The sequence below is a fragment of the Lissotriton helveticus genome, chromosome 8, assembly GCF_964261635.1.
Source record: "Lissotriton helveticus chromosome 8, aLisHel1.1, whole genome shotgun sequence".
Classification (NCBI taxonomy): domain Eukaryota; kingdom Metazoa; phylum Chordata; class Amphibia; order Caudata; family Salamandridae; genus Lissotriton; species Lissotriton helveticus.
In genome coordinates this window covers 23,671,542-24,248,257 of record NC_136069.1, presented here as the reverse complement: position 1 = coordinate 24,248,257, position 576,716 = coordinate 23,671,542, and the positions used below count along the sequence as shown (strand labels likewise).

General features: G+C 47.0%; 3 protein-coding genes across 6 annotated transcripts; 1 reads left to right on the top strand and 2 right to left on the bottom strand.

Annotated features, from left to right (window-relative positions):
• Positions 1-60,083: 60,083 nt before the first annotated feature.
• Positions 60,084-87,153, bottom strand: LOC144772256 (uncharacterized). The gene is made up of 2 exons (XM_078656479.1): positions 87,011-87,153; positions 60,084-64,783 (listed from the first exon to the last, which is right to left on the bottom strand). Exon 2 carries the CDS (start codon positions 63,714-63,716, stop codon positions 62,775-62,777), a length of 942 nt encoding a protein of 313 aa, XP_078512605.1. The 5' UTR covers positions 63,717-64,783; positions 87,011-87,153; the 3' UTR covers positions 60,084-62,774.
• Positions 87,154-133,803: 46,650 nt separating this feature from the next.
• Positions 133,804-348,021, bottom strand: LOC144772249 (uncharacterized). Of its 2 annotated transcripts, XM_078656465.1 has the most exons (10): positions 347,407-348,021; positions 297,022-297,148; positions 296,489-296,599; positions 267,717-267,827; positions 254,125-254,205; positions 239,890-240,000; positions 189,120-189,209; positions 186,852-186,962; positions 178,657-178,752; positions 133,804-138,344 (listed from the first exon to the last, which is right to left on the bottom strand). In XM_078656465.1, the coding sequence occupies exons 1-10, from the start codon at positions 347,428-347,430 to the stop codon at positions 137,671-137,673; spliced, it is 1,536 nt and encodes a 511-aa protein (XP_078512591.1). In that variant the 5' UTR covers positions 347,431-348,021; the 3' UTR covers positions 133,804-137,670. The 2 variants fall into 2 exon arrangements, with proteins under 2 accessions (XP_078512591.1, XP_078512592.1); XM_078656466.1 differs by lacking the exon at positions 254,125-254,205.
• A 294-nt stretch (positions 348,022-348,315) lies between these two features.
• On the top strand, positions 348,316-576,322 carry LOC144772247 (uncharacterized). Of its 3 annotated transcripts, none has more exons than XR_013599698.1 (9): positions 348,316-348,621; positions 402,636-402,762; positions 412,587-412,694; positions 484,296-484,538; positions 489,707-489,817; positions 517,803-517,892; positions 536,235-536,345; positions 550,265-550,742; positions 575,484-575,611. XR_013599698.1 is itself a non-coding variant. In XM_078656463.1 (8 exons), the coding sequence occupies exons 1-8, from the start codon at positions 348,598-348,600 to the stop codon at positions 576,137-576,139; spliced, it is 1,470 nt and encodes a 489-aa protein (XP_078512589.1). In that variant the 5' UTR covers positions 348,316-348,597; the 3' UTR covers positions 576,140-576,322. The 3 variants fall into 3 exon arrangements, 1 of the variants encoding a protein (XP_078512589.1); XR_013599699.1 differs by lacking the exon at positions 575,484-575,611 and adding an exon at positions 553,547-553,583; XM_078656463.1 differs by lacking the exon at positions 550,265-550,742 and having other exon boundaries at positions 575,484-576,322.
• Positions 576,323-576,716: the final 394 nt, after the last annotated feature.

Genomic DNA, 576,716 nt, shown 5'->3' with positions numbered 1-576,716 from the left:
ATGGGGAATACATATGCATATTTAATCATGCACACATAACATATGATGGATGACACGTAGGGACACAGAACATGGCAAAATTTACTTTTCCACAACCCTCACACCCCCTCACCCCCTCACCCCCACACCCCCACACCCCCTCACCCTCCTCACACTCACACACCTCACACACCCTCACTCACCCTCACTCACCCTCATACCCCCTCACCCTCTCACCTCCTCACCCCCTCACCCTCTCACCTCCTCACCCCCTCACCCTCACACCCCCTCATCCTCTCACCCTCATACCCCCTCACCCTCACACCCCCTTACCCTCACACCCCCTTACCCTCACACTTCCTCACCCTCACACACCCTCACCTCCCCTAACCCTCACACACCCTCACTCACCCTCACACCCTCACCCTCACACACCCTCACACCCTCACACCCCCTCACCCTCACACACCCTCACTCTCACACCCTGACACCCCCTCACCCTCACTCACCCTCACACACACTCACCCTCACACACACTCACACACCCTCACCAGCATAGCATATCAAAACATAGCATAACAAAACAAAGCATAGGATAGCAAAACAAAACATAGCATAACAAAACAAAAGATAGCATAACAAAACACAACAAAACATAGCATAGCATAACAAAACACGGCATAACAAAACAAAGCATAGCATAACATAACAAAGCATAGCAAAACAAAACCTAGCCTAGTAGAATAAAACATAGCATAGCATAACAAAACACAACAAAACATAGCAGAACAAAACATAGCATAACATAAAACAAAGCATAGCATAACAAAACATAGCATAACAAAACCTAGCAAAAGACAACAAAACATAGCATAGCATAACAAAACACAACAAAACATAGCATACATAACAAAACATAGAATTGCAAATCATAGCAAAACATAGCATAACCAAACACCACATAGCATAACAAAACACAACACAACATAGCATAACAAAACAAAGCTTAGCATAGCATAACAAAACATAGCATAACAAAGCATAGCATAGCATAACAAAACATAGCATAGCAAAACAAAGCATAGCATAATAAAACACAACACAAAATAGCATAGCATAACAAAACACAGTATAGCATAACAAAGCATAGCATAGCGAAACACAACAAAACATAGCATAGCATAACAAAACACAACAAAACATAGCATAGCATAACGAAACAAAGCATAGGATAGCAAAGCTAAACATAGCATAGCATAACAAAACATAGCATAACATAACAAAAGATAGCATAACAAAACACAACACATATCATAACAAAACATAGCAAAACACAACACATAGCAAAACAATACATATAATAGCATAGCAAAACCTAGCATACCAAACACAACAAAACATAGCATAGCATATCATAACAAAACATAGCATAGCAAAACAAAGCATAGCATAGCAAAGCATAGCATAACAAAACATAGCATAACATAACAAAACACAGCATAGCATAACATAACATAACAAATCAAAGCATAGGATAGCAAAACATAGCATAACAAAACAAAACATAGGATAGCAAAACAAAACATAGCATAGCATACAGCATCACTCTGCACCACCACAGCATCACTCAGGGGCACAACAACATCACTATGTGCTACCACAGCATCACTGAATGCCACAGCATCACTCGTTCGCCATCACAACATCACTCAGCGCCACCACAGCATCAATCCGTGCAACCATTCAACAACACATGGTTCAAATATGTTCTCTCAATGTTTCAAGCTTCATTACAAATGTAACAACAAAATGTTAATATTTCACTTCTGTTCTTGGGTTTTCGTCACAATAAAATACACTGAACATAATCTTCGCAAAAGTTATTCACAAAACTTTAAGCTATTGACATAAATTACAATAGCTTTTATTTAAGTATTAATTATAAAAAACATTAAAGGCATTGTTATTTGTAATATCAATACATATAAGTCACGTAAATACAACACATATTGCATTACAAATGCTATCGGTGTCACATTTGCGAAAGTTAAAGCTCTTGGCATTGTAAATGACAAAGCTATTCATTTCGCTATTTTCAAAACCAACACAAATACAAAATGTGTTATTTACAATACCAATAGCTCAAACTTTCCTAATGCGAGACCTATTGCATTGCAAATGCTTGTTGGATATTGTCAGCAAGGAGTCTCATAGCAGCTCTAGACAATTAATAAATAAGGTTCTACTTCAACACACATATATATTAGCAAAGAATAAGTAGTACAGAAAATGTGTACAATAAATAAAATTACAAAAAGAGTGTCTGAACAATAGAATACTTCTCAAGACAAAATGCAAAATTTAGAAACTAAATGAGTATTAGGTGGTATCATTTCACGGTTTAAGATATCGGTACATTCATCATTTAAGAAATTGACCAGATATTGCCCTTTTTGTCCCAAGGCACTGTTAGAAAGACCAACACATTTTAACAGATGCTAGTATGAGCATGCAAATACAAAATGGATGCACAGAGTTTGAACATATATTTGATAAGGGTGAGTTTATTAGCTTCAAGGTAGCTCCCAAATGGTTTGGAATTCAGGGTGGGCAGTGATTGGCAAGCTAGAAACCGGTGCCAGGATGGTTATTTCCGGTACAGGGAGGACCTGGCTTGGCAGCTCGGGCTGGACTGTTCCCTGAGGCACAGGGTCAAGACATATTTGCATATAGCCATGTCTGAACTGGGAAGGCAAAAGGAGCTAAAGACGAAGATGGATTCAGCCCAGATCTGTGACTAGTGGTGAGTGTCTGAAAAGTTTCAGCGCTCTGTCCATCATCTCCTTGTGTTTGCTATGTTCGCCCAAAGTTGGCAGGGTATGCCCAGAAGTGGGTCCCTTGCTCACTTTGCCACTGGATTCAAGGTAGCCTGGCTGATGAGGGGTATTACCCTGAAACCGGTCCCATGATGCTTGATTCCGGTCCAAGGAGGACCTGGCTTAGCAGTTCGGACTGGACTATTCCTCTGAGGCACAGGGTGAAGACAGATTTCCATATGGCAGGGTCTGAACTGGGTGGCGCAGTGAGCTAAAGAATGATGATGGATTCAATCTGTGACTCGAGGTAAGTGTCTGAAAAGTTTCAGTGCTCCATCCATCATCTCCTTGTGTTTGCTTTGGGCAGTGCTTGGTGCCACAATTGCCATCGCGCTACTGGGAGAAACAGTAAACTGAATCAAGGGTTAGATGGATGGTTGGATGTTTTAATAGGCACTATGTGCAGGGCTTGACTAAAATACCCAGCAAGGGAAAGATAGAACTCAAACTTGGTGAACAGAATGTAAATGTCAAGAAAAGCTGGGCATTCACTGATAATAACTGACTGAGTCATTGTGCTTGGTTATGTTAGACGTAATTGTTATGTTTTAATTGAAATGTACACACACCAATATATCTGAATATTTGATGTTTAAAATCAATAAAAAATAATCTTTTTTTAAACTTGGTGAACAGAGCCAAGAACAGCCATACCCTGGTGAGAACTCTCTTGTCCACAAGATGCAACTCAGAGAGTCCCTGAAAAGATTCACATGTAGCACACAAAATGGGTGCTAAACTAAATGAGGACCATGGAAGAGGACGCAAAAGGTGGCATAATGAGCTGTATTTCTCAGATATGTTGCCTTCAAAAACATGACAGAATTGGATTAGGTTACTGTCAGTCTTGCTGCAGAGTACCCTAGTAGATGTTTTGTGTAAATGATTGGGAAATATTACACTTTTCGAATATGTATTTACGCGCAATTGATGCCTTGCAGAACCAGGCAGGGGATTGCCTGAATATAAAAACAAAGATATATTTATATTTAAAACAAAATCTGTACATTCACTGACAGAGCACCAGAAAGTAGGAGCATAGAGATCCCCACACAACTTTGAATACCTAAACCCACCACTGAATACGGTTACCGCCGCATGTGATGAATCAAACCTCTTAACTTTGTAATTCTTAGTTTTGTCTATTACTTTTCTAAATATTACCTACAGTTTAACTGAAACCTGAACAAAATTAGCAGTGCTTTAAGAGAACCATTTGCGGAGTACAAAGCGCCTGCTTTCTGGTTCCATCAGTGTGTTTAAAACCGCAACATAAAAAAAACATATTAAATTATGGCATTAATTGGACATAATATTTTACACAATTGTTTAACTAAAAATTGTGTTTAACATGGTACATCTTATTTACTTTAGAAGTGTGATTACTACCAGTGAGTGAGTAAAGCATGAATGGCTATAGGGCATTCCCAGCTGCAGACTCTAACACAGTCCTCATCAGAAATTCTGGTCTTTCAGTATCCCCCATACCCAAATTCAGTAATCATGAAATCTGACCTGGAAATTGAGAATAAACACATGGATCAGGATATATTTGGTATTTTCCTCTGGTTCCCTGTGGGGGAAGATGACAAATTCACAAAAAATGTTCAGCTACTTAGGGAAGACAGAAAATGTCTTTTGGAGGGTTGGTGGGGCACCATGCTCAGTGAAGGCCAACGCTATGTAGGGCTAGACCCAATCAAGCATAGCATGCTACCCATGGTGCTTCAGGGGTGAGGTGGAAGACGGATTGTGTTCCTGTTTCCAACCCCCACCCCTGTCCTGCAGCGGTTTTCCGTGGGGCGAATCTGTGGTTTATATTTCTGTCCGTTTGTATCCAGGCCAGAAATGATTAGGTCCAGAGACGACATGCTATGTGTAATGACCCACAGTGACGTCTCTTCACAGTTAATGCTCCCTGGAATGCTTAAATTAACCTTTGCCATTGTTATGTAGAACACCATGCCGCCTCAGTTTGGACCCATCTATATGAAAATCAGTCTTGACCCTGCTTCAATAGGAACAGTTCCGCCCGAACTGCCAAGCCAGGTCATCTCTGAACCGGAACACAAGCAACCCAGGACCTGTTCCCATGAGGAGCAGGGTCAAGACTTATATGCATATGGCCTGTCCAAACTGCGGTGTTATGGTGGCCAAAAAAACAATGATTTGGGATGCGGCCGAGCGATTGACAGTGGCTGAGATTAATTCAAGCTTTCCATCCATCACTGTGTTGTTTTTGCATTTGCCGTCCGAAGGTGTGCCGGGCATGCCCACACGTCGGTCCCGGGCTCACTGTGCCACTAGAAACAAAGCTGTACCTGACTGAAAAGCCCAAACGAGGGCGCATCCGGTCCTAGGTTGCTTGTGTTCCGGTTCAGGGAGGACCTGGCCATTTGGGCTGGACTGTTCCCATGAGAAGCAGAATCAAGATAGATTTGCATAAGGCTGGGTACAAACTGAGCTGGCATGGAGGGCAAAAAAACAATCGATCGGGGTGCGGGCCGAGCAATTGCCCCTGGCTGAGATGAATTAAAAATATTATCCATCAACTTGATGTTTTTGTATTTACTGCCTGGAAAATAAATGATATCACTCATAATGTGTGCCTAATACTCTCCTGGTTTAACCCAAATGTCTTAGCAGGGTGGCAGATTATAGGAGAGAAAATAGCTTACTAACTAATATCAAGAGGGGAAACTAACTGCAATCACTAGGATTACTAGTCAGAGAATCCACCATACCTGGGCTTCAAATACCTTAAAAGCCCAGGTGCAACCGGGCACAGTTGAGGAAGGCAAGTTCGAAACGCGCCGCCACCACTGTGACCTGACGCTCCCTGTTAGAGTACTAATAATTTGAATGCACTGTTACACAAGTCACTTTTGTTTTTAAAATCGCCATAAGTACTTGTGCTCTCATTGCTTCTTTGCCTGTGTGTCCCCTTGAGCCACAGTCCACCGCGGCAAGTGCCGATTGAGTGGAGGGCGGAGGAGGAGGAATCAGGATTAGCTGCTTGCACCCAGGAGAGGGAGGCGGAGACTCGTCAAATACCTTAAAAGCCCATGTGCAACCAGGTGCGCAGCGAGTGCGCCAAAGGCAAGCCCGTCTGCGCCCGTTCGCGCCAAGACCATGACAGGCGCAGGAATCATTGCCCCAATCATTGCCGCGGATCATCTACAATGCTAATAGCTTAAAAAAGTTAAACATAGAGAAGGCTTGAAGCAGCAAACTCTCCTTGGCCAATGTAACAGGACAAATCCCCTGTAAGACCTGTAGATGGACTCGGCTGCCGCTAACTTCCACACATGAGGAAACCACCTCTACCTCTACCACTTTTAAGGGAGGGCTACTCAATGCCTGGTCGCTCCCCAGGCACTCCCAAGACATAGGAGACCTGATCCTCTATCATCAACTCGATATACTCTTCATAACCGAGACCTGGCTAAAAGATTGGTGTAACCCAGACCTCTCAATAGCGGTCCCACCTAACTTTTCGCTCCATAGAAGAGATAGACAGAGTGGGAGAGGAGGGGGTGTTGCTATAATCATTCGAGAAACATTTAGCTGTACCACCTTTAATATGGACACACTAAAAGATGCTGAAAGCATGGGTTTCTGCATCAAACTAACAGGCACCCTTTCATTCTCAGGAGCTCTAATATATATACCCCCAGCGACATGCACACATTTTCTTGACTCATTAGGAGACACCTTAGGGAATTTCACACTCAGGTACTCTAACTTCACGCTCCTAGGAGACTACAAACTCCACTTAGATGACCCCACAGACCCAAGCGTGGAGAATTTCCTACAAACCTTAAAAATCTCTAACCTAAACCAGCAAACGGCCAGTCCGACCCACATAGCCGGACCCAATCTGGATGGGGTCTGCTCGAATCTCACAGAACTAAGATCCATGCCCCCTATACCCCAAACATGGGCAGACCACTATTTAATTCCCTTTTCCCTTAAGATCCCCAAACCAACTCAGGTAAAATTCCAATTGAAGAAAAATGCAGACCCAAATAGTAAAATATCCTAATTTAATATCGCGGGCACAAGCAGCAATACCAATCCTTTCAGGCAATGTAACCAACGACTCTCGGACATTTCATACCTGGATGGAAGAAGTAATTAATGACTTCACAAACCAAGGATCTCCAGCGAAAAATTCAAAGTCACAAAACACAGAGCCTCCTGGTTTACCCCAGAGTTAGCTCAGGCTCATCTCTGCTGCAAACAGAGCGAGAGGAAATGGAGAAGAAACTACGATGTATTAGAAAAAAAAGTCAATTTAAAAAATGACAGAAAGATAGATCATTCCCAGATAAAGCTAGCTAAAAAAGAATATTACACCAATAAAATAAATAAATCCAAGCAAAATCAAAAAATAATCTTCAACATCATAAACTAGTTTTCCAACCCTAAAGGTCTCCAGAAGGAAACTCGCCCCACACAGGATCTCTGTGACCAAATAGCAGATTATTTTGAAAATAAAATACTTAAGATTCAAGAAAATGTTGGCCAAGACATCCAGATGAACACACCTGTAATACGGGAAACTATTGTACCCACCTCGGTCCTAAAGTCTTTTGTACCGGCTTCCCTAGTAACTACCCACCAAGTCATAACATCTAGTAAATCAGGCTCCCCCCTAGACACCTGCCCTCCGACGATTTTACATAAAATCATCGATATTGTCAACCCAATCATAAATGAAATTGTTAACGCATCCTTAACATCAGGAATAGTCCCAAGGGAATGGAAGCTGGCGCAGGTTAAGCCCCTGAGAAAGAAACAACACATTGAAGACCAAGTAATGTCTAACCTACGCCCCATTTCACTGCTTCCCATTTTAGGCAAAATAACTGAAAAAATTGTCCACATCGAACTTACAAAATACATTGAAACCAACCATATCCTGCACCCCCATTAATCAGGATTTCGCCCCAGACACTCCACGGAGTCAGCTCTGGTCGAACTGACAGACACCTTGAAAAACATGGCTGACTCAGGAAGGAAGGCGGTCCTGATAATATTAGACCTCTCGGCGGCGTTTGACACCATATCGCACAGGGTCTTGATTAACAGACTAGAGAACTGTGGCATCAGAGACACTGCCCTGGCCTGGTTAAAATCCTTTCGTGATGATCGGGCCCAAACAGTCATCTGGGGTCCCTTCTCCTCAAAGGAATGTAAAATCACAACCGGAGTTCCCCAGGGATCGTCCCTGAGTCCATTGCACTTTAATGTCTACATGACCCCACTCATTGAACTGATTTAATCATTCGGAATTCAGGTAACGTCTTACGCCGACGATATCCAATTGATTGTCTCAATGGGAAATGGCTCAATGGAGGCTAAACCTAATTTTAAAGAATGCCTCTCTGAAGTGTTCAAATGGATGAGGACAAACCATTTATAATGTAATTCAGAGAAACTGGAAATCGTGCCTATCGGGAAAGACACGATATTTAATCCCATCGATTGGTGGCCGGAAGGGGCTGCACCTCCACCGGAAACAATTAACACAGCAAGGAACCTGGGAGTGCATTTTGACTCTGCACTCTCATTTGATCACCATGCACAGATTACGGCAGGCACCTGCTTCAGCATTATTAAATCATTAATAAACTTTTTCGATTTCCTTCCGGTGGCCAAAAGAAAGACAGTAACAGTGGCACTTATCCTTCCCCGATTAGATTACTGTAATAGCATCTTCACAGGCATAAAAAAGTAAACACTGAAAGAATTCCAGGCAGTACAGCATGCAGCAGCACGCCTTGTTGTATGTATGTATGTATGTATGTATGTATTTGAGCTTGTAAAGCACACTGCTACCCGTCCATAGGTTTCTGGTGCTGTATAACTCTGGGGAACCCGTCCTGGCTTTCCCTGTGAGATGGTCCCTGCTGGGAGTCCCCAAGGTGGAACCAGGCATCCCCGGCATTGATGGGGCCGTTGTGGAGATTAGGCAAGCTAATGCCCAGAGTTGCCGAGTGGAACCCCTGATTAGAGTAAACACCGAAGCGAGAATTATCGAGTCCGCTGACCCTGGTCCACGACCCTGCCGCGTCAGGAATTGAACCCTGGTCCCGGGCCGACTTCTGCTCCCGGGTCTGCCGCCTCTAACCAGTGAGCCACACTACTCCACCTAACCAGTGAGCCACACTACTACACAAGCCGAATTTGAGAAAATTACTCTATCCGCATATCACTTTGAATCTTCCTGGTTCTAAGACTGCCTCAAAGAACTTCTGCGTCAGCTGCCCTGAAAAGCCTACACTGGCTCCCGCTTCACAAAAGGATCCTTTTTAAAATGTTCTTAATTACTTTCAGAGGCATGAACAACATTGGCCCCAAATATTTGGCAAAAAGATTCATCCATTACGCCCCGAATAGAATATATATATATTTTAACTCTTTTTATTAACCTTGCTCACAGGTACATAAAAAACATAGCAGTGTACATTTAGCAGGAGATAGTCAGCAGTCTCTGATTCATACAGTGGGCAGGTCAAAACATTCCCAGGGACCACCCCACGCTTCATACCCCACCCGCCTTCCCCCGGATCCTCGGTATTTTCGCCAGAGGCCCCAGACCTTACTCCACTTCTTCACACACCCCCTTGCCTTGTAAATCGTCTCCTCCGCCCTTTGGCACCAATCCAAGTCTCGCCTCCATTGGTCCCATCGTGGAGCCTCCCGCGCCCCCCACCCACCCAGAACAGAATATTGAGGTCCTCGGGTTCTAACCACCTTAGGCAGCTAAAATACAAATATAAAACAAGAAGAGGCAAAACCATCAGTGTCCTAGGTGCCAAGGCCTGGAATCGACTGCCATCCGACTTAAAGCAACTTATGTCCGAAATTCTTTTAACCCCTCCTGCGCTGATGACGAGCTCAGCTCGTCATGAGGTTTACCTGCCGTGCGCTCCTGACGAGCTGAGCTCGTCATGAACCGCGGGTTTTTAAAAACTTCAGCGCGCAGCGGGAGAACCCGCCGCGCGCATGTGGTTAAGAAAGTCCCTCAAAACATGGATATTCAGAGCCACCGACAGCCTATGCCTATCTTTAATTTAAGGCCCCAGTGAGCAAGACTTTCCGCTTCTCCACATAGTGCCAGGATGCTCCTTCCTGAGCGACAGTTCGCATTTTATCAATGCCCACTTACATTACATTACAAGGGGCAGAAAATGAGCTCTGTCTCCCCCCCCCTTTAAAATGACCAAGACCATAAAGATGCTATCCACTGGAGGAATCCCTGTCCCGGACCCCAAGAACACCTAGCTGCTCTAATATACATGGGTCCGATGAGACAAAAGGAGACCCCTCCATGCACGGCGATAGGAAGGCAGAGAAACGTCAGCAATTGGTGGAAAAAACTACACCAGCCGAATTTGAGAAAACTACTCTATCCGCATATCACATTGAATCTTCCTGGGGGCATGATGTGTTTTAAACCAGCCAGATAAACTCTTAGAAAATAAGATACATTATATTTTTTCATATTTTGGGGATGATTCCTAATCTAAGGTGATTTTGAGAATGGTGACTGAGAGGTAATAGGCTACAGTTTTGTTTGATGATAGATTTATACAGACAATATTGCCCATCTGTTTCATGCCGAGTGAAGAGCATTTTTTTTTAAACACAATTTTTATTGCTTTATGCATAGAGAAGACGGCAATATGACAAAAGAGCATCATTAAATCCATCCCCTTAAAACCACTATCATACAACAATTACAGGTACAGTGGAGTCTGCATTGGCCCCAATTGGCGCGAAGATCGGCTGCAAATGTCCAGATGACTGGGTCATAAGTCCAGAAAGGCAGCAGCCCACGACTCTTTCAATCATCCCCCACTCACCCCCAATTCCGAATCCACAACTCTTGCCCACCCTCCCACCTCCCCGCAAACATCCCCCACCCGTGCAAACCAGGAGCCAATCCCCCGAAGCCCATGTCCCGCAGCCCTACCCCTCCTATCTCCCCACCGTCCCCAGGCGTGTCGGAGTACAACCCGTGCAAGCTGGAACCCATCAATGGTAGTTCTAGCCAGAAGCAGGCAATCAGACGTAGGCAGAAAGTATCAACGGTCGTCACGTGAGAGGGGTAACAAACCAGGGTGTAGATTCTCAACCAATGGCAGCCCACATTATGCTACCAGGGGAACAGGGCTATGTGCGGGGGATTCTTCGTTGTCAGCTTCCGTGAGTGTGAGTTCCAAGATCAATCTTTCCCAGGCCCGTGCCCTCTCCAAATGTGGCTCATTGCCTGATCTAAGTGCCAATTGCAACCGGACCTCCCCTTCGCAGCGGGCCCATTTACTGAGTTCTGCCTTCCACCGCTCAACTGCGGGACCCCTAGTCGCCTTCCACTGGGAAGTTATGGTACGCTTCGCTAGGAGCAGCCCCAGGTCCAGAAATTTGCTAGTAATTTTGTTCTTTGAGGTGTGTGGAAACCAATGTAGTACACAGTGTGCATTGAGGGCTGTAAATCCCGTTCAGTAACCTCCAGTAAGAGTTCCACCACCCCCTGCCAAAAGGAGCCTAGCGCCGGACAGGACCAGAACATGTGTTGGAAATTAGCCAACTCCGCCGGACAGCGCGGGCAGGCCGCTGAGTGGGTCGGGAAATATTTATGTAATTTATCAGGGGTCAAGTACGCCCTGTGAAGGATATGAAAATGCACCAGCTGAAACCTCGCGTAGAGCGTCCCTTTCCAAGCCCTTTCCACAATACCAGCCCACGCTGCATCAGGGATCTCTGTCGCTAAGTTCGCCTCCCACTTCGCCTTCAGAGCTAGGAGGGGGGTCAAGGCCTCCTCAGTCATACGTTTATAAAGGCACGTGATAGCCTTGATGGTCCCCGTAGCCACTACCACATACTGACATCCCATGGCCACAGGCGGCTCGGTTATACCCAACCCCCAATGCTTACGGATTGCCGCTGATAACGCTGCATGGACTAGGAAGTCTCCCCCAGGCAGTTAAAATCGGTCTCTCAGAAGGTCAAAGGGCAACAACGCGCCATTCTCATACAAGTCACCAATGGTCGCCAACTCCTGCTGTTCCCACGTTCCCAAGCGTCTCCATGTGCCCCCATGTGGGAGCGCCCTACACATTTTGAGTGGGATCTCGGGCGCATACGGGACCTTTATACCCCCCTCTACGCAGGTATCTATGCCAACATTTCCGGGCCGTGGAGAATGCCGAGTGAAGAGCATTATGTTAACAATATAAGGTCACTGCTGTGATAACAGTTGTTTATTTGGGCTACTTAATTGGCCAAAAACATTGGGACACATGTAACCTGTGAATGAATCAGGAGCTTCGCCAATGAAGGTTTAGACACACAATTAAAATTTTAACAATAAGGACCATGAACCAGTCCTCAGGAATAGCTCCCAACTCAATCTAGGCTCTAAGCATATCTCCTAACGTGCAAAAGAACATAACAATTACCGACCAATCAATAAAAAGAGAAAAATAAACATTTTGTGATGCTGAAAATGTCTAGTTCCCAATAAATGTGGCTGCTTTTTGGGTAAAATTGGGCACATCATATTCTTGAGTTTTTGTAAAACATAAACACATATTCAAGTAAGGGCAGGTACTCAAGGTTAAGAGAAGGGTGATATTGCAGATTTATGCCTATGTCTAAAAAGGTTAATACGTCTTATTACAAACACCTTCCCTTTAAGCAGAAAGAAACTGAAAACTTGGATTATTATCCTAACCAAAAATGCAAGTTGATTACAGAAAGCTCATCAACATTGAAAAAAAAGAGGTAGGTTTATATAATGCCTTATGAACAACTGTCCTCTCAATTTCTGGACGGGGATTAACAATAAAATGAATTTACTTCCTCAAATTCTCTACATATTCAGTGCACTGTCATTATGGCTACAATCTTTGGAAACAATTACTTCGACAATTTGCTAAAAAAAATACAAATTCAAAATAGCTAGAAGACTGTGTGGTTTTGGTTTAATTATTCATAACCGAGACGCATACTGTTGTGCGAGTGCTCAAACCTTGGAAACTCCACGTTGGGTCTCTGCAGTATCTGATTTCCGCAAAAACTACTTTTACCCGAAAGCTTCTTGGTATATCACCTGCTAGGTACTTAACAAGGGTCCTTGTCTTGTTTTCAAATTTAGTGTAAATCCTAGCGACTCTACATATCATCTTCAGGAGTAACTCTGAAATTAACTTCGAAAGTAAATGTGTTATGTTGCTGTCTTGGATGCCCTGTAGAATTTAACTGACCAATTTTCTCATAGCAATTACTTTGCGCCCTTCGGTTCTCTACAACCAAACTATTCACTACCTAAAAAGGAACTATCTCAGACAACGCTCAGTTATTCAGGCTTTTGAAGGGCACTTCCTTGGACTGCTTTATTCCTTTGTACCTATTAGAAAACCGATTTCCATTTTTGTCAGCATCTTCCCTTGGACTCCTGGACATTGCTGTATCCTTTACCCTCTGGTTTGGAATCTATTGAGAGTTCCTCTCTGCCTTCATTAGTTACTTAGACCCATGCTACTTCAGCCTAAAAGGGGTAGAGCACTCTCCCATAAGTTGCTGTGTCACCATCAACTGGTTATGGGAATGAGAATCTTCGGCAACCATCTCGCTCATTCACACATTCCAATCAAGCAGCACATATCAACGTTTCAAACACAACACCGCCCACTCTCTTTGAATCTCTGAGGTACCGAGCTGGCTTCTGATCAAAATGTCTGATTAGCAGTTTCATCTGCTCGTAATTAATTTGATTAGACTTACGCATTAACCCAATTAGTGGTACAAAAGGGGGTGTTGATGGACGGAGCATCTGAATCAATCAAACACTCACACCCAGTCAAAAGATCTGGGTTTAATCGATCACCGTTCTTTAGCCCACTCTGCCACCCCGGTTCAGACATGGCTATATGCAAATCAGTCTGACCTTGTGCCTCATGGGAACAGTCCAGCCCGAACTGCCAAGCCATGTCTTCCCTGGACCGGAAACAAGCTTCCAAGGACCGGTTTCTGGCATTCCAGCTGTCTTCAGCCCGGCTTGCTTGAATCCAGTGGCAAAGTGAGCAAGGGACTCACGTCTGAGCATACCCTGCCACACTGCCCAATCAGAGGCACTTCTTTTATGGGCAAGTGACTTGTTCAAGTATCTGCCCTAGACACATCAATCAAAGACTGAACTCTACAAGTGTCTCTTAAAGACTTGGTTTTCCGACAGGGCTTCTGAAACCATTCTCTAGAGCTTGGATTTTAACCGATTAGCGCCATGAAACCTCCTGGTGTATGTGCGCTTTATAAATTCAGTTTTAACATAACAAGTGATCCCAAAACTCACAAACCATTCCAAAAAATCCTTGCCTTCTACATACATGTCCACACGCTCCTTTGGAACCTTGGAAGGTACTCCTACAGAGGTGGACTCAGAATTACCGTTCCCACATGTAGAGGTCCCTGTTGCCATCCAGAGCTTTTTATTCTCTAAGGCTATCCTGTCTCTCTCCAATTCATTGTTTCCTCCTCTTCTGCTTTCTCATCTGGCCCGTTCGCCCCGTCTCTCCAATCTCCTTTCCTCTTATTCTTATTGGGCTAATCTCAATGTCTCCTTCACAAACTTCCTGTCCTCCTCCTCTCCCTCAGTCTTAGCTTTCTGAAGCACCAGCAGCAAGTTTAGAGTCTCAGTCAGAATTCACCCACACAGGGCAACAGCTCCTTCAGTTGGAGACAGTGACATCTTTAAAGTTGAGGGTGGAAAGGGTTTCCATCTCAAGGAGTTCAATAACAATAAACGCAAGATCCTGATCTGAAGGACACCAGACTCCTGCACAAATTAAGGCAATATTTTGGTCCTCACAGATATGTTAGATGACCTGTACTGAATGGGATAGAATGACTCATGTTTTTTAGCCTGCAGGTTTTTCAAAATCTTCTGCAGGGAAGTTTTATTCCAAGTCAAATGAATACCATAGACCGTGTTTAAGACAGAACCCTTCACTCTGTTATTCACCAACAGTGGGAGGAATCAGATTATCCTCTGACCACATTATGAGGTCAAGTTTTTCACTTATGTTAGTACCGTTTCGATTCATAATCTTTATTTCGGCAACTTATGCCATAAAAGATACAAATAACATTGCATATGAAACAACACATAGTAAAATTTAAAATATTTAAGACATGTAAAACCAGTGTGCAAAATATAGGAACCAGCCATTAAACATACTGCTATTATCGATGTCATAAAGTTAGGAGTGACATTTAGCATACATCTCTAGCTAAAAAGTATCTTCTCTTGTGCCAAACTGTCCCCAGATACTTAGCTAGTGCAAAAACTATATAGCCAGAAAGGTCAGTCTTAAAGACCCTGTATGCGTGTGAACAGTGGGAAAACACCAAGTTTTTACATACTGGGATAATCCATTTCCTCCTGGCCTGTGCATAGGCATTGCAGAAAAACAATAAGTGTACCTAAAAGACTCACAACCACACACACCTGGAAACTACCTAGAGCTCCACCAATGTTGTTGTGGCAGTTTAAACTACTGTCAACAGAATCACAAAAACCTTTCCTGTGGTAATCCACGATAGGAGGAGCAAATTTAAAAAAAAATCTCAGCTTCATTCTAAACCATTGGCAAGAATGTGCACAGAGGCAGGGATTATGCTGCCAGTCATATACAGAATGGTAATAACTGGTTTTTGCAGATTGGTAATTTGAAGACCTAGCACCTCCTGAATCCTCAAGAACTGATCGATATTCGGTATTTTAATGTCAATACGTGTCTATACAATTTGCCTCTCCGACGTGATTTACCTTAGCAATATGACACATACTACCCTGATACTGAATTGTTTTACCAGCGTACCATCAAAATGTGAAGAAAGTTGTTTTTTTTTAAAGGATAGTGCTAGGAAAGAAAGAACAGCCTTTCTAAATAGTACAACCATGTGAAACTTTCTATTTTTCTTTTTTGCATGTAGTATTTTGCTATTGAAGGTGCAGGTCATCTTATGAGAATGAAATGCCATAAACTGAATTATTTTTGCCTTTACACCGCAAAAGTACTGTTCAAGACACAGTCATAGAGACATCACTTAAAGGATAAATGGCTCATTTTTATTGCAGACGTTCCACTTTTTAAAGTCAAAATATAAGATGTATTAATTTACTTATAGATATCAAGCAAATAATCTAGAAAGTGTGTCCTGGTGCTAGAGAAGATACTGCTAAAAGGGAGAGACTCGGAAACATAAGTTTCCGTCTCCGCTGCAGGCGATGTTTTCTTGGTATTCACCTTCCAGATCTCTACGCTCTTCGTCAGCCTGTCTGGTGGTAATTCCTAAAATTGTGAGGACTCGGATGGGCAGACGCTCTTTTAGATTCACTGCAGCTAAACTGTGGAACTCTTTACCCCTGCCTTTGAGAAATAAGGGGGACCATACCTCCTTTAAAAAAGGATTAAAAACGTACCTCTTCCCTAGGACGGTGTAAAGACTGTGGCAATGTAACAACGCGTATGGTTGGTCAAAGTTAAAGCACCAGGATACCCTTTGGGTGACAGTTTCTGCGCTATACAAATATGCCATACAATACAATACAATACAATAAGTAATGAATGCTGTTGGGGACCAGCTGGAAGATCGTTTACAGTGGCACACCATTTAGTTTCAAGTAATTGTCTTCTGTTCATGGCACAATCCAAGACATACAAGATTGAAAGCTGGCTTGGTTGACAGAACACTCGTCAGTAGAGAGCATAATAATTAGTGTCATCTGTGTAGGAGATTATTTAAAAACCAAGGCTTCTAACTGAATCAGGAAGGAGACAAGTAAATCTTGAAAAATGGAGGGACACCCACATGATATAGGCATTTCTGAAGAACGAAAAGTTGGGAATGAGTTAGCTTGGTATTTGGAAGACTAGAAGGAAGTCAGGTAGTTTAAAGCTGCTAGGTAAATGCAGAGGAAATCATTTGTCAGAGGAGGTTGAAATGAGATTCTCTAAGGACGTGGAAAGGTCAAGCAGAATGACGGCGGTGGGGGCACCCTGGTCAAAAATGACGCAAAGGTCAGTTCTGCCTGCCAGAGACTGTGGTGTGTTTTGCCTGGAAACCAAACGGGAAAGAGTCACTGACATAACAGTATTCAAGATAATTCATGAACAGTTTGTTAAATGCTGTCTACAAATGTAGAGGTCAGAGGAAGGAACAATATAAGCCAATAAATAGAAAGATCAGAAATATCGGCAAGAGGTGTTTTCCAGGTGAAGGACTAGAGCTGGCCTCCAAGGTTTAATTAGTTCTGTCAATGGAGAATCATTAGAAAACACTGTGTGATTAAAGTAAATATTAAAGAACAGTGAAATTGGTTGCAAACGTATGCACCCAATCAATATCATGGGATGTTTCAAAGAGGATCATTTTGACTACTTCTATAAACAAGTGTACGTTTTAACTCTCCCACTTCTTGCAAAAGTATCCAATGTTTGGAGCTTCTGCAGCCAATCTGAGATTTCCTCTGCAACCCTCAGAGCCCAGTCTGCTGCTGTGTTAAAGCAGTTTCAGGCTGTCAGACATCATTAAAGTGGGCCACACTCAAAAGCAGTATGAGCCGCACATCTGCCTCAATACTACAGCATGTTGTTGCTGGAGGTTGTGCTGTAAGTGTAGCCCGCTGTTTTCCATGATGTGATTGCAGTTGTACTGTTTTGTTTTCCCGCAATGCTTTGGCAATCTTAGCAGGTAATAGCTTCATGGCTAGTCCCCTCTGTCCTCTAAACCCTTGTTTCTGAGGCACAAACGAAATACTTTGGCCAATGTGTTCTATGCTCTCCCCCCCTCCTTACTACCCTTACTTACCTCAATCCCCTCCTCCCTTTTCTACACAGCTTCTTCTCCCAGGGCACCCAGGTAAAGGGTGGAGAGAATAAGGGGTTCTTTCTGATTTACCCTGTTAGAGGCTGGAAAGGGTCAGGGACAGAACCCCGATCATTTTGACCCCATACGTTCCTCTTTCCATGAACCCTGGCAGATCTCATTGGTCTGTAAATTAAATGCATCACACAGAATCACTGATCTACGCAGTTTCTTAACCTCACAGGTTGACAGATTGTACGTGCAACACTACTGGGTGGCACACTCACTCACTCATACAGGAGCGGTGGTTATCAATTTCTTGGGGTGAGGTGGTGGCCTTTGGCTCTCTCTGCTATCTTTGGCACCTCCTTAGCAAGATGTAATATAAAGCACAGTGTAATAACATTCCTTCTGACAACCCAGAAAAAGTTCCACTACTACCAGTTCTACTGCAACGTAATGTGGTTCAAGGAGCACCGTGGAAACAAGAGGAACTAGAGAAATATCACGTCGTACACACTACGCTCGAGATGAGAATGTAAGGGAGAGAAGGGGCGAGGTGGGAAGAGAAGAGAGTACAGTGGGGAGGAAAGGTTAGCCATAAGTGAAGAGAGGCTGCACAGAAGAGGTGGGAGAGGATGTACAGGAGAGGAGGGAGGGGAGAGGATGTACAGGAGAGGGGGGAGATGAGAGGATGTACAGGAGAGGTGGGAAGGGGAGAGGCTGCACAGGAGAGGTGGGAGGGGAGAGGCTGCACAGGAGAGGTGGGAGGGGAGAGGCTGCACAGGAGAGGTGGGAGGGGGAGGGGCTGCACATGAGAGGAGGGGGGAGAGGCTGCACAGGAGAGGAGGGAGAGGAGAGGCTGCACAGGAGAGGTAGGAGGGGAGAGGCTGCACAGGAGAGGTAGGAGGGGAGAGGCTGCACAGGAGAGGTGGGAGGGGGAGAGACTGCACAGGAGAGGTGGGAGGGGGAGAGACTGCACAGGAGAGGTGGGAGGGGGAGGGGCTGCACAGGAGAGGTGGGAGGGGGAGGGGCTGCACATGAGAGGAGGGGGGGAGAGGCTGCACAGGAGAGGAGGGAGAGGCTGAGCAGGAGGGGAGAGGCTGCACAGGAGAGGTGGGAGGGGAGAGGCTGCACAGGAGAGGAGGGAGGGGGAGAGGCTGCACAGGAGAGGAGGGAGGGGAGAGGCTGCACAGGAGAGGAGGGAGGGGGAGAGGCTGCACTGGAGAGGGGGAGGGGAGAGGCTGTACAGGAGAGGAGGGAGGGGGAGAGGCTGCACAGGAGAGGTGGGAGGGGAGAGGCTGCACAGGAGAGGAGGGAGGGGGAGAGGCTGCACAGGAGAGGAGGGAGGGGAGAGGCTGCACAGGAGAGGAGGGAGGGGGGAGAGGCTGCACTGGAGAGGGGGAGGGGAGAGGCTGTACAGGAGAGGAGGGAGGGGGAGAGGCTGCACAGGAGAGGTGGGAGGGGGAGAGACTGCACAGGAGAGGTGGGAGGGGGAGAGACTGCACAGGAGAGGTGGGAGGGGGAGGGGCTGCACAGGAGAGGAGGGAGAGGCTGAGCAGGAGGGGAGGGAGGAGCCGCAGCCCGGGGGGGGGGGGGGGGTCATGCCTTGAAGGGGGGGTGCAGAGTTCTGGTTGTCCTTAGCGGGGGGGCGGGGGGGGTCTGTAGACTCTACCTGCTCAGACCCCCGCTCAGAGCCCTCTCTCTCCCCCTCGGCCTGGGGCGGTGAAGATGACAATCCGCGGCCGGGGGTGACGTCCGGGGTCAGAGGGTGAAGGTCACCGCACAGACCGAGGATCCTTCCGCCCCTGCAGCTGCTGGAGCCGAGGAAGAGGCCGGAAGTGACGGCATTCACTGCTGGTGCTGTCTCTGCCCTCGCTGACCGGAAAAGGAAATCACGGGCATCAGGGTTGAGAGTAACTGAAAGAGAGAACGGACTAAACTGAGAGCGACAGCGGCCTAAGAAGTGACAAATAAACTGTAGCCATCCAAAAATAATAAAAAGAATAAAACCAACACACAAACACCAAATTGAAAGATATTTTTACGTCTCGCGTTTTTCCTCGTCTCTCACACTCTCCTCCGTGTTTGTCAGGGGTAAAGATCTCACTAGAACGAGGCAGTTGCACAGCATTATAATAATACCCTTCAGCATCAAACGGTGCTGTTAATTTCAGCCGGAGCCTGCAGTGTATTGTAATCAGCAATGATATACAGGAGCTGCCAGGTCTTTACTTTGACTGTCTGGTATTTCCATATCTTCATTGTGTGTCTGTGCAGAGCTGCCAAGGTTTCTTATGGCTCATGTGTGACATTTTAATGGTTTAAATGCAGTCACAAGTGACATTTAACTGCCATGATATGTCACTTCTCGTGAGTAAAACTAAGAAATTAAGTGCATTGAAAGTTATTAAAATACCCTCTTTTTAAGATGACCATACTGCAAAACAAATTGTGTTCATCACAATTACGAAACACCATTGACTGTGATGCCAAGGGCCACGCATCACGGGTTAGATCAACGCGAATCGTTAATCATGAAAACATTCCTGCACTGGCATCAAATGTCACACAATTCTAAGAGCTCCTTTGAGCTCTGCACAGTCTACAAAATTAATTACCTTCTGAAATCTTGATAGACAGCATTTAGCTGCTTCCTTCACCTGCAGCCAGACTGGATAATCAGGGGTTAAGGAGAGGTTAGTGTGGTCATGTGCACTTGGCAAACTTCGTGCACTTGCTAACAGATTGTCTCTCCATGCCCTGTGCTGATGGCGGAAAGTTTAAATTCAGGAACACCACTAGCAAGCAGCACTGCCCCGGGGTACGGTCCTCACAGCCAGCTGCTGGAACCCACCTTAAAGCGATCACGGACATGGGCATGCCCATGCGGAGAGATACTCGTGGTATCCTGTAGGGTATCCCAACACTAGGCTTCATGCACTGGAAAAGTTGTGATTAACAGGGAGGGTCGCGCCAAAGGTATGGCTTGGTTCTAAGAACCTATGCACTGTAACGATTCGGAGCCTCGGTTGTAGTTATAAATGATTTATTTAGGCAAACACAGAGCAGTCTGCTTTCCTCTAACTGTGTCTAACCATCTCCAAGCCCACAATGCCAATGCTGGTGGAATATCAACACATTCTATATGGCCAGGACTACATAGCCACGATTCTATATGACATCACTACATCTTACCCTTTCTCAACAACAAGGAACATGGTTGTTGATCTGTATGCAGTAAATAACAAAATAAAATAAAATAAAGAAAATAAAAAATAAGAAATAAATCATTAAAAATGTTCAATCAGTCTTTGATGTCTTCTTTGTATCCTTCCTGTTCTTCTGAGAATAACACAATCATTCACATCATCACCCTCTCCAAACACTACATTTCGAGGTGGATTTATAAACTTCTTGAAATTTGCCTTTTTTTTTATTATTGTCTAATCTTCATTCTGAGCAGTAATAGCTGAACCCTTTCTTTTGTGACTTCCAATGGAGATGGGGGGAATCTGTTCATAGACTTTCATGTCTGATTTTGTCTTACTAGTACCAGATCTCCTACTTTGTAATTTTCTGTGTGAACATATTTTCTTTGCTCTGCATACTGTTTAATCTTTTCTTTCATTATTTCATCCCTTTTTGCAATTTGTGTATGTTCCTTAGGAGGTTTCAACAGCATTTGTGGTAGACGTGTTTATCTAGACTGGCCAAACATCAGCTCTGAAAGACTTTTCCCAGTCAATCAACGAGGTGTATTTCTGTAATCACGCAAAACCTTACATACAGCTTGATTTACAGAAATGTCTGTCAATTTCGCCCTTTGCACACTGTTTAGGTCGAGCCGGGCGTAAGCAGCGCGAAAGCGCTGTGCCAGCGAGCTCTATTGTTAGGGACTTGCTTTGGAAGTGAGACAGGAGATGGGCACGCGCAGAGCTTTTTGCGATTCGAGCAGGTGTACTCGCACGTACAGCCACGCGCAGGTGGTGCGCACATCTCCTGTCCCGCTTCCCACGCAAGTCCGCATACAGTTTTACTTTCCATTACCCCCGTCGGCTTCATTTACTTTCCATTCCCCCCGTCGGCTCCATTTACTTTCCATTCCCCCCGTCGGCTCCCAGTACACATCTTTGTACATTCTGGTTTCAGCCAGCCAGTATTCCCCTTACCTTTAACCCAATTGAATCCCTTCTCTTACCTCATATACCTTCCTCGTGAGAACAAGGCAAACACGGTAACGGGGTCTCGGTTAAGGCCTCCAATACATACATCAGCCGCCCGCGCTCCCAGACCAGTGTCCCCAGGACGGAAGTTTAAAACAAGCACAATGTATCTTGAAATACACAAAATAAGCGCAAGTCAAACATGACCGAAACAAGTTTCTTCCCACACAGCAATATCAGTCGGCTACATTACCAAAACACAAAGACGTAGTTTAGACTTAGCGAAATAAGAGTCAGGCAAATGTTATGTTATCATTTATCTAGCGCGTCACGCAGAAACACTGAGGCATGTTTTGGAAACGTTTACAAAAGAAAAAAAACATTAAACTGCGTCCCTCGTTCTCATTATTACATTTGAGGTGACTATGTGGGTTCCTGAATAGTCAATATTTCACGAAACCCCAGGTCATAAGTGGTGTGGTGTGACCTTCGCGAGCACTTTGCGTCTCCACAAGCACTGCCACTCTCTCTTCCTGTTTACTTTTGTATCCTTCTATGGAGTAGTTACAAACGACAATGCGTTGTTGCTCGTGCCTATTTCGTATTTGGCACTGTGAGCGAAACGAGTTTCACTCAGGGAAGGTGAAGGGGGGTTGGCGGTATATGTTTAAATGTGGGAGGGAATATATATATATTGGGGAAAGGAACGGTTGCGACATTTTTTTGTTACCTCTTCATGTAGCTGCACGCTGTCGATCAAATAAACTGTATGGAAAATTGCCTTCAAGAATAAATATTCTTGTTTTCTTACCACACGCCCCAGTACACCGTTCCCAGAAGAGCTCCAAATTCAAGAATGAGCGAAACCACCCGCATGCTAAGAATGGGTGGAACGGCTGTCTGGAGTTTTATTTTTATCATGCTAAAGAACCATCAGGCAGTAGGGCTGGTTTGTGTAGAAGTTCATGGGCGTGACATCTGGCGCTGTTTTAAAGGGGTGCATTTGACACAAAAGATAACCCTTTCCTTGGAACCCCGCGTTGTACACCATAGTGGACTAATCCATTAATTTCAGAAGCAGCTGCTGGCTGCCAGCTGTTCACAACAGGACTGACCCTGTCAAAAGAGATGCCAGTATACTAGTGCAGTCGCCGTGATATGGGTTCTGTCGTAGGTAGTGGTGTGTACCCTGCCAATTGCACCTTTTGAATACAAGCGAGAACCACCCTCTCCCTCGTAACATGTTTCTGTTGCAATCACTCATTTGCCTCTTACTCATTTTCTATACCATCTTTGAAAAGCGAAGCGGTTTTTGTTTAAGAGACTCCTCTTTCGGGACCTCAAGAGGGATATTTTGGATAACCACAGGTATGACACCTTTAGTTTCCTTTAAGAATCACAGCGGAGCTCTTCTTTAAGGGTCAGCTCATGGTTTCTTTTTACGGATCACGAAGTACCAGTGTTGTTTAATATTTAGTATCACATCCAGTTTGTTTATCACCTGTTCTTTCGCCTTTTTCGGAAACTACATTTCGCCCTTGCATGATTATAGAGAAGGAAGATACATCAGAAGTGTGTTGAGCTAGCGAGCTTTCGTACAAATATTGTACTGCACTGCCGTGTAAGGACCCTGTGAGTATCCTATGCCACCTCTCACAGTCTAGACTAGAGACCCTGGTGCGCACCGCTATTCCCTGTATAGCTATAGCAAATTTTACATTTGCTGGTGTGTCTATGTCATCATTTATCTTTTTGAATGCACTCTTACACTCCTTACTCCATATGAAGGTCCTCTCTTTCTTTGTTAATTCTCTACGGGGTGCACTGACCACAGCATAATCTTTGATATTACGGGAACAATAGTTAGACATTCCCAAGAAAGAACGTAACTCCGTTATATCCTTTGGGCAAGACATTACTATTAAGGAAGATACTTTCTTTGGATCCGGCGTCATCCCTTTACTTGAAAACAAATGACCATAAAATGTTAGTGCAATGTCAATAGCTCAAACTTGCGTAATGCGAGACGTATTGCATTGCAAATGCTTGTTTTAAGGTAGCCATCAATCTTTCCACAACTGCATTGTGGTGGCATCGCCATAATTGCTCGTGATACCTTCTCTGTGAGGACTAGAATTATCACCCGATCTTCCTGTGAGGCCCTAGAATATAAAATCAAGTTGTCCCCAGCCTATACTTTCAATGGGATCCTTCTTTATCGTCCTCCAGGGCCCAGGAACGATTTTATCTTTGACTTCAGGTCAACATTGGAAGAATCAGCCCTTGATAACTCTCTCACAATATTAGGAGATTTTAATTTTCATTTTGACCTATCAGACAACCCTGACACTGCTACCCTTTTAGCAGATATGTCCACCTTTGGTCTTCATTCCCTGGTTCATTCCCCCACGCATGAAGGTGGCCACACCTTGGATGGCATCTTCACAAACGTAGGAGGCCTACAAGTTACTCAAATACTTCCCCTCACCTGGACCGATCACCATCTCATCATGGCAACCCTATCAGCGCATGATCTTTCTACTAGTAAACGGTGCCCTAATCCCCGTCAACCTTACTTGGCCTGGGAAGATATAGATACCTCAAGGCTGGAAACCCTTCTGGCTGACACTATCCCAGCGCTCTCATCCGACCCTAATATTTCTACTTCCCAATTATACGACTGGCTGAGCTCCGCAGCCACAGAATTGGTCCAAGTCAAACAACGGTCTCGTAGTAGACCTGCTCCCTCGGCCCCATGGTACTCAGAGGCACTACGCACCCAAAAGCAACAGTGTAGGAATAGAGAGAGGCACTGGCGAAAGGATTATGAAGAGGAAGCCAAATCCAAGTACAAAGATTCAGTGACCAAATATAAAATCTTAATTTCCGAAGCCAAGAGAAAATATTACTGTGAAAGAATAGAACTAGCAAAAAACTCTAATAAATTACTTTATGAGACCACTAAACAGTTAGCTGGGTTAACTACAGATTTGACACCTCCCCCCTCTCAAGCCCTCTGTGATGACCTGTCTAACTTTTTCTTCAGCAAAGTTGATGATATTTATCGGGTGTTTGCCAATAACATCAATGTCCTCCCAAACACCCCGATCCCTCATCATGGCCCTACCTTTCTCCAGTTCAAAGAGGTAACCTGTGAGCAGATACATAATATTTCATCTTCTATAAAATCAGGCTCAGCCCTAGACCCATGTCCGTTGAAGGTCCTGCGCCCAATCATGGAAGTGGTTCTTCCGGCCATGACCACAATCTGTAACTCTATGTTTGACACAGGTATCTACCCAGAGATTTAAAAAAAGACCCTTATAAAACCTCTCCTTAAAAAATCCAACTTGGACAGGGAAGAACCTAAAAGCTATCGCCCAATTGCCAATCTTCCACTCTTGGCGAAAATAGTTGAGAAAATTATGAATGCTCAATTATCCTCCTTTCTCGAGGAACACAAACTTCTGGACGAATCACAGTTCGGCTTCCGCCAATTCCATGGAACTGAGACCGCCCTGGTTAAAGCGGCGGATGATATCAGAGCTATCCGGGACGGGGGAGGAAAGGCAGTTTTGATTCTGTTGGACCTGTCAGCGGCCTTCGACACGGTCGACCATGTCACTTTGGTTGACCGTGTCGAGGGCTTGGGCGTTCGATGTAATGCCAAGAGACTGCTCGCCTCCTTTCTTGCAAACAGGTCCCAGGTCGTGACTGTTGGATCCTTCAAATCATCCCCCTTGTCACTACCATGCGGTGTCCCTCAAGGCTCATCCCTGAGTCCGACACTATTCAACATTTATGTGTCGGACCTTGCCCAAGTCATCCGGGCACATGGGATGAGCCTTACATCCTACGCTGATGACACCCAGTTGGTACTCGCCGTCAAGAATGATGGGCCTAAAATCGCTAGTAACTTCAATCAAGGCATGTCGGCAATTGGGAGTTGGATGGCTTCATATTGCTTGAAATTGAATTCCGACAAATCGGAAGTTGTCATTTTCGGCAACCTATCCCCGGTGTGGTCATCCAGCTGGTGGCCGTCATCCATGGGCCAGCCCCCGGCTCCAATTTGCAAGGTGAGGAACCTGGGAGTCATGTTTGATGATCGCCTAACCTTTCTACCACACGCAAATCAGATCTCCTCCTCAGCCTTTCATAAATTACGGCTTATTAAAAAAATTCTATCTTTTTTACCTGAGACTGCTGGCAAAACATTGGTGAGCTCCCTGGTTTTGTCTACTCTAGACTATTGTAATGCTCTGTTCTTATGTGCCCAAGAGAGAGTGTTACAGAAAATGCAGGCTATCCAAAATGCCGCTGCCAGGCTTTTAGGACGCATTCCCAAGTACCAATCGGTGTCACCCATTATAAAACAGCTCCACTGGTTACCAGTAAGAACGAGAATAAAATTCAAGTCTCTATGCCTAGTATACAAGGCTTTACATAATGTTGGACCTGCATTCTTCACTAAAAATCTCATCCCCTACCATCCTTCCAGAACACTACGATCTGCTAGCTCTCATGATCTGGTGGTACCACGTACCAAATTGGTCTCATGGGGAGATAGAAGATTCCTTGTAGCTGCACCAAAACTTTGGAATACCCTACCACATTCAATTAAAACAAGCACCTCCCTTTTGTCTTTCCGTAAGCAGCTTAAGACCTGGCTTTTTAATCAATTTTTAATCAATGAACCTCCAGCTCCCCCCCCCCCATTGGTTGAACACTGCAGTAACTCAGCGCCGAGATGCCCAAGGGCCTTCGTTCGCGCTTTATAAGTGTTAAAATAAATAAATAAATAAATTGCTTGTTGCCAGAGTGGCGTAATCTTTCTGTGGTTCACGCCCATGTAATCAAGAAATTTGGCAAACTCTTTTCCATTAAAAGACGGCCCATTAACTGTCTTTAATAGCTTGGGTATACCCCAAGCTGAAAAAATGTCATCAAGAACAGGTAGTATCACGGATGCAGAAGTGGATGACACTGATTTTACAACTGGAAATCTTGAATATTCATCAATGAGGACAAACAAATACTGCCAGAGTCTAACGGTCCATAGAAATCACACTCTAGTTCAGACCGTACAGCATCTGGTAACTTTGACATGTGTAATTCTACAACAGTTATTTCTCTTGTTGTACACTGACAGAAATGACAGGATTGTATGACTTCTTCCACTGGACTGTCAAGTCTCGGAAACCACACTTTTTCTCTTAGCAGAGTTTTTGTTGCTGATTGTAAGAACTGGGGTCACCAGTCCTCCGGGGGGTAGCCTGGCACGAGCAGGAAGGCAGCCAGGGGCTTGCGTGTAAAGTACCCACACAACACACTCATCCACTGAGACAAGACGTGGGCGCAATAATGGAGACCACACCAGTACTTTTGATTAAAATCATTAGATTTTATATAGACTTGAGATCAGGGCAATTAACTCATCAGCATTACTTAAAGCATTTCAATAGGGCACTTCAATAAAGCATCTCAATAAAGCATTTCAATAGGGCACTTCAATAAAGCATCACAATAAAGCATTTCAATAGGGCACTTCAATAAAGTATTTCAATAGGGCACTTCAATAAAGCATCTCAATAAAGCATTTCAATAGGGCCTTTCAATAAAGCATTTTAGTACAGACCTTCAATAAAGCATTTCACTAAATAGAAGTGAACATTACATCCATTAATCCATTGCATTAAGGCACTTCTTGTCATGAGGGCCAACGATTCCCTTGTGCAGGGCTCATTCAAAACCAGGCAATAACCAGCAAGCCAGTCCTCAAGCATAAACTGTTAACTAGGGCCTCGCAACTCTCGAGGCACATAGGGGCCAACTGGGCCCAGTCTCGCTTTCCCCGGGGGAGGGGCGGTCACGGGGCCTTCTCCGGCCTTCCGCCCTCCTCCCCTGGGGGTTACCTTATGTTTTCGGCCCTCCGCAGGCTTGAGGTGGCGGGAGGAGCTTCCGCTCGACCGGGGGCTTCCCACTGCCCGGCGCGGTGCAGGGAGTTGTCACAGAGCACCGGCGCCGGGGGCGAGGCAACACAAGGCGTTCTAATGCTCACGGCCCCCTCCGCGATGAGTCACGGCTTCCTCCGGGTGCCGGGCCTTCTCAGGACGGCTCGGCGGTGGCAGCCAATGGCTGCGCGGATTGGGCGGGGGCGAGGCCGATGACGCGGCGGCGCTCCCGCTCACGTGATGCGAGCCGGGGACAGCTTCAGGCCTACCGCGGCCTACTGTACTAAGAGCGGCGACCCTCTCCTGGCATCCGAGGGACGCCGAGGGGGGCACAACACTGGCGCGAACTTGACTGGAGCGCCGGGGATGGCAGGTCACGTGAGGCCCAGCGAGGCCTGTGAGGAGTGCCGGCGGCCCTCTCTTGGCACACGGGGGCTGACGAAGGGGGCACAACGCTGGCGCTGGAGGCGCGCTCACCGGGGGGAGTCTCCTCAGGCGCCTCAGGAGGCATGAACAGCTCCGGGCTGTGGCGGTGAGTGGGGGGACCAATAGCGCATCGTGAAGGTGGCGCTCAGGCAATGCAGCGCTATTCAGGGGGCCCGACAGCAGAGCGTTTTGGGGCCAGTTCAGGCAGCTCAGGTGAGCGCTTTCCTCACGAGGTGGGGCACTCCCAGCAGATCGGCAGGGCCCAGGGAAGGAGCGCTGGGTATTTTAGGCAGTTTATGATCCAGCGCTTGACAGAGAGGGGGTCAGGCTACAGCGCTGGTGAGGAATTCCAGTCAGGAATGCAATTAGTTCAGTCAGGACAGCGCTGGGGGCACAGAGGGGCGACAGCACCAGTACCTGGCTGATCCCCCAGCAGTCTCTGGTTGCAGGACAAGTAGTCTTCTTGGCGCTTGGATGGCTCTGTGCCCTTATGAGGTGATTTCTGTGAGTGGGGGGGTCTTGAGTTGAAGGCTGGTCAAGTTCTCTCAGGTCACTGAAGATGGTCCCTGGGTTTCCCTACCGCTGGGCCAGATCAGGGGGCTAGTCTAGGGTACCTCACTCAGCTTAAGAGGCAGTACCTAAATCCTGTCACTCCCAGTGGCATAAGTCCCTGACTAGGCCCTCCCGCCTAAATCTCCTGCATGGGTCCCACAGGCCAGTGATGCCCCAACTGACTAGAAGTTTCCCTCCCTTTCCTTATATAGCGACAGTTGGAAGTAGGCAGTGGCAGTTGGTGTCACCTCCCCTATTCTAGAAGGTTCCAGGAGCTTCCCTCATTCTAGCTATGGGCAGGCTGGCAGGCTGGCATTGCTACATTGTTTAAGGGTTCCAGCCAGCTCCTGGCTACTAGAGTGCGCCTAAAAAGACCACGCTGCAGTAGCAGGGGTCAGTGGCAGCCATGTTTGGGGTAGAGAGCTCTTGCACCTTAACATGGATTGGCCATGGAAAGGTGCCCAGAGATCTAAGGAGAAGGTGGGAAAAATGAGGCAAGGGCGAAAAAAACAGGGAAAGACCACCCGAGGGCTGACAGGTCTAACATGCGTCCCCCCCAGCCGAAAGAGGGGAGAGCTACCCAACCTCTAGGGAATTCTCGTCACTAAGGCGGAAAAACCGGGAGAGACAGTCAGCATTGGCATGGTCAACTCCGGGCCGATATTCCACCCGAAAGTCCATCCCCTGTAGGGAAATGGACCACCTTAGCAACTTGGGATTTTCGCCTCTCATCTGCATGAGCCAGCGAAGGGGTCGGTGGTCGGTTTGAATTAGGAAGTGAGAGCCAAAAAGGTATGGCCTCAGCTTCTTCAAGGCCCAGACTACAGCGAAGGCTTCTCGCTCGATGGTTCCCGAGGGAGGAGTCTTCTGGAGATGAAGGCCACAGGTTGGTCTTGGCCATCATCGTTGAGTTGCGATAGCACGGCACCTACGCCATGCTCTGAGGCATCTGTCTGCACGATGAATTCTTTTTGGAAGTCCGGAGGGGCCAACACCGGAGCGGTGCACATCGCGCGCTTCAGTGTTTCAAATGCCTCCTGGCAAGCAGCCGTCCAGATCACCTTGCGTGGCTGCTTTTTGGACGTTAACTCGGTCAAGGGGGCCACGATGGTGCCATACACCTTGACGAACCTGCGGTAGTAGCCAGTGAGGCAGAGGAAAGCTCGGACCTCAGTCTGAGTTTTGGGGGGCTCCCAGGCCATGACTGTCTCAATTTTGGCCTGGAGGGGTTGCACCTTACCCCCGCCCACCAGGTGTCCAAGGTACACGACAGATCCCTGTCCAATCTGGCACTTGCTAGCCTTGATGGTGAGGCCAGCACGCTGTAAAGCCTGCAGCACCTTCTGGAGATGCTGCAGATGGTCCTCCCAGGTGCTACTGAAGACAGCTATGTCATCCAGGTACGCCGCCGAGAAGGACTCCAGGCCAGATAGCACCTGGTTTACCAACCGCTGGAAGGTGGCCGGAGCATTCTTGAGCCCGAAGGGCATCACTTGAAATTGGAAGTGGCCCTCGGGGGTGGAGAACGCTGTTTTCTCCTTCGCTCCATCGGCCATGGCAATCTGCCAGTACCCTGATGTCAAATCGATGGTGCTAAGGTACTTGGCTGCTCCCAGCCGGTCAATCAGCTCATCTGCCCGTGGGATCGGTGAGCATCTGTCTTGGTGACAGAGTTCAATCCCTGATAGTCCACACAGAACCGAAGTTCTGGTGTGGTGCCCGGTGGAGCCGCTTTTGGTACCAACACAACCGGACTGGCCCACAGGCTGCTGGAAGGTTCTATCACCCCCAGCTCCAGCATTTTGGTCACCTCACCCTGGATGCTGTTCTTCACTTTATCGTACAGCCGGTAAGACTTGGTTTTTACTGGCGGACTGTCCCCTGTGTCCACATCATGGGTACACAGAGGTGTAATTCCAGGCCTGAGGGAGAACAACGAGGCGTGCTGCGCCAATACCTGGCGGCAGTCCCTCTGTTGCTCTTCGGTCAAGGATGGGGAGAGGACAACTCCCTCCACTGAACCATCCTTTTCCCGAGCCGCTAAAAGGTCAGGAAGAGGCTCATCCTCCTCCTCCTCGCTCCCATCCATCACCATGAGGAGAGGAAGCTCCGATCGCTCATGGTGAGGCTTCAGGCGGTTGACGTGGAGCACCCGATGGAGCTGACGGGGGGTCTTCAAGTCAACGACGTAGGTTGTCTGGCCTCGACGCTCCACAATCTCGTACGGACCAGTCCACCGGTCCTGGAGGGCACTAAGCTCCCCAGGCTCCATGACCCACACCTTCTGTCCAGCGTCCAACTCCACCGTCCGAGCGTTGCGGTCATACCACTCCTTCATGACGGCTTGGCTAGCCTCTAAGTTGTCTGAGTCTTCTTATCACAGCTTGGCCATCCGGCTGCGGAACGCCAGCATATAGCTGACAACATCACGGGGAAGCTTCTTCGAAGTCCTCTCCCAACCCTCTTTGACAAGGCTGAGGGGTCCCCTAACGGGATGGCCATAGAGCAATTCGAAGGGGCTGAACCCGACTCCCTTCTGGGGTACCTCGCGGTACGAGAACAGCAAGCAAGGGAGGAGGATGTCCCATTTCCGCCTCAAGTCTTCTGGCAGGCTCCGGATCATCCCCTTCAAGGTCTTATTGAAGCGCTCTACGAGCCTGTTAGTCTGGGGGTGGTAAGGAGTAGAGAACCGATAGGTCACTCCGCACTCCTTCCACATGGCCTGCATGTAGGCCGACATGAAATTTGTGCCCCTGTCCGACACCACGACCTTGGGGAATCCCACTCGGGTAAATATCCCCATCAGGGCCCGCGCCACCACAGGTGCCGTAACGGTCCTCAGAGGGATAGCCTCCGGGTACCGAGTGGCACGGTCCACCAACACCAAGATGAACCGGTGTCCCGCAGAGGTCGGAGGGTCCAACGGCCCAACGATGTCAATGCCGACCCGCTCAAAAAGGGTCCCGACCACCGGGAGTGGTTCCAATGGGGCCTTCACTTTTGGTCCCCGTCTTGCCACTTGCCTGGCAAGTCTTGCAGGTCTTGCAGTAGGTGTCAGAGGCAACCCTCATCCTGGGCCAATAAAAAAGTGGGACTAGCCTCGCAAAGGTCTTGTCCTGGCCCAGGTGTCCAGCTATGGGAATCTAAGGCCCTCGAGGATCCATGCACCGGAACCTTTGGTTCACTGTACAGGAGGCCATCCTCCCAATACACGTGATAACTGCCGGTCTCTCGGTTGACTGCTTGGGCTTTGGCCTGTCACCGCATGCCTTCAAGCGTGGGGCACTCCTTCTGCGCCCGACAGAATTCCTCCCGGGTAGGCCCTCCTTCCACATGCCACTCGGCAAGGGTCGGCAAGTCCCCCCCGGGAACGACATCCACCTCCGCGGACTCCGGGGATACCTCCGCAGGCTCCCCATCCATCACACATGTCTTCCACTCCACTCTCCTCTGGACCGGCATTGGGTTGGGCCGTTGTCTCAGGCTCCAACCCGGGTTGAGCTTCCTGCCGGGCAGCCATGGACCGCGTGACTATGCAAGCCCACCCTGGTAACCCCAGCATCTCAGTGTGGGCCTTAAACTCCACTTCCTTCCAGGCGCTATGTTCCAGGTCATTACCGAGCAGACAGTCCACTGGCAAGGCAGGGCTGATCGCAAATCTCAACGGGCCTGACACTCCTCCCCACTCAAAGGGAACTTGAGCCACGGGATAGTATCTCATACTGCCGTCAGCCAACACGGCCGGGTGGAACACATCAGGTACTACCTGCTCAGGGGACACCAGCCGCCTCACTACGGTGGTCATGCTGGCTCCTGTGTCCCTCAGAGCGTCCACCTCCTCCCCATTGACCTTCACCCTCTGCTGGTACTTAGCAGTATTCGATGGTAAGGGTGTCACTGGGACCATCTCTCTATCCCAGAGTGAAACCAGGGTCAGGCCTGTCCACTCCCCTTCCCTATCTAGGGGCAGCTCCAACCCAAGCGCTACACTAGCCACCCCGGGACTCTTGCCACCAGTGGGGGCTGGGGGTCGTTTGCGACACAGGGCATCTCCCTTGTAGTGTCCGACCTCTTCACACTCATAGCACCGGACTACTTTTGGCTGCTGACTCTTGTCAGGGTAAGTGGGTTTTGGGGTACGGGACTGAGGTGGGATACCTACTCCTCTCCCAAACTGTCTAGTTTGTGGGCCTCGTGAGAACTCCGTTCTTTTATCTCCACCCTCTTTCTTCTGGGGGGGCGCCCTGTCCGCCTTTCGGGCCATCTCCCCCGGGGCCCTTGTGTGACACCCGGGTGCTAACCCAAGTATCCGCCTCCTCCGCAAGCTCACGGGGGTCAGTAAGCTTGCGGTCCACCAGATGTTGGCGCAGCTCCGGAAAACAATTATACAAGAGGTGCTCTCTCAAAAAAAGGTTGTACAGGCCCTCATAATCACGCACCTCACTGCCACGCACCCAACCATCCAGAGCCTTACAGCATACTCAAAAAAATCCACCCAATTCTGCGTGGACAGCTTATGGCTGCCACGGAACTTCTGGCGATACCTTTCGGGGTTGAGGCCAAAGTGTTTAATGAGCGCCTCCTTCATGGGGGAATACCTGAACTGGTCTGCCTTATCCAAATACAGGAGGGTGTCCCTGACGTCAGGGGGTATATACCGGTACAAACCACCTCCCCAGTGTTTCTCGGGCACCCCATGGGCAGTCAAGGCCACTTCATACGCCTCCAACCACCTCGCAATGTCATCCCCCTTGGTGTAGCTCGCTATCACCTCCTTAGGTAACCAGAATCTGGGCTCCTGCTGAGCCCCTGGTACGCTGCCACCATTAGGACTTCCTGGCGCACCCAACTGTAAGGCTCTCAGCTCCATTTCCTTGAGCTGAAGCTCGTGCGCCAACTTCCTTTCCTCCATAGCAAACTGCTTATCTTCCCTCTCTCTCTCCCTCTCGTGCTCTAGCTTGGCAAGCTCCCACCTCAATCGCCTCTCCTCCTTCCTGTCCTCATATTCCTGCGACGATGCACTCCCCCTAGATACACTACTCCCTGCCCCGGAACGTCTTCCTGGCAACACATTGTCAGCCATATCAATGCTGAGCAGGCCTGGGGATTCTGGAGTGCCCGCCTCCCTTGGTGTGACCTGTCCCTCTTGTTCCCCGTCCTCCTCCTCTGGGTGGGCCCTCACCCATGCCCTCAAGGCGGTGCGGAGTTCTTCTTTTACAGCTCTCCGCCCAACCGGCACCCCCATCCCCTGACAAAACTCCTTTAACTGCGTCACCGAATACTCATCTAGGTCAGCCAGCTGGAATTCCATTTTGTCAGGTGGGGACCCAGATAACCTGGAAGAAAGATACTAGGACGTAGGCAACAATGGTGGGTCAACACAGGTCCCTACACACTTTGCAGGCTAGACAGTGGGGGCAATTGAGTAAGCTTGTGGCACGATAGGTGTCCAATTAATTGCAGCGCACTCTGTCCCACTGGAGGTTGTTGGGTAGCTACAGGTCCTGAATCCCACCGCTCGCCACCAATGTAAGAACTGGGGTCACCAGTCCTCCGGGGGGTAGCCTGGCACGAGCAGGAAGGCAGCCAGGGGCTTGCGTGTAAAGTAGCCACACAACACACTCATCCACTGAGACGAGATGTGGGCGCAATAATGGAGACCACACCAGTACTTTTGATTAAAATCATTAGATTTTATATAGACTTGAGATCAGGGCAATTAACTCATCAGCATTACTTAAAGCATTTCAATAGGGCACTTCAATAAAGCATCTCAATAAAGCATTTCAATAGGGCACTTCAATAAAGCATTTCAATAGGGCACTTCAATAAAGCATCTCAATAACGTATTTCAATAGGGCACTTCAATAAAGCATCTCAATAAAGCATTTCAATAGGGCACTTCAATAAAGCATCTCAATAAAGCATTTCAATAGGGCCTTTCAATAAAGCATTTTAGTACAGACCTTCAATAAAGCATTTCACTAAATAGAAGTGAACATTACATCCATTAATCCATTTCATTAAGGCACTTCTTGTCATGAGGGCCAACGATTCCCTTGTGCAGGGCTCATTCAAAATGTTTACCGGCCTAACCAGGCAATAACCAGCAAGCCGGTCCTCAAGCACAAACTGTTAACTAGGGCCTCGCAACTCTCGAGGCACATAGGGGCCAACCGGGCCCAGTCTCGCTTTCCCCGGGGGAGGGGCGGTCACGGGGCCTTCTCCGGCCTTCCGCCCTCCTCCCCTGGGGGTTGCCTTATGTTTTCGGCCCTCCGGGGCCCTTGCGCAGGCTGGAGGTGGCGGGAGGGGCTTCCGCCCGACCGGGGGCTTCCCGCTGCCCGGCGCGGTGCAGGGAGTTGTCACAGAGCACCGACGCCGGGGGCGAGGCAACACAATGCGGGGCAAAGCGGAGGGGCGTTCTTCTGCTCACAGCCCCCTCCGCGACGAGTCACGGCTTCCTCCGGGTGCCGGGCCTTCTCAGGACGGCTCGGCGGTGGCAGCCAATGGCTGCACGGCTTGGGCGGGGGCACGGCCGATGACGCGGCGGTGCTCCCGCTTACCGAGAACAGCTTCAGGCCTACCGCGGCCTACTGTACTAAGAGCGGCAACCCTCTCCTGGCATCCGAGGGCCGCCGAGGGGGGCACTGGAGCGCCGGGGATGGCAGGTCACGTGAGGCCCAGCGAGGCCTGTGAAGAGTGCTGGCGGCCCTCTCTTGGCACACGGGGGCCGCCAAAGGGGGCACAACGCTGGCGCTGGAGGCGCGCTCACCGGGGCGAGTCTTCTCAGGCGCCTCAGGAGGCACGAACAGCTCCGGGCTGTGGCGGTGAGTGGGGGACCAATAGCGCCTCGTGAAGGTGGCTCTCAGGCAATGCAGCGCTATTCAGGGGGCCCGACAGCAGAGCGTTTTGGGGCCAGTTCAGACAGCTCAGGTGAGCGCTTTCCTCACGAGGTGGGGCACTCCCAGCAGATCGGCAGGGCCCAGGGAAGGAGCGCTGGGTATTTTCGGCAGTTTATGATCCAGCGCTTGACAGAGAGGGGTCAGGCTACAGCACTGGTGAGGAATTCCAGTCAGGAATGCAATTAGTTCAGTCAGGACAGCGCTGGGGGCACAGAGGGGCGACAGCACCAGTACCTGGCTGATCCCCCAGCAGCCTCTGGTTGCAGGACAAGTAGTCTTCTTGGCGATTGATTGGCTCTGTGCCCTTATGAGGTGATTTCTGTGAGTGGGGGGGGGGGGATCTTGAGTTGAAGGCTGGTCAAGTTCTCTCAGGTCACTGAAGATGGTCCCTGGGTTTCCCTACCGCTGGGCCAGATCAGGGGGCTAGTCTAGGGTACCTCACTCAGCTTAAGAGGCAGTACCTAAATCCTGTCACTCGCAGTGGCATAAGTCCCTGACTAGGCCCTCCCGCCTAAATCTCCTGCGTGGGTCCCCCAGGCCAATGATGCCCCAACTGACTAGAAGTTTCCTTCCCTTTCCTTATATAGCGACAGTTGGCAGTAGGCAGTGGCAGTTGGTGTCATCTCCCCTATTCTAGAAGGTTCCAGGAGCTTCCCTCATTCTAGCTATGGGCAGGCGGGCAGGCTGGCATTGCTACATTGTTTAAGGGTTCCAGGCAGCTCCTGGCTACTAGAGTGTGCCTAAAAAGACCACGCTGCAGTAGCAGGGGTCAGTGGCAGCCATGTTTGGGGTAGAGAGCACCTGCACCCTAACATGGATTGGCCATGGAAAGGTGCCCAGAGACCTAAGGGCCAACAAAAAGAAGGTGGGAAAAATTAGGCAAGGGCGAAAAAAACAGGGAAAGACCACCCTAGGGCTGACAGGCCTAACACTGATATTCCTCTGTGACTCATGTGCAAGATTAATGACACGCCTTTGTAGATTGCTTGGAATGACTATTCTGTTCCCTCTTATGAGAATGCCAGAGGTGGCTGTTGTTAGATCTGCTTGTATATATTTTTAATACAAGCACACCTCTTTTACAAATTCCAGGTTGAAATTTTGTCATGGTAATGACATGCTTCCATTTGTTTAAATGTATTATTCTTTTTACTTCTGCCATAGAACTATCTTCGTTAGATTCATGAATCAATTCTTGTTCAGATATTACTTCAGGAACTGTTGACAATTATAATAATAATAATAATATGAAACTTATAACGCGCTCAGCTTACCCTGGGGCATCCCGGCGCAGACGGACCAAGGAGAGACTCAAGTAATCATTATTGAGGAAACAAGAAGGTCTTAAGAAGTTTCCTAAATGGTAAGATCTTGGGCTCAGAACGAATCTCGAGGGGCAGAGAGTTCCATAAAGTCGCCACCTGTACAGAAAAGCGTCTGCCCCCAGTTCGAACTCTCCTTACTCTTGCTAACTGCAGTAGATGTTGTTGGTCTGAGCGTAAAGGACGTGGGGGCTTATAAGGACGGGCCATATTAAAAAGAATAGGGGGACCTTTGCCATGCAAAATTTTGTGGGCCGTGCATAGCGCCTTAAACGTCTTTATGAAATGTATATGATCTTCTGCGTCATCTATTTCCCTTTTGTCTACATCAGTAGAGTGTCTGGACAAATAGTCAGCTGGATTGTACTCTTTTCCATGCTTGTGAAGCTTGTGAATTATTTTAAAATCATAGTCCATTAATCTCATAACCCACCTTTCAATACGAAGAGGTCTTTTCACCCTTGGATTTCCAAAGATAGTCATGAGTGCCTGGTGGTCTGTTACTATCACAAATGGTTTTCCAAATAAGAAATCGTGATAATGCTCACATGCCCAGCCCACCGCCAAAACTTTCCTTTTTGGGTTTATAGTACTTCTTCTCTACATCTGTTAGGCTTCAGCTGGCATGTGACACCACAAACCTTGGGGTTTCTTTGCCAAATTTATGCTGTAGTAAAATAGCACCTAGTCCCACCGGACTCGCATCCACTACTATCTCTGTACATAAATTTGGGTTAAAATATTTTACATTTGCTGGTGTTGCTATGTCATCTTTTATCTTTTTGAATGCACTCTTACATTCCTTACTCCATATGAAGGTCCTCTCTTTCTTTGTTTTTTTTTTTTTTATTTTTTTTTTTTTGGTGTAAGACATTTATTGGTCACATACAATAGGTACACTGCGTCATGCCAACAACCCGGAGGCAGGCCGCGATACGAGCAAGTATCAATCAACAGCAAGTCCCCCGCGAGGGATTGTCAAGAATAACCTGGTGCCACGCAGCTGGCCGTACCTGTAAACCATGATAAGAGATAATAAACATACAGTGCAGCAGAAGCAAATCACATAATCTTACATTTTTTTTATTTTTTTTTCCCTTTTCCCTGTAGATGATGTCGCAAACAGTCAAAATCACACATGTATTAGACATCGCACCGCCATAAGGACGAGAGCGGTAGTCATGGCTCGCCAAAACAGCAGTCTAGCAGAGACAAATTCACGACATCCATTACTCCCAACCCCCCACAACAGTGTGAGGGCAACAAAGAACATGGTGGTGCTTAACAGAGCGTGATTTACATGGCTGAAATGGCAATCTCGGGGCGGAGCGCGCAGGGCACAGACAGCAAATGTAATATACAATCATGTGACTGGGTCAGCAACAGGGGGAACTCCAGAATCTCACTGAAGGTGGGGGGGGGGGGGGGGGGGGGGGTAAGCAGACCGACCATCGTGTCATGGGATCCGTGAACGGGGCAGAGCAATAAGTCTGGTGGGCGCTAGGTGGAGCAGAAGCAGTGCATGGGCAGGGTATTTCGCAGGCCATAGGAGCAGTCTCTTTGGCATCACTCCACTCGTCACACGGAGCGCGTATGCAATCGTGAGATCTCAACCCATGTCGAAAGAGACGCCCACATCAGGGGAACCTTCGGAGGCAGCAGAGGCCGTTCTCTCCCTAGCCCACTGGAGGAATGGCTCCCAAATGTCATTGGGTCTGCTGGCAGTGGGCATCGACTCCCAGTAGTGCGTGAGTTGTGTTTGGCCATAAGTCACGTCTTTAACCCACGCCGCGAATGTTGGCGGTGTCCTGCAGCCCCAGTGTATTGCCACCTGGCGTTTCGCATAAACGAGCAATATCGCGTGTAGCTTCCGGTCACAAGGCTCAGTGTCTTTCACATAACCTAACAGGCCCACAAGCGGGGTAGGCTCGTCTGACCTGCGCAGCATGTGGTTTATAGCATTGAAGATGGCCGACCAATATTCATGCAACTTCGGGCAGGCCCATGCCACATGCAAAAAGGAGGCATCTGCTCCATCACATTTCCAGCATGAAGCATCGTCTCTGATGCCCATGCGGTGCAGCAGTGCCGGAGTGCGGTAGTACCTGTGCAGGAATTTAAAGTGTACCAGTCTCAGCCTATAATTCGGTGATAGCGCCGATAGTTGTGCACAGCAGTAGGCCCATATGTCGTCAGTGAGGGGGTCATCTAGGTCGGCAAACCAAGCCTGTTTGGACGTTGGCTCTGTGATCGGAGCTTGTTCCTGCATACAATTATATAGTCTGGAGACCAGCTTCACGGAAGATGGTCGTGACAACAGATTATGGAGTGCATCTAGGCGCGGCGGCTCCTCAGGGAATTTAGGCCACAACTTTTTACAGGACTCCCGGAGGGAATGGTACAGCAGTGCGTCTGAGAATGAGTCTGGATGGTCATCCTCACGCGCTGGTAAGTCAGCAAATTTCCCGTCGGGATAGAGATCCGCAAATGTAAGTATGCGTTTCCCTCGGAGCAGAATGGTATCTCCCCTGGTGCAGAGGCACGGCAGCATCGGGTTGCCCCGTAGTGGGATCGATGGCGCATAGAGCAACGGGAGTTTCGCACGGATCCTCAGTTCACGCCAAGACCAGTGGATCATGTCCACCGTGTCAATGTCTTTCGATGGGCGCGTGACCCCGCCGTATAACGCCACCTGTAAAGGCGATGGGGTGGCAGCGGCTAGTTCCACCGCCACATGCGGCTGGTATGGGGTGGGGAAGACCCAGAAATGTAGGAACTGCGCCTGTGCGCATAGGGAATATAATTTGAAATCCGGCGCTCCAAGGCCTCCCTGCCGGAGCGGGAGGGTCAATAGGGCCCAAGAAGACCGAGCCTGGCCACCGGACCACACCAGTTTTAGAAGTAGCGACCTCACGCGTGCGTGGAAGTGCGCCGTCATTGGTACGGGAACATTCACAAACAGATACAGGAACTTGGGGAGTACCACCATTTTCACCAGTGCTATCCGTGCTACCAAGGAAAGGGGAAGTCTGTTCCAGATCTCCACTTTGCTCTCAAGCCAGTCTACCGCCCTCCCGAAGCTCAGGGACCAGATCTCCTGTACGTCCCGGCTCACCCATACTCCCAGGTACTTCACCGCCTCAGTTTCCCACCGCAGGGGGTATTCCGAGGGAGGCTGTGTGGTCGCGTCCGTTAGGGGGAATGCGACAGATTTGGCCCAATTTATCGATATTCCAGCTAGGCCCTCGAATCTCACGAATTCTCGGAGCAGTGGGTTCATATTATCAGAGGGATCTATAATGTAAAGAGTGACATCATCCGCATATAACGAGATTAGCAGACTCCGGGAGCTGAATCCGATACCCCTCGCCGTATGATGTTGACGAACCCTGGCCGCCAGCGGCTCCATGGCAATGAGTTTCGGGGCCAGCTCCTCCACATATGTTTTGTAGAAGGAAGTCGTGAGCCCATCCGGGCCAGGCGCCTTGTTCGATGGCATGCTTTTGATAACCTGAGCTATATCTTGTGCTGTAACGGGGAGGTCCATGTATTGCCTGTGATTGTCATTGAACCAGACCAGGGCAATAGAATCCAGGAAGCTATCTAGGGAATCAGGGACGTCCGTCTGTTTAGCGCTGTATAGGGATGAATAAAAAGCAGCGAAGGCTTTTAGGACTGCCTCTTGACCCACCACCAGAGTGCCTGCGCTGTCATGAATAGTGTGTATGTGGTGTGTGTCCGACCTGGGGGCAATCAACCTGGCCAGGGTCCTGCTCGGCCTGTCCCCCTCCCCGTATCTACGCGCTTCAGCCTGTTTGCCCAGGAATTTAACTTCACGCTGCGCCTCCTCATTAAATTCGAGCAGTTTGGCCTTGATGTCACTGGCTATCTCCAGTTTCGGGTCTCGGCAAAATGCCAGGTCTAACTCCCTCAGCTCCTGTTCTAACCTGGACAGAGAACGTCTAATATCACGTAACACTCCCGCTTGCCTGGCTATGCACTGCCCCCGTATTACCGCCTTAAAGGCGTCCCACACAATAGCCTCCGTGGAGGCCGACCCCTCATTATCCCTGAGGTAGTTATCAATATCTGTGCGTATCTCCTCAGTGAACACCTGATCCGTGAGGGCATGCGGGGGCAAGCGCCAAGCAAACATCTTGGCAGTGCAGCCAGGAATATTTAGCTCCAGTGCACAGGGGGCATGATCAGACAGCGACCTAGCTTGGACTTCCACTCTCTCCACCCACGTCGCAACTTCAGGTGTCACCAACCAAAAATCCAACCTAGACCAAGCAGCATGATGGCATGTGATGCAGGTACCCAGTCTCTCCCCAGGGTGCCTAACTCTCCACACATCAGATAGTGATCCCTCCTCCATCACATCAAGTATAGCTTGTCTCGCATTGACGTGTGTGGGCCTGGCCATGCCCTGTCTGTCCAGTCCGTCATTTAACACAACATTAAAATCCCCTCCAATCACAATCGAGTGACAGTTCAACAAAGCAATTCGTGCCCAGATCTCGCGAAAAAAGTCCGGGTCATCCACATTCGGACCATATATAGCAGCCAGAACTAGAGGGTTGCCCTGCAGCGAACCGTGCAGAATGACAAAGCGGCCTTCAGTATCAAGCACGCACTCATGCTCCTTCCAATCCAGCCCTCTTCGTATAAGAACAGCCACTCCCCTAGCATAATTAGAGTAAATAGCGGAATATATCTGCGACCACCTACTTTGTTTCAACCTGGGCGACGGAGTCGCATTAAGATGAGTTTCTTGCAGGAAACAAACGTCGACATTGTGTCTGGAGAGCACACCATGCATCAGCTTAGCTTTCTTGTAGTCCCCAAGCCCCCTAATGTTCCAGGTCCACAGTTTAACCCCCCCCCATTCCAGCAGTCGAATCGAAGTGACTGAATACCCTCCGCCACCAACCCAAACATTCTCCGAACGTCCACACACTCCGCACCCAGCAGCCTCTCTCGCACCAAGCAAGTAAATACGTAGGCAATTGTGCACCAGTTCAAAACCAATAACCAAACACCCAACCCCGTATCCCCTCCCCCACCCACGCCAACCCCCCAATCAGGTTGCGTTAAAACCCTTGGCGTGCTTAGACCAGCACTCCAGTAAATTAGTAACAGTAACAGCGGGAAATACCCCATGGGGGCGAGGTGCTCCCGGCATACACCCCCGATTACTCGGGGTGGCTGCACATCTCAGAAGATTAACTGCTCTCCAGAGATAACCAGATTCACAAAAGTGCCAATAATGTATCAATATGGGAAACAGCAGTGTCATAGACCCGGGACCGCACCCGGTTCCCAGCCAGTTCTCGGGCATGGAAAAAAATGTAGGCGTCTGTCGGCCAACCATGCCATTGACCAAAAGGTACGACGAAGCAAGGGCCCTCCATCTAGGTTACCATGCAGAGGGGCCCTCAGCTAACCAGGACCGATGTCTCAATCATTATCGCTCATTCGATCAGCGCTGTCCTCCAATCTGGGTGATTTTCGGCGAGCACCAGCTCCGCATATGTGTCTGGAGAATTTCAAAGCAGATTTCGCGTCCGTGAAGAAGTGCGCCTCTCTCTCGTGCATTATTTTCAATTTTGCCGGATATAGCAGGGAGTACGGTATACCGGCTTGCATCAACAGTTTCTTGGCCGGTAGAAACTCCTTCCTGGCCGCTTGAACCATAGGGGTAAAGTCAGGATAGAATGAGAGCTGGTTCCCTTTGTGAGTAATCTTGCCTTTCTCACGAGCTAGCCGGAGGACACGGTCACGGTCCTGATAATTTAGCAATTTCGCCAAGATAGGTCGAGGAGGGGCCCCCGTCTGAGGTTTTTTGCCAAGGGTTCTGTGCGCCCTCTCTACCGTGAAAACCTGGGAGAGTTCGGGGTCAAACAGTTCGTGCAGTAGGTCCGTTACAAATACCTCCATTTTCCCAGTATTATCCGTCTCCGGAATGCCCGTGATACGAATGTTGGATCTGCGGGACCGCGCCTCCAAATCATCCGCCTTGGCTCTCAGGAACTCCAGTTCGCGCTCTATGTTCGTTACGTGTTGCTTGGTCTGTTGCTGGAACTCGCAGCATTCCGTTTGTCTGTTCTCGAGCTTATCAAGGCGTGTCTCATGAGTGTCCACCTTGGCTTTGACCGCTTCCAGCTGCGAAGCCATTGCGTCTAACTTGGAGTCGATGCTCTTGAGGCTAGAGCGGACCTCCATGATTAAGGCGCCAAAGTCTATGTCCGGTGTCGGACTGGTGGAAGGGGGCGTCGCTGCCTCCTGATCTGACGACATCTGTTTGGCCTTTTGTTTCTGCTCAAAAGTGAGCTTGGGCTGCCTCGCGTCTCTATTACCCCCCATCTCGAATCCGGAGGTCTCCACGGAGGTCGCGTGTGTCCGCCCACTCTCAAGTGCGATCAAGTCCCCAAGAGGTCTACAGCCCAGAGCAAGGATCTCTCCGATATATGTAGGGAATACTGGCGCGTTTCCTCAGGCTATCACCACTCGATGTAGGCGTCGGGAGGGTGCCGCGGTATCAGGCGGGCCTCCGGAGGGGAAAATGGCGGGGCTCCCAGCAACAGGCTACACCCAGGTTCAGTGCGCCCCGCAGATTCGCCCCCCAAGTCCACCTTCCGAGTACATGCAGGGCGCACTCACCAGTGATGCAGCAGGTCTCCGTGTGTCAAGCGTGTCGTAGGATCACTGAATATCGCCGATCAGGAGCAGTCTTTAAACCACACAGCCGAGTGTCCATGCAGTGGCCCTCCGCACCGCAACACCACATCAAAATGGCAGCCGCTCTGCCGGGTCGGCGTCAGTCCGCCTCACGGGCGCTGGGTGACCGGCGAGCACCTCCTCCCGTCTCCGACACCTCAGCCGCAGCCTCGCAGCACTCAGCGGTCGTCAGCCAGCCTTCCCGGGGTTCCGACAGCCCCCTCGCTCCGCAGGTGAATAGGCCCACCAATCCCCGGGGCCCGGTGAATAGCCGCCGCCGCCTTAGGCTCCACCGCGGTCTGCAGCAGAGCCGGCCAGGTCGTCTGCGCCAGAACTCGGGCGCCCGGCGTCGGCGCGCCTCAGGATTTCAGCCGAGTGTGTCCTAGGCCATGTAGTGTCCGGCCACTCGCAAATCCGGGTCTCTCCGCAGCATAGAAAGGATCGTGAAAGGATTATTGGTGTGCAGCCGGCGGAGCTCACTCACAGAGCGGCCATTTCGCTGCTCGGTTAGCCACGCCCCCCTCTCTTTCTTTGTTAATTCTCTAATGGGTGCACTGACCACAGCATAATATTTGATATAACGGGAGCAATAGCTAGACATTCCCAAGAAAGAGCATAAGTCCGTTATATCCTTTGAGCAAGACATTGCTATTAAGGAAGATACTTTCTTTGTATCCAGTGTCATCCCTTTGCTCGAAAACATATGACCATAAAATGTTAGTTCTGGTTTAGCAATTTAATTTTTTTTTAGAGTTTAATGTCAGCCCAGCTTTCACAAGTTCTTGACTGTGTCCCCGGATTCCCCCCTCACACCAAAGGCAGTGTTCCAAGCTTGTCCCCCCTCATACTGAGGACAGTGTCCCAGGTCTTCCCCCACCTCTCACACCAAGGGCAGAGAGAAAAGTCTGCCCCCTCCTCTCACACCAAGGGCAGTGTCCCAGGATTTACCCCTCCTCTCACACCGATGGCAGCGTCCCAGGCCTACCCCTCCTCTTCCTGCCCTCATTTTAATGTCTCCTTTTAGCTGTTGTTTCGCTGTCCCTCTCTCCACGTCCCACTCTTTGCCTCTCTCTCACTGTCTCACTCTGTTTTTCTGCTCCCACCGCCTGTCTCTGCCTCTCGTCTCCTTTTTCTCTCTCTGCCCCATTCTTTCTCTGGCTCTCTCTCTCTCATAGTCTCACTCTCCCACTCTCGGATTCTGACTCCCATTCTGAGCTAAAGGGACACAACAAGCTCCATAGGCTTCCCTGCAACTGCCCAGTTGACCTGCTGCATTAGACCTGAAACTGGACCTGCCTGTGCCATTCTGGCCTCTGCTGGAGTGAGTTCCCGCTCCCCAAATGGTGCCTCCACAGGCCCTGATCCCTTGCTCAGAGAGCTCCTCCTGACCCAACTGAAGGTTTTATCACAGCTGATGCAAAGGACTGCAAAGCCTTGTTGGACAACTACAAGCATCATCGAAACAAACGCCAGTCAACGTGAAGCATGCAAAGTGCCAGCACACACCTGCGAACCTCATTGAAATGAACGCCAAGCAACATAAAAGCCCTGCCGACAAGCTCATCAGAACTGATGCAGAACGATGCAAAGCCTCACAGAGCCTAGGGCACAGTTTCTTCGGAACCATAAACAGATGAGGCAAAGTCTCGCAAAGCAACGCTGCACAGATTGCACATCAAGAATCAAGATTGTACCATAAGGTAAAATCCTCTGCAAGCCAATCATGGTCCTGAGTCTGGCCTGCCTTCCATTGCCGTTGGCCTGAACTTGTGGCTTTGAGCCGTCCCAGAGAGGCCAGATACCCTCAGTTGGAATGGAAATTTGCACCTTTTGGCACTACATTTATCTAAAACTCTAAAACTGCCTATCTCTATCTCTACTAATTAGATTTGTCATTTTAGTATCAAATAATTTATTAAATGTTACTCTATTTTCCTAAATTGATGTGGGATGATTTTTCTTGTGTTGTGGTTTTATTTTATTACTGTTCGTGTGCTGCATGGTTACTTTACACATTGCCTCTACTGCTTTAATGCCAAGCTACCAGAAGGTTAAGCTTAGGTTAATTTAGTGGGTTTTTGTGTTTCACCCAGACAAGGATTGAGGCTGTTGCTTGATTAGGGTTTCACCCACTCTTCCGTCCCCCCCAGCCTACCTCTTTCCCACACAGCCATTTACCATCTCCTTGAAGCTGGTTGTAAAACCTCTGGTCCTTTTTTGTGAGCAAAGGCTGGCTTGCTGGGGTATGGGAAATGTTGAGCGGGACAGCTACTTTCACTTGAGGTGAGGGACAGAAGTATGAGAGCAGAACCATGCTGCAGCCTCCACACCTCCTCTTAGGTCTGCAGGCACGGTGTCTCTGGGCCCAAAGTCATTGGGTCCAGAGTTTGAGGAGGCAATATCCCAGAACATGGAGGCACCAGAGTACTTGTAGTTGCCTGGAGTGGAATCCCATGTGGTGATACAACAAAAAAATCACAAGGACCTTAATGTGTGTATAATGTAATTTTGGGATAGTGGAAGTGTTGGCTGAAGGCCACTGTGTATAACTCATCTTATACCCAGTACAGATGTTCTTGGTTGTTAATCATTTAGATTTTGTTGAGAAGTCCGTCCTATCCTTCCATTTTCCTAGAGATCATTCAAAGTCTTGGAGGTACTACCTCAGACACTGCCACTGCAACCCTGCAGGAAAGAAATGCTCTTTACTGAACGTGCATGTTAAGTACATGGCTCATGAGCTACATCTCTAAACTCTCAGGTGGGCTGTAAGTTCTGTTTTTAGTTCTGGTGCGTGCAAATAGAACATCTTTCCAGAGGTCATAAGGGAACTTATACAGGTCTCCCATCTTTGGGTGTATAACCAGGGTAGCAACCAATAGGAATAAGCAAATATTTTACACATGTTTTTCTAACATGCATTTGTAAAGCGCATGTTCACTGCAAAGGGTATCTTGGGGCTCAATAACTGATGTTTATTGTTACCCACACTCAATGGTACTCACTTTATCAACCTCAGAAGGATGAAAGGCTGAGTAGACCCGCTGGGATCTCAACCTGTGACCATGAGGTCAAACACAAGCCCAAACAATGGACGCATTAGTCCACTAAGCCACCAGACCTGGCGTACTTAGTAGTTTTATTTCATATTTGCCAACTTCTTGTGGCATAGCCATGAATCATTTCATGATTTTTCACTCTCCCAACAAGCATTCATTGAGATCTGTGCAAAGTTGTCCTGTTTGCTTTCCCCTGTGTGTACTCTCTGATGCAGAATTAGATATGAAAACTAACAAAAGCTCTTTCCGCATCCACGGCAAAAGTATGTTTGTCTCCTTTGTGCGTTTGCTAATGGACCCAGGGGATGATAAGTCAGAGAAGTCCTCACTATATTACTATCTGTGAGGCTTTGCAGATCAGAGTGAGGAATGACTGATACTTATCCTACATGTTTAACTCCCCACCCCACCCTGTGTGTTTGCAAATGGCATTTTAGGTGTCATAAGGGATACAACTATTTAGACATTTACTGCAGGTTTATGCTTTTTCTCCTGCGGGCTTTCAATGGTGCCCCTTGAGCTGAACTGATACAATAAAGCGCTTTCCACATTTACTGCAGGGGCACAGTTTTATTCCTGTGGTCGCTGTTGGATCTATATTTTATTTTCTTAACAATTTTATTTTGCATTTTCAAGTTAAACAAGAAAACAGGACACTTCATACATAGTCATGAAAGAGAATGTATCAGAGTCTCATACAGTAGGAATGACACAAAAAAACACTGGCCTATATAAAAGAGAAAGGGATCATATGAAAAAACAACCACCAACTCACATGCCATTCGCCCCATGCTCACTCATCAGCAGGATCTTCCTCCGGCTCAGAGGAGGACATAATATGGATATCAGAGGTTCGCAATGTTGTCAACATTGACATGTGGGGGCTACCCACCCTCTGCAATAGTTTAATATAAGTGGTGAAAGGCCGCCAAGTTGTATCAAATTTGGCCACCTGATTACGAATAAGAGCTAGCAGCTTTTCCATAGCATAAATAGACCCAACCTTCCCCCTACACACATTTTTATAGAAGCACAGTTGTGCCACGTAAAGCTGTCCACCAGGAGTAGTTTGTAAATAAGACGGCCTGAGGGGAGGGTCTAACAGGGGGCAAATTCTATCTGTGCCCGGGTCTCCCAGTAGAACTGTCCAGGGTTCGAGTGGGTGGTGGACATTAGTAATGGTCTGCACTGTTTTGTATCACCACCCAAGAAGACTGAAGCACATGACATGACCAGCTTGTGTGCAGAAAGGTTCCCCTCTCACTGCATCCCTTCCAGCATAGATCAGGACCCCCAAACATCTTGACCAAGCGGACTGATGTTAAATACCAACAGGTTAATACTTTATGAGCATATTATCAGGGATTTCTGAGGCTAAATCTCTTTCCCAGTGTAACATGTAGACATGCTTCTGGATGGGAGTCAACTACAATAAATATCGATAGAGCCCCAAGATACGGGTATTATTCAAGTAGAGGGACTCTATAGGTGTAGTGTCGAGTTGACATGCCAAGCGTGCTTGGATCGTGGTTCCAATCCATGGAGGGGCGGAATTATGCCGCCAAAACATATGCGGAAACATTGGGAATTCATAGGCCACCCTCCAAAACTGGCCTGCTTAATGTTGTGCTTGCAACTCTTGGTGACTTACCTCCCATAAAAAGGCCAGCATTTTCGCCTGAATATATTTACGCGCTGAAGGGGAAAAGGCAAGCAGAAAAGTTGGGAGAACATATAATACTTTGGGCATGAAGTTCATTTTCAGACTGCTAAGTTTGCCAAACCATGAAAGTTTGAGCTTTCCCCAACGATAGAGATCCTTAAAGAGGGCCGTAAGGAGGGGATGTACATTGCAATTGTAGAGGTCTTTCATGGAAGGTTGCAAATAGATCACTAAATAGGGAATGGTTGACGTTTAACACAAAACTTGGCAGTTCGGGCTGGACTGTTCCCATGAAGCACAGGGTCAGACTGATTTGCATATGGCCATGTCTGAAATGGGGTGGCAGAGTGGGCTAAAGAACGGTGATGGATTAAACACAGATCTGTTGACTGGGTGTAAGTGTTTGATTGGTTCAGATGCTCCGCCCATCACCACCCCCTTTTGTACCACAATGGTTGACGTTTCCCACTGAAAATCCACATGTCAAATGGGACCCTGCAAGCTGTGCTGGGAGTCAGCAACGCCTGCACCCTGGGACTTAGTGAAATTAACTATAAAGCCTGACACCTGAGAGTTCCTACATCAGGGCCGGGACTGTGAAAGTGGGGTTCGTGATAGAACAAAGAAAGTTGTCGGCGAACAACGTCAGTTTATGTCCGACACCATCTACTGTCATCCCTGAGATCCGAGGGTTTAACAGTATCTTCACCACTAGTGGTTGCACCTTAAAAGCAAATATGGCGGGAGAAAGTGGGCATCATTGAAAAGGTGACGCACGTACACTGAATTAGTGGGGAAAGACATTAGTCTTGAGCTGTGCAGTAGGTTTCTGGAAATTAGCCAATATAAACTTAATCATTTTAGGGCCTATATGAATTGTATCCAGAACTTTGGTAAGATAGCACCAGTCTTTCCTATCAAATGTCTTCACAATGTCAAAAGAGAGAAGAGCCAAAGGGGGATGTCGTCTCTCCGCCAACTCCATAGGGGCCATTGCCAATCTTGTATCATCATTGGCGCGTGCCTATTAAGAATGAAGCCTGACTGCGCCAGGCAACTATCATTGGTCAAACCTGCAGGACTAGCAACCAGGATGGAGGCAAGCAGCTTCACATCAGTTGAGGAGAGTGATGGGCCGATAATGAGGTCATTGTGTGGCTGGCTTGCCAGGTTTCAAAAGAAGTGTTTTTTTAAATTGCTTTTCAGGAAACATAACATTAAAACATTTACATAGGTTTGTATCTCAGGTACATTACTATGCAGCCTTAGGAGGAAAAATCAGACAGAATTGCAAGAGCCAGTATGCTTTACATCAGAAATTCTATTGGGACACCAGTGGAAACCATAATTGACCACAGAATTTATGGCTCGCTCACTCATTTCTGGGTCAACAGCCCCCCAAATTGTGATCAACAAGACTAGTTCACAACCCTGTGTCCACCGCGCCTTCAGACTCGCCTGTCTCCTTTTACAACCAGGTAGTGTTGAAATATTCCCCATAAGCCTTTGGGTTGGTTCTGTGGGGGCAATACTTCGCTATATGTGTCTGTTCGGGTGCTGCAATATTTCATATCTTTATTCCATTCTTCTATAGTAGGGACTGGACCCCTAGCCCAAAGCATTGCCACCCTGCGCTTAGCCAGCAGTAATCTCATAGCCACCAGCCGTCGTACGCTCTTGTCAATTTGTTCCACGTAACCCAGCAGTGCGAGAAACTGGTCAGGGTGAGAGACAGACCTGTAATGTTAAGTGTATGGAAAACCTTCTCCCAGAAGTCAGAGATGTTAGGGCAGTGCCAGGCCACATGTAAGAACCCAGCTTCCCGCTCCAGACAGCGATAACAGACTGCTGAGTCGCGGAGGCCATATCTAAGTAGCCTGTCCGGCGTATAATACACTCAATTAATATATTTAAAATGGATGAGCTGGTGCCTACCGTTTGATAAAATATGTCTGGTCACCTTGCAGAAGTATCGCCAACTATTGTCGTCAATTGTAAGGACTAAGTCTCTCTGCCAGTCCAGACGAACCCTCACTGCGTGTGATCTCCTATTGTCTTGTTTGAAACTATAGACCCGTGTCACTAGCTTTGATGGAGTGGGAGTGCGGATAATATAAGAGAGTGCTGGCATCTCTGGCTGGTTCTTTCAGGCCTTCACCTAATAGGTCTTGAAAGGCCTGTCTAGCTCTAAAATATTGATAATGAGCCAGTGTCAAGGGTTCATCGCCCTCCACTTGTACGTCCTTCCATCTGCGCAGTGACCCGTCCTGATATAGATTGCCCTTCTTGGTGAGACCTATTATCCAGAGCGCTCGAGAGTCCTCCCTATCTCTACCAGTCGGGAACGAGGAGCAGCAGTCTAGGGGATCAGTGAAGAGTACATCAGGTGTGAATGATACAGTTTAGCGAGTCCAGGGTACTGTGTTTTCTGACTAGAGTCAAATAGTGACTGCGGTAGAGTAGCAGGTTCGGCAGCGGCCTATCTAGCAACATCCTCCTCCAGCTTGTTAAGAGCCTTCCCATAATTATCGTCAACATAACCGCAGGGTTGGTGTGTACGGTATTCCTAAATAACGGACAGTCAGTGGTCCATTGTAAGGGAAATTCTAGATTAGTTGGAAGTGTGGATGGCGTTAAGGGAATATTTACAGATTTGGCCCAATGGACCTTAAGGCAAGATAATTGCCCAAATCGGACCAACTCAGTGAGAACTGGTGTGAGCGGTCTCTCGGGATCCCTAATATAAAGGAGCATGTCATCAGCGTAGGCCGAGACGTTCAAATGGTAGCCTGGGAAGCGCACTCCTCTATGCCCATGGTACTCATGCAATGCGCAGATCAGGGGATCTGCAACCAAGGCATGTAGCAGGGGAGATAGATGGCATCTCTGGCGGGTACCCTTAGAGATGGGTATGGAAGATGTAACTCTTTCACCCAATCTGTTTCTAGCTACTGGGGAATTGCATAATACCGACACACACTGCAGAAAGACATCTACCACTCCAATGCGCCTTAGCACCGCTTTCATAAACGTCCCTGTCACAGAATCAAACGCTTTTTCAGTGTCTAAAAAGACTGCTGCAGTTGGGTTTCTGTTTTGGATGGTACCGAAGACAGCCCAGAGATTGTAAGTGAGGGTGCGTCCTGGGTCAAAGCCTGCCTGTTTTGGGCCCACTAACAACGAGACCAGCGGCCAATCGGTTTGCTAGGATTTTGGCAGAGTTTTGTGTCTACATTTAACAAGGATAAGGGCCTGTATGATGAGCAATCATTCGGGGACTTTCTTTAGGAATATAATAATCATGGCTTCCCTCATGGATGGGGCATCATTTGGGTTTCGAACATTTCTTCGAATAGAGAGACAAGGTGAGGTATAAGTAGCTCTTGGTAGGCTTTGTCGAAACCTACTGTGAGCCTATCTATGCCAGGAGCGCTCCCGGCTTGCATTGATTTAAGCACTGACCAGATTTCACTGGGGTATAGAGGGGCCATGATGTGCTCTCTGTGGGAGTCTGTGAGCCATGTCATTTGGATGTGTTCCAAGTATTCTTTCGCAGCGTCGTTGTCTGGTGTTATCCGTGATCTGTATAAATTGGCATAATATCTGCAGAATCTCTCAGCTATGCGTGACGTCTCGTGAATCAGAGTTTCAGCCTCCTTTTTAATTTCTATAATCGTGCTAGTCTCCCTTTTAAGGCACTGTAGGCTCGCTATTGCGGCCCCAGGGCGCTCGCCCTCCCCATAAATTCTGGCAGTAGCATATTTGCCGAGGTGTTTAACGTCACTATCCGCTGTGTCGTGGTATTCTTCAGGGTTTTTTTTTAATGTCCTTTAGTAGCCTAGTGTTCCCTGTCCTCAAATGTATTTGTTCCAAGTAGGCTATCTCTTTTTCTAATCAGGATAGTCTATCTTGTATGGAGCGTAGCACTCCTGCATGGTTTGAAATAGCCATCCCTCTTATGTACACATTAAATGCCTCCCAGACCGTCGAGAAAGATGAAACTGAGCATATATTATCTTCAAAGAATCCCTGTATGGATGTGGCTATCTGCGCTCAAAAGACTGGGTACCCCATGAGTATGGGGAGAAACTCCAAGTGAAGGGAGAAAAGTGTTCAGTGCAAAGTTCAATATCTAATATAGCCGGGGAGTAATCTAAATATGTTATTGGGAGAGGCTCACAAGAGATGGCCCAGGTAAGGAGACTCCTAGATAACAGCTTAAATGGTTGAGAGAGACCCCTTAACACACCAGGGAAATAGAGTACTTGTAAACAGTGAAAAAAGAGGGGAATCCCTTGGTGGACAACACTGGAAATCAGTCGTGCGCTAGATTGATCTTACTTACGTTAGCCCATATATTAGCAATGGTCTCTAGCACTATACACTACACAAACAATGAATTCTATAAATCATGTTTTTTATTTTTTCTGTTAAAACACGTCATCAATATTATAAATCTTAAAAACACCAGAGTGCAATTTCATTAAACAAAACATACACAATATCATCATCATCACCATCGTATTTACATGAATATATTGCAGGCAAATAAAATTGACAGACGACAAAATCGTTTTCACACTATATCCTAAAAACCAAACAAAGGTGGGAGAGACAGACATAGACACTTATATTTGTCATAAAGAATTAGCACATCAAGAGACCCAATATTCAAAAAGAACTCACCCTGGACCCGCTTGATTTGTCTTGTCTGCAGGATAGACTTTGTGCCTTGATTGTGCAAGTGTAGGTGTCAACGCGTTTCGATGGCTTTTAATAATACTCTGCCATCTTTTTCAAGACAGAATAATTAGTCTCTCCTACTTTTAGGGCACTGGTTGGTCGCCACTTCTTTTTGAATATTGGGTCTCTTGATGTGCTAATTTTTAATGAAATTACACTGTGGTGTTTTTAAGATTTGAAATATTGATGACGTGTTTTTAACAGAAAAAATAAAAAACGTGATTTATAGAATTCATTGTTTGTGTAGTGTATACTGCTAGAGACCATAGCTAATATATGAGCTAACGTAAGTGAGATCAATCTAGCGCACGACTGATTTCCAGTGTTGTCCACCAAGGGATTCCCCCCTTTTTTCATTGACTCCTAGATAACAGCCAGTAATCGATCCTGGTGTTTGTGTCGTGGCGGGGGTGGAGAAATGTGCAAATCCTGGGGTAGCATGGGAGCGCTGCCGTCACACATCCAGCATACCTAACTGGTCTATAATATCTGCTATAGTTTGTACAGCAGCCGAGGGCCGTCTAGTCGGTCCCTCAGAGCATTCTCAGAAAGGGTCCAATATACATTTTAAGTCGCCTCCCCAGATCTGCAGAAGATCAGTTGCCTTAAGTAAGTGGGAGCATAGTGTATGATAAAACTGAGGATCGTCTTGATTGGGGCTGTAAATCCTCACTAGTTTCACGTTTAGCTCTGCTTTATGGCATCTAGCGATGGCAAATCAGCCATTAGGGTCTACGTCCGAGTCTTGTAATGTGATGCCTGACTTAGAGTTAACCCATGTGAGGACACCTGTGGCGTGTGAAGTAAACCCAGCGGCGTAGTATTGTCCGAGCAGTCACCTTGGGGTGAGCATATAACTATTAGGGGCCAACTGCCTTTCTTATATCATTGCTACATCAACCTGATGTCTTTTTAAATATGCCACCACCATGTGCAACTTTCTATGGTCATTCAGACCAGGGATATTCCATGTCGAGAATCTTACTCTACTGTTTTTGTTTTGAGGTGTCCCTGCTATAACCATTCTAGCTGTTGTCTCATGATGCTGCTCCTATGCCTGTGGTGGATCACTAGTGTAAGCCAACAAACACGTACCCTTCGAGATCGAATGAGAAAATTTTGCCCGTGGAACCCCCGACCCACGCTATGCCTTCCCCAGATGGGTATCGTCAACATTCCACCCCACCCATAAAACAGACACGACCCTAGTGAAGTGAGACGAACAATTTCAATAACAAGGTTTCAATAGAAGTGTTATATGAGATTCTAACATAGTATCAGTGACCACCCCTGATGATAAAAACAAGTTAAAGATTTGTACAAGGGGCTCAATCAAGACAGGTGCAGGCTTTGTAGAATGTGGCAGTATAACCATCGGACAAGGGGCCTTGTATGAGGGGATGTTACTAATCGCCTCTTACCTCGTGCGGGGTGATATTGTCCTCTAGGAGCTGTAACTATTTCGACCTCCTTGTAGCTGAGAGTCAATCTGGTGGGCCTGGTACAAGGTACAGGAGTAGTTACAAAAAAACAAAAAAAAAAACAAGAGAATCTCCTCTGTCTCATGACAAAAGACATCTTTCTCATCTGCAATCTCTAGAATATAGTTACGGGTATAGTGGACGTGCAATTCATGTACTAAAAGTCTGTCTGCCTTATCCCCTTTTTCATAATAGGTTTGATTAACATAAAGCAATATTTTCCCTGCCGTTTTCATTAAGCGATGTTCGAGTTTGACGTGTGGCTGGTGTAAATCCCATAATGGTCTGTGACTACCCCCCCTCTCAATGACACGCCTCTGCCTACAGAATCTGAGTCTCCAATTCTTGTTGGCAGAGTTTGTTCGTTCACCCAAAGGCTGTAGTGTTAGAAATAAGTTCCCCTCTAAAAACCGCCTTTGCTGTGTCCCAGAGGCTAGCAGATGCTACATCCCTCATACCATTCTCAGGAAAAATAATGGTCAATGGTATCCTTAATGTGATCGCGAAGGGCCGGGTCCGAGAAAGCAACTTCATTTCGGATCCATGGCTGAGGTTACGAGCATTGTGGGACCAATAGGCTAAGGGTTAGCCAGACCTGGGCATGATTGGAGAGAACGCTAGCGTCAAATTCTTTTGTTGCCAATGCGATCTAGAAGAATCGTAGAAGCACCAGAAATTTGTAGATGGGCAAATAGGGCCTGAACATGGGATTCAAGATCTGCAGGTGGGATGGAAGCTGACAGACCCGAGACATGAATATTAATGCGCCTAGAGCGACTCTCTAGGAAGTCTATTTTGTCCTGCAAGGTAGGATGCCCTCTACCCAATTTTTCGATTCGGGTCGTCCTGTCCAGGTTGTCCAAATTTTGATCCGCAACTGTCGACTCCACAGTAGTTAGGCATGCGTATGTCTGGCACAATAATTGATCCAAATCTGAGACGGCCCTCATAAAAACTTGGTACAGGGAGGTGAGATCCTTACGACATTCAGTGAGCGGGAGCTGGATGTCTTCTTTAGTTGCAGGAGCGTGTGGATCCGGAATCACGCACAATGCTAACAGATGGCTTTGAGACGCAACTCTCGCTGCGGCAAGAGGAATGCTGCGGCATGGTTTTATGTGCTGCCATTGTGGAACCACCACCCCGACACACCATCTCCGAAGGTCGCTCGCACGGGAAGCAGAGGCTTCTGTTGTAGTCTATTCAATAGTAACTTTGCATTTGCGGACGAGAAACTTATAATGGTGCCAGACTGATTCCATGCACCCCTGCAGGATATGTTGTCCCCTGGACAGTGCCACCATTAGCTCTACCAAACCTAGACAGGAACCGAACAGTTCTGGCAAATACTGAACATGACATCCCTGTCCCCCTCAGGAATCGTGCTAACAGGCCTACAAACTTTCGCTCAGTCACTCGTGCTCTTTCGCTCAGAGAAATATACAAAGAATACATAAAGGGATGTTTTACAATATTTATTGAACCGTAATGATTCTTGTACAGAAAATATGTACTGCAATGATGAACAGACAGAAGCAGACAAAAGTTATAATAAGTCTCAAGACAGTGAATAAAACAAAGAGTTTCACCATCTTGCAGAGACAACTTATATATGCATGCATATGCAACAATATAACAATCTAGCATACTCATACAATGCAAACCCTAACCTACGGTTCAAGGGTGTGAATGTGTCCCCCGTCTTGGTCGTGAACTGGACACCCCTCACTGAGATGTCAGTTAGCTGCTGGGCGAACGATTCAGCATGTAGGGACCCCTCGAAGTCAGCATAAGTATCTCCTCTGATTATACAATGCCAAGGCAGCATGATAGTGTTCTCACAAAGTTCGTGTTAGCAAGGTCAGTGTTTCCAAGAAACTAACCCTAGTGTCATGAATGCAAATGTGTGTCAAAAGTCGATGTGACAAAGTGAAAACAACTTTAGGAAAGAACCGTGTACAGGTAAAATATCACTATTACCTACCAGGTCTAACTCAGGTACATGACACCCACCCCTCATACATAGGTCGTCTAAGAAGCTATCTAAAGGAAACTAATGCAATCGCTAAAAATGCATCAGCTCATATAATGGAAAATGCTAAAAATGTTATACGATAAAACAGAATAATATAGCTTTTAAAATAATAATAAATCAGGCACTCATGCTATTTGGAGGCCCACAGCACAAAGAAAGCCTATAACTGTTTAAAACATATAAAAGTAATAAAAATATAAGTCAATTTAAATGGAATTTAGCAGTTAAAAACAGGCCGAATAAAAAGTTCCCACCACACAAAACAGCCAAATGTTTACATGTTCTGCATGGCACACGAAATCCTGCTTTTTCCCAGCATCCGCAGACGATGATCCCAGATTCACATCTTCGAGCAGATTGATAGACAAAATATGTTTCCATCCATCCCCCACAGCAGACGCTGGGAGAGGGAATACAGTCACTTGATGTTCCGGTGAGACAAAGCCTAGATCCAAACCACTAGGTGCAGAGGCAACCCAGGGAAGATCATAGAACACGACCAGGAGCAATGGAATCTTCAGGGGACTGCTGCACAAATGGACATTTAATGGGTCCACTTGTTATGGTATGTTATGTTATAGGAACTTGTATAGCGCAACGGTTACCCAGAGGTGTCCTGGCGTTAGCTACTATCCCCTGGGTAAAAAGCGGTAGACAGCAATTACAGGTTAGAAAGCCAAGTCTTTAATCCCTTCCTAAAATGACAGGAGATCTGTGGTGTTTCTCAGGAAAAAAGGAAGGTCATAGCAGGCTTTTGCAGCCTGCACAATAAAGCTTCTTCCACCCCAGGAGGCTTTTTTTGTAGGTGGTACTATCACCAACTTGGCTTCCATGGAATGCAGGGTTCTTTTAGGCAAGTAGCACTGTAGATGCCGTTTCAGATAGTCTGGGCCTGTGCCTTGGAGAACCTTGAAAACGGTGCAAAGGGCTTTGAAGCGCACCCGTTTTCTGACAGGCAGCCTGTGGAGTTTTTTAATTTCCTTTGAGCTGGACGCAAATGTAGTTGTGCCCGAAAGCAATCTTGCTGCCGCATTTGGCATCAGTTTGAGTTTGTTCATAAAGCGTTCCTGCAGGCTCAGATAAAGGCCATTACAATAATCGAGCCTAGACAGGATAAGTGCCGTGACCACTGTCCGCTGACTGTCAACCGGCAGAAAGGGGAGACTTCTCTGGATCATTCTAAGCACATAGAAGATGGCAGATGACACTGCTTTAATCTGATCGCCAAAGTTAAGCTTGTCATCAACCAAAACACCTACGTTTCCTCAAAGGTGTAAGATTCAACCAATTGCAACGCCAAGCACAAGTCCAGGGCACACTTGTAAGTGCATAAGAAGCAGCCGAACACAGGCTGTACGCAATGAAGCCATGCAGGCTGAAAAGACAGGAACCAGTGTTCATCCAGTTCTCAAAGCAAAGGTGCACCAAAAAAATACACCATACGTTCACGGCACAACAAAATGTGAGACAGTGGCAGCTCGATTTGATCTTGGACTTGGACATACATTGCGGAGCAAAAATATTAAAAGCAATATACCTGCAACCAGAAGCAGTACCAGCGGAAAATCTTCAAAGATACTTCAGAGAACGGAGTGGATAAATGATGGAATAACTTCAAACACCGTCTGGAAGGTGCTGACCAACCCAGAGCCAAAGCACCTGAAAAAGCTTTTATTTCCAGTTGTAATAGACATGCCAAAAATACTATGGACTTACTCCCTAAAATATTGTCGTAAAATGATACATAGAAGAGCCTGTACCTACAAATTAAGCTAAGATTAATTGATGGTCACAGCGCATCCTTCCTAACTACATGGGCAGGCAAAAACAGGACTGGTGTACAACAATGGAAGACACGGTCACCACATAAGCAAGTCCTGGTTTCCTCCCACAGCAACCTTGAGCGTTAAACATCAGGTAACTCATATTCAAGAGTAATCTGACTGTCAGACGTATCATGGCCATTAGGGACCCTTTCAAGTAGCGAGACAGGTTCGCCACAGACGGATTGCATGCCCCGTGCAACGAAATGTCCTTGTATACTAGGAACACACTTAAAGTATTCTCCCAGTCTGAGCCGCTGAAAAAACTTTAGTATCCTTATTCCAGCACCTGAAACAGAGGAAAGGTATACATGTCAAGACTTATGTTCCCAGTAAGGGGCGCCCCGGCACATTCACAGCGCCCAGCTCCTCTGCAAGAGCGTACAGCGGATTACAGGCACGGAGAGAAAGACTTCCCCAACTGCTCATTTAAAAAAGAATGCAGCAGCATGGAAGGAAGTTTTCTCTTCATGCACGCGTTGCAAAAGGGGAATCCAGTTAAAACGAGATCCTGCTGGGGTCCCATCAGTATTCTGAAGGGACTTCTTAGGCTGGCAGTGTGATGAGGCTGCTCTCAAATAAATAAATTGAATATGCTAATGCATTTAACACCGAACAAGCCCTTTTGCTTTGTCCCTTTGTTTGAAAGGACATGACGAGGTGTTAAATGCATTAACATGTGAACAGGCTGCAGGGGAGGCACAGGTTCAATGGTATATAGGGTAAAAAGGCTGGTCTTACAGGCCTTTGTTTTTAGCTGTTTGTGGCCTGTTTTATGGGCTGGTGGGACTGTTTTTACTGTTGATTTCCCTGATATTATCACAAGCACTACCTGCAGTAAACACAAATACATGGCATGTTCCATACATTGAAAGCACAAACAGTTTTTCTGTACAAACCTGCCCTATTTTGCAAATGTGGGACACTTTTTTAGCTGTCTCAATCACTACTTGAGGCAACTTGCTGCCCTGGCCAAACCTGAAGGCACATGCATGGCTGCAGTAACAAGCATTGGCAAAGCCAATAGTTTTCCCTATGCAAGTTCTACTGGCTTTGTCAATGTTTTACTAGATATGCTGCACAGCGGCTCAGGCTTATAGTAAAGAAAATAAAGTGCTATTACGCAGCCAGCATGGACTTCGCCATAGCACTTTTTTTTCCTTTTTATGCCATGTTGCATAGCATATGCAGTATATCTAAAAAAGCATTGACAAATCCAAATAAATCTTGGGTATGCAAGTGGTATTTGGCTTTATTTAATGCTTTTTTAGCGGACAGGAGGTTGGAGGGGGGCATAACAGAGGGAAACCATGCATCATTTGCCATCCACACCATTACCACACAAATACTTTTACCACACAAGGTAAGTGTAGTTAAAGTAATTCTATACACACACACACACACATATATATATATATATATATATATATATATATATATATATATATATATATATATACACATATACATATACACCTATACACACACACACACACATATATATATATATATATAGTGATATGGGTATTTTTTGGGTGAAGGGGTGGTTTGGGCTTAGGATGGCAAGGGTATTTATAGGGTATGGGGTGGGTAGGAGCATAGGGCCCCTACTCACCCCTATAAGGGTGAGTCGGGGCATAGGATGGTAAAGGTATTTTAAGGATTATGGGGTGAAAAGGGGTATAGGGTGGCAAGGGTGTTTTAGGCTATAGGGGTGTAGTGTGGTAAGGGCATTTTTATGATTAGGGGTGGGTAAGCTTAAGAGTCTTAAGCTAATTTATAGGGGTTAGGGGTTGGTATGGGTGCTAAGGATATTTTTAGGGCTTAGGGCTTTTAGGAGAAAGTAAGGTTATGGGGTGGTGAAGGTAATTAAAAAAAGGGTGGATGTGGGGTTTCCCTTCCACGGAGATAAAAAAAATATAACTCAGCAAAAAAATAGGGGTATGGGGAAAGGGGGGGTTACAGGTCTCCCCTAAAAAAGAAAAAGAAATGAACTTAATTTAAAATATATTTATAATATATACACACACACATACAGCAGGAGAAGAGCAGTTGGGCAATCAACACAAGGGAGGTGCAGGCGCACAGGGGTGTGGTGAACAGAGGACCTTCATTGCCGTCCAAAGGAAAAACAATATTAGAGGGAACATTTGTCAAGACACTGAATAAAACAAGGAGTTCCACAATCTTACTGAGACAACTAATATATGCATGTATATGCAAAAATAGAACAATGTACAGTACTCTTACGATGCAAACCCTAACCTATGTGTCTAGGGTGTGAATATATGTTCTGCCAAGAAACCCCCTTCTAGACGATCTAACCCCTTTACCTGGTGGGTAAGGGTGTAAGACAGTCTTGGCCATGAGCTGGACACCCCTTATGGAGAGGTCAGTCAGCTGCTGGGCGAAAACCTCAGTACGTAGTGACCTCTTGAATTCAGCAGAAGTGTCTACGCTGATTCTACTCGGAAACGTAAGGTTACATATAGAAAAAGGCATCCTACCTTGGGCCTAGATTGTGATCAGATTGCCATTGTTTGTATTCCACAGATAGCTGTGTCGCCATTGGGACATAAAAACAAACATTTATATCATACACGTGAGGGCCTTGTACGCAATGCCAAGGCAGTGTGATAGCGTTCTCACAAAACTAACTCAAGTTTCACAAATGCAAATGCCTGTCAAAAGTCAATGTGACAAAGTGAAGGCAATTTTAGGAAAGAACCATGTGCATGTAAATGGCACTATTTCCTACTAGGCCTAACTCGGGCACATGGCACTGCTACACCTGTGGAGTGGACCAGAGGGGTCTCAAATAGACGTAGGGTACGTACCGATATGGCAAACCAATAGAGAGGTCAGTCATGGCCAGAAGAGTAAACAGGGGTCCAGAATGGTTGGAATAGAGGAAAAAGATGTATCCAACCGCACATGGAAATCAACGCTAAGTGAACCCCATAAGTGTCACAACTCTTCCATCAAGGGTGCCAGGGAGCACTAGTCTGTCTGGGATACTCTCCACAGCCAAGCACAACTTTCACACTGCCCTGCAGCGCTGCACCAAAGGGCCTGTTGTACATTGGGAACCACCTGTCCATGATGTTTTAAGAGGGGGGACTAACACCACAATAAGCCACACAGGGCTACACAGCAGGTCAACAAGCGTCTCCATGGTCCATTCACGCCACCCTGGCAGCCCCATCAAATCAATCCGCGCCCAGCAATGAAGGCAGCCTAGGCCAGACAAAACTTCCGAGCCGCCACTCATCCTGCACCTTCGTGGCAACAGCCAGATTCCAGGGGAAGACCAGAGGTGATCAGAAATGGGCAGCACGCCCACCTAGCAGGTCTCAGGAGCTGGAAGTCCATGGTCAGCGCAAGCAGCGTATGCCGGATGAGACCCCCGGGCCGCCGCTCCCCCGTTGCCACAGCATCTAATGAGGAAGGGCAACTCGTCCTGGGGGCTTGTCTCACCAGGCAGCGGCCCTCGGAATGCTACAGAACTTCAAACAGCGCATGCGGCTGGGCCCGTATTGGCCCCTGGGCTGCTGCGCAACCAGTCTCCTCGCAGGGCCACTGCATACACCCAGCCAGAAAGCCTCCAGGCGGCCGGGCCCTCGGCCACACATAGCATTGAAGCTCCCAAAACAACAAGGAAGGGAGATCAGTGGCTGACCCCCAGCTGCCTACATATGGTCACAGCGGCCCAGGCAGCACTCTGCTGGTGCCTCAAAATGACCACCACCAGCCATCGCTCAGGGTGAATAGCCGTCCCCTCCACTCCTTGAATGACCATATGCAATAAGTGCTCGGCAAACGTCTCTGCTCAGTCCTGTGTCAGGGAGCCCGGAAGGGGGGGCGAGGTATGGCCAACAGCTAGCCAATTAAGGTGGAATCGGAGGGCCCAAAGCATGGATCTCAGGAGGGAAGTATGCTGCTTGGTCTCTTCACTGGCCAAACACTTCCGGATCTTTAATTTTGAGAAGTCAATAAAGATTTTGTCACATTCAAACTGTAAGATATGGTTCTTTTCCAGTCTGCATTTGCTGAATGTTTTTTTTAGCTTCACTGATTCAATAAAGCTCTTTCCACTTTCACTGCTGTTGTATGGTTTTTCTCCTGTGTGTTCTCTGATCGATCTTTAGATGTGCAGATTCACTAAAGCACTTTCCACATTTACAACTTCTCTATGGTTTTTCTTCTTTGTGTGTGTGTTGATGGATCTTTAGAGTTCCTGACTGCATAAATGTCTTTCCACATTCACTACATGTGTATGGTTTTTCCCCTGTATGTGTTCGCTGATGGATCTTTAGATTTCCTGAGTGAAGAAAACTCTTTCCACAGTCACTGCATGCGTATGGTTTTTCCCCTGTATGTATTCGGCTATGTAATTTTAGATTGAATGACTTAGTAAAGCTCTTTCCACATTCACCGCAACTGTGCAGTTTTTCACCTGTGTGCATTCGTTGGTGCTTTTTTAAGGTTGTTGATTGATTAAAGCTCTTTCCACATTCAATGCAGCTGTATGGTTTTTCTCCTGAGTGGGTTAGTTCGTGGTATTTTACATTTGAGAAGGAAGCAAAACTCTTTCCACATTCACTGCATGCGTATGGTTTTTCTCCTGTATGTGTTCGCCGATGAGTCTTTAGGTTTGTTGCTCGAGTAAAGCACTTTCCACAATCACTGCATTGGTATGGTTTTTCACCTGTGTGTGTTCGCTGATGTAACTTGAGACTAAATGAATCAATAAAGCTCCTACCACAATCGGTACAACTATATGGTTTCTCACCTGAGTGTATTCTTTGGTGGTAGTGTAAGGTTTTTGACTGATTAAAGCATTTTCCACATTCAGGGCAAGAGTATGGTTTTTCTCCTGAGTGTATTAGTTTATGGGTCTTTAGATGTGAAGAGTGATTAAATCTCTTTCCACATTCAGTGCAGCTGAACGGCTTTTCTCCTGTATGTATTAGTTGATGGCTCTTTAGGTGTGAAGAATGACTAAAGCTCTTTCCACAATCACTACATACATGTTGTTTTTCCTTAGAATGTGTTTGCTGGTGCAACTTTAGCTTGTTTTGGCTACTAAAGCTCTTTCCACAGTCAATGCAAATATATAGTATCTCTTCCATGTGTGCTCGTTGGTGCTATTTTAATGTTAATTAGCGAGAAAAGCTCTTACCGCCTTCACTGCACGTATGTAGTTTTTCTATAGTGCGAGCTCGCTGGTGGCTCTTTCAGCCTGTAGCATGAGTAAATCTCTGTCCACATTCACAGCATTTAAATGGTGTTGACCTGTGTGTGTTCGCTGATGGCTTTAAGAGTTAGACTCAATAAAGCTCTTTCCACATTCACTGCATGAGTATGGATTTGTGTAACATGAATTCACTGATGGCACTTTACTTTTGCAATCTCAATAAACCTATTTCTGCATTCGCCACGTGCCTGCGGTTTCCCCAATAAGTGTGATTCTCGTAGATCTTTAGCTTTGATGAGTAAATAAAGCTCTTTCCACATTTACTGCATTTGTAGGATTTTTCCCATGTGCTCACTGGTGGCTATTTAGGTTTGATGACTAATTAAGCTTTTTCCATATTCATTACAGGTGCATGATATTTTTCCTATGTTGTCTGGTAATTTCTCTATAGGTGTGATGAGTGGGTAAAGATCATTCCACATTGACTGCATGTGTTTGCTTTATCTCCTGTAGGAGTCTTGTAATAACGCTGGAGAACAGATTACTCATTAGAATTCCTTTTACAATGCTTCCACTGCACAGGTGAGGTTTTTCGTTTCTCTTGGTTTCCGAGTGGACTCTTAAATCGTGATGGTTGATGAACACTCTGTCATATTCAAGTGGCCATTAAAGGTCTGCTCATTTTGGTGGTTTGTATGGTAGAGCCAAAAATAGCATTTACGATAAACTAACAACACAGAATGGTTGTTATCAGCCGAAGGGTGTTTAACTGGTATGTCTTAATGTGTCGCACCAGTGCTAATGTTGGAACTTTCTTTTATTCTGATCTTATAGATCTAGTAGCATGGGGGTCCTCAGCCTCGTGAAACCCTTGGATTGTTCTTTTCCTGCTTCTGTTAGCTGTTTGCCATCATTTCTGGCTCTTCTTGAATATAGGATTAATTTCCAGAACTAGGAGTTTTCTTCATGATTTTCCTTCTTATGTATTCATGAATCTGGTTTCTGTGGATGTAAAGAAAATAGTAATCACTAAATGTATGGGTTACGCCATAACTACAAATCTTTTAGTACATGTACACTTTGTCTCTGATGTCTCTGCCACTGCTAATTTCTCTGGCCCACAATTCAGTTCATTGTTTTGATCACTGTGCCACTTGAGAAAGGAACCATTCTTTTGTAAATCAGCATTGTTATTAACCAATAGGAACACTCTTATCTGAATTTACAGGCCAGGTTTTCTCTCAATAGGCACAGAATCCGCCCCAGAAAGGTTTTTACCTAGTTGGGCTGTGTCAGTGAAGATAGCTCAAGTCCTAAAGCAGAGTAAGTCAATTTAATAAATATGTTTCTACTTCAACATATGTATATGTTACGAAATAATAAGTAGTAAATAAAACACATCTTACAATAGTAAAGTGAACAGTAGAATCATTCTCAAAACAAAAGACCGAATCCAGAGACTAAATGAGAATTAATTGGGATCATTCACAATTTATATCAGTACATTTATCATCATTTAAGAGCGCAACCAGATATTGCCCCTTTAATCCCAAGGCACTGTAAGGAAGAACAATACATTTTAGAGTGTTACTAACAGATGCTACTATGATCGATAATGTGCTGTGTTCCTCAGATAGATTACCCTCTAAAACATGACAGAGTTTGATCATGTAACTGGTACTCTTGCTGCAGATTACCCTTGTAAATGTTTGTGTAAGTGATTAAGAAATATTGGACTTTTAAAATATCTATTAATGTGTTCAGTTCAAACTCTTAATTTCTTACACCAGGGCCATAAAAGAGCAATTCATCACACAACAGGATACAAGAAAAGACAAAATTTAAAAGACATGTTTTCATAAATGATATAAAATATATATCTATATTAAATTGTGAACGGATATATATATATATAAGACATATCATTAAAAAAATGGAGTATTACAAAAAAAAAACCAGATAGGGCACATAGACAAATTAAGAGTTGGATCGTTAGAAGAGTGTTCGACCTAGGGCGTTCTTATGTAGCACACCCATTTATTTATTTATTTTATTTTATTTTTAAAGTTTTATATAGCGCTGGCTAGACCCGGAGGTATCAGAGCGCCCTACATGAGCATCAGGTCATAGTTACAGGTTACATCATTACAAAGGTTACACAGTTCTTAGAGCATGGCAACATAGTTACATGTAAGGTCAAGATAAACAATAAGCACAAATACGAAAGGGGAAAAGCAGGCAAGGTGAGAGATTCAGGGGAGGGGGGTTGGAGTACGGGAAGTAGACAGATAATGAGGGCGGGAAAGGGGAGGGGAGGGTGAGAGACACAGCATGGGAAGAGGAGGGGAAGGATGATGGGGACACAAACCGGTAGACGAGTCAAGGCAACGTCCAAAGTCCAGTAAGCTGTGATCCCAGGGCAGACAAGGGGAGAGATTCAGGGGAGAGAGGATAGGAGCTAGGGAAGAGACAATAAGGAGAGACGAAAAGAAGTCTGCCTAAAGACCGACTGGGTAGGTGACGACCAAGGAGGGAATCCACAGCCCATCTCCCCTATAGCTAAACCAAGTAGCTCCATCGGGCGTCAGACAAAATAGTTCAGTCTCAATACATTGAGAGAGGAGGGAAGGAGAGACATAAATAGAGGGAGGATGCGGTAGGAGACGACAGGAGAGACGAAAGGAAGTGTAAAATGTGGTTCAACAATATACCAGAAAAGATCAACAAGTAAACATTATATCAAACAAACAGTAATACAATTAGGGGAGGAGAGAAAGGGGAGAGAAAGTAGTGGGGGGTAGAGGAGGAGGGAAAGTGAGGATAAGGGAAGAGACAACCGTAGAGACGAGAGGAAGTCTGTCTAAAGACCGACTGGGTAGGTGACGACCGAGGAGGGAATCCACGGCCCATCTCCCCTATAGCTAAACCAGGTAGCTCCTTCGAGCATCAGACAAAATAGTTCGGTCTCAATACATTGAGAGAGGAGGGAAGGAGAGACATAAATAGAGGGAGAATGCGGGAGGAGACGACAGGAGAGACGAAAGGAAGTGCAACAATGTGGTTCGACAATATACCAGAACAAGAACAACAAGTAAAAATTAAATAGAACAGTCAGCAATACATTAGGGGAGGAGAGAAAGGAGAGATAAAGTAGTGGGGGTACGGGAGGAGAGAGAGTGAGGATAAGGGAAGAGACAACCGTAGAGACGAAAGGAAGTCTGTCTAAAAACCGACTGGGTAGGTGACGACCAAGGAGGGAATCCACGGACCATCTCCCCTATAGCTAAAACCAGGTAGCTCCATTGGGCATCATACAAAATAGTTCAGTCTCAAGTGGCGAGGGAAGAGGCTCACAGTAAAATAGGGCGGGGACAAAGGGCAGGGGCATGCGAGGGCAGAGGACAGATGCTGGAAAGAGTAGGAGCAGAGGGGGGAGGGTTGGGGGAAGTGGGAGCGGGAAGGTAAGGTTAGGAGAGACGCGGGTGCGTTAGTCCGAAGTCCCGCTGGGTAGGTGATAGTCAAAGGAGGGAGCCCAAAGTCAATCTCCCCCATAGCTAACAAGGTAGCTCCATCGGGCATCATACAAAAGTATGCAGGTGGCCCCTCAATTCGTATGCCCCAAGTCCTGCAGTAGAGCTCCAGTCTGCACTCATACACCACTCGCGGTCAGTACAATACCAGGGCAACAATATTGCACTGGGGGAAGGGCGCAAATCACGCAGTACAGCGTGCCATTTCAGCCTGCACATCACCCCACCTCCGTGCTCTTACAATGATGCCAGTGTCCCATCAAGAACTCCTCTTCCAGTCGGCAGCTTGCAGGTGCAATCCCCACAGTCTCACAGCATCTCAGCCTCCCTGACCAAACAGTGGAGGTCCAGGCAAATACAAAAGGCCGGCATACAGGGGTACGTTAATTATTGTTGCGGCCACAAGGTGGAGCGCCAGGCGTAGACAGTCAAGCTCACATGTTTAGGTAGGTGAAGAAAGAGTAGTGTAGTTGCAGGGAACAAGGGAAAAAGTCTCGCTGCAACATGAAGAGTCAAGGCAACCACGTACCCTACACAAAACAATGGCCAGCAGCCTGCAACCCAGCAGCGGCATCAATCTCAGGGCAACGGCAACCGGGCAGAGGCATGGGGTCACGACCGTGTTCAGAGCCCCCAAATAGGTGGCTGTAGCACAAATGGCGGGTCTGACACCAACATAGTCCGCTAAACACCGACCAGGCTACTAGTTCCATGACCTGGGACCTCGATGTCTCATTGCAGCTGGCTCAGCCTACTCAGCTCTGTGGCCACAGGTCGGCGTACAACTGGGCAGCGACAAGGAGAGTCTCGTATGTGCCAAGAGCGGCATAGTCGGGAATAGCGGATCCGACACTAGCGCAGAAGGCTGGTTACACGCGCCGAGTCACAGAGCCTGTGCCCAGGTGACGCATCGGAAGTTTAGCGCCTCATCGGTCGCGGCTTCCGGGTGGGTCCGGCCACGAGCAGAAATCTTGGGGCAGCACCATCGTCGTGCAGCTGGCATCACCCCGGTAAGTTAAAACAAGTAGTTCAGTTTTCCTCCTGTATTTTGTGATGAGCGCCGGGGGTGGTTGGGCTAAGATAGGGATAGAGGACGCTGTTTTTATGCCCAGCCAGAAGCATCAGAGGTGAGCTCCTCGCTATCAGGCTCCTCGCTATCAAGCTCAGAGTGGCAAGGGACTAGAGGCCTCACTCAGGGAGCAAAATCAGTCATCCAGGTGTAAGCTGCATCCACTCTCAACATTCGTGGGTCCCAATGGAATCAATCAGCATCACTTAGAGGCTATCTGTAAGCACAGGGCCTGCACAGCCGGTGGTAGGAAGATCGTGGTGCGCCGGTAGACCTGCCCCAGGGTTAGAGGAGGGCAGCAAGGTATTATCCCCTCCAGAACAGCGCCTGGCAGAAAGTAGACATGGGTCCTCGAGTCAGATTGTGTAGACGGCAGTGCCGATATTACAGAATGGCCGCCATTTTAAAGACAGGCAGGCAGGCTGTGGGGCAAAGCGGCATAAATTGTTCTTCGGGAGGTGTCAGCATGGGCGCTCCAGTGGTCGCGATGGGTCTGGGCATTACCTCCAGGGGTGGTAGATAGATTGAGAGCCAGGGTCCCCATACAGCATCTCAACTGATCACCTGTAGAGCTCTCCGATTAGCCCCATGCGGTGTCCGCCATTTTGCGGGGTGCCTGCTTTCTCCTTCGAAGTCGCGCCGGGACTGATCCTGCGGGTTAAAAGGCAGGTGAGGTTTCTCCGTCGATGTGCTACATCTTCTTCTCAGTGCAGAAGCGGTTCTCAGCCTTCAGAGTTCCAGAAAAACGCTGTTATCTGCTCCTGAGCACCCAAGTATTTTGCAACAGAGATGACCAGTGGTAAGGAAGAATCTGATCTGATGATACGGAGGGAATCTTTGGATGTTCCGTGCACCTAGTGACCTGCATATCGGTGCAAACCATTTTTGCCGGGTGGATGAGTAGCCTGGACAGGCAAACATAACGTGTGAAATAATTTCCATCCGACGGTCACACGAAGGGCAAGTGTTACTTCCTTCAACCTTCCAACCTATGGCAAATTACCTAAGGGGCAGGGTGCCTATACAAAACTGGAAATAAAGTTTCCAATTCAGTGGGACCGTTATTGCATCCCAGAATAGTTCCTACCCCCACCGTAACTTGATGTCCATATAGTCGCTTGTCAACTTAGCAATAGCTGACTTCCGAACGACCTGGACATCTACAAGCGATCAGGACTTCATTTTGAGCTCATCTCTGGATGGAATAACAGATGTATTTGGTTGTTTCCACAGATCATGAAAACCTTATGAATACAAGGCTGACTTAATATTTGAAAGTCATGGGGTTGAGGTGAACTGGTCAGCCTTCGTGACATCCCTTATCAGTATATTTTACCAGCTTGGAAGTGGTCCACAAGGGCCTCTAATACATCAAGGGGCGTAAACAAATTTTGTGTGTAATTGATGCCTTGCAGAGCCGGGAGAGTGCCTTAATTAAAAAGATTAAACACATTTATATTTTAAAATAAAGTCTATACATTCACTGGTAGATCAACAGAAATTAGGAGCTTACTGGTCACCACACAAAATTTAGAATACCTAAACGCGCCACTGAATACAGTTAACGTCAAATGTTGTGTTGAATCAAACCTCTTAATTATCCAATTCTTACTGTTTTCTATTGCTTTTGTGAATATTACCTACAGTTGAATTAAACCTGAACATAACAAAATTACCAGTGCCTTTTGTGGAGTACAAAGCACCTGCTTCCTGGTCCAGTCAGCACATTTAAAACTGACATAGAAAAGCTATAGTAAATTATGGCAGTTACTGGACGTAATATTTTACACAAATGTTTAACTAAAAATAGTGATTAACATGGTACATCTCATTTCCTTTAGAAGCGTGATTACTACAGTGAATGAGTAAAGGGTGCATGACTATAGGGCATTCCCTGCTGCAGACTCTAAAAGGGCCCTTGTCAAAGATTCTGGCCTTTCAGTATCCCCACAATCAAATTCGGTAATTATGAAACCTGACCTGGGAATGGAGAATAAACACGGATCTGGTACTTTTCCTGTGGTTCCCCCTAGTTCTGATGAGAAATTCACAAATATTTTTCAGATGCTCAGAGAAGGCACTATGGGCCAGATGTAGGAGACCAAATACCAGTCGGTAACGGCCGATTTCGGCCGTTACCGACCGGTATTTGGGTTTTGTAATGTAGGGGGCCTTTGATTTACAGAATCGGTAAATTTACCAATTCGGTAAATTTACAGAATCGGTAAAATACCGAATCTGTAAATTTACCGATTCTGTAAATCAATATGTAGGTGGCACAGTAAACAGTGCCACAGGCCCCTAAGAATTCGTTATTTATCATGTAATACTATTGCATGGTAAATAACGAATTCCTGTATACATGCACATCTGTCTCCCTTGGCAATTCAGTATTTTTACCGATTTGGTAATTACCGAATCAGTATTTCCCATTGATTCCTATGGGCTTCAAGGCCGAATCGGTATAAATAATGAATTACCGAATCCTACTGATTCGGTATTTGTTACCGAATAATTACCTACATCAGATTTACCGATTCATGAATACCGAATCGGTAAAATTCGGTATTTATGAATCGGTAAATCTGATTTACCTACATCTAGCCCTAAATCTCTTTGGACAGGTTGGTAGGGCACTATGCTCAGTGAATGCCAAGGATAAGTAGGGTTAGACCCGATGGAACATTGCAAACTCCCCATGGTGCTTCAACCGTGAGGTGGGAACCGGATTGTGTTCCTGTTTGCAACCTCTACCTCAGTCCCTGCTGCGGGTTTCCCTGCGGCAACTCTGTGGTGAATACGGGGCGTTTGTCTCAAGGCCTGAAATTATTAGTTCCAGAGATGCCAAGCTTTTTGTAATGGCCCACAGTGGTGTCTTCCCACAGTTAATGCTCCTGGAAAACAGTGATGGATAGAATGCTTGAATGAATATCAGCCACTGGAAATCCCTCGGGCGGCACCCGAATATATCATTATTTTGCACTTCATGCCACCTCAATTTGTACCCAGCTATGTGCAAATCAGTCTTGCCCCTCTCCAATATGAGCAGTCCAGGCTGAACTGCCTAGCCAGGTCATCCATGAACCCAAACACAAGCAACCCAGGACGGTTCTAGGTTGCCTGTGTTCCGGGTAAGGGAGGATCTGACCAGGCAGTTCAGGCTGGAGTGTTCCCATAAGGAGCAGGGTTAAGACTGATTTGTACAAGGCTGGGTTCAAACTGAGGTGGCACAGTGACCAAAAAACATGATGGATTGGGAAGTGTCCCGAGCGATTGCCAGTGGCTGAGATTCATTCAAGCATCCCATCCATCAGCTTGTTGTTACTGGGAGGATCTGACAGTTCAGGCTGGACTGTACCCATAAGGAGCATGGTTAAGACTGATTTGCACAAGGCTGGGTTCAAACGGAGGTGGCATAGTGGCCAAAAAACATGATGGATTGGGAAGTGGCGCGAGCGATTGCCAGTGGCTGAGATTCATTCAAGCATCCCATCCATCACCTTGTTGTTACTGTATTTGGGCCCAGAAAATAAATGACATCACTCACAATGTGTGCCTAAGGCTTTAACGCAAATATCCGAGTAGGGTGTCAGATTATAGGAGGGAATACAGCTTACTAGCCAATGCCAATAGGGGACTCTACCTGCAAGTACTAGGATTACTGGTCAGAGAATCCACCATACAAGGGCAGAAAATGAACTCCAACCCCCCTCCCCCCCCCTTAAAATGACCTAGACCATAGAGATGCTATGAGGATACCATGTCACTGGAGGAATCCTTTTCCTGGGACCCAACACCACCTAGATGCTCTAATATACATGGGCTAGTGGGTCAGAGGAGACAAAAAAAGACTCCTCCATGCACGCCCATAGGGAGGAAGAGACCAGTCAGCAATTGGTGGCAAAGATTACAGTAGTCGGATTTAAGATTATGACTCTATCCCCTTATCACACTGGATCTTTCCAGGGGGGCGTGATGTGTTTTAAACCACAGTAATAAACACTTAGAAAATAGGAAACATTATATTTTTTCATATTTTGAGGACAACTCCTAATCTGAGGTGATTTTAAGAATGGCAACTGAGAGGTAACAGGCATAAGTTTTGTTTGAGGACTGACTTATACAGACAATATTGCGCTTCTCTGTTTCTTGCTCAGCGAAGGGCTTTACGTTAACAATATAATGTCACTGCTGGTATAACAGTTGTTTATTTGGGCCACTTAATTGACTTAAAACATTGGGACATATTGTTCCTTTGAATTAATGAGGAGCTGCGCCAATAAAGGTTTAGGTGCAACATTGAAGTTTTAATAATTAGCTCCATGAACCAGTCCTCCAGCATAGCACTCAACTCAATCCAGCCTCTAAGCATAGCTCCTAACTCATCCTAGCCTCTAAGCATAGCTCCTAACTCCACACAGCCTCTAAGCATAGATCCTAACTCAACCCTGCCTCTAAGCATAGCTGCTAACTCAACACAGCCTCTAAGCATAGCTCCTAACTCCACACAGCCTCTAAGCATAGATCCTAACTCAACCCTGCCTCTAAGCATAGCTCCTAACTCAACCCAGCTTCTAAGCAGAGCTCCTAACTCAGCCCAGCCTCTAAGCATAGCTGCTAACTCAACCCAGACTCGAAGCATAGCTCCTAACTCAACCCAGCCTCTAAGCATAGCTCCTAACTCAACCAAGCCTCTAAGCATAGCTCCTAACTCAACCCAGCCTCTAAGCATAGCTCCTAACTCAACCCAGCCTCTAAGCATAGCAGCTAACTCAGCCCAGCCTCTAAGCATAGCTCCTAACTCAACCCAGCCTCTAAGCTAATAATTTAGCCTTATAGCCTGCTGTAGCCGGCCACACCTGCTATTAAAGGCCCGCTTCAGTGTTAAAGGCCCGACGCGAGGGCCTTTAACAAAGGAGCTGGACTTTAATAGCAGGTATAGCCCAGCTACGAAGGGCTATAAGGTTATTAGAACATTCTGCCACTAGAGGGCAGAATGTTCTAACAAATAAAATAAAGGCCTCATTGAGCCCGAGGGGGCTTAAATCACCTCAGGCTCGGAGAGGACTTTATAAAACAACAATGGAATGTTGCTTTGCGGGCTTTTACAGGCCCATAGAAGCTCGGAGCACCCCTTGTATTCAATGGATTGCTCCACATTCCAATCTTCTAATATCCTTGAACAAATTCAAAATTGGTTGAATACCATCTAGTTTTGGTTTCCTTGGCATCATGATTTATACACAGAGACAAATACTGTTGTGCGAGTGCTCACAACTTGGAAACTCCACGGGTCTCTGCATAGTCAGATTTCCTCATAACTACTTTTAACTGAAAGCTTCGGTCTCGCTATCACCTGCTAGGTATTTATAAGGGGTCCATGTCTTGTTCTCGCAGACCCAGCGACTCTGAATATCAAACTTAGGAATAACTACGAAATTAACTTCAACAGTAAATGTGTCACTTTGCTACTGTGGATGCCCTGTAGAATTTAACAGACCAGTTTTCTCATACCAATTCCTCTGTGCCTTTCAGTACTCTACAACCAAACTATTCACTACTTGTGATAGGCACTTGGAAAACTCTCAGACAACACTCAGTTATTCAGGCTTTTAAAGGATACTAGTAAGACATAGAGTACCCCAATATTAAAATTGATTTCAATTCACTGATCCACCTACACCGCAGCTGGGCAGTCAATGGTGGTTCCTACATGCTGCATAATAATTCTCTATTACTGCTTGACATTCTTAAATTCACATAAAACAAAGCTGCTTAGAGGCTTGCCCAACACAGAGTACTGTACGAGTTCCAGACAACTAACTACCGATCACCAACTGAACAGGCAATAAATACCTGAATAGATCTAACACATGAAGAACTTAATCTAGTCCATCATTGCAGGTCCTAACTAGCCACATATTTTGACTGCTTCTTGACATCTAACAATGACAGTGTCAATTGGGATGATATTAACAAAGCCCATCCCGGCAGAGTTCTCCACCACTTCTCCACACCATCACAGTATCGCAGAGTGGGCAACCCAGAGCATTACCCACGTAAGTGGGCAATACACAGAACAAATACCATAAAGAGATGCTCAAAGCTACCAGCTTACTGAAAACCATAAACTGCGTGCCCATCTCTCACACTTGTTCATCTATCACACTTCTTAGCGCTGTTTCCCATTTCACAATAACCGCAGCTGAGTAGTCCTCTCGCACAACCCAGATAAATTCACATATAGGATCAAAACAAAAACCGTGAACTACCAACCACACAACTTACACGGTGTAGTGCGCTACCCATCTAGGCAAGCATTTCAGCAACCCACAAAGCAGCAGTAAGCGCTATATAAATATTACAATGCAATACTCATCAGAATCAAAAACTGAAAAAATGTATCTGCAAAAACAAATTATATACCCTTCAGAAACAAGCATTTGCAATGCAATAGGTCTCGCATTAATTAAGTTTGAGCTATTGGCATTGTTAAATATTGCAACACCAATTGCAACAAAAGTCTATAAATTGTAGGCCAAAAAAATGTGTATTTATTTTTTTAGCAATGGTGGCATGCTGCGCTTTAGATGAATATGTTTAAAAGTAAAGTGCGCCATACTGCGATTGCTACAATATGTAATTGTGGATGCGTTAACAATTGATGTGTGCACTGATGGCTAGTGGTGTGTGTGACTGTAGAAATTGTGCACTGATGGTTGTGTGTGAGGTTGTGTGTCTGTTTGTGGTGTGTCTGGTTGTGGTTGTGTGTGTGGTTGTGGTTGTGTGTGTTGTGTTCGTGGTTGTGTGTGTGGTGTTGTGTGTGTTTGTGTGTGTGTTTGTGTGTGTGGTTGTGGTTGTGTGTGTGTGTAGTTGTGTGTGGTTGTGTGTGTGGTTGTGTGTATGTGTGTGGTTGTGTGTATGTGTGTGGTTGTGTGTGTGTGGTTGTGTGTGTGTGGGTGTGTGTGTGTGGTTGTGTGTGGTTGTGTGTGTGTGTGGGGTTGTGTGTGTGTGGTTGTGTGTGTGGTTGTGTGTGTGTGTGTGTGTGTGGTTGTGTGTGTGACTGTGTGGGGTTGTGGTTGTGTGTGTGCGTGGTTGTGTGTGTTTGTGTGTGTGGTTGTGTGTGGTTGTGTGTGTGTGGTTGTGTGTGTGTGTGCGCTTGTATGTGTGCTTTGGTTGTGTGTGTGCTTGTGTGTGTGTGTGCTTGTGTGTGTGCTTGTGGTTGTGTGTGTGTGTGTGCTTGTGGTTGTGGTTGTGGTTTTGTGTGTGTGGTTGTGTGTGTGTGAGGCAGCCAGCCACCCTGCACCAGCTGCTGAAGGCAGCTAGTCACTCTGCTACACTGCACTGGCACGATGAGATGCCATTTGCTGAAGGCAGCCAGTCACCCTGCCTCGTTGCACTGGCATGAGATGCCAGCTGGTGAAGGCAGCCAGTCACCTTGCTTCTCTGCACTGGAATGATGTAGGTTCACAAATGTTATCACTTTATTCCTCCCTGGTGTTCCCTCAAGTCTTTCTTCCATCCCCATCCTCACCATGAGAGACTGAAAGACTGAGATGAAATGAGTGACTGGTTGAGAAAAGGACAGTCTCTGCTGAAAGGAGGGACAGAATGACGAGGGGAGAGATTGCCAGTGTAGTACAGGATGGCAGTACCACTAGAAGACAGTGGCAGGAGAAGTCCACTAAGAAGCTGAGAGCTTCTGGTGAAAGGAGGAACGGAGTGACTCGGAGATGGAGACACAGCCCATCGGGAGGGAAATTAGGAGAGACTGAAGGGGTGAAGTGAATGGAGGAGACCGGTAAGAAGCAGAGACTCTAGTGAAGGAAGGGGATGGGTGACTAGGAGAGCGCAGAGATAGCCTTGAGTGGTGGTGGTGAGTGCCACAAGGATAGACTGAAAGGCTGAGATGAAATAAGTGACCGGGTTAGAAAGAGAGAGCCTCTAGTGAAAGGAGGGGCAGGGTTACAAGGAGACGGGAGAGACAGCTGCGAATAACCGGTGGGCAGCATCCCCAAATGCCACGCCCCAGCTTCCGAGCCACAGATCATAGATCTATTGCATTGACATTGTGAACCCACTTTAGCAGCTAGAGCGGGGTGGGGCTCTATATGTACCTCTTCTGTCTGCAACTTGGCAGATAAACGGGTAACATTAACGCAATAAAGAAGAAAAAAGATGGGCTAGTAGTAGAAAAGGGGAAAAAGGATGGATGGATGAGCTGGTGAAAGAATGGGTTGATAAATGGGTATTTGGATGAGTGGGTGCATACAATCATGGATACATTTGTAAGAGGATGGGTGTATGAGTGGGTGAAAAGATGGATGGATGGATGGATGGAAGGATGAACACTGAGTGGGCGAAAGATGAATGGGTGGCTAGAAGGATGCATGTGTGGGTGGGTGAAAAATGAATGGTTGGGTGGATAGAATAATGAATGAGTGAGAGGATGGTTGAATAAGTGGGTGAAAGAATGGATAAATGGATGAGAGGATGGTGATATGAGTAGATAAGAGGGTGGTTAGATGAGTGGGTAAGAGGATGGGTAGATGTGTGGGTAGAGATGCTTTGCCCTGGACGGCCAGAGCGCGCTGTGGGCCATTAGCAGGAAAGTGGTATTCTGTAATCAGACATTCCAGCAATAAGGAAGCCCGATTCTCCTATGACAACTCGCTGAGAGATGCGTTTCACACATTTTCTTTAGAAACAGTAAAAACGCAGAGGAACAGGAATAATTTGCTTTTAGTTTGACTTTGACTTGGTATGAAGGCAGGAGGCAATGAATTCTCGGTTTCTGTATCAGTGCTAAAACTCTGGCCTGGCTTCTGGTGGGGAAGGCAGGAAAGTGGCACGTGCTGCGTGGGCATTGCTAGGGGGTGGGGGTTTGTGGGCAGATCAGAAAATTCTATTTTAAAGCCGCTGCTCCAGATAGTACAGCGCAGCGCCGGGTTGTGAGCTGTAAGTAAAACAAGCCTTTGTTGATCACAAACAGTAAATATGTTGGCTCAACACTTCTAACGTGGCAGCAGATGCAGCTTACGTCTGCAAAACGTTCCTAAGCAAACGGACGGAGGGGTCATAAAACACCCGCCCCGCCTCCACTTCAAAAGCAAACCCAAGGAATCTTCTGGTCGAGCAAGGGGAGCCCCATAACACTTATCTCACTTTACCCCAGCAGAGCAGGGGTAAAATCGAGAAACGCTCCCCCCTCTTCAAGACAGGGAAACAGAGAGTGAAGCTGTAAGCCCGCACACGTCTGAATGCAGGCAGCAAGTTGCCTGTAAGGTACTCACAGCTGTGAGGCTCCCAGGCTGCTAGTCCGATTCTGTAGTGAACAGAGTACTAGAGACGCTTTTTTGTTTTGAAATTGAAAGGACATGCTTTGAGACATGGGGGAGGGTGAGGGGAGGACTCTATGTGTGTTACTAAAATAACCAGCGCAGCATAGGCAGAGTGCTGTGCTGCTTACGAAAATATTGAAAAATTAGAGTTTGCAAGCGACGCCGAAGAAAACAAAGATGCAGCTCGGCAAACATCAGAGCAACCCCTTTAAGGCAAACACAGGGATTCACAGAGTGAGAGCCCGTCAGTGGCTGGGGGTCTGTGTTCGAGCCTCGGCGACGGCACATCCTGCTGATTATGGACAAATCACTTATTCTTTCCCCCTGGCCGCCATACATGCACTGTAACCTGGTGTATATTACTCAATCCACTCACTTGTGGAGTAGGGAATGCTGAGTCTGCCTTACTAGATTTGTACCCGTGGCCGAATGAATACTGTATTGTGCCAGCGGCGAGCATATGGCTGGCTGAACCATAGCACATGAGCCTATGTCAGGAATACTGTGTTCTAGTCCCGATTTTTTTTCTACAAAATATTATAACCTAGAGATTTTGTTGATTTCCATGCATTAAGGTGCGGCGGGAGTTCATGTCCCAGTTTGCCTTCTACTATTCAAGGACATTACATTACAAGTGGGCTGGCAGAGAGAAAGCAAACCAAAGAAACAAGCAGGCACTGCGAGTACATAATTAGGGGGGGGAGGAGAAATGCGAGACACGGCCTGGCGGCCGTGAAAAGTGTGAAGCAGGGGGTGGGAGAGCGTATCCCTTTGAAGTGAAGCTCTTGGAGGCAGGCGGCTCGGGGAGCAAATGGTAAGCGCGTGCATGAGCACATGCACTCGATGTAATCCGCTTGGTGGTTTCAGAGCTTGGTTTGCCCTCAATACTCTCGTCTATTTATCACTTATGTGATAGAATAGTCGAGACCTAAAAAGGCGATAGCGGGAAAAAAACTCAATATTAGAAAACCTGAACATGTAACTGAATTTTAAACAGTCTGAACACAACATAAGATAATTCTACAAAACACTGGCCACCTTTGCAGATCCCTAGGCTTGAAGTACAGAAAAATTCCACCAGCTGGAGTTGCAAACCAACTTAGGCAAGTCCTGCTCATATATTACCTATCTGTTGCATTGCTTTACTAGAAATAATGAATTAATCTCAAATTTATTCAATTATATCTTTTCTCCACCACCAAACACATTCATGGAGCAATGGCTACTGATGACTATTGATGGTATCAACGTGACTGAAAAACAGGGAGACAGCTTAAAAAAGCTCTATTAATAACTGGTTCTTGATTTCAAACACTGAACACAACAAATAGCAAACAAAGTGTTGGCATATTTTCCAAGCTTTAGCAGCATCCTTGGCTACTCATCACTTCACTCACGATCTCATAAATAACAACTAAAGCATAGGCAACACTGTAGACATTTTGTCCGAATGCTGTCAATATCCATCATGAATAAACTCTCTGCTACCAGGTACATGAATGAGAAAACCAAGAGGAATCTCAAAACCAGACAAGTCTTGCAAATGATAAAAACTCAAAGAAAAATGTATAAAACCTAGTTACCTTCACCCGTGGAAATTACTTAAAAATAAATCAATAAAACCACAACTCAATCAAGTACACTCAAGTAAACTGTTAAATATGGCACCCATCCAAAACAAAAGCAGAAAATTAAAGTACAGGTTTGACTGTCACTAGCATTAGCAACATCTTTTCTGAGAGGGCTCTATCAATGTACACCATGCTTGCAATAGTCTACTCTTCAAATAACCTACCCTTTTCATTATACTGAAAAATACGCCAAAATGTGCATCCTTCACACCTCTTGACACTCAATCCCTTCTACAGATTATCGCAGACGACGACTTTCTCCCTATGCTGATGACACTTGGAGGAAATGTGTGTTCAATACCACTCCCTTAATCTGAGGCACTAAACAGTCCTAAAGAAGTCAAGAAGTGTGGCTCACCGGTTAGAGGAGGCCGACCCAGACGCAGAGGTCAGACCCGGGACCAGGGTTCAATTCCCGACGCGGCAGGGTCTTGAGCTCAAAAATGTCCACGGACCCGATAATTCTCGCCTCGGCGCCTACTCGAATCATGGGTTCACACTCTGCAACTCTGGGCAATAGCTTGCTAAGTCTGCATAACGGCCCCACCGCGATGGGATGCCTGGCTTTCACCTTGGGGATGCCCAGTAGGGGTTATCTCGCAGGGAAAAGCCAGGACGGGTACCCAAAGGAAGCGCCTTGAGACCTTACGGTGAAAGGCGCTATATAAGAACGTATGATTTACGATTTACCTTAGTTGCAGTAGAAGTAGTAGTACTTTTCATCACAAGCAAATCACCAGGACTCAACCGAGCATCTATACGGGGTCTTATGTGAGGGCTCATTCCGCAGGATCTCTGAGCACTTTGCATGTTAGGTAAAGGTGTAGGGGTGCAGATCGAACACAAGGAGACTGATAAAACTTTTCAGACACTCACCCCCAGTCACACATCATATATGTTGTGCTGGGTGATGCTTCTTCAGACATAAATATGGGTACATGTACAGTTATAAGAGGCAATACATTTAGTATTGGATGATGTTCTATGTGACAGTTAAGAAATGTTTTATCATAAAAGAGGACAGACTGAGTCAGATAAAAGATGTGTTCATTTTGCATTCTTTTCAGGACCTATATATGCCACATGAATTATTGCTTTTGAGGGTGCTGTGCACTCTGTTGGAAGATTCAGAAGCAGTAGGCTTCCATAATATATGCAAATTAAGGACACTGGCTATATATCTTGCTTAAAATCAGCTTTGGGTTAAACTGTTGAGCTCACAAGAGTACATCTATTTGTTAGTGACAGAATTGGCCATTGTTTAGATCGAGGTTACGAAAAAGTTACTTTCTTTCGTAACTCTGGTTAATACTCCAACCGCATCCGTATTCTCACGGATACTTCTAATCACAGATTCTGCACCTTGTGAATAGATGCCAAAGCACTACCCCCACAAAGTAGTGGGTGTGTGGAATGGCTCAGACCAGGAAATCCTACAGATCAGATTGGGCAAAATGATCTTCCTGCAGGACATGGTTATCCAGGCATTAGTGCTTCATGAACATGTGGCCAGACACCCATGTAGCACTCTAGGAATATGACACGCATGCCTGTGCAGTGGTAGATGTCTGCACTCTGGTGGGCTTAACTGCTTCTTGGCCAGCACGCCTGACTGCTATTGTGAGAAAAAGAACGATAGTTTGGGGTGCTACACAAGAAATTGTTGGGTTTAGACAAATTGCAAGCATTCCTCCTATCACCTTTTTTGTGTTTTAAGTCCTGAGTTTACCCACTGAATATCAAAATAGTGATAGCAGTGCAGAATGCACAGTTAAACCTGCACACACCTTGCACCTTTGGTTCTTTTGCAGGGCTCGGGGCAACAGCCTCAAGTAGGTTGTGGGGTGGAATTGGAATGAAAGGCCTTGAGCTGCAGTCAAGTGCTCAGATTTGGCAGTTTCATGATCATGGACGTGCCACCCTTGGTGGTGTATCTTCAGCAGTTGCAGCCTCCAGAACAATCAGCACTTGCATCTTCAGCGATGAAGCAGGGTCACTTCCTGACATCATCAGCACTAGTCTCTCAAGCCCATGGCAGATTGCCCAGCGACAAAGTGGTACTTGGTCTTGAAAAGTGTTAATATAACTCACATGGTGAATGCTAAGACAGAACAAGAGGATCCCTTGACAGTATGGGTCACTATTGGCTACTCTCTGTGATAGGTGCAGTGTCCCTCCTTGTGACACCTATAGCAAGTAATCACTTTGGGCTTGGAGGAACTTCCTTGGCCTCCTTTATTCTTTTGTACTGACTGGAAACTTATTTCCATTTTTGCCTGAGTCTTCCCTTGAAAACTGCTGTGGACTTCACCCTCTGGTTTGGAATCTATTGAGAGTTTCTCTTTGAAGTTATTAGTTACTTAGACCCATGCTGCTTCAGCCTAAGAGGGGCACAGCAGTCTCCCATATGTTGCTTTATCTCCATCAACTGGTTAAGGGAATGAGAATCCACTCATTCCAATCTGCAGCAGATATCTTAGTTTCAAACACAAGACTTTTCGCTGCCTTTGAATCTCTGAGATACTGAACTTGCTTCTAACCAAACTGTCTGATTAGAACTGCTTACATCCGCTTGTAATTCATTTGATCAGACCCACGCATTAGCCCAATGAGTGGCACGTCCTATATGGGCAAGTGACTCGTTCAAGTATCTCCCCTAGACGCAATCAAAACCTGCACTCTACAAGTTATCTCAAAACTCAAAAACCATTCCAAAAATCCTGGCCTTCTACATACTGGTGCACATGCTCCTTTGGACCCTTGGAAACTACTCCTACAGAGTTCGACTTAGAATCCCTTTTCCTACATGCAGCTGTTACTGTTGGCATCCTGGGCTTTCTAGTCTTTAAGGCTATCCTGTGTCTTTCATCTTCCCTTATCCTGCTTCTTTCTCCTCTGGTCCATTCACCCTGTCTCTCCAACCTCCTTTTCTCTTGTTCCTAGTGGGTTAATATCAATGTGTCCCTCACAAATTCACTGCCCTTCCCCTCTCACTCGGTTTTTGCTTTCTGGAGCACCAACAGCAAGTTTAGAGTCTGTCAGAATTCACCCACCCAAGGAAACAACTCCTGTATTTGGAGGCACTGATGTATTTTGAAGGTGGCGGTGGAGAGGGTTCCATCTCCATAAGTTCCCAATACAAGGACAATTAATGCAAGATCCCTATCTGAAGATACCCGACTCCTACACAACTGAAGGCAATATTTGGGTCCTTGCAGAAATGTTAGAGGGCTTCTACTGAATGTGGTACAATGACTCATTTTATTAGCCTGCAATGTTTTCTAAATCTTCTGTAGGGAAGTTGTATTCCAAGTCAAAGGAATAAAATAGATCGTGTGTGAGCTAGTACCCTTAATTCTGTTATTCACTAACAGTAGGAAGAGTCAGAATATCTTTTGATCACATTAGGAGGTCGTTTTAACACATACGTTGGTAGTCAAAAGACTGACAACCACACACCCCATGAAATTACCTAGATCTCAACCAATGTCTTTGTGGCGGTTTAGAACTAATGTCAACAGAATCACAAAAACTCTTCCTGTAGTAATCCAGGACCGAGTGAGCAGGTTAAAAAACACCTGGGTTCCTTGACAAGAATGTGGGTCGATGTCACAAATGCATGGAGATTAGCTGAGAGACATATACAGAATGGTAATAACTGGTTCTTACAGATTACTAATTTAAGACCAAGCTCCTGTAATTGCCAAGAATTGACTGATACTTGTATTTTAATGTTAATACCTGTGTATGGATTTTGTACCTCTCAGCCGTGATTGTATGTACAGTAGGTATATGACACATACTACCCCTTGCTGTATCCCCATGCTGAACTAATTGTATAAAGGTACTGAATTGTGTCACCACTATTCCACCAAAATGTACATAAAGGTTCTTAAAAAATGACAAGAGCTAGGAAAGAAAGAATAGGACAACCATGTGAAGATGTCTATTTTCTTTTTGCATGTAGTGTGTTGCTATTCATGGTGCAGATGCAAGAGAATGTCATCTTAGGAGAATGAAATGCCATAAACTGACTTATTTTTGTGATTAAACACAAAAGCACTGTTCAGGACACAGTGATAGAGACATCATTTAAAGAATTATTGGATCATTTTGATTGCATGAATGTAAATAACAGTAGTTTGCAAACTTTCTGCCTTTCAAAGTCAAACTTTTATAGAGCGCAAACAAATATCCCAGAAAAGGTGCCCTGATGTGAGAGAAGATATTGCTAAAAAGGGAGGGATTCTGAAACAAAAGTAATAGACTCTGCTGAGAAAGTCAAGTTTTAATATGTTTTTTGATTAACAAACAATTGTCCAAGAGTCGAATAGATGTGGCCAGGAGATTCCAATTCTTTGCAGCAAGATACAAGAAAGAATGGCTGCCAAATATGCATCAACACTGACCTGCCACAAGCAAGAGATTGCATGAGCAGAGAGATCCCGTGGGTTAGTCAAGATTATATAATTTGCTAAGGCATTCAGAGTCAGCGCAATGGAAAGCCTTGTGTGGAAAGCGCAGAATGTTCAAAAGAGGACAACTATTTATAGTGAGCCAATGAAGGTCCTTCAAATGTTGACAAATATGACAGTAATTTCAGAATGAGTCTTGTTGCTGAGTTTTGAATCAATTGAAGTTTGTAAATGTGGTATTCTGGCATGCCACAGTAACAGATGCTGCGGTACTCTAGATGTCATGTTGATGGTCCATAGTGAATAGATTTCCAAACTAAAACAGGTACCCAGATAAACGTTTTCTGCAGCATTCTAAGGATAGAGAAGCAGCTTATTGTAACTTTATTGACCTGAGTGGTCAAGGAAGAATTTACATAGAATAAGAGTACAACTCGGCATTTTCTAGCCAAGAACATGGACGAGGGACAGGACCAAAAATCAGCAGGACACTAGGTTGGGGACCAGCTAGAAAATTGTTACCGCACAGCAGGACCTCAGTCTTGTCACTGTTTTGTTTCAAGTGATTGGTTTCTATTCATGGCACAATGCATGATACAAGACCGAAAGCCGGCTTGGAGGACAGAAGAGTTATCAGTAGAGGACAAAATTATTTGTGGGCTGTCCGTGGAGGAGAATATTTAAAAACAAAAAGGTCCTAACTAAATCGGAAAGTAGACACGTTAATATTTAAAAAATATGGGGCTCTAGCAGAAGCCCCAAGGAACAACACATGATAAAGGCATTTTTGAAAAAGGAAAGGGGGGGATAGAACATCTTGGTGTATGGAAGACAGAAATGAAGCCAGGTAGGTAAATGCCGGAGTTAATCATCCTTCACAGGAGGATGAAATTAGATAGTCTAAGGCCATGGAAAGATCAAGCAGGATGGCGGCGATGTGGGCACCCTGGTCAAAAATGATGCAAAGGCCAGCTCTACCAGCAATAAGTCCAGCGACTGTGGCATATTTTGCCTGGAAACCAAACTGGGAAGAGTCACTGAGATAACTGTATTCAACATGCAAAGGCCAGCTCTACCAGCAATAAGTCCAGCGACTGTGGCATATTTTGCCTGGAAACCAAACTGGGAAGAGTCACTGAGATAACTGTATTCAAGATAATTCATAAGCTATTTGTTAAATACTTTCTATAAAAATGTAGAGGTCAGAGGAAAAAGCAATACAGTCTATTAATTGGAAAGATCAAAATAATCGGTAAGAAGTATTTTCAAGGTGCAGGACTACAGCGTGCTTCCAAGGCTTTTTTTTTTAGTTCTGTCAATGGAGAATCATAAGAAAATACAGAGTAATTAAAGCAACAGCTAAAAATAGAGAAACTGGTCGCCAAGTATGCACTTATTCAATCAACATCACAGTACATGTCAAAAAAGATCATTTAAACGACTTTAACAAACACAGTATACGTTTTAACTCTCTCACTTCTTGTCAAAGTATCCAATGTTTGGAGAGTCTGTAGCAAATCTAAGATTTCCTTTGCAAACCTCAAATCCCAGTCCGTTGCTATGTTAAAGAAGTTTCGGGCTCCCAGGCATCAATCATTAAAGTGGGCTACATTCAAAATCAGTATGAGCCTGCAAACCTCCTTGAATACTGCAGCTTGTTGTTGAGGTACTCTCCTCTCAAAATAAAGTGCCGGTACTCAGTACCAGTTTAAAGCACTGCTTTGTCACCACCATAGTTAGAGGGAAAGTAATGAGCAGTGTCCAGAGGAATACTCCAAAGATTTATTCTTACAGCCCTGGTACAGCTAGATTCACCCAGACCCTTCACTCGGTAAAACGAACTCCCCCTCTAATAACAACATTCCTTCCGGCAACCCAGCAAAAGTTCCACTACTACCAGTTCTACTGCAACGTAAAGTGGTTCAAGGTGCAACGTGGAAACAAGAGGATGGCGAGGGGGAGAGGCTGCACAGGAGAGGAGGGAGGGGAGAGGCTGCACGGGCATACATGCCAACATTTCAGGAGAGCAAAGTGGGAGATTAAAAAAATAAAATCGGGAGAATGGAGCCTTGAATCGGGTTAACGGCACGTATGGGCTTTGGTAGTGGCTGCTGTAGGATTGGACATTTGAAACACAAATGCACGTTTATTTCTTACATTTTAGAAGCATGGAGCATAATGGCAGGCAAAGAGGGTGATGCAAGTGTTGGGCACTGGCCTGGCAGGTTGTTGGCAGTGCATGCACCCCCCACCCCCCTGTGGCAGCCCGGGCTGAAACAGCTCCCCCCCCCCCCCCCCCCAAGTACTTCGCAGGTCTTTAAAAGACGATTCCCTTGTTAATGACGCGTTGTTGGTTTTTCACCCCTTCGAGAGCCCCTGCATCGCCACTCATTGCTGGAAGAATAAGCACTTTACACAATATCAAGCCGTGTCAGCTGAAACCCCCGAGGAATCGGGTTTTTGCTAGTAGGAATCGGGAGGCGGGAGACTAGCGTTCAAATCGGTAGTCTCACGCCTGAATCGGGAGGGTTGGCATGTCTGTGCACGGGAGAGGTGGGAGGGGAGAGGCTGCACAGGAGAGGTGGGAGGGGTAGAGGCTGCACAGGAGAAGAGGGAGGGGGAGAGGCTGCACAGGAGAGGGGAGAGGCTGCACAGGAGAGGTGGGAGGGGTAGAGGCTGCACAGGAGAAGAGGGAGGGGGAGAGGCTGCACAGGAGAGGAGGGAGGGGAGAGGCTGCACAGGAGAGGAGGGAGGGGAGAGGCTGCACAGGAGAGGAGGGAGGGGAGAGGCTTCACAGGAGAGGTGGGAGGGGTAGAGGCTACACAGGAGAGGAGGGAGGGGAGAAGCTGCACAAGAGAGGTGGGAGGGAGAGGCTGCACAGGAGAGGAGGGAGGGGAGAGGATGCACAGGAGAGGTGGGAGGGGAGAGGATGCACAGGAGAGGAGGGAGGGGAGGGGCTGCACAGGAGAGGAGGGAGGGGAGGGGCTGCACAGGAGAGGAGGGAGGGGAGGGGCTGCACAGGAGAGGAGGGAGGGGAGGGGCTGCACAGGAGAGGAGGGAGGGGAGGGGCTGCACAGGAGAGGAGGGAGGGGAGGGGCTGCACAGGAAAGGTGGGAGGGGAGAGGCTGCACAGGAGAGGAGGGAGGGGAGAGGCTGCACAGGAGAGGGGGGAGGAGAAGTGAAGGGTCCTCAACCCGGGGTGGTGCAGAGTTCAGGAGGGGGAGTGGACAGGAAGACTCCTACCTGCTCAGACCCCTGCTCAGAGCCCTCTCCCCCTCGGCCTGGGACGGTGAAGATGACAATCCGAGGCCGGAGGTGACGTCCGGGGTCAGAGGGTGAAGGTCACCGCACAGACCGAGGATCCTTCCGCCCCTACAGCTGCTGGGGCCGAGGAAGAAACCGGAAGTGACGGCATTCACTGCTGGTGCTGTCTCTGCCCCCGCTGACCGGAAGAGGAAATCACGTGTCTGCAGGCCTGAGAGTAACTGAAAGAGAGAACGGACTTAACTGAGAGAGACACAAACCTGAGAAGTTTAAAATAAACTGAAATAAACAAACAAAAAAAGAGAAACAAACACTAAATTGAAAGTATATTTTTTGGGTCGAGTTTTTCATCGTCTCTCACACTCTCCTCTGTGTTTCTCGGGGAAAAGGTCTCACCAGAACGAGGCACTGCATGGAAAATACCCTTCAGCATCAAGAGCTGCTGTTTATTTCAGCCGGAGCCTGCAGGGTCTTGTACGCAGCTTTTATAGAGATGAGCTGACAGGTTTTTACTTTGACTGTCTGGCATACTTACTTTGCTCCCGTGTCATCTTTACAGGCATTTCCATGTTTTCGGTGTGTCTGTGCAGAGCTGCAGGTTCTCATGTGTGGGGTTTTGCAGCTGCAGGTCTTGGTGAAAGGAGCAAAAGAGCACAGGGAGGGGTTTGGTTGTGTGTGGACAGGACAGGGCTTGGCCCCACAGTGTGGGACCTTATCTGGAAATCCCAGAGGGGTCGCCCAGTTTACTTGACTCTGGGGTTGGAATAGAGGGTGTTAGCAGCTGCATTGCTGCCAAGGTTTCAGACTGCTTCAGCCCTGCAAAGTACCACGCATCAGGGGTTACAGGAGTTCTCCAGTAATTTCAAGAAAAGCGTGGAATACACCATGTACCATCTAGGTCCAAAGAGCGGTGTTTGAAAGTGACTCTAAATGAGAACTGTGATTAATGAACCACTGTTCTAATGAATGTAGTGAATTTTTAGAGCCTTTTAAAAAAATAACAAATACATGTTCCATGCAGCATTGCCACATTCTTAGTTTACCATTAAAAGGTACCACAACAGGAGTCTACAAACATTTGCTAAATTTGAAGCAAATCTACCTCCCTTAGCAATTACTTGAATTTTTAAAAATTATTATTGAAGAAAACTATTGTGTGTAAGGGCAATTCTGGCTCAATATTGTCATTACTAAGTCTGGTAAAGGTGTTTTCAGTTACTGCTAGGGCTTCTGTTTATGGGCTATTGGTGACGAGCAATGGATAATGAGACTAACTGAGTAATCACGAGGAACAGGTGGGACCCCCAAACCCATAATGTGACTAGGAGGTCACAGGCAGAGCCAAAAAGGATGCACCTCAACTTTCAATTTCTTGTCTGTACTATCCCTGATGAATGGTCTGTCCTAACTGACTGAGTGCTTTAGAAAGAAATCTATTTGGTTTTGTTTGCTTTTAAGGACTTTTGCTTGGTACTGGGAGTGGCTGCGTTATTCTCATACGTGTGGTCTTGCTTTACCATCCTGTAGTATTGAGTACATGCATTCTGCTGCATCAGAATGTTGATGTTGCTAGGTAGTTGCTGTTGCCTACCACTGGGAATGTAGAATCACTGTTGGCCTTAACTGCTGAGCCTGGTGGAGCTTTTCTCTTGTGCTCCACGACCGTGTAATTCATTAAACCTCTTGCTCTTGTGAATCAGCCTTGCCTTCGTCTCAATTACTACACATCTGTTTGCTATGGCTATTGTTGTGATTGGAAATATCTGTTGTTAGATACGTTGGTGACTTCTTGTAATGTTCTGGGTTAGATACGTGACTTTTGGCTTGCAACCTCTCTTTGAAGTCTTCAATTTAAAGACCACAAGGGAGGCCCCAAATCAGACTCTTCCAGCCACTGATGGATCCACCCTAATCCTGGGCAATGCCTGAAGTTGCAGACAACCCGAGCTGTGCACAAAGGGGTGTGGGGCTGAGGTTGCAGTACACATGAACTGTGAACATGAAAGCTGTGGTGCTGAGGATGTAGTGCACCTGAACTGTGCATATGAAGGGTGTGGTGCTGAGGTTGCAGTACACCTGAACTATGCACATGAAGAGTGTGGTTTTGAGGTGGCAGTGCACCTGAACTGTGCACATGAAGGGCGTGGTGCTGAGGTTGCAGTGCGTGTGAACTGTGTACATGAAGGCTGTGGTGCTGAGGTTGTAGTGCACCTGAACTGTGCATATGAAGGGTGTGGTGCTGAGGTTGCAGTGCGCGTGAACTATGCACATGAAGAGTGTGGTTTTGAGGTGGCAGTGCACCAGAACTCTGTACATGATGGGTGTGGTGCTGAGGTTGCAGTACACCTGAACTATGCACATGAAGAGTGTGGTTTTGAGGTGGCAGTGCACCAGAACTCTGTACATGATGGGTGTGGTGCTGAGGTTGCAGTACACCTGAACTATGCACATGAAGAGTGTGGTTTTGAGGTGGCAGTGCACCAGAACTCTGTACATGATGGGTGTGGTGCTGAGGTTGCAGTACACCTGAACTATGCACATGAAGAGTGTGGTTTTGAGGTGGCAGTGCACCAGAACTCTGTACATGATGGGTGTGGTGCTGAGGTTGCAGTACACCTGAACTATGCACATGAAGAGTGTGGTTTTGAGGTGGCAGTGCACCAGAACTCTGTACATGATGGGTGTGGTGCTGAGGTTGCAGTACACCTGAACTATGCACATGAAGAGTGTGGTTTTGAGGTGGCAGTGCACCAGAACTCTGTACATGATGGGTGTGGTGCTGAGGTTGTAGTGCACCTGAACTGTGCACATGAAGGGCGTGGTGTTGAGGTTGCAGTGCGTGTGAACTCCGCACATGAAGGGTGTGGTGCTGAGGTTGCAGTACACATAAACTGTTTATATGAATCGTGTTTTGCGGAGTTTGCAGTGCACCTGAACTGTGCACATGATGGGTGTGGTGCTCAGGTTGCAGGGCACCTCAAATGTGCACATGATGTGTGTGGTGCTGAGGTTGCATTGCACCTGAACTGTGCATATGATGGGCGTGGTGCTGAGGTTGCAGTACGCATGAACTGTGCACGAGGGGTGTGGCGCTGAGGTTGTAGTGCACCTGAAGTGCGTGGAGCTGAGGTTGTAGTGCACCTGCACTCGCACATGAAGGGCGTGGTGCTGAGGTTGCAGCGCACCTGAACTGTGCACATAAAGGGCGTGGTGCTGAGGTTGCAGTGCACCAGAACTGTGCACATGAAGGGCGTGGTGTTGAGGTTGCAGTGCACCAGAACTGTGCACATGAAGGGCGTGGTGTTGAGGTGGCAGTGCCCCTGAACTGTTCAGATGATGGTTGTGGTGCTGAGGTTGCTGTGCATCTGAACTGTGCCCATGAGGGGTATGGTACGGAGGTTGCAGTACATGTGAACTGTGCACATGAAGGGTGTGGTGCTGAGGTTGTCGTGCACCTGCACTGTGCACATGAAGGGCGTGGTGCTGAGGTTGTCATGCACCTGCACTGTGCACATGAAGGGCGTGGTGCTGAGGTTGTAGTGCACCTGCACTGTGCACATGAAGGGCGTGGTGCTGAGGTTGCAGTACATGTGAACTGTCCACATGATAGGTGCTGAGGTTGCAGTACATGTGAACTGTGCAGATGATGAGTGTGGTGCTGAGGTTGCAGTGCACCTGAACTGTGCTCATATAGTGTGTGGTGCTGAAGGTTTCTGGACCCTTCCTGATGGTAGCGATCTCAAACGTGGGGAGTGTCCAGGGTCAGCATCATCTCCAAAGAAAGGCAGCTAGCTGTTGAGAAGAGAGGCATGAGAGGCATAAAGGAGTGTTGTCAGCACATAGCTGATGAGAAAAGCCAAGAGTATATTACATCATCAGCGAGGTGGTGTAGAGGGAGTATACAAGTGTTCCCAGGGCTGATCCTTGGGGTACACCAACTAGTAGAGTTGTAGGTGTTCAGAGTAAAGACTGCAATGAGACATAAGAACAAACACAAGAGGAGAATCACTCTGGTGCCCTGCCCAAAAGGTCCTAAGAGATAAGAGATAGAAGCGAGACTTTATTGATTGTATCGAGCAACGCAGAGAGGGTAGGGGGATAAGGATGAAAGAAAGACGATGGTGACTACACATAGATGTAACGAGTAATAGGCGGGAGACAGCTGTTTCCATGAAGGAGAATTTTGGGAAACCAGATTCCAATAGATTTGAAATATTAAAGGAAGAGAGTGAAAAGGTAACATGGTTGAACCACAGATGCTCTTAGGTTTTATGACAAGAAAGGGAGTTTAGATACTTGCTGAAGGGTGAGATCAAATCCCTGATTGGTATCTTTAGCAGGGGAACGACTCCAGACTTGAAACACTCAGGAAAGATTTGGGCAAAAAGAGAGCCACTGAAGAGAAAGTGAATATTGAAACCTGAGGGTTGTGTTGGATTACAGTTTTGTTCACTGACAAACTCTTATTATGGCATTTTTTGCATTGGCAGTTATGTTACCAAAAATGTAAGAACCAGTGTCCCAGAATAGGTACCTAATGAACCACTGTTTTAAATATAATAATTAAGCGCAGCTCCTTCAAGGCGTATTCGGCGGCCCTTGTTTCTATGGCCACTGAAGAGAAACCTAGTGCTGCAGAGGACATCTGAGGAAATGACCTGGGGGTTGAACCACTGGGGAAAACTTCCGAGGAGCCAAAGAACAGTTGTGTTACTGCTAGGAGAGGGAGCTTGTTTATATTGCAGCATAACACCTAGGAACCAAACTTAGCAGACAAAGAATAGTTTCGTACCTGTAGGTGTAGTTTTGCGGCTTGAAGAATTTTCTTGATGAACATGCTGTGCACTATTCCGCTCTCTCGTGGCTGGGTCTGGAATTTTCCAACTTCTTACTTGTCTTTAATCCTTTTAATTCTAGGCGTTTGCTTTTGTTGGGAGTCAACGGCTCTGCACTAAGGGTCCCCTTATAGCTCTTAATATTCCCCGCTGTGCAGATCTCTCACCTTCTGAGAAAGTGTAGACACTTTGGGCCATATGTATCATCAACCTGATTTGCGATTCTCAAACAGCGATTTTTAAGAAATCGCTATTTGAGAATCACAAAAAGTTATGTATGTACAAAATCTAATTTTGCTTGCGATTTCTTAAAATTCCTTAATTGCGATGAGCAAATTGCAAATCGCAATTAAGGAATATTTTCCCATTCATTTCTATGGGCCAGGAGGCCCATAGGAATGAATGGGTAGTTATTCTCAATTTGCGATTCGCAATTTGCTAATCGCAAATTAAGAATAATTTCATGGGTGCAGGGGTATCCAAAGGACACCCTGTTGCATCCCTGAAATAAGCATGGGTGCACATGTGGCGCACATACATGCCCTAAGGGCATGTATGTGCGTCACATGGCACTTTGAAAAATGCAAAAATTTGCATTTTTCAAGGAATTCGCAACTTACCACCAACTAGAATTTAGTGGTTATTTGCAATTCCTTAAGGACATTGTGCACATTTTTTTTGCTTCATACATTACATTTGAGGAATCGCAAAATATGCGATTCCTTGTTTTGCACCAAATTTTGCTTTATACATACCATTTAGCAAATTCGCATTCGCAAAGGCAGAAATTCGCGCGAATGCGAATTTGCTTGATACATATGGCCCATGGGTCCTATGAGCATAGAGGACTGCAGTGATCGAAGGTTGTCTGTGAGGGGATGAAGGTATACTTGGGATAGTGGAATTTGAAACTGGTCAGCAGTGTGCTGCTGAAGTTACAAGGCTGTTATTAAGGCGTGGAGTGAAACTATTGTTTCTGTAGTTGGGAGTGACTCTAGAGGATGTTTAGTGTGAAGCAGTGGTTGAGGATGAAGCTATGTGTATCAGCATATGGATAATGGGATGGTCAGAGGGAGAAGGGATAACTATAGAAGGAGACTAGGAAAGCATGTTTATGACTAGAATAAGATGAAAGTGTGAAGGAAATGCATATGCTTGTTGGAGAAGGAGTGGTTATACAAGAGTTGATGTACTTTAATGTAAATAATCCATGAAGTTTCAGAAGACCATACAAGGATAGATGGTGGAGCGGTCACCAAGGAGGAGTAAAAGTCTCCTAAGACTAGGGGTGGTAGACGACCACAAAATGAAACTGAAAATTATGATTGATTGCTATAGGAATGTACTAGAAAGAGGATGGGTAAACTTTGAGTGGCGGACAGGGCATCGAAGAGGGAGATTAATTTACAAAGATCTAAATGGACAAATTACTTAATCTCTGCGTGCCTAACAAAAATGAATGTGTCCACCTGTAACGAAACTGGGGCTCCTGTAAAGCGCTCTGATACCAGATATCTTCAAGTCTAGTTCGCACTATATAAAACTCTAAAGAAAACACCTGCTGGCGGCTTTGGGAAAGATCTGCATACGAGAATGGAGGAATGTGGTTTGGTTGGTGTATAGGGCAGGTTGGAAGGCAGTCTATTTTCAATATATCTGTTTTAGAGACTGAAAGATATGGTGGGGGAGTGGGTGTCAAAATAATCAGTGATTAAGGAAGGTGTGAGAAGTTGGCCTGATGTATGATGTCTCCAGTTCTGGGGGCACCTTATATCAGTCCAAACAATCCCTTATGGTGGTGGTTGTAAGTCAACCTTATAGACAAGCTATCCTAGGGGTAGCATGGACTAAGCAGCCTTAAAGGCTTAACTTCAAAAGGGCGAGTAAAGCGAGCTGTTTTACCATATACAATCCTGTAATATCACATGAAAGGACACCACACAAGTTATATATTATCAAAATATATGTATTTATTCTTAGAATAAACCCCACTACTCTTTATGAGCAATGAAGCACAAGCGTTTAAATAAAAGCACAGTTAAACATAGACAAGTTGCATGTTTTGGATGAGGCCGGTGGCCACTCAAACCATATATCAATAAAGTGGTACAACAATCACTAATCGATCAGGGGTAAGGCCTAGGGCCTTGGGAATCGCTTGGACTACGATGCACTAACAGCAGTTAGGGCGGGAGTAGCCCGCGGAATTCGGGTGCAGTGCAGAAAGCACAGGCATGCACCAATGCAAAGTCAATGGTGCGTAAAAGTTATCGAGTTACAGTTTTAAGAGTCTTCCGACTGCCCTAGAAGAACAAAACTTTAGACTTAGACACTAGAGGTGTAAAACACTACAGGAGCACCGGCGTTCAAGAGTTACCTCACCCACAGGAAGCGGGTGCACAGGTGCAAAGATGTGTCGGGTTTCGTCACGAAGATCTAGGGTGCCTGGAGATGAAGGTGCTGCAGGCGTCCAGAAGAGAAGTGTCCGGTGCGATCCAAGGGTGGATCGAAGTTGTAGAGTACCTGAAAGCAGAGGGGACAGAGTCTGGGTCACTAGCCAGTGACGAGGAAGGAACCAGGAAGGAACCAGGCAATGTCGGGCGCAATCAGGTCGATGTCATGTTGCTTCTCTCCGCTGCCACGTGGTCTCTGGGGCACTTGGGATGTCCTGGAGTGAATCACGAGCTGTCCCACAAAGGCTCTCGCTGTCGGCGGTGTCGGCTTCAAAATCAGAGTCAACAGGCCTTGGCAAATGCAACCCACCCAGGATTCGAAGATGGCTTAACACTCGGACCAGCAAGGTCTGAGCGGGTGCTCCTTTTCAGGGGAGCTGGTGCCAGTCGGGAGCAACCAGACTAGCTGTGTAAATTCAAGGTTTCGTCGGTACTGGGGCCACTAGCCAAGGGGCAAGCGACCGGACCAACGCGTTGAGCAGGAAAATGCAAAAGGACCCCAGGCAGCACTCGTCGAGTGTGGAGGGGTGAGCTTCGGTGCACAAGCTGCTCGGGGCTGGAGCTTCTCAGACTCCAATGCACAGCTTCGAGGGGGCCTCTGATGCTGCACGGTCAGCGCTTTGTTGTTTCTCCAAAATGGCCGCTCCCACGCTTCAGGTCGCCTCCACGGGTCTCAGCTCTGCAGGGACTGTGGATCGGGCTGTTAGAAGGCAGGCACGCTGGCTCTTGTCGATCTCTGTCGCTCGAGTTCCGGCGGGAACTGCAACAAAGCAAACATCGAGGTGCTGGATGGTGCCTGTTTGCACAGGGTTCAAAAAGGGGGTGGTGATGGACAGAGCATCTGAATTAAACAGACCACTCATACCCAGTCAAAAGATCAGGGCTTGATCCATCACCATTTTTTAGCTCACTGCACCATCCCAGCTCAGAACCTGGCTACATGCAAATTAGTCTGTCCCTGGCCCAGTGCATCATGGGAACAGGGCAGACCAAACTACCAAGCCAACTCTTAACTGGAAAGGAAACAAGCTTCCGGGGACCGGTTTGTGGCATTGCAGCCGTCTTCGGCCCGGCTTGCTTGAATCCTGATGGTGCAGCGAGCAAGGGACTCACCTCTGAGTATACCCTGCCACACTTGTGGTGGCTAAAACAATTCAAAAAGGGGGTGGTGATGGACAGAGCATCTGAATTAAACAGACCACTCATACCCAGTCAAAAGATCAGGGCTTGATCCATCACCATTTTTTAGCTCACTGCACCATCCCAGCTCAGTACCTGGCTACATGCAAATTAGTCTGTCCCTGACCCAGTGCATCATGGGAACAGGGCAGACCAAACTACCAAGCCAATTCTTTACTGGAAAGGAAACAAGCTTCCGGGGACCGGTTTCTGGCATTGCAGCCGTCTTCGGCCCGGCTTGCTTGAATCCTGATGGTGCAGTGAGCAAGGGACTCACATCTGAGTATACCCTGCCACACTTGTGGTGGCTAAAACGATTCAAAAAGGGGGTGGTGATGGACAGAGCATCTGAATTAAACAGACCACTCATACCCAGTCAAAAGATCAGGGCTTGATCCATCACCGTTTTTTTAGCTCACTGCACCATCCCAGCTCAGAACCTGGCTACATGCAAATTAGTCTGTCCCTGGCCCAGTGCATCATGGGAACAGGGCAGACCAAACTACCAAGCCAATTCTTTACTGGAAAGGAAACAAGCTTCCGGGGACCGGTTTCTGGCATTGCAGCCGTCTTCGGCCCGGCTTGCTTGAATCCTGATGGTGCAGTGAGCAAGGGACTCACATCTGAGTATACCCTGCCACACTTGTGGTGGCTAAAACGATTCAAAAAGGGGGTGGTGATGGACAGAGCATCTGAATTAAACAGACCACTCATACCCAGTCAAAAGATCAGGGCTTGATCCATCACCGTTTTTTTGCTCACTGCACCATCCCAGCTCAGAACCTGGCTACATGCAAATTAGTCTGTCCCTGGCCCAGTGCATCATGGGAACAGGGCAGACCAAACTACCAAGCCAATTCTTTACTGGAAAGGAAACAAGCTTCCGGGGACCGGTTTCTGGCATTGCAGCCGTCTTCGGCCCGGCTTGCTTGAATCCTGATGGTGCAGTGAGCAAGGGACTCACATCTGAGTATACCCTGCCACACTTGTGGTGGCTAAAACGATTCAAAAAGGGGGTGGTGATGGACAGAGCATCTGAATTAAACAGACCACTCATACCCAGTCAAAAGATCAGGGCTTGATCCATCACCGTTTTTTAGCTCACTGCACCATCCCAGCTCAGAACCTGGCTACATGCAAATTAGTCTGTCCCAGGCCCAGTGCATCATGGGAACAGGGCAGACCAAACTACCAAGCCAATTCTTTACTGGAAAGGAAACAAGCTTCCGGGGACCGGTTTCTGGCATTGCAGCCGTCTTCGGTCCGGCTTGCTTGAATCCTGATGGTGCAGTGAGCAAGGGACTCACATCTGAGTATACCCTGCCAAACTTGTGGTGGCTAAAACGATTCAAAAAGGGGGTGGTGATGGACAGAGCATCTGAATTAAACAGACCACTCATACCCAGTCAAAAGATCAGGGCTTGATCCATCACCGTTTTTTAGCTCACTGCACCATCCCAGCTCAGAACCTGGCTACATGCAAATTAGTCTGTCCCTGGCCCAGTGCATCATGGGAACAGGGCAGACCAAACTACCAAGCCAATTCTTTACTGGAAAGGAAACAAGCTTCCGGGGACCGGTTTCTGGCATTGCAGCCGTCTTCGGCCCGGCTTGCTTGAATCCTGATGGTGCAGTGAGCAAGGGACTCACATCTGAGTATACCCTGCCACACTTGTGGTGGCTAAAACGATTCAAAAAGGGGGTGGTGATGGACAGAGCATCTGAATTAAACAGACTTGGCAGAATTGGCTTGGTAGTTTGGTCTGCCCTGTTCCCATGATGCACTGGGCCAGGGACAGACTAATTTGCATGTAGCCAGGTTCTGAACTGGGATGGTGCAGTGAGCTAAAAAACGGTGATGGATCAAGCCCTGATCTTTTGACTGGGTATGAGTGTTCTGTTTAATTCAGATGCTCTGTCCATCACCACCCCCTTTTCTGAATCGTTTTGGCCACTATAGGAGTGGCAGGGTATGCTCAGACATGAGTCCCTTGCTCACTGCACCATCAGGATTCAAGCAAGCCGGGCCGAAGACGGCTGTAAAGCCAGAAACCGGTCCCCGGAAGCTTGTTTCCTTTACAGTAAAGAATTGGCTTGGTAGTTTGGTCTGCCCTGTTCCCATGATGCACTGGGCCAGGGACAGACTAATTTGCATGTAGCCAGGTTCTGAACTGGGATGGTGCAGTGAGCTAAAAAACGGTGATGGATCAAGCCCTGATCTTTTGACTGGGTATGAGTGTTCTGTTTAATTCAGATGCTCTGTCCATCACCACCCCCTTTTCTGAATCGTTTTGGCCACTATAGGAGTGGCAGGGTATGCTCAGACATGAGTCCCTTGCTCACTGCACCATCAGGATTCAAGCAAGCCGGGCCGAAGACGGCTGTAATGCCAGAAACCGGTCCCCGGAAGCTTGTTTCCTTTCCAGTAAAGAATTGGCTTGGTAGTTTGGTCTGCCCTGTTCCCATGATGCACTGGGCCAGGGACAGACTAATTTGCATGTAGCCAGGTTCTGAACTGGGATGGTGCAGTGAGCTAAAAAACGGTGATGGATCAAGCCCTGATCTTTTGACTGGGTATGAGTGTTCTGTTTAATTCAGATGCTCTGTCCATCACCACCCCCTTTTCTGAATCGTTTTGGCCACTATCGGAGTGGCAGGGTATGCTCAGACATGAGTCCCTTGCTCACTGCACCATCAGGATTCAAGCAAGCCGGGCCTAAGACGGCTGTAATGCCAGAAACCGGTCCCCGGAAGCTTGTTTCCTTTCCAGTAAAGAATTGGCTTGGTAGTTTGGTCTGCCCTGTTCCCATGATGCACTGGGCCAGGGACAGACTAATTTGCATGTAGCCAGGTTCTGAACTGGGATGGTGCAGTGAGCTAAAAAACGGTGATGGATCAAGCCCTGATCTTTTGACTGGGTATGAGTGTTCTGTTTAATTCAGATGCTCTGTCCATCACCACCCCCTTTTCTGAATCGTTTTGGCCACTATAGGAGTGGCAGGGTATGCTCAGACATGAGTCCCTTGCTCACTGCACCATCAGGATTCAAGCAAGCCGGGCCGAAGACGGCTGTAAAGCCAGAAACCGGTCCCCGGAAGCTTGTTTCCTTTACAGTAAAGAATTGGCTTGGTAGTTTGGTCTGCCCTGTTCCCATGATGCACTGGGCCAGGGACAGACTAATTTGCATGTAGCCAGGTTCTGAACTGGGATGGTGCAGTGAGCTAAAAAACGGTGATGGATCAAGCCCTGATCTTTTGACTGGGTATGAGTGTTCTGTTTAATTCAGATGCTCTGTCCATCACCACCCCCTTTTCTGAATCGTTTTGGCCACTATAGGAGTGGCAGGGTATGCTCAGACATGAGTCCCTTGCTCACTGCACCATCAGGATTCAAGCAAGCCGGGCCGAAGACGGCTGTAATGCCAGAAACCGGTCCCCGGAAGCTTGTTTCCTTTCCAGTAAAGAATTGGCTTGGTAGTTTGGTCTGCCCTGTTCCCATGATGCACTGGGCCAGGGACAGACTAATTTGCATGTAGCCAGGTTCTGAACTGGGATGGTGCAGTGAGCTAAAAAACGGTGATGGATCAAGCCCTGATCTTTTGACTGGGTATGAGTGTTCTGTTTAATTCAGATGCTCTGTCCATCACCACCCACTTTTCTGAATCGTTTTGGCCACTATAGGAGTGGCAGGGTATGCTCAGACATGAGTCCCTTGCTCACTGCACCATCAGGATTCAAGCAAGCCGGGCCGAAGACGGCTGTAATGCCAGAAACCGGTCCCCGGAAGCTTGTTTCCTTTCCAGTAAAGAATTGGCTTGGTAGTTTGGTCTGCCCTGTTCCCATGATGCACTGGGCCAGGGACAGACTAATTTGCATGTAGCCAGGTTCTGAACTGGGATGGTGCAGTGAGCTAAAAAACGGTGATGGATCAAGCCCTGATCTTTTGACTGGGTATGAGTGTTCTGTTTAATTCAGATGCTCTGTCCATCACCACCCCCTTTTCTGAATCGTTTTGGCCACCATAGGAGTGGCAGGGTATGCTCAGACATGAGTCCCTTGCTCACTGCACCATCAGGATTCAAGCAAGCCGGGCCGAAGACGGCTGTAATGCCAGAAACCGGTCCCCGGAAGCTTGTTTCCTTTCCAGTACACAATTGGCTTGGTAGTTTGGTCTGCCCTGTTCCCATGATGCACTGGGCCAGGGACAGACTAATTTGCATGTAGCCAGGTTCTGAACTGGGATGGTGCAGTGAGCTAAAAAACGGTGATGGATCAAGCCCTGATCTTTTGACTGGGTATGAGTGTTCTGTTTAATTCAGATGCTCTGTCCATCACCACCCCCTTTTCTGAATCGTTTTGGCCACTATAGGAGTGGCAGGGTATGCTCAGACATGAGTCCCTTGCTCACTGCACCATCAGGATTCAAGCAAGCCGGGCCGAAGACGGCTGTAATGCCAGAAACCGGTCCCCGGAAGCTTGTTTCCTTTCCAGTAAAGAATTGGCTTGGTAGTTTGGTCTGCCCTGTTCCCATGATGCACTGGGCCAGGGACAGACTAATTTGCATGTAGCCAGGTTCTGAACTGGGATGGTGCAGTGAGCTAAAAAACGGTGATGGATCAAGCCCTGATCTTTTGACTGGGTATGAGTGTTCTGTTTAATTCAGATGCTCTGTCCATCACCACCCCCTTTTCTGAATCGTTTTGGCCACTATAGGAGTGGCAGGGTATGCTCAGACACGAGTCCCTTGCTCACTGCACCATCAGGATTCAAGCAAGCCGGGCCGAAGACGGCTGTAATGCCAGAAACCGGTCCCCAGAAGCTTGTTTCCTTTCCAGTAAAGAATTGGCTTGGTAGTTTGGTCTGCCCTGTTCCCATGATGCACTGGGCCAGGGACAGACTAATTTGCATGTAGCCAGGTTCTGAACTGGGATGGTGCAGTGAGCTAAAAAACGGTGATGGATCAAGCCCTGATCTTTTGACTGGGTATGAGTGTTCTGTTTAATTCAGATGCTCTGTCCATCACCACCCCCTTTTCTGAATCGTTTTGGCCACTATAGGAGTGGCAGGGTATGCTCAGACATGAGTCCCTTGCTCACTGCACCATCAGGATTCAAGCAAGCCGGGCCGAAGACGGCTGTAATGCCAGAAACCGGTCCCCGGAAGCTTGTTTCCTTTCCAGTAAAGAATTGGCTTGGTAGTTTGGTCTGCCCTGATCCCATGATGCACTGGGCCAGGGACAGACTAATTTGCATGTAGCCAGGTTCTGAACTGGGATGGTGCAGTGAGCTAAAAAACGGTGATGGATCAAGCCCTGATCTTTTGACTGGGTATGAGTGTTCTGTTTAATTCAGATGCTCTGTCCATCACCACCCCCTTTTCTGAATCGTTTTGGCCACTATAGGAGTGGCAGGGTATGCTCAGACATGAGTCCCTTGCTCACTGCACCATCAGGATTCAAGCAAGCCGGGCCGAAGACGGCTGTAATGCCAGAAACCGGTCCCCGGAAGCTTGTTTCCTTTCCAGTAAAGAATTGGCTTGGTAGTTTGGTCTGCCCTGTTCCCATGATGCACTGGGCCAGGGACAGACTAATTTGCATGTAGCCAGGTTCTGAACTGGGATGGTGCAGTGAGCTAAAAAAACGGTGATGGATCAAGCCCTGATCTTTTGACTGGGTAGGAGTGTTCTGTTTAATTCAGATGCTCTGCCCATCACCACCCCCTTTTCTGAATCGTTTTGGGGCCACTATAGGAGTGGCAGGGTATGCTCAGACATGAGTACCTTGCTCACTGCACCATCAGGATTCAAGCAAGCCGGGCCGAAGACGGCTGTAATGCCAGAAACCGGTCCCCGGAAGCTTGTTTCCTTTCCAGTAAAGAATTGGCTTGGTAGTTTGGTCTGCCCTGTTCCCATGATGCACTGGGCCAGGGACAGACTAATTTGCATGTAGCCAGGTTCTGAACTGGGATGGTGCAGTGAGCTAAAAAACGGTGATGGATCAAGCCCTGATCTTTTGACTGGGTATGAGTGTTCTGTTTAATTCAGATGCTCTGTCCATCACCACCCCCTTTTCTGAATCGTTTTGGCCACTATAGGAGTGGCAGGGTATGCTCATACATGAGTCCCTTGCTCACTGCACCATCAGGATTCAAGCAAGCCGGGCCGAAGACGGCTGTAATGCCAGAAACCGGTCCCCGGAAGCTTGTTTCCTTTCCAGTACAGAATTGGCTTGGTAGTTTGGTCTGCCCTGTTCCCATGATGCACTGGGCCAGGGACAGACTAATTTGCATGTAGCCAGATTCTGAACTGGGATGGTGCAGTGAGCTAAAAAACGGTGATGGATCAAGCCCTGATCTTTTGACTGGGTATGAGTGTTCTGTTTAATTCAGATGCTCTGTCCATCACCACCCCCTTTTCTGAATCGTTATGGCCACTATAGGAGTGGCAGGGTATGCTCAGACATGAGTCCCTTGCTCACTGCACCATCAGGATTCAAGCAAGCCGGGCCGAAGACGGCTGTAATGCCAGAAACCGGTCCCCGGAAGCTTGTTTCCTTTCCAGTAAAGAATTGGCTTGGTAGTTTGGTCTGCCCTGTTCCCATGATGCACTGGGCCAGGGACAGACTAATTTGCATGTAGCCAGGTTCTGAACTGGGATGGCGCAGTGAGCTAAAAAACGGTGATGGATCAAGCCCTGATCTTTTGACTGGGTATGAGTGTTCTGTTTAATTCAGATGCTCTGTCCATCACCACCCCCTTTTCTGAATCGTTTTGGCCACTATAGGAGTGGCAGGGTATGCTCAGACATGAGTCCCTTGCTCACTGCACCATCAGGATTCAAGCAAGCCGGGCCGAAGACGGCTGTAAAGCCAGAAACCGGTCCCCGGAAGCTTGTTTCCTTTACAGTAAAGAATTGGCTTGGTAGTTTGGTCTGCCCTGTTCCCATGATGCACTGGGCCAGGGACAGACTAATTTGCATGTAGCCAGGTTCTGAACTGGGATGGTGCAGTGAGCTAAAAAACGGTGATGGATCAAGCCCTGATCTTTTGACTGGGTATGAGTGTTCTGTTTAATACAGATGCTCTGTCCATCACCACCCCCTTTTCTGAATCGTTTTGGGGCCACTATAGGAGTGGCAGGGTATGCTCAGACATGAGTCCCTTGCTCACTGCACCATCAGGATTCAAGCAAGCCGGGCCGAAGACGGCTGTAATGCCAGAAACCGGTCCCCGGAAGCTTGTTTCCTTTCCAGTAAAGAATTGGCTTGGTAGTTTGGTCTGCCCTGTTCCCATGATGCACTGGGCCAGGGATAGACTAATTTGCATGTAGCCAGGTTCTGAACTGGGATGGTGCAGTGAGCTAAAAAACGGTGATGGATCAAGCCCTGATCTTTTGACTGGGTATGAGTGTTCTGTTTAATTCAGATGCTCTGTCCATCACCACCCCCTTTTCTGAATCGTTTTGGCCACTATAGGAGTGGCAGGGTATGCTCAGACACGAGTCCCTTGCTCACTGCACCATCAGGATTCAAGCAAGCCGGGCCGAAGACGGCTGTAATGCCAGAAACCGGTCCCCAGAAGCTTGTTTCCTTTCCAGTAAAGAATTGGCTTGGTAGTTTGGTCTGCCCTGTTCCCATGATGCACTGGGCCAGGGACAGACTAATTTGCATGTAGCCAGGTTCTGAACTGGGATGGTGCAGTGAGCTAAAAAACGGTGATGGATCAAGCCCTGATCTTTTGACTGGGTATGAGTGTTCTGTTTAATTCAGATGCTCTGTCCATCACCACCCCCTTTTCTGAATCGTTTTGGCCACTATAGGAGTGGCAGGGTATGCTCAGACATGAGTCCCTTGCTCACTGCACCATCAGGATTCAAGCAAGCCGGGCCGAAGACGGCTGTAATGCCAGAAACCGGTCCCCGGAAGCTTGTTTCCTTTCCAGTAAAGAATTGGCTTGGTAGTTTGGTCTTCCCTGTTCCCATGAGGCACTGGGCCAGGGACAGACTAATTTGCATGTAGCCAGGTTCTGAACTGGGATGGTGCAGTGAGCTAAAAAACGGTGATGGATCAAGCCCTGATCTTTTGACTGGGTATGAGTGTTCTGTTTAATTCAGATGCTCTGTCCATCACCACCCCCTTTTCTGAATCGTTTTGGCCACTATAGGAGTGGCAGGGTATGCTCAGACATGAGTCCCTTGCTCACTGCACCATCAGGATTCAAGCAAGCCGGGCCGAAGACGGCTGTAAAGCCAGAAACCGGTCCCCGGAAGCTTGTTTCCTTTCCAGTAAAGAATTGGCTTGGTAGTTTGGTCTGCCCTGTTCCCATGATGCACTGGGCCAGGGACAGACTAATTTGCATGTAGCCAGGTTCTGAACTGGGATGGTGCAGTGAGCTAAAAAACGGTGATGGATCAAGCCCTGATCTTTTGACTGGGTATGAGTGTTCTGTTTAATTCAGATGCTCTGTCCATCACCACCCCCTTTTCTGAATCGTTTTGGCCACTATGGGAGTGGCAGGGTATGCTCAGACATGAGTCCCTTGCTCACTGCACCATCAGGATTCAAGCAAGCCGGGCCGAAGACGGCTGTAATGCCAGAAACCGGTCCCCGGGAGCTTGTTTCCTTTCCAGTAAAGAATTGGCTTGGTAGTTTGGTCTGCCCTGTTCCCATGATGCACTGGGCCAGGGACAGACTAATTTGCATGTAGCCAGGTTCTGAACTGGGATGGTGCAGTGAGCTAAAAAACAGTGATGGATCAAGCCCTGATCTTTTGACTGGGTATGAGTGTTCTGTTTAATTCAGATGCTCTGCCCATCACCACCCCCTTTTCTGAATCGTTTTGGGGCCACTATAGGAGTGGCAGGGTATGCTCAGACATGAGTCCCTTGCTCACTGCACCATCAGGATTCAAGCAAGCCGGGCCGAAGACAGCTGTAATGCCAGAAACCGGTCCCCGGAAGCTTGTTTCCTTTCCAGTAAAGAATTGGCTTGGTAGTTTGGTCTGCCCTGTTCCCATGATGCACTGGGCCAGGGACAGACTAATTTGCATGTAGCCAGGTTCTGAACTGGGATGGTGCAGTGAGCTAAAAAACGGTGATGGATCAAGCCCTGATCTTTTGACTGGGTATGAGTGTTCTGTTTAATTCAGATGCTCTGTCCATCACCACCCCCTTTTCTGAATCGTTTTGGCCACTATAGGAGTGGCAGGGTATGCTCAGACATGAGTCCCTTGCTCACTGCACCATCAGGATTCAAGCAAGCCGGGCCGAAGACGGCTGTAATGCCAGAAACCGGTCCCCGGAAGCTTGTTTCCTTTCCAGTACAGAATTGGCTTGGTAGTTTGGTCTGCCCTGTTCCCATGATGCACTGGGCCAGGGACAGACTAATTTGCATGTAGCCAGATTCTGAACTGGGATGGTGCAGTGAGCTAAAAAACGGTGATGGATCAAGCCCTGATCTTTTGACTGGGTATGAGTGTTCTGTTTAATTCAGATGCTCTGTCCATCACCACCCCCTTTTCTGAATCGTTATGGCCACTATAGGAGTGGCAGGGTATGCTCAGACATGAGTCCCTTGCTCACTGTACCATCAGGATTCAAGCAAGCCGGGCCGAAGACGGCTGTAATGCCAGAAACCGGTCCCCGGAAGCTTGTTTCCTTTCCAGTAAAGAATTGGCTTGGTAGTTTGGTCTGCCCTGTTCCCATGATGCACTGGGCCAGGGACAGACTAATTTGCATGTAGCCAGGTTCTGAACTGGGATGGTGCAGTGAGCTAAAAAACGGTGATGGATCAAGCCCTGATCTTTTGACTGGGTATGAGTGTTCTGTTTAATTCAGATGCTCTGTCCATCACCACCCCCTTTTCTGAATCGTTTTGGCCACTATAGGAGTGGCAGGGTATGCTCAGACATGAGTCCCTTGCTCACTGCACCATCAGGATTCAAGCAAGCCGGGCCGAAGACGGCTGTAAAGCCAGAAACCGGTCCCTGGAAGCTTGTTTCCTTTACAGTATAGAATTGGCTTGGTAGTTTGGTCTGCCCTGTTCCCATGATGCACTGGGCCAGGGACAGACTAATTTGCATGTAGCCAGGTTCTGAACTGGGATGGTGCAGTGAGCTAAAAAACGGTGATGGATCAAGCCCTGATCTTTTGACTGGGTATGAGTGTTCTGTTTAATTCAGATGCTCTGTCCATCACCACCCCCTTTTCTGAATCGTTTTGGCCACTATAGGAGTGGCAGGGTATGCTCAGACATGAGTCCCTTGCTCACTGCACCATCAGGATTCAAGCAAGCCGGGCCGAAGACGGCTGTAATGCCAGAAACCGGTCCCCGGAAGCTTGTTTCCTTTCCAGTAAAGAATTGGCTTGGTAGTTTGGTCTGCCCTGTTCCCATGATGCACTGGGCCAGGGACAGACTAATTCGCATGTAGCCAGGTTCTGAACTGGGATGGTGCAGTGAGCTAAAAAACGGTGATGGATCAAGCCCTGATCTTTTGACTGGGTATGAGTGTTCTGTTTAATTCAGATGCTCTGCCCATCACCACCCCCTTTTCTGAATCGTTTTGGGGCCACTGTAGGAGTGGCAGGGTATGCTCAGACATGAGTCCCTTGCTCACTGCACCATCAGGATTCAAGCAAGCCGGGCCGAAGACGGCTGTAATGCCAGAAACCGGTCCCCGGAAGCTTGTTTCCTTTCCAGTAAAGAATTGGCTTGGTAGTTTGGTCTGCCCTGTTCCCATGATGCACTGGGCCAGGGATAGACTAATTTGCATGTAGCCAGGTTCTGAACTGGGATGGTGCAGTGAGCTAAAAAACGGTGATGGATCAAGCCCTGATCTTTTGACTGGGTATGAGTGTTCTGTTTAATTCAGATGCTCTGTCCATCACCACCCCCTTTTCTGAATCGTTTTGGCCACTATAGGAGTGGCAGGGTATGCTCAGACATGAGTCCCTTGCTCACTGCACCATCAGGATTCAAGCAAGCCGGGCCGAAGACGGCTGTAATGCCAGAAACCGGTCCCCGGAAGCTTGTTTCCTTTCCAGTAAAGAATTGGCTTGGTAGTTTGGTCTGCCCTGTTCCCATGATGCACTGGGCCAGGGACAGACTAATTCGCATGTAGCCAGGTTCTGAACTGGGATGGTGCAGTGAGCTAAAAAACGGTGATGGATCAAGCCCTGATCTTTTGACTGGGTAGGAGTGTTCTGTTTAATTCAGATGCTCTGCCCATCACCACCCCCTTTTCTGAATCGTTTTGGGGCCACTATAGGAGTGGCAGGGTATGCTCAGACATGAGTACCTTGCTCACTGCACCATCAGGATTCAAGCAAGCCGGGCCGAAGACGGCTGTAATGCCAGAAACCGGTCCCCGGAAGCTTGTTTCCTTTCCAGTAAAGAATTGGCTTGGTAGTTTGGTCTGCCCTGTTCCCATGATGCACTGGGCCAGGGACAGACTAATTTGCATGTAGCCAGGTTCTGAACTGGGATGGTGCAGTGAGCTAAAAAACGGTGATGGATCAAGCCCTGATCTTTTGACTGGGTATGAGTGTTCTGTTTAATTCAGATGCTCTGTCCATCACCACCCCCTTTTCTGAATCGTTTTGGCCACTATAGGAGTGGCAGGGTATGCTCATACATGAGTCCCTTGCTCACTGCACCATCAGGATTCAAGCAAGCCGGGCCGAAGACGGCTGTAATGCCAGAAACCGGTCCCCGGAAGCTTGTTTCCTTTCCAGTACAGAATTGGCTTGGTAGTTTGGTCTGCCCTGTTCCCATGATGCACTGGGCCAGGGACAGACTAATTTGCATGTAGCCAGATTCTGAACTGGGATGGTGCAGTGAGCTAAAAAACGGTGATGGATCAAGCCCTGATCTTTTGACTGGGTATGAGTGTTCTGTTTAATTCAGATGCTCTGTCCATCACCACCCCCTTTTCTGAATCGTTATGGCCACTATAGGAGTGGCAGGGTATGCTCAGACATGAGTCCCTTGCTCACTGCACCATCAGGATTCAAGCAAGCCGGGCCGAAGACGGCTGTAATGCCAGAAACCGGTCCCCGGAAGCTTGTTTCCTTTCCAGTAAAGAATTGGCTTGGTAGTTTGGTCTGCCCTGTTCCCATGATGCACTGGGCCAGGGACAGACTAATTTGCATGTAGCCAGGTTCTGAACTGGGATGGTGCAGTGAGCTAAAAAACGGTGATGGATCAAGCCCTGATCTTTTGACTGGGTATGAGTGTTCTGTTTAATTCAGATGCTCTGTCCATCACCACCCCCTTTTCTGAATCGTTTTGGCCACTATAGGAGTGGCAGGGTATGCTCAGACATGAGTCCCTTGCTCACTGCACCATCAGGATTCAAGCAAGCCGGGCCGAAGACGGCTGTAAAGCCAGAAACCGGTCCCCGGAAGCTTGTTTCCTTTACAGTAAAGAATTGGCTTGGTAGTTTGGTCTGCCCTGTTCCCATGATGCACTGGGCCAGGGACAGACTAATTTGCATGTAGCCAGGTTCTGAACTGGGATGGTGCAGTGAGCTAAAAAACGGTGATGGATCAAGCCCTGATCTTTTGACTGGGTATGAGTGTTCTGTTTAATACAGATGCTCTGTCCATCACCACCCCCTTTTCTGAATCGTTTTGGGGCCACTATAGGAGTGGCAGGGTATGCTCAGACATGAGTCCCTTGCTCACTGCACCATCAGGATTCAAGCAAGCCGGGCCGAAGATGGCTGTAATGCCAGAAACCGGTCCCCGGAAGCTTGTTTCCTTTCCAGTAAAGAATTGGCTTGGTAGTTTGGTCTGCCCTGTTCCCATGATGCACTGGGCCAGGGATAGACTAATTTGCATGTAGCCAGGTTCTGAACTGGGATGGTGCAGTGAGCTAAAAAACGGTGATGGATCAAGCCCTGATCTTTTGACTGGGTATGAGTGTTCTGTTTAATTCAGATGCTCTGTCCATCACCACCCCCTTTTCTGAATCGTTTTGGCCACTATAGGAGTGGCAGGGTATGCTCAGACACGAGTCCCTTGCTCACTGCACCATCAGGATTCAAGCAAGCCGGGCCGAAGACGGCTGTAATGCCAGAAACCGGTCCCCAGAAGCTTGTTTCCTTTCCAGTAAAGAATTGGCTTGGTAGTTTGGTCTGCCCTGTTCCCATGATGCACTGGGCCAGGGACAGACTAATTTGCATGTAGCCAGGTTCTGAACTGGGATGGTGCAGTGAGCTAAAAAACGGTGATGGATCAAGCCCTGATCTTTTGACTGGGTATGAGTGTTCTGTTTAATTCAGATGCTCTGTCCATCACCACCCCCTTTTCTGAATCGTTTTGGCCACTATAGGAGTGGCAGGGTATGCTCAGACATGAGTCCCTTGCTCACTGCACCATCAGGATTCAAGCAAGCCGGGCCGAAGACGGCTGTAATGCCAGAAACCGGTCCCCGGAAGCTTGTTTCCTTTCCAGTAAAGAATTGGCTTGGTAGTTTGGTCTTCCCTGTTCCCATGAGGCACTGGGCCAGGGACAGACTAATTTGCATGTAGCCAGGTTCTGAACTGGGATGGTGCAGTGAGCTAAAAAACGGTGATGGATCAAGCACTGATCTTTTGACTGGGTATGAGTGTTCTGTTTAATTCAGATGCTCTGTCCATCACCACCCCCTTTTCTGAATCGTTTTGGCCACTATAGGAGTGGCAGGGTATGCTCAGACATGAGTCCCTTGCTCACTGCACCATCAGGATTCAAGCAAGCCGGGCCGAAGACGGCTGTAAAGCCAGAAACCGGTCCCCGGAAGCTTGTTTCCTTTCCAGTAAAGAATTGGCTTGGTAGTTTGGTCTGCCCTGTTCCCATGATGCACTGGGCCAGGGACAGACTAATTTGCATGTAGCCAGGTTCTGAACTGGGATGGTGCAGTGAGCTAAAAAACGGTGATGGATCAAGCCCTGATCTTTTGACTGGGTATGAGTGTTCTGTTTAATTAAGATGCTCTGTCCATCACCACCCCCTTTTCTGAATCGTTTTGGCCACTATGGGAGTGGCAGGGTATGCTCAGACATGAGTCCCTTGCTCACTGCACCATCAGGATTCAAGCAAGCCGGGCCGAAGACGGCTGTAATGCCAGAAACCGGTCCCCGGGAGCTTGTTTCCTTTCCAGTAAAGAATTGGCTTGGTAGTTTGGTCTGCCCTGTTCCCATGATGCACTGGGCCAGGGACAGACTAATTTGCATGTAGCCAGGTTCTGAACTGGGATGGTGCAGTGAGCTAAAAAACAGTGATGGATCAAGCCCTGATCTTTTGACTGGGTATGAGTGTTCTGTTTAATTCAGATGCTCTGCCCATCACCACCCCCTTTTCTGAATCGTTTTGGGGCCACTATAGGAGTGGCAGGGTATGCTCAGACATGAGTCCCTTGCTCACTGCACCATCAGGATTCAAGCAAGCCGGGCCGAAGACAGCTGTAATGCCAGAAACCGGTCCCCGGAAGCTTGTTTCCTTTCCAGTAAAGAATTGGCTTGGTAGTTTGGTCTGCCCTGTTCCCATGATGCACTGGGCCAGGGACAGACTAATTTGCATGTAGCCAGGTTCTGAACTGGGATGGTGCAGTGAGCTAAAAAACGGTGATGGATCAAGCCCTGATCTTTTGACTGGGTATGAGTGTTCTGTTTAATTCAGATGCTCTGTCCATCACCACCCCCTTTTCTGAATCGTTTTGGCCACTATAGGAGTGGCAGGGTATGCTCAGACATGAGTCCCTTGCTCACTGCACCATCAGGATTCAAGCAAGCCGGGCCGAAGACGGCTGTAATGCCAGAAACCGGTCCCCGGAAGCTTGTTTCCTTTCCAGTACAGAATTGGCTTGGTAGTTTGGTCTGCCCTGTTCCCATGATGCACTGGGCCAGGGACAGACTAATTTGCATGTAGCCAGATTCTGAACTGGGATGGTGCAGTGAGCTAAAAAACGGTGATGGATCAAGCCCTGATCTTTTGACTGGGTATGAGTGTTCTGTTTAATTCAGATGCTCTGTCCATCACCACCCCCTTTTCTGAATCGTTATGGCCACTATAGGAGTGGCAGGGTATGCTCAGACATGAGTCCCTTGCTCACTGCACCATCAGGATTCAAGCAAGCCGGGCCGAAGACGGCTGTAATGCCAGAAACCGGTCCCCGGAAGCTTGTTTCCTTTCCAGTAAAGAATTGGCTTGGTAGTTTGGTCTGCCCTGTTCCCATGATGCACTGGGCCAGGGACAGACTAATTTGCATGTAGCCAGGTTCTGAACTGGGATGGTGCAGTGAGCTAAAAAACGGTGATGGATCAAGCCCTGATCTTTTGACTGGGTATGAGTGTTCTGTTTAATTCAGATGCTCTGTCCATCACCACCCCCTTTTCTGAATCGTTTTGGCCACTATAGGAGTGGCAGGGTATGCTCAGACATGAGTCCCTTGCTCACTGCACCATCAGGATTCAAGCAAGCCGGGCCGAAGACGGCTGTAAAGCCAGAAACCGGTCCCCGGAAGTTTGTTTCCTTTCCAGTAAAGAATTGGCTTGGTAGTTTGGTCTGCCCTGTTCCCATGATGCACTGGGCCAGGGACAGACTAATTCGCATGTAGCCAGGTTCTGAACTGGGATGGTGCAGTGAGCTAAAAAACGGTGATGGATCAAGCCCTGATCTTTTGACTGGGTATGAGTGTTCTGTTTAATTCAGATGCTCTGCCCATCACCACCCCCTTTTCTGAATCGTTTTGGGGCCACTGTAGGAGTGGCAGGGTATGCTCAGACATGAGTCCCTTGCTCACTGCACCATCAGGATTCAAGCAAGCCGGGCCGAAGACGGCTGTAATGCCAGAAACCGGTCCCCGGAAGCTTGTTTCCTTTCCAGTAAAGAATTGGCTTGGTAGTTTGGTCTGCCCTGTTCCCATGATGCACTGGGCCAGGGATAGACTAATTTGCATGTAGCCAGGTTCTGAACTGGGATGGTGCAGTGAGCTAAAAAACGGTGATGGATCAAGCCCTGATCTTTTGACTGGGTATGAGTGTTCTGTTTAATTCAGATGCTCTGTCCATCACCACCCCCTTTTCTGAATCGTTTTGGCCACTATAGGAGTGGCAGGGTATGCTCAGACATGAGTCCCTTGCTCACTGCACCATCAGGATTCAAGCAAGCCGGGCCGAAGACGGCTGTAATGCCAGAAACCGGTCCCCGGAAGCTTGTTTCCTTTCCAGTAAAGAATTGGCTTGGTAGTTTGGTCTGCCCTGTTCCCATGATGCACTGGGCCAGGGACAGACTAATTCGCATGTAGCCAGGTTCTGAACTGGGATGGTGCAGTGAGCTAAAAAACGGTGATGGATCAAGCCCTGATCTTTTGACTGGGTATGAGTGTTCTGTTTAATTCAGATGCTCTGCCCATCACCACCCCCTTTTCTGAATCGTTTTGGGGCCACTATAGGAGTGGCAGGGTATGCTCAGACATGAGTCCCTTGCTCACTGCACCATCAGGATTCAAGCAAGCCGGGCCGAAGACGGCTGTAATGCCAGAAACCGGTCCCCGAAAGCTTGTTTCCTTTCCAGTAAAGAATTGGCTTGGTAGTTTGGTCTGCCCTGTTCCCATGATGCACTGGGCCAGGGACAGACTAATTTGCATGTAGCCAGGTTCTGAACTGGGATGGTGCAGTGAGCTAAAAAACGGTGATGGATTAAGCCCTGATCTTTTGACTGGGTATGAGTGTTCTGTTTAATACAGATGCTCTGTCCATCCCCACCCCCTTTTCTGAATCGTTTTGGGGCCACTATAGGAGTGGCAGGGTATGCTCAGACATGAGTCCCTTGCTCACTGCACCATCAGGATTCAAGCAAGCCGGGCCGAAGACGGCTGTAATGCCAGAAACCGGTCCCCGGAAGCTTGTTTCCTTTCCAGTAAAGAATTGGCTTGGTAGTTTGGTCTGCCCTGTTCCCATGATGCACTGGGCCAGGGATAGACTAATTTGCATGTAGCCAGGTTCTGAACTGGGATGGTGCAGTGAGCTAAAAAAACGGTGATGGATCAAGCCCTGATCTTTTGACTGGGTATGAGTGTTCTGTTTAATTCAGATGCTCTGTCCATCACCACCCCCTTTTCTGAATCGTTTTGGCCACTATAGGAGTGGCAGGGTATGCTCAGACATGAGTCCCTTGCTCACTGCACCATCAGGATTCAAGCAAGCCGGGCCGAAGACGGCTGTAATGCCAGAAACCGGTCCCCGGAAGCTTGTTTCCTTTCCAGTAAAGAATTGGCTTGGTAGTTTGGTCTGCCCTGTTCCCATGATGCACTGGGCCAGGGACAGACTAATTTGCATGTAGCCAGGTTCTGAACTGGGATGGTGCAGTGAGCTAAAAAACGGTGATGGATCAAGCCCTGATCTTTTGACTGGGTATGAGTGTTCTGTTTAATTCAGATGCTCTGTCCATCACCACCCCCTTTTCTGAATCGTTTTGGCCACTATAGGAGTGGCAGGGTATGCTCAGACATGAGTCCCTTGCTCACTGCACCATCAGGATTCAAGCAAGCCGGGCCGAAGACGGCTGTAAAGCCAGAAACCGGTCCCTGGAAGCTTGTTTCCTTTACAGTATAGAATTGGCTTGGTAGTTTGGTCTGCCCTGTTCCCATGATGCACTGGGCCAGGGACAGACTAATTTGCATGTAGCCAGGTTCTGAACTGGGATGGTGCAGTGAGCTAAAAAACGGTGATGGATCAAGCCCTGATCTTTTGACTGGGTATGAGTGTTCTGTTTAATTCAGATGCTCTGTCCATCACCACCCCCTTTTCTGAATCGTTTTGGCCACTATAGGAGTGGCAGGGTATGCTCAGACATGAGTCCCTTGCTCACTGCACCATCAGGATTCAAGCAAGCCGGGCCGAAGACGGCTGTAATGCCAGAAACCGGTCCCCGGAAGCTTGTTTCCTTTCCAGTAAAGAATTGGCTTGGTAGTTTGGTCTGCCCTGTTCCCATGATGCACTGGGCCAGGGACAGACTAATTCGCATGTAGCCAGGTTCTGAACTGGGATGGTGCAGTGAGCTAAAAAACGGTGATGGATCAAGCCCTGATCTTTTGACTGGGTATGAGTGTTCTGTTTAATTCAGATGCTCTGCCCATCACCACCCCCTTTTCTGAATCGTTTTGGGGCCACTGTAGGAGTGGCAGGGTATGCTCAGACATGAGTCCCTTGCTCACTGCACCATCAGGATTCAAGCAAGCCGGGCCGAAGACGGCTGTAATGCCAGAAACCGGTCCCCGGAAGCTTGTTTCCTTTCCAGTAAAGAATTGGCTTGGTAGTTTGGTCTGCCCTGTTCCCATGATGCACTGGGCCAGGGATAGACTAATTTGCATGTAGCCAGGTTCTGAACTGGGATGGTGCAGTGAGCTAAAAAACGGTGATGGATCAAGCCCTGATCTTTTGACTGGGTATGAGTGTTCTGTTTAATTCAGATGCTCTGTCCATCACCACCCCCTTTTCTGAATCATTTTGGCCACTATAGGAGTGGCAGGGTATGCTCAGACATGAGTCCCTTGCTCACTGCACCATCAGGATTCAAGCAAGCCGGGCCGAAGACGGCTGTAATGCCAGAAACCGGTCCCCGGAAGCTTGTTTCCTTTCCAGTAAAGAATTGGCTTGGTAGTTTGGTCTGCCCTGTTCCCATGATGCACTGGGCCAGGGACAGACTAATTCGCATGTAGCCAGGTTCTGAACTGGGATGGTGCAGTGAGCTAAAAAACGGTGATGGATCAAGCCCTGATCTTTTGACTGGGTAGGAGTGTTCTGTTTAATTCAGATGCTCTGCCCATCACCACCCCCTTTTCTGAATCGTTTTGGGGCCACTATAGGAGTGGCAGGGTATGCTCAGACATGAGTACCTTGCTCACTGCACCATCAGGATTCAAGCAAGCCGGGCCGAAGACGGCTGTAATGCCAGAAACCGGTCCCCGGAAGCTTGTTTCCTTTCCAGTAAAGAATTGGCTTGGTAGTTTGGTCTGCCCTGTTCCCATGATGCACTGGGCCAGGGACAGACTAATTTGCATGTAGCCAGGTTCTGAACTGGGATGGTGCAGTGAGCTAAAAAACGGTGATGGATCAAGCCCTGATCTTTTGACTGGGTATGAGTGTTCTGTTTAATTCAGATGCTCTGTCCATCACCACCCCCTTTTCTGAATCGTTTTGGCCACTATAGGAGTGGCAGGGTATGCTCATACATGAGTCCCTTGCTCACTGCACCATCAGGATTCAAGCAAGCCGGGCCGAAGACGGCTGTAATGCCAGAAACCGGTCCCCGGAAGCTTGTTTCCTTTCCAGTACAGAATTGGCTTGGTAGTTTGGTCTGCCCTGTTCCCATGATGCACTGGGCCAGGGACAGACTAATTTGCATGTAGCCAGATTCTGAACTGGGATGGTGCAGTGAGCTAAAAAACGGTGATGGATCAAGCCCTGATCTTTTGACTGGGTATGAGTGTTCTGTTTAATTCAGATGCTCTGTCCATCACCACCCCCTTTTCTGAATCGTTATGGCCACTATAGGAGTGGCAGGGTATGCTCAGACATGAGTCCCTTGCTCACTGCACCATCAGGATTCAAGCAAGCCGGGCCGAAGACGGCTGTAATGCCAGAAACCGGTCCCCGGAAGCTTGTTTCCTTTCCAGTAAAGAATTGGCTTGGTAGTTTGGTCTGCCCTGTTCCCATGATGCACTGGGCCAGGGACAGACTAATTTGCATGTAGCCAGGTTCTGAACTGGGATGGTGCAGTGAGCTAAAAAACGGTGATGGATCAAGCCCTGATCTTTTGACTGGGTATGAGTGTTCTGTTTAATTCAGATGCTCTGTCCATCACCACCCCCTTTTCTGAATCGTTTTGGCCACTATAGGAGTGGCAGGGTATGCTCAGACATGAGTCCCTTGCTCACTGCACCATCAGGATTCAAGCAAGCCGGGCCGAAGATGGCTGTAAAGCCAGAAACCGGTCCCCGGAAGCTTGTTTCCTTTACAGTAAAGAATTGGCTTGGTAGTTTGGTCTGCCCTGTTCCCATGATGCACTGGGCCAGGGACAGACTAATTTGCATGTAGCCAGGTTCTGAACTGGGATGGTGCAGTGAGCTAAAAAACGGTGATGGATCAAGCCCTGATCTTTTGACTGGGTATGAGTGTTCTGTTTAATACAGATGCTCTGTCCATCACCACCCCCTTTTCTGAATCGTTTTGGGGCCACTATAGGAGTGGCAGGGTATGCTCAGACATGAGTCCCTTGCTCACTGCACCATCAGGATTCAAGCAAGCCGGGCCGAAGACGGCTGTAATGCCAGAAACCGGTCCCCGGAAGCTTGTTTCCTTTCCAGTAAAGAATTGGCTTGGTAGTTTGGTCTGCCCTGTTCCCATGATGCACTGGGCCAGGGATAGACTAATTTGCATGTAGCCAGGTTCTGAACTGGGATGGTGCAGTGAGCTAAAAAACGGTGATGGATCAAGCCCTGATCTTTTGACTGGGTATGAGTGTTCTGTTTAATTCAGATGCTCTGTCCATCACCACCCCCTTTTCTGAATCGTTTTGGCCACTATAGGAGTGGCAGGGTATGCTCAGACACGAGTCCCTTGCTCACTGCACCATCAGGATTCAAGCAAGCCGGGCCGAAGACGGCTGTAATGCCAGAAACCGGTCCCCAGAAGCTTGTTTCCTTTCCAGTAAAGAATTGGCTTGGTAGTTTGGTCTGCCCTGTTCCCATGATGCACTGGGCCAGGGACAGACTAATTTGCATGTAGCCAGGTTCTGAACTGGGATGGTGCAGTGAGCTAAAAAACGGTGATGGATCAAGCCCTGATCTTTTGACTGGGTATGAGTGTTCTGTTTAATTCAGATGCTCTGTCCATCACCACCCCCTTTTCTGAATCGTTTTGGCCACTATAGGAGTGGCAGGGTATGCTCAGACATGAGTCCCTTGCTCACTGCACCATCAGGATTCAAGCAAGCCGGGCCGAAGACGGCTGTAATGCCAGAAACCGGTCCCCGGAAGCTTGTTTCCTTTCCAGTAAAGAATTGGCTTGGTAGTTTGGTCTTCCCTGTTCCCATGAGGCACTGGGCCAGGGACAGACTAATTTGCATGTAGCCAGGTTCTGAACTGGGATGGTGCAGTGAGCTAAAAAACGGTGATGGATCAAGCCCTGATCTTTTGACTGGGTATGAGTGTTCTGTTTAATTCAGATGCTCTGTCCATCACCACCCCCTTTTCTGAATCGTTTTGGCCACTATAGGAGTGGCAGGGTATGCTCAGACATGAGTCCCTTGCTCACTGCACCATCAGGATTCAAGCAAGCCGGGCCGAAGACGGCTGTAATGCCAGAAACCGGTCCCCGGGAGCTTGTTATCTTTCCAGTAAAGAATTGGCTTGGTAGTTTGGTCTGCCCTGTTCCCATGATGCACTGGGCCAGGGACAGACTAATTTGCATGTAGCCAGGTTCTGAACTGGGATGGTGCAGTGAGCTAAAAAACAGTGATGGATCAAGCCCTGATCTTTTGACTGGGTATGAGTGTTCTGTTTAATTCAGATGCTCTGCCCATCACCACCCCCTTTTCTGAATCGTTTTGGGGCCACTATAGGAGTGGCAGGGTATGCTCAGACATGAGTCCCTTGCTCACTGCACCATCAGGATTCAAGCAAGCCGGGCCGAAGACAGCTGTAATGCCAGAAACCGGTCCCCGGAAGCTTGTTTCCTTTCCAGTAAAGAATTGGCTTGGTAGTTTGGTCTGCCCTGTTCCCATGATGCACTGGGCCAGGGACAGACTAATTTGCATGTAGCCAGGTTCTGAACTGGGATGGTGCAGTGAGCTAAAAAACGGTGATGGATCAAGCCCTGATCTTTTGACTGGGTATGAGTGTTCTGTTTAATTCAGATGCTCTGTCCATCACCACCCCCTTTTCTGAATCGTTTTGGCCACTATAGGAGTGGCAGGGTATGCTCAGACATGAGTCCCTTGCTCACTGCACCATCAGGATTCAAGCAAGCCGGGCCGAAGACGGCTGTAATGCCAGAAACCGGTCCCCGGAAGCTTGTTTCCTTTCCAGTACAGAATTGGCTTGGTAGTTTGGTCTGCCCTGTTCCCATGATGCACTGGGCCAGGGACAGACTAATTTGCATGTAGCCAGATTCTGAACTGGGATGGTGCAGTGAGCTAAAAAACGGTGATGGATCAAGCCCTGATCTTTTGACTGGGTATGAGTGTTCTGTTTAATTCAGATGCTCTGTCCATCACCACCCCCTTTTCTGAATCGTTATGGCCACTATAGGAGTGGCAGGGTATGCTCAGACATGAGTCCCTTGCTCACTGCACCATCAGGATTCAAGCAAGCCGGGCCGAAGACGGCTGTAATGCCAGAAACCGGTCCCCGGAAGCTTGTTTCCTTTCCAGTAAAGAATTGGCTTGGTAGTTTGGTCTGCCCTGTTCCCATGATGCACTGGGCCAGGGACAGACTAATTTGCATGTAGCCAGGTTCTGAACTGGGATGGTGCAGTGAGCTAAAAAACGGTGATGGATCAAGCCCTGATCTTTTGACTGGGTATGAGTGTTCTGTTTAATTCAGATGCTCTGTCCATCACCACCCCCTTTTCTGAATCGTTTTGGCCACTATAGGAGTGGCAGGGTATGCTCAGACATGAGTCCCTTGCTCACTGCACCATCAGGATTCAAGCAAGCCGGGCCGAAGACGGCTGTAAAGCCAGAAACCGGTCCCTGGAAGCTTGTTTCCTTTACAGTATAGAATTGGCTTGGTAGTTTGGTCTGCCCTGTTCCCATGATGCACTGGGCCAGGGACAGACTAATTTGCATGTAGCCAGGTTCTGAACTGGGATGGTGCAGTGAGCTAAAAAACGGTGATGGATCAAGCCCTGATCTTTTGACTGGGTATGAGTGTTCTGTTTAATTCAGATGCTCTGTCCATCACCACCCCCTTTTGTGAATCGTTTTGGCCACTATAGGAGTGGCAGGGTATGCTCAGACATGAGTCCCTTGCTCACTGCACCATCAGGATTCAAGCAAGCCGGGCCGAAGACGGCTGTAATGCCAGAAACCGGTCCCCGGAAGCTTGTTTCCTTTCCAGTAAAGAATTGGCTTGGTAGTTTGGTCTGCCCTGTTCCCATGATGCACTGGGCCAGGGACAGACTAATTCGCATGTAGCCAGGTTCTGAACTGGGATGGTGCAGTGAGCTAAAAAACGGTGATGGATCAAGCCCTGATCTTTTGACTGGGTATGAGTGTTCTGTTTAATTCAGATGCTCTGCCCATCACCACCCCCTTTTCTGAATCGTTTTGGGGCCACTGTAGGAGTGGCAGGGTATGCTCAGACATGAGTCCCTTGCTCACTGCACCATCAGGATTCAAGCAAGCCGGGCCGAAGACGGCTGTAATGCCAGAAACCGGTCCCCGGAAGCTTGTTTCCTTTCCAGTAAAGAATTGGCTTGGTAGTTTGGTCTGCCCTGTTCCCATGATGCACTGGGCCAGGGATAGACTAATTTGCATGTAGCCAGGTTCTGAACTGGGATGGTGCAGTGAGCTAAAAAACGGTGATGGATCAAGCCCTGATCTTTTGACTGGGTATGAGTGTTCTGTTTAATTCAGATGCTCTGTCCATCACCACCCCCTTTTCTGAATCGTTTTGGCCACTATAGGAGTGGCAGGGTATGCTCAGACATGAGTCCCTTGCTCACTGCACCATCAGGATTCAAGCAAGCCGGGCCGAAGACGGCTGTAATGCCAGAAACCGGTCCCCGGAAGCTTGTTTCCTTTCCAGTAAAGAATTGGCTTGGTAGTTTGGTCTGCCCTGTTCCCATGATGCACTGGGCCAGGGACAGACTAATTCGCATGTAGCCAGGTTCTGAACTGGGATGGTGCAGTGAGCTAAAAAACGGTGATGGATCAAGCCCTGATCTTTTGACTGGGTATGAGTGTTCTGTTTAATTCAGATGCTCTGCCCATCACCACCCCCTTTTCTGAATCGTTTTGGGGCCACTATAGGAGTGGCAGGGTATGCTCAGACATGAGTCCCTTGCTCACTGCACCATCAGGATTCAAGCAAGCCGGGCCGAAGACGGCTGTAATGCCAGAAACCGGTCCCCGAAAGCTTGTTTCCTTTCCAGTAAAGAATTGGCTTGGTAGTTTGGTCTGCCCTGTTCCCATGATGCACTGGGCCAGGGACAGACTAATTTGCATGTAGCCAGGTTCTGAACTGGGATGGTGCAGTGAGCTAAAAAACGGTGATGGATTAAGCCCTGATCTTTTGACTGGGTATGAGTGTTCTGTTTAATACAGATGCTCTGTCCATCCCCACCCCCTTTTCTGAATCGTTTTGGGGCCACTATAGGAGTGGCAGGGTATGCTCAGACATGAGTCCCTTGCTCACTGCACCATCAGGATTCAAGCAAGCCGGGCCGAAGACGGCTGTAATGCCAGAAACCGGTCCCCGGAAGCTTGTTTCCTTTCCAGTAAAGAATTGGCTTGGTAGTTTGGTCTGCCCTGTTCCCATGATGCACTGGGCCAGGGATAGACTAATTTGCATGTAGCCAGGTTCTGAACTGGGATGGTGCAGTGAGCTAAAAAAACGGTGATGGATCAAGCCCTGATCTTTTGACTGGGTATGAGTGTTCTGTTTAATTCAGATGCTCTGTCCATCACCACCCCCTTTTCTGAATCGTTTTGGCCACTATAGGAGTGGCAGGGTATGCTCAGACATGAGTCCCTTGCTCACTGCACCATCAGGATTCAAGCAAGCCGGGCCGAAGACGGCTGTAATGCCAGAAACCGGTCCCCGGAAGCTTGTTTCCTTTCCAGTAAAGAATTGGCTTGGTAGTTTGGTCTGCCCTGTTCCCATGATGCACTGGGCCAGGGACAGACTAATTTGCATGTAGCCAGGTTCTGAACTGGGATGGTGCAGTGAGCTAAAAAACGGTGATGGATCAAGCCCTGATCTTTTGACTGGGTATGAGTGTTCTGTTTAATTCAGATGCTCTGTCCATCACCACCCCCTTTTCTGAATCGTTTTGGCCACTATAGGAGTGGCAGGGTATGCTCAGACATGAGTCCCTTGCTCACTGCACCATCAGGATTCAAGCAAGCCGGGCCGAAGACGGCTGTAATGCCAGAAACCGGTCCCCGGAAGCTTGTTTCTTTTCCAGTAAAGAATTGGCTTGGTAGTTTGGTCTGCCCTGTTCCCATGATGCACTGGGCCAGGGACAGACTAATTTGCATGTAGCCAGGTTCTGAACTGGGATGGTGCAGTGAGCTAAAAAACGGTGATGGATCTAGCCCTGATCTTTTGACTGGGTATGAGTGTTCTGTTTAATTCAGATGCTCTGCCCATCACCACCCCCTTTTCTGAATCGTTTTGGGGCCACTATAGGAGTGGCGGGGTATGCTCAGACATGAGTCCCTTGCTCACTGCACCATCAGGATTCAAGCAAGCCGGGCCGAAGACGGCTTTAATGCCAGAAACCGGTCCCCGGAAGCTTGTTTCTTTTCCAGTAAAGAATTGGCTTGGTAGTTTGGTCTGCCCTGTTCCCATGATGCACTGGGCCAGGGACAGACTAATTTGCATGTAGCCAGGTTCTGAACTGGGATGGTGCAGTGAGCTAAAAAACGGTGATGGATCAAGCCCTGATCTTTTGACTGGGTATGAGTGTTCTGTTTAATTCAGATGCTCTGTCCATCACCACCCCCTTTTCTGAATTGTTTGCACAGGGTGGCCACTCCTTGACCACAAGGGAGATTCTTCAGTCTTCCACGAGGAGTGGGATGTCGAAGGGTCCAGAGTTTCGTTTCATAAGTTTCAGTCAGGATAATCTGATGTGCATTGGCACAGCTCCTACCTTTATTCCAAATCAAGGGGCTGGATTACCTGCTAGGTCCCTCCTATGGGTGGGACCTGAGAAGGGGGTGGTTACACCCCTTTCCCTTTGTCCAATTTCGCGCCAGGACTGGGCTGGATGGCCCCAGAACCGGTTTGACTGGAATCTGCCCAGGGACACCTTGTGCGCCCCAGGCAGTGTCTAATTTCATTCAACCCTCCCTGCTTCAATCCACTATCTCCTGTCTGGGGTGGTGTGACACCTCCCTGTGACAGGAAACCCTTTGTCCTGGCGTCCTCTGCCGAGTTTCGGTCAGCAGCAGGAGGCCAGACATGTGTCTGTGGCAGCAGCATCCATTTTGTGATGCTGGGGCTCTGGTTAGGATTAACCGCATTTTAGTAAAGTAACATGCCTTCTCCCTCTAGCAGGGGGAACGCTATCCTCATCACCAGGACTGGTGAGGGGATAGTATTCCAATGTGTATGACACCAAACACGACATGTTTTGATAAAGCCAAACTAAAGTTACAATAACCGCTAGGATTATAATGCACTTTAAGAGTATATGGTATGGCAGTATCACTGGAACAGCATTAAGGAATTGGTCCCAACACTGCAGTCAGGCTCAGCTCATGCTAGAGCACCATCTCACATCAAACCAAGCACTCTGCCTCCAGGGCTGTAAAGGCCTGCCATAGGAGTGACTGATAGGTATAGATGTGTCCAGATATAGGTTTAGACATAGGTATACTACATCTAAGCAAGGGGTGAGTACACCACTTGCCCCAGCTGTGGGAACAGCCAGTTGTGTCGATTTAAGTACCAGCCAGGGGTGGCAAAAGATATGCTGCAGCCCCTGGTAGGCCTTGGATGCACCTATGCCCTTGGCACCTATAGTGCACTGGATAGGGGCCGACAAGGTATCCAGTACCAAATTGGTTATGTACCTATAGTACATGTCTGTGAATTTAGAGAGAGAACAGCAGGCTGGGGGTCTGATTAGCAGGCCCACAGCCACATTAAGTCGAAAACCAGTGAAGCAAAAAGCAAAAATTGGGGTGACCATAGGATAGCAGACCCTACTCTCCTACACAACCCCCCCCCCCCCAAACGCAGGGACATTAAACTTAACCTTGACCAGATAAGTCTTCATGTTCTAAGTGGAAGTACCTGGAGAGACCATCTGCATTACCATGGACAGTCCCTGGGCGGTGCTCCACTGTAAAGTCCATCCCCTGTAGGGAAATGGACCACCTGAGTAGTTTGGGGTTTTCACCCTTCATCTGATTAAGCCACAAGAGGGGCTTATGGTCTGTCTGAATTAGGAAGTGAGTACCAAACAAGTATGGCCTCAGCTTCTTCAGGGCCCAAACCACAGCAAAGGCCTCCCTCTCAATGGCTGGCCAACGTTTCTCTCTAGGGGTCAGCCTTCTGCTAATGAAAGCAATGGGCTGGTCTTGACCATCTACATTAAGTTGTGAAAGCACAGCTCCCACCCCCAACTCAGAAGCATCTGTTTGAACAATGAACTGTTTGGAGTAGTCAGGACTCTTAAGGATTGGTGCAGAGCACATGTCCTTCTTCAGGTCATCAAATGCCTTTGACAGCTAACTGTCCACTGAACCTTTTTGGGCATCTTCTTGGATGTCAGATCATTCAATGGTGTCACAATGGACCCATAGTTCTTTACAAACTTTCTGTAATACCCAGTCAGGCCCAAGAAGGCTCTGACTTGTGTCTGGGTAGTTGGAGGAGCCCAGTCCTGTATGGCCTGGATCTTGCTCTCCAATGGTTGAACTTGACCCCCACCTACTAGGTGGCCCAAGTACACAACCTTGCTCTGCCCTATCTGGCACTTGGTAGCCTTGATAGTCAGGCCTGCCTTTTGCAGGGCCTCCAGAACCTTCTTCAGGTGGATCAGGTGAGCCTCCCAGGTAGAGCTAAAGACAGCAATATCATCTAGATATGCTGCACAAAAGTCACCCAACCCAGAAAGGACTTGATTCACCAACCTTTGGAAGGTGGCAGGTGCATTTTTCAAACCAAAGGGCATCACCACAAATTGGTAATGCCCACCTGGGGTAGAAAATGCAGTTTTGGCTTTAGACTCCTCAGCTAACCTGATTTGCCAATAGCCAGCTGTCAAATCAAATGTGCTCAGAAATTTGGCAGAAGTCAACTTATCAATGAGCTCATCTGCCCTTGGAATGGGATGAGCATCTGTCCTAGTGACAGCATTGAGACCTGTATAGTCCACACAAAATCTCATTTCTCTCTTTCCATCTTTGGTATGGGGTTTTGGCACAAGGACTACTGGGCTGGCCCAGGGGCTCTCTGATGGCTCAATCACTCCAAGGTCTAACATTTTCTGCACCTCAGCCTTTAGACAATCGCTGACATGGTCAGGTTGCCTGTAGATCTTATTCTTCACAGGCAGACTGTCACCAGTGTCCACCTCATGGGTGCACCAGTTAGTTTGACTGGGTGTCAGTGAAAACATCTGTTGCTGGTCAGTGAGGCTGCCTGCCAAGGCTACTCCATCAACTGAGCCATCATCAGGGTTTTGGGAAAGCAGGTCTGGGAGAGGGTCACTCTCTTCCTCCTGATCCCCATATGTAGCCATGAGCAAGCCCATGTCTTCCCTGTCAACAAATGCTTTCAATCTGTTTACACGGAGCACCCTGTGGGGGCTCCTAGGGGTGCCAAGGCCCACCAAGTAGGTGACCTCTCCCTTCTTTTCCAGAATTGTGTAGGGTCCAGACCATTTGTCCTGGAGAGCTGCTGGGGCCACTGGCTCCAACACCCACACCTTCTGCCCTGGCTGGTGCTCAGCCAGAACAGCCTTTTGGCCATGCCAAGCTTTCTGTAATTCTTGGCTAGCCTCCAGGTTTTTGGATGTTTTCTCCATGTACTCAGCCATCCTGGAGCGGAGACCAAGTACATAGTCCACAATATCAAGTTTAGGCTTTTTGAGAGGTAACTCCCATCCTTCCATCACAAGACACAATGGACCCCTCACAGGGTGGCCAAACAAAAGTTCAAAAGGGCTGTAGCCAACCCCCGACTGTGGGACCTCTCTGTAAGCAAAGATTAAGCAGGGTAAAAGGATGTCCCATCTACGCCTGAGCTTTTCAGGTAATCCTTTTATCATTCCCTGAGGGTCTTGTTGAATCTCTCCACAAGCCCATTGCACTGAGGATGATAGGGTGTGGTGAACTTATAGTTCACACCACACTCCTTCCACATTGCTTTTAAGTATCCAGACATGAAGTTAGTACCTCTATCTGAAAGTACCTCCTTTGGAAAGCCCACTCTGGAGAAAACTCCAAGTAGGGCCCTTGCCACAACAGGAGCTGTTGTGGTCCTCAGGGGAATTGCCTCTGGGTACCTGGTGGCATGATCCACTACCACCAGGATAAATCTGTGCCCAGATGCTGTTTGGGGATCCATTGGTCCAACAATGTCAATCCCAACTCTCTCAAAGGGCACCCCCACCACAGGAAGAGGTATAAGGGGGGCCTTTGTGGTGCCACCTGATTTGCCACTGGCTTGGCAGGTGACACAGGAGCGACAAAACTCCTTGGTATCTTCTGACATGTGAGGCCAGTGAAAGTGAGGGACAAGCCTGTCCCAAGTCTTGTTCTGGCCTAAGTGTCCTGCAAGGGGAATGTCATGGGCCAAGGTTAGAAGGAAGCCCCTAAATTGCAGAGGTATAACCAACCTCCTGGTTGCACCAGGCGTGGGGTCTCTAGCCTCTGAATAAAGGAGCCCATCATCCCAATACACTCTATGGGTACCTTGAGCATTCCCAGCAGCCTCAGCAGCAGCTTGCTGTCTGAGGGGTTCAAGCGTAGGGCAAGTCAACTGAGCCTGCCCCAGGTCTGCCCTTGAGGGTCCCCCTGTCACCAGAAATTCAACCTGATCAGGTTCAAGCTCTTCAGAGACAGTCTCCTCTTGGATCACAGAATCACCCTCCTGTGAGGTCTGATCCTCAACCTGGGGCAAGTGGGAAGGCACTGCCTTGACCCTCTTGCTCCTCCTCTTGGGTTGTGGTTGGTCTATAGTTTCAAGATCCACCACAGGTTCAGGTAGGCACTTCTTGGCCTGGGACCTGGTTACAGCAAGGACATGGGCTGAAATCCCTAGCATTTCTGCATGAGTCCTGTACTCCACTTCTGACCATAAGGATTCCTCAAGATCATTGCCCAACAAACAATCAACTGGGAGGTCTGCACTAACCACAACTTTCTTTAGGCCAGTTACCCCTCCCCAGGAGAAGTTAACAACAGCCACACAATGTGTAGTAGTGGCATTGCTTGCGTTGGTCACTAGGTAATTCTCACCTAGTGTCATCTGTTCAGGGTCCACAAAGTTAGGTGTCACCATAGTGACACTGGCACAAGTGTCCCTGTAAGCCTGAGCCAGCTTCTCATTAATTAAAGGCGTCTGCCTGTACTTGCCCAGGTTACTAGGACTTCTAGTAGAGGACATGGCTATGTCCCCCTCACAGATCAGAACTGCCTGAGTAGGGATTCTGACTAAGCCAGACTCCATCTTAGTACCCAGGGTTAACCCCACTATAGCCTTGGGTTGTGCACTACCACTGCTAACTGTACTAGGGGGTGCAGGTGTCTTAGGGACTGCAGTGGTAGGGGCTGGATTTCTCTTGGTGCATTCACTTCCCCAATGAGAAGTGGACTTGCAAAAGTTGCACCAAGGTTTCTTCGGGCCATCATTCTTCTTTTTCTTGTTACCATTCTGGGAACCACCCTCCTTATTACTATTTTGGGGGCCTGTAGAAGACTTCTGGTATTTTTCTTTCTTATCTCCACCCTTCTGGTCTGCTTTCTTCTGATCACCTCCTTGGTTCTGGGGTTTCTGCTTAACCCTTGTTCTGACCCATTTGTCTGCCTTCTTTCCCAGTTCTTGGGGAGAGGTCAGATCAGAGTCCACAAGGTGTTGATGCAACAGCTGGTTTGTACAGTTATTAAGGATCTGTTCTCTCATTATAAGATTGTACAATCCTGTATAGTCTGAAACTTTACTTCCATGCAAACCAACCCTCCAGAGCCTTAGTGGCACAATCAACAAAATCAGTCTAGTCTTGAGTCTGTGCTTTTTGGGTGTCTCTGAACAACAACCTGTATTGCTCAGTGGTTAGGCCAAACCCTTCAATAAGAGCACTCTTCAAGACAGAGTAGTTTTTAGCATCCTCAGGTCTAACTGTGAGGAGCTTATCTCTCCCTTTCTCAGAAAAGGAGAGCCACAAGATTGCTGCCCACTGATCTTGGGGGACCTGCTGTACCATGCAAGCCCTCTCAAGAGCAGTTATCCATTTGTGGATATCATCCCCATCTCTGTAGGGGGGCACAATCTTACTCAGGTTTCTATGATCATAGGACCTGTCTTTATCTCTTGGGATATTGCTGCCACCAGTGGGGAACTCCCAACTTAACTTCTGCTCTCTTGCAAAAGCTAGTCTACCTTGGGCCTGGGCGGATGTATGACGTTACCACGCATACTTTTAGCACGCATACCTTTACAACGCAACTTTTACAACGCAGGATCCATTACAACGAATACCATTACAACGCATTTTTTTACAACGCAAATACCTTTACAACGCATACCATTACAACGTAAGTATAGGTAAGTATATAATATTTTAAAAAATGTAAGTTATTAAATTTAATATGATTTAATTTAATTTAATTATTTTTAAAACCCAAACATAGCCCTGAACCCTAAAAATACCCCTTTACCCAAAAACCCAAACCTAGCCCTGAACCCTAAAAATACCCCTTTACCCAAAAACCCAAACCTAGCCCTGAACCCTAAAAATACCCCTTTACCCAAAAACCCAAACCTAGCCCTGAACTCTAAAAATACCCCTTTACCCCAAAACCCAAACCTAGCCCTGAACCCTAAAAATACCCCTTTACCCAAAAACCCAATCCTATAACATTTTTACTATAATTATATACTTACCTATACTTACGTTGTAATGGTATGCGTTGTAAAGGTATTTGCGTTGTAAAAAATGCGTTGTAATGGTATTCGTTGTAATGGATCCTGCGTTGTAAAAGTTGCGTTGTAAAAGTAGTCCGTTGTAAAAGTTGCGTTGTAACGGTTACATACCGCCAGGGCTAATTCCTCTCTTTCTATTTGGAGATCCACTGCTCTCATCCTGGCCTTATGCTCTCTTCTTTGAGGGGAAGTCATTCCTCTCTGTGATTCTCTTGAGGCACTAGAAATGTGAGAATCCCTGGAAGGGCTTCTCTCTCTCCTATTGCCTGGGAGATTCCTGTTATGTACTCTGGGGAGGTACTGGCCCTCTCCATTTCCATGTAGGTCCAAGTTGGCTTGGCTAAGCCTTACCACTGGTACCTGGTTAACCCCTTGATCATGATCTGACTCTTCACCATTGGATTCAGGGTCTGCCTCCTCATTTTCTACTTCTGGGGAGGTGTTCTCAGTATCTATGGGGTTCACTCCATCTCCTGATCCTGAGGGAGCTACTCTAGCTTTCTCAAGGTCATCCCTTTCTAGGATGGCTATCATGATAGGAATGGTAGGGTTGTGACCCTTTCTCAGCTTCCTTGCAGTGCACAAGGCACTCACGTCTCTGTGGCTGAATTTGTCATAGTTGGAGGTTGCCTGTGGAGGGTCAACCGTCACAGATAGAGAGCCTGTAGCTTCACCTGTGCCAGACATGACTCTAGTGTGGTGGAAGTGATGCACCTACCTACACTAAGTGTTTTCCTACTGGACCTTGCTAGTGAGTTGTAGTCAGGGTGTGCTAAGCCCTTCTACCTACAACTACTAAGTTCAGTAGAACTTAAATATGCTAAGCTTTTATTTATATGTACCTATGGTACTTAATGTGATCTTTCAATTTGATATAAGATTGTAAAGGTAAAACAACAGCAAAGCTCAAATCCGTACCGCTGCTCACCAATGTGAGAAGTTGGCCTGATGTATGATGTCTCCAGTTCTGGGGGCACCTTATATCAGTCCAAACAATCCCTTATGGTGGTGGTTGTAAGTCAACCTTATAGACAAGCTATCCTAGGGGTAGCATGGACTAAGCAGCCTTAAAGGCTTAACTTCAAAAGGGCGCGTAAAGCGAGCTGTTTTACCATATACAATCCTGTAATATCAAATGAAAGGACACCACACAAGTTATATATTATCAAAATATATGTATTTATTCTTCGAATAATCCCCACTACTCTTTATGAGCAATGAAGCACAAGCGTTTAAATAAAAGCACAGTTAAACTTAGACAAGTTGCACGTTTTGGATGAGGCCGGTGGCCACTCAAACCATATATCAATAAAGTGGTATAACAATCACTAATCGATCAGGGGTAAGGCCTAGGGCCTTGGGAATCGCTTGGACTACGATGCACTAACAACAGTTAGGGCGGGAGTAGCCAGCGGAATTCGGGTGCAGTGCAGAAAGCACAGGCATGCACCAATGCAAAGTCAATGGTGCGTAAAAGTTATCGAGTTACAGTTTTAAGAGTCTTCCGACTGGCCTAGAAGGACACAACTTTAGACTTAGACACTAGAGGTATAAAACACTACAGGAGCACCGGCGTTCAAGAGTTACCTCACCCACAGGAAGCGGGTGCACAGGTGCAAAGGTGTGTCGGGTTTCGTCACGAAGATCTAGGGTGCCTGGAGATGAAGGTGCTGCAGGCGTCCAGAAGAGAAGTGTCCGGTGCGATCCAAGGGTGGATCGAAGTTGTAGAGTACCTGAAAGCAGAGGGGACAGAGTCTGGGTCACTAGTCAGTGACCAGGAAGGAACCAGGCAATGTCGGGCGCAATCAGGTCGATGTCGTGTAGCTTCTCTCCGCTGCCACGTGGTCTCTGGGGCACTTGGGATGTCCTGGAGTGAAACACGAGCTGTCCCACGAAGGCTCTCGCTGTCGGCGGTGTCGGCTTCAAAATCAGAGTCAACAGGCCTTGGCAAATGCAACCCACGCAGGATTCAAAGATGGCTTAACACTCGGACCAATGTATAAATAAGGGGGTTTACCCAAACATAGTCACTGGGACCTGGGTTCTAAAGGTACTAGGAGGAAGGGGTCCCAGTGTGAACGTAAAATAATGTATACAAATCACAAAATTAACACTGAATGGATCCACACTGTTTAATTCACAACGGGATAAAGTATATTGAATATACAAAACAATTTATCAAACGATGTTGGCGGTTGTACAGTGCCCCAAGGAAGGCGAAGGGAGGGAAGTGGTGATAAAGTGAGGATGTGATGATGAAAGGTATTAGTGACAGTAAAATCAGTCAATTAGAAAAACTATATTGACAATTTAATACAAAACAAAATGACCAAAAATTCGGCGTTTAAATCAAGACGGCATACTTCACAAAATACAATCAATGTTATAATGTTGGCGTGAAGTTGACACAAGAAAGGTGGTTGTCGACGTTTCGACCCTCTAATCAACGCAGGGATTAGTCGTGCCCTTGCTGTGGGGTCTTCTTCAGGACCAGAGAGGAAGGGGAACTCCGTAATTTCATGCCGAATGAATCGGGACTGGAAACGCCACTCGAACTGCGAGTTAGAGTGGCGTTTCCAGTCCCGATTCATTCGGCACTAAATTACGGAGTTTCATTTCCCGCGATCCAGAGGCAGATACGTTCTGATACCGCATCACCGACGGCGCGATTGTTCGACCGGCCCCTTTACATCCTTGTCAACTAGCGTCTTTGAAAATTCACATAGCAGGTTGCCTGCCCCTTCCTCTCTGGTCCTGAAGAAGACCCCACAGCAAGGGCACGACTAATCCCTGCGTTGATTAGAGGGTAAAAACGTCGACAACCACCTTTCTTGTGTCAACTTCACGCCAACATTATGAAATTGATTGTATTTTGTGAAGTATGCCGTCTTGATTTAAACGCCAAATTTTTGGTCATTTTGTTTTGTATTAAATTGTCAATATAGTTTTTCTAATTGACTGATTTTACTGTCACTAATACCTTTCATCATCACATCCTCACTTTATCACCACTTCCCTCCCTTCGCCTTCCTTGGGGCACTGTACAACCACCAACATCGTTTGATAAATTGTTTTGTATATTCAACATACTTTATCCCATTGTGAATTAAACAGTGTGGATCCATTCAGTGTTTTGGAGAATAATTTTGTGATTTGTATACATTATTTTACGTTCACACTGGGACCCCTTCCTCCTAGTACCTTAACACTCGGACCAGCAAGGTCTGAGCGGGTGCTCCTTTTCAGGGGAGCTGGTGCCAGTCTGGAGCAACCAGACTAGCTGTGTAAATTCAAGGTTTCGTCGGTACTGGGGCCACTAGCCAAGGGGCAAGCGACTGGACCAACGCGTCGAGCAGGAAAATGCAAAAGGACCCCACGCAGCACTCGTCGAGTGTGGAGGGGTGAGCTTCGGTGCACAAGCTGCTCGGGGCTGGAGCTTCTCAGACTCCAATGCACAGCTTCGAGGGGGCCTCTGATGCTGCACGGTCAGCGCTTTGTTGTTTCTCCAAGATGGCTGCTCCCACGCTTCAGGTCGCCTCCACGGGTCTCAGCTCTGCTGGGACTGTGGATCGGGCTGTTAGAAGGCAGGCACGCTGGGTCTTGTCGATCTCTGTCGCTCGAGTTCCGGCGGGAACTGCAACAAAGCAAACGTCGAGGTGCTGGATGGTGCCTGTTTGCACAGGGTGGTCACTCCTTGACCACAAGGGAGATTCTTCAGTCTTCCACGAGGAGTGGGATGTCGAAGGATCCAGAGTTTCGTTTCATAAGTTTCAGTCAGGATAATCTGATGTGCATTGGCACAGCTCCTACCTTTATTCCAAATCAAGGGGCTGGATTACCTGCTAGGTCCCTCCTATGGGTGGGACCTGAGAAGGGGGTGGTTACACCCCTTTCCCTTTGTCCAGTTTTGCGCCAGGACTGGGGCTGGATGGCCCCAGAACCGGGTTGACTGGAATCTGCCCAGGGACACCTTGTGCGCCCCAGGCAGTGTTTAGTTTCATTCAACCCTCCCTGCAACAATCCACTATCTCCTGTCTGGGGTGGTGTGACACCTCCCTGTGACAGGAAACCCTTTGTCCAGGCGTCCTCTGCCGAGTTTCGGTCAGCAGCAGGAGGCCAGACATGTGTCTGTGGCAGCAGCATCCATTTTGTGATGCTGGGGCTCTGGTTAGGATTAACCGCATTTTAGTAAAGTAACATGCCTTCTCCCTCTAGCAGGGGGGAACGCTATCCTCATCACCAGGACTGGGGAGGGGATTGTATTCCAATGTGTATGACACCAAACACAACATGTTTTGATAAAGCCAAACCAAAGTTACAATAACCGCTAGGATTATAATGCAATTTAAGAGTATATGGTATGGCAGTATCACTGGAACAGCATTAAGGAATTGGTCCCAACACTGCAGTCAGGCTCAGCTCATGCTAGAGCACCATCTCACATCAAACCAAGCACTCTGCCTCCAGGACTGTAAAGGCCTGCCATAGGAGTGACTGATAGGTATAGATGTGTCCAGATATAGGTTTAGACATAGGTATACTACATCTAAGCAAGGGGTGAGTACATCACCTTGCCCCAGCTGTGGGAACAGCCAGTTGTGTCGATTTAAGTACCAGCCAGGGGTGGCAAAAGATATGCTGCAGCCCCTGGTAGGCCTTGGATGCACCTATGCCCTTGGCACCTATAGTGCACTGGATAGGGGCTGACAAGGTGTCCAGTACCAAATTGGTTATGTACCTATAGTACATGTCTGTGAATTTAGAGAGAGAGCAGCAGGCTGGGGGTCCGATTAGCAGGCCCACAGCCACATTAAGTCGAAAACCAGTGAACCAAAAAGCAAAAATTGGGGTGACCATAGGATAACAGACCCTACTCTCCTACAGAAGGATTAACTTTCTTCAGATAAAGCAACATTTACATTTTGTTGCTGGACTCTAACAGCTGCTGGGGCTGCGGAGTCAAGTTTCTCTACAAACTTAACTAACCGTGTAACAGGCGTTTTATGTATAATGCACAAGTAACAACAGGTAATATTTCTGCACTTTCAGAATACTTCAAATAAAAGCATTTTTCTCAGCCTGATGTGGCAAACATGAGGTTAAGGGCGAATAAGACCATTTCTACTCCACAGAAATACATGGAGTAAACTGTTATATAGACTTTACCCAATTAGGGAGGGGCAGAGAGAACAGACTGGGTCTGTGAAGCATTCGCTCGTCAGACATTTAACTGAGAACCCCATGCTCTGTAGGCAATAAAATAAACTATAATAATGCAAGACAAATTGAGAATTTGTAGACAAACTATTAGTGATGTGTGATGAAAAATATTTGGGGTGTACCTTTTATTCACCGTTTACATGTTCATCACTCTGAGATATTTATTATCGTGATAAACGTACTCACTTGATTCGACATACGGTTACTCATTTATAAAAACAATAACAAAATAACAAGGGTGATTTGTGTTCTTCTTCTAAGGATTCAGGATAGGGTCATTTATCCATACCCTGCAAGAAGACAATACAAGGTCTGTCAAAGTTAAAACAACTTCTCATGCCTGTAGGACCAGCTCTGCGGAGGAGATGGGAAATGCATGTCCATATTCTTTTTATGTCCAGAACCAGAAGACGCTTTTAGAACTAAGAAAATCTCAGGTGTGACTCCCAAACAGTTGATATTTCATGAGCGTTGACATCCTTGAAGTAGTATTCCGATCAAAATATTAATTGAGTACAAATCTTTGATTTGTGCAATGAGTTTCTGTAAATCTTATATTTAAGGTTTTATATGGTGTCTTAATAAACACTTATTTAATAGTCAATATACATTTAGTATTCAAATTTGTAAAGGGAGTAGAGCCCCGGTAGAGTATCCGGAGCTATAATATTTAAAAACAAAACCACAAAATAAAATACTATGCCGCTCTACCTATTATTGCTACTCCCAAATAAGTGAATACTTCACAAGAGCAAACCTATCGCATTGTAAATGCTTGCTTTATGGTATAGCATATGCATGTATGAATATGGACTGCACCTGTCATCACCTAGAACATTACATCTATATGTAAGCAAGAGCTTCTTTGTTAAGAATAAGTGAACTTCTTATTGTCGGTCGGTAGCTATGTTTATACAGAATGAGCATACAAGGGCATGTTTTTATTTCCCTATGTGGATTAGTCAGCCGAGTAGAAAATGTCTTGTAGCACAGCTTACAGGAGATATACACTTGTTTCCCAGTCAGCCGCAGTCCACCTGACCAGGACAGTAGCTTCATGACAACAAGTGTAATGTCAGGTGTCATCAACTTCTAAGTTATGTAATTCTAAAAACACTGCAACTACAGCACACTTCTGAATAAATCTATATTCATACTTGGCACAGCAAAAGCATAAAATATTCCTGTCTTATTAAGATCATGGATTCAAGAAGAAGTTTGTTTTTGAAAATACTTTATTTACATTTTCTCAATGGGTCTGTACAATTTAGGTAGAGCAATATCAGTAATTAATATAGGATACCAATTCACCACCCTAAACAACTGAACAATAGTACAAACCTCAAAATATCAATAACATACACAAAATAAGAAGGGGAAAAGAAACATTAAATAAAATAATAAATAGAAACACTTAACAAAGTTATATCAAATCATGCATATAACTTGTTCAAGATGAATCATATGTCATAGTGCTGAATCAAATCTCTCATGTTATCATACATAACTGTTTCTTACTGGAACCCACCCATCCACCATTTATGATGCCTTTCACCTACAAGCTAATTTTTCTGAGAGAAAGAGATCAACATCACTTTTAATAACTTGAACCTGCACTATTGATAGGAGATGTGTTAAGTTTTATTTCCAGTTTCAGTTCCAAGTGTTTAAATACCTCACTCCAGAATTTCACTCCCATCCACAATCAAATAACCTCTTTCCGAGGCTTCATCTTTTGTAACAAAGTCAGAAGTCTCCCTTCCCGGTCTCTCAGAGTCTTAGTTGAGAAGGTTCTGCAGCTCTTGCACTCAGTGGCTTTGTGGTCTGGATATAAGCAATAAATACAATATTTATGCTTATCTTCCACATAAAGTCTTTTCCTCGAACATGTGGGACAGGCTTTGAATAAGGCTTTCTTTTCAGACATCCTGAAGAGAAAAAAGGTTGTAGAAATCCAAATGAAGAGAAAAACTGAGCAGAGCTCAGTGGAGACTCCCTTAGTACAACGTGTGGTAGAAAATCTGAGGCTCTGAGACTCTCTCCTGAGGGTTCTACGGGGTGAGGCTAATCTGATTGGTTGTTGCAAAGTTTTGGTCTCTTTTACACAAAGAGGTAGTTAGGCTACAAAATGAGATGAGGCCTAGGCCTTTTTTTCTCTTTTGTACATACTGTTATGGTATTTTCTATTTACCGAGGCTCCCAGGCTGACGACGGGGGAATTATACAAAGCATAGGAATCTTTGAAAGTTCCAATACTGGGGCAACCTGCACTATGATAGGAGATGTGTTAAGTTTTATTTCCAGTTTCAGGTCCAAGTGTTTAAATACCTCACTCCAGAATTTCACTCCCATCCACAATCAAATAATTAATGACCATATGTTTCCTGGGTGAGAACACGAAGTCCAATAAAGTTCTGATTTAATTAAAGACAATCTATACTTTCTGACAGGTGTACAGTACAGCCTATAAATCACCTTCTCTTGAACCTTAAGTTATATTCTGTTCTCCATAGTGCCAAATCATGACTTAAAGAATGTGTGTCATTTAATTCCATGCCCACCTATTGCTCCATCTTATATCTGCACAAGTTGTCCAACACGTTTGAAACACTATGGTTTCATGACATCCTTACCAAGCCTGAGTGTTTTTAACTGTCTCTTAAGGACAATGATGACACTACTTTCACATGCCCTTTCGCAGAAGATACAAACAGCAACCAAGCACATCTTTTCTAGCCGTAAACCACATTACTTGTCTGATCCATGAATGTAAAATTGGACATTTTATTACTTTGACAAATACTTTTTTCTCTGATAAATTAATTTTACAAATGACATGCCACGCACCGTTTTCTAATCCTCCTCTTTTCTGGTGACACAAACTGCATTTTATTTCAATCAATACAAATCTGAGAAAGAGTCCTCGGAATTTGCAAAGGCTAATACATATATCTGTAACATTGACAAATGGTTTACAATGGTCCATTATATGCTGTGCCACTAGAATTATGCGATTGTGCGTCCGCAGCGATTTTAGCATAATTATAGAATTGCTGCATTTGCCATATAATCCATCATCTGCTGCATAATCTGCAGATTTCAACAACAAATGTTGTTTCTAGCTCAAACGGTTTAAAAGTTACTAAAGATGTAAATGTAAATTGATACTTGTATAGCGCACTACTCACCCGCAAGGGTCTCAAGGCGCTTGTACGAATACCGCTGTGGAACCCATCCTGGCTTTCCCTGTGAGGTGTCCACTCCTGGGCACCCCCAAGGTGGAGGCCAGGCATCCTTAGCATTGTGGGGGCCGTTGTGGAGATTAAGCAAGCTGTTGCCCAGAGTTGCAGAGTGGGACCCATGATTGGAATAGGCACCGAGGCGAGAATTAGCAGGTCCGTGGAATTTTGAGCCCAAGACCCGCCGAGGCGGGGAATTGAACCCTGGTCCCGGGCTAAACCTCTGCATCAGGGTCTGCCGCTCTAACCATTGAGCCACACTTCTCCACAAAGATGCAGTGACACGTGTTGCAGTGCAGTGCGAAGCCCTTTGCAAAGCTGGATTGGTCACATTTATGTAGATTATTGATATCTTTGGGTGTTAAACAGGAACTAATGAGGTGCAACCAATAACCAGACGGTATTGAACAGTTTAAAAATTACGAAATAATGAGGCAATACTATCACAAAATGTACTGCATTATGCTGCCTAATTTGTCTTTTCTTGCTGCATAATTTACTGAACCTTGCTGCATAATTTGGCCCTCTCATGTTGCACAATTTCAGTGACCTTGATCATATGGTATGATCACTTTCTCAGATGTTTCACTTTAATTTCAGGTACAAACACAGAATGTTCAACCTTTTTGTAACACTGTCTGTATACGTTGGTGATGTTGAAGAGGACATTTCAAAGAAAAGCTCCTTTTGGCAGTGCACAGAAAAGATCCAACTCAAGTACTAGATAAAGTATGTGTAACAAGATTCTTAAACCCCACAGCCAGTGTGTGGAAAGCTTGGATTTTCCTACCTGTTGCAACCAAAATCAGCAGCCTACTCCAGTGTCACACTGAGACGAGCAGAGGCCTGTAGGATACCCGGATGGAGTTTTGTGACTACCTGTTGAATATGCACACAGCCACAGGAGCAGGGTAAGTGTTTTGGGGTCTCCAGAGATTGGAGAATGCCAAGGCCAATGTTGGCTCCTGTGGCTAGGAAGATGTTAGCCTACCTGAGTCCCCAATGTGATAAAGACTCCAGGAGACTTTTGCCTGGTTTGTGGAAAGGGCCAGATGCAAAAGCAATCTGCAGGAGGTTAAAGGTGATATAGCCCCATGAAAAAAGGACCAGCCCCTCGCAAGAACAGATTTCCCAGACTACAAAGAAGCTTGTTTCTCTGGTCTTTACATCCCCTCAGAACCAGAGAACCAAACAGAAATAGGAAGATGGTAGACAGGACAGTCCAACCCCTTTCTCGGACGTATGCATGTCCAGTCATTGGAGAAGGCAACAGAAGAGGTTTGCAGCATTCAAGATTTGTCCTGCCTGCTGCCCACCCCCCCAAACCTACCTCTTTCAATTGATGAACACTTCACCGGAAAAGGGCACGTTTGGAAGACAGATGTAGAAGGAGAGAAGGGGGCGTGGGCAAAATAAGTTTGGGCCATCCCACAGGTTTTCTGACTGCTGCCCTCTCTCTCTTTTCCAGGGAAGAGCAGCACACAAACTGAAGAGGCTTACTGACCTGAAGAAATTGAATACTGTGCCCATCTCTAAACGGAGAAAGGACTCTTTTGCTAATATTGGACCCCCTTAAAGGAGAAAGTGCCCCTTTGTGTGAATGTATCTACCCCTTAAAGGAGAATAAAAACTCTTTTGTGTGAAGGACTGATTAATACTTATGAGATATGAACTGAAAATCAATGAGAAATACAAATGTGTTATAATAAAGATGAAATTAGTTCAACATACCACCGCGTCCAAAGAGAACATGTGTACAGTGTGACTTGCAAATGAATCTCTTCTGACAGTCAGAGAAAGGAATCTACTTCTGTGTACATCACTTTTGATAAGGGATGAGTACAGAGGACCTCACTCTGTATGCATTCTTTGGTGACTTAGAAGGTTTGTCTTTTGAGCGAAGCCTTTCCCACACTCCGAGCACTGGAAAGGCCTCACTCCAGTGTGGAGTCTTTGATGCGTTAGAAGGTTTTGCTTTTGAGTAAAGCTCTTCTCACACTCAGTACAGCGATAAGGCTTCACTCCAGTGTGCGTTCTTTGATGCTCTAGAAGGTGTGCTTTGCGAGTAAAGCTCTTTTCACATTCAAAGCAGTGAAAGGGCCTCACTCCTGTATGGAATCTCTGGTGTCTTGTGAGACTTGACTTTTCAGTAAAGCTCTTTCCACAAACAGCACAATGATAGAGCATCACATCTTTATGGAAACGTTCATGATTTACGAGACTTGACTTTTCAGTAAAGCTTTTTTCACATATAGAGCAATGAAAGGGCCTCACTCCTGTGTGGTATTTTAGATGATTTATAAGACATGACATCCTATTAAAGCTCTTATCACACTCCGAGCAGGGAAAAGGTCTCAGTCCAGCGTGCACTCTTTGATGTGCCAAAAGAAGCTCCTTCTTGTTAAATTTCTTCCCACACTCGCTGCAGGCGAAGCGTCGCTCACTCTTATTGGTTCTCTGGGTATATTTCAGTAACCATGTTTCAGGCTCTTTCTCACTCTTACTTCCGGCTCCCGACGGGTGTGCTGCGGAATGAAAAGAAACAGGAGAATATGATGTAGAGAATGTATTATAAAAAGGAACTAAGCACAGAGCTGTACTGCTAAATGAGAAGAGTGAGCAGTCCTATTTCAGGGTGCTTTTGGGAGCTCTAATAAAACACATAGTATTAGGGCATCCTTGAGAGAGAAATATTGGTTAGTTTACTTATAGGAAGGGCTACAAAAGGAGAAGACCAGGAAAATGAGTGATGGACAAGATTCATTCAGTCTAGCAATTAACTTCTAACTTGAAGATCAGCAAGGGCTGGGTCAGGGACCTATGGGAAGGGTAAGGTAGTCTAGAAGTATCTGCAAGGTCACTTATCCAAGATAGGTATGTCTTCTTTACCAGGAAATATCCTGCTGAGTTGCTCACCCAGGAATATCAGTCCTTCATAAGCCCTCTGTGATCACTTAATAACACATTTCCTCTTAAGATCAGCAATATCACGGATAACACTGCGTTGGTCACTAGTGCCACTATGACCCACTGCACCAATGTAATCCTTCTACGACTTTTCAATCTAGGCATCACATCACTGTGAACAGGATAAATATACTGCCCTCTCTTTAAAAAAAATTATCACCTCTGTTTTTATAAGAGTATACATCTCTCTTATTCATTAAAGACTGAGGTCCCTTGTGAATGGATAATTCCTAAAAATATTTAGTAGTGATTGTTTTAGATTTCTGCATACTTATTTACACCATGCTGCAATTAGCAATCCTTGTGTTTTTACTGGAAAAAAACTGTATAGTTGGCCATTGGAAATCTGCCCTGAGAAGCTACATCAAATCAAGGTCATGTCCCATATTCAATCTGTGGTGGAATCTAATGTGTCTTACACGGCCCTGTGGAAGCAGACTTCTGACTACGTAGGGCTTCTAGGACAGGAGTATTGACACTGAATCAGATTTATCATCACAGATTTTGTAAGCTGATAACAAGCTGCAGAAATATTTCTACTAAAGTAGACAGTTTGGAACCCTTTAGCAACAGAAATATGCCACACTGGGTGTCCATGTTGGGAAACAAACTGCGCTGGCTGCGAGTCCATGCTTTCTTGTGTCTTCACAAGGTACTATTTATGATGAATGTACACAAAAAATCGAATTAATATCTTGCATCATAGTCCTTAACGCCTGGATGATGGTGGAGATCATAATTGTTGGAGGTTCAATTTATATCCCTTACTTTTAATCAAAAATGACAGTGAAGTTTATAGATTGTAGTTTCATCAATTGGTACTATAGACTGTGGCATAAATATTGTTGTAAAAAACCTTTAGAATCCCTTCCTCTGATGATTTGAAAATCATCATAAACCACACTAGAATATACTATTCATTGTTCTATTACTTTTCTTTCATCAGCTTTTTCCAAAACTTCCAGCTCGTCATTATTGCACAAGTTACTACTTGTGTAACGATATATCTGTAAGAGACATTAGTTAGTGATAGATTCCTTACCTTAGAATATCCCCAGGCGTCAGACTGGATCCGGACATTTTTGCGTAGCAGTACCCTTGCGCATCGGTAGGCGTCGTTTGCGGCTCCGCGTCCGTCGTCGGCGTCGTGATGACGTCGTCAGAGTACTTAGACGCCGCCTCCGCGTGCTGATGTCAGTTCTTATACACAGCTTTTCCGTGCCAGATACGCAGAGCCATGATAGAACCAACACTGGTGCCATGAAACTAGGGCCCTGAAAGGGGATGACCTTAACCCTAGATATCGGTTCGCAGAATGGGGAGGATGGGTGGGTCGGTAAGGAATCTATCACTAACTAATGTCTCTTACAGATATATCGTTACACAAGTAGATCTGAAAGAGACACGTTAGTGATAGATTCCTTACCTTAGAATAGATACCCCAGCAATACCAACCCCGGTGGTGGGTCTGCGAACCAATAATCACACCAGAAAGTCCTGGACTTGGCTGTAGTTGCCGTGGCCCGAGTGGAATGGGCCCTCAGCCCAACAGGAGGTTCCTTTTTAGCCAAGGAGTAGCATGCCTGGATGCACAACACGATCCACCAAGAGATGGTCCGTTTGTGCACTGCCCGTCCCTTCTTAGCGCCCGCGTAACCAACAAAGAGTTGGTCATCCACCCGCAACTGGTGTGTGCGATTCAGATAGAATGAGAGCGCACGTTTTGGGTCCAGACGTGGAGCCTCTCTTCCTCTTTCGAGGGATGCGGAGGCGGAAAGAAGGTGGGCAAGGTGATGGACTTGTGGAAAAGTAAATTTTGTCATGTTCTGTGTCCCTACGTGTCATCCATCATATGTTATGTGTGCATGACCAATATGCATATGTTATTCCCCATGTCCGATTCAAGACGCAATTACAGTTGTGTCCTCCTCTAGTATGCCAGTTTCCAGTCCTCGTGAATACTACGAATATCAGGCCTATGTAAAGTTATGTTGCCACGCTTCTCAGTGTGCACGTTATTTCATTATAAAGTCCCCGTTTCCAGGCCTCAACAGGGCCCGGACATCAGATTCAGCTCCTGTCTCCTGAACCCTTGCTGAGGAGCGATTCAGCCCCCACCTGTATCCTCGACCTTTCACTTACTTCCTGCCTAGCAGTACCCGGTGCAGCTTGGCTCAGTCTCTGAGTCTGCCAAGACTATGTTATGATTCCCGTTATCAGTTTAGTCCTCCTTCTCTGCATTCCTAAGCTACTGAACTGCATCAATAGTTTCCGTCATTGTCTAGCCTATGCGGCTCCATATTAAGAGAAATACTGTATTTAATGGTCATTTAATATTCTTCATCACGCACTACATGTAGAATAAATGCATGCTCTAGTCTTAGAGTCAATTAGCTTTTCCCCTCATGACTTCTAGTTTATATCAACATGTTCCCTAAACATCAGATACTAGATAGGGTTTAGGTACATGTCGCTCCGACCCTCCAGACTTTAGTCTCTGCTCCTAGCACAGAGTTCATAGCCCCCAGCTTCTCCTCGTAACACGTCATTACCAGTTTGTGCGCACCACCAGGTTAGAGGTCCCGGCTCCTTAGGTAGCCCCCTCCTATGTTTCCGCCCATTCATGACATATTCTGTTACGTTTGCATCACATGTCTGAGTTACACCTTCTTTTTACTCTTATCTTTCGCGACTGCTACGCGTCACGCCTTCTGCTCCACCCACTGCTACGCCTACTGCAATGTAATGCTATGTGTTTGCGCTATGTATATATGCTCATGTATTGTTATTAAAAGTCAGCGCGCTCATCCCAGCCCCAGCAGCTGCTGGGCCCTGTCATCCTATTCCTATGCAGGTTGTCCTGTTCCTGTCCTTATGCTGTATTAAACCTGCAAAACTCCTACTACCTCGAATTTTGACTCTTATTTATTGAGCTATCTGTTATTCATTCATTCATTCAAAAATAGATCCGGTATTATTTATTTATATACCACATAATGGCGCCCGAATAGGGACTTGCCCTTTCCCCACGCGTCGGTGAAGCCACGCCGACCCCCTGACCCTCTGCAGTCGTGACGAAACTCTTCTGCGCAGTGGCAGATATTTCTGCTCAAGTATCCCTCAGGCCCACGGAGGAGACGGAGGAGGCGGTCCAGCATCCAGACGAGACGGTGGAGGAACGCGGCGAGTCCCGACCAGAGCCCAAGCCAAGAGTCCAAGGTCCGAGGTATCCGGAGGTCCACCCGTAACTGAAGTCCGAAGTCCGAAGTTCGTCGTCATCGTCGTAGCAGTCCAGTCCAGTCCGAGGCCTTCCGTTCTTGCTGCCCGGTGAGTACCGTTACTGGGGTGGTATCTAGACAGGGTCAATTTGATTGACTCTGGTCTGTGGGTTGGTGGTACACAGTCCCACAAACGAAGTGTCCACTTCGGTGGATGCGGGTCCTGACGTGTCTCTTTAAAGAGACCGGTAAGTTTCGTGCTGTTTCAGCAGTGCATCTAGTTTCTGTTCTAGTCAGTTCTGTTCTCGAGAAATTTCAAGTATTTCCAGGTAGTATTCTGTCCGAACTGTTATTTTAAATGTTTTTCATGTATTCTAATGTCGTGGTATGAATGGGAAATAAGTATCGTGTTTATTGTGTATTGTATTGTGTCTAGATTACAGTTCAGTCATGCCTATATTTTCCAAGTTACGTCAGTTAAAGACTAGAAAGGGTCTGCTGGAAGCAGCAGTTCCCGTCCCGCCCAGGGACAGTCCAGGTCACTTTATGTATCAGAAACATGGCATAAGTGCCATATTGTATCTAGATTTATGGGTAGAGTATACCAAACAGTTAGAAGAAAAGTATAGATGGCCCGTATCGGGTACATGGGATGCCGAATGCATCATGCGAGTAGAGGAGGCATTATGGAAAAAGAAAGCCAGACAATCACAGAAAGATGCCATCGAGTTATGGCGCAAAGAAGCTCATAAAAGAACCGAAAGAGAAATCAGAAAGTCAGAACTAAGTAGAGAATCCCAAGAACGAGCCCAAGAAAGAGAATTAATCGAGATAGGTGAACGAGTTAGAACTGAGCAATCAGACAGACAGAGGAATGCCCTCATTAAGGGTATGTATCCTCTTCTTGCTGAGGGCTTGCCAAAAGCGACCCCAGAGGCATCCAGTAATTTCCCGCCACCATTAGTTCCGACCAAGCTACGTCACAAACCGACCGCAGCTGATATTTTTATTTCGTCCTATCTGGACGACACAGTCCCCGAATATGCAAATCCTGTTCGCACTCCGCCAGTCCCTGTAAACCAGGTAATTCCTGCTCCTCCAGACACCGGGGTGCCCTTAACAGCCCCCCCGGGTCAGCCCGCCATACAAGTCCAGCCCACGTTACAATTACCCACCCTGCCAGGACGAAAAGCATCAGTTGATGATTCCAGTTTAGGGGCGGCAGGAGGAGGTCTTCCTCAAACTCCGCCGCCATACAAGCGTTTATCAGCACTCGAATTACATGCTCAAGCATCACAGCGTACTCCCAAGAGTAATAAGTCTGTTGCAGAGATCAGGCAAACCCTTGGCGAATGTGTCTATGACCCAGTTCCAGGCGAGTTTAATATGGTTTTATATTCCGTACGCGTAAGGAGAGTGACCGAGTATCTAGTCACCCTGCCGAATATGAAAGAAGATCTAGACAGGATATATCGTTTCATCCGTACAGGGGATGACCCACAAAGTATTAGTGATGCCATGTCTCAAAGGAAAGCCGAGATTCAGCGCATGATATTAAAGTTCTTAATTAACTGTCTAATAAGAGAACAGGATTACCCGTCTAAAGACCCGGAGGAAATGAAAACTCTAACAAAGTGGAGTGATAATATAGCCGAAGGAAAGCACAATACCATTGGTGCCATGGAAAGTATGTACAAGAAAATCCGTAGAGAGATAATAAAGATACACGAACAGCGTAAAGCCGCACAAGTAAGCGAGAAAGAAAGTACCTCTGATCCTGAAGAGGAAGACGACGAGAATACCGCCAGAATAGCGTATGTAGGAAAACCTAGATTTCCAGATCGCCATTTACGTCTAGAACCCAAGTCCATTTTCCATCATACAGCACCAGAACAAGGTTCCCTAGAACAAGTATTTCAAGCTACCGATCACATTCTGAAATCACGAATCGGTTATAGTGAGTTAAGTACTATGCATGAACAGGAACTAGTCCGATCAGCAGTCCGATGGACTACTGATTCTACCACTTTTCCAGACGAAATAGTGGCACAAATGTTTCTGAAAATGCCCCCAGCCGAGCAGCGACTGGTGGGTATGTATATGATTCAGCACCTCATTACTCTGTATGAGGGTCAACATTCTGATCCAGGCCCGTTACATGATATCTTGAACGAGTTACTCCAGTACAAATGGAGAGGTCTAGGTACCGATTTAATTAGTGTCATTCTAGAACAGCGCCACAAATATAGAACATTCTTGAACCCGCATTTTGTCCATGTCTCACCCCCAGAAAGTAAATCATTCTACATAGACAGACAGAATCCGTTACGAGAAGTCCACCCAGTCAGAGGAGCGGGTGGCGAAATGCAGCGAGTGTTTGTATACACTCCAATCACAAAGATGGAACTCCTCGAAATGAAGAAATTAATTCCCTGTCATGACAAAGATCCAGCAGGGTTCCATAGAGAATTAAAAGACATGCTCCGTATGGGAGAATACACATACCCAGATATCATTAAAATGTTAAAGGTTCTGCTACCCGCAGGGGTGTATGAAAAGCTAAAGGAAAAAGAATGGGAGGTGGGAGAGAAAAAGATAGATTGGGCAGTTCTAGAAGCTGAAGATAAGATACGTGTACCAGGTACTGGTCTTGGAGATAAATGTAAAGAATTACCAGAATTATTAATTCAAGTTTTACCCAGATTATTAACAACTAGAAAAGAAGACTGGGATGCAATCTCAGCCTGTAAACAGAAACAAGATGAAGATATTAGTGATTTTTATTCTAGGTTTGAAAAGTGCTTTAGTATCAACAGTGGCCTCAAGACAAGTAGTGAGTCATACCCTCACCTTTTCGTTACTAAATTAGTCGAGAATTCAAGCCCACAAGTTAAAAATCGAGTTCTGAAAGTCGAAAGCACCTGGCAAGCAAATACTCCGTCCCAGATGCTCCAGATGCTCCAGTACCACCAGAATAGAATCAGGGAAGAGCAAGAACACGAGAGAAAACGTATGAAAGACACGAAAATGAAAGTGCTAGTTGCACAATCTGTTCCTCAAGACAGTCAGAAGAGGGGTCAGAATCAAGCCAGTCATCCTGCAGCTCCCGTTAAAGGGAACTGCAATTATTGTAAACAGCCAGGTCATTTTATAAATGAGTGTGCAGTTCTGAAACACAACATAGCTACTGGTAAGACTAAAGAAAGACCACGTCCGCCTAGACAGGAACAAGTTTCACAGACTCTTCAGCCACAGAATGCACCACAGACAGTTACAGCACCGCAGCCTATTGCTGCAACACAGCATGTTACATCGCAGATGTACCAGTATGCACAGTCTGAGTATCCAGAGTACCAGCCATATTCATGAAACAGCCTAGAGAGGGAGGTAGGCTTGCCTCTCATCGAGATACCTGTAGATCAAGAAGGTCCCTATGTTCACAGTCAAGTATTAGGGAAAGACAGAAAGTTTTTGATTGATACAGGGGCAAGTAGGACCACAATTAGTCATGCCGAAGTTCCAGGGGCTCCGCTCTCAGGCTCAAGAAATGTTTCCCTTGGATTTTCAGGAAAGCCTATCGTTAATGAGATTTCAAAGCCAGTCACTCTAGAAGTAGGTCCATTGTCCCGCACTACTGATCTGTTACTTACTAAGTCATGTCCAGAAAATCTATTAGGCATTAAAACACTGAAAGAGTTAGGTGCAGTTATATGTTGTTCCCCAGAGGGAATACGATTGTTCCTACGTGACTTTAAGGGTCACTATGTATTACGAGATTTTGATTCCAGACTGTCTAAAGTTCCGCAGCTTTTATGGGCGCAAGGTCCAACTGATGTAGGTTATATGCAAATCACACCCCATCGTGTGACTCTCAAACCAGGTGTAGTGTTACCACGAATCAGGCAGTATAGATTGCCACCTGAGGCTGTAGCAGCCTTATCCAAAATTATAGACGAGCTCATGGCTCAAGGAGTAGTTGTAGAAACTGACTCCAATGTATGTAATTCTCCGATCATTCCAGTCATGAAACGTACTGATCCAAATGCACCCCCAGTATATCGATTAGTGATTGATTTACGGGAACTTAACAAATGTATTATTCCTCAGTACCCAGTTGTCCCAGATATCTCTTCCCTATTGACAGCCATTGATTCCGAAGCCACGTTCTTCACTGTCATAGACCTCAAAAACGCATTTTTTAGTGTTCCCATCCATCCAGACAGCCAGTTTCTTTTCGGATTTTGTTTAAATGGAAGGAGCTATATGTTTACACGAGCTCCTCAAGGTTTCACAGAAAGCCCTAGTATTTACAGTCAAGCACTTAAGAGACAACTAGATAATATTCACATGCCAACTGACACTGCGCTGCTCCAGTATGTCGATGATCTACTGATCACAGCCCGTTCTGAACGTGACTGCGAGCGAGCGTCACTGACGGTTCTGTATTTCCTAGCCGAGATGGGGCACAAGGTGTCCCCTTCGAAGCTTCAATTCTGTGTCCAGCAAGTGGTCTACTTAGGACACTTACTGTCCAAGAGGGGTAGGCAGTTGACACCAGACCGTATCCAGTTAATAGCGAGTCTTCCTCAGCCCAGGACCCAGAAGGAGGTACGTGCCTTTATCGGCCTTACTTCTTATTGCAGACAATGGATTCCTCAGTATGCATTTCTAGCCAAGCCACTGATACAGTTAACGACACAGGAGGCAGCCGCATCGACTGTTCTCCCTTGGACATCTGAACATACACTTAGTTTCAACGAGTTAAAGAAAGCTTTATGCCAAGCTCCAGTTCTAGCTACACCGAACTACAGTAAGCATTTTACACTTTTCGTTACTGAACGTGAAGGTACAGCATTATCTGTTCTTACACAAGATCAAGCAGGACAATACAAGCCGTGTGCTTATTTTTCGAGCACACTAGATCCAGTAGCCCAGGCTCTGCCTGCGTGCCTCAAGTCAGTTGCAGCCACAGCCCTAGCTATCAGACAAAGTGATTCCATAGTTTTAGGACACTCCCTGACAGTACAAGTCCCACACTCCGTGGAAGTTCTTTTAAACCGAACACAAACACAGCACTTGACAATTGCACGTTTAACAGGTTATGAATTGACACTGTTTCAGCCACACATAGAAATTAGACGCTGCAACGTCCTGAATCCTGCTACACTGTTACCATCAGCTAGTTCAAATTCTGCCACACATGATTGTGTGGAAGTAGTCAACATTACGACAAAGCCAAGACAAGACCTGACAGACATTCCGTTACCAGATCCTGACCTGACACTTTATGTGGATGGTTCATGTATGAGAACTAGTACAGGAGAACTAGTCGCCGCGTATGCAGTGACTACTGACACCGAAGTTATTGAAACACACCGTATTGATACCCTGTCCGCTCAAGCAGCAGAGCTAGTTGCTCTGACACAAGCCTGTATACACGCCAAGAACCTGAAAGTTAATGTTTACACAGATTCACGTTACGCATTTGGAGTTGTACATGACTTTGGAGTGCTCTGGCAGGAGAGAGGTTTCATGACTTCTCATGGAACCAAGATTCAGCATGGTATCCTTATCCAAGCTCTGTTAGATGCAATACATTTACCGACATCTATCGCTATCATGAAATGCAAAGCACATACGAAAGCTACTGACATTATTTCCCAAGGTAATGATCTAGCAGATCGCACAGCCAAGCTTACAGCACAGACTCTAGACAGTCCAGTTAACATGACACACACTCCAGATCTGACTACATGTATGACAGTTAAGGACCCTACTCAAGATGTCATAGATATCCAGTTACATGCTACTCCCGATGAAACCAAGAAGTGGTCTGAACAAGGAGGGGTCCAGACAGATCAAGGATGGGTGACGAAGGGTAGGACCGCATGGTTTCTCCCCGACTCTATGGTTCAAGTCATCATTAATACCGCACATAGTCCAGCACATTTAGGAGAAAAAGCAATGTTAGACAGTATCCAGAACATTTGGTTCAACAAGCATTTACGAGCTGCAGCCAAGCAGAAAGTCCGTACCTGTATGATATGTTGTCAGTTTAATCCAGGTAAAAGTGTCCCGGTGGAACAAGGGGGATTCCAGCCCCCTGACCACCCCTTTGAAGTCCTCCAGATGGATTATATTCAGATGGAGCGATGTCGAGGTTTCAAGTATGTCCTTGTAGTTGTATGCGCTTTGTCCAGATGGACAGAAGCATATCCAGTCCCAGATTACACAGCCGCGACCACTGCCAAGCAGTTGGTTCGTGAGTTTTTCCCTCGATATGGACTCCCTAGAGTCGTATATTCTGATAACGGTCAGCCATTCTCATCTGAGTTGATGAAGCACGTTTCCCTGTTGTTAGGGTACCAGTGGAAGTTCCATTGTGTACGCCATCCTGAAGCAGCCGGTCTAGTCGAGAGACATAATCAGACTCTGAAAATTCGAATTGCCAAAATATGTAAAGATAAGGGTGTGGACTGGCTAGTAGCTCTGCCAGTTGCTTTGTTTTATATGCGCATGGTCGCACATTCCAGATCAGGTCTGTCCCCGTATGAGGTCGTATTCGGCCGCCCCCCTAACATGTGGGGTACTCCTAGACCCCGAAGTATTACTGATGTTTCATGTAATATGCTGACAGATTACCTAGCTTCCTTGATGTCTGCCCTCAACTCATGTCGTTCACAGGTTGCCGCCACATTTCCAGACAATACCGAGGTGGCAACGCATGAAATCGTTCCAGGTTCGATGGTGCTCGTACGCAACTTTGACAGATCAAGTCCGCTGGAGCCACGTTGGAAGGAGCCCCGTCAGGTCCTCCTCACCACCCGTACAGCTGTGAAATTGGAAGGACGCCGCGGCTGGGTGCACCTTTCGCACGTCAAGAAATTCTACGGATTAAAACCGGTCTCCAAGAACATTTCCCAGGATATCAAGACTTGTCAAAACATTGTTCCTAAGGACTGTCCCGCAAATGACATTGACACAACCCCTCCCCTGTTAGAGAAAACTCCGCAACAGGAGTATAAACAGAAATTAAGGTCTAGTAAAATAAGTCAGCCAGTTTGATTGTCTAAGTCCTCCCCTAGGTGAAACGGTTAGACTGTTTCTGACATGTATAAAATAGACCCCCATAGTGAGAGAGTTAGTCAAAACTCAAACCGATGTATCGTTTTTCTAAGTTTCATATTATTTCTCAGCCTTTTGATATCCTGCACTAGTTACGCATTTTTCCTGTGTTTTCCAGTTCCTCATGTAAATAAGCCTTCTAATGTTACAGTAGAGCACACGTTTAGTGATCTGCCTCCTCACGAATATTCATACCGCCTCGCTATGCGTAACAATACATTTATCCGCATGTTGCATTATTCACATCAAACCAGCAATGCCACTAATTGCTGGGTGTGTGGTCGACTGCCCCCTTTCCAGACGTCAAAGGGAGTTCTGCCACTTTTTCCTTATCCTTTTTCACATAATGGTTCGTGTGGAGCATGGTCCACGTTAACGTCATCCTTAACAGATATGTCTTTTCTTAACAGCACATGTTTCCCAGACAAGCAAGGTTTCCCCCACAGAACAGGTTTAGATCTAGAAAATGAAGTGTATAATTTAGGTAACTATTCTTCGAATTTCATGGTTCTGAATGTTCAGTCTGATACTACTCCAGACTCACCTGCTATTTCAGTACTACCAGTCAAAGGCGAATTATGTGTCCGTAATTATGGTTCTGTACACGTAGGACATAGTGATTGTACTACTATTATCCAGTATAGTGACAGTGGGAAATCTATTTTTAAAGCTTCACGTCATTCTTATTTTGTTTGTGGTCAAACTGCATATGTTCGTCTGCCCCTCGATTGGGAGGGAACCTGTTACATTGCCTTCCTACTGCCACCTGTTTTCCTAGCCCCACCTGACTACCATAGGAATTCCTTCCTAGTACATACTAGACACAAGAGAAATCTCCCGATTGTCGATTATACTGAAACTGCTGCAGAACAATTCATTGATATTGATAAAGGTGTGTTCCCTTATTTAGGTACAGTTGTAAACAGTAAGCTAATCCGTAGGTTAACAAGAACCCTTGAAGCAGTAGTAGATGAGACTGCCTCCGCTCTAGGTAACTTAACCGAAGAGCAATCCTTTATGAGAATTGTTGTGCTCCAGAATCGTCTCGTCCTTGACGTCATACTGGCCGATAGGGGCGGGGCCTGTAGAGTCATCGGATCTAGTTGCTGCATTTTCATTCCAAATAACGCGCCGTCTGTTTATTCAGCTATAACCAGACTTCATAAAATTGCCCATCTGTTACACCAAGATCCAGGCACCTGGACATGGTCCGGTTGGTTCTGGAATATAATTTCCGCCTGGGGATGGAAAGTCCTGTCCTTTCTAGGTATCGCAGTAGCGATCATATTCAGCTGCTGCCTCTGTATACAATGTGGCCCTGCGATTTGCGGCATGTGTGCTACCTCTTGTATTCCTAGTCCCAAGCCCCGTTCTAAATCCCGTTCCAAGACAATTCGAGATGAACAAATGGTACTGTATGAAATGATAGATGGTATCATGAATATTGATGTTTCCTGATGGAAACGTAGTGACAAGGAGGGAATGTGGAAAAGTAAATTTTGTCATGTTCTGTGTCCCTACGTGTCATCCATCATATGTTATGTGTGCATGACCAATATGCATATGTTATTCCCCATGTCCGATTCAAGACGCAATTACAGTTGTGTCCTCCTCTAGTATGCCAGTTTCCAGTCCTCGTGAATACTACGAATATCAGGCCTATGTAAAGTTATGTTGCCACGCTTCTCAGTGTGCACGTTATTTCATTATAAAGTCCCCGTTTCCAGGCCTCAACAGGGCCCGGACATCAGATTCAGCTCCTGTCTCCTGAACCCTTGCTGAGGAGCGATTCAGCCCCCACCTGTATCCTCGACCTTTCACTTACTTCCTGCCTAGCAGTACCCGGTGCAGCTTGGCTCAGTCTCTGAGTCTGCCAAGACTATGTTATGATTCCCGCTATCAGTTTAGTCCTCCTTCTCTGCATTCCTAAGCTACTGAACTGCATCAATAGTTTCCGTCATTGTCTAGCCTATGCGGCTCCATATTAAGAGAAATACTGTATTTAATGGTCATTTAATATTCTTCATCACGCACTACATGTAGAATAAATGCATGCTCTAGTCTTAGAGTCAATTAGCTTTTCCCCTCATGACTTCTAGTTTATATCAACATGTTCCCTAAACATCAGATACTAGATAGGGTTTAGGTACATGTCGCTCCGACCCTCCAGACTTTAGTCTCTGCTCCTAGCACAGAGTTCATAGCCCCCAGCTTCTCCTCGTAACACGTCGTTACCAGTTTGTGCGCACCACCAGGTTAGAGGTCCCGGCTCCTTAGGTAGCCCCCTCCTATGTTTCCGCCCATTCATGACATATTCTGTTACGTTTGCATCACATGTCTGAGTTACACCTTCTTTTTACTCTTATCTTTCGCGACTGCTACGCGTCACGCCTTCTGCTCCACCCACTGCTACGCCTACTGCAATGTAATGCTATGTGTTTGCGCTATGTATATATGCTCATGTATTGTTATTAAAAGTCAGCGCGCTCATCCCAGCCCCAGCAGCTGCTGGGCCCTGTCATCCTATTCCTATGCAGGTTGTCCTGTTCCTGTCCTTATGCTGTATTAAACCTGCAAAACTCCTACTACCTCGAATTTTGACTCTTATTTATTGAGCTATCTGTTATTCATTCATTCATTCAAAAATAGATCCGGTATTATTTATTTATATACCACAGACTGCCCGATGTGGAAGGCTGTGACTACCTTGGGCAGGAAAGAGGGCCTTGTTCGCAACACAACCTTGTCCGGATGGACAGAAAGGAAAGGAGGTTTGGAAGAAAGAGCCTGGAGCTCACTCACTCTCCTGGCAGAGGTGATGGCAATCAGGAAAGCAGTCTTCAGAGTAAGAAGGCGTAGAGGACAGTTATGAAGTGGCTCAAAGGGAGCGCACATCAGGTAAGTAAGTACAAGGTTCAAGTCCCACTGGGGCATCACGAATGGAACAGGAGGGAACATGTGTGTGATGCCCTTCAGAACACGAGTTACAATAGGGGACTTGAACAAAGAGGGTTGATCAGGCAGCCCTAGAAAGGCTGAAAGGGCAGAAAGGTAGCCCTTGATAGTGCCCAGAGCAGAGCCCTGCTGGGCAAGAGAAAGAAGGGAGAGAAGAACCTCAGACAGAGGGGCAGAAAGTGGATCCACAGCCTTTGCTGTGCACCATGCCACAAACTTATTCCACCTGCAGGCGTATACCGATTTTGTGGAGGGACGCCTGGCTGCCAGAATGACATTACAGACTTCAGGAGGCAAGTCAAATGGCCTCAACTGTCGCCGCTCAATCTCCAAGCATGGAGGTATGTATGTATGTATGTATAAACTATTTTGTAGCGCGCTCCGTTACTTGAGAGTATCCTGGCGCGAGGGGAAAGGCGGGAAACAGAGCCGGAGAGAAATCAACTTATATTAAACTCTTGAATAGGTGTGTTTTTAAATTTTTCTTAAATAGCGCCTCAGTTTGGGAGGAACGCAGATAAAGAGGTAGAGCGTTCCACGCCCTGGCCACAATCACAGAGATTGACTGGCCACCAAGTCTGGCACGTTTGAAACGGGGAAGGTACAGTTTCAGCTGCGTGGATGATCTAAGAGAGCGAGTTGGTACATAACAGATAAATCTCTTTCTCAGATAAACGGGGCCTTGGTCGTGAATGGCTCTAAACGCCAGCACCAAAGATTTAAACAAAATGCGCTGCGCAACCGGGAGCCAATGAATGGTGCTCATCTCAGCACGTACGCTCCTCCATCTGGGGATGTTAAAAATCAGACGGACGGCCGCGTACTGGATGATTTGCAGGCGCTTCACCAGGTAGGCCGGAATACCGCTGAACAAAGCATTCGCGTAGTCCAGCCTTGCCAGTATAAGAGCTCGGGCAACCGTCTCCTTAGCTTCTTTAGGGAGCAGGGGGAAAAACTTGCGGAGCATTTTCAGTGTGGCAAAGCAGGTGCCTGTCAGTTTTTTTATATGCTCCTCAAATCTGAGGTCCTCTGCAAACCAGATGCCCAGGTTTTTAGCCGGTCTTCCCATCTCTTTCGGACTAGGGATGTTAGGGGGCCACAGTGTGTTCTTAAACAGAGGGGGGAAGGAACCGTAAAAAAGCACCTCCGACTTGTCCTCATTGCACTTCAGCTGGGCCTGAGTCAGCCAGCGAAATACAGAGGACAGACACCGATGAACTACTGATGAGTCCAATTGATCATCAGGCCAGGTGAACAGCAGTTGGGTATCGTCCGCATACCCAATTATCTTAGCCCCATACTGTTCCGCTAGATAGACCAGGGGGGTGATGTAAATATTGAACAGTAAGGGGCTAAGAGTGGAGCCCTGGGGGACCCCCGTGAGAAGTGGTTTAGAATTCGAAACATGGGGGGGCATCCAGACCTGCTGGGACCTGTCGGAGAGAAACGAAGACAGCCAGGACAGCACCGTTCCCCCAATGCCAATAAAGGACAGCCTAGCGAGAAGGAGTTCGTAGGGGACGGTATCGAACGCGGCAGAGAGGTCCAATAAAATTAGGACCGCTCTACCGCCTCCGTCCAAACAGTCCCGAATCGCCTCAGTCATCTCCACTAGCGCTGTCTCAGTGCTATAAGTAGCTCTGAAACCCGATTGGGCAGAATGGAGGGCATTGGAAGATTCAACAAAATTCTCCAATTGTTGAAGCACCACCTTCTCACAAACTTTCGTAAGTGCTGGCAAAAGAGATATTGGACGATAGTTCCCAGGAACCGTCGCGTCCAGTCCTGGCTTCTTCAAAAGCGGCAGAATTTTGGCTTGTTTCCACCCAAGCGGCACCTCCCCTGAAACCAAGGAGAGGTTCACTATCTGAGTGATCTCAGAACAGACCAAATCCGCCACCTCCGAAAGCACCCGGGCCGGGCACGGGTCAGCGGGAGAGCCCGATTTCAGAGATTGCAAGAGGGGCAAAAAGAGGTGGAGACTGGACAGGTTCGGGTGGAGGACCGTTCCCTGCTGCTGTGACAGAAGGTCCTCCTGAAGAGGCAGACGAACCGGGGGATCGACTGACATACTGAGTAGCTCGGGATACCAGTACCTTCGTGCCCAGTCCGGAGCCACAAGGATGACTTGGGCCCGGTCGCGTTTGATCTTCTTCAGCACTCTGGGCAGAAGTGGTCTAGGCGGAAAGGCGTACAATAGACCGCAACTCCACTCGCGACGAAAAGCGTCACCGAGCGAGTGCCGCCTTGGAAATTCCAACGCGCAGAACTGATGACATTGCGCGTTCTCTTCGGTGGCGAATAGATTTAACCAAGGCTCTCCCCACTGCTGAAAGAGGCCTTGCGCCACGTCCGAGTTCAGACGCCATTCGTGATCCATCATGCACCGACGGCTGGGTTCGTCCGCCCTGGTGTTCAGAGAACCTGCCAGGTGTTGAACCACCAGGGTCACGCCCTGATGTTCCAGCCACAGCCAGAGGCGCAGAGCCTCCTGGCAAAGAGTCCACGACACGACCCCACCCGGCCCTGTTTGTTGCAGTACCACATGGCGGTGGTGTTGTCCGTGAACACCTGCACTACACTCCCCCGGACAGAGGGGAGGAATGCCTTCAGTGCTAGACGAATCGCCCGCAGCTCCAAAAGGTTGGCGTTGGCCTCTGCTAAATCAGGCTCTCCGACAGATCTCTGTCCACCTAAAATTATGTCGCTTCTATCTCATAGTCTGGCCCCCACAGTCCAGGAGATGTTTAATCTTTCCATGAGGGAAGGAATTATCCCGGTATCCTGGAAGGAGGCTCATGTTCGTCCTATTCTAAAAAAAATCAATGGCTGACCTGAAAGAGTTGAGCAATTATCGTCCGATATCCCTGCTCCCTCTTCTGGGTAAAATATTAGAAAGCCTGATTAATAGGCAATTAAATAGCTATTTAGAGGCGAATAACATCCTGGACCCCTCGCAGTCCGGCTTCCGGCGGGGGTTCAGCACGGAAACGGCCCTCGTGGCGGTGACTGACTCCCTCCGAACAATAGTGGACGCAGGTGGTTCGGCTATTTTGATACTGTTGGACCTCTCCGCGGCCTTTGATACCATCTCTCATCATAGGCTTGCGGAGAGGGTAAGCTCCTGTGGTATCAAGGGCCTTGCCCTTAATTGGCTACGGAATTTTTTGGCAGACCGTTCTCAATCAGTCCGAATGGGTCCTTATCAATCTGAAAGAACATCATTGGATAAGGGGGTGCCCAAGGGCTCCTGCCTTAGCCCCACCCTTTTTAATATCTATATGGCCCCTTTGGCCAGGGTGGCAGAGGCCCTGGGGTTCGAAATAATATCGTACGCCGATGATACCCAGCTACTATTTAACATCGGACCACATGTTGAGGCGGATAGGCTCCGCTTTGCCACCGGGTTATCGGCAATCTCTAACTGGATGAATAACAACTGTCTCCAGTTGAACCCGAGCAAGACGGAGCTGATGCTCCTAGGAAAAGCCTCAGCAATGTGGAACAGTGACTGGTGGCCGGCAGAATTGGGCTTGCCCCCTACGCCTAAACCTTGTGTAAATAATTTGGGCATTAAATTAAATCAATCCTTAACTATGCAGGACCATGTGACTGCGGTAACTGGCGCCTGCTATTATAGGCTCAGATTACTTAGAAAAATCCTCCCTTTTATCCCCCTAGAACACCGTAGAACAGTCACGCAAGCCCTGGTCTTGAGTTGCATCGACTACGGGAACGCGCTGCTAGCTGAGTTGGGAACCACCTCTCTGAAAAAAGTACAGGTTATTCAAAATACGGCAGCTAGACTGGTCATGAATCTGCCATCTGGCACCCCTTCGCAACCTTTATTGAGAAGGCTTCATTGGCTTCCTATAAAACAAAGGTCTTTTTTTAAGATCTGCTGCCTTACTTATTGTGCGCTGCAGGGGCAGGTCCTGAGTATCTTCAGAAGAAACTGGGAAGAAACATCCCCTCACGCTCTTTGAGATCAAGTCTTAAACAGTTATTGGTGGCTTTTTCATGCCTTGCGCCTAAATACTGGAACAGTCTGCCGTTGTCCCTGCGGGAATCCCCCTCCTACCTGATGTTTAGGAAACATCTCAAGGCCCTACTGTTCTAACGCTCTCCTACCTTCCGTGCTTCCTGCTTTTCGGGTTGTTCTAGAGTTAAGCGCCGAGATGCCCCCAGGTGATTTGTGCGCTAAAAAAAAGAGACTAACATAACAAGGTTGATATGGAGCCGGGACTCCGCCGGAGACCAGAGGCCTCTGATCTCCGCCTCTCCCATGTGGCCTCCCCAGCACCGGAGGGACTCGTCCATCACAACTACGTGCTCCAGTTGGGGAAGGGAGAGGGATCTGCCGCTGACCCAATCGCGGTCCGTGAACCACCACTGCAGCTGTCTCGCAGTGCCCTCCGAGATCAGGACATGGTAGGAAAGGTTGCCCTGATGCTGGGCCCACTGAAACTTCAGGTCCCACTGCAGAGCCCGCATCCGCCACCGGGCGTGATGCACCAGAAGGATGCAGGAGGCCATCAGCCCCAGAAGCCGCAGCGTCAACCTGACCGAGACCCGGGATAAAGGCCGAAAGAGTGGAATCAGAGCCTGAATATCCCGGACCCGCTGTTCGGGAGGATAAACCCGAAACTGCGCCGAGTCGAGAACCGCTCCGATGAAGAGGAGCTTCTGAGAGGGGCACAGGTGTGACTTCGGCACATTGATGGAAAACCCCAGCTGGTGCAGGAGGTCTGCCTTGGTCTGGAGGTGGCTGACAACTGTCTGGGGCGAGCCCTCCTTCAACAACCAGTCATCGAGGTAGGGGAAGACTGAAACCCCCAACCTGCGCAGATGAGCTGCGACTACCGCCATCACCTTTGTGAACACCCGTGGGGTGCTGGTAAGGCCGAAGGGGAGCACGGTTAACTGAAAGTGCTCGTGGCCAACCGTGAACCGCAGGTAGCGCCGGTGGGCCAGCAGGACGGGGATGTGGAAATAAGCGTCCTGCAAGTCCAACGCTACCATCCAGTCTTCTGGGTCCAGGGCAGCTAAAACCTGAGCCAGTGTCAGCATTTTGAACTTCTCCTTCCGGAGGAAGCCGTTGACGTTCCGTAGGTCCAAGATAGGGCATAGGCCCCCTTTGCCCTTCTTGGGTACCAGAAAGTAGTGGGAGTAGAAACCACACCCTACTTCTGGCCCAGGAACGCGTTCGATGGCCCCCTTGGCCAAGAGGGCCGTAACATCCTCCTGCAGAAGTCGCAAATGATCCCCCGACATGCGGTGGTATTGCGGTGGCATGGCTGGAGGGGTCGCCTCGAAGGGGAGGAGTAGACGATTTGCAGCACCCACCTGTCCGATGTGACAGTGCGCCAGTGGAGGAGGTGATGGCGAACCCTGCCCCCCACTGGCGTCATATGGGACTGAAAGCACGGACTAGGAGGGTTTTGAGGCGGATGCTGCGGGGGAGTGTGTGGACTGGCCTCGCCGTTGTCCCTGACCGCCTCCACGGCGGTTCCCACGTCCGCCACCGCGTTGGATGTTAGTCTGCGGTGCGTGGCTGGCAGCACGTGTGGGGGCGCCCCTTACTTGGACACGAAATATGCAAAAGGCACCAGTTTGCTGGCCCGGGGCCGAGAGGCCCAAGGACCTGGCCGTAGCCCTGGATTCCTTAAAGCTCTCAAGCGCATGGTCTGCCAAAAAGGCGACGGCCATCAAACGGCATGTCCATGAGTATATTCTGGACATCGGCCGGGAAGTTGGCGGACCTCAACCAGGCGTGGCGACGAATCGCCACCGTCGTTGCCATCGCTCTGCCCAGTGAGTCGGTGGTATCCAGCCCACACCGGATAGAATACCGTGCCGCATCTTGGCCCTCCACAAGGGCCTGGCCGAGTTTAGCCCGTACCTCCAACGGGCATTCTGGCAGCACGTCCGCGACTGTATCCCACAGAGAGTGGGTGTAGCGGCCCAAGAGGCAGGCGGTGTTGGAAGAACGCAGTCCCAGACTTAGGGAGGAGAATACCTTTTTGCCGTACTGCTCATACCTCTTGGATTCCCTGTCAGTCGGAGCCGACGGGAATGCGGTCTGGGAATTTGAGGCCTGGATAACCAGGCTCTCAGGGGTGGGGTGGGTGGACAGGAAACAAGGGTCGCCCGGGGCAGGGCGGTGGCGTCTGGCCACGTTCCTATCTACAGGCGAACCTGTAGCGGGCCTAGACCAAGTGCCCAAAAGAACGTCGGTCAGGGCCTCATTAAACCGCAGCAGAGGCTCAGCCGAGCTTGACTGCGGTTTAAGGACCTCAGTGAGGAGGTTATTCCTCACGCCCGCACTGGGAGCTCAAGGCCCAAGGCCTTGGCCGCCCGCGTCAACACCACACTGTAGGTTGCCCCCTCCTCCGTAGCCACGGTAGGAGGTGAGACAAAACCAGTGTCTGGCGAGGTGTCCAGACCACTGGCATCCCCAAGTCCACCTGTCCAGTCCTCCTGGGACTGACACTCACGTGTCAGAGGGTCCTCACACCCCTCCCAATTCTCCTCATCACCCATCTCCTGATACTCAGGGGCGTCAAATGATGGGGCTGGTTCATTGAAGAAAAACTCTCCAAACGGCGTCAAAAGCGGCGCCCAGCGGCGCCGTTCCGACGCCGGAACCGGATCGAGGGAGGCATCGGGGACGGTGACGCCCAAAGACGGCGCCGGAGGGGACACCTGATGGACCGGCGCCGGTGAGGTCGTCAGGCCAACCGGCGACGATCCGGACCCAGAAGCGGATCCAGCAGGGCCCTGCGGCGCCGAGCCCGAAGGCACCGGCGGCGTCGAGGCCGAAGCACCCGCCGGCGTCGGGGCCGAAGCCCCCGACCCGCTAGGGCCCCCAGACGGGTCCGTTGGGCCCGAAGGTGCGGCGGAACCCTTCGGAGAAGTGAGGGACCTCATGGCCATGAGGAAACGCTCGATCTCCTCCGGCGTCACGTGTGGCCCAGGGACCGGAGGGTGTGGGGCCGGACGCGACGCTAGCGACTCCGGCGGAGCCACGTGGGCGGTGTCACCTAAACCCCCAGCCGCGTCGCGAGAGCGTCGGGGGGAGTCGGAAGAGCGATGACGTCTCTTCGACTTCTTGTGCTTACCTGACGACTTTGACCCTGAGGAGTGATGTCGACTCCCTGGGCTATGATGGCTCCTCTCCCGCGATCTGTCCCTCGACCTCCGTCCGGACCGGGACCGTTCGCGGCCGACTGCCGGAGCTCGAGTCGCTTGCGGGACCGCTCCCGCCTAGCTTTCGAAGTCAGGCCCCGGCAGTCGGAGCAGGTCTTGTCGTCATGGTCGACGCCGAGACAGTGAAGGCACCGGCGGTGGGGGTCAGTGTCGCAATCCTCACAGGGCATAAAACCTGGCATCCCTACTGGCACCGTTCGGAGTCGAAGACTCAAAAATGATCAAAAAAAGATCGTAAAAAGTTTAGTCAAAAAATGACTAAGGTACCACTTTTTCCGGATCTGCGCTTGCTGGCGCGGAAAAAAGAAGAACTGACATCAGCACGCGGATGCAGCGTCTAAGTACTCCGACGACGTCATCACGGCGCCCACGACGCCGACGACGGACGCGGAGCCGCAGACGACGCCTACCGGCGCGCAAGGGCACTGCTACGCAAACATTTCCAGATCCAGTCTGACGCCTGGGGATATTCTAAGGTAAGGAATCTATCACTAACGTGTCTCTTTCAGATCTGAGACTTCATCACTTCCATTTCTACATCATCCCATTTCCTTTTCTTTGCTGTCATCATTTTCTTTTCTCCATGTAATCTAAAAGATATCCTTAAAATAATGTAAAAAAAGCTTCAATAGAAGACACAAACCAATTAAGACAAGAATCATCAGGGAGGAGCCTAGCTCGCGAGCGTGATGGTCGCCCTTTAGCTCGGCTCCCGCAGCCCTCCGTCCTGATTGCCTATCCTGTCTTCTATCCTGCCCGGGACGACACATTTCTGGGGAATCGGAAACATAACGGCTTGTTTGTACTTCCCATCTGACCCAGGGGTCTCGATGTGCGGTGGCTCCGGAGTTGTGTCCTCTGAGAGATCGGGGCCTCCGCGAGACTTGGACCGGGACCTAGCCGGTGAGATCCGACGGCTCTCGGCCCCGGCCGAGAGCGAGAACCAGTGATGGGAGCCGATGTGCGAAGATCCCGGCGATCCTGACCCGGGCCTGCCCTGGTGGCCGCGCGGCCGAGGTGGGTGAGAAGCCCCGGGACCTGACTCAGTGAAGGGTCCCCCCCCGCCGCTGCTTTGTCCGGCGGCCCTGGTCCTCGGTGCCCGGACTCCGCTCGTTGGGGGCGCCGGTGCTGGTGCTGGCGGAGACCCGTCTTGGGCAGATATCCTTTAGGCATCGAGGCCGCCCCTGCTGGGACCCCCGGAGCTTGTAAAGTCCTACATTTGAGAACTGTTATTTCCGGGGGTCTTGGTGGGCGGCGACTGGGCTGATTCACGAAATGGCGGCCGGCCCTCTGGAACGAGAATCACCCTGTGGTGGCGGGCTCGTGTTGCCTAATTGTGTGGGGATCGGATCTGGTGCGCGTGAGCCTACGGTCAGAGACATCCTGGAAGCCCTGAGATCCCTGCACGCTTCTTTGGCCCCGGGCGTCTCGGTGGGTCCGCCACGATCTGCCGCCATTTTGGGCGGCCGTTTCTTCTTGTCGCCCTCTGGGTTTGATGACTCCATTGCCTCGCCCCCCTCGATTGCCTTGTGTGTCTCCAACACTGATCGAAGATCGTGTAGTGTGCCGGTGACTTTGGGGCGCCCTGCTTTTCGGGGTTCGGGCCCTGGGGACTTGGACGCTGTGCCGCGACCCTGTTCGACATTGCTGCCTGGAACTATTGATGGACTGCCTCCTGTGTCTGCTTCTATGACTTTGCCTGTGTCTATAATCGGGACCACCTCGCCTGCTCCAGTGGCGCAACTGAACTCCTGTTTTTCATTGCTCGTGCTGCGATTGTTGATTCATCTGCCCTTTCCGTTTGGACTTCTGCTCCCTTCTGGTTCTATCTGCCCCCAACGTGGCTATGCTAGTCGCCATTCCACTCGATTTTATGCTGATCTCGTATCTAGTATTTGGTTTTACATTGCCATGTGGTGGGTGGGGTTTGTCGCTCGAAAGGGTTGGGGGTGAAATGTACGACTTCTGGTTGATTCCTGGTTTACGATTTAGTAGTACAACTGTTTCTGTTCGTGTAAAGGTGGGAGGTCCCCTTCTTATAAAGTTCTGTGGCGCGTGATGGGGTGTCGTCCTGGTCTGTTTTTGGCTGTGTTTGTCTGGTTGGGCGGGGGGCTGCGGCCGACCAATCTGATTATAGCTATCCTGCTCCTCCCTCCTGTTTTCTTCTTTCCGCTTTTGTTGTCTTTTTGTCTCGTTCTTCTTTCTTGCTTCTTGCTATATTTCGGGTTCTGGTTTAAGGCGACAGGCACGCTGTTTGAAGGGTAGGCCATAGCCTTCTACAGGGGTGCAGGGTGGGACGGGTGGGTTGGGTTCTACTTTTTGTTTGTCTTCTGGTTCTATGGCCCTTTTGTATCTCTTTTCCGTGAGGCCGCGCCTGTCCTGACCTCCTGTGGTGTGTTTCGGGTGGGGGGTGTGGCGTCGTTAATCCTCCTGATATGTTTCGGCTGCCTTTCTCCTCGATTGCTATACCCTCACTTGTGCCGCTACTCCTTTTTTCTCCTGTCTTTCCGCCACGGGGGACCTGTGTCGGCGTGTCTTCTTCCTTTCGTTTTTCAGATTTCCTTAACCCCCTTTTATTGTTCATTTAGTCTTCCCTCCCTTTATCTTTCCCCTCCTCTTCCCCTTCCCTATTTCGTCCCCCCCCCCTTTTTCCTTCCTGTGTCCTAGAGGTTACTGTGACGGGCTGGTTTTGATGCATGGTTTTTCCGATCCCTCTGTTCTGGCTGGGTTATGTCTTGGGTGGTGGGCATGTTCCGAGGATAATGCTTAGGGGCAGATTGTGTCTCACATATCCTATATTTCTTGAGTGCAGCGTATTGTCCCCCCGATATTTTGGTCCCATGCCCCCCTTATTAATGTTGAAGCTGGTTACGGGATATCGGATGCCTCCATATTGAAAGTGAGCCTGTCATACGACTTCTCCCCATATTATAAAATTAAGCCTTAGTTACTCCTGTGTCTTAGCCCTTTGGTTTCTATATTTCTTCCCCCTTTTATGATTATATGGCCTCGGCTTTGTATTGACTGATTATGTACTAATTGCCTTGTGACTCCTGATTGCCTCCTACATTGCGGCCGGCCGGCTTGGTTGTAGGCCTCGACTTGTCTCTCCTTTTGATGTCAATAAAGGTTTTCAAAAAAAAAATAATAATAATTTAAGACAAGAATGTTTATAATAACGGCTACTGGTATACGCCTAAGCAATCCATTGCCCACATTATCAACTATTTCATCAAATTTTGCAAATTGCTTTCCAATCAAGCATGAACCAACAGCTTCCCACATACCAGTCTCTTCCAATGTTTCAGTTTGACATGTTAATAACATTTGGAATACATTCACTTATCGTCATGCTGTTAGAAGAAACAAACATACATCACTGCATGCCTTGAACTCACAACAAACGCCACACTCTTTTGCAAGCAAGATGTCTAAAGCCATCCTGTTCTGGATTACCATCACATGGATGGCAATCATCTCTTTATTAATCTTGGTTGATGCACCGGCAGTGTTAGTAGTAAGTCGATCTACCAATGTTGACAACTTTCACATTTTTACATAATTCAAAGAAACACCAATTGAAGGAATCAACATACCAAAACCATCTATTAACACTTGTCTAAGACCCCATATCACCCCTTTAAGCCATTGTCACTCATTTCTTTCAGATGATACACTCTAGGAAAAACTAAAGTTTAAAAAACTATCCACCTATTTACGCAGCAAAAATAAACAGACTTTCCACAAACAAAATACATCTCGCTATAAGATTTTCACCCTCCATATATTCATCACTAATCACCAAATGACACTACACTCTCTCCAACCGTTTCAAACATTTATGAATTTCAAGGTTTCTAAAGTCACACATACAGCTCATTTCTTCAACTATAAGTCTGGGATGTACTTATTAAATTTCTATACCTCTCTTCAGCTTCTTTCTGCAACATAGTCTCCCTCCTTTCAGTATTTTTGCTAATTTTCAGTCTACTCTCATTAAAAACTCTAATAAACTCTGGTTCCACATCATTCATTCTAAATACACTCTTCTCAGTATTATTATTATTAATAGTATTGGATTTAATTGGTTTACAATGACTATTAATAACAATAAAACATAATTCCCCATTATTAAGAAATTCAGCCAATGTAAGAGCAAAATTTACATCACTAATCTCCAGCAACTCTTGATCATGAAGAACAGAAATAATGACACTACAGCTCAAAGGGTAGGACAAAGGAAGTTGATTGTAGCTTGCTCTGTTTGCAACAGAAGATGGCAAACATGTACATACATGCATATTACAAAACATTAATAATTTCTAAATACTCATTTAACAAATTAGTACATGTATCTTCAGAAAAATCATCCCTAGATAAATCCCTATTTTGTAACCTTTTACTCCAAGACACAATTCTATTATGTGACTAGATTTCTGAATTAGGTAGAACATATCCAAATAAAGTTTGAAGACTAACCAAAATACCCATGAAAGTTATTATCTTTTTCCAGTCTCCCCTACAGAAATTGTTTTAAAGAACAAAACGCAAACATCTCAGCTTCTACCTATGCATGAAAAAATCTAATATATATATAATCCCATTCATTCAAAGCTTCAAACTGTGCAGGTCTAACATTGCATGCCCCAAATATTTTTTTTAAAATATTTTTTATATATATTTTTATTAATTATAACACAAGAGTAGAAATGTACATTTCGGGTATCATTGGTATAACATATTACAGTGGCGAACGGGCAGATGAAATGAAGAAATACAATCTAATTGTAGGCCTCTGGAAAGTATCAATACCAGCCGGAGCTGGGTCAAAACAATACAAGACAAATAACCATAAGCAAACATTATCAGAATCTGCCCACGAAGGATACAGGATATAAAATTAGACACTCGACACCCGAATATGCATAACAACAGGCTCAGGAGAATACGCCACATCTCTTGTGGAGAGGGGAAAAGGGAAAAGATAGGTCATAGAACAAAAGAAAGAAAAAAAAAAAAAAAAAAACACAACCCCCCACCCTGCACCCCTGCGGATGGCTACGACCTAACCCCACTAGCAGTGTGCCTGTCGCCCCCTAAACTACACCCCAAGGAAGGGAAAAGACGGAGGAGGAATATCTTACGACCCAATGCGGGCTCCCGGACTCCCCTCCCCCCCGCCGCGAACAGACGTTCCCTACCATGGTACTAAGAGAGGTAAAGCAAACTGATGGAGAAATCACCAGGAGAGAAAATACCATCCCGCCCAGCCCCAGACATAACAGAGGCAGCAAATCCCATTGTCGAACACAGTCAGTACACCAAAGCCAAAAAAAACCAGAATCCCATATGGCCCTCACTCCCACCGATACCACCCAGCAGTGTCAAAGGAAGTCTCTGCACAGAATTAAAACAGTCAAGTTCAACCCTGGCCTCTACGATCCATCACACAAACCCTCTCCGATAGGACCAGCACAATAGCAAAGGAGTCAGAATGTTGTAGAAAGGGGAGAGGATCAATATAGCATGAAAGGGTCAGAAGAGTCAAGTCTCGAAGTCTATCAGGGATACGAAAGTCAATCCAATGAATATCGATGGAGGTCCCCAGAAACGAAGAAAGAAATAAGTCCTGTGAGGGCGATGACTTTGCCGAGTTTGCTGGCTGGTCAGGGGCTCCAGTCGCGGGCCGCTGTAGTTGCGCAGATATAATAGGCGTCCGATTAGAACGATGCTCGGGGTTCTCCTCCCGGATAAAATCAAACTTTGCGGGGGTCACCATATAGTGCGGGTCTGACTCTGGGCTAGGGTCCGGTCTCGAACAAACAGTCTCAATGCGTACGGTTAGGTTGTGGAGAGCAGCCTCCATTTGCCAGTGAAGAGCCCCGATGGCGGCCATGACGGTCCCCAGTGTCGGTCCACACGCCGTCTGATCCATCTCCGCTTAATCGATGACAAAGCAGGTCATCAACCCCGGAGGCCGGCTACTCCGGGGAAACCAACTGGAGTGGGGTGGGCGAAGTCGACTGGCGACTGTCAGGCTGTGCGCTCTTTACACCGCTGCCGAGAGCGGGGGGCCCCCCTGCGGACCCCGAGGGCTGCAGCAGGGTCCCAGGAACCGGACCCCCACTCACCACGGCATCCACGTCTCGTCGCTGTCTAGCGAATATACGCAGGGACTCGAGACAACCACCAGGATCGAGAATTTGTGTCACTCCAATGAGACCGGACCCTGCCAGGTACCCGCGGCCGATGTTGTTCAACTGAAACCTGGCTGGGTCAGTACTCGAGGCCCCGGCTTACAGTCTGGAGAAGGCCCGAAAATGACAGACGGTGTAACTTCATCAAAAAAGGTGATAAAGACTCCGGGATTGCGTTCCTGGACTCAGTGACGATTCGGACACACGGGAGTCTGGCGGGAAGTCAGGATTAAGTTCAGGATATATCCACCAGCGACGGAGGTCGACGGAGCCGGGAGCTTATGCGGCCATCTTGGTTGCTAGCGTAGCTCCTCCCCCATGCCCCAAATATTTAATTGAATCTTCCTCACACTGAAAGTACCTCCTAAAAGAAACGGCAAACTTTTAGCATCAGAAGTGATCTTATACCATTCCTTTAAGTAAAGATATCATGAGTAGGGGAACCTTTTGTCAGAATGTTGTCTCCACCGCAAACAGGGAATTTAGACCCTTTCAAAGCAAACCCCATTTTCTCTCAAAGCTAGATTGGGCTACCAACACAAGCAACTAACCAATCACAAAAAAAATTCAAAACTAGACTGGAAACCTTTTGTTTTTTAACAAGGAAACGATAACCTTGTCTGCCTACCAGGAATAAATCTCACTACTAACAAAGGAAAACATTAAACTTCAGTCCCACCAAGACAGACTCTTGACCAGCAGTATCTATCTTTGAGTCTGGGCGTTCACTTCCAGTGCATGAAGAAATGAATAACACAACCCTGATTAATTCAATTGTCACCTGACCATTAAGGATTTGTAGAACGCCAACCTACAAACCTTTTGTGATGCGTCATACACCTTTATACCTTCAGCAGATAACTATCTCAAGATCTTCAAAAACCACAATGAACCAAAAACACACAATATTTTTTATCAGAACAATTTCAATTAGTCATATAATAATTTCCACAAAAAAGTACAATACAAAAGTAAATTCCGATTTCATAAAATGCTAAACAATGATACTCAAACGCCACATAAAACACAAAACACAATACAACACCACTCAGCAGGATAATTACTCCCTTAAAATCATCCAAATCATGGCGCATAAAAACCCACATTAAAACCCTCACACAACCTCGTACGCAAGACAACTCAGTTCACAAACCTTATTTATTACAATTAAGTCACTGGCAGCTTCAATACGTACGGGTTGTGCTCTGCGCAATTCTAGTCAGAAGTCGGGGAAATCTATTTCTATTAATTTGTGGAGTGAAAATTTCAATTAATAATCTGCATCATATTTACACCAGTTGGCACTAATCAGTTTGCTGTAAACAATCTCTTCTGCCAAATGCTGTGGGCGCTTTTGCTAAAATGCAAGCAAAAGGCCGATAAGACAGCCCGGGGCCATGTGAGTCTATGCCGGGCAGCAGCCCTACCAAATTCGTTTACAGCATAAGAAAATTTCACAAAGAAAATCATATGGTTAGTCAAGTCAAATCAAATCAGCATTAGTATAAACAATACTAATCATGAGATTTACGTAAGGTCAAACGGTATGTAAATAAAAAGCAATCAATCAAATAGCTGTGCCCAAGGATTCTAAGTTTAAATCAGTTAACAGTCTGACATGGAGTCAGCCTCTAAGAATAAGAGGGAAATGTATTAGCATGTATCACAAATGTGTCCTCTTTTAGAACAATTCAGCAGTGAAAGACAATCCCTCAGGAATGTGTGCAGTATCACCGTGGGCAGTCAAGGAAAGAAGCATTGCAGACATTTTAGAATTATTTGTTGGAAACCTAAGCCCATTTTAAAATCCCTCCCAATATGAATATTAAACTAAGGCTTTTAACCTACAGACAAGACATAGATTCTCATAGTCATCTGCAGAACAGGGAAAGTCCTTGAAACATGTTGCCTTTTAGGAACATCGAAGAAAACTAAGAAACAGTGAGAACACCCTGTCATTCACATCATTTATAAAAACACTTCATTGCAGGAGTACAGAGTGAATGAAGCACAACTTGCCCTCGTGTGCAGCCAGAGAAGGGAGTGCGGAAGACACGGAATGGACAATGACAGTGCAGGGGGCACTTTTGAAATGCTGAATACTAAACCAGGCCTACTCTAGGTGGCGTTTTGAGGCGTACTTATGCTAACGTAAGCACAGAAATATATTAGTGTACACATTTCTTTTGCATTAATGAATATTATATAGGACTGGTGCCAGCAATTTAAGATTCTACAGGTTGTGATATCAGCAATGATGATTCTATAGGATGTGCTACAAGGGACGAGAAGGATTATATAGGTGAAGTCAGCAATAAAGGATTCTCCCAGTTATGGTGACAGCAATAAGAAGCATTTTTTAGGTTGTGGTGTTAGTGACGAGAATGATTATGTGTGTTATGGTGTCATCGAGGAGAAGTATTCTCTAACAACCTAGATGCACTTTTCATTTTCTTTTTAAAGGGAAAAGAAAAAAAGAGCAATGATATTATTTATAATATTATAAGTATGACAGGAATTATCATCAAGATAGAACAAACCAAAAGCAATGTCTCACTTTACACTGATTTACTTTTATACTTCCCAAGTGAGAAGAGAAAGGGAAGGGAGCATGGGGAGGGGGGGGGGGGGGGGGGAGAAGGGAAGGAAAGGAAAACCTTTGACCATAGCTTTTCAAAGCACTTCAGCACAAACGCACCTTCCATAAAAGAATAATTGCTTCTTTGCTACAAATTATTAGGTGTTAGTGTCCAAGTCTTAAAAATTGTTTGGTTTTGATTATGATAAAGGGCCAGATCCATTAATGTTTTTTTTTGCTTAATAAAAAATAAAAATTACAGAAGATTTTCATGGGTTTTAGTGTCAGGAATGAGAGTTCCATATGCTGCGTTGTCATGGATTAATCGGATTCTATAGGCCGTGATATTAGCAGTGAGAAGGCTCTGCCACCAGCTCTCTCTTTAGGAGTCATTGGTCAACAGCAGGTTTTCTGAGGCTCGCAGATTTCTAGATCAGTTAAAATGAGTAACATGAGTAGGCAACTCCCCTCACCAATCCTGGTGCTGCTCTCGTGCTGTTAACTGGCATGAGAGAATGACCAGGATTGGAGGGAGAGGCCTCGCTCAGTGCTCCAAGGGCACTAGAGGCCTATGCCTGCTCACACCCCATCTGTCTGGGTTGGAGAGGTTTAAAGTGCACATGTCTGGCTGGCCATTGCAAGACAGCCAGGTAAAGTGACATGCGCACTTTAAACTTAAGTACCCAGCCCACCACTTCTCCCTGCTGCTGCCACTTAGCAGCAATTGCCCAGCTCCGTCCTGACACTCGGTTAATAATGCAGCTTAGTGAATAAATAAAATGGTAATAAATTAACTTAACTAACATTTTATTTTTCATATCCTTGACTTTTCTGGGGCCATTTTAGTTAGTGGGGTGACACTCTTCTGCCCGAATTGAGGAACCACTCCTGTTTTTTAGTCTGGGTTGACACTACTTCCAAAGTTAATGCGTAAAAGCACCAATATGGCTAGTGTATGTGTGGTTTTGGTGGGGTTTTTCGCTCTCTCTGCCTCTCACACACTCAGAAAAAGTAATCTTTATGACTACTGGTGAAAGTAGTCGCACTTCAACAGTGGAGACATGAGAAGCCACAGGAAGGTCTTTATGAAACTTTAGCCAAGGGTGCTAGTACCCAAGCTAGAATTATTGGGTGAACCAGGGTCTGTTGGTCAAACATCTGCTGCCGGACCAACACTAATAACTCTTTCAGCTTCCAGCAAATTAAGAGTAAGATGTTGTCTGCCTCCTGTTGAAAATTAGTACGGTTTGGTGAACATTATCTGCGCCATCTTGCCTCTTCCCCTGATGCCACACTTTTTGTCGTGCGCACCCGCCATTTTAAGATGCCCCGATCAGAACGAACCCTTTTTGCATGCCGCTGGCCCCTGACATAGCCCTTCGCCTTCGCTAAGCCCGCACGCTGACCAACCCCCCCTGCTTGCACCTGCCTTGAGTCATAAACCCCTCTTCGGCGCTGCTCTGCCCCAGGCCCTCATCCTGTTCCCAGCGCGACACCTCCCTGCTTCCCTTTCATGATCTCCGGCCCTTAGATGCAAACCCCCTTTTCCCCGTGTGCCCGTTTTGTCTTCCCCGTTCCCAGGCCGACACCCAGCTCTGCCGATACCATTCCTTGCCCCTCCCCGTACAATAGAAAGCTTCCCCCAGCAAAGGATCCCCGGATTGATCAAAGCCCCCACTCCATGAGATCCGATCAAACCCCCCACATTCCGTGAATCGGCGGAATATCCAGCTGCGCGATACTCATCACCTGTTGTGACTAGGGTGGGGACTTCTACTGTAAATGTGTGTGGGAACGGGCCCAAAGGGAAGTTCCGGGAATGTCTTTTCCATACATCAAAGCTTTAACATGAATGTGTAATCTACAATAAAGTCATAAATGTGTGTATAAGAGGCCAGGCCTCAGGGATGCAGTTAGAGCACCTCAGAACGATACCTTCTGTCCGTTTCGTTGTGTTCTCCTCCGGAGAGAATAAAATCCTTGTTTCCTGCTTTCCAGTCTCCAGCGCCTGCCTCTTCATTTGATTTAATAACTAGAGGGTCACAGAGGCGATACCGCCGGGCAAACATCGATTGTCCCCGACCCGACTCAGGTTTTTACAATTGGCGTCCCAAGCGTGGGGCCCATCAGCGACTCGTGGATCCAGTGGGAGAGGTCCCGACGACAGAGTGAACGACTGCAACGATCGGGAGAGCTCTTGCCCAATAGACCCTCGTCTGGCAGCCGATCATCCGAACTTCACTAGTTCCGAACAGACCTCTCTCGAGTGATCTACGGTCCTGACTGGGGACCATTAGGAGTGCCGTGAGAAATACGAGAAAAAGAGGACGATCGGGCGCTGGATTCGGAAGACAAGAAACTGTCCACATGGTCCGGGTAAGGTCGTGTAACCACGACAAGTTGCGAAATAATTGCTTGATTGTTTGAATGTTCAAAAAAAAAAAAAATATATATTAGTATTGCTCTTTATTTATTTGGAGACACTGTCTACAAACGGAGAAACAACGGGCTCTCTCTTTGCAAACAGTGGAGGATAGGTAGGGCAGCAGCCGTGCTTATTTTCTCTCCCCCACTCAATAATCACTTGAAACTGAACTGTTGTTCGCAAACTATTGTTTCCTGGAGATTCCCTGTCTGCAAACAGGGAAGAGACCACCCTTTTTGCAGATAGTGAAAAGGGTAGGTAACGCAAATTTTTGCGGACCTACTCATTCTCCCCATTGTTATTTATTGGTCTTTTGTTATCTTTGTTCCATGAGGTATTCACTGCCTGCAAACAACGCAGAATAGAAATATTCTGTCCAGTCTTTGCACCTAGTGATAAGATAGGCAGTGCTGACTTTTTAGTCCCTCGTTACGAGCCGTCATGTCTGTCTTCTCCCCACTGATTAATAGCCTGTTTAGCCCGGACCGGGTGTTAGAAGTGGATCATATAGCTCCGCTAGAAGGCACCCCTAATAAGGACATGTTCATAAGCTATGGATTAGTCACCATAGCCTATAATAAATTGTGGCACAGGTATACCGAAGAGAGTCAAGACAAACAGTGGCCACTGACAGGATCCTTTGACCTTGATAAAATAGAAACGCTAGAAATAGCCCTTCGAAATAATAAGACAACGCCAATTATGCTCGACAGTCTCGGTATGTGGCGCAGAGAGGCTATGCAACGACAGAGAAAAGACGAGGACAAACCTAGTAGAGAAATATACCGACAGCACAACCCCAGGACACCGCTACCCACAACTTATCCCCCGACACTATGCAAAGGACGACCAGACTTAGGGTCAAACCAATGCGCTTTTTGTAGGTATGTCGGACACTGGAAAGCCCAATGCCCGACTCTACTGAGCGTGAGTAAAGGCAAAGGGCCGACAGGAACGACTGACCGGCAGTACGAGAAAAAGCGCGAGACAAAGAAAAACCCGACTTACATAGACAGACCAGACAGAACCACCACGTTTGATTATGCCCGATGGCACAGATTTCGCCAGGACAATTTAAGCGGCATGCTTAAATTCTCCTAGGTCGGGCAACGACAAGACGGGAACCCAGCCTTGTTTCAAATTCACAGACAGAAAGAGATAATTATGACCAATAACTGTTTTTATATTCGTCTTGAGTCTTTGTATGTCGTACTTGTACTGTCCCCCGTCTGAGTTTGTGTGTATGTAATGTACAAATCTGCGTCATCCCTCTACACGTGTTTCCGTGTTACTCAACCTCTGTTAGCAGAAACTTAGCATAAAAGCAACCTGGAAAGAAAGAAATGGTAAAACAAAATCCGTAGACCATTAATGAACTTGAACTTTTAATTTAACACAACAAACTAGGAATAATAACGGTAAAACTGTAGAAAATGAAAGTCAAACAGAACATTCGCCCCCCCCCATTCTGGAACCTTCCAAAATAGGGCAGGGTTACGGCTACGCCCAACCAACGGCAACCCATATAAGGCGGCCCCGGCCGCCAACTCTTGGTCAGGAAATCTTAACGTATGGGGGAGCCGGAGGAGAGGCAGGAGCCCGCAGCCCGGGCAATTGTAGGTAGTCCCGCCACATGTCTCCTTGGCCAGCCGCAACGGGCCTGGATAGACTTAAGTGGTCCCGCCACATGTCCGGAGAAGAACGAGGCACCTCTTCCTTTTCTCCTCCGTTACAGCCGCAGCAGCTCTGGACGGCGGGATGTCCTACACGTACCTCCACAACGATTTGTCCAAGTTGGGCTGGGAGGGAGAGGCGACGCGGACGAGCCTCTCCCACCTCCACCGATAGGAGGTTTCCCAGCCCCCGGCCCGACGCCGAACACCCCCGGTCAGGCGATGGCGCCAATACTTCCACAGCACCGAACACACAATGGTGGCACCCCAGTACTTGCGCAGCACCGAACACACAATGGTGGCACCCCAGTACTTGCGCAGCACCGAACGTGCAATGGTGGCCATACTCCCACAGCACCGAGCACAGGACTTGGGGAACACCGGATGTGGAGAGGCCTTCATGCGGGGCGATGAAAAGGAGCGGCATGGAGTGCACCGGGAGAAGGAGACGATGCGAACCAGTCTCCCTCGCCCCCCCCCAGGTGGGGGCATCACAGCTGCACCCCAGCTGAACGTCCCGCTTTCACAAAACAGGGACCTCTTCCTTTCACTCCGAAGGATCTCTCCCACTCTTGCAAACTCGACGGGAGTGGCCCCGGCAGGGCCTCAAAATGGCGTCTGGGTCCGCTGGAAGGCGGGCCCCGGCCACTAGAGTAACTTTGACCAGCAATATAACTCGAACATTTGCCCCCTGGAGCACGAGCCCCCGTCTCCGACAGCATCTCCGCAGCCTTGAAGATCCTACAAAGGTCCCCGGCGGAACCTTCGGCCTTTGCAGGCTTCCGGTAAGGGACGGCTGCCTTGATCGCCAACGAAACAAACATGACATTGCCACTCCTTCTGTTAGCGTGAATTCTAGAACTGCCGAAAAGGACTCTGGTCCAAACTGCCAGTAATGGGAAACATTTTCCCCCCCTGACGCTGCTTCCGGACTGAGCCGGCCCCGCCCAAAATGGCGCTGGTATCAATCGGAACTTACGGACACCTCGTGGTGTTCCTTCGCACTAATATAAACTTGATGTTCTGAGATTTTATATGATCCTTTGTACACTTGGCTAGAAAAGACAAAGAGAACTCACTCGACGAACAGTATGAAAGGATCCCCGTTACAAATGTTGATTTCAAATGTACAATGTATTATATTTTTATAACTGATGTAAACCTCATTTACGACGCACGCGTACGGTATGCATATAGGAAATCTGATTACAACTATTATGCTTATGCTTCTAAATTATGAAATTAAATGCCCTCGAACCCCCGGCCAATTAATAGACGTTTTAGTTTCTTACAAATGAATGAGTAAAACTTTCCGATGTTTTTGCTGCAAACGACACCCCCCACTGTACGCACTTTAGCCATTGCCACGACCGGCCAAATACGACCGCACCCTCATAATCCACATGCTGAAATGATTTTGTAAAATAAAGTTTTTGAAACTATGGACGGGTATTGCATGTTTTATTTTAAAAATGTGGGATCGGTGGGAAAGTTCTTTTCTGTGCACCCTACTCTGCTCTCTCTTTAAGGTTAAAAGAAGATGGTTGCCCAGCCCTGGAGGACGGATCGGATCGACAACACGACACTCCGCCTTCAAAGTACGCGACTGACCCATGAACTCTCGCGTAGAGGAAGGCCTCGACTTCCAAGGATGGGTAAAACGAACGGTGTAAATGAGGGAATGTAAAAGGAGGGTGAAATGAAATAATGTAAATGTTATAAAGTACAACGTTCCAAAGTATCAGGGAACGGAACTGACCCAAGAACCGAAGAACCTTAGAACGCCACAGCGTTGAAAGAGATTTTAGGATCCCGACAGTGAGATACATCCTTTGACTAGATACCTCGCACTAGGCACCTCTGGTTTCCTTTTTACGTTTCCCCGCACACGACCTATATGAATACACTACCCCCCCGACTCCAGAAACCATATCCCCGGGGACCCTGCCCCGAGGAGGAAAGACGAGTAAGAGGTAAGTAAAGGACTTATGAATCCATGTATTTGAATGTGCGCGAATGCTATCTCCCCCACCCCCCCCCTTTTTTCCTCCCTCTGCAGGTTACATCAGAAATCACAGCCGAGGTGTGGCGAAGATCTGAAGCCTTGCCATGTCTAATACACGAAGCGAACTAGCGCCGCAAGGTGGTGTCTAAGCACGCCTGCAACCTACTCACGTATCGAACAAACCCGTAAAATTAGCACAACCTGATAAAAAGTGATCACCCTTAAACCTGACCGGACGAATGAACCCATGTCACGTATGATGCGAAACTATGATGGAATGTGTGTGTGTGTGTGACTGAGACGTTGACCCAACTGGTCGAAGGACCGAGAATGCGAGAAAGTGTGACGAAATGGTACCTCCTTTCTTCTTTCCTTTTTTCTCAAGGCACATCCCCTCTACCCTGTCTAATGCTCAAACTGCATGATTACAAAATTCTAACGCAGACCCGTGAATGCCCTTTGCTGTGTAATGCACTAAATAGCCTTTCTTGAACACACTGCCACCCTCTCTGTTGCACGTGTACTATTTAGCCTGCCGTTGCGCTCTCTCTCTCTCTCTCTCCCTCTCTCTCTCTCTCTCTCTCTCTCTCTCTCTCTCTCTCCCTCTCTCTCTCCCTCTATTTTTTTCACTCCCACTCTTCCGAGTGATTAGCCCCGAAATTGGCAGATTGCCGCCCCTAGCACACCACCTAATTGGCTTCAAATACCGTCAGTATTTGCACAAAAACTTGTCTCTAATACAATCACCCTGAGACCGCGTCATTACCTCTCCTTTTCCGCTAGAAGTCAATGAACCGAGGTTGGGCCGTAAAGGGAAAGGACAGGTAAGACGACAGAGGTTCCCTAATCTGGCCCGAAATAAGGGAACTACATGTCAACGGCTCATATGGTATAAAACAAGGACCTCAGAATACGCGACCCTCCCCGCCCCGAATCGTCGAAATACCCAAACCAGAAAAATGATCACCCCTGTTACCTCCCCTGTATCAGCCGCCCAAAAAACTGGAATTATGAAACTACCCCTCATTTCCAGTTGTGAGAAATGGGTCGATCTATGCCCTTGCCACAAGTTTCCTATGTCCCTGGTTGTTTCCCATAAAACCCCTGTCCTTCCTAATTAAGTACGTAGGACCCAGAATGATGTTTTACAAGGTTAACAGACTAGTCCAAGGTAAAGAAAGCATCGAAATGAACCCCGTAGTAGTTGAAAAGCAGGATGCACCGATGGAAAGGAAATGTTTAACCATGTTCGTCTCTCAGCAAAATAAATGTTTAGCCATGTTCGTCTCTCAGCAAAATACCTGCGTAGTACCATGTTGACGACTCACAGTACCCTTTGTAAATGTAAAACTCTAGAGATCGGCATATCTTTGCCAGGTTCGTCTCACGAAGGTGGGTCGCCATCAGATGAACTGTCGTGACTGTAATAAATAATTGTAAAGGAAAGTCATAGTAAATCCAACAGGCCCGTCACCGGTCATTCATAACATTAAATATAACGGACATTTTCATTCTTTGCCTGGAGCTGGGAGAGAAATAGACTTTTTATCTTCATCTGCAAATTCTCTAAAGACTGTCTTTTCAAACTTGTTTAAGGGTACGGCTGTTGGAGGAGAGAAGGACCGGATGTGGGAGCACGAGGCCTGACTGCAGACTAAGGAACACCTGCGACATCAGCCAAGGCGAGACCACGACAGAAAAGAGCTGCAGGACGAGGCACTGTTTTCGACAACATGAGAAGAAAGGGTCGACCTGATGCCCCTGCTCGATGTCCAGTGCTCGTCGACAAGTCCCCGCTCTCTGAATTCGGTCACACGCCCGCCTATTTGAAGTCTCTCGTTCCTCTAGTTTGTTCCTAATTTGGCCTTGCTCCATCCCCCTTTTTCCTCTGATCTACCCTATGGACTGTTTTGTACGCTCTTCTTCCATCTGAACTTTCTGACAATCACCTCAAAGGACACAGGGCGAAAAGGACCTTTCCGACCAGAAACGCGAGGAAAGGGTCGTGCCCTGCAACGCAGAACTTAGAACAGAGCCGGACTTGTAGCTCCACCGCCGGTGCTCAACAGCGCCAACGAAAGACAACAAAGAATACTGAGAACTCGTTAACTACGAACATTTTGACATCCTCAATCACCGTTTCTGCTGCGCCTCATTTCTCTCCTGGCCGCCATTGTATTGATCATGCTCCAATCCGAATCTGATATATGTAATAAACTACCAGTCCACGTTATGAAATGTACTTGCTGCTTTCGCTACAGAATCGTTTTTGTATTGCATTTCTATGACTTTCCTGCTGAACAAGTTTATCAAAGTTTATCAAATAGGTCCACCTCCTAAAAACTAGAAATCACAAAATGTATTGTTTACAACTCTTTTTCATCTAGGGTTCCTACCGTTTTCTTTCTCATGCCCACCACAGTAGAACCGAATAGAAAATGAACCAGCAAGATGTCTTGAATATGTTAAAAGGGAGGACTGTTGAAAATTAGTACGGTTTGGTGAACATTATCTGCGCCATCTTGCCTCTTCCCCTGATGCCACACTTTTTGTCGTGCGCACCCGCCATTTTAAGATGCCCCGATCAGAACGAACCCTTTTTGCATGCCGCTGGCCCCTGACATAGCCCTTCGCCTTCGCTAAGCCCGCACGCTGACCAACCCCCCCTGCTTGCACCTGCCTTGAGTCATAAACCCCTCTTCGGCGCTGCTCTGCCCCAGGCCCTCATCCTGTTCCCAGCGCGACACCTCCCTGCTTCCCTTTCATGATCTCCGGCCCTTAGATGCAAACCCCCTTTTCCCCGTGTGCCCGTTTTGTCTTCCCCGTTCCCAGGCCGACACCCAGCTCTGCCGATACCATTCCTTGCCCCTCCCCGTACAATAGAAAGCTTCCCCCAGCAAAGGATCCCCGGATTGATCAAAGCCCCCACTCCATGAGATCCGATCAAACCCCCCACATTCCGTGAATCGGCGGAATATCCAGCTGCGCGATACTCATCACCTGTTGTGACTAGGGTGGGGACTTCTACTGTAAATGTGTGTGGGAACGGGCCCAAAGGGAAGTTCCGGGAATGTCTTTTCCATACATCAAAGCTTTAACATGAATGTGTAATCTACAATAAAGTCATAAATGTGTGTATAAGAGGCCAGGCCTCAGGGATGCAGTTAGAGCACCTCAGAACGATACCTTCTGTCCGTTTCGTTGTGTTCTCCTCCGGAGAGAATAAAATCCTTGTTTCCTGCTTTCCAGTCTCCAGCGCCTGCCTCTTCATTTGATTTAATAACTAGAGGGTCACAGAGGCGATACCGCCGGGCAAACATCGATTGTCCCCGACCCGACTCAGGTTTTTACACCTCCATGCCTTTGACCATCATTAGGCTTTGAAGCTCTCAGTTGTGTCTTCAGGTCGGTTTAGTGCTATCAATGTCACTGGACACCACTAGGCCACGAAGATGCAAAAATGCCAAATGTTAATGGCAGAAAATGAACTGCTGAGGCCCAGTCACTCAGAAACAATTGAGCCCCTTGCGAGACTTTAGTTTTCAGGCTGGTCAGACATTTTAATAGGATTATTTGTGGATCTATGCCAACTATAGTTGAGCTGTCTAATAATATCTTAGAGATAGCATTGCCTCGATTCTACACTTACCAATGATCATCTATTATAGACATCATATTATTCAATACAAACTTCAGGTCCAAACCTTGCCTGGACGTGGCCCAACACATTGTTGACAGATCGGCTGAGGCATGAGTGTCTATCTAGTAATGTGACCTGCTATAAGACATTTGAGTCTGCTTTGAAGCTAGCCATATCCAATCGGGCCAATGTGGACTTCCTTAAGGCCGGCATTATGAGTATTTTATTGAGTCTGCTAGGTTCAACCCTAACCTCAATTGTGGTTAGTTGAGGAGCAGGCTGTGACAACAAACCCATCCCCGCTATCCCCGTGCCGGAGATGGTGCAGGTAATATAGCAGCCATCTTTTGACTCAAGCAATCGATCAATCAGTGGTTTATAAAGCGCGCTACTCACCCGTGAGGGACTCAAGCACTTGGACAGATCACACATTGGTTAAGAGGCGATGCTCTAGACTAGTATTCCTGTTATCTAGACCTCCAACAAGATTTTCCATATGTGGGGGGAAGTTGGGAAGGCAAGGTAGGGAAGAGGTGGACCCAGTGAGGGCTGGAAATCAAGTCAGTTTGATAGACACCTGAGGTAGGATAAGAGTGTGACCCTAAAAGGAGCATGGTGAACAAGGTGGCTACAATTGGTCTCTCTTTTAAAACTTACTGTTATTGTTGTGTCACAGTCTGATCTTAAATACATTGTGCTCAACAGTTCCTAATGCATATCTAATGTTATTTCAAAATTATGTTCGGTAATAATTAAAAACAAATGTCTTCAGCATTCAGGCAGACAAACTCATCTGTGTTTCCTGCACTCCGCCCCGTAGCCAATGACCGACACACCTTACTCACCCTCGCTTCCTACTTTAACCTCCATCTCCTGGTCGAACATTGTGCTGTTGTCATCTATAAGGCTCTGTGTCACCCCGGAAGAAGCAAGCTGACCACCTAGAGGGAAGACAGACAAATGGGCAAATGCTTTGAAATCTCTGCAGGGCCCCACCACATATGACTGTAACATGGAATGACAATTTGTATGCAATGTTTGCCTGCAAATTAGGCAAACTAGCATCATCTGGAAGGCAGACTTGCTTCATTGTGTAATTTCTCATTTTATCACCTACTGTACAGGAGACATTGCAACACAGATTGGGCCCCACTGCAAGGTGTGAGTTACTGGACACAAAGGAATTATGGAGTTCATTCATTTACTACTAACCTTGTTCATTTCACTTTACACATTAGCTGCAGACCCACACGCTACAGGGTACGATCTATGTGCCGCGTTGCTTTGCCTCAGACCTACTAGCGCTAGCATAGTAATTGCAGGGAGTACGATTTAGGTGCCTGCACTGTGTTTTGTTTTTAAACTTCACCTTCCCATTTTAATTACTTGCATCTGCCTCATATGATAAAGATCAATTCAAAATGGTCAGGCTATTTAGTTGATGTTTCCTAAGTTAAATTTGCCCGGCGTTAGACGCCTCTAATACCATACGAAGTTATCCAATAAAGAGGCAGGCGCTGGAGACAGGAAGACAGGAAACAAGTTTTATTCCGACGGAGTAGAACACATCAGATCGGACAACAAGGTATCGTCTCGAGGTGCTCTCCCAGCCTCTCTGAGACCTGGTCTTTTATACGCTGGTTTAAGACATGTGAACGTTCTTTATTACAACAAAGACATTGTGAAGTATGAGGATGACATCCCCGGCACCCCCCCAGTTCCGGCCCATTCCCACACATGACAACAGTAGAGGCCCTTTCCCCTCATACAATGGGAGGGGGCTATCACGCAGCTGAGTGTTCTGCCGATTCCTTTGGAATGTGTGCGCCTGATCGGATCTCAGGGGCGGGGAGGTCATGATCAATAGTGGCTCCTGTCAAGAGAGGCGAGTGCATACAGTAGTGGGCAATAAACTGTATCTTCAGGCTAAGGGATGACCAGCGGTTCGTACAGGCAATCGGGCTCAGAGGAAGGGGTCATCAAAGGAGGGGTATTCATGGACGGAAAGGAGGTGTTGGTCAGGCGCGGGGTGTGATTCCCAGAGACAGAGTCATACGGGAGGGGAGGGCTCATGACTTGTGCATGTGAGAGCGGGGACAGCCAGGGTGCGTGGGGGAGGCTCGCAAGGTTCAGGGATGTGTGCTGACGGGTGATCGTGAACAGGGAGACCATGGTACCTAAAATGGCCGTCGTGTATGTTCATACGTGAGTCTGCAAGATGGCGTAGATGATGTTCAGTACACGAACTAAAATTCCACACATACTCCCCGTTCCCCCCCGAGCTTCGCTCGTTTGATGTGGAGGGAGTTTCTTTCTGTCACTTGCTCTGCCTTTTTCACACTTCCGGCGGAAGGGGGCAGCGGTCTAGTTGTCATCCCGCTTCTACCCTTCATAACGCAGGGCTTTGATCGAGCAGCGGTCCACACGCTACAGGGTACGATCTATGTGCGCCGCTGCTTTGCCTCAGACCTACTAGCGCTAGCATAGTAATTGCAGGGGGTACGATTTAGGTGCCTGCATTGTGTTTTGTTTTTAAACTTCACCTTCCCATTTTAATTACTTGCATCTGCCTCATACTCCCCGTTCCACCCCGAGCTTCGCTCGTTTGATGTGGAGGGAGTTTTATTTCTGTCACTTGCTCTGCCTTTTTCACACTTCCGGCGGAAGGGGGGAGCGGTCTAGTTGTCATCCCGCTTCTACCCTTCATAACGCAGGGCTTTGTTCGAGCAGCGGTCCACACGCTACAGGGTACGATCTATGTGCCGCGCTGCTTTGCCTCAGACCTACTAGCGCTAGCATAGTAATTGCAGGGGGTACGATTTAGGTGCCTGCACTGTGTTTTGTTTTTAAACTTCACCTTCCCATTTAATTACTTGCATCTGCCTCATACTCCCCGTTCCACCCAGAGCTTCGCTCGTTTGATGTGGAGGGAGTTTCTTTCTGTCACTTGCTCTGCCTTTTTCACACTTCTGGCGGAAGGGGGGAGCGGTCTAGTTGTCATCCCGCTTCTACCCTTTATTACCGATGTGCTGGGCGACGCGCAGCGGACGCGCCTAAGGCAATGGCCCATTGCTCTTCGATAAGTACGCCTTTGTGTATTGTTTAAATCGTCTCTTGGTGTCTGGATTCACAATGTTTGTTTCAATGCATAAAATATTGGTGGGTGGGATATGTATGAGGACTTAGAGAGGAACATTACTTGCACTATGCTGTGTTGATAGATACTAATTGTGGCCGAGGCAGCAACATTGTTTAATGATGTATGATTTTAAAAGTCAATCAAAAAACAATAATAAAAAAACAAATCTAGATTCCTATATAAAGGATGTTATTTTAATGAAGTATAGACCCAATCCACCATCACACAGCAGCTGCATTTGTGGGTGAGTTTCAGTAGCAATAGACATGTAAAAGCGACTGCAGACACTTGGGCGACTAACTCCCCAGGCTAAGGTGACTAAGGCCTAGGCTCTGTTGATATTTAAGTGTGTGCGCCCTCTCTCCCCAGCCACCTATCGTGTTTTTAAATAAGGCCCAGATTTCACTAGCCAACAAAGATAAGCTTCTGGCTCCGCAGTTGGGGCCAGAAGCTAGAGTAGCCCAGGTCTGTACTCAAGCAACCAGATATTTCTTTTGTTTTCTCCTAATTATGTGAAATGCTTTTAGTTTGCTTCCTGACCCTCTTCAAGCAGTACAAAAGGGGGTGGTGATGGACGGAGCATCTGAACCAATCAAACACTCACACCCAGTCAAAAGATCTGGGTTTGATCCATCACCGTTCTTTACCCCACTCTGCCACCCAGTTCAGACATGACTATATGCAAATCAGTCTGACCCTGTGCCTCATGGGAACAGTCCAGCCCGAACTGCCAAGCCATGCCTTCCCTGGACCGGAAACAAGCTTCCGAGGACCGGTTTCTGGCATTCCAGCCGTCTTCAGCACGGCTTGCTTGAATCCAGTGGCAAAGTGAGCAAGGGACTCACGTCTGAGCATACCCTGCCACACTTATGGCGGCCAAAAGCGGTACAAAAGGGGGTGGTGATGGACGGAGCATCTGAACCAATCAAACACTCACACCCAGTCAAAAGATCTGGATTTGATCCATCACCGTTCTTTAGCCCACTCTGCCACCCCAGTTCAGACATGACTATATGCAAATCAGTCTGACCCTGTGCCTCATGGGAACAGTCCAGCCCGAACTGCCAAGCCATGCCTTCCCTGGACCGGAAACAAGCTTCCGAGGACCAGTTTCTGGCATTCCAGCCGTCTTCAGCCCGGCTTGCTTGAATCCAGTGGCAAAGTGAGCAAGGGACTCACGTCTGAGCATACCCTGCCACACTTATGGCGGCCAAAAGCGGTACAAAAGGGGGTGGTGATGGACGGAGCATCTGAACCAATCAAACACTCACACCCAGTCAAAAGATCTGGGTTTGATCCATCACCGTTCTTTAGCCCACTCTACCACCCCAGTTCAGACATGACTATATGCAAATCAGTCTGACCCTGTGCCTCATGGGAACAGTCCAGCCCAAACTGCCAAGCCATGCCTTCCCTGGACCGGAAACAAGCTTCCGAGGACCGGTTTCTGCATTCCAGCAGTCTTCAGCCCGGCTTGCTTGAATCCAGTGGCAAAGTGAGCAAGGGACTCACGTCTGAGCATACCCTGCCACACTTATGGCGGCCAAAAGCGGTACAAAAGGGGGTGGTGATGGACGGAGCATCTGAACCAATCAAACACTCACACCCAGTCAAAAGTCAACCGGTCCCAGGATGCTTGTTTCCGGTCCAGGGAAGACATGGCTTGGCAGTTCGGGCTGGGCTGTTCCCATAAGGCACAGGGTCAGACTGATTTGCATATAGCCATGTCTGAACTGGGGTGGCTGAGTGAACTAAAGAATGGTGATGGATTAAACCCAGATCAGTTGACTGGGGGTGAGTGTTTGAATTTTCCAAACGCTCCGTCCATCATCCCCTTTTGTATCGCCCTCTTCAAGCAGTGTCATGAGTGATGTAATATGTGGGGTAATTAGTAGTGCATGGCGAAGGCATGTTGTAATTAACTTAGGGCAAGAGTTATAGTTACTTGAGATACCTATAACTGGTGAATTTCAGTAGTTTTTAGTTTTTAAAACGTTTCGTTGTTACTGAACATTTCACCTAACTGTAACATTACTTTAACTGCTGTTTTTTTCAGGGAATATATATACATAGTATATTTGGTTCCCAGGCCCTGGTCCCAGCCCATGGCTTTTCAAAAAACATAAGAGCGGGAGCCCATTCTTGGTGGTGTTTTTTTTTTTTACATGAGCTCGCCGCAAATTTGCAGCAAAGTAAAAAAAACACGTTTCTGGCCACAGTCTGGGTCCTTCTGAGACCCCACCACCAGACCTAGGGGGTCAGGGTACCAATACCCTGCCCCCTTATGTTTAAAAAAAAATGTTTTTTAGGACACTTGACTGAGTTCCACGTCCTAAGATGGGTGCCACCACTTCCTGGTTGAGGAGGTGGCAGACAATTAGCTCTCAGCTTGAGATTTGTCGGGATCCGCAGAGGATCTACAGCCCCAGATATGCAAAGTTTTTAGAGCATTAATTGCTCAAAAACTACTGGATGGATTTACACCAAAACACAACAAACACTGGCAAAGCCAATAGGTTCCACCTATACAAAATCTATTGTCTTTGTAAATGTTTTTTTACATGGTGGCCAGCTTTGACCACGTCATGGTGTTTTTGATTTACTTTAAGCCATGTTCCACAGTAGCTCAACATGTAAAAAAAAATTGAAAAAGCCAATAGATATTTTAAAACGTAGAAAGTGTATTCAGTGACTGACAGCAGGTGTACAGTTACTGTGAGGGTTCTCTGCCCTCTACATTTTCTCACACACTAAAGTAAAACACATTTGTCTTTATTCTACAGCCCTTCCATATTCTTTTTTCGTGCCATTGTTGCAGAAGTAAGTAGTGATTTTAGTAGGGACCCATTCTTACACCATTTTTTATTTTTCCCCACTGACATATTGACCATGAGAAGCATCTGGTCAGCCTGCATCCTTCTAGGCTCTTGCAAGCATCTTGTGGAATCCAGTCTGGGACGGCGAGCCCCGTCCACCCATCATGTCTCGAGCTCAGACAGATATATGGAGCGGCCACTCAGGAAGTGAGAGGGTAGAGTTGGGGGAACTTCCTAGCTGGCTTTTTCTGCATTTATTTTTGAATGTGGGGGAACAGAGTGGGGGCTGGACAACCACTCAGGGGTTGCATGGTGGTGCAAGGTTTGGAGGGAAGGACAGCCTGGTATGGGTCTTTGTTTTGGAGCTGACTGGGTCAAAAGCAGCAAAGAAGCTGCAAAAAAATAACTGAGTGTTGTAAAATGAATTTGAAATTTCCCTTCACTGCTGCTTTCGATATTTCTGTAACACTTCTAAGGAGATCACCTTTCATATAATGTGACTGAGAATCAATGTGAAAGTTTACAATGGTAAAAAGAAAAAACGAGCTCCTACTCTCAAGCCTTAGGTTGAAATGGTGAAATGGTATCATTCAGGTTAGACACATTTTACAGGCATAGAACTCGGAACTCGAAAGCTGAGACCACGGACAGTTCAGTGATAAAGAGGACATGATAAAAAAAAAAAATATTACGAATCATCAAATGTTGTGGGTTCAGACCATGTTAAAAAAACAGATCAAATAAAAAAAAGAGATAAGAGAGGAATCAACCACCCTGTAATGTAAATGATTTACTGTTGTACAAAATGGAGCAACAAACTGCTGTATCCTGCTTCCATATCAAGCATGCAGTAAATTTGTGAAATGGATTCAATGGCAGGAAATAGCAGTCATATGAGCACCGCGGTTCATTGGTAAAAAAGTGTGACATTTTGGAGTGGGGGGAGGAGAAGGGGTAACAGCCAGAGAGACATGGGTTCCATCACAAATAACTTTCCTAACACTATTGAACCTTGAAATAAAGGTGCTGTCAAGATCCTAACAAAGGCTCTGAGAACAGGGAATGATGGGTTTATTTGAAGGATGGAAATCATACGCATTGAACGTTTTAAATATCTCTCTTTGACTGTTGTTAGCAGAATACATTGTAAGACTGGAATTTGAAGTGCGAGCAATGAAAGAACAGAAACATTCTGCAGCTTTTAATTCATTTTTTAAATTTACCAGCATATCAGAAAAACAAAGGGGTTGATTAAGGTCTATTGGCTTTGCTCCCGACTGATCGTCAATGTCCCCCGCCGCAGCCACACCACCCCCTACCTGAGAGACCTACACTGGCCCCCGTCAACAAGAGGATCACCTTCAAGCTCCTCACCCACGCACACAAAGCACTCCACAACGCCGGGCCAGCCTACCTTAACAGCAGACTCAGCTTCTACACCCGCCAGCTCCGCCTCGCCGCTGTCCCCTGTATCCAACGAACGGACTCCAGAGGCAGATCCTGCTCCTACCTGGCCGCCAAGACCTGGAACACCCTCCCTACTCACCTACGGCAGACCCAAGACCTACTCGCCTTCAGAAGACTCCTCAAGACCTGGCTCTTTGAGCAGTAGCGGCGCCCCCTCCCCTCAGCGCCTTGAGACCCTCACGGGTGAGTAGTGCGCTTTACAAGTACTCTGATTGATTGATTGATTGATTGATAAAGACATCCAACTGAAGAAAGAGGAATCACAGGGTGTGATTTGAGGGATTCGTCTTTTTGGAGGAGGCAGTTGATCTATCAGGAAGAGAAACAACTGTAATCTAAAGCAGAATCCAAAGATGAAGGTACACGTCAAACAGAATCACCAGGTGATCTGATCAACAATGGGAGATAGAGACCTATTATTGATTAAATCATATGTACATCAATTGCGGTGTCATTTGTATCTATTGGTTCATTTTGCAGAAAATAATTATTAATTAATCTTTAATTGTAGTTACCCTGAGGTCATAAGTAAGCAGATAAAAGTCACCATTGATACGAGATTTTAGCTGGAAAATCTCCACAAAGGAATACATGAAGGCCCAGTTTGGTCTAGTGTGGTGTTAAATCACCATAGTAGATAGAATAAAGCTGAGAGTAAGAGCTTACAAGTAAGCCATTCACCACCTAATAAGATAGGCATGAATAAAGACACCCGTTGTTTTCACTTGGAGCCTCCCTTTTCCTTCACCATGTGTGCAATAAAGGGTAACAGGTGCAGTTGTGCTGCTTTGGTTCAATGGTGGTTTTGTCTCCCAGTAATTGATCCATGTATTTCCTCTATATATATGCATCGGAATGAAGAGAGTGACCTGAAACAATTCTGGCCTTGGTCCCAGCAGGGCTTCGACAGGTTGGTGTTGCCACGCTACCACCATAGATACGCCCGTGCATGCACCCCTTAAATGGCCAGCAGTCCAACGTGGCTAAATGAGCGGGAAGAAGGGAACAGTCAACCACCCAGGAGGCTCCTGGTGGAGAGTGAAGTGGGAAACAGTGTACAAAGAAAGAGTATTGAGAAATGAAAATACTTTCAGATATATGCCTCATCCAGTTCTCACCAACAATCCACTAAAGGAGTAAAAAACAGAGGGGAAACGGGGAAATGAAACAAGCAAAATCACAGATTAAGCTGTGGTTTGTTAACCTCTGTTACCTGGCATAGTGATATTGTCATTATAAATTAGCAGAAAAGCCATAATATCCTTTTTTTAACATCTCTTTATTGAGTTAAGAACACAATAGCTATTATAACAGAAGCTTCCTCATCTAAAATCTTATGGCAAAAAGCAAACCTTTTAAAGTTCCTAATCTCACAGGGAAAGGGAAAGCAATCGTTCGAACAATGGGGAATTTAGGGATGGGACGGAAGAAGAAAGGGAAAAAAGGGAAGGATAGCATGAAAGAAACAAACACAGGAAGCAGGTCAAGCATCACTCTCGTAGCATGGTCATCGCCTCTAACATTCCACAAATCCTTTACATCTCTGGCCAATAAATACCATTGAAATGTAAGCTTGAAGGACGTACTTGGCTTTTTAAGGCAGGCGCGCTTTACTCACCACTAAGATTGTCAATGTTTCCTTTCACCTCAGAGCTCCAATGGGCTGCAAGACAAGCTTCTGCTTCCTCCTTCATGTTTGATGAAATAAGAGATGCGAAATCTGCCATTCCTGTAAAAAGCCATCAACAATTATTTCTGAATAAAATGACAAAGAGAAAAAATATGATCAGTCTAGTGCGGTGCTTCCCAAACATTTTAAAACTACGACCCACTTTTAAGAAGAATTAACTATTGCGATCCACCTAGCATAATGGCCATAATGTGGAAGATTTTTAAATGTAATTAAAGCATCGGGTGGCAAAGCACTCTTATTTACAGACAGAACATTTTCTATTGAAATGGCCACTAAATTTGCATAAACACACATTTATACTGATAAAACTATACTGAAAACAAATGGTGGTGTGAGGAAATTCGGTTTCAGTGAATAGTTATCATTTGTGCATCACCAAATAAAGTGTTTTGATTTGTTTTGATTGTAATAAAAACGTGCTTCCATCACACTTTAGAAGAACAAAGAATGTGCTTCATTTTTGCTTTCCCAACTGCTTAATGTGTACAGGTCATTTACAAGTGTTTACATTTTGTGGTGTGATACAAAAAAAAGAAAAACCTATACTTTCTGTTCACACTCGCAAGATTGTCACATAATTCATGTTACTTTTATTACTTTGACTGGAAAGTCAGAGGAGTTTGTAAACAACAATCACCGTATTCAGAAAATAAGCAGCAATATGTCAGAAGATATAGTCGGACATTTGGCCCCTTGCTTTGAAGCTCAGTAAGTGTGACAAGTTAAATACAGAGTTTAATGGCATCTTTAGTTATTGCTTGGACTTTCAGGACCCACTACAAATTGGCTCGCAACCGTCCCACAGTTAGGGAAACACTGGCCTAGTGTATTTATGTCCCTTTGTATGAGAGAGAGAGGGTAAAAAGAGAGAGTGAAAGAGGCTTGATATTGTGTAATTCTATCCAAGAGTCAATGGGAGATGGAATGAATGAAATTAGCTAAAGAGCTGTATAACACTGTCTGCCATCAAAAGGAAGAGTAATATAAAACACTATTAACATCAGTCTGACCATAACAGGATAAGGAACATTATAACGTGGCAGTATCTATTAAAGTCAAGGGTGACGTTACCAACACTCTCCACAGTTGTTTAGGAACTACCAAGTACAAGTGATTATGTAGTGACCCTCTCATTTGTCTCACAGAAGGTTATCAGACGCTGGTATGCAGTGAGCTCTTCACAAGGAACAGAGGGAGATAAAACACTCAAGAAGCTAGCATGTCAATGGCAGCTATTCATTCCCAAAGTAAGCGTAGTTAAAACTCAGAAGCATTTGTAATGGAATGAGGTTAGGAAAAAAGTGTTACAAAACAAGTTATTTAACTTTCCAAGATAATTGCTATCCCTGTTATTTGACTTTTCCCTTCCTAGATGAGGCGGTTGATTCAGAGTCTTCTGTTGCCAGGAACCTTTGTTTGCTGCACTACAGGAGACAGTGCTGCCCACCAACGGCCATATCCCAAACAATCAATATAGGTGTTAAAAGAACAAAACAGGAAGTTTATATTGTAAACGTGCAATATCCATGTTTTTGGGTTTCTTCGTAAAATGCTTTGTTCCCCTTTGGATTAAAGCAGCAGATTACAAAAAAGGAATGAATAGACACATTAAAAAAAGTCTTAAGAAGGCCATCATTATAATATATACTGACAGTCAATGTGCCAGAAGAAAATTGAAATTGGTAAGGGATTAAGAACTAATTTGTACCTTAAAAATACAGGTAATTAAAATGACAAATATATTGCTTTCACAGGAGCTAAATTAGCTTTAACCCTTTGCAGTTCTTTTTAAACTGCTTCATGAAAAATTGGTTTAATTGGTGCTTTTTCTATTTTCTTTCTATCCCTACTTTGTCGTGTACTGGCTTCCTTTGCATCTATGACAAATACACGGACAATATATTCGCTGATTACTATTTTCATGATGAGAATGGGAATTGGTGCCGGAGGAAAGAGAAATGTAACAGTAAGACTGAATTCACTGTGAGACACAGGAGAGACTGAAAAATAAATCAGATTCTTAATAAACCTGGTCACATGTATGAAAGACAAAAAAGGTGTTTCACTGTAAAAATGTATCATATAATGAATTCAAAGGGAGCAGAGGCCGACTATAGTAAGAAATGGGCATAATAAGTGAACAGTCACCCCCACCCGTAATTGCGTAAGGATGCTAAACAGATCTTCTATTACCTGTGCTGACATTGCTGCTGTCTTTTCTTCTGCCGCCATCAACAGGATCCAAAAATTTCACCTCAGGCTCAGATGAGAGAGAAGTAAATCCTGGAATACGTAAAACCGGCACATTTCAGACTCTAATACTGCTTTCACTGTATTCAAAATTAAGTCATTGCACCTTTTTACTGAGGATTGGAGGTGTCATTCGGTTTTCTTCGTGGTAGGGGACGGAATTTTTTTGTGTATAAAGTTTGTTTTAGTTTCTTTGTAGTGGGGGTCCATTCTAACAAAACCTGAATCTATATGAAACATATGTGAACAATTAGTCCTCAAACAGATGTTAAGCACACAGTCTAGGGGTGAAAAAGGATACTCCCTCAAGGTGAATCAAGAGTCAGATTACTCAACAACTGAGGAAAGTGAAATAGCGGAAGGGCAACATTTTACAAGAAAATATACTGCTATACTACTAAGCTTAAAATATGAGTCCTTGTTAATTACTTTGGACAGAAGAAATAGTAGCTAAGTATCTCATAATATGCAAACATTAACCTCAAATTGAAAACATTCTTGCATTCATAAAGCAACTCAGTATGAGTGAAACAAAACTACTGGTGGCGACATTCAGCACTTACATTATAAATGAGCGTTCCAAGACATAATGAAGGGCTGAACGAGCCTGAAGCCAGCGCTTCAATTCTTCAACAGTAGGATATTTGCCGTGGTTTAAGGCCATATAGAGATGTGAGGCCTTTTCCACCATGCAGCAATAGTTTCAATGCTCTTTGGTTAATATGGATGAAAGAGCTGTAATGATGGGGATGCTTTAGAGGAACGAGGAACCTCTTGCTGAAGATGGTCTTTGCTAATGACAGTGACTTCAATGGTCTTCTAAAGTTAGACCACCACTGGTGGACAAGGCTGTATTCAAAATGTAAATGTAAGAATGGGTGTTCCGGATCTCCAACAAGAGTAGGAGCCTAGAAGCTCTACTTGACCAATTTAACTGTTGCCCATAAGGCACTGAACAAAATGTAGAAGAAAGTTGGTGTGAGAGGTAACAGGCGTAGTGATCTTAACATGTTCTTCCCAAAAACACCTAATGTTGACAGATGATCAATCCCTACTGCTTCTGGCCAAACCATCTTGCTATTCACTGTTGGGTAGTGATGGGCCTTTTGAACACTATATCTTGAGGGCAGAGAAACAACTGAGTCTCGGGGGATAGGGCTCCAAAGACACTCTCACTGAGCTGGCCCGGAGTAAGGGGCCCAGAAGCGGCTTGGTGAGGGGGGCCTCATGCATCACTTCTTTCTTGTGTATCTATATAAAGTGGCTCGAACAGACGGGCTAACCAAAGAACAATAATAGATTTGCACTACAAAGTTTCGGCTTCTGCCTTTTTTTGGTTCCACAAAATTGTTTACTCAGTGGCTGCACAAAATAGGCTGCTGGATTTTCAAAAAGCATCATGAGTGAAGATTCCATTTGGAATGTGTAAGTAATGCAGTCCTGGGATCTCTTGAGATATACTGTAATCAGGTGGTATTGCCAGTCATGTTCAATCCATCTGGATGCAATAATTTTAAACAATACATCAAGAACTTTTCTCTGGAGTCCAGTAGTTCTTCCTTTAAGACATGTTCCACACATAGTTGCCACTGTGTAGTTCTAGTTAGAACTTAGTTACAATAGGAAAATCATTTTTATTGTTACTAGCTGTGGCACTGTTAGACCCGTCTGCTTCTGAGAGTCCCCTCACCACTATGATTTCTTTTGTTCCCCTGTACCTCCCAAAATCTGTCGTTTTTTATTTGTCTACCAGGACTTTTTATGTGTTGTCTCATGGGGTTAGATGTTCCTTGATGCCCAGTTGCTCACAAGGTTTGTGGCACCTATTTACAAGGCGCCTGGCCAAACCTGTGGCATTACAAACTGGGGTTGTCAACCTGTATAAATGAACCTAAAATGGTGGACACCCTTTTTCCTCATGTGAAGTGACTCCCATTGGAGCCTTCATGAACCCTGGCCTTTTGAGGTTTTGGCGCCCTTTGTTTGGCGCGCATTTCTGACAGGAATTCCTTTGTTTTCCTCAGGTACACAAAATGGCTGCTCTAGAACCCCAGTACGGTGGCTGTGAGTGTCCTAAATACCCCTCAAGAGTGCCTTGTCATTGTCACAGCCAGAGAAGGTTCTAGAACCTTCTGGCTCGTGCCAGTACCCCAGGGCACTGGCTATTTAAGGCCCAGTCCCTGGCGGCCATTTTAGAGAAGAAGGAGAAAGAGAAGAAGAAGATGATGAAGATTGTTCAGACTAGAGAAGGAGATTAAGAGATTCCAGACTGGACACCAGATTGACACCTGCCCTGTTGACCCCTGAGGTGGCTGGTAGCGCAGGCAGCAGAGCAGCAAAGGGTTGCTGGCATTGTGTCTGACTGGCGTTCCAGTCAGCTACGTGAGAAGTGATCTAGCGCCTACAGCGCCTGCCCAGCGAGTACCTCATTGCCCCCAAAAGACTGTGGCCAGATTCGTGTGCCTCCCCGCCCCCCCGGTGGTGAACTGTGATCGATTTATCGAGTCGCGAGGCGAGAGCAAGTTCACCGCGATCGTCAGCTGTGCCCCCTTCGTGACAGGTGCCTCTAGAGGGGAGCTCGGACGTCTCTGAGCCCCACCAGCGTAGAGCGCTTCCTGCGCAGATTGAAGGTGAGGTGGTGCGCCGGGGCGGGGAAAGGCCAGCCTTCGTTGGGCGGGACTAGCGTCTCTGCCACTCCCCAGTGACCCGGGAGCTGTAGCTGTGGGCGGGAACCACCCTGTATGCGGAAGTCGGAGGGAGGTCCGTGGAGCCCGAGAGCCCCGTCGCTAACGAGAGAAGTGCTGTGCCCGACTGAATCGTATTTTGATTGCAGCCCATGTGAGGTGGGCCGGTTTCTTCATAGTGAATGCAGCGTTGTGAAGGAACTGTGAACCGGCATTTACCTGCCTGTGCGCGAAGGTTGTGTGACCTCTCCGGCAGCCCGTTCGTCAGTCTAATGACTTTGAACTGGTGCCGCCTGTGCTCAAGTGGTGCTAAAGCCCGTAGGCGCGCATAGACTTCACCGGCAAAGCAGAGATCCTATCCCGGTGACCGCCGAGTGCAAATGATGTATTTACTGTGTTTCCTTGCCTTCTAGATATACGCGCATACGCCTTGAGTGATTATTAAAGAGTCCCAAACCTTATTTTGTGCTCAGAGAAGCCGTATACCTGGTCATTGAAAACAGCATAAACTGTAAGAGTTATCTTTCCCATTTGAAACGTATTGCAAATGTGATGAACCTAAAGTATTTAATTGGTGGCAGCGATACCAGAAGAAACATGTGGTTGCTTATTTAAATGAATCAGTATTTATTCTGATATTTATTCTGATATTTATTTGTGGTATTCATTCCTAAAGTTTATTCTATTGATTGATGCTATTTATTCCTGACTTATTTATTAATACTATTTATTACCGAATTGAAACCCAGAACTGTATGACAAAAAGAAATGTATATGTGCTTTCCCAGTCAACCCTATTTACAACAAAGAACTTTTATATAAAGGAATCGTATTTTTCTACAGCAGTGGTGTGGTGTCCTTCTTTTTGGTGTGATGTACAAGGAGTTATTATTGGGTCAGAGCCGGCTTAACATTACAGCCTTCACTTGCCTTGTCACTTGAGCCAAGCTACCCCCTTTGTGCTGGGCTTGCCCATCGCAGGTCCAACATAAAATTGGTGCTCAGCGGGTGGGATTGCGAGCCGTGCTTGTTTTGAACCCCATAATAATTCAGTGTGCACCACAGGTACACACCCGGAGTTTTCTCCTAGCGGCCCTCCAATTCAACGTTTTGTTTTTTTCCAAATTCTTTCCTGGAGGTGGGTGAAAGTGACCCTCAAAGTTCTTATCCTGGTCACCTACTTCGGGGTGGTGGTCCACACTTTTCACTGACAAGATGGAATTCGAAATGTCAGAGCTGGAGACCTATACTGTGGCACAGCTCAAGGATTTCTGTCAGGAGAGGGGAGTGTTTGTCAGGCGAGGGGCCAAAAGAGAGGAGCTCCGTACTAGTCTGCGAGCATGGGTGGAAGCACACACGGAGGGAACGGTGGAGGAGGAGGAATCGGACAGAGGTACTGTCATTGATAGGACTGCGGAATGTCCCCCGGGGGTGGGTGAGATGTCAATCAGCCCCAAGGCAACCTCACGGGAGGGCAGCAGTGTGTCATCGAGAGGGTTGTCAGAAACCGAGTTAGCTGACAGGAGAGAGGAAAGACTGTTAAGGTGGGAAATAGCAAAAATGGAGTTGGAAGAAAGGAGGGAGGGGAGGAGGTTGGAACATGAGTCCAAGCTGGAGATGGAAAGGAAAAGGATGGAACACGAGTTCAAGCTACGAGAACTCGAATTCCAGGCCCCTAACATCACTCCGAAGGGTGTCGAGTCAAAGGAATTTGCCAGGGAGCCCAGGCCCCATTTACCCAAGGACTTAGTCGCCAGTTATACCGCTGGAGACGACATAGCCAAGTGGCTGGCAGCCTATGAGGTCTCCTTAAGAGCCCATGGGATCCATGAGAAGCATTGGGGTGGTGGATTATACCGGTACATGCCTCCGACAGGTAGGGATGCCCTATTGGCCCTGGACCGGGAGGAACAGGTTAATTACCCCGCCATGAAGGTGGCGCTCATCAGGAAGTTTGGGTTGACCCCCGAGAAATACCGGCAAAGGTTTAGGGGCAGCCACAAGCTGAGCTCACAGAATTGGGTTGACTTCCTGGATTTTGCTAAGAAAGCCCTGGATGGGTGGGTACATGGTAATGAGGTGGAGGACTATCGAGGGTTGTACGACCTGATACTCAAGGAACTTCTACTCGAGAAATGTCTTCCCGAGCTGAGGCAACACCTGGTAGACAGCAAACTTACTTGCCCCCGTAAGCTTGCTGAGGAGGCGGACATTTGGGCAAGTACCCGAGTGTCCACGAAGGGGACGGGAGGAGATTTTCAGAAGTCCGGACAGGGCGCTCCCCAGAAGAAAGAGGGGGGAGATAACAAGAAGCAGGAGTTCTCCAAAGGCCCCCAAAATACCTTTAAGGGGAAAAGTTTCTTCTCCACTTGTAAGGCTAACCCGCAGAAGAACCCTAATCCTGGCCAGAGTCAGCAGGCAAGGGTTATCCATTGCTATGAGTGCGGTGGTATTGGACATTATAAGGGAGACGTGAAATGCCCAAAGAGACCACCCCCTCCCACTGGAGGAAAGGCCCCGGGAGTCGCTAGTGTAGCGCTCGGGGAGGAGATGCCCTTTGTTAAGGGGGGGGGAGTGGGCGGGTGTCACCTTAGTGTCCCTGGGTGATCGGGAGGTGGTTCCAAAGATCCAGGTGCCCTCAAATACTACCAAGTATGGGCAATGGGTCACCATCAATGGCCATAGAGGGGAAGCTCTGAGAGATACAGGAGCCAGTATGACTATGGTAAGGAGTCATCTGGTGTCCTCAGAGCAGGTGATTCCAGGCGTACTTCATCCAGCCGCGATGGCTGACGGCAGAATGGGCCACTATCCTGTGGCCGAGGTTCCCTTTGAGTGGGGAGGGGTTGCAGGTTCACTTCGAGTTGCCGTAAGCCCCGCCGTGCCAGTCGATTGTCTGCTAGGCAATGATATGGAGCACAATGCTTGGAAGGAGGTGGAATACCGGACTCATACTGAGATGCTGGGTACACCTGATTGGGCCTGTGTGAGTACCAGGTCTGCGGCTGCTCGGGAGGAGAAGTCGCGTGGGTTGGAGCCTGGAACAATGGCCCACCCAGCTGCTGATGAGGGAACATTTCGAGGACAGGAGGAGCCTGCCTCCATGTCCATGCCCCGTGAGACGGATAGGCCACCTGTGGAGGTGGACCCGGAGTCCGCGGAGGAGGACATAGTTCAATTGGAGGACTTGCCTATCCCCGCTGAGTGGCGAGTGGAAGGAGGACCATCCAGGGAGGAACTGAGCAAGGGACAAAGGGAATGTCCCACCCTCGAGGGTCTGAGGCAACAGGCTGAAGCCCAGGCAGCAGGTAACGAGTCTGGGAACTATCGTGTTTACTGGGAGGATGGTCTCCTCTACAGTGAACCCAGGGCGCCAGTGCACGGATTGTCACGGGCCCTGGTAGTCCCACAGTGTTACCGAGCCTTCCTATTAGAGTTGGCTCATGAGGTTCCCTTGGCAGGACACTTGGGTCAGGACAAGACCTTTGCCCGGCTTGTCCCCCACTTTTATTAGCCTCGAATGAGGGTGGCGTCCGACACATACTGTCGGTCGTGCGTGTCATGCCAAGCCAGTGGGAAAACAGGGACGAAGCTGAAGGCTCCCCTAGAACCACTTCCCGTCGTTGGCACCCCCTTTGAAAGGGTGGGCATCAACATTGCTGGGCCCCTAGATCCACTTACATCATCCGGTCACAGGTTTATCCTGGTCCTGGTGGATCACGCCACAAGGTATCCAGAGGCAATTCCTCTGAGAACCATTACTGCACCAGTCATGGCCAAGGCCCTGATGGGGATCTTTACCAGAGTGGGATTCCCCAAGGAAGTTGTGTCTGACAGGGGGACCAACTTCCTGTCAGCATATATGCGGGCCATGTGGAAGGAGTGTGGAGTGACTTATAGGTTCACCACTCCTTATCACCCACAGACCAATGGTCTTGTGGAAAGGTTCAACCAAACCTTGAAGGGTATGATCAGAAGTCTACCCGAAAGCCTGCGGAGGAAATGGGACGTCCTCCTACCCTGTTTGCTCTTTTCCTACAGGGAAGTGCCGCAAAAGGGAGTGGGCTTCAGCCCCTTCGAGCTTTTGTACGGGCACCCTGTACGTGGACCTCTCAGCCTGGTGAGGGACTCCTGGGGAAAATCTCCCCGGAAAGTTCCCCAGGATGTGGTGAGCTACATGCTGGCCTTCCGAAGCCAAATGGCTAAGTTGTGGAAGCAAGCTTCTGACAACTTGGAAGCCAGTCAGGCAGTCATGAAAGCGTGGTATGACCACAATGCTCACCCAGTGGAGTTGGAGCCTGGCCAGAAGGTGTGGGTGATGGAGCCTGGAGAGCTGAGTGCCCTCCAGGACCGTTGGACAGGCCCCTATGAGGTATTGGAGAAGAAGGGCAAGTCTACTTATCTGGTGGACGTAAAGACGCCTCGGCATCCGCATCGGGTGTTACATGCCAATCGCCTCAAGCCCCACTACGAGAGGCCCAAAGTCATGTTGGTTATGGTGACTGACGGATCGGAGGAAGAGGACACGGAGCCTCTCCCCGACCTTTTTGCGTCTCAAGAAAAGGATGGGTCAGTGGAGGGAGTGAAACTCTCGCCAACCCTGACTCCTGAGCAGCAGGAGGAATGTCGCCAGGTCTTGGGGTCAATCGCTCCTCTGTTCTCCCTTGTCCCGGGTAAGACCCACCTGTGTACCCATGACGTGGACACAGGGGACAGCCCACCTGTAAAGTCAAAGTCTTACCGGCTGTCTGACAAGGTGAAGGCCAGTATCCAAAGCGAAGTAGCTAAGATGCTGGAGCTAGGAGTCATCGAACCTTCAAGTAGCCCTTGGTCTAGCCCGGTGGTGTTAGTTCCTAAAGCTGCCCCACCTGGCACCACACCAGAATTGAGATTCTGTGTGGACTACCGAGGACTAAATTCGGTAACCAAAACGGATGCTCATCCGATCCCTCGGGCGTATGAATTGATTGACCGGTTGGGAGCTGCCCAATATCTCAGTACCATTGACCTCACTGCAGGGTACTGGCAGATTACCATGTCTAATGGAGCCAAGGAAAGGTCAGCCTTCTCCACACCTGATGGACACTACCAGTTTTGCGTGATGCCCTTTGGGCTCAAGAACGCTCCTGACACTTTTCAACGGCTGGTGAACACGATCCTCACTGGGATGGAGTCATTCTCTGCTGCTTACTTGGATGACATAGCTGTCTTCAGTAGCAGCTGGGAGGATCACTTGCAGCACTTGCAAGCCGTTCTCCAGGCCCTGGAACGGGCTGGCTTGACGATCAAGGCCAGCAAATGTCAGATTGGACAGGGGTCGGTAGTGTACTTAGGACACTTGGTGGGCCGGGGAACGGTGCAGCCCCTTCAGGCGAAGATTGAGGCAATCATGGCCTGGAAACCCCCCAAGACCCAGACTGAGGTCCGAGCCTTCCTGGGCCTCACAGGTTACTACAGATGATTCGTGAAGGGGTATGGCACTATCGTGGCACCCCTTACAGAACTCACGGCCAAAAAGCAACCCAGGAGAGTCATTTGGACGGAGGCTTGCCAGCGAGCCTTCGACACTCTGAAACAAGCATTGTGTAAAGCTCCAGTCCTGAAGGCTCCAGATTTTTCAAAAGAGTTCATTGTCCAGACAGATGCATCCGACATTGGCATTGGGGCGGTGCTATCGCAACTCAATGAAGAGGGTCTGGATCAACCCGTGGTCTTTCTGTCACGGAGACTGCTTCCCCGGGAACAGAGGTGGAGTACCATCGAGCGGGAAGCCTTTGCGGTGGTCTGGGCACTGAAGAAGCTGCAACCATATTTGTTTGGTTCACACTTCCTTGTTCAGACAGACCACCGACCCCTTCGTTGGCTCATGCAAATGAAGGGGGAAAATCCCAAACTGTTGAGGTGGTCTATCTCCCTACAGGGAATGGACTTTCGGGTGGAACACCGGCCCGGAGTTGACCATGCCAATGCAGACGGTCTCTCCAGGTATTTCCGCCTTAGTGTTGAGGACTCCCAAGGGGTTGGGTAGCTCTCCCCACTTTCAGCTGGGGGGGACGTGTGTTAGACCCGCCTGCTTCTGAGAGTCCCCTCACCACTATGATTTCTTTTGTTCCCCTGTACCTCCCAAAATTTGTCGCTTTTTATTTGTCTACCAGGACTTTTTATGTGTTGTCTCATGGGGTTAGATGTTCCTTGATGCCCAGTTGCTCACAAGGTTTGTGGCACCTATTTACAAGGCGCCTGGCCCAAACCTGTGGCATTACAAACTGGGGTTGTCAACCTGTATAAATGAACCTAAAATGGTGGACACCCTTTTTCCTCATGTGAAGTGACTCCCATTGGAGCCTTCATGAACCCTGGCCTTTTGAGGGTTTGGCGCCCTTTGTTTGGCGCGCATTTCTGACAGGAATTCCTTTGTTTTCCTCAGGTACACAAAATGGCTGCTCTAGAACCCCAGTACGGTGGCTGTGAGTGTCCTAAATACCCCTCAAGAGTGCCTTGTCATTGTCACAGCCAGAGAAGGTTCTAGAACCTTCTGGCTCGTGCCAGTACCCCAGGGCACTGGCTATATAAGGCCCAGTCCCTGGCAGCCATTTTAGAGAAGAAGGAGAAAGAGAAGAAGAAGATGATGAAGATTGTTCAGACTAGAGAAGGAGATTAAGAGATTCCAGACTTGACACCAGATTGACACCTGCCCTGTTGACCCCTGAGGTGGCTGGTAGCGCAGGCAGCAGAGCAGCAAAGGGTTGCTGGCGTTGTGTCTGACTGGCGTTCCAGTCAGCTACGTGAGAAGTGATCTAGCGCCTACAGCGCCTACCCAGCGAGTACCTCATTGCCCCCAAAAGACTGTGGCCAGATTCGTGTGCCTCCCCGCCCCCCCGGTGGTGAACTGTGATCGATTTATCGAGTCGCGAGGCGAGAGCAAGTTCGCCGCGACCACGATCGTCAGCTGTGCCCCCTTCGCGACAGGTGCCTCTAGAGGGGAGCTCGGACGTCTCCGAGCCCCACCAGCGTAGAGCGCTTCCTGCGCAGATTGAAGGTGAGGTGGTGCGCCGGGGCGGGGAAAGGCCGGCCTTCGTTGGGCGGGACTAGCGTCTCTGCCACTCCCCAGTGACCCGGGAGCTGTAGCTGTGGGCGGGAACCACCCTGTATGCGGAAGTCGGAGGGAGGTTGTGGTAAATAAATAAATAATACCTCTATTTTTGACTAGATATATAATAACAGATAGCTCAATAAATAAGAGTCAAGATTCGAGGTAGCTGGAGTTTTGCAGGTTTAATACAGCATAAAGGACAGGAACAGGACAACCTGCACGGGCAAGATCTGGGATGGCTAGCTCTACTTTTAATAACAGTACACAAGTATATATACTTAAACAAAATACATGATGTTCAATACAATAGGCGTAGCAGTGGGCAGGGCCTGTAGCAGTCGCGAAAGATAAGGCAGAAAGTAGGTGTAACAGGAGGCGTGAACAGGGCGTATACATAGACATGTGATGTAAACGTAACAGAAGATGTCATAAATGGGGCGGAAACATGGAGGGGGCTACCTAAGGAGCCGGGACCTCTGACCTAGAGGTGCGCGCAAGCTGGCAATGACGTGTTACTAGGAGAAGCTGGGGGCTATGACTTCTGCGCTAGGAGCAGAGACTGAAGTCTGGAGAGTCAGAGCGACACTATCTAGTATCTGATGTTTAGAGAACATGTTGATAGAAACCAAAAGTTATCAGGGTAAAGGCTAACAGACTCTAAGACTGGTGCATGCATAATTCTACATGTAGTGCATGTTGAGGAATATTAAATGACCATTAATACAGTATTTCTCTTATATGGAGACGTAAAGGCTAGACTGTGACGGAAACTATTGATGCGATTCAGTAGTTTAGGAATGCAGGGAAGGAGAGCTGGACTGATAACTAGAATCATAACATACTCTTGGCAGACTGGCAGGCAGAGCCAGGCCGAGCCGGGCACTGTGAGGCAGGAAGTAAGTGAAGGGTCAGGAATACAGGTGGGGGCTGTATCGCTCCTCAGCGAGGGTTCAGGAGACTGGAGCTGAATCTGAGTCCGAGCCCTTTTGAGGCCTAGAAACGGGGACTTTACAATGAAATAACGTGCACACTGAGAAACGTGGTAACGTAGCTTTACATAGGCCTGATATTCGTTGTATTCACGAAAACGGGAAACTGGCATACTAGAGATGGACACAACTGTAATTGCGTCTTTAATCGATCATGGGGAATACATATGCATATTAATCATGCACATATAACATAGCATGGGGAACACGTAGGGACACAGAACATGGCAAAATTTACTTTTCCACATTCCCTCCTTGTCACTACGTTTCCATCAGGAAACATCAATATTCATGATACCATCTATCATTTCATACAGTATCATTTGCTCGTCTCGAATTTTCTTGGAACGGGATCTAGGACGGGACTTAGGACTAGGAATACAAGAGGTAGCACAAATGCCGCAAATCGCAGGGCCACATTGTATACAGAGGCAGCAACTGAATATGATCGCTACTGCAATACCTAGAAATGACAATACTTTCCATCCCCAAGCAGAAATTATACTCCAGAGCCAACTGGACCATGTCCAGGTGCCTGGATTCTGGTGTAACTGATGGGCAATTTTATGAAGTCTGGTAATAGCTGAATAAACAGACGGCGCGTTATTAGGAATGAAAATGCAGCAACTAGATCCGATGACTCTACATGCTCCTCCTCTATCGGCCAGTATGACGTCAAGAACGAGACGATTTTGGAGCACGACAAATCTCATAGCAGATTGCTCTTCGGTTAAGTTACCTAGGGCAGAGGCAGTCTCATTCACTACTGCTTCAAGGGTTCTGGTTAACCTACGGATTAACTTACTATTCTGGATAGGTCCTATAAAGAAGAAGAATCCTTTATTGAAATCTGTATACTGTTCTAGAGCAGTTTCAGTTTGATCGACAATCGGGGACTCGATCTCCCTTCTATGTCTAATGTGTACTAGATGTGTGTTTTTGTGATAATCGGATGGGGCTAGGAAAACTGGTGGCAGTAGGAAGGCAATGTAACAGGTTCCATCCCAATCGAGGGGCAGACGAACATATGCGGTCTGACCACAAACAAAATAAGAATGACGTGAGGCTTTAAAAATAAATTTCCCACTGTCACTATACTTGACAATAGTAGTACAATCACTATGTCCTACATGTACGGAACCATTATTTCTAACACATAATTCGCCTTTGACTGGTAGTACTGAAATAGCAGGTAAGTCTGGAGTAGGGTCAGACTGAACATTCAGGACCATGAAATACGAAGAATAATTACCTAAATTATACACTTCATTTTCTAGATCTAACCCGGTTCTGTGGGGAAGACCTTGCTTGTCTGGAAAACATGTACTGTTTAGAAGGGACATATCATTTGAAGATGACGTTAACGTGGACCATGCTCCACACGAACCATTATGTGAAAACGGATAAGGAAAGAGTGGCAGAACTCCCTTCGGTGTCTGGAAAGGGGGGAGTCGACCACACACCCAACAATTAGTGGCATTGCTGGTCTGGTGTGAATAATGTAACATACGGATACATGAATTGTTGCGCATAGCAAGACGATAAGATAGTTCATGAGGAGGCAGATCACTAAATGTGTGCTCTACTGTAGCATTAGAAGACTTATTTACATGAGAAATTGAAAAACATAAATAAAATGCATAACTTGTGCAGGTAAACATCAAGCTTAAAAATAATATGAAACTCAGAAAAACGATACATCGGATTGAGTTTTGACTAACTCTCTCACTATGGGGGTCTATTTCATACATGTCAGATACCTGTCTAACCGTTTCACCTAGGGGAGGACTTAGACAATTAAACTGGCTGACTTATTTTACTAGACCGTAGCTTCTTTTTATACTCCTGTTGCGGAGTTTCCTCTAACAGGGAGGGCTTGGTATCAATGTCTTTAGCGGGACAGTCCTTAAGAATAGTGTCTTGGCAGTCTTTAGGTAAAATGCAGTCCTTGGCAAAAGTTTTAGGTTTTAGTCCGTGAAATATCTTGACGTGAGACAGATGGACCCACCCCTTCCTGCCTTCCAACTTGACGGCAGTACGGGTGGTCAGAAGGACTTGCTTCGGCTCCTTCCAGCGAGGCTCCAGCGGACTTGAACGATCGAAATTCCGGACAAGAACCAAGCTTTCTGGAACGATTTCATGCGGTTTCACCTCGGTATTGTCTGGAAATGCGGCGGCAACCTGTGAACGACAAGAGTGGAGGGCAGACATCAAGGAAGCTAGGTAATCTGTCAGCATATTACTGGAAACATCTGTAATACTTCGGGGTCTAGGTGTACCCCACATATTAGGGGGGCGGCCGAATACGACCTCGTACGGGGACAGACCTGATCTGGAATGTGCGACCATGCGCATATAGAATAGGGCGACTGGCAGAGCTACTAGCCAGTCCACACCTTTCTCTTTACATATTTTGGCGATGCGGATTTTTAGGGTCTGATTATGTCTCTCTACGAGACCTGCTGCTTCAGGATGGCGTACACAATGAAACTTCTACTGGTACCCTAACAAAAGGGAAACGTGCTTCATGAGTTCAGATGAGAATGGCTGGCCGTTATCAGAATACACGACCCTAGGGAGTCCATAGCGGGGGAAGAATTCACGAACCAGCTGCTTGGCAGTGGTCGCGGCTGTATAATCTGGGACTGGATATGCTTCTGTCCACCTGGACAAAGCGCATACAACTACAAGGACATATTTGAAACCTCGACATCGCTCCATCTGAATATAATCCATCTGGAGGACTTCAAAAGGGTGGTCAGGGGGCTGGAATCCACCTTGTTCCACCGGGACACTTTTACCTGGATTGAACTGACAACATATCATACAAGTACGGACTTTCTGCTTGGCTGCAGCTCGTAAATGCTTGTTGAACCAAATGTTCTGGACACTGTCTAACATGGCTTTTTCTCCTAAGTGTGCAGGACTATGTGCGGTATTAATAATGACTTGAACCATTGAGTCGGGGAGCAACCATGTGGCTTTTCCCTTCGTCAACCATCCTTGATCTGTCTGGACCCCTCCTTGTTCGGACCATTTCTCGATTTCTTCGGGAGTAGCATGTGACTGGATATCTATGACATCTTGCGTGGGGTCCTTAACTGTCATACAAGTAGTCTGTTCTAGAGTGGATGTCGGTGTCTTGTTAACTGGTATGTCTGGAGTCTGAGCTGTAAGCTTGGCTGTTCGATCTGCTAGATCATTACCTTGAGAAATAATGTCAGTAACCTTAGTATGTGCTTTGCATTTCATGATAGCGATAGCTGTCGGTAAATGTATTGCATCTAACAGAGCCTGAATGAGGAGACCATGCTGAATCTTGGTTCCATGAGAAGTCATGAAACCTCTCTCCTGCCAGAGCACTCCGAAGTCGTGTACAACTCCGAATGCGTAGCGTGAATCTGTGTAAATATTAACTTTCAGGTTCTTGGCGTGTATGCAGGCTTGAGTCAGAGCAACTAGCTCTGCTGCTTGGGCATACAGGGTGTCAATACGGTGTGTTTCAATAACTTTAGTGTCAGTAGTCACTGCATACGCGGCTACTAATTCTCCTGTACTTGTTCTCATACATGAACCATCCACATAAAGTGTCAGGTCGGGATCTGATAATGGAACATCTGTCAGGTCTTGTCTTGGTTTAGTCATGGTGTTAACTACTTCCACACAGTCATGTGTGGCAGGATTTGAAGTAACTGACGGTAACAGTGTAGCAGGATTTAGAACGTTGCAGCGTCTGATTTCTATGTGTGGCTGGAACAGTGTCAATTCATAACCTGTTAAACGTGCAATTGTCAAGTGCTGAGTCTGTGTTCGGTTTAAAAGAACTTCCACGGAGTGTGGAACTTGTACTGTCAGGGAATGTCCTAATACTATGGAATCACTTTGTCTGATAGCTAGTGCTGTGGCTGCAACTGACTTGAGACACGCAGGCAGAGCCTGGGCTACAGGATCTAGTGTGCTTGAAAAATAAGCACAGGGCTTGTATTGTCCTGCTTGATCTTGTGTGAGAACAGATAATGCTGTACCATCACGTTCTGTGACAAAAAGTGTAAAAGGCTTACTGTAGTTTGGTGTAGCTAGAACAGGTGCTTGGCATAAAGCTTTCTTTAATTCATTAAAACTAAGTGTATGTTCAGATGTCCAAGGGAGAACAGTCGATACGGCTGCCTCCTGTGTCGTTAACTGTATCAGTGGCTTGGCTAGAAATGCATACTGAGGAATCCATTGTCTGCAATAAGAAGTGAGGCCAATAAAAGCACGCACCTCCTTCTGGGTCTTGGGCTGAGGAAGACTCGCTATTAACTGGATACGGTCTGGTGTCAACTGCCTACCCCACTTGGACAGTAAGTGGCCTAAGTAGATCACTTGCTGGACACAGAATTGAAGCTTCGAAGGGGACACCTTGTGCCCCATCTCGGCTAGGAAATACAGAACTGTAAGTGATGCTCGCTCGCAAGCATGTTCAGAACGGGCTGTGATCAGTAGATCATCGACATACTGGAGCAGGGCAGTGTCAGTTGGCATGTGAATATTGTCTAGTTGTCTCTTAAGTGCTTGACTGTAGATACTAGGACTTTCTGTAAAACCTTGAGGAGCTCGTGTAAATTTATAGCTCCTTCCATTTAAACAGAATCCGAAAAGGAACTGGCTGTCTGGGTGAATGGGGACACTGAAAAATGCATTTTTAAGGTCTATGACAGTGAAAAATGTGGCTTCAGAATCAATGGCTGTCAACCGGGATGAAATATCTGGAACAACTGGGTACTGGGGAATAATAAATTTATTGAGTTCTCGAAGGTCAATCACTAATCGATATACTGGAGGTGCATTTGGATCAGTACGTTTCATGACTGGAATGATAGGAGAATTACATACATTGGAGTCAGTTTCTACAACTACTCCTTGAGCCATGAGCTCGTCAATAATTTTGGATAAGGCTGCTACAGCCTCAGGTGGCAATCTGTACTGTCTGATTCGTGGTAACACTACACCTGGCTTGAGAGTCACACGATGGGGTGTGATTTGCATAAAACCGACATCAGTTGGACCTTGCGCCCATAGATGCTGCGGAACATTGCACAATCATGGATCAAAATCTCGTAAAACATAGTGACCCTTAAAGTCACGTAAAAACAAACGTATTCCCTCTGGGGAACAACAAATAACTGCACCTAATTCTTTCAGTGTCTTAATGCCTAACAAATTTTCTGGACATGATTTTGTAAGTAACAGATCAGTAGTTCGGGACAATGGACCTACTTCTAGAGTAACTGGCTTAGAAATCTCGTTTACAATAGGCTTTCCTGAAAATCCAAGGGAAACATTTCTTGAGCCTGAGAGCGGAGCCCCTGGAACCTCGTCGTGACTTATGGTAGTCCTACTTGCCCCTGTGTCAATCAGAAACTTTCTGTCTTTCCCTAATACTTGACTGTGAACATAGGGACCCTCTTGATCTACAGGTATCTCGATGAGAGGCAAGCCTACCTCCCTCTCTAGGCTGTTTCATGAATACTGCTGGTACTCTGGATACTCGGACTGTGCATACTGGTACATCTGCTGTGTAACATGCTGTGTTGCAGCAATAGGCTGCGGTGCTGGAACTGTCTGTTGTGCATTCTGTGGCTGAGAAGTCTGTGAAACTTGTTCTTGTCTAGGCGGACGTGGTCTTTCTTTAGTCTTACCAGTGGCTATGTTGTGTTTCAGAACTGCACACTCGTTTATAAAATGACCTGGCTGTTTACAATAATTGCAGGTCCCTTTAACGGGAGCTGCAGGATGACTGGCTTGATTCGTACCCCTCTTCTGACTGTCTTGAGGAACAGATTGTGCAACTAGTACTTTCATTTTCGTGTCTTTCATACGTTTCCTTTCATGATCTTGCTCTTCCCTGATTCTATTCTGGTGGTACTGGAGCATCTGTAACATCTGGGACGGAGTACTAGCTTGCCATGTACTTTCGACTTTCAAAACTCGATTCTTAACTTGTGGACTTGAATTCTCGACTAATTTAGTAACAAAAAGATGAGGGTATGACTCACTACTCGTCTTGAGACCACTGTTTATTATAAAACATTTCTCAAATCTAGAATAAAAATCACTAGTGTCTTCGTCTTGTTTCTGTTTACAGGCTGAGATTGCATCCCAGTCTTCCTTTTTAGTGGCTAATAATCTTGGCAAAACTTGAATTAATAGCTCGGGTAATTCTTTACATTTGTCTCCTAAACCGGTACCTGGTACTCGTATCTTATCTTCAGCTTCTAGAGCTGTCCAATCGATCTTTTTCTCTCCCACCTCCCAATCTTTTTCCTTGAGTTTTTCATATATGCCCGCAGGCAACAGGACTTTTAACATTTTAATTATATCTGGATACGTGTATTCTCCCATACGGAGCATGTCTTTTAATTCTCGGTGGAACCCTGCTGGATCTTTGTCGTGACAGGGAATTAACTTCTTCATCTCTAAGAGTTCCATCTTGGTGACTGGGGTGTAAACAAATACTCGTTGCATTTCACCACCCGCTGTCCTAACTGGGCATACTTCTCGTAAAGGATTCTGTCTGTCTATGTAACACGGTTTATTTTCTGGGGGTGAGACGTGCACAAAATGCGGGTTCAGAAACGTTCTATATTTATGGCGCTGTTCTAGAATGACACTAATTAAATCGGTACCTAAACCTTTCCATCTATACTGGAGTAACTCGTTCAGGATATCATGTAACGGACCTGGATCAGAATGTTGACCCTCATACAGTGTAATGAGGTGCTGGATCATATACATACCCACCAGTCGCTGCTCGGCTGGGGGCAGTTTCAGAAACATTTGTGCCACTATTTCGTCTGGAAAAGTGGTAGAATCAGTAATCCATCGGACTGCTGATCGGGCTAGTTCTTGTTCATGCATAGTACTTAATTCACTATAACCAATTCGTGATTTCAGAATGTGATCGGTAGCTTGAAATACTTGTTCTAGAGAACCTTGCTCTGGTGCTGGATGATGAAAGACTTCCTTGTGTTCTAGGCGTAAATGTCGGTCTGGAAAGCTAGGTTTACCTACATACGCTATTCTGGCGGTATTCTCGTCCTCTACCTCTTCAGTAGGAGAGTCATTTTCTTTTTCGCGTACTTGTGCTTCTCTGCGTTGTTCGTGTAACCTTATTATCTCTTTACGTATTTTCTTGTACATACTCTCTATACTATTGAGTGTCTTGTGCTTACCCTCGGCTATATTATCACTCCACTTTGTCAGAACTTTCATTTCGACCGGATCTTTAGTCGGGGAATCTTGTTCCCGTATTAAACAATTGATCAGAAACTTTAATAGCATGAACTGGATCTCAGATTTTCTGTGAGACATGACTTCACCAATACTTTCTGGATCTTGTCCAGTACGAATGAAACGATACATTCTGTCTAGATCTTCTTTCATATTTGGTAGGGTGACCAAATACTCGGACACCTGCCTTATACGTACGGAATATATAACCATACTATCTTCGCCTGGGACTGGATCATAACAGCATTCAGTAAGAACTCGCCTGATTTCGGCAATGGACTGATATTTGGGCGTACGCTGTAACGCACGTTCATGTAACTCGACTGCTCCTAGACGTCTATTTGGCGGCGGGGTATGAGGAGGACCTCCTCCTGCGGCCCCTATACTGGAATCTTCAACTGATACTCTTCGTGCTGGCAAGGTGACTGACGTGGCGGGAATTTGTACTACGGGCTGGACCGGGGGTACCGTAGCAGGTACTGCAACAGGTGCCCCGGTAACTGGAGGACCATGATTTACAGGAGCTGGTGGAACAGGATTTGCATATTCCGGGACTGTGTCGTCCAAATAGGACGAGAGAAAAATATCAGCTGCGGTCGGTTTGTGACGTAGCTTGGTCGGAACTAAAGGTGGCGGAAAATTACTGGATGCTTCCGGGGTCGCTTTTGGCAAGCCCTCGGCAAGAAGAGGATACATACCCTTAATGAGGGCATTTCTCTGTCTGTCTGACTGTTCGGTTTTAACTCGTTCACCTATCTCGATTAGTTCCCTTTCTTGGGCTCTTTCTGAGGATTCTCTACTTAATTCTGACTTTCTGATTTCTTTTTCGGTTCTTTTATGAGATTCTTTGCGCCATAACTCGATGGCATCTTTCTGTGACTGTCTGGCTTTCTTTTTCCATAATGCTTCTTCTACTCGCATGATGCACTCGGCATCCCACGTACCTGATACGGGCCATCTATACTTCTCCTCTAATTCCTTGGTGTACTCCACCCATAAATCTAGATATAATATGGCACTTATGCCATGCTTTTGATACATAAAATGACCTGGACTGTCCCTAGGCGGGACAGGAACTGCTTCTTCTAACAGACCTTTTCTAGTTCTTAACTGACGTAGTTTGGAAAACAATGGCATGACTGGGCTGGAGTCTAGACACAATACAATACACAATGAACACAATAATGACTGATGATACACCACTTTCATACCACGACATTGAAATACGTGAATGACATTTAAAATAACAGTTCGGACAGAATACTACCTGGAATACTGAAAAACAGAATACATGAATTTCTCGAGAACAGAACGGACTAGAACAGAAACTAGATGCACTGCTAAAACAGTACGAAACTTACCGGTCTCATAAAGAGACACGTCAGGACCCGCATCCACCTAGGTGGACACTTCGTGTTGGATCTGTGTACCCCAAACCCACGGACCAGAGACAATGCAATTGACCCTGTCTAGATACTACCCCAGCAACGGTACTCACCGGGCAGCAAGAACGGAAGGCCTCGGACTGGACTGGACTGCTACGACGCCGGACGGACGAACTTCGGACTTCAGTTACGGGTGGGCCTCCGGATACCTCGGACCTTGGACTCTCGGCTTGGGCTCTGGTCGGGACTCGCCGCGTTCCTCCACCGCCTCGTCTGGATGCTGGACCGCAACCTCCGTCTCCTCCGTGGGCTGAGGGATACTTGAAGCAGAAATATCTGCACGTGCACGGTATGGTTCCGTCACGGCTGCAGAGGATCAGGGGGCTGGCGTGGCTTCTCCGGCGCGTGGGGAAAGGGCAAGTCCCTATTCGGGCGCCATTATGTGGTAAATAAATAAATAATACCTCTATTTTTGACTAGATATATAATAACAGATAGCTCAATAAATAAGAGTCAAGATTCGAGGTAGCTGGAGTTTTGCAGGTTTAATACAGCATAAAGGACAGGAACAGGACAACCTGCACGGGCAAGATCTGGGATGGCTAGCTCTACTTTTAATAACAGTACACAAGTATATATACTTAAACAAAATACATGATGTTCAATACAATAGGCGTAGCAGTGGGCAGGGCCTGTAGCAGTCGCGAAAGATAAGGCAGAAAGTAGGTGTAACAGGAGGCGTGAACAGGGCGTATACATAGACATGTGATGTAAACGTAACAGAAGATGTCATAAATGGGGCGGAAACATGGAGGGGGCTACCTAAGGAGCCGGGACCTCTGACCTAGAGGTGCGCGCAAGCTGGCAATGACGTGTTACTAGGAGAAGCTGGGGGCTATGACTTCTGCGCTAGGAGCAGAGACTGAAGTCTGGAGAGTCAGAGCGACACTATCTAGTATCTGATGTTTAGAGAACATGTTGATAGAAACCAAAAGTTATCAGGGTAAAGGCTAACAGACTCTAAGACTGGTGCATGCATAATTCTACATGTAGTGCATGTTGAGGAATATTAAATGACCATTAATACAGTATTTCTCTTACATGGAGACGTAAAGGCTAGACTGTGACGGAAACTATTGATGCGATTCAGTAGTTTAGGAATGCAGGGAAGGAGAGCTGGACTGATAACTAGAATCATAACATACTCTTGGCAGACTGGCAGGCAGAGCCAGGCCGAGCCGGGCACTGTGAGGCAGGAAGTAAGTGAAGGGTTAGGAATACAGGTGGGGGCTGTATCGCTCCTCAGCGAGGGTTCAGGAGACTGGAGCTGAATCTGAGTCCGAGCCCTTTTGAGGCCTAGAAACGGGGACTTTACAATGAAATAACGTGCACACTGAGAAACGTGGTAACGTAGCTTTACATAGGCCTGATATTCGTTGTATTCACGAAAACGGGAAACTGGCATATTAGAGATGGACACAACTGTAATTGCGTCTTTAATCGATCATGGGGAATACATATGCATATTAATCATGCACATATAACATAGCATGGGGAACACGTAGGGACACAGAACATGGCAAAATTTACTTTTCCACATTCCCTCCTTGTCACTACGTTTCCATCAGGAAACATCAATATTCATGATACCATCTATCATTTCATACAGTATCATTTGCTCGTCTCGAATTTTCTTGGAACGGGATCTAGGACGGGACTTAGGACTAGGAATACAAGAGGTAGCACAAATGCCGCAAATCGCAGGGCCACATTGTATACAGAGGCAGCAACTGAATATGATCGCTACTGCAATACCTAGAAATGACAATACTTTCCATCCCCAAGCAGAAATTATACTCCAGAGCCAACTGGACCATGTCCAGGTGCCTGGATTCTGGTGTAACTGATGGGCAATTTTATGAAGTCTGGTTATAGCTGAATAAACAGACGGCGCGTTATTAGGAATGAAAATGCAGCAACTAGATCCGATGACTCTACATGCTCCTCCTCTATCGGCCAGTATGACGTCAAGAACGAGACGATTTTGGAGCACGACAAATCTCATAGCAGATTGCTCTTCGGTTAAGTTACCTAGGGCAGAGGCAGTCTCATTCACTACTGCTTCAAGGGTTCTGGTTAACCTACGGATTAACTTACTATTCTGGATAGGTCCTATAAAGAAGAAGAATCCTTTATTGAAATCTGTATACTGTTCTAGAGCAGTTTCAGTTTGATCGACAATCGGGGACTCGATCTCCCTTCTATGTCTAATGTGTACTAGATGTGTGTTTTTGTGATAATCGGATGGGGCTAGGAAAACTGGTGGCAGTAGGAAGGTAATGTAACAGGTTCCATCCCAATCGAGGGGCAGACGAACATATGCGGTCTGACCACAAACAAAATAAGAATGACGTGAGGCTTTAAAAATAAATTTCCCACTGTCACTATACTTGACAATAGTAGTACAATCACTATGTCCTACATGTACGGAACCATTATTTCTAACACATAATTCGCCTTTGACTGGTAGTACTGAAATAGCAGGTAAGTCTGGAGTAGGGTCAGACTGAACATTCAGGACCATGAAATACGAAGAATAATTACCTAAATTATACACTTCATTTTCTAGATCTAACCCGGTTCTGTGGGGAAGACCTTGCTTGTCTGGAAAACATGTACTGTTTAGAAGGGACATATCATTTGAAGATGACGTTAACGTGGACCATGCTCCACACGAACCATTATGTGAAAACGGATAAGGAAAGAGTGGCAGAACTCCCTTCGGTGTCTGGAAAGGGGGGAGTCGACCACACACCCAACAATTAGTGGCATTGCTGGTCTGGTGTGAATAATGTAACATACGGATACATGAATTGTTGCGCATAGCAAGACGATAAGATAGTTCATGAGGAGGCAGATCACTAAATGTGTGCTCTACTGTAGCATTAGAAGACTTATTTACATGAGAAATTGAAAAACATAAATAAAATGCATAACTTGTGCAGGTAAACATCAAGCTTAAAAATAATATGAAACTCAGAAAAACGATACATCGGATTGAGTTTTGACTAACTCTCTCACTATGGGGGTCTATTTCATACATGTCAGATACCTGTCTAACCGTTTCACCTAGGGGAGGACTTAGACAATTAAACTGGCTGACTTATTTTACTAGACCGTAGCTTCTTTTTATACTCCTGTTGCGGAGTTTCCTCTAACAGGGAGGGCTTGGTATCAATGTCTTTAGCGGGACAGTCCTTAAGAATAGTGTCTTGGCAGTCTTTAGGTAAAATGCAGTCCTTGGCAAAAGTTTTAGGTTTTAGTCCGTGAAATATCTTGACGTGAGACAGATGGACCCACCCCTTCCTGCCTTCCAACTTGACGGCAGTACGGGTGGTCAGAAGGACTTGCTTCGGCTCCTTCCAGCGAGGCTCCAGCGGACTTGAACGATCGAAATTCCGGACAAGAACCAAGCTTTCTGGAACGATTTCATGCGGTTTCACCTCGGTATTGTCTGGAAATGCGGCGGCAACCTGTGAACGACAAGAGTGGAGGGCAGACATCAAGGAAGCTAGGTAATCTGTCAGCATATTACTGGAAACATCTGTAATACTTCGGGGTCTAGGTGTACCCCACATATTAGGGGGGCGGCCGAATACGACCTCGTACGGGGACAGACCTGATCTGGAATGTGCGACCATGCGCATATAGAATAGGGCGACTGGCAGAGCTACTAGCCAGTCCACACCTTTCTCTTTACATATTTTGGCGATGCGGATTTTTAGGGTCTGATTATGTCTCTCTACGAGACCTGCTGCTTCAGGATGGCGTACACAATGAAACTTCCACTGGTACCCTAACAAAAGGGAAACGTGCTTCATGAGTTCAGATGAGAATGGCTGGCCGTTATCAGAATACACGACCCTAGGGAGTCCATAGCGGGGGAAGAATTCACGAACCAGCTGCTTGGCAGTGGTCGCGGCTGTATAATCTGGGACTGGATATGCTTCTGTCCACCTGGACAAAGCGCATACAACTACAAGGACATATTTGAAACCTCGACATCGCTCCATCTGAATATAATCCATCTGGAGGACTTCAAAAGGGTGGTCAGGGGGCTGGAATCCACCTTGTTCCACCGGGACACTTTTACCTGGATTGAACTGACAACATATCATACAAGTACGGACTTTCTGCTTGGCTGCAGCTCGTAAATGCTTGTTGAACCAAATGTTCTGGACACTGTCTAACATGGCTTTTTCTCCTAAGTGTGCAGGACTATGTGCGGTATTAATAATGACTTGAACCATTGAGTCGGGGAGCAACCATGTGGCTTTTCCCTTCGTCAACCATCCTTGATCTGTCTGGACCCCTCCTTGTTCGGACCATTTCTCGATTTCTTCGGGAGTAGCATGTGACTGGATATCTATGACATCTTGCGTGGGGTCCTTAACTGTCATACAAGTAGTCTGTTCTAGAGTGGATGTCGGTGTCTTGTTAACTGGTATGTCTGGAGTCTGAGCTGTAAGCTTGGCTGTTCGATCTGCTAGATCATTACCTTGAGAAATAATGTCAGTAACCTTAGTATGTGCTTTGCATTTCATGATAGCGATAGCTGTCGGTAAATGTATTGCATCTAACAGAGCCTGAATGAGGAGACCATGCTGAATCTTGGTTCCATGAGAAGTCATGAAACCTCTCTCCTGCCAGAGCACTCCGAAGTCGTGTACAACTCCGAATGCGTAGCGTGAATCTGTGTAAATATTAACTTTCAGGTTCTTGGCGTGTATGCAGGCTTGAGTCAGAGCAACTAGCTCTGCTGCTTGGGCAGACAGGGTGTCAATACGGTGTGTTTCAATAACTTTAGTGTCAGTAGTCACTGCATACGCGGCTACTAATTCTCCTGTACTTGTTCTCATACATGAACCATCCACATAAAGTGTCAGGTCGGGATCTGATAATGGAACATCTGTCAGGTCTTGTCTTGGTTTAGTCATGGTGTTAACTACTTCCACACAGTCATGTGTGGCAGGATTTGAAGTAACTGACGGTAACAGTGTAGCAGGATTTAGAACGTTGCAGCGTCTGATTTCTATGTGTGGCTGGAACAGTGTCAATTCATAACCTGTTAAACGTGCAATTGTCAAGTGCTGAGTCTGTGTTCGGTTTAAAAGAACTTCCACGGAGTGTGGAACTTGTACTGTCAGGGAATGTCCTAATACTATGGAATCACTTTGTCTGATAGCTAGTGCTGTGGCTGCAACTGACTTGAGACACGCAGGCAGAGCCTGGGCTACAGGATCTAGTGTGCTTGAAAAATAAGCACAGGGCTTGTATTGTCCTGCTTGATCTTGTGTGAGAACAGATAATGCTGTACCATCACGTTCTGTGACAAAAAGTGTAAAAGGCTTACTGTAGTTTGGTGTAGCTAGAACAGGTGCTTGGCATAAAGCTTTCTTTAATTCATTAAAACTAAGTGTATGTTCAGATGTCCAAGGGAGAACAGTCGATACGGCTGCCTCCTGTGTCGTTAACTGTATCAGTGGCTTGGCTAGAAATGCATACTGAGGAATCCATTGTCTGCAATAAGAAGTGAGGCCAATAAAAGCACGCACCTCCTTCTGGGTGTTGGGCTGAGGAAGACTCGCTATTAACTGGATACGGTCTGGTGTCAACTGCCTACCCCACTTGGACAGTAAGTGGCCTAAGTAGATCACTTGCTGGACACAGAATTGAAGCTTCGAAGGGGACACCTTGTGCCCCATCTCGGCTAGGAAATACAGAACTGTAAGTGATGCTCGCTCGCAAGCACGTTCAGAACGGGCTGTGATCAGTAGATCATCGACATACTGGAGCAGGGCAGTGTCAGTTGGCATGTGAATATTGTCTAGTTGTCTCTTAAGTGCTTGACTGTAGATACTAGGACTTTCTGTAAAACCTTGAGGAGCTCGTGTAAATTTATAGCTCCTTCCATTTAAACAGAATCCGAAAAGGAACTGGCTGTCTGGGTGAATGGGGACACTGAAAAATGCATTTTTAAGGTCTATGACAGTGAAAAATGTGGCTTCAGAATCAATGGCTGTCAACCGGGATGAAATATCTGGAACAACTGGGTACTGGGGAATAATACATTTATTGAGTTCTCGAAGGTCAATCACTAATCGATATACTGGAGGTGCATTTGGATCAGTACGTTTCATGACTGGAATGATAGGAGAATTACATACATTGGAGTCAGTTTCTACAACTACTCCTTGAGCCATGAGCTCGTCAATAATTTTGGATAAGGCTGCTACAGCCTCAGGTGGCAATCTGTACTGTCTGATTCGTGGTAACACTACACCTGGCTTGAGAGTCACACGATGGGGTGTGATTTGCATAAAACCGACATCAGTTGGACCTTGCGCCCATAGATGCTGCGGAACATTGGACAATCATGGATCAAAATCTCGTAAAACATAGTGACCCTTAAAGTCACGTAAAAACAAACGTATTCCCTCTGGGGAACAACAAATAACTGCACCTAATTCTTTCAGTGTCTTAATGCCTAACACATTTTCTGGACATGATTTAGTAAGTAACAGATCAGTAGTTCGGGACAATGGACCTACTTCTAGAGTAACTGGCTTAGAAATCTCGTTTACAATAGGCTTTCCTGAAATTCCAAGGGAAACATTTCTTGAGCCTGAGAGCGGAGCCCCTGGAACCTCGTCGTGACTTATGGTAGTCCTACTTGCCCCTGTGTCAATCAGAAACTTTCTGTCTTTCCCTAATACTTGACTGTGAACATAGGGACCCTCTTGATCTACAGGTATCTCGATGAGAGGCAAGCCTACCTCCCTCTCTAGGCTGTTTCATGAATACTGCTGGTACTCTGGATACTCGGACTGTGCATACTAGTACATCTGCTGTGTAACATGCTGTGTTGCAGCAATAGGCTGCGGTGCTGGAACTGTCTGTTGTGCATTCTGTGGCTGAGAAGTCTGTGAAACTTGTTCTTGTCTAGGCGGACGTGGTCTTTCTTTAGTCTTACCAGTGGCTATGTTGTGTTTCAGAACTGCACACTCGTTTATAAAATGACCTGGCTGTTTACAATAATTGCAGGTCCCTTTAACGGGAGCTGCAGGATGACTGGCTTGATTCGTACCCCTCTTCTGACTGTCTTGAGGAACAGATTGTGCAACTAGTACTTTCATTTTCGTGTCTTTCATACGTTTCCTTTCATGATCTTGCTCTTCCCTGATTCTATTCTGGTGGTACTGGAGCATCTGTAACATCTGGGACGGAGTACTAGCTTGCCATGTACTTTCGACTTTCAAAACTCGATTCTTAACTTGTGGACTTGAATTCTCGACTAATTTAGTAACAAAAAGATGAGGGTATGACTCACTACTCGTCTTGAGACCACTGTTTATTATAAAACATTTCTCAAATCTAGAATAAAAATCACTAGTGTCTTCGTCTTGTTTCTGTTTACAGGCTGAGATTGCATCCCAGTCTTCCTTTTTAGTGGCTAATAATCTTGGCAAAACTTGAATTAATAGCTCGGGTAATTCTTTACATTTGTCTCCTAAACCGGTACCTGGTACTCGTATCTTATCTTCAGCTTCTAGAGCTGTCCAATCGATCTTTTTCTCTCCCACCTCCCAATCTTTTTCCTTGAGTTTTTCATATATGCCCGCAGGCAACAGGACTTTTAACATTTTAATTATATCTGGATACGTGTATTCTCCCATACGGAGCATGTCTTTTAATTCTCGGTGGAACCCTGCTGGATCTTTGTCGTGACCGGGAATTAACTTCTTCATCTCTAAGAGTTCCATCTTGGTGACTGGGGTGTAAACAAATACTCGTTGCATTTCACCACCCGCTGTCCTAACTGGGCATACTTCTCGTAAAGGATTCTGTCTGTCTATGTAACACGGTTTATTTTCTGGGGGTGAGACGTGCACAAAATGCGGGTTCAGAAACGTTCTATATTTATGGCGCTGTTCTAGAATGACACTAATTAAATCGGTACCTAAACCTTTCCATCTATACTGGAGTAACTCGTTCAGGATATCATGTAACGGACCTGGATCAGAATGTTGACCCTCATACAGTGTAATGAGGTGCTGGATCATATACATACCCACCAGTCGCTGCTCGGCTGGGGGCAGTTTCAGAAACATTTGTGCCACTATTTCGTCTGGAAAAGTGGTAGAATCAGTAATCCATCGGACTGCTGATCGGGCTAGTTCTTGTTCATGCATAGTACTTAATTCACTATAACCAATTCGTGATTTCAGAATGTGATCGGTAGCTTGAAATACTTGTTCTAGAGAACCTTGCTCTGGTGCTGGATGATGAAAGACTTCCTTGTGTTCTAGGCGTAAATGTCGGTCTGGAAAGCTAGGTTTACCTACATACGCTATTCTGGCGGTATTCTCGTCCTCTACCTCTTCAGTAGGAGAGTCATTTTCTTTTTCGCGTACTTGTGCTTCTCTGCGTTGTTCGTGTAACCTTATTATCTCTTTACGTATTTTCTTGTACATACTCTCTATACTATTGAGTGTCTTGTGCTTACCCTCGGCTATATTATCACTCCACTTTGTCAGAACTTTCATTTCGACCGGATCTTTAGTCGGGGAATCTTGTTCCCGTATTAAACAATTGATCAGAAACTTTAATAGCATGAACTGGATCTCAGATTTTCTGTGAGACATGACTTCACCAATACTTTCTGGATCTTGTCCAGTACGAATGAAACGATACATTCTGTCTAGATCTTCTTTCATATTTGGTAGGGTGACCAAATACTCGGACACCTGCCTTATACGTACGGAATATATAACCATACTATCTTCGCCTGGGACTGGATCATAACAGCATTCAGTAAGAACTCGCCTGATTTCGGCAATGGACTGATATTTGGGCGTACGCTGTAACGCACGTTCATGTAACTCGACTGCTCCTAGACGTCTATTTGGCGGCGGGGTATGAGGAGGACCTCCTCCTGCGGCCCCTATACTGGAATCTTCAACTGATACTCTTCGTGCTGGCAAGGTGACTGACGTGGCGGGAATTTGTACTACGGGCTGGACCGGGGGTACCGTAGCAGGTACTGCAACAGGTGCCCCGGTAACTGGAGGACCATGATTTACAGGAGCTGGTGGAACAGGATTTGCATATTCCGGGACTGTGTCGTCCAAATAGGACGAGAGAAAAATATCAGCTGCGGTCGGTTTGTGACGTAGCTTGGTCGGAACTAAAGGTGGCGGAAAATTACTGGATGCTTCCGGGGTCGCTTTTGGCAAGCCCTCGGCAAGAAGAGGATACATACCCTTAATGAGGGCATTTCTCTGTCTGTCTGACTGTTCGGTTTTAACTCGTTCACCTATCTCGATTAGTTCCCTTTCTTGGGCTCTTTCTGAGGATTCTCTACTTAATTCTGACTTTCTGATTTCTTTTTCGGTTCTTTTATGAGATTCTTTGCGCCATAACTCGATGGCATCTTTCTGTGACTGTCTGGCTTTCTTTTTCCATAATGCTTCTTCTACTCGCATGATGCACTCGGCATCCCACGTACCTGATACGGGCCATCTATACTTCTCCTCTAATTCCTTGGTGTACTCCACCCATAAATCTAGATATAATATGGCACTTATGCCATGCTTTTGATACATAAAATGACCTGGACTGTCCCTAGGCGGGACAGGAACTGCTTCTTCTAACAGACCTTTTCTAGTTCTTAACTGACGTAGTTTGGAAAACAATGGCATGACTGGGCTGGAGTCTAGACACAATACAATACACAATGAACACAATAATGACTGATGATACACCACTTTCATACCACGACATTGAAATACGTGAATGACATTTAAAATAACAGTTCGGACAGAATACTACCTGGAATACTGAAAAACAGAATACATGAATTTCTCGAGAACAGAACGGACTAGAACAGAAACTAGATGCACTGCTAAAACAGTACGAAACTTACCGGTCTCATAAAGAGACACGTCAGGACCCGCATCCACCTAGGTGGACACTTCGTGTTGGATCTGTGTACCCCAAACCCACGGACCAGAGACAATGCAATTGACCCTGTCTAGATACTACCCCAGCAACGGTACTCACCGGGCAGCAAGAACGGAAGGCCTCGGACTGGACTGGACTGCTACGACGCCGGACGGACGAACTTCGGACTTCAGTTACGGGTGGGCCTCCGGATACCTCGGACCTTGGACTCTCGGCTTGGGCTCTGGTCGGGACTCGCCACGTTCCTCCACCGCCTCGTCTGGATGCTGGACCGCAACCTCCGTCTCCTCCGTGGGCCTGAGGGATACTTGAAGCAGAAATATCTGCACGTGCACGGTATGGTTCCGTCACGGCTGCAGAGGATCAGGGGGCTGGCGTGGCTTCTCCGGCGCGTGGGGAAAGGGCAAGTCCCTATTCGGGCGCCATTATGTGGTAAATAAATAAATAATACCTCTATTTTTGACTAGATATATAATAACAGATAGCTCAATAAATAAGAGTCAAGATTCGAGGTAGCTGGAGTTTTGCAGGTTTAATACAGCATAAAGGACAGGAACAGGACAACCTGCACGGGCAAGATCTGGGATGGCTAGCTCTACTTTTAATAACAGTACACAAGTATATATACTTAAACAAAATACATGATGTTCAATACAATAGGCGTAGCAGTGGGCAGGGCCTGTAGCAGTCGCGAAAGATAAGGCAGAAAGTAGGTGTAACAGGAGGCGTGAACAGGGCGTATACATAGACATGTGATGTAAACGTAACAGAAGATGTCATAAATGGGGCGGAAACATGGAGGGGGCTACCTAAGGAGCCGGGACCTCTGACCTAGAGGTGCGCGCAAGCTGGCAATGACGTGTTACTAGGAGAAGCTGGGGGCTATGACTTCTGCGCTAGGAGCAGAGACTGAAGTCTGGAGAGTCAGAGCGACATGTACCTAAACACTATCTAGTATCTGATGTTTAGAGAACATGTTGATAGAAACCAAAAGTTATCAGGGTAAAGGCTAACAGACTCTAAGACTGGTGCATGCATAATTCTACATGTAGTGCGTGTTGAGGAATATTAAATGACCATTAATACAGTATTTCTCTTACATGGAGACGTAAAGGCTAGACTGTGACGGAAACTATTGATGCGATTCAGTAGTTTAGGAATGCAGGGAAGGAGAGCTGGACTGATAACTAGAATCATAACATACTCTTGGCAGACTGGCAGGCAGAGCCAGGCCGAGCCGGGCACTGTGAGGCAGGAAGTAAGTGAAGGGTCAGGAATACAGGTGGGGGCTGTATCGCTCCTCAGCGAGGGTTCAGGAGACTGGAGCTGAATCTGAGTCCGAGCCCTTTTGAGGCCTAGAAACGGGGACTTTACAATGAAATAACGTGCACACTGAGAAACGTGGTAACGTAGCTTTACATAGGCCTGATATTCGTTGTATTCACGAAAACGGGAAACTGGCATACTAGAGATGGACACAACTGTAATTGCGTCTTTAATCGATCATGGGGAATACATATGCATATTAATCATGCACATATAACATAGCATGGGGAACACGTAGGGACACAGAACATGGCAAAATTTACTTTTCCACATTGTACGTGGAGCCCCTGAGAGCCCCGTCGCTAACGAGAGAAGTGCTGTGCCCGACTGAATCCTATTTTTATTGCAGCCGATGTGAGGTGGGCCCGTTTCTTCATAGTGAATGCAGCGTTGTGAAGGAACTGTGAACCGGCATTTACCTGACTGTGCGCGAAGGTTGTGTGACCTCTCCGGCAGCCCGTTCGTCAGTCTAATGACTTTGAACTGGTGCCGCCTGTGCTCAAGTGGTGCTAAAGCCCGTAGGCGCGCATAGACTTCACCGGCAAAGCAGAGATCCTATCCCGGTGACCGCCAAGTGCAAATGATGTATTTACTGTGTTTCCTTGCCTTCTAGATATACGCGCATACGCCTTGAGTGATTATTAAAGAGTCCCAAACCTTATTTTGTGCTCAGAGAAGCCGTATACCTGGTCATTGAAAACAGCATAAACTGTAAGAGTTATCTTTCCCATTTGAAACGTATTGCAAATGTGATGAACCTAAAGTATTTAATTGGTGGCAGCGATACCAGAAGAAACATGTGGTTGCTTATTTAAATGAACCAGTATTTATTCTGATATTTATTCTGATATTTATTTGTGGTATTCATTCCTAAAGTTTATTCTATTGATTGATGCTATTTATTCCTGACTTATTTATTAATACTATTTATTACCGAATTGAAACAGAGAACTGTATGACCAAAAGAAATGTATATGTGCTTTCCCAGTCAACCCTATTTACAACAAAGAACTTTTATATAAAGGAATCGTATTTTTCTACAGCAGTGGTGTGGTGTCCTTCTTTTTGGTGTGGATGTACAAGGAGTTATTATTGGGTCAGAGCCGGCTTAACATTACAGCCTTCACTTGCCTTGTCACTTGAGCCAAGCTACCCCCTTTGTGCTGGGCTTGCCCATCGCAGGTCGAACAGGCACTGTTTGAGGAATCTTAACAAAACTTTCCAAAAACAGAAGTTCATCCACCTCAGCTCCTTCCTGGAAAGTTTTGGGGTGATCCATCAAGTAAACAGAGAAAAAAGGTAGGTCCCAAAATGAAATGTCCCCATGCAATTTTCCATGCGAAGATTGAATAGCAATACCACGAAAACAGCTGAACAGGATTACACCAAATTTGACAGAAAGCTGGATCTTAGAGCCTGATTACGAGTTTTGAGGTCCAACCGGCTGAAGACCGAGGACTCAAGGACACAGCAGTGCCGGTGGTCTTTAGACAGCCATATTACAACTTGACTGCAGTATTTGAGGTGTTACAGCGGCAGTCTTGCGGAGGTGGTGATTAGTTTTACATACATGTGTGAGTATTTCAACTGTATATGTGTCGTATGCACACATATGCATGATATATGTGGAAAAATACCACCTACCCATTGTCGGAGTCTGACCCATATGCATGCAGTCCTGGCAATGGGTATATGGTACAAAAAGGACTTAACTGTAGATCCCCGCAGACAGGGTCCTCTTCCTTGGGGGTGAAGATGCTGCTGTGTGGAGGGGGACCTGGAGAAAGGGATCAACTTTGACTGCTGCTGGAAAGAACAGGAAAGGGGTGAGTATGCACCTCAAATGCTTAGTTTCTGCCGACCTTTAAACGGTGGTCCTACAGCCATGGTCAGCTTGTGGAAAAGCCAACTCATAAAAGAAACAGCAGTATAGCTTCTCTGTACCGCTCTAGGGCAGCTGTTTTCCCCCGACTGCGAGCCGGGGGAAAGGTAAACAGACCAACTCGTAATACAGCAGTTGAACAGCTGAGCGCGCAGTGATGGGACTGCTACCGCGGGTGCGGCGGTCCATGAACCGCCGAACTCCTAAAAAGGCCCTTAGTCCAGAAAGCATTCTTTTTGTGATTTATTGTAAATCTGTTCAGTGGTTTTTGAGAAAATAAGGTTAAAAAAACTTTGATTAGCTGGACAGTAGGGCTCCCGAGACTCTTGCGAAAGCCCCCTGAACCCACAAATTAAAAAAATAGAGTGATATGATTGTCCAAGTTGGCTTCATTCCTCTTCGACTACTTCACTTCAGCGGGAGTGAGGGCTCTCTCAGGAGCTTGCACTCTGATTGGCTGGCCACAACATGGCATCACTCCTGCTGAAACCCCACGGTTCGCCTGAGAGAGTACAAATAAAAAAAACTCAAAAAGGCACGCGTAATTTCTTTCTCTAAGTAACAAACGCTTGGGTTGGGCCAGGGCCAAGGGTCTGCGCTATGTGTTTTTTAAATATTTTTTAGGAGAGGGGCATTCAACTTGTCTCCCACATGCCCCCTTTGGCCCAGGGGACACTATTCCCTGGGCAGCTTTATTTTATATATGAAGGGGGGGCGCCCACCATCCGGCATCCTGAGCCTTATTCGGGCGCAGGAATCCCATCGCCCGGGGATACTTTTTAATTTTATCAAATGGGTGGGTATGTGTGGTCCCCCTCCCAGAGTCTTAGGAGGCCATCCCCTGAGCCCAATTTTTTTTTAGGGGAGGGGCATGTTGCCCTGGAGGCCAATACATTAATTCAAGGGGGGTGGGGGCGCATGTGGTCCTTCTCCCCAGAGCCTGCATGAGGTACCGGGGACCCAATTCCATGGCACCAGTAATTTGATATTGGAAAGGGGGTGTGCGCCCTCCCACTCTTCCTGAGCCTGCATGAGGCCCTAGGGACCCAATCCCCCAGGGTCAGTGTATTTTTTTGGGGTGAGCCATGCATGGGGCCCCTCCTCTTAGAAGATCAGCTTCCGGCACCACATCCCAGGGAGCTCGATCGCAGTGTGCCAGGGACTGTGGTTCCCTGTCCAGGAAAATGCAGACAAGGACTAGAAAACTGTGTGAAATTAGTGAAAAATGCTGCTCCCACCCAGGCAGGAGCCAAGTAATCGAGCCTGCTCCCACCGGTACAAAGAATGCTGGTGGGCAGGCAACTGGCAGGGGCCTTGGGGCACGCCCTGCGGCCCCTCAAGAGGGAGACATTGTAGGTGCCCCTAGTGGATTAGCATTTACCAACAATCTAAGGGGCTAGCTCCCACAATGGAAGCTGAATGGACCATGGGTACCCCCCGCCCTCAGCATCCCCCAATGAAAATGGAATAGTTGCCCAAAGGTGGGCACCAGAGCACCCTCTTACCAAACAATTATGGGTGGTGGCTGGCAAGCCGTTGGGGGCCTTGGGACTCCATCCATGGCCCCCCACAAAAATGGAGTTGTGGGTGCCCTGGGTGGGCACTGGGACACTCACAACACAAGCATTTACAATGCAATAGGTCTCGCAGCATTAAAGTTTGAGTTACTGGCATTGTAAATGACAATGCTTTCCATTAATTTTTTTTTAATAATTTGCAATTATGCAAGATTAAATATTAGGGCCATGCTCAAAGCACCATTCTCAATGTTAAATGACGAGCCAACTTCCCAGATTGTATACTGTGTGTGAATTTAGGTTTGTAGTCAAGAACTGGATCACAATTAAAGTATGAATGAGGACCAACCAGAAGTTCTAACCAGGACAGCAACTCAGATCTCTTTGACCAAACACCACCAACAGTGCCATGGAAAAGTATGGGGTTTCTAGATGTCACAGGTGGAGATGGCAGGAAATAAAATAGTACATTCATAACAGGATGCCTCAACATCGTTGTACATTATTAGCAGATGGCACCAATAGACGGTTCAAATTGTTGACTTGAATTAATAAACTGTGTTCTTGAAATAGGTGTCATCGGTTGCTCAAGTGTCTAATCAAACAGCCTCAGCTCAGCGTTGACTCTGCAGTCTATGCAATACCAAAATATTTATGTGCCTCAAGAACACACAACTGATGTTACAAACGTTAACAGCAAATGTTTATCTTGTACAGATACAGTTAGGGAAGGACGGTTCTAAAAAAGCATAAAGAAAAGCCATGTTAGAAAATTGTCACTAAGATTCAGAAACACCATTAACATACCCACAAAAGGGAACTCAAACTAGGTATTGTAGATTCCACAAAAACTGCTTCCCAGCTTAATCCTCAGAGGGGATGTACTCACTCTTGTGCCCCAAAATAAGATACATCAAGGTTTAAAAAAAGAAAATGCTCACCCTTTCCCCCAATTTCAACACAATGTTCTGGAGCACCGTCTGCTTTTAATGTGTTACATGGGAACGCAGGTAAAAAAAAGTCCAATTAAATTAATACATACATGGCTTAGAAATGGTACTTGGGATTGCATCAGTTAAAGTTACAGACCCTATGTTACTGTAACATCTGCCCGCCTAAATATCTCAATAATAACTCTAACACCGCTGAACAGCTCATCTTAAACACGGGCCTCAGGTGCTATACTTGACGCAATGTCTGCTACCGGAAGGCACAAGCGTTTAAGAAATTAAGCCCGCTGACCAATGTTGTCTTAAGTAAATAACATTACGCTTTTGGAGACTGCCTATAAAAACTCTGTCCTTTGGGTGTCCAAAACACCCAACTGTGACCATCAGGAGGCCAATGAATAAGGTGCAAATAAAATATAAGTATGGATGTGCTACTCTCTCATCAGTGCATCGATGTATGAAAGTGAAGCTAAACTTCACCTCTTTACCCTGCGGACCACACTCTACATCCACACTTGCAGCCACGCATACTCCAGTCTACAACAGAGCGGAAAGAGCTGAGCCCAACGCAGCCACAACCGGCACATGGGCATATACAACTGTCGTTATTTGATAATAACCAATAATTTCCTTTGTGAACTGATCCCCGAAACTACATCCATGCTGCATTCGCCACTGAACAACGAGTGCATTAACACTCAAGAATGACCCAGCTGAGCAAGGCAGCAAACACAAAAGGTCCATGGACAGAAAGAAATACGATATGTATGAAACATGCACTGCAAAGAGGGCATGGAGCAACGCGCCAAATCAAGCCGATCATATGACTGCCAATGAGTACGTTATCGATAATAAAAAAAGCTGGACCGTGTCACATTAGGCGCGCTTTAGCAGGACCAATCTGAAGAATGAAAATGAGCAGGTACTTACTTATTTGCAATTTGTACAAACTGCTACCATGATAAAAAACGCTGCCCGCGGCGACCCGGAAGCTCTTGGAAGCTCTTGGCCGGCCGGCCAATCCGCTCGCGGCCGACCGGAAGTCCCGCCTCCCCAGGTCCGCGAGCTGCCGGCGCATGGAGCGCCCTGCCGTCCGGTGTAGCCCGGGTCCCCAGGAGGGGGCCGGGGAGAAGGAGGAGTGTGGCGCCTGTTGCGGGGCTCCTCTGACCTGAGGGAGCCCCGATTTAGATGGAGACGCGCCGTGAGGAGCCCCGCCGGAAGAGCGCAGTTGGTGAGTGGGGCCCAGGGCTGATGTAAAGTGCGTGCGTGCCTGTTTGTATGCGTGGGGGGGGGAGTGTGTGCGTGTGTGCGCGAGGGAACGTGTGTGCACATGCGTGACTGTGTGTGATTGAGAGAGAATGCGAGGTAGCGGATAGTGTGCCTGTATGTGTGCCTGTATGGGTGCTGTATGCCTGCGTGTGCATGCGCGCGCCTGTGTGTGTGTGTGCGTGCGTGCATGCAGAGAGGTGGGGGCTGCCTGTGTGTGAGCAAGGGCTTTGCGCATGCGCAGCGGCTTTGCGCATGCGCAGATACCAGACGCTCGCTCCCGAGGTCAAATCCGACCCTGAAAACGCTCGTAACACTTTGGTGTCCACTCTCCTGAAAACGGATCACATTAGTTGTCGAGCTGACAGCATTCATGCTTCGCATGAATGCTAACGTCAGCTCGACCTAAAAAACGAAAACATTAAAAATAAGTAGCTCATTTATTACTCACTGCTCCGGCAAGGGGCAGTTTATAATACCCTAGGGCATTTATAAATTATATTTTTTTGCTGGTGGTATCAGAAGGGGAAAGAGCACCACCAAACATTTATTTTAATGATTTTTTTTCCACAGTAAGTCTTCTAGGTAATTGAATCCATGACCCCAGGAGACCGTACCATATTTTTTAAAGCACTATGCGCTGCAGCTCTATGCTCTTCATCTGGAGTGCAGAGCCCCATCTGGTAGGTTCTATGACTGCATTTTGGGGCCTGAAAATGTTATAAGAAAGACTCAAAGACATGTTGATGCTTTTTAATAAACATTTAAAAAAAATTAATTATATCCTACTTTAATATCTCAAGTAACTAGAGCTTGTACCTGAAAATAACTATAACTTGCGAATTCGCCATGCACTGCCTATGACATCACATATTACGACACTGAGGACATGCTCTGAGGCATTATTGACAACATCGCTGATGACAACTGAACTGACATCATTAATGACAACCCTGTGTATGGTGAAGCCGCACATTATAGCTACTGTAGGAAGCCAGTTATAGTTATTTGAGATCAATATAACAGGTTAATTTCAGTGATTTTGGTAGATTATATATATTATCGGAGGCTATATAGATTCATCATTCCCTTATATTTGCCTGAACCAGATATTTCATGAAACAATTCTGCTTGTAGACACCTGCAACCCCACTCTTCCCAAATAAAGAAAAAAAAATAGAGAAGTTGATTAGAAGACTTTGGCTTGAGGTATGTCACATATTTCCTATATTTTGATAAATGTTGTTTTTTATTGATAATGAGGGCCAAGCTGCGATTTATAAATACATAAAAAGCATAAAATGACTATTATACATAATTCATTTGCCAGATACAAATTTTCCATCGACATTCCACAATCAATTTAACCAAAGAAGAAGAGAAAAAATATATAAGAAAACAAGCATTTACAATGCAATAGGTCTCGCATTTACACGAGTTTGAGCTATTGACATTGTAAATGACAATACCTTTTATTTTTGTTTTTGTTTTTAAAACATAAATAAAAGGCATTGTAATTTACAATGCTAATAGTGTAAACTCACGTAAATGCGAGACCTATTGCATTGCAAATGCTTGTTTTCAAAGTTGATGCCGGAGCAATTGCATAATCACAATGAAAACATGAACAATCATCCACCAAAGCACATACTCAAGTCAGCTGTCAGATACTTCAGTCAGAGGGGTACAAAAAAAATGTTGGCAGGGTTTGCTAGTAGCAAGAGAGTAGAAATGATTCGCTCACGTATCACTAAATGGCTCACTCACTAAACATTTCTTGATTTGTGAACAATCTTCTCAGCAGACCTCGTTAAAACCTCAATCAACCAATCAGGGGTGAGTTCCCACACTTATTGTTTTTACCCTCGTGCTTCACACAAAGGTCAGGCGATGCCAGGGCTCTCTATTACAAGTTGGAATCTGGCACAGGGGAGAAACGCACACAGTACTCAGGTGCCTGGCCTGTCGTCGTCTCTACTGAGGGGCAAAACCAGCTTCTAGCTTTCCTTTTCAAAAACAAACATGAACCGAATGAGCAACGGGCCAGTCTTTTATATAGCGCGGACTTTACCTGGGCTCCGACGTGCTGGTATCCGGGACACTGTCTCCCCACTGCACTTAGCAATGCCTCTGCGGCCGCCGACGCTTGGCTCCTCTCCACCGGCCACACGTAAAACGAAACTGAAACATACGAGGCCCGTGACGTGAGCGGTCTACGGTAGCTCACGCGCGCGACTCAATCCCAAGGCGCATGGCAGAGTCGGATTCCGACGCGCGGTTTGGGATTGGGTCACGCGCGTCGGAATCCAACTCTGCCATGCGCCTTGGGATTGAGTCGTGCGCGTGAGCTTTTACCGTCTTAATGCGCGTGGCCATCTCCTGTCTCCAGTCCTTGTCGGCCGACAGCTATAGGCTCTCAGCGAGAGCACGCTTTTATATAGCGCGGACTTTACCTGAAGGCGTCAGAGCGCTTCACAATAGGAACAGAAATGAAACATAATGAGAAACATTACAAAAGAACAGATTGCAAAAACATACGTTACTTACCTAAGGTAATAGTGACATTGTGAGCAAACAAAATACATGAGGTAGTCAAAATTGTGAGCAACCAAAAATACATGTAGTTAAAAGTGCACAAGAGGAAAAGTGACAAGTGTACAGTTATAAGAGAAAACAGAGTATAATTAGATGTATAGTCCTGCAATAAGTGCTAGACACTCAGGCTCAGGAACAAGCGTTACGTGGGCAAGGTGGCACTTGTGCAAGTATCATAGGTAAAGACAAGTGAGAGGTAGCAGCCGTGTGTTGCAAGGGCAGAGTGGTGTGTGCATGTTACAAAAGGGCACCGAACACCAGTACATGGAAAATACTCCAAAGAGGCAGACACTCCAACCACAGGGGAGAGACATGGGTAAAGAAGCGGGGGTGGTAAGAGAGGACAGGGGTAAAGATACGCGAGTGTGCCAGTGAGGAGGAGGGCAGGAGGTGATGATGAACTGATATAGAGAGGAGATGACAAGGGTGTGGGGGGGCAGGAAGGAGATGGCCCAGGCTCAAACATCTGACAGTCGAGGGTCACTTGCTCCTGCCTCTCAACAATCATGTCTGTCCCTCCCACTCCACTCACTCTTTGGGGGAGGGGGGGGTCTGAGAGACTGCCGCTGAAGAGGCGCTGTGCCTCTTTCTGAAACAATGTGTGTGCGGAATAGAGGTGGGCAAGCCAACAAATGAACAGGGCGAGCCGAGCCGAGGGTCGGGCTCGGATCTTAGAGCCGTGCACGAGCCGAGCCCTGAACATATGTACACCCCACCATAAACCACGAGTACAAATACAACAAACCACGTCAAATATGATGACGAGTCTTCAGAGTTCACAAAATGTATTTCTGTAACGCGTGGACGATCTGACATCAACAGGGCCCGTTATAGGGCTGCTCTGAGAAGCACTTATTAAAAGTAATAGTTTTCTACAAATGCTAGTCTGAACTCACGTATTCGCAGGGGCTTTCATGCGTGAGAACGAACAAAAAAGGGATTTGGTAAAAAACAAAAAAAAATGCCTAGAATTACACAACTTAAGCAAGGAAGCAGGTGTCTGTCCAGGAGGTTTTCTGGTTTCACTCTGTACAGACAGCCAGTAAGTAGGGTTCTGTTTTTTTTAACCTCAGTGCATTCTTCTGCATTTAAAAAATACAGCAAAACCTGGACCCCAGATATTGAGCGCTTTACGTGGGTATCAGTTCATTACACAACTAGTATCCATGCATTGCTTACAGCCATGGGGAGATGAATGCCTAGAATCACACGATGTTGAGCGGACGCTAAGATTCGAACCTGGCAGCTCAGGCCACAACGCCACAACACCAAACCGCGGGTTGAGGAAGGCAGACGCCACATGAAAGCTCGGCTCGGTATGATTTCGCTGTTACAACAGCACTTCGAGGCGAGCCAGGCTTCATGTGCGAGCCTGGCGAGTGGTCTTCAGCCAGCCCATGCTCTGTGAAGCACGCACGGTGCATTCTGGTACCTGTAGTTCCGGTGAACTTACTGGCTTAAAAAACAGCTTTGTCGGCTAAAGTTACGACTGGCTCAAGGTGCCACACATGAGGGAGCACGAGGCACCGGGAACCAGAGCGCAGCCCACCCTGACATGTAATGGGGGAGGCCGGGGCTGCCCGGATTCTGAACACCGCCCCCCCCCCCCCCGCTTCCTCTGTTTAACTCCTGAATGTTGGGGGCTGTGGCCCGCCCTTTCTCTCCCAGGCCCAGGTGGCATTGCTCTTAAAGATAGGGGGTCGGGTTACCCAGATGAAAAGAGGCCCAGGGCTCGACGCAGTCTGTTTTCTTTCTTTTAAGAGGCCTGTGTCTTTCTTTCCTTCTGCCACCACCGAGAAGATAAACAAATAAACAGATTTTAATTTCAAGCTTGCACCAAGGACAGACCCTCGAGGGCGCCTCGAGCCCAAGAGAACTGATGGCAGCGCTGCAGGAGGCGCTAAAGACCGGAGCAGGGACCGGCTCAAACATCCCGTGGTCCTGGTAAAATAAATCACTTCTCTCCCCGAATGTGTCCGTCTGTAGCCCCGCTGGTGCTCCATATGTAAAGCGCTCCGATACCTTCGGTCGAGTTCGCGCTATAAACAAGTTACGGTGAACACTGAGGTCTGGGCTAATCACTGAACAACCCTTTTGTTTTACCTGAATGTGTAAAAATGGATGAATTAATAAACAAGTAAACAAATAAATAAGTGCAGGTGTTCAACGTTTTTCCCTGGGGTCCGCCTTCGGGGCTGCCGAATGTCATGACGCCTTGTCTGGATTTCACGTCACGCCTCTTCCTTTCACCGCACTACACACCTCTGCACACCTTACCGCCACTGCATTGTGTCGGGTGACTTCACAGTGGCGTTATTTAGGTGCCCGCACTCACTTGCATCACTGGGGAAAATGTATACTTAATATTTTAATTGATTTCTGTTTAAAAAAGAAAAAAATGGTAGCGGACCAGAGAGGGAGCATCTCTAAAAGGAGTTCTGCCTCCTGATTGGCTGTAGAGGAGCCGACGCGGGAATCGAAACTAGTGGTGCGCGCGCACCAGAGGAGCGGGGGCAAGGGAGCGCGAAGACGCCGAGACGAGGTAGGGGATGTGTGTGTAAGCGCCGGGGGTTCTCTGTGTATGTGTGTGCGTGCGTGCGTGTGTGTATGCGGGGGGGTTCTGTATGTATGTATGTATGTGTGTGTGTATGCGTGGGGGGGCTGTATGTGTGTTGTGCATGTGTTGTGAAGAGCCTGTTGATGCGCGCGACCTGATCCCGGCAGGCTGCTGCTGCTGCTGCTGCGTGCGCGTGACAGTCTGTTGTCCTCTCCGGCTCCCTTTGAGTCCTTGAAAGCCGGAATGATAACAATAGTCTCGCTCTGCGACAGCAGGCCTTTGGCCTGCAATCGCAGGGCGAGACCTAAAAAGGACAAAAAGAGAAAGACAAGAAATGATACTCGTATACATTTCCGCCTTTCTCTGTTGTCCCACCATTAAAAGGGACAAATATTCGCTCAGCCTTCTTAAGGGCACCTACCCTTAGGACATATAATTCTTCGTATTTCCTAACCCGATTTATTTTTAATATCCAACTTTCACATAATGTTGGGACCAAAGACTTGGCTGCTAATGACCCAATACAAAGAGCTGTTGTTGTAATGTTAAAAAGCAATTTGAGAGCAAGATCCCAAATAATACCACTCGAAGGTCGGTTTCAATTTGAACTTGTAATTTTTCGCGTAAAAAAAGCCATAATGTACCTGTTGGACCTGCGATGGGCAAGCCCAGCACAAAGGGGGTAGCTTGGCTCAAGTGTCAAGGCAGTGAAGGCTGTAGTGCTAAGCCGGCTCTGACCCAATAATAACCCCCTGCACAGTCACACCAAAAAGAAGGACACCACACCACTGCTGTAGAAAAATACGATTCCTTTATATAAAAGTTCTCTGCTGTAAATAGGGATCAATTGGGGAAGCACATTCACATTTCATTTGTTACAGCACTCTGGGATTCAGGTTGAGAGCAAATACAGTAAATAGGACTTCAGGAACACTGGTGTTGCATAAATATTAGGAATAGCTCTATCAATAAATAAAATGAATATCAGGTTTATATATCACCAATACATGGAATAACAAAGCCTGGTTCATTTAAATGCATAACCACATTTTTATTCTGGTATCGCTGCCACCAATTAAATAAATCAGGAAGTTTACATTTGCAAGACAAACCCACTTTGAAAAGGATAACAGTACTTGTGGAACCATGGGGAATGCATGCGGGATTCTCTGGATTCACGGTACACTGGGGACTCTTTTATGTTCACGCGGGGCCCATGCGTGTGTACCTAAAGACAAGGAAACACGGTAAATATGACATTTGGCCCTCCGCTGCCACCGGGGAAGGATGTCCGCTTGCCGGTGTGGTTTACTTGAGCCTACGGCAATATCGCAGGCACCAGGGTAGCACAGTTCGAAGTCAGTAGACGAACGAACGGCTGCCAGCGGGGTCACTCAGTCTCTGCGCTCGCTCAAATCAACGCCGGTGCACAGTTCCTTGATAACGCGGCACCCCTCCAGGGGTAACGACCCACCTCACTACGGCTGCAATCGAATAGCGATTCAGTCGGGGCACAGCACTTCCTACGCCAGCATCAGGGTTCTTAGGGGCTTCATGGACCTCCCTCTGACTTCCTCATACGGGGGCTGGTCCCGCCCACGGCAACAGTTTCCCGGGTCTCTGGGAAAGGGCAGGGACGCTAATCCCGCCCAATGAAGGCCGGCCTCGCCCCGGCGCACCACCTCACCTTCGATCACTGCACAACCAGGAAGCGCGCAACGCCGGTGGGGCTCGGAGACGTCCGAGTCCCCCGCGATAGGCGCTATTCACGAAGGGGGCACTGTGGAAGGTCACGACTCGCCTTTTCTTCACGACTTCGCCACCGGGGGGGGGGGCGAGGAGGCACATAAACTTGGCCACAGTCTTTTGGGGCAATGAGGCACTAGCTGGGCAGGCGCTGTAGGCGCAAGGTTACTGGAACACGCCTGACTGGAACGCCAGTCAGGAATCAGGCTATTAACTAACCCTGGGCGTAGTGGGGCGTAGTGGGGCTCCGCGGAGCTACGCGGAGAGGGCGAGAAGCTACGCCCACTCCCGCACTCCGCGTAGCCCCACTACGCACCTCCCTCCCGCTCTCCCCTACATACATTATTTAAGGAATTACAGTGATTAAAACAATATTAAAGCACTTACCTTGTCCGGGGCTCGTCCGGGGCTCCCTCTTTGAATAGCGTCCTTTCCTGGATACCAATGCGCATGCGCGGGCGGCCACGCATACGCATTTCTCCCGAGAAATGGGCATGCGCGGGCTGCCGCGCATGCGCATTTGTTTCCAGGAAAAGGACGCTATTCAAAGAGGGAGCCCCGGACGAGCCCCGGACAAGGTAAGTGCTTTAATATTGTTTTAATCACTGTAATAGCTTAAATAATGTATCTAGGGGAGGGCGGGAGGGAGGCGGGTGGCGGCCGACTCGGCTACGCCCACGGAGTGGGCGTAGTGTTGCCGGCAACGCTGTCTACGCAAAATGCGTAGAAGGCAACACTACGCCTACTCCGTGGGCGTAGCCGAATCGGGCGCCCACCCTTACTATTAACCCTTGCCACTCTACTGCCTGTGCTCTCAGCCACCTCAGGGGTCAGCATAACAGGTGTCACTCTGGTGTCAAGTCTGGAACCTGAATTACATCTAAAATGGCCGCCAGGGAGTGGGCTTTATATAGCCAGTGCCCTGAGGTACTGGCACGAGCCAGAAGGTTCTAGAACCTTCCCTGGCTGTGTCAATGGCATGGCAGTTTTGAGGTGTCTTTTGGTCACTCAGAGCGACCGTACTGGGGCTCTGGAGCAGCCATTTTGTGTACCTGAGGAAAGTTATGAAATTCCTGTCAGGAAAGCGCGCCAACCAGAAAGGGCGCCAAAACCTCAAAAGGTCAGGGTTTAAGGAGGCTCCAATGGGAGTCACTCACATAAGGGAAATATGTGTCTACCATTTTAAGGTTAAACACACACAGGTTGCCAACCTCAGTTTTCATGTCCACAGGTTTCGCCAGGCGCCTTGTACATAGGTGCCAGAAACCTTGTGATTAACTGGGTGTCAAGGAACACCTAGCCCCATGAAACAACACACAAAAAGGTCCTGGTAGACAAATAAAAAGCGGCAAATTTTGGGAGGTTCAGGGGAACAAAAGAAATCATATTGGTGAGGGGACTCTCAGAAGCAGACGGGTCCAACAGTACCCCACACTCACTGGTTGAGGAGACATATTTAGTACCACCTGGCGCCTGTTTCGATCACTACTTTCCCAAGAATTCAGAGAAATGACATGTCAACGTTATTTACGAATATTGAGACTCACAGATTCATCCCATACTGAAAGAGATGAAGTCACACAATGAAGGACCACGCAGACATACAGGCTTTGCTAGATGCATAACTATTGGTACTGGGGTGGGTAGTTTTAGGGGGGAGTTAATTGTTTATCTTAATGTCATTGAAAGTTGTCATGCCTCAGCCAATGCTCTCATACCTGTTACAAAACTATAGATATGTAATGTGGCATGTTTTGAAATGCGATAATGACAGCAATAAAGCAAAGTTAAACCAAAAGTTAAATAATTTTAAAAAGAGAAATATTACATACGGCCTGTCCCCACGAGAGTACCCACATCTAAAACAGATACCTGACAAGGATGGATACATCTGGTGCATGCGGTGAGGGGTATCATATAGAGCCCATTTTGAGTAAAAAGCCATATGCTTAAAATTGGCTCCACGCACAGTCTTATAGGCAATTAGATTGTATCTCCCCCATCCTCCCTTTATTTATTTTAAAGGTTTTATATAGCGCTGGCTAGACCCGGAGGTATCAGAGCGCTTTACATGAAAATCAGACCATAGTTGCAGGTTACATTGTTACAAAGGTTACACAGTTATTAGAGCTTGGCAAATATAGTTACATGTAAGGTCGAGACACACAAAAAGGACATATATGTAAGGGAAAAAGCAGGCAAGGGGAGTGATTCAGGGGAGGAGGGGATTCATTTGCGAGACACAGCAAGGAAAGAGGAGGCCGAGGGTGACGGGACACAAACCGGTAGACGAGTCACAGCTGCGTCCAAAGTCCAGTAAGCTGTGATCCACGGGAAGTGGTATAATTTCCCCATCTCTGTTGCGAGAGGCTCCTTATACAAGTGGACTCTCTCAGAGGGGTCTCTGAGACTCCAAGGCCTACCTACTGAATCCTTCCCCAAAAAGGGGGGAGGGAGTGCTTTGGCAAGGGGTGCCATACTATACCTCAGCTGTGAGTGGCTCCATTGGCGCTGTGGACTCTCGCAGCGGGTTCGCTGAGACTCCAGAGTATAAATATTGGATCTTTCCCCAACAAGGGGAGAAGGAGTGCTTAGTCAAAGGGCACAAAAGAACAGGAGGCTAGGCGGTGTAGCAGGCAAGGGGAGAGATTGAGGTGAGAAGAGATAGGAGCAAAGGAAGTAGACAAAGAAAAGAGTACTAAATGGGAACAGACAGCATCAGTTAGGGGGACAGACTGTTTTCTCTCTGTGGCCATGAGTTTGCCCCATCTTTAATGTAAACACCTAGCACAGGCCATCCAGAAGCTTTGCCATCCAGGACATGAAGCACACAGTTTGTAATTCGAATTATTTTTCACAATTCACAGAAGTTTATAGTATGCTGCACATCAGCAATCCAGATGTTTTCATATTAAGTTCTTGGGTGTAGAGGATGATGCTCAGAACTAAGTGTTTAACCCATTCATCATCCAGGGGAGATAGTTCAGAATCAGGAAGCTGAGGGAGAAGATCATGAACCCAATGAAGGCCAACTCGTGGACCGCAGGGTTCTCTGTAGAGGACACGTATGTCAGAGAGAGCAGGCATAGATTCTCCAGGACGTTCAGAATGAAGATAAAGTGAAACAAGACATTGTAAGTGATGGTGTGCGCTGTGCCTCCCGTTTCTGAGGCCAGCGCGTCTGAGATTAAACACACGGGTTCTTCAGAAACTGTGTACTGCTTACACTGCCAAAGCAGTAGACTCAAGAAGATATAGAATTTGGTATCAACTGCCCATCCGTATTAATTTGTCCGCAAAATGGGCTTTACTGATGTGTTCCTTGATTGCACTAGACGCCTGGACATAAGTGTGCTCATGGAGTTGGAGATAGGAAAATACAAGGTCGGACGTAATATTTCCCCTGTCAACCGCGTCCCAGTCCCAGCTTTTAAGTTGTCCTAACAATAGAAATGTACATTGAGTAGGCCTTTTGCCATATCTTGATAGTGCTCTTCTAAAGGGATAAGCCTATTAATCCACATTTGTTCAAATATATTGAAGGGTAGGTCAGAGGGAAGTGGTATTCTTCTGGTAGCTGCCTAAATCTCCTAGTAATAATATGCGAAAGCTTGTATACTGAGTAAGTTTGGGCAGCTTTGCAAATTTGAGAAAAACAGGTTGCTGAACTCCATATTCCCACAGCATCTGCTGGAGATAAAAACTACATGAAGAGAGCTCCCCCACTGCTGCCCAATTGAGCCAATCAAGAAAGGCAGCTTGCTCACCATCCGCTACCGACAGATGAAGCGCCAAATATTTAGTGCAGGATTTGTTTCCCTTGGCATAAAAATTGATGAAGCAATTGGTCGAGCTCAACAAAAAGGCATATCTAAGCAAGATTACTATATTGGAGAAGACAAAGACAAATAGAGGAGGAATTGACATTTTGAAAATGGCTACTCGTCCAACGATTGACAGATGTAGATTCTGTCAACTATTTAGCAGCAGCAGTCCACGAACTTTGCTAAGAATAGTAGCATTGTTTAATTTAAACAAATATGACAATTCGTGTGAAATAAAGATCCCTAAATATCTTATAGGACGAGATATCAAAATATTTTGTTGCATTTCGATGGGAAGAATCTTAGGGAGCAACTTGATTTTCGTTCTGTGTGCGTTGTTCTCATAGAATTGATTTTCGTTCTGTGTGCGTTGTTCTCACAGAATTAACTATCATTTAACAGAAAAAGTTAGAAGGGACACCACACTGACATCCAACCCAACTCAGACATGCCATTTGCTTGGCTGTCAGTTGTTGCTCCCAACAGAAACTGGAGCAAGATAAGCTAAACACATAAAACAGGCAACCAACATGCACCTACCCAAAATAGCCAGCTGTGTATATCTTACAGACCATTGCCTTCAACGCTAGTCACAAACTAATGCAGAGAAACATGGTAAAGAAGGTAGAGGTGGATCTCATGTTTCAACCCGGCTTCCACAGACAGCAATACTGCACAATGTCAGCATCTGACCACTGGACACCGAGCATGTTCCTGACCTACAGGAAGTGGTCGATGAGACTCTGTGGTCCCTCACATATCTAACATTAGCATCATGGACCAACAGCGTAAAAATAACAACAAGGCTACTCAGCCATTTAATAAGACTACAGATGATTCCTGATTGCACAGTAAACTAGAGAGAACAAAATAAACAAGACCTCGAACTAGAACAAAAGTGGGTAACCAGAGGCAGGAAGAGAACCACGGCTAGGGAACGAAGCATAAATAAAGGGATGGATCCAGAATCGTTCACAAAAAGCAGAAGCAAGAGAGAGAATCAGGGACAACAGGCAGAACTGGGTGAAAGATCCAGAACAAGAGAAAACAGAAATCAAGGAATGGAATAGGAACAAATAGGAGGAACAGAATATGAGGCAGAAAACATAGCCAAAGAGAGGAACCAGAGAAACCAGGCAGACTAAAAAGAGGGATACAAAATCAAAGGCAATATCAAAAGAGGGAACAATAGGGGACCAGAGACAATCAAAGCGAATTACAAACAGGGATGACACGTACAACAAGAAACGGGAACGTAGCGCTACTGGAGCAAGCAGAGAATGGAAACAGGACAAGGAAATAATACAGAAGCAGAGGAGGGTACTAGGCCCTTTTACCAAGCATACAATAGGACATTAGAGGAAGAAAACAAAGGGGTTGAAACCCAGGAGTAGGAAACAGAATAATAAGAAGGAGCAGAAACAAGATACGAGAACCAGAAGCAGAGAAGAACCCCTTGGCACACACTAGCCAAGAAGAAGGAAACAGACATTGGGGAACTAGTAAAGAGAAGCAGAATGCAGGGAATAAACCAAACTGGACACACACTGTCCAAAACATCTGTGAGTACTTCTGCTCTTGTGTAGATGTAAGAATGCCTTACATCTGGATAGCAATAACTAGACCATAATAAAAATATTTTTCCAAAACGTCTGGAGTGCTTTTGTTCCTGTGCTGACGTGAGAATGCCTTCAGATACTAACATCTAGATAGCAATAACTAGATCGGAATAAAATATTTGTACACACATAAGTAACAACCAGTTAAGGAAAAGAGACACGATGGATATACACCTCTTTGTGTTCACATGCTCATTATTTAGTTTTAAAGAGCCCTGATGCATAAGAGCCTTTTCGCATAATTTTATTAACTTGAGAAGAAGAGTACTTCTTTTTCTCTCTTGAAATCTCATTTCTGCTCAATTTTTAAAAATCCAGACAAAAATACTCCCACATCAAAAACCTATCAGAAGCTCTGTAAAGATACCTTCATGCACCAAAAATGCCCGATGATACACATTATACAGCACGTTTCACAAACACCTAACACACCTTACATATGATGCTATTAAGGGGTTCTTAGTAGTACTAACCATCTAAACAGGTCACACGACAGAACGCATTAAACTTGTTCATCTCAGATGTACCACACCGTTATCTCCCACGAATGACCCTATGACGAGTCATGTAAAAAGCATTAATAAACAAGTACTAACATTGAAAGTTAATCTAACGTACTAAGGGTCACACAAGTAATTAGTAAAACCCCTCTGGGTCCCCCTTTTGCTGCCTCATACCAACATCGTGTACAATCGACCAAGTTAGTTCAAATCACCTTAAAGCTCTGCAATAAAACCACCACTAAGCCTTATATGTAAATCCAGTGATTAAAAACACACACACACACACACACACACACACACACACACACACACACACACACACACACACACACACACACACACACACACACACACACACACACACACACACACACACACACACACACACACACACACACACACACACACACACACACACACACACACACACACACACACACACACACACACACACACACACACACACCCCCCCCCCCCCCCCCCCCCCCCCCCCCACACACACACACACACACACACCCCCCCCCCCCCCCCACACACACACACACACACACACACACACCCACACCCACCTCTCCCTCCTCACTGGAGAGGAGTGGAGGAGTTCTATGGGGGGAATAGATGAGCATGAGATGTTGAAGTGAGGAGCTGAGTGCTATCTTGTTGTTAGTGAAAATAGTGAGGGAGTAATTGGAATAAAACGGTCTTCTGGTAGGCAGAACTGAATTTATTCAGGTGCCTTCAGTAGACAGGATTATAAAGCATAATAAACAAGAGTTTGGAAAGAATACTCCCTATAGCATCAAGGCCAACATGTTTCTGCCCTTCAGAGACCTTCAGGGGCATTCGTCAGGACACAAAAAAAACTATAATGTCACTCTGCAAATAGCTCTGTTTGAAAACCTTTATACTGGCCTCATCATAGTAGGCCAGAGGATACAGACAAATGAACCACAGTGTCTCAATCACAGGATCTACTGTCGTAATCAATATTACATTACTCACTCTCAAGCCTAAAAGACTGCATATCACATAAATAAATAAGAAAATAGGGCTTCAAGTTTGCTACGTATAGCCGGCACCACAGCGAGCCCAGAGAGAGTCACACTAGCAATTAGTAAACCCCTCTGGCTCCCTCTTTTTTAGTCTATACCGACATCATGACCAAGTCACATCAAAACACCTCACGCTCTGCAATAAAAGCACCAGTAACCCCTACAGGTAAAAGCATTGATTAAAAATAAACACACATAGGTCTCAATCCACACAACCTTAAAGATGAAGAACTACAACCGTAGCATATTTTCAAATAATCTTTCAGACTGTGGCCTCGGATAGAAAAGATGGCATGGAATGGGCAGTACCTTTGGACAACTGACAGCGCTACCATGCCATACTCATGACCAACTGTGCATTACACACATGGCAATTTCTTAATATAACATGCAATAGTCCTGTGAGTTGAAGGAGAAATAGATGACTTACCAGCAGGGCAGGGAATGCTTTCAACTACCTCTGGGATCTGACCAGCCAAAGGATAGGACTCTTCCTCCTCTTTGATGGTGTCTGGGATCATCACAACACTGACCTCTTCCCCTGTATTAAGGAAAAGAGAGATTTCAGTAAGATACAGGAGTGTGTTTTGGTCCTTTGTCACCTCTCTTGTTTATAGCAATTAATCAGGGCCCCACTTAGTGTCAGATGCCTTCGGGCATATGAGCACTTTACAAAATTTCAAATCAAATCAAATCCCAACTCAATAAATTCACGAATTTCATGGTCAGTCACAGGAGCTGGAGCCCTGATCCCCTATCTTACTCCCTCGCTCGCTCATCTCATTACTTCCAACCCTGGATATTTTGTTTGATATTTGGATAAGTTAGGCATTCACAGACACATGGATTACAACAGGTAAAGTGGTGAAAGGCGACAATAATGATCCCATGAAACGTGGCTTTCACACATTTTGATAAGTCAAAGAAACATTCCTCTGCGGGGCATTTTCAGGAGATGCAAAGAGTGAGAATGGGGTACAGCTTTGTCTCATAACTTCCATTGTCCTTATACGAGTTCCACAATCAACATTTAATATATCCTTTCACTTCAGTGTTCCACTCCTAAATGATCTATGGTGTGAGGGAGAGTCCCGTGGTGCAGAGGGAGTCACGGAGGAGTGCTGCATGGGCTGGCGGGGCTCCCGTGTGGAGAAGAGAGCCCCGCGTGCAGCTGTCAAAGACCCCCGAGAGCGAGTGGACCCCTACCGGAGGGGCAGCCAAGACAGTCCGGTGAGTGGGGGTTCATTACTGTTAGGGGGGCGGCGGGGCACATTGCAGGTGCCCGCCCCCCCCCCCCTCCTGCTGGTGCTAACTTCGTTTTGGGCCACATTTTGGGGGGCATATTTCATTCTAGAGCGCCCGTGGCTCCAACGTTGGGGCACATTTTGTTTAAGGGCCCCAATGGGGGCTCCAAAAGCCAGTGGTGCCTACGCTAATTTGTACTAGGGGGGCATATCTGATTCCAGAGCCTGGGTGGCTCCACCGTTTTGGCATATTGTGTTCAGAGCCCCGTGTGGCTCCAACAGGGGCAATGCTTCAGCAAAAAGACAACTGCATGGCTCATGAGAGCGTGCACCCCTGTGTCAAGTTAACCCTAGCAAGCTGTAGTATTTTTGACCCCTACCTCAGCACAGACGACAATCATGAATGTGCACGGCAGCCTTTTGTAACATTGAGTGAGACACAGAGTTAAGCCCAGAGGTCAGAAGGGCACACTTATTTTGAATACGCTACAAGGAATAGACAGTGGTGGCAGAGATACTGATTTTAGTCAGCATAGCAAGAATGTTTTTTTTGGACCTCTTATCTGCTCAGAAGCAGGCCTAATAGGCTACTCTCCTGTTTTAAATTGTCATCCAGTCTCCTGCAACTGTGGCCTTTGCTCATCTCTGCAGGCATGGATGCAGAGTGTCGGTTGTCTGTAGTTCCTGTGATCAGGCCCACACTGGCTTCAATTTTGTGTGATAAAAATCGTACCTAAGATGGAGGGTTGGGGAGCCCAGGCAGCAGATATCACTTACAGGTGTGTATGTGTGTGGTGCTGTGTGTGTGTGGCGCTGTGTGTGGGTCTGTGTGTGTGTGTGTTGGATTTTTGATTTTTTGTAAAGCGCATGGTTACCCTGGAGCGTCCTAGCGCTGTACCACTGGGGAACCCGTCTGGCTTTCCCTGTGAGATGGTCCCATTACTGGGCATCCCCAAGGTGAAGCCAGGCATCCCCGGCGGTGATGGGGCCGGAGTGGAGATTAAGCAAGCTATTGCCCAGAGTTGCAGCGTGGGACCCCATGGTTAGAGTGGCACCGAGGCTAGATTTATCGGGCCCGCTGACATTGGTCCTGCACCCGGCCGCGTCGGGAATTGAACCCCGGTCCCGGGCCTACCTCAGCCTCCGGTTCTGCCGCCTCTAACCGTTGAACCACACTTCTCCACTGGCTCTGTGTGTGTGTGTGTGGGGGGGGGGCTCTGTGTGTGTGTGGCTCTATGTGTGTGTGTGTGGGTGTGTGCGTGTGTGGGTCTGTGTGTGTGGGGGGGTCTGTGTGTGTGTGGGGGGGTCTGTGTGTGTGTGTGTGTGTATGTGTGTGTGTGGCTCTGTGTGTGTGGGGACTGTGTGTGTGTGGGGCTCTGTGTGTGTGGGGGGCTATGTGTGTGTGTGTGGCTCTGTGTGTGGCTCTGTGTGTGAGTGGCTGTGTGTGTGTGTGGCTCTGTGAGTGTGTGTGTGTGGCTCTGTGTGTGTGTGTGTGGCTCTGTGTGTGTGGCTGTGTGTGTGGCTCTGTGTGTGTGTGTGTGGCTCTGTGTGTGTGTGTGGCTCTGTGTGTGTGTGGCTCTGTGTGTGTGTGTGGCGCTGTGTGTGTGTGTGGCGCTGTGTGTGTGTGTGTGTGTGTGTGTGTGGCTGTGTGTGGCGCTGTATGTGTGTGTATGGTTCTGTGTGTGTGTGTGTGGCTCTGTGTGTGTGTGGCTCTGTGTGTGTGTGTGCGGGGGGCGCTGTGTGTGTGTGGCGCTGTGTGTGTGGGTCTGCGTGTGTGTGTGTGTGTGGGTCTGCGTGTGTGTGTGTGTGGCTCTGGGTGTGTGTGGCTCTGTGTGTGTGGGGGGTCTCTGTGTGTGCGTGGGTCTGTGTGTGTGTGTGGGTCTGTGTGTGTGTGTCTGTGTGTGTGTGTGGGTCTGTGTGTGTGTGGGTCTGTGTGTGTGTGGGGGTCTGTGTGTGTGTGGCTCTGTGTGTGGGGCTCTGTGTGTGTGTCGGGCTCTGTGTGGCTCTGTGTGTGTGGGGCTCTGTGTGTGTGGCTCTGTGTGTGTGTGTGTGGGGGGGCTCTGTGTGTGTGTGTGGGGGGGGGGCTCTGTGTGTGTGGGGGGCTCTGTGTGTGTGGGGGGCTCTGTGTATGTGTGTGGGGCTCTGTGTGGTGCTCTGTGTGTGTGGGGGGGGCTTTGTGTGTGTGGCTGTGTGTGAGTGTGTGGCTCTGTGTGTGTGTGTGTGTGGCTCTGTGTGTGTGTATGGGGGGGGTCAGTGTGTGTGGCTGTGTGTGTGTGTGGGGGGGCTGTGTGTGTGTGTGTGTGTGTCTGTGTGTGGGGATCTGTGTGTGTGTCTGTGTGTGGGGCTCTGTGTGTGTGTGGGCCTCTGTGTGTGTGTGTGGGTGTGGGTCTGTGTGTGGCATTTGCGAGAGATTAAGCTATTGGCATTGTAAACGACAATGCCATTTGTTTATCTGTTTTCAAATGCAACACATAAATAAAAATTTTGTCATTTACAATGCCAATAGCTCTAACTTTTGCAAAGGCGAGTCCATTGCATTGTAAATGCTTGTTGCAATGATGTAGCAGAATTGAAAACCATTGGACTGGAGAGCTGCTTGCTGCTCTTTACTTGTCGGTTTGAAATTACCTAAAGCTTACATACACGAAAATAATGATTACTCCTAACTTTTATTAATTGAAAACATGTCTTGATGACTTTAAATCTCACACCTAGAGTGTGCCATATGATTTTTTTACAACTTATGTAGAAAGTTGTGTGATAGACTTTCAATAAACAATCAAACAAATAACTTTGCGGGTTATTGATAGTCACACATTTAACAATAGTGCGCTTGTAGGCAGTCTGTGACCATTGTTGTTCTAATCATGCTTCTGGTAATATTTTAGCAAAACGGGGATGCTTTTGGGTTGTTTACTTTATCAGGTAGTGAATTTCGACTTTATTGGTCTCTCAGACACACAGTCCCTAAACATGGTTTATCGTTTTACTTTTTTCAGAATTTGTGAAGTCTAAATACAGCATGATCACTGTTACTAAAATTCGAAATATATCTGCTTAAATTGTAAGTATCGCACTTTGGGGCTAATACTATCACTGAGTGTTTATCCACTTTTGTAGTGTTCATCAGTTACAATCCGAACTACTATTGAAGTCGGCTTTCTTTTCAAAGATTCAGGATTATTACCAGGGATATTGTATCTTATTTTGTTACTGTTCTAGATTCTCAGATTGGGTACGATCTTGCCATCAATTAATGTTGTGCTCTATTTGACTTTATCGTACTTTCTTTACATGTTGCAGCGTTCCTAAAGTATCTTTTGGCCTATCCCCATTCAACTGCTTGTTGTACTTGGGACTATTTTCACTTTTTGTCACATTTATTTGGTTTTCGTGGCAAAACACGCAGTGCTGCTGTATCCTACGCGTGTCCCTTAGACACCACATTTATTAAACATCTGGATAAATAATGTCTCCATTTTGTATACTTTCTGTTCTTTTCACTAAGTTTTCTGTTTGCCACTTATTTTGGCGCAGTTCTTCGAGTATTCATGATACCTACTCTGTTTAGTTTTGCTTTTAGCATTTTCATGTAAATCATATCTTATTAATTGCTATAACATTTACAGGTTTTTCTCAATTTTTCTTCTTCTTTTTTTCTGTTACTTTTCCTTGTAATTCTTTTCTCTATCATCTAATTCTCCTTATGGTTATATAATCCTTTCCCATCGATGCTCTGCATTTTAACAGCTTTTGCTAATTATATGTCTTTTGACCCTAAAGAAGCAAAATGTAAGTCGTCAAGCATGTGTTGGCCTTGGAAGAACTTTTGAATCAACAACAATAAAAAAATCTTGATTTATTCATCAAATTATTACTCATTAAGCTTCAGACCTAGAAATACAGTCAGGGTTTACTAGGGCGTTGTCCTGTTATCCCCTTTTGAGGTCAGTGCCAAACCCTTTCGAGAGCCTCTGATCCCCTCCCATTCTATGTGTAGCAAAAAGTTCCATGATCTAACCGTACACAGCTGGAAGAAATCTGGGTGCCCTCCCCTGCTGCGTCAGGCTGTGCAGCCCAACGCGTGAGTCTGTGATCCCCCTATGACTCAATCATCAGCAACCAATGGGGCACCACCTCTAAAATAAACTTCTGCAGTTCAATGAATTAAAGCATGAGACAGAACTATGAATTTCCAGGCACTGAATGCAAAATAGGAATTATGGAAAATGTTAAAGACACGTCTAGTAACATCTTAACAAGTGCTCATCTGAACAACACAAATACAAACACACACAATGGTGGCAGCCAGACAGGTGTTCAAAATTACATTGACACCCGAATGGGTCCCACAAACACACTGGCACCTGAATTAGGGCTTGAGCTACAAAGAAGAATGCACCATCACCACAGCAGTGGTAGGTCTTTGATCAATCCAAAACTGACAATTGACCATGACAAAATGATCTTAACAACTCTCTTCTTTTGAATAAGGTATACTCTTAATTCAAAGATATCTTTTGTTTGCTATTTAAATTTAATATAGAAAACCAGAGCAAAAAATGGTGAACATGTCAGTAAAAATCCAAAGTCGACAGATATTTGAAGAAAGAAAAAAAAGATTCTCCACATATCATCGGGAACGCACACAGTGCTGAGGAATGTGCCCAGGCATAAACATGGAGGTTTGATCTACATATGGGCTTACAAAGCAAGAACGTATACCGTTTCTTATTTAAAATAATACCTCTTCAGAAACAGGAGCTTGAGTAGCAACCTGGTATATATACCATATATTGCCAGGCTCATAAAAAAGGCAGTCATCCTAGAAACATGAATCTTTCGCATACACACAGGGTGCCAACTGGTCACTGTAGTCATGTGCGTCGCAGTGCCCACTTTCACATTCACTGAAACTTCCTTGATATCAGAATAAACAAGTAAAACAAGTAATACAAATTCCCATAAGCAATGCAAATGCACCATCCTGCCCCAGAACACTCTGATGTCTTGAAGAACATGAAACGCGTGGTTCCACAGACAGTAGCATGGCGCAAGTGAGGGCAGGTACCTGGACAGACATCTTGACTGAGCCTGCATGATTCCTCCAGGATAAACTACGGGGACTGTGGATGGACGCCTCTTCTTCCCAAGAGAGGCGGCCAGATGGTTACAAGACCCTGGCAGACTGCGTAGTAGCTTGATAATTGTAAGCCTCCCCTAATCCTGTCTTACAGTAGCACAAAGGGAGTCCACATAGGCAGATAATAATAAAGAGACTTCTATATTTTTAAGGTATGTTATAAAACGAGGATAAGACTTACACAGCCTAAAAGGAGCGGGTAACGTCTAGCCTAAACTGTCTGCATCAATGTGATAAGGAACACAGGAAAATGACTCACAGCAGGGGCCCCCATCCTGACTCTTGTTTTTAGATCATGTCAGAGTGTAGGGCTTTCCCCCTCATGGTCTGAGTCCCATATTGTTCCTATATTTAGAAAAGGTGATTGTAACTGCCCTGCAAATTATAGACCAATTTCCTTACTAGATTCTCTGGTTAAGGTTGTGGGCAGTGTAAATCTAAATAGACTGCTAAGTTAGGCAGACGATAATAATAAAATCTCGTACCTACAATATGGCTTCCAAAAAGGATCAGGGACTATCGACCAAGCTATCAATTTAAACCTGATTATGAGCAAGTATGCTCGAAATAAAGAAGATCATTTGTTCTTGGTCTTTGTCGATCTTTCGACTGCTCTTGATTCAGTAATCCATGATAAACTTTGGCCCGTTATGACCTCAATGGGAATTGACCATATAATCATTAGTTTCCTGAGATAATTATATTCTACAAGTTGTGCCAGGGTACGTTTTGGTATTAAGGGTGAATGTACCCGTTCGTTTAATATTGAAAAAGGAGTTGGCCAAGGGTGCGTGCTCGCACCATTTTTATTTAATCTGTATATTAATAACCTAGGTGACACCTTGCCAACTTACGTCTGGGTCTGCCACAAATTAAACAACACCCAATACCCGTCCTGCTCTACGCGGAAGACGCAGTTCTTATGGCGCGTACTCCTATGGCCCTGCAATCAATCAATCAATCAATCAATCACTACATTGATAAAGCGCGCTACCCACCCGTGAGGGTCTCAAGGCGCTGGGGGCGGGGGGGGGGGGGGGAAGGTGCCGCTACTGGTCGAAGAGCCAGGTCTCGAGGAGTCTTCTGAAGCCCAGCAGGTCCTGAGTCTGTCGTAGGTTGGTGGGGAGAGCGTTCCAGGTCTTGGCTGCGAGATGGGAGAAAGATCTGCTGCCGGCGGTGGCTTTCTGGAAGTGAGGAACTGTGGCGAGGGACCTGAGGTCAAAGGAATTAAGGTCATGTCCCTGTGATAACATGTCGAATCAATCAACGATTCACATCTGTTTTTTCTGTGAACTATATACTGATTTGAGATCTTTTATCGTTCCTTTACTGAAATCTCTAAACTTCAAGCAATGTAGACCAGCGTTTTTATATTGTTTCCTAATCTGTTTATATGTGTGGCACTAGCAAGGTTCCTGAGGGCTGTATTAACTAGAAGAAAGGGCGAGGTTGGCTGAGCGGAGGTTTCGGGTGGGGGTGTGGAAGCGGAGACGGTTGTTGAGGTATGTGGGTCCGGTGTTGTGTAGGGCTTTGTGTGCGTGGATGAGGAGTTTGAAGGTGATCCTCTTGTTGACGGGGAGCCAGTGCAGGTCTCTCAGGTGGGGTGTGAAGTGGCTGAGTCGGGGGATGTCGAGGATCAGTCGTGCCGAGGCGTTCTGGATTCGTTGAAGTCGTCTTAGGAGCTTGGTTGTTGTTCCTGCGTAGAGGGCGTTCCGATAGTCGAGTCTGCTGGTGATGAGGGCCTGGGTGACTGCTTTTCTCGTGTCGGAGGGATCCATTTGAAGATCTTGAGTAGCATGCGGAGGGTGTTGAAGCAGGACGCGGAGACGGCGTTGACTTGCCTGGTCATGGAAAGGGTGGAGTCGAGGATGACTCCCAGGTTGCGTGCGTGGTCTGTGGGTTCCGGGGCTGTGCAGCAACTTCTTGATAACTTTGTGCCCTTTATGGAAGATCTGTGGCGGAGACTTAATAGAAGTACAACTTCTGTAATGAAGGTAGGCAGAAGCTCCATCAAAATGCGCAAGATTAGGGTAGGGAAAGATGTTATTCCTCGTACTCCCACTTTTACATATTTGGGTATCTTCTTTGATTGCAAGGGAAATTGGAAAAGTGCCATTAAATTTAAAAAAACTGCAATTTATTAGATCTATTGCGGCCTTGTGCAACTTTGCTTGGAAAATAGGCTGTAAACAACCAAAAGAAATGCTAAAGATTTATAATGCAAAATGTAGATCTATTGCTATATAGGGCTCAGAGTTGCGGGGTTACGCAAACCTAGAATTACTAGAGGTGATTGAAAATGCTTTTTTAAAAAACCTTTTCGCACTTCCTTTTAGTGCTCAAATTATGTGTGCCATTCTGAACTGCGTGCCATTTATTTAACAGATTTGATAAGAATACAGCTAGCCCTCCTTTAGCACAAAATCTGGACTTCAGATCACCTGGAGTTCAATCGTGCCCTAGTAAAGGACTGCTGTGATTCAGATTGTTCCTTAAATATTCCATGGCTAAAGTACATTAGGAACTTCATGGTAGACAACAGCCACCTGGAATTTTTTGAACAACCGGTCTCTTTGAATAATATAACAAGCACTTAAATCAGAATGTTTAAATCACCTTGAAGAACTGAGATTAGCAGTGGAATTAGTTAAACCTTCAGTTCAGTATAACCAAATGGTTTTAACTACTTGCTCAATGTAACCATATCTTTTTAACGTTTTAAATGCGCAAGATAGATTTGTTTTAACGCGTTTTAGATTAGATATATTTTATCGCCTGACGACATTTCCAAGAACTAATAACTGGTCAAAGGAATTAAGGTCATGTCCCTGTGATAACATGTCCAATCAATCAACGATTCACATCTGTTTTTTCTGTGAACTATATACTGATTTGAGATCTTTTATCGTTCCTTTACTGAAATCTCTAAACTTTAAGCAATGTAGACCAGCGTTTTTATATTGTTTCCTAATCTGTTTACATGTGTGGCACTAGCAAGGTTCCGGAGGGCTGTATGTGTAACGCTCCTGGCTGCCCACTTTGCACATATTGAATTGTGACCGAATTGCTCGTAGCGCTTACTGCAAAGCTAGCATTGTTTACTTTTCCAAAGCCCTGCTTGTGTTGTTTTCGTCTTCGCTTTTTGCTGCCACCATTTTGTTGTCTTGCCTCCCAGCCCCTCTCTCCACCCCGCTCCCGCCTCCCAGCTGACCCCCCCTCGCCCCTCCCCCATCCGCCACCATCCATATATGACAGATGCCTTCACGCGCAGCGTCCACACGCAGCGGACGCGCCCCATGCGCGCCGAAGGTGCGCCAAAGGTAAGCCCGTCTACGCCCGCAAAACGCACTCCACCCGCATAACGTATGCCGCCGCTACCCTCGTTGCCCTTAACCCCGGACGCACACCCCAATGCTGCGAAGCTGCTCCAGGACTCACCCATGGTCCATACGCCTGCCTCTCCTGCAAGTTCGCCTGCACCTGGACCCACACCGAATTCACTACCTCCAAACTCAGCCCCAACTCCAACCACCTGAAGTGCATCCTGCTGAACAACCGATCGGTCCACAGACACGCCACCGAACTCTGGGACCTACTCGACACTACATCGCCGGACGTCGCCTTCCTTACAGAAACCTGGATGAACGCTTCATCAGCGCCCGACATCGCGATAGCCATCCCGGATGCTTACAAGATCATCCGGAAAGACCGCACCAACCAAACAGGAGGAGGCATCGCCATCGTCCATAGGAACACCATCCGAATCACGACCAGCTCCGACGATAAACTCGCGACCGCCGAACACCTTCATTTCCAGATCCACACCGACCCCAGGACCACACTTAGAGGCACCCTCATCTACAGACCACCAGGAACTCGCACACAATTCAACGAAGACATCACCGACTTCATCAGCCCACATGCCCTCACCTCCGAGAACTACATCTTACTAGGAGACCTCAACTTCCACCTGGAAAAGAAAAACGACAGCAACACCACCACCCTTCTGGACAACCTGGCCAACCTCGGACTCAAACAACTTGTTGACACCCCCACCCACCTTGCCGGACACACGCTCGACCCTATCTTCACCTCCAGCAAACACATCTCCTTCGATCACACCACAGCTCTTCACTGGACAGACCACAACTGCGTTCACTTCAGCTACAAAAAGACCACGACCCACAACCCCCCTCAACCTATTCCTCGAAGAAACTGGAACAAAATCACCACCGACCAACTCTTCACATCACTAAACCAAAACCCTCCTGCCACATCATCGGACCCGAACGAAGCTGCCACCGAACTCACACAATGGATCACCCACAGCGCTAACGTATTAGCACCCTTGAAAAACCATCAAATCAAGCAAAACAGCAAAAAAGCCCCCTGGTTCAACAATGACCTTAAGAAATCCAAGAAGCTCTGCTGTACCCTTAAGAAAGCCTGGAGAAAAGACCCAAACACTGTCACCTGGGTCACCTTCAAGGATGCCACCCGCAAACACCACCAATTGATCAGATCCACCAAGAAATCAGCATTCAAAGATCGACTCGACAACAACGCCTACAACAGCAAGGAACTATTCAACATCGTCAAAGAATTTACCAACCCCACCGCCGGCTTCAACGACATCACTCCCTCCCAAGACCTCTGCGACTCTTTAACCTCCTTCTTCCACAACAAAATCGCCGACATACATAACAGCTTTGAGAACATTTCCAATGAACAGTCCACTCCACCCTCCTCCGAACCTAAACCGCCCTCTAACAACCTTAGCGCCTGGAACCCAATCACCACTGAAGACACCATCCGCCTGATGAACTCCATTCACTCAGGATCGCCAACCGACCCATGTCCCCACCACATCTTCAACAAAGCAGACTCCATCATCGCACCCCATCTCCGCGATGTCATCAACTGTTCCTTCAACTCCGCTACCTTCCCGGAAAGCTGGAAACATGCCGAACTCAGCGCCCTTCTAAAGAAACCCACAGCTGACCCCTCTGAACTTAACAACTACCGCCCCATCTCACTCCTCCCATTCCCTGCCAAAGTCATTGAGAAAGCCGTTAATGTTCAGCTCGCCGCCTTCCTGGAATCCAACAATTCCCTCGACCCTTCACAGTCCGGCTTCCGAGCCAAACACAGCACCGAAACCGCCCTCATCGCAGCTACAGACGACATCCGAACACTACTGGACAACGGAGAAACAGTTGCCCTCATCCTACTTGACCTCTCCGCCGCCTTCGACACAGTATGTCACAGCACTCTCATACAACGCCTCAACAACGTCGGAATACAAGGAAAAGCTCTGGATTGGATCATCTCGTTCCTCACCGGAAGAACCCAGAGAGTCCGCCTCCCCCCATTCAAATCAGAGGCCACCGAAGTCATCTGTGGTGTACCACAAGGATCTTCACTCAGCCGCACCCTCTTCAACGTATATATGAGTCCCCTCGCATCCATCGCGCGACAACACAACCTCAACATCATCTCCTATGCAGACGACACCCAGCTGATCCTCTCCCTCACCAAAGACCCAAACACCGCCAAAACCAACCTACACGAAGGAATGAAAGAAGTTGCCGAATGGATGAAGAACAGCCGTTTAAAACTAAATTCGGACAAAACGGAAGTCCTCATATTAGGATCATCCCCCTCTGCCTGGGACGACTCATGGTGGCCACCGGCCCTGGGTACAGCACCTATACCTACAGATCACGCACGTAACCTGGGCTTCATCCTAGACTCCTCCCTCTCGATGACCAGACAAGTCAACGCAGTCTCATCTTCATGCTTCAACATCCTACGCATGCTCAAAAAAATCTTCCGCTGGATCCCCACCGAAACAAGAAAGACAGTCACCCACGCACTGGTCACAAGCCGACTGGATTATGGAAATACCCTTTACGCCGGGACCAACTACAGAAAAAACTCCAACGCATCCAAAACGCCTCAGCCAGACTCATACTGGACATTCCCCGTCACGCTCACATTTCCGGTCACCTAAAGGATCTCCACTGGCTCCCCGTCAACAGGAGAATAACGTTCCGTCTCCTCACCCACGCACACAAGGCCCTCTACGACCTTGGACCCGAACGCCTCAACACACGACTGTCCTTCTACACACCCACCCGCCAACTACGATCATCCAATCAAGCCCTCGCCGCAATTCCGAGCATCCAAAGATCCACCATGGGAGGAAGGCCAAAACCTGGAATTCTCTCCCCACTCACCTCCGTCTTACACAGAACCACCTCTCCTTCAGAAAGCAACTAAAAACCTGGCTATTCGATAAATAATGCACCCACCCTCCCTCTAGCACCTTGAGACCCTCTGGGTGAGTAGTGCGCTATATAAATTCTTGAACTTGACCTTGAACTTGTATCAACTAGAAGAAAAAGAGATATTGCACTATTTTAAACTCTGACTGTTTTTAAATGATTTATTTTTTTGGTTATTTTTTAAATATATTATTGTTATATGTGTTCTTTTATGATGCACTACTGTGAATCGAATAAAGATGAATTGATTTATTGACTCGCACCAAACCAGCCAACTCGAGGCACCACATAATCATTCACCCAGACAGGACCAGTAACACTAATCCATTGTATGAACACAATGCCCTCTGCTTTACTGATGAGGCAAATACTATGTATCTAGCATATGCCTGTCACTCATTTCTAAGCGAGGACAAGCAGCAGCCCAAGAATGTCTCTCTGGGTGAATATACGATTGTATAAGATTTCATAGAAAAACAATTTCATTGAAAACAATTACTGAGAAACAATTTCACCTAAACGATTTCTTGGAAATTTACAAGGTGAATGGCCTTTACCATTTCATAGAAAACAATTCATAGTATGTGTTTTTTCTAAATCCACTTTAGCACAATTATTGTTTACTGTGTAAATAAAACAGTAGAAGGTCTAAACCTTGGGAACATTTTTATTGACAGTATTTATTTCAGTGCTTTACTTCATGGGACATTATTTTGGATTTATATCTTTTTCAACAATTACTTCAGATATTTTTAATTTGCAGCCCCCTCATCCTCATCACCCCCAAACACAATTCCACCCCTATTCTCCTCACAACTCTTAAACAATCATCCATATCTACACCTTAAATTCCCCTCATGTCACCTAAACTCCACCCATCTCTGAACAGCAAACTCCACCCATCCCTGACCCCTAAAAGCCCTATCTAATCTTACCTCGACCCATCCTTGAACCCTAAAACCCCTCACTACCTCTAAATTTCACCCTTTCCACCCACCCTCACCACTCCTAAACTGCACCGATCCCGACCAACTCCCCTAATTTCTGAACGCTAAAAAACCCTCACTGCCACTAAACACCACTTTTCACTAACCCCTAAAAAACACACACCACCCTAAACTCCAACCATGCCTGCGCCATAAACCATGTCTACATCTCAACTCCCCCCTTCCCTGAACCCTGAAGGCCATTCACCATCCTACACTCCCTCTATTCCTAAACCCTAAACCTCATTCTGCCCATAAAATCCATCCCTGTTGGACTCCTAAAGCACCTCACCACCTCTAAACTCCACTCATTCCTGAACCCTGAAAACCCTTCACCGCCCCTAAACACTACCCATCCTTGTTCCTTCAAAACCCTCACCAGCCTATAACTCCATCCATCTTTGAACACTAAAACCTCTTTCTGCACCTCAACTACCCGCCCCTGACCCCTAAAAAACTTCCTACCTTAAACAGCACCCATCCTTGAACCCAAAAACACTCACTACCCAAAAACTCGATGTTTAATGTAATTTTTGATTTTTCCTTAACATTATCTTTCATTTACAAAATGTTCCTTTAATTTTCAATTTTTTTGTATTTCCTTAAAATCGTATTTTCTTGAAATTGGGGTTCTAGGATTTGGTTTCCTCCAATGTGGTTTCTCAGTTTTAGTTTTTCTATTAATTCCCATACATCAGAATATACAGCATAATCCTGCAAACTGTACTCCTGCTGCTTCTGTTCAATGCTCCTTTATTCATGCGTATTCTGCTGCAATGAGGAGAGCAGGTGCCCATCTCTAGTTGCCAACACCGCCCTTTCTACTCTGTTGCTGAGCGAGGCAGAGTGGTAGGTCCTATCCTGCTCATATGTAAGTTCTCACTTCTCAAAAGGTCGCTCAATGTCTAACACCATTGGCTAGAAACTGGTGCATTGTTTATTTGAGGTGAGAGGAAGAACTGTCCCACCACAGTAATGTAAACACCCAGAGTGTGTGCACTTCACCTGAGCTGGGGCAGGTTGGGCTTTCTCTTCCTTGCAAGAAATACTCATCCAACAAACACGGATCTGGCTCGTGTTCTGTTCCTAAAGGATTGACAAAATTAGGAAGAATTATTTCTACTGAGGAAAATAATGTTATTACATTTTAAATCTTGATGCATTGTTATTAATACAATAGCCAGAGAATTACTCAAATTCCTCTGCTAGCCTCTCCCCACTAGGGATGGTCTTAGCAGGGTTCGCCGTATAAATTAAATGATCATCGGCTTACACATTTATCTTATTCCTGAATTATTCCTGAAACCCTGCGAGCCAAATGGAATGTGAAGCCTGCCAAACTTAAGATGAGTTACCTTTACACCCTCAATAAGATATTTTGGACTCCCCAAAAAATTGCGAGGTTTGCAAAAAAACAGGTTCTTGGTTGCAGAAGCTGTGGTTGCCCCGAAGCGAACGATGAGCATGTTTTTCACCTGTATTTCACTATCCAGCTTCTGGGAGACCGTGAGTAAAATCATGGCTGGTATTTTGAGAGTTACAATCAAGGTAAGCTCCACACGTGTCAACACTGCATAATAATAATAATAATTTCTATTTGTAGTGCGAACATATCACCCCCTTAAGGGTTTCAAGGCGCTGGGGGCCGTCAAGGAGATTAAGTAAGCTATTTGCCCAGAGTCACATGATGCCGAGCTGCTACCAGCGCTGGGGAATGAACCATGAGGCCCGTGCTCGGGAGTCAGCCGCTCTGGCCGCTGCGCCACACTTCTCCTCTCACACAATCTTCTCAATAGATCTCAGAGGTATCTGCTATTATAACTGTTGCTTCTTGCTGGAAAGGAGATCTGCAAAAAAGGCTAAATCCTACATCTCCTTCCCATGAGGCACGGTTGACTGCCATTCAGCAGACTTGTAAATTAGATCTCGAAGGACCCCATATGGGGCAGATTTTTTAGATTGGAAGGCATGTTGGCTCCGCAAAACCGACCAGTCCTATGATTAAACCAATATGGCAATGTGATCCGGGTGTCACAGCACGCTTCTTTGGTTGTGACAAGTATATGCACTAGGCTTGTGGCTGGTTTCATCGTTCTTTTGCCGGACATAAGAGGCCAAAGAAAAAGTGATGGGCACACACTGTCTAGTGATGGTACAACAAAGGACACGGGAATCTTTAGTCTGCTATTGCAGACAAAGGGTCTGATTTAGATCTTGGTAGATAGTTTACTTCATCACATCCACCGCACTACACATCCCATTGGATATAATGGGATTTATATTTCCGCAAACAAGATATCCATCACCGTAGTGATGGAGTAACCCAACCGCCGAGATCTAAATCAGGCCCAAAGTCTAAAAAGATACAGAAGTAGTCGAACATATTCAATCCATGGAAAGGCTGCCCCATGTTATGGATGATGTTGTACACACTAAAGACAATAAAGAAATCTGGATGGTGGACTATAGGGAACGCGCTTGGATGTGGCACATGGATGGGTTGTACAATCTAAAGACAATAATGAAATCTGGATAGTCGACTATAGGGAACGCGTTTGGATGTGGCACATGGATGGGTTGTACACACTAAAGACAATAAAGAAAGCTGGGTGCACGACTGTAGGGAACGCACATGGATGTGGCACATGGATGGGTCGTATACACTAAAGACAATAGAGAAAGCTGAGTGCTCGACTGTAGGGAACGCGCTTGGATGTGGCAATGGATGGGTTGTACACACTAAAGACAATAAAGAAAGCTGGGTGCTCAACTTTAGGGAACGCGTTTGGATGTGGCAATGGATGGGTTGTACAATCTAAAGACAATAATGAAATCTGGATGGTGGACTATAGGGAACGCGTTTGGATGTGGCACATGGATGGGTTGTACACACTAAAAACAATAAAGAAAGCTGGGTGCTCGACTGTAGGGAACGCACATGGATGTGGCACATGGATGGGTCGTATACACTAAAGAAAATAGAGAAAGCTGAGTGCTCAACTGTAGGGAACGCGTTTCGATGTGGCACATGGATGGGTCGTATACACTAGAGAAAGCGCAGTGCTCGACTGTAGGGAACGCGCTTGGATGTGGCAATGGATGGGTTGTACACACTAAAGACAATAAAGAAAGCTGGGTGCTCAACTTTAGGGAACGCGTTTGGATGTGGCAATGGATGGGTTGTACACACTAAAGACAATAAAGAAAGCTGGGTGTCCGACTGTTAGACCCGTCTGCTTCTGAGAGTCCCCTCACCACTATGATTTCTTTTGTTCCCCTGTACCTCCCAAAATTTGTCGCTTTTTATTTATCTACCAGGACCTTTTATGTGTTGTTTCATGGGGTTAGATGTTCCTTGACGCCCAGTTGCTCACAAGGTTTGTGGCACCTATTTACAAGGCGCCTGGCCCAAACCTGTGGCATTACAAGCTGGGGTTGTCAACCTGTGTAAATGAACTTAAAATGGTGGACACCCTTTTTCCTCATGTGAAGTGACTCCCATTGGAGCCTTCATGAACCCTGGCCTTTTGAGGTTTTGGCGCCTTTTGGTTGGCGCACATTTCTGACAGGAATTCCTTTATTTTCCTCAGGTACACAAAATGGCTTCTCTAGAACCCCAGTACGGTGGCTGTGAGTGTCCTAAATACCCCTCAAGAGTGCCGTGTCATTGTCACAGCCAGAGATGGTTCTAGAACCTTCTGGCTCGTGCCAGTACCCCAGGGCACTGGCTATATAAGGCCCAGTCCCTGGCGGCCATTTTAGAAGAAGATGATGATGATGAAGTTCAGATTAGAGAAGAGATTCCAGACTTGACACCAGATTGACACCTGTCCTGTTGACCCCTGAGAAGGCTGGTAGCGCAGGCAGTAGAGCAGCAAAGGGTTGCTGGCGTTGTGTCTGACTGGCGTTCCAGTCAGCTACGTGAGAAGTAATCTAGCGCCTACAGCGCCTGCCCAGCGAGTACCTCATTGCCCCCAAAGACTGTGGCCAGATTCGTGTGCCTCTCCGCCGCCCCCCGGTGGTGAACTGTGATCGACTTATCGAGTCGCGAGGCGAGAGCAAGTTCGCCGCGACCGCGATCGTCAGCTGTGCCCCCCTTCGTGTCAGGTGCCTCTAGAGGGGAGCTCGGACGTCTCCGAGCCCCACCAGCGTAGAGCGCTTCCTGCGCAGATAGAAGGTGAGGTGGTGCGCCGGGGCGGGGAAAGGCCGGCCTTCGTTGGGCGGGACTAGCGTCTCTGCCACTCCCCAGTGACCCGGGAGCTGTAGCTGTGGGCGGGAACCCCCCTGTATGCGGAAGTCGGAGGGAGGTCCGTGGAGCCCCTGAGAGCCCCGTCGCTAACGAGAGGAGTGCTGTGCCCGACTGAATCGTATCTTGACTGCAGCCGATGTGAGGTGGGCCCGTTTCCTCATAGTGAATGCAGCGTTGTGAAGGAACTGTGAACCGGCATTTATTTGACTGTGCGCGAAGGTTGTGTGACCTCTCCGGCAGCCCGTTCGTCAGTCTAATGACTTTGAACTGGTGCCGCCTGTGCTCAAGTGGTGCTAAAGCCCGTAGGCGCGCATAGACTTCACCGGCAAAGCAGAGATCCTATCCCGGTGACCGCCGAGTGCAAATGATGTATTTACTATGTTTCCTTGCCTTCTAGATATACACGCATACGCCTTGAGTGATTATTAAAGAGTCCCAAACCTTATTTTGTGCTCAGAGAAGCCGTATACCTGGTCATTGAAAACAGCATAAACTGTAAGAGTTATCTTTCCCATTTGAAACGTATTGCAGATGTAATGATTCGAAAGTATTTAATTGGTGGCAGCGATACCAGAAGAAACATGTGGTTGCTTATTTAAATGAACAATATTTATTCTGATATTTATTCTGATATTTATTCTGATATTTATTCTGATATTTATTCTGATATTTATTGTGATCCTCATTCCTGAGGTTATTCTATTTATTAATACTATTTATTACCAGAACTGTATGACCAAAAGAAATGTATATGTGCTTTCCCAGACAACCCTATTTACAACAAAGAGCTTTTATATAAAGGAATCGTATTTTTCTACAGCAGTGGTGTGGTGTCCTTCTTTTTGGTGTGGATGTACAAGGAGTTATTATTGGGTCAGAGCCGGATTAACACTACAGCCTTCACTTGCCTTGTCACTTGAGCCAAGCTACCCCCTTTGTGCTGGGCTTGCCCATCGCAGGTCCAGCATAAAATTGGTGCTCAGCGGGTGGGATTGCGAGCCGTGCTTGTTTTGAACCCCATAATAATTCAGTGTGCACCACAGGTACACACCCGGAGTTTTCTCCTAGCGGCCCTCAAATTCAACGTTTTGCTTTTTCCAAATTCTTTCCTGGAGGTGGGTGGAAGTGACCCTCAAAGTTCTTATCCTGGTCACCTACTTCGGGGTGGTTGTCCACACTTTTCACTGACAAGATGGAATTCGAAATGTCAGAGCTGGAGACCTATACTGTGGCACAGCTCAAGGATTTCTGTCAGGAGAGGGGAGTGTTTGTCAGGCGAGGGGCCAAAAGAGAGGAGATCCGTACTAGTCTGCGAGCATGGGTGGAAGCACACACGGAGGGAACGGTGGAGGAGGAGGAATCGGACAGAGGTACTGTCATTGATAGGACTGCGGAATGTCCCCGGGGGTGGGTGAGATGTCAATCAGCCCCAAGGCAACCTCACGGGAGGGCAGCAGTGTGTCATTGAGAGGGTTGTCAGAAACCGAGTTAGCTGACAGGAGAGAGGAAAGACTGTTAAGGTGGGAAATAGCAAAAATGGAGTTGGAAGAAAGGAGGGAGGGGAGGAGGCTGGAACACGAGTTCAAGCTACGAGAGCCTGAATTCCAGGCCCCTAACATCACTCCGAAGGGTGTCGAGTCAAAGGAATTTGCCAGGGAGCCCAGGCCCCATTTACCCAAGGACGTAGTCGCCAGTTATACCGCTGGAGATGACATAGCCAAGTGGCTGGCAGCCTATGAGGTCTCCTTAAGAGCCCATGGGATCCATGAGAAGCATTGGGGTGGTGGATTATACCGGTACATGCCTCCGACAGGTAGGGATGCCCTATTGGCCCTAGACCGGGAGGAACAGGTTAATTACCCCGCCATGAAGGTGGCGCTCATCAGGAAGTTTGGGTTGACCCCCGAGAAATACCGGCAAAGGTTTAGGGGCAGCCACAAGCTGAGCTCACAGAATTGGGTTGACTTCCTGGATTTTGCCAAGAAAGCCCAGGATGGGTGGGTCCAAGGTAATGAGGTGGAGGACTATCGAGGGTTGTACGACCTGATACTCAAGGAACATCTACTCGAGAAATGTCTTCCCGAGCTGAGGCAACACCTGGTAGACAGCAAACTTACTTGCCCCCGTAAGCTTGCTGAGGAGGCGGACATTTGGGCAAGTACCCGAGTGTCCACGAAGGGGACGGGAGGAGATTCGCAGAAGTCCAAACAGGGCGCTCCCCAGAAGAAAGAGGGGGGAGATAACAAGAAGCAGGAGTTCTCCAAAGGCCCCCAAAATACCTTTAAGGGGAAAAGTTTCTTCTCCACTTCTAAGGCTAACCCGCAGAAGAACCCTAATCCTGGCCAGAGTCAGCAGCCAAGGGTTATCCATTGCTATGAGTGCGGTGGTATTGGACATTATAAGGGAGACGTGAAATGCCCAAAGAGACCACCCCCTCCCACTGGAGGAAAGGCCCCGGGAGTCGCTAGTGTAGCGCTCGGGGAGGAGATGCCCTTAGTTAAGGGGGGGGAGTGGGCGGGTGTCACCTTAGTGTCCCTGGGTGATCGGGAGGTGGTTCCAAAGATCCAGGTGCCCTCAAATACTACCAAGTATGGGCAATGGGTCACCATCAATGGCCATAGAGGGGAAGCTCTGAGAGATACAGGAGCCAGTATGACTATGGTAAGGAGTCATCTGGTGTCCTCGGAGCAGGTGATTCTAGGCGTACTTCATCCAGCCGCGATGGCTGACGGCAGAATGGGCCACTATCCTGTGGCCGAGGTTCCCTTTGAGTGGGGAGGGGTTGCAGGTTCACTTCGAGTAGCCGTAAGCCCCGCCGTGCCAGTCGATTATTTGCTGGGCAATGATATGGAGCACAATGCTTGGAAGGAGGTGGAATACCGGACTCATACTGAGATGCTGGGTACACCTGATTGGGCCTGTGTGAGTACCAGGTCTGCGGCTGCTCGGGAGGAGAAGTCGCGTGGGTTGGAGCCTGGAACAATGGCCCACCCAGCTGCTGATGAGGGAACAATTCGAGGACAGGAGGAGCCTGCCTCGATGTCCATGCCCCGTGAGACGGATAGGCCACCTGTAGAGGTGGACCCGGAGTCCGCGGAAGAGGACATGGTTCCGTTGGAGGACTTGCCTATCCCCGCTGAGTGGCGAATGGAAGGAGGACCATCCAGGGAGGAACTGAGCAAGGGACAAAGGGAATGTCCCACCCTCGAGGGTCTGAGGCAACAGGCTGAAGCCCAGGCAGCAGGTAACGAGTCTGGGAACTATCGTGTTTACTGGGAGGATGGTCTCCTCTACAGTGAACCCAGGGCGCCAGTGCACGGATTGTCACGGGCCCTGGTAGTCCCACAGTGTTACCGAGCCTTCCTATTAGAGTTGGCTCATGAGATTACCTTGGCAGGACACTTGGGTCAGGACAAGACCTTTGCCCGGCTTGTCCCCCACTTTTATTGGCCTCGAATGAGGATGGCGTCCGACACATACAGTCGGTCGTGCGTGTCATGCCAAGCCAGTGGGAAAACAGGGACGAAGCTGAAGGCTCCCCTGGAACCACTTCCCGTCGTTGGCACCCCCTTTGAAAGGATGGGCATCGACATTGCTGGGCCCCTAGATCCACCTACATCATCCGGTCACAGGTTTATCCTGGTCCTGGTGGATCACGCCACAAGGTATCCAGAGGCAATTCCTCTGAGAACCATTACTGCACCAGTAGTGGCCAAGGCCCTGATGGGGATCTTTACCCGAGTGGGATTCCCCAAGGAAGTTGTGTCCGACAGGGGGACCAACTTCCTGTCAGCATATATGCGGGCCATGTGGAAGGAGTGTGGAGTGACTTACAGGTTCACCACTCCTTATCACCCACAGACCAATGGTCTTGTGGAAAGGTTCAACCAAACCGTGAAGGGTATGCTCAGAAGTCTACCCGAAAGCCTGCGGAGGAAATGGGACGTCCTCCTACCCTGTTTGCTCTTTTCCTACAGGGAAGTGCCGCAAAAGGGAGTGGGCTTCAGCCCCTTCGAGCTTTTGTACGGGCACCCTGTACGTGGACCTCTCAGCCTGGTGAGGGACTCCTAGGAAAGGTCTCCCCGGAAAGTTCCCCAGGATGTGGTGAGCTACATGCTGGCCATCCGAAGCCAAATGGCTAAGTTGTGGAAGCAAGCTTCTGACAACTTGGAAGCCAGTCAGGCAGTTATGAAAGCGTGGTATGACCACAACGTTCACCCAGTGGAGTTGGAGCCTGGCCAGAAGGTGTGGGTGATGGAGCCTGGAGAGCTGAGTGCCCTCCAGGATCGTTGGACAGGCACCTACGAGGTATTGGAGAAGAAGGGCAAGTCTACCTATCTGGTGGACGTAAAGACCCCTCGGCATCCGCATCGGGTGTTACATGCCAATCGCCTCAAGCCCCACTACGAGAGGCCCGAAGTCATGTTGGTTATGGTGACTGACGGATCGGAGGAAGAGGACACGGAGCCTCTCCCCGACCTTTTTGCGTCTCAAGAAAAGGATGGGTCAGTGGACGGAGTGAAACTCTCGCCAACCCTGACTCGTGAGCAGCAGGAGGAATGTCGCCAGGTCTTGGGGTCATTGGCTCCTCTGTTCTCCCTTGTCCCGGATAAGACCCACTTGTGTACCCATGACGTGGACACAGGGGACAGCCCACCTGTGAAGTCAAAGTCTTACCGGCTGTCTGACAAGGTGAAGGCCAGTATCCAAAGCGAAGTAGCTAAGATGCTGGAGCTAGGAGTCATCGAACCTTCAAGTAGCCCTTGGTCTAGCCCGGTGGTGTTAGTTCCTAAAGCTGCCCCACCTGGCACCACCCCAGAATTGAGATTCTGTGTGGACTACCGAGGACTAAATTCGGTAACCAAAACGGATGCTCATCCGATCCCTCGGGCGGATGAATTGATTGACCGGTTGGGAGCTGCCCAATATCTCAGTACCATTGACCTCACTGCAGGGTACTGGCAGATTCCCATGTCTAATGGAGCCAAGGAAAGGTCAGCCTTCTCCACACCTGATGGACACTACCAGTTTTGCGTCATGCCCTTTGGGCTCAAGAACGCTCCTGCCACTTTTCAGCGGCTGGTGAACACGATCCTCACCGGGATGGAGTCATTCTCTGCTGCTTACTTGGATGACATAGCTGCCTTCAGTAGCAGCTGGGAGGATCACTTGCAGCACTTGCAAGCCGTTCTCCAAACCCTGGAACGGGCTGGCTTGACGATCAAGGCCAGCAAATGTCAGATTGGACAGTGGTCGGTAGTGTACTTAGGACACTTGGTGGGCCGGGGAACGGTACAGCCCCTTCAGGCGAAGATTGAGGCAATCATGCCCTGGAAACCCCCCCAAGACCCAGACTGAGGTCCGAGCCTTCCTGGGCCTCACAGGTTACTACGGACGATTCGTGAAGGGGTATGGCACTATCGTGGCACCCCTTACAGAACTCACGGCCAAAAAGCAACCCAGGAGAGTCATTTGGACGGAGGCTTGCCAGCGAGCCTTCGACACTCTGAAACAAGCATTGTGTAAAGCTCCAGTCCTGAAGGCTCCAGATTTTTCAAAAGAGTTCATTGTCCAGACAGATGCATCCGAAATTGGCATTGGGGCGGTGCTATCGCAACTCAATGAAGAGGGTCTGGATCAGCCCGTGGTCTTTCTGTCACGAAGACTGCTTCCCCGGGAACAGAGGTGGAGTACCATCGAGCTGGAAGCCTTTGCGGTGGTCTGGGCACTGAAGAAGCTGCGACCATATTTGTTTGGTTCACACTTCCTTGTTCAGACAGACCACCAACCCTTTTGTTGGCTCATGCAAATGAAGGGGGAAAATCCCAAACTGTTGAGGTTCTCTATCTCCCTACAGGGAATGGACTTTCGGGTGGAACACAGGCCCGGAGTTGACCACGCCAATGCAGACGGTCTCTCCAGGTATTTCCGCCTTAGTGTTGAGGACTCCCAAGGGGTTGGGTAGCTCTGCCCACTTTCAGCTGGGGGGGACGCGTGTTAGACCCGTCTGCTTCTGAGAGTCCCCTCACCACTATGATTTCTTTTGTTCCCCTGTACCTCCCAAAATTTGTCGCTTTTTATTTGTCTACCAGGACCTTTTATGTGTTGTTTCATGGGGTTAGATGTTCCTTGACGCCCAGTTGCTCACAAGGTTTGTGGCACCTATTTACAAGGCGCCTGGCCCAAACCTGTGGCATTACAAGCTGGGGTTGTCAACCTGTGTAAATGAACTTAAAATGGTGGACACCCTTTTTCCTCATGTGAAGTGACTCCCATTGGAGCCTTCATGAACCCTGGCCTTTTGAGGTTTTGGCACCCTTTGGTTGGCGCACATTTCTGACAGGAATTCCTTTATTTTCCTCAGGTACACAAAATGGCTGCTCTAGAACCCCAGTACGGTGGCTGTGAGTGTCCTAAATACCCCTCAAGAGTGCCATGTCATTGTCAAAGCCAGAGAAGGGTCTAGAACCTTCTGGCTCGTGCCAGTACCCCAGGGACCTGGCTATATAAGGCCCAGTCTCTGGCGGCCATTTTAGAAGAAGATGATGATGATGAAGTTCAGATTAGAGAAGAGATTCCAGACTTGACACCAGATTGACACCTGCCCTGTTGACCCCTGAGGTGGCTGGTAGCGCAGGCAGTAGAGCAGCAAAGGGTTGCTGGCGTTGTGTCTGACTGGCGTTCCAGTCAGCTACGTGAGAAGAGATCTAGCGCCTACAGCGCCTGCCCAGCGAGTCCCTCATTGCCCCCAAAGACTGTGGCCAGATTCGTGTGCCTCTCCGCCCCCTCCCCCCGGTTGTGAACTGTGATCGACTTATCGAGTCGCGAGGCGAGAGCAAGTTCGCCGCGACCGCGATCGTCAGCTGTGCCCCCCCTTCGCGTCAGGTGCCTCTAGAGGGGAGCTCGGACGTCTCCGAGCCCCACCAGCGTAGAGCGCTTCCTGCGCAGATAGAAGGTGAGGTGGTGCGCCGGGGCGGGGAAAGGCCGGCCTTCGTTGGGCGGGACTAGCGTCTCTGCCACTCCCCAGTGACCCGTGAGCTGTGGCTGTGGGCGGGAACCCCCCTGTATGCGGAAGTCGGAGGGAGGTCCGTGGAGCCCCTGAGAGCCCCGTCGCTAACGAGAGGAGTGCTGCCGACTGAATCGTATCTTGACTGCAGCCGATGTGAGGTGGGCCCGTTTCCTCATAGTGAATGCAGCGTTGTGAAGGAACTGTGAACCGGCATTTATTTGACTGTGCGCGAAGGTTGTGTGACCTCTCCGGCAGCCCGTTCGTCAGTCTAATGACTTTGAACTGGTGCCGCCTGTGCTCAAGTGGTGCTAAAGCCCGTAGGCGCGCATAGACTTCACCGGCAAAGCAGAGATCCTATCCCGTGACCGCCGAGTGCAAATGATGTATTTACTGTGTTTCCTTGCCTTCTAGATATACGCGCATACGCCATGAGTGATTATTAAAGAGTCCCAAACCTTATTTTGTGCTCAGAGAAGCCGTATACCTGGTCATTGAAAACAGCATAAACTGTAAGAGTTATCTTTCCCATTTGAAACGTATTGCAGATGTAATGATTCGAAAGTATTTAATTGGTGGCAGCGATACCAGAAGAAACATGTGGTTGTTTATTTAAATAATCCAATATTTATTCTGATATTTATTCTGATATTTATTCTGATATTTATTGTGATCCTCATTCCTGAAGTTATTCTATTTTTTTTTTTTTTAAAACCTTTATTGTGCAGAAATAGCTGACAAATACGGGCCTACAACCCTTCGGGCCGGCCACCACACTGTATTAGCACATAGGCCAGGAGAGAAGCTCCAGCAGGTCTCCGATATAACAGATGCAACAAGGCGAGGCAGAAAGCCACAAGGAAACCACCATGAGTAGGAAAAGTGAAGGTTAATTTTATAATATAATAGGGCGAGTAGCAGGAACATTGCAGTTATTAGGGTCCAAAAGTCCGTGGCGGGTCGTCAACAGGCAGTGAAACTATTCTATTTATTAATACTATTTATTACCAGAACTGTATGACCAAAAGAAATGTATATGTGCTTTCCCAGACAACCCTATTTACAACAAAGAACTTTTATATAAAGGAATCGTATTTTTCTACAGCAGTGGTGTGGTGTCCTTCTTTTTGGTGTGGATGTACAAGGAGTTATTATTGGGTCAGAGCCAGCTTAACACTACAGCCTTCACTTGCCTTGTCACTTGAGCCAAGCTACCCCCTTTGTGCTGGGCTTGCCCATCGCAGGTCCAACACCGACTATAGGTAACACGTTTGTATGTGGCACATGGATGGGTTGTACAATCTAAAGACAATAATAAAATCTGGATGGTGGACTATAGGGAACGCGTTTGGATGTGGCACATGGATGGGTTGTACACACTAAAAACAATAAAGAAAGCTGGGTGCTCGACTATAGGTAACACGTTTGTATGTGGCACATGGATGGGTTGTACAATCTAAAGACAATAATGAAATCTGGATAGTCGACTATAGGGAACGCGTTTGGATGTGGCACATGGATGGGTTGTACAATCTAAAGACAATAATAAAATCTGGATGGTGGAATATAGGGAACGCGTTTGGATGTGGCACATGGATGGGTTGTACACACTAAAAACAATAAAGAAAGCTGGGTGCTCGACTATAGGTAACACGTTTGTATGTGGCACATGGATGGGTTGTACAATCTAAAGACAATAATGAAATCTGGATAGTCGACTATAGGGAACGCGTTTGGATGTGGCACATGGATGGGTTGTACACACTAAAAACAATAAAGAAAGCTGGGTGCTCGACTGTAGGGAACGCACATGGATGTGGCACATGGATGGGTCGTATACACTAAAGACAATAGAGAAAGCTGAGTGCTCGACTGTAGGGAACGCGTTTGGATGTGGCACATGGATGGGTCGTATACACTAAAGACAATAGAGAAAGCGGAGTGCTCGACTGTAGGGAACGCACATGGATGTGGCACATGGATGGGTCGTATACACTAAAGACAATAGAGAAAGCGGAGTGCTCGACTGTAGGGAACGCGTTTGGATGTGGCAATGGATGGGTTGTACACACTAAAGACAATAAAGAAAGCTGGGTGCTCAACTGTAGGGAACGCGTTTGGATGTGGCAATGGATGGGTTGTGCACACTAAAGACAATAAAGAAAGCTGGGTGTCCGACTATAGGTAACACGTTTGTATGTGGCACATGGATGGGTTGTACAATCTAAAGACAATAATGAAATCTGGATGGTGGACTATAGGGAACGCGTTTGGATGTGGCACATGGATGGGTTGTATACACTAAAAACAATAAAGAAAGCTGGGTGCTCGACTGTAGGGAACACGCATGGATGTGGCACATGGATGGGTGGTATACACTAAAGACAATAAAGAAAGCTGAGTGCTCGACTGTAGGGAACGCGTTTGGATGTGGCACATGGATGGGTCGTATACACTAAAGACAATAGAGAAAGCTGAGTGCTCGACTGTAGGGAACACTTTTGGATGTGGCACATGGATGGGTTGTATTGGGCGAGAAATGGGCTTCGGTGAGGTGGGAAAACCTTTCAGCGCGATTCAGGAAAGCGGTGGATACAAATGCTAGGGTTACCAGTTGCGATGCTAAATTGAGTAATAAGGACGTGCTATTCTCCATGCTGCGTGTTATTGACAGAATCAACAAGCTGTTATCTTGTCTGCAGAGGATGTATATTAGGGAATAAACGTCTCATTAAGCTACCTGTGTCTGCTTGTGGTGGAAGACAAACTATGCCTCTCTCTGAAAAATATGTTCAAAAGATTCTTGACTTTCAAATAGGCAGACGCCTATCAAGCAAACAAAACAGGGGCCCTCTGACTGCTGGGAGAACAGAGGCTGCAGAGGAAGACATAACACCCCTGAACCATGGCCGCTTTAACACTAAACTCCATGAATGTGTTCGCTGGTGAAAGATGCAATAGGCATGAAAATGCTGTCCTGTCAACAAAAAACAACAAATTATCAGGACATTATAAGGGAATCTTTGTTCACTTGGGGATCGAAGTGGCTGCTGTTCTCGAGAAGCAGATCTTAGATCCGTCGCCCCAAGCACATTTGTACGGTTCTAGCCTCATGAAAAGACAGATTAAGACCATAATGTCACGTATACGTGTATATAAGTGGCACCAAGAGGGTCATACTTGTGGTTGTAAAGAGAGACTTTAGGGACTCAGATGAGGTTGGAAAGACTTTTACTCTGTCTTTACTCTCACTCTTGTAAAGGCAGTGTACAGCCCTGCCCGTGTCATCTGAAGAATGTATATATCATTGCGTACTATTATATCATGATGAGTTGTTCTGACCTGTGCGGAGCGGATAAGTGGACTCCCTGGTCTCTGTGTTCAGAGGATCTACTGGATATTGGCCAACCTCTCTGCTTAGAGGGAACATGTCAAATTCAGAAACTGCTGCACCTGTAAAAACAGAAATCACTTAGTTAGAAAAATATACCAAACAAAATCACTGTGATTTTATATAAAGAGACCGCAGTTATCTTTCATTCCCCCTTTGTAAGTATTGGCTTCTCTATTTTTTTAACATTATTTGTCAGCTTAATAACAACTCAGCATACAGTTTGCAATTTCTGAGACCTGGCAAATTTAGATTTTTTTCACATCTCAGAGTAGTGCAAAGGCTAGTGGGACGCAAGGGCAACTAAGCAAACCTTCTGACAAGTACTGCTGTTGTCTCCGGAGCCAGAGGAGATATACTGCTGCGTGTTTGTTGAATTTCAGAGGCTAGTGAAACAGACCAGTTAAGGCTTCTGTGTGGAGGGCGAAGCGAGCTATAAAACCTTATTCAGGTGGCATATTTATCACTCACAATAAATATAATGCTCATGAAATTGTATTCTTTTTTAAAATAGAAATGCAAATGTATTCACATTAAATAAAATTGGTCAGACCTTCATTACATGTTTGAAGGGACTTCTGATGCAGGGACGCGGCACCCAGTGTTCTTTATACTGCGGGGTGCAGTACTTTCCAGTTGTGGTGTGTCTCGGCATCATTACAGGGTTATGGTAGACTTTCATAAGTGTTTCCACATACCACGCACTGCTCCTCCAGCCAATTTCTGCTTCTTCCATTGCTGACCGGATTTTTTATTTGTTGCGCTCTAGCGAGTCTCGCGAGTATTCGAACAGTTTTAATTGGAATTCCACAGAATCAGCCAACGTTCAGCAGCTGTCTTTGCAAGTCAGGCTGGCAATCACTGATCTTACCCAGCTCTCGGCTCTGTAGGGGGTCACACAGCTCTTTGGCTGGCCATGCTGGAAAACGACCCTGCCTGGGCAACAGTCTCTCTTCTTGTCCGCTTTGGTTCTGGAAATAGCAGTTGCAATTCTGAATGAGGGGGAAGGTTGGAGGTCATTGCATCCTTGCAATTGATTGAAGAAGGGATTGAATGAGAATTTAATTCCTTCTTTGTGTTCTCTTTATAGCACAGGCTTTCCACCACAGGGAAGTCTTACAGACAAACACTAAAGTCTCAAAGTCTCTTTCTTTTTCTTCACTGTGGAGTTCCACAGTGGTTGGCCTTGGACACGTCCATGACAGAAAGACCCTCAAAGACTGCACAGGTAGGTAAATAAAAATAAAAATACTGCCATTGAGAATAAGGAATTTAAGCAACCCTGCTTTCTCCTACCGTTTATTTACCTGAATTCTTAACTCAGAGCTCTTTCTGCTATGTTATGTTATGTTATGTGCGATCTCTTCTATAGCGCACGGCTACCCTAGGGGGTGTCCCGGCGCTTTGGCAAAGAGACCTGAGTCCCAAAACATCCCAACAGCGGCTTATAAGTGGTCATGGAAGTCACGCGGAAAAGAGCCACGTCTTCAGCTCCTTTCTAAAGATGAGGAGACTGTTGGCTTTCCTCAGCGAGATCGGGAGCCCATTCCAATGGAGGGCCGCTAGATAGCAGAAAGACCGTCCTCCCATCCGAGCACGTTTGATAGGCGGGACCACAATCGTAGCTGAAGGTGCCGATCGCAGCATCCTCCTAGGTGCATAAAAAGCCATTCGCTTCTTGATATAATTAGGACCTACAGAGTGAAGGGCTTTAAACGCCAGAGTAAGAGTTTTAAAAATTACTCTTTTAGAGATGGGGAGCCAGTGTAACTCTTTGAGCAGATTGGAGGCTCTAGCTCTACGTGGAAGGCCAAAAATGGCTCTTGCAGCCGAATTCTGAACTATTTGTAATCTTGTCAACAGATATTTCGGCAATCCCGCATACAAGGCGTTAGCGTAATCAAGTCGTGATCCTATTAACGCCTGAACCACAATTTTTTTGTATTGCAGGGATTGCATCGGTAGAAATTTTCTAAGCATCCTCAGGATGCTGAAACATTTCCCTGATAGCCCATTGATCTGGGTTCTGAAAGAAAGGTCGACATCCCAAATCACACCAAGATTTTTGGCTTGCGTCGACACTTTCTCAGGAGGGAACATGTCCTGAGGCCACCATGATTTCCAGCATGGATCAGGAACACACCCGAAAAAAAGCAACTCAGACTTGTCTGAGTTGCATTTTAAGCTATGCTGTTGGAACCACGCAAAGACAGAACTGAGATAGTCCCTGATTCTTGCCCCATCAAAAGCCTCTCCCTTCCTGCAAGTGAACAGGAGCTGGGTGTCGTCAGCGTAAGATATGACCTGGGCACCAAAAGCCTCCGCCACCGCCGCCAGAAGGGTCATATAGATATTAAAAAGGGTGGGGCTCAGAATGGACCCTTGGGGAACCCCCACCTCTAGCGGCGGCATTTCAGCGGAGAACGGTGGTGCCCAGATCACCTGTCGGCGGTCTGAGAGAAAGGATTTAAACCAATCCAACACCGTCCCACGAAACCCGATCTCCCAGAGTCTTAAAAGGAGACCGTCATGTGGGACGGTGTCGAAAGCCGCCGACAGATCCAACATGACTAATACAGCCTTACCCCCTAGATCGAGAGTCTCCCTGATAGCTTCGGTGACCTCCAGAAGGGCAGTCTCCGTGCTATAATTAGCACGAAAACCCGATTGTGTGTCATGGAGGATATTGTTGCTCTCGATGAAGTTGGTAATCGAGAGCTGCACATGTTTTTCAACAACCTTCGCTAGAGCAGGGAGAAGGGAGATCGGTCTGTAATTAGCATGCATCAGGGGGTCTAAAGAAGGCTTTTTGATGAGTGGCAGAATCAACGCATGTTTCCATGCCGGAGGGACCACTCCCGTGGACAAGGAGAGATTCAGCAGAGGGTTCAGCAAGCTATTAACAGCTGAGGCCACTCTACCCAAAAATTTCGCCGGACAAGGGTCCAGAGGTGAGCCTGACTGAAGCCGGGATAGAAGATCATAGGAAGTGGAACAGGTCATAGAAGGAAAAACCGACAAAATGGGCATATTATCTTCACTCAAAGAGGGAAGAGAGATAGATCTAAAAGCTGTCAATGTGGGGTCTGGAACAGGGAAAGACTCCTGAATCGTCTTAATTTTTTGCGCAAAAAAGACTGCAAGTTGCCTTATCCACTCTTCAGAATGAGAGTGGGAAGGAGAGCAGGCAGTAGGCGAAGTGAACTCCTTAACTATTCTAAAAAGTTCCTTACTCGTATTAATAGCTTCGTCTATTCTACAAATATCCTTGTTTGCTCTCAGCAATATGTTTATGATAAGTTTTAATCATGTCCCGGTATCTTAGTTTGTCCTCCCACTCGTATTTTCGCCGCCAAAGTCTTTCAGTTTTTTTACACTCTTGGGCATTTTTCTAAGTGAGGGGGTAAACCACGGAGCGGAGGCTAAACAATGGGATGATTTGGCTGTCTTCATAGGAGCAAATTCGTCAAATCTGGCGGTCAGCCACTTATGCACCGTCTCCAGATTTAATTCCAGATCATCTGTGAGCTCGCATGGATGGAGGCGCAGAGCATCGGTCATCGCTTCCACCGAAATTTGGTGGAAGGCTCTAGATCGACGAGTCACGCCACTCTGCCCTCTCTGTCCTGACGGGATATGGTAAGGGACATCAACATTTATTAAGAAGTGGTCAGACCATAACACTGGAAGCGGGGAAGACACTTCTATCTGTCTGGTAGAAAATATTTGATCTAAGATATGCCCTTTGTTATGGGTAGGGCTATCAATATAAGGAACAAGGCCAAGCAGTGCCGCGACTTCTTGGAGTTTAACAGCATTTGGATCCGCTGCCAGGTCCATGTGCAAATTAAAATCCCCCAGCAAAAGGCAATGCGCTGATCGCATGCATGGAACAGAAAGTGCAGCCTGTAAATCATCAAAAAAAGTGCCCAAGGGCCCCGGTGGTCTATATACAAGGAGTCCAGTACATGTCTATGATTGCAGTTCTGCAATCTCATCTGGGTTTCTATCTTTACTGCTATTGTCTTTCTTTCATACGTTCCCGTCTCGTCCTTTATCTAGTTTATTCTTTTTGTCAGCTTTCATTTGTCTCCTAATACCTCTGATGAAAAATATACTTTTACCCTTATCTAGTCCCCATTATCTTTCTGTCAGTACTATTCCTCCTTTTTCCATTCTTAAGACATCCTTAAGTTGAACATAAAATTACTTTTCAGTGTAGTTCGGAGCTTTGACACACAACTGATTTTCATGGTTGTCTGCCCCATGCCCTGTCCTATAGCTCGCCCCCAAGCCTCCTCCAGTTTCACTTCTGCGCTCACCTATGCGAAGGCTCGTTCTCACTTAATGCCCAGGAAGCAGCAGGCTTCAGTCACCCCGTCTCGCTGTCCTTTTTGTCTGTGACTTCCTCAGCAATGCTGATGTGTGTAGGGTTTGGGTTACTGGCAGGGCTTTAAGTGGGCCAGGTCTCCGACCCCGCAGTAATATAAAACAGACTTTGAAACGGGCCCCGGCTTCACTCTATGTTCATATCCTTAACTTTGCTGCCAAAAGACTGATCAATTTTTCAATAGTAACAGTAAAGACCCATATGGTATTGCAAATAAGCGATGCTTCCACTGTTTGCATTTCACCTTTGACTTCCATTCCTTAAGAGCATTTTTTTTCCCAATGTGATTCTGTAGGTTTATTTTATCGAGCAACACATGCTTCTTGGGCAAACTTTGAACTGAGTCGCCTCCAGGTGTCTGCGTGAGTTCAGGTTGTGGGTGGGTATTTATGGCAGCGCATGCCTAAGAGCTCTGAAGCGGAGGCAGAAGGCAGTGCAAGTTTCTCAGAGTCCCGGTCTGTGGATCATAGACATGTAGCATACAAACAGAGCAGACCAGGTCTAGGAGTAACTGATCATAGACATGTACAGACTACATGCACATCCAATCCTTGGCCTTCCTGTACACCACACAATCGCATAAACCCAAAAGATAATTGTGAGAAAATATGAGATATGCAGATGGAGGATTTTAGAAAGGTGTGTTGATAAAATGAATATAAGTGTTTAACAGTGAGAGACAACCGAAAAAAAGTCGTTTAAAGGGGCGAATGGGAGTGACCGAGACACTCAGAAGGTCACTACTCCTTCTGCAGACCGGAGTAATGTTTACTTCAGGGACTCGCATTTTCAGAATGAAACATTTTCAATACTAATGTTTCACAACAAAATCATTGTTGCATTTCCTTTATCTTATACTGCTAACAAGTGTTGACAAAGCCAATAGGTGTGGCTTATTTTAAGGTATATGTGTTTTTATTGTGTGACATGTCTGGATGCAATAACAGAAAACTCATAGAGAGGAACCCAAATACTGATCATGACTGTGTAAAGCACAGGATGTCAGTTCATTTTTTAAGCCACACCCTTAGTTACATAGGCCAGACCTCTTGGACAGTAATGCTCATTATGCTACTTTGGCCACGCCCCTAAGAGATCTTTACTCCTCTCTCTCCGCCCAAAGGCCTGGTTTCTGGTTATAATGTTCCTTTCTCGTTTTCTCTGCAGCTACTTTCCACCGACATCGCTTTGTGTCTCCGTCCCTGGTCCATGTTTTTGTTGGCATTGTGGATCCTCATCTCTGCTTACCCTTTTTCCAGCCCTACCTCCTCCCTGCCTGTATCTCCTTATATTGCCTATTGTGTTTTGTGGTCCTTGCTCTCTTCCAATGTTAGCCTCTCATCTCTTTGAATTACCTCTGCTTTCCTTTTAGGAGATGCCGCTGTGTCTGGATTTCAAGACCGGCATGTAAAGATAGGTCACATTGCGCAACCCTGTGACAGTGGCCCCGTTGGGTGCACATTGAGTAAGGGAATTAAAGAGCATCCGCCCCCATGGGCCACAAAGCGCTGCACAGAGGGCTGGAGACCCACAGTTCAGCGGCTTGGTGCCTTCACAGGGAGTTAACCTTTGTAGGGCCTGGGATGACGGATGCAATGATGAAGGCGTTACAGCCCCGACGAAGGTCGCAGCAGAGTACATAGTGTACATAGCCAAAGAAGCAGGAAATCGAGGCACGCGAGTACTCAAATTCAGGTCAGTGCCACGCACATAAAGAAGATGCAGTAGTGAGGCGCTAAGGCACATGAGCCCACACGCACAGATCAGCCAAGACTACTTGAGACTGGGCAGCAATACTGCAAGTGAGCTCAAGTGAAACATTGTGGCTTCCCATGCAGCTCAGTAGTTTATGAGCCCACTGGCCGCATACTGCTAGATGCTCTTTTGTCTTTTTTTACAATAAGAATGTTGTGATTGTTTTCGCTTTTATTTGGTGTGACTTCTTTAGTGGGAACTGAGCCCCTTAGTTTAATTTAACTCATTTATGCATTCCAGGGTTGATTGTCAGTGAATTTGTATTCAACCCTGAGGGGGGTAGATTAAAAATAATCTGTTCTGACATTAGGTATTACTTTGATTTTTGTAGCTTTATTTAGGGTCATCTCAGCACTGTAATACTGCACTATCCAAATGTTTTTATTTTAATTTGAATTTAATTAAAGTAAATCCCGATATTATTGCACATGTTTAGCAAAGTGTTCTCACCGCGTTTATATTTCTTCTTCCTCCCATCTTGCCAACGAAGTGGCCTTCTAGGAGAGGTAGTCGATAAAAATCACATCATAATGACATTCGGCTAGGATTTGATGAACCATATTTGAGAGAGGATTGCTTCCTCTCATTATTCTCTCTAGAGGTTACGGAAGGTGCTCCAGGAGCTAACATGAGGGCACATTTTCTATAAACTCACACCATCTTCCTCAGACTTGTGATGATAAAGTCTGACGTGTAGTACCAGAAGCCACAGCCTGTTCGTTGACAGTTCTCATCTAGTCTGTTTTCATTTCTTGCCTGCTGTTAGCTTTCTTTTCTCTCTAATGAAAAGTGTGAAGTTCCTAGAGTACAAGCAAAAATGCTGATTTCATCATGGCAGGCCACGGTGCAGGCCGGCATCTATAAAATGATTGCAGTCATTACATTATGGCGCCTTAAAGTATCAATCTATTGTTTACAACATGTGGATAGAACTCATATATTCAGAAATTTGCTAAAATGCTAGAAACGTCTTTCTTGTTTTGATTTTATATTTGCATTCTGAATCCTTACCTTTCGTGTTTTCTACACTAGACTGAGAGTTTTAAAATACACATTTTAAATTAAATGTGTCCGGTTTTTAATGCGACCTTTGAGTGTGTTGTTCAGTGGAGTGGTGTGGCTCACTGGTTAGAGGCGGCAGACCCGTAAGCAGAGAACGGCCCGGGACCAGGGTTCAATTCCCGACGCGGCAGGGTCGTGGACCAGGGTCAAAACGGACTCGATAATTCTCGCCTCGGTGCCTACTCTAACCAGGGAACACACTCGGCAACTCTGGGCATTAAGCTTGCCTCATCTCTACAACCTCCCCCCACAGACGCCAGGGATGCCTGGTTTCACCTTGGAGCTACCCAGAAAGGGACCATCTCACAGGGAAAACCAGGACGGGTTCCCCAGCGGTCTTCAGCGCCAGGATACTCCATGGAGTCGCAGTGCGCTTTACAAGAAACACCCAATAAACAAAATATTTTTTGGGATTGCCACTATGTCCCGGAAATCACCACATGACTGATAGTGATTAGAAAACACTGCCTGCGCAGGATTGCTCAGCAGGCTTGTGTTAGGGCTGCAGTCCAACTGGCTTCCTAAATCAATATTGGTGTACTGAACTGAGTCCTATCATCAGAAGATTAGAAACCTGACCTCTGCAGCTCTGGCGACCCCCTCAGATTTAAGATCACAGTGTACTATTGCAGCCTCCGAAGTGTGCTAATCAAGAACTAGAGAGCTAGCAGTCTGTATTCAAGACTGAAGTATCGATATAAAAATGAAAAACAAAGCATTTTGTTTAGAAAAGAAAAGCAAGTGTGGATGGTCATTTTGTCTTAGAAATTATGGTTAGTGCTCTAGCAAGCTAAAGAGAGGACACATTTTCTAGGAGTACTCAAATGCCTTTTCCACCATCCTAAAGCATTGTGATCCAGACTGAAACACGCCCTTCCAACACCAGAAGGAGCCTGTCCGTTAACTCCCCAGTGAGCTAATGAAGCTTCCCACAGTGCTCTGATAAACAACTAGAGTGCTAACATCTATTTATGACAAGATTGTGGCACACCTGATCCCATCCAGAAGGATTCGGAGCTGTAAACCCTAAAAACTTATCTTTAGTAATTAACTAAATGAGGAGGTTCTTGTCATAGAAATTAAGGTTAATGCTCTAGAAAGGTAACATGAGGACAAGCAAGCAGCAGGGGCAATGGTGGCACAACGGACGACAGAGAACAGGAGGGAGGGTGCAGAGGCATGCACACAGACCAAGGGGCCATCGAGGGGCACGGACCACAGATGGCAGGCTGGCATGGGCAAAGGCCGCACAACATACTACGGAGGGCAGAAGGGTCGGGTAGGGGCAAGCATACGGAATATGAAGGCCAGTGGAGATAAGGGTTAGCGGTGGCGGTGGCAAGCTGACCATGGAAGGGTAGGCTGGCAGTGGCAGAGACAACAACGGACAGGTTGGGTGTAGGGGCACAGATGGTGAACAGAGGGCAGGCAAGAGCGGGGAAGATGTTGATCATGGACGGCAGGCCGGCATAAACAGGGGTGGTGCAACGGACCATGGAGGGTAGGAGAGCGGGACAGGGGCATGTGAATGGATAACAGACGGTGTGGAAGTGGTGGGAAGAGCAGGTCAGCCAGGTGCCCACAGTTGCAGGCCGGCAGGAGCAGCACAATGGACCACGGAGGGGGCTGGGGTACGGACACAGGGGGCATGGAGTATGCTCTCAGGAGCAGGGGCAGGCAGATGGCTACAAAGGCCGCAATGGCATTGCAGGGGTAGCAATCTGACTATGGAGAGCAGACAGCAAGTGACATGTGTAGGCAGAGGGAGAATGGAGGGCAAGCGTGGGAGCAGTGGCAGCAAGTTGCCCACAGAAGGCAGCACAGCATGGGCATGGTGGTAAGCTTACCACAGAGGGCAGAAGGGGAGCAGCAAGGAAAGGAAGCTGATCATTCAGGGCAGAACATGGGAGGGAAGGGGCCAGAGTCACTCACAACAGAGGGCAGGGGCAGGAAGGTGACCACAGAGGGAAGGCGGTAACAAAATTTCCTGAAAGGGAGGCGTGGGTCCTTTAGTCACGAAATAGACAACTGGATACTATTAAGCATGAACAGAGAAAGTACCTCACGTGTTTATCGTTCAAAATGATCAAAACGAGTAATCAATCGATCATACCTTATTTTTATTGCAGTATTAAAAAGTCATTTTTAATGAACGATCTAGAAACACATACTTTAATATAGAAGTCATACACACGTCCACATTAAAAAACAAATCACAGATATGAATCCGCGAAGGCAATAAAAATATACAGATTTAGGGAGCAAAGGGGGGTTTGTTCCATTTCCAATGGGTCATAAGTAGAGGTTCGGTCAATGGACTTGACAACAGAGGGTAGGGGTCAACGGATAAGTGGTGACATGGCCAACTTGATTGCACAGTTTCACTTTTTGTGTTTTATGCTTTCTTATTGGACTTCACATAACAGTGGCCTTCAGGTGACTGAGTTGAGATTGTACAAAGAAACAATTCCCAACAGGTATTATTTAGGAGGCAGTTCTCCAAATGTATGCAAAAAGCATTACTAGTAAAGGAAACAAGGAGTCACTTGAGTTCTATTGAAAAAACGGTATTATTCACCATAGATAAACAAAAAGGAAAATTCTTGGGGTCATACAGTTTAACAGCACTGTACAGATGGAATCATGAGACAACCCATTGGCACTTGATACGTGGTGATATATACAGTGGAAAGTTGTGAAAGTGCAAGTGCTAAAGTGAGCAGCGTGATCGGCGCATAGTGACAATAATTAAAACAAAGTTACACAATGGTAGCTCCTAGGAGGAATCAAGTTGTAATCACTCAAAACATGATTTGTAACAGTTTAACAGGAGCACCAAGCTTGATATGCGTCTTAGGATTATGCTGTAAGGTCGACGGCGTTTCGATCCCTCTGAGTTGGGATCATCATCAGGACAGGGTTGTCGATTGTAGGCAGTGCTGTTGGGGGCAAAGACAGGGGAGATGAGAGGCGCGCGCAAACGATGGGCGCAGGCCACAGCGGGACTATGGAGTTAGCGTAGTTTAGTGACTAACAGGTTGGAGGTGGACATCAGTGAAGGGGTGGTGGAAGGTGGTGGCGGTAGGCAGGTATCTGCGCAATTACTAACCAGACGTTGTGGTGACCCCTAATATAAAACTATATGGCAGGGGTGATGAGATTATCCAGCTGGGGGTGGTATAGCCAGTGATGGCGGCAGAGAGTTGAGTTGAAGCTACGGAACAGAGCCCTCTTCGCCGGTTTCCGCCCTGAATAATACAGGTACGCTAAAATCTCGTCCCCCTGACTCGATTTGCACTCATTAGCTTTCCCGCCATCACCGGCCCTTGACCCTCGTTTTTTGTAATTTCCCTCCACAAGCGCCCCACGCCGCCCACGCTGCCCTGAATTGATTTCCTGGACAACGAGGTAAATTGAAACGATTCCAGTATCTGGCCCACCGCCAGACGATCAGTTTACCGCTATCTAATATCAACTGCCATTAATACCTTGCTCCCTCGCAGATATCGATCTCTGTGACCTACAGTTCCTCCGCCAAGCCCACGAGTTCCCCACCGGGCTGACGCTGTAAGTCTTCCACCTTTGCTGCTGGTCTGGCGTAATTCACCCAGTGCACCCTCTTCTCTGCCGCCATCACTGGCTATACCACCCCCAGCTGGATAATCTCATCACCCCTGCCATATAGTTTTATATTAGGGGTCACCACAACGTCTGGTTAGTAATTGCGCAGATACCTGCCTACCGCCACCACCTTCCACCACCCCTTCACTGATGTCCACCTCCAACCTGTTAGTCACTAAACTACGCTAACTCCATAGTCCCGCTGTGGCCTGCGCCCATCGTTTGCGCGCGCCTCTCATCTCCCCTGTCTTTGCCCCCAACAGCACTGCCTACAATCGACAACCCTGTCCTGATGATGATCCCAACTCAGAGGGATCGAAACGCCGTCGACCTTACAGCATAATCCTAAGACGCATATCAAGCTTGGTGCTCCTGTTAAACTGTTACAAATCATGTTTTGAGTGATTACAACTTGATTCCCCCTAGGAGCTACCATTGTGTAACTTTGTTTTAATTATTGTCACTATGCGCCGATCACGCTGCTCACTTTAGCACTTGCACTTTCACAACTTTCCACTGTATATATCACCACGTATCAAGTGCCAATGGGTTGTCTCATGATTCCATCTGTACAGTGCTGTTAAACTGTATGACCCCAAGAATTTTCCTTTTTGTTTATCTATGGTGAATAATACCGTTTTTTCAATAGAACTCAAGTGACTCCTTGTTTCCTTTACTAGTAATGCTTTTTGCATACATTTGGAGAACTGCCTCCTAAATAATACCTGTTGGGAATTGTTTCTTTGTACATTATACACCCATCCCAACTTGGTCTATGGGTCCCCTCCTGTTACTCTTACATGAGTTGAGATTGGGCTGACTTTTTTGGCCCATTATCCTAAGTCCTCTTTACCATGTTTGGAGGTTCTGATCAGAAAGTGGGCATTTGTACACCATTGGCTACTGCATGTTACAAAATGCGGACCGCCGACTTCTAGTGAGGGGTATTTTTTATGCTTGTTTTTGACGTACAGTCCCACATGAGCCATGAGATTCCCCTGTGTAAGGGCGAGTTGTTTTAAGATGCCTGCTATGCTGCCAAATGGATAAGATATATTATTTATTTTTTATTTTAAAGGTTTTATATAGCGCTGGCTAGACCCGGAGGTATCAGAGCGCTTTACATGAATATCAGATCATAGTTACAGGTTACATCGTTACAAAGGTTACACAGTTATTAGAGCATGGCAACATATTTACTTGTAAGGTCGAGATAAACAACACGCACAAAAACGTAAGGGGAAACGCAGACAAGGGGAGAGATTCAGGGGAGGGGGGTAGAAGCAGAGGAAGTAGACAGATAATGAAGGCGGGAAAGAGGAGGGGAGGGTGAGAGACACAGCATGGAAAGAGGAGGGGGAAGGACGACGGGGACACAAACCGGTAGACGAGTCAAAGCAACGTCCAAAGTCCAGAAAGGTTTGGTCCCAGGGGAAGTGATATCATTTCCGCATCTCTGTTGCGAGAGGCTCCCTATACGCAGAGGACTCTCTCAGAGGGGTCTCTGAGACTCCAAGGCCTACATACTGGATCCTTTCCCAAAAAGTGGAGGGGGAGTGCTTTGGCAAGGGGCGCCATACCATACCTCAGCTGTGAGTGGCTCCATTTTCGCAGTGGACTCTCTCAGCAGGTTCGCTGAGATTCCAGAGTATAAATATTGGATCTTTCCCCAACAAGGGAAGAAGGAGAGGGGTTGGCCTAACGGCTAAGGCGCTCGCGCTCGACCTCGGACCTGGGGAACTTGGTTCGAGTCTCGGTAACGACGCCAAAAACCCCCTGTGATTCTGGGCAAATCACTTAATCTCCCCGTGCCTAAAAAAAAAAAAAATGAAAGTGTGTCCTCATGTAACGTAACTGGTGCTATGTAAAGCGCTCTGATAACTGATTCGGTTCAAGTTCGCGCTATATAAAACTCAAAAAAAAAAAAAAGGAGTGCTTAGTCAAAGGGCACAAAGGACAGGGGGGTAGGCAGACTAGCAGGCAAGGGGAGAGATTAAGGGGAGAGGGGATAGGAGCTAGGGAAGTAGACAAAGAGAGAAAGAGTACTAAATGGGGACATATTTAATTAATGAGTTTTATATAGCGCTGGCTAGAGCCGAAGGAATCAGAGCGCTTTACATGAGGAACAATAATGTTGCAATTTACATCAGTTAAAAGTTACGTAAGAAAAGCATTTAAAGAACAGAGGGGACAAGATGGATGGAGCAAGGAAGGGTAAGGGGAACCTAGAGGACTAGGTGGATGGAGCAAGGAAAGGTAAGGGGCAGATTTAAAGGCATCGAGAGAAGCGCTGATGTCGGCTTTAATGTTGTCGCGCAGCTCTCTTTTAAAGTCCCTGAGTGTGGCCAGGAGATCATCGCGGGTCAGCCCCATATTCTCCTTTGGCTGTATATGCCCTAGTTCTTGTCCGTCTCCCGTGTTAGAGTTTCCAAAGTAGCTTAAGACCTTGTTGGCTTGTGATTGTTTGGGAGGCATATGGCCAATTCCCAGGGCCAAGCCGCGCGTTGGTTCGCTCATGTGTTCCCCCTCTCACTTGGCTGCGGGGACTAGACTTAAGGTTCTCAAGTGGCACTGTAGGTCAGGCTCTCTTTCCTGTCGCGGAGCACGATCCTCAGGGCCTCTGGGCAGCGTCCTGTGAGTGGCCGTGGGCTATTGTATACCCCCGGGTGCCTTAAGAGCTTGAATTATAAGGGATTGAGCCGCCATCTTAAGGTCAAGCAGGCCTTTTCTGGGGGCTTCTTTCTTCGCTGCAGTATCCCTGCTTTCAGCCCCGTTGCTAGTGGTTCCACTGAGGCTAGCGCGCCACAGATCGGGAGGCAGGAGTCTCTTGACAGCTAAGTGGGGGCCTTCAGGGGTATCGCTCTTGCTCTCACCTCTCGTTGTAGCTGTAGAAGTTTCCGCAGTCAGGGACGACACAGAGGAACTTGTGATGGTGTAATTGAAAGGTAGCCTGTGCCCTGGTCACGATTGTCTCTCTGTGACTTCCTCAGCCGCATCGGTAGGCTCTGCTGCATGGGGCCTTCACTCCAAGCCAGCTGCCATTTCATGTTCGGCATCACACTTCCTGCATAAAGAACATTGCCGCCGATTTTGCACTCTCTCATGTAGCAATCCATCTCACCAGCCCCATGGCACTACGGGGAGGTCACAGCTCCAAAATCCACTCCGGTGCCGAGGATCGCGCTCCGGCCCCCAGCAGCATCTTAACATCGGGGGCCCGGCCGTCATGTTCTCCTCGTGGGCGCGCTCCATCCAGACCGCGACGTTATAACTTGAAAATGTTCCCCATGCTTTAAATAGGCCCACAATATGCCCTATGCCGTCTCAGGTCTCCGTTGCACGTATTTGGCAAAGGGGGGAATCCAGTGTTAAGCTCCTGGGCCCCTTATGCCAGCGTGCGCTATCGTGGGCAGGGTGTTACCACTATATGCGCACCACGGACGGTCCATCCGGGTCCCTGGTCTGACACGGTCCAATGTGTGGTATTGGTGCTCCCTCTGTGATTGGAGAGGTGCTGGGCGCCTGGTTAGGTGGGGGCTCGGCAACCTGCCTGTTCTTCAGCCGTTCTGCCTGATGCTGGCCACAAAATGCATGGCAGTCCCAATGAAAATGGAGTACGGGCAGCCTTTCTATGTCCAAGGCCAGGCCCGTCTCCAACCCGTTACTGCAGCGCTCCCCCAATGTAGTCTGTTATATGAACTAGCCACACGTTGATTTCTACAGGTAAATGGGCGTAGAGAAGTGTGCTTTTTTATGTGCAATGTTGGAACATCTTAGATGGGGAGGTAATATTATATGGATATTGTATACATAAGGGCACGATGCACGGCTTGTAGAGTTCAATGATTTATTGCTTAGCTTATTGTATGTGAAACAGGATACAGATGGTTTACAATGACGCTTTACATGTGCCAGTTGGGCCGATATAATTGCGGTCTTAGTATTTTAAGAAAAATGTAGTAGTAAAAATAAGTGACAAATTAAACTGGTTGCAAAACATATATATATATTAACACATATTGTGCGGAATGAGATGCTTGATCCAGTCGGCACAGGATGGCTCTTGTGGTGGACGGTGCAACTTGCCTATAATCTTCAAATACGGTACAATGCGGAGGGGGTTATGTTTCCTAAAAGTGCACCCTCAGATTCTATTTCTTTTTTTTTTTTTTTGATTAAAAACTTTTATTGAGCAACAAAATCAAATTTACAGAGATGGGCCTACAACCGCACGGGCTGGCCGCTAAAAGCAAGGCACAATGTGAGAAAACCAAGAATAGCCACTCCGGTGGGCAGGCACAGACCGGATACAGGACGTCGCCCACACTATGAAACAAAATAAGACAATTTTCTTTTTTATACACACATAAACAACAAACATCAAAAAAGGCGAATGCATAATAAACGAAGTCAGCCCAGGAGGGGGAGGGGAACCCCACTAATCAGGAGTCCGAAGTCATAATCAGTAGGATAAGGCAAGGCGGGGGGGACCGCGTGGAAGTCAATCAAATCATAGGACAGTATACGAAAACTCAGGAACGCCGGCCTAGGGAGATAGGGCAACATCAGGGGTTTCAACCAACGGAGGAGCACAAATATCGCCGCGATAGGCATTCCACTGACTCCAGATCTTCGTCCATGCCCTAGGTCTGCCCCTGGCTGTATAAACAGTCTTCTCGCGGAACATAGACCAGTCCATGTTGTCTTCCCACACAGAGACACTGGGGGGCCTGTGCGAGCCCCAGAGTTGCGCTATGTCCCGCTTCGCAATCACATATCCCAGGGTCGCCCATCTGGTCTGGGCCACCGAATAGTCGGTAGGTTCCCACACATTCAACAGGCATCTCCGGGCCTCTGGCACTAGAGCAATTCCAGTCACATCAGTCATCACCGCAAGCACCCCCGTCCAGTAGGCAGCCACCCTCGGACACTCCCAAATAATATGAAGAAACGTAGCACTCATCCCACATCCACGCTTGCATAGGCCATCCGGGGAAAAACCCATCACAACCAAACGAGGACCAGTAACGTACACCCGGTGGAGGATCTTAAGCTGAACCAAACGGAGGCGGGCAGGAATGGCGACCTCTTTTGGAGAAGATAGCGCCGACTGCCAATCCTCGTCATCCAATTCCAGCCCGTCGCCGACCCAAGCCTCCCTAAGTCGAACAAGCAAGTCAGCGCGATTGTGAATCAGCTTCTTATAAATCAAGGAGATAGTGCTATCGGGGAGATGGCCATCCAGGATACGATCTTCGAGGGGGGAGGATTCGGGGATAGCGGCACCAGAAGTCAGAACAGAAGCAAGGGCATGACGGACCTGCAAATATCTAAAAAATTCCCTATCACTCAGTTCATATTCATTCCGAAGGGCCTCGAAGGACTTCACTGCTCCATTCATACATACATCACCCACTCTACAAATTCCAATCATGTCCCAGCGGTCAAACCCCTTCGTCGTCCAGAGACATCCCAGACGCTCAGATGCATAGAGCGGAGTAGCAAGCGTCACTCGTTCATCCCACCCCAGGCTTACATTCGCAGCGCGCCATACACTAACCGCGATTCTGGTAGGTCCCGTAAGATGGCGCCCAGCCGACCTAGAGTAAAGCGCTCTATTAAAGTCCCCACCCGGCAGCTGGAGTTTATCCATTTCAAAGGCCGGGTCCCGACCCGGGGAATACATTGAGTGGTTAATGGCAGACAGCTGGGTAGCCCAGTAATATCTCCTAATATCAGGAAGTGCTATGCCTCCGTCATACCAAGGAATGGTGAGCTTCGCAAGGGCGATACGTGGACGCCCGTCCCAAATCAGTTGCCTTTGTAGACTCTCAACCTCTCGAAAATAAATAGCGGGGATATCGTCATAGGAATTCTGGAGTGCGTAAAGGAATCGCGGTAGGGACATCATCTTGAAAAGGGCGGCCCTGCCCAGCGGTGACAAGGGTAATTTACGCCAGCGGGCCACGTCCAGCCTAAGTCTAAGAAGCGGGGGAAGGAGATTACGTGCAAACCGGAGCGACGAATCCAGTGTAATAAAAATCCCCAGATATTTGAACCCGGACTGAACAACCTGGATAGGAATTCTACTCGGCAATGGGGGCAGATCACCCGAAATAACATAGACACAGCATTTAGCCCAGTTAATAACCAAACCAGAATTTTTGCCAAACGAGGTGAGAACATCAAATAAGACATTTAAAGATTTACGCGGGGAAGTGAGGTAAAGAAGAATGTCGTCTGCGTAAAGCGAAACACGGTCCTCAAAATCCGGGGACCAACGTATACCCTTGAGAGAAGGCTCCCAGCGAAGCCACGCAGCCAGCGGTTCAAACGCGAGAGCAAAGAGTAGTGGAGACAAGGGGCAGCCCTGTCTGGTCACCCTACCAAGGGAAAAGGGAACAGAAACTCGACCGTTGACCACAACCTGCGCCAGGGGTTCGGTGTACAGCAGCTTCACCCATCCAATAAACCCCGGGCCAAAACCAAACTTCTCAAGAGCCGCCCAAAGGTAGGGCCACTATCGTATCAAAGGCCATCGAGGCGTCCAACGAAGCCAAAATGGCCGGCTCCGTCAGAAGCCCCGCCCTCGCGATGGCTCCGTGGAGGCGACGCAGATTAAGAGCTGTGTTACGGTGCGGGATAAATCCGGATTGGTCCGGATGAATCAAGTCACTAATGACCGTTAGGAGACGAGTAGCCAAAATCTTGGCAAGAACCTTGGGCTCAACATTTAACAGGGAGATGGGTCTATATGACGAACAAAGATCCCGGGGCTTACCATCTTTAGGAATCACAACAATTGTAGCCAGGCGTTGGTCATAAGGGAGAGTACCCCGCTCACGGGACTCCGAGAACATTGTCCGAAGATAGGGCGCAATCTTATCAGGACACAGTTTGTACAATTCGATTGGCAAACTGTTCGGGCCCAAAGCCTTGCCCGAACGGAGAGAGCGAATTGCAGTCGCTATTTCGTCCGTAGAGAGCGGGGCCTCCATAGAGACCCGCTCCAGGTCAGAGAGGCAGGGCAAAGCTATATCGCGCAACAAGAGGCGAGAATCGTCGGCATCCCGTTCCGACACTGGGGAGTAAACCGCACTAAAATAGTCAGCAAAACAGTCCACTATTTCAACTGGGTCAGTCACATTCACACCATTCAAAGTCTGAATCACAGGCACTACACGATTCGCCCTCTCCTTCTTATCCAACCAGGCAAGCAATTTACCCGCTTTGTCCCCGACATCATACAGACGACCCTGTTGCTCTCGAAACATCATTTTAGCCGCATCCGTGACCAGAGACTTATAGGCAAATTGCTTCAGACCCAGGGCATGGAGTTTGTCATGAGTAACATCCGATTCCAAGTCAGCCTCCAGCTCAAGTATTTCCATTTCAAGATCCACCACCTCCCGATTCCTCGCCTTTTTGGTTTCAGCAATGAGAGACAGGGCCTGCCCACGAATCACTGTTTTAAAAGCCTCCCAAAGGGACACCGCAGAGGAGACAGAGCCCTCGTTGTCCAGGAAATAGTTGTCCAGGGACTTAATCAATAGACCACGGGTCTCAGGGGAGGTCAGGTACCAAGGGTTGATAGGAGCCACCCGGCCCGCCGCCTCCACCCCCACATCAAAACAAAGCCAGAGCGGAGAATGGTCCGAGATGCCCCGGGGAAGGTGTCTAATCTCCCGGACAGCCGATGACTGTGCAGCTGGCATGAGGAAGTAATCCAGTCTAGACAAACTCCCATGGGCCCCAGAATGAAAGGTGTATTGAAGCTGAGTGGGGTGCATAAGTCTCCAACAGTCCACCAAACCAAAAGTATCCAAAAAGCCACCCAGCCACAATTGGGCCGAAGGAGTATCCCTAGGGGGGTAACGATCACTCAGACCGGAGAGAACAGAGTTAAAATCACCAGCCATGAAAAGAGCACCATCAGGGAGTCCCAACAGCACTCGGCCCAAATCGGAGAAGGTAGAGGTCTGTAAGCCGGGGGGCACATAGACTGTGAACAGAGAAAGGGTTCGGCCCTCATATTGTCCCACGAGGACAGCATAACGCCCCCGATCATCGAGGATTACATCATCTATCGCAAGGGGAAGGGAAGCTCGGACAAGGATGCCCACCCCCCTGGAACCCGTAGTAAACCCTGAATGCGCAACAAGACGATAGCCCCACCTATTCATTGCACGACAAGAATTACCCACCAGGTGTGTCTCCTGCAGAAAGACAACATCGGGAGACAAGCGTCGCAGGCATCGCAACACCACCCCCCGCTTTATATGATCCCCTAGACCATTGACATTCCATGAAATAAACTTCAACCCGCTACCCCCCATCCCACAAAGTGATGCAGGAACCATCCCCCAATGAGCATGACACTGAAAAGTCCATTATCAAGATAGAATCGCCTTGAAAAAACAAAACACGAACCTCAAACACCCCACCAATCCACCCCCCAACATCCAAGAAAACACCCCCCACCCTGCACCCCTGCAATAAGCAAAAAAGCCACCCCAACATGCAGTGTGCCTGTCGCCCAGAAACCCCCGTTCTACAAAAAGACCCCGGAGGAGGAAAAGGCCCTGTCCCACCCGCCACCCCGACAAAAATAAAGAGAGAAGACACAGAAAATGGAGGCACTCAAGTACAGAACCCAGGAAGAATCACATTACACGGAAACAGGGGCGCAGACAGTAAGTTCAGCTCTCTACACCACCCTCGGCACCACCCGGGTGCCCGGTGGGCTCAGTCAAATTAGGCCGGTCCGGCAGAGAGTCCAGCCAGTCATTCACCGAATCAGGCCGATCAAAGAAAAGGGTCCGTTCATTGTACTCAACTCGCAGCCTGGTAGGAAAAAGCATGGCGTATCTCAGACCCAAGTCCCGAAGACGCTTCTTGACTCCACGGAAGCCCATACGCTGTCTCTGCACAAGCTGTGAGAAATCAGGATAAAAGTTCACCGTGGCATTCTCGAAGGCCACCGGGCCCTTAACTCGTGAGGCCTGCAGGATAGCGTCTCGGTCCCTATAGTGAAAAAGTTTTGCGACAATGGGCCTCGGCGGGGCGCCCGGCTTGCCCTGGCCACCCGGAACGCGATGGGCACGCTCCACCGCAAAGAATTTGCTCAATCCAGATGGAGAAAGGTAGTTTTGAATCAAGTCCTCAACCAGGAGATCAACAGAATGTGGATCAGGATTTTCCGGAACACCAACCACACGCACGTTGCAACGCCGTGCTCTGTTTTCAAAATCCTCCAAGCGCTGAGTCATGAAATCATTCGCCTTTCTGAGGTTGCCAATCTCCGTCTGTATTTCCGAGACGTCGGCCGTGAGGCTAGATGACTTAAGGTCCAATGATTTCACCTTCTCATTGGTTTTAGATAAGTCGGCCCTAATCAAGTTCACGTCAATAGCCACAGTATCGATTTTGTGGGCCAGGGCTTCATACTGTTGGCCGATGGTTTCCCTCATGCCAGAGATGGCGCCCATGATGTCTTGCAGGGACGGTTCCGCCGAAGCCTCCAAAGGGTGCCCCACTGCACTTGGGCCAGGCAAGGCGGCTCCCGGGGACCCCTTCGATTGTGTGTACCGGTCCATGATATTCGACTGGACCGGGCCCCCGCGAAGGGGCGTCTTGGTCTTTCGCCTCTCTTGGTCCCCTCTGCCAGTCATAGTGGAGACAGCGTCCCCGAGGGACCCACGCGACCTGGTAAAAATGGCCGCAGGAAGACAGGGTGCCGGAGCCAAAAGTCAGCCGCGAAGGCACATCAAGGTGTGAACCGGCCTGGAAGGGCACAAAGCAGGCAAGAGGTGCGACTGCAACTTCGCGCCGCTGATCAAAACACCAGCCAGACACCTCCGCTGGAAGACGCAGTCTGAGTCAAAATCGAAACCGAAAGTTAAGAGGGGGACCCACCAGTCGAGTCCCCCTGCCGCTGTTGTTCAACTCAGACACGGCAACAGTGCCTCACCAAGTCCCGGGCGCACCACCAGGGCGGGTCCCGAAAGTTCGAGTCGACGTAGCTTCGGTGCCCCTGGTCCGATTCGAAATCCAAAAGCAGTATTAAGATCAGCCCAGGTTCCTCTACAAGAGTCCTTGTAATTAATCAGGATACGTTCAGGATATCATGCCGGGAGTGGCGGGGGTCCGGAGAGCGCTGTGCTCACGCGGCCATCACGGATGCCCGCCAAGCTCCTCCCCCGGTAAGTCTCAGATTCTATTTCTTGACAACTTTGATGAACACAATTTGTAAAGTAGATGAGATCTGACTGTCATAGAGCAATTTTATCTTTTTTCAACAGGAGACAATGAGGTGCAGTTATTATCTTATAGTGTACCTTCGGTGTTTTTTAATTTACGATATGAATGGAAATCAGATTATGAAATTTCTATTGAAGTATCATACAAGTACGACAGACTTTACCCACCACATTTTTACAGGCATTGCTTGAAAACAGACTTATCAGTTTAACAAACAAATCACTATAGATAGTCTCAGTCTCGATCATTTTAAATAACACTTCTGCATAATGGCTCATCAATTGTAGTTGGATTGTCAAGATAATCTCAGTTGTTCCGAAGTTTGATGTCAGATCCAAATCAATACATGTGTTCAGGGCCATATAACAATGATTATTATTTGAGTACTTGTAGGAGTATATCGAAGGACTTTATGTATTTATTTTATAGATGAAATATGAAAATAAGGATGGAGAATCCAAAAAAGCAATGTTGATGTTTGATGCAGCTTTTGATGATTACCCTAATACAAAATGTAAGGCTGAATTTGGGGGACTAGACTATTTCTCTAAATATAACAAACTGCAAGTTTTGGAAAAGATATGATCTTTTTTCAGATGAGGCCTGATTTATGTGATCATTTGTAATTGGATGTGAATGCATGTTCAGGTTATGTTTTTGACTCTGGAGTTTAAACATATGGGGGTGCAAACAACCCTAGTTATATCTTTTGTATATCCTAGGTATGGGATTTTGACAAAACTTGGATTTGTGGAAACTAAATGTATTTTATGAAGTGTTTCTCTAATGTTCAAATGGTGGAATACCTGGATTATTCAATTGGGAGTGTTTCTGCCAAGAAATGAAGAATTTGTAATACATATGAGGTGATACAGACCGCCTCAATATTGATGTATAGATATGAAATATGAGGTATTGATTAATTTACATGTAGTCATTTTCTTTTCTCTGCCGGGGCAGGATTGTCTATTGTAATATAATGTGTTTTAATCTCTGCATCTAAGTATTTGTAATATAGAGTGGCTGTGAGACTTGGCCCTTTCCCCAAAAATTTTCGCCTTTTTATTTCCCTTTTAAATCAGAATGCCCTCATGGTAACAACAATGTATAGATAGGCCTTGTGTAGTGAGGAAAGCCCTGTGTACTGTGAAACTGATGTTAAGATGCAGGTGTCTTATACCCCTAACATGGCTGCCACTGACCACTGCTGCTGCAGCGGGGTTAGTGGGCGCATTCTAGTGGCTAGGGCCTGGCTGGAACCCTCCAAACAATGTATCAACTTAGCCTGCCAGCCTGCCCACAGGTAGAATGGTGGAACCTCCTAGAACCCCCTGGAACCTTCTGGAACAGGTGAGGTGACACCAACTGCCACTGCCAACTGTCAACTGGCACTGTATAAGGAAAGGAAGGTAAACTTTCCTGTCAGAGTGACTGAGGGGGAGACCTGGGGAAGAACCTACGCAGGAGGATAGGCAGTGGGGGTCAGGGCAGGGTCTTATGATGCTGGAATGACAGGGCCTAGTGTGCTGCTTTACAAGTATTGAGGCATCCTGTACCCCCCCCACTGACCTAACCCCGCGGCAGGGAACCCCCAGGGACCACTTGAAGGGATTGGCTGAGAAGAACTTGGAACACCAGCCACCAAACTATTCCCCCCTTCAAGGAACAAGAAACCAAGCAACAAAACTAAGGGCGTAAGGAACATCATGCCAACAAGAAACTAAGCTTCTATTTACAAGGGCGCAAGAAACATCACGCCAACAAGAAACTAAGCCTCTATTTACAAGGGCGCAAGAAACATAAAGCGCTAATAAGAAATTAAATCATCACAGGACTTTTGAAGCAAACAGGTATTGGCGCGGTACTGACCCTGCGTTTCCTGATGTCACCTGGGGTCTCCCTTGCTAACCTGCTACTGGGGTGTCACCTGTCCTGTATATCTAGCGCTACCCTTGCTGACCCTGTGAAGAGCGCTGAAGTAATGGAGGGGGTTGCTGCCTTCTGAAGCGCTATATTTGCCTGAACTGCAGCACCCTGAACTGAATGTTATTAGACCTGCTGGTCTTGCCCCCACCTCGTGTGGGCCAAAGCGCTATAGCCCTGCACCCTGCTGTCTGTGAAGCGCTAGAATCCTGGGCGTGATTCCTGCCTGAAGCGCTATATTCTGTGGTGCCCTTCAGCAGCGCTACCTGGAATGAACTGTCTGCCGAGCGCTACCTCTGCTGTGAATTGCCTGCTATATCGTAGCGTTGTGAATCCTGAAAAGCGCTATCCCCCTGAAGCGCTGTGTCACCAAGAACTTCTGTGGCTCTAGAAGTTGCTGCCTTCTGAAGCGCTGACTCCCTGCTCCCCCAACGCTCCTTTGCTGTCCCTGTGAAGAGTGCTGAGGTACTGAAGGGGGTTGCTGCCTTGTGAAGTGCTGTACCTGCAGGGTGCTATTATCTAAACCTGATTGCCTGCTGAAGCGCTGTCCCCAGCATTGCCTGTGGCCAAGCGCTGTCATGTGAGGAACTGAGGTAGTGCCCAGGGAAGCGCTGTAATTTCACTCCAAGCGCTTTCTTGAATGTCCCATAGAAGCGCTGTAATTGTGCCTCCAAGCGCTCTCTTGTAGGCCCCAGAGAAACGCTGTATTTTTGACCTTAAGTGCCCACCTGTTGGCCCCTATGTGCCTCTAGTGACGTGGAGGCCATTAAGTTACTGTTTATGCCTGAGGACAGGCTTGCCATTCATGAACTGTTTGGGCCCTGGTTCCGGCGTAGGCCTAAAGACATACTGAGTTCCTCTGCGATGGCTTAGCCCTGCATAGGGGAGTCCAAGGCATAGTAAAATGCTCATTGAGAATGCTTTACTGAATTGCTTATTGAAATGTTCACCTTAATTAACAGAAATGTTTTACTAATCTAAAGCAAGGCCTGTGCTTGCTTAATGAGATGTTGCTCTCTAGCAATGAGTAATGTTCTATTTATAAGTTACTTAATGAAATGCCTATGCCTAATTCCTTCCCTGTAATGTTTACTCCTGATTAGGGGGATGTTACCTATGATTGGGGAAGAGTTTTGAAGTGGTTATTCCTGCTTGGAACCAGGATTATTCTGAACTATAGAAGTTTTATTACACCCCTGCCCCAGTGTTATAACCTCTACTTATTTACAGGATTACTCTTGGGTGCTGAGAGGTTTATGCCTGCTTAATGTAGTAATTAGAATGTTGATCCTGGCCTGGGGGTGGAAACGCCAACAGCTGCATAATGAACTGTGTCTGCTGACTAATGAAACATTTATTCATGTTGGTTGAAAGGTGGAGCACATGCCCACAGTTATGGAGTGAGGTGCTCCTTGCTTTAAAGAAATGTTTACATTTACTAAAAGGCTTTACATGCATAAACCAAGTCTTCTAAGCTCAGGCTTGCCTGTTAAAAATGGTTCTCTCTGCCTTGAAGAGTTGTTAACTGTTGATTGCTGAGTAGGGGAACGTTAATGCTATAAGGATATAGCTACACTGCCTAATGAGATGTTTTATCCGCAGTGGCGTGTTTTTATTCCTGCCATAGGAGTTTCATTCCTGCCTAAGGAAATGGTTAATGAAATGTTTTACCCTCAGTGAAGTGTTTTTCTTCTGCTAAACTGATTATCTCTATTGCAGGAAATGTTTTACCTGTAAGCTCCTGATTAATAGGGGGAAGGCCCTGCCTGTTCAGGCATCAGGTAATGGGATGGTGTGTTATGCCTAAAGAAATACTTTATGCCTAATGAAAGGTGTTGACCTCATTTGAGGCAATGTTTACTCCTGCCCAGGGAAGGGTCTCATACCCCTGCTATAACAGAGATCTACTTACACCTGCTCAATGTAGGGATTTCTACTTCCCTGATGGAATGTTGGTGTAGCCCTGATACAGTTAAACCTGCACAAGGGGATGGTTACCTAGATTGCAATGTTTTCTCCTAGTTAGTGCTGGCTAATGCAATGGTTAGCTGGGCCCAATGAGAAGTTCTCCCAAAGGGATGCCCAACCTTGTTATATGGAATAATTATTCTTAATGAAATGTTTAATTCCTATTACAGGAGGAGAGTTACGTCCACATACTTTTGTGGCAAATGAAATGTTTCATATTTAAGGAAATGTTTGAACTACACTTAACAAATTGTTTATTCCTACAGCGGGGAGATGTTTCTGTTATGGAACTGTCCCTTTGTTTACCTGAGGAAATGGATATTGATGCTTAATGCAGTGTTGTTCTTATGACTTTGAGATGTATTCCTTTCAGGTACTGACCAAGAAGCAAGGCGTAGGTCGGGCCTGTGTCCCACTAAAAATGTATTTAACTATTTATTGATCCAATATTTAATATTTATTGCAGAACGGATATTTATTCATCCAATATTGATTGCAAGTCTTGAGACACATGTATTTTAAATGAATTTATGATTTCCCTGATCCTGCTCTATCTGATTATTTATCTTAATACAAATCACTTGTTTTTATACAAGCTCTGGAGTGGAGTCATTTGTGGCGTGCCCAGGTTTCTGTCTCAGTGTGAGTGTGTGCTGCATGATCGCTTAACACATGTGCTTTCGGATGCCTACCCGCTCGTGCCATGCTACCCTAGGGGACTGGTGACCCCAGTTCCAACAGTGGCTAGTTTCCAATTGTAAATAATTTATATATGTGTTTTGCAGCCCTGGTGAAGTTCCCAGTTGGACGAAACGCATTGGCTGAGCTGATAAACTGACTGTATCAAGAAAAGATGCAAATTGACGGAGGAGCTACGATAGCAACCAAGATGGCCGCGTGAGTTCCCGGCTCCGCCGACCTCCGTCTCCTGCCAGTAGATCCTGTCATATATCCTGATTTTGCGCCCTGCCTTCTTGTGTCTGAACTGGTCTAGATCGAAATGATACAATCCTGAGATTTCTGCCATTTCGGTGGAAAAAGATACATCGTGTGGCACTTTGCGGCCTACACCAGCTTGAAAGCCGGGGTCTCGAGTACTGGCCCAGCCGGGCTGAAGTTGAACAACATCGGCCGTGGTTGTGTGACAGGGTCCGGTCAGCTGAGGTGGCAAGTTTTCTTTTGACCCGCTACGGACGGCGATTGGTGTGCTTGGTGTACATTGAAAGAGGGGTGACGACACATAATTGCAGCAGCGGACCGGAGTTCCTGGCCCAGTGGCCCGGTTTTGGGAGCGGCCGGGGCTCGCTGGGTGGGGTTCTCTGCCTGCGGTAGCTGCGTCTGGACTATCATTGTCGCCAACGGAGTGTCCCCCTCTGCAGTCTTCCGTTCCGCATCCACTTGTTTTCCCCTCCGAGGGACTGGGCTCTCCGGAGCCGACACTATGATTGGGACCGAATGCAGTGTTGTGGAAGGAACCGGTAGTGTCCCGTCACTACTAACTGTGTTGGCGGCCATAGGGTCATTCCATGAGTGTATTGATGCACACCTACGCTCGATGATAGCTTGCTTGACTGGAATTGAGCGGACCGGACCCTCTTCCACTGCGGGAAGCGGAACTACTCGGGACGCCCTTGATGGCCACTTCGTCGGGGAATCCAGACCCTTTGCTGTGGGAGGTGTCGGAACCTTTGAACGGTGTTGTGTGTGAACGGAGAGAACACGAAGTGGTGACTGGATCGTGTGGCCTACGACTACTGTTGATTATGGATGGACTACCTGTTGCTCCCCTTCCGGAACCCAACGCTGGGAACTGCTGTCGGTCTGGGCCTGCGTTACTCCCCTGTGTCTCTAGGCCGCTAAGATGGCGGCCACAACAACGCTGTGCATCCGTGAGGGTTAGGGGAGTCTCTGACCCTGGTGGAGTTGTCGGCACTCTCCACCCTGTGCTACATCCTGGTTTTGACTCTGTTCCGATCTTTTTATGTTTTGACTATCCTGCTGAAGCGGCTATTCGTCCGGAAGGGGTTCGGGTGTCTGCTCGAAGGTGACAAGGTTGAGATTGAGAGACTGAGTTTCACATCGAGTCTCGCTGGACACGGGGTTTGCGATGGTACTATCTATGGAAGGCAGGGCGGTATTTGAAGTTTCCCCTGTTATACTACGAATTTACAGCTTACTACGTTTTTGATTTACTTCAGGGGATTCTTGGTTCGGGCGGGGGGAGGAGGGGCCGGGGATATGATAGACGATGCCCTCCCCCGTTTCTTCCTTCTTTTAGGGCTTAGTTAGCTGGGGCGACAGGCACGCTGCTAGTGGGTTGGGATGTAGCCATCTGCAGGGGTGCAGGGTGGGGGGATGGGGTTTTTTTGTTTTGTCTTTATTTTGTTTCTATGGCCTCTCTTTTTCCTTTCTTTCTTCTACGAGATGTGGGTGGATTATCCTGAGCAGCTCTGTTTCTCCTATTTGGGGGTCATGTGTTATGGCTATAATCATCCTGATTTTGCGGGTGGACGGGCACTGAAGGGTTCAGCCTAGCTGGGTTGTGGATTGTTATGTCCTTACTCCTGCTACGTATTTGCTAGTGTTGACGTCCCAGTCATCGTTTAATTGATATGTACCCCTTTAGTCTAGTTGCTTGTTCACCTCCGCATTGTGCTCTGTTGAAAAGTACCCGAAGTATGTACTCACTCGCTTGTTTTTCTTCAAATAATAAATATATATATAAAAAAAAAAAAATGCAAATTGATCATAAAGACAATTTTGGATATTTAGAGAATCTGGCTTGAATTCTTGCACTGATCCCTGAAGCAAAGATTGGCATGCCATTGTAGTATATTTAGATGTGGATTTTAAATTACAAGGGACTACTTCGGAATACTGAAAAAGGACACAGTTATATTTATAGAGTGCTACTCTCCAAACAGTATTTTGTCACCTTCAACCTTTTTGGTCAAAATGGCCATGGCTCCGTCAGCAAATACACTTCTACTGCCACTATCTGCCAAATTCTCAGTTTGGAGGCTAGATTTGGAGTTGGGTATGCCATGCGCTGTGCACCGAGAAAAAAGTACAAATGTGTACTTTGCTTTCTAAAGTGCCTTGTAGGCCCCTAGGATTCTTGGTACTGAGGAATAAACCACAGAGACTAAGTATGTCCCTGGTGTGGACTTAACCAGGTTCGAAACTGATCTGCTTGTTTGTGATTATACTCTGAGGAGCATGAAGTCATTCTTCAGCTTTTCCCTTTTCCATCCTCAGGAACACGAGTCGTCTCCATTACATCCATTGAGAAGTTCCTGTCAAATTGAATCCTCTTATTTATATGGGACACATTGTCATGCAGATAAAAGAACGCCTCCTAGTGTGGTTACGGAAATAATGCTTAGACATTCCATATTACATATGAAGTACTGTGGCACAGCCTGCAGTCGATACTACTCTGAGTCTAGGATAAGAGGGAATGACATGGGGCTAATAATTCAGAAACTTTAATTAGTACTTCAGCTTGCTGTGAGCATCCAGGTCCTAATCCGTTATCTATCATTTAACTCTGATTTACTCGGAGTTGGAAAAATGTGAAAAGGTATGCGTTAATGTGATAAGTATCAACGTCAGTGTAAGTCTGTCCTTGAACAAGTTGATATGTTTGTATGTTATGTGTGTGAATGATTATCAATTTTGTTGGTTGTTGCAGGAACAAATATACCAGATTACTGATGAAGCACTTGTACTCTTCTCACTCACCTGGGGGATGGTTTTCTTTGTGACTTCTGTCAAAGACCTCATCAACAGGAGGACACAGTCTCTCCTTTTCTTTAACTCTCAGAGAAAAGACTGATTTTGCAATTACAGGACCTGTATAAAAAATAAAAGAGAACAGGTCGTTTTTCTAGAGCTCCTTCAGATATGATCCAATGGAGCAAAGATTTAAATACGGGAGATTATAATAGAAACGAGAAGGGTTCAAGCTTCTTGTGCAACAGCAGCTATTGCAACAAATATAATTTTAGGGTGCCAAATACAGCAGTAAAGGCATTTTGTTTCTATGTCACAGCCTAAGAATCAAAAAGCAGTTCACTTTACATCTTGCATTTATATAGGGAAAGGAATTCAATTAAAGGACGCACAGAAAGAAAGTACTGCAATGAACATAAAGAAAGTTAAGGAAATACTGCCAAACTATTTCAAAACCTATCTAGGGGATCCTAAAATAGCAAATTGCCTGAATTATTTATAGAATGTTCAAACTTTATGAAATGCAGTCAGATTAACTTTACCCAGGGACATCAAAACTTGGTTTATTTCCTTCATCAGGTTGGCATAGAGATCCTTCTGCCAGTTGTGTAAAAGGTCCCACTCCTCTGGTGAGAAACAGGCAACAACATCCTGGAACGTAAGCAGCACCTGGAAGTAGGATTCAAAAAATAAAGACGTGAGTAATAGTAAGACAGAAGACATTGTCAGGCATGGCGGAGGACTTCAAACTTTTTTACTCCGAGGACCCCTAAGCAAAATGTTTTGATGCCAAGAACCCTTCCAAAACTTTATGGCAAGATTTGAGGGAGCAGGTGGAGCAAGGCTGCTTTTGCATTAAGTCATAATCCACACTAAACATGAAGCTTCTAAAACAATAAATCACCAAACACAAGTCGAATATAACACCCATACTCCCAATAATTAGGGTGCTGTCAGGCCCCTCACACTTCTAGAACCGAAAGCAACTGTTTCACTAATAATACCTATGGCAGCGAATAGCAGACTGTCTCCTCTGACTCTTTTACCGCTTATCTCCCATGCCTGAGCTTCACTCCAATCTTGAAAGTGACTCTCTGTCAACTTCAGAAAGAAAAAGAACTTCCACGGGTTCTTGGCCTCTTTGCAGCACGATGCCCTCAGGCCTAATGCTAGCAATGAAAATGAGCCGCCATGCCGCTTGTAAAAAGCGAAACAGTCATAATTGTGATGCAATAGGGCTCTCACCCTTCTGGGCTCGCGTGCCACTGCGCCTGCTTTACTAATGAGAAGTTGGCCATTTTGTGGCAGTCTATCTTACACTCTGGGCAACTGGATTTATGATTATGTGATTCTGTGGTCGCAGCGTTTTCTGCCACGTAAATCATCATCTGATGCATAATCTGCAAATTGTAACAAAACAATTATTGTTTGTAGCTCAAATGGAACAAAAGGTACTAAAAACATGTCAGTGTGTGTCACTGAGAGGTGGAAAGCCCCCATAAAGGTTGACTGGTCACCTTTCAATTGCATAGTGCTGTATTTGGATGCTTAACTGGTGCTCATCATGCAAAATCTTTGCCCAGTCCGTGATACAACGTGTAAAAATCACAAAAAAATAAAATAATACTATCACAAAATGTTCCCCATTTGCCACATCATTTGCCTTTTCTTGCTTAATTTAGTCAACCCTGCCGCATAATTTGGTCCTTCACTGCCACATAATTCCAGTAACTCTGCTTGTACTGTGCCTAATACAATTGTAAATAATGACACATTCACAGTACTTGCTGTTGCCTGTTAGGACTTCTTAACACTATATATTATAAAGACTTTGCTGTACAAATGGCAAAAGACTTTATCCATTTCTATCTCGGTGTGGATAGCACTGTGCTAATCCAATGCTTAAAAACTTTGTTAGAAAAGCAGACATTTGAGGTGAGCAAATTTAGAGTGTCGCTGGTGTTGAGGGTGCTCTATACAGGAGCTGCCTTCCACCTAAACTTGGGAACTACCCAGAGTTCTCTCCTTCTTTTTTGCATAATGTATGCATCACTCTATGCCTGCAAGGGTAATGCTTTGACTTATACTGGGTGCTTTCTTGTGTCTGTACAAAGCTAAACCTCTCTGAAGAGCTGTAATGACAGCGAAACACGCGTCAGGGGTTGCTTTTATTCATTTCAGGTTGGCTTGGATGGTATTTTACCAATCCAAAGCAGTAATATTGTGCCTGGAGTGATAAATGGCTTTTGTCATTTTACAGCTTGGCGTAGATAGCACTGTGCTAATCCTATGCTTAAATATTTTGCTGTACAAATGACAAAAGACTTTGTCCATTTATATCTCGGCGTGGATAGCACTGTGCTAATCCTATGCTTAAAAAATATGGTAGAAAAGCAGACATTTGAGGTGAGCAAATTTAGAGTGTCGCTGGTGTTGAGGGTGCTCGATACAGGAGTTGCCTTCCACCTAAACTTGGGAACTACCCAGAGTTCTCTCCTCCTTTTTTGCACATCTATATATATATATATATCACATATATATATATCACAGAACAGTCACACCCTCGTCCTCTCGATAAAAGGACAGTGTGAAGTACGGACTCCAGTCAGCGCATTTAGTAAAGTTGCATTTATTCAGCGTAAATGGCAGCCAAACAATAGTCACTCCGACGCATTTCGGGGCTCCTCCCCTTGGTCACGACCAAGGGGAGGAGCCCCGAAACGCGTCGGAGTGACTATTTACTAAATACGCTGACTGGAGTCCGTACTTCACACTGTCCTTTTATCGAGAGGACGAGGGTGTGACTGTTCTGTGATTATTTGGGCTCGCTGCCCAGTACGGACCGCTGTTACCAGAGGAGGGGTCATAGCGAGGTGTGGCGGCTGCTGCACGAATGATGGATATAGATATATATATATATATATATATATATATATATATAGATATAGATATATATATATATATATATATATATATATATATATATATATATATATATACATATACATGCTCCCTTCCACACCAAGGAAAACGAGTCACTCTTGTTAGCGGGTGCTTTCAACCGCGTTGGTGTCCGCGGTAAAATAGAAAAGCTCCAAATATCCCAAAAGATACCCAGCCGGGTTGATTAGGACAGAAAAGCACTCCCAAGCTCGACAGATGCTTAAGCAGGGGTAGGTTTATTTCGCTATATACATACACACAATTCACTCTTACGAACTGTGCCAACTAGGATTCAATTCTGTGACTATATGGTCTCACAGACAGACATTTGGGGTGATTGAATTAACCAACTGAGATTTCATTATGTAAGAGAGTGCCTCTCCCACCATTACCTTCATTGCATTTATTTTCACTTAAACGTGTGAGCATTATTTTATATGCCGTTGTCTAAAAATACTTTAGAATATTTTGTTCATGTTGCCGCATCTTTGATCTCAGGATTTCAGTTGCCATGTTTGTTTTATGCAGTTGGACACTGGATGTAAATGAAGATAGCCAGTAATGGCAACAAATAATCAAAGTCTGCATTCCAGGCCATCTTCATTTACAAGTACTTAGAGGCATCTGCGTCCCCCTTTGAACCGCCCTGGGAACACAGTCATGGCCACCCAGTGGTAAACGCCCCACAGTTTGAAGACCTCTGATCTAGAAGAAAAGGCATGAATCGCAGGATAATCTTCCCTCCAATTGCTGGGTCACACAAGTCTTATAAAATGATACACTAGTGTTAGAACTAAACAAGCCATGCTTTAGACAATCAGAGATGATGTCCAATGTGTGAACTTCCACCGCACCAAGGCCAGGCTTGTTTATCCACATTGGTAGAACCAAGAACCTATTTAAGGCATGTCTCAGACCCATCCATGCAGTAGGAATTCTACAAATCATGACAAATGCCATTTTTGGGCTACGATAGCTTAGTACATTTGTCCCAGTGCACAGACGTTCTTGGGTTGCATTGTAGCTGCTGCACAACAAAAGTTGCATATGTGCTGCGACCAGAGAATAGTGCTTCGGGGTAGGGGTATTCTCTCATAAGCGATCAAGGAATGAGCCCAAGTAAGATCTGCCATATGTTTTTTTGACAAAGCAGGTGCAACCAATCAGGTCCTTGACAGGGTTTGACCTAGAAATAGTTTAAGAACCCTGTTTTCTGTTATTTGCAGTTACCTTTTGTTTCTATTCTGAGGATCCTCCAGAAACACGATGTTGCTATTCTCTTTCCTGTTGATTACCAAGAAGCTTTTAATCAAAATGAGGGAGATGGAAAGCAGATCCATTCAGTTTCCAAGGTACATATAATAATCAGTTGGGAAAGGATCACTTGTCCTGCGCAACCTTAGGTATCTTGCAGGAGTGGGGGGTGCGTCCCAAATTAAAAGACCCTCATGCACGTGATGGGTATGTTGGTGTTGTAGCGGTGTATCTTGGTTCTCCGCTTTTTAATCACGTGTGTGCATAATCATCAGGTCGATCAGGTTATGCAACCTCCACCAGGAGGTATTGACCCAAGGTTGAAAAAGTAGTGAGCCAGTGATGAGGAATCGTTAAAAAGGCCCGGAAAACCAGAAAGTAACTTTTAATGACTCTGGGTTCGGGTCTAGTAAACTCTGGTCTAGTGCATCTTGAGATACTTATTATGAGCAGTGGATGCACTCAGAGTATGGATAAAAGGATTTGGTGGAAGGGAGGGGAGTTAAAAATTGGTCGACATGTTTCTGCCTCTTATGCCTTGATAGGACTTATAGGCTTTCATCAGGACCGTTATGTGAATAACGTGAAGGTAAGGGGATGTGGTGAAGGTGCTCCAAATAAAGTGATAAGAAAAAGGTATATTAACCTGTCTCTTGTTTTGAGTGAGGTCACAATGTGCCTGTAAGGAAAGAAAATAAACACAATCGTCTTTCAACACACAAGGCAGGGGGTACAAGGGGATACACACCAAGCAGAAATCTGCTTATCAAATCTATCAGTTGATAGACTTTTGTAACAACTAAAAAATGGCAATACTTCATTTGACGGCTGCTATCAATGGCAATGTCAACTCTCTCTTCAAACTCTCCATACTCAAACAGAGGGTAATAGCACTCCAATCGGGTGAAAAAGGCTTTCAGGAGGACTAAACAAAGGGGAAAGTATAATTAGAAGGCGGTTCAGTACAATACTAGTCACGTGATCTACATGATTACTTGCCCTTGCAACCTCAGATATATTGGCATGACATGCAGAAAAGCCAAACAAAGACTTTGCGAACACAGAAGCAACGTTAAATGTAAAAAGAGCACCACGAAAATGGCCAATCACTATCTAGAAAAGGGCCACACAACTCAAGATCTCAACTGGGTCATCCTAGAAACTTTACCCATTAAAGACAAGAATGCCGAAAAAATCCTGTTCGAGAAGGAGCAGAGGTGGGTACACGGACTGGGAACGGACCGGGTGGGGTTGAATGACAATATCCCCAGGCTCAGTTTGAATAGAAAATTAACAATCTGGCCAAACCCACTGAATCCTATCTTAAAGCATGAACACTGAAGACTGTCCCTGTTGGAATCATCTAGACAGGAGACCGAATGATATAACAAACTTGTGACCCAAACAATACGTAAATAACGTAAATAACTTAACTACCCTACAAATGGAGACGCCAAGTGAGCTCAATGGATCATCAATCCATAAGAACATTACCTCGCTAAGTCTGAGTTCCTCTTTGAAACACACATGAACACTGACAATCGCCGCAAAAAACAATGAACACTGACAACCGCCGCAAAAAAACAATAAGCCTTCATTTCCCACAATGACAACGGCAAATTCTTAGCCACCACGTTTTTTATTTATTTTTTCACTTTTATTTTGTTGATCAATTCCAAAGAACTGTGCTTACTCGGTATCTATATACCACTCCCGAGCATATCACGGACTAACGAAAATTATGCCGAGAATAGCGTGACCGTCATCGTAGGTTGTCATGGCGATATGCAGCAGAACCAATCAGAGTCATTGCCAATGGTTTTACTGACCCGGAAACAGAAGTCTCCGTTTCCGGGTCAAGGAAGGCAGCGCGTTCACAGAGGACGCCAGGACAGAACGCAATAGGTAGCACGACTGGGGACCGAACAGTCCAACAACCGCAAGTATTGTACTGAACCGCCTTCTAATTATACTTTCCCCTTTGTTTAGTCCTCCTGAAAGCCTTTTTCACCCGATTGGAGCACGTTACACACACGCGCGAGGTAATGTGCAATTACGCGGAGAAAAGCATGTTGTCTATTAGGGGCACGTTTATGAAAGAACACGTGTGTATAGGCACGATATTGCACATGGATTTTCTTCGTGTGATTCGGTAACGTTAGAACTATATGTGTTGAATACCTCACAATGACATAGAAAGAAGTATATTATTCTAGAACCACACGGGGTCAAAACCACAATAGATTTTACAATATACTTTACAGGTGTATAAACGCTGAGACTACATGCATGCAGCACCTACCTCTGAGCATGCTATTACCCTCTGTTTGAGTATGGAGAGTTTGAAGAGAGAGTTGACATTGCCATTGATAGCAGCCGTCAAATGAAGTATTGCCATTTTTTAGTTGTTACAAAAGTCTATCAACTGATAGATTTGATAAGCAGATTTCTGCTTGGTGTGTATCCCCTTGTACCTCCTCCCTTGTGTGTTGAAAGACGATTGTGTTTATTTTCTTTCCTTCCAGGCACATTGTGACCTCACTCAAAACAAGAGACAGGTTAATATACCTTTTTCTTATCACTTTATTTGGAGCACCTTCACCACATCCCCTTACCTTCACGTTATTCACATAACGGTCCTGATGAAAGCCTATAAGTCCTATCAAGGCATAAGAGGCAGAAACATGTCGACCAATTTTTAACTCCCCTCCCTTCCACCAAATCCTTTTATCCATACTCTGAGTGCATCCACTGCTCATAATAAGTATCTCAAGATGCACTAGACCAGAGTTTACTAGACTCGAACCCAGAGTCATTAAAAGTTACTTTCTGGTTTTCCGGGCCTTTTTAACGATTCCTCATCACTGGCTCACTACTTTTTCAACCTTGGGTCAATACCTCCTGGTGGAGGTTGCATAACCTGATCGACCTGATGATTATGCACACACGTGATTAAAAAGCGGAGAACCGAGATACACCGCTACAACACCAACATACCCATCACGTGCATGAGGGTCTTTTAATTTGGGACGCACCCCCCACTCCTGCAAGATACCTAAGGTTGCGCAGGACAAGTGATCCTTTCCCAACTGATTATGATTACTAAGAAGCTGCATAATTTGTGATTTCTTTTTTGCAAAATTTGCGTAATTTTCATGAAATGATGTGCATAGCGCAAAATATGTTCCTCACACAAAAAGTAACACAAGGTACCAGCAGGTATCTGTCTCAACAATAAAATGTCTCATTTTCGAAGACAGTGATACATTTTCAACCCAAAGCAGTCTCCCGGTGGCAAAAGTATTCAAAACTCTTTATGTGAAATGGCAAAAATTACAATTAATTGTCCATTACATGAAATCCTGGAATTGCGCTATGGAATGCCAGCATAATAAAAGATTTGAACATGCTTTTTGATTACCAGGACTTGCACTATGTTGACCTTGTGGTCTAAGACAGGGGGACTGTCTCCAATTTAAGTGTCTATAAGTTCCTTTCATGAATGTGTTCACATGTGATGGCATTGAAAAGGTCACTTGAAAATGTGTGACTGTAAAAAGGTGGCCTAGGGGACAGATGCAAAGGACTTTTTGGTAACCACAAAAGTATACAAACAAACATTTACAATGCCAATAGCTTAAACTTGCATAAATGCGAGACCTATTGCATTGCAAATGTTTGTTTGTATACTTTTGTGGTTACCAAAAAGTCCTTCGCTTCCAGTAGTTATCCTCTACCTGGCTACTACACCAGAAGTATCAGCAGCAGAGATCCCTTTTACTTACCACAAGCTACAAGTGTCATGACCTCTCCTTTGAAGCAAGGCTTTGGTCCTGCAACCTCTTACGAAGCTTGTTACACTGACAACTCGAACCTGATTGAATGATTTTCGGGGCCTAAGTCTGCTTGAGAAGGAGTAGAAAAAAATCTAACATAATCCTTGAAATCCATTATTCAACTGTGGAATTTCCATCAGGTTGAAAACTGCATGAGTAAATAATGTAAATTTCAACATATAACTGGGGGGAGGGGGGCTATCCACATAGGTTTTTTTGGGTAGCAATGCGTTCATTGAGAGTGTGCGAGTGTCTGTCCCGAGGCGGAAGCCGGGACTGGTATGCTGTGACTGTAATTACGCCGTATTTTAAACAAACTGCACTTATATTTTGTTTATTCCGCACTTGACTGTGTTTTAAATTTGTGACCACTGCAAAACAATTTGCTATCCAGTACTCACCTGGCCCATGCCCCTTAGCCCACCGCAGCCGATTAGACGCTGCTTGGGTCCGACTCATTTCCTTGGCGCCCGCCATCTTGGTGGTGAATTTGGGCGAGCGGTCTAGTGCTCGCCCCCTCCCGCATCAGCCACTACAAAAGACCTGCTAATCACGCGCATCACTGATTGAGAGTGTGCGAGTGTCTGTCCTAATACGGAAGCCGGGACTGGTATGCTGTGACTGTAATTACAACAAGCATTAGAAATGCAATCGGGCTCGGATTTATTTGAGTTTGAGCTAATGGCATTGTAAATGCCAATGTATTGTTGCTATGTGTTATGGAGTGTGTTTATGTGGTGTGTACTGCCAGTGATCTCCTTGTGAGTGTGAGAATATTGCACCGTTACTGCCTGTGATGTCCTTCTTGTGAGTGTGAGAAGCTTGCACCTTTGCTGCCTGTGGTCTCCTTGTGAGTGTAAGAAGCTTGCACTGCTGCTGCCTGTGATGTCCTTCTTGTGAGTGTAAGAAGCTTGCACTGCTGCTGCCTGTGATGTCGTTCTTGTGAGTGTGAGAAGCTTGCACGGCTGCTGCTTGTGATGTCCTTCTTGTGAGTGGGAGAAGCTTGCACCTCAGCTGCCTGTGGTATCCTTGTGAGTGTAAGAAGCTTGCACAGCTGCTGCCTGTGATGTCCTTCGTGTGAGTGTGAGAAGCTTACACCGCTGCTGCCTGTGAGTATGAGAAGATTGCATTGTGCATCTCTGTGCTGTGCCTGTTCTTTGTAAGGGACTCTTGCTCTGTTGCTGCTGCTGTCTTGGCACAATACCTGCTGTGAGTGTGTAAGGGAAGCTTGCACCACTGCTGCTTATGATGTCGTTCTTGAGAGTGTGAGAAGCTTGCACCTTTGCTGCCTGTCGTCTGCTTGTGAGTGTAAGAAGCTTGCACTGCTGCTGCCTGTGATGTCGTTCTTGTGAGTGTGAGAAGCTTGCACCGCTGCTGCTTGTGATGTCCTTCTTGTGAGTGGGAGAAGCTTGCACCTCAGCTGCCTGTGGTCTCCTGGTGAGTGTAAGAAGCTTGCACAGCTGCTGCCTGTGATGTCCTTCTTGTGAGTGTGAGAAGCTTGCACCGCTGCTGCCTGTGGTCTCCTTGTGAGTGTAAGAAGCTTGCACTGCTGCCGCCTGTGATGTCGTTCTTGTGAGTGTGAGAAGCTTGCACCGCTGCTGTTTGTGATGTCCTTCTTGTGAGTGTGAGAAGCTTGCAACTCAGCTGCCTGTGGTCTCCTTGTGAGTGTAAGAAGCTTGCACAGCTGCTGCCTGTGATGTCCTACTCACTACTCTACTCTACTCACTACTCTACTCACTACTCTACTCACTATACTCACTACTCTGCACTCACTACTCTACTCACTACTCTACTCACTATACTCACTACTCTGCAATCACTACTCACTACTCACTACTCTACTCACTACTCTACTCACTACTCACTACTCTGCACTCTCTACTCACTACTCTACTCACTACTCACTACTCTGCACTCTCTACTCACTACTCTACTCACTACTCACTACTCTACTCACCATCTACTCACTACTCACTACTCTGCACTCACTACTCACCACTCTACTCACTACTCACTACTCTACTCACTACTCACTACTCTACTCACTACTCTACTCACTACTCACTACTCACTACTCACTACTCACTACTCACTACTCTACTCACTACTCTACTCACTACTCTACTCACTACTCTGCACTCACTACTCTACTCACTACTCTACTCACTACTCACTACTCTACTCACCATCTACTCACTACTCACTACTCTGCACTCACTACTCACCACTCTACTCACTACTCACTACTCTACTCACTACTCACTACTCTACTCACTACTCACTACTCTACTCACTACTCTACTCACTACTCTACTCACTACTCACTACTCACTACTCACTACTCTACTCACTACTCTACTCACTACTCTACTCACTACTCTACTCACTACTCTACTCACTACTCTACTCACTACTCTACTCACTACTCTACTCACTACTCACTACTCACTACTCACTACTCTACTCACTACTCACTACTCTACTCACTACTCACTACTCTACTCACTACTCACTACTCTGCACTCACTACTCTACTCTACTCACTACTCACTACTCTGCACTCACTACTCTACTCTACTCACTACTCTGCACTCACTACTCTACTCTACTCACTACTCTACTCACTACTCTACTCACTACTCTGCAATCACTACTCTACTCACTACTCTACTCACTACTCTACTCACTACTCCCTACTCACTACTCACTACTCAACTACACTCTACTCACTACACTCTACTCACTACTCTACTCACTACTCTACTCACTACTAACTACTCTACACACTACTCTACTCACTACTCTACTCACTACTCTACTCACTACTCTACTCACTACTCACTACTCTACTCACTACTCTACTCACTATTACACTCACTACTCACTACTCTACTCACTACTCTACTCACTACTCTACTCTACTCACTACTCTGCACTCACTACTCTGCACTCACTACTCTACTCACTACTCTACTCACTACTCTACTCACTACTCACTACTCACTACTCTACTCACTACTCACTACTCTACTCACTACTCACTACTCTACTACTCTACTCACTACTCACTACTCTACTCACTACTCTACTACTCTACTCACTATACTCTACTCACTACTCTGCACTCACTACTCTACTCACTACTCTACTCTACTCACTACTCTGCACTCACTACTCTACTCACTACTCACTACTCTACTCACTACTCACTACTCTACTACTCTACTCACTACTCACTACTCTACTCACTACTCTACTACTCTACTCACTATACTCTACTCACTACTCTGCACTCACTACTCTGCACTCACTACTCTACTCACTACTCTACTCACTACTCTGCACTCTCTACTCACTACTCTGCACTCACTACTCACTACTCTACTCACTACTCTACTCACTACTCTACTCACTACTCTACTCACTACTCTACTCACTACTCTACTCACTACTCACTACTCTGCACTCACTACTCTACTCACTACTCTACTCACTACTCTACTCACTACTCTACTCACTACTCTACTCACTACTCTACTCACTACTCTACTCACTACTCACTACTCTGCACTCACTACTCTACTCACTACTCTACTCACTACTCTACTCACTACTCTACTCACTACTCTACTCACTACACTACTCTGCACTCACTACTCTACTCACTACTCTACTCACTACTCTACTCACTACTCTACTCACTACTCTACTCACTACTCTGCACTCACTACTCTACTCACTACTCACTACTCTGCACTCACTACTCACTACTCTACTCACTACTCTACTCACTACTCTACTCACTACTCTGCACTCACTACTCTACTCACTACTCTACTCACTACTCTACTCACTACTCTACTCACTACTCTACTCACTACTCTGCACTCACTACTCACTACTCTGCACTCACTACTCTACTCACTACTCTACTCACTACTCTACTCACTACTCTACTCACTACTCTACTCACTACTCTACTCACTACTCTACTCACTACTCTACTCACTACTCTACTCACTACTCTGCACTCACTACTCTACTCACTACTCTACTCACTACTCTACTCACTACTCTACTCACTACTCTACTCACTACTCTACTCACTACTCTACTCACTACTCTACTCACTACTCTACTCACTACTCTACTCACTACTCTACTCACTACTCTACTCACTACTCTGCACTCACTACTCTACTCACTACTCTACTCACTACTCTGCACTCACTACTCTACTCACTACTCTACTCACTACTCACTACTCTGCACTCACTACTCTACTCACTACTCACTACTCTGCACTCACTACTCTGCACTCACTACTCTGCACTCACTACTCACTACTCTACTCACTACTCACTACTCTACTCACTACTCACTACTCTACCTCTGCACTCACTACTCTGCACTCACTACTCTGCACTCACTACTCTGCACTCACTACTCTGCACTCACTACTCTGCACTCACTACTCTGCACTCACTACTCTGCACTCACTACTCTGCACTCACTACTCACCACTCTACTCACTACTCTACTCACTACTCTACTCACTACTCTGCACTCACTACTCACCACTCTACTCACTACTCACTACTCTGCACTCACTACTCACCACTCTACTCACTACTCACTACTCTGCACTCACTACTCTACTCACTATACTCACTACTCTGCACTCACTACTCACTACTCTACTCACTACTCAATACTAACTACTCTACTCACTACTCTACTCACTACTCTACTCACTACTCTACTCACTACTCTACTCACTATTACACTCACTACTCACTACTCTACTCACTACTCTACTCACTACTCTACTCACTACTCTACTCACTACTCTGCACTCACTACTCTGCACTCACTATACTCACTACTCTGCACTCACTACTCACTACTCTGCACTCACTACTCTACTCACTACTCAATACTAACTACTCTACTCACTACTCTACTCACTACTCTACTCACTACTCTACTCACTACTCTACTCACTACTCACTACTCTACTCACTATTACACTCACTACTCTCTACTCACTACTCTACTCACTACTCTACTCACTACTCTACTCACTACTCTACTCACTACTCTACTCACTACTCTACTCACTACTCACTACTCTGCACTCACTACTCTACTCACTACTCTACTCACTACTCTACTCACTACTCTACTCACTACTCTACTCACTACTCACTACTCACTACTCACTACTCACTACTCTACTCACTACTCTACTCACTACTCTACTCACTACTCTACTCACTACTCTACTCACTACTCTGCACTCACTACTCTACTCACTACTCTGCACTCACTACTCTACTCACTACTCTGCACTCACTACTCTACTCACTACTCTCTAGTCTACTCACTACTCTACTCACTACTCTACTCACTACTCTACTCACTACTCTACTCACTACTCTACTCACTACTCTGCACTCACTACTCTACTCACTACTCTACTCACTACTCACTACTCTACTCACTACTCTGCACTCACTACTCACCACTCTACTCACTACTCTGCACTCACTACTCACCACTCTACTCACTACTCTACTCACTACTCACTACTCTACTCACTACTCTACTCACTACTCACTACTCTACTCTACTCACTACTCTACTCACTACTCTACTCACTACTCACTACTCTACTCACTACTCTGCACTCACTACTCTACTCACTACTCTGCACTCACTACTCTACTCACTACTCTCTAGTCTACTCACTACTCTACTCACTACTCTACTCACTACTCTACTCACTACTCTACTCACTACTCTACTCACTACTCTACTCACTACTCTGCACTCACTACTCACTACTCTACTCACTACTCTACTCACTACTCACTACTCTACTCACTACTCTGCACTCACTACTCACCACTCTACTCACTACTCTGCACTCACTACTCACCACTCTACTCACTACTCTACTCACTACTCACTACTCTACTCACTACTCTACTCACTACTCACTACTCTACTCACTACTCTGCACTCACTACTCTACTCACTACTCTACTCACTACTCTACTCACTACTCTACTCTACTCACTACTCTACTCACTACTCTACTCACTACTCACTACTCTACTCACTACTCTACTCACTACTCTACTCACTACTCACTACTCACTACTCACTACTCTACTCACTACTCTACTCACTACTCACTACTCTGCACTCACTACTCTACTCACTACTCTCTAGTCTACTCACTACTCTACTCACTACTCACTACTCTACTCACTACTCTACTCACTACTCTACTCACTACTCTGCACTCACTACTCTACTCACTACTCTACTCACTACTCTACTCACTACTCTGCACTCACTACTCTGCACTCACTACTCTGCACTCACTACTCTGCACTCACTACTCTGCACTCACTACTCTACTCACTACTCTACTCACTACTCTGCACTCACTACTCTACTCACTACTCTACTCACTACTCTGCACTCACTACTCTACTCACTACTCACTACTCTGCACTCACTACTCTACTCACTACTCTACTCTACTCACTACTCACTACTCTACTCACTATACTCACTACTCTGCACTCACTACTCACTACTCTGCACTCACTACTCTACTCACTACTAACTACTCTACTCACTACTCTACTCACTACTCTACTCACTACTCTACTCACTACTCACTACTCTACTCACTACTCTACTCACTATTACACTCACTACTCACTACTCTACTCACTACTCACGACTCTACTCACTACTCTACTCACTACTCACTACTCTGCACTCACTACTCACCACTCTACTCACTACTCTACTCACTACTCTGTTTGGGTTAAGGGAGACCCTCGAGGCCCTGGTGTCACTGCACCTGCTGCACCCTCACAGCCACTGGTAGTAAAATACAGGACTGTCTGGGTTAAGGGAGACCCTCGAGGCCCCGGTGTCACTGCACCTGCTGCACCCCTGGACACCCACAGCCACTGGTAGTAAAATACAGCACTGTCGGGGTTAAGGGAGACCCTCGAGGCCCCGGTGTCACTGCACCTGCTGCACCCTCACAGCCACTGGTAGTAAAATACAGCACTGTCTGGATTAAGTGAGACCCTCGAGGCCCCGGTGTCACTGCACCTGCTGCACCCCTGGACTTCCACCGCCACTCGTAGTAAAATACAGCGCTGTCTGGGTTAAGGGAGACCCTCGAGGCCCCGGTGTCACTGCACCTGCTGCACCCCTGGACACCCACAGCCACTGGTAGTAAAATACAGCACTGTCAGGGTTAAGTGAGGCCCTCGAGGCCCCGGTGTCACTGCACCTGCTGCACCCCTGGACACCCACAGCCACTGGTAGTAAAATACAGCACTGTCAGGGTTAAGGGAGACCCTCGAGGCCCCGGTGTCACTGCACCTGCTGCACCCTCACAGCCACTGGTAGTAAAATACAGCACTGTCTGGGTTAAGGGAGACCCTCGAGGCCCTGGTGTCACTGCACCTGCTGCACCCTCACAGCCACTGGTAGCAAAATACAGCACTGTCAGGGTAAAGTGAGGCCATCGAGGCCCCGGTGTCACTGCACCTGCTGCACCCCTGGACACCCACAGCCACTGGTAGTAAAATACAGCACTGTCAGGGTTAAGGGAGACCATCGAGGCCCCGGTGTCACTGCACCTGCTGCACCCTCACAGCCACTGGTAGTAAAATACAGCACTGTCTGGGTTAAGGGAGACCCTCGAGGCCCTGGTGTCACTGCACCTGCTGCACCCTCACAGCCACTGGTAGTAAAATACAGCACTGTCTGGGTTAAAGGAGACCCTCGAGGCCCCGGTGTCACTGCACCCACTGCACCACTGGACACCCACAGCCACTCGCTTTTTCACTTTTTTTGTTTTTTTTTTTTAAAGTTTTACACTTTGCTTTGATGCGGACGCTTTCTTACACTGTGGCATGGAGTCATCCTGCTCAGCTCTCGGCCTCGCGCGCGCGCCACTGCAGGCATATGTTTTCAATTATCTCCGCCGTGATGGCGAGATAATTGAAGATATATGGCCTTCTCCTCTTAAGACAATGCCTTTCAAGTCTGCCCTACACGGAAAGAAAACACAGGAAAAGCACGAACGCCGCCATTCCCAGCAGACTGGTGAACACGCCCACAACATCTGCATTACATTATCGCGGCACCCTGACAGCTTATAATTGAAATTAATGGACTCCTGTGCGCGTAACCACACAGAAAATGCCAAGATGGCGCACGCTAAATTACAGATAGCCTATCATGTCAAGGCTACTAAAAACACAGCACAGCGAAGACGAATCAACATGCACATGCCATAAAAAAGCGCGTGCACTAAGGAATGTTGCTGCCCGGACCCCTAAAGAAACTTTTTTTTTTTTTATAACTTAAGAGCTCGGAGCTCCGCCTCCCCTGCTGACGCAGGGTTGACGTAGGCCGAGCCCTAAAAAGGGGGGAGGTTGTGTCCAAATGAGCGCTGGGCAGGACAACGTAATTACATGCATCAAATAAAGGGAACCCAGTCGCTATTTATTTCTACTGCTATATTTTATTTGGAGCAGATTCCACCCAACTTTTTTTTGAATTTCTTGGGTGTTGTGATTTATTTATTTATAACCACATTTACAAGTTGCTTCACTTGGATCAATTAGTGTAATAGTCCGAGGGTTTTTTTTGTCAAACACCAGAGGCTAGTATTTATGTACAATTTTTACAATACACATTCAAACAAACAATTTAGACAACAATACTATACATTATTGTACATGTTTACATATATTTACATATGATCTACAAAGAACTATTGTTGAACCCTACTAACAATTTTTACCACCAGGCCGTTACTATATAACTTCAATGTAATTAGGGACTGGTAGCGCCAGGGCATGCCATTTTCATGCACTTATATGTATGAGTTCACAACATTAAACTAATGGCCCTTAGCGCATAAAATGTTCAAGAGCGAATCAGGTACAAGAAAGCCGACGCGTTTCCAAGCCTGTGTGTTGCTCGCCAGGCTTTTCTTCAGGGCTTTTGTTAGTTGGGTGCCTTTATGGGCTGTGGGTTGAGTCTACCATGATGGGAACTCCAGGGCTTTCAATCATTATTTGTGCAAGCTCGTTGTTTGTATTATGGAGGGGAGTCTGTTGTTCTTTGTGCTTCATTTTGGAATTTGTTCGCGTTTGTCTGGGCTGCTACGGCAGGGTTTGGGGGTTTAGTCCGCGGTGCAACCGCCGTTTTTCTCTTTTGCGCGGCGCCACCTATGGCTGTGTTTTCATGAGGCTCAAGCGTAGCTTTAAATCTCTTGGACGCTCATAGTTATCCTGCCTGCTTCCGTGATGTCTGTCCTGAGGCGGAAGCCAGGACTGGTATGCTGTGACTGTAATTACGCCGTATTTTAAACAAACTGCACTTATATTTTGTTTATTCCGCACTTGACTGTGTTTTAAATTTGTGACCACTGCAAAACAATTCGCTATCCAGTACTCACCTGGCCCATGCCCCTTAGCCCACCGCAGCCGATTAGACGCTGCTTGGGTCCGACTCATTTCCTTGGCGCCCGCCATCTTGGTGGTGAATTTGGGCGAGCGGTCTAGTGCTCGGCCCCTCCCGCATCAGCCACTACATAATGGCCCCCCCCTACAGGGAGCGCAGCGGACGCGCCGGCAGCGCGCCAAAGGCAAGCCCGTCTGCGCCCGTCAGCGCCAGTACGCGGCAAGGGGCATCCCACTCTGCGCATTTACTGAAATACACCGCAGTAGATTTACGCAGCCTACATAGAGCGCACCAATTATTAGACAAAGCCACAAGGGAACACCTTGATAAGCTGGGACTCTTGCAGCAACGTGATAGATTCCCGGAAATACAATGTGTGCAAAGGAACAACAAGGTAATCACTCCTCACAAACATACGAATTTGTCGGGTCTCTTATTTAAATACACGCTCTTTAGTCAAACATCAACTGGAGATCTTTACATTACTCTCCACTGACTCACCTGATATCCTGTTTCTAACTGAAACATGGATAACCCCTGACTCTGTCCCTGATATACTGGCCGCACTCCCCACAGATTATTATATACTTCATACCGACCGCTCATCAGGAAAAGCCGGAGGAGGAGTGGCCGCCATTATCCGTCGTAAACATGATTTTATATCGATCGATTCCCTTAACCTAGCTGTCGCAGATAATTTAGTGATTAAACTCGACTCAGATCACACATCATTGATCTGCGTAGTCGTTTATAGGCCCCCTCAGCCCATGCCTCTCTTCCCCATTGCCCTGAGTGAACAGATAGCTAATCTAGCAATTAAATATTCCAACATTTTGCTGATTGGCGATTTTAACTACTGGTTTGGTGATCAAACAGGTGGTCCCCATTCCCTTGAATTCACCAACCTTTTAACGAATTTTAATCTCACACAACACATCTCTATGCCAACACACAACAAGGGCCATATATTGGACCAGGTTTGGACGACAAATCCAATCATTTCCGCCTTGAAGGTACTCCCATGCATTTTCTGGTGACATTCCATCTCACTCTGGCCATTAGGGCTAAATCCCCTCTGGTCGAGGGCGGGACCGTCAGATGTTGGAAATCCATCGATATACCTGAGCTTACGAACTTCTTGGCCGGCTCAACACCTAGCCTGGCCCAGAATGTGGATTTTTCTGACACTCAGATCTCTTGCTGGTTAAAAACAGCAAGCGATCACTTTGCCCCCCCCCCAGAAAAATTAAGATAAACCGAAAGGCAGAAGCTCATAAATGGTTCTCTACCGAACTAAAGGAGATGAAACTATTACTCCGCCAGAAGGAGAGGAAATGGAGAGCTCGTTATGACCCAGGAGACAAGCTCCTCTATAAACAAGAGCAGGTAAAATATAATAAAGCTATTAAGGCAGCCAAGGTAGAATATTTTTCCTCCAAGATCTTAACGTCCACCAATAAATCGAGAGAGATCTTCTCGATTGTGGATGAACTATCCAACCCTGATAGAGTGTCATCTAAACCAACTCCTACACAGGAATTATGTGATAAATTGAACACATTCTTCCTAGAAAAGATTACAGCAATTAAAGCTAGCATTGTATGCTCTCCATCAGTCGTGATTCCGCCTGATTCCTTCAGGAATATCTATACTATGGATAGTTTTCCTACGATTGATGATGAATCGTTTATCTCCTTGCTGTCCACAGTTAAATCTGGATCTCCCCGGGACTGCTGCCCCCCACACATAATGAGGGAAGTTTTCTCCATTATTCCTCAACCTGCTCTATCTTTATTAAATTCATCACTTATTCAAGGTTGCGTCCCAAAATCATTTAAGGATGCCACAGTGGTCCCTCTGATAAAAAAGGTCGGCGCCGACATATCAGAACTATCTAATTACCGCCCCATCTCCTTGCTTCCATACTTAGCTAAGGTCTTGGAGGCACATGTCGCAAAATCCATGTCCGCCTTTATAGAACAGTCTGGACACTTGGATTCCCATCAAGCCGGCTTCCGTTCAGGTCATTCGACTGAGATGGTCATCTTGGCAGTTCTGGACGAACTCCGCAGGGAGTCTGACATTGGAACCCCTCAAGCCTTGGTTCTTTTAGATCTGTCAGCCGCGTTCGACACGGTGGACCATAAGATCTTGGCGGACCGTGTCGGACGTGCAGGCTTTCAGGGCAAAGTCCTGAGATGGGTCACCTCCTTTCTGGAAGACCGTACACAGGCCGTTCGCCTGGCTAACTTTACAGCATCGGGGCTGAATACCACATGTGGGGTTCCCCAGGGTTCTTCCTTGTCCCCACATCTGTTCAACATCTATCTACTCCCCCTGATCAAAGCTTTAAAACAGAGGAAAGTAACAACATTTAACTACGCAGACGATCTGCAGCTTTCCTTCACCATAGATAGTTCCATCGAATCTGTTACCAACTTTCAGGATACTATGGTGTTCATCCGCCATTGGATGGATTATAACCATCTGAAGCTGAACCCCGGAAAGACGGAGGTACTGCTGATAGGAGATAGTCGTATCTCCTGGGGCCCTCATTATTGGCCGGCAGAACTAGGGCCCTTCCCGAAACCCTCCTCTTCCGTAAAAAGTCTGGGGGTGACTATTGATAGATATCTGTCTCTAAACGCCCAAGTGGGCACAGTGGGCGTTTAGTGACCACAGCGCCTTCTCTAGGCCTGGTCACCCCCTCCTGCCTCCCGCTGACGCCGACCGCACTTGAGCGACCCAGCCCGCAGTACCGGCCGCCAGAGCGCCCCAGCCACCGCAGAGCCGGCCGCCAGAGCGCCCCAACCACCGCAGAGCCGCCGCTCGCCCAGACTTTTCCCGCCGCTGCCTCCCTGCGGCCACGCCCCCAGACGCCCATTCACCGCCACCCAGCTGACCCGCCCTCCCGGCTCCTAACTTATGTCGCCCACTCCCACGTGCAGCGTTGACGCGCAGCGGGCGCGCCGATTGTGCGCCGAAGGCGCGCCAAAGGCAAGCCCGTCTGCGCCCGTCCGCGCCTGGACCGCGCCCAGCTCCAGGACCCCTGTTCCCAACCGCCGATGCAAGACCACACGACGAACCTACGACGCCGTCACCCTCAACGCCGGCCGGAACCATGCCTGCTACCGAGCCACCCCGAGACGCACCCACGGACCCTTCGCCTGCCAAGCCTGTCGTTTCACCTGCTACCGGACCTGCCCCACCCCCGCCAAGCCCAGCACCAGCAGCAACCACCTGAAGTGCATCCTGCTCAACACCCGCTCCGTCCACAGGCACGCCGTAGAACTCTGGGACCTGCTCGACACGACAGCACCGGACGTCGCCTTCCTCACCGAAACCTGGATGAACGCCTCCTCGGCGCCCTACATCGCCATAGCCATCCCGGACGGATACAAGATCACCCGGAAGGACCGCGTCAACCAGACGGGAGGAGGCATCGCCATCATACACAAGAACATCATCCGCATCTCAACTAACTCCGACGAAACCTTCACAGCCGCCGAACACCTGCACTTCCAGATACACACTGACCCCAAGACCACCCTCCGCGGCACCCTCATCTACAGACCACCGGGACCACGCACACAATTCAGCGAAGACATCGCAGACTTCATCAGCCCGCACGTCCTTCCCTCCACCGACTACATCCTCCTAGGGGACCTCAACTTTCACCTGGAGAACAACAACGACAGAAACACCACCGCCCTGCTGGACAACCTCGCCAACCTCGGACTCAAGCAACTGGTGAACACCCCCACCCACTACGCCGGCCACACGCTTGACCCCGTCTTCTCATCCAGCAAGCACATCTCCTTCAGCCACGCCACCGGACTCCACTGGACCGACCACAGCTGCGTCCACTTCAGCTTCAGAAGAACCACGACCCACCACCACCCGCAACAGGTCCCCTGCCGAAGCTGGAGCAAGATCACCTCCGAGCAGCTCACCGCTTCCCTCAGCCAGAACACTCCGACCAGCACAACGGACCCCAACGAAGCAGCCAGCAACCTCACCAAGTGGCTGACCGCCTGCGCCGATGACCTCGCACCACTAAAGAACCCTCCCAGCAGACCCGGCAGCAAGAAAACCCCCTGGTTCACCGACGAACTCAAGGAATCCAAGAAGAACTGCCGCACCCTCGAGAAAGCCTGGCGGCTCGACCACTCCACAGACAACAGGACCGCCCTCAAGCACGCCATCCGCAAACACGATCAGCTGATCCGCGCCACCAAGAAGACGGCACTCAAAGAACGACTGGACAACAACACCCACGACAGCAAGGAACTCTTCAGCATCGTCAAAGAGTTCTCCAACCCCAGCGCCGGAAACAACGACGTCACTCCCTCGCAAGACCTCTGCAACTCACTCGCCTCATTCTTCCACCGCAAGATCGCCGACATACACAACAGCTTCGACGCACTGACCACGCACCCTACCACCGAACCAGCACCCGCCACCACCACCCTCTACAACTGGACCCCGATCAGCACCGAAGACACCACCCGCACGATGAACTCCATCCACTCCGGATCACCAACCGACCCGTGCCCACACCACCTCTTCAACAAAGCTGACGCCACCATCGCACCCCATCTCCGAGACACCATCAACTCCTCCTTCCACACCGCCACCTTCCCGGAGAGCTGGAAGCACGCCGAGCTGACCGCCCTCCTGAAGAAACCAACGGCGGACCCCACCGACCTCAAGAACTACCGTCCCATCTCGCTCCTTCCTTTTCCGGCCAAAGTCATTGAGAAGACCGTCAACAAACAGCTTGCCGCCTTCTTCGAGACAAACGGATCCCTCTACCCCTCGCAGTCTGGGTTTCGGGCCAACCACAGCACCGAGACCGCCCTAATCGCAGCCACCGACGACATCAGAACCCTGATTGACAACAGGGAAACAGTGGCCCTCATCCTCCTGGACCTCTCTGCAGCATTCGTTACCGTCTGCCACCGCACCCTAGTGAAGCGCCTCAGCAACGTTGGAATCCGAGAGAAAGCGCTGGAGTGGATCATCTCGTTCCTCACCAGAAGAACCCAGAGAGTCCGCCTCCCTCCGTTCAGATCCGAGGCCACCGAAGTCATCTGCGGCGTACCACAAGGATCTTCACTCAGCCCAACCCTCTTCAACGTCTACATGAGCCCCCTCGCAGCCATCGCACGCCAGCACAACCTCAACATCATCTCCTACGCCGACGACACCCAGCCTCTCCCTCACCAACGACCCCACCACCGCCAGAGCCAACCTACAGGAAGGGATGAAAGACGTCGCCGACTGGATGAGAAACAGCCGCTTTAAACTGAACTCAGACAAGACGGAAGTCCTCATCCAGGGATCATCATCCTCCGCCTGGGACGACCCCTGGTGGCCCCCGGCCCTGGGCACCGCTCCCAAACCAACGGACCACGCACGAAACCTGGGCTTCATCCTGGACTCCTCCCTGTCAATGACCAGCCAAGTCAACGCCGTCTCATCCTCGAGCTTCAACACCCTGCAAATGCTCCGCAAGATCTTCAGATGGATCCCCACGGAAACCAGGAAGACCGTCACCCAGGCACTCGTCACCAGCCGACTAGACTACGGGAACACCCTCTACGCCGGAACCACAGCCAAACTTCAAAAAAGACTCCAACGCATCCAGAACGCCTCAGCACGACTCATCCTCGACATCCCCCTACACAGCCACATCACCGGACACCTGAGAGACCTGCACTGGCTCCCCGTCAGCAAGAGACTCAGGTTCAGACTCCTCACCCACGCACACAAGGCTCTCCACAACCTGGGCCCCAAGTACCTCAACGACCGCATGACCTACACGCCCGCCCGCCAGCTACGATCGACCAGCCACGTACTCGCAACCGAACCACGCATCCGCAGAGCCACCGCCGGAGGAAGATCCTTCTCCTACCTGGCAGCCAAGACTTGGAACTCCCTCCCCACCCACCTTCGGCGAACCCAGGACCAGCTCTCCTTCAGGAAGCAGCTCAAGACCTGGCTGTTCGAGCAGTAACTTACCCCTCCCCCAGCGCCTTGAGACCCACCCGGGTAAGTAGCGCGCTTTACAAATGCCGTGATTGATTGATTGATTGAGTGGTTTGTAAATGTTTCTTTCAACTGCGAAAGATCCAGAAGATACATCACTTGCTCACCCAGGCAGCTCTGATACAAGTTGTGATTGGCCTAGTTTTGTCCCATCTAGATTACGCAAATTCAATCTATCTAGGCCTTCCCTTTTATCAGATCAAGAGGCTCCAGCTTGTACAGAACCAGGCGGAACGACTGATTTACCAGCAGCCTAAGTGGCAATCGGCCAGACCCCTGATAAAAAAGCTACACTGGCTCCCACTGCTCCAACAGGCCACCTTCAAAACCGCTTGTCTTACATTTAAGTCCCTAAATTGTTATAGTCCTATTTTTATTAACAATTTGATCTTGAGATATATTCCAACCCGTGACCTCCGTTCTAAACACCAAAATCTGTTGGTGAGCACAAAGTTTAAACGTAAGCGACATGGCGGATGTCGCTTCGGATATCTGGCGCCCCAACTCTGGAACTCACTCCCATGGGAGATCCGTTCCTGTCCCGATCTGCTTCAATTTAGAAGGCAGCTCAAGACATGGCTGTTCATACAGGCACATGAGTAAACCAGCCCCACTGCAGTCAACTCAGAACAGTCAACTCAGAACAGCTCGAAATAGCGCCATGAAACCTTGGTCGAAGCGCGCTTTACAAATAGGTTATAACATAACATAACATCTACACGCCCATTAAATGTATGGGGGTGCTTTTTGCTTTTTGCAAGAGTAAGTTTATGTGCGTTTTCAGATTGTGAAACTATCAACGAATTATACATGAATGCCCAAAACCGAGTTTGTGGATGTTCTCTTCAATATTTAGTCACATTTACAATAACACACACAATACCTTCCCTAATGCATACATTTAGGAGAACAGCAACACCTTGGTACGTGCACTTTGCACGAGTAAAACTTGGATTTTCTTGCACACTTAAGTGAAACTTAGATATGCAGTTTACTTTTCGTGAACGGGTTTTAGTCCTCTAGCCATTCATGCATAAGCAATAGCTAATGCCCATACTGTATACCCATACTGTTTGTATGCCCATACTGTTTGTTGCATTGTAGCGTCACCTTTCGGTCACTTCGAAGCGCCCCTGGTAATACTAAGTTGATGTCACAGCCACAGTGTGGGATCAGAACAGGGATGGGGTAGTGGTGGTCCTATACGCTAGTCTCCCTTGGAAAGTGAGTGCAGAGTCCACTCCAGGGGCGTTGCTGGACTCCCTCCCTTCGACCTCCTTCCTTCTCTGAAACCTCATTGTTGCCTCGCACCTAGACCGAAGGGGAAGGCAAACTAAACCTAATGCTGCAAACGAAAGAAAGATATTTTCAAAAAGCCAGCAGAACTCGGCGTGCTGAACGTCTCACTATAAAAGATATTTGTTTACGTATAGGTGAAAATAATATTGCCCTGTGTGATAAAAGGTGTACTGTCGATTCTAGAATATTATAATACAACTGATTCATGTGTCGAGCAAGAGGCACTCCGGTTTAAAATTCTAAGTATTTTCAGAGTGCTTAATAACTCTGAAAGCGCTGCGGATATGGATGTTCGGCGTAGCCTCACTGATGCTCGAGGCCTTTTCAGCTTGCCCGGCTGCCTCGGGTTCATGGTCTGCAGACTCCCTCTGCGCACCAAGTTCATGCAGAATTCCTCAGGCCCTGCTCCCACCCTGCCTGGTAATGCAGGGCTAGCTGTTGTCTGGCAAAGGGAGCACCGAGGAAGGGAATGGGACGGCGGCTTGTTTTGCCATAGCTTTCGCAGGTCTGATTTATCTTTTGAAAGGGCAGAGGATGGGTCTGCGTAATGTGCTTCCAAGCCGTATTTATCCTAGTGATTAAAGGCGACTGTCAGTGATCTAACAAGTTGTCGCCGTGAGAGTGAAAGCGTGCACAGCGCGTGTTCTGCTCAAACGCCGCGAGCGCGGACAGGAGATGTGCGTGCGCATGCACATCGCCTGTCCGGGCGCGTGCCATCTCCTGTCTCCCTTCGCTAGCAAAACCGACGACTATAGGTCTGGCCAAGGCAAGCAGCGCATGCGCTGCATCGCTAGGCGAGACCTAAAAAACGATTCAGAAGTTTTGTAACACTGACAAAAATAGATCGTTGAGGCCTGTCATGTACACTCCAATCTTCCACTGCAAAAATTACCTTGACATTTTTTTTTGCCAGTTTTACATAGCACACACAAAATCAGAGTTTAGAACTCTGTTTTTTGTTTGCGCTATGTTATTAAATTCAGGAAGATTGCCTCTGCTTCAATAAAAGTCAGTGGCCGAAATACATTTTCCTGACTCTTCTTTTTTAAATCTCCCACTTGTCTGCTCTAAAATGTTGGCAAGTATGTCTTTAGTGTGTAATAGATGCATCGATTAGCGAGCACAAAAAGACAGATGAAGTGTACTCTTACTTAAATAACTGAGATCCTATACTCCACAAAAAGCGCCCTCACCCACAATTTGTGGCATGCTCCATCAGTGGGCACCAAAGCACCAAAGATGTTTAGGTGGGCTGAACCATAGGAAGGGGAAACAGAATTATATAAATTGGGATTAGAAACGTTGGTAGATGGAGAAGCTTAAAACTGCATGGGTCTAAGCCCCTTTTCTTGCATTTATTAAGGACTGCACTGACAGGGATATCTGAAAATGAATGTTATGACAGTCATGGAATATTATTGCCTTGCCATACTCAATGTTGTTAACATATTTCGGCAGATTCTTAGTGTCCAGATGGGTCAACAGCCTTCATTAGCATATGAAGATCCCTTAATAAATGTATTTGTCCCTACAGTCTATAAGCCAAGTATGAAGACAGACAACAACAAGCATTTGCAATGCAATAGGTCTCGCATTATGAAAGTTTGAGCTATTGGTATTGTAAATGACAATTTCTTTATTTATGTGTTGGTTTTGAAAATAGCGAAATTAATAGCTTTGTCATTTACAATGCCAATAGTTTTAACTTTCGCAAATGTAACACCTATAGCATTTGTACTGCAATATGTGTTGTATTTACGTGACTTAGATGTATTGATATTACAAATAACAATCGCTTTTAATTTTTTTAAATAATACTGAAATACAAGTAATTGTAATTTATAATGGCAATAGCTTAAACTTTTGTAAATGACTTTTGTGAAGATTATGTTCAGTGTATTTTATTGTGACGAAAATCCAAGAACATAAGTGAAATATTAACATCTTTTTGTGACATTTGTAATAAAGCTTGAAACATTGAGAGAACATATTTGAACCAGTTGTTGTTGAATGGTTGCACAGATTGATGTGGTGGCGCTGAGTGATGTTGTGGTGGCGACGAGTGATGCTGTGGTGGCGACGAGTGATGCTGTGGTAGCGCATAGTGATGTTGTGGTGCCCCTCAGTAATGCTGAGGTGGTGTTGAGTGATGCTGTGGTGATGCGATAGATAGATAGAGCGAGTGCGATAGATAGATAGAGGGAGGGCGATAGATAGATAGATAGAGGGAGGGCAAATAATGTTATGTTATGTTATGTTAATCTTTATTTGTTAAGCGCACATACACCAGGTTGGTTTCTTGGCGCTGTTCTAAGGTAATTTAGGCTGAGATGAAAAGGTGAACCAGCTTGAGTAGACTGAGATGTTAACAGCATGCCTGCTTGAATAGCCAAGTTTTTAGTAGTTTACGAAACCGCATGAGGTCTGTACATGCTTTGGCTTCAAGAGGTAAGGAGATCCACAATTTAGGGCCTAAGGTGGCGAATCTTGATCCTCCAGCACGTTTTAGTTTGAAGGGAGGTATGACCAGAAGGTGCAGATGGGCAGATCGCAGGTTGCGAGCGGGAGTGTATCTGTTTATCAGGTTATCGATGGATTTAGGTTTTTTATTGTTCAGGGATTTGAAGATGATACATCCCACTTTGAAGGCGCATCTCTGGATAATAGGGAGCCAGTGTAGCTTCTTCAGCAAGGGGGTGGTATGTTTGCGCCTATTTGCTTGGAGGACCAGCCTGGCCGCCTGATTTTGAATTATTTGAAGGCGGTTAACGAGGAAGGTCGGGATGCCAAAGTATAGAGAATTGGCGTAATCGATGTGGGATATTACCATCGCAAGGACTGCCTGGATATTTGCTTCCTGGCTAAGGAATCTACTCATTTTCCTTATTTTTCTTAGCTGGAAGCAGCAAGTGGAGACCACGGCTCCAATTTGTTTATTCATGGTGAGATCACTGTTTATTATTACCCCCAGGGTTTTGGCAGAGGTAGAAGAGGTGGGGGATTTTCCCAGATCTATGGCCAGAAAAGGGGTCTCCAGGGGTTCGTTAGGCCACCGGTGAGGACGACCTCCATTTTATCCGGGTTCAGTTTAAGATGGTTGCTGTTCATCCAGTCCCAGTTATCTGGAATTCGGGAACACTAGTGGGGAAGTTGTTGATTGGGAAGATTAACTGAAAATCATCAGCGCTCCATACATGGTGAACTGGTAGCTGTTGAGCGAGCAATGAGAGATCTAGAAGCTAGGATGCTGACTGGTGATCCTCCTTTGTTACTGCATCAGTGTGCTTCTCTAATGCAAGAATTCCAAGATCTGGCAGCCAGTGAGGTTAACTACCTGGGCAAGCATGCAGGAGCTCGGGACTACAGTGAGTGTGAGAGGCCAAGCTGCACCATGGCCGCTATACTCCGCCCCCTGCACCAGGCTACATTGATCTCGTCCCTCCGACTTGAAGATTGCTCCTCCGTCACAAACACTGAAGATATAATTCACGCTTTTCTTAATTATTACACTCACCTATATACATCTCAATGTGATGCTCCTGAGGACAAGATCATCGACTACTTGCCAGAGGTTGCCATGGTTTGGCGGGGGATGGGACAGCAACAGTTTCTTGCGTCTCCCATCTCCTGTGACAAGATTGCGCAGGCCATTGACGACCTGAGTGGCACACGTGTCTTGACAGGTTTCCTTGGGTATGTTATAAGACTTACAAATCGTTGCTGATCCCTCACCTGTTTGAAGTCTATGTGGAGTCCCTGTCATGCAGTAGCCTCCTCCCGCCAATGTGTAAGGCTTTCATCACCTTATTGCTTAAGGCCCACAAACCCCCGGACAAGTGTACTTCTTACAGACCGCTGTCGATGTTGAACAACGACAATAACATGTTAGCGAAGGTCCTAGCCACTCGCCTTTCCCTCCTTATAGACAAAATAATTTCCCCATTACAATCTGCGTTCATCCCGAACCGTTCCAAATCAGTTAATCTGGGGACTATATTTGCTATTCTCAATCAGGTAAATACGGAGCACCCAGCCGCAACGGTTTTACTCAATGCTGAAAAAGCGTTCAATTCACTGGAATGGCCTTCCCTACTTGCTATGCTAAGCAAGCTCGGCGGGCCTAAGGGTTTTCATAGGCTTGTTAGCCTCCTGTACGTGACTCCACTGGCTAAAACGTCAATGACACTCTAACCAACCAATTTGTATTATCCGGCGGCACTAGACAGGGGTGCCCTCTCTCCCCTCTTCTATTTATTATTGCCATGGATCCCCCTGTACAGCATTTTCAGGAGCACCACTTAGCGAGAGGACTACGCTCCCATCGCGGCACCCTCTTTGCATCTCGTGGGTGATGTAATGTTATTTGTCAGGGATCCTGGGACTAACCCTTCCCCTCTCCTATGTGAGGTCATCCACTCCAGGGCGCTTTCTGGTCTTGCGATTAACTGGAATAAATCTGAAAGTTTCCCCCTGATGGATTGCGAAGTCGCCTGTCCACTAGAGTTTCCCTTAAAATGGTGAAGAGATGCCCCCAAATACTTTGGCATCTAACTTAAACACCAGAGTACCAAGATTACACGCTTAAACTATGGCCCAGCAATCGATAAGTTATCCTCCCGAAATAATAAATGGATTAAACTTCCTCTGTCCATCGCGGGTAGAATAGCAATTATAAAGAGGGAGGTACTGCCCCGTTTTTTATACTTCTTAAATATCCCTATACTTTTGACTAATACTTTCTTTGACACTTTACGTGGTATGCTCACGCGTCTAATATGGTCGGCCAACAACCTAGAATCAGCTGGCAAACCTTGATCCTGCCATATGAACACGGTGGGTTTAGCATCCCAGATTTCTACCTTTACTATTTAGTGACGCAGGTGCACTTTGCATACCACTGGATCCATTACAATGTACTCCTACAGTTCCTGAAACCAGAATGGTCACATGCCTAGCCATACCCACTTACCACACTCCTGCCACAAGGCTTACCTAGAAATGCTTCTGAAATACAGAAACTCCCAACTACATGCTTGGGCCAAGCTCCAACGGTAGCTTGGTTTTAACCTGCTTGTACTCTCCTCATATCCCTCTTGCTGACAATCCCTGGTTACCGCTGACTGCAGAAACACTCACCAGACAAACTTTATCCACTTGTCGATAACATAGTCTAGGCGATGTCTTTGCTGATGCCGAAATATGCTCCGTCACATTTTTGGCAGAAGGCTTAACATGTCATACATGGACATATTCATTTTACAATGACTGCACAATACATTACGTGCTACGATCCCGACCACCGCAGCGGAAACTCTTGACTTTCTGCAGTTATCCCTGATCGTTACAACTCCAGACGGTGCCCACTTGGTCTCTCGGCTGCATCATGAGGCTCTCTCACTGAAGCCTGTCGTGGACATGGGGTGCGTGTGGCATGGGAAAGAGATCTAGTTGGCCCAATAACAGACAAGACATGGTACTTTTGCTGTGAGCTGACCAGATTGGTTTCTAATAATCATCGACACAAACTACTACATTTTAAATACCTACACCGCGCCTACACTACCCCTAATTTGCTAGCCAGATTTTATTCTATTAAATAACACTGCTGCCCTCGACGTGCCGTGGAACATGCTTTCTCATACTTGCCGTGGAACTGTATGCCGATAATTGCCTATTGGGAGGAGGTATTCCGTGTTCTATGACAGATGAACCAGACTGAGCTTGTTCCAACTCCATTAATGGCACTGTTAGGCTACGTTCAGCAGGTTCCTCTGGGAGTTAAGCATTATGTTGCTACTTCATTCTTGTTAGCAAAACACCAGGTGTCTTTACAATGGGGTGGCACATCAGTTCCAACAGTTAAGGGATGGATTCGAGATCTGGTGTGCTGTTACACCATGAGTGATACCTATGCTGCTCTACAACCATCCACTTCTAGACCTAAAAACATATGGCAACCACTCCGATAGTACTTATTCCTCTTTTAACCTGATGTTTGGGGGCCTGACCAGGATTAAAGCATACTTTATCCCAGGACAAATACCTATAATCATACAATGTAGCTGCATGGTTTCACTTGTTATATGACTAGTGTCCCTGTTGTACCAGTCCTTTCTACTCAGTTTGCTTTCTGGATACCCGCCTTTCCTTTTGGTGTATGTTTATTTATTTATTTATTTATTATGAAGTTTTATATAGCGCTAGACAGACCCAGAGGTATCGGAGCACTTCACAACCGTTCAAATGCAAAGACCAAACAAAAATTCACAGTAAGGACAGTGCAGATATCAGCACAAGAGTCAAGAGTCTCGAGACAATATCGGGTATACACTTTGCGTATTGGAGGGAAAGTCAACAGTGTCAATACGTACTCGTAGTACCTTATCAGGAAGCCCGTAATCTGGTTATCCCACCCCCATCGGTGAGTATTGTCAAAAGCTCTTCTGTGTCACCTGCCCTTTTGCTAGGGACCGGTCAAGGAAAAGATTTTTGAGCTGCTCTTTGAATTTTGCGAAGGAGGAGATAGTTCTTATATGAGGGGGAATAGCGTTCCAGATTTTGGGCGCGTTTCCCGCGAAGGATCGGGCTGCGGTTTTTTGTTTGCGTGCTTTCATTCGGATGAGTAGTAGTGTGTTTGAGCTCCAGAGGGACCTGGTTTGTCCGGCTTTTTTTAGTTTAGAGGCCAAGTATTCGGGTTTGCCTGTGTGAAGGGCTTTGTGGGTGAGGCAGGCTGTTCTGAAACTGGCACGCATTTCAACTGGGAGCCATTTTAGTTCTCTGAGTGCGGGTGAGATATGGTCAACTTTCTTCACTCCTGCGACCATTCTAGCTGCTGCGTTTAGTCTTGTTTTAAGGGGGGGCAGGTGCGCCTTTGCTGAGCCTCACAGTGTTGTGATCCCATAGTCTAATCTGGATACCACCAGTGATTGGGTAACTTGTTTAAGGTCCTTGGCTGGGATGAAAGGTTTTATTTTGTTTAATAGCTTTAAGTTCAGGAAGGCGCTATTTGCCGAGATCTTAATGTGTTTGGTCATGTTCAGTTTTGGGTCTAAAGTGATGCCTAATGATTTTACAGAATCCGCCAGGGTGATGTTTCCGTCGAGTGTATCGATTGCAGATAGCCATTCTGTAATTTGAGGGTTCTCTTCTTTGTTTGAGATGAGGCGTATTTCAGTCTTGTCCTGATTGCGTTTTAGGTGGTTCCTTGATAGCCAGTGTTGGACTTCTCTGAGCGTGTCATTTAGTCTCTGAATGTCGTCAATGGATGTGGTTTCCAGGTAGATCTGTGTGTCATCGGCATAAAGGTGAAAGGGGATGTTAGCTTTTCTGAGTAAGGTTGTGAGTGGTTCCATGTAAATGTTAAAAAGTTGTGGGGAGAGCACTGATCCTTGGGGGACTCTCTTGCTAACTTGATGTAGGTCAGACGAGCAGTTTTTGATTTTTATTCTTTGAAAGCGGTTGTGGAGGAAGGAGGAGAACCATTGTAAGACCACCTCATCTAGACCTGCCCTTTCTTGAAGAGCCTTAATGAGGAGGATGTGATAAACCGTGTCAAAAGCTGCTGATAAATCTAGGAGGATGAGAAGGCAGCATTTGTCCGCATCCAATGATTTGTGCATGTCATCGATGACGTTGAGGATCGCGGTTTCCGTGCTACAACCCTTTCTAAAGCCCGATTGGTTGGTGTCGAGTAGGTTGATGCTATCCAAGTGTTGGGTAAGTTGCAAGAGCACGCATCTTTCTAGGGTTTTGGCTAGAAGAGGTAGGTTTGAGACTGGTCTGTAGTTGTTCAGATCTTTTTTGTCTAGGTCTGTTTTTTTTAGCAGTGGCGAGACTTGTCCCTGTTTGAGGCATTCCGAGATGATGCCGGATTGCAGTGAACTGTTAATGATCTTGCACCACATCGGGGCAGGGGCGAGTTTAAGCTTTTTGGTCGATTGAGGCAGCAGAGGATCTAGAGCGTGTGAGGTAGGATTAGATGTGGAGATCAGGTTGACTATCTCGTCTTCATGTATAGGGCTGAAAGATTTCCACAATTTTGAAGGAGGTTTGTATGGGCCGTCCTTGGTATGGGGCGTCATGCTCCCCTTTACACTGGTTGCCCTACTATTCTCTTTCCCTCCTTATCGGTGCCATTTATTTATTTCTACATTCTTTTTATCACTGTGGTCTTGGTTTTTTCTACTTCTTCAAGAATGCACAGATTGTTAGTTTATGTTTGCTCTAGATTCCTCCCTTGTATCAGTATTTACTTAAGCTATTGTTTTGTATACCTTGCTCTTCATTAAAAAAATCAATAAAAAGTATAAAAAAAAGAAAAAATTACCCCATTGGTAATGGGATACCCAGGAGTCATTCCCACCCACTAACTCATGCTAGGCATAAATGTAGCAACTCCAGGCACCTACTTCAGAAGACTCCTGGACCTGAGGAAGACCAGAAGAGAAATCAACCTGTTGTCTGCAATCTAAGAAAATACCTGAAAGGACTGGACCTGTTCTCTCTCCATGGGTCACACAGCTGACCTCCTGTTAAAGCTGCAGGGACACAAAAAGCTACAAGAGGCCTTTTCCTGCAACTACCAGATGTCTTCTCTGAGGTCCTTAGGGGGCTTTAGAAGTGTACTCCTGAGGTAGATTGTAACTTAAAGGACTAATGTCAGAAGATAAAATCTTTGACAAGGATGAGCACAGTTGGTATATCCGACCCCTGCTCCATAACAGTCAGTGTCAATTTGCGCCTAGATTACGGGTTAACACGACCATGGCACTCTGTTGCTTGGCACTATTCTAACTTAAAACTTTAAAAATTCATATCTCTGGTTCCTCTTCGTGGATTTCTGTCATGATTTGTGTCATTTAAATTTTACTCTATTCTTGTAATATGGTGAGGGGATCTTTATTATGCTACATTACATTTTTATTACTGTTTTGGTACAGCATAAATACTTTCTGTAGTAGGGGATCTTTGTGTATAGTCATAATCTAGTGAATAGTCCCGCCCATGTGCGTGGACCCCGGAGCAATCAAAAATAATCTCTTACAGTGTCGAAAAATGCAGAAATGCACAGACACTTAAGAGAGAATTTAAAGACAGATAATGCAGCCTAAAAAGGCTACACTGTCCAGTACTTCAACTAGAAATTCCACCATAAAATCCACAAAAACAGCAAAGCCTGTACAGATTTCCCTTGCTTTAACAGCAAAATCCCTCAGGAATGATAGAGAGAAGGACCTGGACAGACAAGCCCTATAGGCTGCCATTATGTGGCTCAGAACAGGATACTGTGCCTTTAAGAGAACTTTCCAGAACTTCACAGTATCCCAGAATGCCCTGCAGGTCCCAGTTACTTTCAGTTCTTTTTTCCGGCTCCTGCAAGCAGGACCCTGGAGCATTGAGCTCTCCCTTTTCAAGGGTTTGTTGGTGTTTTTTCACTAAAATTCGATTTTGGGTACTTTCTAAGTACTTTTGTGCCTTTCTTCTTGGTTTTTTTGCACCCTTTTGTTGTCAAATATGCCTGCATTATTTGACAAATGCCCGGAGTGCTCCAGGAAGAAGGCCAAATCAGACCCCCATGAGGTGTGTATCTACTGCCTTCCCTCTTCCCACATCCCAGAGGAGTGTGAGATCTGTCAAGGCTTCTCTGGCAGGACCCTGAAGGACAGAATGAAGATCAGGCTTCAGGGACTCGAGGAAAGAAGGCTGAAGGCGAAAGGTGGGTCTGGAGGGGCTTCATCTGCCCATGCTGAGGCCTCTGGGGGGCTCCCCAGGGGCAGGAAGTCCAGCAAACGTCCCCATTCTCCGTCTGGGTCGGTGGCACCCACCACGACGTCGAGAGGGAGGTCCAAGGCCAGCTCCCCGTCTCCCCAGGGCTCTGGGTCGAGAAAACGTCGCCCGTCGACGTACTTGCACAGGCCGCCGTCGAACCCCGTGACGGTTTCATCGTCGTCGTCTTCGGCGTCGAGTGATCGGCGTCGACGGGTCCGGCGTCGGCGCTCGCCGTCGAGGGACAGGACACTATCGTCGTCGAGGGGATCCTCGTCGTCGAGACCGCCGTCGAAACGGAAGAGGTCGCCGGCGAGGCAGAAGTGTTCGCCGTCGAGGCGGAAGAGGTCGCCGTCAAGGCGGAAGAGGTCGCCGTCAAGGCGGAAGAGGTCGCCGTCGAGGCGGACGAAGTCAACGTCGAGGCGGTCGAGGTCGCCGTCGAGGCGCAAGAGATCGCAGTCGAGACAAAAGGGATCGTCGTCGAGATGGTCCGGTTCAACGTCGAGACATGGCAGGCGTTCGACGCCGAAGCTGATGAGACGGTCGACGCCAAAGGGGCGCTCGACGTCGAGGGACCTGCGTTAGACGTCTGGTCACCGTTCGTCGGCGTCGAGGGATCGTGCTGCACGGCCTAGGACTGTGGGAGGCTCCCCTCAGTCCGGGAAGGATGGCGGGTCACTGGGATCGGTGTACTCGGAGGTGTATACTCCGAAGAAGTCTGTTACACCTCCGCCTCCGTGGCCAAGAGGTCCACCTCCGAGGGCTCCAACCCCTCCTCCCTTGCCTCCGCTGCCTCCGCTTCCTACAGGACCACAGGCCCCTGTGCCTGACAAGTCTCCACCGGTTCCACCGAGGTCGGTCTCGTTGCCCAGGCTTCCGACCCCTCCCAAGAAGCCTCCTAAGTCTAAGGAACCACCCAAGCCCAAGACGTCCGCCCCGGGGAGACCGGCAGAACGTCCCAGGCCCAGGAGATCGAGGTCTCGCTCCAGGCGGAGAGAAAGATCGAGGAGCAGACACAGGTCCTCCACTAGATCTAGACATCGCCATAGGAGGCATAGGTCCAGGTCTCGTACATCCTCTAGGACCCTACTTTGTCGGACTCCCCGGAGACTAGGGTGTCTCCGATCGACGACATCGGTACGTTCCAGGAGGTTCTCCGGAGGGGGGCTGCGAAGTTGGGTATCACGGTGACGGCTCCTACACCTACGACGTCCGTGATATTCGAGACTTTGCACAAGAAGCACCTGTCTCGCCCTCTACTGCCGTTGGTGCCAGGACTGGTTGAGCCTGCGGAAGAGCTCTTTCTTACACCAGCGGTGGTGAAAGCCGCTCCCTCCAGACTTCTGAAGAAGTACAGGGCTCCTGACTCGGACCCGGCCTTCCTACGGATGGACCCAGTGCCCGATTCAGTGATAGTGACGGCGGCCAGAAAGCTACATTCTACCTCCCCGTCCTCCACCGTGCCTCCGGATAAGGAGAGCCGCTGGATTGATTCGGTGGGAAGGAAGGCGTGTGGGACTTCTTCCACTACTATGAAGGCTTCCAGCGACTCAGCGTTACTGGGACGGTACGACCGTGCGCTGTGGGATTCCATGGAACAGTTCGCGGACCTTGTCCCGCGTGACAGGAAAGAGGACTTCATGGAAATTGTCAAGGAAGGGATGCTGGTCTCCAACCAGGCCATCAGCGCCGCGGCGGATATCTCCCTGTTGGCCGCACATGGCTACTGCCACGGTATCAACCAGCGCCGCCATGCGTGGCTTCGGCTTACGTCACTCAAGCCTGAGGCGCAACAGCGAGTGGCCAATCTGCGTTTTCCGGTGAGACGCTATTCGGGAAACATGCAGACGACGAAATGGCCCGGATGAAGACCGAGGCGAAAACCCTGACGGCTGTGGGCTTGGAGAAGTAAAAAAGACAAGAAACCCTACCGCCAGTTCCAACGGCGGTTCGGCTCGCAGGGGAAAGGAAGAGGACAGTCTTCGGGACAACAGCAGCAGCAACAACAGCAGCAGTTCCGGAGACCCTTCCAGAAACGCCAGAGGGGTAAAGGTGGACAGCAATCCTCTACCGCGAACAGGGGCCCGGCCGGGTCTCGACCCTGAGCGGTTACTTCCCCTTCGTCCGTTACCCGCTCCGGTGGGGGGAAGCGTTCAATTTTTTCTGGCAGAGTGGAGAAAAATTACTCAGGACAAGTGGGTGCTGAATATGGTTTGCAATGGATACAGTCTTCGGTTCACCAGCCCTCCTCCATCGATTCCTCCGGTCAGCTCGCAGTATCAGCTGCGCGAGCTCCAGGCGGAGGCCGATATCCTGTTAAGGAAAAGGGCGATAGAAGACGTACCTCTGTCTCAAAGAGGAAGAGGTCTGTACTCCCGGTTCTTTCTGGTCCGCAAGAAGGACAAGAACGAGTTCAGGCCCATTCTGGACTTGCGACAGGCAAACAAGTGGATTCGCAGAGAAAAGTTTTGCATGCTGTCGTTGCATCAGATCTATCCTCAGTTGCAACAGGGAGACTGGCTATGTGCCATAGACCTACAGGATGCATACTTCCATGTGCCCATTGCATGCAAACACAGGAAGTTCCTGCGATTTCAAGTCGGCACCAATCACTATCAGTACACGGTACTTCCGTTCGGGCTGAAGTCTGCGCCCAGAACGTTCTCGAAGTGCATGGCCGTGGTAGCGGCACACCTGAGGAAGAACAAGGTGTTTGTCTACCCGTACCTGGACGATTGGTTGATCAAGGCCTCCTCCTTCTCGGAAGCTTAAGCACACTTCCAGAAGACGTGCGTTCTCTTGAACAAGCTGGGGTTGCACATCAACATGTCCAAGTCTGTTCCGACTCGGGTCCAGTGCATCCAGTACTTGGGAGCCTCCATCGATACGCTGTCAGCAAGCGTGTCTCCTTCGGAGGAGAGACGTTTATCACTCCTTCGGAGGGCTCGGGCTTTTATGGCCGCTCCATCTACAACAGTGAGGACGGTGTCTTCTCTACTGGGATCGATGGCCTCTTGTAACTTCCTGACGCCACATGCGCGGCTGCACATGAGACCGCTGCAAGCGTGCTTGGAAGATCAGTGGGACCAGAGGAGAGGATCTTGGGACGACAAGATACGACTGTCTCTACATGCTCTTCAGTCTCTGAAGTGGTGGTGTTCAGCGGAGAATCTCCTCAGAGGGGTTCCCTTCCACAAGGACATTCCCACTCAGACTATCGTGATGGATGCTTCTCTCCAGGGCTGGGGAGCGCACTCCGGAGACCTACAGATTCAAGGGACGTGGTCTCCGACGGAGTCCACGTACCACATCAATTTTCTGGAACTCAGAGCTGTTCACTTGGCACTGAAGGCCTTTCATCCGTCCTTTCAGACCAACTCTCTGCTTGTGCAGACGGACAACACGACAACGATGTATTACCTCAACAACGGGGGGGCTCGAGATCCCGCACTCTGTCGCAGGAGGCGCAGGCGATCTGGCATTGGCTTCTGGCCCGAGGACTGTCGATAACAGCCATCCATCTGCCAGGTGTGCAGAATGTTCAGGCAGACGAACTGAGCAGACTGATTCAGGAAAACCACGAATGGGTCATAAACGACAAAGTACTAGGAGAAGTCTTCGCAAGGTGGGGAACTCCAGACGTAGATCTGTTCGCCACCGCCGAAAACAGCAAATGCGAGACTTCGCCTCCAGATTCTACCAGCCGGGGACGCTGGGGAACGCATTATGGATCAACTGGTCGAACAGCTTTCTGAACGCTTTTCCACCCATTCCCCTGATTCCGACGGTTCTCATCAAGCTGTCCCAATCCAGGGCGAGGATGATTCTGATTGCCCCGGAATGGCCCAGACAGTGGTGGTTCACGGACCTGCTTCACCGGTCTCTCCTTCCTCACATGAAGCTGCCGTGCAGGCCGGACCTTCTCACGAAGTTCGGGGGGCGGATGGTGCACCCCAACCTCTCGTCTTTGAGTTTGGCGGCATGGCTCCTGAAATAGTGCAATATGGCCATCTGAATCTCCCAGAGGATTGTATGGACATACTGAAGGAGGCTAAGCGACCTTCCACTAGGACTTCTTATGCTTACAAGTGGAAGAGGTTTTGTATCTGGTGCAAGTCTAAGAACTATGACCCTACGACATGCAAGGAGGATGTCATCCTTCCATATCTGCTACATCTGGCGCAGTCTGGCCTTAATGTCGATTCCATTAAGGTTCATCTGGCTGCTTTGACTGCCTACAGGAAATGCCCTTCACAGACTTCCTTCTTCCAGATCCCTGTGATCAAAGATTTTCTGGAAGGCTTGAAGAAAGTGTTCCCTCCGGTCAGGCTTCCTTCGCCTTCGTGGGACTTGAATGTGGTGCTGTCCAGGTTGATGAAGGAGCCTTTTGAACCTATTCATAAGGCTTCGTTGCAGCACCTGTCCTGGAAGGCGGCGTTCCTCGTGGCCATTACATCGGCCCGCAGGGTGAGTGAAATTCAGGCGTTGTGTTGCCAAGAACCTTATACTGTATTTCATGCTGCTAAGGTTGTTATGCCTACTCACCCTAAGTTTCTTCCCAAGGTTATTTCTGATTTTCATATCAACCAGACTATAACTTTACCTACGTTCTTTCAGAAACCTTCATCTCCAGCGGAAAGGTCTTTGCATTCCCTGGATGTTAGGAGGGTGCTGAAATTTTATCTGGATAAAACCAAAGATATTCGTAGGTCAGACCAATTGTTCATCAATTATGGATCAGTCAGGACGGGTCTTGCTACCTCTAAACAGTCCATCTCGAGGTGGATTGTGTCCTGCATACAATTGTGTTACTACAAAGCTAATAAGACCTTAGGGGGCAAACCTAAGGCTCATTCCACCAGGGGCAAAGCTGCCACGACAGCGTTGCTCCGTAATGTTCCCATTGCAGAGATCTGCAAGGCAGCCACTTGGAAGTCGGTCCATACCTTTGCTAAGCATTACTGCCTGGACGCTGATGCCAGGGCAGACGCTCAGGTTGGGCAGGCTTCGCTGCGGAATCTGTTCGCACAATAGTGGCGTAATGTCTTTGTTCTCCACCGCCGCTTGGTGTGGGGATGGGCTTGCCATTCTATTCACTAGATTATGACTATACACAGAGATCCCCTACTACAGAAGGAGTAGTTTCTGTCCTGTAACTCCAGTTCTGTAGTAGGGGTATCTCTGTTATAGTCATAAGCGCCCGCCCGCCTCCCCGGTGGAGAGAGAGATATTCATGTACGGAATGCTACAGGTCTGGCGTGTTACGCCTTCAAAAAGAACTGAAAGTAACTGGGACCTGCAGGGCATTCTGGGATACTGTGAAGTTCTGGAAAGTTCTCTTAAAGGCACAGTATCCTGTTCTGAGCCACATAATGGCAGCCTATGGGGCTTGTCTGTCCAGGTCCTTCTCTCTATCATTCCTGAGGGATTTTGCTGTTAAAGCAAGGGAAATCTGTACAGGCTTTGCTGTTTTTGTGGATTTTATGGTGGAATTTCTAGTTGAAGTACTGGACAGTGTAGCCTTTTCAGGCTGCATTATCTGTCTTTAAATTCTCTCTTAAGTGTCTGTGCATTTCTGCATTTTTCGACACTGTAAGAGAATATTTTTGATTGCTCCGGGGTCCACGCACATGGGCGGGACTATTCACTAGATTATGACTATAACAGAGATACCCCTACTACAGAACTGGAGTTACAGGACAGAAACTACTCCTTACATGCTGCCCCAAGTTAAGCGGGTCTGCTCTGTGCCATAGCTACCAGGAGGTTCATCTCAGGTTTATTTAATGACATTAAGGGTTCACCCTGACAAGGGTTGTGATTATTCCTTTTGATGGGTAGTCACCTTCCCAAATAATCAAATTTCTTACAGCAGCCATCAGGTTTAATATCGGATAATGCTATATTCCTCCCATTTTCAGATGTCTCTCTCACGTTTTCTTAGGTCAGAGCAAGTTCATCTCATGTAAATTAAAAGTACCACCTAGCTTGTAGCAGACTTCTGAGACCAATGTTTGCTTGTCAATAAAGAAGCACTGTGACCAAGGCCAATGCACGGTTTCCACAATCTATACTCATGCCATGGGTAGTCTTTTAGTTTTGCATTGGCTGGACTCTTATTCCTATTGGTGGTGGTCTTCTCACCACAAACTTGTGTTGTCATTTAGCTAGGTTTTGGTTTCTCAATTGCGGCCCTCTTTCTAAGAGTTCATATTCTGACATCACAAACATAATCAATATTCATCCTCTGCCAGTGAAATAACATGGCATATGTTTGCTTATGTTAACCAGTGTTTCTCTTGAAGCCAATTCTCAGATCCAAGCATTTAATTGTTAGTGATCAGGATTCTAATAGTTCTTCTTCATTGCCAGTCTTGTATACTGGAAAGATGGCAGCAGAGGAAGAGGGTCCTAGGGAATCCGCTTACTGACGGCTCAGCTCCAACATAGTATTTACCTGTCCAGCCCTTGCCTCTCTGAGGAACTGCTCAGGTCTCCTGGGAGGGCACCCATCTCACCATAACGTTTCAGGATGAGCAACTTATGCATGATGAGTATGCCCTTTCTCATTAGATGCCTCTCTGAGGATCCACTCGAGTCTACCGGAAAGACACCCATCTCACGCATAAAGATTCAGGATGAGTAACCTATGCACGATGTGTATATCCTATCTCATAAGAGTACAGCCATGTTCAAAACATGTACACAGGGACCTTACTTCCAGTCTAGATGCACCAGTGGGGTGTTGTGTAGTAACTGTTAGGCCCTAGTTACCATAAAATTAGCTTTTTTTGTTTTCTGCTAACTTTGGTGCTGCTTGATGAATCTTCATTCAGCTTCTTCCCTGGAGGTTTTGGGGTGAAGTGGGGACCGAGACAAGAAACAGGGAGGGAGGAGAATAAACACGGAGGGGGTAGTTTGGAGGGACATGAAACTGAGATGGGGCGAGTGGGGGGGAGGAGAAGAAACAGGGATGGGGCGGGGATAGGAAAACGGTGGGCGGGTACAGACTGGGGGAAAAGAAGCAACATCGATGGGGCAGGTGGGAGGGAAAAGAAGCAACTTGGAAAGGTCCTAGGGTGTGGGAAAAGAAGCAACATGGATGAGGTTGGGGGGAAAGCACGGGGACTGGGAGAAGAAGCAACATGGACTGGGGAGCAGGAGGAGGTGGAGAACAAAGAAAAAAAAAAGCCTTATTTACAGCACCAACAGCGGTAAGGACTTAATAAATTTGAAGCAATCAGTACTTGGTCTGTGATCCTGCAGAAAGAAGGGGAAATGTAGACTGACCAATAAGGCATCAAATGAGAGTGACAATCAAGCCCACGAATGGCAAGCAATGGGTGGGCTCCAAACCTCGTATTCAAGACAATGTCTTTCGCAAGCGAGAGCTTATGCACTAGTTTACATGTGCTTATGCAGGCAAGACCTACAAAGATACGAAGCGTGCAGCACAAAATCTTTCACAGGCAGCTGTATGATTTGCGGTCTGAGAGAGGTAATGCTCCTGAGTACTGCACTATGTTCTGTAGTTTTGGAAATTTCCACGAGATACTGTTGGGAAATACCTGAAAACGTTATATATTTTTAGGCAATTTAAACTGTTGTTTTACTCAATTTTTGTGCATTATATTACCCTTCTTCAAGAGGTATTAATTTGCTCCAATTTAAACGTCAAATACTAATGCACCACATGATAAGTAAGCCCAAAGTGCATTGAGGTACTATTGATTTTGAACAATAATGGCAATGGAAAAATTGTTCATGCACTGCTACAAATCCTCTCCAGTCACAAATGATTGTAAAGAAACTTAGACAATTGTGTAGTGATCAGTGTATAGTTCTCCCCTTGTTAGTGTGGGATGCAGTCCTACCACATGCAATCAAAAACTTGTTTACATATTCAAGGGGAGCACCTTTCTATCAATATGTATCAGGCGGTTAAAAGATCAGCCTATTGCACAACTCTTTGAGTTTGATCATCTGAATTTCATGTATTTATTCACTCTACAAGGAATTTTATTTGCGATTCTATTTCGTGTATCCTTTGTGTTTATTGATATTTGAAATCACTTCATCAGGACAAACAGAAATAAAAAAAAATTGCTCTATAATAAAAAGACTAATAAAATAATCCTACAGAAATGGGATTATTGATATGCAAATATCTTGACTTGGCTGCATAATTATGGCTCATTAATTAGGAATGAAACATAATTATGTAGCCACGTCATGACTCATATTAATAGAAAGGAGTACCCCGAGGTTTTAAACAGATTATTTCAATGAAGAATAATACTTTCGATTAATAGATCACAAAGCAGCATTGACAGAACTTAATTGCATGAAACAATATTTAAATTACTTCAACTGTGCATAAAGTGATATTAGGCAAGGCGATGGATGAGCCATAGCGTATACATGCATGAAACGGAGCAAGCACTGTGTTTTGTGTACATGAGAATGTGAGGTCGCGTACATGATGATGTGAGATCGACTAGGGCCCATAGAGTGTGCGAGGGAGACCGTGCAGGTACTCTGAGTAAATGAGTGCATGGATGGGCGCTTTACAGCCACTGCACAATAGGAAATGTTGCGGGATCTCACACTCAAATACAATCCATGTGTGGTACAAATGTATTATTGTGTATGTGGAAGAGATAGCACAGGGACTTGGCGCCTTGAGAGCTGACCTATTGGTCAACCATGTGAAGCTACGAGGTATTTTTGGAAAACCACGCCCAAGAATGAGCTTTGAACATTCACATGCCCATAACGCTGAAGGGGTATGAATATTCAGCATGTGAGATGGCACTGAGATTGATATACACGGACGCCAAGAACATCATCAATAGCCTAAAGTCTTTTTAAACCATGAGTTGTCCCAAATCTGCGACAGGCCAACACACAATAACGGTGAGACTCTGGACCTTACAATCTCAAAGACGGACACCATTTACTTGGAGTCAATTAGCCCCTGTGACTGGACAGACCATTAGCGCATCACCTTCCTCATCAATTTAAAGGCGATCCCAAAGAATGGCCAACCGAAGAAAATAAAACATTTGAAAAGGAATATTCATAATACACACAACGACCCTTTGCAACAATAACTTGATCCCACAGATCAACATGGATGATGTCAATGACCTCACAGACTTCTATAATATATTGGAAATCATGGACTATGTCACGCCCCTACAACAGAAAAATATATCTAATAAAAACTCTAAGCCCTGGTTCAATGACAACTTGAACACTGAAAGATGCAATCTAAGAATAGCAGAAATAGCGTGGAGATCTTACCCATCCTTGAAACTTCTAAAACACTAAGAACAACAAGGAACACTTTAAAAAAATTTTGGAGCACAGCTTGACCAAGCCAGAAATAGGGCCAAAAAACTATTCGAAATAGTCAAGCAGCAATCACGCAACACATCAAACCAGTTAGACTCCCGATCCAGCACCCTTCCAAAATGCGAAGATCTGCCAGTCATTTACAACTAGCAAAGTAATTATAACCGACTACCCCATTCAGTTTCTCAAACACCTCCCAGTATATGGAAGGGAAGGAACCATCCTGGTACCCCTCCAGAAACAATGCTCTTGGAGCACCTTCTCCCCAATCGGCGAACATGACATGTACAACATTCTTTCTTCTTTAGACCCCTCTAACCACTTCACTGACCCTCTACCTCTGCTCATATTCAAAGAGATCAAAATCTGTATTCTCACCCTATGGACCAAGATTGCAAACGCCTCACTACATCAAGGCACTATTCCTGTCTGCCTAAAAGTAGGACAAGTAACCCCCACTTTTAAACAAGCATTTACAATGCAACTGTCTCGCCTTTGCAAAAGTTAGAGCTATTGGCATTGTAAATGACAACATTTTTGTTTATGTGTTGGTCTTGAAAACAGATAAATAAATGGCATTGTCATCTACAATGCCAATAGCTTAATCTCTAGCAAATGCGGGACATATTGCATTTGCACCCACACAGAGAGCCACACACAGAGAGCCACACACGCACACACGCACACACAGAGCCACACACACAGAGCCACACACACACACAGAGCCACACACACACACAGAGCCACACACACACACAGAGAGCCACACACAAAGCCACACACATACACACAAAGCCACACACATACGTACACACACACACACACACAGCCACACACACACACACACACAGAGCCACATACACACACACACAGAGCTACACAGAGCCACACACACACACAGAGCCACACACACACACACACACAGAGCCACACACACACACAGAGACACAGAGCCACACAGACACAGAGCCACACACACACACAGAGCCCCCCCCCACACACACAGAGCCCCCCCACACACAGAGCCCCACACACACACACAGAGCCACACATTGCAATGATTAATAAAAATTGATTGTCATCAGTTTTTTCAATAAAGCCTTATAAAACAATAAAAAACCTTAACATGTTTGAGTCTTTATTTGTTCTCAATTATTCTAGCATCTAGAAGAAACGTGACAGGTTCATGTCAAAAACACCCTTCAGCTACCGCCCTACAGAGGTGAGGTGACCTGGATTCATTTACATGCAAATAACAACACCAGGCAAAGGATAATCTACCCCGAAGAGATGGCGCAGCAGAATGTGCGCATTCCAATCCCCCAACCCCCACAGCATTTCCTGCCTTGAAATTCAAATACCTGAGTACAGAGTCCAAGAGGGGAAAAAAGGCATTTCTTTCTTTCAGCCGCACTCCGCATCCCAGCTATCCCCTTTCCAGACCATTCGCCACTTGTGAAAACAAGGAGGCAAACCAAAGCCAGCTAGGTAAACAAGCCAGGGAACCAAGGCCGGTCCGCACAACTACCAGGCGAAAAAATAGTTACGTTCAAATCAAGCCAAAACACCTACAGTGAGCACCATGGCACTGGCTCAGGCGGCGGATTACCTTCCTATTTTACAAATAAACGCTCCTCTCGGGCAGCTCCGGACAAGCACCGGGCTGCATTCCTTCCTCTGCGAGGCTGTGGCATTTCTCCCCTCCGCCCCCCAACCCTCACATCGTGCCACCGGGCAGCCTAAGTCGCAGCTACAAGCACCAAGTCCGGGAAAGCGCATTGTTAGGAAATCAGAGGCTGCCTATTTAATTTGCACACGTGCAAGCAATGGAGCGTCAAACATTCGTGCAACTTGGTGTCAAGAATAAGATGCACGTGTTTTTCTAGTTCCCGTGAACATGTGCCTTGTGGCTGCTTTGCATCCACGTTACCCCGGCGTGTTCAGATTACCCCCCCCCCCACCCCCCGTCTCAGCCTATGTACGTCACCCTCTATATTGTAATGCATCTAAGGTGTCTCATAGAGCGCACACCCGGTTCCCGGGTGCAGCACGGCGCTTTACCAAGACTGTTTGAAACACGAGGTACAACCAGAAGCATTGACCTCTCGGGAAGTGTAAAGTTAGTGTATTTCCACCGGGCCTGCCCACAAAGCACTCAATCTTGGCGGTAATGGATGCTTTGCACACAGTTGGTAAGTAAAAGCAAATACGATGGGAGGATGGCTGAGACAGGGCTTCCCGGAGGTGCCCTCCACCTCCTTGACTGGGGGCCTGCAGCAGAGCCACAGTGGGGTCTGGGGGGACACGGACGGGGAGGGGCTTGTGGTTATCGCACCTCAAGGCTGGAGAGGGCTTTTTCCATTAGCACACAGAGGGAGGGGGCCCGGCTTTGGTAGCTCCTCAAAGGTTAAACGGTGGGAAGGCCGTTTGTGGAGAGTACGTTGATAATCCCTTCTCAAGCCCCCATCTCGCCCCCCCCCCCCCCACCCCCCCACCCACCCCCCAGGGCCATTAGCTGTATTTCACAGTCCCTGCTGTTAATGCCCAGTGGTCAGACCCGGCCTTAGATAGGGAGTTAGTTTACCTTTCATTAGACACCTTTCAGACCGCTGTGACCACGGTTCTGACCCCCCCCTAAGGACACCCCCAGAAAAGGCTAAAAAAACAGGGATCGGAACTACAGGGCTAAGGGTGGGCTACTCGCTCCGTGTATCATGACATCGCGTTCTCGGGGATTTTATGTTATGTGCTTTTACAGAGGTCTTTACTGCCATTTCTAATGCAGTACAACGCTGCGATCTACGTTGCGGAATTATTAATGTAACTCTATTTGGCGAAGCAGACGAAGACTACAGCTACCAGAATGCACTGATTTGCTATCTGAAACTCTACGCAGGGGAATTGGTGCCTTACAGACTTCTGGCCACTATAACTGCCCCTGAGTGGGTTTGTGATGTGCGAGGCCAGTCTCTGGCTGACAAAAGTCGGGTTTACAGGTACCCTGTTCTCTGACTTTGAGATGGGTCCCCTACCTGCCAAGTGGCCCCATGGCATGCATGCTTTTAGCGAACTGCACAATGCATTCTGGGACTTGTAGTGAGGTGTTTTTAATTGTGGGTGCACATCTGCAACTTCTGCTAAATACCTGGTGCTGGGGTGAAACTCTGTTAATCCCTGCCGGCCCAGTCCACCTATCCTTGCCTCGAATCTGAGCCAAAACTTTTGATAAATGGCTCAGAAAAGTGCACTCTGCTTCTCAATTTGGGGCAAAACCTTCTTGGTTGCGGACTGCTGAGAAACCTACATTTTTTTTACGATTCGGAGGTGCGAACTCTGGATACATGACTGCAGCCCCCCACTTTATGCTTGAGTCTAAATTCTTAATGCAAACAGCCCTGCTGATGAATGTCTTGAGTCCCGGGCCAAAACTCTAAGGACACAAGAGCAGAGCCCCACATCCTGCATCTGTCTTGACTCAGGGGTAAAGCTTTCATGGACGTGAGTCTCTACATGCAGTCTGCACCTTGATTTTAGGCGAAAACTCCATGTCCATGAGTGCAGGTGAGTTGCTCTCTGTGTCTTGGTCCTGGGGTGCAGGTTATGGGATGCACCCACGCCCCAATTGCCGTAGTCGGCTTCAGCACCTCTGCCCCGGCTGTGGACCTCACCTCTTTGGCATGGGGAGTCTTTTTATTATTTTTATTTCCCCGGCCATGCTGGGGGGGCCACACTGCACGTTCAGTGTTCGAGGAGGAGGGACCTCTTTTCAATCCACGTAGGCGGCTGCACTTCGGGAAGATCTTCCTCAGTCAGTGGCAGCTACATGCAAGGCCGCTTCCCGGGGCACAACGGGAGGACTCCGCTTCGACGCGGTAAGTCACTTTCATTTATAGAGCCTTCCCGCCCCTTGCAGCCGGCATTTACTCCTCCCGGGCAAAAGCAGGGGGGTGCGGGTGTCGCTACTCTGGGCCGCAGCCTTCTCGCTCTTCCACCCCGCCGCCGCAGCCTCACATTTCACACGCTGCGCGAGGTGGGGAGGTGTTTGCGCTATTCCTTGGGTTGCTCACTAACGGCCGAGTTATGCGCACATTTCAGTTCACCTGTTGCCGCAGATGCTGGCATCTTCAACAGTCGGGGTACTTCTCCGTCGAGGGTGACCTCCGCTTGTGCCCACACCCAATGCAGTCGCCGTAGCCGCTCTCACTCACTTCGCAGGGGCATGGGCTGGCGCCAGGGGCGGCCAGCCCTCTCTCAGACACCAGTCACGTTTGCTCGCAGGGAGCGGAGGAGTGGGTAGGTACTCCACTCTCCCTCTTCCTTGCAGCGGGCTCACAACACAACACTGCACATCAGGGGGGATGGCGGGGGGGAGCGGAAGGTGAACTATTAAACAAGAGAAAGGGGTCCGAGCAGGCAACCGGGAGAAAGAAGCCGAGGTGGTGGAAACACCACCATGTTTCTCCGAGGTGAAGCAGAAATGCCTCGGAGAAACGCACGGTCATTTTAGGATTCGGGGGCGTGTTTTTCTTTCTCTCCTCTTCCCATTTGCTGGAATGTAAAATTCCAACCAATGGGAAGAGGAGAGAAAGAAAACAGAAAGAAAGTAAAAAACACACCCCCGAATCCCAAAAAGACGGGGCTTAAACGGAGTGACGCCCCTCTCCTCCAATGGCTGGCCTCCGTTTAGGAAGCCAGCCAATGGAGAAGAGGGGCGGGTTCAAGCCCCACTCTCTGAAACATCAGTTTTCTCCCAGCGAGAGCTGCGCAAGCGCAGCCTTCGCTAGGCGAAACCTAAAAACCATGGCAGACTGACTCTAATAAATACCGACCCATCTCCAACATCCCTGCTCTGGCAAAGCTCCTAGAAAAATGCGTCAAGAGCCAACTCTGCAATCACATAGACAACTATCAACTCCTCGATCAACACTAATCAGGTTTCCGTCAAGATCACAGCACTGAATCATATCGTGGATGACATACTAAAAATACTGGATCGAAACGAATCATGCCTTCTGATACTGGTTGATTTATCAGCTGCCTTTGACATCCTCAAACATGATAATCTACTGAACTTATTGGGACAAAGGATGGGCTTATCAGGGGTCTGTATTAGAATGGTTCTCTTCATTCCTCCAAAGCAGTTCCCTAGGAGTCAAAATGAATCAATCTCCATCTAAGCCACATGCGATCACTCTTGGCGTTCCTCAAGGATCTAGTCTCTCACCCATTCTCTTCAACTTATTCCTGGAACCACTGGCAAACCACCTAAAATCTACTAACATCCATTACTATATGTACGCTGATGACATTTAAAATACACACCTCTGGCTCACAGATAACTATCTCAAACTCAATGCTTCTAAAAACGAATTTCTTCTCATCTTAATGTCGAATAACATTCCCAAGCTAGATCTCTGGTTGAAACACCTTACAGCCCTCAAATGCTCGCCCCACATCGTAGACCGTGCCAGATCCTTGGGTATTACATTAGACAAACACCTGAATATGCAGGATCACATTAGCGCAGCCACCAAAAGAGCGAACTACCAATTGAGCATCCTGCGGAAACATAAACCCTACCTTCCACCCGAAGACATAAAAACAAGCAGTCCAAGCTTTTGTATTGCCCAGACTGGATTATGGTAGTGCCACACTATGTGGCTTACCTCAATACAAACTAGCCCCTCTAAGAGCCTCCCTCAATGCAGCAGGAAGACTTATCCTCAGAACTAAATAAAACACACACATCTCGCCGGCCCTAAAATCCTTAAACTGTGTACCGTATGAAGCAAAAATGCAACAGAAAATTGCTTGCATGATGCATAAAGCGTTACACTTCAATACCCCCAGTAACCTGGCTCAAAAGCTAGAAAAATCAGGTGGCAGCAGATCCCCGTGAAGTGTGCACACCTTGCTTCTGTAACCCCAACTAACCCACAAAAAGAAAACAGGTGCCAGAGCATTCTTGGTTATTGCACCTAAGATATGGAACTCTCTACCTCCAGAACTCGCCAAATCTCCTCTACCGCCTCCTTCACAAAAGAAGCAAAATCTTTTCTGCTGAATATGTTTTTACCCCAAGGCAATATATCGGTGACAATGAAAATGTATATGTACCGACCTCTTATGATAATTGGCCATCCTATTACAGACTTTAATCGAGACCAAACCTTTTTATCCTATTTTACGTTCTTAAAGGTTTGACTCTCACGCATGTGGTTTTTTTTTACCAGTCCAATTCTTACTATACTTCTTGTCATGTAAAGCGCTCTGATACCCACTAGGGTCAAGTTTGCGCTATACAAAACTTTAATAAATAAAAATGAATACAAACATAAATTCAACATTGGAAGTAATTTCAAGTAACTATAAGTGGCGCCCTTGTCATGCACTGCTTATCACCTAACATATTACATCAGTCATGACATATTCTATTAAATAAATTAAGTTTAAGGCCCTGGTAATGTTCTTCAAAGCCCTTCATGGTAAGGGCGCTGGCTGCCTCAGGGCAAGAGTCAGCCACTTCTTGCCTGCCACATTCCTGAGGTCTTCCTCCATGGGACTATGCCTGCGTCCCCAGAGTTCGCCTTGCCCGGGCCGTGGGGCAGATCTCCAGGCGTCTGGGAGCCAAAGTGTGGAACCAACTACCGGCTTCTCTCAGATCTACTGCTGACATTACAGTTTTTAAGAAGCTTCTCGAAACCTGGTTCTTTCAGTGCTAGCTGTGTGTATCAGGTCTGTTTGCTTGAGACTATTAGCGCCTGGACACTTTGACAACATTGGGCATGGCGAGGGTGCCCAACTACAGGTAAAACATGTTACTACCATACAATAGTTTTATGATGCTTTATTTTACATCTTGCCTGTTTTCAAAAATGCATGCATAAATTACAAAATAGTACTCACCTTTGTTGGTTCTTGATGGGCCATGTCTTTCCTTGTAAGTTCAGAGCTGGAAATGCAGAGTCTGGGCTGTGACTGGGCAGAGCAGCAGGAAATCCACAGAGGTAGGGGGCTGCCTCGACTCTCTCTATTAGTACTTCAGTAATGAAGGCTTGAAATATGATCACCAGTGAGCAGCTCACTCCATAAGGAACTCCTCCCAATAATGAGATGAGTAATCTCTTTATTGAGGAGGACAGCAGACAGGAGTGACTGTTCTACCACCAAAGGCTCAAGAAACTACAACAGTAAAGAGAAAAGAATCTGGAAAGAGTTCTTCTCTCAATAGATACGAGATCAGTAACTAAATAAAGAGCTCTGGCTCACTTTCATCTCTATAAGTGACTGAGCTTCTCCATCAACAAGCACAAGCTAAGCAAATACACTGAGATCTCAGTGTTAATCGATAAGCCGCTGCAGAGTTCCTCTGTCTGTGATCACAGGGTAGGTACTTGAACCCAGGGGTATGCAGCTGTTCCCTTCGCCCCCAGCAGCCAGGGCCTAGCGCCTGGATGCCCCCACGGGTGATCAGTGCGCTCCACAGACCCTGCTCGACTGATGGACTCTGTCAATAAAGAATGGAAGTCCCTGGCACGGAACTGCCCGGATGGCTCCTCCCTCGGGGCCAACGAGATGCAACTGCCTAGAGCGCCTCCACCAATAACAACGAGAGACTAGGGACCGTGGCTGTTTCATCAACCAATCAGACGGCAGGGAGAGATGTGTCTTTCTACTGCGCATGCGTGAATGGAACCCATCAGAGCGCAGGTCAGTAGAGATTAGTATATCTCCAGTGCGCGTGACAATGCAGGAAGACGTGGCCTGGTTGCGCGCATGCGCATAGGAATGATGTCCTCTATGCGTGCATGGTAACCGTCACACTGCGCTCGCGTGCGCAGACGGTTTGTTTTGATTTTGTATTGAGCAGCCGGGATGCGCGAGGCCGTGCAGGAGCCGGGAGGAGCCCGGCCAGAGGCCTTCAATATTAAACTCTTCGGAGGTCTATCGCATCAGATCAATTAATATGCTTATCAAGGTTCTGTAGAGAGGCCGGGCGCCCTCCGTCGTTCCGCCCCATCATCTGTCACTTCACCCCCCCAACCCCACGGCTGCCTCGTTTGCACAAGTGAAAGTACAAGAAAGAGCCGGAAGGACATGCCTCACCAGACGTCCGAAAGAGTGAGTATCAGCACTGCACAGAGAGTTCAATGGAGCCCTGATGAAAACAGTTACTGTATGGAATTTAAATTTAAAAAGCATAAAACTAACAGGTGGCTACATTACTCTAAGTCAGTAGAAATGACTCAGGGCTGCCTCCAGTCCATGGCTAGGTCTGCTTGAGAAAGCAGCCGCTGTGTTACATACTGCTTGCAATATACATAGAGGGTGCCCTGAAGCACCCCTCCTAACCCAGGGGCTCATTTGGTATATGTATATAAAGATAACTCTAATCACTAGTATATGCAGTAGACCTTTATATTATCTACCATTCCTATGTGACTCTTAGAGTATATCCAGTCGTATCCCTTCCCTATGTATATAAAGATAACTCTAATCACTAGTATATGCAGTAGACCTTGTACTCTCTACCATTCCTATGTGACTCTTAGAGTATATCCATTCGTAGCCCTTCCCTATGTATATATAGATAACTCTAATCACTAGTATATGCGTAGACCTTTGTACTCTCTACCATTCCTGTGTGACTCTTAGAGTATATCCATTCGTAGCCCTTCCCTATGTATATAAAGATAACTCTAATCACTAGTATATGCAGTAGACCTTGTACTCTCTACCATTCCTATGTGACTCTTAGAGTATATCCATTCGTAGCCCTTCCCTATGTATATATAGATAACTCTAATCACTAGTATATGCGTAGACCTTTGTACTCTCTACCATTCCTATGTGACTCTTAGAGTATATCCATTCGTATCCCTTCCCTATGTATATAGAGATAACTCTAATCACTAGTATATGCATTAGACCTTTGTACTCTCTACCATTCCTATGTGACTCTGAGTATATCCATTCGTAGCCCTTCCCTATGTATATATAGATAACTCTAATCACTAGTATATGCGTAGACCTTTGTACTCTCTACCATTCCTGTGTGACTCTTAGAGTATATCCATTCGTAGCCCTTCCCTATGTATATAAAGATAACTCTAATCACTTGTATATGAAGTAGACCTTTGTACTCTCTACCATTCCTATGTGACTCTTAGAGTATATCCATTTGTATCCCTTCCCTATGTATATATAGATAACTCTAATCACTAGTATATGCGTAGACCTTTGTACTCTCTACCATTCCTGTGTGACTCTTAGAGTATATCCATTCGTATCCCTTCCCTATGTATATAAAGATAACTCTAATCACTAGTATATGCATTAGACCTTTGTACTCTCTACCATTCCTATGTGACTCTGAGTATATCCATTCGTAGCCCTTCCCTATGTATATATAGATAACTCAAATCACTAGTATATGCGTAGACCTTTGTACTCTCTACCATTCCTGTGTGACTCTTAGAGTATATCCATTCGTAGCCCTTCCCTATGTATATAAAGATAACTCTAATCACTTGTATATGAAGTAGACCTTTGTACTCTCTACCATTCCTATGTGACTCTTAGAGTATATCCATTTGTATCCCTTCCCTATGTATATAGAGATAACTCTAATCACTAGTATATGCAGTAGACCTTTGTACTCTCTACCATTCCCATGTGACTCTTAGAGTATATCCGTTTGTATCCCTTCCCTATGTATATAGAGATAACTCTAATCACTAGTAAATGCAGTAGACCTATGTACTCTCTACCATTCCTATGTGACTCTTAGAGTATATCCATTCGTATCCTTTCCTATGTATATAAAGATAACTCTAATCACTAGTATATGCATTAGACCTTTGTACTCTCTACCATTCCTATGTGACTCTGAGTATATCCATTCGTAGCCCTTCCCTATGTATATATAGATAACTCTAATCACTAGTATATGCATTAGACCTTTGTACTCTCTACCATTCCTATGTGACTCTGAGTATATCCATTCGTATCCTTTCCTATGTATATAAAGATAACTCTAATCACTAGTATATGCATTAGACCTTTGTACTCTCTACCATTCCTATGTGACTCTTAGAGTATATCCATTCGTAGCCCTTCCCTATGTATATAAAGATAACTCTAATCACTTGTATATGAAGTAGACCTTTGTACTCTCTACCATTCCTATGTGACTCTTAGAGTATATCCATTCGTATCCCTTCCCTATGTATATAGAGATAACTCTAATCACTAGTATATGCAGTAGACCTTTGTACTCTCTACCATTCCCATGTGACTCTGAGTATATCCATTCGTATCCCTTCCCTATGTATATAAAGATAACTCTAATCACTAGTATATGCAGTAGACCTTTATATTATCTACCATTCCTATGTGACTCTTACAGTATATCCAGTCGTATCCCTTCCCTATGTATATAAAGATAACTCTAATCACTAGTATATGCAGTAGACCTTGTACTCTCTACCATTCCTATGTGACTCTTAGAGTATATCCATTCGTAGCCCTTCCCTATGTATATATAGATAACTCTAATCACTAGTATATGCGTAGACCTTTGTACTCTCTACCATTCCTGTGTGACTCTTAGAGTATATCCATTCGTAGCCCTTCCCTATGTATATAAAGATAACTCTAATCACTAGTATATGCATTAGACCTTTGTACTCTCTACCATTCCTATGTGACTCTTAGAGTATATCCATTCGTATCCCTTCCCTATGTATATAGAGATAACTCTAATCACTAGTATATGCATTAGACCTTTGTACTCTCTACCATTCCTATGGGACTCTTAGAGTATTTTCATTCGTATCCCTTCCCTATGTATATAGAGATAACTCTAATCACTAGTATATGCATTAGACCTTTGTACTCTCTACCATTCCTATGTGACTCTGAGTATATCCATTCGTAGCCCTTCCCTATGTATATATAGATAACTCTAATCACTAGTATATGCGTAGACCTTTGTACTCTCTACCATTCCTGTGTGACTCTTAGAGTATATCCATTCGTAGCCCTTCCCTATGTATATAAAGATAACTCTAATCACTTGTATATGAAGTAGACCTTTGTACTCTCTACCATTCCTATGTGACTCTTAGAGTATATCCATTTGTATCCCTTCCCTATGTATATATAGATAACTCTAATCACTAGTATATGCGTAGACCTTTGTACTCTCTACCATTCCTGTGTGACTCTTAGAGTATATCCATTCGTATCCCTTCCCTATGTATATAAAGATAACTCTAATCACTAGTATATGCATTAGACCTTTGTACTCTCTACCATTCCTATGTGACTCTGAGTATATCCATTCGTAGCCCTTCCCTATGTATATATAGATAACTCTAATCACTAGTATATGCGTAGACCTTTGTACTCTCTACCATTCCTGTGTGACTCTTAGAGTATATCCATTCGTAGCCCTTCCCTATGTATATAAAGATAACTCTAATCACTTGTATATGAAGTAGACCTTTGTACTCTCTACCATTCCTATGTGACTCTTAGAGTATATCCATTTGTATCCCTTCCCTATGTATATAGAGATAACTCTAATCACTAGTATATGCAGTAGACCTTTGTACTCTCTACCATTCCCATGTGACTCTTAGAGTATATCCGTTTGTATCCCTTCCCTATGTATATAGAGATAACTCTAATCACTAGTAAATGCAGTAGACCTATGTACTCTCTACCATTCCTATGTGACTCTTAGAGTATATCCATTCGTATCCTTTCCTATGTATATAAAGATAACTCTAATCACTAGTATATGCATTAGACCTTTGTACTCTCTACCATTCCTATGTGACTCTGAGTATATCCATTCGTAGCCCTTCCCTATGTATATATAGATAACTCTAATCACTAGTATATGCATTAGACCTTTGTACTCTCTACCATTCCTATGTGACTCTGAGTATATCCATTCGTAGCCCTTCCCTATGTATATAAAGATAACTCTAATCACTTGTATATGAAGTAGACCTTTGTACTCTCTACCATTCCTATGTGACTCTTAGAGTATATCCATTCGTATCCCTTCCCTATGTATATAGAGATAACTCTAATCACTAGTATATGCAGTAGACCTTTGTACTCTCTACCATTCCCATGTGACTCTGAGTATATCCATTCGTAGCCCTTCCCTATGTATATAAAGATAACTCTAATCACTTGTATATGAAGTGGACCTTTGTACTCTCTACCATTCCTATGTGACCCTTAGAGTATATCCATTCGTATCCCTTCCCTATGTCTATAGAGATAACTCTAATCACTAGTATATGCAGTAGACCTTTGTACTCTCTACCATTCCTATGCGACTCTTAGAGTATATCCATTCGTATCCCTTCCCTATGTATATAGAGATAACTCTAATCACTAGTATATGCAGTAGACCTTTGTACTCTCTACCATTCCTGTGTGACTCTTAGAGTATATCCATGTGTATCCCTTCCCTATGTATATAAAGATAACTCTAATCACTGGTATATGCAGTGGACCTTTGTACTCTCTACCATTCCTATGTGACCCTTAGAGTATATCCATTCGTATCCCTTCCCTATGTATATAGAGATAACTCTAATCACTAGTATATGCAGTAGACCTTTGTACTCTCTACCATTCCTGTGTGACTCTTAGAGTATATCCATGTGTATCCCTTCCCTATGTATATAAAGATAACTCTAATCACTGGTATATGCAGTGGACCTTTGTACTCTCTACCATTCCTATGTGACTCTTAGAGTATGTCCATCTGTATCCCTTCCCTATGTATATAGAGATAACTCTAATCACTAGTATATGCAGTAGACCTTTGTACTCTCTACCATTCCTATGTGACTCTTAGAGTATATCCATTCGTATCCCTTCCCTATGTATATAGAGATAACTCTAATCACTAGTATATGCAGTAGACCTTTGTACTCTCTACCATTCCTATGTGACTCTTAGAGTATATCCATTCGTATCCCTTCCCAATGTATATAAAGATAACTCTAATCACTAGTATATGCAGTAGACCTTTGTACTCTCTACCATTCCTATGTGACTCTTAGAGTATATCCATTTGTAGCCCTTCCCTATGTATATAGAGATAACTCTAATCACTGGTATATGCAGTAGACCTTTGTACTCTCTACCATTCCTATGTGACTCTTAGAGTATATCCATTCGTATCCCTTCCCTATGTATATAGAGATAACTCTAATCATGGGTATATGCAGTAGACCTTTGTACTCTCTACCATTCCTATGTGACTCTTAGAGTATATCCATTCATATCCCTTCCCTATGTATATAGAGATAACTCTAATCACTGGTATATGCAGCAGACCTTTTAACTCTCTACCATTCCTATGTGACTCTTAGAGTATATCTATTTGTATCCCTTCCCTATGTATATAGAGATAACTCTAATCACTAGTATATGCAGTAGACCTTTGTACTCTCTACCATTCCTGTGTGACTCTTAGAGTATATCCATTCGTAGCCCTTCCCTATGTATATAGAGATAACTCTAATCACTAGTATACGCAGTAGACCTTTGTACTCTCTACCATTCCCATGTGACTCTGAGTATATCCATTCGTATCCCTTCCCTATGTATATAGAGATAACTCTAATCACTAGTAAATGCAGTAAACCTTTGTACTCTCTACCATTCCTATGTGACTCTTAGAGTATATCCATTCGTATCCCTTCCCTATGTATATAGCGATAACTCTAATCACTAGTAAATGCAGTAAACCTTTGTACTCTCTACCATTCCTATGTGACTCTTAGAGTATATCCATTCGTATCCCTTCCCTATGTATATAGAGATAACTCTAATCACTAGTTTATGCAGTAGACCTTTGTACTCTCTACCATTCCTGTGTGACTCTTAGAGTATATCCATTCATATCCCTTCCCTATGTATATAGAGATAACTCTAATCACTAGTATATGCAGTAGACCTTTTAACTCTCTACCATTCCTATGTGACTCTTAGAGTATATCCATTCATATCCCTTCCCTATGTATATAGAGATAACTCTAATCACTAGTATATGCAGTAGACCTTGTACTCTCTACCATTCCTATGTGACTCTTAGAGTATATCTATTTGTATCCCTTCCCTATGTATATAGAGATAACTCTAATCACTAGTATATGCAGTATACCTTTGTACTCTACCATTCCTATGTGACTCTTAGAGTATATCCAGTCATATCCCTGCCCTATGTATATAGAGATAACTCTAATCACTGGTATATGCAGTATACCTTTGTACTCTACCATTCCTATGTGACTCTTAGAGTATATCCATTCATGTCCCTTCCCTATGTATATAGAGATAACTCTAATCACTAGTATATGCAGTAGACCTTTGTACTCTCTACCATTCCTGTGTGACTCTTAGAGTATATCCATTCGTAGCCCTTCCCTATGTATATAGAGATAACTCTAATCACTAGTATATGCTGTAGACCTTTTAACTCTCTACCATTCCTATGTGACTCTTAGAGTATATCCATTCGTATCCCTTCCCTATGTATATAGAGATAACTCTAATCACTAGTATATGCAGTAGACCTTGTACTCTCTACCATTCCTATGTGACTCTTAGAGTATATCCATTCGTATGCCTTCCCTATGTATACAGACATAACTCTAATCACTAGGGGGCGTGGCTAAGCAAGCCACGATGGCGGCCGTGCTTTGCTGAGGCTCCGCGATCGGGCTGACACTTATCCAGACCCGAGGATCGCCGTGAGCCCCACAACACAAATCCGCTGACCGGAGCACTCCTGCACACCGGAGCATCGGCCACTGTGTTTCTGCCGACGCTAGAAGGGGCGAATTTCCTCCTTGGACGCTTCCACCGGAGTCGCACGCCGAGACCTAAGATGGCGCCCACGGCCCGGTGACACTGCTCTCCCCGAGACCCCCTACGTACAGCATTAAGGGGACTACCGGCAGATTGCCCAGATCAGGCAAAGAGACCAGCGGGAATCGAGCGCTGCTGTGCCCTGCCGCTGCGACACCCCCCCGGCTACAGGAGCCGTCCCGACACTCCCAGGGCTCACCCCTGCTGCGTTCCGGTCCCCGGTGGCCGCATCGGGCAGTCCACGGAGCCTGCCGACATCGCTACGCCCATCGCCGGAGGTAGGCGCAGAGCAGGGACTACCTGCATGACTGGGGCGCCCTCCGCTGCCATCTGACACCTGTTCCCCGGTGGTGCCTGACCTCAACATGGCGCCCATGCTCGTCTGAGAGGGATGATGTCCGAGGAGCTCCCAGCTGTTCTTCTAGAGCCCCTGATCGCCACGCGCCACCCACACGCTCCTGCTACCTGCTCCTGAGGGGGCTGGACTGGCCCCCCCCTTTTTTCTCCCAGCCACACGATTGTTGCGGCCACCTGGCCCCACCGAGGTGCCCAGAAACTTGCCCCCCCCGGCTGTGGGGACCACCAGGGCGGGACTACCGGCACCCACAATGAGGACAGCCAGTGGGGAGACCCCGCAGCCTACGCCCCTGCTTCGCCCTTCAAGTGCGAGCACTTCACCGCTCGGGAGTCCAGGCCCTGGTGGACTAGCCCTTGGCCGCCCTGCACCTGCTGTGACCACGCATCCTCCCCTGACGAGGGTCTGCTCGAGGGACCTCTCCTCGAAGGTCCCGCCTCTCCCTGCCCTCACTGACTCACAGCGCCCCACCTGCTGTCAGCATGGGGAAACTTAGGGGCACACAGGCGACCGCCGTCCCTGAAACGGCCCAGAGAATATGCCACACACCCGGACCTGGTCGCAATCCCATGCGCCACAAACAGACCCCACATTATCGGCGAAGCTGGACCAGGTGCTAGCTGCCATAGAGATGTCCCGACTATCAATGGAGGAACGTTTGGGCACCCTCTCGACGGACATCAGCTTGGTCCGCGACGATCACCGCAAACTGGCGGACAGAGTGACGGCAGGGGAGAAGATTTTGACCGACCTACAACCCGCCGTGAAGGCGCAGAGGACAGATCTACAAGAGGTCCTGCGTCGCGTGGCGACCCTTGAAGAGTGCACAGTCGATTTGGAGGGGCGGTCGAGACGATGTAACATCTGCGTCCTGGGCCTTCTGGAGGGAATTGAGAACTCAGACCCCTTGAACTACATGGAGTCCTGGACCAGGTCTTTCACCCCCGAAGCGGAACGCTCGGCGTTCTTCTCCATTGAACGAGCTCACAGGGTCCCCGCCCGGGAGCCAAGATCAGGCTTCCCTCCTAGACCCATGTTAGCCAAGTTCCTACATTTCCGTGACCGTGACGCGGTGCTCCGCGCGGCCCGGGCAGCGGGCCCCTTGCAGGTGGAGGACCAGCATGTAATGGTGTTCCCGGATTATGCTCGAGGGGTTCAGCAGCAGAGGTCCACATTTCTCGAGGTCAAACGGCGCCTCCGTGCAAACGATGTCCAGTACTCCTTGCTGTTCCCAGCCCGCCTCAAGGTCTTCCACAAGGGTAGGGCCATCTTCTTCGACACAGCCGAGGAGGCGCGAGATTGGGCTGAGCTCCACTGCCCATTACTACCCAAGGCGGGAGTCCAACGAGATCAGAACAGTCCCTCGCGGAGATCCAGGAGACGAGGTCTGAAGCGCCCCCCAGCGAGCCCCTCCAAGAGCCAAGGATCCTCCCCCTCGAGATCGCCTGATTTAACGCAGATCATGCGAGAGCGACGAGATGCCCTGAGAGCGGTGGTTGAACTGCACTCGTCGCCCCTGGCACCGGACCTGGAACGCCAACCACACCTCTTCACTCCGGAGAGAGACCGTAACAGTGATGGCACGATGTCTGGAATAGGTCAGACCTCTTCCCCCTGGTCATCACGCAAACGATGGACGCTATCCTGGATGGACGACCTAGCACCTCTGAGTAATATATGACTGGATTGTATCCTCTTTATGAACACCTTACTTACCGAATGTGCTCTGAATCTACTTAAGCGCTCTTCCTATGTAGGCTCACGCGCGACATACGTCACTCCTACAAAAGCCCGATCAGCTCCCAGCCTCGCATACACACGCGCTGCCACCCCCGCAGTTACTTGTTGTATTCTTCCCCTAGTGGGACACTAGTTTGGATATACCGCCCCCGGTGATGTATCCCCTGCATTGGGACTGTTTCCCGCCCCCTGTTACAACAGTTTTCTCTCCTGTCAGTTCCTGTCCCTTCCCCTCCGCAGCAAGGCGCGCATGGGCATGCACACGATATGCGAATTCACATTCCCCCGGGCCTCCTGGGTGTTCTCAGTTGTTTACACGACCTCTGATTGATGGCAGTTCCACGATCGGACGTTAATGTCCTCACACTCAATGTACGGGGCCTTCACACGCCTAGTAAGCGCTATTCTGTTTACTCATACATCAAGCGCATGACGGCTGGAATTGCTCTCCTACAGGAGACACACATTAATGGCACCGAATTGGGCAGGCTGCAGGCTAAATGGCGCGGGACGTTCTGTGCCACGACATATTCAGCTTTTGCGCGCGGCGCCTTAATCTGGGTTAGGCCAGGCACCCCCTTCCGGGAGCTTAAGCCGGTGGTGGACAGGGAGGGCAGGTACGCTCCACTGGAGGGGCTTTTAGACGGTCAGGGGATCCTCCTAGGCAGCATATACGCCCCTAACACTGAGCAAGACAAGTTCTGGGATCACCTTACGGTGGTCTTGGCCCAATTCACTGCTATTCCCTGGGTCTCGGGAGGCGATTACAACTGCGCGCTTGACCCTTCCCTGGACCGATCGCACCCTCCCCCTCCACGCTCCCCAGCTCCCCGACAATCAGAGTTGTTCCGAGCTTGGACCACGCACTGGGCGCTCACCGATGCTTGGCGACACATACATCCTCATGCCCGCCTTTATTCGTTCCACTCTATCCCTCACAACCTCCGGGTCCGCCTTGACAGGTTTCTATGCTCAGCGCAGATCCTCCCTACGATCGTCTCAGCAGACTACCTAGGACGGGTCATCTCAGATCATGACGCTCACATACTGCGGCTCACCTGGCGCCCCCCACACCCACCTGTCCCAGCCTGGTGACTACCTAGGGAATGTCTGACTGATCAGGTGTTCCGAGACTCGCACACACGCAGCATACAGGACTACTTCACACACAACACGAACACGGCCTCTTCGATTTTGATAGAGTGGGATGCGTTCAAGGTGGTGGCACGGGGGGAATGCATTAAAGAAATCACAGGGGTCCGGCGCACGTTGGAACAGGCACTTACAACCACGGAACAGCGCCTAGCTACACTCACTAAACAAGCTGATCCCTCTGAGGAGCACGCTGCGCTCACAGCTGAAGCAAAGTCAGCCTACCAGGCTGCCTGTGCTGATCTCCGGAAATATAATTTCAGGGCGTATGCCTCCAGAGTCCATAGAGACAGGGACAAAACGGGTGCGATGCTCGCATGGCTGGCGCGACAGGACACCGAAACCAGACCGATCACGGACATCGTCACCCCGGAGGGTGAGCTCGTGCGCTCCCAGGCGGAGATCCTTCTGGCGTTCCAACGCTACTACACCGTAGTGTACGGCGCCCCGAACTCGCTTTCTCCGTCGTCTGTCACCCATTTCCTAGTTCCGCTGCCACTACCCACGATCTCGGATGCCGACAAACTCGTGCCTTCTGGACCAGACTCCCACTGGCCCCGATAGGACGAATTGCCCTAGCTAAAATGATAATGCTTCCCCGGCTCCTATATCATTTTACCAACTTGCCGGTGGTCCCACCCAGGTCCTTCTTCCAGGACCTCAATTTCCTCCTAGGTGCCCTAATCTGGGGATCGGGCCGGCACAGGGTAGCCTTGAAAACCGTTCAGCTTCCCACCACCCAGGGAGGCCTCGGAGCCCCCTCCTTTGAGTCCTACTTTCTGGCGGCCCAGCTCTAATGGCTGTCGTACTGGACGGCGGACCGGCATACACAAGAGGCCAATACCTCAACAGGTAGGATTACGACGCCGGAGCTCACCCGTCTTCTTCTCCCGGGCACTAAACCGCGGCGCACATATCCTCTACAGGTCACGGTGGCGCGTCAATGTATGCTCCGGGTCCACCGGATGTCCCCCGGGACAACCCCATACTCCCCGTTGCTCCCGTTGGTCGGCTGGCCCAGGTCGGATTCATACTTCCCAGCCCCCATGCTAGTTGAGTGGACACGGTGTGGTATTACGGACATGGAGTCGCTCTTTGAGGAGGGTCGGATTAAATCGTTCGATCGACTTATTGCCGAATTCGGTCTCCCCCCGATCAATTCCTCCGATATCGCCAGCTCCTCGAATGTTTCCGTCCTTACCATAACCTCCAGGCCGGAGAACCAGACACACATCCAGTTATACACGCAATCCTGCACATGGGTGTAGGACGCCATTTGGTCACCTGGTTATATAAGGCGATACGAGAACTCTCGAATGCTCCCCTAGTGTCCCTACGCACCACATGGGAAGAGGACATCGGGCGCCCACTACACGACTCGGAATGGATCAAGGCGCTTGAAGCCTCAAAACGTACGTCTAGGAACGCCCGTTTTAAAAACATCCAATATTACATATTACACAGGGAGTATCTGACGCCGGCGCGGCTGCAGACATTTTACCCCACTACACAATTCCTCTGCCCCAGATGCCGCTCCCCAGATGCAGATTTCCGTCACATGTTCTGGAGCTGCCCGGACCTCCACTTCCTTTGGCGGACGGTACACAACACACTGAAAGACCTAACGTTTTGTATCCCTAGTGTTACTGCTAGCGAAAAGATGTATAGCTATGCACTGGCGATCATTAGAGGGCCCCCCTATAGCAACATGGACAGGGGCAGTCTATAAAGGGGCAGCGGCGGAAGAAGACGCCCTGCGGGAGGAGGAGGCTAAAGGCACCCGTAAACACCCCATCTCTATGGAATGGGCCATGCTACTGCATCATTTCTGACAGCTGACGCGCCATGATGACCCGGCCACGCCTGCAACTGCACCCACCCCGACCGATCCCCCCGCCCCCGCGAGCCTGCAGCCCCTGACCAACGACTAGTACCGTACTTTGGCGATTCACAGTCCCACACTACTACCTAGCTCCCGGGGCGATTGGCCCGATGCCCAATCTGACATAACACTCCTGCCCTGTGGCAGCCCTGCACACTGTAAACGCAAGTCATTGACCCATCTGACACCCGACCCCCATCTCTTCTTGATATGCCCGTGCAAACGCCCAGATGCTCCCTCCCCGAGTTCTGTCCCCCCGTTACTTGGCAACACCGCTGTACGGACGCTGCAGACCCAATCCAATGATCCCCATGATGGTGACTCACATGCTTGTGCTTTTTTCTTTCTCCTTAAATCTTGTCCTACGTTTTCTAGCTTATGTGATTACTTACATGGTCTGTACTGTTCAGATAACGAAATGCCAATAAAAACAAGTTTAAAAAAAAAAACTCTAATCACTAGTATATGCAGTAGACCTTTGTACTCTCTGCCATTCCTGTGTGACTCTTAGAGCATATCCATTTGTATCCCTTCCCTATGTATATAGAGATAACTCTAATCACTAGTATATGCAGCAGACCTTTGTACTCTCTACCATTCCTATGTGACTCTTAGAGTATATCCATTCGTAGCCCTTCCCTATGTATATAGAGATAACTCTAATCACTAGTATATGCGGTAGACCTTTGTCCTCTCTGCCATTCCTATGTGACTCTTAGAGTATATCCATTCGTATCCCTTCCCTATGTATAAAGAGACAACTCTAATCACCAGTATATGCAGTAGACCTTTGTACTCTCCACCATTCCTATGTGACTCTTAGAGTATATCCATTCGTAGCCCTTCCCTATGTATATATAGATAACTCTAATCACTAGTATATGCAGTAGACCTTTGTACTCTCTACCATTCTTATGTGACTCTTAGAGTAAATCCATTCGTATCCCCTCCCTGTGTATATAGAGATAACTCTAATCACTAGTATATGCGGTAGAACTTTGTACTCTCTACCATTCCTATGTGACTCTTAGAGTATATCCATTCGTATCCCTTCCCTATGTATATAGAGATAACTCTAATCACTAGTATATGCAGTAGACCTTTGTACGCTCTACCATTCCTATGTGACTCTTAGAATATATCCATTTGTATCCCTTCCCTAAGTATATAGAGATAACTCTAATCACTAGTATATGCAGTAGACCTTTGTACTCTCTACCATTCCTATGTGACTCTTAGAGTATATCCATTCGTATCTCTTCCTTGTGTGACTTTACAACTTGTACATTTGTAATTTTTAGGTTTCGACCTGGCGAGGGGCAAAGCCCCTCCCAGATCGAAATCTTTTGTTTTCAGTAGTGATGTTCGGACCGCCTCTGTTTCCAATTGGTTAGCTCCATAAATGGAGACTAGCCATTGGGAGACAGAGGCGGTCAATCGCGCTTTCTCTTGAAAACGCGATTCGGGGGCGTTTCTGGTGCTTTTTTTAAGCCCCGCCCCTTTGTCCCGGGCCGCGCTGCGATTGGCTGCTGGCCCGGGACACCCCCGTGACGTCATTCCCGGGCCGCGCTGTGATTGGCTGCCGGCCCGGGACACCCCCGTGACGTCAGCCAATCACAGCGCGGCCCGGGACCTGACTTGTTGTTTTTCTCCGGGATGAAAATGTAAGTCGAAACTATTAGCTTTGCCACTGCTTGCCATCGTCCTACAAGCCGATTTGTAAGTCCTTCCGTGCCTATAGGTGGTATTGAACATTTAAGAGCTGTGAAAACCTGGTGACCACGGTCATTTCTAAACTCCTGGATCTGTACTGTAGCCTGGTATCTTTCATACAAAATATTCGCACTTTCTCCCTGTGCTTGAATGTTGTATGTTCAGAATAGTTCCCGCATCCGTACAGCACTCTGACCGTGTATGTCTTCTGTGTCTATGGAGCTCTTGAACGATGACGCTTCCCTCTTCTATTCGCTCTCTTCTTTCCATGACGCTTGTCTGCTACAACCACCAGGTACTGGGTCTCTCTCCCGTGCGTGCGTCAAACGACGTGCCCTGCGTCTGCGGGTCACGTGAACGTGCGTGGCTTCCCAGCTGCCATCTTGTTTTGTGTGCACAGTGGAAAGAGCTTCTGATTTGAGAGACTTTGCTGCCGGGACCGTAGGTAAGAAATCCTGGGGACTGGCAGTGGGATTTTGGGAAGGGGCAGAAGAAGAGGAGGAACCTTAGAGGGGATTGGACCCAGAGGTGGGGAGTGTGTCGTAGTTGAGGGCAAGAGAGGACACTGCTGGAAGTTCATTAGGGGAGTGACTGGCACCCTCATGGGTATGGCACCCTGCACCGTAGTAACACCCCCCGAAGTTAACATGAACACTACACAGGTGAATTAGGTATTTTGGTACGTATTCAAGCCTAGTTAAAGTGCAAGACTTATGACACTACCCTCACTGTTTTAAAAAACAGCGGACAAGTTGCAGCAACAGGGTTTCCACCCATGAAATGGGCAGCACTGTGTCTTCTTAGTGTGAGAGCGTAACATGACTCTCACCATCGTATCATGATAGACTGCCACCAGTTCTAGCACACAGGAGGCTGTAACCCTGCACGTGGGCATCAGTATAAGGTCTCTCAATCTGCACGTGGACCGTAATCACATGCCCCTCATATGGGCAGCATTGCACTTCATATGCAGTAACATTCTCATCAGTACATATGTTACATTATTCTTATCCCGAACTCAGGCGGAGGCACTTGCCGCATTTGGGCATCTCCCTCACTGTTCCGCACACCTACTAGGAAACGGGAGTATTCTATCTCTGATCAGCTCAAGGTAGGGGTCAGCGGTGGTAGGTTAATGATAGCACAGCAGGACAACTTCGCTCCTCCAGAACTGGAAGGGCAGGGTGGAATGCCGCAGATAAGTAGAGAAGTGGTGTGTATTTTACTGTCGTGCTAGTCAATATTCGCACTAGGATGTATAGTTTTTGAATTGATCATCGAGTGTTTACTGTAGGCCACGTGCTTTAGAGAAAGTAGCATGCTTTAGATTTGATTTGGGGACCCAAATAGAATTAAGGCACAGGCAGGGCTTTACGTGGGATGAAAATTGTGTGTGGAGTGTTCTAAAGGGGCCAGACCTATGTATTAAAGGGCGTGGTTTAAAACACAACTAATATTCCTATAGAGCGCCACCCAAACGGTATTTTGGTGCTTCTCTGAGCTTTCTATTATTGCACCCAACCGGTATTCTGGTGCCTTACTGAGCTTTCTCTTATTACATCTAGATATATAACGCAACTACTGACATGCACTTAAAACCAGCTAGGGCTATTGGCTTGTTCGATGATTGTGAGATATTTAACATAAATGAATAACAACAATTGCTTTTAAAAAAAAATAAATCATATTGAAAATGTGAGATATTTAAGATAAATGAAAAACAACAATTGCTTTTTTATAAATAATATTGAAAATCTTGAGATTGAGAATCTTGAGATTGAGACTGCCAATTAAACATTACTGAGTTCTGTGGAAAGGGTTGTGGTTTTCATTCGGGGTGTCTCCAACACTCCCATTATGTTCACTCTGATAGATGCGTACACCCTTTTTCCCTTCACATCTTGTCCATCTGCATACCTTAAACCTACTCTCTTTCCTCTTCACCATATTCTTTCCAGTCTCTCCTGTATACATTTGCTCGCATCACCACATGACCATCCCGAAACACACGCCCAGCCACCTGTAAGCACTGCATTTTCTTTTACTTTCACGTGGTCAACATTTTGCATTTGCATTGAAGCAGAAATGCAGCTGAAATGTGCACCCATTTCTCTGTGTGGTCTGCAGGGAAGCCAAGGATTGTATGATTATGCATTCTGAAAACCTTTTTGCCCCACTGACAGGCAGTGTAAATAACTCTCAATGCCTTGAGCCTAACTCCAGAACTCTGTAGTGGCCCCTTCTGAACACCTGGAGGCGACCTAGCTACAAGTTCAAGTTCATGAATTTGTATAGCGCACTACTCACCCAGAGGGTCTCAAGGCGCTTGAAGGAGGGAGGGTGCATTACTTATCGAATAACCAGGTTTTTAGTTGCTTTCTGAAGGAGAGGTGGTTCTGTGTAAGTCGGAGGTGAGTGGGGAGAGAATTCCAGGTCTTGGCCGCTAAGTAGGAAAAGGATCTTCCTCCCATGGTGGATCTGTGGATACGCGGAACTGCGGCGAGGGCTTGATTGGAGGATCTTAGTTGGCGGGTGGGTGTGTAGAAGGATAGTCGTGTGTTGAGGCATTCGGGTCCTAGGTCGTAGAGGGCCTTGTGTGCGTGGGTGAGGAGATGGAACGTTATTCTTTTGTTGACGGGGAGCCAGTGTAGATCCCTCAGGTGACTGGAGATGTGAGTATGACGGGGAATGTCCAGTATGAGTCTGGCTGAGGCGTTTTGGATGCGTTGTAGTTTTTTCTGTAGTTTGGCTGTGGTCCCGGCGTATAGGGTGTTTCCATAGTCCAGTCGGCTGGTGACCAGTGCGTGGGTGACTGTTTTTCTTGTTTCGGCGGGGATCCATCGGAAGATTTTTTTGAGCATGCGTAGTATGTTGAAGCATGAGGATGACACGGCGTTGACTTGTCTGGTCATCGAGAGGGAGGAGTCTAGGATGAAGGCCAGGTTACGTGCGTGATCTGTAGGAATGGGTGCTGTACCCAGGGCCGGTGGCCACCATGAGTCGTCCCAGGCAGAAGGGGATGATCCTAAGATGAGGACTTCCATTTTGTCCGAGTTAAGTTTTAAACGGCTGTTCTTCATCCATTCGGCTACTTCTTTCATTCCTTCGTGTAGATTGGTTTTGGCGGTGTTTGGGTCTTTGGTGAGGGAGAGGATCAGCTGGGTGTCGTCTGCGTAGGAGATGATGTTGAGGTTGTGTTGGCGTGCGATGGATGCGAGGGGACTCATACGTTGAAGAGGGTGGGGCTGAGTGAGGATCCTTGTGGTACGCCGCAGATGACTTCAGTGGCTTCCGATTTGAAAGGGGGGAGGCGGACTCTCTGGGTTCTTCCGGTGAGGAACGAGATGATCCAATCCAAAGCTTTACCTTGTATTCCGATGTTGTTGAGGCGTTGTATGAGTGTGCTATGACATACTGTGTCGAAGGCGGCGGAGAGGTCGAGTAGGATGAGGGCAACTGTTTCTCCGTTGTCCAGTAGCGCTCGGATGTCGTCTGTGGCTGCGATGAGGGCTGTTTCGGTGCTGTGTTTGGCTCGGAAGCCGGACTGTGAAGGGTCGAGGGAATTGTTGGATTCAAGGAAGGTGGCGAGCTGAGTGTTGACGGCTTTCTCGATGACTTTGGCCGGGAAGGGGAGGAGTGAGATGGGGCGGTAGTTCTTAAGTTCAGAGGGGTCCGCTGTGGGTTTCTTCAGAAGGGCGCTGAGTTCGGCATGTTTCCAGGTTTCTGAGAAGGTGGCGGAGTTGAGGGAGCAGTTGATGACATCGCGGAGATGGGGTGCGATGATGGAGTCTGCTTTGTTGAAGATGTGGTGGGGGCATGGGTTAGTTGGTGAGCCTGAATGGATGGAGTTCATCAGACGGATGGTGTCTTCAGTAGTGATTGGGTTCCAGGTGCAAAGGTTGTGAGAGTGCTGTTTTCGTTCGAAGGTGGGTGGTGTGGGTTGTTCTTCGGGCAGGTTTTCAAAGCTGTTATGAATGTCGGCGATTTTGTTGTGGAAGAAAGAGGATAGAGAGTCGCTAAGGTCTTGGGAGGGAGTGATGTCGTTGGTGCCGGCGGTGGGGTTGGTAAATTCTTTGACGATATTGAATAGTTCTTTGCTGTTTTGAGCGTTGTTGTCGAGTCTATCCTTGAAAGCTGATTTCTTGGTGGATCGGATCAATTGGTGGTGTTTGCGGGTGGCGTCCTTGAAGGTGGTCAGGTTGTTAGTGGTTGGGTTTTTTCTCCAGGTTTTCTCGAGGGTACGACATAACTTCTTGGATTTCTTAAGGTCATCGTTGAACCAGGGGGCCTTTTTGCTACCTTGTTTGAACTGGTGGTTTTTCAAGGGTGCTAGTTTGTTGGCGCTGTGAGTGATCCATTGTGTGAGTTTAGTGGCAGCTTGGTTTGGGTCCGATGATATGGCGGGGGGTTTTGGTTAAGCGATGTGAAGAGTTGGTCGGTGGTGATTTTGTTCCAGTTTCTTCGAGGAATAGGTTGTGGTGGGATGTGGGTCGTGCTCTTTTTGTAGCTGAAGTGAACGCAGCTGTGGTCCGTCCAATGGAGAGCTGTGGTGTGATCGAAGGCGATGTGTTTGCTGGAGGTGAAGATAGGGTCGAGCGGGTTGGGGTGTCGACAAGTTGTTTGAGTCCGAGATTGGCCAGGTTGTCTAGGAGGGTGGTGGTGTTGCTGTTGTTTTTCTTTTCCAGGTGGAAGTTGAGGTCACCCAATAGAATGTAGTTCTCGGAGGTGAGGGCATGTGGGCTGATAAAGTCAGTGATGTCTTCGTTGAATTGTGTGCAGGTTCCCGGTGGTCTGTAGATGAGGGTGCCTCTAAGTGTGGTCCTGGGGTCGGTGTGGATCTGGAAGTGAAGGTGTTCGGTGTTCGCGAGGTTATCGTCGGAGCTGGTCGTGATTCGGATGGTGTTCTTATGGGCGATGGCGATGCCTCCTCCTGTTTGGTTGGTGCGGTCTTTTCGGATGATCTTGTAGGTGTCTGGGATGGCTATGGCGATGTCGGGCGCTGATGAGGCGTTCATCCAGGTTTCTGTAAGGAAGGCGACATCCGGCGATGTAGTGTCGAGTAGGTCCCAGAGTTCAGTGGCGTGTTTGTGGACCGATCGGGTGTTCAGCAGGATGCATTTCAGGTGGTTAGAGTCGGAGCTGTGTTTGGAGGAAGAGGATTTGGCGTGGGTTCTGATGCAGGCGAACTTGCAGGACTGTGGAAAATTAGTGCGTTTTGGTGAACATTATCTGCGCCATCTTGCCTCTTCCCCTGATGCCACACACTTTTGTCGTGCGCGCCCGCCATTTTAAGATGCCCCGATCAGAACAAACCCTTTTGCATGCCGCTAGCCCCTGACATAGCCCTTTGCCTTCGCTAAGCCTGCACGCTGACCACCCCCTGCTTGCACCTGCCTTGAGTCATAAACCCCTCTTCGGCGCTGCTCTGCCCCCGGCCCTCATCCTGTTCCCAGCGCGACACCTCCCTGCTTTCCTTTCATGATCTCCGGCCCTTAGATGCAAACCCCCTTTTTCCCCGTGTGCCCGTTTTGTCCTCCCCGTTCCCAAGCCGACACCCAGCTCTGCCGATACCACCCTTGCCCCTCCCCGTACAATAGAAAGCTTCCCCCATCAAAGAAATCCCCGGGTTGATCAAAGCCCCCACCCCATGAGACCCAATCACACTCCCCACATCCCGTGACTCGGCGGATTATCCAGCTGCGCGATGCTCATCACCTGTTGTGATTAGGGTGGGGATTTCAACTGTAAATGTGTGTGGGAACGGGCCCCAAAGGGGGATTCCGGGTATGTCTTTCCGTATATCAAAGCTTTGTCACATATATGTAAACTGCAATAAAAACCATAAAACACTGTATATAAGGGGCCAGGCCTCAAACGTAAGTTAGAGCACCTCAGAACGATACCTTCTGTCCGTTTCGTTGTGTTCTCCTCCGGAGAGAATAAAAACCCTTGTTTCCTGCCTTCCAGTCTCCAGCGCCTGCCTCTTCATTGATTTAACTGACTAGAGGGTCACAGAGGCAATACCGCCGGGCAAATATCGATTGTCCCCGACCCGATTGAAACTGTTTTTACAATTGGCGCCCAACGTGGGGCCCATCAGCGACTCGTGGATCCAGTGGGAGAGGTCCCGACGACAGAGTGAACGACTGCAACGATCGGGAGAGCTCTTGCCCAATAGACCCTCGTCTGGCAGCCGATCATCCGAACTTCACTAGTTCCGAACAGACCTCTCTCGAGTGATCTACGGTCCTGACTGGGAACCATCAGGAGTGCCGTGAGAAATACGAGAAAAAGAGGACGATCGGGCGCTGGATTCGGAAGACAAGAAACTGTCCACATGGTCCGGGTAAGGTCGTGTTGCCACGACTAATTGCGAAATTTGTTTTGATCGTTTGATTGTTCAAAATACTAGTATTGCCTTGTTTATTTTTATTTAGAGATTCACTGTCTGCAAACGGAGAAGCAACAGGCTCTCTCTCCCTTTGCAAGCAGTGGAGGATAAGTAGGGTAGCAGCCGTGCTTATTCTTTTTCTCCCCCACTCAATAATTGCTTGAAACTGAACTGTTGTTCACAAACTATTGTTTCCTGGAGATTCTCTGTCTGCAAGCAGGGAAGAGACCATCCTTTTTGCAGATAGTGAAAAAGGTAGGTAACGCAGATCTTTGCGATCCTACTCATTCTCCCCATTGTTATTTTGTTGGTCTATTGGTTTTTTTGGGATCCATGAGGTATTCACTGCCTGCAAACAACGTAGAATAGAAATATTCTGTCTAGTCTTTGCACCTAGTGATAAGATAGGCAGTGCTGACTTTTTAGTCCCTCGTTACGAGCCGTCATGTCTGTCTTCTCCCCATTGATAAATAGCCTGTTTAGCCCGGACCGGGTGTTAGAGGTGGACCATATGGCTCCACTAGAAGGCACCCCTAATAAGGACATGTTCATAAACTATGGGTTAGTCACCATAGCTTATAATAAATTATGGCATAGGTATACCGAAGATAGCCAAGATAAACAGTGGCCACTGGCAGGATCCTTTGACCTTGATAAAATAGAAACGTTAGAAATAGCCCTTCGAAATAATAAGACGACGCCAATTATGCTCGACAGTCTCGGTATGTGGCGCAGAGAGGCTACGAAACGACAGAGAAAAGACGAGGATAAACCAAGTAGGGAAATATACCGACAGGACAACCCCAGGACACCGCTACCCACAACTTACCCCCCAACACTATACCAAGGACGACCAGACTTAGGGTCAGACCAATGCGCTTTTTGTAGGTATGTCGGACACTGGAAAGCCCAATGCCCGACTCTACTGAGCGTGAGTAGGAGCAGAGGACCGACAGGAACGACAGACCGACAGTACGAGAAAAGGCGCGAGACAGAGAAGAACCCGACTTACATAGACAGGCCAGACAGAACCACCACGTTTGATTATGCCCGATGGCACAGATTTCGCCAGGAAAATCTCAGCGGCATGATCAAGTTCTCCTAGGTCGGGCAATGTCAAGACGGGAACCCAGCCTCGTTTAAAAACTTACAGACGGAAAGAGATAATTATGACCGATAACTGTTTTTATATTTGTCTTGGGTCTTTGTATGTCGTACTTGTACTGCCCCCCGTCTGAGTTCGTGCGTATGTAAATGTACAAATCTGCGTCACCCCTCTACACGTGTTTCCGTGTTACTCGACCCCTGTTAGCAGAAACTTAGCATAAAAGCAACCTGGAAAGAAAGAAATGATAAAACAAAATCCGTAGAACATTAATAAACTTGAACTTTTAATTTAACACAACAAACAAGGAATAATAACGATAAACTGTAGAAAATGAAAGTCAAACAGAACATTCGCCCCCCCCCCCATTCTGGAACCTTCCAAAATAGGGCAGGGTTACGGCTACGCCCAACCAAAGGCAACCCATATAAGGCGAGCCCCGCCGCCAACTCTTGGTCAGGAAATCTTAACGTATGGGGGAGCCGGAGGAGAGGCAGGAGCCCGCAGCCTGGGCATTTGCAGGTAGTCCCGCCACATGTCTCCTTGGCCGGCCGCAACGGGCCTGGAAAGACTAAGGTAGTCCCGCCACATGTCAAGAGGAGAGCGAGGCATCTCTTCCTTTTCTCTTCTGTCACAGCCGCAGCAGTCCTGGACGGCGGGATGTCCTGCACGTACCTCCACAACAATTTGTCCAAGTTGGGCTGGGAGGGAGAGGCGACGCGGACGAGCCTCTCCCACCTCCACCGGTAGGAGGTTTCCCAGCCCCCAGTCCGACGCCGAACACCCCCAGTCAGGCGATGGTGCCCATACTTCCACAGCACCGGACACACCATGGTGGCACCCCAGTACTTGCGCAGCACCGAACACACAATGGTGGCACCCCAGTATTTGCGCAGCACCGAACGTACAATGGTGACACTTAGGGAACACCGGATGTGGAGAGGCCTTCATGCAGGGCGATGAAAAGGAGCGGCATGGAGTGCACCGGGAGAAGGAGACGATGTGAACGAGTCTCCCTCGCCCCCCCCAGGTGGGGGCATCACAGCTGCACCCCAGCGGAACGTCCCGCTCTCACAAAACAGGGACCTCTTCCTTTCACTCCGAAGGGTCTCTTCCATTCTTGCAAACTCGACGAGGGTGGCCCCTGTAGGGCCTCAAAATGGCGTCTGGATCCGCTGGAAGGCGGGCCCCGGCCACTAGAGTAACTTCGGCCAGCCATACAACTCAAACATTTGTCCCATGGAGCACGAGCCCCCATCTCCGGCAGCATCTCCGCAGCCTTGAAGATCATACAAAGGTCCCCGGCGGAGCCTTCGGCCTTTGCAGGTTTCCGGTAAGGGACGGCTGCTTCGATCGCCAACGAAACAAACATGACATTGCCACACCTTCTGTTAGCGTGAATTCTAGAACTGCCGAAAAGGACTCTGGTCCAAACTGCCAGTAATGGAAACATTTCCCCCTGATGCTGCTTCCGGACTGTGCCGGCCCCGCCCAAAATGACGCTGGTATCAATCGGAACTTACGAACACCTCGTGGTGTTCCTTCGCACTAATATAAACTTGATGTTCTGAGATTTTTGTGATCCTTTGTACACTTGGCTAGAAAAGACAAGGAGAGCTCACTCGACGAACAGTATGAAAAGATCCCCGTTACAAACGTTGATTACGAATATACAATGTATTATATTTTTATAACTGATGTAAACCTCATTTACGATACATGCGTACGGTATGTATATAGGAAATCTGATTACACCTGTTATGCTTATGTTTCTAAATTATGAAAATATATGCCCCCGAACCCCCAGCCAATTAATAGACGTTTTAGTCTCTCACAAATGAATGAATGAAACTTTCCGATGTTTTTACTGTTGCAAACGACACCCCCGCTGTACGCACTTTAGCCATTGCCACGACCGACCAAATACGACCACACCCTCCTAATCCATATGCTGAAATGAATTTGCAAAATAAAGTCTTTGAAACTATGGACGGGTATTGCATGCTTTATTTTAAAACAATATGGGATGGGTAGGAAAGTTCTTTTTCTGTGCACCCTACTCTGCTCTCTCTTTAAGGTTAAAGGAAGATGGTTGCCCAGCCCTGGAGGACGGATCGGATCGACAACACGACACTCCGTCTTAAAAGTACGCGACTGACTCATGAACTCTCGCGTAGAGGAAGACCGTGACTTCCAAGGATGGGTAAAACGAATGGTGTAAATGAGGGAATGTAAAAGGAGGGTGAAATGAAATAATGTAAATACTGTAAAGTACAACGTTCCAAAGTAGCAGGGACCCAAGAACCGAAGAACTTTAGAACGCCACGGCGTTGAAAGAGGTTTAAGGATCCCGATAGTGAGATATATCCTTTGACTAGATACCTCGCACTAGGCACCTCTGGTTTCCTTTTTATGTTTCCCCGCACACGCCCTACATGAACACACTACCCCCCCTCGACTCCGAAAACCATATCCCCGGGGACCCTGCCCCAAGGAGGAAAGACGAGTTAGAGGTAAGTAAAGGACTTATGAATCCATGTATTTGTATGCGCGCGAATGCTGTCTCCCCCACCCCCTCCCCTTTTTTCCTCCCTCTGCAGGTTACATCAGAGATTACAGCCAAGGTGTGGCGAAGATCTGAGACCTTGCCATGTCTAAGTGCACGAAACGGACTAGCGCCGCAGGGTGGTGTCTAAGCACGCCTGCAAACTACTCACGTATCGAACAAACCCGAAAAATTAGCACAACCTGATAAAAAGTGATCACCCTTAAACCAGACCGGACGAATGAACCCACGTTACGTATGATGCGAAACTGTGAGGGAATGTGTGTGTGTGTGTGGCTGAGGCGTTGACCCAACTGGTCAAAGGACCGAGAATGCGAGAAAGTGCGACAAAATGGTACCTCCTTTTTCTTCTTTCCTTTTCCCAAAGCACGTCCCCTCTACCCTGTCTAATGCTCAAACTGCATGATTACAAGCTAACGTGGACTCGTGAATACCCTTTACTGTGTAATGCACTAAATAGCCTTTCTCGAACGCACTGCCGCCCTCTCCGTTGCACGTGTACTATTTAGCCTGCCGTTGCACTCTCTCTCTCTCTCTCTCTTTCTCTCTTTCTCTCTCACTCTCTCTCTCTCTCTCTCTTTCTCTCTCTCTCTCTCTCTCTCTCTCTCACTCTCTCTCTCTCTCACTCTCTCTCTATTTTTTCACTACCACTCTTCCGAGTGGTTAGCCCCGAAATTGGCAGATTGCCACCCCTAGCACACCACCTAATTGGCTTCAAATACCGTCAGTATTTGCACAAACATTTGTCTTTAATGCAATCACCCTGAGGCCGCGTCATTACCTCTCCTTTTCCGCTAGAAGTCAATGAACCCAGGTTGGGCCGTAAGGGAAAGGACAGGTAAGACGACAGAGGTTCCCTAATCTGGCCCGAAATAAGGGAACTACATGTCAACGGCTCCTATAGTATAAAACAAGGACCTCAGAATACGCGACCCTCCCCTCCCCGAATCGTCGTAATACCCAAACCAGAAAAACGATCACCCCCGTTGCCTCCCCTGTCTATGTCCCTGGTTGTTTCCCATAAATCCCCTGTCCTTCCTAGTTAAGTAACCGGGCTGTAAAAGGTTACGTAGGACCCAGAATGATGTTTTACAAGGTTAACAGACTAGACCAAGGTAAAGAAATCGTCAAAATGAACCTCGCAGTAGCTGAAAAACAGGATGCACCGATAGAAAGGAAATGTTTAGCCATGTTCGTCTCTCAGCGAAATACCTGTGTAGTACCATGTTGACGACTCACTGTACCCTTTTGTAAATGTGAAACTCTAGAGAACGGCATACCTTTGCCAGATTTATCTCCCGAAGGTGGGTTACCATCAGATGAACTGTCATGCCTGTAATAAATGATTATGAAGGAAAGTCATAGTAAATCCAGCAGGTCCGCCACCGGTCATTCATATGCCAGTTGTGAACGTTAAAAATGACGGACATTTTCATTCTTTGCCTGGAGCTGGGAGAGAAATAGACTTTTTGATTATCGTCATCCGAAAATTTTCTAAAAGACTGTCTTTTCAAACTTGTTTAAGGGTACTGCTGTTGGAGGAGAGAAGGACCGGATGTGGGAGCACGAGGCCCGACTGCAGACTAAGGGACACCTACGACATTGGCCAAGGCGAGACCACGACTGAAAAGAGCTGCAGGACGAGGCACTGTTTTCGACAGCATGAAAAGAAAGGGTCGACCTGATGCCCCTGCTCGACGTCCAGTGCCTGTCGACAAGTCCCCGCTCTCTGAATTCCGTCACACGCCCGCCTATTTGAAGTCTCTCGTTCCCCTAGTTTGTTCCTAATTTGGCCTTGCTCCATCCCCCTCTTTTTCCTCTGACCTACCCTATAGACTGTTTTGAACGCTCTTCTTCCATCGGAACTTTCTGACAATCACCTCAAAGGACACGGGGCGAAAAGGACCTTTTCCGACCAGAAACGCGAGGAAAGGGTCGTGCCCTGCAACACAGAACTTAGACCAGAGCTGGACTCGTAGCTCCACCGCCGGTGCTCAACAGCGCCAACGAAAGACCACAAAGAACAATGAGAACTCGTAAACTTCGAACGTTTGACTTCCTCAACCACCGTTTTTTCTACGCCTCATTTCTCTCCCAGCCACCATTGTATTGATCCTGCTCCAATCCGAATCCGAAATATGTATTAACCTGCCAGTTTACGTTATGATATGTACTTGCTGCTCGCCGTTTTTGTATTTCATTCCTATGACTTTCCTGCTGAACAAATTTATCAAAGTTCATCAAATAGGTGCACCTCCTAAAAACTAGTAACCTCAAAGTGTATTGTTTACAACTCTTTATCTTGGGTTTCCTACCGTTCTCTCTTTCATGCTCACCACAATAGACCCGAGTAGAAAATGAACCAACAAGATGTCTTGAATATGTTAAAGGAGGGACTGTGGAAAATTAGTGCGTTTTGGTGAACATTATCTGCGCCATCTTGCCTCTTCCCCTGATGCCACACACTTTTGTCGTGCGCGCCCGCCATTTTAAGATGCCCCGATCAGAACAAACCCTTTTGCATGCCGCTAGCCCCTGACATAGCCCTTTGCCTTCGCTAAGCCTGCACGCTGACCACCCCCTGCTTGCACCTGCCTTGAGTCATAAACCCCTCTTCGGCGCTGCTCTGCCCCCGGCCCTCATCCTGTTCCCAGCGCGACACCTCCCTGCTTTCCTTTCATGATCTCCGGCCCTTAGATGCAAACCCCCTTTTTCCCCGTGTGCCCGTTTTGTCCTCCCCGTTCCCAAGCCGACACCCAGCTCTGCCGATACCACCCTTGCCCCTCCCCGTACAATAGAAAGCTTCCCCCATCAAAGAAATCCCCGGGTTGATCAAAGCCCCCACCCCATGAGACCCAATCACACTCCCCACATCCCGTGACTCGGCGGATTATCCAGCTGCGCGATGCTCATCACCTGTTGTGATTAGGGTGGGGATTTCAACTGTAAATGTGTGTGGGAACGGGCCCCAAAGGGGGATTCCGGGTATGTCTTTCCGTATATCAAAGCTTTGTCACATATATGTAAACTGCAATAAAAACCATAAAACACTGTATATAAGGGGCCAGGCCTCAAACGTAAGTTAGAGCACCTCAGAACGATACCTTCTGTCCGTTTCGTTGTGTTCTCCTCCGGAGAGAATAAAAACCCTTGTTTCCTGCCTTCCAGTCTCCAGCGCCTGCCTCTTCATTGATTTAACTGACTAGAGGGTCACAGAGGCAATACCGCCGGGCAAATATCGATTGTCCCCGACCCGATTGAAACTGTTTTTACAGGATTGGCATGCGAATGGTCCGTGGGTGTATCCTGGGGTAGCTACGCAGCATTGTGGGGTGCGTCCGGGGTTAATGGCAAGGAGGGTAGCAGCGTCATACGTTAAGCGAGTGGGGTGGGTAATGCAAGGACCGCGAGGGCCAGGGGGTCTGGCGCTGGGCGCGGTCCAGGCGCGGACTGCCGTAGACGGGCTTACCTTTGGCGCACCTTCGGCGCGACCGCTGGGCGTGGACGCTGCGCGCAAAGGCATCTGTCATATGTGGATAGTGGGGGGGGCGGGGGCGAGGGAGGAGCAGCTGGGAGGCGGGGGGGCGGGGGCGAGGGAGGAGCAGCTGGGAGGCGGGGGTGCGGGGTGGAGAGCCGAGCTGGGAGTAAACAACAAACACCAAAATGGCTGCAAGCCAAAACAAGCATTTACAATGCAACGGTTTCGCCTTTGGAAAAATTAGAGCTATTGGCAATGTAAATGACACTGCCATTTATTTATCTGTTTTCAAAACCAACACATAAATACAAATGTTGTCATTTACAATGCCAATAGCTCAAACTTTTCCAAAGGCGAAACCGTTGCATTGTAAATGCTTGTTTCTGTTTGTATCTCCTCCTTGTGTGACGTTACATCTTGTACATTTGCAATTTTTTCTGTTTGTATCCTTTATATAACGCATGTAATCCTAAGTCCTTATGTTCTGCAACTGGTTCTTATGTAAAGCGCTCTGACACCTTCGAGTAAAAGTTTGCACTATAGAAAATCGCATTAAGTTAAAAAATCACCTTCTTTCAACCATTGGTTTGAAATTTTGTCAATCAAAGTTGAGGTCAGCCTATACTTACGACCCTGCGCCTGGATACCCTCTCGGGTGATCAGTGTGCTATACAAATCAACATAACCTTTTTTTAGCTCAAGCATTCGAGACCTCTCGTATATACTTAAGTATATACTTATATGTGTATGTACTTTGTGGGCTCTGGAGATCAGCCCTAGGACTTGTCTGCTTCCTCTTAGCGACTTTTTTTTCTGTTCAACTGCCTCTATTTAACTTTCTTGATAGAAAACGACCAGCAGAGGTCAGTAAAAAATCCAGATTCACTTTAGCATTCTCTAGATTCCAGTCCATAGAAATTGTCTTCCACGAGCACCCGTAGGCAATAATATTTTTTTCAAATCTTGTATTTTCAGTGATATGACCACCGAAGGCCCTGATTTTATATTAAAAAGATAACTTCGGACTATACCATTTCCCGCTGAAAGGCAATATTTCTCTCCATGTGTTCCCATACCTGGCGTGTCACACAGTTTGGTGCTTACTTTCCCTCTATGTTAAAGAACACTAGGTTTTTCAGCACCCAGGCTAATGTGCTGCATAGCTAAATACATATAAGGTCCCAAAGGCGAGACCGATTGCACTGCAAAGGCTTATTTTTGTAAGATTCTAAAAAGTACAGTCAGGCATCATACTTAATGTCACACTGAATTATCTTATACATGTATAGATACAACATGCTTTTAAAAAAAAATCACAGCATACATATTTTAAATGCTTTTTTCATGACTTTAGTCCTAGCTTGACATTGCCACCATTAACGCTGCCAATTCTACGATTACCCCACTCCAAGAATACCACTACCATTCGCACCAAACACCAATACCTTTGGAAATAGCAACATCTCTCGGATGCAAAGAGTATAAAAAGAACATACTCTTAGAATAAACTTCTGCAAATGTTGCAAAACACGTTTGCAGAAGTTTATACTAAGAGTCTGTTCTTTTTATGCTGTTTCGTGTTTCTGTTAGAGGTTACTGTCTGCAAGGAGTGTATTTTCCAGCCAACTCCATGTTCTTGTCGGATACTTCTTACTACTTCCTCTTCCTTAGGTAATGTTTACTCTTGAACTTTATTTCCGGCCTAAATAGTGAATTACTTCTGTATATTTCGATTATGTACAGGAAACAGGGTTTCTATACACTCACTGGTCGAGAGTGTACCAGTTCCATAGACGGCAACTCTAACTTACAGGTTGGTTGTCCACACACCCAAATATCTGTTGTCCACCCGCTTATATGATATAGATCAGGTTATCAATGATGTTTCTTATTTTTTATCAGAATACCTGTGGCCTGTAACTGGACGGGAGGTCACCAACTTGAATAGTGGCACCATTACCTATTTTGGACACATATACTTAACTTGCAACTCCAAAATCATGGCTAATCCTCTTGAATAATCACTGTAAGCCCAGCTATATTTCTTTTAGAAAATTGTTTAACACTTTTATACACCATATATTCTTTGTGGCTTATTATGGTGTTTTAACCTTTAGTTTCGACCCAATGAAGTCTTTTTCGCATCGACGTTGCAAATTGTGACTAAGACACTTTGATTTTAGGTCAGAATCTTTTCAAATTCCGTTTTTCTTTCTCTCCTCATGCACAGATGATAACACTTCTTCACAATGGAGTCAGTGGTATTTTGTTTGGCCTAATCTTTTCACCAAATCGAAGGCTTCAAACACACTGGTTTAAGGCTTGATTTACTTTTTTTCCGAGATCATCTTTACTCTTTTCTCGTTCTTGGATCATGTTGGCTTAAGCAAATACATTACTCCGCTCATACTTATGCTGAACGTTTACTTTTGTTACACCTTACAGTTCTAATCAACTATCTTTATCACTGATGGAAATAATAATGAATTAATCTCTTCTTTCCTAGTGATTGTGATAATATAATTTTACATTTTGTTGAATTGAATTATATATCTTAACAATATGTTGAAAATACCTGTATTTGCATAGACATGTTTACAGCCTTGAAGAAGTCAAAACCGTGACAAAACACACGTCGGCTGTCTTCTCATGGTTTCAATATATGCTTATGGTCTACAATCATCTGGTTTTTGTCGTCGATTTGAATCACCATTAACCAAACAATCAATTTTGTGAAGGTTTAAATTATTTTTGTCTGACTACTGATTGAGTGCTTTGGTATTGTGGTCTCTTAGTTCTAGGTTATGGATTACATGTGTATTTACAAACTTACTGGGTTTTGACCCAGCACAGCTAACAATTAACCTGGTGACCTTTGCAGTATCTGGAAAACCAAGAATACATTTTGTCGAGCAGGCAATGGGCAGAGGTGTGAATTTGCAGTTACAGCAGTTGACACTCAGAATAGACATGTAACTACTGTGACAATAGAAAATGGTAAACATGGAAGGAGTGCAAGCTGACTTGCTACACATCTTGTTTTTACAGATGATGGTGTCTATTTTCTACTTCTGTTCACACAATCTTTACTACCAATACCACTACTACCAATTCCACTACTAGGAAAACCACCACCACTATCACTAATCTCAACATCAAAACCATCACCAATAACACCACCTGTATAATCCCCACACGCAAACAATATCACTGATACTCTCACCAATAATACCACCCCCAGTCCTACACAACCACCGCCTCCGTTACGACCAAAACCATCCTCAATGCCTCCACCAACACCAATACCACATCATCACCAACAGCGCCACAGTACTACAATGTCTAACACCACTACAGGTGCTAACACAACCACAAATACCACCACCACCCCCCTCATTACCAATACTGTAAGAAATCTGCCTTTTTAGGTCTCGGCTAAAGACGCGCGGAAGCGCGTCTCCGCCGAGATCTTATGTCACCGAGCGTGCTTCCCAGGAGACAGTCCCGGCCGCGCGCATCCTTCGAGGCGATTTGTAACTGGAACGCGTGCTGTGGCCAGGCGCTGTCTCCTGGGAAGCGCAAGCACCACACACGCATGCGCATACACACACACACAAGCGCCCATGCACGCACGCACATACATACATACAGACACCACCCCTGACACATACAAGTGCACCCAGGCCCCCCCCCCCCCCGCCCCCCGCCGTCACCGTCGCACACATACATACACATACACACGAGCATACACACACAAGTGCACCAATCCCGCTCCAGCCTTTTGGAACTTACCTTACCTCAGCACGCGGCGCCCAAACTCCTGCTGGCGCGGCTCAGGGGCTCTACACCGCTCACAGGAGCCCCGGGCCGCGAGACGCAACACGCAACGACTCCGCCTGCCTCCTCTTCCGGTCTGAACGTGGCCCCGCCCCCGTCACAGGCGACCGTGCCTGACTTCCGGGGCGGCCGCGATACTAAGAGACTGCTGGGGACAAAGTGTGGTCTGTGGAGTTACAATGGTTGCATGCAAGGGGTGAGTGTGAAAGTGCCGACCTTATTTATGTTGGCGTCGTGCGGCGCAGCCAGCTGTAGCATTTGATTAGTGCCTAAACAATAGCGATGCGGGCCACATACATATGCCTGCAGTGGTGCACGCGCGCGAGGCCGAGGCTTTTTTTTTTCCATTTCGTAGTCGTTTTATGATTGTTGCTGAGCTGCAACCCACACTATATTGACAGATGGGCACCCCTCAGTCCAAATTGTCACAATGGCACCCGAAAAGAGACTATAACCAATAAATACAAGCAAAGATAATATGGCTGGCTTCTAATGTGCTATGGCATGATGAGAAAGCACATTAAAGTCGCCAGAAGGGGGGGGGGGGGCGGGTAAGCCGTGGACCATAATGGCCGCATTGCATTGAAGCTCCGCTGGCTACACCAGCAAATCAGCAAATATCCCCCATTAAACATGACCGCACCATAGCAAGAACAGAACCGCCAGACATACGAATGTCGCCTCATTTCGACACTGGCTCCAAACTGCTGATCGCCACATGGAAGACCGCGATTCCCGACCCCGACTGCATCCTATAGCGGAGGACAGGCCCGAGGACTGGACACGACTTGAGGGAGGAACTGTGGTGTGGTAAATGTGCTGGGAGCGTGGCGATGCCTTCTGCCCCCTCCTCAGTATATGCAGATCTCAGGCAGGCGGTGCAGTGATCCGTTTGATCGTTAGCCCGCAGTTAACATGTGCGCCACCTCGCTGTGCACGGCTCCGCGTGGATAGTGCCCGCGCGAGCTCACCGAGCGTGATCCAGTCGATTGGCTGAGGTCCCTGAGGGAGATAAGTGGGGTAAGATGTTACTGGAGCCTAGGTGCCTCCCCCACCCTTGATGATTCGACACCTCAGCGGCCTGTGCATTCACCAGCAACGGGCCCCTCCAGGATTACAAACCTGCCGTTGGGACTGCCGCCTCCATTGTAGACAGGCAAAAACACCTGAAACACTGCACCAGCACTGGTCTCTATTAGCGCACAGACTCCAGGCACAGCAGCTACAATACATAGCAGGCTACATATTCAGTACCGCTAGCCCAACATCAAAAAGAGTGCCAGCCTGGCTGCGCCCATCCTTGGTGTGTCTCTGAGGCTGCTTTGGGCCACACAATCATCCTGGACCCCTTCTGTTTCCAGAAGCCGCTGCGCTCTCCCCTGTGATTGAGCCACCCCAGTCTACAGGCAGTAAAACGCCAAATCCGCCACACCATTCCCTGGGCGCATGCATAAAAAGTCGCTCTACACCAGTGACCCGACCCAGCTGCTGACCCTGGCCCACATTCTTCAGCGCACGAGCGGCATGGGCCGCAGAGACCCGAAACAGAGGACTGTTGAGTGCAGAGTGCTGTGTGCTGTTGAGTGCAGCGTGCTGTGTGCTGTTGAGTGCAGAGTGCTGTTGAGTGCAGAGTGCTGAGTGCTGTTGAGTGCAGAGTGCTGTATGCTATGTGCTGGTGAGTGCTGTGTGGTGTTGAGGGCAGAGTGCTGTTGAGTGCAGCGTGCTGTGTGCTGTTGAGTGCAGAGTGCTGTTGAGTGCAGAGTGCTGAGTGCTGTTGAGTGCAGAGTGCTGTATGCTATGTGCTGGTGAGTGCTGTGTGGTGTTGGGGGCAGAGTGCTGTTGGGGGCTGAGTGCTGTTGAGTGCAGAGGGCCATATATCGTCTGTTGAGGGCAGAGTGCTGTTGAGGGCAGAGTGCTGTTGAGGGCAGAGGGCAGTTGAGTGCCGTTGAGTGCTGTTGAGTGCTGAGTGCTGTTGAGTGCTGTGTGCTGTTGAGTGCTGTGTGCTGTGTGCTGGTGAGTGCTGTGTGCTGGTGAGTGCTGTGTACTGTTGAGGGCAGAGTGCTGTTGGGGGCAGAGTGCTGTTGGGGGCAGAGTGCTGTTGGGGGCAGAGTGCTGTTGGGGGCAGAGTGCTGTGTGCTGTTGAGTGCAGAGTGCTATTGAGTGCAGAGGGCAGTTGAGGGCAGTTGAGTGCTGTTGAGTGCAGAGTGCTGTGTGCTGCGTGCTGGTGAGTGCTGTGTGCTGGTGAGTGCTGTGTGCCGTTGGGGGCAGAGTGCTGTTGGGGGCAGAGTGCTGTTGAGGGCAGAGTGCTGTTGAGTGCAGAGTGCAGATTGCTGTTGAGTGCAGATTGCTGTTGAGTGCAGAATGCTGTTGAGTGCAGAGTGTTGTTGAGTGCAGAGTGTTGTTGAGTGCTGTTGAGGGCAGAGTGCTGTTGAGGGCAGAGTGCTGTTGAGGGCAGAGTGCTGTTGAGGGCAGAGTGCTGTTGAGGGCAGAGTGCTGTGTGCTGTTGAGTGCTGTGTGCTGTTGAGTGCAGTGTGCTGTGGAGGGCTGTGTGCTGTTGAGGGCTGTGTGCTGTTGAAGGCTGTGTGCCGTTGAGGGCAGAGTGCCGTTGAGGGCAGAGTGCCGTTGAGGGCAGAGTGCCGTTGAGGGCAGAGTGTTGAGTGCAGAGTGACTGTTCCAGAGAGAGCAGGGTATGCTTGTGCGCTTACACGGTACACTGACACACAGGAGCTAAAACAAAGAACAGCTGAACACATGTCTTGTTACACAAGGTTCCAAAACACAAAGGTAGGTTACACTATGCTTAATTCCACAAAACTCACGCTATATACGGCTGAAAAATAGCACAAGGCGAGGATAATGAAATTCAACAGTACTGCGAAAGCATGGCTTACATTACAAACAAAGTCTTGCACTTGCCCATTGTAAATGACAATGCCATTTATTTAACGATTAAGCTATTGGCAATGTAAATGACAATGCCATTTATTTATGATTTAAAGAAAAAAAAAAAAGAAATGTCATGAGCAATGTCAATAGCTCTACCTTTAATGATGCCGAGACCATTGCATTGTAAATGCTTGTTTGCATGGTCTCTGTCACTTGTGAGACATTTTGTTAGCTTTGGAGGGAGGGGTAGGGGGTGCTTAGAGCCCGCCCTTTACTTACCAATGTTAGCTTCATCATTGCTCTCATTGCTTTGCTTTTCTTTGGTGACTGCATGCTGACTTCACTTCCTATTTGTGTGTTTGTCCCTTGTGGTGAACATGACCCAAGTACTGCTTCTTTTGCAAGTGAGTGTCCTTTTGATGCTCACGCTTTCAATGTGTGGCTAGATTTTTCTTTTTTTGTGCAAGCATGTAAAGTGTCCATAGCTCTGCAAACAACCGTAAAAGAAGATTATAGCCTTCATTCTTTAGTTATTCCTATAAACAACCTGCGCAGACATACACAACTCTACGAACAGCCATCATTGGCGTACACAACCCTACGAACAGCATGCACTGGATTACGTAGCCCAGTTAACTCCTAGCTTTGAAGTATACAGTGATCCCAAAGAACAGCTGCACATACTACAGAGCCCGGCCAATAACCTGCAGATTCCACATCGCTCTTGCCATGCAACCTTCCCTGCAAACAGCCTGCAGCTTGGGGCACCGCGACCCCCACCCTGAAAACCCTTCTTAGCCTGTCAAATGTGCGCTATAAGGGTAGCTTATGGACTAGCATCAGCCTTGTTTTTATCTCCCACACTACGCAATCCCTAAAGTGAAAGACATCACGCCGAGCTACAGAAAAGACTACCGCAGTGTATGATTACATGTGAGGGTAGCATTTTGGGGTTTCAATGTATGTCCATGCTGCCAAGTCCTGCCCTTCGTAGAGCCAACAATGTGTCTTACATAGAATGATGCTCTGGCATAAAGGCTTTTCCAGGCACTGTCATTGGGACTGTAGGTGCTCTGTCCCCATCCAATAGTTGCTAGACTGCACAGCAGGCCTTGTCTGATTGTGGGGTGTAGCTATAGCATTTCTGAGGCAGGAATACAGTCCACGCTTTTTCTAAACCATCTTTGGGGAAAAAACGTTCAAAGTCAGTAAGTCTCGCCTACTCGTGAACTACTGGCTTCGTCAATAGTTTGAGCCAGCTGAAAGTGAAGGAAAAAATGTGCTATGATGTGGTCAGGGCTAGCCACATCATAGCATTTTTGTCCTTTATTTTCAGCCATGTTGCACATCAGTTGCGTTGCTGTACAACATGGATAAAAAACATTGATAAAGCCAATAGCTTTCCCGTTAGCTGTCATGCTTCAAGAATCCCCTACACGGTCCCTTTAAGAAACCCGGTATGTAAGGAACCAGGAAACAGGGAACGACGCTTCACGTTCCTGCGTCAAGCTTCCCTTGTTTCCGGTTCCGTTCCTGTTCCTCTGCCTTCGTTACTCTTGGTTCTGTTTTGCTGTTTGACCGCTGTTCTTCGTGTAGCGTTCCCCTGCTCCAGCTAAATTGGGCTCGCATACGCGCTTGGTTACAGCGCCTTTCTGCCTCTGGCGTACACTGCTGTGTGCTCCGCCCGGCGGCCGGGCTTTGCTCCGCCATCCGGCCGGGCATTACTCTGTGCTTACTTACTCTCCACTCCCCTACTCCTGGTGCCTCGCCCGGCGGCCGGGCCTTGCTCCGCCATCCGGCCGGGCACTGCTCCGTTCTCTGCTTCGCTAAGAACGAGTTCACGGCCTTAGACGTGAACTTCTGATTTATTGCGCTGACCCTCATTTTCCACCCGGCGGCCGGGCTTAGCTCCGCCATCCGGTGGAACTCATCTCCCTCTTGCTTCCCAGTATTTTCTTTTTACGCCTGACAGCCGGGTTTTGCTCCGCTGTCCGGTGTGGTGTTTTCCCCCATTATTACTTATCACTTAGTTAGTCAGTTAGGATTCTCCTTTATTATTTTCCTGTCCCCACCTTACCTGCAAGGACCCTGCTTCCAGGAGTTTTCACCATCTCTTTCCATTATTTTCTGGAAACTCTGTCCTTGATATTTTGTGGCACTCTTGCGTGGATCTGGGTGGGTGCATCTATTCCTCACTACAGGGAATCACGGTAAGAGCGTTTATGCGCTACCAATATTTTGCCTTATTATTGTTCCATGTAAATAGATTGTATAGAATTTGTTTGGTTCTCATAGATGGTGATTATTCATAAAGACATCTGCAGAAGAATTAAATGGAAGGTTCTTTGTGTACCAGACGTTATTGAAGGAGTCTTCAATGGCAGTTCCAAGATAGTTGAAGTAAGAGAGGGGTTGTTTAGAGTGCTAACAAACATACAACATCTAGACTATAATACTCCTTTCCATAACTGTGTCATCCTTCTTATAGCTCCAGACGCTGTACCTTACTTCCACCTTCATCTGCTAAATCAGAGTCATATTAAGAATTTGGGTACGTGATATGTTTATGTACATGTATAATCAATGTCCTGTTTGATTGGAGTAGCGCTAGAGTGTTTTTGTTTCCTCTTGTCATTTCAGCCTTCCTGATTTCTTGTTGCCTTCATTGAAGTACCCTATATTCACTACTGGAGTATTCCATCAGCCATCATTGTCTTCCCCCTTCTTTCCTTGTTTTGTTTCCCTGTTTTCCCCTGGCGTGTCTCTCGTACTCTAGTGCTTGATAGAGTCGGAAGACCGTAGGGGAAGGCTGCGGACTACTCTTCGGATTCCTGACGCTCCTGTGGAACCAGCCTGCAATCCTTACATTAGCGTGGTCTTTTGGCTTTGCCAATGATTGTCAAATATCAGTAGGTCACTATTACGTAAGCCTTATAACCCACAATGTAACCTGCATGGTAATTAATAGTAGGACATTTAGAAAATCAATATTACCACGACACTACAGTGACAAGGTTCAAAAAGCTATTTTCCCTGTGGCAGACCTAGATTTCCTATATAGAAAACCGGAGTGCACATTAAAATATTGACGCTTCTAGCATGGGGAAATAGACCAGCTAGAAAAATAATGAAATAACTTTTTAATAGATAGTAAAAATTAAATTCTGTAGTAAAGTTGAATTTTTAATACATATTAAGGAAAAGTAATCTTTAGAAAGTTACCTTTTCCCTGCATGGTGCTTTTGGGGGCTAATTTGCATTCGCTTTTCAACTTCTCCCAGTCTTGTGTAGGTGTGAATTAGGCAGGAAATGCCTTCCAAGAGCAAACAATAGGCTAACGCGAATGAGTAGAGATGACTCCTATATTACAGTGTCCAATCCTGCTTGACAGGTATGTTTAGCGACATGTAACACTTGCATGCTTGAAAGGGAGAGAACAAGGTGCCAAGACAATTCTTGTCGATCCTCTGTCTGGGTGCTGAAGGATTTTGCTTTTGTCCTACCAGTCTCTGAGCATGTTGTGGGTTCAGTTTCTGTTTCAAACTAGATTATAGTGTTAGATGTGATAGGACACTAGAATTAACATAAGGCATTCCCACTCACTCCCCCAGCCTCAGATCATAAGTTCAGTGTGGCTGAAGGCCTATGCCATCTTGGATTTGCCATGACACATTGCATTTTTGGGCCTGTTTGCATTAAGACAATCAGAACTACTGTAAAAGTAGGTAGGTCATGGCATGGAAACCTTTACTTAATTGGTAAGAGAGGAACTAGAAGTGTCTTAGGATGTCCCCACTCACAGCCTAGTGAACATTACAAAGTTGGACCATCATCCACCCTTCCTCAGAACACTTCCTGCACCTACAGAAGATCAGAAGAGGTCTGGACCTGCTGCACTTTAGGACTTTCTTTTTTAAGGGAAAATTAATGTAAGTTTGATGTGCGGCCCGTCATGTTGATGCAGTGGCCCGTCAAACTTGCAGTGCATTTCCAGGAACCGCTGGATGGTTCCTGGAAAGGCTACAGTTTTGTTAATGACAAACTGCTGGTGGGTTTCTATGTTTAACAATAGCTCTTGAATACATCCTGCAAGTCTTTTGTGGAGTTTATTGCACCAAGGATAACAGAGACACCTCTACCCATTCGTTTAGGACATGATTCTTCTGTGGAGTGGGAGGGCTACTAATTCTCCACCCTAGATCTCAATAAAGGGATCTACCATCATGGGTCTTTTTTTTTTTACAAGCAGTTCAACTATGCCATTGCTGCTTCAGCTGATTTTTTGCATTAATACATTAGGAATACTCAGCACACACCCAACTGATTGATCTGCAGTCACGGTAGCCTGGTATTCACTAATACTTCAATCATGAGGAGACATTTTTCAAAATCTACTGCAGACAAATTGAAGCTTATTTGACTCTCAACAAAGAACCACATACTCTCAATGTGTCTTATTTGAAATTCTAGGGGCAGATAATCTCTCATTTTCTCCAGTATCTGTGTGTGCAACCACAACCAGTCTAGATAGAGGTGCTCGCAAAAACACCCTTTTCCCAGAATGTCACCAGTCTGCGGTACTTCATGAGCCACAGCCAAACCTTACAGAATATCACTAAATTCAGAACTTGGCTTGGGTGAAAGAATGTCAAAAGTCTTTATCAAGAAAGGCATTGCTTTAGTAGATCACATACATTATTTCAGTGCTGGGCTGTGAATAGAACTCTAAAATGCCCCTGAGGATTGAAAGATGAGGTCGCTACATGCAAGAAAAGTTTAATATCATTCATCAGTGTGTGAAGGATCATAATCTTTAGGAAGAAAGGAATTATTTTAATCTCCGCACATGTCGGAGGAATGTATCTGTGCTCATTTACCCAAAAGGTGCTTGTTTGTTTGGCTCTTAAACAAAAAAAACTACAAACTGCAAAAGAACCAAAACCATTGCTTTTTATTAAGTTGGATTTTTTCTTCTCTCTTGCCTTCAAGGGGAGAGTGCTAAAATACATTTCCTTTATGCAGTATTTAGAAAAACTTGGTAGGGCAGTCACTTCTAGAAAAGCAAAGGCACCTTCGTATGACACAGTGATTGCACTAGAATACATTGGTAGTATCAACCTGTCTGCCAACCACAGGCTTGCTTCATCTTTCAGTATTGTAATATGTCAGACTTTTCACGTTTCTGGCTACCTGACATGGCAGCACCTTCTATTACCTTAGAAGCATGGGAAACAGCCTTTCTCTAACAGCCATCAATCTTGTGATTTTTATAATAAATGTTTGCTGAGCACTTCAGGTGTCTGTGTTCCTTCTGAATAAAGACTATACACAGATCACAAGAGCAGTGATCATTTAACTCATGAGCTGTCTTGCCTTTTTAGCTCTTGCCATGATTCTGAAGTCCACAAGATCAGTAGTCGGAATCTTTATTATGTTGTACCACATAAGTCCAATACATATACTATGAATTCTCTTATTGGGAGCTAATGCAGTCTTCTCAGCTTAGGAATGATGCTTGTCTGCATCATAACTGTGGCATGCTGTGTTTTTTAGCCTGTTTGTTTATTGTCAAGTTTCTTTGCCTAATATTTGATCTTCCCAGTCTTGCTGCAACACTTGCAAAAACCATTTCAGCAAAGTAGTTTTATTCAGATAAATTCTGCATATATCTTAGTAGATGGAGGCTTATGTCTACAAGCATGTATAGGTAGCGAGAAGATGAATCACGCATTTTCCTTTCCACTTTTCCTTTCCATTGTGAATACCTGATAAATGTGGCGGCCTTTAATAGTGGGAGTGACATGCTTTGTGTTCAGTTTACCTCCTCCACATTTTAATGTTTCCACTTTGCACATCATCAGGCTTTAATCTTTTAAATTCCAGATGGCCAAAGTTGACCTTTCTATCTACCACTGTGCCACAACAACTGAATAATGTTACTTCGGTGTGTTTACCACATTCACCATCAGACGCCAGGCTTCACCTGCCCTAAAATCAAAAGAACGATCTTCAGGTAACTCAGTCCCCTTCAATAGGGACTCCTTTTTTGATGCTCACTCCCAGTGAGAAAACCTCTGCCCATTTGTACGAAGATGCTTTCAATCACACCACATGCAAACATGTTCATGACAGCGGTGCATTTTCTTCTACTTATATACTTACATTTGGGAGAATGTATTTGGCCACAAGTTTGATTTAGTTAGATCGTAGTAATTGGCAGAGAAGGTAATTTAGCACATTGTGCGTAGGGTCTCAGAAAAGAAAACGAAAATACATGTAAAAATACCCCAAAATTGGGCGCTGTAACTATTTCCAGATCTTACAAATATAGACCCTGCTGAACCACGCCTGCACCCATCTTTGGCTGTTTGAGAAGGAATATATGTCTTTACCACGAATACAAATACTCCGCATGGCATTACCACGCGAATTTTACTTCGCAAGTGGCTTTACCACGCAGCTTTTTAGTACGCAGGTTCTAACATCGCATTTTAAAAACGTTACGTTCAGCAGCTCTTACTTCCATCCACCATCGAAATATGCGTGAAAACACGTCTACCAAAACTAAACAAGCATTGGCATAGCCAATAGGTCTCGCCTTTGGGGCTTTATAAGTGTTTAGCCAGAGCTATTGACTTTGCCAATGTCTTTAAGCTGTGCTGTAGAGAAGTGGGGCTGTTGTGCAGCATGCTGAAAGGTTTTAATTAAAACGTGTCCGAAGCATTTTTGTTACCTTATATATGACCAAGAAATCATTATATACAACTGAACAAACATATTAAAAAAGTATTTCCAATAAAAAATTTCCTCAGTATTCTTTTGTACTTGCAATGCTGGCAACTTGTTTCTGCCTATTCCAATGGTTGTTTGTTAAAGCTTTTTTTTGAGGGGGCATAAACAATCAGAGTATGAAGAGAAAGGCTTGAACATGAAGCACTAACAAAAAAAATTACATTACAAGCTTATTCTGTAACCGAGGCGACTACAGTATATAATTTTAAGGTTTTCAGTGTTTAAAAAAAAAAAATAATTATATCCCTGAACATCTTAACTGGGCATAAATATCTGCAATGACTCAGTGCAGCAAGGACGAAAGGTGAACTTCTACGCCAACACCATCACATTCCATATAGACAGCAACTGAAAGGCTGTTTTATTTTTTCATTTTATGGTGTATTGCATTTTTCTGCATGAGTACATAAATTTCAATCAAAATGTTCTCATCGCTATCAATGCGATCTATTATGTTGTATGTCGTTAATGAATATAGAGTTGCTGCAATACAAAAGATCCCGAATCGATTGCTTTGCCAGGACTAAATGAAATCATGAAAATAAATAAAAAACTAAGGTGTGGGATAGTCCAGGCTATCACAGTGATCGCTCGCCCGTAACTGAGCATAGATGCTAGGAATTTGAACGTTTAATCTATAAAATAGAATTGCTCTTGTGCCTAAACTTTCCGTGTGGATTGTGACTGCTCTCAATCTGTTATGTGAGGAAAAGCACTCAAAGACAATTCTGAATACCAGCTATTAAGAAGATATAACGACGTGCATAGCCAATAGGTCTCGCTTTTGGGACCTAATAAGTGTTTAGCCATGCAACACTTGTTTAGTCAAGGATATTGTGCTGGATAACTAAACACTCCTAATGTCCCAAAGGCAAGACTTATTGGCTATGCATTAGGGGGCCTTATAAGTGTTTGGTTTCGATCGAGCTATTGAGCTAGCCAATGTTTCTAAGCTGTGCTGTAGAGAAGTGTGGCTGCTGTGCAGCATGCTGAGAAGTTGTAATTAAAAAGTGTAAGAAGCACTGAGTGATGCTGCGGTGTTGTTGAGTGATGCTGTGCTGGCCCTGAGTTATGCTGTGCTGGCCCTGAGTTATGCTGTGGTGGCGTTGAGTGATGCTGCGCTTGCCCTGAGTGATGCTGCGCTGGCCCTGAGTGATGCTGCGCTGGCCCTGAGTGATGCTGCGCTGGCCCTGAGTGATGCTGCGCTGGCCCTGAGTGATGCTGCGCTGGCCCTGAGTGATGCTGCGCTGGCCCGGAGTGATGCTGCGCTGGCCAGTCGGTGGCGGTGGTAGAGTTAAAATGTACTTCACAAACACTGCGATTCCTGGGAAAAACATAAGAATCTCACACACTGGAATCTAGAGGCTGAGGAGAGATGCTCAGCCCAAAAGGTTGTGCCAAACGCAGACTAAAAGTGGCGACAGAAAAATGGACTGGTTGAACATACTGTGTAGGCTAGCGATACGTACGGCGTACATTGGTGAACACAGGGCACAAGTCCTAAACAAGATGCGCGGCTGCTAGACGCACTCTGTGGTGGGGGAGGGGCGAGCAAGACACAGGCAGAGCGAGGCACTCGCGTGGGATAGCGAGAGGAAAACCAGATGGCGCCTCTACTCGTGCCTCTAAAAGCTGTGGTAGGACTTTTAAAAGCCCACTAACTAAATGTCTCTCATGGGCAGCGCATGTGCTGGCTCAGGCAAGACCTAAAAGGACAGGTCAAAAGGAGCACATAAAGGAAAAACGAAAAATAAACAAAACTAAGGGAAAAACCACGAAATATGGGCATGTGGCACTTAGACACAAGAAATCCAATATCCCCATTTGAGAACAGTAACAGTAAAGTTACTATTTGCACAGAAAGTGTCCTTGTAGCAGGACAATGCCCTTAAGCAACCTTTAGACTGGCACCGCATAAAAAGAGTGAAACAAAACCCCTCCCCCCACCAGCCACTACAGGACTAAATGAACAAAAATGCTAGAAATGGGCCCGGAGTGATGCTGCGCTGCCCCGGAGTGATGCTGCGCTGCCCCGGAGTGATGCTGCGCTGCCCCGGAGTGATGCTGCGCTGCCCCGGAGTGATGCTGCGCTGCCCCGGAGTGATGCTGCGCTGGCCCGGAGTGATGCTGCGCTGGCCCGGAGTGATGCTGCGGTGCTGCGGTAGCGTATAGTGATGCTGTCGTAGCGTATAGTGATGCTGAGGTGTTGCTGAGTGATTCAATTCAGGTGGGCATTAACAGAATAAATCGTATAACAAGTGTAGGACAGTAATTCTACTCTGTGCCCGAGTTCCTGTTAACACATAACAGGCAGATCGAGCCACTTTCAAATCAAGTAAGCTTTAAACCGGTTAAAGGGTGCTGTCAATCGTATCATTTGCCATTGCTTTGCAGTATGAGTATAACCTACTGTGAGTCGCATGCCTGTCCTTCTTACTCTCCATTACTGTATTTCTACATATTTACCACAACTCATTTAATAGAACACAACCCCGCCTTCTTCGAAAACATAGCCCTCCAATATAACAATACTTGGTATCCTCAAGCCTATCTACTCATTTCACCAACTGTTCACATGAACTTACATAGCCTCCATTATTGATCACTCCTAACTCCCATTAACCTAAAATACCCCAAAGAAACTGGAACAAAAGCATGGAATGGATTCCTTGAAAGCACATGACTTATCACAATACTCAATCCCCACGGAATTGAACACTAACTCTTGGTTGCCCAGTAGCATGCTACTCGCCATAAAGCACTTCAAAGCCTCAAAGGTGGCAAGTACTATATAAAGGGGAGAGGATGCAGCCTTACGGCTAAAGCGGTCGACTTTGAACCTGGGGAAACGGGTTCGAGTCTCTGCAACGACACTCCACATCCTGTGATTCTGGGCAAATCACTTAATCTCACCGTGCCTAACAAAAAATGAATGTGTCCATCTGTAACGAAACTGGTGCTCATGTAAGCGCTCTGATAACAGATTTCTCTGATCTAGTTTGCGTTATTTTAAAAGCTATAAAAGAAAATGCAATTACAATACATTTCAGTGGATAGACAATTTTGTTTGCGAAACAGAGGCTAGGCAATGGAAGGAGTTGTTCATAAGGGCTTAAAGCCGGCAGCCAGAACCTTGTGTAGCGTGGTTCTTCGGTGTTACATGTAGTACTGCCATAGTTTATGTTCGGCAGCGTCCACCCAGAACCAGTAAAGGGCACCATGGTTCTTTCCTCCTCCAGTGACAGAGGATTTCTGGCGTGAGGGTGGAGATAGGCTCCCAAATATCAGTGGTGTGTTTGCATAGTGAGTGTTTTGAGAAAGGTGCATGCGGCTTGGTGTTTTTGTTCAGATGGTGTCTGCGATGTGTTTGTGGTAGGCTTGTGTGTCTGTGCTGTGGCAGTGGGTGCAGGTGAAAGGTCCTACCGAGGGGCATGGGTCAGTGCAGTGGTAGTGTTTGTTGCACAAGCCGGGAGTCTAGGGTATTGAGCTAGGCACGGTCTATGCTGTATATGGTATGAAGCTCCTGTGTGTCATGATAACATATGTAATATGCAGCTGTTATGTAGTTGCTTTCTATATTATGTACGATTTATCTGCAGTCTAGGTTATATTACGTTGCTGCTGAATGTTACATTATATGGCTACTGTCCAAATGATGAAGCCGCTGTCGTATTGCCTGTTATGTTGTGTATCTTGCTGATTAAGTTATGTTGCTTCTCTCTATTTTATGCTAGATAACTGCCTATTTGTCTTTTTTTGTACATGTATATAGTACACCTTGCTTCAATTCTGTGACTTAAAAAAAAAAAAAGAGGATTCACATTAAAGTAAAGTAAAAGTAAAGTCCACATTTGTAAAGCGCACAATCACCCGTAAGGGTCTCTAGGCGCTGGGGGGCCGTCGGGAAGATTAAGCGAGCTATTGCCCAGAGTCACATGGTGCTGGGCTAACCTGCCGCCGGAGCCGGGGATCGAACAGTGGTCCCCAGATTCCAGCGTCAGTCGCCCTGGCCGCTGCGCCACACATTACATTTTATTTGCGGCTTTGGCTTGTGTTTGGGCTTGTAGAGCCAAGCCAGATCCTTGGCTTGGGTTCGGCCCTTCCACTGAATTCTCTGGCTTGCACACATCTACCTTTTAAACATTTATTTTAAAACATTACTGCCCGCCCTAAGTACAAGGCCATTGGTGAACTAAAAGGCAAATCCATTACTACATGTACCCTAAAGGTAGGCTAGATTATTACTGTAAATGGAGCCTATTATGAAACACAAGCGTTTTTTTAACAGTGTATATCCTGAACGCACCCATCTGAATACGGTCTCATGTATGAGGTGATGAAGAAAAAGAAGGCTCGGTAAAATAAAGGTTCTGGCTAAGGTCACAAAACATGCGAGAAGGGCACCCGAGACTGGTCATTGGTTTCTTCGTTTCACGCTGTGCATCATCCCTAGCACATTTCCACTCAGCGCTACCGCCTGCAGTTCAGCTCTTTCCAGGAATTCTCCTGATGAATTCTCAGAAAAAAATGAGGGGCTCGGAGCGAGAGGGCATTGCAGTGATAAACCTCTTTCTGGGAGCGTATTAATACCAGGGCACTGGGGAGATGGAAGCTTCGGATCAATAAAGTACCATGATAGGGGAGAGGGGTTAAAAAAAAAAAATCAACAGTACTTCTAGGCTGCCGGAGGCACGTGTCAAAAGTCGGTGGCGAGGTAGAGTTCAAATGGACTTCACAAACACTGCGATTCCTAGGAAAAACATAAGAATCTCACACACTGGAATCTAGAGGCTGAGGAGAGACGCTCAGCCGAAAAGGTTGTGCCAAACGCAGACTAAAAGTGGCGACAGAAAAATGGACTGGTTGAACATACTGTGTAGGCGAGCGATGCGTACATTGGTGCACACAGGGCACAAGTCCTAAACAAGATGCGCGGCTGCTAGACGCACTCTGTGGTGGGGGAGGGGCGAGCAAGACACAGGCAGAGCGAGGCACTCGCGTGGGATAGCGAGAGGAAAACCAGATGGCGCCTCTACTCGTGCCTCTAAAAGCTGTGGTAGGACTTTTAAAAGCCCACTAACTAAATGCCTCTCATCGGCAGCGCATGTGCTGGCTCAGGCAAGACCTAAAAGGACAGGTCAAAAGGAGCACATAAAGGAAAAACGAAAAATAAACAAAACTAAGGGAAAAACACGAAATATGGGCATGTGGCACTTAAACACAAGAAATCCAATATCCCCATTTGAGAACAGCAACAGTAAAGTTACTAATTGCACAGAAAGTGTCCTCGTAGCAGGACAATGCCCTTAAGCAACCTTTAGACTGGCACCGCATAAAAAGAGTGAAACAAAACCCCTCCCCCACCAGCCACTACAGGACTAAATAAACAAAAATGCTAGAAATGTGCCAACCGGAGCAGTATCACCTGCCAGAGATATGGGTACGAAGAGGCGTCTCAAAGGAACCTTACTGGGGCTTAGAGAAGTTTGGCTTAGCCAATCGGGCCTATGAGCCGCAGTGTAAAACAAGCATTGGCATAGGCAATAGGTCTCGTTTTTGGGACCTTATAAGTGTTTAGCCATGCAACAGTTGATGTTGTTGCACCAAGGATATTGTGCTGGATAACTAAACAATTATAAGGTCCCAAAGACGAGACTGATTGGCAATGTCAATGCCAATGTTTGTTATAATGGTTCAAATCTATTTTATTGAGTTTACAAGGTAAAAATATTAGAATTGCCTGTAATGCTGCATCCGGTTCCAATATGATATGCTGGCCTTGCCTTGATCTCAGGGGGAAGGTCAGGGCTTTGAGGAGCCCTAAGATGTATTTCTTTTATTTGAAGCTTGGGAGCTGCGTACCATGTCCCAGAACGGTGTCTGCTTCGGACATGCCCAAAGTAGAGCCCCTCCAGCAATCTTTACTACGGGTTGGTTTACCCCTGTGTAGTCTGGCAAGTATGAGATATCAATATGTTTTTATCTTGGTGCTGGTCTCAATGCTTGATGTATTACGAGCAGTATAGCATGCCTTAATGAATGTCCCCATTACTTGTGTGAATAAGCATCCCAGCTGCTGTTTCCAACACTTTTGGCCTGCAGTTTTCTCCTCCATAAGGGGGTGAGTTAGTTCGGTGATAATACACTTGTCGTCATTTTTAAGTAAGATTAATTTCTCATAGGTAGTGAATCGCCTCTGCGCCCATTCTCGAACCTCTGTGAGTACCCAATGCCTTATCTGAAAGTAGTGAGGGCATTCTGTTTTGGGTGTACTGTAATCGTTTTTCTTTTGCTCGATGAAGATGGGACCCTCAGCGTCAAAAAAACTGTCTGATGGAACTGCAATCGACATGTTGCAATGCCAAGAAGACTGTGGGGTGAAGGCCCGGGGCAAAGTCTGGGTTGGTCAAAATGGGCATGAGCAGTGAAGGGAAGGACGTTAGTTTCTTTCTGGTGCCCTCTCCAACCCAGACAGCCAGGGTGGCTCAGGTGATCAGCAAAGAGTATAGACCCAACACCCTCCGTTTCCGGTGTAACCAAGGTATCTTCCATAGGTGCTCCTGTTCCACGTTCCATGAATCACCATTGCTTCTCAGTCTCTGGGCTGCTCCATTCCTCTAGGAGTGTTTTAAGGAACATTGGTCCCTAACAAGAAGGTTTGTAGCTCACAACATATGAAAGTAGAATTACAATGATGTCTACTTTTTATGTCCTATTGGACATGATCATTTAATGTAAAAACTAAACAGAAAAATATACAAGTGGGAGCATTTTTATATCCGGGAATTGAGGCAAACACAGGGTTGTGCCTGAACAATTTACAACATTTTGGCCACCAAATAATACATTTGCGCATCCCAGCACATACTAATAAAGATATTCAATTATGTCAGGGTGCGAGAAGTCAACAACGTTTCGATCCCTCTACAAGAATGCAGGGATCATCTTCAGGATAAAAGAATAGGTGCCTGAGGCAATTGCCTTTGATTCATTAGATGAGGTAAATGGTTCACGATACTGGTGTCCAGGCCCATCGAAGATGACCAATAAGGTGCAATACAGGAGGCAATCAAGAGGCATAATTTCCACGCGGGGGTGGAGGGGGGCTATTTACTAGAGTCGCCCGGTAGGCGGTGTGGGAAGTCCACAGTAGGGGAGCGTTGTTGTCCGGTGTGGGCAGCCAGAAGGATGCCGCTGATGGGTCGCAGTGCCCAAGCATGAAGAGGATCTGATCCGTGACCGTCAGCCAAAGTGAATACAGCCACCAGGAAGCAGAGCTGTGCTACTTGATAATATTGTAGGTGATTAGGGGCCCCCAGGCCCCTCTCTCCCATGGGGCGGTATATCTGATTGCGATGCATACACGGGTATTTGCTTTCCCATACACAGTAGCTTAACTCCACCCGAATGGATTAGAGCGTTCCTGCGGTGGCTTGGAATAGAAATTGGGCCCTGGGGAGTATTGTCATTTTTAAGGCTATTATGCTCCCAAGCGAGGGGAGGTTGTAGTGCCTCCATTGGACGAGGTCTGTCCTAATCTGGTGGTTTAAATTGCTATAGTTGTTGTTAGACAGTGTCCCGGATCATGGAGGTCTTCTTTTTTCTGAGATAGGAGACCAAGGATGTAGCCTATGCCAGAAAGTAGCTGGTGGTCAGATGCTCTTGCAGGAAAAATGGTACTGATAGATATAGGGCCTGTGACTTTTGTAGGTTAATTCTAAACCCAGACACCTTCCTGAACTGCTCTAGTTCCTCTAGAAAGGCTCTTGAGGAATGCAGTGGATCTTCTAGTGCTACTAAGGTGTCATCTGGGTAGAGGCTTATTTATTTAAATGTATTTAAAAGGTTTTATATCGCGCTGCCTAGACCCTGGGGTATCAGGGTGTACATCACCCCTGAACCGCACCACAGCAATCCGGGGGGGTCATCTCTGACTTAGTGCCATTGGCTCCATGAATAAGACAAATTGGTGAGGGGATACCGGGCTTCCCTGGCTTGTCCCTTTGTGTATGGAGAAGGGTGTTGACAGGTGCCCATTGACCGAAATCGCCAATGTGGGATTGCTGTAGCAACTGAGAATCCATTTGGGGAACTTGGTGCCAAGGCTAAGTGGGCTAGGGTGGCCTCTCAGTAGTGCAAGTGAAATATCAAACTCCTTTTCCGCATCTACAGCCAGGCGCATCACGGCATTTGGTCTTGTCAACCAGGTGCAGGATCCTTTTAGTATTGTCTCCCGCACTCTCTGGAGAGGATAAACCCAGATTGGGCTGGGTCCAACAAGCCCGACATAAGGGGGTTGACACATGCCGTCAAAATGCCAGTAAAGCGTTAAAAGAACAGAAGATGGACGGAATGCTGCACAATGCAAACGTTTACCCCCAGTTACAGATCTGGTTTTTATCCATCTTTATTTCGCTCGCCACCCCACCCCAGTTTGCACCCAGCCATATGCAACTCAGTATTGAACTTCCTACTGATGTATGGAGCACAAAATTGCTAACCGTTATGTACAGGCCTAATCTAGTTTAATGAAAAAGAAAACGTCTTTATCTGTAATGCTGTTGCAATATGTGTACTCGTAACAATATTATCCTGAAGCACAATATACAACCAATTTTGCGCAATAAATATACAGTAAAATCGAACAAGATGTGTATGAGACACGTTCCCAGTATAGTGTTATTATTCCACAAGATACCGTTTAGTCCAAGTGATAGCGCAGTCAAGTACTGTTTTATTCGGATGGAACCAACAAAGCCAACACGTTTCATCTTCAAAAATAACTTCCTCGGGCTGGAAACCAGAAATGTAAATGTGTACCATTTGTATGTGTACAAGAATGGTAACGTACAGGTGTGAAGACTAACTATCTGGACATGCAAATGGAAAATAGATGCCATACGTAGCCCAAAAGAAGATAAAACCACGTCACAATGATATGGTTCCCCAATGAAGTGTATCGCACGTATAATGCAGCAAGCTGGCCCCAATCATGCCAAGAAGTGTACATATTAGAAAAATATTGTCCCAAAGGGGAAACAATAAAAAAGAATAAATAGATGTCCATGTCGAAGTCAAGCCGAAAAACTGTTTAGGAATCTATGCACCCACATATGCGAACCCACGAAGAATGTGGTCCGTTAGACTGCAAACCCTGTAAGTTGCAATACCAAGAGAAGAGGAAAAGGATGAAATATGTAATAAGGAATAAAGAAATTACCTGCTGATCTGTCGTATTCAAAGAACTACTAACACGTAAAGCTTTCATTGATTGAAATTGGTAGACCTTGATCTAAAGAATAAATGGGTTGTCAGTAATATATGTGGCAAATCATCACAGCTAAACAAGTCCACAGACTGTTAAATATTATCCAAAGACGATATGGCAACTTACAAGGAACAGTCAAGAAGATTGTTAATGGAACATGTTGCATGGTAATGAAGAATTCATGGCCGTTCAAAAATCTGCAGCAATGCAAATGTTTGATGCAGTTGGTATATAGGCAATGTACATGGACCTCCTTGATATGCGGCATAATGTGTCCATAAGACTAGCATAAAAAAGATTTTACGGCTAGCAAATACGCAAACATATATTCCACTGTCGAAATAAGACCAAACAACCACAAAACAAATACAAGCATTTGCAATGCAATAGGTCTCGCATTAGGAAAGTTTGAGCTATTGGCATTGTAAATGACAATATTTTTTTTATGTGTTGGTTTTGAAAATGGATAAATTAATAGCATTGTTATTTACAATGCCAATAGCTTATACTTTCGCAAATGTGACACCTATTGCATTTGTAATGCAATATATGTATTGTTGAGAGTGGGAGAGCGTGACAGTGGGAGAGTCAGTGAGTGGGTGGGTGGAAGAGTCAGTGAGTGAGTGGGTGGGTGGGAGAGTCAGTGAGTGGGTGGGTGGGAGAGTCAGTGAGTGGGTGGGAGAGTTAGTGAGTGGGTGGGAGAGTTATTGAGTGGGTGGGAGAGTCAGTGAGTGGGTGGGAGAGTCAGTGAGTGGGTGGGAGAGTCAGTGAGTGGGTGGGAGAGTCAGTGAGTGGGTGGGAGAGTCGGTGGGAGAGTGAGTGGGTGGGTGGGTGGGAGAGTGAGTGGGTGGGAGGGATAGTGAGTGGGAGGGAGAGTGAGTGTGAGGTAGAGTGAGTGGGAGGGAGAGTCAGTGAATGGGAGGGAGAGTCAGTGAGTGGGTGGGAGAGTCAGTGCGTGGGTGGGAGAGTCAGTGCGTGGGTGGGAGTGTCAGTGCGTGGGTGGGAGAGTCAGTGAGCTGGTGAGAGAGTCAGTGAGCCGGTGGGAGAGTCAGTGAGCCGGTGGGAGAGTCAGTGAGCCGGTGGGAGAGTCAGTGAGCCGGTGGGAGAGTCAGTGAGTGGGTGGGAGAGTCAGTGAGTGGGTGGGAGAGTCAGTGAGTGGGTGGGAGAGTCAGTTCTTCATTTCCTCCGAGGTACTCCTCATCAGTGTAAAAGAGACTCGTTATAGTTCTTGCACAGTCTCATCATTTTAGAACTGAAGCATATGCAACTAACAAACCATTGACAAAGCCAATAGTCCTGGCTTTTTGTTTTGTTTTAATGTTACTTGCTGTATTTTACACCTGGATGCAATGACAGAAGCAGAAAAATACCAGTCGGCCGGCGCACTATGCTAAGCACATATTTTTAGTGCTTTATTTTTTATTAAACCACGCCCTTTATTACAAAGGCCTTCCCGCTTTGAGAGACAACCCCCATTTTTTACATCCTACTTAAATCCCCGTAGCAGCCTATTCATGAGTCTCCGCCACCACCATCACTCATCTGCCCATTAGGGCTTGGTTCTAACCATATCACACCTCCAAAACTAAAATCCAATGAGTTTAACATATATGGTATTGGATGATTTTACCTCCTAGAATCATGCAACCTATATCGCTACAACATGTGCATAGCAAGTCATGATGAACATGTTGCAAAGAAGCAAAAAAATGCAAAGCAGGATTGCAGCTGGATCAGAGCCCTGAATCTGCAGAGACGAAACGACACTCCGGGATTGCGCTGTCGCTTCACGCACATTAGTTCTGATGTTAAGCGGCTAATAGTGCGCGCAGAGGGATAAAGTGCTCCTCCTTCGTGTAAAAGGAGAATATCCCGCAGGATTTTAAATAACGCGCGCCCACGTTTGGAGATTAGCCGGAGGAAGCGGGTATTAATCCAATTACTTGACGAAAGGAGTGTGCAGGGCTGCGTGGAGGCGCCATGGGTCGGGGGCCGTGTCAGCTCTTCCGGCTGCCATGCCTGCTAGATCAGAACGAGGCTCCCTCGAGTGACCTTCGCTGACCTGCGCACCACGCACAATCTCTCATACCGAGGTCGCTGTTGCCTTTGGCTAGCGAGGTGTAAGTTTTAGAACCTATGCTCGCGAGCAGAGAGCGCCCGAGGCCTAGATGTTTCTTTCCACTTACCTTTGGTCGAGCGCACTCGGCGCTCATGTCATCAGATGAGGCGGGAGAGGAAGAAAACGGAACTTTTCACCCCTTCAGCAAGAAAAGGTGCCATTGAGCTGGCAGCGAGGACGGAGGCGCCCCAGAGGGCTCCACAAACAAGCCTTTCTTCCCTGATTGCATTGGCCGTGTCACAACCCAGTGATCGGGAGAGTGCCGCCACGCTGCCCGCGGCGACCCGGAAGCTCTTGGCCGGCCGGCCAATCCGCTCGCGGCCGACCGGAAGTCCCGCCTCCCCAGGTCCGCGAGCTGCCGGCGCATGGAGCGCCCTGCCGTCCGGTGTAGCCCGGGTCCCCAGGAGGGGGCCGGGGAGAAGGAGGAGTGTGGCGCCTGTTGCGGGGCTCCTCTGACCTGAGGGAGCCCCGATTTAGATGGAGACGCGCCGTGAGGAGCCCCGCCGGAAGAGCGCAGTTGGTGAGTGGGGCCCAGGGCTGATGTAAAGTGCGTGCGTGCCTGTTTGTATGCGTGGGGGGGGGAGTGTGTGCGTGTGTGCGCGAGGGAACGTGTGTGCACATGCGTGACTGTGTGTGATTGAGAGAGAATGCGAGGTAGCGGATAGTGTGCCTGTATGTGTGCCTGTATGGGTGCTGTATGCCTGCGTGTGCATGCGCGCGCCTGTGTGTGTGTGTGCGTGCGTGCATGCAGAGAGGTGGGGGCTGCCTGTGTGTGAGCAAGGGCTTTGCGCATGCGCAGCGGCTTTGCGCATGCGCAGCTACCAGACGCTCGCTCCCGAGGTCAAATCCGACCCTGAAAACGCTCGTAACACTTTGGTGTCCACTCTCCTGAAAACGGATCACATTAGTTGTCGAGCTGACAGCATTCATGCTTCGCATGAATGCTAACGTCAGCTCGACCTAAAAAGGACTACAATTTTGACGTACACTGCCACGTCTTTGGTGCGGCTCTTTTCTTTTACTTTTTAATGACACTGTAGTGCGTTTTTTTAATTTATGTAGCCTGCTCGTTTTTTTTTGGTTTTTTTAATGGGGGGGAGACCCCCCCAACACCCCCAACGTCACGCAGAACTTACAAGCAGGACGACCAAAAGGAATATCACTTGCGTGGTAAAGACGGTCGTGGAAGGCACCCGCGTTGAAGAGACGTTTGCGGGGTAAGTGGATCGTTGATAACGTCATGCGTGGAAAAGACTTCGTTGTAAATGATGTTTCCCTTTGAGAAGGAGATCTAAGATCAGCCACTGACTAGAGAACCTCACAGGGCAAATGTAGGTGCCCCTGCCTGTAGGACAGGCTTTTTCAAGTTAAATATCTCCTAAGACTAGAATTCCATTTATCTGGAATTAAAATGACAAAGCAATCATCCGAGAGTGACACAAGTGCTCAAAGCATTCATTTACAGTGAAGCCTTTGATTTAGTCTTATCATACAGTAGTCTTCAGGCCAGATATGTCCTTCTTCCTGGGCCAGCATTGCCAAGATGCACAGCACAAATACGTTTACTATATATGCATATCTCAACAATCGCCTTCTATTACAAATTGTTGATCAGTAGTTCTATGTCTCAGTGACGTGACACCTGGAAGAACACCGAAAAAAAAAAAACAATAACTTAGGATGGATGTGAGGTCTAGCTTCATTTGGTACTTTGTTCCACCTGTAGGAGTTTAATTCTTATATTAGCTAGTTCTCGATGGTGTGGAGGAACAACTTTGGTAGGTACACAGGGGGGCTCACCTGGTACCATCAACAGTTTGTGTGACATGAACTACAAGAAAGAATATCCTGCTTTGCACGAACATATTTTGTTCCAGATCATGGCAATCATGTTCAGTTTCCGAGTATGATATAAACCTTTATTATTTATAATCCTTTTTCCAGGCACTGCTTTCATTCCAGGATGTCGTTGTCCATTTCTCACAAGAAGAGCAGGAGCTTTTGCAAAACTGGCAGAAGGATCTCTATGCAAATATAATGAAGGAAATTCACCAAGTCTTGATGTCACTGGGTATAGTAACATTGAATTCATTTTCAAAATTTGCACGTTCTACAAACTATTGGACAGTTTAACAGTTTAGGGTTTTCATAATAGATTTTGAAATGTTATTTGAGCCGTCCTTCACTACGTGTATGGCCGTTGAGCATTTATTTTTTAAATCATTTAATTCCTTTTATTATCGTTCTAAAAGTGAATTGAAGTACCTTATGATGTCAAGGCAAGACCTTTTTTAAAGATGTATTTTATTAATACTTTTCTGTGTATACAAAAAGAAAACATAACAAACTGAGCGTGCCCTTAACTGTTAACCCCTTGCATGCTGATGACGAACCCCAGCCGTCACGCTCCGCGGTGCTCGTGTGCGGATGACGGCTGGGGTTCGTCACGGCCCCGCCCTGTTCGTTTGTTTACCGCACAGCGGCGGAAACGGGACCAGCATCGAAGGGGTTAACACATAGCAATACTGAAATCATCATATTTCATAATTCTTTATATATCGCCATTCCGACTTCTCTACATTATAGCCAATTAACCAATAACGATTTTACCATTAGCACATGGAGGTGGCGATGGGGGTGTCTCATCAGGGGTATGCTAGATTTCTGGATTGGCCCTTCATGTGTCCAGGCCATCCAGTAGCTTTTCATCCCATTTCCATACTTAGGGTAAGACTTAGAAACAAAGCCCACCTAACTGAGTATTTGGCTCCAGACTACTTTTTGTGCAGCAAAGAATTCCTGGTACAGTAATTGCTGCAAGGACAGCCGGAGGTGAGAAATATGGATGACTTTTATGGAGAGCAGTAACAGTGGGAACGGGTAACAGGGTACTGTCCAGTGGGGTGGCTAGTAATCTTCCCAGGATAGAGTAAAGGTTCTACTTCAGAAGATTGTTAAAAGCAAAAGCTATATCGTTGTATTGCTGGTCTATTAAAATACATAAATAGTTCTCTTTGGAGGATACAATTTCTGTGATCTTGTTCAGTGATCTTTTACTGGATTACAGAGCATAATACACAGCAGAGGATGAGAGAGGACCATGCAGCCTGTTGTCTTCCTGCATCTGAAAAGAATACTGTCTTGGAAGAGACCAGTCAGAAGAGGCCTTTGATGTAGAGCCAGTCTCTTCTTCCTACACTCTTGGAAGAGGAGGTTGGGAGAACCAGTTGCCTAGTGGACCTTTTAACCTTTGGAAATATGGGCGAGCAGTGCCCACCAAACCCTTGTGTGCCAGGAAAAGTATTTTAAATTTGATTCCATATCTAACAGAAGCCAGTGAATTTTATTCTGGATGTTAGCGTCAAGAATAAATATTGCAGGCTCCAACAAGGTAGGCCAGCCTTCTTTAGACATTCTGTAGCGGAGGTGGGAGCTGGAACAGGGGCACAAAAGGCTTTTGAGTAGTCCAGTTTAGAGATGGCCTGGGAGCCCTCTTCCACTGCATCAAAACCTTGTGTCCTATATGAGAGCAATATGGTAAAGTGCAGAGTAAAGTATAAGTATTTTACAAGCAGGATTACACACAATATACAGATTAGTTCTGTAACCATGGAAATGTCCTCTAAGGAACTTTTCACAATTCGACTATCTACAATGGATGTCCTTCTTAAGTGCATCTGGTTTTGATTAGGACACGAATTCCCTTAAAGATCTCCTGCTCTTCAAGACACTGCTGCACAGCCAACCCTTCTCCCAAACATTCCCTTCTCCTTTGATGTCATACGAACCACTCCTTTCAGGTATTGCCCTGAGAATTTGGAACGCACTACCCCCTAAAATTAGAATGAACTCCTCAACTGCTTCATTCAAGAAAGAAGTTAACAGGATACCGATGAGAACATTTCTGCTGTAGAATGCTTGAACTATATCCAGGATATAATGTATCCCTTAGTCTGCATGCATGCTTATTTCTCGCAGCCTATATTCTTCTTTTTGCTTCGTTATCCGCCTGGGACCTGAGGTGATCTCTCTGGGGATTCTCCCATACCATATCCCATCCTTCATGATGATGTTTTTGAAAATGAATTGCAGAGGGGCACCACATTTACATCATTGCAGAGAGTCAAACATGTTTTCGCATAGTTCCACAATAAATGTAAATCTTCTCTTTCTTTTCTTTTCTTTAAAATGCTTCACATGTATACAGCGAAATAAAGCAGACTCATTCTGTCCATATTCAAATGCACTTCTGCAGGGCTGTAATCTAATGGATATATAAAACATATAAAAAATAAATATAATCAGCATTGACTGTTTAAATGACCTGGAAATACTGGTTACTGGCTTTCTTCATCATTGTAGGCGTGCAGGCCGAAAGGAATAGGATCGGTTTCCTCTCTCAGCACCTAATGTGGTAAGTGTTTTCCCAATACCTTATCAGCCAGTCGGGTTGTTTGGTAATTCCCGAAATGGTTGTGAAGGCTCCTTTTCTGCCATGGTCTCGGCCAGTCGGGTGGTTTGGTAATTGCCCAAATGGGTGTGAAGGCTTTTTTTCTTGCCTCATGTGGGGAGTCGGGTGAATGTAACGACTCTTCCAAGTGGGGGTGCAGCTTCCTTTTCAGCCATGATTTTGGTGTAGAGGTATGGCTATGGGTCAATCACTATGCCCTGCGCATATGTACACGTAATACACATTTTATACACTCCGTGATCATTTCCTTATCCTTCTCTTAGGATGGAGAGGTGTGATTAGAGATCATGGTTTGTTAACTCATGGTTCACACGCTCGTGGATTCTGGAACTTTCATTTCTGGGACCCCGAATTTCCAATAAAATTGCTGGATACCCACTTGTGGGCATTGATTGTGCATTTATAAAACATATGAGACCTTTCCTCTCCACGGGTTCATCTTGAAACTTTCAGATCTTGGCGTTTTGTGTTTTGATGCCTGGTGGGGCATCAGGTTTTAGGTTGATGCCCATAAGGCTGTATACATTTGAAAATTCTAAACGGGCACCGTACATGGACATATTCTGGTCCAGGCTGCATATGCTTGATGTGTCAACATGTACACTACAATCAGACTCCTTGTTCTTGTACTTCTAGGTGCTTAGTAATGGGCAGGTTAGCCAACTCTCCTCTACTTGGTAAAAGCAGAGTAAAGGATGCATATGGGTAAGGAAAAATGAATGGAGTGGAGGATTCTATTTTTATGATACTCTGATGGGTACTATTAGATGCTCACCTCCTAGTAACTTTTCCTAGTCACGATAAATGCCTTATCTTCTGCTATCATTTTGTAAAACGGAAGTGGAGGCATGGTCAGGTTTGTGACTTACTGTTGTGCCATTTGTTCATACTTTACATACGAGATGGAACATTTCAGGTAGACTTACGAATAATATGTTGATTTTGTGAGAACGGATTACTCAATTGAATTCCCTACTACTATTGTAGTATGTACATAAACATGTCCTCTTTTCCCCGATTCTTCATTTCTGTCGCCCCAATTTTCCATCATGTCTCTTTTAAGAGTTCGGATTTTGAATTCCCTACCTCTATTATGGTATGCATATAAACCTGTCCTTCTTTTTCAAACTCTCCATTTTTATCTCCTTCTTCTATCACCCTCTTCAAGGAGGTGGATTTTAAGAGCTTCAATTTGAATTATTTTCTCAATGGTTACATGAATGCATGATGGGATATTAAATATATTGGGTGACATTCCCCTCAATTGTATGACAATTCCAGGATGTATTTTGGCATAGGAACCGAAACCTACAGCTTCTAGTATATGTAGGTTTGTTTTTATTTTATTAGTATTGTTATTGTGTTTTTTGTCATTTTCATTGTTTATTCTCTTTCTTGTGGAATATTATATTCATGTCCTTGAATAATTTATTGTTTCACGTTTTGTGGCTTTGTGACTATTTTTTAGAGTGTGTCTATGTGTAATGTAATTGCTGTCCTTAGTTTATATATAATTGTTTATATATGTTTTTAGGTCGAGCCTAGCAGCGCATGCGCTGCTCTTCGAGGCATGCTGTATCTCCTCTAGGGACATTAATTACACCCATCCGTCCCCATTAGCTCCTTTGTGTGCCTGTCTAAATTCCCTTCCTTTTAGTGGCTAATTGTTGCATTTGTCCTTTCGGTAGGTGGTTCCGGTCGCTGGGGACTTGCCCTCTTACAAGTATTATTCCTCCTCTATCTATTTTGTTAAGTTTTTGCACTCATTTTTAGGTCTCGCGTGAGCCAGGGCATGTGCTGCTCTGGCGAGACATTTAGTAAGCGGCTTTCAAAGTGCTACCCACCACAGGCTTTTGCAGGCCACCAGCTGTCTGTTACGTGCACAAGCGCGCGCGCGACGTGCACAGCTGGCATCTGGCTTTCTCGCGTGAATCCCCTCCCCTAACCCCTCCCTTCTCCCACTCCCTCGTCAGCTTCATGTCAAAGCGCGGGTGCTGCGATTATAGAAAAAGTAAAGAAATAGAAAAAAATCTATTTCGTTACTTTTGCTATAATGGCGGCACCCGTGCTTTACTTTTAATGTTAAAAGTAAAGCACCGGTGCCGCGATTATAGCAAAAGTAAAGAAATAGATATTTTTTTCTATTTCTTTACTTTTGCTATAATCGCGGCACCCGCGCTTTACTTTTAACATTACAAGTAAAGCGCCGGTGCCGCGATTATAGCTAAAGTAAAGAAATAGATGTTTCTTTTTTATTTCTTTACTTTTTCTATAATCGAGTTGGTACTGGTACAGGAGCAATGCATCTGTTGTGCCAGATGCAGGTTGACCACCTCACTCCAAGCCATCACAGACACTGTCTCCACTCCTGGGCAGTCATGTGGCAACCAAATGCATTCTGGGAATCGTAGTCTTGATTGACCCAATGCGATTAGAACACATGCTAGCAATGATTTGAAAGGAGGAATGGTCCGTCAATGATGCAGCAGGAGCAGTTTTACCGGACCCAGTTGGCTGAGGGGCTCATTAGACTACAATTATAGATGTTATTCCAAACCAACCTGGAGGTGGGCGCCATTTCTTGCTTGCATTCTCTCCCTTTAAACTCTTGATTTGCCATTGTTTGTGAGTGAAAAGCTCCGACCTTGAAACAGTGTCTGTGATAACCAAATTTTAAAATTTCAAATTTTATTTATTTGATTTAGTTCTCTACTGAGAACAACAAATAGAATAATAAAACAATAGGATTACATTTAATAGTCAGCAAAATTGTGAACTCTTCTCCTAATACAAATTTAAAAAAGTTTTTAAATATGTAAACAGATTATACCATACAAATTCATTGGGAGGGAATTTAAAAGTGGAAATCAAACTCGGTACATTTGTAGAGTTACACTTGGTTTGAACTGGTTTTAAAAATCTCTTTCTGGCGGCAACTACAGTAGGGTTAGGACAAACAAACAAAATATGCATCAGATCTTGAACTCCTCCTTTACAGAGGTCACATAAGCTAGTGGCATTATTGTTATTTGTCCATTTGCAGGTAAGAGATTTGAGAGGAAGGATCCCAAACCGGAGTAACATCATACAACGTGTAGGAAAAATATTGTTGTCTTTGTTTGAATTCGATTGACTCAGCATATAATTTATAACATTGTAGTTTTGTGCAGTGCTGGAAATCGAGATCATAGCTGATCCTTGGAGTAAAGTGTTTTAAAAAAAGTTTTAAATGTGCTGGGGTCCAGGTTTTCAGTAGGTCAACTGTACATTCTGACAACTTCAATGCAAATATTAAATTTCGATAGAAGATGTATTTAACAGATCCTTCATCAAAGATTTCCAGTTTTAGTAGAGCTCTTAAGGAGCTTTTTCAGCATGTAAAATGTTATACGCCCATCGGATGATACTAGTGATTCCTCTAGCGAATGTACTAGTTAGAGAAAACTCAAGGCGCCTGGCTTGCACGGGTACAGATTGAGACATTTTGGTTATTTTTCGAAGGATCTTACTTTCTTTGAGTTGTATTGGATGCCAATGATTTATAGGAATATTCTCAAGGGCGTATGAAAGAACTGGAGGGATCGTAATGCTAAAAACCTGTAAAAGAGTTGAAAAGTTCCTATACCCGGTAGAAAAGTATACTCTTTGCAGTGCCCCAGCATGAACATCAGCTTTGTGAGTCAAGTGCTGAAGATGGGAGTGATTTTTTAGGGTTTGAGTAAAAATACGACTTAAATAAGTGTATTCTTTCACTATTTCTAACGATTGACCTCGGCACTATTTTTGTTTTTGTTATGTTAGGAACCAAAAAATGTTGTTCTGAATACGACTCCAGTGCGTGCAAGTTCCTTAAAGGCCAAAAGGAGTGAGATTGAGAATAATCACGTCATCCGCATACACTGGCATTGCCAATTGCTTTAGCTTTTGTTTAGTGAAAAGATTATAGCAAGTTTCTTTAACACAAGCACAGGAGCAGTTTCAGTCACAATTTCAGGGGTGCAAAAGGGTGTCCTATTGACTTCCTTACAACCCTGAAATTGCATTCTCAATTTGCGATTCTCTAATTGAGAATCGCAAATTGAGACTGTCTTCCCACTCATTCCTATGGGCCTTCTAGCCCATAGGAATTAATGAGAAGGTATTCCTTATTTGCGAATTGCAAATTGCAATTTGCGATTCGCAAATAAGGAATAAGTGGGATTCGCAATAAAATTAGCTAATCCTACCTACATTTCGTTTTGCGATTTTCTAATTGTGATTCCCTAAAAATCGCAATTTGAGAATCGCAAAATGAAAATTACCTACAAATGCCCCTATATCTTACAAAACAAAACATGCAAATTCATAACACAGCATACCACTCATCTCAAATAAACACCACTATACTACACACCACTCCATACCACTACACTTTACTCAAATTTACAAAACTACACTCAACACCCGTGTACACCACATAGATATAAACATAACATATAGCAACCACACAAATATACAACAAAACAAAAATATATAGGCAGAGGTATTCACACAGTTCCACACAACACAAATTCAACACCACACTCCATAATTCAACACCAAACCTCATAATGCAGCTCAATAACACAATTACACAACACACCACATACATCCAATCAACACCTCAGAATTCCACATCATGCCACAAAATTCAACAGCACCTCATATAATTAAACTCCACAACATGCCACTCCACAAAACAAAATACCATTCCCTATAATTCCAGTACACTCAATACCACATGATTACTATCCACATAATTCCACTGCACACCATGCCACATAATTTCACTACACTAATCCGCTCCACACCACACAATTCCACAACTAACAATTCTAATCCATCTCACATAATTCCACTACACACCACATATATATACTCTATAAAACATAGGTAAAAAACATTGCCGTTTACAATGCCAATAGCTTTACCTCAAACAAATGCAAGCCCTATCATATTTCCAATGCTTGCTCATATATTGTATATGTTTATTATATTACAGTCCTGAAGAAGTGTGAAACATGTTGGCTGTTTTCGCTATGTACATGTCAAGCATTTTAAAGAAAAGAAAGAGAAGATTTACATTTGTTGTGGAACTTTGTGAAACCATCTTTGACTCTCTGTAAAGATGTCTATGTGGTGCACCGCTGCCATTAATTTTCATTGATTTACACTAGTCTAGGGTCGCACTCTGGCAGTGGTTGTGGCAGGGAGTGCACACAGTTGAATATATGATTGAATCATAAATTTACTGTTTTGGAGATAACAGGTTAGGTGCAGCAATTTCTGGTCCACTTCCATTCTTGTGTTATATTGATGTTGTTGTTATTCATGTTGCCTTGAACATTGTAACGATACAGAAAAGGGGGTGGTGATGAACAGAGTGTCTGAATTAAGCAGACCACTCTTACCCAGTCCAAAGATCAGGGCTTGATCCATCACCGTTATTTATCTCACTGCCCCATCCCAGCTCAGAACCTGGCTATATGCAAATTAGTCTGTCCCTGGCCCAGTGCATCATGGGAACAGGGCAGACCAAACTACCAAGCCAATTCTTCACCAGAAAGGAGACAAGCTACCGGGGACCGGTTTCTGGCATTTCAGCCTCTTCGGCCCGGCTTGCTTGAATCCTGATGGAGCAGTGAGAAAGGGACTCATGTCTGAGTATACCCTGCCACACCTATAGTGGCCAAAAACGATACAGAAAAGGGGGTGGTGATGAACAGAGTGTCTGAATTAAGCAGACCACTCTTACCCAGTCCAAAGATCAGGGCTTGATCCATCACCGTTATTTATCTCACTGCCCCATCCCAGCTCAGAACCTGGCTATATGCAAATTAGTCTGTCCCTGGCCCAGTGCATCATGGGAACAGGGCAGACCAAACTACCAAGCCAATTCTTCACCAGAAAGGAGACAAGCTACCGGGGACCGGTTTCTGGCATTTCAGCCTCTTCGGCCCGGCTTGCTTGAATCCTGATGGAGCAGTGAGAAAGGGACTCATGTCTGAGTATACCCTGCCACACCTATAGTGGCCAAAAACGATACAGAAAAGGGGGTGGTGATGAACAGAGTGTCTGAATTAAGCAGACCACTCTTACCCAGTCCAAAGATCAGGGCTTGATCCATCACCGTTATTTATCTCACTGCCCCATCCCAGCTCAGAACCTGGCTATATGCAAATTAGTCTGTCCCTGGCCCAGTGCATCATGGGAACAGGGCAGACCAAACTACCAAGCCAATTCTTCACCAGAAAGGAGACAAGCTACCGGGGACCGGTTTCTGGCATTTCAGCCTCTTCGGCCCGGCTTGCTTGAATCCTGATGGAGCAGTGAGAAAGGGACTCATGTCTGAGTATACCCTGCCACACCTATAGTGGCCAAAAACGATACAGAAAAGGGGGGTGGTGATGAACAGAGTGTCTGAATTAAGCAGACCACTCTTACCCAGTCCAAAGATCAGGGCTTGATCCATCACCGTTATTTATCTCACTGCCCCATCCCAGCTCAGAACCTGGCTATATGCAAATTAGTCTGTCCCTGGCCCAGTGCATCATGGGAACAGGGCAGACCAAACTACCAAGCCAATTCTTCACCAGAAAGGAGACAAGCTACCGGGGACCGGTTTCTGGCATTTCAGCCTCTTCGGCCCGGCTTGCTTGAATCCTGATGGAGCAGTGAGAAAGGGACTCATGTCTGAGTATACCCTGCCACACCTATAGTGGCCAAAAACGATACAGAAAAGGGGGTGGTGATGAACAGAGTGTCTGAATTAAGCAGACCACTCTTACCCAGTCCAAAGATCAGGGCTTGATCCATCACCGTTATTTATCTCACTGCCCCATCCCAGCTCAGAACCTGGCTATATGCAAATTAGTCTGTCCCTGGCCCAGTGCATCATGGGAACAGGGCAGACCAAACTACCAAGCCAATTCTTCACCAGAAAGGAGACAAGCTACCGGGGACCGGTTTCTGGCATTTCACATTGTAAAGCGCTGTGATACCCAGAAGGGCCATGTTCGCGCTACGTAAAACTTAATAAATAAATAAATATCAACATTTAAACATAAAAGGACTAATACATCAGATAAATCTGCAACATTGACATTACTGCAGATCATTCACCTCCATAGAGACTCCCTATAGATTTTCAAACACACACCAGCTGATTCTCTATATGATCTAAGATGTGTCCTGGTAAATGTATCTGTAATAAATTAATAATATGTCTCACCAACTGCATGTCCAAACACCGCATATCTCTTGCAAAAGCAGCCCTTTTCCAGGAAACTTGGGTCCTCCCCATTACTCTAATTCCATTCCTAATGAGCCCGTACATATACTCCTTCTTTTTTGGGTCATGACTCTGAGAATAGTAGATGACTACAAATGTACCTTTGTTTAACCAGGTCCTGTGATTGCAAACACTGTATTTTCATTAAGACTGAATGAAAAAGGTCGGTTCCCAGTGGACTTCGAGGACTTTGACAGACGGCTCGACGATGACTATTCCCCAAGTGAGTGAGAAGGGTGCAAGGGTTTAAGTAGTAATTTGGGTTTTTCCCCCCAGTCACACAGATATGCACAGATTTCACTCAGAGACGCATGTTTACTCATTCTTAGACACGTACCTAGATGGAAAAGTCCGGACTATCACTATGCAAAAGCACCCTAAGCCGCACTGTTCTGGGTCACTCATTAGAAGTATCTCCTGTTTTTTTCACCTTGTGATTTAATATCTTCAGATTTTCCCATACTAAATCATGTGTTTGAACACATACATTATGTTTATGTGAAAAATACAGGAAAGTGTAAAACAGTGTACGGCAATAAGTGCAAGGTGGCATATGATGTGTATTTGGTTTTTTAAAGTGCTTCTTACACCCATAGAATTAGTACTGCTATTGCCAGGTTCAAGTTGCTGTACAGGCCTATACAGACAGGTTCAAGTTGCTGTACAGGCCTTTTCAGACTCTGGCAGAGCATGGAGCTAGCTGGTAGTGGTCTGCCCTCCTGAGCCCCTGGCTCGTAGTTTGAAGCCCTCCTCCACCCGCAGGCCACCGCCTGCGCCTCATCCCTGGTGGCCCAATGATGAGCTCTTGTTCTTTCTGCTGTTTTTACTTTTCTTTTCTTTTTATTCTATTGCTGTTATTTCTTTTATTTTATTACCTTTGCTGTATTTCTTTGCGCTGCCTCTTGATTTCACTGTTCACTTCTGTTCACTCCAGTTCTCCCTTCCCGCCCACACCGCTGCTCGCGCCCCGCTCCTGTCCCCTTCCAAGTGCTGTTTTCCCGCCTCCTACCTGACCAGCCCTCCGCCTACTCAACACTACTGAATGGTGGCCACTGCGCGGCTGGCCAAAGGCAAGCCTGTCTGCACCCTTCCACGCCTGGACCGCGTCCAGTGCCACAGATCCTGATTCCTACAGCCTCCACCACTACAAAGCCATCACTGTCCACCCACTCAAACCCCGAATGTTCCACCCCCTGCCACCGAAGAACACCCAAGGCCCGTTCACCTGCATCAACTGCGCCTTTTCCTGCCTCCACACACCAGTCCCATTGAACGCACGCCCCTCGAGAACCTTACCTGACCACCTTAGCTGCATCCTACTCAACACCCGCTCCTTCAAAAGTCATGGCATGGAGATCTGGAACCTGCTCGACTCCATCTCCCCCAATGTCACCTTCTTGACGGAAAACTGGATTAACTCCACCTCCGCCCTGGACATTGCAACTGCCATCCTTGACGGCTACAATATCATCCACAAGGACTTTGTCAACCGGACGGGAGGAGGCATCACCATCATACACAGAAACACATTCTGCGTGAAGACCAGCTCCAATGACCGCTTACCCGACATGGAACACCTCCACTTCCAGATTCAGACCAACCTGAATGCCACATTATGCATCACCCTCCTCTCAAGACCTTCCAGATCCTGTCCCCCCTCCCCATTCAGCGAAGCCATAGCTGCCTTGATCGCTCAAGACGCTCTCGCCGTAGCGTATGAAATCCTCCTCGAAGACCTCAATTTCCACCTGGACAACCACAACACCTCATCCGTACTGGAGAATCTCCTCACCATCGGACTCAAACAACTGATCGCTTGTCCAACCCAATCAGCAGGACTCACGCTCAACCCCATCTTCTCCGCAAGCAACAACATCTCTGTCAGTTCATAGATTAAAATGCTTGAATCATCCCCATCATCGTAGTGGGAGTCCCACTGTATACTTATAAAAGCAGTAGTTAATGTTACCATTGGCTACAATGCAATGAAAAGTCACTGCAATAGTCTATCTATTTTCTTTTGTAAACCAATTTAAGTAGCAACCAATTAGGCGACCGCACCCTGTAGAACTCTCCCAAGAGAGGCTAGGTTCCTCATATTTTCTACCGTACGTCGCATGACAGGGAGTCTCTCTGAGCTCTGCTCAGTTTCTTCTTCAATTTACAAGATTTCTGCTAAAAATGTCGCATTCTTCAAAGGAAGGTCTCTTCAGGTCGTGTGGAACATGCGGAAAGACGAGACTGCTTGCTGAAGATCCTCATAAGAACTGTATCTACTATCTCTAACCCCAGCATAAGGTAAAGGACTGCCAGAATTGTAGAACCTTTTCACCCAAAACCCTTACGGAAAGAGAGGGTAGGTTGTTGATTTGGCTTCAGAGACTGGAAAATAAGTCTGATGTATCCTCTGAGGATGAGGGGAGCTCTTCCTCTCAGGCCTCTCAGGAAACATCTGAAATGAGAGAGACATCCCATGAATCTCCTGAAGTTTCAGAAAAGACGCTTCAAAAAAGTCTCGTCATGAGAGTGCTGGTACCTCAAAAAAAGGAAAACCTTAATTTCCTGCTGAGGAGAGAAGCCATCTGGCATCTAAACATTGTCGACGGCACTATCTTCTGGGTCACAGTTGACTCAAAAATCACCATCGGAACGCATTTCTCCTGCCTCGCCGTTGAAAATCTTGCCATCGAAAAATACATCATCGACGACGGATACATCTACGCCGGTGGCCCCAGTTACGACCATGATTCCTTGTCCCCCGACGACATCCTCAACGACGTTTGTTCCGTCGACTACCACCTCACTGTTCCAGCATCGTCGATGGTAATCCAGCGGGACACCAATCTGCGGTCTTAAGTTATTACGCACTAGCCTATCCACACTGGAGAGGGAGCTCAAACTCATGGAGGGTGAACTGGCCTCTGCTACTGCCGGAAACGATCTCAGGGCTACTAGGCACAGCAAACTCTCGGAATATGAAGATCTGGCTGATAGGGAGTGTAAGTTTTGGGGGAAGCACCACGTGGCAAGAGTTTATGGAGAAGGGGACCGCCCGCGTTCAGACAACCCAGATTCTCCAATTATGTGACCGAACTACAGGATGGACAAGGGGATATACATAGAATCAAACTTGCCAGGATGGGTGGCAGATCTTTTTCATACCTAGGTCCCACATTGTGGAACTCGTGCCCCCATGACATCCGCAAAGAAACCATCTACACACGCTTTCGCAGATCCCTTGTAAATGTAAATTGATACTTGTATAGCGCACTACTCACCCGCAAGGGTCTCAAGGCGCTTGTACGAATACCGCTGTGGAACCCATCCTGGCTTTCCCTGTGAGGTGTCCACTCCTTGGCACCCCCAAGGTGGAGGCCAGGCATCCTTAGCGTTGTGGGGGCTGTTGTGGAGATTAAGCAATCTATTGCCCAGAGTTGCAGAGTGGGACTCCATGATTGGAATAGGCACCGAGGCGAGAATTATCAGGTCCGTGGAATTTTTGAGCCCAAGACCCGCCGAGGGAGAACCCTGGTCCCGGGCTAGACCTCTGCATCAGGGTCTGCCGCTCTAACCATTGAGCCACACTTCTCCTCGCCCTTAAGACCTTGCTATTCAACCAATAACTCTGTCTATCTGTATTAATGTAATTTTACCAGCACTCTGCCCGTCCAGCGCTGGGAAACCCTTTTTGGGTAGCTGTCGCGCTCTACAAGCTCAATAAATAAAATGAAATAGATAAATAGAAACCTCCCTGACGAGCTGAGCACGCTTAGAGAATCTTATAGCAAATTATACTCCTCCCATAGGGGCACCCCACTTGATTTGCCATCCTACTTCGAGGACACGGCCCTAGCCTGGTTAGGGGTCACCCAACGGAAGTTTCTCAACCTAGATCTCGAGTTGCACAAGATCACTGACGCCATAATGCAAATGAAATCTGTCCGGGCCCTTGGGTCCGACAGATTACCCATTGAATTTTACAAAACATACGCTTCCGTTTTAGCCCCTATCCCGAAGGAAGTATTCTACACTGCGTTGGAGCAAGGCAGTTTGCCTCTAACAATGCGGAAAGTACTCACCACCTCCTTATTAAAGCCGGGCAAGCCTTCCCATAGCTGTGATTCATACCGACCCCTCTCCCTTTTAAACTGTGATACTAAAATACTGGCTAAAATTTTGGCGACCCGACTTAACCTTTTAATGCAGCGCCTGGCACTCCCTGACCAGGCGGGCTTTAGCCCGCATAATCTCCATACCTTGGCTGAGGTGTTACAGGATATTGATCCTAAGTGCTCAGCGGTTGCGGTGTTCCTTGACGCTACCAAAGCGTTTGACTCCCTAGAACAGGACTACCTGCTGGGCACTTTGAAATACATAGGAATGCCCGACACTTTCCTTCAGTGGATTCAATTACTGTATATCCGCCCAGTGGCCTCGGTACTCCTAAATCTCCCTTCATTGTCTCCAGAGGCACCCGGCAGGGCTGTCCCTTGTCCCCCATCCTCTTTGCCCTGGCCATTGAGCCTTTAGCTGCTAAGCTCCGTCAACACCATAATCATAGAGCGTTAATCTACCCGGCCAGGCAGCTGCTTATCTCCTTATATGCGAATGACATGACACTGTATATACACAAAACCCAAGATAATCTCAATCCTGTCCTTCGGGAAATTACAATTTGGGACCATATTGGGAGTGCAAATTAACTGGTCCAAATCTCACTGATAATACCCCTAAGCACCAACTGGATTATCCCTGGACTATCCCTTGGTCTGGGAGGAAGAGGAAGCAAAATATCTGGGTATTCACGTTACTAGGGATCGGGACACACTCATGCGGCTCAATTATGGCACAGCAGTGGACAAAATCACGGACTCTATCACTAAATGGCTACGTCTTCCACTTTCCATGGCCGGTAGGATCTCACTGATCAAAATGGACTTATTACCCAAATTATTATATCTTTCGTCAACATACCATATCATCCAGGGCCTTTCTTCTTCAAAACACTTAACTCACAGTTTACGAGGCTCATATGGGCGGGAAACAGGCGAGACTTACACTGACTACTTTGATGTTACCATACCGTCAAGGGGGGTATGATGTCCCTAATTTCGAGTTGTATTATTACTGTGCACAAGCTCACTTTGCTCTGTACTGGTTTCACCCACCACCTTTTATGCCTCACCTGGCAGTGGAAGATTATTATATGGCCCCAACGCCTCCAGCATGTTACCTTTTCACTACAGTGAAGGAACGAGAACGTGATCCGTCCACTGTAGACTGCACTCTACGGGCATGGCAGCACATAGCCCGGCAGTTGGGAACACCCCTGTTGTACTCCCCCAAGATGCCACTTTTACGAAACCCGCTATTGCAGGTCACCTTTGAGGGGATCTGCCAGAAGATGCTGGAGAAACTGAAATACTGTACTTGGGGAGATATTTATGTGGAAGGGCAGTTTCGATCCAGGGAAAAGTTTTTTGACACCTGCGAACCAACAGTTATGGACACGTTTATGTATACCCGTCTCAGGCAGAGTGTGAGAGCTCTGACTCCTGATTTCCCGCTGGAGCCTGACACATTAGCCCCACTACATGCTCTATTACAAACAGACAACCCTCGCCTACGTTATATCCCTCCTCTAGCAACAAGCACGTAACACGCCTTCCCCTAGCCTATTGCGTGCAAGGCGAGAATGGGACGCACATCTACACATCACTCTGACTGCTGAGCAATGGGAGACTAGCTGTGCACAAATAGATGCGGTAACTGGCAATAACAGGCTGCGACTTATCCATTTTAAGTTTCTTCACAGGATTCGCCTTCGTGATAGCGATGCATGTGCGTGCTGCAGTAGAGAGGGTGCAGGGTTCCTCCATCTAGCGTGGGAATGTCCTCAGGTGCTGACATACTGGACACAGACATTTCAGGGTTAATCGTTCATGATAGGTAACCCATTGGCTCCATGCCCGCTCATGGCCCTCCTGGGCCTAATTCCAGGACCCCAAGCGGCATACACAGAATTCCTAGCAAAGGGACTGCTACTTGCCAAACGTCAGGTGGCATGTAGGTGGAGTAGAGGTCGCGCTCCCAAGTTTAATGACTGGGTCCACACCATGACCACGTGGCAGGATTACATGCACCATTACGCAGACATGCTTCCCATTAAATCTCGCCCCAAAGACATCTGGGGCACACTAACCTCATACCTTCTTGCACGAGACGCGATTCAGGAGAATGCGAAAGACGGCTAGAGTCTCGACCATTAGAGAATGCATAGCAGATATGCCTTAACACAACTGGAGACTACCGAAGTACAGGTGAGCGCTAAAAAGGGTAAGAATCTCATGAATGTAGATGACGAGGAGAGACGGGGGACTGACGGGGTAATGTAGGGTAGCCGTGTGTGATGTGCTGTCTTCGAGAATGATTTCGTTTTCCTGCAAGCTACACTGTATACTTCAGCCTGTAGTCCCACTTTAGTATAGTAATACTGAAGACTGGTAACATTTCGCTTTACTCAATCTGAACTGTGCTCATTAAAAAGTTGGGGTACGAATAAGTTTGGTTTCCACATTTCGCAATGAGAGATTTTGTAATATTAACAAAGATGATGCCGATGTTTGCAATGTGGATTATTATCTCTCTTTACTGTAACAATGTGCACAATTTGACAATAAAGGTTTTTTTTTTTTAAATCTTTATTGATAATCACCGCTAGAAATCAATTTATAGAGCTTAGACTAATTTATTTCTCTTTATGTTACATTACCTAAATAAGCCCTATTTATGACTCATGGATCTATTTTAGTTGTATAGTTTTGGCAATTATATTACAGTTTCCTTACTCTATCATTTATTAGGAATAACCACAGACTCAGCTGTTATTTTAAAATGTTTATAAGAATTATTCTCAAGAGCAAGCAAATTACAGTGTTAACTCCGTACGTACAAGGAAAGATTTATTAAAGTATATATGTTTCATATAGACTTTCAGCAATAACGAATACCTCAGGAAAGAGAGGATAGAGAGAAAAGGTACTAATCACAAATTCACGTTTGTATTTACCTAGAATGGTGTGGAAATCAGACCCTTCTGGCCAAGAGTTTATGGGTCCAGATAGAAAGATTCAGGCATAGAAAGATTCAGAGCAGATTCTAACAGGATTCAGGACAGATTCAGGACAGGTTCTGGACAGGACAGATGATTTCCTCCTTATTAGATGGATGCGTCTTAAACTTCTCTGATACTAAAAAAAATAACAACCCCTCCTCGAGGGCCTTCCGCGTACTTGTTTTCCCTAATTTTCTTATCTCCTCGTGGTTCTTCCAGCATCCAATAATAAGTCTAATCTCCTCGTGGTTCTTCCCGCAAATGCAACTCTATGACTACACTGTAAGTATCCTCACTAATACCTAACTTCTAAGCTTGGCTTTGTCTAAGTCGATCAGCATTCGGACAGCATCTCTGCTCCTCAGCATTCCGTCTGTAGTTCTCCGCCCCTCATTCAATTAGTTACCCCAACTATACCTTTCTTAGGGTATGTACCACCCCCAAATGTTTCAATTGTATTTACCCTTTTATTCTGATTGGTCAGGGCAGAGGGGATGATCATCATATCATTTTTATTATTTGCAATACTTTTCTTAAGCCTTATTGTTTTAAAATCCTGCCTATCAATGTGGTTTCCCAAGCTTTATTTCCCACCCATGTTCATAGCAATAAAATACATTGTATATAAATTTGCATGATTTGTCCATTGAGTCTTCAGGATGTTCCTGTGTTCCCAGGCCACGGTGAGGTCTCAGCCTTGGGCGCAATAATTGAGGTCATCTTGTTCAGAGTTCCTCCTGGTTGGTCATGTGACTTGGTCACATGTTTCAGACTCCATTACCCTCTAGACCCATTTACGGACTATTTAGGAAAGTCAAAGAAAACAAGTATTCATTTCAAAACAAAATAATTTCACTGTAAACCGCATTAGCATTTTGTATATAGCTCATTTCTGATGGGTACATCTGCCAGTGGATTCCTCACCTTGTGAATATCCCCCTGCGTCAGCAGCATTCGGAAATTCTTTTTGTAGCTTCGCACCGGCGTGGACGACGTCCCAGAAGCACGGTATCGCGCGCGGCTCCGCCTGACGTCACCGACTCCATAATAGGCCCACGTCGGCGTGATGACATCGCTCCCTTTTTTCCGGTTTTTGAGGGATCCTCTGTAGCTGTTAGTTTGTTCCTATCAGTGTCTTCTTGCTTCTTTGTCTCCTGTCGAGATGTCCACGAAGAAGACCGGATTCAAGCCGTGTGGAGAATGCGGGACGATGAAGTCGATCACGGACCCGCATGAGGATTGCATCTGGTGCCTGAGCTCGGACCATGATGTTCTTCCTGTAAGAAGATTAACCCAAAGGCCCTTCGTGAAAGAGAGGCGAAGCTTCTGGTTGCCAAGGTCAAAGGTAAAAAAGAAAAGAAGTCTTCGAGGTCGCGATCAAGGCGTTCGAGGTCAAGATCGAGGTCTCGCACGGAGTCGCCCTCGAAGTCATCGTCGGGACATGCTTTTTGATCAACAAAAAAGAAGCACAAGAAGAGGAAGCATGGATCTCGACATCACTCTGGGAAGGAGTCCGATTCGAGACCGAAGTCGCCTAGTAGGAGACGTCGTAAGGAGATATCTCCTTCTCCAGTTGTGGATCCGGTAGGTGAGGTTTCGGCTGTAGAGTCGCTGGAGCATTCAACGACTCCGGTGTCGAATCCCTCTTCGGCGCCATCTCGATCTCCAGTCCGAGAGGAGGAAGAGACTCCCTTACCTGAGGTTTTGACGACTCCGGCTCACCGATCCGAAGAAGAAGAGACGAATCCGGTGCCTCCTCGAGGGCAACCTGTGGGTCCATACCCACCTTTTCCGGGCCCAGGCCAAGACCCTGCACAGTTATTAAACGCTATGTATGGTGTCTATTCGAGAGCTATGTCCCCCTCTGGCGCACCGGCAGGTCCCATGGGTCCATTGACATACAACCTCGGAGTTCCCCAGACTTATGCTCCTGCTCCGTTTATGCCGGCGCCGAATCCACCTTGGCATTTCTCGGCGCCGCCGAAGCCTTCGACGCCTATACCTTCGTCACCGGCACCTATCCGACCTCGGGAGCATCGATCGGCCTGTGCCTCTGGATCCAATCTCAACGCCGTCTCCGGCTCTGTCGGAGTCGATTGCGGATCTGCCGGCGCCGCTCTTGAAGGAAAGGTCGAGGTGGGAAGCTTAGCGTCTTATCGAAGAACAGAGGTACAGAGAGGCTGAGGTCGAAGAAGGTGAGCTGCAGGAGGAGGATTATTTTGATGACCTAAGGGAGGCTAGCGGATTGGAACTATCTCCAGACTGGGAGCTAGCCTCTGTTTCAGATGCCCCTTCAAAGGATGTTGCACCATACCACGTGGTCATCAAGAAGGCAGCAGAACCTTTGAATTTAACTCTGCCTACTGCTGAGTTCAAGCCCAATTTGTTGACAGAAGTCTTCCATTCCCCGTCTTCTGTGGTGGAGCCTATGCTTCCTTTCAATGAGGTTTTGACTGAACCTATTTTGGGGGTATGGAGTAGGCCCCTTACAGCTCCTGCTGTTAATAAAGCTGTTGCAAGGAGATACAGGGTGGCGCCTAGTGACCCAGACTTTTTATCCTCGCACCCTTTACCGGAGAGCTTGGTAATACAGGCAGCCTGTTCAAAGAAGTCTGTGGGGGCTTTTCCTCAGGTGCCTGGGGACAAAGAGTCGAAAAAGCAGGACCAAACTGCGAAGAAAGTGTTTTCATCGGCAAGTATGGCCCTTAAATCAACGAATGCCACATGTCTCTTGCGGAGGTACATACATGCCTTGATGGATTCTGTAAAACAGTTGGCTCCTAGATTCCGGAAGAGGACAGGAAAAATGTTAATGAGGTGTTGGCTGACACTCAAGCTGCCGCACGTCAAGTCATACAAAGTGGACTAGACACTGCTGACTCGTTGGCGAGAGTTATGGGAACTTCGATTGCCACAAGAAGAGCAGCCTGGTTAAAAACTTCTGAATTCTCTGCAGACGTCCAAGCTGCTTTGTTAGATCTGCCCTTTGATGGCTCGGGTCTTTTTGGAAAAAAGGCTGATGCAGCTTTGGAGAGATTTAAAGACAGCAGGGCTACCGCCAGGTCAAGCTTCCTCTTCCTCTGCTCACCCCCCTCCAACATTAGCAAAGCAGCCCTAGATCTGCCATTCCGGATCATGCGGGTCCAGTGGGGGGTCGGCTTACCAATTTTCTGCGGGATTGGGAATCGGTCATGTCGGACCTTTGGGTTCTCAATCTCATAGAGAATGAGTATGCTCTTCCCTTTTGGGAATTCCCTCCGAATTACCCTCCTTGTCAAGGGTTTTGCTCAGAGGACCACCTTCTGCTCCTGCGGGAGGAAGTCCTGGCGTTGTTAAGAAAAGGTGCGATAGAGGTGGTTCCGGAGCTGGAAAGGGTTCAGGGATGCTACTCCCGGAATTTCCTGATACGATACCCAAGAAGGATGGCAGAGTTCGTTCAATCCTGGATCTCAGGATCTTGAACCTTTTTCTGAAGCAGGAGAAGTTCAGGATGCTCACCCTTGCGCAGGCTCTTCAAGCGCTGCTGGAAGAAGACTGGATGGTGTCGATCGACTTGCAGGATGCGTATTTTCACATCCCTATCCTTAAGTCGCACAGGAAGTATCTCCGTTTCACGGTGGGCTTGCAACATTACCAGTTTGCGGTCCTTCCATTTGGTCTTACTACTGTGCCTCGAGTCTTCACCAAGGTGATGGCTGTGGTGGCTGCACATCTCAGAAGGTCAGGGATTCCAGTATTCCCTTAACTGGACGATTGGCTGATCAAAGCAGAATTTCCAGAGAAAGTGCTCCATCATCTGCAGGTCAAAACTCAGTTGTTGTACAGGTTGGGTTTTTCGATAAATGTACCCAAATCTCACCTGGTGCCCTCCCAGCTCAACCTGTTCATAGGTGCTGTACTGGACACAACTGTATGTTGTGCATTCCCTCCACCTCAAAGGATTCTCGACATACAGGAAATGATTCCTTTATTTTACAATGGAGCGGTTGTTCCAGTCCTGAAGGTCCTTCATCTGCTCGGTCTGATGGCTTCCTGCATTCTGTTGGTCAACCATGCACGCTGGCACATGAGGGCACTCCAGTGGTGCCTCCGGAGGCAGTGGTATCAGCAGAACGGAGATCTCAGGGAGTCGATCAGGATCTCCAGAGAAACTGCAGCGGATCTGTCTTGGTGGAGCTTGGAGGGCAATCTATCTCCGGGAAAGCCCTTCCATCTGCCTCCATCAGTTGCCACAGTGATAACGGATGCATCCACTCTAGAATGGGGTGCTCATCTAGGGAATCTGGAGATCAAGGGCCTTTGATCTCCAGGGGAATGGTTGCTTCACATCAACCTTCTAGAGTTGCGGGCGATACATCCGGCGCTCAAGGCCTTTCTCCCTTCCCTTCGCGGTCAGACAGTTCAAAGCCTGACGGACAACACTACCGCGATGTGGTATGTCAACAAGCAGGGAGGACTGGGGTCGCAGTGTCTCTGCAGAGAGGCTCTGCGTCTCTGGTGCTGGGTTCAGGACCATTGGATTTGTCTGATGGCAAATCATCTGGCCGTAGTTCTGAACGTACGTGCAGACAGTCTCAGTCTGCAGTTCTCAGCCGACCACGAGTGGAGGCTTCATCCAGAGGTAGTTTGTCACGTCTTTGGGACGTGGTGGACTCCTCAGGTGGACCTGTTCGCCACTCGTGAGAATGCTCACTGCCCGTTATTCTGCAGCCTCCAGTTTCCAATGCAGGGAGCTTTGGGGGATGCGTTTCAGTTGAATTGAGACTCACGTCTCCTTTACGCATTTCCTCCCATACCCTTGATTCCTCGGGTTCTGAGGAAGATACGCCAAGACCGGGCCCAAGTCATACTGATCGCCCCGGATTAGCCAAGAAGGGTGTGGTACACAGATCTTCTCCACTTCTCCAGGTGCCCTCCGCTCCGTCTCCCTCTCAGGGCAGACCTCCTCTCTCAGATGGAGGGGCAGGTTCTACACCCCCACCTCCAGACCTTACACCTTCATGCCTGGAGATTGAACGGGGCAACCTGAATTCCTTTTCTCTCCCGCATGATGTGTTGGATGTCATTTTATCGGCCAGGCGTGACTCCACCAAGTCTATTTACTGTTATAGGTGGTCTAAATTTGTTTCTTGGTGTGGAGAGAAGTCCATCGATCCTTTGAGGGCTCGTTTATCTGATATACTTCAGTTTGCACTTTCTTTGGCTCAGCAAGGGTTTGCTGTAGCTACAGTCAAAGGTTATCTTTCGGCATTGTCGGCATTTCTCTGTTTGCCGGATCAGCCGTCTTTATTTAAATCTCCTGTTGTCTTGAGATTTCTAAACGGCCTTACAAATAAATTTCCTCTTACTCCCTTTTTGTGCCTCAATGGGACTTGAACCTTGTACTTACTTTCTTGATGGGTTCTCCTTTTGAAACTTTACACCAGTGTCCCTTGAGACTGTTATCTTTTAAAACGGTCTTCCTGGTTGCAATTACCTTGGCAAGGAGGGTAAGTGAGCTTCAAGCTCTTAGTTCAAAGCCCCCATTCTTGACCATTCATGCTGAACGAATGGTACTCCGGACCAGGGCTGCTTTTCTGCCTAAGGTGGTAACTCCCTTCCATCGAGAGCAGTCCATTACCCTCCCTACCTTGTATCCTCTCCCTCACCCTTCTAAGGAGGAGGAGAGACTTCACCGCTTGGACCCGACGAGGGCGGTGAGCTTCCACCTGGACAGAACCAGAGAGTTCAGAGTGGATGGCCAGCTCTTTGTGGGTTTTGTTGGAGCCAGAAAAGGCAAGGCGGTGCACAAGCGCACACTATCAAGATGGATTGTCTTGTGTATCAAGATATGCTATTCTCTGGCGAGTAAGGAACCTCCTGAAGGTTTGAGAGCTCATTCTACTAGGTCTGCTACATCTGCTTTGTCTAGAGGTGTGCCTGTAGAGGACATTTGTAGAGCTGCGACTTGGGCACACTTTCGCGAAGCATTACTGCTTGGATACCGAAGTGAGGAGGGACGGCCACTTTGCGCGGTCTGTCCTTCAGGATTTTCTGGTATAGGAGAGTGGACACCCTCCTCCGGGAGTGGGGACTGCTGTGGGAATCTATTCACAAGGTGAGGAATCCACTGGCAGATGTATCCATCAGAAGAACAAGTTACTTAACTTCGGTAACGCTTTTTCTGGTGGATACAGTATCTGCCTGTGGATTCTTCACTTGCCCACCCGCCTCCCTGTTGTCCACTCTTCTATACCGAAGTTTATGGCAATGTTTTATCGTATATGTATTATTTGAAGAAATATTGTGTTTTTCAAACATTGTCTTCACACTGTGTGTGTTACCTTGACTATTTTGTACTGTGTACACTGTGTATATGGTAATGACGACTGTTTTATCCTCTGTTCCTATCATGTCCTTGTCGACGACACAGACACCGCTGCTGTCGACGAAGCTAATGTCGCTGTATCCTACACCTGGCCATAAATGACCGGCGATGTTGCAACTAATGCCTGTATACCCGTCAGCGAAGCTTTAGTCGACAAGGCATTTTTTTCTAAAATCCTTTGCCACCTTCAACATTTTTGGAGGAATCTGATGATTATGGAATATTTGGTCATTCTCAGCTTTTCGTTAAATATCATAACGATGATGAGGACGACTATAAAAGTTACTACCATCAGGACTTTCACACTCCACATGCAAAAATGCCATACATGGAGCCTGTCAGTGAGCCCATGGTCCACCTTCTTGTGGCTTTAGTTCAAGAACTACATTACATGCTACATGACTACCACAATCGTTTCCTTTCATCGAGTGCTCCTCCACCTCCACTGCCACCACCGCCTACGACTCCACCACTGGCATCTCCTCCATGTAAGTCTGAGCCCTCTTCTACGACGTCTCCATTGATTGATACTGTTTTGCCTTTACAACAACATGATGACTGTTATGATGGGGAAATTGATGAGGGTGAACCTCAAGGTGGAAGGCAAACCGGTAATGAGTGGGAGGATTATGTTATTACAACACCTGCTTCTCCATCTCCTCAAACAGCGGATTATCCGCCGGAGGACATTGCCGGCTTCCACCACTAATGGAAAGGGCAGCTTCTCGGTTTCAATTATCGGTGACGGTCAAGCAGTCTGACTGTTTTCTTTATGGTTTTAAAGACCCATCTAGAAAGACTCCCAGAGCGATACCCATCATAGATCATATTTCGGAGGAATGTTTAACAGTAATGAAGACACCTGCCATGGTTATTCCAGTCTTGCCCAGGATAGACAAGATATATAAAGCTCCTGATGATGCGCCATCTTGATTAGTAGTGAAACCAAAACTGGGTTCGGGCTCTAAGGCAGTAAGGACAAGCCTCACTTAACTATGTAACAATATAAGTACCAGTACTGCCACACTACTCTACTCTCTTATTTTAGAAAAGAAACATATTGATATAAACAATATGTCCTGTAGACCTCCTTTTCCGTCAGAAATAAACCAATTATTTTATTAGTTTTTACATCTCAAAACACATTTTGACAATTTTCAAAAATTTGCAAAATTCACATTTGTTTCTTACAATATCCTAGAAAACAAAAATAGATTCACTCATTCTCTTTCTTACATTCATCGCAATCATTCATCCATGCATCCAACCACTATACAAATCTTCTATTTAACAATTCAATACATTTACATGAGTTATATACAAGTAATTACAAGTAACAGCTATGGGAATTGTTATGATCTTTCTCTAATTTATCTCTTCATTGAGATACTCCTAAAGCTGTGCGAAGAACTGGTCTACGCATTTTGAACTCCCTCAGTTGAGGGGAGTTCTCATCAGGACCACGTAGCTGAAAAAAGAATGACAAGCTTGTGTCAATCTCTGGGGTCGCCTTCCTTTTTTTATTTTTCACTTTTATGGGACATTTTACCAGTTCCAGTGAGCTGAGGAAAGGCTAAAGAAGCCCCATCCATAGAAGCATCTATTATCTCAGATGTAGATATCCTTCAAGGAGAATCTTTCTTGCCTTCAGTTTTTTGTCCTCACGCACTAATGGAAAGGGCAGCATCTCGGTTTCAGTTGTCGGTGACGGTCAAGCAGTCTGACTGTTTTCTTTATGGTTTTAAAGACCCATCTAGAAAGACTGCCAGAGTGATACCCATCATAGATCATATTTGGGAGGAATGTGTAAAAGTAATGAAGACACCTGCCATGGTTATTCCAGTCTTGCCCAGGATAGACAAGATATATAAAGCTCCCAATGATGCGCCAGCTTTTCTAGTAGGGCATCCGAAACCAAATTCTGTTATCTCACAAGCTGCCCAACAAAGATCAAGAAATCTTTCAGCGCCTATCACTGCACCACCTGACCGTACATGGATCTCAGGTCCATGTACGGAGCAATATCGGACCACATTTGGCTGTCGTATCTTCCTAATATCGCTAGTACGTTGGCTACGCCTACAGTAGTGCCTGAGGTGGTGGTAAACCTTTTGCCAGTATTATCAAGGCGCCTTCCTACCTTGTCAGGTGGTGCAGTGATAGGCGCTGAAGGATTTCTTGATCTTTGTTGGGCAGCTTGTGAGATAACAGAATTTGGTTTCGGATGCCCTACTAGACAAGCTATGTAACAATATAAGTACCAGTACTGCCACACTACTCTACTCTCTCATTTTAGAAAAGAAACATATTGATATAAACAATATGTCCTGTAGACCTCCTTTTCCGTCAGAAATAAACCAATTATTGTATTAGTTTTTACATCTCAAAACACATTTTGACAATTTTCAAAAATTTGCAAAATTCACATTTGTTTCTCACAATATCCTAGAAAACAAAAATAGATTCACTCATTCTCTTTCTTACATTCATCGCAATCATTCATCCATGCATTCAACCACTATACAAATCTTCTATTTAACAATTCAATACATTTACATGAGTTATATACAAGTAATTACAAGTAACAGCGATGGCAATTGTTATGATCTTTCTCTAATTTATCTCTTCATTGAGATACTCCTAAAGCTGTGCGAAGAACTGGTCTACGCATTTTGAACTCCCTCAGTTGAGGGGAGTTCTCATCAGGACCACGTAGCTGAAAAAAGAATGACGAGCTTGTGTCAATCTCTGGGGTCGCCTTCCTTTTTAATTTTTTACTTTTATGGGACATTTTACCCTATTTCTTACCTTATTATTGTTCTAATTCTCTTGTGGACAACACTACAACAGCAAAGAGAAGGAACAGATCTTCATTCGTGTGTACCAGTATAATTTATAACCTTCATCAAACCACAATTAAACCCATAGCTTGACCACGAGTGCCTTTACTTACAATAGCCGTTTTCTAGATATGCCTTAATACTCAATGGAGGAGGTGACGTCTATCGTCCTGACAATAAATAAATGCGTGTGTTAGGTTTTTTTCTTTCCCGAAGGGTTAAGTTTGACAAGCTCTTGAGCGTGGGGCACTTACTTGATAGACGAACAATAGAGTTTGTCGCGTAATTTCGGGCGTGTTGTTCCAGCTTTTTAATTTGGGTGTCTGGTAGGAGATAAAATCATTACCTTCCTTAGTCTGTATATGAAATAATATCAGACGCAAAGATGTTCCGTGGTGCAGTTTAGACCTCTCGTTTTACCTCTGGCAGTTTTGTTCGGTAGGCGTATTCTGCTCTACTCGCCATGTGTTTGAGACCGCTTGACGCACGGTGTATACTTAAGCGTGCCGTCAACGTGATACTGCTGTGCATGTTGGGATTTATAGTTTGAGTTAATCCTATGAATCACGAACTGCGTGTAATTTTTGTTCCTGAACATATGTTATTTGGTTGACCGATTGTCTCCGGGTGTGAGTCTCTTTTAGAACCTGTTTCCAAATTTGTTGATTATTTTTTTAAACCTTTTCTACCTCAAGTGAAATCCTTTTTAAGAGATACCACGGATTTTATAAACAAATTACCATCTATCGACTTTGAAGAAAACCGACATTATTTGGTCACATTAGATGTGATTTCTTTATATACCCAAATTCCCCAAATGAAGGTCTAGAGGCCATTCAAATATTTCTTGAAAGTAGAGAAAGACCGGCCCAAGTTCCCACAGAATTCATAATGGAACTAGCCACTTTTGCCTTAAAGAAAAATTATTTCAATTTCAACGGAGAGTTCTTCTTCCAAATTCGTGGAGTAGCAATGGGCTGCCCTTTTGCCCCAGAGTTAGCTGTATTATACATGGCATTGTATGAGGAGAAATGTATTTATCAAAACAACCCGTTCACTCAATTCATTTCCAACTGGAGTCGATATATCGACGATGTGTTTATGACCTGGACAGGCAATGAAGAAGATCTCCTAAAATTTCACGAGTGGCTCAACAATCGGACCCAAGAAATAAAATGTAGTATCAACTACTCAAAAGAAAAAATGACATTTCTAAACGTAGAAGTGTATCCAACAGAAGGAAGACTGGTGACCACACTATTTAAAAAACAAACAGACCGGAATAAAGCTCTTCATTTCAAAAGCAGTCATCCAAGGAACTTAAGAGAGAATTTACCTCAGGATTAAAAGGAATTGTCACTTTAAGGACGAATATCTGATGCACGCAACTAAACTCACAGACAATCTGTTAGATCGAGGATACCCAAAAAAACTCTTAAAAAGAACGATGAAAAGAGCCTGGTGGACACTAAGAGAAGCTCTGTTAGAGAACTCTAATCTCCTAAAAAAGATAATTACCCAAAATTGGCATTTGGTGTAGAATGTAGATGAAACCCTGAAGGAAAAACCGTTATTTGCTTTAAAAAAAGACCAAAGCATTGCTAATCATCTAGTACGGGCAGCAGTCCATAAAAAACAACCTACTGTAAGAACTTTGTTAGGACTACCCCCGATACAGGGACATCGCAAGTGTGGCACATGTGTCTGTTGCTCAACAACAGAAGAAGGAATATTGTTCCAACATAGACTGACATTTTGGAAACACGAGGCATTCACAAATTGCAAGTCACGCAATGTTATATATGGCATTAAATGCCCATGCAAGATGCTATATATCGGGAAAACTAATCAAGAAATCAGGAGTCTTATCACCCAACATAAATCAAGAATAAAGAATAACGGGGGCGTGGCTGGCGACCAGACAAGATGGCCGCAGCTTAGGAGAGCTCCGTGACCCGAGGAGCCTCCCCTTAAAATCCGTCTACTAATCCTGCCCTACACTGGCATCTACCACAGAGATTCCACAACTGGAGCACCTCTGCTGCATTAGGAGCCAACTTGCACGGTCGGAGACCCTGCCAAAGCGGAGATCCGCCGCGGTGCGCATTGCGGCCTATCCCAACCGCCGGAGCCGGGGACTCATGTGGATTGAAGGCCCGGGGACGAGCGCGGCCGGAGAGACACCCGTTCCCGGTGGCAGAAGCGGAGTCTGAAACGGACGCCGGGACCCTCCGAAATAAGGCCCCAGTGATGGAGCATACGGGACAGCCGCACAACCGGCGGTCAGGCAGCCAGGAAGGTGAGGGCGATGCGGGCGGACTGACACACCCCCGGGGACCGCCACAACGGAGGCAGGGCGCGGCGGGCAGGCGGAGGGCCCACTTAGACCCCCAACCACTCCCCGGGAGTAAAAGGGAAGTACCGGCACACTGGCTGATCGGCTGGGGGGTCCAGCACTTACAACGTTAAACCGGCACTGGCATTACACTTGAAGGGCTTCTTGGCATTCGGGAACCCCCCCCATCCTTACAGAACTCCAACCCAGGCCATCAGAGGGGAGCAGAACTGAAAGCGCACGAAGACCGACGGGGGCCTCCCCTCCGGACAACAGAACATAAGAGACGGCTGGAGATCTGCGGGAGAGGGCGAGAGGGAAGATTGCCCAGTGCTGGTCCCAGGTGGGGGTCAATTAAGAGCAAGGGAAACAGATACCTAAGGGCCGACTCATGCTCACTCGCCCCAGGTTGGTGGATAGTTAAATTCCCTGCGACAATGAGCGGCAGGGGGGCAAGGGCGCAAGCACCGGCCCCCAGACTGGACAAATATGCCTACACCAAAGACGGCGCGGAAACGGCAAAGGGCAATGCAACGCAGTCATCCCCACAAATACCCCACAGCCCTGGGGACGCTGCGGAAATCACCCTAAAAGACGTAATGGCGACACTACAATCGATGCAATCTTCTATGGGCACGATCTCTACTGACATTTCCTTCATGCGAGCAGACCTCGCCAAAGTAACGGACCGACTGGGAGAAGTTGAAAAAACGACGACGGGACTCTCGGCGGACACAGCGTACCTACAAATCAGAGTGCGCAAGCTGTAGCAAGATAGCAGTATGCTGCAGGCTAAGCTGGACGAACAAGAAGGTAGATCCCGACGCAATAATGTACGCCTGGTTGGCGTCCCGGAGACGGCCGGGGGCCCGGCCCTTGACCTCTTCGTGGAGGACATTATTCAAAACCAGCTAAAACCACGCGGCCTTTCTAAGTATTTCTTAGTGGAACGGGCCCATCGAGTGCTAGGTGGGAAAACACGCCCAGGGAATCCACTGCGGCCCACCTTGGCGCGCATTTTCAATTTTCGTGACCGCGACGCCATTTTACAGGCAGCGCGTGTAGCCCCACCGATTAGGATCGAGAACTCGGAAGTCACATTCTACCCTGACTACACAGCGGCCGTGGCGCAACAACGGAGGAGCTTTGAGGAAGTAAAAAAAGAATTCCGAAGCAGGGAAATCAAGTACTCAATGATATTTCCAGCGCGGCTCAGAGTAGAATCCGAAGGGAAGACATGGTTCTTTGAATCCCCAGGAGAGGCGAGGGACTGGCTAAAGGGTTGGCGGCCGGCAAGAGGCCCCAAAAATCGAGCAACGACCCACGGTGCACCAGAGGAAGGTAAACAGCGCATGGTGGGTGGGCGCTGAGGGAAGACAACATGGAAGAGAACAGCGTGACCGAGGGCCTGCAACTGAACTAGTGATGCTAGCCATATTGATAGTCACACAGACCGCAATCAAGGTGTTGGCGGGGGTGTAATGTTGACGTTGAAGTCTGCCGCGGTATGAGGCGGAAACGGCCGGACAATTTATGAAGACTGCAAGAGGTAGGAAATAATGGACTTAATATGTAACAATGGGACTCACTCCGAATGGAGGACTTCTTAGGGTTGACGAGGTCTCACCCTCTCGAGTTACGCAGGTTAAAGGGGAATGTAAGCTCAGTTGGGGAGGTGGACGGTTTTGGTTCCGCCGGACAGGGAGGCAGGGTGGGGGGCGCGGGTTTTCAGTTATGCAAAGTTTATGTGTATTTGTTTGCAGGTTAGGGTTAAACAGTCTCTCCTCCGATCGATAGTGAGATAGCGCTGGGCCCCGGGTGAACGAATGGGGGACGGATTAACAGACAACGGCACCATGAATGGCACACTACTCCACCGACACAATGCAGAACGCCGAATTGACGGGCATTGATCCCCGGGCACCTCGTATGGCTTCCCCCCCTTGACAGTGATATCATGGAATGTAAATGGGCTGGGCCACAAAATTAAGTGAGGTCTAGTTCTACAATATCTAAAGCGGAAGGACCCCACAGTGGTACTGCTTCAGGAAACGCACTTGACGGGACAGGCGTGTAAGGCACTCAATAGATGGGGGTTCGAAATGGCCGCTCATGCGGAGTTCTCCAGATCTAGGGGGTGGGTGTCCTGGTACACAAGAACTCCCCACTAGTGGCCACCAAGACTTGGACGGACGATAGTGGGAAGTTCGCTGCACTCACTTGTCAATGGGAGGGGCGCAGCTTCAATATGGTCTCAGTGTATGTTCCCCCGACACTTCACCAGACAACACTCCACGATCTCGGCAAATTCCTTTTAGACTTACCCGAGGGTGAATTGATATTAGGGGGAGATCTAAACGCAGTCTGTGACACCACCATCGACCGAAACCCACCCAGAGAGACTAACAAATACAGCCAACTCCTCAGGGACTTTCTTGGGGCCATGGGTCTAACCAACATGTGGAGACTTAAACACCCCATGGAACAACAATATACGTTCTACTCGGGGGCACATAATAGCCTCTCCCGCATAGATTACATACTCACATTGGCAATACCCCCTGAGAACATCACAGCGATTGACCACTTAGCTAGGGGGATTTCAGATCACTCTCCGATACAGCATCCTTACACCACTCACCTCCCGAAGAGACAGCGCATTTACCCCCTGTTGGACTTGGCCTGTCCCCTGAAATTGTTCGCTTTTGCCCCCCTAATTTGGAATGTCTCCCCCATGGGATTAAACCTGTATAGGCCATGTGTGGTGTGAGACACCTTGTTAAATTGTAATGCTATGTAATGGTGTGAGCACTTGTAAATACCCCCCATTGTAAAATGCACCTGACTGAAATGTCCTATGTTTAAAATGGATGCCATGGCCATGGGTTTTGCCACTGGACTGCCATAGGTCAGCGGTCTAGATAATATTACCCAGCTACCCCTAGCTTTTGGAGGGAAAGCCTGGCACCCAGGGTGCTCAACCCCTCCCCTTGAGCCAGTTTAGGCCAGCTTTGCCAACCTTCTAGAAGGTTCTGGCACTGCCTGGGAGGAGGGTATAAGTAAGGGGGATGTGCCACCAGAGAGTCAGTCAGAGCTGGGACAAGAAAGAGAGGGGACCTGCTGCGAGGAGCTACCGCCACATGGGCCTGTGAGCTGGGCCCTGCACCCCTAAACCCCCCCCCCCTCTGCTGTCCCCTCGGGCCCCTGACAAAGGAGGGCCCCTACCCAGGTCACTGACGCTGTTTGGACCGGGTACCACGCCAGCACTGCGTGAAGAAGCGCCCAGGAGGTGAGGAGTGTGCCCCTGAGGTTGGCTGTGGAACTGTTCGCCCCCCTGTGAGGTGTGCTGCCAGTGGCTGTGCTGTATTAGCGCTGTTCTGGGGAGGTTGATGCCCCCAAGGAAGCTGTGACCCCCTGAGGAAGCGCTGGAGAAGAGTTAATTTCCTGCCCCCTCTGCGTGGCCTGAGAAAGCAGCTGAGGTTGTGGGCAGAGGGAGGAGCAGTGCGCTGTGAATAGCGCCATTCTGCTGAGGAGAATCGCGCTGGAGGAGCCTACCCTCGTTTTGGCGCGCTGTCTGCCATATAATTAATTAATTTAAAAGGGAGCCTACCCCTTATTGCCGCCGATATCACCGGCGCAGCCCGAGGAGAGTTGGCGCTGCCTTGCGCCGGTAGGGAATTGGTAAAAACCACTGCCGCGGCCCGGCGCCGCCTTAAGGGACCCCCCCCACTGCTGTGGGCACCGTTGCGGCGGCCCCCAGTGCCAGGAGAGGGCCGCCGAAGTGAAGGAAGGGCCGCACTAGGCCCTGAGGCCGCCGTCTCCCGCATCACGTGACAGGGGCCCGGCCGCGTCATCGGCCCGCCCCCGCCAACGCCGCGCACGGATTGGCCTGCGCGGCCGTGCCCCTTGAAGGCCGTGCAGGGATTGGCTGCCGGCCGGCAGCCAGAGAAGAGGAGTCGAGCCTAAGCCCCGGGTCCCTGTGAGGTAGGAGGGGGACCCGGATGAAGCGACGGCGTTGCGGGGCCCCCGTGGTCTACGGGGAGCCCCGATTGTGGCCGCGAACCGGAGCGGGTGCCCACCCCGCCGGTAAGTGCCCCCGCCGGAGGAAGCCGACGGAAGCCGCGGGTCCCCGTGTGGAAGGGGAGGGGCCCGGGTGAAGGCGTCAGAGGCGTTGCGGGGCTCCCATGCGGAGGAGGGAGCCCCGGGAGAAGTGACCGGAGCGGGAGCCGACCCCGCCGGTCTGCGCCCCGAGGACAGGGGCTGGTGGAGGAGAGAGGAGGGGCCGGGGGTACACTGTCGGTGCCGGTCCCTCCCACGCATCTAAAGAGAGCTCCAGAGGGCCCCCGTGGAGTCGAGGGAGCCCGGGCCAGCCTGGAGAACAAAGAGAAATGGGCCTCAAGGCACATTGCCGGTGCCTGCCCTTCCTCATTGAAGCCCGCGCCTGCTGAGGTCCGCGGGAGGAAAGAGTCTAGGAGCAGCCGGTGAGTGGGGTTGCTTGTAGGGGAGTTGGGGGTGTATGTCGGGGCACAGGGTCGGTGCTCGCCCCTCCCCGTCTTCTGGGAATCTGCCTAAAGGAAGAGCAAGCCCCCCCCCTGGGAGACATTGTACTGGAGCTCGTTGGCCCTAATTACACACCAGGGTCCCCAGAGAGAAGTACCTGCGGGACTGCCAGGCCTCTGAACTGGGCCAAGACATTAGTTAACCCCTGCCTGGGGGTCCAGGTGAACGCCAGCTAGTGTAGGCCCTGGTGTTCGGGTTAGTGTGGTGTAAGGCAGTGCTTTTGCTGAATTTCGCGCCCAGTGTGCTTATGGCCTAGTGTAAATGCCCCTGTTAGTGGTGGGCATCCCCATGCGTTATGCTGCTGAGGCCGACTGCCCCTCTAGGGAAGTGTTAGTCGCCTGAAGAGGTATTTAGGGTGGCCCTAGTGAAATGTTTATTCCTGCACAGTGACCAGGTGAAGGACATGTTTAAGGGTGCCCCCTGTTGCCAATGTATGTTGATTTTACACGCCTGCTAGGTGATCCTACGCTGATTCCAGGCTGTTAGACAACTAAGGTTGTGGGCCCCTGCGGATGTTATATACCTGCCTAAGTGAGCCGAATGTACGCACTGGTGAGGTGCACAATGTGTAGATGCCAGGGTATTGCTCAGGAATAATGCGCCAGTGTTGATATGCTTATGGTTACAAGCCTAATGTCACAGTGTAATGTGTATGCTTAAGGTTCTATTGCATACAAGGTGCCTGCTACCCTGATGAGATGGTCATCTCCCTGGCCTAAGGTGAAGAGACCGATATCTAATGTTGATGTGCCCTTTTACTGCAGGTGTCCTGCCCCGGTGCTGGCCTGACGTGTCATTCCAGGCCCCTGGTTATATCCCCTTGCTTAATTATTACAGGTGTTCCTGTCAGTTGGGATTTACTGTGATGCCCTGAAGTTTTCCTTTACAGGGGTTGGGTTGGAATTAAACTGCTAAGGATGAGAGCCTGAGTTGGCCCCGCCATTGTGACCCCAGGTTTAATAACAATGTAAACATTCTTCTTTATTTTCAGATATGGACTCAGCCCTTACTTCCCATGTAAATAATCCCCCCTTGATACACTTGGCTCTGGTGCCAGTTGGCGCCGTGTTATGATTCCACTGTTGATGCATTTTTGCCTTGCAGGTTGGAGATACTAAACTTCTTAATTTTCCAACTCAAACTGGTGTCCTGCCTCTTTTGTGGTGTGCCTGGTGTGTCGTCTGTGGGTACTGCGTGAGTGCTTCACATGTTCTCCGTAGTTTGGCCTGCCCGCTTGGTTCCATGCTACCCCCTTGGAGATTTGGGTAACCCCATTTCTTACATTGGTGGCGAGCGGTGGGATAGGACTTGTGTTTGCGCAGTACCACAGCGGCCACGGGCTACACCACAAGTAGAGCTTTGAGAGTATTCATAGCCTTGTTGTGGGGAATATTGTTGGCTGGATATTGTTTTCTCTATTGCTTCCTCCGGAAAAGGGTTTTGAATTGTGTCCCCTTGTAACACTGTGGGTGTGTCCCGGTAAACCTCACCACGATGGGGTTGGTTTATGAGGAGGTGGAACTGATGGAGTACACCGAACAGGAAGTGATAGACTTCCTCCAGGAGAGAGGGATACCCCCAATAGGAAACTGTTGGACTTGGCCTTTTCCCCCGAAATTTTTCGCTTTTGACCCCCTTGACTAGGATGTCTCCCCCATGGGATTAAACCTGTATAGGCCATGTGTGGTAGGAGTTGCCCTGTGTTAAAATGTAATGCTATGTAATGGTGTGAGCACTTGTACATTTCCCCATTTTAGAAATGCACCTGACTAAAATGTACTGTATGTAAAATGGATGCCATGGCCATGGGTTTTGCCACTGGACTGCCATAGGTCAGCGGTCTAGTTATTATTACCCAGCTACCCCTAGCTTTTGGAGGGAAAGCCTGGCACCCAGGGTGCTCAACCCCTCCCCTTGAGCCAGTTTAGGCCAGCTTTGCCAACATTCTAGAAAGTTCTGGCACTGCCTGGGAGGAGGGTATAAGTAAGGGGGGTGTGCCACCAGAGAGTCAGTTAGAGCTGGGACAAGAAAGAGAGGGGACCTGCTGCGAGGTGCTACTGCCACATGGGCCTGTGAGCTGGGCCCTGCACCCCTAACCCCCCCCCCTGCTGTCCCCTGGGCCCCTGTCGAAGAAGGAGCCCCACCCAGGTCCCTGACACTGTGGGGACCGGGAATTACGCCAGCGCTGCGAGGAAGAAGCGCCCAGGAGGTGAGGAGTGGGTCTGCCTACCCCCCTTTGGAAGCTGTGGCCACTTTGAAGCACTGCATGGGGAAGATTGTGCCCCCAAAAGAACGGTTGCTAGCTGAGGTGCTGTGAGGCCCTTTGGAAGCGCTGGGCCCTGGGACTGTTGTGGCCCCTAAGTGCTGTAAGGCCCTGCCTGTCAAGCGCTGTAATTTGGAAGAAGCGCTATAATTTAGAAGCGCTATAATTGCGAAGCGCTGGAGAAGAGATAATTTCCTGCCCCCGCTGTGTGGCCCGAGGGAGGAGCGGTGCGCTGTGAATAGCGCCATATAAATAATTAAATAGAAGGTAGCCTACCCCTTATTGCCGCAGATATCCCCGCTGCGGCCCGGCGCCGCCTTGAAGGGACCCCCACCGTCGTGGATACCGTTGCGGCGGCCCCCGGTGTGAGGAGAGGGCCGCCGAAGTGAAGGGAGGGCCGCGCTAGGCCCTGAGGCCGTCAGATCCCCCTTCACGTGACGGGACACCCGGCCGCGTCATCGGCCCTCCCCCGCCAACGCCGCGCCCGGATTGGCCTGCGCGGCCGTGCCCCTTGAAGGCCGCGCAGGGATTGGCTGTCGGCCGGGAAGGCCGGGAGAAGCCCCGGGTCCCCGTGAGGGAGGGGGACCCAGGTGAAGGGTCGGTGTTGGGTCCCCGTGACTGAGGGGGAGCCCCGATTGCCAGCGACCGGAACGGGAGGCCACGCCGCCGGTCTGTGCCCCGTGGACTGGGGCCGGTGCCGGGAAGACGTGCTGCTGAGGGAGGCGGGGCCGGGGCACACTGTCGGTGCCTGCCCCGCCGCCGGACCCGAGGAGAATGGAGGCGGCTGCCTGAAGCCGCCGGTGAAGGCGGAGACAGCGCCCCCGCGAGCTGCCAGTCGGGCAGCCAGGAGAAGCGACCTGACAGCGTTGCAGGGCTCCCGGGAGGTCGAGGGAGCCCCGTGTGAGGTGGAAGGAGAACCCCGCCTGCTGGTACAAGGAAGCCGAGAGAGAGCCCCGCGACGCAAGTACTGTGCGGCAGGGGCCTCGAGGCACATTGCCGATGCCTGCCCCCACCGCCAAGGAGACCCCAGAGGAGCCGGAGCCCCTCCATCCACCGCAGGTCTACCGGTGAGTGGGGACTCAGCCGCATCGTGGGTTGGGGGGGTGTCGGGGCATATGGTCGGTGCCCGCCCCAAGGACCAGACTAACTTCCCAGGTGCCCCGTCTGGCAGTGGGTACCTGCAACGTTGGGCCCCAGCGGAGTCAGTGGCCCCAGTAGACTGTGCCAGTTGTAGGGGGCCCGATAACTAGCCCATAGGGTCCCCCAAGGAATTATCGATGCCCCCCTGAGTCACGGCCACACCTTATGTTAATGCTGGGTGCTTAGGTTACTGCGCCCCTGCCCATGATTGATACTACTGTTATTGAGGTCAATGCATATTGATGGTTTATGCCTGTTGGTTGACCTGATGCTGATTCCAGGCCTTGATACCCATAAGGATGGTGGGGCCCCTATGGGTGTTATGTACTGCCTAGGTGAGCCTAATGTCCGCACCGGTGAGGTGCGCAAAGCGTTGGATGCCCATGGTGGGGGGATGATTTTGTAGATAAGGCTTTTGTGCCCACAGGGCAGGTGAATGTGACTTTTCCTTTACTGGTGTGTGCCCGATGTGCCCTGGTGCTGGCCAGATATGCTATTCCGGGCCCGTGTTAGGCACCCTAGGTTGTTGTTTCTCCTAAGGTGCTTAAGTGACAGGAGTTCCTGCCTGACGTGATATTCCAGGCCCAGGGTTAGGCTCCATGCTATAGAGTTAGCCTTGATGTTGTATTGCAGTTGTCTGTCCCTTGATTAAGGCCTGCCCCGCCTGATGTTTGATATCCCATTGCTGGTTTATTGCAGGTGTTCCTGTATGTTGGGATTTACTGTGATGCCCTGAAGTTTTCCTTTACAGGGGTTGGGCTGGAGTTATGGTGCATGGTGTGTACTCATGCTGATGGTGTATTTTGCAATTACAGCCTATCACTAAGGATGAGAGCCTGAGTTTATTTATTTATTTATTTATTTATTTATTTAGTATTTTGTAGCGCGCACAGCTACCTCCGACGGAGGTGTCCCGGCGCTGAAGACATTATCTCAGAAGGGTCAGGGGAGTGTGGAGGAAGAACTAGAATTAGATCTGGGGAAAAAAACAGGTCTTTAGTTTTTTCCGGAATAGGGGTTCTGACGTCAGAAATCTTAACTCAGTGGGCAACTGATTCCATAGTTTGGAAGTGGTAACTGCAAGGGCCTTTCCTCCCGTGCGTGCAAAACGAAAACGGGGGCAGGTCATGAGGCGGAGATGGTTAGATCTGAGGTCTCGTGGTGCATGTGAAAACCTCATTCTGCGAGGTAGGTAGGTGGGGGCTCGGTCATTAAGAGCTCTAAAGGCCAAAGTTAAGGCTTTAAATTGAATGCGCAGTCTTATTGGGAGCCAGTGAAGTTTGACCAAGTGGGGTGAGATGGAATGACGGTAAGGGATATTGCAAATCAGCCTAGCCGCTGCGTTTTGAACTTTTTGTAGTTGGTTATTGAGGTAAGTAGGGGCACCTATGTACAGGCTGTTTGCGTAGTCCAGATGAGCGGTGATGAGGGCATGGACTACTGTTTTACGGGAGTCAAGCGGTAGGTAGGGGATGATTTTTTTTATCATTCGTAGCTTCCCGAAACAAGCTGAGGTGACTTTGTTGATTTGGGTCTTACAGGAGAGGGTGGTGTCAAATTGAAAGCCTAGGTTTCGGGCGGCTTGGACTGGTTCCGGGGGGGGGGGGGGTTGAGTTCAGTCGGCCACCAGAGATTGGAAGGTAAGGGTGATTTCTGATTAAAAAATAAGACTTCAGTCTTATCTGTATTGAGCTTTAGGTTGTTGACAGACATCCAGGAGGCGATTTTTAGCATACAGCATAGAGTTGGCCCCAGGTTCAATGTTAATTTAGTCACATTTTTATATTTCAGATGGACTTACAGACTCAGCCCTTACTTCCCATGTACATAATCTCCCCTTGATACACTTGGCGCCGTGTTGTGATACTACTGTTGTGCATTTTTGCTTTGCAGGTTGGAGATACTAAACTACTTCTTTTTCCAACTCAAGCTGGTGTCCTGCCTCTTTTGTGGTGTGCCTGGTGTGTCGTCTGTGGGTACTGTGTGAGTGCTTCACATGTCCTCCGAAGTTTGGCCTGCCCGCTTGGTTCCATGCTACCCCCTTGTAGATTTGGTAACCCCATTTCTTACAGAAACATTAGGAGAAAGTTGTTTCTTTATGAGGCCCTCAAGAGGGGGGAGCCCTTAAAGATCGGTGGGGACCTGTCTGATTACCCCCCCCCCCGAGTATTTGCAGGGTTTATTCGTTAGAAGCCAGTGGCAGGGCTCCCCATCTGTAACCCTGGAGGGTAATTACCCCGATGGAGTGGAGGAAGAGTTTGGCAGGGCAGAGACGCCAGTAGCTAAAGAGGACACCGTAGATAGGGAGTCTCGCACTGGGTCCTGTCCCGGGGGCACTGCCCCATACCTTTCCCTGTCCCCAGAAGAGTGGGTAGATAGGAGGGAAGAAAGGGAGCATCAGCTAGCGCTGGAGAAGCTCAGGTTTGAGCAGGCCACGGAGTTAGCGCAGCTGAGGATTCAACAGCAGAGGCTAGAGACAGAAATGGTCCTAGCCCAGGAGAGGATGGCAGAGGTGGAAAGGGCCTTTGCCAGGGAGAGAGTAGCTCAGGCGGGTAGGTTGTCCCCTGAGAGTGGTTTTAAGAGCCTGGATACACCGGAGAGGGTGGGATCCAGTGGTGGCAGCGAGTGTAGGTCCAGTGCAAGGAGTCCCATTCCCGAAGCCCAGGAGACCGTGCCTGATTCCCAGGAAGAGGGGGACGGGTTAGTGTTCAGGGGCAGGGGAAAACTGTCCCACCAGTCCTGGGGAGAGTTTGAGGAGGAGTGTTGGACTGCATTGGAGGATTGGGTGGTGAGGAGAGCAGTGGAGGATTGGGAAGGGCTGTGCCATGCCGTTATCCGGGAGCACATGCTGAGGAGTTGTGTCCCAAGTCTGCGTCACCATCTGTTGCAGCGTGGGTTCTCAGACCCCAGGGAACTTGCACGGGAGGCAGACCTCTGGGTAAGTGCCAGAGCGTCTGGGAAGACATTGGGGAGTGATCCTGAAAGGAGTGGTGCAGGGATCTTCCGACCCAGCGTGGCAGAGGAGGTGAAGAATGGCCCAGCTAGGTCCCAGGATAGTGAGCGGGTTGTAGGGCCTCACATCCCATCTACAAGAGGGAGTGAGACAGGGAGGTGTCCTGAGGTGCCCCAACTGCAGTCACAGGGCCTGGAGAGTTCTTTAAGGGAACCCCAGGTTGGGAGCCTAGGCTGTCCTGATGTGCCTTCTCGTGAAGGGAATCCCCTTATGTCAGGAGAACCCGGAGCATCAGTGATCGGAGCTCCAGTGGTTCGGGGGTCTGACCAGTCTCAGGGTTTAGATCCTGGACTGGGGTTCCAGGTTCAGGGGTTGCCTGACCTGGAGGGTGGGGTACCTGTAGTTAAGGTCCCTACCAGTTTGACTCCCAGGGGTACTTCTCCAGGTAGGAGGGTGCGGAACTCTGGGAGGGGGTGCGGAGGGAGCAAGGTCTCTCCTCTGTCACCGGCTCAGCCAAAGGGTGCAGATCCCTGGTTGGGTGGCCAGGTTGAGGGTTTGCCGGACCTGGCGGGTGGGACATCTGTGTTCAGAGTCCCCCCAAATTTGACTCTCAGGGGTACTACTCCAGTTAGGAGGGTGCGGAACTCTGGGAGGGGGTGCAGGGAGAGGGAGGACTCGCCCCTGTCACTGGTTCAGCCTGAGGGTTTCGACTCCAGGTTGGGGAGAGAGTGGTTGTGTGAGGGTGTCCCCGGGAGAAGGAGATGGCGGAACCCTAGGAGGAGAGGTAGGGGGAGGAGAGCCTCGCCCCTGAGAGCTGGTCAGCTTGAGAGTGTAGACCCCAGGTGGGTGAAGCACGGGCAAGTTGGAAAGAGAAGAGTGGTCCAAGAGTATTACAAGCCTGAGGCTAGAGCCTCCCACTCTAGGAAGGAACAAGGGCCAGATATTTCTGGATGGCCTAGAGGCCAGTCCTGGCCACATCCCACTAGGGAACACCAGAGGGGTGGTTTTGTTGGTGAAGGGAGGGTTGCGAGAGAGAACCATTGGGTTCCAGAGTGGAGAAGGGACTGCAGGTGCTCCTGTAGTTGCCGGCCTGCGTCCACCTTTTTCCGCCCCAAGAAGGGAAGCCCATCAAGGTATTGATCGGTCTACCCTGGCTTTTGGCTGGGGGGGGGTTGTGTTGGACTTGGCCTGTCCCCTGAAATTTTTCGCTTTTGCCCCCCTAATTTGGAAAGTCTCCCCCATGGGATTAAACCTGTATAGGCCATGTGTGGTGTGAGACACCTTGTTAAATTGTAATGCTATGTAATGGTGTGAGCACTTGTAAATACCCCCCATTGTAAAATGCACCTGACTGAAATGTCCTATGTTTAAAATGGATGCCATGGCCATGGGTTTTGCCACTGGACTGCCATAGGTTAGCGGTCTAGATAATATTACCCAGCTAGCCCTAGCTTTTGGAGGGAAAGCCTGGCACCTAGGGTGCTCAACCCCTCCCCTTGAGCCAGTTTAGGCCAGCTTTGCCAACATTCTAGAAGGTTCTGGCACTGCCTGGGAGGAGGGTATAAGTAAGGGGGATGTGCCACCAGAGAGTCAGTCAGAGCTGGGACAAGAAAGAGAGGGGACCTGCTGCGAGGAGCTACCGCCACATGGGCCTGTGAGCTGGGCCCTGCACCCCTAACCCCCCCCTCTGCTGTCCCCACGGGCCCCTGACAAAGGAGGGCCCCTACCCAGGTCACTGACGCTGTTTGAACCGGGTACCACGCCAGCACTGCGTGAAGAAGCGCCCAGGAGGTGAGGTGTGTGCCCCTGAGGTTGGCTGTGGAACTGTTCGCCCCCCTGTGAGGTGTGCTGCCAGTGGCTGTGCTGTATTAGCGCTGTTCTGGGGAGGTTGATGCCCCCAAGGAAGCTGTGACCCCCTGAGGAAGCGCTGGAGAAGAGTTAATTTCCTGCCCCCTCTGCGTGGCCTGAGAAAGCAGCTGAGGTTGTGGGCAGAGGGAGGAGCAGTGCGCTGTGAATAGCGCCATTCTGCTGAGGAGAATCGCGCTGGAGGAGCCTACCCTCGTTTTGGCACGCTGTCCGCCATATAATTAATTAATTTAAAAGGGAGCCTACCCCTTATTGCCGCCGATATCACTGCCGCAGCCCGAGGAGTGTTGGCGCTGCCTTGCGCCGGTAGGTAATTGGTGAAAACCACCGCCGCGGTCCGGCGCCGCCTTGAGGGACCCCCCACTGCTGTGGGCACCGTTGCGCCGGCCCCCGGTGCCAGGAGAGGGCCGCCGAAGTGAAGGAAGGGCCGCGCTAGGCCCTGAGGCCGCCATCTCCCGCATCACGTGACGGGGGCCCGGCCGCGTCATCGGCCCGCCCCCGCCAACGCCGCGCACGGATTGGCCTGCGCGGCCGTGCCACTTGAAGGCCGCGCAGGGATTGGCTGCCGGCCGGCAGCCAGAGAAGAGAAGTCGAGCCTAAGCCCCGGGTCCCTGTGAGGTAGGAGGGGGACCCGGGTGAAGCGACGGCGTTGCGGGACCCCGTGGTCTAGGGGGAGCCCCGATTGTGGCCGCGAACCGGAGCGGGTGCCCACCCCGCCAGTAAGTGCCCCCGCCGGAGGAAGCCGACGGAAGCCCCGGGTCCCCGTGTGGAAGGGGAGGGGCCCGGGTGAAGCCGTCAGAGGCGTTGCGGGGCTCCCGTGCGGAGGAGGGAGCCCCGGGAGAAGCGACCGGAGCGGGAGCCGACCCCGCCGGTCTGCGCCCCGAGGACAGGGGCTGGTGGAGGAGAGAGGGGGGGCCGGGGGCACACTGTCGGTGCCGGTCCCTCCCACACATCTAAAGAGAGCTCCAGAGGGCCCCCGTGGAGTCGAGGGAGCCCCGAGGGGGAAAGCGGAGCCCGGGCCAGCCTGGAGAACAAGGAGGAATGGGCCTCGAGGCACATTGCCTGCTGAGGTCCGCGGGAGGAAAGAGTCTAGGAGCAGCCGGTGAGTGGGGCTGCTTGTAGGGGAGTTGGGGGTGTATGTCGGGGCACAGGGTCGGTGCTCGCCCCTCCCCGTCTTCTGGGAATCTGCCTAAAGAAAGAGCAAGGCCCCCCCCCCCCCCCTGGGAGACATTGTACTGGAGCTCGTAGGCCCTAATTACACACCAGAGTCCACAGAGAGAAGTACCTGCGGGACTGCCAGGCCTCTGAACTGGGCCAAGACATTAGTTAACCCCTGCCTGGGGGTCCAGGTGAACGCCAGCTAGTGTAGGCCCTGGTGTTCAGGTTAGTGTGGTGTAAGGCAGTGCTTTTGCTGAATTTTGCGCCCAGTGTGCTTATGGCCTAGTGTAAATGCCCCTGTAGTGGTGGGCATCCCCATGCGTTATGCTGCTGAGGCCGACTGCCCCTCTAGGGAAGTGTTAGTCGCCTGAAGAGGTATTTAGGGTGGCCCTAGTGAAATGTTTATTCCTGCACAGTGACCAGGTGAAGGAAATGTTTAAGGGTGCCCCCTGTTGGCAATGTATGTTGATGTTACACGCCTGCTAGGTGATCCTACGCTGATTCCAGACTGTTAGACAACTAAGGTTGTGGGTCCCTGCGGATGTTATATACCTGCCTAAGTGAGCCGAATGTACGCACTGGTGAGGTGCACAATGTGTAGATGCCAGGGTATTGCTCAGGAATAATGCGCCAGTGTTGATATGCTTATGGTTACATGCCTAATGTCACAGTGTAATGTGTATGCTTAAGGTTCTATTGCATACAAGGTGCCTGCTACCCTGATGAGATGGTCATCTCCCTGGCCTAAGGCGAAGAGACCGATATCTAATGTTGATGTGCCCTTTTACTGCAGGTGTCCTGCCCCGGTGCTGGCCTGACGTGTCATTCCATGCCCCTGGTTATATCCCCTTGCTTATTTATTACAAGTGTTCCTGTCGGTTGGGATTTACTGTGATGCCCTGAAGTTTTCCTTTACAGGGGTTGGGTTGGAATTAAACTGCTAAGGATGAGAGCCTGAGTTGGCCCCGCCATTGTGACCCCAGGTTTAATAACAATGTAAACATTCTTCTTTATTTTCAGAAATGGACTTACGGACTCAGCCCTTACTTCCCATGTAAATAATCCCGCCTTGATACACTTGGCTCTGGTGCCAGTTGGCGCCGTGTTATGATACCACTGTTGATGCATTTTTGCCTTGCAGGTTGGAGATACTAAACTTCTTAATTTTCCAACTCAAACTGGTGTCCTGCCTCTTTTGTGGTGTGCCTGGTGTGTCGTCTGTGGGTACTGCGTGAGTGCTTCACATGTCCTCCGTAGTTTGGCCTGCCCGCTTGGTTCCATGCTACCCCCTTGGAGATTTGGGTAACCCCATTTCTTACACTCCCTATACCCCGGATTTCTCCAGAACCAAAAGATTGCAAAGGCCCTGGTAACAGCCACAGACCTTTACTTTACTGAAAATACTGCGACAGTATATTCCCCGTGCACACTATGGGAGGCGTATAAATCGGTTATCCGGGGGCATGCAATCTCGACTATCACTCGACACAAGCGGGAACAAAGGCAAACTATTGATTCCCTAGAAGCAACGGCCCTACAAGCGGAGAGGGCGCACGCACTAAACCCCAATGAAACCACGGCGCAGGCATTGACACTAATGGGGCAAGAGTTTCGGGCATATGCCGAAGATATGGCTAAAGCAAGACACACAGACACAATGCACAGAGTATATGAATTGGGCGACAAAACAGGGAAAATGTTCGCATTGCTCAAAAAGAAGGAGAGGGCAAGTAGGTGGATAGCCCGACTGACACTAGGGGACGGCACGCTTACAACGGATCCTCAGCTGATTGTAGAGGAGCTAGCAACACATTATGAGAAAGTTTACACACCACGACTACAGGTAACCGAGGAGGACTGTGGACACTTCCTGGACAACATACCACTACCAACACTACAGGTAGAAGAGATGGAAACGCTAGAAGCCGACTTATCGGCTGAGGAGGTGGGAAAAGCACTAGGGGCACTACACACGGGCAAGGCTATGGGACCCAACGGGTTGCCGGTAGAATTGTATAAAAAGGTAGCTAACAAGATAACCCACATCTGATAACAATGTATAACGACTGCCTAACACAGGGGACACTTCCCAGAGGCTAGCTACTATTGTGACGATACACAAGCAGGGTAAGCCCCCGTAACAGCCCTCATCTTACCGACCAATATCACTAATCAATGCGGAAACAAAGTTACTGGCCAAAACACTGGCGCTACGTCTCCAGCCCCACCTAACGACTCTGGTCCACCCGGACCAATCGGGCTTCATGCCCGGTCGCAACACCTCCTTTAATTTGCGGCGCCTCAACGGGGTACTGGCCCGCTCCCAATTGCTCCAAAATGATCCGCCATCCTCTCCTTGGATGCAACGATGCATTCGACCAGGCGGAATGGCCATTCTTGTTTGCTGTCTTACGGAGGATGGGTTTCGGAAATTCTGTGGCTGGATTCGGCTACTTTACGCGGCGCCCCAGGCGCATGTGGTCGCAAATGGCCATATCTCAGGGGAGATTGCACTGGGCAGAGGGACGTGCCAGGGCTGCCCGCTCTCACCGCTCCTTTTTGCCTTAATCTTAGAACCTCTGGCGGCCTGGGTACGCACGACACCGCTACTCCGGGGACTGACATGGGAGGCGGGGTGGGAAGACCGTATCTCCTTATACGCCGATGATGTGCTAATCTATATGACATCCCCTACGGAGTCCTTACAGGCCCTCTTGGAAATCCTCACAGTGTATGGAGAGAAATCCGGCTACACAATCAACTGGTCAAAATTGCTGCTCTACTTGCTGCACGGCCCAGCGCTGACCATTCCCCCCGATTGTCTAGTGCAAATAGTGACCAGAGGATTTAAATATCTGGGGATATACAACACACCCCAGGATACCACCTTTATGGAGGAAAACCTGATGAAGCTGAGGAAAATGATATTTTGCCTGACCAAAATGTCCACTACATACACCCTATGTTACATACATGTGCATGTCACCCATGCATATTTCTCGTAGTGGCCTGAATCACTAGGCCTCTGCAAACATGTCCTGCAAGTCATCAACGATGAACTCCATCCACTCCGGATCACCGACCGACCCCTGCCCTCACCACGTCTTCAACAAGGCCGACGCCGTCATCGCACCCCACCTGCGAGACATCATCAACACATCCTTCGACACCGCCACCTTCCCTGAGAGCTGGAAGCACGCCGAACTCAGCGCTCTACTCAAGAAACCCACAGCGGACCCCACCGAACTCAAGAATTACCGCCCCATCTCGCTCCTCCCGTTTCCAGCCAAAGTCATCGAAAAGACTGTCAACAAGCAGATGGCCGCCTTCCTCGAGACGAATGGATCCCTCGACCCCTCACAGTCCGGCTTCCGAGCCAACCACAGCACCGAGACCGCCCTCCTCGCCGCCACCGATGACATCCGAGCCCTGATGGACAACGGAGAAACAGAGGCCCTCATCCTCCTAGACCTCTCCGCAGCATTCGACACTGTCTGCCACCGCACCCTAGTACAGCGCCTCAGCAACGTCGGAATCCAGGACAAGGCGCTGGAATGGATCATCTCCTTCCTCGACGGAAGAACACAGAGAGTCCGCCTACCACCGTACAAGTCAGAGGCCTCCGAAGTCATCTGCGGCGTCCCTCAAGGATCCTCGCTGAGCCCCACCCTCTTCAACGTCTACATGAGCCCCCTCGCGGCCATCGCACGCCAACACAACCTCAGCATAATCTCCTACGCCGACGACACCCAGCTGATCCTCTCCCTGACCAACGACCCCGCCGCCGCCAGAGCCAACCTGCACGAAGGGATGAAAGAGGTAGCCGAGTGGATGACGACCAGCCGCCTGAAACTGAACTCTGACAAGACGGAGGTCCTCATCCTGGGCTCTTCACCCTCCGCCTGGGACGACTCCTGGTGGCCTCCCGCCCGGGGCACCGCACCCAAACCGACAGACCATGCACGCAACCTGGGCTTCATCCTGGACTCCTCCCTCTCCATGACCAGGCAAGTCAACAACGTCTCCTCGGCTTGCTTCAACATCCTACGCATGCTACGGAAGATCTTCTGGTGGATCCCCACCGAGACCAGGAAGACCGTCACCCAGGCCCTCGTCACTAGCCGACTGGACTACGGCAACGCCCTCTACGCCGGTACCACCGCCAAGCTCCAGAAGAGACTCCAGCGGATCCAGAACGCCTCCGCCAGACTCATCCTCGACATCCCACGAACCAGCCACATCTCCGGACATCTGAGAGACCTTCACTGGCTCCCCGTCAACAAAAGAATCACCTTCCGCCTCCTCACCCACGCACACAAAGCCCTACACGACCAAGGCCCGAGCTACCTCAACAGCCGGATCAACTTCTACGCTCCCAAACGCCACCTCCGATCAGCCAACCACGCCCTCGCCGCCGTCCCCCGCATCCGAAGAGCGACTACAGGAGGAAGGTCCTTCTCCTACCTGGCCGCCAAGACCTGGAACTCCCTCCCGACCGACCTGCGCCTGACCCGAGACCACCTCTCCTTCAGGAAGAAGCTGAAGACCTGGCTGTTCGAGCAGTAGCGGCACCCCCCCTCCCCCAGCGCCTTGAGACCCTACGGGTATGTAGCGCGCTCTATAAGTGTCATTGATTGATTGATTGATCAAGTCATCAAGTCTCCCCAAACATTAAGCTAACATGAAGGCCCATGTTTTTGCATTTTGCATTGTGCACTTTTAAAATAAATGTCGTACTGAACCCTTTTTTGTGGTTGAGCCTGAAGCCACTTTCTGTAATATTGTTTTCATGACTCCTGGCACACTGACAACTGCAGTCACGTCAGCAAGAAGCCTGCCAAGACAGTGTTATGAATAACAGTTATCTGTTTTCAGTACAGAGTGGCATCCCTGCCCGGTGAGGAAAAGTAAACAGAACCCGTCCGCGACAGATAGGGCCTAACTCTCTGTCTCAGCCCCCATGCAATGAACGGAGAAATATATGCTTTTTCTTTATTTTCTAGTGATGAACAACCTTTGCTTCAGATAAAACATCCCCTGACTCTAGATATCAGCTGTACCAGACGTGCTCAAGTCGCCCTGACACAAGAGATTTCTCTGCTAGGCCGAAAGTCAGCTCTCCTCCCATTTACACGTCAATTACACGTCATACTCAAGTTGCACAATTAGGGCAGAGTTCCAGCTGGTCATGCAAACTCCTCCTCTAAGTACCCACCCACCTATGACACCTACCTATCACCTACCTATGACTCATCAAAGTACACACCCTCAGGCACGCCTACATGCTCTTATCTCATTTTCTGTCTTGCCCTGCCTCGAGCTCCCTATGTAGAAGGAGTAAAAAGAATATATGTAATGTTTTGTTATTAAATGTTAGAAGACCCTTCCTGAACCTCTGTGGTGATGGAACTGATTCTCCCTTTGACTCGAGTTATTGGAATAAAGCCCATTTTAACTCAGATACCACGGACTCTGCTTCTCACTTGATGCATGCTAATTGTTAATGCCTAGAAATTCTGCCAGGGTAATATTTTATTTACCACATAATTGGCGCCCTTACAGGGACATGTCCCTTTCCCCACTCGCCGGAGTTGTAGGTCTAGTCTTTGCCCCCTTCCACAGCCGTGACGGACTTTAAAGTGTACACGCCATTGGGATTTCCCGCTACTCCCTCAGGCCCAGGAGGAGGACGGACTGCGACCAGGCATCCATGTGAGGCGGTGAGGAACGCGGATCGTCTCAACCAGAGCCCAAGCCCGTGAGAGAGCAAGGTCCGAGGTCTCCAGAGGTCCACCTGTTCCAAGGCGCATGCGTAGAAGTCCGAGGCCTTCAAGTTTCAAGTTCTGCTTCCCGGTGAGTACCACTATGGGGAATGCATCAAGTGTCAAGACGGGTTCATTTTAAATGAAAACGGTCAAGACGTGTCCATGGTAAACGTGGGCACGGTATAGACGGGTTCACGCTATTTGTGAATCCGGTAAAGACGTGCCTCATTTTTATGAGCACGGTCAAGACGTGTCCATGGTAAACGTGGGCACGGTATAGACGTGTTTCATTTCTGAGACCGGTATGGTTGTACTGTATTTTCAGTGCACAAAATTGTTTTTCAAGTACATGTTTAGCTCTCTGTATCAGTTTAGGTTGTATCTGTTTTAGTGTTTAATTTGTTTTAGTGTGAATGATTGTTGATTGTTTCAGTCTATTTTTGTGTATTGTGTTTCCACTGTTTCAACATGCCACTGTTTTCAAAGTTACGTCAGATAGGGACCAGAAAAGGTATACTAGAAGAATCAGTTAACATCCCGCCTAGAGACACACCTGGTCATTTTATGTATAATAAGCATGGGCTAGACGCCATTTTGTTTTTAGATTTATGGGTAGACTACACCAAGGACCTAGAGGAAAAGTATAGGTGGCCAATCTCAGGAACATGGGATTCTGAATGCATTATGAGAGTAGAGGAAGCGCTATGTAAAAAGAAGTCAAGACCCTCTCAGAAAGACGCCATTGAGTTATGGCGCAAAGAGTCACACAGGAGAACAGAGAAAGAATTCAATAAAGCAGAGAGAACTAAACAAGCAGAGGAAAGAGCCAAAGATAAAGAGCTACAAGAGGAAGGGGAACGTGTCAAAACAGAACAGACTGATAGGGAAAGAAACGCCGTCGTTAATGGTATTTATCCCGTTCTGTCAGAAGAACTAGCTAAAGTGACCACCTCAGAGAGACCCAGTAGGTCGCGAACGCCACCACCTGTACCATATAGAGTACATAGAACAAAGCCGACAGCATCTGAAGCGTTCATTTCCTCGTATCTAGACGAGCCCCTTCCAGACTACGTTAATGCAGGTTTTCCTCCGCCCCCACCAGCAGATCAGCTCCAGCAACTTCAGCAGCAGCCCGTAAAAGATGACGTAGGTCCCGGGGCAGTGGGAGGGGCGCCTACTGTAGATGCAGCCATTCCATTTTGTGTATATGATCCAGAACCAGGAAAGGGTTCAATGGTCGTGATTTCACGTAGACTAAGACAAGCTGTTGCATATCTAGAGACATTACCAGACATGAAAGATCACCTAGATAGCATGTATCGTTTTATTAGAACGGGGGAGGGACCAGATAGTATAGCACAAGCCATGGCACAGAGAAAAGTAGGGGTTAAGAACCATGTCTTACGTTTTATTATTAACTGCCTGATCAGGGAACAAGACGAAGGTGACGGAGATGTAAAATCAGGATTGATAGAATGGAGTGATCACATAGATGCCGGTCGACATGAGAAACAGGGACAGATAGATGCCATGTACAAGAAAATACGAAAAGAAATAATAGAAAGACACAGAAAAGAGTCTGACGAGAAGGACGAGTCATCAACGGAAGAGGTAGAGGATCGTCAGGATCCGAAAGGCAAGATTAATTATGTAGGAAAAGCGCGACAGTTTGACAGACCCAAGTGCCTTGATTACTGCAAACAAGGGCCAGCTATAAAAGAAAGGTATTCCCTTGAAACTCTATTCCAGGCTACTGAAAAAGCACTGAAACAATGGATAGGGAGTGAGAGACCTCCCACACAACACGAAATAGAGTTGGCCCGGTCAGCCACCCAGTGGGTGTCCAATGCCAATATTTATAGTAGTGATATAGTGGCTCAGACTTTCTTAAGCCTTCCACCGAACGAACAGCGTTTGGCTGGTATTTACATGGTTCAACACTTGATAACGTTGTATAAAAGTCAACATTCTGATCCTGGTCACTTGCATAAAATACTTGACGACATTTTACTAGATAGATGGACAGGTTTAGGTACTGAATTAATTAATGTAATCCTGGATCAACGACATAAGTACATAGATTCTCTGACTACATACATGCCTCCAGTCTTACACCATGACAGACATAACGTACACATAGACAGACAGAACCCCCTATGAGAGGTTCATCCCGTTAAGAATGCGGCCAATGAGTTACAACGAGTGTATGTTTACACCCCCTTAACGAAACTAGAGATCTTAGAAATGAAAAAGATGTTGCCTTGCCATGATAAAGACCCGGGGGGTTTCACCGTGAATTAAAAGACATCCTCCGCATAGGAGATAATAGGTACGCTGACATTCTGAAGCTATTGAAAGTACTGTTACCTGCAGGGATTTATGAAAAGCTTAAGGAAAAAGACTGGGAAGTGGGTGATAAAAAGTTAAGTTGGGAAGCATTGGAAACAGAAGAGAAAGGCAGGCTCCCAGGAGTTGGTCTTGGAGAAAGAGCTAGAGAACTACCTGAATTTCTGATACAAGTCTTGCCAAGATTATTGATTACTAAAAAGGAAGACTGGGATGCTATTTCAGCCTGTAAACAAAAGCAAGACGAGGACACTAGTGATTTCTATTCTAGATTTGAGAAATGCTTTACTATTAATAGTGGCCTTAAGCCAGGTATCGAGTCATTTCCACATCTTTTTGTGAGCAAATTAGTTGAGAATTCCTTACCCCAGATCAAGAATAGAGTACTGAAGGTTGAGAGTACTTAGCAAGCAAACAGCCCTTCACAAATGTTACAGATGCTACAGTATCACCAGAACAGGATTAGAGAAGAGCAGGATCATGAAAAGAGACGCATGAAAGAGACAAAAATGAAGGTGCTGGTTGCCCAAACGGTACCGGCAAATTCGAGCAAAAATAACACTACACCAGTTAAAGGGAACTGTAATTATTGCAAACAACCAGGTCACTTTGTAAAGGACTGCACTGTTCTGAAACACAACATTGCTACAGGCAAGACAAAAGAGCGACAGTACACTCCTAGACAGAATAACACGCAACAGAACACACAACAGACAGTAGCGAATTTTCCTCCACCACCGCCCGTTCAGGGCACACCACAAATGTATCAGTACACACAGTCTGACTACCCGGAATATCAACAGTTCTCATGAAACAGCCTCGAGAGGGAAGTAGGCTTGCCCCTTATTGAGGTTCCTGTAGATCAAGAGGGTCCGTATGTACATAGTCGTGTTCTAGGTCAGGATCGAAAGTTTCTGATTGACACAGGGGCGAGCAGAACTACCATCAGTCATGACGAGGTTCCAGGGGCACCTCTCTCGGGCTCACAGAATGTTTCCCTGGGATTTTCAGGAAAGCCTATTGTTAATGAAGTATCAAAACCAGTTTCCCTAGGGGTTGGTCCAGTGTCACGTACCACTGACTTGCTACTTACTAAGTCATGTCCAGAAAACTTACTTGGTATGAAGACATTAAAAGATCTAGGAGCAGTTATCTGCTGTTCTCCAGAAGGAGTACGACTGTTCTTACGTGATTTTAAGGGACATTATGTACTGACTGATTTTGACCACAGACTCAAGAACGTGCCACAGATCCTATGGGCACAAGGACCAACTGACGTAGGTTACATGGACATAACGCCACACCAAGTCACACTCAAGGCAGGAGTAGTACTTCCACGTATCAGACAATACAAGTTACCACCTAACGCCGAAACAGCATTACTGAAAATAGTTGACAAATTTATTGCACGGGGGTAGTGGTAGAGACAGTCTCAAATGTATGTAACTCGCCTGTCATTCCTATCCTTAAACGATCTGACCCTAGTGTGATGCCAGTGTACCGATTAATTGTTGACCTACGCGAATTGAACAAATGTGTGGTACCTCAATATCCTGTGGTGCCAGACATTTCTTCATTACTGACTGCTATTGATTCTGAGGTTTCTTGTTTTACTGTCATCGACTTGAAGAACGCTTTCTTTAGTGTTCCTATTCATCCGGACAGCCAGTACCTGTTCGGATTTTCATTAAAAGGTCGTAGCTTTGTCGTTACAAGAGCTCCTCAAGGCTTTACAGAAAGCCCTAGTATTTACAGTCAGGCACTGAAAAGACAGCTAGACAGCATTCACATGCCTACCAACACTGCGTTACTCCAGTATGTAGACGACATCCTAATTACAGCACGCTCAGAAACAGAATGCGAAAATGCTTCATTGACAGTTTCACACTTTCTGGCAGACAAGGGGCACAAGGTGTCGCCTTCGAAGTTGCAATTCTGTGAAAAGCAAGTGGTATACCTAGGACACTTGCTTTCCAAGGAGGGGAGACAGCTAACACAAGCACGTATACAACTCATAGCTAACCTATCACAGCCCAAGACACAGAAGGAGGTTCGTGCATTTATTGGCCTCACTTCTTACTGCAGGCAATGGATTCCCCAGTATGCATATCTAGCCAAACCACTCATACAGTTAACTACACAGGAGGCAGCCACTCCAACTGTCCTCCCCTGGACACAAGAACATACCTTGGCATTCGAGGAATTAAAAAGAGCTTTATGTCAAGCGCCAGTTTTAGCGACTCCATGTTACAGCAAACCTTTCATGCTTTTTGTAACTGAAAGAGAAGGAACAGCGTTATCTGTCCTCACACAAGATCAAGCAGGAAAACACAAGCCTTGCGCTTATTTTTCTAGTACATTAGACCCAGTGGCCCAGGCTCTGCCTGCGTGCCTGAAATCTGTTGCAGCAACAGCCCTAGCCATAAGACAAAGTGACTCCATAGTGCTGGGTCACCCTCTGACAGTACAGGTTCCACATGCAGTGGAGGTTCTCTTAAACAGGACACAGACTCAACACTTGACTGTAGCAAGACTGACAGGATATGAACTGACATTATTTCAGCTACACATAGAGATCAGACGTTGCAACATTCTGAATCATGCAACACTTTTGCCCTCAAGTACAGTAAATGCACCACCACATGACTGTGTGGAAGTTATGAATATAGTGACAAAACCAAGACAAGACCTGACAGATATTGCACTTCCAGACCCAGACCTAACACTCTATGTAGATGGATCATGCATGAGAACAAGTACAGGGGAATTAGTAGCAGCCTATGCTGTGACCACTGCTACAGAGGTCAAAGAGACACAGAAAATAGACACATTGTCTACACAAGCAGCAGAGCTCATTGCTCTGACACAAGCCTGCATAAGAGCAAAGCACTTGAAAGTAAACATTTATACTGACTCACAATACGCTTTTGGCGTTGTTCATGATTTCGGGGTACTATGGAGGGAGAGAGGTTTCTTGACCTCCCATGGGACCAAGATCCAGCACGGCCAGCTTATTCAGGCCCTGTTAGAAGCCATACATTTGCCTACAGCCATTTCTATCCTGAAATGTAAAGCTCACACCAAAGTTACAGACACCATTTCCCAGGGTAATGACCTGGCAGACCGAACAGCTAAACTGACAGCACAGACACCAACAGACACGACAAAGACAGAGGTACCGATACTGACAAAAAGCATGACAGTCAGGGATCCCACACAAGATGTACGTGACATACAGACACATGCCACCACAGATGAGATAAAGAATTGGACTGAACAAGGAGGGGTCCAGACTGACCAAGGTTGGATGACTAAGGGAAAAGCCACATGGTTTCTACCAGATTCCATGGTACAAGTAATCATCAACACAGCACATAGTCCAGCACACTTGGGAGAGAAGGCAATGATAGACAGCTTACAGAATATTTGGTTTAACAAGCACCTGCGTGCAGCAGCGAAACAGAAAGTACGAACATGTATGATCTGTTGCCAGTTCAATCCAGGTAAAGGCATTCCGGTGGAACAAGGCGGATTTCATCCCCCTGACCACCCTTTTGAAGTCCTCCAAATGGATTATATCCAAATGGACAGATGTAGAGGTCACAAGTATGTCTTGGTGGTTGTGTGTGCACTATCTAGATGGACAGAAGCTTATCCAGTTCCAGATTATACTGCTGTAACAACAGCCAGACAGTTAGTGCGCGAGTACTTCCCTAGGTATGGATTACCGCGTGTGATCTATTCAGATAACGGCCAGCCATTCTCCTCTGAACTAATGAAACAAGTGTCCCTTCTGTTAGGTTATACATGGAAGTTCCATTGTGTCAGACACCCAGAAGCAGCAGGCCTTGTAGAAAGACATAATCAGACCCTCAAGACAAAAATTGCCAAGATATGTGCAGAAAAAGGCGTGGATTGGATGGTAGCCTTGCCGGTTGCCCTCTTTTACATGCGTATGGTAGCTCATTCCAGAACAGGCCTATCTCCTTATGAAGTGGTTTTCGGTAGACCGCCAAATATGTGGGGTACGCCTATGCCTAAAAAGATAACTGATGTTGACAGTAACATGCTGACAGATTACCTGGCTTCCTTGATGTCTGCACTACTCTCTTGTCGTTCACAGGTTGCTGCCGCCTTCCCTGACAACACCCAGGTCAAGGAACACGCCATAGTCCCTGGTGACCATGTTATGGTCAGGAACTTTGATCGTTCAAGCCCCCTCGAGCCTCGCTGGAAGACGCCGAAATTGGTACTCCTAACCACGAGGACAGCGCTGAAAGTGGAGGGACGCAAGGGATGGATACACCTTCATCACTGCAAAAGATACTTTGGACATTCTGGAACATTTGCAAAGACCATAGACAGTACAGACATTGCGCCGCCTTTGCTAGAAAAGACCCCTCAGCAAGAGTATAGGTCCAAGCTAAGATCTAGTAAGTCAGACATAGTTTGGTTGTTTTAGCCCACCCGGTGGTGAATCGGTTAGACTAAGATTTCTGACATGTATAAGATCACATATGAGAATAGCAAGAAGAGAGATAAAAAGGAAAAATACTGCAAGATATTACGCAGTAGATGTATTGTTACCTTGATCATTCTTTTTATTCTGTGCATTGTTATAATCTGTGTCAGTTTATTGCTACATGTTTTCTTTCCCATTTCTTCACATATATACTCTTCCAGTAACAGTACCATAGAGCATACATTTAGTGAACTGCCACCCCATGAATTGTCATACCGACTTGCCTTACGTAACAATACATTCATTCGAATGTTACACCATTCTCACCAGACCAGCAATGCGACTGATTGCTGGGTATGTGGCCAACTGCCACCTTATCAAGAGACGAAGGGAGTTCTGCCATTCTATCCTTTACCGTTCTCACACAATGGTTCATGTGGGGCATGGTTTGCCTTAATGACCTCAAAAGATAGAAAGTACATAGCTTATCCAGGTGGCTGGATACACGGAAACCTGAATAAGGTAATGAATAAGGCATGTTTTCCAGACAAGGATGGGTTTCCCAAGCAAAATACAGGTCCACCGTTCATATCAGTCCTGCCAGCAAAAGGTGATTTATGTGTTAAGAAGAAAGGCTCAGTACCTATGGGACACAGCGAGTGTAAAGCTGTAGTAGAGTTTAACGACAATGGACAGTCTTCTTTCAAAACATCACGCCATACCTATTTCATTTGCGGTCAGACAGCTTATGTACATCTGCCCTTAGACTGGGGTGGAACTTGTTATATAGCATTCCTATTGCCACCTGTTTTTCTAGCCCCATCCCATTATCATTGAGATTCACAACTAGAACATGTTAGACAAAAGAGAGAGACAGATTCTGCAGGGATTGATCAGACTGAAACAGCATGGGAGCAATATACAGACTTCAACAAAGATTTCTTTTTCTTTGTTGGCCCCGTCCAAAATAGTAAACTAATACGCAAGTTAACAAGAACCCTTGAAGCAGTAGTGAATGTGACTGCATCTGCCCTGGCGAACTTGACCCAGGAGCAGTCTGCCATGATACTATCTCAGTCTGCAGTGTGGCCTGGCGATTTGCGGCCTGTGTGCAACTGCTTGCGTTCCCCATCCACATGTACAAAGGATAAAGATGAAGAAATGATTCTGTATGATCAACTATACGGTCTCATGAATATAGATGTATCCTAAAGGGTTATGTAGGAGACAAGGAGGGAATGAGGAAAATGATATTTTGCCTGACCAAAATGTCCACTACATACACCCTATGTTACATACATGTGCATGTCACCCATGCATATTTCTCGTAGTGGCCTGAATCACTAGGCCTCTGCAAACGTCCTGCAAGTCATCAAGTCATCAAGTCTCCCCAAACATTAAGCTAACATGAAGGCCCATGTTTTAGCATTTTGCATTGTGCACTTTTAAAATAAATGTCGTACTGAACCCTTTTTTGTGGTTGAGCCTGAAGCCACTTTCTGTAATATTGTTTTCATGACTCCTGGCACACTGACAACTGCAGTCACGTCAGCAAGAAGCCTGCCAAGACAGTGTTATGAATAACAGTTATCTGTTTTCAGTACAGAGTGGCATCCCTGCCCGGTGAGGAAAAGTAAACAGAACCCGTCCGCGACAGATAGGGCCTAACTCTCTGTCTCAGCCCCCATGCAATGAACGGAGAAATATATGCCTTTTCTTTATTTTCTAGTGATGAACAACCTTTGCTTCAGATAAAACATCCCCTGACTCTAGATATCAGCTGTACCAGACGTGCTCAAGTCGCCCTGACACAAGAGATTTCTCTGCTAGGCCGAAAGTCAGCTCTCCTCCCATTTACACGTCAATTACACGTCATACTCAAGTTGCACAATTAGGGCAGAGTTCCAGCTGGTCATGCAAACTCTTCCTCTAAGTACCCACCCACCTATGACACCTACCTATCACCTACCTATGACTCATCAAAGTACACACCCTCAGGCACGCCTACATGCTCTTATCTCATTTTCTGTCTTGCCCTGCCTCGAGCTCCCTATGTAGAAGGAGTAAAAAGTATATATGTAATGTTTTGTTATTAAATGTTAGAAGACCCTTCCTGAACCTCTGTGGTGATGGAACTGATTCTCCCTTTGACTCGAGTTATTGGAATAAAGCCCATTTTAACTCAGATACCACGGACTCTGCTTCTCACTTGATGCATGCTAATTGTTAATGCCTAGAAATTCTGCCAGGGTAATATTTTATTTACCACAAAGCCACTACACAGACTGAAATCCGACGTTTCCCACTGGCGGTCCCTCCCACTCACTCTGTTAGGTAGGGCAGCGCTTTTTAAAATGTTGGCACACCCTAGGTTCCTCTACGCACTTCAAAACACTCCCTTCCTGGTCCCACTTTCCTATTTTAAAGCTGTTAATGCCGAAGTAGCTACTCTACTATGGGATGAGAAGCCTGCTCGCATAGCACATTCTAAATTGGTACGAGTGGTATGACGGCGGCATAGCTCTACCAAGTGTCAAACTGTATTATTGGGCAGCACAGCTAGCGATTGTCAATCAATGGCTGCACACACCACACGACGAGTCAGCTTACCGACTAGACAGGGACGTACTACCGGCTGATCGTCTGATGAGAGCCCTGTACACCAACAAGAAGCGGCACACGCTGACAGGCCCAATGGCCCACACAATCAAAATAAGGCACACGGCCCAGAAAGTGCTGGGATGGGAGGGGGTACTTACACTGTCCACCCCACTCTGGTAGACACGACAACTGGGCACCTTGGCAAACACTAAAGGGTTCAGGCAATGGGACCTCATAGGTATTACAAATATTGGTGACCTATGGGTAAGAGGAGAAATCATACCATTTGACGCACTCAAAGAAAAATATGGAATGTCAGACGCAGAGTTATACCGCTACACCCAAATCAGACATGCCCTGCAAAGCGCTATCCCCCGGGTACTAAATTAGCAGACACGTCCCCACTAGAGGACAGGCTCCTCACAGACCACCTAGCCAAAAAAGCCATATCACAAACGTACCGGAAATTGGTGAAGAACCTCCCAGATCCTACGGTAGTCTTGCATAGCAAATGGGAGGTGGAACTGGGGGACATAGAAGACTCTGACTGGATGGATGCGCTGGCGTCGGCCCGAGAGGCAGCGGTCCTGTCTAGTTTGAAATGAATACAGCTCAAAGTCCTGCATCGTGTATATTACTCCCGCACCACGATACACAAACTGGGGCACGCACCTGATCCGCTTTGTCTGCGGGGTTGCGGACACACCCGCACATACTTCCATACATTATGGGACTGCCCAAGAATACAACCATATTGGGAACGAGTGTTGGAACAGATTTCGGAAGTGAGTGGTGTGGAAGTTCTGGCAGATCCTAGATGCTGCATTTTAAATATATGGCAGCCAACAGACCTCAACGTGGCGCAAAAAGCGTGGGCTACACTGGGAATGGCCATTGCAAAACGAAATATAGCACGGAACTGGGGGTCCGGGGTAACACCCGCACAATCACAATGGGAACACGATATGGACGTAGCGATGGTAGCTGAAAAAGCAGTTTACACGCATCGGGGTTGCCCCAAAAAGTGGACGAGAATATGGGGGAAATGGAATGAATCCCGAGGGAATTTATGTGAACCGCCATGTACAACACTGACCCCTGAACACAGCCCGTGACTGGGGTAGAACTAGGAGCACCGGTTGGCACCACTAACATAATGCGGTGGGTGGGGGGAGGTGAGAGAGGGCGATTGTCGGGGTAGTAAAGTTGATATGCTGTTACTGAACCTTACGAAATGTACGATGCCGAAACATGTCTAATCGATCACTGTACATGGATGAGACTGTAGTTGATTGTTGTCTACTTATATGACTAATGAAATGAAAATAAAAAATGTTTTAAAAAAAAAAAGAATAAAGAATAATATCTTGACAGCTCCGTTAGTTAATCACTGGAGAATAAAGAATCACAATGAGAAAGACATAAGATGGACAGTAATTGCTAAAATTGAAAGTGACCAAAGAGGTGGAAATGTGGAAGAAAAACTCTCAAGGAGTGAAGCAATGCTTATCATCAAATTTAACACAGTGGTGGATGGTCTAAATGAAGTTGCAGAAATTTATAGATTTTAAACATCTTAAACTGCACTAATAAATTGAGTCCAAGATTTATGACAGACTGATTTCTATGCCTGGTATGCGCGTAACCATCAACTAGCCACTGACCGCGCGTTTGCAAATAATTGTAATAAGAAACGTAAAACCCGTAAATGAGTGGGAAGCCCGGAGGTCTCCTTCCAAAAGCAATTTTATAAACCGGTATTTGAAAAATAATGGGGTCTCATCCACTTTTCAATGAAATTAGCCCTTTTAAAATTATTGAAATTGGAGTCACACACTTCAAATCCCACATTTCTCAGCGAAAAGAAGGCGGGCGCAACACCAACCAGACATGCCCTCATAGAGGCTGCTATGATAGCCTGGCCCCAGGTAAAAACTTTATTGAGATATCACAACGGCGTGCAAGACTAAGACAAGTTGAAAGGATATTGTATAAATGACGGTCCTGCCTTGTATCTGATGCACCATTGTTAGACCTGTCAGCCCTTTGGGTGATCCCTCCTATTTATTTATTTTTGTCCCCTTTTTGCTCCTCAAACTTTTTATTTTTGATGTCCACAGGAATTTTTAAGGTGTTGACCTGGGGGTTAGGTACTCCTTGACCTCATGGTTCCTCATAGGCCTAGAAATCCCTCCTTTTCTGAGGGCAAGTTTAGTCACACAAAATGGTGGCCAGTAACTGCCACCTCAGGACCTAAAGCCATAGGACATTATGAGGGCTTCCAGAACCTTCTGGACCTCTCTGGACTCTCTAGGGACAGCCTATATAAGGCAGAATGTTAGGCAGCCATTTTACAATGTAAAAAGGTTACTGACTTGGTTGGAGTAAAGGCTGTGGGTCGAGGAGGTTTGAGCACTGAGAGGGGAGCTGATTGCCTTTTGGGGTCGCTGACCCCCACTCCGGATGCTGTCCCTCCCTTACTGACCTGACCCAGCAAGGACATTGTTAATCAGTTACTTTAACCCAGGAGCCGAGTGTGACTGTCCTGGGTGGAACAGACAGGACAACGTTGGTGGAGAACTGAGGTGAGGGTGTCCAAGACTGTTTCCTGACTAAAGTCAGACGCTTGCGGAACAAGACTCTTGCCTTGCTGCCCTGCCCTCGCCCTAGTAGGGATAAGTCACCAGATAAGCCACCTGGGCAAGCCCATTGCAGAAGAAGAACCTACCGGATTTCTGTACTGAGTTCGTCGGTCCTCCCCGGGCTCCTTGCGCTGTTGTTGTGCCGCTGCCTTTGGGCTGTGGAGCTCGTGGATCGGAGCCGGCCACTGCCGCCTGTCAGACCTCCCATTGCGTGTGTGGTTAACGGGGCCGCTCGTCGGCCGAGCCATGTGGGTGTAGCCGGTGCGGGAAGCGGGGACACCTGCTGAGTGGTGAGCTGCCTCGGGGTGTTGTTCGCGAGGCGGAAGGAAGACGTGGAAGGGCCGCCTCGGCGCTGTCTACAGGAGCGCGCTGGAGGAAGTAAGGCGTGACTGGAGGCAGCCGAGGGAGGAGACCGCTCTTCCTGCGGCGTGAGGGGCGGTGTAGGAAATCGACACCTGGGAGTTCCCAGGGAAGGTTGGGTTCCGCCTCCTCAAGCTAGCGTCTGACAGACTTCAGACCCCCGTGTGGGAAATCCCGGCCTGCCAGCCAGCAGATACCGGCCGGGTTGGGCAGAACAGCATTCGAAGGTAACGTGAGCAGGGGTTTCAACTGTGGGGGCTGGAGGGGGATAATTTGATCCATAGAACCCTCTGCCGGGCCTGCTGAAACACGAGGCTTCCTGGCCTTGACAAAAGACAGTGGATTGGGCGAAGAGATTACTATTGGCAGAACTGGCAGAGGAGACTGCCCCTCTTCATCTGAGGAGATTTCAGCACACCAAGGGACAGTTAATGAACTAGTTAAAACTATACTGATCTAATGTGGAAAAAGATATGACATAGTGTTAAAAATGCAGGTACCAGGATCTCACTTATAAACAGTGTATATGCTAGCTGTATGGAATGGTTACAGTATAAGGCTATAAACAGGAGTGATATGTTTAAGAGATAAAAGGAATCCTAATGTCAATCTGAACCGTAGCTAATGAATGGTTTTTGGCACAGTTGAATTATTGCTAAGAAGATTTGGGTGCAGATATTCACAAGTACCCTCTCGAGCTGACAAACACATGTAACCAAAAGTCTTGTTATGTTGTTATCCTGCAACTAGACAATTGATCAATGGCAAGAATAAGTAATAACTCCTAGTATAGTAGGATGGTTGTTGAGGTATACATGAAATATTACATGTGGTATTATGAACTGTAAAGACAAACATAAAGGAAAATAACACTTTAGAGGAAAAGATAAACTTTTCTACTTTTATAAAATTTCGATGTAGTGTCATTTTTGAGTGGATGGACACTGTGTTACTGTGAGGGTACTACGCAAGCTTAACACCTATTGCCTTTGGGATAGTCCTACCTACTCTGTGCCAAGCTACCCTATGTAATCTGGTGAGTCCAGGTCCAACAACCATCAACCAAATAACATATGTTCGGACACAAAATTACACGCAGTTCGTGATTCATAGGATTGACTCAAACTACAAATTCCAAGATGCACAGCAGTATCACGTTGACGGCACGCTTAAGTATACACCGCGCGTCAAGCGGTCTCAAACACATCGCAGTAGAGCAGAATACGCCTACCGAACAAAACTGCCAGAGATAAAACGAGAGGGTTAAACTGCACCGCGGAACATCTTTGCGTCCAATATTATTTCATATACAGACTAATGAAGGTTATGATTTTATCTCCTACCAGGCACCCAAATTAAAAACCTGGAACAACACGCCCGAAATTACGCGACAAACTCTATTGTTCGAGCCCCACGCTCAAGAGCTTGTCTAACTTAACCCTTCGAGAAAGAAAAAAACCTAACACACACATTTATTTTCAGGACGATAGAAGTCACCTCCTCCATTGAGTATTAAGGCACATCTTGAAAACGGCTATTGTAAGTAAAGGCACTCGAAGTCAAACTACGGGTTTAATTGTGGTTTGATGAAGGTTATAAATTATACTGGTACACACGAATGAAGATCTGTTCCTTCTCCTTTTTTCTGTTGTAGTGTTGTCCACAAGAGAATTAGAACAATAATAAGGTAAGAAATAAGGTAAAATGTCCCATAAAAGTAAAAAATTAAAAAGGAAGGCGACCTCAGAGATTGACACAAGCTTGTCATTCTTTTTTGAGCTACGTGGTCCAGATGAGAACTCCCCTCAACTGAGGGAGTTAGAAACGCGTAGACCAGTTCTTCGCACAGCTTTAGGAGTATCTCAATGAAGAGATAAATTAGAGAAAGATCATAATAATTCCCATAGCTGTTACCTGTAATTACTTGTATATAACACATATAAATGTATAGAATTGTTAAATAGAAGATTTGTATAGTGGTTGGATGCATGGATGAATGATTGTGATGAATGTAAGAAAGAGAATGAGTGAATCTATTTTTGTTTTCTAGGATATCGTAAGAAACAAATGTGAATTTTGGAAATTTTTGAAAATTGTCAAAATGTGTTTTGAGATGTAAAAACTAATAAAATAATTGATTTATTTCTGACGGAAAAGGAGGTCTACAGGACATATTGTTTATATCAATATGTTTCTTTTCTAAAATAAGAGAGTAGAGTAGTGTGTCAGTACTGGTACTTATATTGTTACATAGCTTGTCTAGTAGGGCATCCGAAACCAAATTCTGTTATCTCACAAGCTGCCCAACAAAGATCAAGAAATCCTTCAGCGCCTATCACTGCACCACCTGACAAGGTAGGAAGGCGCCTTGATAATACTGGCAAAAGGTTTACCACCACCTCAGGCACTACTGTAGGCGTAGCCAACGTGCTAGCGATATTAGGAAGATACGACAGCCAAATGTGGTCCGATATTGCTCCGTACATGGACCTGAGATCCATGTACGGTCAGGTGGTGCAGTGATAGGAGCTGAAAGATTTCTTGATCTTTGTTGGGCAGCTTGTGAGATAACAGAATTTGGTTTCGGATGCCCTACTAGACAATCTGGCACATCATTGGGAGCTTTATATATCTTGTCTATCCTGGGCAAGACTGGAATAACCATGGCAGGTGTCTTCATTACTTTTACACATTCCTCCCAAATATGATCTATGATGGGTATCACTCTGGCAGTCTTTCTAGATGGGTCTTTAAAACCATAAAGAAAACAGTCAGACTGCTTGACCGTCACCGACAACTGAAACCGAGATGCTGCCCTTTCCATTAGTGCGTGAGGACAAAAAACTGAAGGCAAGAAAGATTCTCCTTGAAGAATATCTACATCTGAGATAATAGATGCTTCTATGGATGGGGCTTCTTTAGCCTTTCCTCAGCTCACTGGAACTGCTGTTCTTAGGTGTCTAGTGTGGCTGAAGGCTATAAAATTTCGCCATGACGTTCAAACCAAAATACTGGATATGCCTTTTGATGGCGATGCGCTTTTTGGCAAACATATTGATGACATCTTAAAGACCAATAAGGCGAACACAGAAACAGCTAAAGGTTTGGGCACGCTCCAGTTAAAGGAAGACCCCCTTTCGTGGAACACATGGTAGAGTAGCTTATTCATTTTGCGGGGCTTACCAAAAATATCAACCTCAAGCTTACACCTCATTTTGCCCCTCCTATCAGCATCAGCAAACATATTGTGCACCACCACCGGCTGCTTACTCCAGACAGCCCAGGCGGAAACAGCATGGTCAGTCCAGGGATAATGTTATAAAACAGTGACGAGGTCTCGTCGCCTGCCGCTCTTCCTGCTACCATTTCAACCAAAAGAACATATATTTCTCGTTATCTCAGTCAATGACAGAAAGTTACCACAGACAGATGGATCCTGGTTATAATAAAATATGGTAATACCCCGTAGTTTGTCACAACACTTCCTCCTCATCTGCCTCAACAATCTCTACCACCCCATCTTCATCTAAAGGAGGGATTGATCATGCACCAGAAAGGAGCAATAGACTGTGTACCACACTCTCAGAGAGGGAGAGGCTTCTACTCCTGTTTTTTCCTTGTAAAGAAGAAATCGGGAAAATGGTGTCCCATTCTGGACGTCAGAAAGCTCAACAAATGCATGCAGAAAAAATCCTTTTGCCTTGTAACTCTCCAGAAGATATTACAGCTTCTGAACCATTCGGATTTTCTGTCCAGCCTTGATTTACAGGATGCATATTTCTATATCCCTATCCATCCCAAGCATCGCAGATTCTTCCATTTTACTGTGGCAGGCGTGCCCTATCAGTTCAAAGTGCTTCCCTTCGGCCTCCGTTCAGCTCCTCGGGTTTTTACCAAGTGTCTTGCTCCCGTGGCAGCATACCTACAATTAAGAGGCCTGCAGATCTTCCCATAACTTCGACGATTGGCCAGTGAAGGCTCCTTCTCTCTTGTCAATCCTCAGAGGCCATCTCCTTCTTCCTACAGCTGTTCCACTCTCAAGGGCTTGCGGTCAATTATCAAAAATCCTCTCTTACACCTTCACAACGGATAACATTTCTTGGAGCAACTTTGGATACCTTCCAAAACAAGGCACTGTTATCCACAAGAACACCACACTATCTCTGGCTCACAGTCTGTACAAAAGAGAGTTAATTTCTGTCCATCTCCTCAAATCCTTTCTCGGCGTGATGTCCTCTGTCATCCTTATGGTGCCTCACGCACGTCTAAGGATGAGACCTTTTCAAGAGCAATTAGTCAGACAATGGCTTCAGATCACAGGATCATTCGAGGATATCATCCAGACCACCCCGGTCATGAGGAAAGCACTTCCATGGTGACAGTCCACCAACAATCTCTCTGTGGGGCTGACATTCCTCTCTCCTCTTCCAGAGTTACTTCTGACTACGGATGAGTCATTGTAAGGTTAGGAGGCACACCTTCAGGACCTTCAAATAAGCAGCAAATGGAGTGTATCTCTATCCAAAATGCACATCAATTTCCTGGAACTGAGGGCAATTTTCCTAGCCCTCCAGTCGGTTCTTCCAAGGTTACCAGCATCCTTAGTCCTCATCCGTACAGACAATAAAACCTGCATGCCCTATCTCAACAAGCAGGGAGGAACGAACGAGGCCTCCAGTTCTTTCTTTGGAAGCTCAAAGGATCTGGGATCACATAAACAATCAAGACGGAACATCTCCCAGGCATAAGGAACAACCTGTCAGATCCCTTGAGCAGATTAGGTCAAGCAAATCGTGAGTGGGAACTCGATCAGCTAATTCTCGACCCCATCTTCCAGAAATGGGGAACATTCAACTTAGACCTGTTTGCATCTCAAGAGAACCACAAATGCCAGTTCTTCACCAGCAGGGAACATCAGAGAGAGGTCATGGGGGAATGCGTTTTGATAAGATGGTCAGGAATCTTTGCACAGGCTTTTCCCCAATGCCTCTCATCTCCAGGGTTCTAATGAAAATGAAAAGGGAACCGTGCCAGCTAATCCTCGTTTCTCAATCAATCAATCAATCAATCAGGACATTTATAAAGCACACTACGTACCCGTGAGGGTCTCAAGGCACTGTGGGGGAGGGGGGGGAGGTAGGGTGGAGCTACTGATCGAAGAGCCAGGTCTTGAGGAGTCTTCTGAAGGCCAGTAGGTCTTGGGTCGGCCGTAGTTTAGTGGGAGGGTGTTCCGGGTTTTGGCGGCGAGGTGGGAGAAGGATCTGCCGCCGGCAGTCGTTCTTTGGATGAGATGGACTGTGGCGAGGGCGAGGTCTGCGGAGTGGAGCTGGCGGGTGGGGGGTAGAAGCCGAGACGTCTGTTGAGGTATGCTGGGCCGGTGTTGTGGAGGGCCTTGTGTGCGTGGAGGAGGAGCTTGAAGGTGACCCTCTTGTTGACGGGGAGCCAGTGCAGGGCTCTCAGGTGGGGGGTGATGTGGCTGCGGCGAGGGATATCGACGATCAGGCGTGCCGAGGCTTTCTGGATGCGTTGCAGCTGTCTCAGGAGCTTGGTCGACGTTCCTGCGTAGAGGGCGTTTCCGTAGTCCATCCTGCTGGTGACGAGGGCGTGGGTGACTGTTTTTCTCGTTTCGGTGGGGATCCACTTGAAGATCCTGCGGAGCATGCAGTGGGTGTTGAAGCAGGATGAGGAGACGGCGTTGACCTGTTTAGACATGGTGAGGGTGCCGTCGAGGTTGACCCCTAGGTTGCGTGCGTGGTCGGTGGGTGTTGGTGCTGTTCCCAGTGATTTCGGCCACCAGGAGTCTTCCCAGGCTGAGGGGGTGGGGCCAAGGATGAGGACCTCTGTCCTGTCTGAATTCAGCTTCAGTCGGCTGTTCTTCATCCATTCGGCAACGTCCTTCATTCCTTCGTGGAGGTTAGTTTTGGCGGTGTGGGGGTCTTTGGTGAGGGAGATGATCAGCTGCGTGTCGTCGGTGTAGGAGATGATGTTGAGGTCGTGCTGTCGGGCGACGTGGGCAAGGGGTGCCATGTAGATGTTGAACAGCGTCAGACTGAGGGAAGAGCCCTGGGGTACGCCGCAGATGATCTTGTTGGCTTTGGAGCGGAAGGGGGGGAGGCGGACACTCTGGGTTCTGCCGGAGAGGAACAATGTGGTCCAGTCCAGGGCCTTCCCTTGGATGCCGGCGTCGTGTAGGCGTGTTGCAGTGTGCTGTGGCAGACCGTGCCGAAGCCGGCTGACAGGTCCAGGAGGAAGAGGCCCGCTGTTTCTCTGTTGTCAAGTAGGCTCCTGATGTCATCGGTGGTTTCACCTGAATGGACCTGCTGTCCTGCGCACCTTTTTCCCGTATCCTTTTTCTCCAGCGGAGAAATCGGTACACTCCTTGTAAGTTAAGTTCTGTTTGCAAAGGACTAAGCAGCTACACAAAACGGTTCAACTGCTGGTCTCATATGGGCCTCTTAGGCTGGGTTCTGCTGTCACAAAGAGAACTATTGCACGATGGATCATTGCTACTATTCAACTCTGTCATACTAAGGCGGGTAAACCTTTTACGATCAGGCCAAGGCACATTCTACAAGAGCAGTTTTCTCTTCTGTTGCTCTTTTTGCTGGAGTCCCGTAGGACAAGATTTGCCATGCTGCTACATGGAAGAATGCACATACTTTAATGCTGCATTATTGGCTGGACATGGCAACTTACAGCAAAGCAGCGGTAGGGCAGCCAATTCTACGTTATCTGTTTCAATGAAGTAAGCCTCTACTCTTAGAGTTTGTTTTTTTGTTCTGCATTAAATGTCTTTACCAGTTTGAAGTAATGGTATGCTATATTGTTTTCTCATGTTACTTTGTTTATATGCTGGTGATAAACAGCGGCATTGTATTTTATATATGTTACAGTAGATGCATGTATATTGTTACCCACCATCCTGTAAGGGTAGATATGTATATTTTGGACTCTTTCTATACACGTTTGTCTGTACAACTGCTATCTACTCTGATTCAAGCATGTGAATCTATGAAAGATCCAATACTGGAGAAGAAAATGAGTTAATTACCTGTAACTACAGTTCTTCAGTATTGGAATCTTTCATAGATTCACATGCGACTCACCCTCCTCCCCTGAGAGGCTTCCCTTATTTCCTCAAGGTATAGGTTTCACACTTGTGCTTGTAAATCTGAATGCCCTAGCCTCTCTTGTGAGTGTTCCACAGAGTGCTGTCGCCTGATTGGTTTATACTTAAGTTTGGTTCTTTTTTACAAAAGATAGGCTATTGCAGTGACTGTTCTTTGCATTGTAGCCTATGGTAATATTAACTACTGCTTTGATAAGTATACCATGGGACTTCCACTACAACGACGGGGATGATTCAAGCATGTGAGTCTATGAAACATACCATTACTGGAGAACCTTAGTTACAGGTAAATAACCCATTTTCTTACAACACACCACCACCTCATCAGAACAACAAAGAAAGCAGCCATACAGGAACATATCAACGCACACAACATCAAAGAACTCTTAACTGTGGTCAAAGAATTCGCCAAACTCAGAACAGAGAAAGCAGACATTCCCACCTCTCAAGACCTCTGTGACAACCTCGCCACCTTCTTTTACCGCAAGATCAAGAAGAACTATGACAGCTTCGCAAGCCAAGACCCACCCACAGCCACAGTACCCAATGGCTCCAGACCCGAGCAGACCCTTCCCACTGGACCACCCTCACCTATGATGACACCATCAGGATCATGAAGAGCATCCACTTCGGAGCCCCCTTAGATACCTGCCCTCACCACATCTTCAACAGAGCCAGCACATCCATCGAACTCGAACTCTGCCAGACCATCAAATGCTCCTTCGAGTCCGCCACCTTCCCTGAAGACTGCAAACACGCAGAGATCAACACCCTGCTGAAGAAACCCTCTGCAGACCCGACAGACCTCAAGAACTTCAGACCCATCTCTCTGCTCCCCTTTCCAACCAGAGTCATTGAGAAAGCCATCAGTGCCCAACTCTCTGAGCTACATCTTGGGCCTCTTCCAGTTGGGCTTCAGAAGCAACCACAGCACTGAGACCGATCCCCTCACCGCTGCAGATGACATCCGCACCCTCCTCGACCAAGTGAGACTGCTGCCCTCTTCCTCCTGGACCTCTCAGTCGGCTTCGGCACCGTCTCCCACCACACCCTCTGCGCAAGACTCCACAACGTAGGCATCCACGACAAAGCCCCAGAATGGGTCCCCTCCTTCCCCACTGGCTGAACACTGAGAGTCAGAGTCCCACCGTTCTACTCAGAACCCACAGAGATCTGCTGTGGAGTTCCTCAGGGATCGTCCCTGGGACCCACCCTCTTTAACATCTACATGGCCTTGCTTGAAGCCTTCATCAGAAGCCACTGTCTCAACATCATCTCCTAGGCCAACAACAGACAAACCCATAGCAACTTCCACGACGGGATGAAGGCAATTGCCAGCTGGATAAAGGACAGCTGCCTCAAACTCAAACCAGGCAAGACCGAAGTCCTCATCCTGGGCTCCTCCCCCTCTGGCTGGGATGAATTCTGGTGGCACGCATCGCTCGGAATCTCCCCCACAGACCACACAAGAAACCCCAGCATCATCCTGGAGTACTCGCTCTCAATGAACTGCCAAATCAACGCTGTCTCTTCCTCCTGCTTCCACACCCTCTGCCTGCTTCATAAGATCTTCAGGTAGATCCCCACAGAGTCCAGGAAAAGGGTCACCCATTCACTCTTCAGCTGCAGAGTTGACTACAGCAATGCAATCTACACCAGCACCACCCAAAAAGTCTTAAAGAAACTGCAGAACATCCAGAACGCCTCCACCAGACTCATCCTGAACATCCGCTGCTGCAGCCATATTACCGAACACATGAGAGACTTTCACTGGCTACCTATCAACAAAAGAAGACCTTCAGGTTCCTCATGTACGCCTACAAAGCCCTCCATAACACCAGACCGGCTTACCCCAACCACCGCCTCACTTTATACACTCCCTCCATACATCTCTGGCCGCCCAATTGACCCTGGCCACCATCCAATGGATCCGCAAGGCCATGGCTGCAGGAAGATCCTTCTCCTACCTTGCTGTGAAGACCTGAAACTCCCTGCCTTTACATCTCAGGAAATCACTGTTTTTTTTTTGTTTGAATATTTTTTATTAGCATTTCTTAATCAATGGCAGTTATATTCAGTACATATAATGACAAAAAGCAGTTGAAGACTGTAAATAAGAAATTATACATAATTTATAATCTCTTCACACCGCTATTGTGATTGCTTCATCCAACAATAATTTGCTTATAAATTTCGGGAGATTATTTGTGTGTTGTATAGGTGTCGCGGATAGTTTAGTGTGGCCGCTTACGGCCTGTCTCTTGCCTTTGTGTGCATGTGGCTACATCCGTGTTTGGGGACAGCATTGTGAAGGACATAATAGTGAACTGAGGAGTGGGTCTGCTTGTGTTTCTCAGTGTGACGCATCTCCTGGTTATATCTTGCTGTTCATGCATGGTGTATCATACATCACTGTTGCAATTACCAATATCACATATGCAATTTTTAGAAGAGTCTTATCAACAGTAATAGTACCCTAGTTTCAATTACGGAACCATCGTGTAAACAGGAGGGTGAGATGATTCTGGGGAGAAAAGAGGTGGAAGGACGAAAAAAGTCTTCTATAGATGTATAAGGTGGGGGAGAGGTAATTGTAAACTAGAAAGGGTCCAAAAAACAATTAAAATGAGGTGTGTTCGCCAGTGCCAGTGTTAGTTGTATGTGGGGAGTGTCGGTATGTGGGTATAGGGGGAGACCATCAGTCAACGGCGAAGATGTTGGCCACGTCCAGCGTGTGGATCGGGGTGTCCGCCCAGGGGAGAGGGGGAAGAGACAGTGCAACCATTTCTATGGTTCAGGGAAGCATCAACATCTGTGTGCGCTGGGTTTATAATTATAATTTGCTGCATTTCCTGCCATCTCTGCCGTCATTTGGATACGCATGTCGCGTTGTGTAGCTAGTCGCAGGCGGGGAGGGAGGCGCAGGGCACACGGGACATCCGCCTATTCTCATGTCTTCGGTCTATTCCGAAAGTGTGTCTCATTTCAGGTGATCCCTTGTGTTAGACTAGCTTGCCGGAAGGACTTCAGTGCAGTACCCCAGAGGTGCGCAATAGGGAATTTTCTCAGTCCCATTGTTTCCTCTCGGCGCAACACTGTGCCCTCCGCCTCCGCCCAATTGGTGAAAGAGGCGTACCAGTGTCGAATAAGCGGGGTTCGCTGTGTTTCCAGCGTTTGGTGAGTAGGCGTTTGGCCGTGACAAGTCTCAGATCCCAAAACCGTGCCTCTACTTTGTTCAGTTTGGTCCTTTTGTAGAGCCCCAAATGCAAGCCTCCCTTGTGTGCGGTATGTCTTCGTCTGTGCATTGTGTCAGTAGGGATGTGATCGTGCTCCAGTACGACTGGATGTTGGGGCACAGCCAAAGCATATGTAACAGGTCTGCTCCAACCAAGGAACTTCTCTGGCATGCAGTGTTGGTGACTGAGAAGTATCTGTTAATTTTATCAGGTGACAGGTACGCACGGTGCAAAATATAGAATTGTATAATTTTCAAACGGAGTTACGTGGGACATTGACTGGACTATACAGTACCATTGCCCATTCTTTGTCTGTCCAGGCCCGCCCTCTGTCCACTTCCCATTTGTCTCTTAGTTGTCGGGTGGAGTGTTGCATATGTTCCAAGAGAGCTTGCGCCAGCCAGTGTACCACATGAGTGCCATTGCCCATGACATGCAGATATTGCATGAATTGATGCATTGGCGGCTCCTCGGAGATATCGCCCCAGGCATTCGCTAGCGTCCGCACCAGGGAGTCATGTGTTAGAAATTGACGGGGTGGTAAGCTTGTGTCCGCTGCAAGTTCAGCAAAGGTGAGTAAGGTTCCGTCGGCATAGAGGTCCCCTAATGTCTCCACTCCCGCCTGCGTCCATCCCCCCTGCATAGCCTCCGTCACTACTCCATCTCCTCTGGGAGTGCCCAGTAAGGGGAGCACTGGGGCATATGGTTTCACCGCTCGGGTCAACTTTAAGCAGCGTAGGAAGCACTTGTGTGCCACCGCTGTGTGTAGTTGTATGGGGCGTGGGGCTTTAGCCAGTGGGTGGAACAACGTGCAAATTTGTGTGTGGGTCCAGTGAGTGGTATCTGTGGCAGTGTCTTCCAAGTTTCTGCCACTTAGCCATCCCGATACCCATTGCAGTCAGTCAGTCAAAATACTTTATTTCGATAATTCAATATCATAAAAAGACGGTGACACATTTTATATACATTATATATACAATATATACACATTAAAAATTATTATTTTAAAACACATCACAAGTAATTTACCTCCTTAAAACATTTCCCAATAAAATAATATTTACAATACAAATGTCCAGCTTCATATGAATACAGTTAGTCACAATATAACATTTTCCTCTTCCTAAGCCGTACAGCACCCACCAAATAACTAGCCACATGAAAAATAACCCTAGGGTTATTTAATAATTGCAGATATAGGAGAGCTGGCTTAACTTGAAAGAATTCAGCCTTCTTTAAAATAGGAAAAAGGAACTTTCTCCTTACTGCCGACCACAAAATATCAAGAAGTGCATTGTGTCCTGCTTTGAAAAATTATCGCAGGTGCACGGCAGTGCCTGTTCAGGGGTGCTCCAATCAGGAAAATGACCTAAGATCAAATGAATCATATTGAAGCGAAAACGAGTTAAAAGAAACCTGTGATAAGAACGATTAACTAAAATAAGGTAAAGTTCAGGTCCAGGGGGATTTGCAACAATAAGATTGGCCCTTACCATGGATTTTTTTAGCTCAATTTCCTCTCTGTCTAAGGACAACCTCTGTAACATAGCCTGCTTAATTTGAGCAATGTCCTTACGGGTTATTGTTTCTGGTAAGGAAAAGAGCTCCGGTCTCCCAAGTTTGTAAAAACACTGTTTAACGTAAGACAACCACTGGATGTTATTTACGTTATCTAGTAAGAGGCAATCTTTAAAAATAAGATGATTCAAGAAAAGTTCATCATTCAACCAGGCTTTCAAAATGTCACGGGGGCCACTCTTAACGTGTCCGTAATAAAACCTGCCCCTAGCTCTGAATGAATCGAATATGAGGGAGTGGACTGTGGCACTGATAAAACCAGTCTCAGGAATTTATTTTCAGTGACTTGGAGACAGTCTATAACACTATATCCCCATAATGAGCAGCCATATGTGGCTACCGCCAGGCACTTAGCTTTATAGATGTTCAGCAAAGCAGGTATAGGCCTAGCCCCCAATTTTTTACTAAAACCCATGATGGCTGAGGAGGTTCTGGCAAAGGCACAATTTCTATTTTTAATCTGCGGTCCCCAGTTACCCTTTTCTTCGAAAATAATTCCCAAATACGGGAATGTGGGGACTCTGCTAAGTTCCTCCTTTCCACAAAGAAAAGTCTTTGACTTTTTCTTTCTTGAACCCTTCCCCATGATCATAATATGTGATTTCTTAACATTTATTTTAAGGTCCAAAGAATTCATAAAATGCCCAAAAGCATCTAACAAACATTGTAGCCCGACTCCTGTCCGTGACAGAAGGACCGCATCATCCGCGTATAGGAGAACCGGTATACCAAGTTCCCCTATACGCGGTATATCGTGTGTGGCCTCCCTAAGTACCGGTTCCAGGGCGTTTATGTAGATTGTGAACAGGAGGGGGGGCCATAAAGCACCCCTGCCTGACCTCCTTTTTGATTAAAATGTCTAGAACACCGTCCCTCTGCATTCACCCTGACAGAGGCCAAGAGACCCGAATGTAGGTCCGCCAAAAGGTTAACCAGGGTACAATCAAGGCCCAAATTAATTAGAATCTGCCAAAGCTTTGTGCAGTTTACAAGGTCAAAGGCCGAGGAAAGGTCCATGAACCCCAGGTACATTGACCCATCCTTGGCCTTAGTATATTTATCCACCAGCAGCTGTAAATTAAGGCACTGATCCAAAGTGCTCCGTTTGGATCTAAATCCATATTGCACATTTGACAGTATCCCTCTGTCATCAAGCAAGTCTTGTAATTTGTGCAGGATGACCCGTCCCAGAATTTTAACCGATGAATCTATTAGGGAGATCGGTCGATAACAAGCTGGGTCTACCCTATCTCCCTTTTTAAAAACCGGGATGATAATGGATTCTTTCCAAGATGCTGGGATGTTGTTATGGTTCAATGCATTAAAAACCTTACACCAAACCTTTGACCAAAACTTTGGGGCACATTTAAAAATGTCGGCGGGGACCCCATCCGGGCCAGGTGCCTTGTTTTTCAGGGTCTGATTTATAGCAGTTTCAACTTCTAGGGCCTCAAAGGTAACACATGGGCCCTCCATACTATAAGGGGTACAATTTAATAGATCCTCAGAGGAAGTACTAGAGTAAATATTCCCAAAGTGTTTAATCCAGGCATCGTCAGGAATGTTGGACTCTAGGGAATGATTCTCCTCATTTGAAAAAAGTGGCTGATTTACTACTTTCCAGAACTGGGCACTATTTTTTAATGTCTCTGGATAAAGTAGCTGTGACCAGGCCTTTTCTTTTAACTCGTTCTTCCTGGTCTGTATAGCTTTTTTATAAGCTGATCTTAGCTTGGCTATGTGGGCACGATCTTTTGGGCTAGCCTTCAGGGCTTCAAGTAAATCCACATGCGCCCTTGAACATGAGTGATCAAACCATCTCTTTTCAGAGTATCTGGAGGGTCTCTTATCCATAGTTAAACTCTGATTGATCTGTTTACATATATTATCAAAGGAGATGACTACTTGTGTACACAAAGCCCTTATGTCCAAACAAATAGCTACATCATCCTCCACCCTGACCAAGACATCCCGTAATACCACTTCGGGAATTATGCTCGACCATTTTAGTCTGCGTCCTTGATCTTTCACGATCACATTTTGGCCACCCTTGTGAGACGCTAGGTTCAAAGTTTAAAAATCCTTGGACAATATCTCTACTAGCACCGGGTTGTGGTCACTAAAGACCGAGACCACTGTATTGTACCTTAACACTTTACCTAATATATAAGAAGACATAAAAAAATAATCAATAATTGTACCGTCACCAGTTCCTTTAAATGTAGGAGTCTTCTTATCACCCTCCCCGCAACTTGATTCATACAAATTCCATGCTGCCAAGAAAGCTTCAAGGGCTACCCCTCTTTTTGAGTGTTCAAAGTGGGTAACCATAGAATATTGTGGACCATCTTCTACTATATTGGCACATGGCAAGTTACAGGGGTGGATGTTAAAGTCACCTAAAAGTATTATCTCAAAGCAATTTACTTTGGTTCTATAGACTGACAAAAATGTATCCAATTGGTCCAGATTATAATTGGTACTTTCATTTGGATTAGAATTATAAAAATTAATAAACAAGATCTGGGGGGTGTCAGGGGAATTCAGTTCAACAATTAGACAGTTTTGACAACCTGAATCGTGCTGGGTTAACACTCCTTTTAGGTCAAGTTTAAACAAGCTTACTAAACCTCCCTTTGGTCTACCTGCCACGCTACTTGTGGCTGGAATACAAAAATGACTATAACCATCAAGGGAAAAGCTGTTTAAAGAGTCCCAGGTCTCCTGGAATGCCAAGATCTCAAAGGATTTCACAAAATTAATCCATATTTCATTCCCGACTTTGGTCCTATTCCCAGCGATGTTCCAGGTCATAATTCTGCAAGATTGTACATAGGTCCGGGAGTTTTTTAACAGTCAATCATTTTCCTCCAATGAAGCTAAGGGAGAAAAACGATTAGACAAAGGTAACATTTGTTCTACTTGATGGTGAGGCCTGCACAAACTATAACAGTAAGGAACCAAAGGCATTGAGTCTTGACACCCATTGCAGTTGTGCTGCCAGATAGTACAATTCCAGATTGGGAACCGCCAGGCCCCCCATCTCAGTGGTCATGTACAGCTTTGTCAACGCCACACGGGTCTGCCCGTGTTCCAGATTAGGTCGCAAAGCAGGGTTTCCAAGTCACGGAACACTTTGGTAGGGACGTAGTTCGGGATATTGGCGTAGTAATACAATAGTCGTGGTAGGACTATCATTTTCGTTAGCGCCACTCGGCTTGGCACATTCAGGGGAAGGGTTTTCCAGAAAGTCACCTGTGCGCTCAATGAGGAGATCGCTCTCATCAGGTTCCCATCCAGGACGTCCGATGGGTTCCTATATATGTGTATTCCCAGATATCGGAACGTCGTGGGATACCAATTGATTCTTTCGCCCCCGAATCTGATTTCGCATTCAGGTGTCTCCGGACTAAATGAATATGCGCCCGACTTAGTCCAATTGACTCGTAAGCCCGACATGTCCTCAAAGGTCTGGAATATTGTAGCCAGAGATCTCGGGATGTTGGTCAAATCCTTGACGTATAGAAGCAGGTCGTCCGCATAGAACGAGACTGCATGTATACCATCCGCCATCTGGATTCCCCACTCCTCCCCTCGTGCTCACAATATCATTGCCAGAGGCTCCATAGCCATGGAAAACAACAATGGGGACAGGGGGCAGCCCTGTCTGGTGCCTCTTCGCACCCGTATGGCATCCTAAAGGTGTCTGCCTGTGCGCACGGGGACAGTGTGTCTTTGATACAACAAGTTAACCACATCTGTGTAACCATCACCCAAGTCGTACTTTTCCATCACTGCTGCTAGATATGGCCACTCCACTGAGTCAAAGGCCTTTTCGAGGTCTAGTACTAGGCACCCCGACCGTGGCCATAGGCGAGTAGCGTATTTTTGTATGCGAAACAGTCTGCGGATATTATGTGAGGTGCTACGTGTGAGAACAAAGCCGTTTTGATCTTGGTGTACCAACCCTGGAACCAAGGGGGCCAGTCTCCGGGCTAAGGTGGAGGCGAGTATTTTGTAGTCCGTATTTAAGAGTGTCAGCGGGCGATAGGAGCCCATTTGTGTAGCGTCTTTGCCAGGCTTGAGGATGGAGATAAGGTTAGCTTCGTTCAGTGTGGGTGGCAGGGAGGTGTCCTCCGTGGCCGCTGCATATACTTTCAGTAATGCAGGAATAAGGACTCCGAGGAGGCCTTATAAAACTCGGCGGGTATCCCGTCCGGGCCGGGGAATTTGCCATTAGACAAGTTAAAAATGGCTGTGCGAAGCTCCTCAGCTGTGATCGGAGCTCCGAGTTATATAGCAGTTCGTAGTGTCCTGTGAAAGCTTCGTGTATTTTCTTCTGTGTATAGAGCACCCCACCCTCATTAGTGTTGATCGCTGACACCGGCTGTGCACGATCCTCCTGTTTGATTAGCAATGCGAGTAATTTGCCTGGTTTGTCACTGAGGTGGTGTGTGCGTGCTGAGTGAGCTGCGTAGTTAAGGTTACGAAGTCGCTCCATCAGTCGCGTGTGTTCCTCACGCGCCGTCAGTAGAGCGCCGTCGGCGCCATTAATCACATCCTGCTCCCGTTGGAGCAGTTAAGACTCCACGTGTGTCAAGTCGCTCTCTAGTTGTTTCTGCATGTGCCCTTGTGTGCCCAAGCAGTGTCCTCTAAGTACGACCTTGAAGGCATCCCACTCTATCTGGGGGGAGGATGCCGTGCCTGCATTGTCCTCAAAATACTGCTCTGTTTGCGTGAGGAGGGAGTCTCGGAATGTTGCATCTTGTAGCAGGGCTGGTTGGAGCCTCCAGGTGGGGATGGGGGTGTGTGGGTGTTCCCATGCTATATCTAGTATGTGTGGATTGTGGTCAGAGTGGTCAGAGTGGGTGCGTCCGATGTATCGTGTGTCGATGACAAGGGGCAGCAGGTCAGTCGATACCATGTATCTATCTAGCCGCACATGCAGGTCATGTGCTCCCGAGTAGTATGAATATACCTTAGTAGTGGGATGTGTGTGCGCCACGCGTCATGTAGGTCCCATTGTGTGGCCCAGGTAGTTAACGCTTTCATGGCTCCGTGCGCAGGCGTGCCGTGTTGAGGTGGGGAAGAGCGGTCTAGCTGTGCATCTAGGATGCAGTTATAATCACCCCCTAAGATCCATGGGATGCCATGCCATGGCGCTAATATCAGCGAGAGTCGTGCTAATAAACCTCCTTGCTCGGTGTTCGGAGAATATAAGGAGCCAGACTGGTTGGCCATCCAGTCTGCCCTGAATCACCACGAACCTACCATCAGGGTCAACTTGTGTTTGTGTCACAGTCAGAGGGGTCCCAGGCCGAACCCATAGCAGTGTTACGCTAGCAAATGAAGAGTATTCCGTGGCGTATAGCGGCCCACGCCACCTGCGGTGTAATGTACGTACTTCAGTTTTGTTCAGATGTGTCTCTTGTAAGAGTGCAATATGTATCCAGTGTCGTTTTAGATACGAGTATATTTGATATCTACGCGATGGTGTGTGCAGGCCTCTGACACTCCAGGTACAAATTTTTATCTCAGCCATGTCTGTTGTCTAAGTGATTCCTATTCCCCCCGTCTGTCCCTGGCCCGCCCCACGTAGCCCCTCGGAAGCCCCCCCGCATCTCCCCCTGTCCCGCACTCAAACATAGGCGTAGCGTCACTAGCAAGTAGTCCTCATTAACACAATTTGGGTATAAACACTTTAACACAACAGACCAGGATAGGCCTAAACAGTAAATAATACCAAAAGGTCAGTTGCGGAACATGCTGCCGTCCAAATTCTCAAAAGAGACAATAAACCTTACAGTTCTAGGGGGTGCTAGGCGTTAAGCGCAAGTCTCTTAATCAAGGATATCATGTATTCAGAGGGGTGTTTTCTTCCCCCCACCCCGGACTGTAGAGAAGAGGTCACAGCCTGCAGGCAGTCCTAGGGGCATCACTGCCGAGGTCTATAAAAGTGTGTCCGCTCGGTGCAGGACTTCAAAGAAAGGGCCGTGCCGGGGCACACATCTCCGGCAGATCCAGGTCTCCGGCAGCCAGGATCCAGCTGGCGTGGGTGGAAGGAGGTTGGCAGGAGTATAGTACATCAATAGTGCTCAATGTCAGGGATTGTTACTCACTGCGTCTCGTCGTCGCCACCTCCCCGTGTCAAAGGAGTCTCGCATCTGTTACTGACCCATCTCACCCAGACTGAAGCAAGCCCCGAAGATGCAGAGGAGACAGCACCTGCCCTATATCTATAGGGAGGATCCTGCTGCTCTCGTCAGTTGAGTAAATCTGCTGTCTGTGGCGTGACATCGGGCGGGTCCGTAGACAACTGGGAGTCTGGTATTCCGTAAATGGCTTCATCATCGCTTGGAAACGCAAGCAGGCTGGTTTTGAGGGCAAAGGACGGCGTCGGGGAGCTACTGATTTCCGTGACTTTGCGGAGTGCATCCTCTTGTTCCTGTAAGACCAGATCTGTAGAAGGGGAATGAGTCATCACCTCCTGTGTTTGATGGGGCGTGGGCGATTTGCGTCTGCGGCGTCGTCGCGATCCGCGGGAGCGCGACATAGTAACTGTCCCCTGTGTCCGCCGGGGCGCCTCGCTCACTCCACCGTCCAGCCAAGCCTCAACTTCCTCTGGGCAAGTGAAGAAGTGTGTCTTGTTTTGCGCCACCACTCTAAATTTGGCGGGGGAGAGTAGGGAGTACTTGAGATCCGCCTGACGCAGTCGTCGTTTTACATCAAGGAAGGAGTGTCTCTGTCGTTGCACTTGAACTGTATAGTCAGGGAAGAACATTATTTTGCCGTTCTCAATTTGGATCGCTCCGAGTTTCCTCGTTTCCCGTAAAATTGCATCTCTGTCTCTATAGTTAAGGACGCGGAGGAGCAGCGGTGTGGGATTGGATCCCGACGGAAGTGGCCTTGTAGGTACGCGATGTGCTTGTTCCACCACGAAATACGGTGACAGCGTACCTTCTGGGAGAATAGTTCTCAGCCACTCTTCCACACGTTGCGTATGGTCCGTCCCTTCCCATTTCTCCGGCACACCTACAAGTCTGATGTTTCTTCGTGCCCGTCCCTCCGCGTCCTCCGCACGATCCTCTAGAAACTCAACCCTGTTCAGGAGATCTTGGATGTGTTTTTCCGCTTGGTGCACCCGAGGTCCCATGTCTACCACCGTTCCCTCCAGCGATTTGGTGCGGTCCGCCAATTTTTTGTGGTCGGCTCTGAGGTGGTTGAGATCAATCGCCACACTATCAATTTTAGTCTCTAGTGATGTACGAGTCTGTTGGAGGGACTCTTCCAGGCGTTCCATAACCGCCAGCACATTGTCCAGTTTCGTCATCACTTGGTCAGTATTCATTTTAGTGGATGATTTGTCCAATTTTCCCTTCGCCAACGCACCTCCAGTGCCAGTGCGCATCTTCACGCCCCCAGACATGGGCAAGGTGGTGGGCAGCAGCGGTCGTCGCAGCTTAGCAGGTTCGAGCTGTTGGGGAACGCTTCAACTTGTAGGCTAGGTAGTTGATGAATAGGGTTCGTGCACTGCTAACTGTTGTTAGGACAGTCAGTGTGTCCTGTGTGGGCGCCGTCCGCTCACCTCTCCCCCAGCACCCCACGGGCGTGATGAGCAGCAGGCGCAGCGCAGTCTATCTGGCAAAGGACACTAGATAGGGTAGCCAGTTAGGACGTGCAGTTGGTGTTGTGTAGCCCCCACGTGGCGGTGTGGTTTTTGGCGCGTTTCCCTAGGACCCCCTCACCTCCGCTGCCTCGGCGGAGCCAGCACCGGTCGTAGAGTGCGCCACCCCTGCCACTTCAGGGCAGGCAGGGGGAGGTCTGTGTTCTCCCATCCCCCTCCTTATCCTCTAGTCGGTGTCCGCCACAATGGGGTCTCCGAGATTGCCAACCCAGGGGGTCCTCTCTCTTGGTCGGTGGGGTGTTCCTGGGGGTCTGGACAGCGGTGCGCTCGGACCGCGGTCCGGCTTTCCAGTGTCCCGCCGTCAGGGGTGCCAGCGATCCATATTGCAAGGATCCGTCACTGGGTCTAGCCCCTGCGCAGGATCCCCAGGTGAAACAGGCGCCGCCTCCCCGTCCGGGCTGTTAGACTCCTGCCGCAGTGCAGCGTCAGTGGGTTGTGCCCCCCTCGCAGCGGACCCTTGCAGATGGCGCCACTCGTGGCGTACCTCGCCGTTCGGTGCTCTGGAAGGTCCCGTGTCTGCTCGTCGTCCCCGGTCGTCACTGTGGCCGGGTGAGTCGTGTCTCCCACTCAGGCGCGTCTCGTTGTCTCAGCCCGCTCTCGCCGCCAAGGATTCAGGGCTCCGCCATTCCCCGGCCTCCACTCGGATCCCACTCAGGGGTGGGTGCAAGTGGGTGCCTTGGGTCGCAGGGTCGCTGTGCGTCAGGGTCGTGGATGCGCAGGGACTGCCGATCAGGTGCAATTGCCGATCTTCAGGCGGTTCAGTGCTGCACAGTGTAGGCCGCGTTATGAGGCCTAGTGGTTGAGTTTAGACCACTGCCTCGCGTGATCTCCGCCGGATCAGCAGCTTCCAACGCGGCAGCAGTCCTCCAGGCAGCACCGGAGCGGTTCCGAAGCAGCGATCGGCTGCAAACTTGGCCGATCGATGGAGGAGGGTTAACTTGCACTCCGCCTGCAGTTGTGGCCCATTCAGGATAAGAGGGACGGAGAATCGGCACGGGGTAGGGGAGCTCGGATCGGAGCGCTACCCTGCTGCTTCCGTCGCCATTGCGTGCCAAGCCACGCCCCTCCTCAGGAAATCACTGTTGGTGCCTCAATTAAGGAAGGACCTCAAGACCTGGGTCTTCTCTTGAACCGCAGATACACCCCCCACTCACTGCCTTGAGAGCCTACTGGGTGAGTAGTCGCGCTTTACAAGAAACCTGATTGATCAATTGATAACTATAGAATTGTGTTTTTTCTTACAAAAATTGAACATTTATACTTTACTTTGAGTGTTGTAATCAGGCTGAAAATATGTTTCATGAGCTAAAACGGTTTTGTCTGTGGCAAAGGAATGTAGTAAGACAAAAGCCCTTTCTACAAAATCATTCTTGATGAATTTTGGCTGATATGTTATTTGAATTAAGATGTTTTTGTTTTCTGTAGATGTAGCAGTGCCCACATCTGACGTGTTCACCTTAAGCGGAGACTGCATCCAGTGTTCTATTGTCCCCATGAACACAACCAGAATGGAGAGTCCATATTCTGGTCACATCAACAGAAGTGAGAATTCTGCTATGATCGGCAATGAAGGAGGGGAGAGCCCTGATCCCATCAGCACAGGCAGAAGGGAGAGCCCTGATCCTCCTGGCTCTGACAGAAGGGAGAATTATGATCTGCTCAGTACAGGTCAGGAGAACTGGTGTAAGAGTTTAATTTTTTAGATTATTTGTACCAATTGAGAACTAAACTTATAAGAGTAAATAATTGAAATGGTGTATTTTTGTTTTTATGAAGTAATCTATAAAGGCTGAAGTCTGCTCTGTTCAGAGTAGGGGCCAGTGTTATATTGTGCAGTTTTCCTATAGTGCAAATGAGGTGGTTTGTAAGACAATGTTTTTTCTGTATGATGGTGTTTCGTAGGCGGGATGGACATTTTAAGCCTCCCACCAAATCCATGTGAGTCTGAATTAAATCATTGTTTATTTCTGCTGTGCTGGGAGGTTCTGGGTCCAACTGCCCTTGTCAGTTATGTCGAAGTTGCCATATTGCGGCAATAGATTTAAAGCCCTTTTACACTACCTAAGTGGGCAAATGTCAAAATCTTTGAAAAACTGGTTAATTCCTGCCTGTTGTCTATTATCTTTTAAACGCCCTGTTGATGCTTAGCGTACTTTTAAGACGGATACCACAAGGTGGCTAGTTTTTACAATTTCGACATATTTGCTCTTTGCCTGGTGGAAGAGGTAAAAAATTATCAATAATATCTTTGTAAATTTAATATGATTATGAATGCTACCAGGTTGTGGGGTCTGAAATTGCATACCCGGGAACAGAATCATGGATTTTTAGAAATTTAGTTTTTTGAGGAATATGGAAATTCTCTTTTTAAGTACTTTTATACATTTAGGAACTCCTGAAAAATACCAATATTGCTAGAGGCATGAGATAGCTCGCTTTTTAAATTGTCTTTTTATGATGTAATGAAATTAATTATTTTACTGTTTTTATGGTTATGAATTTTATGATGTAAATGATCATACGTTTGATCGATTAAAATATATATATGAACTGGACTTGTGAGCAAGGGCACAAGGTGCCCGAAACGCGTCAGTTTCGAGGTTTCAAATAAATTATCATCTTGCCTCATATCGCTGGGTTCGTGTCTCTGTTCGCCGGATGGACGGAAGTGCAGAGTTTAAGGCATTTTTATATATATATATATATATATATATATATATATATATACACATACTTTTTTTAGACACACGGTATCCCAATTCGAGCCACACACGAGACATGGTGAAGGTTACCAGCCTTTATTTCAGGTGCAAATGGATGCGCGGGCCAGTGCAAATAGGCAGTCCTTTCAAAGCCTGACGCGTTTCGGGGCCATCCCTTCTTCAGAGGCATACATGAAAAGTTCGTACTGCAGGTAGGCAACAACTTCCTTTATGAAATGTCCTGCCCATTATTCATGTCAATGTAGTTATGGGAGTTGTAGTGCCAGCAATTCCTTAAGTGAATGTTAATGTGCTGATACCTGCCGCAGATAAGACCCGGCATGGGTCCTGACCGTTGCATCCATTTCAAATCCTGCCACATTGCTCCAATTTCGAAATAGGTGAATCCGATTCCGTGGCCGCCTAGGTATCATGGGGTGGTGCAGGCTCGGCGGCTTGAGCAACCGCCTACAAGTTTTAGACACACGGTATCCCAATTTGAGCCACACACGAGACAAGGTGAAGGTTACCAGCCTTTATTTCAGGTGCAAATGGATGCGTGGGCCAGTGCAAATAAGCAGTCCTTTCAAAGCCTGACGCGTTTCGGGGCCATCCCTTCTTCAGAGGCATACATGAAAAGTTTGCGCTGCAGGTAGGCAACAACTTCCTTTATTAAATGTCACGCCCATTATTCACGTCAATGTAGTTATGGGAGTTGTAGTGCCAGCAATTCCTTAATTGAATGTTAATGCGCTGATACCTGCCGCAGATAAGACCCGGCATGGGTCCCGACCGTTGCATCCATTTCAAATCCTGCCACATTGCTCCAATTTCGAAATAGGTGAATCCGATTCCGTGGCCGCCTAGTTATCATGGGGTGGTGCAGGCTCGGCGGCTTGAGCAACCGCCTACATTTCATAAAGGAAGTTATTGCCTACCTGTAGCGCGAACTTTTCATGTATGCCTCTGAAGAAGGGATGGCCCCGAAACGGGTCAGGCTTTGAAAGGACTGCTTATTTGCACTGGCCCGCGCATCCATTTGCACCTGAAATAAAGGCTGGTAACCTTCACCTTGTCTCGTGTGTGGCTCGAATTGGGATACTGTGTGTCTAAAACTTGTAGGCGGTCCTTCGTCTGCTTGGTCTGATGGCTTCTTGCATTCTGTTAGTCAACCATGCACGCTGGCACATGAGGGCAGTCCGGTGGTGCCTCCGCAGGCAGTGGTATCAACACAACGGAGATCTCAGGGAGTCAGTGAGGATCTCCAGAGAAGCTGCAGCGGATCTTTCTTGGTGGAGCTTAGAGGGCAATCTATCTCCGGGAAAGCCCTTTCATCTGCCTCCATCGGTTGCCACAGTGATAACGGATGCATCCACTCTAGGGTTGGGTGCTCATCTGGGGGGTCTGGAGATCAAGGGTCTTTGGTCTCCAGAGGAAAGGTTGCTTCACATCAACCTTCTAGAGTTACGGGCGGTACGTCTGGCGCTCAAGGCCTTCCTCTCTTCCCTTCGCGGTTGGTCGGTTCAGGTCCTGATGGACAACACCACCTCGATGTGGTATGTCAACAAGCAGGGAGGAATAGGGTCGCAGTGTCTCTGCAGAGAGGCTCTGCGTCTCTGGTCCAGGACCAAAAGATTTGTCTGATGGCAAATCATCTGGCCGGAGTTCTGAACGTGCGTGCAGACAGTCTCAGTCGGCAGTTCTCGGCCGACCACGAGTGTAGGCTTCATCCAGAGGTGGTTCATCACGTCTTTCGGACATGGGGGACTCCTAAGGTGGACCTGTTTGCCAATCGCAAGAGCGCTCACTGCTCGTCATTCTGCAGTCTCCAGTATCCGATGCAGGGAGCTTTGGGAGACGCGTTTCAGTTGAGTTGGGTCTCAAAACTACTTTACGCGTTTCCTCCCATACCCTTGATTCCTCGGGTTCTGAGGAAGATTCGCCAAGACCGGGCCCAAGTCATATTGGTCGCCCCAGATTGGTCAAGAAGGGTGTGGTACACAGATCTTCTACACCTCTCCTCGTGCCCGCCGCTACGTCTCCCTTTCAGGGCAGATCTCCTCTCTCAGATGGAGGGGCAGGTACTACACCCCCACCTCCAGACCTTACACCTTCATGCCTGGAGATTGAACGGGGCAACCTGAATTCCTTTTCTCTTCCACATGATGTGGATGTCATTTTATCAGCCAGGCGTGATTCCACCAAGTCTATCTACTCTTATAGGTGGTCTAAGTTTGTTTCTTGGTGTGGGGAGCAGTCCCTTGACCCCTTGAAGGCTCGTTTGTCTGACATACTTCAATTTGCTCTTTCTTTGGCTCAGCAAGGGTTGGCTGTGGTTACGGTCAAGGGTTATCGGCTTTTCTCTGTCTGCTGGATCAGCCGTCCATATTTAAATCTCCTGTTGTTTTAAGATTTCTAAAAGGCCTTACAAATACATTTCCTCCTACTCCCTTTATTGTGCCTCAATGGGATTTGAATCTTGTGCTTACTTTCTTGATGGGTTCTCCTTTCTTTTGAACCTTTGCACAAGTGTCCCTTGAGACTGTTATCTTTTAAAATGGTCTTCTTGATTGCAATTACCTCGGCAAGGATGGTAAGTGAGCTTCAAGCTCTTAGTTCAAAGCCCCCATTTTTGGCCATTCATGCTGAGCGAATGGTACTTAGGACCAGGGCTGCTTTTCTGCCTACGGTGGTAACTCCCTTCCATCTGGGACAGTCCATTACCCTTCCTACCTTCTATCCTCCCTTCCAAGGAGGAGGAGCGTCTTCACCGCCTGGACCCTAAGAGGGCGGTGAGCTTCTACCTGGACAGAACCAGAGAATTTAGAGTGGATGACCAGCTCTTTGTGGGTTTTGTTGGAGCCAGAAGAGGCAAAGCGGTGCACAAGCGCACACTATCAAGATGGATTGTCTTGTGTGTCAAGATATGCTACTCTCTGGTGGGTAAGAAACCTCCTGAAGGTTTAAGAGCTCATTCAACTAGAGCAAGGTCTGCTACATCTGCTTCGTCCAGGGGTGTACCTGTAGAGGACATTTGTAGATCAGCAACTTGGGCTTCCCTCCACACTTTCACGAAACATTACTGCTTGGATTCCGAAGTAAGGAGAGACGGCCATTTTGCGCGTTCTGTGCTCAGGATTTTCTGGTATAGGAGAGTGGACACCCTCCTTCAGGAGTGGGGACTTCTGTGGGAATCTATTCACAAGGTGAGGAATCCACTGGCAGATGTATCCATCAGAAGAACAAGTTACTTGCCTTCGGTAACGCTTTTTCTGGTGGATACAGTATCTGCCTGTGGATTCCTCACATGCCCACCTGCCTCCCCGTTGTCCACTCTTCTATACCTGCAAGTATTTATGTTGTATTTTCCAGTGGAAATGTTTTATTATGTTTAGCATATGAGTTGTTTTCACACTATGTGTGTTGGTTCAAATACTGTGTACTGTGTATACTTCACTTGTTTATGTCGGTCCGTCCATGTGCCTCGGGGGCACGGAAAAAAGAGGCGGAACTGACGTCATCACACCGACGAGGCCCTATTATGGATCCAGTGACGTCAGTGGGGTCGCGAGCAGAGTCGTACCCTCTGGGACGTCGGCCATGACCTCGCCGGCGTGGAGAGCTACAAAAAATTCCGAATTGGCTGCTGCGCAGGGGATATTCACAAGGTGAGGAATCCACAGGCAGATACTGTATCCACCAGAAAAAGTGTTACCGAAGGTAAGTAAGTTGTTCGTTTGTTTTCTGGTGAAATGTCTGGGGAAGGGACAGGAGTAACTTTGAGAATCACTTTTTTTCTACATTAATTGTTATCCTTGCCTCTGCAGCATTTTGGCAAAGTTTGCACTTTTCAAGTACCACAAACATAATTACATACCATAGATAAAGCACTAATCAGCTGTTACAGAAGCACGATTTGCTAGAAAATGCTCAGTATTCACTCAAAGAGAGGCACAGTCTAGGACAGATGCCACAATGGTTATAATTCTTCCATCTTGTGCTGGATGGAAAACGGTTGGTGTGCCTGTGACTAGCTGTGATAACATGGCCGTATTGGAGCGATGGAAATGATGCAGGTCTGTGACCTCCAGCGACTAATGGTGAGATACCTCTTCAATGTTTGTATTGATGCAGGAAAAGAGAAGACCACAGGAATAATCTCAGAAAGCATCAAAGAAGAGGGCGATGTCTATCCTTTGACGGATCAGAACCATGAAGTGGTTAGAAACGTCTTCTGGCCCGCTGGTAAGACATGCTTTGTCACTGAACATTGGAATATCACATCACAGTGAATCAATAGCATGAATCAATGGGATCAGTGAAACGTGATAAATGATAGGGCTCTGGGAGACATAATGTGTGTGGACTGGGTGTTAACCTGGTTGTTACTCCAGTATTGGAACTTTCATAGATTCACATTTCTGATAGATACATCTGCCTTGTGGATTCCTCACCTTGTGAATATCCCCCTTGCGTCAGCAACGTTCGGAAAATTCTTTGTAGCACGCCGGCGTGGACGACGTCATAGGAGCACGGCATCGCGCGCGACTCCGTCTGACGTCACCGACTCCTTATTAGACCCACGTCAGCGTGATGACGTCAGTTCCCTTTTTTCCGCGTCGTCAACTCTAACGGTTTCTGGGATCTTCTGTGATTCAGATAGTAACTTGTTGCTATTTTGTGTTACTGTTTCTCTGTCGAGTGTCTGTTCTTTATTGAGGATGTCGTTGAGGAAGGCGGGGTTCAAGCAGTGCGGATCGTGTGCCCGGATGATGTCTATTACCAGTCCGCACGACGATTGTTTGTGGTGTCTTGGTTCTGACCATGATGTCAAGAGCTGCCGTTCCTGCTTCAAGATGAACCCAAAGGCACTACGAGAACATGAGGCGAAACTTCTGCTGGCCAAGGTGAAAGGAAAAGAGGCTGGAAGGTCTTCGAGGTCAACATCTAGCCGTTCAAGGTCGAAGCAGAAGTCGCGATCGAAGTAGAGGTCGAGATCGGCTTCGAGGTCGAGGTCCAGAGTGAGGTTGAGGTCCAGAGTGAGGTCGAGGTCCGGATCGAAGTCGGCTTCAGGTCATGCTTCGGGCTCCTCGAAGAAGAAGCACAAGAGGAGGAAGCATAGCTCAAGACATCACTCTGGTAAAGAGTCTTCGGACTCGAAGAGGAAGTCTTCGTCTCGAAAACATCACAAGGACTTCGTGTCACCTTCATCTATGCGATCTCGTGAGGGTTCCCCGGTTCCGGAGCAAGAACCGAATCCGGAGTCGCGCCATTCTTCGGAGCATGAAGGAGATGGGAAGATTCCAGGTCGGTGGCAAGACGTTATAGGGTGGCACCTGGTGACCCTGAGTTTCTCTCTTCGCATCCTTCTCCGGAAAGTCTGGTTGTGCAGGCAGCTTGTTCCAACAGGTCTGCAGGTTCTTTTTCACAGGTGCCAGCGGATAAATACTCTAAAAATTTGGACCAGTCTGCGAAAAAGAATTTCTCCTCGGGTAGCATGGCTCTTAAATCTACCAATGCTACTTGCCTGCTGGGGAGATATGTTCATGCATTGATGGACTCTGTGAAACAATTGTCAACTAAGCTTCCGGAGGAAAATAAAAAGAACTTCAATGAGGTAGTCTCTGATACTCAGGCAGCAGCCCGCCTAGTAATTCAGAGTTATTAACAACAAGGGGTGGTGATGGACAGAGTCTCTGAATTAAGCAGAGTACTCTCACCCAGTCAAGAGATCAGGGCTAGATCCAACACCGTTTTTTAGCTCATTGCACCATCCCAGTTTCAGAACCTGGCTGTATGCAAATTAGTCTGTCCCTGGCCCAGTGCATCATGGGAACAGGGCAGACCAGACTACAAAAGCCAATTCTTACACTGGGAAGGAAACAAGCTTCCGGGGACCGGTTTCTGGCATTTCAGCCGTCTTCGGCCCGGCTTGCTTGAATCCTGATGGTGCAATGAGCAAGGGACTCACATCTGAGTATACCCTTCCACGCTTAGGGTGGACAAAATTATTAACAACAAGGGGTGGTGATGGACAGAGTCTCTGAATTAAGCAGAGTACTCTCACCCAGTCAAGAGATCAGGGCTAGATCCAACACCGTTTTTTAGCTCATTGCACCATCCCAGTTTCAGAACCTGGCTGTATGCAAATTAGTCTGTCCCTGGCCCAGTGCATCATGGGAACAGGGCAGACCAGACTACAAAAGCCAATTCTTACACTGGGAAGGAAACAAGCTTCCGGGGACCGGTTTCTGGCATTTCAGCCGTCTTCGGCCCGGCTTGCTTGAATCCTGATGGTGCAATGAGCAAGGGACTCACATCTGAGTATACTCTGTCCATCACCACCCCCCTTTTTGTAATTAGTAATTCAGAGTGGCATGGACACGGCGGACTCTGTGGCCAGGATAATGGGCTCTACTGTTGCCACGAGAAGGGCCGCATGGCTAAAGTCGTCTGAATTTTCTGGCAGATGTACAGTCTACTCTAATGGACTTACCATTGGATGGAACAGGCCTCTTGGGAAAAAAAGCGGATGTAGCATTGGAGAGGTTCAAAGATAGCCGGGCAACGGCAAGGTCTTTGGGCCTGCAGGCTAGAGGCTCTGCCACTAGGAAGTTTAGGGGATTTGGTAGATCCACTTTTCAATCCTATAAACAAGGCCAGCAGCAGCAGCAGCAGCAGCAAAACCCTTTGTATAGATCATACAGAGGTAAACAAAGGGGAAGTGCTCGTGGACGCCAAGCCTCCTCCTCCTCTACTTCCTCCTCTAACAATCAACCCCCAACTGCAGCAGCAAAGCAGCCCTAGATCCGCCATTCCGGATCATGCGGGTCCGGTAGGGGGTCGGCTTACTCATTTTCTACGGGATTGGGAATCGGTTACATCAGATCTTTGGATTCTCAATCTCGTAGAAAATGGGTATGCACTTCCTTTTCAGGAGTTTCCTCCCAATTACCCTCCTTGCCAAGGTTATTGTTCGGAGGACCACCTGCTTCTCCTACAGGAGGAAGTCCTGGCACTGTTCAGAAAAGGTGCAATAGAGGTGGTTCCAGAGCAGGAAAGGGGTCAGGGGTGCTACTCCGGGTATTTCCTGATCCCCAAGAAGGATGGCAGGTTACGTCCAAATCTGGACCTCAGGATTTTGAACCTCTATCTCAAACAGGAGAAGTTCAAAATGCTCACACTTGCACAGATTCTTCAAGCGCTGATGGAAGAAGACTGGATGGTGTCGATCGACTTGCAGGATGCGTATTTTCACATCCCCATTCTGAAGTCGCACAGAAAGTATCTCCGTTTTACGGTGGGATCGCAACACTACCAGTTTGCGGTCCTTCCGTTTGGACTTACTACTGCACCTCGAGTTTTCACCAAGGTGATGGCGGTGGTGGCTGCACATCTCAGAAGGTCGGGGATTCCAGTATTCCCGTACCTGGATGATTGGCTGATCAAAGCGGAATCTCCAGAGACAGTGCTCTGTCATCTGCAGTAGACAACTCAGTTGTTACACAGGTTGGGTTTTTCAATAAATGTACCCAAATCTCACCTGGTGCCCTCCAAGCGCAACCTGTTCATAGGTGCGGTACTGGACACTACTGTGTGTCGTGCATTCCCTCCTCCTCTAAGGATTCGCGACATACAGGAAATGATTCCCTTGTTTTGCAATGGAGCGGTCGTTCCAGTCCTGAAGGTTCTTCGCCTGCTCGGTCTGATGGCTTCTTGCATTCTGTTGGTCGACCATGCACGCTGGCACATGAGGGCACTCCAGTGGTGCCTCGATCTCAGGGAGTCAGTCAGGATCTCCAGAGAAACTGCGGCAGATCTGTCTTGGTGGAGCGTGGAAGGCAATCTGTCTCAAGGGAAGCCTTTTAATCTACCTCCTCCGGTGGCCACAGTAATAACGGATGCATCCACTCTAGGGTGGGGTGCTCATTTGGGAGATCTGGAGGTCAAGGGTCTTTGGACTCCAGAGGAAAGGTTGCTTCACATCAACCTTTTGGAATTTCGGGCAATACATCTGGCGCTCAAGGCCTTCCTCCCTTCCCTTCGTGGTCAGTCAGTTCAAGTCCTGACGGACAATACGACCGCGATGTGGTAAATCAACAAACAGGGAGGAGTGGGGTCGCAGTGTCTCTGCAGAGAGGCACTGCGACTCTGGTCCCGGGTTTGGGACCATCAGATTTGTCTGATGGCAAATCACCTGGCCGGAGTTCTGAACGTACGTGCAGACAGCCTCAGTCGTAAGTTCTCGGCCGATCACGAGTGGAGGCTCCATCCAGAGGTAGTTCTCTACATCTTTCGGATGTGGGGAACTCCTCGGGTGGATCTGTTCGCCACTCACGAGAATGCTCACTGCCAGTCATTCTGCAGTCTCCAGTTTCCGATGCAAGGAGCCTTGGGGGACGCGTTTCAGTTGAGTTAGGGCTCACAACTCCTTTACGCGTTTCCTCCCATACCCTTGATTCCTCGGGTTCTAAGGAAGGTTCGCCAAGACCGGCCCAAGTCATATTGATCGCCCCGGATTAGCCAAGAAGGGTGTGGTACACGGATCTTCTCCACCTCTCCTCTCACCCGCCGCTCCGTCTCCCTCTCAGGGCAGACCTCCTCTCTCAGATGGAAGGGCAGGTTCTACACCCCCACATCCAGACATTACACTTTCATGCCTGGAGATTGAACGGGGCAACTTAAATTCCTTTTCTCTCCCTCACGATGTGGTGGATGTCATTATTTCTGCCAGGCGTGACTCCACTAAGTCCATCTATTCTTATAGGTGGTCTAAATTTGTCTCTTGGTGTGGGGAGAGGGCTGTTGACCCCTTAAAGGCTTGTTTGTCTGACATTTTACAGTTTTCTCTTTCTCTGGCGCAGCAAGGATTTGCTGTTGCCACAGTCAAGGGTTATATTTTGGCTTTGTCGGCATTTCTCTGTTTGCCGGATCAGCCCTCTCTTTTTAAGTCTCCTGTAGTTATAACATTTTTGAAGGGTCTCACTAATAAGTTCCCTCCTACTCCTTTTATTGTTCCTCATTGGGATTTGAATCTTCTGTTAACCTATTTGATGGGTTCTCCCTTCGAACCCTTGCACAAGTGTCCCTTGAGGCTTTTATCTTGTACAACGGTCTTCTTGGTTGCAATTACCTCGGCAAGGAGGGTAAGTGAGCTTCAGGCTCTTAGTTCCAAGCCCCCATTCTTGACCATTCATGCTGAAAGAATGGTACTCAGGACCAGGGCTGCTTTTCTCCCTATGGTGGTAACTCCCTTCCATCTAGGACAATCCATTACCCTTCCTACCTTTTATCCTCCCCCTCACCCTTCCAAGGAGGAGGAGAGGCTTCATCGCTTGGACCCTAAGAGAGCAGTCAGTTTCTATCTCGATAGGACTAAAGACTGTTGTGTTGATGATCAGCTCTTCGTGGGTTTTTCTGGCTGCAAAAAGGGCAGAGCGGTGCACAAGCGCACACTTTCCAGATGGATAATCCTGTGCATCAAGATTTGCTACTGTCTGGCGGGTAAGGACCCTCCTGAGGGTATCAGAGCACATTCAATTAGAGCAAAGTCTGCAACATCCGCTTTGTCTAGAGGTGTTCCTGTTGAGGACATTTGCAGAGCCGCGACTTGGGCCTCCCTCCACACTTTCGCAAAGCACTATTGCTTAGATACCGAGGTGGGGAGGGACGGCCATTTCGCGCGCTCTGTCCTCCAAGATTTCCTGGTATAGCAGTGTGGACACCCTCCTCCGGGAGTGGGAACTGCTGTGGGACTCTATTCACAAGGTGAGGAATCCACAAGGCAGATGTATCTATCAGAAGAACAAGTTACTTACCTTCGGTAACGCTTTTTCTGGTAGATACAGTATCTGCCTGTGGATTCCTCACTGACCCACCCGCCTCCCCATTGTCCGCTCTGCTATACCTGAGTTTATGTATTTATATTTGTATATATTGGGTTTTTAATACCTTTGCTACGCACTATGTGTGCAGTTTTGATTTGTATGTACTATGTGCACTGTATATATTTATATTTGCTGTCGTTGGTCCGTCCGGGTGCCTCGAAGGCACGGAAAAAAGGGCGGAACTGACGTCATCACGCCGACGTGGGTCTAATAAGGAGTCAGTGACGTCAGACGGATTCGCGCGCGATGCCGTGCTCCTATGACATTGTCCACGCCGGCATGCTACAAAGAATTTTCCGAACATTGCTGACGCAAGGGGGATATTCACAAGGTGAGGAATCCACAGGCAGATACTGTATCTACCAGAAAAAGCGTTACCGAAGGTAAGTAACTTGTTCGTTTGAATCATTCACCATCGTTGAGATGGGAGTCCCCGTTTCATCAAAATAGCAATGCAAAGCTAATATAAAGCAGAAAGCAGGCCTAGGTCCATTTCTATTTTGTAACATATCCCCACTGTTTTGTAAAAGAGACCAAAAAACAATCCTGAACCGTCAGGGGTCATTACACTAACTGTGTGGGCTACACCTTCACTATGGGCAAGCCAGACAAAGCCCAATCGAAGTTGAACTTCGAACAATGAAAATTTAGGCCCAGAGAGGAGGCTTCTGAGACATCGGCAACCGGATCTGGGGAGGAATCTGAGGCCACGAGTGGTGATATAAAGCAGATCTTGGCCACTATGCAAAAAAGCCTATCAACTATAGAAGGCACAATCAACTCCCGATCATATAGAATGGACCATATGTCCGAAAGGCTGGACAAGCATCTCGGAGGTCGAAGAGGTACAAACAGAAGCGAACAACAATCAGAGATAGATGGACAAGGTATTGGGGGTGTTCCAGGATAAAGCTGAGCACTTGGATGCCAGAGCCCGGCATAGTGACTTGCGTATCATTGGCCTTCCGGAAGTCTGGAAGTTTTCGTAGAGAGACTGCTTACTGATTTGCTGGGTGCTGAGATTTTTTCAACTATGTTTGTGGTGGAATCAATCAATCAATCAGTGGCACTTATAGAGCGCGCTACATACCCGTAGGGTCTCAAGGCGCTGGGGGGGGGGGGGGGGGGGTGCCGCTACTGCTACTGCTCGAACAGCCAGGTCTTCAGCTTCTTCCTGAAGGAGAGGTGGTCTTGGGTCAGGCGCAGGTCGGTCGGGAGGGAGTTCCAGGTCTTGGCGGCCAGGTAGGAGAAGGACCTTCCTCCCGTAGTCGCTCTTCGGATGCGGGGGACGGCGGCGAGGGCGTGGTTGGCTGATCGGAGGTGGCGTTTGGGAGCGTAGAAGTTGACTCGGCTGTTGAGGTAGCTCGGGCCTTGGTCGTGTAGGGCTTTGTGTGCGTGGGTGAGGAGGCGGAAGGTGATTCTTTTGTTGACGGGGAGCCAGTGAAGGTCTCTCAGATGTCCGGAGATGTGGCTGGTTCGTGGGATGTCGAGGATGAGTCTGGCTGAGGCGTTCTGGATCCGCTGGAGTCTCTTCTGGAGCTTGGCGGTGGTACCGGCGTAGAGGGCGTTGCCGTAGTCCAGTCGGCTGGTGACGAGGGCCTGGGTGACAGTCTTCCTGGTCTCGGTGGGGATCCACCAGAAGATCTTCCGTAGCATGCGTAGGATGTTGAAGCACGACGAGGAGACGGCGTTGACTTGCCTGGTCATGGAGAGGGAGGAGTCCAGGATGAAGCCCAGGTTTCGTGCATGGTCTGTCGGTTTGGGTGCGGTGCCCAGGGCGGGAGGCCACCAGGAGTCGTCCCAGGCGGAGGGTGAGGAGGCCAGGATGAGAACCTCCGTCTTGTCCGAGTTCAGCTTCAGGCGGCTGGTCGTCATCCACTCGGCTACCTCTTTCATCCCTTCGTGCAGGTTGGCTCTGGCGGCGGCGGGGTCGTGGGTCAGGGAGAGGATCAGCTGGGTGTCGTCGGCGTAGGAGATTATGCTGAGGTTGTCTTTGCGTACGATGGCCGCGAGGGGACTCATGTAGACGTTGAAGAGGGTGGGGCTCAGAGATGATCCTTGGGGGACGCCGCAGATGACGTCGGAGGCCTCTGACTTGTACGGTGGTAGGCGGACTCTCTGTGTTCTGCCGTCGAGGAAGGAGATGATCCATTCCAGCGCCTTGTCCTGGATTCCGATGTTGCCGAGGCGCCGTACTAGGGTGCGGTGGCAGACCGTGTCGAATGCCGCGGAGAGGTCTAGGAGGATGAGGGCCGCTGTTTCTCCATTGTCCATCAGGGCTCGGATGTCATCGGTGGCGGCGATGAGGGCGGTCTCGGTGCTGTGGTTGGCTCGGAAGCCGGACTGTGAGGGGTCGAGGGATCCGTTCGTCTCGAGGAAGGCGGCCATCTGTTTGTTGACGGTCTTCTCGATGACTTTGGCAGGAAACGGGAGGAGCGAGATGGGGCGGTAATTCTTGAGGTCGGTGGGGTCCGCTGTTGGTTTCTTGAGTAGAGCGCTGAGTTCGGCGTGTTTCCAGCTCTCCGGGAAGATGGTGGTGTCGAAGGATGTGTTGATGATGTCTCGCAGGTGGGGTGCGATGACGGCGTCGGCCTTGTTGAAGACGTGGTGAGGGCAGGGGTCGGTCGGTGAACCGGAGTGGATAGAGTTCATCGTGCGGATGGTGTCTTCGGTGCTGATCGGGGTCCAGGCGTGGAGGGTGGTGGTGGGGGGTGGTTGATCGGTCTTGGTGTGCGTTGGTTGGTTGTTGAAGCTGTTGTGTATGTCCGCGATCTTGTTGTGGAAGTATGACGCGAGGGAGTTGCAGAGGTCTTGCGATGGGGTGATGTCGTTGTTTCCTGCGCTGGGGTTGGATAGCTCTTTCACGATGTTGAAGAGTTCCTTGCAGTTGTGTGCGTTGTTGTCCAACCGGTCCTTGAATGCTGTTTTCTTGGCGGCGCGGATCAGCTGGTGGTGTTTCCGGGTGGCAGTTTTGAAGGAGGTCCTGTTGTCCGGTGTCGGTTCCCTTTTCCAGACTTTCTCCAGAGCTCGGCAGTTCTTCTTGGAGCTCTTGAGTTCATTGGTGAACCATGGGGCCTTCTTGCTGCCGGGTCTGCTAGGCGGGGTCCTCAGTGGTGCGAGTTCGTCCGCGCAGTTGCTGATCCACGTCGTGAGGTTGTCGGCGGCCTGGCTCGGGTTCGCTGAGCTGGCAGGAGGGTGCTGGCTCAGGGAGGTGGCGAGCTGGTGTGCTGTGATCTTGTTCCAGCTTCTGCGGGCCGCCTGTTGCTGGTGGTGGTGAGTCGTCGTTCTCTTGAAGGTGAAGTGGACGCAGCTGTGGTCCGTCCATTGAAGCTCAGTGGCGTGGCTGAAGTCAATGTCTGTGCTGGACGAGAAGACTGCGTCGAGTGTGTGTCCGGCGAGATGGGTGGGGGTGGACACCAGTTGCTTGAGTCCCAGGTTGGCGAGGTTGTCGAGCAGGGTGCTGGTGTTGCGGTCGTTGTTGTTCTCCAGGTGGAAGTTGAGGTCCCCGAGGAGGATGTAGTCGGCGGAGGGGAGGGCGTGCGGGCTGACGAAGTCGGCGATGTCCTCGCTGAATTGCGTGCGTGGTCCCGGGGGTCGGTAGATCAGGGTGCCTCTGAGGGTGGTGTTCGGGTTGGTGTGGATCTGGAAATGCAGGTGTTCGGCGCTGGTCAGGGTGTTGTCGGTGCTGGTTGTGAGGCGGATGGTGCTCCTGTGGACGATGGCGATGCCTCCTCCCGTCTGGTTGGCGTTTCGGTCCCTCCGGACGATCTTGTAGCCCTCTGGGATAGCGATGGCGATGTCAGGAGCTGAGGAGGTGTTCATCCAGGTCTCAGTGAGGAAGGCAACGTCAGGGGCTGTGGCGTCTAGGAGGTTCCAGAGTTCGATGGCGTGTCTGTGGACGGAGCGGGTGTTGAGCAGGATGCACTTGAGGTGGGTGCTGCTGGAGTTCGACTTGGCTGGTGTTGGTGCGAGGCAGGTCCGGGTGCAGGAGAACTTGCAGGCGTGGCAGCTGAAAGGTCCGTGGGTACGTCGTGGTGTGGCTTGGTGGCAGTCTGGGCGTCGGCCGGTGTTGAGTGCGCTGAGGGTGGCGGCTGAGTACGTCCTGCGGGTCGGTCGGGATCGTCGAGGTCCAGGGGTCCTGGCCCTGGGCGCGGTCCAGGCGCGGACGGGCGCAGACGGGCTTACCTTTGGCGCACACATGTTTCTTAAGTTGCCTTCTTTCTTACATGTTGACTTTTGACACACATGTGCTTGCGTGACTGTGCGGGATATGGTTCTTAGAAACCACATTTGCTTACATTTTAACTTCGTAGGCACACTAGCACTGTAGTGTAGTTCCTATTATCCCAATAGGCTCTGCGCATTGGAATAATACCTTCAATAGTATAGACCTAGGGCAGAGGTTAACTAGGTCTTCTACTGACGATATTAGACTTAAAGTTTTGTGTTTGCCAGCTAGCTCAGAGTTCACTAGAAACTTTCTCGAATAGACAAGGAGGGTTCTAACCTCCCTGGATAGACAAGAAGGGATTTAGTTTCTGACAACCATAGAACATGACAACTTTGCTCTCCCCTAATCAAGAGTGTATCTCTAGAGTCGTGTGAAAACAAAAGACAACTTATTTTACTCAGTCAGTACGTGCATTCTTAGTTTCACCAGATTGTAGAGAAAAGGAAGAGACGGGCGTGTTCAATAAAAGATGGTATTTATTGATCAGTCTCTGTTCTCATACAAGAGAAATGGATCGCTATTATTGCAATACTTATAGTTAAGTAAAGTGCATACAGTAAAAACAGAATTATGAAATAATACTGTAAAAGCATTGATATGGTTTCTGAGCCATATGATACTTTAAAATGGATAAAATAGATACATACATATATACATTGGCTAATCGTACTCAACTGGTGCTTCTAACCACGCCTACCCCAGTGTACCTGACCTAAGCCTAATACGTGGGCGGGAGTAGATAAGTAGCAGTTTAAGTTAAGTTTGTTTTGCCAAGGGACTGACTCAAGAATTCTCTGTAAGGAGGGTATTCAGTTCTGTACCTGGGATCTAGAATGGTGGAGGGCTGGTATCTCGTATCTCAGGTCTTGATATTCCAGCTGCCTGCGAGGGCTGCTTGGAAACGCCGGAGCTGGATTTCTCGGCAGGAGAAAGGCAGCGTCTCTCTCTCAGCGCGTCAGGAAGGCGGGGCAGCGCCTGTGGGCTTCGCTCTCTGCTGGGCTCCTCGGCAAGTCTCGCTGCTCCAATCTCGTCACCACCGCGTGTGTTTGCTTAAGGCAATGTCGGTAATATTTATACCTTACAGGTGCCGAGATTGACGTAAGGATGGACATATATACGTCAATAAGGATGTCATACGAACGGGTTCGTTCGCACATTCTTTACTGAAGTTCTCAGTGAAATCAAAACAATGGCTACGGGAATTTCCCAGGTCGCGGTAGGTTTGATTTGTTTTGAGAACTCCGTATGCCTTATCAGGGGCTGTAGGAATAGTGCTTGCCTTAATTAGATGGCATGCGTTATGACCTAATCAGATAACGCGCTTCTGTGCCGTGGTGTGGCTTAATCAGATAACGGTTTTTGCACCGTTGGATGGCTGCTAGTTAATTATTAACCAAACCAGGGTCAGGAATAGGGGGATCGATACAGTACCTATAGAAATACATCACACCCACTCCACGTAGACTATAGCCATATTTACAAATCTAGGCATAGTAAAAAAAAACTAGTAGTGTTTGTGTATACATACCACCCCGAAATACATTCATATGCATTCCTAAAACTGGAAATGTGAAATACACTAAAAGATGAGTATAGCTACTAAATGCACTCAAGCAGTATAATAATTAAAAAAATGTAAGGCATTTTATAAACTCAGCATGAATAAAAATGCGAAATTTACACATGAAATGGCTCTTAATACAGAAGAAAAAATGCGAGACCATTCCATCACACATTATAACATCCTTATGAACCTGCTACACGGTATCTAATGTCTCTAGAGTATCTAAGAATAGAAATTTAGTTCTCTAAGAATAGATCTACCTTAAGCAGAAGATAAGTGTTCCAAAAAATTTTGTACATATTATTGGATTGGAAAAGGATTCCCGCTGTCGGAAGAAAAATATGGTGAGAAAAATTTCCATATCGCTTTATTTTCAAAGTTGAAGGCCAAATTCAGGGTGTTGGGAACGCCGTGTGTTAGCTTTTTTCAATGTCATTCTTTCTGTTCTGGTGAAAACATCATATCATTGAGACTTTCGAAAAAACTGTCGACTGCTTCTTGCGAAAGTTCCATTAACTCGGAAAAAGTTGTTATCATGCATTCATGAGCATGATTGCCTTCATTGATGGATTGATCAGCATAGCTGACAGAAGGTCGTACCTGATCGATGCTGCTTTCATCTTGTACTTCACTACCCCTCAATCGTAGTGGTGAAGTCTCTACGAATGCCGTCATCAGGATAGGTAGCCGCTGGGGGCAGCACAATGCATGAGCCGTTACCGGACCCAACAAGGTTTCTGCGTCCATTGGCACATCCGATTGTAGTGTCAGACAGGTGTCCAACACACATTCTTCGCCGCATAGCAAGCACCTTAATACAGGCATAACACAACGTTGCCACATTGGTCGAAATGAAAGAAACCAAGTCATGTTCAGGTCCCTTAGCCTTGCCAGTCCAAGGACTCTAGTTATGCGGTCCCGGTAGCCAATGGCTAGAATCGTTTCTTCCCTTGTCGCAGGTGTTTTGTCTGTGACATGGTTTGCCATAGCGAAATAACAGGATCAAAAATAGGATGCCTGCCACCAGTCCCAAAAGGAGAGGAAGTCAGCCAAAAATGGAATGAACAAAGTCTGGAAAAATACCCAGGATGGCTTTGAATGGGGTTAACGCTCCCGAAAACACTGTCTTAAATACACTTGAGACACCACTGGTATCAGAAATGTTTAAGATTTCGCTCAGTATTTCTGAGAAATGTATGGGGGAATTAGTTGATAACAATGAATGAATCTCTGCCGTTGTCCTTGCAACTTGGAGATCATACGTTTCTTTTGATGACGTGAGCCTGGTCGGCGTCTGTAGGAGCACTGTCTTCATTCTGCTTAAAGTATCAATTCGAATAGAAGCAATTTTCAAGTCGGGCCATAACCTTGCCTCCCTGTCTGGGGAATCGCTGGGGAACAATACTTGTTCACAGCACATGACCTTCATAGTCACAGTTATGAGATAAGGTTTTCCCGGCAGCAAACTACAACATCTGCGATCTACTATTAGAATGTAACTCCCGTTCGAGAGTCTCCTAAAAAATGGTTCTATTTGTGTTGCAGGTGTGCCTAGCTGGTGACATGAAAGGTTATTTGAGTTCCCTTCACAGGCTCCATGCAAACTAATACCCTGACACAGAAGTGTACCGCTTAGTGACCTCGCGCAATTATTGCCACTAAAACACTTTCTGGCCTTTATTACTGACACAAGCATGTGTATAGGGTAAGTTCCATGTTGACTTAATGTACCCTTTACCCAACCTTTCATACTGGCCTGCCTGTATATATTTTTGGCAGTACTGAAACCTGAAAGTTGATATCGGAATATTAATTATCCCATGTATTATCCATTCAATGACAGGTCGTTCTGACATTGTCAATGGTAATCTTTCGAGTTTTTCAATGCTCAGGATTGTATAATCAGCAACCTTCTGCGCCATACTGATTTGTTTATCAGTAAGGTTAAAGATATTAAATAATGACGTTGTGTTGATTAAACGCCAAGGCACATAGCCTGAACGCAGATTTTGTAACGTCCAGCCGAGCTGTACAATAGAACGCAATTGTGACTGACCGTGTTGTAACATCAGTAAATCTTGCGATATCTTATCGATTGCTGAAGACACAATGCTGTCCAAAGAATATATTCTGGAAGACAGAGTCATTAACCCATTGTCCACAACAGAAAGCGATTTTTCCAAATTAATACGGTCAATTTCCCGTATTTTCTCTGCTGTCTCAATTTGAGCTTCTTTCCAGGCTTCGTTGTAAGCTGCATATATAGAGGCCGCTATGAAACGTTATTGACGCTGTTTGCGTGGTCCCATAATGACATCACGCAAGTCAGCACCTTCTGTAAGTAAAGTTAGGTGTTGCTTAATTTCTGCCAGTGTGGATGTTTGTAGCCATTGAAGGCAGAGCTTGCCCACACTGTACGTGGTGACTATCCCCGGATGTTGTCTTTGGAAATATCTTGGGTCTGGCCTGGTCAATGTGAACCCCTGTATTTTGTTCAGGAATCTGTCTTGACAGTTATTTGTATCTGTGGGCCAGATCAACCATTGTTTCCATTCAGGATCTGTTCTGTTTTGGTTCAAAATATGGTTTACGTCTATCTCAACATCTATAGAGCTATTACTGTTCACTGTTGGCTTTGGAATAGACGGTTTGTTTAAATCTTTAATTTTGGCTAAGCCAAGACAGGTAGTTTGTTGAATAGTGTCATTCAAAAATATAATCTGTTCTGGGATCATGCAGGCTCTAAACAATGATTCTATACCTTGTACTTGCCAATCTTTTGTACCCCAAATAGTTTTTGCTTAAATGTTATTGTTCCAGAAATCAAAACCAAATGTATTCATTTGCTCAAAAAATGAATCTGAATATATCAATTTTGTGTTTGTAAGCATGGTCTTTGTACCTGTCTTATTTGACAATTTGAAATAAAATGTTTCTGCATCACTTGTGTTAAACCCTGAAAAGTATGAATATTTATCATAAAATGTTTTCGAGCTACCTTTTGGAGGAGTAGCACAATGTTCCCATTGGTTATAATTTAAAACATTTCTAGGCTGTGCAGATTTATGTAGATAATGGTTACCATAGTGGTTGTAGCAGAACATCTCATCATAATTAGACGAACCCTGCAAATAATCATGTTCTGTAAATTTAGCAGACATCACAAGATCAGATATCATATCATTAATACTTTCATAGTATCAGTCATCAGCAAATGTGCTTGGTTTTACAAAGTCACTCAATGAGATCTTAAATTGGTGTGGATACTTCAGGATTTCAACCGGACCATAGATTTCATAATCAGTATTGTCCCATGCTACCCCCCCAGGTATAGGGTTGGCTGTGAGGTTGACTGAAGAAAGTTCTCTTTTCTCGACGTGTGAAGATGTGTGTGGTTTAAGGACCAAGTTGATTTTCTGGCTTGCTGTGTCCATTTTAGCATATTTTCCCTCAATGAAATGTCCCAAGCATAGTACCATGATGAGCCAAAGTAGGAGGATAATTGCACCCAACGCCACCCAAAATTCAATCCATGGAGAAATCAGATAGGTTTCTTTCAGCTGTTGAAGAAGTTCCTTAGCTTTATCTTTAAAAGTTTTTGTTGATGGCTGTTTCTTAAGTTCACTCAGATCTTCAGATGAGTCATCGAAATTGATGAAGTAGCCGGATGCTGTTCTGTCAATTGTTCCAATTGCTTCTGTATTACTTCTTGATCTAGAAGTTTCATTTGTTACTTCATCGTAGGTTGGTGTGTCTCGACTAAATGTTTTTATTTGGGTTTTTAGAGGTTTAAGTTCCATTGCTTTATTGCATAGTCCTTGTTGATCTTCTATAGGCATTTCGAATGTGATCAGCCTCTTAGTCTGAACCTCTGTATTTGTAGCAAACATTGGTGTTCTACTACTTTTTGGGAGTCCACTTGGCCTACTGTTTGTTATCGGCCACATGATTGTGGTTTTACCAGGTCGATGGATACAACTCTGTTCTCCTTTTTACCAGCAAGGGGCGGTAGTACTACTGATCTTGTCCCGTTGATAGACAAGACAGGAACTGCTTTTCTGTAAGAAGGCCCAAATTCCTTCTTTACCGCGATCTTCTCTCTGACTAGATCCCTGACTTTTTGAATCCAGACAGGCCTTGCTGGGACAGGTGGTTTCTCTTCAGTGGTCGTTGGCTGTTGTTTTAACTTTACGTTGCTCAGGTCTTTCCTTGTTTCGTTTAAGTCCTGCAAAATAGCCAAACGATCTTTGATATCAAAGCTTTTGTCTTTAACCACTGAAGTCTGACTATCAAGATCTTGGATCATCATTCTAGTTCCAAACAATAGTTCGTACGGACTGAATCCCTTCAGAGAATCTCTTGGCAGGTTATTTAGACTACGTTGGACACTTATTAAATGTTTGACCCACCCAGCTCCCGAACCTAATACCTTTCTGTTATAGATTGCTCTATGCCCTGGTTTTTTCTTTACACCATCCCGTATCCCTCAGGAAGGAAGTGAGAAGAGTCCCGCTATGCAATGCTCATTTGGCCATGCTTCCCATGAGCTTTGAGGGCTACAGGGAAAGCATTGGTCACAACGTAGCATGCTCCTAGCGTATATGCCATTCTAGACTCGCAATCTTTTTATAACAGTGCAGACGTCAGCCGAGCGCTGGGGTCTACATTATAAGTGTAAAGTAGTCTTTTTATGTTAATATGACGCTTTTTTCATGCTGGTTTTATTGACTATTGTCTAGTCCTTTGGAGTGAAACGCCATGGTAATACACCGTTTCTCTCGCCGCTGCGATCTCTGTTGCAGTCTTGGCAGTTTTTTACAAAAATGTGGTGATGCAGGCTCATGCCTGGCCACCAGTACACTGATTGTAATTCTTCCAGAGAATCTTTAAGCTTGAGGTGTCTAAGGCCCTCACCCATATGTGCGTCCGCTATTAACAAGCCTCTCCTATCCGTGTTTGGAATTACTCTATCCCCCACTCCAGGGATTCGAGCAAAAGGAACGGAGTTAGCATCAATTTTGTATGTATAATTGAGTGGGTAATTGATCGGTAGCGCTGAGCAGTCGCCTTTTGATAACGTTTTTCACCGCCAGCACTGTTTCACCGTCAATGTTTTTTACTGTACGCTTTTTTGTAGCTACGGAAGCCGATTTAGTTGCTACCGCTGTGGCTGTCTCAGCCAATGAATTCCCTGCAACGTGAACGCCATCATGCTGATGACTCAGTGAGTGTATCACGTGAGTCTTTGGTAGTTCTTTCCTTAAAAGAACTACATGTTCCCAAAGCGTTTTTTGCTTTATTGTTGCACCTGTGTCATCTTTGTAACCGTTTTGAATCCATGTCTGCAAGTCATTATTGTATGTTTTGACGCAGTAATACGAATCGCACACTATTAGTGTCGGGAATTCGCGATCGGCATTATCTAGCGCCATTTTTAACGCTATTATTTCAGTTTTTTGTTCTGAATTATTCTCCACAGTGTGTTTTTGTCAATAGAGGTTTTAGTTTACCTCCACGCCACACTTCTTTTGTAATTTCACATGTGGGGTTGTATGCTTGTTCTCCCCAAACTGAGGGTTGAGCATATCCGTCTGTATGGATTACACATGCGTACTGTCGTAAGGGCAGAATGTCGGTTGGCAGAGGGTATTCTCTCTCATATTCTAGATATTTTAATTCCTTCAATTCTGGATCAAAATAGTAGTATACTTTTTCTGTAGTAATTGAATTTACCCATTGTATCCATTCTGGATTCAATGCTGTAGTCGGCAAATTGCATGGGGTTTTTAATGCCTCAAAGGCTGATTCTGCTGTTCTGACAACGATACGTCTGCCGTCAGCTTTGTCTTTTTCTTTTCCTATAGCCGTTTAAACCGCTTTAACAATATTTTCCTTAATACTGAATTTCTTTTCAGCTTCTGTGTATAAGTGTGATTTGTATGCAATTGGTACCTTTTCTCCCTCATTAGAGGTCAGGTATGTGAATCCGCATCTTCCTGGGATGACTCGAATCACAAGGTTGCGTGTGTTATCACGTGTTTCTAAATTTGTTTTTACTAACATATCTGTTTGTAAAGATCTCAAAATTTCTGTGTGTTTTTGAGTCCAGTTGATTCTTTTAAAATCTGCTTTTATTAGATCATAAAGGGGTTTGACCCTTTCTGCGTAATTTATAATGTAAGTTCTTCCGAAATTCAGGAAGCCTAGAATTGTTTGTAAGTTTTTTAGTGTTCTAGGTGCTTGGAGTACAGCACATTTCTCTAGGAAATTGTCAGCCAGGCTTTTGCCTTCACTTGATAGTTCATATCCTAAAAACAGGACAGTTAGATGGGCAATTCTTGATGTTTTTAAAGTTGAATTTGTAGCCCTCTGCTGCGAACCCAAGTATTATGGTGTTCACTCTCTTCAAGTGAGTATCCAAGTCATCATCTGTTAGATAGATGTTGTCAACATAAGATAATGCTTCCTCATCATATGTTTGTAGTAACTCTGTTACTCTCGCTGAAAATAATCCTGGGCTGTTCATGAACCCTTGGGGCAAACGACAGAAATTTGTTTGCGCGCCCTTTATTGAGAATGCGGTCAAATATCTGCTTTCTGGTGCTATATTCTGACAAAAGAATCCATTAGAGATGTCTAACGTTGTTTTGTACTTTTTGCGCACTATGTTATTCATTAGTGCAGCACTATGCGAGTTTTGTACTGCAAAGGTTATGCAACATGAGTTAAGGTGTCTGTAGTCCAAAACTAGACGATATGAATTGTCTGGTTTGGAGACAGGAAACAAAGGGTTATTCATTTGTGAGGTGCAAGTTTCAATCACCCCCTGGTATTCAAGTTGATCTAGGATCTCTTTTACCTGTTTTTTAGCTTCTTGCTTAATTGGGTACTGCCTCTGTGCAGTAGGTTGGGATTTTAACTGGATTTTGTGAGGAGGAGAGTCCTCATCCCATCCCGCATGATTTTTATATAAGGCAGGTGCTTGAGCTACTGCCCACTTTCTTGCAAGTGTATATTTTTTATGAATTGGTATATTGTTTGAGAAGGCAGGCATAATTATTTCTTCGCCATGAGGGCACTCCCTGACAAACTCTGGTGGCCAGTCCTTTTCAGCTAGAAGGATGTCATAGCCCTTGGAGAGATTATCCCAAAATAGACCCCTTATTTTTCTAGTCTTATCCCCCTCTATACGTAATGTTATTTCATATATTTTATGAGGTTTGCTAACTCTGGTATCTGCAGTTTCCACCTGAATGTATTCATTCGTGTCCACTGTCTCCAGATGATTCATAAGGACTTTGCGAGCTATGCTCACTTCTGCTGCGCTGTCTAGCATTGTCTGAGCCCATTCTCCGTTTTTCAGCTGTGTCCTCAGTATTCTCGGCATTGTTGATTACTTTAATACTGGCTACCTTCTTTTTTGGAAATTGTAATTTTTTATTCAGATGAGCAGGCTCCTTGTCTTTGGACTTGACGTGCTCTTCCCTGTGTTCTGATCGTCCTCTTCTTTCCGATTTCTGCGAGGAAGTCTGAAAAGATTGAGAAGGACGTGTATCAATTTCTTGATATCTATCAGATGCGCTGTAATGATTAATAAACAGAAACCGATTAGGGTAATTAGCATCACGAGAATGTGAAATAGGTAAAAAATTCCACCATTGTGCTAAAGCAGTGTATAATATGCTGGCATATAAGTACTGCATAATGCACTCCCTAACCTATGCCTAGGGCGGGTGATCTGCTAAAAATCCCTACTGGATGATCTAACTCTCCATTACCTGAGGGTAAGTGTCTTAAGGGGCTCGTCTTGGTCACAAGTTGGACATCCCTCCTTGCAGAGGGAAAACAGGAATCAGCTGGCTGGAACTCTGGCAAGCAGCGACCTCACAGTGACAGCAGAGTGCGCCTCTGAGTTGAACATGGAAATGCTTGTGTATATATAATAAACAGCATCCATGCTACTATGCCAAGACCCCAGTCAGGCTTTCATTGTTTATCCTCCTATGATGGCTATGTTGCCTAACAGATGATCAACAAACAACATTTGCACATTGAACTTTATCCCTTGTATTAAATGTTCAAGGTGTTGTGCTGTGATGTATTTCTATAGGTACTGTATCGATCCCCTATTCCTGACCCTGGTTTGGTTAATAATTAACTAGCAGCCATCCAACGGTGCAAAAACCGTTATCTGATTAAGCCACACCACGGCACAGAAGCACGTTATCTGATTAGGTCATAACGCATGCCATCTAATTAAGGCAATTCAGAAAAGGGGGTGTAGAGTGTCTGAATTAAGCAGACCACTCTTACCCAGTCCAAAGATCAGGGCTTGATCCATCACCGTTATTTATCTCACTGCCCCATCCCAGCTCAGAACCTGGCTATATGCAAATTAGTCTGTCCCTGGCCCAGTGCATCATGGGAACAGGGCAGACCAAACTACCAAGCCAATTCTTCACCAGAAAGGAGACAAGCTACCGGGGACCGGTTTCTGGCATTTCAGCCTCTTCGGCCCGGCTTGCTTGAATCCTGATGGAGCAGTGAGAAAGGGACTCATGTCTGAGTATACCCTGCCACACCTATAGTGGCCAAAAACGATTCAGAAAAGGGGGTGGTGATGAACAGAGTGTCTGAATTAAGCAGACCACTCTTACCCAGTCCAAAGATCAGGGCTTGATCCATCACCGTTATTTATCTCACTGCCCCATCCCAGCTCAGAACCTGGCTATATGCAAATTAGTCTGTCCCTGGCCCAGTGCATCATGGGAACAGGGCAGACCAAACTACCAAGCCAATTCTTCACCAGAAAGGAGACAAGCTACCGGGGACCGGTTTCTGGCATTTCAGCCTCTTCGGCCCGGCTTGCTTGAATCCTGATGGAGCAGTGAGAAAGGGACTCATGTCTGAGTATACCCTGCCACACCTATAGTGGCCAAAAACGATTCAGAAAAGGGGGTGGTGATGAACAGAGTGTCTGAATTAAGCAGACCACTCTTACCCAGTCCAAAGATCAGGGCTTGATCCATCACCGTTATTTATCTCACTGCCCCATCCCAGCTCAGAACCTGGCTATATGCAAATTAGTCTGTCCCTGGCCCAGTGCATCATGGGAACAGGGCAGACCAAACTACCAAGCCAATTCTTCACCAGAAAGGAGACAAGCTACCGGGGACCGGTTTCTGGCATTTCAGCCTCTTCGGCCCGGCTTGCTTGAATCCTGATGGAGCAGTGAGAAAGGGACTCATGTCTGAGTATACCCTGCCACACCTATAGTGGCCAAAAACGATTCAGAAAAGGGGGTGGTGATGAAAAGAGTGTCTGAATTAAGCAGACCACTCTTACCCAGTCCAAAGATCAGGGCTTGATCCATCACCGTTATTTATCTCACTGCCCCATCCCAGCTCAGAACCTGGCTATATGCAAATTAGTCTGTCCCTGGCCCAGTGCATCATGGGAACAGGGCAGACCAAACTACCAAGCCAATTCTTCACCAGAAAGGAGACAAGCTACCGGGGACCGGTTTCTGGCATTTCAGCCTCTTCGGCCCGGCTTGCTTGAATCCTGATGGAGCAGTGAGAAAGGGACTCATGTCTGAGTATACCCTGCCACACCTATAGTGGCCAAAAACGATTCAGAAAAGGGGGTGGTGATGAACAGAGTGTCTGAATTAAGCAGACCACTCTTACCCAGTCCAAAGATCAGGGCTTGATCCATCACCGTTATTTATCTCACTGCCCCATCCCAGCTCAGAACCTGGCTATATGCAAATTAGTCTGTCCCTGGCCCAGTGCATCATGGGAACAGGGCAGACCAAACTACCAAGCCAATTCTTCACCAGAAAGGAGACAAGCTACCGGGGACCGGTTTCTGGCATTTCAGCCTCTTCGGCCCGGCTTGCTTGAATCCTGATGGAGCAGTGAGAAAGGGACTCATGTCTGAGTATACCCTGCCACACCTATAGTGGCCAAAACGATTCAGAAAAGGGGGTGGAAGCTTGTTTCCTTCCCAGTACAAGAATTGGCTTGGTAGTTTGGTTTGCCCTGTTCCCATCATGTACTGGGACAGGAACAGACTAATTTGCATATGGCCAAGTTCTGAGCTGGGATGGTGCAGTGAGCTAAAAAACGGTGATGGATCAAGCCCTGATCTTTGGACTGGGTAAGAGTGGTCTGCTTAATTCAGGCACTCTGTTCATCACCACCCCCTTTTCTAAATCATTTTGTCCACCATAAGCGTGGAAGGGTATACTCAGATGTGAGTCCCTTGCTCATTGCACCATCAGGATTCAAGCAAGCCGGGCCGAAGACGCCTGAAATGGCAGAAACCGGTCCCCGGAAGCTTGTTTCCTTCCCAGTACAAGAATTGGCTTGGTAGTTTGGTTTGCCCTGTTCCCATCATGCACTGGGACAGGAACAGACTAATTTGCATATGGCCAAGTTCTGAGCTGGGATGGTGCAGTGAGCTAAAAATCGGTGATGGATCAAGCCCTGATCTTTGGACTGGGTAAGAGTGGTCTGCTTAATTCAGGCACTCTGTTCATCACCACCCCCTTTTCTAAATCATTTTGTCCACCATAAGCGTGGAAGGGTATACTCAGATGTGAGTCCCTTGCTCATTGCACCATCAGGATTCAAGCAAGCCGGGCCGAAGACGCCTGAAATGGCAGAAACCGGTCCCCGGAAGCTTGTTTCCTTCCCAGTACAAGAATTGGCTTGGTAGTTTGGTTTGCCCTGTTCCCATCATGCACTGGGACAGGAACAGACTAATTTGCATATGGCCAAGTTCTGAGCTGGGATGGTGCAGTGAGCTAAAAAACGGTGATGGATCAAGCCCTGATCTTTGGACTGGGTAAGAGTGGTCTGCTTAATTCAGGCACTCTGTTCATCACCACCCCCTTTTCTAAATCATTTTGTCCACCATAAGCGTGGAAGGGTATACTCAGATGTGAGTCCCTTGCTCATTGCACCATCAGGATTCAAGCAAGCCGGGCCGAAGACGCCTGAAATGGCAGAAACCGGTCCCCGGAAGCTTGTTTCCTTCCCAGTACAAGAATTGGCTTGGTAGTTTGGTTTGCCCTGTTCCCATCATGCACTGGGACAGGAACAGACTAATTTGCATATGGCCAAGTTCTGAGCTGGGATGGTGCAGTGAGCTAAAAAACGGTGATGGATCAAGCCCTGATCTTTGGACTGGGTAAGAGTGGTCTGCTTAATTCAGGCACTCTGTTCATCACCACCCCCTTTTCTAAATCATTTTGTCCACCATAAGCGTGGAAGGGTATACTCAGATGTGAGTCCCTTGCTCATTGCACCATCAGGATTCAAGCAAGCCGGGCCGAAGACGCCTGAAATGGCAGAAACCGGTCCCCGGAAGCTTGTTTCCTTCCCAGTACAAGAATTGGCTTGGTAGTTTGGTTTGCCCTGTTCCCATCATGCACTGGGACAGGAACAGACTAATTTGCATATGGCCAAGTTCTGAGCTGGGATGGTGCAGTGAGCTAAAAAACGGTGATGGATCAAGCCCTGATCTTTGGACTGGGTAAGAGTGGTCTGCTTAACTCAGGCACTCTGTTCATCACCACCCCCTTTTCTAAATCATCTAATTAAGGCAAGCACTATTCCTCCAGCCCCTGATAAGGCATACGGAGTTCTCAAAACAAATCAAACCTACCGCGACCTGGGAAATTCCCGTAGCCATTGTTTTGATTTCACTGAGAACTTCAGTAAAGAATGTGCGAACGAACCCGTTCGTATGACATCCTTATTGACGTATATATGTCCATCCTTACGTCAATCTCGGCACCTGTAAGGTATAAATATTACCGACATTGCCTTAAGCAAACACACGCGGTGGTGACGAGATTGGAGCAGCGAGACTTGCCGAGGAGCCCAGCAGAGAGCGAAGCCCACAGGCGCTGCCCCGCCTTCCTGACGCGCTGAGAGAGAGACGCTGCCTTTCTCCTGCCGAGAAATCCAGCTCCGGCGTTTCCAAGGAGCCCTCGCAGGCAGCTGGAATATCAAGACCTGAGATACGAGATACCAGCCCTCCACCATTCTAGATCCCAGGTACAGAACTGAATACCCTCCTTACAGAGAATTCTTGAGTCAGTCCCTTGGCAAAACAAACTTAACTTAAACTGCTACTTATCTACTCCCGCCCACGTATTAGGCTTAGGTCAGGTACACTGGGGTAGGCGTGGTTAGAAGCACCAGTTGAGTACGATTAGCCAATGTATATATGTATGTATCTATTTTATCCATTTTAAAGTATCATATGGCTCAGAAACCATATCAATGCTTTTACAGTATTATTTCATAATTCTGTTTTTACTGTATGCACTTTACTTAACTATAAGTATTGCAATAATAGCGATCCATTTCTCTTGTATGAGAACAGAGACTGATCAATAAATACCATCTTTTATTGAACACGCCCGTCTCTTCCTTTTCTCTACAATCTGGTGAAACTAAGAATGCACGTACTGACTGAGTAAAATAAGTTGTCTTTTGTTTTCACACGACTCTAGAGATACACTCTTGATTAGGGGAGAGCAAAGTTGTCATGTTCTATGGTTGTCAGAAACTAAATCCCTTCTTGTCTATCCAGGGAGGTTAGAACCCTCCTTGTCTATTCGAGAAAGTTTCTAGTGAACTCTGAGCTAGCTGGCAAACACAAAACTTTAAGTCTAATATCGTCAGTAGAAGACCTAGTTAACCTCTGCCCTAGGTCTATACTATTGAAGGTATTATTCCAATGCGCAGAGCCTATTGGGATAATAGGAACTACACTACATGGCGCCCAAACGTTTGGATAGGCGATAAAACTAACGCAAGACATTAGAGTAACTCAGTCGTGCTTTTTCACACAGGCCCCTTTTTTCCCATAATACTCCAAAGACGTCTGGAGTGGGTGAAAGGTTATATCCGCCAAACCTCGCAGGAGGAGACTCCGATGTATGGTTCTTGGTTTATTCAACGTTGAAGGATACATTGTTCCAAAATATTGTGCATCTAATCTTTGTTTCCGTGGAAACCTGATCTGTAAACAAAACAGAATAACCTTCTTGTCGGTAAAATGTCAGACAATGAAGAAGAACGGGAGACAGCTAGAATAGCAGCTGAACTCCTAGCAGCTGATAATACTCTGCAGGAAAATGACCCTGATATAATACTCATCCCGGTCAACATAAGGAAATCTATAACTTTAAGACTTATAGAAAATGGACTGACACCAAGAGGTGGTACAGTCATATTCGTAATTGAGGCACACGAATATCGGCAGACAGAGGTATTCTATTCATGGATAAACTTTCCAGCAGCAAACGCTGTAACAAAGGTCTTCCACTATTACAAAACAGAGGAACCTCCTAATGAGTACATTCCTTTCGAGGAGGTGGAAGTACCACTCAAATTCCAAGAGCACCTGCTCTTGTTTAATGGCGCCCTAAAACATAATAATCACATCACCAGGCTCGGTCCACTAGGTAGACCAGGAGCAACGTGGCCGGTCCTAGCCGGATACACACCACATCCAGACATTGAAGAAATGCCTGCACCAGAACTGTTAACACAGCTAAAGCAATTAATAAAAATACATAGACAATTAGTCCAATATGTAATGCGGACTTCAACGGTACAACCAGCAATTAAAATTCCACAACTGACCCCTCATCAGGGGAACACAAATAAAATTACACCACAGAACATACAGTCCTGTCTAGGTAAAGTACCCGCAAAACGGGAACAAATACCTTTCTGGCTAGCACAAAAAATCACTCAAATAGAGGCGGTGTTTCCAGACACCACCCCGGTGGAAAAACACAGGATTCTGACTATCTGTCTTCCAATGGGAATCCCACCACACGTGGAGGACTGTGACACTTGGGGAACAGTCTTTGCTTCCATTTACACGAAAACACATGGTGTACCATCCATGTCAGTAATACCAGATGTGCTAAAACAAATTCAGGATGAATACGGTCCAGAACCAGCTTTAACTCTCGGTATGAAATTACTGAAAGACTTCAAGCAGGTCTCGGCAATATTACTAGCCAACATAAAGGGAGAAGCAGCAAATGTGGCGATCCGCCAGAGGTTAAAAGAAACAGATATAGCAGACCAACCAGCTGAAATTGCCAGAATCATAGAAAAATCCTATGAAGAACTAGGAAGGGATATATTATCCCTATTTCTAAGGTTGTATTTTTTCCCGGAGGGCTCACTTTGGGGAGACCTGTGTCCTTGGTTCGGAGACCTTCCTCTCCGCCGAGGAGACCTTCCTCTGGACTGGAATCTTTTTTCTTTCGGATTGGATTGTTTATTTCCATCCCAGCTCTTTTTTTGAGTGTTTAAATTATTTTTAATAAATACCTTTTCAGGACTTTCAATTAGTTGTGGTTTTACCGGTATTCCACCCAAACTATGTTATACCAGGATCACAATGCTTTAATAAATATTGAAACGCCTCATTGTGTATTTCTCGTATCTCTCTTTGGGAATGCACGACTGACTGGGCAAAAAGTTCTAGATCTATTTCCATGATTCCTTGGGGAGTCAGGGTTGTCTTGTTCTGAGGTTGCACAATCCATTTGTTACTTTCTTAGCTTTAGGGACTCTAATCGTTGCACTGTGAGCTAGCAAGGGTATAGGTCGACATATCCTCAGGTGGTGCATAGAATTAGTCTGGAACAAATCCTAACATTTAAGTTGTCCAACAAATGCACAGTTCCTACTGAGAAGTAGAAGCTGTATGACACAGCCTTGTACTGTCTTATCCCTCAGAATGTATTATAAAAGGTAACTGACAGATTACAGTGCCAGGCAAGCCTTTCTTCGATTTCAGCTCTACCCTTCTCTGGGATCATGCCCACGAGCTCATAGCCACAAGTTCGTATAGATGGCTATTAACTCTTTATTCTTCAACTAGTGATAACATTGAGATGATCGAGAGTAAACTAAGTTATCTACTCTTCTTCTGGGCGCTTCTAGACACTGCCCCTAAAGCATTCCTATCATTCCCTACCTTTTTAACCTACTAATTAGAATAATCTTAATTTAAACATAACAACTAGAAGGGCTACCCTGTATTCCAAAGCAGCAAACCTGTGTAAGTACAGATTTTTGAAGTTGGGTTTTCTCTAGGTGTAATTTTGTGTTCTTTTTGCCTTTGGATCCCAAAGGATTTTGAATCAACATTTATTTATATAATAAAATACTTATTTTGTTATGATTATACGAAACATAACTGAGAAAAGAAAGAAAAGTGCTGGAGCTCAATTTCAAACCCAATATTTTTTATATGATTCTGTTTATTATATCATGACAGAGTAAAGCATATAACATAAACCATATACCCATGAAAGTTTCTTGCTAGAGGCCAAACAATGGTCAATACAGATAAAATACAGAACACTTTGTTATCGCTGCCATAGTCGTTCATCTCAAGTGCAGCACATGTATAAAAACTTAGTGGATGCACATACATGGTAAAAGTGAAAGTCAAGATTGGCCTGCATCTTCCTTCTATAACCCATCAGCAGTGCTTCCTTGGGAATCCCTCAGCTTTGTAGTTTGTTATATTCTGGAATGCAGTATAGGTCCATACATGCCCTCCATCCAGATCCAGTGGGAGGGTTGGGTTGTCGCTAGCATTGTAAATCTCAATTTCATGCTTTTGTTAATATCGTCCATTAATATATATTTTCAGTCAAAAAATGTAAATATCAGAAACATTTTAGAACGTTGCACATATATGTACTTTTTGACTTATGAGCAGCGCAGTACATGGTCCAGCATAATGCTTTCATGTGAATAATTTAATAACGATGCAGCAAAGGAGGAAGACTGTTAGGCCATACCCGAGAATGAGGGGCCCAATGACTGTTCAATAGCTACACTAGACAATTAGTAGATACCTTTGCTGATGTATCCACAAATCAGTGGGTTTTCAGCATGACAGGGACACCATAGAAACGTTTAAGCACTATTTCAATATTAGCTTAAAGAAAGTAAGGGAATGTGGTTTGAAAAACATTTGTGTGAAAGTGCTGAATAATAAAGGGAAGAACACAGTTCAAAACTGTTTAGAAAACCTCAACAAAGATTTTAAGGACATTTAATTCAAGTGACAGGGATGGAAAATAGGTGGAGCTAGAACCTGGTTTATTAAATGCAAAAAGAAGCACAGGGTGCAGTACATTTGCAAAAAGTAGTATGCCTGTAATTGAAAAAGATATGTAATTCATTCACATACCCACAAAATTACCAACCAAACAAAGGGGCTTGTATTAAGGATATATTCCACAGGGTCAATAAAGCTCCTGCTCAGAGGTTAAAAATCCAAAGTCAGAAAAAGAGATTGAGTTGGCATTGCTGAAGCTGAGAATAACCCATTAAAAAAATCAAAAGACAATGTGTACACATAGATGTTATCTCTTTCCATTTACTGGAATGAAACAGAGCAACATCAACCACCCTGTGGGAAAAAGGAGTACTGAACTAAACCCATGTTATTACAGTCTGAAACATTACTGTTGACCTCTTCCAGGATTTATTCCTCCCACATCTGAGCCTGAAGACATTTTCCTGAATCCCGTAGATGAGGACGGAAGAGATGGTGGCGTCCCTATGAGTACAGGTAAATGACTATTTCTCCACCTCAGTCCATGACTGGAGCTGGACAGCGAGTCTCCAGGTTTATGACTGGTGTATTTTTGATAGTGCAGAGTTGTTGCATCACTACCATTGTACCAAGTTGTAGTAATACTTTGCCACCATGACACAGGCAATTCCCCGGCATTTTGATCTAATTTATAATATTTTGTTTTCTTTTTACTTTCATCCTGCAGTAACTCCCATTCACTCGAGGTAACTAATACATCAGCAGTCAGTATATTGTTAGTATAGCCTGCATTGATTTATAGCGCTGCTTTACCTGAGAGGGTATCAGAGCAATTTACATTAAGGCCAGAAATCAGGGAGCGGGGGAGATAAAAAGGGGGCACCATAGAATTGCAGCAGCTAAGATTTGAGGTATTTAAACAGCGTAGGTTTATCCCTGGGTGAGGCTTGAAAACACATATGTAAGGCTACATCCATATCTGACACAGCTCGAGCTCTCACCAAAATGTGAATGTGATCATATAAGATGCTGAAAACGTTTTTGACCTCATGTCATGGCAGTGTCTATGGTTGGTCATGAGGAAATAGGATTTGGTTGTAGATTAATCAACAATCTGCAGGCCTTATATAACAACCTAGGGCTGGGGTGGTCGTGATGGGTAGGAAATCCAAGAGTTTATCGAGGAATGCACCAGGGTTGTCCAGTTTCAACTCTGTTATTTGCAATATACCTAGAGCCATGTTTGTATTCACTTAGCAAAATGGGCACATTTCCCCACTCACTTCGAATAATATTATCATTAAAATGTAAGCAGATGTATAACTGTATATTCTGATAACATTCTAACTTCTTTACCAGCAGTAGTAGATGAATCAAGAAAGTTTTCACTGGTGTCTGGATACAAACTAAATGCTGATAAAACACCAATTATACTGAACTATGACCCTTTTTATTATACAGGCTTACGGGTGGTTCAAGTTGCTATATACTAAAGCATTCTGATGTGCAGCGTCATTAGTAAAATAGTTACGGCACTTAGTAATTGGAATTGACTACCTATTACGTTGTTGCATCGCTGTAATATGATCAAGATGATCATCCTGCCTAAATCTTTGAATATGTTTAGATCTATCCCTCGGTATATTCCCAGCACTTGTTTTAGGCGTTTAGACTGTACTTTTAATAGCTTTGGACCTATCACAAGGCAGGAGACATGTTGCATATTATCAAGCTATCTGTTCAAAGGCTAGGACTCACAGGTTTCTGAATATACAATTGGTCCACTGTAACACAAAGGATCTCAACTCTATGTACTAAAAAAGACGATAAATATGCTATGATGTTTCCGATGGGGCTTAGCCAGAACATTCATCATGTTTGGCTAGCTATGAAGGTCAGAATTATTTTTAAAACGTACAATTGAAGATCTTGATGAGCATAACGAACATGTGAAAGCAATGGTGTAAATTCTATGGTCTTGTACTGATTAATGCTCACTCTGCTCTCTATGGGAATCCTAATATTTTTCATGATTGTCTGCTAAAATGATGGACCAAAAAGGGTTTGACTTAATTTGGGCAATTATTCTGGGGTGGTGTTTTACAGTCTTTCTCTGCTCTGCAAAAGGAATTTTCCATATAAAAATATGACTTTTATAAATGTCTGTAGGTGTGGAATCTTGTTCACATGAATAAAAATAATATCTGTACGAACAAAAAAAATCCTATTAGAGTTGATATATAAAGAAAATGCAAAATTTAAAATTCTAGAGTTCTATAATATCTTTATATAATTGGCTAAGGTTGATCTAGAAGGTATCTCACAAAAATTGTCAAATACGCTTGTTCAGGATATTTATAATGCAAATGTTATAAACTCTTTAATTGGACATATGATACACCAGTGGAATTGTTCCAATGGAAGTGCCACGAAGATTATAGATGCCCTCAGTGCAATATTAAAGAAGCCAATGAAGTTCATATCTTTGAACAATGTAGGTGCATTTTCAGACTTTTGGACTAAAATAGCAGGAGCTCTTTCTGATTTGAGGAATGTAGACTTGGGGCCAGATTTAGACTTCAGCGGACTGGTTTTTCCATCACAAATGCGACGAATATATTGCCTGCCATATTATAAGTGCACTATATCCAATAGCATTTGTAATGTAGCGACGGTACATCCACCACGTTTGTGCTGGAGTAACCAGTCTGCCAAAATCTATATCAGACCCTTATTTTTATTTTTTTTAAATCTATTATCTACATCGTTACTTATGGATATACATGAACAGTGTTACATCATAGAGCATAACAATGTAACTACAACAATTCAACCCCAATGCATTAGTTCCTTTCCAGTAAAATACGATATATCTAGATCTACTGATCGAACAGACAGGTCTTGAGTATCCTCCTGAAGGTCAGCAGGTTTTGGGTCTGTCGTAGGCTCAGTGGGAGGGTGTTCCATGTCTTGGCGGCGAGGTGGGAGAAGGATCTCCCACCGGTGGTTGTTCTTCGAATGCTCGGACGGTGGCGAATGAGAGGTCGGCGGAGCGTAGCTGGCGGTTGGGGATGTAGAAGGAGAGCCGTCTGTTGAGGTAGGCTGGGCCGGTCTTGTGGAGTGCCTTGTGTGAGCGGGTGAGGAGCTTTAAGGATATCCTCTTTTTGACGGGGAGCCAGTGCAGGTTTCTCAGGTGGGAGGTGATGTGGCCTTGGTGTGGTATGCCGAGGATCAGTCGTGCCGAGGCGTTTTGGATGCGTTGTAGTCGTTTCATGAGCTTGGTCGGGGCTCCCGCGTAGAGGGTGTTTCCGTAGTCGAGTCTGCTGCTGACGAGGGCCTGGGTGACTGTCTTTCTTGTATCTGTCGGGATCCATCTGTAGATCTTGCGGAGCATGCGGAGGGTGTTGAAGCAGGAGGAGGAGACAGCGTTGACTTGCTTGGTCATTGAGAGCTTTGAGTCGAGGATGATTCCCAGGTTGCGTGCGTGGTCGGTGAGTGTCGGGGCTGCCCCCAGTGCCGTCGGCCACCAGGAGTCGTCCCAGGCTGAAGGGTTGGAGCCGAGGATGAGGACCTCCGTGTTTTCCGAGTTCATCTTCAGACGGCTGGTGTTCATCCAGTCGGCGATGGCCTTCATTCCTTCGTGGAGGTTGGCTTTGGCGGTGATGGGGTCCGTGGTGAGGGAGAGGATCAGCTGAGTGTCGTCGGCGTAGGAGATTATGTTGAGGTCGTGCTGTCGGGCTACGTGTGCGAGCGGGGCCATGTAAATGTTGAACAGCGTCGGGCTAACGGAGGATCCCTGGGGTACGCCGCAGAAGATCCTGGAGGCTTTGGAACGGAATGGGGGAGGCAGAGGCTCTGGGTTCTGCCGGAGAGAAAGGAGGTGGTCCAATCCAGAGCTTTGTCTCGGTTCCCTGCGGCGTGGAGGCGTGTGCGGTGGCAGACGGTGTCGAAGGCGGCAGAGAGGTCTAGGAGGATGAGTGCTGCAGTCTCGCCATTGTCCAGCAGAGTCCTGATGTCGTCGGTGGCGGCGATGAGGGCAGTCTCGGTGCTGTCGTTGCTGCGATACCCTGACTGAGAAGGGTCCAGGATTCCGTTTTCTTCGAGGTATCGGGTTAGCTGTCTGTTGACGGTTTTCTCGATGACCTTGGCCGGGAAGGGGAGCAGAGAGATGGGCCGGAAGTTCTTGAGGTCTTTTGGGTCTGCCTTTGGTTTTTTGAGTAGGGCGTTGATCTCTGCATGATTCCAGATCTCTAGGAAGGTCGCGGGCTCGAGGGAGAGATTGATGACGTTGCGCAGGTGGGGTGCGATGGAGCTTCTTGCTCTGTTGAAGACGTGGTGCGGGAATGGGTCTGACGGAGATCCGGAGTGGATTGTGCGCATGGTCTTGATGGGGTCATCGATGCTCACGCTGGCCCAGGCTAGCAGGAGGCCGCGGTTGATGTGTGTCTGTTGTGTTGCTGTCTGTTGGGGCTGTCTGGGTGTTGAAGCTGTCGTGTATGTCTGCTATCTTGCAGTGGAAGAAGGTGGCGAGGGAGTCGCACAGGGCTTGCGACGGCAGGATGTCGTTGGTGTTGGAGCTGAGGTTGGAGAGTTCCTTCACGATGTTGAAGGGCTCCTTGATATTGTGTGCGTTGTTGTCGAGGCGGTCTTTGAAGGAGGTCCTCTTGGCCGCCCTAATGAGGTGGTGGTGGTTGCGGATGGCGTCCTTGTGTGCTGCGTGGCTGTCCGGAGTTTGTTTACTGTGCCATTTCTTCTCTAGTTTCCGGCACGCTTGCTTGGATGCTAGGAGTTCTGGGGGGAACCAGCTGGCCCTCTTGCTGGTGTCGCTGTGGGGGGGTTTCTACAGCAGGGCGAGGGTGTTGGTGCAGTCCTCGATCCAGCGTCTGAGGCTGTGGGCAACGTCGTCGGTGTTGGAGGGTTTGTTTGGTGGGTTGAGAGCAAGGTTTGCGTGTAGTTGGTCTTCAGTGATTTTGCTCCTGCAGCGGCGGGGGATGTGTTGGGTGCGGTGGTGTGTGGTGGGTTTCTGGAAGGTGAAGTGGATGCAGCGGTGGTCGGTCCAGAGGAGTTCGGTGGTGTGGCTGTCAGAGATGTACGGGCTTGAGAAGAAGACGGGGTCGAGCGTGTGGCCAGCGGAGTGGGTGGACGTTGTGACGAGTTGCTTCAGTCCAAGGTTGGTGAGGTTATCGAGTTGTTGTCGTTATTGTTCTCAAGGTGAAAGTTCAGGTCTCCAAGGAGGATGTGGTCGGTGGAGGTCAGGGCGTGCGTGCTGATCAAGTCGGCGATGGAGTTGCTGAACTGGGGGTGGGATTAGGGGGGTCGGTAGACAAGGGTGCCTCTGAGGGTGGAATTAGGGTCCGTGTGGATCTGGAAATGCATGTGTTCCGCGGTGCTGAGCGCGTCGTCTGTGCTAGTCGAGATCCTGATGCTGTTGTTGTGGACGATGGCGATTCCTCCTCCGACTCCGTTGGTGCGGTCTCTGCGGGTGATCTTGTAGCCGTCTGGGATGGCTATGGCGATGTCTGGTCCGGAGGAGTCATTAAACCAGGTCTCTGTCGGGAAGGCGACGTCTGGGGATGTTGTGTCGAGCAGGTCCAAGAGCTCGAAGGCATGCTTGCATGCGGAGTGGGTGTTCAGTAGTATGCATTGGAGGTGGTTGGGGTCTTTCTTGGTGGGTGGTTTGTCGGCTGTGAGGCTGGTGTAGCTGCAGTTCCGGTAGGTGAAGGGGCCGTGTGTGCGTTTCGGGGCAGCCTTGAAGCAGGTGTGGCTCCGTCCTGAGTTGAGAGTTGAGAGCACGCAGAGTGCTGGCGTCGTAGTGGCGGCGGTTGTCGTGGCGGGTGCGGGGGCCAGGGGTTCTGGCGCTGGGCCAGCAGCTGGCATATATGGGGAGGTGGGAGGAAGGAGCAGCTGGGAGGCGGGGGCAGCAAATGGGCAGTGGGCAGTCAGGGGTGCGGGCCGCAGGGGACACAGCGGTGAGGGCGGGGAGGGACAACGAAGGAACAGAAGGAAAGGGGCACAAAATCGAGTGAACAACGAGTGGCACAGAAGGCAAAAGGGCACAATAAACGAGTGGAACAGAAGGCAAAAGGGGCATAGAAACGAGGGGAAAACGAGTGTCACAGAGGGCAGAAGGGCACAAAAAACGAGTGGCACAGAGGCAAAATACAGAATACAGAAATACAGGGGCAGCTAAGAACAGAAGGCAGAATGGGCAGAGAGGCACGGGGGCAACGAGGGGAACAGAAGGGAAAACCGGGCAGAGACATGGGGGCAGCAAGGGGTACAGAAGGAAAGAACGTGCAGAGAGAGTACGGGGACAGCGAAGGGAACAGAGGGAAGAAAAAGGGGCAGGGACCACCTACAGGCAGCGAGGGAAGACAGACAACAGCAGTCACAGACACAACAATGAAAATACAGGCAATACAATGAAAGCCATATAGCGGAGGATGGACAAACCTGCCTACCACTGGCCACCAGGGATGAGGCGCAGGTTGTAGCCTGCGGGTGGTGGAGGGCCTCGAACTTCCTCAGCAGTGGCAGCTGGGCAGGGAGGCACAGGCGGTTCTGTGCGGATGGGGAGTGACCTTCCTGGTGGGGTCAAAGGTCGCTCTCACCGCGCAGTGGCCAGCCTATATGGGGAGGTGGGAGGCGGGGGCAGTGAATGGGTAGTGGGCAGTCAGGGGGGTGGGGCCACAGGGGGCCCTGCTGCTGCAGAAACGAGTGGAACAGAAGGCAAAAGGGGCACAAAAACAAAGAAAAAATGAGTGTCACAGAGGGCAGAAGAGCACAAAAAACGAGGGAAAAACAAGTGGAACAGAGGGCAGAAAGGCACAAAAAACGAGGGAAAAACAAGTGGCACAGGGCAGAAAGGCACAAAAAACGAGCGAAGAACGATTGGAACAAAGGGCAGAAAGGCACAAAAAACAAGTGGAACAGAGGGCAGAAGGGCACAAAAAACGAGGGAAAAACGAGTGGATCAGAGGGCAGAAGGGCACAAAAAACGAGGGAAAAACGAGTGGATCAGAGGGCAGAAAGGCACAAAAAATGAGGGAAAACGAGTGGCACGTAGGGCAGTAAGGCACAAAAAACAAGGGAGAAATGAGTGGAACAGAGGGCGGAAAGGCACAAAAAACGAGTGGAACAGAGGGCAGAAAGGCACAAAAACGAGGGAAAAACAAGTGGCACAGAGGGCAGACGGGCACAAAAAAACGAGTGGCACAGGGGCAGAATACAGAAATACAGGTGCAGCTAAGAACAGAAGGCAAAACGGGCAGAGAGGCACGGGGGCAGCGAGGGGAACAGAAGGGAAAACCGGGCAGAGACACGGGGCAGCAAGGGGTACAGAGGGAAGAAAAAGGGCACGGACCACGTACAGGCAGCCGGGGAAGACAGACAACAGCAGTCACAGACACAACAATGAAAATAGAGGCAATACAATAAAAGCAATAAAGCAGAGGAAGAACAAACCTACCTACGGCCTACCACTGGCCACCAGGGATGAGGCGCAGGTGGTAGCCTGCGGGTGGTGGAGGGCCTCGAACTTCCTCAGCAGCGGCAGCTGGGCAGGGAGGCACAGGCGGGGTTGTGTTGAGGGGGAGCGGCCTACCTGGTCTGCTGTGGTAGGGTGAGTCCCTGGTAAACCGCCCAGCTCTGACAGATTTTGGGGCGTTTCTGTGGGTAACCGCGCACCAGGAAAACCGGTATTTCCAGCCCAATGTAAAAGTTCGTCCCATTTTTCCATGCCCTGACAGTAGGGGAGATTTCGGATTTCCATAGCCTAGCTATGTCTCATTTAGCGAGGGTTAGGCCGAGCCATAGGAGATGTCGTTTATACCTGTTACCACCAATCTCATCAGTGATATTGAGCTGTGTGAGTCTAGGGGACTTGGGGAGTTCCCATCCTAGGATTTCCACTGGGCATGCAAGTACTCGGGACCAGAACCTAAAGCTATAAATGACCAAACTGTATGTAAGAATGTACCTTTGTCGTTCCTGAATCGTAGACATACTGGGGAGTTGATCAGAGCAGCTCTCCATAATCTAAAGCTTTTATAATGTGCCCTATGAAGGTACCTAAATTGGATGAGTCATAGGCGGTAGGAAATGTCTACTCCCTGGGGGGAATGCAAAGCTTCTGTCCAATCATAGGAATCTAGGGGGCCTAAGTCTGTTTGCCAAGAAATCTTTAGTGTTGTGGTGCTATGTGTAATGAGGGATTGGTAGATTTTGGATATCTTATGTTCGCCTAGATCTCCCATTAGGAGTTTGCACTCCAGAGGGTTGAGGTCTGGAAGTGATTCAAACTTTCCTGTGAGGGGTGTGATAGCATGACGGGAGCTGTAGATATTGATAGAACTGGGAATTATGCATGGAACATTTGTTGTTTAGTTTCTGAAATGATTTGAGTGTAATGCCGTGCATGATATCCCCAGTAGTAGAAATTTCTATTCGGTCCCACCCGCGAAAGTCCTGGAGATCCACCAGCTGGGCTAATAGTTTGTTGTGCCATAACGGTGTTTCACGTGTGATGCGCCATACCAGGACATTCTCCGGAGGGATTGCCGCCAGGAAAAGATTACCATTCTGGTGCAGGGTGGCAACGATTGGAAATTCGATCTACTATATAGATGTGATGTGAGAGCTGGGTCATTCGTTATCCAGCATTCCACTGCATGCGCTGGGTCGTCACTGGGTCTATATCGCCAGTCATTAAGTACCTGAAGGTGTGAGGCCGCATGGTAAGCCTGTACATCTGCTGCCGCAATCCCACCACCTAACGTTGACTGGAAGTAGGTGCGAATTGCCCCAACATAGTGCTGATGTGTCGAACCCAGGATGGTGAATTTGGATAGGCTCTTAATTTTAACTGCTAAAATTGTTATATTTGGCTTCGATAATGAATTCATGCAAACCCATTCCCTATTTATTTTTAATGGTAGTGTTGTGGCAAAACTATGTATTGCCAGTGAATGAATCATTCCTTCTGACCCAGATATGGAGAAATGGCTGCCACTTGATCCATGACTTTTTTCCTTTTTCTCCTTTTCTTTTCTAGATGAATGTGTGCTTTTATTCATCTGAAAAATGTGTATGTATTTATGTTCCAAGTATCAAAGCCTTTATGTGCTTTGTATCATATTTGTGTATATATATATATATATATCCATACACAAAAAGAGTTGCCCCTACGGAAAGAGCCACACAGGTAGGTATAGTTTCTTCCTTTAATGAAGGTGCACAAACTTCGAAGCCAAAAACAAGTATTGCAGCCTTACGCGTTTCGGGCGGACAACGCCCTTGATCACAGGCACAGCCAAAGCCTTGCAACACAGATTCACAGTTCCTCCGTTTAAATGAATGGCAGTCCCGCCCCCAATGGGGCTTCAAAGCCTTCTGGTATTTGGAGTTCTGGTAGTATTACCCATGTGGGTTTCCGTGTTGCTCGCATTTATGGCACAAAAATTAACATCCACAGTGGGCTGAACTCCGGAGATTTACATACCCTCTGCAAATATCACCGCCTTCATTGGAAATCCACCAGTCCTTACGATGACATGTCTTTCGTTGTCACCAGGATCCGCACACATGCAGAGGGCACTTTCCACGACCAGGCGGGCCGTCATTTAATCCATACACAAAAAGAGTTGCCCCTACGGAAAGAGCCACACAGGTAGGTATAGTTTCTTCCTTTAATGAAGGTGCAGAGAGTGCGCAAACTTCGAAGCCAAAAACAAGTATTGCAGCCTTACGCGTTTCGGGCGGACAACGCCCTTGATCACAGGCACAGCCAAAGTCTTGCGACACAGATTCACAGTTCCTCCGTTTAAATGAATGGCAGTCCCGCCCCCAATGGGGCTTCAAAGCCTTCTGGTATTTGGAGTTCTGGTAGTATTACCCATGTGGGTTTCCGTGTTGCTCGCATTTATGGCACAAAAATTAACATCCACAGTGGGCTGAACTCCGGAGATTTACATACCCTCTGCAAATATCACAGCCTTCATTGGAAATCCCACTGTGGATGTTAATTTTTGTGCCATAAATGCGAGCGACACGGAAACCCACATGGGTAATACTACCAGAACTCCAAATACCAGAAGGCTTTGAAGCTACATTATTAACTCGCAATTGGACTCCAAGTCCCACAATCACCATGGACTTAAAACTCAGCACACGCCTATGTGGGGTAATAGAAATAAACAAAGTCCTACCAATGAATTATTGCGAGTGCTTCCTTGTGTTGTTTGGCAGCCCGAGAAGAAGAGGCAGAGAGCTTCGAAACGCGTCGGCGATAAGCACATTAAAGGGGCATTTTGGTGAAGCTGCAATTATACGCCGGAGGGCAGGGATGCAGTCGTGTGCCCTCTTACTGCTTTGGGCAATTTGTGGTTCATTTATTTACTCGGCCGTCCTGCCGAGGAGAGGAGCACCATCTGGAAAAGCGACAGAGGCTGTGGCGCTGAATCTTTCAACTCCGTGACAGCACTGCGTCCTAATGCAAGACAAAGGCTCACTAAAACCAACCCCAACCTACTTAAGGATTTTGAATAAAGCCTAATTTTGAACAACAGCTTGGAACTTACTATAAGATACATTATTAACTCGCAATTGAACTCCAAGTCCCACAATCACCATGGACTTAAAACTCAGCACACGCCTATGTGGGGTAATAGAAATAAACAAAGTCCTACCAATGAATTATTGCGAGTGCTTCCTTGTGTTGTTTGGCAGCCCGAGAAGAAGAGGCAGAGAGCTTCGAAACGCGTCGGCGATAAGCACATTAAAGGGGCATTTTGGTGAAGCTGCAATTATACGCCGGAGGGCAGGGATGCAGTCGTGTGCCCTCTTACTGCTTTGGGCAATTTGTGGTTCATATATATGTATATATATATATATATATATATATATATATATATATATTACCTACTGGCGGTCGCCAGTAGGTATATATAGTTAGGATTTTTTCTCTATGGGATTTTTGAAAATTCTATGTCTAATAACTTTGGCGTTTGTGGACGGAATTGGCTGAAATTTTCAGGAAAATGGCACATTTTGTTTCTGAGCAGCCCCTGAAAATTGGGGGGGGTTCGTCCAGGGGGGGTCGAGAAAAAAGGGGGGTCCCAAAACGTGTTTTTAACATTGAGTTTTCCATAGGGCGGTTGGCCTCACTTTTAGCCCGAACGGCTGAATGGATTTGCACGAAACTTGGCAAAATTGTAGGGACTGGTAGCCCGATGTGCCTTTTGTAGGTCTCAATATATGTGCTCCAGTGGATTTTGAGAAATTAACGTTTAAAAAAAGATATATATCTGTAACAGCGGACCGGGCAGCGCTCCAGTTCGCGTACTTTTCGCGCAACGGAGCTTTGTGAAGCGAAGCTGATTGGTTCTCCGGCGTCTGTCAACATTCCAAACAGTCCGTAGCGGCCGCCATCTTGTCTCTCGGTAGGATCGAGAGACAAGAGGAGGCCAAAGCGAAGGGGCAAATGACCATAAGGGGGCATAGTAGATCCTCCCTGACCTCTTAGGTTTGATGTACCATTTTGCCAAGTTTGGTGGAATTCCGTTCAGCCATTCAGGCTGTAGACGTATCTAAATGTCAATAATCGAACGGCTGAATGGATTTGCACGAAACTTGGCAAAATATTAGGGACTGGTAGCCCGATGTGCCTTTGCTAGGTCTCAATATATGTGCTCCAGTGGATTTTGAGAAATTAACGTTAAAAAAAAGATATATATCTGTAACAGCTCTCCGCTTCGCGTACTTTTCGCGTTACGGAGCTTTGCGAAGCTGATTGGTTCTCCGGCGTCTGTCAACATTCCAAACAGTCCGTAGCGGCCGCCATCTTGTCTCTCGGTAGGATCGAGAGACAAGAGGAGGCCAAAGCGAAGGGGCAAATGACCATAAGGGGGCATAGTAGATCCTTCCTGACCTCTTAGGTTTGATGTACCATTTTGCCAAGTTTGGTGTAATTCCGTTCAGCCATTCAGGCTGTAGACGCATGTAAATGTCCTATGGAAAATTGCATGGGGAAAACACATTTGAAAGTGTTGAAATTTAGAACCAATTAAAATGTTACTTTGGTTTTGTATTTGTGTGTGATGAAAGTTAATTGGTTATGTATATATCTCAAATGAGAGGAAACCACAGCCATTTTGTGATACTACTGTCTGAGGTACATTTGTGAGGAATTTTTGGTGGTGAATTTTTGGTGTTTGATTTACACAGTACTAACACTTCTCCTACTTTTAAAAAGGTGAGTTGTTAATTTGTAAGGGGAACTATGTTGTACACTTGAAGATAATTTGAAAAATGTTTTCTGTTATTTATTTGCAGTCCTTCTGTTATACTAAATACTTGATAAAGTTAGTTTTATATTATGTATTACTAAAAACGATAAATGAAAGTGATTATTTTTTTCTGCAATTTACAGCAAGCAATTTCAAAATAAAATGGCTCACAATGAAGAGACCGTGGCAATTTCTTTTGAATTGTCCACTACATTGATTGAAATTGAGAGCACCAATAATGAAATATTGTCACAAGGAGGAGATGACTTGAATGATTCCACTACATTGATTGAAATTGACAGCACCAATAATGAAATATTGTCACAAGGAGGAGATGACTTGAATGATTCCACTACATTGATTGAAATTGAGAGCACCAATAATGAAATATTGTCACGAGGAGATGACTTGAATGATTCCACTACATTGATTGAAATTGACAGCACCAATAATGAAATATATTCACAAGGAGGAGATGACTTGAATGATTTTTTTGATCAATCTGTTGATGGCGAATTTATCGAATGTTTGGAGACCATAGAGTTACAAGAATCATCATTGCAGACTTTTAATGAGGAGATTCCAGATGAGATGATTGAAGAGGAAATTGCTGATGAGGACATGTTACTAGTTCTTTCAAATTTAGAAAATTCTGAAGAATAAATTTATATTTAGAAATCAAAAATTGTTTGAGACATTATTCATTTTTATTTTTAATTTATGAGGTTGTAGCGAAGTGATTGTAGTATAAAATGAGACTTATAGTATAGAGTGCAACATTTTTATGTTACATGGTAAGTTTACTCATATTTACTTCCCTTCTCCCACTATATTATCTCCAATGTGTATTTGACATCTCTTCTTCATCTCCGGCCTCTTTTCTCTCACTGTGTGTCTCTGATGCATCTTATCGCTGCTATTTTGTGTAATTACAGAAGAGAGTAAAATAAAATAATTCGGAACGTGAAAAGGGGGCAAAGTAGAGTACCCCTCACCCCCTAGGCCTTCTCAGGCGGTCCCAAAAGGATCAGTTTCTGCTTTCCTGAGAGATTATGGTATGAGTTCCATATACCACAATAATTTGCATTACAACATGCAAGATATATATCTCCTATTACCAACTTTTGGAGATATTCGCGCTAAGCGCGAATATCTCCAAAAAGTAACACCTGCCCTGAGCAGTTCTTAGCCATGTTATCCAATGGGAGGTGGATAACATGGCTAAGAGCATTAGCTCGGTAATGCATGAATATCGCGGACTTTTTAGCAATATTCATGCATTGCGGCCGTTTTTTATCGCATTTGCGATAAACCTTGATAATAGCAAGGTTTATCTTCGATAATTTCTGACGATGCTTAGCGGTAAAAAATTCGTTGGTAAGCATCGTTAGCGATAAATATCGCTTAACTTTGGTAATATGCACCAACGTCTGTTAACGTTCGATTCGAAGGAAATGAGGAAGTGTTGAAAAACATTGTTTGCGCCATCTTGCCTTTTTTGAAATGCCACACTTTTGTCGTGCACGGCAGCCATTTTAGATGCCTTGACCAGACCCACTCTCTGCACGCTGTCGATTCGTAGCATGGCTCCCCACCCTCGCAAGCATCTTCCCCAGGCACTGGTCACCCCCGCTCTCTGTCTTATGCATGGGCAATAAACCTCCCTCCATCTGCGCTGCTCTTCCCTGAGAATCACACTCTGTGCCCGCCCGACACCTCCCTTTCGCCCTATTCACTACCGCACCCTCTGACACTCCTCTTCCTCTGTGTCCGATTGTCCAGGCTATCAGCTAGCCCTGCAGATGTAGTTTATGGCTCCAGCTGTAAAGAATCACCCCTCTTCAAAGGAGTTATAGTAGATCAAGGCCCACACCCGATGAGATCCGTCACACCACACGTGTTCCTACTATCTGAAAACCATCCTGTATTGTGATTGGGGAGGGGACCGAGCCTGAAGCGGAAGATTCCAGGAATGACTCTTTGTACATCAAAGTTTTTACAATTATGTGTCACATTAAAAATATATAGCACTCCAACAAAGTAGTAGGAATATAAAACTTTAATAACATATAAATATATACAACAAAACAAAAACAGTAAAAACATTTAAACAACGAAGAGACCGTGGCAATTTCTTTTGAATTCCTGATGAGGACATGTTACTAGTTCTTTCAAATTATGAAAATTCAGAAGATGTTGCCTGGGGGTGGGTCGTCAGTAGCAGTCTGTTGTGCGAATAGTTCCAAGGCAGCAGAACGCTCTGAAATCTAGATGGCACGAAAGTGATGTCTAGTAAGTTGCCGCCCAGCAAATAACGGCGTGGGGCGCCGCGGGGGTGAGTGAGTCCAGTAGGCACCACAGCTATTCTTACCGGTATTGCAGAATTACTGCTGGGGACAATGCCTGTGCTGTAGCAGGGTCACAGCAGAAACAAAAAGGATTCTGTTGAAGATGTTGTTGGTTTTCAATTTGAAAACAGTTCTGGTGTCAACTGCTATGGTAATGTAGTGGTTAATGTTTTGTTTTCTCTAGAAAATGTAAAAGAGGGGGAGGCAGTCCAAAGTTCCGTTAAAAGGGCAAAGGAAAGGATCGGTGGTTTGAACTATCACTCAAAAAGGGGAGGGGGTGCAACAATTTTTCCTACCGGGTCACACTGTGCTTTCACCGGAACTGAGGTCTGCAGGATTCTAGTAATTCAAAGTGAGGCTGGCGCCAGCATGGGAGCGCCGACGTCCCGCGGATACAGTTTCGTCACTCCACGGGCGATCATGGCAGTCATTCCCCATCGGGGGTCGGAGACTCCCGCGGCTCCTCTAGAATCTTCATGGTCGTGGAGGACTACGGTGGTGGAGTCAACCAGTGACCGGGCCATTTCTTCATGCTGGGCCCGCTCTTGCCAGGTCGATCGCCATTTTGAGAGTTCGGCAGCTACCGGCGATCGCGGGGTCACATGAGCGGACGGGCTCCACCCTGCCGGGCGAGACGTTGCAGCATCGCCACAGTGGACGAACCCTTTTCGGGGCGCCTGGAGCGCTGAGGGTGCAGCTGGGAAGCCTTCACCTGAGGAGGCGGGAGAGGCCTGTTCGCACCGTCTCTCCCTCCCAGTGCACCCCACGGCGCCCCGCTTGACATTTGTTATGGCCGGTGGCGATGAGGACGGGGGGGGGGGGGTCGGAGGCATGTGCAAGACATCCCCCCCAGTGTTGTCAAAGCCATTTTTGAAGAAAGAAGTGGTGCCTGGCGTGTTGCCGCTGCTATTACGAAGGAGAAAAGAAAAAATGTCCCGTCCGTCTTTGGGCCGGGCTTCCGGTGGATGTCGGCCGGACGCCCCTGGCTCTGGCCCCATGAACGGGTTCCTTGGTTTATCGGCTGCAGCTGGATCCCGTCGGCCTCGGCCCCCCGACCGTTGGTGGCCGGACCGGAAGAGCATGTGGCGGGACTACCTGAAACTCTCAAGGGCCACCGCGGCCGGACTGGGAGAGAGAGGGGAGGGTCGAGGAGACATTCCCCCCCCTGCAACTCTTCAGCGTTGTAAAGGCAATCCCCTGGCCGGGTCCCGCTGGCCTCGGCCTCTCCTCCGGCTACACCCTACGTTAGGATCTCCTGGCCGAGGCGTGGCAGCAGGACCCGCCTTATATGGGCTGCTCCCGGCTGGGCGTAGCCGCAACCCTGCCCCACCTTGGAAGTTTCCAGAGTGGGGGCGGATGTTCTAGTGACTTGCATTTTCGCTAGTCTATCGATGTTTTTTGGCGTGGCAGGCGGTGGGACAGCGAGGGGTGATTTGGTTTCTCTTACTGTTTTTCTGGTCTCTCACCACTGGCATATTTCTAACGTTTTCTTGTTTCTAGGACATTAATAGGTTTTATCATTATGTTATGTTATCGTTTCTTTGTTCGGTGTTTAATAAAAGTTCATGTTCATCAGTGGCCTACTGATTTTCGTTTTCCTATTCTTTTCTTTCCAGGTTGTTTCATGCTAAAGTTTCTGTTAACAGGATACAGTGATCACTTCGTTATTATTGCATATGTCCTTTTCACTAGGGGTGCTCTCTGGTCGGGCCAGATGACGTATCTCTAGTAAATGGTCCGGGTGAAACAGGTGCATCAATCAGTGGGGAGTAGATAGGCATGACAGATTACAACGGGGGAGAAAGGTCCGCATTACGTACCCTTTCACTATTTGCAAAGATTTTCCTACGTATATTTGCAAACAGGGAATACCTCCAAAAAGAACCAATTCCCAAACAGTCAATGTTTGGGGAAACAATCAATCAATGAGGAACGAAATAGGCACGACGTGTTAAAGGTTTGCGTTACCTACCCTTCACTATCTGCAAAGGGAGAGAGAATATTCCTATTCTTCCTCGTTTGCAGGCAGAGAAGATTCTTAAGAGAACCAACTTCGAACAATTCAATGCTCGATTCAAACAATCAACAAGGGGTACTGTGAACACAAATGAACGCCTCTTATGTACATACACATTGGTATTATCAACAGGTTGTTCTTAATGTTTCTATTTTAGGGAGGTCAAAAAGAGATCCCATTAGTGGCCTACTGATTTTGCTCGATTCCTTTTGTTTTTTTACACGATTTTTCGCTATCTGCAAAGACTAAACAGAGTATTGCGACTCTGTGCTTGTTTGTAAATAGAGAATGAACCAAAGAGAACAATCAATCAAATGGAGAGAGAAGCAGGCACGACGGATTACAACGGGGGCAAAGGCCTGCGTTAACTACCCTTCACTATCTGCAAAGAGAGAGTACTCCTAATAGAAATGAGGGGTGGGGGCAGCATTCAAAGCAGATCAGTGTGCATAAACACGAAAATGTTTTTACTTACCACGTACTTGACATTCGACAGCTTATGATATTTGCTATTAAAAAAACATTGAAATTCACTGAAAAAACCATAGGTTATAGACCATATATAGTTAGGAATTAGCATTTACAAAACCTTGAAAATTCACTGAAAAAACCATAGGTTATAGACCATATATAGTTAGGAATTAGCATTTAAAAAACCTTATTTTACTCACACAAAACCATTGAAATTCCATATATAGTTAGTTGCACTAACTATATATCGCGCACCCGCAATCCACTGCTGATCATGTCACATATTACATCATTCATGACATGGTCAGTGACATCACTGATGACATCACTGATGACATCTCAAATGACATCACTGATGACATCTCATTTGACATCATTCTTGTGCTAATACGATAAACCTCTTCAGACTCTAATATAACCTTAGATACACTCAGTGTATACAGACACTCACACACTGCCACTCATCCATGGAGTTACTCACACACCCAGTCAGTCATGCAAAGAAACAATCTCACCTCCATTTCTTCAACTATACAGTTATACACACCTTACTTATTGAAACATATACTAACACATATTTACTCTCTTATACAATCCCTGATACAAGTTCACAATGATCGATACAACCACTCACTCATTCAGTGGCTCTCATGCACAGTTATTTATATATGCCAACTCTCACATGTACTGTGTTTTACATATGTACTTACTATGACATGTAGCATTGAGATATCCATTCACTCATCAATACACTCATGCACACAGTCATCTGCCCATGTAGCTGTTTCCACATGCACTCTTGAACTCATACACCTAGTGAATAAACTGCTCACACATCTATGCACAGTCACACACCTTCCAGCCACCCCCACACAAACTCAATCTCCCATAGAAATACTTGGGCAACCAATTAATAACACATATAGCCTCTCGTATAGCTAATGATCAACACATGCAGCAGTTTACAGAACAACAGACATAATGATGCACAAATTAAGACAGTTTAGTCACTAACCCATGCATTCAGTGAGACACATTTAATCACTCACTCATACAGTCAGTCACGCACCTACTAAATCCTTCATCCAGACACTTATACATCCACTCATTCTTCAATATGTAAGACATATTTTAACTTTACAGAAACATACAGTCACTGGATGTTGTCATCAGTGATGTCATCAGTGATGTCATTTGAGATGTCATCAGTGATGTCATCAGTGATGTCACTGACCATGTCATGAATGATGTAATATGTGACATGATCAGCAGTGGGTTGCGGGTGCGCGATATATAGTTAGTGCAACTAACTATATATGGAATTTCAATGGTTTTGTGTGAGTAAAATAAGGTTTTTTAAATGCTAATTCCTAACTATATATGGTCTATAACCTATGGTTTTTTCAGTGAATTTTCAAGGTTTTGTAAATGCTAATTCCTAACTATATATGGTCTATAACCTATGGTTTTTTCAGTGAAATATATATATATATATATATATATATATATATATATATATATATATATACTCCTCTGCAATAGTGAAGAAAATAAAAAAATTAAACAAGAGCCCACCATATCCATCCTTTGAGCAGTGGTTCTTGGACTGACCTGCACAGGGAGGTTTCGTCTCCTCTTTCCATGCAGTTTTTCCATGAAGCACTGCAATGCACAACAGTGGTTCAATTTCCTCTCAGTCACCTTTCATTTCAAATAAATTATTGCTTTTGTTTTACAGGAATGGCAGTTACCACATCTATTATTTCTTCAGAAATTAAAGAGGAGGCAGTGGCTTCTTCTGTGGAACATCCAGAATTTGAGAAAAAAGGAAGGGTCAATAATCCTACAGGTGAGTTAAAAGCACCTTCTGTGTTTCTTAATTATTGCACGCTGCTCGCCCATCAGTATGCTGAGATCATATCAATAATGTTATTCTTAAATAAATAGCACCACCTGATAGGGCATGCAAGTGACCTCCTCTAACCCAACAGTAGTAGAGTAACTGGTCTATATTATTCTACCTTAGGTTCACAACTAGGATTGTGATTAGATCAGTTTCTATGAGTGTTTCAGTTTTCTGCAGCTACTCAGTTCATACTTCAGCCCGTGATCTTTCGATTTATTTTGTTTTGGATACTGTGGGTATAAACCAGCGCAGGAGCAGAGGGTCTCACTGTGATTATTTAAGGCTGAATTTAGCTCTTTTCCCTTAAGATAAACTATACTGTGGTGTAATTTCTAAATATGCTTTGAGTGCATTTTTATGATAGCATCTATCTGAGTTATGATTAAACTAAAAGAGTACATTAGTCCGCCACTGAGATGTTTCCAAGTAAAAATGCAAGTCGGGTCGAAGTACCTACATTTGCAATTACTAAGAAATCATTACCAAGCTATACTAACTGGAGATATAACATTAGAAATATATAACTTACTCCAGTATTGGAGCTTTCATAGATTCGCATACCTGAATCATTCCCCGTTGTCGAGACGGGAGTCTCCGGTACATAAAAAAGCAATGCTTAGCAGCATAGCAAACTGAAAAGAGGCCTAGGCCCATTTCCCTTTTGCAACCCATTGCATTTGTTATGTAAAAAAGGACCAAACATTTCCCTGAACCAATCAGAGCTCCTCACCCTCTAGAACACTCCTGAGAGAACCTTTTGCCCCTCAGATTTTCTACTGGCACATTTTGCTAGGGAGTCTCCTTTGAGCTCTGTTCAAACTCTAGATATTCGGCTTTTCAGGAATTGATTTATTTATATTTTCTCTTGGATTTGAGAATATTGTGACCTGTTCTCAACTACATTCTGTAGAATGTCTGGGAAAGAGAAGAAGGGTCTATTTAGAGCCTGTGCTACTTGCTCTAAAAAGAGACTCTACACTGATGACCCACATGAAGACTGCATTTATTGTCTTTATCTGGACCACCAAGCCAAGGACTGCAAGGTATGTCGCACTTTATATAGCAAGAACCTTCGAGATCGTGAGGGACGCCTTTTAATATGGCTCAGAAAATTAAGACCAGAAAGGAGGTGATCTCTAGTGATAGTGATCAGGAGTCCTCCTCTACATCTAGGAGATCTCAAAAAAGATCAAGAGATCTGCTCAGGCTCTCTCCTCAGGGGAACGTCCTGAGAAGGCCCTAAAGAAGACCACTCATGGGTCTTCAGAGCGTAGTCCTTCAAAATCTCAGTCAAAAGAAAAGGAGAGCAAAGGACACACTTCTGGAGAGAAAGTTTCAAAGAGAGCCTCTTCTGAGCCTTCAAAGTCCCCACCTCTGGTCAAGGAATCCTTCAGGAAACTATCTTCTAGTACTCCTGAGGAGAAAAGCAAAAAATCTACATCGTCAATGGGATCGTCGACAAAAGCATCGACGAATAAATCATCGTCTACGTCGACGAAGACAGAGGTACAGAAATTGCCATTACTGTTATGGTGTCGACTACGTCAGTGTCGACGGGAGGGTCGACGCCGGTAACATCGACGACGATGGCAGTGATGACAACGACCATGTCGATTACGGGATCGTCGGGAATGTTGACGACGGTTACTATATCGTAGGCAAGGAATGGTTCTGGTGCAGTATCGACGACGACAACATCGTCGATGGTGGTGTCGACGGCGATCTCGTCGACGGGCTCGTAGACGAGAGAAACTCCAGAAAAACAAAGGAAAAAGATTACACCAGCGGTGACTTCCCCGAGTAAGATTACTCCTTTGGTCCCATCGCACCTTTTAGAAGAGGAAGAGTCTGATAAAGAGGAGGACTAGGGGCCCTTTGGGTATGCCAGTAGCCCATCACAACTCCATGTGAAATGTCAAGAGGATGAGGATGAAGAGGTTTATGAAGAATATCACAGCCCCTCACAGCATTGTTACCAACGGGATCTTCAGTAAGAGATGGTCGCTATGCCATCCTCCATGATGATGGACTTACAGTTCATGGTAGCAGATTATAAGAAGAGGTTTCCTCCTTCAGTAGTCCCTCAGGAAGTTCCTCTTTCACGTCCCCGTTCTATTCCGGCTACTCCAGTCAGAAGCAGAGAATCGCTACTGGATACTACTCCACAAACACCTCAAGTTCAACATCACCAGGATCCGGTTACCACGGACGATGAGGACCATGAAGAAGGAGAGCTAACAGAGCCCCACAAAGAATGGGACGACTATCTAATCCCATCTTCGGCATCACCCACACAAGGGCCGGCGGATTCTCCACCAGTGGATATTGGTTGATTCCACAACTTGATGGAGAGAGCTGCAAAAAGATTTCAACTGCCAATGAAGACAACTCAGACAGAATGCCTCCTCTATGACTTTAAAGAGCCTTATCATAAATCAGTTAGATCCATACCAATCATCAACCATGTATGGGAGGTAGGCTTGAAGGTGATGACGACTCCAGCGACGGTTACACCTGTGCTTGCTAGGTTGGACAAAAAGTATAAGGCACCCTCGGACGCACCAGCGTGTTTGCTGGGCCATCCTAAACCGGATTCTATAATTTCGCAGGCAGCGCAGCAGAAATCGAAGAATCCGTCGGGGCCTATTTCTGCACCTCCAGAATTGCGGCGTTTGGACTATGCAGGAAAAAGATTCTCCTCCATGTTAGCTCTACTAGTCAGAGCAGCTAATGCCCTTGCCATTCTGGGCAGATATGATAGGCAGATGTGGTGCGACATGGAACCATATGTGGACCTCCTTCCAGAAGACAGAAAACAGGAGGTGAAGAATGTGCTGCAAGAAGTTGAGAGGACTTCTGCTGAAATCATCGATTGTGCGATGGACATCGCTACCACAGCCTTTTGCTCTCTAGGAAGGGCAGCAGTTTTACGGCGCCAGGGTTGGCTGAGGGCCACTCCCTTTAGACCGGAGGTCCAAAATAAGATATGGATCTACCATTCGATGGGGAGGATTTGTTTGGACGTCTGGTAGATGAAACCCTTCAAGGTATTAAGAAGAACACGGATATGGCGAAGGCCTTGGGTACATTGCAATATCGGAAGGTGCCCTTTCGAGGTGCCCTAGGGAGAGGACAACCATATTATAGAGTTGGATACAAACAAGGGAGATACCCCTCTTATTCTTCCTCATCAAAGCAATACCGACAGCAATACGGACAGAGACAGTCTGAAAGCTATTCTAAATCTGCTCCCAGAGGACGAGGAGGTCATCCAGGTAAAGACAGCAATAAAAGGCAATGGCAACCTTCGGTGTCCGGCTTCTTATACTCCTACCCCTCCAAATGTTCCCCTGGGTGGAAGAGTAACTTACTATTTACATCTGTGGCAGAGAATAACATCGGACAAATGGGTCCTCCACATAATAAGATTCGGACATACTCTAGAATGTCTACAATTCCCTCCTCCCACACCACCTACGTATCAAGAAGTCAAACATCTATCTCAAATGCGTCGGGAGATTCAGGCAATGCTCCGAAAGGGAGCAATAGAACCGGTACCGAACTCCCAAAGAGGGAAAGGATTTTATTCCCGTTTCTTCTTGATCCAAAAGAATGCTCTCCAGTGGCATCCGATTCTGGACCTAAGGTCTCTAAATGCCTATCTCAAAAAACAGTCATTCAGGATGGTGACCCTCCAGGATATTTTGCTGCTCTTAAACCCAGGAGATCAAATGACCTCCCTAGATTTACAGGATGCATATTTTCCTATCCCCATTCATCCTTCCCACAAAAAGTACCTTCAATTTACAGTGCCCGGAGACCATTACCAATTCAGAGTGCTGCCATTTGGCCTCAAGTCTGCCCCGAGAATTTTTACAAAATGTCTGGTGCCAGTGGCTGCTTATCTCCGAACACAAAAACACCAAATATTCCCATACCTGGACAATTGGTTGATAAGGCACCATCGGAGAAGGCGGCTCAAGCTTCAACTTTGGCATGCATGCAGTTGTTTGCAGATCTTGGTCTGACTTTAAATGTAGAGAAATCGTCTCTTCAACCAACCAGAAGGATCACGTTTTTAGGTGCAATTCTAGACACTTCACAAAACAAGGCATTCCCATCAACAGAAAGACAATTGGGACTCGTATCTCTAGCCAAAGAGTTCAGGAGAAAAAAGTGTCTTTCAGTCCGAAAGTACAAATCGCTTCTGGGGACTATGTCTTCGTGCATACCACTCATCCCCCTTTATCGATTGAGAATGCGTCCATTGCAAGAGGCGTTGGATCTACAGTGGTGCCAAGCAAAGCGATCCTTCGAGGACAAAATCAACGTCACGCAACCGATGTTGCAGGCAGTAACATGGTGGACTCACAGAAGCAACATCTCGGTGGGTCTTTCCTTCCTTACCGAACCAGCCCCATTAGTGGTTACCACGGATGCCTCTCTGGAAGGATGGGGAGCAGTCCTCCAGGATTTACAGGTCAGAGGCCGATGGAAGCAGCAGGAGCAGCAACTTCACATAAACCTATTGGAATTGAGGACAATAGGTTTGGCATTGTTAGCCTTCCTGCCAAGATTCAAAGGAAGATCGGTGTTAGTGCGGACAAACAACACAACCGCGATGCACTATATAAACAAGCAGGGGGGGCACAAGATCACTCTCTCTGTCGAGAGAAGCTCGGAAGTTATGGAAATGGGCTATAAGTCACAAAGTAACTCTAAAGGCAGTAGGGGATCAAAACACGACAGCAGACACTCTCAGCAGGCAGAAGACGACCTGTCACGAGTGGGAACTCAACCAGAACATACTACTGGAAATCTTAGGGAAATGGGGAATGCCGACAGTGGATCTATTTGCCACAGCCCAGAACAAGAAATGCCAATTCTTTGAAAGCTGGCATCACCAACGGAGATCGTGGGGGAATGCGTTTTCGATGGCATGGTCAGGCGTCTTTGCCTACGCTTTTCCTCCGATTCCCCTTCTGCCGTGAGTTCTCACAAAAATGAAGAAGGAACCATGCCGAATAATACTAATAGCCCCTTGGTGGCCCGGGCAGCACTGGTTCACAGAACTGCTCCTTTTATCGGAAACAGAACCAATAAGTCTACAGCCAATACCAGCACTGTTGACTATGGCTCAGGGACAGGTGTGGCATCCAGACCGGACATCTCTGCAATTAGCGGCCTGGCTCCTGAATACCGTGAATTTCATCAATTAAACATTCCGGCAGAATGCAGAGTGATCCTGGCAAAAGCAAGAGCTGAGAGCACTAATAAAACATATCAAATGAAATGGAAAAGATTCTGCTTGTGGTGTCAAGAGAACGACCTACATCCTTTGCGGGCAGTGGCACATCAGATCATCCCATATTTACTATGGCTGGCAAAGTCAGGATTGGCCCATGCCTCTATTAAAGTGCATCTAGCGGTGATCTCTAGATACAGGAGAAGCTCATCGGGTCCGTCTCTGTGGTCAGAAAGTATTATAAAACAATTCATGAAGGGGTTGTTTAGAGTGTACCCACCTATCAGACCTCCACCTCCACTATGGCAACTGAACATTGTTGTATCACAGTTGATGAAAGCACCATTTGAGCCAATTCACAGAACTGATCTAAAATTCCTATCCTGGAAGGTGGCTTTATTAATAGCTCTGACATCAGCCAGGAGAGTGGGAGAGATACAGGCACTTACAATGCAAGAACCTTTTCTGCAATTCAGAGAGGACAGGATGGTGCTCAGAACAAATCCAAAATGTATTCCAAAGGTATCAACGGATTTCCACTTGAATCAGCCATTGATCCTTAAAAGATTCTTCCCTCAACCATCTACAGCTGCAGAGAGGACTCTCCATACTCTGGATGTTCAGCGTTGTCTGAAATTTTACTTACAAAGAACAAGATCTTTCAGGAAATCGTGGCTTTTAGTGCCCCCAGGAAGGGGTTCCCGTTGTCGAAACGGGGAATCGCAAGGTGGATTTCAAACTCCATTCAGTACTGTCATCAGGCGGCGGGGAAGCCGTTGAATGCACATATTCGTGCACATTCTACAAGAGCGGTGTCAACGTCCACTGCTCTGTTTTCAGGCGTGCCTATCCAAAGACATCTGCAGGGCTGCTACCTGCAAGAGTATGCATACGTTCTCCAGACATTACTGCCTAGAAGCTCAGGCAAAAGAAGATCTGGCAGTAGGACAAGCTGTACTGAGGAACCTTTTCCAGTAACGGTGAGCCTTCTTTGTCATCCCTCCTTCCTTTGTGGTAAGATAAGCAATTTTTTTATTGTCGTATGCTGTATTATACATAATTTATGAACATCTGTCTATGGGTATTTATATGCAGTTACTGCAATGGTGGACTGACATATGTTGCCTATTTTAGAGTTGTAGGTAACAAAACAAAATGTGCTATAATTTACTGCTCGCTATTCTGATTCAGGTATGTGAATCTATGAAAGCTCCAATTCTGGAGTAAGAAAACAGGTTACTTGCCCCAGTATTGGAACTTTCATAGATTCCCATGCTTTGTATCATTCCCCCGTCGTCGGATTGGGAGCCTCTGTAAATAAAAAATACCATAGCAATAGGTACAAAAGAGAAAAATTAGGCCTAGGCCTCATCTCATTTTGTCGCTTATCCACCTCTTTGTGTAAAAGAGCCCAAACTTTCTGCAACAACCAATCAGAATAGCCTCACCACATAGAACCCTCCTGAGAGAGCCTCAGAGCCTCAGATTTTTCTACCGCACGTTGTGCTAGGGAGTCTCCACTGAGCTCAGCTCAGTTTTTTCTCTTCAACTTGGATTCTTTTACATTTTCTTCAAATTTATAATGTCTGACAAGGAGAAGAAGGCATTATTTAGAGCTTGTGCTACTTGTTCTAAAAAGGACTGTTTGTGGAGGACAAGCATGATGACTGTATCTACTGCTTGTACCTGGACCACAAGGCCACAGATTGTAAGATCTGTAGGACTTTCTCTACAAAGACCTTGAGAGACAGAGAGGTTATTTCATCTGACGATGAGGACTCTTCATTATCAACAATGGGGTAACCCAAATTGGTCCTGGACCTGGGTACAGTACGTTATCAAAAACAATGGTCCTTGACCAGAATGAAATTAAGGAATTTATCACATCTATAATCATTAATTACTCAGTTTGAGCCTTCATCCAATTGCTCCTGGTATACAATCCAAAATTGTTTCTAAAATTGCAAGACCCAACACAATTACTTGGAGAATCAGTTCATTTTAATTCTACCAAACATGTATGTTCCTTTTATAATTCAAAGGTTCCAATACAGTTTTTTTTATTATTTTCAATATTTCTGTACGAAAGTGAGAGTGCTCATAAGAACGTGCATAGAGATAGTGCTCAAGGGTTGATGCGTCGTTGCATTGGATTGGAGGCACGTCGTCATTCGGCAATAGGTGACAATAGGTTTGGCATTGTTAGCCTTCCTGCCAAGATTCAAAGGAAGATCGGCGTTAGTGCGGACAAACAACACAACCGCGATGCACTATATAAACAAGCAGGGGGGCACAAGATCACTCTCTCTGTCGAGAGAAGCTCGGAAGATATGGAAATGGGCTATGAGTCACAAAGTAACTCTAAAGGCAGTAGGAGATCAAAACACGACAGCAAACACTCTCAGCAGGCAGAAGACGACCTGTCACGAGTGGGAACTCAACCAGAACATACTACTGGAAATCTTTGGGAAATGGGGAATGCCGACATTGGATCTATTTGCCACAGCCCAGAACAAGAAATGCCAATTCTTTGAAAGCTGGCATCACCAACGGAGATCTTGGGGGAATGCCCAACACAATTACTTGGAGAATCAGTTCATTTTAATTTTACCAAACATGTATGTTCCTTTTATAATTCAAAGGTTCCAATACAGTTTTTTTATTATTTTCAATATTTCAGTATGAAAGTGAGAGTGCTCATAAGAACGTGCATAGAGATAGTGCTCAAGGGTTGATGCGTCGTTGCATTGGATTGGATGCACGTCGCTATGGACATAGCAACTACTGCTTTTCGTGCCCTGGCGGGTTCAGCTGTATTAAGCCACCAGGGCTGGCTGCGGGCAACCTGGTTCCGCCAGGAGGTCCAGAACAAAATCTTAGATTTGCCATACGATGGAGAAATGCTTTTCGGAAAGCATGTGGATGAAGCCCTTCAAGGCATCAAAAAGGACAGGGACACGGCGAAGTCCTTGGGGTCTTTGAATTACCGCAAAGTTCCATTCAAAGGTGCGAGAGGGAGAGGTTTTTCCTCTAACAGAGGTGGCAACCAACAGCGGTACTCTTCATACTCGCAATCCTCCCAATCTTACAAACCCCAATACTCCAATCAACGCCAAGGCCAGTCGGCGTCTTTCTCTCGCCAACCACAGAGAGGTCGTCAAGGACAACTCCAGACGACAATAGCGGCCTCACGGCTCTTTCTACTGTTCCTACCCCTCCAATGACATCAGTGGGGGGCAGGATTTCTCATTGTCTAAGCAGTTGGAAGGTTATTACATCAGACCAGTGGGTCCTGAATATCGTTCAGAGTGGCCAGACGTTGGAGTTTCAACATCTTCCTCCAAACAGAGCTCCAGGCGCCAACGAGTCGAAACATCTGGGACTGCTACGTCTCGAAGCCCACCAGCTTTTCATCAATGGGGCAATAGAACCTGTACCTCTCTCACAAAGGGGGACAGGGTTTTATTCCAGGTTCTTCCTGGTTCGCAAAACAACAGAAAAATGGCGCCCCATATTAGATCTATGGGAGCTCAACACCTATCTCATCAAGCTATCCTTCAGGATGGTCAATCTCCAGGATATTCTTCGTCTGCTAAATCCAGGAGACTACATGGTGACTCTGGATCTAGAGGATTCTTATTTCCATGTGCCGATCCATCCAGCTCACAGACAATACTTGCGCTTCACAGGAGGCAAGAGCCATTTTCAGTTCAAAGTACTTCCTTTTGGTCTCCGGTCTGCACCAAGGATATTTACAAAGGTGTTGGCTCCGGTGGCAGCATTCCTCAGGAAACAATCTCTGGAAGTTTTTCCCTACCTGGACGGCTGGCTGGTCAAGGCTCCATCTTTCCAGGGAACTTCCAAGGCCATTACGACCTGCATCCAACTGTTCAACCACCTGGGCTTTCAGCTCAACAAGGACAAATCAGTTCTTCAACCATCCAGGTCAGCAAGGTTTCTGGGATCCATTCTGGACACGAAACGCTGCAAGGCTTACCCAACGGAGGAACGCCAAAACAAATTGATGCTATTGGCTCGCCTCTTGCTAAAGAGGAAATCCCTGTCAGTACGGCTCTACAAGTCCCTGCTCGGATCGATCTCAACCTGCATACCATTGATTCCATATTGCAGGCTGCGAATGCGTCCACTGCAAGAGCAGCTCGACAAGCAATGGTACAAGGCGGAGGGCTGTTTCGACGACAGGATTACGGTAACACCAGCAATGAAAAGAGCATGCGTCTGGTGGTTGGTGAAAGACAACATCGCAAAGGGATTAACATTCACACTTCCTCCGTCTCCCATGGTTCTCACCACGGACGCCTCGTTAGAAGGCTGGGGAGCGGTGCTCCAGGAACTGCACGTGAGCGGTCACTGGGATCCAGTTCAACGCAAGTGCCACATCAACCTGTTAAAACTCAAAGCCATTCAATTAGCCTTACAGGCTTTTCTGCCTCGAATTCAGAATCGTTCAGTGCTGGTCCGGACGGACAACACAACGGCCATGCACTATATCAACAAGCAGGGCGGGACAAGATCCCAGATTCTCTCCAAAGAAGCTCAAATGATTTGGGATTGGGCGATTCTTCACAATATTGCTCTGACAGCAGAACACCTCGCAGGTTCGCTCAATATAACAGCGGATGCACTGAGTCGTCAGAAATCGATCAGTCACGAATGGGAGTTAGACCAAACCATTCTGGAGGAGGTGTTCTCAGTCTGGGGAACCCCGACCATAGACCTGTTTGCAACTCCGGAGAACACCAAATGCCAATTCTATGCAAGCAGGGATCACCATCCGGGGTCCTTGGGGAACGCGCTTTCGATTGCCCGGTATGGTGCATTCTTTTACGCTTTTCCTCCGATACCCCTGATCCCGAGGTTGATCAGGAAAATCAAGGCGGAGCCGTGCAGAATGATCTTGATTGCACCGGCATGGCCCCGACAGTTCTGGTACACGGAACTCCTCCTGCTTTCTCAGGACCATCCAATTCGCCTGCAACCGGTTCCTTCTCTGTTGACAAGGTCTCGGGGTCAAGTGCTCCATCCGGACCCGAGCTCGCTTCACTTGACAGTGTGGCTCCTGAGTACAGGGAATTCCAGAATCTGAACCTCACCAAGGAGTGTAGGGACATCTTGTCTCAAGCTCGAGCTCCAAGTACGAACAGAACTTATAGGACAAAATGGAAAAGGTTCTGCCTCTGGTGTCAGAAACAACATCTTCACCCTTACACTTCAGCTCCGCATCAGATTTTGCCATATATCCTGTCGCTGGCTAAATCTGGGTTGGCTCATTCTTCTGTTAAAGTTCATATGGCAGCCATCTCAAGATTCAGACGGACGTCTCCAGGTCCTTCGCTTTGGTCCGCTAGGATTGTCAAGCAGTTCTTGAAAGGCCTGTTCAGGGTTTTTCCTCCAGTCCATCCTCCTCCACCAGTCTGGCAACTTAATTTGGTCGTGGCTCAGCTAATGAGAACACCGTTTGAACCCATTCACAAAACAGACCTTAAATTCCTATCTTGGAAGCTAGCTCTTCTGTTGGCATTGACATCGGCCAGAAGGATTAGCGAGCTCTAAGCACTGACAATCGTGGAGCCTTCCCTACAATTCAAGCGGGATGTCCTGATCCTACGGACGAATCCAAAGTTCATCCCAAAGGTTCCATCTGAATTCCATCTGAATGAACCATTCATTTTGAAGTCTTTTTCCCCGCGACCTACTACTCCAGCAGAGAGGTCCTTACATTCTTTGGACGTTCAGAGGTGTCTAAAGTTCTATTTAGAGCACACGAAACCTTTTAGGAAATCCTCACAACTGTTCGTCTCCTACAGTGCCCCGCGGAAGGGATTTCCGCTGTCCAAACACAGCATTTCTCGCTGGATCTCCAGTGCTATTCAGTTCTGCCATCAAGAAGCGGGCAAACCGCTCGAAAGAAGAGTCCATGCACATTCCACAAGATCAGTGGCATCGTCTGTGGCTCTATTTTCAGGAGTCCCTATCACGGACATCTGCAGGGCAGCAACGTGGAGCAGTACACATACCTTCACGAAGCACTACTGCCTCGATTCTTCTACGAGGAATGACGCAGCTGTTGGACAGGCAGTCCTGAGGAATCTTTTTCAATGAGAGGTGAGCTTTCCCTACAATCCCTCCTTCCTGTGTTGCACATTTTGTATCACTTGTGATAGTCCTTGCTAAGGTAACAAGTATATATATATATATATATATTTGCGTTTCCAATGCTAAGGTAACAAGTATATATATATATATATATATATTTGCGTTTCCAATGTGAGTATCTATGTGGCAAGGTGGTGATATTCTTATAACAAAATGTGCTTTTAGGACTTACTGCTAGCTACTCTGATACAAAGCATGGGAATCTATGAAAGTTCCAATACTGGGGCAAGAAAACAAGTTACTTACCTGTAACTTAGGTTCCCCAGTATTGGTAACTTTTATAGATTCCCATGCGCCCACCCTCCTTCCCTGGGAAAGCTCGGCCTTTTTACTGAGATAGTGGCTGTTGCACAACGGCTACGGAAATCTGAGGCTCTGGGGCTCTCTCATGGGGTGAGGCTATTCTGATTGGTTGTTGCAGAAAGTTTGGGCTCTTTTACACAAAGAGGTGGATAAGCTACAAAATGAGATGAGGCCTAGGCCTAATTTTTCTCTTTTGTACCTATTGCTATGGTATTTTTTATTTACCGAGGCTCCCAATCCGACGACGGGGGAATAATACAAAGCATGGGAATCTATGAAAGTTACCAATACTGGGGAACCAAAGTTACAGGTAAGTAACTTGTTTTCTTACCTGTAACTGTAGTTCTCCAGTATTGGAAGCTTTCATAGATTCACATACACCCACCCTCCTCCCCTGAGAGGCTCACCTCGGATTAGGCACAAAAGGTGTTTATGGCGCAAGTGCACGAAAATCTGACGGGCAAAAGGTTCTCTCAGGAGTGTTCTAGAGGGTGAGGAGCTCTGATTGGTGCAGGGAAAAGTTTGGTCCTTTTTTACATAACAAAGGCTATGGGTTGCAAAAGGGAAATGGGCCTAGGCCTCTTTTCAGTTCGCTATACTGCTAAGCATTGCTTTTTTATGTACCAGAGACTCCCGTCTCAACAACGAGGAATGACTTAGGTATGTGAATCTATGAAAGCTTCCAATACTGGAGAACTACAGTTACATGTAAGTAACTTGTTTATATATGCGCAAAATAATTATTTAATAAACGTATATAGTATAGAAATACTCCAGAACCTTGACATTCTAAATAAATAATCAGTTACGTCAGTAACATAAGTAAATGTACACCAATGTTTTCTTTCAGTAACTTAAGGCTACAGAATAGCTCATTATAGGCATTCGACAAGCCTGTATGTCCATCTGACTTTCTGTCCCAGCATTAAATTTTCACTTGCAATAAAAACCCTTTCAGAATGTAGTTGCTATTAGATATGGTAAAGAATTATACACAGTCAAAATGCAGTCTTTCATGAAAACATACAACTGTCTTTGGTTTAAACAAACAAAAAAACAAACACCCAGCCTTTTTTTGTCTCTTAGAAAATAGCTCTTCACAAGGCTAATAAAGCTAGCCTCCCAAAGGTTAAAAAAAAATAAGTACACATTTAGCAAAACTTCTGGAAAATATCTGCATACTTTCTCGAGAATTGGGGTATCTTTCATAGATTCACATGCTTGAATCATTCCCCGTCGTCGAAGTGGGAGTCCCACGGTACATAAAATAGCAATAAGGCAATAGGTAATCACTCTAACATTAAAGTTAATAGAGAAAAACATTCACTTTAACAACTCATCCTAGTCATTAGATATGGTCCAAACTCCAGCCAATCAGGGGACAGCACCCTCTAGAACCCTCTCCACCGAGGCTCCTGGCTCTCAGATTTTCTACCACAGGTTGTGTGAATAGAGTCTCCCTGAGCTCTGCTCAGTACTTCAACTTTATCTTCAGGTTTCTTCAGATTTTACTTTCTGAACATGTCTTCTTCTAAAAAACCTTTATTCAGGCATTGTGAATCTTGTGGAAAGCTAAGACTTCACTCAGATGATCCCAACAAAAAATATATCTACTGTCTTCACCCAGACCACCAGGTGAGAGATTCCAAAATCTGTAGAATATTTTCTCAGAAGACCTTGAGAGACAGGGAAGGACGTCTTCTTCTGTGGCTAAAACCTAAACGTAGCAGCTGCCCACTACTTGCTGGGCAGCTGAGGACGGGGACAGGGCCTAAACGCTGCAGCTGGCACTAAGCGCTGTGCAGCTGGGGAAGGCCAAAGTAGGGGCGAAGGAGTGCGACTCACTCCTGAGTCCAAATTACATGTCCCTAGGAAGGAAAACCTAAACAGTGCAGCTGCCCACTACTTGCTGGGCAGCTGGGAATCAGAACTGCAGCAGGGGCCCTCACTGGCCCTTAGGACAAAGACTGCGCACGTGGGAGCCTTCTAGGCTCTGAAAACAAATGCTGCGCATAACATGGGGAGCCCTCTAGGCTCTAGAAATAACAATTCCACATTTGACAACTCCCTAATAGTCTGGTATCTAGACAAACAAAATCGTGTCATATGATGTGAAATCATTATTTTTCATTTTCAGATCATACATCAACATACATATATATCCCGCTGGAATCAACAAGACTCTTCTGCACAGGTTCCAGACCGTACAGAACGCAGCAGCCAGACTCGATCTCGGGACACTGCGCCATGAGCACATGACCCAACACCTACGAGACCTCCACTGGGTCGCCGTCGAGAAGAGGTTCACTTTCAAACTCCTCACCCACGCTTACAAATCCCTCCACAACATCGGACCCAAATACCTCAACCAGCGATTATCCTTCCACGTACCCAAGAGGAACCTCCCCACCGCCGTCCTCACCCTGGCAGAGGTCCCCTGCATCCGCAGAAACAGAACCGGCGGAAGATATTTCGCCTACATCGCAGCCAAAACCTGGAACAAGCTCCCGGTGAACATCAGACGCATCCCGACCCTGCACACGTTTAGGAAGGTCCTCAAGACCTGGCTCTTCGACTGATCCGGAGCCGCCCCACCCTCCAGCGCCTTGAGACGGGTGAGTAGCACGCTTTACAAACCCCTGATTGATTGATTGATTGATCCCCGCTGAGTTTAAGCACTGCTTTCAAGGAACTTGGATCTACCTTCCACCTTGAGGTACTGTTTCTCATTTATTATCTTCAAGCTCTGTGGACCCTACAATTCTTTTTTTTCTACCAGAGAAATCACCTTTTATGTGACTTGCCAACCTGTTAACACTTGGTCACGATTACTCCCATCTAGACTTACAGCGTTCCCCTTTGACATTATTCACTCTACCTTTGCGCATCATTGGGTGAACTGTGTGACTTACATATCTTTACTTTTTAAACCACCCTCGTGCATGCATGCGCACATCGTTCAAAGCAAGCACTTGTGCTCACCGGGACGGCAACCAGTATTGTAATCCTTTGAATGTTGACTAACGCTCAAGTTTTTTTTGTTGTCTATTCAATTTTATTAATATTGCAAATAAACAGAGTACAGAATATGCATTAGACAAGCAGCAGCTTTCACTAGAACAAGGCAGAGCAATTGGCAGGTATCACAGCGATATTCAAATCCATACATGCACATACAAGTCTCTACCCCATAGTTCACTACGGTCACATATTGGGAATATCATATAGCACTGTATATTTAAATAAGAAGGGTAATATACCCTGGGGGGTGCGATACACAGAAATTAAAAAACGAAGCATGAACTGGTTAGGCCTGATCACATAATGTGGAGTCCTGGTACATGGTAGCTGGATGTTCCAGCAGGTATGCCTGAAGTGGGCCCCATATGTCCTGAGGGCATGAGGAGACCGGGATTAGCTCAGCCTATGTACACGTTTGATCCTGCCATAGTGTCATGTCTCCAATCCATTCCTTGAATCAGGGTACCCTCCCCTGACCCCACCGACAAGCCACCCGCCGTTTGGCTAAAACTATTCCAAAGGACACAACTTGTAATGTTTTGCCGGGAACTGCTCTGTATAGTCGAATAAGGCCACCAGAGGAGACCTCGATAGGGATAAAGAAACCATGCAGTATATTGCTGTAAAGACCTGTTGCCAATATGTGTGAATGGCTGGACACCCCCAAGCAAGGTGAAGGAAGTCAGCAGCTTCTGCCTTACATCTATTGCATCTGTTTGTGTCGCGTAACCCAAACGTGTTTAGTTTAACCAGGGTATAATGACTGCGATGGAGGAATTTGTAGTGAGTAATGCGCAGGCGGCTACTGGAGATCTGTTCTGTTTGTTTACAAAAAAACGTCCATTGTGTTTCAGAGATGGGGTGTTCCAGTTTGGCCGACCATTTATCCCTAGCTGCACATTGAGGGTACTCGGCATCAACGTATAAACTGTGATACAATGTAGACACTAAGTGAGAAGTAGTAGCTGCACGTAGTACATGATGCAACGGGGCTACCACTAAGGGCTCCAATGGGTACACAGGGGAGCAGTCTTTGAGCCCATGCCCTAGGCGGGCGTATAGAAAAACTTCCATAGCAGAAGGTGGGCGATGTGTATAGAATTGTTGGAGAGAGCGAAATTTTCCGTTTAAGTACAAGTCGCTCCAGCAGTGTTACTGTCGCGCATTTGCGACCTTCTTAAACACCTCTTCCTGCAGTAATGGCATCTTTGGGTGGTATGCAAGCGGGAGTAGCGGGGAGTGTAGGCAGGGTGTCTGTAGCCGGTCGGCGGTTCAGCGCCAGGCTTGGATCGTGCAGTCCCCAGAGGTTGGGCAAGGCTCACGCGGCGCGACCATAGACAACATGACCCCCTTCAATGGAATAGGATCTGCGAGCCAGTGCTCGGTAGCAACATGGGGTGTATACCGAGGCGGGTGGAACCAAAAGTGGGCATAATATGCTTGGGCACAGCTATAATACAATCAAAATTTGGGATATCAAAGCCCCCCCTGCGAGTATGGTTGTATAAGTGTGTCCCATTGTATTCATGGTTGTTTGCCTCCCCATACCAATCTAATCAGCTCCGCTCGGAGAGAGGAGAAAAAATGACGTCCTGGGTCGTATGGAATGTTTAAGAACAGATACAAGAAAATAGGGAGGACCACCATTTTAATGAGGGAAATACGGCCCACCTAGTGACACAGCCAGTAATATGGTCCTTCTTCTGCCTTCTTTGATGCGGTGGAACCAGATTCCCGCCATCTTCTCCTCGTAGGCTCTGCAGCTCTGGTGTTGTCACCCCCACGCTAATGCGTTTACGTTTCTTCTCATGTTGCGTGGCAGCCATCTTAGGTGTTCACAGTGCCTGCAATTCTGAGCACAACCATTGGATTGTTTCATCTACCAGTGTTTCACTTCAGTGATACGCACACTAGTCTTCCTGCACTGTTCCCGGACTCCTCCTGTTTGCCTCGTTACGCAAGCTCCAATTGTTGGTATCATTTCTTCCGTGCAGGGCAATAGCGTTATGTTGCTGGGAGATTCAACACTGACGTGGATTGCCTCGTTACGCAAGCGCAACCTTCTCGCTTTATTTACTTTTGTGCAGTTTATTAGCATCGTGTTGCTAGGAGAAGCAGCAACCACGCAAATATGAAGTTATTTCTGCGCATCTTTCCTGTGATGGGCACACACTTCTATGTTTAATAAACTTTTTGCTACAGGGCGTCTTTATACCTGAGAACTCCCAGCTTGATTTACAGGGTGCACTTTTCTCATGTGACACGCACACATTTGACTCTCACTTTATTTGCGTGTCCTCTCTGTGCTACACGCATATTCTCATGAAGACTTTGAACTGGGTTTATTTAAACGTACAGTTGTTTTACAAATTTCGCTTTTACTTTTATTCCTTTTCAGGTTCTTCTTTCTGTTCTCTTGTTAATTTACGATGCAGAATCTCCCTGCGCCACCCTTCTTTCTATCCAAGCCCGGTGATCCTACCATAGGATGGCAAAAATGGCGCAAAGTTTTTGAAAGGTATGCCAGAGTCTGTGGTTCCTCTTTGAGCACTGAAAGGAAAACAGCTTTACTGCTGCATTGTTTTTAATGTTCTGAGGGCCAAGAGGTCTTTGGCCACCTTCCCGAAATACATGAACCCTTTTTAAATGAATTTGAAATTTGTATTGCGAAGCTAGACAAACGTTGCCTGCCCAAAATCAGTACCATCCTAGAGAGATACCATTTTGGTCGCAGGAGCCAACTTGAAGGTGAGTCCATAGAAAATTTTGTTTGAGAAATTTGAGAACATTGGCTTCTACTTGTAAGTATGGCTCCACACATGATGAACTAATTAGGGACCAATTTATGTTGAGCTGCATTATTGAACGCGTTAGAGAGGAATTATGGCAAAAGGATGAGCCTTCACTTGAGGATGTTCTGGTTATTGCTAAAAGGATCAAACATTCCCTTAAGTGTGTAGAGGTCATAAAAAAGAATGGTGATAAGAAAGAAAAAGATTCAGTTCAGATTGTCAAACATCCCCAAAAAGTAGTGAGAGAATTTGAACAAAAGAAACCTAATGTAACAGAAATAGAAAGTTCAGTACCTTTCAACCCAAATGTTTTCGCTGTGGTAAACTAGGTCACTTGGCTAACGACAAGCTATGTCCAAGTTGGAAAGTTACATGCAGCAATTGTAAGAAGAAGGGTCATTTTACTACAGTATGTAAAGGCAAACCCTATAAGGGAAGAGTCAATGAAATTTATGAGGAAGAGGAATACTCTAATGATACAGATGCTGACGTTGATTGTGGTCAAATTTTACTACAAGTCACTAATAATAGTGAGGGTAATAGTAGTCCCGTTGATGAGGTGTTGATGGAAGGTGAAAGTATGAATGTCCTGTTTGACCCATGTGCTATTCCAAAAGAGTTTTTATGAAGAAAATCATGCACAAAGTTAAAATCTTCCGCCCTGCCATCACACCACGTGCTTATGGGGGAGAACCCATTAAGTTGTTTGGTTATTTTTGTGGCCCTTTAGAATATAAGAACAGAATAATCAATGCCAAGGTTAACATTTCTCAAAAAGGGGACAGCATATTAAGCTGATTTCACCAGAGAGATCTGTAACCCTAGATCCCAATGCTTCACCTTCCATCAGACTTAGAGAAAATTTCAACGCAGATTTAATCTTATCTGTAAATAGTGACTCCTCTGAGGATTTCATGCAAATGTTGAAACTGAGGTTTCTTCAAGTTTTTGTAAAACTGTGGGCTGTTTGAGAGATTATACTCATCACATTCGGCTGGTTGATGGTGCCAAACCCGTGTGCATTAAGGTACGCAATGTCCCCATAACAGTACTTGAACAAGTGCAAGGTGAGACAGAAAGCTGATGGCATAATTGAGGAAGTGGAGGCCACACCTTGGCTTGCCCCAGTGGTAGCCACAAAGAAGGCTGATGGCTCCTTACGTTTGTGTGTGGACCTGAGAGAATTGAACAAACACATTGTGGTAGATTGCTACCCCTTGCCAAAGATCGCAGACATGTTGATTTTACTCGGGGGTGCCAAGGTCTTTAGGACCATTAATCTAAAATCTGCTTATCAGATTAAATTGGATGAAGACTCAAAAGACTTTACGGCTTTCGTGACTCCATTCGGTAGCTTTCGCTTTGCCAGGCTTCCTTTTGACCTGGTATCTACAGCTTCGGTTTTTCAGCAAGCCTTATAGAATATTTTAAAAATCTTACTAGCGTAAGGGTATATCAAGATGATATATTAATCTTTGGGAGGGACAATAGAGAGCATGATGAGCGGGTCTTGGAAGCTTTGAGTAGACTCAATGATCATAACTTGATTGTCAAGATTGAGAAGTGCAAATTCAGGAAGGAATCCAATGATTATGTGGGTCACGCCATTTCTGTATTTTGGTCTATTAAGAAACTTAATAACTTTTTGTGGGGCAGTGTGTTCTAAGTCAGGACTGACCACAAGCCTTTGTGTGAATTGTTTTTTAAAAGGGCATCGATGCGGTGTCAAGTAGGACCACCAAGTGGGTTGTGGCACTACAGGATTATGATTTTGATATCAAGTACTTGCCTGGTGTGGAAAACAAAGTCGCTGATGCGTTGTCACATTTTGTTGATTGTGGTGAGCAAGGTTCTTCTGACGATCATGAACAGGACGAGGACTTAGTTTGTTCCATTGAATGTGAGAGTATTACCAGAGAGAGGTAGTTAGAGGCTCTTAGCTTGGACAGTGTGTTGCTTGAAGTCTTGAAATGTGTCAACGCTGGTTGGAACACCAAACCCAAAAGTTAGGATGAGTTGGAGAAATTCTGCCATGTCAAAGATCAGCTTTCTGAGCATAGTGGTCTACTTGTCAGGGGTTTGAGGTTAGTCCCACCATCTGCTCTTAGAGAATAACTCATTTCTTTGGCTCATACAGGACATCAGGGAATGTTAAAAACCAAGGAGAGGCTGAGATCATCCTATTGGTGGCCTAGGATGGATTTGCAGGTGGAGGGCATTATCAGAGATTGTGTGCAGTGTGCCTTAAGCGAGAGGGTAGCCAAGCCGAAGGTCCAGCCCTTGGTCATACAAGATCGCCCTTATGGTCCCTGGAAAGAGCTTGGACCGGACATTATTGGTCCTGTTCGTTCTTTGGGTTCTGAGTGGTACGTCCTGGTTCTGGTAGACTTATTCTCCAGATATAGCTGCTACCCGTGGTATAGAAACTAAGCATGTGAAGACATTTTTGCAAAAACTCATAGCCAGGGAAGGCACACCTGATGCCATCTTAACTGACAATGGCGTTCAGGTTGTTTCCAGAGAGATGGAACAGTTCCTGTTTAGACATGGCATCAGGCACAAGAGGTGTGCTTTATATCATCCAGAAACCAATAGAATGGTGGAACGCTTTAATCGTGTTCTAAAAGAGACAATTGAGATGGCCAAATCCACTGGGTTGCACTGGCATGATGATATTTTTAAGAAAGTTGATATTTACAGGGTAAGCCCCCATGCCACTACTAAAAAAAACATTTTGTAACTATTCTGGGGTACACGTGCCAACACGTTGGTGGCTTCCACATGGGTCAATGATTTCCAAAAGACTCACGATGCAAACTGTGATGGGCATGATTGGAAACTGGCTGGGTCAAGAAAGATTGTAGCTCGCAAGGAGCTGTATGACCAAAGAAAGAGTGCGAAGAAGACTGTTGTGAAAGTGGGGGATTGGGTCCTTATTAAAAATCCTTGTAAAAGAAGCTCTTCCTCAGCATTTTTTAAACCCTTGGAGGTTACCAAGATCTTAATAATGGCGTCAAGACTGCCGATCATCACATATGGAACCTAAACAGAGTGGTTGTAGTCAGAGATGATCTGGTACCTTTTCATCTGTTGTGGGTTCCGGATCTAGCTTATCTGACTGCACTTGTGGTTCGAAGGACTCTCCTGCTGATTTGAAGGACTTTAACGGCTCTTGTGGTTCAAAGGACTCTCCTGGAGGTTTTGAAAGACCCTACTGGAGCTTCGGGCACCCTTTGTAGATCCACAAGAGTGTCTACCCCGGCATACTTGAGAGAATATATAAATTGAATTTCTTGTTTATGTAAGGTGAATTTCTTCTTGATGTTTCTCTTTTATTTCTCTAGTATGTTTTCTCATATTGTTTTTTAATCTAGTGTGTTTTGTGGAGAAGGGAGATTTGTGGCATTCTAGGCCTCTGCTCCTGTTGCCAGGAGCTTTGGAATGTTTACATGGAAGGGGCTCAGTGAGATGGTTGAAGTCAAGCCTGATGGCTGTATGCACTGCTCCTGTGGATGGGATCTTTAGCCTAGAATAAACCTCTTAAAGCATCAACCTGCATACAGATTGATTTTACAGAGCCGTTCTGCTTTTATTATGTCTGATCTTGTGATAGATAAACAGTGACACCTGTGCCTAATCCAGTGGGCCACTTTATTATAAGAGTATGGCATTATGTACTTTAGCGTCTGCTTTACCTCTGGACTCTGTGCAAACTAAACCTTACTTTGGTATAATATATACATAGCCAGCTTCCTAAAGCTGCTCAAGTAGTTGCACCACTTCTTGTGCCCTATATACCCACCCGCCAGCTGCGTTCTATGGACCAGCATCAGGCGGCCGTTCCCCGGGTTACGAGAGTACGGGCACGAGGGCACTCCTTCCGCGGTCTCGCTTCGAAGCTCTGGAACTCTATCCCTGTGAATATCAGAAGCATCCAAAACCATTCACTTTTCCGTAAAGCCATTAAAACGTATCTTTTTCCGGCATACCTGGCCTCTTGTGTGTCACCCTGTCTGCCTATGACAGTTGCAGTTTAGCGCTGGGCCGCCCCGTTGCTGGGGCAGCTGTGCGTTTTATAACATTTATAACATAACACCACATCCTCTCCCTGTGTTTATAAAAGAAAGCATCGGGGAGCAGTAAAGAGGAAAACTTTTAACAGACTAAGAGGCAAGCTTTTTCACTGCATACACTTATAAACAAGATTTCCAAGCCTGTTTACAGAAACAGAGCTCTCAGAAGAATACTGAAAGAGTCACCAGAAAAAGGAGCGAGTGAAAACACGAGCACTTATGTGAAGTGCTCAAAAACAAAAAACAAAGTAGGGCCTAAATGGTCATAAAATGAGAGCAGTGGATAGATACTAGTACTTGGTCCATGCTCTTGGGGATGGTAGAGCATAAAAATAGGCATGACACATGCATTCGTTGGACAAATGAAGAGAAAGAATATAAGAGCAACGATGAAGCCAGCAAACAGGAATCCTATGGGCGGGCTGAAGCCTACATATTGAATACAGCAGTTTTTTCAAGACAGCGCATGGGCTGTCTAGCCGAGACCAAAAAAGGTCCCTGCAATGACTTGGCGAACTATTGCCTGATCGCTTTGCTGGAAGGTGCTGATAAAATCTATGGCAAGTTATTGTTGACTTGTATAGAAACATGGGCAGAAGACTGCAGGATTCTGACGCTGCTGCAAGCTGGATTTAAATAATCTCAAGGTACAATCAACCAGCCCATGAGGTTGTATAGCATGTCTATGAAGTACACACTTATAAAAAAAACTCTATGCTATTTCTTATCTTCGTTGATTTAATGTCGACAAAAGTCTCCTAGCCTTCAATATGGATGCACATACTATTGGCAGCGAGAAAACCACCAGTTTTACTGTGTGCCAATGACACCGTATTGCTGACCTGCACAGTGCTATTGATGCATAAGTTGCTTAGAGGATTTGAACGCAGCTATTCCACAATGAAGAAGCGCAGGATTAACACACAAAAAAATGAAATTCATGATATTAAATACAAGACGCAGCCGAGGAATGCATTTAGGGTTTATTGGATCTTGGTGGTTACTATGATTACTTGGGGATAAGGTTTGATGAGAAGTTGTCTTGGGTCAAACAGAAGGTAAAAAAGGAAGCCAGTCTTTCCCCAGAATGCTAATGCTGTCTTCTGGTTCTCTGGCAAATATGGACAAAGATTAATCAAACCTGCCTCACAGGCATAGCAAGTGAAAGCAATCGTCCTCTTATTTGCCAATTTAAAAGCAGAAGGATCCAAATAGGCATTAAATATGTGCTATGGAGCTAGCTGAAATTTGTTCATTTGAACCGTGTGTTACTCTCCACCTCTAGCTTATGAGCATTGATTGTTTTGCATTTTTCAGTGGAAATGGTATATCGTCATCCCAGGCCCATCAAGCTCGCAATGGGGCCAGTGTTCTGTCAGCTTTCAGTGCCTGATAGTGCTGGAAAATGAATCTCCACACACCCAACAGGAGAACTAAAAGGGTGACCGAGAGGCCGGAGTCTCTGGAAAGCCTGTCCACACCTCACCACGTCACACCTCTCGGGCGAACTGCAAAAACTGCTCCACCCTGATCCCAACTGTCTCCCGTGCCTACTCGAACGTGATAAACCTAGTTCCCAGGGTGCATGTCTCCCATTTCAAGGCACCCTACATCTTACCACGCTGCCAGAGACATTGACTCCTAAATGGTTGCAGCCAGTCAATTGGGACTGCCCTACTAAAGGGTGAACTGCTTAACATTATCTTATCTGCGTTTTCCAATGCAGACGCCACCAGATTTATCAATCAAGGAGTTGGTGGGGCTGGTGTGCTCCTCTCGTCACACAGATCGACAGGGCACTGGCAGTGCCTCCTTCATCAATGTTGTTTCCCAGTTTGGACCCTCAGCGCACCACTTTGTCACATTCTGCAGCAGTTTAATAAAGGTCCAGGTCCGGGACCCCCAAACCACCTCTCTACTCTGGCCAGCTTCTATACTGTCAGGCTTACTCTGCTTCTGTTGCCCGCCCATACCAAGAGAGTCAGGAACTCATCAATCTCCCGAAAACATACCCAGATCCCCAAGTAGCGAAATGCTAAGTCCTCCCATTCAAGACCCAGGCAGGCAACTGCCACAGACTGTTATCCACAATACATATTACTGTAAAAATACTAGCTTATGTCCTAGCTATAGGCTGATCCTCCTTCTCCCAAATATGATCTTGCGAAATTTAGCCCAGGTAAATCAATTGCCCACAACTTAATTGCCTCTTTGCCCTGATTCACTAATTGGACTCTGGCACGGTGTCGGTCTCCCTGGATGCCACCAAAACATTCAACTCTTGTTAATGGGGATTCCTATGTGGAGTCCTGGCCAGGATGGGTATCCTGGTGTTTCTGGTGAGGATCTGTCTGTTATATACTAAACCGACTACCAGGTGCGGTTAACAGCCTCCTATCTGATCCATTTGATATAGAAAGGGGAACCAGCCAGTTTCCCCTCTGCTTTACGCAGTTGCTTCGGAGACATTGGCTCAAACGGCTAGAGAGCAGCATCTTAACATTGGCCTACAATTTACAACCCATCATTTGATCATTTTCATATAAGGCACTGATATTAGCCTCTATTTAAAAAAACTCTGTACATAATCTGAGTCCAGTAATACATAAATTCACTATTTTTAAATCCTTAGCCGGGCTCTACATAATCTGGGACAAGTTCACCATATTTTAATTGACATAAGGAACACATGTTTGCAAAAACGAATTCTCCTTGCCATGGACTCAGACCTCACCTAAATATTTCGAAATATGACTCAGTCATGATAAATCAACTATCACAGCATCTCACCTCGAAGAGCAAATTATAAAATGGGTTACCACACCCAATTTCATTGATGGGAAGAATTGCATTGATGAAGATGGTCGTCCTGTCCAACCTTTAATATTTATTCTATAATGTACCTGTCCCCTCAATAAATAATTTTTCAAAACACTCACGCATGGTCACTCTGGTGTGGGCTGGCCTAAAATATAGTGGCAGACTTTAACACTGCCTTATGAGCAGGGAGGACTATCCGCACCAGACGTTGAACTATATTATCTCTGTGTACAAGCACAATACACATAACAGTGGGTTTATAACCCACTGTACATGGTGCGCATACCTGTTGGGAGAGATAATGCATTCTGTAACCCTAATTTACTCCAGTATTGGAACTTTCATAGATTCCGATAGCTTGTATCATTCCCCGTCATCAGAATGGGAGCCTCTGTAAATAAAAAAGAACATAGCAGTAGGTACAAAAGAGAAAGAAAGGCCTAGGCCTCATCTCATTTTGTAGCATATCCACCTCAATTTGCAAAAGAGCCCAAAAACATGTAACAACCAATCACCCCATAGAACCCTCCTGAGAGAGCCTCAGATTTTCTACCGCACGTTGTGCTAAAGGAGTCTCCATTGAGCTCTGCTCAGATTTCTTTACAACTTTTGAATTTCATCTTTTTCTTTTCAAGGATGTCGGACAAGGAAAAGAAAGCTTTATTTAAAGCTTGTGCTACTTGTTCTAAGAAAAGACTTTACATTGAGGATAAGCATAAGGACTGCATATATTGCTTTTACCCTGATCATAAGGTGATTCCTCCTCAGCTATATCTTCAAGGAGGTCTAAAAAGAGGGGTAGGTCTTCCCCGTCAACTTCTACTGAACCTCATGCTAAGGCCTTACAAAAGACCTCTGATAGGTCTGACAGGCCCAGTCCCAAAAAATCTCACCGAGGTGTAAAGGAGGGGGAGGGACTAGTTCCTGAGGTACTTCCAACTCAGAAGGTGAGCCATGGACCTTCTGTTTCTACTCCACCACCTGAAAAGGACAAATTGTTCAAGAAACCAGCTTCTGTACCTCAGGAGGGAAGATCTGAGAGAATAAACCATCCGTCGACGACAACAATATCAGGTACGTCGACGACGGCATCTCAAATTCACCTGGCGTCGATTCCAGCTCTGTCGACAGGCCCGTCTTCGAGAGCTTTGCCGCCGCCGACGACTTCGTCGACGCTACAGGTACCTGTCACAATGTCGTCGACGATGTTGACAACCTCGACGTTGATGACGTCAACGATGGTATCGACGATGGTGTCGACGACGGCGATGACAACATCTATGATGGTACTGGCGTCAAGCTCGTCGACGGTACCGTCGACGATCAGCCCATCGTCGTCGACGATCCATTCTCCGATGACGATTCCTTAGACGACGATCTCGTCGACGATACAAAAAGTTCAGATTTCTATAAAAAGACGCCAAATCACACCGGAAATGACATCTCCTCGTAGAGTGACACCATTACCTCCGGCATTGCTCTTGGAGGAGGAATATTTGGAGGAAGAGGAAGGTCCTTATGGGGATGCTTACAGTCCATCCGAACATCAAGTAAAGTACCAGGACTCGGATTCTGAAGATTACTACATGGAACAGCAACAATACGTTCCACGAGATAGACCGCAAGACCAATCATAGCAGGATGCCATGCCATCTTCACTCATCAATGACTTACAAATCATGTTGCTAGATTATAAGAGAAGATTTCCATCTCAAACCTCTGATCAGCAGTCAATGCAACCACCGCCTCCACCAACCCCAACCTATTCTTCGGCTACAGTGGCTCCTCAATTACCTCAACCTCCGAAGCCGGAACCAATAGAAAGTCGCCAAAATATCGTAACTGTACATGATGATGATGATTCATCGGATGATGATCACCATGAGGAACAGGTCCCGAATCCAGATAGAGAGTGGGACGAATATGTCATTCCGGATCCTGCATCACCATCACCGGATCCTATACATTCTTCTCCAGCAGACATCGGAGGGTTCCATAATCTTATGGAGAGAGCTTCCAAGAGGTTTGGCCTTCCCATTCCAACTGTACAATCGGAATGCTTTCTTTATGATTTTAAGGAGCCTTTCAGGAAATCCATCCGTTCTATCCCAATTGTGGAGCATGTATGGAGTGAGGGGATAAATGTGATGCAATCTCCAGCTACCGTCATCCCTGTTCTTCCGCGACTGGAGGAAAAATAAAAGGCTCCTGAGGATAGTCCCGCTTGCCTGGTTGGTCAACCAAAGCCGGACTCTGTTCTCTCTCAGGCGGCTCAAAGAAAGTCAAAAAAATCCGTTGCCGCCCCTTACCACATCACCGGATAAGGAGGGTAGGCGCCTAGACAATGTGGGGAAGAGGTTTTCCTCTATGTCCGGCCTCCTTGTTAGGGCTGCCAATGCACTTGCAATTTTGGGACGATATGATTGCCAAATGTGGTGCAATTTATCTCCTTATATTCTGGATACAACTTGTTGCAAAGCGTTCCCATCAGAGGAAAGACAGAAAATGCTGATTCTTTCCGCGCGTCAATTGCAGAAAAGACGAACTCTGTCTTTCCGTCAATACAAATCTCTCCTCGGATCGATTTCATCCTGCATTCCCATAATTCCGCATTGCAGATTTCGTATGCGCCCCTTACAGGAACAACTAGACATGCAATGGCACCAGGCGGAAGGATCGTTCAACGACAAGATAATAGTCACTCCTCTTATGAAAGAGGCGGTCAACTGGTGGACCATCAAGGACAATATCTTGAAAAGTCTCACTTTCAAAGTTGCTCCAGCTCCTTTGATTCTGACCACGAACGCCTCTCTAGAAGGCTGGGGAGCGGTTTTGCAAGACTTTCAAGTAAGCGATCACTGGACACCAGACCAACGCACTCTCCACATCAATCTTATGGAGCTCAAGGCGATTCATTTGGCTTTACAGGCTTTCCTTCCGAGGATTCGGAACTCCATCGTCCTGGTCCGTACAGACAACATGACAGCCATGCACTATGTGAACAAGCAAGGTGGAACAAGATCTCAACTTCTTTCCAAGGAGGCCAAAGAGATCTGGGAATGGGCAATTCTTCAAAAACCTCTCTCTCAGCGGAGCATCTTCCAGGTACCCTCAACACAACAGCAGATACATTGAGTCGTCTGAAGTCAGTCGGTCACGAATGGGAACTGGATCAAGGCACTCTCAACGGAATTTTCACTCGTTGGGGCAGTCCGTCCATAGGCCTGTTCGCTACACCAGAGAACATGAAATGCCGGTTTTATGCAAGCAGGGATCACCATCGTGGATCGTTGCTCTTTCGATGGCCTGGTCAGGTGCATTTGTTTACGCCCTTCCGCCAATTCCCCTGATTCCAATATTACTCAGAAAACTCAAGAAGGAACCCTGCACAATGATTCTAATAGCACCGGCGTGGCCCCGCCAGTTCTGGTTCACAGTACTACTCCTGCTCTCTCAAGATCAGCCGGTTCACCTGCGTCCCATTCCTTCTCTATTGACGATGTCCCAGGGCCAAGTGGTGCATCCGGACCCGAATTCACTTCAGTTGGCAGTGTGGCTCCTGAACACCGAGAGTTCCAGAGTTTAAATATCCCTCAAGACTGTAAAGAGGTTTTAGCTCAAGCCTGTGCACTAAGTACAAATAAGACCTAACGCACAAAATGGAAACGTTTTTGTTTGTGGTGCCATCGAGAGAACCTTCATCCATTCTCTTCTGCTCCTCATCAAATATTACCTTATATTCTGTCTCTGGCTAAATCAGGTTTTGCACATTCTTCCATCAAGGTACACCTGGCGGCTATCTCTAGATTCAGACGAACGGCCTCTGGCCCTTCCCTCTGGTCTGCAAGGATTGTTAAACAATTCCTGAAAGAACTCTAGAATTTTCCTTCCGGTTCTACCTCCACCTCCAATGTGACAACTCAACTTGGTTCTTGCTCATCTCATGAGACCTCCGTTTGAGCCTATACATAGAGCGGATCTTAAATTTCTGTCATGGAAGGTGGCTCTCCTTCTAGCCTTAACGTCAGCCAGGAGAGTTGGTGAACTTCAAGCTCTCACGATTAAGGAACTTTTTTTACAGTTCAAAAACGACACTGATTTTAAGAACAAATCCGAAATTTATTCCAAAGGTCCCTTTGGATTTCTATTTGAATGAACCTGTTGTTCTAAAATCTTTTTTCCTACGACTCCAGCAGAAAGGTCTCTTCATTCCTTGGATGTCCAGAGATGTCTGAAATGTTATCTTCAACGCACAAAGAATTTCACGAAGTCTACACAACTCTCTGTCGCTTTTAGTACTCCTCGAAAAGGTTTTCCTCTTTCAAATCAAGGGATTTCACGTTGGATTTCCAGTGCAATTCACTACTGTCACCAAGCGGCGAGTAAGCCGCTAGAAGGACGTGTCCGGGCTCACTCCACAAGATCAGTTTCATCATCTGCTGCTGTCTTCGCTGGAGTTCCTATCAAGGACATTTGTAGGGCAGCTACATGGAACAGTGCCTATACTTTCACAAAGCACTACTGCTTGGACTCTTCCACATGGAGTGAGGCGGCACTGGGACAAGCAGTCCTGAGGAATGTCTTCCAATAAGCGGTGAGCTTTCCCTTCTATCCCTACTTCCTGTTATTGCACATTTTGTATCTGATAATGTTTACTGGCTACTGTTTCAATGTCTATTTACTTTTTATGAAAGTATGGATACAGAGTTATTTCAGTATTTATATCACAAAATGTGCGTTATTGCTAACTGCTAGCTACTCTGATACAAGCTATGGGAATCTATGAAAGTTCCAATTCTGGAGTAAGAAATCAAGGGCCATATGTAGGTAGCTAAATACTGGTCGGTAACGGCTGAAAATCTGTAATTATTCCGTTATCGACTGGTATTTAGCCTTTTCTAATGTAGAAGGCAGGTGTCAAGGATTCGGTAAATTACCGATTCCTTATTTTAAGGAATCAGTAATTTACCGATTCCTTATTTTAAGGAATCGGTAAAATACCGAATCCTTAAAAGCTATGTAGGAGGCACTCAAGTGAGTGCATTTTTGCTTTCAGGATTAGTTATTTACCACCAACTACAAGTTGGTGGTAAATACCGAATACCTTTAAAAAAGCAATTATTTGCTTTTTTAAAAGTGCCATGTGGCAGACATACATGCCCTTAGGGCATGTATGTGCGCCACATGTGCACACATGCACGATTCAGGGGTGCAACAGAGTGTCAATGTGACACCCTACCACCCTGGAATATCCTCCCCCTATTACCGATTCGGTATTTACCGAATCGGTAGTAGTGAATAGCTTCCCATTCATTCCTATGGGCCTCCAGGCCCATAGGAATGAATGGGTATTACTGAATCAGTAAATACCGAATCGGTAATAACGAATATTACTGAATCGGTCAAATGTACCGAATTTTTACCTACATTCTATTTACCGATTCTTAAATACCGAATCTGTAGAATTCGGTATTTAGGAATTGGTAAATAGAGATTACCTACATCCGACCCTATGTTACTTACCTGTAACTTTGGTTCTCCAGTATTGGTAACTTTCATAGATTCCCATGCACCCACCCTCCTCCCCTGGGAAAGCTCAGCCTTCAGCAAACGTGGTTACTGTTACACAACGGCTACACAAATCTGAGGCTCTGAGGCTCTCTCAGGAGGGTTCTATGGGGTGAGGCTAATCTGATTGGTTGTTACATGTTTTTGGTCCCTTTTGCAAAATGAGGTGGATATGCTACAAAATGAGATGAGGCCTAGGCCTTTCTTTCTCTTTTGTACCTACTGCTATGTTATTTTTTATTTACCGAGGCTCCCATTCCTCCGACGGGGAATGATACAAGCTATGGGAATCTATGAAAGTTACCAATACTGGAGAACCAAAGTTACAGGTAAGTAACTTGTTTTCTTCACTAATCGGATGTGCTCCTCAGTGTATTCAATCTGAGATAAACTCAGTAGACTGTACACAGACTGAATGACATAGGAAGAGTTTGCCAAGCAATATGTTAATGCCCCGAGCAAGCGTGGATCACCATCCCCTATATCAACTGACCTCTGAGCATTCACTCTTGTCCAGAATTCAGAGATGGGATGTGGCTACTATAGGAGAGACACCATTGCCTTAGATATGTTCTCCTACTATCAGAGCCTTATGCAAAGAAAATTATCCCTCCTTCCCCCAAGAACCTATAACATCTAGGCCTTGTCCCTATTCTTGACGCTCTCCTCACCAAGGCATCTGTTCACTCGACTATACAATACAATACAATCAGAGGCTCCTGTTGTTAGGCCTTGCACTAGGACGCGTTGGGAATTCATGTTTGTTCCACACTCGGATAAAGAATGGCAATATTGCTGCTACCAGATTGGCATGGCAGACTTTGATTTGTTTATTTTAACTTTCTCCACCAAATATATCACACCCTTTGAAAGCCAGGAAATTTAATCCATCACTACCCTCCAATTATGATTTTCCACCCCAATGCTGATTTTATATACATAGCATGAGAATGGTAAAGCATCACAGAATAATGTGGGGACGTGTCTGAACAGCTATCCACAATGATGTATATTAATATATCCCCCCTCTCCTACATGAACATTAACAGAGTGGGCTGTCCAGATCCCGCCAAGAGTCTGACGCTTCACTTCTATAGGCCTGTTTTTCACCAAAAGATGGGTAGCGTGCGCATAAGGGAGAAATAAAGCCTCATCAACTGAAACGTGGTTATTAGACCTGACACACTGTAGCAAACAACTAGAAACATGCTATTTCACTCTGCCTCCACCTAGTAGATCAGGGGACATATAGCACCCGCTCCGCGCCTATCTTGCGGGATCTGCCTCTCCTCCCTAAGTCATCATGGGCCATGTTGGCTGCGTATAGCACCCCCTCTCAAATATTTCTAGGAGTGAGATGCTAGTATGGAGGGCAAGATCAAACTGCATATAATCCCAAACTATCCAGCAATACTGGATACCTACCATCTACTGAATGTAACTTACTATGCTGTGACTTATGTTAGCATACATGAATGGTAGGAAAATAACTCTGCCCTGCTGATGCTTTGCAAAATGTATTTTTCCTTTCACTGATGAATGATTATTGTGTTTATAAGGATGGACTCTACAAAACTGTAAAGATAACTGTGATTGTTCTGGACTTGTTGCCAGGCGACTGGTTTTAATGGATGTTAGGGTTTAAGCATAAAATAAAAAGTTGGAGCGAGAATATCAAAAAGGTAGCAAGCAAATTCCAGTATCTTTGGAGGTTAACCTTAGCTGCTCCCACCATCTGTGGTAAATGAAGGGGAGCAAAACAAAAAAGTTGCAGGGAACGCAAGTGATGCAACCTATGTGACCAGATAAGAGTACCCATCAAAAGTTGTTTTCAGGTAAGGTTTAGCACTGTGCGTGGTCCTTACATCTTGGCAGCTCTTATTGACCTGGAAGTTTCTGATAGATACATCTGCCGTGTGGATTCCTCACCTTGTGAATATCCCCTGCGTCAGCAACATTCGGAAATTCTTTTTGTAGCCTCGCGCCGACGTGGATCCGGACGTCACAGAGGCACGGCATCGCTCGCGACTCCGCTGACGTCACCGACGCCTATGACAGGCCCACGCCGGCGTGATGACATCAGTTCCCTTTTTTCCGCGTCGTCGACGCTAACGGTTTTCTGGGATCGTCTGTAGCCATTTATTGTAACTTTGTTACTTGCTGTTTTTCTAGTCTTTTTGTCATCTTTTTATCAATATGACTTCAAAGAAGACCGGATTTAAAGCCTGCGGAGAATGTAACAAGATAATGTCCATTACAGATCCGCATGAATGCTGTTTGTGGTGTCTGAGCTCCGACCACGACGTCGAGGACTGCCAATCCTGCAGGAAGATGACACCAAAAGCCCTTCGAGAAAGAGAGGCGAAGCTTCTAGTTGCCAAATTTAAAGAAGGTAAAGAAAAGAAGAAGTCAAGATCTCGAGCTCGACGATCGAAGTCAAGATCTCGATCGAGGTCGCGGTCGGATTTGTCCTCAGCCCATGCTTCAAGATCTTCTAGAAAGAAGCATAGAAAGAGAACCCATGAATCCCGACATCGATCGAGGAAGGAGTCGGGTTCCAAGCCGAAGTCACAAGTGAAACTGGTCGAGAAGGTAGTTTCTTCAGCTTCGGAGGATCACGATGTCGAGGTTGTGGCATCGCATGTGAACTCTCCGAGTTCGCCGAAGCAGAAGGCGGTTCCATCTCCGGACCCATCCCATCCTTCAGATCGGGAGGATGAAGGTGAGGAGGAGGAGGTTGGTGAGGGTGGAGCTCAGATACCCGAAGGTAGTACGACTCCGGTACACCAACCCGAGGAAGAAGCCGACGTCGTTTCGACTCCGCGCCCTCGAGAACAACCTGGGGGTTCATACCCTGCCTTCCCGGCTCCAGGTCAAGACCCTACACATTTTCTGAATGCGATGTTCGGTATCTATTCAAGGGCTATGTATCCCTCTGGGGCTCCTTCTGGTCCCATGGGTCCGATGGCATATGGTCTGGGTGTTCCTCATTCCTATGCACCTGCGCCCTTTATGCCTTTTATGCCGGCTCCGGCGCCGCATTTGCATTATCCGACTCCGGCGAGGCCTTCGACTCCGAAGCCATCGACGCCGAGATCGATGACTCCGATTCCTTCGACTCCAGTTCCATCAACTTTGATGCCGAACCCTGAGCGACGTCGTGAATCTCTCCGACGTCGAGTTCGACTCCGGCTCTGGCTCCGTCGGAGTCGATTACGGATCCGACGGCTTCGAATGTTAAGCTGAGATCTAGGCGTGAAGCCCAAAGATTAATGGAAGAGGAGAGATATAGAGGAGAAAATCTGGAGGAAGGCGAACTACAGGATTCTGAGGACCCTTTTGAGGACCTGTCTGTAGCTAGTGGTCTAGAACTGTCACCTGAATGGGACCTTGTTTCAATTTCTAGTGAACCCTCAAAGGATGTGACACCTTATCATGTAGTGATAAAGAAAGCCGCAAATTTATTGAACATTGCTCTACCAACTGCAGAATTTAAATCTAATCTGCTCACAGAGGTCCTTCACTCCCCTTCTTTAGTGACTGAACCTTTACTACCTTTTAATGATGCCCTAAAGGATCCAATATTAGAGATTTGGAAAAACCCTGTTTCAGCTCCTGCTGTATCTAGAGCTGTAGCTAGGAGGTATAGAGCAGCTCCTGAAGACCCGGAATTTTTAACATCTCATCCTCTGCCGGAGAGTTTGGTGGTGCAGGCTGTCTGTTCAAAAAGATCTACGGGTGCATTTCCACAGGTCCCGGCGGAAAAGGAGTCGAGAAAGCAGGATCAGGCTGCGAAAAAGTTTTTTTCTTCTGCCAGTATGGCATTGAAATCCACTAACGCGACCTGCTTGATGGGGCGTTATATCCACGCTCTTATGGACACTGTGAAACAATTAGTGCCCAAGTTACCTGAAGAGGCTAGGACAGACTTTCAGGAGGTAATCTCTGATACCCAAGCTGCAGCAAGGCAGGTTATTCAAAGTGGATTAGACACTGCTGACTCTGTGGCGAGGGTCATGGGTTCTTCAGTTGCGACAAGGAGAGCCGCATGGCTTAAATCTAGTGAGTTTTCCACTGATGTCCAGGCTGCATTAATGGATCTTCCTTTTGATGGGTCTGGATTGTTTGGGAAGAAGGCAGACACTGCTTTGGAACGCTTTAAAGATAGCAGAGCAACAGCAAAATCGTTGGGCCTTCAGACCAGGGGTACTTTTGCAAGACGTTCAAGAGGATTTGCCAGATCTTCTTTTCGGCCCTATAAGTCAACCCAGCAACAGCCTCAGCAGCAGCAAAACACATTATACAGGGCTTATAGAGGCAAGCAAAGGGCCCGAGCTCGGGCCGTAACGTTTCCTCCTCTTCCTCCTCCTCCTCATCCCAGCCCCCGGCCACCGCGGCAAAGCAGCCCTAGATCCGCCATTCCGGATCATGTGGACCCAGTGGGGGGCCGGCTTACCCATTTTCTACAGGATTGGGAATTGATAACATCGGATCTTTGGGTTCTCAATCTTGTAGAGAATGGGTATGCTCTTCCCTTTCGGGAATTTCCCCCAAATTATCCTCCTTGCCAGGGTTATTGTTCGGAGGACCACCTGCTTCTCCTGCAGGAAGAAGTCCTGGCTTTGTTTCGAAAAGGTGCGATAGAGGTGGTTCCAGAGCAGGAAAGGGGTCAGGGGTGCTACTCCCGGTACTTCCTGATCCCCAAAAAGGATGGCAGGCTTCGGCCAATGCTGGACCTCAGGATTTTGAACCTCTATCTCAAACAGGAGAAGTTCAAAATGCTCACACTTGCACAGGTTCTTCAAGCGCTGATGGAAGAAGACTGGATGGTGTCGATCGACTTGCAGGATGCGTATTTTCACATCCCAATCCTGAAGTCGCACAGGAAGTATCTCCGTTTTATGGTGGGTTCGCAACACTACCAGTTTGCGGTCCTTCCATTTGGACTTACTACTGCGCCTCGAGTTTTCACCAAGGTGATGGCGGTGGTGGCAGCACATCTCAGGAGGTCAGGGATACCTGTATTCCCGTATCTGGACGACTGGCTGATCAAAGCGGAGTCGCCGGAGAAGGTGCTCCATCACCTGCAAGAGACAACTCAGTTGTTGCACAGGTTGGGTTTTTCAATAAATGTACCCAAGTCTCACCTGGTGCCCTCCCAGCGCAACCTGTTCATAGGTGCGGTACTGGACACTACTGTATGTCGTGCATTCCCTCCACCTCAAAGGATTCGCGACATACAGGACATGATTCCTTTATTCTACAATGGAGCGGTTGTTCCAGTCCTGAAGGTTCTTCGCCTGCTCGGTCATGAGGGTACTCCAGTGGTGTCTCCGCAGGCAGTGGTATCAGCACAATGGAGATCTCAGGGAGTCAGTGAAGATCTCCGGAGAAGCTGCGGCGGATCTATCTTGGTGGAGCGTGGAAGGCAATCTGTCACAAGGAAAGCCTTTTCAACTTCCTCCATCGGTGGCCACAGTGATTACGGATGCATCCACTGTCGGGTGGGGTGCTCATCTGGGGGACCTGGAGGTCAAGGGTCTTTGGTCTCCAGAGGAAAGGTTGCTTCACATCAACCTTCTAGAGTTGCGGCCGATACGTCTGGCGCTCAAGGCCTTCCTCCCTTCCCTTCGCGGTCAGTCGGTTCAGGTCCTGACGGACAACACGACCGTGATGTGGTACATCAACAAGCAGGGAGGAGTGGGGTCGCAGTGTCTCTGCAGAGAGGCTCTGCGCCTCTGGTCCTGGGTTCAGGTCCATCAGATTTGTCTGATGGCAAATCATCTGGCCGGAGTTCTGAACGTTCGGGCAGACGTTCTCAGTCGGCAGTTCTCTGCCGATCCCGAGTGGAGGCTTCACCCGGAGGTGGTTCGCGACATCTTTCAGATGTGGGGGACTCCTCGGGTGGACCTGTTTGCCACTCGCGAGAATGCTCACTGCCCATCATTCTGCAGTCTCCAGTATCCGATGCAAGGAGCTTTGGGGGACGCGTTTCAGTTGAGTTGGAACTCGCAACTCCTTTACGCGTTTCCCCCCATACCTTTGATTCCTCGGGTTCTGAGGAAAATTCGCCAAGACCGGGCTCTGGTTATATTGATCGCCCCGGATTGGCCAAGAAGGGTGTGGTACTCAGACCTTCTCCACCTCTCCTCTCACCCGCCGCTCCGTCTCCCTCACAGGGCAGATCTCCTCTCACAGATGGAGGGGCAGGTTCTACACCCCCACCTCCAGACCTTACACCTTCATGCCTGGAGATTGAACGGGGCAACCTGAGTTCTTTTTCTCTCCCACCTGATGTGGTGGATGTCATCTTGTCAGCCAGGCGTGACTCCACTAAGTCCATCTATTCTTATAGGTGGTCAAAGTTTGTCGCTTGGTGTGGGGAGAAATCTATAGATCCTTTAAGAGCCCGTTTGTCTGACATTTTGCAATTTGCTCTTTCTCTGGCGCAGCAAGGATTTGCTGTTGCCACGATCAAGGGATATCTTTCAGCCTTATCGGCATTTCTCTGTTTGCCGGATCAACCCTCTCTTTTTAAGTCTCCGGTGGTTTTGAGGTTTTTGAAGGGTCTCACTAATAAGTTCCCTCCTACTCCTTTTGTTGTTCCTCATTGGGATTTGAATCTTGTGTTGACCTATTTGATGGGTTCTCCATTCGAACCCTTGCACAAGTGTCCCATGAGGCTTCTATCTTTTAAAACTGTCTTCTTGGTTGCAATTACCTCGGCAAGGAGGGTAAGTGAGCTTCAGGCTCTTAGTTCCAAGCCCCCGTTCTTGTCCATTCATGCTGAAAGAATCGTTCTCAGGACCAGGGCTGCTTTTCTGCCTAAGGTGGTAACTCCCTTCCATCTAGGACAATCCATTACCCTTCCTTCTTTTTATCCTCCCCCTCACCCTTCCAAGGAGGAGGAGAGACTTCATCGTTTGGACCCAAAGAGAGCAGTCAGTTTCTATCTCGATAGGACTAAAGACTATCGTGTTGATGATCAACTCTTCGTGGGTTTTGCTGGCTGTAAGAAGGGCAGAGCGGTGCACAAGCGCACACTTTCCAGGTGGATAATCCTGTGCATCAAGATTTGCTACTCCCTGGCAGGTAAGGACCCTCCTGAGGGTATTAGAGCACATTCAACTAGGGCAAAGTCTGCTACATCTGCTTTGTCTAGAGGTGTTCCTGTTGAGGACATTTGCAGAGCCGCGACTTGGGCCTCCCTCCACACTTTTGCGAAGCATTATTGCTTGGATACCGAGGTGAGGAGGGACGGCCACTTCGCACGCTCTGTCCTCCAAGATTTCCTGGTATAGCAGAGTGGACACCCTCCTCCAGGGGGTGGGGACTGCTGTGGGACTCTATTCCCAAGGTGAGGAATCCACACGGCAGATGTATCTATCAGAAGAACAAGTTACTTACCTTCGGTAACGCCTTTTCTGGTAGATACAATATCTGACTGTGGATTCCTCACTGACCCACCCGCCTCCCCGTTGTCCACTCTTCTATTCCAGTGTTTCGATTATGTATTTTTATTGTTGTCCAATGTTTCATTGCATTCACTTCACACTGTGTGTGTTACCTTGATATTGGTACTGTGTATGCTGTGTACATGTCTACTGTCATTGGTCCGTCCGTGTGCCTCGAAGGCACGGAAAAAAGGGCGGAACTGATGTCATCACGCCGGCGTGGGCCTGTTATAGGCGTCGGTGACGTCAGCGGAGTCGCGAGCGATGCCGTGCCTCTGTGACGTCCGGATCCAAGTTGGCGCGAGGCTACAAAAAGAATTTCCGAATGTTGCTGACGCTGGGGATATTCACAAGGTGAGGAATCCACAGGCAGATATTGTATCTACCAGAAAAAGCGTTACCGAAGGTAAGTAACTTGCTCATTAGTAACCATCCAACTCCAATATTTTGGCTTTTCTGGAATGTTTCTGCTTTTCCTGAATGTTCTGGCTCTTTCCACTATGCCCTGGAAGTGCTGATATGTGTTACTTTCCACTTTGCCCTGGAAGTGCTGATATGTGTTACCCTGCGACTCCACCCTCTTTTGCCACCATTGAATTTGAAAAAATGGAGTAACTACTATTCAAGAGCATATTTTAAAGGACTATACAGTGACAATTGCTAGTGGTCTTATTCTTATCTAAAGATTGAGACTTGAGACCCCTCCGGGTGAGTAGCGCGCTATTTAAATGTTATGATTGATTGATTGATAAAACCGATTTCATAGTAAATATCCTAAGATAGTTGGACTTAAACATGAAATCACTCAAATCCTCCCTCTGCGTTAATAAATGTCTTTTAAAGGAAATACTATGTTTAGTTCTGCTACATTTGATATGGATTATGCCCAAACCAAAAACCCTTCTGAGATGTGCTCAGAAAGAAAAAAATGTTTTAGGAATATCACAATACTTGACATCAGTTTCAGACCTTATGTCTAGACCAATTTTTACTCAGATTGCGCATTTTCTTACCTGTATTATTACTCAAACTTTTTTAGATCCAACTTTGAGGAAGTTGTGACTGTTCTTTTAGAATGAACACATTTATTTTTACTTTAAAAGCACAACATCTTAGATGCTTTTTAAGAATAAATGAAACGCTCACAATTTTAAATATGCACGGCTCGTTAATAATTATTCTACCTTCAATTGTAAAAATTCCTCAACCCATTCACTCATCCCCAAAATGCATAGTGCCCAGGTGGAATTGCAAGGTGATCAAATAAGTGGATCTTCATACATTTTGGCTCTGCTCTTCGGCCTTTCTCAACGGGATTGTAAAGCATTTGTAATAGGCATTTGCAACTTCCAGATATTTATCTGCAAGTTTTATTTAAAGCAAACCCTATAAGTACTTTTAGCACAGCAATAGACTATCTACTTGCTTTTAATAATGTAATGGTGGCATTGCCTCTGGCATCGTTTTGAAAAATGTTTTTTACAGCTGAATGTATATAGATGAAATTTGCACTCTTGTTTAATTTGTGCATGTTTATAAGGTCCATGTTGGACTAATTCACTCAATTTAAACTGAAAAAAATAATACACTTCAGCCTTGTGTGACTTTACTTTTCTTTTTATCTTCAGTTCAGCAGTCAGGCACAGGAAGTATGAAGGACAAAGACTGCCACAGATATTCACTAAGAAAACATGTGAGAACCTACAACAGTGAGAGACATTTCACCTGCACTGAGTGTAACAAGCGAGTTAATGAGAAGTCACTTCTTGAGTCGCATCAAAGAAACCACCCAGAGCTGAGACCTTACCGCTGCACCGAGTGTGAAATTATCTCTGCAAGAAAGTCAAGTCGTCCAACACAAGAGAAGTTGCAGACAGGAGTAAAGCGCTATCACTGCAATGCATGTGAGAAGGGCTTTACTCAAAAGCAAAATCTTCAAACTCACCAAAGAATCCACACAGGGTTCAGGGAATTTCATTGCACTGTATGCGATAAGAACTTTACTCAAAAGGTACATCTTCTGATACATCAAAGAACACACACAGGAGAGAGACCCTACCACTGCAGGGAGTGTGAAAAAAGTTTTACTCAAAAGCCACATCTTCTAAAGCATCAAAGAACCCACTCAGGGGTGAGGCCCTTTCACTGCACCATGTGTGAGAAGAGCTTTACTCAAAAGTGCAATCTGCAAAAACACCTGGGAGTCCACACAGGAGTGAAGCCTTTCACTGCCATGAATGTGAAAAGTGGTTTGCTCCCAAAGCAGCCCTTAAATGTTACCTGAGGGTCCACACAAGACATGAAGCCCTGGGAAAAGAACTTAACTGTCAAGCCTTGCAAGAACAGCGTTAGTCTAAAGTCATAGCTGCAAGAGCACCAAATTAGCACAAACAGAAAGGAATGATATCCCTGCTATGATATGGGAAACGTTTTACATTAAACATTAATTCTTATAAATCCTTTGTTATTACATAGAAGAGTGAACCCTTTCAATGCGTGTGAGAAGATGCTTATAGAAAAGTTGAGCTTCTACAGCACCAAATAACATACAGGATGGGTCCATACCCTGCTCTTAGTGTGCACAAGCTTCACTGAAAAAACCAATACTCTAACAAAACAGAGTGTCAAAATAGGAGGCCTGTATAGGCGAGACAAGAGATCTTCTCTGTCTGCAGTTAACACATAAGATAGTTTTACACATAGGAGTGAGGTCATTTTAGTGCACCAAATGTGAGACTCGCGCCTTCATCTGCACGGGGGAATCCACAGGAGGTGAGACCATTTCAATGCACTGGCAGGCGTCCTTTTTATTGAAGGTTGCTAACTCACTAATGTATCGAGGAATTATACCCTCCTCCCTC

Excerpts from the sequence above, each read along its gene's own strand:
- LOC144772256 (XM_078656479.1), bottom strand. The coding sequence starts at position 63,716 with ATGGAAGAGATACTATATATTTGCATTGACTGTGGAAAGAGCTTTAGT.
- LOC144772249 (XM_078656465.1), bottom strand. The coding sequence starts at position 347,430 with ATGGCCCATCAAGAACCAACAAAG. Across the intron at positions 297,149-347,406 it reads CCCATCAAGAACCAACAAAG|GTGCTGCTTACGTTCCAGGA; the intron begins GTGAGTACTATT and ends TCCTACTTCCAG. Across the intron at positions 267,828-296,488 it reads CAAAGAAAACCATCCCCCAG|GTGCAGCAGTTTCTGAATTT; the intron begins GTGAGTGAGAAG and ends CTGTTTTTACAG.
- LOC144772247 (XM_078656463.1), top strand. The coding sequence starts at position 348,598 with ATGCCTCACCAGACGTCCGAAAGA. Across the intron at positions 348,622-402,635 it reads CTCACCAGACGTCCGAAAGA|GCACTGCTTTCATTCCAGGA; the intron begins GTGAGTATCAGC and ends TCCTTTTTCCAG. Across the intron at positions 489,818-517,802 it reads AAACGTCTTCTGGCCCGCTG|GATTTATTCCTCCCACATCT; the intron begins GTAAGACATGCT and ends GACCTCTTCCAG.